Genomic DNA, 502744 nt, shown 5'->3' on the forward strand with positions numbered 1-502744 from the left:
TGGATTGCATTTAGTTCGGGTTGAATCTTGCGATCATACATAAAGAGAACTGAAGAGAATGTTGGTAGTTCTTATTGGAAGTATGATACAGTTAAATATGACCGAAGGAGATAGGGTCACATTAGCTCAGTTGGTAGAGCGGTGCCCCGGCAAGGCAAGGGTTCAGGGTTCTAGTCCTAGATGTGACCGTATCTTTTTCTGTTTCAAATTTTCATTTAGGAATCGCTAATATTGTCTTCATCGTCAATCGACTCCAAATGTGATTGGTTTTACCAGTTTCCTGCTTATACCACGAGTTTCTGGACACCATGTATAAGTGAGATAATCCTACTTGAGACAAATCATTACATTACTTAGTTTCCAGGTATGACTGTTACACTATCTTTTTGCATGTTGCAACACAACAGTCCCAACTGCCCGCAGCCAGTGGGATTTTGGCAACCTCAACAAAGGAGATTGTCGTAAGGCGGTTGGAAATGGGAGAGGGAAAGAAGATTAAGGAATATTGGAAGATTCTGGCTGTTCTGATCAGGTCACTGAATGTAGTAAAGCCATTTTAACCTTTTGAACGCGTTAATTTGCTCCGTTTTATCTATACCCGTACGCGGTACATATTTTCAAATACCTATGCATGCAATTAAATGTCAAATTATAGCATTCTGGCATGATTTATTGGACTATATAGACAGAACAGATTATTCTCCACAATATGAAAACAAATCCTCGTGTGTCAACACTCTTAGATGTTTATAAAAACAAAAACATAAAATTTCATACCAAGACGTACCGTATCTTCTGAATGTGGTCCCGCCATTCACTCGGCGTCATAAATAAACCACTCTCGGTGTGTGTGTACTTAGGCCACTGTGTTTATAGACACAAGTGGGACACCATGATCACTTATCAATCTTAGTTATGAAAAGTTGTGAATGACAAACTAGTACTAACGCCATCCGTTGACAAAAATGTAAACTAAAGGACTAAAAGGCGCGAAGAGACGCACTTGGTTATCGATCTTTTTTTATGAAATACAATTTTATTTTTGAGAAATTCTTGTAGATGCCAGCATCGTGATAGTTCTACAAATGTCCAAGTGAGCAAGAAATACATTTATGACGAAAGAGAGCGGGAATATCGGCCATCAAAGTTGCCGTATCAACTGTTGATACAGCCGCGTGTGAGTATAGACTTTTTGCCGTAACAACAGTTGATACGGCCGCGTGCAAAGAGTTAAGGAACATTTCAATTTGGACTGGTGGTCTTAAACCAGGTTGATACTAAATAGTCCTATATAATATATTATAGTATATTTATGTACATATGTTAGAATAAGTGAAATATGACAGAGAATAGAGGAAAATCGGGAAAATCTGGTCCCTAAACATACCTAAACCCATTTCAAGGAACATTTTATTTCAGAGTAGTCTTGGGTCTATGGATTGTTTTACATGACTCGAGTCGAAAGTACCCGATTTTTTATGCCAAAATGCCATAGAGAGATAATGCGCCACCACCTGTCGCACGCACCGTGTTAATGTTTGAAGTAGGTAGACCATAGATATAAAAATTGTGTAGACCGGGCGTCTTGAGTCTCTTGTGACAGAAATAGAGATGGTTAATTTGAATTGGACTGCCACTGCAGTTCGAAGTTCCAATTAGCGGAGACTGATACATGGAACTTAATCTTTATACAGTTGATATAGTTATACAGAATTAATATGGTCTGATTTGGATACTAGGTACAAACTTACCTTCTGTATGTCTCTGTCACGAGAACGAGATTCGAGACGATCCATCTACAAAATTCTTACATCTATGGTCGCTCGCCACGTCCATCACGAGTGCTGATTGAGTTAACAGCTCATCGATCAAATGATCGAATCTCTTTTGATAAAGTAACCCAATCGATCATTGGCGGATCGTTATCAGGTAGTTGACGATCGAACCATGACTATTTTAGAATGGTCATCTTTCACCAAGGCAATACTCAAATTATCTTCAATTCGATGTAGTATACACAAATAAATATTAAAAACTATTTTTCAATAAATATGAAAAGGATTTTTCAATGAAAACAATTTATTCATAATTCAAATAAGTGTTGAAATAACACTGAAAAATGAAATCTCAGTGTTATTTTAATGACCTAGATAATATAACAAATTACACTAGTGTTATAAAATATTCGATATACATGAAATACGTAGGTTATTTTAGTGGTGATTGTAATATATTTTTTTAATGTTTCATGAAGTAATTCATTTCGTAAGAAACAAATACAAATGACTTAAGACACATGATTTTTTAAATACAAACTTAATACATACATAACAACTGTGAAAGGTTAGAAGGAAAACTAAATCATGTAAAATTCTATGGGGATTTGAAAAACTGTTTAAACTTATTGGTTTTATGTTTACTAAGCAAGAAATATGTTATGAAAAGTAACGTACAGCGGCAAAGTTTTTACAAATAAGTGTGAATTAGGGTGAAATTTTTAAAGCACTACCCATTTTTGTGAATGCAAGCCTGGTCGCAAGTGTATCATGTCATACCTTTTCCTATATACTTAATGGCCTTTATGGTTAAGTGGTTACGATTCTGGAGGTCGTGGCTTCAAATCCCGGCGTCAATTTTATCTGATTAATTTTTGTTATCTCACAATTTATTTATTTAATTTTTAATAATAATATATTACATAGTATATTTGCGCAAGTTCCAGAGTGGTAGATACTTTCAGTATCGCCTTGGTGAAAGACAACCATTCAGAATCGAAATATTGCTTGAAAAGGCTTCAGCCGTGTTTGGTAACCCGGTCTGAATAGCCAGGTATAGTAGTTTCACCATTATAAGATCCTTTTCTAAGGACGAGTTGTTTCGGAGAATTTGAATAATTCATCAAATTTCAACGTTCATTTTCAAGTTCTGCAAAATATTTTTTTAAGTTCTGTTTATTATTTCAGTTCTGTCAAGCAACTAGCCTATAATGATATAATAACAGAACTTAAAAAGGACTTTCACAGAACCCGAAAATGAACGTTGAAATATGATGAATTAACGGTTAGTAGTGTTTAGACAGTGCGTGTACCAAAGCTATAGGAAGTTCGCGAAGTTATATTTTTTCATTAATTGTTGACATGGAAAAACTTGAACGTGGTAATTATTCCTTTGCAACGACAAAACAAAGAAATTATTTGAACGAACGTGATGAGAAAATATTATTTAATGATTCGTAGAACTTTGTGATACGGAAAAGAATTCTGACCACTTTACCACGAGGGCATTTTGCAATACCACAGCCGTTCTACATCTGGACGTTTAATGTATTTTTTATTTAATTTAATTAATGTATTTTGAGGTTAATATGAACCATTACCTGAAGATCTTATAAAGGTGAAACTACTCTACTTCCTCACCTTCCTTGTTAACTGTTGCGACCGTTACCTTTTAATTTTCTGTGACTCGGTCAGTTCTATGTTTAGTTTTTCTTCATCTTCTCTAAATAGTATAAAATAAAGTCGCTAACCGCGTCTGTCTGTTTGTGCGCTTAGTTCTTCTAAACTACGCACCGGATTTTGAAAGGGTTTTCACTATCATTTAGAGATTTTCTTCCGGAAGGTTTATGTATATAATACATGTATATTATATTTATAGAAAATAGAGAAAAGTCGATGTTTTATAATAAAGTCATAAAAATATATTTTCGTGCACTACATTGCTAACGCTGGCTAAACCTTATAAGATACATCAAAATAATGTACTACGGAATTGTATATCTTAAAAAGGTCTAGAGAAAATTCCACGATGGTATATGTCTATCTCCTAAGGATAACCCCTAGCAACGCCGGTACACGTCAGCTAGTCAATGAATAAAAATGTTAAAGTCTTGCGTGATTTCAAGTCAGTTTTAAAAACGCTAGTGAATGACACGGTCATGTCGAAACTGGTAGCGAATTATAACGAAGTAACATGTGTACATTGTTAAATAAAACTCTTCAATAACAAAACGTTTCGAAATTGATGCATAGTAATGCTGAAGAAATACAATAATTCGTTATTCCCTTCTCACAATTCACAGTCGATAATACGATATTTCATGTAACACTGCAAAAGACATTATATTCTAAGAATCATTAGAGTAAATGATTTAACAGCGCTTAATACATTAATCTCTGGCCTTAGACGGCTGTTTCTCCCGGACAATCTGCCAAATTTGTTTACAATTTGGAATATTGTTGTAAGTATGTTTCAAGCATGATTAAACTCTCGGCGCTGGTGGTAGATGCTAAGTTAGCTGTGACCTCAATATACAGTACTATCTCACAATCCGCAACCCTAAAAACCGGGCAAGCAACTGTAATGCATGGTAAAAAGTTGGGTATTCTAGCGATAGATGGCACCAGCCATAAAGCTTACTCCAGAGTCCGACAGATGTCGCTAGTGTGTAGCAATTGCCTGTGGAGTATCCTTGTCAGACTTCAAGCTAGTAGAAACAGAGAATTACCAACTCTCGGATAGTGAACAGTATAGCTAAATCCAGACTTAATTTATTGTAACGTAAATACACGCAATTAAGAGTAAAGAACCTTTTACTTAATCAAGAGTTCCCAACACACACTAAATCTGCTAGTAAGCAGAGATATAACAGCAACCAATTAGTGAAAGTGGCAGTACGCTTGCGAGAAGACTCCATTTTGTAAATGTATTCAAACAAAAAACGGGCAGAACGAAACGAACAAAAACAAGTGCAATAGTTTTTAGAATACACCGAGGACTAACCTAAATGTCATAAAACAACAATAATAAACCCTGATGAGTCTAGGAACGCCGCTGGCTACTGAATTCGACATATGAATACAATTTAATTATAGAGCTCGATTTTGTGCTTTCAACCAGTTAAAATAATAATTAGATTATAATAGTTCACGGATAATTGAGCGACAGATTACTGAGAGAGTACTGTGTATACCAACATGATGACATCAGGGATGATATTAGCACACCATTGTGGACCGCTAACCTCGCTTCTTTGGACAAGAGAGTATAATCTAACCCGTTTTCTTTATAATATTATGTTTTTAGCAGTGTTAATGAAAAAAATAAATAAAACAATAATATCATAACAGTAAAAATGATACCAAACGACAAATTGCCACTTTTGTAACAAAATATTATTTATTCAATTTAATTTTCGTGTACATTTTCATTAGGTCAATAAGTTTCAAATTACAATTTTTTTGGCCAAATAAAATATTGCAAAAAACAACAGTTGTAAATAAGAAATCTATGTTCAATTCAAATAGTGTGATTAAGGGGTCTTCAATTTGATTTCCATTCAAATGCTGTTTGATTTTGATGAATACAATTATTTACAATTCTCCCATGCGTCACCTGTACCCAGTCCCTTTATAAAGTTTACCAGGGCTGTCATTGAGGGTTTGTTCATTTCAACTAGTTCCACAACATGGTATTCAACTTCCCAGGAATCTGACTCTTCCTTCCCACCAAGGCGGAACATCGCCCCACAGATGTACAGTTGTTTCGTCAAGATTTCTGTAAAGTTTATCCTTTCATATGAATTCGGACGTGTTCTATTTTGAAACCGATTTTTGTACAGTTGGAGGTCAAAGTATCAATTACGTCATAGTTTATTTAAGACATGCTTGAACCTTTTCGGTGCAAAAAAATTGTCACGTGGTTTGCTTCCAGCTAGCCAAAACGATATCCAGATTTAGCGTTGGGGGAAGAATATGTTTTCTTTGTCTATGATCTTACACAGAAAGCCTTTTCTCACCGATCTATTCCATAGATTCTATGAAATAGATTGTAGAATAGATGAGATGAAACCCCAGTTTAAGTATAAAAATAATGATTGTATAAAGATTGTCTAATACATCAATTATAAACGTCTCTTTTGAGTATAGAACGTTCCTACGCAAGAACTGGAGTCAACAACTCTACCAACATCACCAAATGCCGATCGGATAGGACCGACATAATGTCATCCAATTTCAGGGAAATGTTTATATGTCCGCGTGTGTGTACGTGATTGACACCAAAAGTTGATAGAATGCATCGTCACCGACAACGAGTCTATCTGCCGAATTTCAGCTCAATCGAATGTCGAGAAGTGGGTTAATGTATGTATTTATAAAAACGTCATGTCCATTAGTGTTTGCGCTTTCCTCTACCAACAACTGCACGTGTCAGATGTGTGCGAGGTGACAGTGTCCTGTTAATAGCTCTACTAGCTCCCTCAGAGAATTTCTATCCATATCGATTAGTTGCCTGACATTAGCACCATTTCAACATCTATGTATGTGTGTTAATATGATTGCGGTGCACACAACACGGTGACAATTCAACAAACTTTCAAAAAGTGATATAAAATCAATAAAAGTGATGAAAAACAAAAACTAACCTATAAACCTAACCTATTTAACCTAGTTTTTGTTTCATCACTTTTCATAACTTTATATCACTTTTTAAAGGTGTGATGAATTGTCATTTTGACGAGTTATTCGGTCAACTATTATAGCGTGTTATGTATAAGCTTTGTACGCAGGAAACAGCACTTGAATGCGAAGAGCGGCCCTTTAAAATCAATTAATATTCAGGAAGAAATCGGGATTTATTTGGCATAATATATTTTTTTTATGTTTGTACTTTCGAGATCCGTATTTTTTTTATTTACTTGAAAAACCAATGATACAAGATAACTCTAGATGGGTGATCAAATAAAACAACGAGTGTTATGCCTGAATTACACCTGCCGAGTGCTCGGCTGATGTGATCGAGCGCCGACTGCCCGGCCTAGTAGCGGCCGAGTGACTCACAGCGAGGCCCAATAACTTGGTCTAGTAAGTAAGTACCCCCTCCACCTGCATACTGAACTCGGCGCTTCACTCGCTCTCTACTTGGTCAGTGCGATCAGCTGATCACCTCTATTCTCCAATAAATTGCTCGGCCAAATACTCGGCAGGTGTAAATAGGCTTTATGTGTTACCCACTGAAGAGATAAACCAATAGAACCATGATGTGGGCTTATCAGAAGTAAGCTAAATTTTCCCTCACTTCGGTGAAATTTATCAAACGTTTTCAAATATCGAAATTCTTTCTATGAATTGATGATCAATTTCATTGGTCTGTCTGGTGCCAAGCAGTCGAAAGGTTTTGTGTAAATTCGTGACAACATTACAATTCTGGGAATTTATCTCTTCAGTGGTGTTGCCACCGCACAAAATATGTATTACTCTTTACCATGAGTAAGATCAACTTCAATACAACACAGAATAAGACTATATTTGGTTGCCTAAGAACATTATTAACTGTTACATCATTTCTTTGAAGGCGTTGGCAGAGGGAAACGGCACACACTCCTTGCTTCACTCAAGTTCACACAGAAACTTCTTTGCCATTCTAACTCTTACACCGCAGCTTGTTCAAGATACCACACAGCAGAACAGATGTTCTCGCACGGCACAGCACGACAAGAAGAATGGTGCAATTGAATGAAATTTCCAAAACAGCAGATAATTTTTAATTACTTGTCATATAATAATTTAAATATCTCTAAATAGTATAAAGTAAAGTCGCTATCCGCGTCTGTCTGTTTGTGCGCTTAGTTCTTCTAAACTATGCAACGGATTTTGATAGGGTTTTCATTATCATTTAGAGAATTTCTTCCGGAAGTTTTATATAAATAAATATATATATATAGAAACGCCGGGTACTTGTCAGATAGTATATATACATTTCTTCAAATCATGTTGCTTGTCTTCTGATTACTCGCCCATCATAATATTATATTATTCTGGCACTCCTTTCTCCCTCCATCTGCTCTACATTCAAAGCCACCATCTACGCGTCCCTTCTCTTGTGCATTATTTTTAGATCTCCTCTTTCGTTCGTGGTTTTACCACGCCTAGGCCTCAGAGATCTCATTTCAACAACACACAGACTACTTTCATTTGTCCTCTGCCATTTACAAAGCCTCACCACCACATCAGAGTCGGCATCAAAACTCTATTACGGCACCAAAAAAATTTGAAATTAAACAACCAAATATAAAATTCTAGTGTGTTTTAACATTAGGGATTTATAAAAAATCTATGTATTATAATAAAAAAGCAACATAGTAAAAAAACGATAAATTTAGAATAAATAAATGCTAATGAACTAATAGTTAAAAATACTGATGATTTTTTTTTTGCAATCTGTACCTCATTATTGATTTATTTTTATCATTTATTTATCTATGTAACAACTGCAATAACCATTATTTATTATTATACCTACATTTAGAAAGGCAGTTATTGAGACACAACCATGAAGCGAAAAACAAACAAGGGGAAACCTGGCTAATAAATGCTGATCAAAATCCAATACAAAATAAAATGTGGGTGAATTACTATTAGTAAATCAAATACGTAAAGAAATGTGAAAGAAATACGATAATTAGTAACCAGATACATGATAAAATGTAGGAGAATTACATTTAGTAAACCCAATACATAATAAAATGTTGGTAAATTACATTTAGTAAATCCAATACATAATAAAATGTGGGTGAATTAAAATTAGTAAATCAAACATGTATTTACATAATAAAATGTTAGTGAATTACAACTAGGAAACCCAATACATAGTAAAATGTAGGTCAATAACTATAAGTAAATCCAATACATAGTAAAATGTGGGTTAATCACAATTAGTAAATCCAAAACATAATAAAATGTAGGTGAATTACAATTAGTAAACCCAATACATAATAAAAATGTAGGTGAATTACAATTAGCAAATCCAATACAAAATAAAATGTAGGTGATTTACAATTAGTAAATGCAATACTTAATAAAATGTAGGTGAATTACAATTAGTAAATCCAATACATAATAAAATGTATGAAAAACATTAAGTAAACCCAATACATAATATCAACAGATCCTACATAAAGTAGTTTATCCACAAATCTGTAATATTGTCATAGATTTGCCATAAGTATCAACAAAATTGTGATTTCAAAATTAAGAATATGCCAAACTAATTTTACATCCAGCTTTTAAGAAAAAACTACATAACATACTTCAAAGGTAACGCTCGTATAAATAACATTGGAGCGATATTTACCCAAAAATGGATAGCAGCAAGTAGATTTGTTTTTATGGATCAATTTTTTTTTATGACCTAAAAATATGGGACAGATGGTGAAATATAGATGGATTCATTGGCTTTAAACTACAGTAAGAAGTTCCATATAAATATCTAAAGCCGAATCTAAAACCAGAAATCTCTATCGCGTATAATCTATATCGAGTGGACAAAAGATTTGAAGACAAACTAATTTACCGTGGATCTGTAAATTTGTATTTGATTTACCTACTGTATATTCACCAAATAATACAAGCCAAAAATCAAAACAACTTATCAAACAGTCAATACTAATTTTCTATGTTATTTACTCTTTGGCCTTGTCTTATGGGACGGAGTTTTGTCAGTTTTTAATTTAGCCTGGTTCATACTTTCATATAAGACTCGTTCAAAATGAGGTACAGCACAAATTACAATAATTTATATAAACTCATATTAAAATGTGCAGAAATTATAGATTTTCATAGCCTTCGGGGATCGAATGGGCGCTTTTATAATACCTACGGTTACGGCACAAATAAAAGAAAAAACTATGTTCTTTATCACAATAATGCTGCAGATCTTTCTTACACGCTACCAGTGGCGGCTTATACTCACTAAAATGGGTGGTGCGCTAAAAATATTGCCAGTCTATCTGTCAGGTCAGGTAAACCTTCAGCGGTGAAGAATACTAGCAACTAGCAATTTTGAAGCTTATACCAACCTTCTGGAACGATCGGTGTACAAACTGTAAACTAAAGTGGCGCCATCTAGCTGAAGAGTTTAAGAGGCATTGGCGAGCGCCGTTCGTTTTGAAGAAATTTCAATACTATGGTCAACATCCACACTCCGGGCGTATAGATAATTCGCTTGCACCACGTGACTTATGACACGTGATGCAAAAAACGTAAATTCGAGCCGATTGAATTTAACTTAATACTTTTATAGTATGTATTACATTTATAAGTGTTGTTTGCTATGATTTTCGCTGAAATTAATATAGGGTTACCGAAATTTTGGAAGTGCGTTGCTCCAACGCTCCTTAGAGCTAGCGGCCACTACACAGACCAGTTTAAAATGAGACAATTGATGTACGTGTGTCTGCCTACCCCAAAGGAGAAGTACAATTATATATTTTAAAGAAATGAAACACTGCGTTCTGTTGCCGTCGCCGTGGGAATTTTAAAAGCGGCCAATGGCATATTTTTTCCACGTTAAGGTATTATAAATACATTTCGAAATATAAAAATTAATAAACATAGATTATAGAATGATTTTCTAATATAGGATTGGCCTAGCATTTGATTTCATTTGTAGATTAAGATTTATAATATTGATGGACGCAATATACGAGACCTTTCCAAAAATTGCAACAAACCCAACAAAAAATATAGATAATCCAAAACTGTTAGCAATTAATTAAAATAAACAAAATTATTTTTTACTGTGAGGTTTAGTGGTTAAAAAAGGTTTAAGTGATAAAAAGAACCATTAAGTGGATAAAATGAATCAGTTAAATTGTTATAATATTTAAAACCACTTAAGTGCTTAAAAAACCCTACATTTACATAAGTGGTTAAAAACAACTTTTAAGTGGTTAAAAAGAACCTTTAAGTGGATAAAAACATTAAATGGTACATAAAAACCTTTAAAGTGCTTAAAAATCGTAGTTAAGTAGTCCCCAAAGGCATAGATAAAATGAAATGTAGAATAGAACAACAACTTACCTAATTTATGGCAACATTGGTATGGAGAGACTTTTGACTATGAAAATAAATGCCACTTTATACATCTTATAATATTAATTACATAATTATTAATGGTATTATTATTTCCTATCACTAAACAATCTTATATATACAACGGTTATATAGCTAGATGTCTTTGGTGTATGGAAAATATCAAATGACACTTGTTTATGGGCAGGTTCCAGTTTCAGTTTCCAGAGATGACAGGCGACACAAGATGGCGACCCTCTGCAAAAACATAGACAAAACAACTCAATAAAATATTTAATAGACGGCAACTAAATTATGTGGGATAAATTGGGCCATTTTTTTTAAATTTCAGTCTTCAAGTGATCGAGAAAACCAAATTTCCTAAGTGGAAAACTCGTATTTAAACATGAACATAGATACAGCAATAACTTACTTCTATGTTACCTTTTGTAGTATAAGTTACCATTGTCAACACGGGCAAAACCCAAAACATGTATTTTTTAAATGTATGTTTGTTTGTTGCAAGCCTCTAACTAGCCTAAGATGTAAATATGTATGTCATTTAGTCACTAGTTTTAAGTCTGTACATAGATATTAGTCTTAGTCATGAGTTACTAGTTATTATTATAAATCTTAGTTGTAAGCCAGTTACATCTATAAGTTATAAGCCTTAGTCGTAAGTCAATAGACATAAGATTTATATAAAATATGTACATAAATATTTTAACGCCCTTGACGTAATTTTTCACAAAAACAGCGCTGTACAAATCAGTCAAATATTATTATTATTTTGTTTGTTTGTCCTTGATGGGTTTTGAATTCGTAAGAATCTCTCCGAGTCCAGAACCAAAAACTTCTCTGCTACGGTAGTTGTCAATATGTATTAATATCAATAGAAATAATTTTATTTATATCCTTATTGTAGAATAACAGAATAAGTGCCATGTGGGTGTATCTGGTCTGACGATTCTGCGTTTAAATTTCATATGCAGAACTGTATTTGACCATCATTATGAAATTCAAATAGGAGCCAGAGCGCTTGGTAAAAGTATAAGAACCAAAAGGTACTAAATTTGTGGCGATATTGGTTTTCATTCAAACCTATATGGAAGGCATTTCCCTATATTCTATGAAACACATATGAAGGAAATGATATCTAATGAAGGAGTGCGGTTGATTGTCTCACCAAGTTTCCTCAGCGATTAGGACTGTCCGCCGAGTCCTCGGAGTTGTGTGAGGCCAGGGACTGCTGGAACGCCACCGGGGTCAGCCATTCTCTGCAAAAAACCAACAAAAACAACCATTACAAACTCATTCAACTAAATCATTATGTAAATAACTTCTTCTTCTTCTGGTTTCTACCGAACTTTGCTCATCATCAGGGTAATCTCATCCCGCAAGCTTCAGCGTGTTATACCAACCTCACAGAGGAGATCCTTAGGGAAGTCACTGGGGATGCTGAACTCTCTGTAAGTGATGTTAAAAAAATGCCGATGGTCAATGCAGAATAGTTAAGCAGTTGAGTCGCCCTGTTGATTGGCGCGTTCTGATAGGCAGAAGTCCTCGCTTTCGGAATATAAAAGAGTGCATGGTATCTCCCACTAGTATACTTGTTACCACACTATGAGCGGGAATGGTATTTTTACCCGCGCGGCCGACTGGTGCTTATCGGCGGGAAGGGGAAAAAATACCCTTTACGCCGGCTCCACTTCAAAGGCGAGGAAGGAAAATTATTATTATTATTATTTCCGGTGACTATTTAATCTAAACGCTTGAAGACATTACAAACTACACACACATATGACAAAAAAAAGATAAGCGGTTGTTTCTTTTATGTACACACATACTCTTGCAATAATTAGGCAATTTTATCGTGTTAAATTTCAAAGATTGTTTGTTAGTTGTACTGGGAATATGAGTACCTATTATATTTTTATGACGTGTTATAAATTCATTGGACCTTTACTCTTATGAGATAATCCCGAGGATGTTATTACAATAATCATATGAATGACTTTTCCCGGCACTCGTTACTTGTGAAGATAGAGTGGCGCTAATATACACGTGCTTTAGTTATGATATACAGAGTTACAAAACAGACGTGTTTTTTTAGTGGATGAGGAAATATTCGCCGATAATTTGTCTGCCCATTCTGGTGAAGATTTAGCTGAAGCGATATATTTTTGAGCTATTCGCAAAAACACCCGCTATAGGCTAGAGTCTATTGTTTGAAGCGCCCGACTACAATGTGTTAAATTAACTTATAAGTTAACCTCTTTCAAAATGAGTGGATTAAGTATAGTTCCAGAGATTATCTGGTTTTCTAGTTTTGTTTCGAGAATTGAGCGATGCTTTGTGGTGATGTGGTCTCGTGATTTCAGAAGCCACGTGTACGGACTGTGCGCGATAGATTGTATACGACGTTTGTGCACAACACGAGTATCAAATACTCGCATATCCCTTTGGGAGTAGGGCCTAATGTGACCCAGATATTATGGATACTATTGCCAATCAAACTGAGCGATTTGTGAGAAAGGAAGTTACCTTGGTAAACAACGTTGCAGGAAGGGAACACAGGAACTGAAGTAGGCCAGGCGGTTCACCCACGGAGGTATGTCTGTGCCACAGAGCATCTGGAATAAATGAATAAATAATCATTTGGGAAGTACATAAATCAATTTAGTACATACACACTTTATCTGTCAGCTTTCTTATCTGAGATGCTGGGTACATATTAATAGCCTTGCCAACGGAAGAAAATCTGCTAAAAATAATGGCATATAACAAAGAAGCGAAGCTAGGAAGTCCACAATGGAGGACTGGTACCTACTCTGATGTATGGCAGTGAGGCATGGAGGCAGATGAAAGAGGAAAGTAGAATTAAAGCTGTAGAAATGAAATCCCGAAGCAAACTTGTGGTAAAACCATGTATGATCGTGTGAGAAATGTGGAGATTCGTAAAGAATGTAAGTCTAATATAAACGTAGTAAGATTAAGAAAGTGCTTTGGGCATGTAGAGCAAATGAACGAAGAAAGGAGTGTAAAGAGAATATAAGACGCGAATGTGAATGATAGAAGAAGTCAGGAACGCCCGAAGAAGACCTGGCACTCATTGTAATACTTGATTGGGGCCATGTCAAGAGTCAAAATAATAGTGAGGTATGTATGATTGATACTAATCCTGTATAAAATTGCTGTTTGTTTCTTACAATAAATAAATGAATATATGAATGCGAATGAACCCTACCCTCTCTGCCTACCCCTGAGTAGAAATGAGGTGATTGTTGGTTGGTTACAATTCCAAAAAATAAGTTGATTTACCTGACACAAAGCGGCTGTGAAGTGGTTGCAGTTATTGTTCATAAGGTGGTATCTGAAATTATATAAAATATATTTAATAAACAATCCGAGCGTATATTTCTCAGTTCTTCGATCACTAATACTTTCTCATTCCCGCATCGCTTCACCTCTTACTAATTAGGGCGAGGGATGCTATTGGTTAGTATTTCACCTCGCCGCTCTGGCTTACAGATGTGATCCCGAAGAGGGATGTCACACCTGTAATGACCGATAAAAGGTATATTTTTACTCTAGTTCAGTTACATAACTCCAGCCACCTCTGGGAGGTCTGACTCGAGCGAAGCTTGGTAAGCCATCGACTTCAGGAGTTCAGGTAACCCAGAGAGAGAAAATACTCTTTGAAACCCTTCTGGAAAAACAAAGAATTAAGGGAACGTATTAAGTTCCTTCGGGAGGAATGATACAGGTGTAACCTGTTTCCTCAGTGAACCTATAAAGTGGTTACAAATGTTTATTACACTATCTTACTATTGTTGAACTGCTATAAATACTATCTTATTATTCTTGAACTGCTATAAATACTGTCTTACTATTGTTGAACTGCTATAAATACTGTCTTACTATTGTTGAACTGCTATAAATACTATCTTACTATTCTTGAACTGCTATAAATACTGTCTTACTATTGTTGAACTGTTATAAATACTGTCTAACTATTGTTGAACTGCTATAAATACTATCTTACTATTCTTGAACTGCTATAAATACTGTCTTACTATTGTTGAACTGCTATAAATACTGTCTTACTATTGTTGAACTGCTATAAATACTATCTTACTATTCTTGAACTGCTATAAATACTATCTTACTATTCTTGAACTGCTATAAATACTGTATTACTATTGTTGAACTGCTATAAATACTGTCTTACTATTGTTAAACTGCTATAAATACTGTCTTACTATTGTTGAACTGCTATAAATACTGTCTTACTATTGTTGAACTGTTATAAATACTATCTTACTATTCTTGAACTGCTATAAATACTATCTTACTATTCTTGAACTGCTATAAATACTGTCTTACTATTGTTGAACTGCTATAAATACTGTCTTACTATTGTTAAACTGCTATAAATACTGTCTTACTATTGTTGAACTGCTATAAATACTATCTTACTATTCTTGAACTGCTATAAATACTGTCTTACTATTGTTGAACTGCTATAAATACTGTCTTACTATTGTTAAACTGCTATAAATACTGTCTTACTATTGTTGAACTGCTATAAATACTGTCTTACTATTGTTGAACGGCTATAAATACTATCTTACTATTCTTGAACTGCTATAAATACTGTCTTACTATTGTTGAACTGTTATAAATACTGTCTAACTATTGTTGAACTGCTATAAATACTATCTTACTATTCTTGAACTGCTATAAATACTGTCTTACTATTGTTGAACTGCTATACCCAAAAGATTAATTTAAAAAGCTTAAATAATAATGAGTTTATTATCTATATAAATAAAAATGTTAATGTTCGTTCAAACTCTTAAATCTCCGAAATTGCTTTGAAATTTTGACACAACGTTGAATTCGAATATGCGTGTTTTTTTTATACGTATACATATTATACATGTCACCTGTGAAAGGTAAAAACAACACGCGCTATTGTTTCTCTATCTGCACAGACAGACCGAGCCACGGCAACGCATGGTGGGGTACAGCTAGTTTAAAAAATAATTACTAATTCAGCAATAATTCTTTAATTACTTGAATTAATCAAACCGCCGTCAGTAAAAAAATTAAGCAATGAATAATGTGTGTAGACATACCTATCCCCTTTGAATTGTTTTCCTAATTCTACTACTGCTGATCGGACCTCATCAGCTGTGAAGTCTGTCCAACCAATGTTTAGGTTTAAGCAATGAATAATGTATATACACATACCTATCTCCTTTGAATTGTTTCCCTAATTCTACTACTGCTGATCGGACCTCATCAGCTGTGAAGTCTGTCCAACCAATGTTTAGGTTTAAGCAATGAATAATGTATATACACATACCTATCTCCTTTGAATTGTTTCCCTAATTCTACTACTGCTGATCGGACCTCATCAGCTGTGAAGTCTGTCCAACCAATGTTTAGGTTTAAGCAATGAATAATGTATATACACATACCTATCTCCTTTGAATTGTTTCCCTAATTCTACTACTGCTGATCGGACCTCATCAGCTGTGAAGTCTGTCCAACCAATGTTTAGGTTTAAGCAATGAATAATGTATATACACATACCTATCTCCTTTGAATTGTTTCCCTAATTCTACTACTGCTGATCGGACCTCATCAGCTGTGAAGTCTGTCCAACCAATGTTTAGGTTTAAGCAATGAATAATGTATATACACATACCTATCTCCTTTGAATTGTTTCCCTAATTCTACTACTGCTGATCGGACCTCATCAGCTGTGAAGTCTGTCCAACCAATGTTTAGGTTTAAGCAATGAATAATGTATATACACATACCTATCTCCTTTGAATTGTTTCCCTAATTCTACTACTGCTGATCGGACCTCATCAGCTGTGAAGTCTGTCCAACCAATGTTTAGGTTTAAGCAATGAATAATGTATATACACATACCTATCTCCTTTGAATTGTTTCCCTAATTCTACTACTGCTGATCGGACCTCATCAGCTGTGAAGTCTGTCCAACCAATGTTTAGACTTTGTCTGAAAACAAAAACAATACACATTATTCATTAATGATAAAAAAAAACATTAAACCCACACAGGAGGCCCCGAGGAAAATAACTTCCCTCACGGCCTATGTCATCTTCGAGAATGATGTGCTGGATGCTGTGAAGAAGTTCTCGGAAGGAAAAAGGTATGAGAGGTGGGTAGGAATCTAGGGATTGGTGTGTCCAGGAGTGACGGACGAATGATTATATCCCTCCCAATGTGACTCAAGGTGATGGGTCGAGAGACCAGTTGGAGAGGTCAAAGGGTCTCCCCAAACTAGCCTCTCCCAATCTGGCACTATCCCAATCAACACAACTCACCCGATGAATCTGGGCACCGCTGCTAAATCACCAAACTTATCGAATCACTTGGGGTGACCAAGGCAGAGGTGTTGGTTATCCAATAAATATTTATTATCTTCCTTTTTGTAACCAATAGAGATAATGATATCATTACTGGCGTTGCTTTGAGATCTAAGTTATTTCTGTTCCTTTTTAAGAATTCATAATTTCAAAAATTTACCAGATGGCCAGGGGATCTGCTGGGTCATCATGAAGTAAAATGTTGGCATTAACAGTATTATTGATTGAAGAATATACCTGAAGCGAAACTGCTCCCCCAGCTCCTTGGGGTCCCGCGGGGAGATCTGGAAGATGCCTGTGAAGGAGTAGGGATGGCCCCCGTACACATACTCCACCCCGTGCACTTCCACCCCGCTGTGGAACACGCCCAGACCCAGGTTGGCCGTGTACGAGTTCACCCAGTACTAGAAGAAGGAAAAATCCTTTTAATTCACAACTATTTTAGGTACTCAGATACTCCTAAAGAATGCCTAGATTACGGCTATCTACTTTATGCACTAAATTTATTAAAATTATCGGAACGAAGAATTATTTGCGAATGTTTAAAATTATTAATTCGATGTTGAATACCCCGAATTGTTCTATTTAATTTCGTTCCATGTTCCTGGAAGGACAGTTACACGACAGTACCTACCATACTATTGTAAAAAAAAACTTCAACTTCGCAATATTCTACGCCCATGAGACGAATCCAAAATTTAGGACACATATCTGTACCTCAGAAGTCAAAGGTCGGTTGTCCAACTTTTTGTGACAAAGTTATGTATGAGACCTTTTTAGATTTTTCAGTATCTACACAGAGGTATAAAGACGGTTGTCCTACGACAATGTGAAACTAAGTTAGGTTAACATGAAAGGTCTGGTATCCCTACAATGTTCAAAGGAAAAAATTACGATTTCGTCTCTCCTGAACAATTTAAAAAATGTGACAACCTATCTTTGTTTCGTGACGCTGAATTTTTTTAACACTTTTTCAGCTCCAACCAATAAGGAGGCTAGGATTCTAATTTTACTAGTTTGAATCTGCGCAGTGGCTTTGTGTTGAATCTAGCCGCCGGCGCCGTAGCGAAAACGTCATCTAATGACAGTTGACCAAAATGCCGTACCGATAAAACAACCGATGTGTCAAATTCGAATTTTAGCCGGAGTTATAATTAGCTCAATCTTATACGAGTGCCTGTAAATTCCTCCACCATACGAGCGCTACCAAAAGAACCATATCATCGAGCATCACAACCAACTCTTCCGTAAGTCACATTTGCGAATATCTATCTTTTTGGTTCAGCGAACAGAGCGTTAATTTACATGGGCACATACCTGCCTAGATTATAACCATTATAATCTAACCCATGTGTCGACAGTCTACACGAATATCGCACAACCTTTGACTTCTGAGGTACAGATATACTCTGCTGTTTTTGATATATTTAGTTTATCAATATTGCATTATAAGCTGGCTTTAATATTGACGGTCCCGAAGAACAATGTTAGATGTGTAAATTTGTATTTTTGCCGTAGAGCTGTTTTAGGTTACGTTTCTGCATTTTTACTGTTTTTTCAGGCATACCTACTAATCTACTGCACTGTTTACGAGTATATTGTATAAACCCTGCATATGTAAAAACTTTTTCAATAGGCTTAAATAAAAAAAAAACAATTAAATGAAACACAGAAGCCAGCAAATCGTCCCACAGCCGAGCTGTTGAACTCAGATACGACTCATTCTTGTGTGACAATTGTTGGGCGCACATTTCTCAACTTTGCACCAGTGCCGAAGGGATCAATTACGCTAGTTCCACGTGTAGCAGTTCACTTTTGCCCCGCTACTGTTATGGAATGCTTTACACAACTCTATTATCCGAAGACCGCTTTCCTCTATGGAACTCGCGCTCTATGGTGGATCGCAGGGAGCCAGACGACAAAACTTTACGGAAGAGCCAGTACCAAACAGGCAGCCTTGGAGCGAAGTTGGGACAGCGGGAAGGTTTCGAGCAACTGCTCCAGACGACAAGCTTTACAGGAGATTTTGATGGCTTAATTTAGCTAGCTTGGAGTAATCGCTGGTCATCATGTTAACCTTAATAAATTTGACAGTTCTTTACTAAGAGCTGTATGGCGCCCATCTGTGAATCAGGTCAGACAGTAATCTTTGTATACATTTGTCACAAATTTAACTGTAAATTGCTACCATAAATTCCTACTGTGCTTGCGATCTTCGTTCGCAGCACACACCCTTGAGAATATGTAAACCATGCCAATTGAGTGTCTCATGTTTTTATTTGTTTTAAAATAAATGTCGTTAACTTCATCTATCTTTCATTCAATATCTAACAATCCTTTCTGTTAGTTATCCTAATAACGTTATAATGGCGACCAATGTGTCATAATTAATATTAGTCTAAATAATAGCGTTACACACGGAGCATCTTCCATTTAAATTCCGGTAGAACAAGGATAGTATTCCCACCTGAACCGCCCGTTTGACACAAACTCAAGGGTTTTTTTTTTCAAGTATATTGGGGCTCCAGACCAGAGCCATTCAGTGGGGCACACTTGCAATTTGTACAGGGTCAGCAGTTGTTAGCAACTATTAATTATTATCTATTCATTATCAGCTTGCCTTTAACACATTCAGATTTACATTAACTCGTCTTGATTTGGCAATGTTGGCTCACACTGCCAAGGTCATTAGAATCTACGGTTATGGCATGATATAATGCCTTGTCAGTTTTATGGTAATGGGTGTTGCAACTCTCTCATGATTGTGATGATGACCCACTTTTAACTGAACCAGTTATAAAAATATTTCCAGTACAGATATCGAAATAGGGGCTTGATAAAACTATTGAATTCTGTAATTCTGGTTTTATGTTGGTATTGGAAACTGTAGCTACGTTAGAATTCTAAGCAAAGTATTTATAATAATAATAACATGGCTTTTATATAGCGCAGTTTAGTGTCATTTCACTTCAAGTGCGCTTTACTATAACAAACTTAAAAACGGTAATTTAGTATTAGTGGTCATGTTCTTAAAATTATTCCTACAGTGCGCCTTACCCAATACAGATCTAATATTATAACACTAAATATACTATTTATACAAACTGATGACAAAACTTAGAATAACAATAACAGCAGGACAGGACAAAACAAGAATATTAAAACTAAAAACATAATATAAAACAGGAGGCATTTTGTGCTCAGAAATGAGAATCTTCTGAGCAGACATTTTAAAAGGTACAATAAGGAGGCAACCGAAACCAAACAATTACCGGAAGTTTTAGAATATGGCTTATTATAAAATATCGAAAAGAAGTTAAGATTTATGAATGGTAAGATTTTTTAAATAATTTTGTTTTTAAAGCCCGTTTAAATTCAGCCAAATTCTGGAGATTAGTAAGAGCTGAGGGTAGTCTATTCCAGATGAGCGGGCCTGTTACACTAAAAGAGCGATCATAGTAAACGGCTCGATTTGACCTAGAAAGTTCGATTAGACGATTACTAACATCTAGATCTGCTGACCTTAGAGTAAGCTGTCTATTGCTTAAGTTTTGTCAGACACATAGTTCCAATATATATTTGATGTACATATAGAATTATTTTTTGTGTACAAGATCTGCTGACCTTAGAGTAAGCTGTCTATTGCTTAAGTTTTGTCGGACACATAGTTCCGATATATATTTGATGTCATATAGAATTTTTTTTGTGCACAATAGTTGTAGGGTTCTTTGCACTGTGAATTTAACCAACATTCTTTATTAAATATAAAAATTCAGCCAGCGTATGTTTGCGTTCACAAAACTCGAAAAGTAGTCAACCGATATCAATGAAAATTTAAAATTTTGTTCTTATTAAAGAGATGGTTTGAATGGTACAAGAAATTGGGGACGCCCGAGGAATACTTAACGCAATATCTCTGCACTAGAATGAGTTACGGAGTGGAATTAAAGTCGGCGTAATGTAGTTTTTTAATAGTAACATTGTGGTATACAGTAGTGAATGGTGGAAGAAGTCGTAGACGCCCGAGAAAGACATTAGCAATAGAGAAGCACTGCGGGGTTGACTAATTGTTCATAAAAAATAGTCCTACACAACTCTCTGGCTGTTTTTAATCATTCTTTAGATATTAATACTTAGTTTAAATATAGGGCATAACTCCATTGATAGCCCATTTGTCTTAGGATGAATGAATGTAATTAGAATTCGTCTTACAAACATGTGACATACATAATAATTTTTTCGTAGAAAGCAATCACTTTGTGGTTTAACATTTTAATGAAATAAAAACAATATTTTTTGTTTAAAACCACGAATTTTTATTAATTTTAAGACCGACCGGTTTCGCTTCACTCGAGCATCGTCAGGTTACAAAATTAAACTAATCAATAATACAAAATGTGTCATTATATATACATACAGAGCGAGAGAGAAAGTAAAACCAAAATGAAACAACAATATATTACAAGAAAACGATTAGTGTATTATAATAGAGAATATTGTTGTTTCATTTTGGTTTTACTTTCTCTCTCGCTCTGTATGTATATATAATGACACATTTTGTATTATTGATTAGTTTAATTTTGTACCCTGACGATGCTCGAGTGAAGCGAAACCGGTCGGTCTTAAAATTAATAAAAATTCGTGGTTTTAAACAAAAAATATTGTTTTTATTTCACATAATAATTTAGTGAAAAAGAAATTGTGAAAAATTTGCAATTTTAAATTATATAGAACCCATGCAGAAGATGATGAACACATCTACAATTTCTGCAAAAGTATTGCCGACTGCATGCAATCTAGGTACAAGCGAGTATGTTATTATAGCCTTTTTGTAATAATTTTCCGTGCAGTTGAACACATCTATAATTTCTGCAAAAGTATTGCCGACTGCATGCAATCTAGGTACAAGCGAGTATGTTATTATAGCCTTTTTGTAATAATTTTCCGTGCAGTTGAACACATCTACAATTTCTGCAAAAGTATTGCCGACTGCATGCAATCTAGGTACAAGCGAGTATGTTATTATAGCCTTTTTGTAATAATTTTCCGTGCAGTTGAACACATCTACAATTTCTGCAAAAGTATTGCCGACTGCATGCAATCTAGGTACAAGCGAGTATGTTATTATAGCCTTTTTGTAATAATTTTCCGTGCAGTTGAACACATCTACAATTTCTGCAAAAGTATTGCCGACTGCATGCAATCTAGGTACAAGCGAGTATGTTATTATAGCCTTTTTGTAATAATTTTCCGTGCAGTTGAACACATCTACAATTTCTGCAAAAGTATTGCCGACTGCATGCAATCTAGGTACAAGCGAGTATGTTATTATAGCCTTTTTGCAATAATTTTCCGTGCAGTTGAACACATCTACAATTTCTGCAAAAGTATTGCCAACTGCATGCAATCTAGGTACAAGCGAGCATGTTATTATAGCCTTTTTGTAACAAATTTCTGTGTAGTTGAACACATCTACAATTTTTGCGAAAGTATTGCCAACTGCATGCAATCTAGGTACAAGCGAGCATGTTATTATAGCCTTTTTGTAACAAATTTCAGTGTAGTTGAACACATTTACAATTTCTGCAAAAGTATTGCCAACTGCATGCAATCTAGGTACAAGCGAGTATCCAAATCACTCAGTCCTGATATTGTTGTTGCAATTAAAAAGATTTGAAATCGAGTAGTTCTAGTTGAAGGTGATTATTCTCAGTAAATCAGGGCTGTCTATAATTCCATTAACAATTTTAAAAATAAAAGTCATGTCGGAAACACGTCTTCTATCTGAGAGATTCAATAATTTTCATTCTTATATGTGTCTGAAAAATTCAGCCGCAGCCATCACCATGTCTCGTTGAAGATACCACATGGCAGAACAGATGTTCTAGCACAACTTAGCATAACAAGAGGAATGTTGCTATTTAATGTTATTTCTAAAGCAATGGATACTATATTTAACTACTCAAATGTTAAGTATGTTAAAATAAGAAATCTTGTAATGTAAATGGGAGATTAATCTTTCTTATGCTGCATATACATCTGCGAGCCGACCTGCCGAACTGAACCTCAACTAATGGGAAAGAAACGAAGCAACCACAAATGGCACGAAACGCCGCTTGCAGTTGATTCGTTCCTGTCCCCTAATTCGTGGTACGGGTCGCACTTCAGTTCGCAAATTTATATGTGTCCTTACAAGAAAAAAAAAGGTAATTTCGGCAGTCTGTGATGTGCGTTATTCCTGCGTGAAATTATTCACATTCAATGAAATCAAATTCGCTTAGGACGGGTTGTTTCGGAGAATTTGAATAATTCATCAAACTTCAACGTTCATTTTCGGGTTCTGTGAAAGTCCTTTTCAAGTTCTGTTATTATTTAATTATAGGCTAGTTGCTTGACAGAACTGAAATAAAAACAGAACTTGAAAAAATCTTTCACAGAACTTGAAAATGAAGGTTGAAATTTGATGAATTATTCAAATTCTCCGAAACAACCCATCCTTAGAATTTAAATTCAAAATTTGGAACTGCTTGTGTGAAGAATAATAAGTAGGTACCTACCGAAAATATAATATTGTAACAGAAAATTATTGTATTCCAAATTTGAAATTATATTATGTATCCTCTAATTTTTCACTGTGATAGTGATATAAAATTAAATTAATTAAATCTTAGGATATTTTCGTTTTTGAATTGCAATCGTCAATGCAGTGAAGGGATGAAATCACAAAGACACTGGAAATTAATACATACATATGTGGCATCGGACGGGATTCATTCACCCAATTAGGTGGATAGTCATAGGCCACGAGAACTCACCATGTCGTAGACGTTAAGCACGACGGGTTCGCGCCCCTGCTGCCTCTCCTGCTTGCGCCCCGCCCCCATGGTGGGAAGACATGACGGGAACATGTCGCACCAGCCGATGCCTTCACTCTGTAATAAAAAACAACACAACATTTATTATTACTATACTTACATAAGGGCTATAACATGGTTTTATATTAGACCCATATTCACTCCTTCCTCTCCCCAAAAAGACCCAGCATCCAAAAATTTAAAAAATATTTAAAATCAACAAAAACAATTTCCCACTTTAATGATGGTAGCTGCAGGAATTCAATTTATTAGTGTAAATATTATTTAACATATGTGAGTCATTCCCCCAAGCAAGCTCTAAAAGTGTTTGCGAGATTTTAATTTAAAATATTTAGTATATTACTAGCATAAATGGTTTAGTTGTGACATTACTAAAGAAATAATAATAATAATATTTGGATGATTTGTATAGCGACGTTTTTGTGCAAAATCACACAAAGGGCGCTGTATTATAACTAAGTTTAAAGTTTCATTTGAAAATCTTTAAAACTTTCCGAAATAAATCAATATTTCGTGGTCCGAAAATCACTTCTGTGGACAGCAAAATATTGATTATATTCGTGGTCCAAAAATCACTTCTGTGGACCACCAATATTGATTATTTCGTGGTCCAAAAATCACTTCTGTGGACCACCAATATTGATTATTTCATGGTCCAAAAATCACTTCTGTGGACCACCAATATTGATTATTTCATGGTCCAAAAATCACTTCTGTGGACCACCAATATTGATTATTTCGTGGTCCAAAAATCACTTCCGTGGACCACCAATATTGATTATTTCGTGGTCCAAAAATCACTTCTGTGGACCACCAATATTGATTATTTCATGGTCCAAAAATCACTTCTGTGGACCACCAATATTGATTATTTCATGGTCCAAAAATCACTTCTGTGGACCACCAATATTGATTATTTCATGGTCCAAAAATCACTTCTGTGGACCACCAATATTGATTATTTCATGGTCCAAAAATCACTTCTGTGGACCACCAATATTGATTATTTCGTGGTCCAAAAATCACTTCCGTGGACCACCAATATTGATTATTTCGTGGTCCAAAAATCACTTCTGTGGACCACCAATATTGATTATTTCATGGTCCAAAAATCACTTCTGTGGACCACCAATATTGATTATTTCATGGTCCAAAAATCACTTCTGTGGAACACCAATATTGATTATTTCATGGTCCAAAAATCACTTCTGTGGACCACCAATATTGATTATTTCGTGGTCCAAAAATCACTTCCGTGGACCACCAATATTGATTATTTCGTGGTCCAAAAATCACTTCTGTGGACCACCAATATTGATTATTTCGTGGTCCAAAAATCACTTCCGTGGACCACCAATATTGATTATTTCGTGGTCCAAAAATCACTTCTGTGGACCACCAATATTGATTATTTCGTGGTCCAAAAATCACTTCCGTGGACCACCAATATTGATTATTTCGTGGTCCAAAAATCACTTCTGTGGACCACCAATATTGATTATTTTGAAAAGTTTGAAATATTTTCAAATAAAATTTTAAACCTTGTTAGTTCTTTTGTAATGCCACAACTTACAGTCACTTATGCTAATAATATAGTAAATATAACATGAAAATCGCGCGCACTCTTTTGAACTGCTCGGGAGAATGACCCATATGTAGAGATGGCAAAATTTAGCATTAATTTTCAGATTTTTTAGCATTAACAATTGGAAATTTAGCGTTTTATAGCATTTTGAGGCATAATTTAGCGTTTTGTAGCAAAATAGAAAAAAATGTATTTCCTGAATGTTTTTAGCGCATATTTTAAGTATTTTTGGTAAAATATATGTTTAACCTTCATTTGCAAGTATTTCCATGTAAAGATTATAAATAATTAATTTTAATATTAAATTAATAAGGAAGGAAACTCTAAGTACGGGTCGAACAAAAACACAACAAATGCAGATTGCGATGAACATCAATAGGCGTAATTTATTTCGCACAATTTGTGTAATGTCAAAAAGCAATTTTAGCCTACAGTACAAAAATATTAAATATTTACACATAAAATAGTAACAAAATTATAAAAAATCGTAATGTAAATATCGATTTTTTTGAAATTCTCACATATTATTTTAATACCCGGTATTTTCGGGAAATTCGCGCCTATTTCGCTAAATAGTATAATTTAGCTGAAATACGGCCAAAATCACGTTTTTCGCGTTAATTCGCGAAATAGAAATCACTGGAAACACTTTCAAATGCCTTGAAACGCAAAGAAAACTTATAAATGCCCTATTTTCGAAACATAAATATTTTTTCGCGTTTTTAGTTAAAACGAAATTTTGCCATCTCTACCCATATGGTGACCGAATCAAAATGACAATTCAACACACCTATAAAAAGTGTTATAAAGTTATGAAAAATGATGAAACAAAAACTAGGTTACATGTGTAACTATTTAAACTAGTTTTTGTTCACTATTAATGACTTTATCACCTTTTAAAGGTGTGTTGAATTGTCATTCTGAGGAGTTATCATAGAACCAACCCATATATATTTTGTGTATTTTAAAGGATTCAAATATAAAAATTTAAGTAAGTTTACAAACCATTTTGTTTAAAGAAGGTATCTTACAACAGATTTGAAGCCATTATTTTAAAGTAGCCTATCAACATCACAACCCACACTGTTAATGTTCACCATTTTAATTTTATTCCCGGAAAACGGACAATGTCAATATTATTTATCACTTTGACGCCAATAAGATTCACAGCAGAATGATATGGAATTAAGTACACTAACCAATACACAATTGAGTTCATAAATACGTTTAACAACAAAACAAACACTAAAATATTTCAAGAATTTTGCAATAATTCAAGGGAAGAATCATGTCAAGCTAGCCTAAACAAATTCACAGTCTGCGGTCAATTACAGTGGGGTACCGATGATTCCTCAGACCCCGGGCAAGCCCGTTAAAAGTATTGGACGCCTTTACAAGTATTTATCAATGTTCCTCAACACATGTTACGCTGACGATGCGAAAACGCAACAGTCAGATTGCCAGGTCATATTCTGAAAATTTGTTTTTTTTGAATTTTTTTATGTGAAACCGCACAAGAGTCCCAACTGCTCCCAACAGTCTGGAGCCAGTGATACTTTGGCATCCCCAATTGGGGTATGTTGTGAGACTGAAGATAGTGGGGGGAGAAGGATAGTTTATTTTTATTTAATTTTTTTTCATATATCCGGCATAACGTTGCCATCAACAAAAGTAAGAATAGTGAAAGTACAAAAGCTCAAAAAAAAAGTATTAAGTAACAAGCATAAAATGTAAAAGTTCAACAACTCAAAGAAAGGTATAAAGTAACAAGTATAAAATCTAAAAGTACAACAACTCGAATAAAAGTATAAAATGTAATAGTACAAGCACTAGAAGAAAAGTATAAAATGTAATAGTACAAGAACTAGAAGAAAAGTATAAAGTAACAAGTATAAAATGTAAATGTACAACGACTCAAAGAAAAGTATAAAATAACAAGTATAAAATGTAAAAATAATACAATATCTATAAGTATAAAACGATATGGGACGATAAAGGTGGGGAAGAACCTGGCTATTCAGATTTGGTCACCAAACACGGCTAAAGCCATTTCAAGCAAAGTTTAGATTCTGAATGGTGGTCTTACACCAGGACATTCGCCATCTTACTCGTAGGTTCCAATGTGATGCACGTTGCATGTATTGAATCTCTAGAACCAAGTAGTAGCTGCCGCTACAGTATTATCAGCACCTTGACTCCTTAGCAAGCCGGCACCCCGGAGCGAACTGCTCCAATTGCGCGTACACAGGACCGGCACTGCTTTACCATTAGACAAAACAGTGCTCGCTTAGTTCCTTCAAACTTGGGCAAACTGGTGAAAATAGTTTTAAATTTCAAAACAGCTGACGCACATCACGTTAACATAATAACGACTTTTTAAATTAAATATGAATATTAAAAAAATCAAGCTAAAACCCCCAAAAGCTACGAGGGTTCAATTCCTAGAAGCAAATGAATCTTTTCCTGATTTTGCTCTTTCACATCTTTTCTTTGAGAGTCGTTAATGTTGTCTAATGATTAAATATTACAATTTGAGGTTTAAAATATTCCAAAAAAAAAAATGAAACTTTATAAACAAAACTATAATACGTATAAACGGAAAAATAAATTACCTATTTGTAGTTAAATACTCGATACGATAATAAAGTTTAGTCTCTCAGAAAGTACCAAAGTTTTTAGATCATTTCAAATTTGCGCAGTTTCCATCAAAGGGCAAGCCGGGGGCATCTGCCCAGCCTGCCCAGATATCTGTAAAGCCACTGGACAAATAATACCACACAAATGTGTGTGTGAAAAATGGTACTAAATAATTAAAATTTCAAGCATGTTATCAGTAATTTGGTCTGCTAGTGAATAGTTTGCATACATAGAAAAATAATCAAATTCCCTTATCAGTGGTAGGAAGTCCTTTGAACCTAATTGTTGTCATAATAGATTTTTTTAATGTATGCATTATTTCAACTTTTGAATAATGTGACGAATTTTGCGGTTGGGAGTATTGACTGTTTATGCAGATGCCGTGCCGGGGATGACATAGTCTCACTGCTCCGAGCAGTAAAATAAAAATTATCAGTTCGATTTTCACTGAAATGTAACTAACTGACAGACCAATGTGCCGTTTCTCCGCAGGGGAAGGAAGAGAGAATGGACCACTAAACAACTGGGTCTTGGTACACACTCCTCGCCTCATTCACATTCACACATCGTCTCATACATACCATATAGAAGACAGTCGGTCGAGACCTACCTGTTGGAATACACAGATTTTATATTAAATTCTTTGGGTAGTAAAAATCAAATAGACTCAATCTACATGGATTTTTCTAAAGCCTTTGATAAAATTAATATCAATCTACTTATGAAGAAGCTATTGAAAATCAGGATTAATGGGGATCGTATGTCACAAACAGAAGTCAAGCAGTTAGGGCTAAGGGTTTCTCTTCACGTTTCTGTAACATACCATCAGGAATTCCACAAGGATCACATCTTGGACCTTTATTGTTTATTTTGTATATCAATGATACAGGGACATGTTTTAAAAACTCAAAATTCCAAATTTTTGCAGATGACACTAAAATTTACAAAAAAAATCACTAATATCAATGACTGCTTAGAATTGCGAGAGGATATTAATAGGATTGGAATTTATTATGCGAACAACCAACTGTTCCTTAACCTGGAGAAATGTAACACAATATCTTTCACCAAAAGCATTAACCCTCTAATATTCCCGTACAAAATCAATGACGTAGAACTAGAAAGATGTAGTGTAAGGAACTTAGGTATAATGATGGACTCGGGAATGTCTTTCCGATCGCATATAAATTTATCTCTGACAGGGCCTACAAAATTCTACGATTCGTCATAAGACTGACGAAACCATTCAGATCACCTCATGTAAGAAAAAGAAACTATATGTCTCTTTCATTCGCTTAATATTAGAATTTGGATCAGTAAAATAGAATCAACAATATAAAGTTAATATTGAAAGGTTAGAAGGGATTAGTTATGAAACACTTAAGACTTTAAATCCTTCGCACCACCCCAACATTTAAAAGACTCATTAGCATTTCACAAACTATCAACATTAAAAGACAGAATAGATATATCCAACCAAAATTTTTTAATCAAAATTATCCACAACGCTCTTGAAAACGACTACCTTCAGGAAAGTGTTCATTTCCACTGTCCAGTTCGAAGAAACACACGGTCAAACAATCTATTCCACATCCCACACTCAAAAACTAACTACACAAAATATTCATTTTTCAGAAGGACATGCACAAAATACAATAATTTTCAGACGCCGATATTTTCCATTTGTCCTTAGTTCAGTTTACTAAATGCATATTGGAGAAAATTAAATCAAATTGTTAATTACGTACCCTCTCCCCCTGCTGTGTGTAAAATATCTCAGTTATTTTCATTAATGTGTTTATATTTTTTCTGTTTATTTATGGTTTTTTTCAGCATGTAACATGAATTTTATGTGGAAACGTCACTGGTTAATGCAAGCATATAAAATGTAATTATTTATATAAAACGGTCAAACTGTTTGTTTCCCCAATAAACTAAAATAAAAAATACCCTTCTGTTCTGACTAAGGTCAAGATCTGAATAAAATTGAAAACAAAAGTAAAAACATGGCTGAGAGAAAAAAGTGATATTCAACTTACAAACATTATGAAGACAAGTTGATACTAAATACAAAAGTTTAAAAACTACTGGACGCCTCAGGACATGAAACCCTTGTGAGGAGAACTATGAAAAAATTTGAATGTATACTTATACAGGGTTTTCCAATAAGAGGTGTTATTTTGAATAGATCGATATTTCGGTAGATGTTACTTTTGAAGATGTAATTTTTTGACATTTGACAAGTAGAAACTACGCCATTAATAAAAATGGAACAAACACGCTTCAACAACGCATTGAAATTATTAAAATTCACTTGAGTGAATCAAATGCAAATCATCTTGAGTGATGAGGCCCATTTCCACCTCGGTGGCTTTCTTCAACAAGCAAAATTGTCGCATCTGGGGCTCGGAAAACCCAAGAGTTATTGTTGAAAAGCCTCTCTATCCTCAACGTGTGACTGTTTGGTGCGGTTTATGGTCGGGCGGATTCATTGGACCTTACTTTTTCGAAAATGAGCCTGGAGCAACAGTTACGGTGAATGGATTGCGCTATCGAGAGATGATTAATGATTTTTTATGGCCGGAATTGGATGGTATTGATTTGGACAACGTTTACTTTCAACGAGACGGCGCTACGTGCCACACAAGCAACGAAACCATTGATCATTTACGGGAAAAGTTTCTTTGAATATCAAAATAACACCTCTTATTGGAAAACCCTGTATTATACTTCATACCTATTTCATGTACAAACTTTGCCAATGAAACTAATAAAAATATAAATAAAAAAATTAAAAAGTATTTGGTTCACTTGATCGTGCCATGTCTTCCTCGGGCGTCCCCGAATTCTTCTACCATTCACATTCGTGTCATTCTCATTACGCTTCTTTCTTTGTTCATCAGCTCTACATGCACAATCCATCTACTCATTACGCTTGCATCAGTCTTGCATTTTTCATTTCTCACACGATCATATGTGATTTTACCATACATAAATAAATATTTATTTAATATGTATACCGAGTCCCAACTGCTCCCAACTCTCCGGAACCGGTAGGACTTTGGGCATTCCCAATTGGGATGCATTGTGATGTTGAAGGTTGGGAAGTACCTGACTATTTAGATCAGTAATTAAAGCAACGTTTAGATTCTGAATAGTGTTCTTTAACCGGAGCGATACTGAGAGTGATTACCACTCTGACCATAGTCATTAGGTTTGTATGGCTACAACTACTGATGCTGTTTCTACAACGCTATGTTTCTAAATAGATACAAGCAGAGGATAAACAAATTCATTTCACAAACATAAACATAACTGAAACACATTGCCTACGGTAATTTGGGGCTGTGAGAAAGTTGTTTTGAAAATCAAAAATAGATACCCAATGATTGTGAATACGTGCATAGGTGATATTATAAATATTAGTAGATAGGTAATATAATTTTATTATAGTAGTTTTAGAATAGATATATCTTTATCTATAAATAGTATAAAATAAAGTAACTATCAATGTCTGTTTGTGCGCTTAGTTATTCTAAACTTCGGAACGGAATTTGATAGGGTTTTTAGGGTTTTGAAGGTTTATATTTGTATATAATCATAACAAATAACAAATCAAATCCAAAATTTCCTCAAAATTATTTTCTCTTATTTAACAAAAAAAAAGCAAACAGAATCATAACATTTGTGAGTAGGTACTTAAATGCCTACCTACTCAATTAACATTACTCACGTAACATTATTTTCATATTCCAAATAAGGAATTATAATATAATTCCTTATTTGGAATATGAATTATGATTTATCCAAAGAAACATAACTACTATCTCATCGACAATTCTTTTTTCAAACTCTATTCGGGAAGGTAGGTACCATAATATTGAAAAATGAAATAAAAAAACTCCAAATAAACAATGATTTCACATTTGGAAAAAGAATCTTTACCGAACAAGTAAAACATTCAAACAAATTTACAGACAGACGAAATTCAAAACAGTTGAATTAAAACAGAACTTCACCACGCTCGGTGAAAAATATATGTCTTACACTTTCACTTCACTTTCAATAAATACAACTACATAATTTTACAAATATTTAAATACACAAGGCAGAAAATGCATTAGTATTTTTAGACATAGGTTGCTAAAAATATTTTAAAAAAGAAATCTTTCTCAGGAAAACTTACATTTTTCATTTTGGATTTTCGATGCGTAGAGGAAAATAATTGATATTTATATAAAATTGTCGATTTCAACTGTTTTTAGCATAAAATACATACCAGAAATACTATTCAGGTATCAAATAGAGTAATTATTTAATTTTTCACATCAAGAATTTAGAAAAATATGTTTACTGTCACTACCACAGCATAATTTGTGCAAATATTCAAATTAGCATATAAATCTTCGTGACGATTTTTTGTTTAGCAGCTCTTTTGTTTACAACAATAACAAAACATAACATAAAAGAATGACCATGTGACCAGTTAAAACTGGGAGATAAGCTGTCTGATTTACGAACGTCTCTAGGTTATAAAACAACAATGAACCGATGCAAGCAAACCGAGCTCGAAATGAATCAGCCAGTCCGTATTCGTACACTAAAAATAGTAAGATTAATATGCAATACGTCGACTAATCAAGGGTCATTAAAAGTTCAGATGATGTGTTTGACCAGGGCCAATATTTACCTCAAATAAATAGGAAGCGGGGGCAGCCTAATGCGAAATATGGCGTGTTGGATATCTTCATAGTCCGTAGCAGGGTCTTCGGAGCGATTGTGAACGATATCACAATCTATTGCACAGAAATAACTCGAGGATTTTATTTACAGACGGAAGCGAAACACAACCCAAAATGCCAAATGACAGCTGCACCATAGACTAAACCAGCAATGGGTGATTCACTAAAGTGTAACCATAGGAAAAAAATATTTTGGTAGTACCTACGAAGCCAATAAAAAAGTTGATAGTTGTTGAAAATATTTTCTCTACGAACCTTGGTTATTTTTCGGCAAGCGTATTTAATGCGGTAATTGGACAACACAAGAGAGCGGCAACTCAGCACATTTTTGAAAAGTGGTAAAGTCATAAATAGTGATGAAAAAAACTAGGTTATGTCAGTTTAGGTTATCGACAGTTTTTCACTTTAATATCACTTTTCATGTGTAATAATGTGTGTTGAATTACCACCGTCCTGAATTACCATGGAACCGTTCAATACTAATTTTATATATATATATATATATTTTGTAATATTTATTGGCTTCTTTTATATAAATAAGTAATTTTTCAGAGTAATAAACAGTAAATAAACTTACTATAAAATATAACTATTTACGTCGGGGCAGATGGTTAAGATGTATCAGTTCCATTTTGGTCAATTAAAGTTTAAAAACGTAATGCGTTGTCAGTTTAGGTCATATTTTTTTCTTTGTTTGACGTATTACGTTTAGCGATTCCGAAATGTTACTTTTAAATAGCTTACGTGGGCTTCTTGCTTTGTTTTTAAATTATCGAGAGTTAAAAGTATGGAATGTAATATTTGCCCTTTCTCCAATTTACAAAAAATAATGTTTACTTTACTGAAAACAGCTACTGACGACCAATTCTGATTTTCTTCCAATGGCAACATTTGTTCAACCGGACATCTATTGTTTTGCCGCTCTCGTTTCGGTATTTCCCGTTGACGGTTTTTCTGAAAATATTCCCGATTCGTAGTAATTTATTCATACAAGTACGCAAAACGATTTCGATATTTGCTTACGCATTTTGGGGAAACCGCCGATGATAGTATTAATAACCTGTTTGTGGGTAGAACGCTAAAATTGAAATAATACGCTCAGTTCACTCGAGGGCATTTTCTTTTAGGTTACGATATTTGTGCGCTTACTTCTGTCGAGTTCTTATCACATGACGGTCTGCCTGTAGCATTCGTTGTTAAATTTGTGCTCTAAATCAGTGATTTATACATTTATTGTGGATTATTAATGACTGTGTAAAGTGTATAATTGAACGTGTCTCTTCTACAGGTTTGTTAAAGTTTGTTTATATTTGTAAATAATGTTGTTTTTTTGTTTACATTTGCGATTGAAGGTTGCTGTCATTTGACAGTCCGAGTTTGACGTATTTCGTTTTGGTTAATTTATTTTGTTTGTGCAATAATGATGAATCGTTTTATAAATTATTATTTTATTCACTACCATACTTCTAGATTTTGTTATTTACTTAACAAAATGCATTTTATGATTGATTATTGTTTCAATGCTTTTCAAAATGAGGCTTATTTTTAATTATGTATTAATTAACTACCAGCTGAATGAACGCTGGATTTGCCAAGATGAATAGAAATTTTGTGTCTACATTATCTAAAAATATCATACATTTCAAATTATGGTAGAAAATAGAATAATATTATTAATTAATCGGTGGGTAGGTACTTTATCTAATAGCTTGTTTGGATTTAAAAGATAATTTAAAAAAAAAATATTAACGAATACATGAGTTCCAATTTTAAATTATACTAATGCCAAATTATATACTTTTTTTTTTCATTTTGCGAACATGTGTTTAGGTAGGTACTAGTTTCCATAAAAAGGCGATAAATTTATATTTCGATATTTTCGAGCCGTATTTATTTATAAATGGTATCTTATTAGAATCTCATACTTTTTTTCCCTTATCATGATTAAAACGCCATGTATTTATAGTAATATATTATGATGATTCACGAATGTTCCTTTTTGAAACATGATTCACAAGGTTAATTTGAAAACAAGATTCATACATCATTAAACCATTACATTTAGTACCTAATCATATTTAAATTATTTACCTCAAGTGACTACTAAATTGATGTGTTCGTTAAATAACTACATATTCGTTTTGTAGGGACCAAAAGATCTGATTCACTAAATTGAATCACTAAATAGTATAAAACAAACTCTATCTGCGTCTGTCTGTTTGTGCTCTTAATTCTTCTAAACTATGCAACGGAGTTCGGTACGGTTTTCACTATCATTTAGAGAATTTCTTCTGGAAGGTTTATATATAATGTATGAGTATTATATTTATTTAAAGTAGATAAACGCTGAGAAACGCCGGGTACACGTCAGTTCGTTAGTAATACAATGTTCGTAAAAGGCAGTTCCAACGTGGTTAGCCATAATTTAATTGAAATTAGTTTTTATTGTTTTAAGGAAGGGTTTTATTCTAAAACCGGTCAATAGTTTACGAGTGTATCAATTTTTAAACAGTTTTGATTATAGTGATCACTTATTGTTATATAAATAAGGATATGTATAGAATTCAGGTGTATATTATTTTTTCAACGCTATCGAAAGCATTTTTATTGTAGTTTTGTCTGAGTGCTAAGCTTCTTGCCACTCAGTAAGTACGCTCCTTGTAAGGTCGAGGTTTCGAAGCGCGGCGTGAGCAAATAAAATTAGTGAAAAAATATTGTATATACAGGGTTTTCCAATAAGAGGTGTTATTTTGATATTCAATCGTAAAAGATCAATGGTTTCGTTGCTTGTGTGCCACGTAGCGCCGTCTTGTTGAAAGTAAACGTTGTCCAGATCAATACCATCCAATTCCGGCCATAAAAAATCATTAATCATCTCTCGATAGCGCAGTCCATTCACCGTAACTGTTGCTCCAGCCTCATTTTCGAAAAAGTAAGGTCCAATGACTCCGCCGGACCATAAACCCCACCAAACAGTCACACGTTAAGGATAGAGAGGCTTTTCAACAATAACTCTTGGGTTTTCCGAGCCCCAGATGCGACAATTTTGCTTGTTGACGAAGCCATCGAGGTGGAAATGGGCCTCATCACTCAAGATGCTTTGCATTTGATTCACTCAAGTGAATTTTAATAATTTCAATGCGTTGTTGAAGCGTGTATCGTTCCATTTTTATTAATGGCGTAGTTTCTACTAGTCAAATGTTAAAAAATGACAGCTTCAAAAGTAACATCTACCGAAATAGCGGGCTATTCAAAATAACACCTCTTATTGGAAAACTCTTTATATGCCATGGTGACCGGATAACTCATCAAAATGACAATTCAACATACCTATAAAAAGTGTTATAAAGTTATGAAAAGCGATGAAACAAAGACTGGGTTAAAAAGGTTACATATGAAACTATTGACCCATATTTATTTCATCACTTTTCATAACTTTATAGCACTTTTATGAGACCGTGTCAGACTGGGAGATATATCTCCCAAAAAGTCTCTACGGGTGTTTGTTGTTTGTGAAAAATCTCCCAAACCTTAATTAAATTGCTATATAATTTGCTCAGATAAATTTTGAAAATATTTTATTTATTTATTTTTATCTCTCTGTAGGTACTTGACCTTTATCGGACCGTTGACCTCTGTATTGAACGTCCGCTTCATAGCCCTCTCGACACAAGAACACTTCTTTGTGTTCGTTTTTATCTTTTTTGGAAATTCTTCGTCTGGCGTTCTGGTTGTCTGTTTCGACTTTCATTTGAACCTTGTAAAACTGGCTTACCGAAATAAATGTACCAGATGTGTACAGGGGGATATGTGACTAATGTAATAATTATAAATTATTAACTTTTGGGTAATGGAATTTTGCTCCTTTCATATCTTTACAATTTTTGTATTATTATATATTACACACTTTACAAATATAAGGCAAAAAAGTCCCGATAAACTGCTTATTAGCAGTTTGTCTAACGGGTTCTTTACATTATAAGTCTTATTATATTGAATTTACAGTTACATTTTTACAATTATATGTATAAAATAAAAAATTAAAAAATTTACAGAAATATATCAAAAGAAAAATATGAAAATGATAAATAACAATTTTAAAAGTCTTTGGAATAATATATCATTGTAAGCTAATACAAATTAATTGTTTCAGTAAGCCAAATCTTCAGTAAGTTCACCAATTGTTTGTTTTGGGCACAGTTTTTAATTTCAGCAGAAAACAACTGGGAATCATATAGTTTAACGTTCTTTGTCCATATTTATCTGTATGCTTAGGTACAATAAGTCCTTCATTAAAGTTAAAACGAGTGTTATGATTGTGTTCTAGCCTGTTTATATATAAGGGATTATTTATGTGCTGAAATATAATTTTGTACCACAGAATTACTCTCACTGAAAGAATTTTGAGACTCTGATAGAAGTATGGAATATTATGCCTTTCTTTTTATAAATTTAAATAAATAACATTCAAATATTATAAGCCCATTGGTATCTAGTATCTTTTAACGACTTGATCATAAAACATAGACTTTTATCTACTTTCTATAAATATAATAAACATGCATCATATATGTAAACCTTCCGGAAGAAATTCTCTAAATGATAGTAAAAACCCAATGAAAATCCGTTGAATAGTTTAGAAGAACTAAGCGCACAAACAGACGGACGCGGATAGCGATTTTATTTTATACTATTTAGAGATTCAAACCGAACACTATTAAATTAATCTATTACAAAAAAAAAACAGATATATAATCACATATTTGACGCCTGTATCAGTTTTTCGCGATTTGCCAACAAAACTTTCAGGTGGAAAAAGTTTACAAAAGTCAGTTTTACAAAAACACCTCTCGTATAAAGAATTGTAGAAGTCAGGTCATGTCAAGAGTTAGAATAACAGAAGAGTAGATGTAATATGAGACGATGTATCAAAGTGAAGTTAGCAATGAGTGTGTCCACCTTCTCTGCCTACCCCTGTAGCAAGACGTTATGTTAGTTAGTTACTTAATTTGAATTGTTTAACCTTGGCAGTTATCGGTGTTCAAATGTGAGTGAAGCCGACTGTAACCCGCATCAATATTTCCGTTATATCCCTAATGTTTTGCAGCCGACAGTTTTGAAAACAACGAAATGTTAGCTTCCTTCCAGTAAATTATTCTGTTCCCAGAAAACCGATCCAATGGCTATTTTCGATCCGCACTCAATAAAGGCCCCTCCCTAAATACGTCAATTTCCGTGCTGTAAAGGATGCAGCGGAAGTATGAACATTTCTACATGAAACGGACCATTCTGATTCAAGATGGCGGAACTCTTGATTTTTATTTGAAATACGTGATCAAAGTGATAGATAGGTACTCTCAGTATCGCCTAGGTGAACCTGTAACCTTCAATTCCCAAATATCTTCAGCCTCACGACACATACCCCGATCGGGGATGGCTAGATTATCTTGCAAAGCAGACTTATTCCAAATTAAATCTATCTATATATATAAAATGTTTGTTTGTTTGTTTGCCCTCTATACACTCAAAACTACTGGCCCGATATCACTGAAAATTTCATAGTTTGTTTTTATTTGTGTCTGGAGTGCTTAGAGAGTGGTTTGAACGGTAATAAAAGTCGGGGACCCTCTGATTGCAAGACTTACCGCATTATCATTACGCGGGAATTAAACCCGTGCCTTCTGATGTATTCTGATGTGATTTATTTTTACTCTGGGGATATTTTCAATTTGTATTGATATTAATTTCAGGCGACTAATTGTTGCTTATAATTATTTATTATCCTTTGCTACGCATAAAACCTTGTCTTATAAACATTAGTTTATCATTAAAAAATAAGAAAATTGTAATGTTTAAAAATCTATAAAATAAAAGAAAAAAATATGTTTTAACAGACCAAAAAAGATAGGACGTCATATTGGTTTTACTTCATATTTTTATAAATAGTGATTTTACATTTTTTTTTATTTAGAAATGCACAATGTCACCTTTCCAACCTTTCTTTGAACGCTTGGTAAATATTTTGCAGCCTCTCCTATTTTTATCCACTAATGTTTCGTATTACAAAAACAATCTAATTAATGTAACACCTCCTCTATAATAAATTCTTCAACTTCCAAACACGCTGCTGGAAGTTCTTGGAGAAATTCCAATTCATTAACTGATGAGATTGCACAGGAAATTTTACTGATGAAAAGTTGTAAAATCTGTTTAATATGTCGTAGAAACACATTTTCAATTTCCGTAGAAGTTACTTGGCAGTTCGTGACTTTCTATAAGTACAAATGGCCTGTAAGTTAAAATCTCTATTTCATTTAGTCTGCGTTTTAATAGGCCACAATTTCACCTGAACTCTGAAAGGTGATATAAATTAATCAAAAGTGAAGTAACTCGAGGTTAAATAGATTATTATGTAACCTATTTAACCTAGTTCTTGTTTCATCACTTTTCATAACTTTATAACACTTTTTATAGTTGTGTTAAATTGCCATTTTGATGAGTTATCCGGTAACCATTGTAAATTGTATATCTTAAAAAGAGCTGATAACCTCAAACTTTTCCCCAAAACATTTATAAGTCCCCGAGCAACGCTGGGTTCACATCAGCTAGTTTGATAATAATTAATGAAGTAATACATCGTTAACCTTTAAGCATCTGCGGACACCGGGCGGGCAACATGTGTTTGATGTTTATACAAAGCGACAGTTTTATTCCGAGATTGATGAAATTTAACACACTTGACCTTCAAAACAAGATCAAGGACAAGGGACACACATCTGATTTCAAAAAACTCTCCGTAAATCCCGGCCAACACTTACTTATAAAAACTTGCTGCCAATCTGACACTGAACAACAAAAGGTATTTCTTATCTTATTCTGTTAAAAGTATGCGTCGAACGCTAATAGGAAAACAATCTGAAATAATTTGAGGTTATAAACAACTTGAGTTGTGAGTACTTCTTTTCCAATTACTCCAACCAACATATAAAGTCTTTGAATCCTATTTAGAGAAAAGTCGAAAGCCAGTCAAATAGTATACAACAATCACGCTATCCTCGTCTGTCTGTCTGTGCCCTTAGTTCTTCTAAATTACGCAACGAATTTTGATAGTGTTTTCACATCATTTAGAGAATTTCATCTGGAAGGTTTACATGTTTAATACATGCATATTATATTTAAAGAAAGTAGAGAAATGTCAATTTTTATTCTAGAAATCAACCTCAAAACTTCACTCAAAATCATTCACAACCCCAAGCAACTCCGGGTACACGTCAGCTAGCATTTAATAAATCAAAACCAAAATTTCCGCTGAAATCAAAAGATTACTCAATAATAAATATAAACTATAAATATTTTTCTTAATTTTTGAAAATTACAAATAAATAATTTTACTATTTGTCCAAGGCAATATCACCATCTCAATTAACTAATTTTTTTTTTAAATTTCTCTTGGGATGATAGATATCATAATATTGATTATTCTAATTATTACACGGGATAAAATTGTATTATCCAACACGGCCACCATCTTGAACCGGAACCGGTACGTAACGAACACATGAAATTTAATCGACCAACTGGTCTAGTTAAAACACGTCTTACGCTCAGTCAACTATAATGACCGGTGACCGGATAAATCATCAAAATGCTAATTCATCACATCTTTAAAAAGTTATATAAAGTCATGGAAAGTGATGAAACAAAAACTTTATTAACTGGGTTAAGTAGTTTACAATTATTTTACAAGCAATAATTATTCGCCTGAAACACTCATCCACATTGAAAAATCTCCTGATAAAAGATACATGTCACTGTGTTGATTTATCATGGAACCATAATGACCATTTTCTGCGGCTACCCTGTTGTTTTCAAGATTACATTTGCAGGTTTTTCTATAATGAATAAATTGATTTTTCATTAAAATGTATATAATATCCGCCAGTGGATTCCAGTTTATTCTGATAGTTTCCTGCTTAATATAGATAATTTTAAAATGTATATACCTAATATCCGCCAGTGGATTCCAGTTTATTCTGATAGTTGCTGCTTAATATAGATAATTTTAAAATGTATATACCTAATATCCGCCAGTGGATACCAGTTTATTCTGATAGCTTCCTGCTTAATATAGATAATTTTAATTCATCCTCTTAACTCTCTTCGTAGTGTGACTCATTTACCCCTTGTGTGAATTTCCACTGTAACTGGGAAACTTGTATTCTTACCCACATTCAATTAAAAAAAATGTTAAAAATACATAATATCCCTTTTAAGCCATTTTTAAATAACACAAAATTATATAAAACAGATGTTTAAAAACAAGTTAATTATATAAACTAATACGTACATGGTTACTGGTTACACTGAGAAATTTTACTAATATGCAGGAATACCCGGCTTCGCTCAGGGAACGTTCTAGACTATTCCCGAACATTCCAGAATGTTCTGGAATGTTTTGGAATGTTGTGGAATGCTCTCGAATACTCTCGAATGTTCTGAACTGTTCTAGAAACGAAATGGAAACCTTCGTGAATCTTTTCAAATTATTAGTAATAGTTTAAAAACAGAAGTGCAAGCCTTTGACGAATGACGAATTTTTAGGTTGCTTAGGTTTCCTTCGTTGGCCAAATATATGTATTATCTAGGAGCAGTTATCTAAATGTGGAGCAACTGTAGCTTTGAAAATGAGCTCTAGTGTAAATGGAAACTGTAGTGTTTCTCTTTAGTTTTATATAAACAGAGGGGAGATGAAGCAAGAGGAAGAAAAAAAGCGGGAAAGGGATGAAGGAGTCAAGAAGAAGCAAGAAGAGACTAGAAGACGGCATCCGTAGTCGAGAGGTAAGGCTCTCGACTAGCAAGCTGGGGGTTCAAATCCCGGCGTGCGCAAATCATTTTTATTTGTGTTATTTCACAAAATCTCTCATTTAAAATAATATAAAGAGTATATTTGCGGCACTTTACAGAGTGGAAGATAGGTCTCAGTATCGCCCTGGTGTAAGACCACCATTCAGAATTGAAAATGACTTTCGCCATGTTTTGTGACCAGATCTGAATATTCAGGAACTTTCCCAGCTTCATCTCCCCATCTCCTTCCCTTGCTCATTACCTTCAGCCTCACAACATACCCCGATTGGGAATGCCATAGTATCACGGTATACAGACTATTGGGAACAGTTGGGACTCTTGCGCGGTGCGGGTAGGATGACGCAAGATGCAGGAAGACACTAGGGGAGCTAAGTAGACTCAAGAAAAAGCACAGAGAAGCAAGAGGAAGCCAAAAGAAGCAAGAAAAATAAGAATAAACGAGAAAAGTCAAGAAAAGCCATAAAGAAACATGGAAATGCAAAATTCTCTCAGCAATTTTCCATGTTTCGGGAATACTACTGGGAATTTACGCGATTATGAATATTCCAAAAAATAGCTGGAGTTCTGCATTATGTAATTAAATAGGTACGTGCATAGATTAATGGAGTGTAACATAAAATAAGACTCGACATTGAAAACGGTTCGCAGTTCAGTTAACGCCATGTGAATTGATACAGCAAATGTTTGGCAATAAAGCGATTGTATCATGGCCACCTTGTTCTTGTGGGGTTAAAACTGGTTATGTAGGTCAATAATGAATCCATATTTGGTCTTCCTTCAAGAATGTCCTTGGTTCGGTTTATTTCATCATTTTGGTGGGTTCTTTGTGAATGGTTTTCTCAAAAATATTGGCTGTTAACAAATCATTTTAGACAAATATTCCCAGTTAACGTTTAACCTGACAATATGAGATTTTCTCCTGCTGCAGTCACTGTAGTATTATTTATTTGCTTGTACAATGAAATGCAATATGCACCGCCAACAATGAATTAGTAATGCCAAATTAATTTAAGCGAGTCTAGACTTCACGACAATTATATTGTGTTTACCAATTGTCACTTAAAGCTGTTACGAAAGAGGAATATAATATGTATACTAGCTGACATTTACCCAGCGTTGCTCGGATTATGAATGGTTTGAAGTAAAGTTTTGCGGTTATGAATTCTAGTTTACCTGAAAACTGGGTGTAGTTTTATGTTTATTTTATTTTATTTTTTTTGTAAGAAACAAACAGCGTTTATATAATATACAATGATAGATATAAATATACAAGTTAACTGAAGTCAAGCCACAGAAGTTTCTTATGTTAAAGTGCATTAGAAATGAAGTTTTAGTATCTTAAAATTAATTTGGTGTTAAAGAAAGGGGAGAGGAAGGGGAAAATAGGAAGAGGATAGGAGATGCTGCCGATACATTCCATACTCTCATATTAAAAATCGATCGTACGCATTACTTCATATCGATATTTCTTTAGGTTATTACCAAATATGTCAATGCTGTAAAATTTTGTATTATATTGTGCACATATACGAGGAATTTGGGAATTTTTCGAATGTTTGTTCTACAAGAGGGTAGATAAAATAAATCAGATTGTCGGGTTGATCTAGACGGAATATGAAGATTTATTAAATTGGTAAGTTTTGGTGAGTCCAGACCATTATTTAGGATTTTAAATAATAAGATTTGAAAATAATATTGTTGTTAAAAATTGAAAAGGTTTATTTCTTTAAGTATTTGATTAACTTGATAAATTTACCAAATTATAAATAATATTGAATACTGTTTTTTTGTTCAGTTGAGTGGTTTTAGTTTCAGTCTGTTTTTGGTGTCAGTATATTATCTATTTCGGATCTTCTCATGTTTTGTATCCAGCTTTTTATTTGAAATTTAAATGTTAAAATATTGTAGTGAGTTTTGAATGAGAGTGGGATTTTGCTGTACAGTTTAGTACCACAGTATAGGAAGCTTTTTGCCTAGATGTTGTGTTTGTAGTTTCTTTTTGGCTATGTTTTTGCCCATGAGATCTAGTGTTTCTAATACATGTGTTAGTTATTATTTCTTGTGTTTTGTATTTATGAATGTAAAGGAGTATTGTTTTAGAAAGTTTGTTGAAGATTTCGACAGTGCTAGTTCTTACAGGGACTTTCAGAACAATGTTCACTATGGCTTTTTGGGTTTTAATGAGTGATTTTAGGATATTGTGAATGTATGTATGTATGTCTGTCTTTCTTTTAGAAAAATAACAAAATAATGGCCTCCAGGCCTCCCTGTCCCGGGCTCATTTAGCGGCCTCCATCCATTGCAGGCCCAACCTCTTCTCGCTTGGCTTCTTCAGTTGCAATTTCATGAATTGCTTTTCTTCTATTTCTTTTATTCTAAATAATATAATCGATTAATTCTAAATGGATCGCACAATTCCGCCAGTAATCATACCAGAACGGCATTTTGTAATGACACCAACAGAAACAATAGAACCGATTTATTTTATTACCAGCTAACGTGTTTTCGGCGTTGCTCGACCTTTTCTCTTCTTTTAATAAATATAATTTCCTAAAAAATCATTAACCATCTCTCGATAGCGCAATCCATTCACCGTAACTGTTGCTCCAGCCTCATTTTCGAAAAAGGTCCAATGACTCCGCCGGACCATAAAACGCACTAAACAGTCACACGTTGAGGATAGAAAGGCTTTTCAACAATAACTCTTGGGTTTTCCGAGCCCCAGATGCGACAATTTTGCTTGTTGACGAAGCCACCGAGATGGAAATGGGCCTCATCACTCAAGATGATTTGCATTTGATTCACTCAAGTGAATTTTATTAATTTCAATGCGCTGTTGAAGCGTGTATCGTTCCATTTTTATTAATGGTGTAGTTTTTACTTGTCAAATGTCAAAAAATGACAGCTTCAAAATTAACATCTACCGAAAAAGCGGGCTATTCAAAATAACACCTCTTATTGGAAAACCCTGTATTATGCATAATAAACTTCCGGAAGAAATTCTCTAAATGATGTGAAAACCCTATCAAAATCCGTTACGTAGTTTATAAAAACCAAGGCCACAAACAGACAGACGCGGATAGCGACTTTGTATTATACTATTTAGAGATGGCAATGTACACGACATTATGGTATTCATCCCACTATTGTTAAATATACTCCACTAGTTCAGTAGCAAGAGCATCCGAACGTCCAATCAATTGATTGAATAATTCAGGTTACTCGGATCATCGCTGCTCTTCCAACTAGCAAGGACAAATTTACGATGTACCAGTCATTGAGAGCTTGCAAAAAATTGCATCATAAATTTACACTTTTTATTATTTTTATTCTTGCGTTGTTTTAATTCTGTGCAGACGTTCATTCACACATTATCCTTAAGCGTGGGAAGGTTCAACTAAATTTAGATGGGAGATCTAACATCTTTCCCCACGCTTAACGTCGTTAGGAATGCCCTGGTTGATTTTATTTCTACCTGTGTTCATTGGGATAATCCAAGTCTATGTTGGATTTATCACAAATATACAAGAAATGGATTGTGACGTATGTTTGGAGGCGTTGCGTTGTATGGAAAGTTTGGTATGATTCACAAAGACATAAAAAATTCGCATTTGCCGTAACGCGATTTTTTACGCTAAATCGCAGTTCATGCAATTATGTCGAATTTTCTCGCGAAATCGTAATTTTTAACAGTTCAATCAAATATCGCGAATTCTCGTACTTGATTTTCTAGATTTTCAAAATGAGAAAGTAATTTTATACATCTTATCTTATCTCTAAATAGTATAAAACAAAGTCGCTAGCTGCGTCTGTCTGTTTGTGCGCTTAGTTCTTCTAAACTGCACAAGGCATTGTTATAAGGTATTCACTATCGTTTAGAGAATGTCTTCCGGAAGCTTTATTTATATATAATACATGCATATTATATTAATAGAAAGTAAAAATGTTCGGGCGCTTAAATTGCCATCGCTGGCTAAACCTTATGAGAAACATCCAAATATAATAAAACACTTTCATGTCTGTTAAATAAATATTTTATTTTTATTTATTTATTTATTTAGTACAGGTGATGATACAATGACACGTGTTTTTACATAAAAATACTTTGACTGCCCAACTAGGAAGAATTCCCGTTTTAGGACGCCCCTTTCCCCAGGATCCTTAGATATGCTCCGACATCATCAAAAACACGGAAAGTTCGAAAGTCTGACGGCTGGTTTGACGATGAATGTCGAAACCAGAAGAGACTTATGCGGAAATTAGAGAGGACCTATAGGAAAAACTCTTCTGTAACTACAAGAGACGAGTGGATCCTTGTTCAAAAACAGTATACGTGTAAAATTAATTCCAAAAGATCAGACTATCGGAAAGAAAAGATTAACTCTGAGCGAACCGACCCGCGACGTCTTTGGAACTCAATAAAGACAGTAATTTCCGAAGTCACTGTTCCAACGAAAATAGATATTACCCCGGAAGCTTTCTCAATTTTTTTCGGGAAAAAATTGAATCCATTCGTGCTTCCGCATCTCACGCCCCTCCGCCAATATTCACTTTAAATTCTAAAGGAATTTTGTCTTCCTTCAAACCCACAACGCTGGAAGAAGTAATAAAAAATATTTCAAGCTCGCCTAATAAACAGTGCAGTCTTGATCCCATACCGACATGGTTATTAAAACAATGTTCTACTGTTTTAGCTCCATTCCTAGTTCACGTTTTTAATAAATCACTTAGCACGGGTGACTTTCCTGAACCACTCAAGTCAGCTGTAGTTACATCAATCCTGAAAAATTCACAACTAGACGCCGATAACTTAGGTAATTATCGGCCCGTTTCAAACTTACCATTTATTTCAAAAATCCTGGAGAAAATTGCTGCCGCACAAATAACCAGTCACTTGAATTCAAATAAATTATTCGCAAAACGTCAATCTGCGTACAGAAAGTTCCACTCAACTGAAACCGGACTACTTCGTATGCTATCAGACATAACTCTGGCCGTAGAGTCAGGTAAGTTATCACTTATCTCACTCCTAGACATGAGTGCAGCGTTTGACACGATTGATCATGAATTCCTCATTAGGAGATTAGAGGAAACATTTGGTTTGAATTCCGACATAAAAAATTGGCTGGTATCCTATTTATCCAATCGCTCACAAGCCGTGAGGGTTGGAAATAAATTGTCCAACTTCGCAACACTTTCTTCAGGGGTACCCCAGGGATCCGTTTTGGGTCCACTTCTCTTCATCCTTTTTACAAATGATGTCGCCAAAATAATCGAGTCATTTGATCTCTTGTCTCACTGCTACGCTGACGATCAGCAAGTTTATTTTTACTGCGCTCCAAATGAAATCAATAGTCTCAAAATCCGTATAACTGAATGTCTAGAAGCAATAACTCGTTGGATGTCTTCAAAACAAGCTGAAGCTCAATCCATCTAAGACTGAGTTTCTCTGGGTAGCCACAAACAAACGTCAACATTTCATAGACAATTCACCTATTACTATTTCCGGCAGCGATATCATCCCAAAAACAACAGTCAAACTTCTCGGTGTCAATTTAGATTCAGACTTTTCGTTTAAAAGTCAAATAAATAGGACTGTAAGCACCGGTTTTTTTCACAACTCAAGTCTGTCCGAAGAAACCTTCCTTCAGAAGCAACAAAACTACTTATCAACTCCTACGTAGTCTCACGTCTCGATTACTGCAACGGCATTTATGCCAGCCTTCCAAAATATCAAATTGACAAACTTCAATCAGTGTTTAATGCAGTAGCACGGCTCATAACAGGGGTTTCAAAATATTCGCACATTTCAAAACACCTTCGTAACCTTCACTGGCTCAAGTGCCCTGAAAGAATCCAGTACAAATTGTGCTGGATAGTGTTTAAATCCATCAATGAAATGGCCCCACCCTACATCTCTGAACTATGCGTCCCGGAAAACACTGGTCTGAGGCAGTCAACGCTTAGATCAGCAACATCATCAGCTGTAGGCAGACTGATAGAACCCATGTGCTAGCCAAATACTAAGTTTGGTGATCGCGCTTTCGGAGTATCTGGGCCGAAGGCTTGGAATAAACTCCCTCCGGAACTAAGATCCATAACAAGTCCAACAGAATTCAGGTCTAAACTAAAAACTTACCTTTTTAAGCTGTCGTACCCTTAAATTAAATATACCAATCCTGAGAGAAAGTCCAGTTATATTCAATTTTTCAATTTAGTCCTAAATCCTGTATCTAAATTTCGCCAATAAACAATTAGATAATGTTAATTAAGTGTTAATCTCAAGTGACCTACCAGGTAAGTATTGTACTGTATATTATCTCCATAAATAGTTAAGTAATAACATAGATCACTGTAGAAATGTATTATAAGTTTGTACAGCGCCCTTGAGGTGTTTTTGCACAAAAACGGCGCTATACAAGTCATCCAAGTATTATTATTATTATTAATGTACTACGGAATTGTATATCTTAAAAGGCCTACAGAAAAGTCCACGATGGTATATGTCTATCTCCTAAGGATAACCTCAAGCAACGTAGGGTACACATTAGCTAGTAATATATAAAATTTTAGCCTGCCTATGTTTGTGCTCGCAAAGCTCGAAAAGTAGTCGACCGATATCGCTGAGGATTTCAAAGTTTGTTCTTATTAGTGAGAGTGTGACTTTGTTTAGAGAGTGCTTTGAATGATAGAAGAAGTCGGGGACGCCCGAGGAATACTTAACGCAATATCTCTTCACCGGAATGTTGTTTTGTTTAACTGTAAGATTGTGGTATGCAGTAGTGAATGTCGGAGACTCCAGAGAAATAGCGAACCATTGCGTGGTCCACCAGTTCTAAATATATCTTCGTCTTTGCTTTTGACAGATTGATAACCTTGAAATGGAATGCAGATAACTTCGCGTCGAAATTGCTACGTTTACTACTGTCATTCATCTAAAAAAAATACCTAGCCACTTTTTTACTGCAATATACCAAGATATTAAGATTACGTCGCTTTTGTTGCGTAGTACTTCACTTTTCTAGAAAATAACGCCGTTTTTCACACAAAATCCACAAAAAATAACGCGGATTTTTTAGGTCCCTGATAATATATTGACGGCGCTAAAATACTTGGATAATTTCTTACATTTTTACCGGTCTCTTGCTGATTCTCTCCAGTTCCTCTCGTTGTGCAAAAATACGCACCACGTCGTGTAACTTATATGTAGATTACGATAACACCAGCGGCCTATTGTAATTTATGAAAGAAAAAACATCGCCAAAAAGAGTGTTTTATTTTATTTTACGAAGTTCAGGCACAGATATTTAAATTTTTTATGATCATAATCTAAGGAAATTTATTTGCCACATCGCACAATAAAACCATAGCCGAAAAGGGGTTCGTAAGCAGGAGATATTGAACTCTAAAGTAGCTTTATTTTTTTCTGAGCTTGTAGAAAGACTTGCCAAGATGTGTTCTACTCGCTGTAATTAATTAAAGCGTCTAAAATCTGATCAAATTTTCAAACCAAATACACGTTATTTTGCATTACTTCTTAGTGCTTCGCTTTTTTACTGTACAACTGATCGGAGACCGTAGCATATTGGTATCCTCAATGTTGGGTTATGTTTTGAGGGTAAATGAAGTGGGAAATTATAGGATATGAGGAAGAGGAAGTCTGGTAAGTACCTGGTTGCTACATACTCGTACGACTATAGCTATTTCAAACAAAGTTTTAATTCATGGTTCATGGTTCACCATTTTTCATTTAAACAGTTTTCTGGGGTCCCACAGGGATCTGTTTTGAATCCATCTTTATTTTAGTTGCATACAATGACTGATTTTCTTTGTGATATTTGCACCAATATGATGTTATGCAGATGGACTGAACGCAATTGGCGCTAACAAAAGAGGCATGGCACTGGCAGAGAAAGGATTAAAGTAAACTGAATGCTATTGAAATGAGATCCTTGATGCGTATGTGTGGTAAAATCATGTATGATCATGTGGGGAATGTAGAGATCCGCAAAGAGTGCAAGGCTGATGTAAGCGTAATGAGTGAGATTAAGAAGAGACGCTTAGATGGTTTGGGCATGTAGAGCGAATGAGCGAAGAAAGAAGTGTAAGGAGGATATGTGATGCAAATTCGAATGGTAGCAGAAGTCGGGGACGCCCGAGAAAGACATGGCACGATCAGGTGAATCAGATACTCGAGTCGGGCCATGTCAAGAGTCAGAATAATAGAAGAGTATGTATGAATGGGAATGAGGCAAGAAGTGTGTGCCAAGACCGAGTTCTTTGGCGGTCCGTCCTTTCTGCCTACCCCTGCGGGAAACGGCGTGATGGTTAGGTAGTTAGTTACCTATAAAACTTTCTTTCATTTGATGTTTTGATCCGTAAAAAAGGCATACAATGTGTAAAAATTATGAATAATTTAATGATAAGTTCTTGTTTGATATGATTTCCAATTTTCTTGAAGGGTTTTGAAGCAGAAAATTGATGGTTTACCTTAAGAGATATTCCTTTAGGGTAAATTGTCTTTGATTACGACCAAAACCAATCGAACAAATAATAAATGTTTCATTCAATGGATGATTCAATATAATGTGTGAAGAAATAAGTGGCTTAAACTATGTTTAATACCTTGACCTAATCAGACACAGCTAAAAAGCATACTCAGGGTTGTTCAAACCTCTGACGGTTCATCTTCACCTTTACCTTCTTTCATTTCATTATATCCTACACACTGAAATCTGAATCTTATACACACAAAATAAACTAACCTAACCCATCCTTAACGTTTTTTTCTTGTTCTTTCAGATTACGTGGAAAAACAAGCCGCGTTTCGTTGGTGCTAAGGGTTAAAAATATCAAACAATCATAATTTTTTGTGCCAATTATTGTATTAAGTATAGTATCGTTCGTGTCAATTCTAATGATAGATATTTATCATAACAAACGTCAAATTTTATATAATAGTCAATTTTCCAGACATATCTTGTGATATATTTATAGTCTTAAAGTTTTCCAATTCACTTTAGTAAAATATTTAATTCAATCAATCAAAGCTATCGAATCAATCAATCAATCTAATCAATCAATCAATCAAAATGACTTCGCTATCTCGTTACGCCCGCAACTACGGTCAGCACGGCCTGGGTTGGCAACGCGTCGTAGATGCAGCAAAAAAGCGACGCGCACCCAAGAAACCCTCGCTGTACCCCACTCTACCCTCTCTGGAGGATAGTACGGTGCCATACTCCCCGCTGTACCCGAGTCTGCCTGATGACGATGACTCCCAGGTGTTAGAGGAGAGCGCTGAAGATGCTGTCGAGGGGGAAGTTATTGAAGAAGTGATTGAAGCCATCATGCTTTCTAAGGAGGAAATGACGGTGAGTTATTTTGTATTCATTTATTAGAAAGCTTGCTTAAGTTCCCGGCGCTGCCCTGGCTTTATTCTGCTAAAGGGGATGATATAATAATAAATGTCTTATTGTCTCCTTTTTTAGTAACAAATAGAGATAAATAAATAAATTTACTTGAACTATTAGAAATCAATAAAATAACCAATGATCCTAATATAACATTAATTAATAAAGTGAGGAAAATTATTTATTCCCCGCTTTTAAGTATATTCACAAAACCCAAACAATGTAACATATCTAAATAAATTAATAGCAGCTACATCATTATTAAACAATTAAGATAACATTAATGTGGGGAAAACAGACTTCAAAATATCTCCACAAAATATGAAATCTATTGTCACAATTATTTTATCAGTAAATCGGTTTAATCGGTAATAAATCATTTTAAATTGGCAGGGGGTAAAATAGAATCATATAAATAAGTCGTCTAAACGTGGTTAAAACCGCAGTTTGAAAATGGCCTTGAAAGTCGAAACAGCTGTAACAATAAAAAACCAAATACTTGCAGAACTTAATAATTATATTATTAAATTTGATTTTAATTAAATAAATAAATAGAGATAATGATATCCTCGCGTGCTAAGGATATCATTTACATATTATTGAAACTTTGTAGTATGCATAATATGAAGTGAAAAATGATATTAAGTCGTGAAAAGTGATGAAACAAAAACTAGGTTAAATGGGTTAATAGGTAACTATTTAACCTAGTTTTTATTTCATCACTTTTAATGACTCTATATCACTTTTTAAAGGTGTTTTTAGTTGTCATTTTGATGAAATATCATGGGACCATTATTTTTTAATTTTTTTTTTAAAGTAAGACAAACATTCCCTGGTTACGAATAACCTGACAATATTTGAAAATCTCCTACTACCTCCACAATAATCTGAAAATGTTGCTTGTGTTGTGATGGAGGACTTAGCCAGCCGAGGAATTGAACACACTACCCAAACGCGATGTCACCTCGGCCACCGACCGGTCTTACTATAAATATATTACTTTGTGTTTTTTAGCGCAGTTGAGAGGTTTCGATTTCAGTCTGTTGTTTATTTTTGTCGTCGGTACATTTTCTATACTTCTGATCTCCCCATATTTTGTATTCGGCTTTTATTTGAGATTTTAATGTTATAATATTGTTGTGAGTGGGATTTTATTGTAGAGTTTAGTACCATAGTATAATAGGAAGCTTTTTTGCCTATAATAATGTTGTATTTGTAGTTGCTTGTTGGATATGTTTTGACCCTGAGACCTATTGTTTATAATATACGTATTTGTTGTTATTTCTTGTGTTTTGTCTTTATGAATATAAAGGATAGTTATTCTATCAAATAGTTTCACAAATTTCATATAGACAGTGACCTCCATATTGTTTTGGAGGTCAGTTGTGCAATTTTCAATCTTGGACTTAAAACTGTAGATTTGTATAAAATAAACATACCCGCAGACATTCTGATTTACAATAGGGTGTGTCAGCACGTACCCGAAAGACTTTTACCAGCGACTCCCGAGCTCATTTGAAGTAAAATGTATAGGCACCTAATGTGATAGGCACGTTGTTAAAATGTAATTTTCTAAAATTAGCTACCAATAATAACACCATGTTCGAAGAGCAGTGGGCGTAATTGGCCGGATACTTTACGCTAATTTGTCAAAATATAAAAATGATTTATTTTTTGGAGAGGATGCTGCAAATGCGAAAGTTTAGGGCGTTGTCTCAAACATATTAATAATGTTTATGAAGTTCTGATACGTGGACGTTCCTTCGCACTTCTGCAAATCACTGTGCAAGCATTACAACACATATTAAATAGTCATCGTTTTAATTGATGGTTGAATGATTTTTCATCATCATCTTCATCATCTTGCACCAGGGTTGCCACCTTCAAATATATTTTTTGGTAATTAAACAGAAGTGGAACGCGGTAAATATGCACAATATGATCGCTTTGAAATTTTGACACAACTTAAAATTCGAATACGCGTGTATTTTTATATACCTATATTATACAGGGTGTATCGGCAAGTACCCGACAAACTCTAACCAGCTATTCCTCAGCACATTTGGAGTAAAAAATGTTATGGGCGCTTTGCTGTCCGGTAACATTTTTTTCCATTAAAAACAAAAAATAAATAAAAAATCCACACTCCGTCACTGTCATTTGCATTGAATTTCGTGTTCAACAGCTGTTATTAGCAAGTGTGTCAAAAAGTGTCCTCGCTCTTTCATACACACTAAATAATAATAGTTAAAAATGAGACGAATGGTGCCGTGCCATTTCGTTGTGATTGTAAAAGCGCACCAACGTAGGTACGTATGTACATTATTCAACGAAACTCGAACAAAATATTACCAGATGGGTTTTCAAACTTTGACAAAGGATAATACATTGTTGACATGTGGTGAAAATATGAATAATAATTTTTTTATTAAAAAAAAAATGTTACCGGACAGCAAAGTGCCCATAACATTTTTTACTCCAAATGTGCTAAGGAATAGCTGGTTAAAGTTTGTCGGGTACGTGCCGATACACCCTGTTTAGATGTCACCTGTGACAGGTAAAAACATGCTTTTTGAAAGACAGCGCTATCTGTTGGACGTAAAAGCAATTATTTTTCTATCTGCACAGACAGACTGACCCACAGCAACGCGTGGCGTTGCTGTGGGTTCGTTTGATCAAAATTTTATAACTGCGAATATTCTTCACCGATTGCTTTGATTTTGACACAACGTTGCATTCGAATATGCGTGTGTTTTTATATATTTATAATATACATATATCAATTTATTTATATTTCAGTAAATATTTTACTATCGTTTACTATAATATTAATACTAATTGAACTAATAGATGATAATAATAATATCAAATATGACATTTTCAGTGGAAGTTTTAAATCAAATATAATAGATGTGTTATAGTGATTTGTTTTTGTGGTATTATGCCGTGTTGTGATATCTCCTTCTTTAGCCAACGTTTCGGATAGCATTGCAGTGTCCATCATCAGGGCAGATGTGCAATGTTTACACACGTTTACACATCTGCCCTGACGAAGGACACTGCAATGCTGTCCGAAACGTTGGCTAAAGAAGGAGGTAGCGCAACATGGCGTAATAAATACCCCAAAAACAAATCACTATAATACTTTTGGCCGTGAAAATCTCAAATCGTACATAATAAATAATATACATTTTAATAAATAAGCCCTGTTCAATATATTTATCTAAAGTTTACATTCTAATATTTTATAAGTCATTATTATTAAATGATTTTTAACCATTAAAATACACTTTAACCCTAGATTCATCCTAAATTCAACATTTCTCAAAATCAAACTATATCTGGAAGTTCTAAAATCAAATCCGGAATCTAAACGAATTATCTGAGATCCGGAAACCTTTGCACAACCCTGTATCGACTTGCAGCCGACACAGACATGCTATACTTACTTCATATTATGTCGATGGCAACCGTTGATATACGAATACTAGTTATTATTATTGATATTGCAAAGACTGGATCTTCAAGTTTTCAATGCCATTTTCCTGAATAATCTACCATAATTGGTCATTCGTTCGCTCAATTGGTTTGATCGTACAAGGTCAGAGTGACTCAAAAAATGTCACTAAAATGCTTCTACGTGAGAGAATTTAGTTTTTATCATAGATAATATTGTCACAAGCACTGGGAAATATGTCGTGGAAGGGTGATGAATGTCGCCAAGTTACGACCAAATTGCACAGACTTCAAAGCTTAATACTAAATCACTATTTTGATTAATCTTTATACCGAATTGGTGCACATTATGAATACCAAAAATATGCTTTAGATAAATTTAAGGTTTTCCTATCGTCATTAATTTTAACAGGTGTGCAAACACTGCTGGATTACCAAATATTTTGGTTATTCCAATTCTTAATGAATCTTTTTTGACCATTATAGAAATTTAAATGGGTGGGGATAAATAAAATCATATAAATAAGTCGTCGCCGTGTGGACATATCCACAGTTTGATAATGGCCTCAAAAGCCGTAACAGCTGTCACATTAAAAACTGTAAAAATAACAGAAATACTTGCAGAACTTAATAATTATAATAACATTATTAAATTTGATTTATTTTAAATTTATTTAAAAAAATTAAATGGAGTTCTACGAATTAAACACCAAAACAATAAATAATTTTCCTATCGTTTCGCTTGAGTAGAATACAAAAAAAAAATTACTCGATAAAAAATATAAATGTAAGCTACAATACAGTATGAATGCATAAAGGAAACAACTTTTAAATACAGTATTATAGCTAAAATTATCTGTGACAGTTTCACTTGATTAACTTTTTTTTTTCTTAAAATAATATTTACAAATTAAATAAAAACCAGTTTTGTGCTTGAAATCGAACGTTTCTAGACTCCGTTTGTCAAGCGATTTTAATGTTTATTACCTACAATATAAGGTATACCAAGAATATGCACATTTTTGGCTTGTAGCTTCCTCTTAAGCATTTGGGGTTTAGCTAGAAACAAAGGCGGGTGCGAACAGTCTTGGAGACACGTTCATGGCAAATAATATCTTATAATGGTGCATGACCCACTTCCTTGTTTCTATTATATATCACTATATAAAGTTATTTCTATTTTATGTTGATAAATATCGGCGGATTTGGGCGTCGCTGCCTCCGCCCTTTCATATGATAACCAACTCCTCTGCCTTGGTCACCCCAAGTGGTTCGCTACGTTTGGTGACTTAGCAGTGGTCCCGGGTCGATGGGGTGAAGTTTGTCCTGGTCTTGGTGGCGGACCGGATCGGGACAGGTCGGTTGGGGAGACCCTTTGATCTCTCCAGTCGGAATCTCTCGACCAAGTGTGAGGGATGGATTCATGTTTTATGCTCCGAAAGCGAGGACTTCTGCCTATCAGAACAGGCCCATCAACAGAGGGACCCGACTAACGATTCTGCATTGACCATCGACATTTCAGCAAATATATTTTAACGTATGTCACAAAACAGTAAAGTGTCAGCTACACTACTCGCTTCGACGCTTCGACGAAGTCCTCGACGAAGTTAGCCGAAGTTCGAAGTGCGTGCCCACACACTCGTGCAACTTCGCGAGTAACGCTTCGAGTCCTTTGACTCGGGCGCATTTACCGACAACAATCGGAAGTCGGGCGAAGCGAAGCGAAGTTGCCCGAAGCGAAGTGAAGTTCGTGCCCACACTATCGTATTCGGTCAACTTTGATCAACTTCGCGAGTAGTGTAGCTGGGCTTTAAAACTGTTCCCATCACCTTTTATACTTACATTTACCTCAATTTTTTATCTTCTCCGTAATACAGGGTGTCCGGGGGTAAATCGCTACTAACTTCAGGGGTGATTCTACATGATTTTAGAAGTAGAAAAGAATAATAACTTTTAATTTTTCAAAAGAAGCATTGTGACTTGAAATTTTAAATAAATTAAATGCAAATACTTTGTTAAGCCACTTTATTGATAAATTTTATTGTCTACCGGTTTCGGTACCTCCGTACCATCATTAGGACAGTTATACAAAAATGATGCTATTAAATACAGAAGAACACATACTATCAAAAAAGACAGAGACAGTATACTAGAGTGGGGAGGGAGGTGGGGGGAGGGAACTTGGGATAAGTTAATTTAATTATAATAATTTTTTACAAAATTCCAACGTTTTAATGTAGTTTTTAGGTAAAAAGGAAAATTGTTTGCATGGAAAAATAAATATTCTTCTATGGAAAAATATTTTAGTATGGTTATGGTATGGTAGTTATGGTATGGTAGGTTATGGTAGGTTATGGTATGGTAATTATTTATCTTTTTTTACTATTACCATCATGTGGAATCACCTCCCGAAGTTAGTGCACTTTACCCCCGAACACTCTGAATCAGGTATTATAAATAATCAGGTTCTTCGGTAATTATATTCTTTGGCTACGAATCCGGAAGTTTCCGATTCTAATCTCGGCATTTGATTAATCTGTGTTATTTCACATTTTTTTTCATTTCTAACCAACTAACTAACCATCACGCCGTTTCCCCGCAGGGGTAGGCAGAGAGGACGGACCGCCAAACAACTCGGTCTTGGCACACACTTCTTGCCTCATTCACATTCATAAATCGTCTCATACATACTCTTCTATTATTCTGACTCTTGACATGGCCCGATTCAAGTATCTGATTCACTTGATTGTGCCATGTCTTCCTCGGGCGTCCCCGACTTCTGCTACTATTCACATTTGCTCGTATATCCTCCTTACACTCCTTTCTTCGCTCGTTCGCTCTATTGTATGCCCAAACCATCTAAGCGTCCCTTTCTTAGTCCCGATCTTACTCATTACGCTTACATCAGCCTTGCACTCTTTGCGGATCTCCACATTTATCACACTATCATACATGGTTTTAGCACACGTACGCCTCAGGGATCTCATTTGACAGCATTCAGTCTACTTACATCCTTTCTCTGCCAGTTCGATGCCTCACTTCCGTACATCAGGGTGGGTACCAATACTCCACTGTGGACTGCTAGCTTCGCTTCTTTGAACAATTTATTGTTAGCGTCAACCGCGTTTTCTTCATTTCAAATAGAGTATATGGGGTGCACAACCGTTTTATGGAGAACATGAAAAAATGCATTAATAAATACGTCGCTTCTAGACACACTGATCCCCAGATTCCACCCAGCTTTGTCTCCTTACTTTGCTTAAAACGACCCTCCACACAGCATCCCCAAAACGCCCTGAGAGAAATTATTTCCCTCAAGGTTTCCTGTGAGGAATTAAGGTCAAAGAATGTCGTTGTAGCTTCTATAAAGTATTCCAAAGGTGCTAATCGTGTTGTGTTCATTTTTAATTTAAGTATTTCGCGAGGAGACGAGAGATTTCAGACCCGGTAAAACATTTTTTGTTCTCTTGCCAAATTTTCAGATTTTTACAGTTTTATGTTTTAATATTAGTTTTATAGCCATTCGTTGGCTACTTAGGAATTGGTATTACAGGTTCAGAGTATTCTTTGGTTTTCAAATAGTGTAAAATAAAATCGCTATCCGCGTCTGTCTGTTTGTGCGCTTAGTTCTTCTATACGAAGCAACGGATATTGATAGGGTTTTCACTATCATTTAGAGAATTTCTTCTGGAGGGTTTATATAATACATGCATATTATATTTATAGAAAGTAGCGAAAAGTCGATGTTTTATAATTTAGTCGTAAAAATATTTTTTCGGTCACCACATTGCTAACGCTGTCTAAACCGGTTCCATGATAATTTATCGAAATGACAATTCAACACACCTATGTAACTATTTAACCTAGTTTTTGTTTCATCACTTTTAATGACTTTATAACACTTTTTATAGGTTTGTTAATTTGTCATTTTGATGAGTTTTCTGGTCAGCGGTATGTATACATGTTGTGCCTACATGCGCTCAATGTAATAAAAAATCCATATTTTTGGCCTTTGAATCATGTTCACATTTAGATTTTGTTTATTTACTTTTCAATATTAACTCCACACGGGAGGCCCCGATGAAAATAATTTCCCTCAGTACCTATATCATCTTTGGGGTTGCTATGGGGAGGGTATTTTTGAGGAAAGGAAGAACTGAACCTGGGTCTTGAAGAGCCAAGAGACCCATATTGTAGGAGGGTGGATGCACAATCGAGCTGTTGAACTCAAGTAACAAATATCACGTGACAAAATGTCAACTTCTTATAATGTTCTTCTTGTAATTGTGTTTATTTACGTTACAATAAAAAAGGTCTGGATTTAGCTACACTGTTCATTACCCGAGGGTTGGTAATTCTCTGGTTCGAGAAGCTTGTTCCCTGTCAATATAATCTCTCAAGTACCTGTTACACTCTAGCGACATCTGACGGACTCTGGAGTAAGCTTTATGACTAGCGCCATCTATCGCTTAAATACTCAACCTTGTTACCATACATCACAGGCTTTTATTGTAATAGATTCACAAGGGCTCTGATATATTAATTAACGGGCGGTTGGAATAATCTGGACCCCGATCTTGAGGTTCTCACCTTATTTATTATCATGTTATTCTCGACAGCTAACGCCATCTATGGGTAACCTAATAGTGGCGTAGTAATAATAATGGCGGTAGTCTTAAAGTAAGCTTTAAGACTACCGCCATCTATCGATTAACACTCAACCTTATTACCATACATCACAGGCTTTTATTGTAATCAGTGTTGCCAACTCAACTACTTCAAAATATGCTAGAGTGATGGGAAAAATATGCCAGAAATATGCTAAATTACTTTAAAAAATGCCAAAATAAAAGCTAACATAAATTTAATTTAGAAATAAAATCAGTGAGACAAAATATCAATATCTTCATCTTCATCTTCTTCATTAACAGCAGCTGATGTGGAAGGCTGAGAGACGGAGTCGTAACTTTCTTTGGTCCCAATGCAGCGTAGTACTTCGTCAGGAACAGTGTAAGAATAACAGCACTTTCCTGCTCTCTTTAGGCCAAATCTCACGTACAAAATGGCATTCAGGGTTCTCACCGCCAAACGATTTCGGAGTTTTGTTTTGACCAGACTCATTTGGCTAAATACACGTTCAATGTCCGCATTTGAATGCGGCAATGTTAAAATAGACATTGCAAACTGACACAAATCACCGAGGGGTTATTATTAGCTGCATCTTTATATTGCATGACTTCATTCCAAAACTCTACAGTGGAAGTTAAGGATTCCCATTTAATGTGAACTATGTTTCTCCATTGAGACACCAGTTTTTCAATCGATATCATTTTTGTTAGTTAAAAATTTGGTTTTTATTATTTTCATGTTTCTGTAAAAATAAGCCAAATAAATATGCTATATGCTAAAAGCATAATAGTTATGCTAAACATGGAGTATTTATGCCAAATTTAGCATATAAAATGCTAACTTGGCAACACTGATTGTAATAGATTCACAAGGGCTCTGTTATATTAATTAGCGGGCGGTTGGAATAATCTGGACCCCGACCTTGAGGTTCTCACCTTATTTATTATCATGTTAATCGCGACAGCTAACGCCATCTATGGGTAACCTAATAGACTAATTTAGTGCCATCTACGGGTGAGCTCATACACTCATATCAAGGATATTGCACAAATAATGTTGGGTGCACGTTTGGCGTGTTTTCTGACTACGTACCGATGCTGAAAGGATCAGTTCCTCAGAGTATCTTCCGTCGAAATACCGGTAGAACAAAAACTACATTCTCACTCGACGCCTGTGCTCTAAAGGTTGGAATCCGTTTGTAAGATAAGATAGGAGAAACTATCGAACGGATCGCACTTCTGCAATCATGCTTTTTTATTGAGGATCCAGACCAGAGGTGGCTGCTAAATGAACCGTAGGGCACACCTGCGATGTGTCTGGGGGGCATTCTCTGTGTCGTAAAAGTGTCCCTACATCATTGAAAGAAATAATTTACAAACTTTCAACAAACGTCATAAAATTTTCCGTCTTCCCGCCTTGTTTTAAAATACCACCGGCCTTCGCAATAATTACCATCCTTCTCTTTTCATCCAACACGTCATAGCACTGCAAGAAAGAGACGCGTACAATCCTATATTTACCAACAATATTATTAATGTTTTATGTATTGCTCTTACTAGAACGCATTTTTAGATTTTTCATTGAAGTGAGATTTTTCTCTTTTTATCTGCATGCTGCGCTTATTCGTCTGAAAGAGATAACAGATGTCTAAACAAGTTGTCGTAATAATTTATAGATTAAATAACTTGAGTTCATAATTCGTAGCGCAAATCAATTTAGATTGAATGTGACCATTATGAAAAATATTCAGCTATCTATTCCGCTATATTTTCCGAATCATTTTGAAAATGTTAGGTTAGGTACGGAGATACTTACGTGACATACACTTTTTTTTTCCTAAAATCTGCATTGGTGACACCATCGTGCTATCAAAATGCCAAATGCCAATCTGTTAATATACTTATTTTTCGAATTGTATTTTTACTGTGTTCTGAGAAAATCTCGCTACTTGTAAGAATAAAACCTGGCCACATTATTTTATTGCGTATGGCATCCCTCGATCATCACGTTGATAGTTTTTTAAAGATGGCGTCGTTCCGTGCCTCGATCTGTCAGGCGGGCCGTAAATAAGCAAAAATCGTAGTTTTTCTTTTAAAAGTGTTGCCGAAAACGATATTAATAGTGAGTTTAAGTATGGTGCTACAGTTTTAAAACATTTCAACAAAGTGTCAGCGGATATTTACATGTTTTTCAATGATAATTAAGTTAGTTATGAAGGTTTTTCGGTCATCGGATCGGTATTTACGTTTGCTCTTGGGAATTAAAACTGAAGTTTTTTTATAAAACTATGATGTCAGCGTGCGTATTATTCGATTATGTCCACACCCAAGTTTCACGCCGGCTATTAAGCTGCTTATTGTATCGATTTGTTTGATTCTAAACGCTTTGTAACTCTGATAAAATGAGTCAATCGAGTAATAACATGTCAACTTTTTCACGATTCTTCTAACGGGGTTTACACGAAGCATATTAGCATGTTATTATTACGTAGGCGATCTTTACATGGCTGTGGATGGTTCCAGATGACTGTGTATACGTTTGCAATTAGTTTTGACTGAGATCATTGCTTTTTCGATGGAAAATATCGATGAATAATCAAATAAAATTCTAACTGAGTGCGGTTAGTTCATGCTTATTTTTGTGCAATTCAAAATAGATTTGGATGTTTTGGGAATGACCCACTTACTAAATGAATTGAATTGTATTGTTTTCATGCTTATTGTATTATAAACAACATGAATTTAACTGCATAGAATAGCATTAAAAATGTATATGTAAATCATTTTCTTCGTGAATTCGTATTATCGTATTTGCTTTGCGTTACGCCCACTTTCTAAATTTGATGCAATTTTTCCACATGTGCAATTAAGTCGCACATTATCAATATACACATTATAAATTATAATTGTTACAATAAATTTGATGGGTATTGTATAAAAAAGGTAGTAACCTACAAAACAAATAATTACATTCGATTTTTAGCCAAGACCCTAAATTATTTACTTTTGGAAAATATCGTTTAATGCCTGCAATTTATTCTTAATCTTTTTTTACGCGATTAATTTACTCACAAGAGTCCCAATTCCCCAGGGTCAGTGGTTCTAAAAACACATTCCAAAGTTGGGTGTGTGAAACGAGTGGAGATGGGAAAAGAGATGTTGGAGTGGGGGGAACGGTCGTAAGTTAAAAGTAGCAATCATTCTCATTCAAGTGAATTTTGTCTTATTATTTTTTTTATTAGATAAAATAACTTAACGTTTTTTAAAATATTATTTGATAATTTGATCCTCACTGGGTGCTTACCCGTGCTGAGGCCCCCATTTTCGATTTTTTTATATCCTCATAGATTCAGCAATTCTTTTAAAAGAACGTTTAATTTCTAATTGCAATCAATTATGCCCCCGCATACCTAATTTCTACCCCTTTATAACATGTTTCTCGTCAACTCTTTAAGTTTTTAAGTATAAAAAAGTTGTTATATATAAGATAATATCTATAAATTTGTAAAGACGAAAACGAATAATTATATGAAATTTCCTCGATAGAATAAAATCAATCGCAAAGTAAACTCCGAAAATCATTAAAAATACTTTATGTTATTTAATTTAATATTTTATATTCATGAAAAATTTCAAAGTGCATCTTTAAATGCAACTAAAGCATTTGTCGAGTAGTTTTTGCTCTATTTGAAACGAGTGTTTCAAATAGAGTTTGATTTATTAAATAGAGAGAGTGTTTTATTAAATATTTTCACCATTTTCGCTTAATTATTATTTTTTTTAAATATTAACACGCTCCTTCTAACATTCGTATTTACATAACTCCCTTTCAAACCATCTTTGAACGCTTACTACGGGGCCTTAAGTTGTGGGTTATAACTTTTTTATATCATACTCTAAAATTAATTTTAAATTCTTTACAACCACTTTCAAAAATAGATATTTTAAACGCCAGTAACATTAAAATGCTTAATTATAAGGCGTGTTTTTTTTATTAGTGTATTTTTGACCTCGTTCTCTGTATTTTATTACTTCCCATAGGCGGGTAACTATTTAATACGACTCGTACATATGTTGGAATTTTATTTTTCAAGGATTTTTCTCACGTTTGTTCATTATTGCTACAAACACGTCATAATGAATTCATTGTAAAACAATGAATTGTTCCCCTTAGAAAAAAATAATTGTAGTTTCTACCCGGCTTCGCCCGAGAATTCGACGCTCTTTTCGGTGAATTAATTTTTTAAGCCCCCTATACCCACTTTCTACCTATTTATAACACGTTTGTTGCTAACTCTTTAAGTTTTTAAGTTCCAAAAAAATATATGTTATTTTTGAAGATAATATCTATACATTATGTCTATAAGACATGTGATTACCCCACCATCAGATTATTTATAGAATTTAAAGTAACTTCTCTGCTAATCATTTAAAAATACATCACTTTTACAATTTCATAAAGATTCTTTCAACAACGAAAACCAAATACTTTTTTCAAACAGCAACATACCAAATGTGCAAGGTTCTATAACCTCCCCGTTCTGCAAAACCACCACAGCCCAAACATTTTATAAATACAGGGTGTATCGGCACGTACCCGACAAACTTTAACCAGCTATTCCTTAGCATATTTGGAGTAAAAAAATCTTATGTGCACTTTGCTGTCCGGTAACGTTTTTTTTTTAATAAAAGAATTATTATTCATATTTTCACCACATGTTTTATCCTTTGTCAAAGTTTGAAAACCCATCTGGCAAATATTTTATTCGAATTCCGTTGAATAATGCACGTGTGTACCTATATTGGCGCACACTTACAATCACAACGAAATGGCACGGCACCATTCGTCTCATTTTTAACTATTATTATTTAGTGTGTGCGAAAGAGCGAAGACGCTTTTTGACATACTTGCTTATAACAGCTGTTGAACACGAAACGCAATGCCAATGACAGTGATGTAGTGTGGAAATTTTATTTTTTTTGTTTTTAATTGAAAAAAAAATGCTACCGGACAGCAAAGTGCCCATAACATTTTTTACTCCAAATGTGCTAAGGAATAGCTGGTTAAAGTTTGTCGGGTTAGTGCCGATACACCCGTATAATGGAGTGAAATGGTTTAATGAATTACCTCTAGATGTAAGATTACAAAAAAAATAGTTGAAATTCAAATTCACAATTTAAAATATAATTCAGCAGTATTTCCTTAATTATTACACTTTTAAAATAATATCATAATTCTCTAAAATAATATTAGATATCGTTTTTTCTGCTTTCTTCTTTTTTTCTCTTCTCCTTTTTTCTATTATTTTTTTTTCAACAATTGTCTGAAAACTGTATTTTATTTTTCTTTGTTTAAAATATGTTAAAATAGTAGTTAATTACGTTTCCCCACCTTTTTAACACGAGCGTTTGCTCAAAGAAAAGGTGTGTCACTTTACTCTTTCTGATATTTAAAAAAACAACTTTGTAATATGTATACATTATAACTGTACATATTAAACCAATTAACCAAAAAAAAAATTGTTTTGCCGAAACGTTGAATATATGAAATTCTACTGATAGAAAAAAATCGCAAAGTATGCTCCGAAAATTAGAACTATATGAAAATTATACTGTTTTATTGAATATTTTCAAAATTTTCGCCTAATTATTATCGTTATTATATTAGCGCGCTCCCTCTAACAGTCGTATTTACATTATCACCCTTTCAAACCATCTTTGAACGCTTACTACGGGGCCTTGACATTTTTTTGCAATTGTCCACCTCTCCGGGGAAAGAGAAAGTCGGGTAGTACCAGGCTATTCAGATCTGGCCACAGCTAATGCCAGTTTTAGCAACTATTCTTTTCTTAATGGTGTTCGTTCAACAGGGCGATTCTGTGATAATTTACCACCCTGGGAAAGGTGTTATTCTAACACATTAATTTATTTCAATTTATAAATAAATAACCCTTACAAAATTGTTTGTTATCTCACGCTTTGTAAATTCTACGAATTCGTCATTTTATTTCATCAACTGTATTAGTTTTGTTTTAAGCACCGTTGGAGTAAATGTAGTCCCCGAGAGAGGTCGTAAAATACAGAATTTTCTAGAGCGATGACGTTACGTACGACCTACCTCTAGGACTACTATAATTAAGAACATGACCGCCGGATAGGGATACGAAATAATTATTTTAAATTTTATTATACCAATCTAATGTAATAATAATAATTATTAAAATAAATAAAAAATGCCCAAGCAGGATTTTAAACCCGCCACCTCTTGAGCCAAAGAACGTACCACTCTTCCACTGAGGTTAATGTCGTGTATTTATTCTACAGTTGTACAACATTACTATCCAGCCTTTTTTGGTCTGCGATTACGAACGATAACAACAATCTATACACAAATGCAACCACATATTCGACCAATGAGTGTTGTTTGCTTCAACAACCGTTTGCATCATGATAGGAGTATTAGAAAATGGCAAACGTTTGCATAATTTATTCAGCGCACTTGTCACTTCCTCTGCAAAGAGCCGAGCGGTGCTATTTGATGGTGTGCACCGTGATTCATTCAATAATTATAGTTGGCTTCCGCCGGTTGTTTTGTTGTCATCTAGTCGTCATTGTCAACGTGTCCATTACGTCATTATTCGCATCATCATTGGCGATATTGTCATATCGATATCGTCACTGGCGATATTGTCACAGTCGATATCGTCACTGTCCACATTTTCACTGTCCATATCGTCACTGTCGACGTCGTCACCGTTCATTTCATTATTCTCCATTTCGTCATAGTGGATATCGTCATTGTCAATATCGTCACTGTCCATATCACCATTGTCGACATCGTCATTGTCCGGTTCCATGATATTTCAACAAAATGACAACTAAACACATATTTAACAAGTGATATAGAGTCATTAAAAGTGATAAAACAAAAACTAGGTTAAATAGTTACCTATGTAACCCATTTAACCTAGTTTTTGTTTCATCACTTTTCAAGACTATATCACTTTTTATGGGTGTGTTGAACTGTCATTTTGATGAGATACCCGGTCATCTCATTGTCCATATCATCATTGACATCGCCACTGTCGATATTGTCACTTTTCATCTCATCATTGCCGACATTGTCACTGTCCATATTGTCATTTTCGATATTGTCACTGTTGATATCATCTTTGTAGATATCGTCACTGTCAATATCGTCACTGTCGATATTGTCACTGTTCATATCATCATTGTCTTTATATCGTCAATGTTAACGTCGTCACTGTCCATATCGTCATTTTCGATGTCGTCACTGTCCATATCGTCATTTTCGATATTGTCACTGTTGATATCATCATTGTCGACATCGTCATTGTCCATATCGTCACTGTCGATATTGTCACTGTTCATATCATCATTGTCGACTTCTGAATTTTTTATATCGTCACTGTTCAAATCGTCACTATCCACATCGTCACTGCCGACATCGTCATTGTGCATATTGTCACTGTCGATATTGTCACTGTTCATATGATCATTGTTGACATCTGTATTTTTTATATCGTCAATGTTAACATCTTCACTCTTCAAATCGTCACTGCCGACATCGTCACTGCCGACATCGTCATTGTGCATATTGTCATTGTCTACATCGTAATTTTCCATATCGCCACTGTCGTTATCGTCACTGTCAAAATCCTATCATTATCGACATCGTCACTATCGTATCGTCACTGCCGACATCGTCATTGTCGACATCGTCACTGTTCACATACAAACTGCGTCTAAAAACCAAGGTTTGTTTATTAATGTAGCCATGTAGTTAAAAATGTGGAATTTTAACTGTGACGCTTTCTAGAACACAAAAAAACATGATTCGTTTCAGTTTTAACGACAAGTATTGAATACTTGGTAGATTCTATTTGATTGCACCGTCCTGCCTGTTATCTAAAACCGCAACTAAAAATGTTTTCCGTCGGAGCAAAATATGATTAGATTTATAAATAAGTCCTACAAACACTCACCATAAGTGCATAATAATTCGTTATGCAACAATAACTGATAATCACTAGTTTATGTGTTCCTATGCTAAAAAGAATAATACAAAAAGCTAAATATTTTATACTAGCAGTTCTGTGAACAATGAACTAGCGACGTGTCGTTCACGAACAAGCCGCACAATTGAGGTAGCTCTTTTTGGTGAGTCGTAATCGTACGACTCCAGGTAAACAGCACTACTGCTCAATTGAACGGTTAATCTTTTTTATCAGAAGATGTTTTTGAAAAGGTATCAATTGTTATTACATTCTCAAAGACTGAACAGCGCCTGACAGTCCGACTCCTATACTTGGAAATTTGTACGTACACCTGTCACCTACTAACTACTAGCATCTTATTTTAATGGTGGTACGACGCGGCGTACCTTTACCAAGAGTCGTAAGATCATTTATACGCTGGGAGCTTGGCACCGTATCGGGGAGGTCGTATCAGTACAGTATTCTCATTGTTCATACGCTTTGAGCTTACGGCTCCGTTTGAGCCGTACGAAGATATTAAACTGGTACCGTGGCTCCCGCTCCTAATAAATGTGTCATGACCCAACACTACTGTGAAGATATCCTATTATACAGGGTTTTCCAATAAGAGGTGTTATTTTGAATAGCCCGCTATTTCGGTAGATGTTACTTTTGAAGCTGTCATTTTTTCGACATTTGACAGGTATAAACTACGCCATTAATAAAAATGGAACGATACACGCTTCAACAACGCATTGAAATTATTATAATTCACTTGAGTGAATCAAATGCAAATCATCTTGAGTGATGAGGCCCATTTTCACCTCGGTGGCTTCGTCAACAAGCAAAATTGTCGCATCTGGGGCTCGGAAAATCCAAGAGTTATTGTTGAAAAGCCTCTCTATCCTCAACGTGTGACTGTTTGGTGCGGTTTATGGTCCGGCGGAGTCATTGGACCTTACTTTTTCGAAAATGCGGCTGGAGCAACAGTTACGGTGAATGGATTGCGCTATCGATAGATGATTAATGATTTTTTATGGCCGGAATTGGATGGTATTGATTTGGACAACGTTTACTTTCAAAGAGACGGCGCTACGTGCCACACAAGCAACGTAACCATTGATCTTTTACGATTGAATATTAAAATAACACCTCTTATTGGAAAAATCCTGTATATCGGGCGAGCACAGTATTCTCATTGCTCATACGCCTTGAGCTCATAGCTCCCGTTCAATTGAGCCGTCGTTCAATTGAGTCGACTCTTTGAGCCGTACGAAAATATTAAACAGGTACCGTGGCTCCCGCTCTTATTAAAATGAGTAGTGAGAGTAGTGACCCAACGCTACTGTTAAGATATTCTATTATATATGTATGTAATAAAAAAATAATATCGAAATGGCCTTTGGCAGTTAAGGGTTCCCCACCCATGGTCTACATCAGAGGTTCCCAAAGTGTTTTAAGTTATTTTTAAATAACATATTACAAAATAAAATTATATAAATCAGAAGTTTTTTTTATTATATAAACTAATACTTACTATTATGCTGGAGTACCCGGCTTCGCTCAGGGAACGTTCTAGACCAGAGGTTCCCTATATGGACTATATGAGGTCTATATGGGACCCCCAGGGGTCGATATCGGCTTGCTGGGGGTCTATGTCAGCGAGAAAATAATTTGGGGGTCCACGAGATTCAAATGGGGGTACATACGAGCGGACCCCCATTTACCTCAAGTCAACATTTAGGAGTTCCGTAAATGACACAATAGACCTAACACAAATATAATAGACTGAGAAATTACTTATCCTGCTTCATTTTCATTTGGTGTAATACCTAACAAGGGTGCCCCTGTCTGCACAATGTAAAGACAGAGCAACTATACCGCCACCCAGTTGTTGGACAGGCAAGGGATGGGAATCTTTTTAATAAAAAATAAATGATTATCACATGAGACGTTAATAGTTTTAAGAAAATTCAGTATTCGGCAGGCAGGGGGTCTACAGAAAAAAAAAATATTTGGCAAGTGGTCTACGGGGCAAAAAAGTTTGGGAACCACTGGTCTACATTGAAATTGTAAATACCATAACAAAAATATACCGATCCGATGACCGTCTCAAAAAATCTAAATAACGATGACCTAATATTTAATTTTATAACAGTAATTAAAACTCATAAACAATAGTATAAGTGTCGTGTGATATTTGATCTCGCCCGGCCATGGCGAATGGGGGGGGCGGTTTCGACTTCGGGGGCTATCTGAAGGGGGCGCTCAGACAGGGGGGCGAGGCCATCCTTCAGGCGGGGGCGAAGGCCATCTCGGAAGCTATCCAGGAGGCGCTGTTCGTTAAAAAGGAGGCCCCGACCAAGAGGAATCTGCCAAATATCAGCGCTTATAAAGTGGTAAGTTGTAATTTTATTTTAATCATTAAAGACAATATTATAATACAATATCCGATTACACACGGAGTTCCACAAGGAAGCATACTAGGGCCCGTTCTTTTCACAATTTACATAAATGAACTTTGCAGCATGGAAATAGATGGAGAAATAATTAGTTACGCAGACGACACAGTTTTACTATTTAAATCTAAGGATTGGAATAAGGTTTATAACATAGCGAATCTAGGAATCACGCAAGTGAAAAAATGGTTGGACTCAAATACAATTACACTAAACATATCGAAAACAAAATTCACAACGTACAGCATAACCAACACAGGACAGCCAAAAAACAATACAAACACCATAAAAATACACGAATGCATAAACACCAACATCTGCGATTGCCCCCCTCTAGAAAAAACAGAACAAATAAAGTATCTAGGAATCGTAATTGACCATAATCTTAGATGGACACATCACATCAAACAAATCACAAATAGACTCCTCAGAACAATACACATTTTCCTAAATATAAGAAACATATATAAAATAAAACAATTGAAAACAATATATTATGCACTATGCCAATCAATAATAGAATATGGAATAATTGCTTGGGGAGGAGCAACAAACGCAGCTACCGCTCAAATAGAAATCGCACAGAAAACGATATTAAAGGTAATACTCAAAAAACATAAACTAACCGACACAGACCAAATATTTAAAAGCTGTGACATACTTGATATACGCCAATTATATGTAAAAACACTACTAAACTACATTTTCGACCAAACAAACAAACCCCAACAAACACAAAATATCACTAATAGACCGGTCAGAAAAGCGTATAAAAAACATAAAAACTCCGACGGTAAACACTACCTTTGGACAAAGACACCATAAATACCACGCTATTAAAGCATTCAACAGTCTTTCACTTGAAACAAAAATTGAGGAAAATAAAAATAAATTCAAACACAAAATAAAAAAATGGATTAAAGAACAAAAAAGACAATATTTCCAAAATTCTATAACATAAAAGAATAAAACATATACACGCAACACAAAAAAATATATAAAACACGCAGCACGCACAAACACATAAATCATTATAAATGCCGATTTCCATTCTCTTTTAATATTTTTCTTTTAGTGTGATAATTAGATTTTAATTTATAATCTTTATTTTTAGTTTAAATTTATATTTATTTTAATGTTGTTTTTTGTTTAAATGTATAAATTGTTATATGTATTATAAAATGGGGGCCTCAGCACGGGTAAACAACCCAGTGAGGCCAACATTACTGAATTAAAATATGAAATACTGTAAAATAATGTATCAATAATAAAAAAAAATATTAGCAACTCTCAAACGAAACAATTGGAAAAAGTTTCGGTCGCATCTAGGAATTGAACCCAGGACTTCAGCCTTGGCTGGGTTTTTGCTCATCCACTGAGCTAATCCAACTATTCCCTTCGGCCATATTTAACTGTATCATACTTCGACTAAGAACTACCAACGTCATCTTCATTTTCTTTATATATAATTGCAAGATATTTCTCGTACTAAATACAATCTAGGTAGTGTTTTGGATAAATATATCAATTTTTATTTTAATGTGCGATATCTATTGATTTTTCCCGCAAGTCTAGGGTAAATATATATATATTTTTTTGTAAGAACTTAATGAGCAAAACATCAAATTGTAATATTTAATCATTGACGACAATATTAGCAACTCCGAAACGAAAATTTGAATCAGAAAAGATTCGGTCGCGTTATTGTTATTTGGGGTATTTCAGCACCTCTAAGTAAGCTGTTGACTAACGCTACTCGTCGAATAACGTTTATGATTTCTCCAATGTTTATAAATGAATTACTTATTGATTATAACCTCAAACCGTTGTATTTATTCATTGAAGACAATAAAACACTCTCAAAAGGAAAATGTGAAACAATATTCGGTCGCATCTGGGATTTGAACCCAGGATTTATTCAATAAGTGATTGAATTATAATAAATTGAATATTCTTCCTAGACTTCTAATAAAAGTCAATAGATGTCGCATATAAACAAAAAATGTTTATCGAAGAAACTATCTAGAATCTAGATTGAAATTTGATTGGAGTAGAATCTTGAAATTATACTTAAAAATCAACCAAAAATATGCGTTAAGAAAATAAAGATAATATACGTAGTTCTTAAATTAAATGGACGGAATTTGATATGGTCGAATTAGCTCAGTGCAACGCCTCGGCAAGGCAGATATCCTGGGTTCAGTTCCTGGATGCGACCGAATGTTTTTCTGTTTTACATTTTTCGTTTGAGAGTGTTTAGATTTTACATTTAGTCATGCTAACCGGCTATTTTAATAGTTACTATTACTTATTCTTGCGGTGGACTCTCCTATCGGAGGTTCGCTATCATCAGTGTAATATTTATCCTCCAGTCAGGAATGACTGCATTGTAGGCATGTAGATTACAAAGCCAACAACTGCGGTGTTTTTATTTTTTTTATTCCTTAACTAAGGAAAATAATTGTCGCTCTGCTGATGCTATAAGTGCTACGGTAAGTTCTTGGAAGGAAAATGTACGGGGTTAATAGGCCAGTGCAATTAGCGCCAAAAAGGGGGTCGCGATCGAAGTAATTCCGGTAGTCCCAATTTTTTTATATGTTATATAAACTGATCCCCTGATGTAAAATCTGATTTTCCGACCTTGGCGCACCTGTGCTCGCGCCGTCATTTTGAAAAAACTGGCCGAAATCGGGCCAAAATCTACTTTTTCCCAAATATCTCATTTCCAATGCAAATTTCGGCTAAAGTATTTTAACAAATATAATAGAACATAAAATAACCTACAACTTTTGTTAAAACAAATTTCTTCTATCTCTAATAGGTACCGAGGTAGAAAGTCGTAAATGTGCGTATATTTTTTAAAAAACAAGTTTTTTGCGCGACTATGTTTGGTTTTTTATAAATACCTCGTTTCCAGTGGAATTTCATGAAAATTTTATTGATACCAATTATGTAGAACATAAAATTTAAAAAAAAAACTGTGCAGTTTTTATGTTTTTATAGTTTTTTTACCGATATAAAGAATAAACAAATCTAGGTAGGTACGCACAGAAAATCTATCACGGTTTATTATCACGTTATTAGATTTTTGTTTGCATTTTTAAATACATACATCTATAAATTTACTAGAGAGCACTTCGGTATGGGGGGGCTACCCCCCACCCTTCTACTCCTCCCCTCCGGTTCCCTTCAGTTGCCGCGTGTCACGTCTTGAGCCTATATTATAGTATTATTATATATTATAGTATAGTATAGCCTAGTCCATATTTTATTCATCATTCAACCCTCTACCAAATTATACAGAACTGGGAAGCAGTAAAATACACGTAATTGATGGAGGATATTTACTGCACAAAGTTGTATGGGGTCGTGCTCAACCTTTTTCAGTAATTTTAAAGCAATATCTCAGGTATGAACAAAATCATTATGGATCCAATGCTGTAGTGGTATTCGATGGATACCCAGATTCTATGGAAAAGAAAAGCATTAAAGGGGTGGAAAGAGCACGCCGTGCCAGAGTTACAACTTCTGCCGAAGTTTTGTTTTTTGAAAGCATGCACCCACAAGTGCCACAGGAAAAGTTTCTGGGAAATGAGAAGAAGAAGTCTCGTTTTATTTCCCTACTCAGATCCTCATTTGCACGATCCCACATAACGACAGTACAAGCTGAAGAGGATGCTGACGTTCTCATAGTGAACACAGCAAATTCGTTGTCATCTCAATATGATGTACCTAGTCATAATCGTTGGTCAGGATATTGATCTGCTGGTACTCCTCACAGCTCTCTCACCTCCCAACGTATATTACCAAAAAGTTGGAAAAGGTAAATCACCTAACGCGTTGTACTCGAACAAATGTTTTAAACACATTGAAATTGTTGAAAACATTTTATTCCTTCATGCCATAAGTGGTTGCGATACAACTGGAGCTTCGTTCGGTCAAGGCAAACACAAATTTTGTAATATTCTTCTCAAGAATCACTCAGTGAATGAACTTGTTCGTGTATTTCAAGACCCAAAAGCAAAGACAGAAACAATCACTTTGGCTGCCGAACAACTATTAGCACTTTTGTATGGCGGCAACGAGAAATCAAATTTGGAAAATTTAATTTACATCATTTTTGTCAAAGGAGTAAAAAAGAACAATTTCAATTTATCCAGGCTACCTACCACCCACCAAAGATGCAGTCCAGCAACACGCTTCAAGAACATACTTGCAAGTGCAGACTTGGCTTGGTAACGATAAAGATCCGACTGAATGGGGGTGGAAAAAGGATGCTGTTGGGTTACTTACTCCAGTAACAATTTTGAAGGAAGCTGCACCTCAGGCCTTGCTGAACTTCATATCATTTCAATGCAAAAAAGGTTGCGCTGGAAAGTGCACCTGCAGAAAGTCGGGTTTGAAATGTTCCCTACTCTGCATTCATTGCAATGGCAACTCCTGCGAGAATGCTGTAGAAGCCTTCGTTGATGACGATGACGAGGAATATGATGACCCAGTCGCCACAAATTTGGGTGATAAGACAGATGAAGAAGCTATTCAGGGCCAGAAGTAAGAAACTATAGTCAAGGGCTCGTACTTCTGTCTAAACTGATCTACCATTAATTTTATTTTTGTTATGCTGAAAACTTAACTAATAAAGAAAAGAATGTCAATAAATGTTAATTTTACGAAAATACCATTTTTTATCTTTTTTATGTACCTTATCATCTTAATTGTATTAATAATCTTAAATGTATGTTGTGATTACGTTGATAGGCATGTCAGACCAAGCTGCAAGCATAAATGTAGTGGCTTGGCCTATTTTAGTGGTCTTCCCATTGGGAATGTATGGCGACCGATATGATGAAATAGTCTATCTACTATATTTATAGCTAGGTCTGACACAGGCATGACGAAAATATAAATTATATACCTATTTCTTTAACGAAATTTTATTTTCTACAAAATTATTATCAATAAATTTTTCACAAAATTGTACTGGAAACGAGGTATTTATAAAAAACCAAACCTAGTCGCGCAAAAAAGTTGTTTTTTCAAAAATATACGCACCTTTACGACTTTCTACCTCGGTACCTATTAGAGATAGAAGAAATTTGATTTTACACAAGTTGTAGGTTATTTTATGTTCTGTTATACATGTTAAGATACTTTAGCCGAAATTTGCATTGGAAATGAGATATTTGGGATAAACTAGATTTTGGCCCGATTTCGGCCAGTTTTTTCAAAATGGCGGCGCGAGCACAGGTGCACCAAGGTCGGAAACTCAGATTTTACATCAGGGGATCAGTTTACATAGCATATAAAAAAATTGGGACTACCGGAATTACTTCGATCGCAAATCGCTAATTGCACTGGCCTATAACGGGATCACAGACCTTTAACGAATGAATTAACAGATTTCCTGTTAAACTTTTAAGGACATTAAGAAATTAAGATCTGGGAAGGAAAAAGGTGTAAGGGGTGGGTAGGAATCTGGTGGTCAGTGTGTCCAGGAGTGTCGGACGTTTGAATCCATCCCTCCCACTGCAGTGCAAGGTGATGGGTCGAGAGAGTTCGGCTGGAGAGGTGAAAGGGACTCCCTCGAAGAGGAGGGCAGACGCATTCGCCGCCAAGAACTGGACACACCTCACCCCATGAACCCCGACACCCTATTAGGTTAAATCACTATTTTGATTAATCTTTATAACAAATTGGTGTACATTATGAATACCAAAAATATGCTTTAGATAAATTGAAGGTTTTCCTATCGTTTTTTTAATAGAAAGGTATGAACGCATAAAGGAAACAACTTAAAAAATAGTATCATAGCTAAGATTCTCTGTGACAGTTTCACTTGACTAACTTTTTTTGCTTTCTTATAGAATTATTTACAAAATAAATTATAACCAGTTTTGTGCTTGAAATCAAACTTTTCTAGACTCCGTTTGTCAAGCGATTTTAATGCCTATTACCTTCAATATAAGGTATACCAAGAATATACACATTTTTGGCTTGTAGCTTCCTCTTAAGTCATCAAATGTAGCGAACCTAGGGTGACTTAAGGCAGTTAAGGTTAAATCCAAAAAATGAGAGGTACCCATTAGCCATACCCGTCTCCCAGAATAGTTCCTGCGTTAATGCGGTAATAGAATTTTAACGAAGCTAGCAGAGAACATTTGTGGAGATGGTCGAATCCCACCCTGAAAAGATGACATTCTCATAAATAATTCATTTTCAACATGACAGTTGTTAAACTGCGTAAATGTCAGCGAAACTGGGTTAACAGCCTGGGCAGGTCATTACTGAGACGCACCCTTAAATTCGATAGGTTAACAGTTCTGGCAGCTCTATTATTAGCCGAACGCTAAGGGTGTAGTCACTGTTGTTATTTACCTGTCCGCTCAGTGTCCTTGGCTCGGTTTACTTTCACCCCTACATACCGTGAGCGAAACTAAATCTGTCGTGTAAATAAATCGTGGAAAGCAAACACCAATATAGCTGTAAGAAATGTAAAGGGATGAAGAAACTGGTAATCAGATTTGTTTAACTTTGATGGGTGCTGCAAAATAGCGCAATACCTTTGCACGGTGAAGTCGTCTCTCACCCTGCATGCCGCCCAGTCACAATAAGTCTTCTGGATAGAAGGAGAGAGGTTCCTCCGGATAGCCTTCACTCTAAACGATAGGTGGAAACTTGACTGGCAATCGGCTGACGAGAGAAATGACCATCTCCTACACGACCCCTCTGAGAGACAGCCTGGCTACTTTGCAATAGGATGCGGTGTTTTCCACCTAGATAAGCGACAACGTGAACGAAATAGTCAGTACAGTACCAGCAACCGCGACATCGAATTATTTTTCCTACGTGACGCGCTTCGGAACATTCTCGAACCTTCCTTTCGTAAATCATTTTGTTGTATTTTCTACGTTTATTCAGCCAAATTTCGTAGTTATTTATTAATAAAAAGAATACCGAACATAACTACAGTACTATTCGCATTCAAATTTAAAAGAAGGTCGTCAAGCCTTAATACTTTTTCCGACACCTATTAATTACAATATTTTTTTTAATTAGCGCGCTCCTCTAACATTCGTATTTAAATAATATCTCCTCATCAATAATATCCTATTCGTATTTAAATAATATCACATGCTTGAACATGTGCTCAACGACCGCCCGCTCCATTCATTCACCTCAGTGATTGATGAGGTACACAGGGTGATGCCTGAGGCCATAGACTGGCTCGCAGACACAGATGTCCCTCTCTGACTCCCCACCAACATACGAATGAAGAAGAACCTTGATGGAAGGTTGGCTAAGATACCTTGGGAGCTTGAAACTTATCGAATGAACTAGGAGATACTCTCTTTATCGTCATGGAGAGAGACCACCATTGAATCTTTGCTTTAAATGGATTCAGCTGTATTTGGTGTCTAGATTTGAATATAATCTGAAATTTCTCAACCATCTCCCCCATTTTCCCACTCTTTTCGACCTGACAAGATACCCCAGTTGCAGAATCCATAGGCCCACTGGTTTCGGGCTGTTGGGAGCAATTGGAACTCTGAGATATTCGTATTAAAATAATAATGAATAGCTGTAGGAAATGTGAAGAAGACGAAGACAATCCCATACCAGATACCCGGGGAGTTGAATACCATGTTGTAGAACAAGGAGACAAGGCTTAATACCCAACAAAAACCACCCTTAAGAATATTGCTCCAGTATGAGTTGTCTGAGCAACATCGTCACAAGAGTGGACACAAATGGGTCGGGTTCCCGTTGTTTATTTGTTTTTATTGGACAATTTGTATAGCGCCGCTTTTGTGAGATATCACCTCAGGGGCGCTTTGTAGTTGATGCAGGTATTACAAAAAATATAAATATTACAAAAACAAAATGAAGTTGTTAATTAATAAAAGTACAGAAACAGGTGACCCAAAGATAGAAGATGGAGACTCTGCAGCAAGAATCCTAGGTGGTGAATAAACTGGACCAGCTGCTGCAGCGAGAGAGTCCACCGCGTCCACCAACAGTGCCAGCACAAGGTTTGTCATCCGTCCCGGTATATGTCTGCTGCTAATAAAGCGCTGACAGAATATTCTCTCACAGATACCAGACCTTGGCAGCACCGCTGTCGAGGTATGTTTCTGCTTCTAATAAAGCGCTGACACCTCACATAGACGTTCGGCGAGTCCATCCTGGTAATTATTGAAGCAGTGCATTCTGCCCTCTAATAAAAGGCGACGGTCGGGTTTTTGCGTCGCGCGTTTAAATCTCCGCTAGCCAGGACCTCCATCATTGCACAAGAAACATTTTCCTACTATAATAATGGTAGTAGGTGGAATATTTGTCTATCTTTTTAAGAAAAAAAATATTTATAAAAAATAACTCTTATCTTGAAATCAAATGATCTAGTGTTGTTTTTCCACCCACCTGCTTCTCAGTTCTAGCTATAAAATATATTACAGAGTATTCTGGTTTCAGACATTCTGAGAATAGTGATCATTCTGATATCTGCTCTTCAGACGGCGTTGAAGTTGTGCCAAGTCTCTTCAAGCAGTTACCAGACCGTTCAGCATTTCAACGGAGAGGATAAACAATGACGGAATGAAGTAATGCTGTTTGGCATTCCGTCAATCTTTAGTTTATGGTAGCAGTGGCGTGGCGACCGGCTGGACAGCTTGGACAGTTCCCAGGGGGCATCTAAGGATCCGTATTAAGCGTTCAAAAAGAAGAAGAAGATCGTTTGAAAGGGAGATATTATGTAAATACGAATGTTAGAGGAGCGAGCTAATTAAAAAAATATTGTAATTAATAGGCGTCGGAAAAAGTATTTAGGCTTGACAACCTTCTTTTAAATTTGAACTTGAATAGTACTGTATTTATGTTCGGTATTCTTTTTATTAATAAATAACTACGAAATTTGGCTGAATAAACGTAGAAAATACAACAAAATGATTTACTAAAGGAAGGTTCGAGAATGTTCCGAAGCGCGTCACGTAGGCAAAATAATTCGAGGTCGCGGTTGCTGGTACTGTAGTACACTACACTGTACTGACCATTTCGTTCACGTTGTCGCTTATCTCGGTGGAAAACAAAACATTCTCGAACATTCCAGTTGCTACAGAAACAAATATTAAAAAAATAAAAGAAAATCCAAGAAGCTTGTTTGGAAACTTCTAGAATAACGTTCGAGTCAAGTAGTGGCGTACCACTACAGAACCTTCAAAGATCTTGAAAATCATATTTGAAATTTGATGAATTGTTCAAATTCTGTGAAACAACCCATCCTAAGAGACCATATATCTTTTATTATTAAAAAAATCTATTATTTATAATTTTTTTCTTTTTTTTATTATTTGTAACATTTTATAAATTACTTGCTTATATGATTTTGTATAAATTGAGCTAGAATTACCTCACCAAACACAAGAGTTATTCTCTTGTATTTGGTGAGTTACTTTGTGATGAGGAATGGCTATTTTTGTTTTACATATAATCTAAAAAAAAACAAATATTAAAAAATTAAAATTTAAAATACAGCAAAAATCTTTTTAATGGTAACTAGATAACTGTGAGAAGTTACCATAAAAATGATTAACTGTTAACATTTTGCCTGAATGGGGCTCGCAAGTTTATCGCAACCACACTGATCTTTATAGTGATTATAGTATATAGATAACTCAATCTGAACAAAGCGTAGTTAGTATAGTTATTATACATTTTACATTGACTGGAAATGTACAGAGATTTTTAAATATACATAATGACACAAACCAATGAACTAAACTAATGAAATAAACTAATTTATAAAAATTAGTACAGACGTTATAAAATATTTTGAAGGCTATAAGATTTTTGTTTTTTGGGCATCAATCAAAATCGTTACAATCATAACGTTGCCTCAAATGGCTTTAGCCGTGTTTAGTGACGAAATATGTTTAGCCAGGTACTTCCCAACCTTGGTTCACAACATACCTCAATTGGAGATGTAGACGTTCAAAAATAGATGTATTATAAAGTTATAAGGTTGTTTTTGTTTTTTTACATACAAATAATATGTATCTTTTAAATATAATATATCTATGTATATTATTTAAATATTATGTGTTTTTTTAATATTGTATGACAGATTAATCAGCCATTTACAGGACATTTATTATTATTATTATTTTATTTATTTATTTATTGAACAATTTGTATAGCACCGCTTTTGTGAGATATCACCTCAGGGGCTCTGTTAAGAGGAAGCTACAAGCCAAAAATGTGTATATTCTTGGTATACCTTATATTGTAGGTGATAGGTATTAAAATCGCTTGACAAACGGAGTCTAGAAACGTTCGATTTCAAGCACAAAACTTGTTTTTATTTATTTTGCATTTATTATAAGAAAGCAAAAAAGTTAATTAAGTGAAACTGTCAGAGATAATCTTAGCTATAATACTGTATTTTTTTGTTTCCTTTATGCGTTCATACATTTCTATTGAAAAAATATATTTTTTAGTAGTTTACATGTATATTTTTTATTGAGTAATTTATTTATTTATTTGTATTCTACTCAAGCGAAACGATAGGAAAACCTCCAGTTTATCTAAATCATATTTTTTGGTATCCATAATGTACACCACCAATTCATAATAAAGATTAATCAAAATAGTGATTTAGCATTAAGCTTCGCCTTAACATTCACATTTGGGAAGGTTTTTCTTAACATTTGGGAAGGTTGAAAAATTAAAACTTATTTGTATACAGTTTATGTTACTAGCTTTCAAGAGTAATTAAAAATATCAACTATTTTAGAAATTTAATTCAAACGCACCATTCCTCTTGTCACGCTATGCTGTGCTAGAACATGCGTTCTGCCGTGTGGTATCTTAAACAAGTCGTTATGACGACTACGGCTGAAGTTTTCATGTACGTATATAAGCCACAGCAATCCAAGAGGAACGGGGTATCAATAGAGTTGTTGGTAGTATATCCTCTCTTCCTATCCTTAAGGGGAAATTGTGAGATGATAAGTTATATAATTATTTATTTTATTTTATTAAAAAGAAAGACAAACATGGGTTAAGAATAACCTGACAATATTTGAAAATCTCGTACTATCACCACAGTTAGCGTAAAATGTTGCTTGTGTTGTGATGGAGAACTTAGCCAGCCGAGGAATTGAACACGCTACGCCTGGGTGGGACCCAAGCGCGATGTCAACTCGGCCACCGACCGGTCTTATTTTTATGTTTTCTGTTTTATTTTATTAAAAAGGAAAACAAACATTCCCGGGTTACGAATAACCTGACAATATTTGAAAATCTCCTGCTGTGCTTGTGTTGTGCTGGAGTACTTAGCCAGCCGAGGAATTAAACCCGCTACGCCTGGGTGGGACCCAAACGCGATGTCAACTCAGCCACCGTCCGGTCGTTTATTAAATATTATGTTAATTATTATTGTATTTGAGCTTTCTAGTTGAATTTTCAATTAGCACCCGTTATTGCACCACGCCATCGGTATAATCATATTAGATATGCATTATGTCACTAATGCATTACGTAAATTTCCTGCCTATCAGACCGATTAATAAAGCACTTACTTCTCTTTCTAGTGGCTAGAGGTTACCTACTATGTATTGTGATAATCTTTCTATTATGTTTTATGCGTCACTTTTCTCCCTAGCGTCGCGACGCGACAAACTGACGCCGATCTGGGAAATGTTTGGTACTTGATTTATACAGGCAGACTCTCGAATCAATTGGCGTATACTTTACATTGATTGTTATCGTAATGTAATTGATGTCATCCTTCAGTACTTTCATCACTTTGGTACAGGTTTGAATATTTTCTGTGTACTTCAAATGCGCGACATACTTCTTATTTTTTAATTTTCCCTAAAAACAAATACAGTTTTAGAAACTAGATAAAATTATCTTACCGGTGTATGCATTTAAAATAAACATTACCATTTCTAAATAATGAAATTTTAATATCAAAAATGAAAAATGTTGTCAAAAATGCTAACCACATTGTGACTATCGTAAATATACACTGTTTTTATATTCTCAACCAACAAATAACCTGACAAATATTTTCGAGTTCTTGTGCGTTTTACGGGGTACTTTTATCACAGTGATCCCCATATGGAAACTATATCGGGACCCACATCAAAAATCTTTCAAGAAAAATCAAGTTTTTCATACCAGACCTTTGGACTGTGAAGTTATGATTGTTAATTTCCTAATGAAATCTGTATAACTGGATCCGTGTCCTCTATCTAACCTGAGATGAGTTTTTCCTCATTACCGACGCACTCCAACGATAATTCAATTGTTGTTCCGTCACGCCGATTTGCTTTTGACAGGCCGTGTGCTGACCAATAGTATGGACAGATTTTGAACTGTACGGTTTGAATTCACACACGTCAACTATAATCACGGAGTGCCGTGAGCCGTACAATCGCATCAAAAAACGTTCGTCTTGTCAAAACCAATGTGTGTACTATCGCCGGTTATTTATCGGAATAATCCCCTTAAACGTATTTTATCGCAACTATCGCAATCCAATTCAACATAACAAGTGCTACCGTACAACGATCACCGTTCCAGTGCTGACAGATGATTCTCGAGATGCAGATTTCGTTCGCCACCCGGTAAGCTGACTGTGAATTAACCTTACAAATTGTGTTATCGCATTCGCCTGTCATAAGCCATAGGCTTCATCCATGCTTTATCTGTGTGGAATAGCCCTTTAAAATACGGCTATCCCAACCCTTGTTCGTTCCTCGAACAATTGTAGTTTTTTTCATTACGTGGAAAAATCCATAAATTATTTTAGCCATTTTTTCCGACGGATGAGACTGCCTGCCATTTCCACAGAGACAACATCCCGACATGCTGGCGCCAACTTGATATACTACTCTAGTTGTTTCCCGATACCTACCTTCCTTCTATATCATATTCATGTTGTTTTGTGAGACGTTTACGCTATGGACCACGCGCCCCATCAACATTTCTACCGAAATTCGCTTATAATTTCGGCTCAACGGATGACATCACGTTTTGTCATGGAATTTTTTAAAATGGTCGAAGAACTTTCAATTTACGATGAAATGAGTGTATTTTTTTAAATATCTATAATAAAGTGTTTTTATTATCTTTTTTGGTAACAAGTCGATTTAATGATATCCTCACTAGGATCTTCCGTTCTGAGGATTTCATTTACAAATGATTAAAATTTAGTAGTATGGATAGTATGGTGACCGGATAAATCATCAAAATGATAATTCATCACATCTTTAAAAAGTTATATAAAGTCATGGAAAGTGATGAAACAAAAACTTTATTAACTGGGTTAAGAAGGTTAGGTTAGGCTTAAAAAAAATCATCGTTTCTAATGACTTTATATCACTTTTTAAGAGTGTGTTGACGTTTTTCACAGTTTTCGCCGCTTTGTTGCTGATTTCTAGGAAAATAGAATAAGATCTACCAGGAAAACAGTTCTTAGATTCGCTGCTCGATATATTCCTTTATGCTTTTTCCTGCAATGCATTCGATGTAACCCAACGCTATAAATCGTTCAACGTAGCAAATCAAGCCAAGAAAATATCTTGACCCATTTTACTTGTCAGTTGAACAAAAGTTTACGTTAACTTCTCTCCTGTTTTCGTTTTTAATTTTGCTCACAAAGCTGAATATACTTGGAGTCTGTGGTTTTATTTTGGACTGTAATCAATATTTGACACAACTATTGGAGAATACCACAGTCAGAATTGTTCTTTGGTATATTTCTTGTTGTAAATCGATATTATGGCCTTGAGGGACACTGCGGTGATCACTGCACAAGCTTCCGTAATAGACTAGAATTAAATGCACTGTGGGAACACTCAACGTGTACACTGCACAGATTTTCTGCAGAGACTGGTAGAGAAATTGTTGCTATGTCACTGATGTAGGTATTCCACACTGTCAGACAGGGGCAGGTAATTGGGTGGAGGAATGCAGGAACATATGTTAAAGGGAGATGCATATTGTTATATTATTATTAAATACATATTGTTATATGTTGCGTCAACAGTATTACCTAATTTAAAAAATCATATGTCAAATCACGTGATAAACCCCAAATCCGAGGTCTTAGATAGCCACCAGTTGTTAAGGCGATGCCATACGTAGTAATTCAAAATCATGTGTTTTTGGTTTGAAAATTTGGTCGCCTAGAAATTTTTCAGATGCTTTAATTAAATACTGCAAGTAGAATACATCCTGGCCTTTGAAATAATCGAGTATTTTTTAGATAAGTCTTTTTATAAGCCCAGAAAAAAATAATGTAAAGGCCTATGAAAACTGCTTTAAAGTTCAAAATCTGTTACTTCCGAACCCATTTTCGGTTATGATTTTATTGTATAATGTAGTAAATTAAGTTATTTATAAAATGATCGAAAAAAAATTATATATTTATGCCTGAACATCCACAAAATAAAATAAAAGGCACTTTTTGGCCATGTTTTTTTCTTGCATAAATCAAAACAGGCGGATGGTGTTAAGCGGGAATTTAAACCTTATCGCCATCTACGTAAGGGTTGTTATTGATAGCGGCTCAATTTAAAATATTACACGACGTAGTGCATCGCCTTAACTAAGCGTTAAGCATATTATGTACTACGTATGGGAAAAATAACCTTTTGGTGGCTCTATAACATTAAGCACACGCCCGCTTTTCATCAAACGAATATTTTTGATTCGTCGCTCCTAAAATATATACCTACATACTTTTTTCGTATTAGGAAAGGAATATGAGGGAATTCTGGGAAGGAAAAGTTGTGAGGGGTGGGAGCCAGTGTGTCGAGGAGTGACGGACGTATGGTCCGACATAGTCCCGCAGGGGAGGTCAAAAGATCTCCCTAAACCAGTCCCTCCCGATCCTGTCCGCCTCACAATAGGTGGGCAGATGCATCCGCCGTCAAAGCCTGGACAAACTTCATCCCATGAACAAGGGCACCAAACTTGGCCATGAGTTATACATTGCATCGGTGGTCAAAAATGGTTATTTAACGCATCCATAGGGCCAGGAAATATATATATATATATAAATATTATCAATCTATTCTTTAAATATAAGACATCGTTCCCACTTTCAGACCTGCCGTCTTTCTAAACTACGTTTTTAAAAAAAATATTGCTTTATCTATTTTGGTTTATTCCATAATTCTGTGATGGCGTATCCAAATGTAAGTCTATTTTCATTAAATATGTACGCATTGTTCAGTTGACGGCTATGTCGATACACGTGAATAATTTATTGATTTATATTCGTGATACTTATATGCCCTATTATGTGAAAAGTAGTATAAAATTATTTGCTGCCATCAGTTTTATGTTCAACTAGCTGTACCCCGCCACGCGTTGCTGGAGCTTCTTTCAGAACTATCGACAGTATTCTCGAACTTTCCGGAACCTTCTAGACCCACCGACACACTCTGCTAATCTTATAGAACCTTCTTGAACTTTCTCCTTCCAGAACATTCTAGAGCATTTGAGAACCTTCATCAACTTTCTGGAACCTTCCGGACTCACTGACACAGTCGGGGTCCCATTCTGATCTGAAGCATTCGCGGCCTTCCTATAACAAAGAACCCCCACCAAACTCTCTTACTTTCGATGTGACACCAAGGGCTATCTACCACCTTAACCACCGGTGGGTGGCAATTGCTGGTTGTGAAGAAATTTAGGCGGGTAGGAAAAAACGGGTTTTTTTTATAATATGTATATTATATAAGATAGCTCGGATGTTTAGAGACGCCTAGATATTTTGGGCATGTTTTTTTATGTGAATACAGTCCCAACAGCTCCCAACCGTTTGGAGCCAGTGAGACTATGGCATCCCTGATTGGGGTATGTTTTGTGAGATTAAAGGTTGTAGGGAGGGGAAGGAGATGGGGTGGTGAAGTACCTGGCTATTCAGATCTGGTCACCAAACACGGCCAGAGCCATTTCGCTTCCGAATTGTGGTCTTAGACCAGTGCGTTACTCTCAGTATCTGCCACTCAGAACGTTCCGCAAATATTCTACATTTTATTATTTAAAATTAATAAATTGTGAAATAACTAATTAGTCAAATAAAATTAACTTTTCGCACTCCCGGATTCGAAGTTGCAATCTCCGGATCTCTAGTCGAGAGCGTTACCCCTCGACCACGTAATGAGTTGACTGGATATTCTCATTGACATTAAATTTTATAAATCAATATTTTGTATATTTGACAGTACGTTTCGTATTAAAATGTTAATACTTTCCGAATATATCGGAACACGTGATCAGGAACTTGCGTTTGCCCAGTTAATCTTTAAATAATATAAAATAAAATCGTTATTCGCGTCTGTCTGTTTGTGCGCTTTGTTCTTTTAAACTCCACAACGGATTTTGATGAGTTTTCACTACCATTTAGAGAATTTCTTCCGGAAGGTTTATATATATAAAATATGCATATTATATTCAAAGAAAGTAAAAAGATTATTTTCGGGCGCTTACATTGCTAACGCTGGTTAAACCTTATGAGATACATTAACATAATGTACGAGTACTACGGAATTGTATATCTTAAAAAGGACTCACAACCTCAAACTTACCAAACTACTTACAGAACCATTTGTAAGTACCCATGCAACGCCGGGTACATGCCAGCTAGTATATAATGACGATATGAGAAAATATTACGATGTTTATGAACACGTGGTCCGACGTCAAGTTAATACGTTCCGTTTTTCCTAAAAGTTTAACATGAAATCTATGAATTCATTCGTTAAGGACCTCCAATCCCGTTTTTAACAGGAATAAGAAAAATTTGAAGATATTTTTAGTAAATTAGCAATATTTTATATCAATAAGTTTTCTCCGTGTCTTTAGAAACGGACTTAGAATAGATTCCCCTGTATATATCTGTTCGAGGAACGAACAAGGGTTGGAATAGCCGCACTTTAAAGGGCTATTCCACACAGATAAAGTATAAATGAAGTCTATGGCTTGTGACAGGCGAATGCAAAATACAATGCGTAACGTTACTTCACAATCAACTTACCGCGAGGCGATGGTGAAATCTGCATAGTGAGCATCATCTGTCAGCACTGGAACGTTTAGCGTGGTTTGTTAGCACTCGTTATTTAAAATTAAATTGCGATAAAATACGTAAGGTAATTATTTCGATAAAGAACCGGCGATGATGTTTTGACAGGACGACCGGTTTTTGTGCAACTAGTTCGGCTCACGGCACTCCGTGGATATAGCTGACGTGTGCGAAATTTAAACTATACAGTTTAAATTCTGACGATACGATTGGTTAGTACACGGCCTGTCAAAAGCAATCGGCGTTACGGGACAATATCATTAATAGTACAGGCGAGGTGGGAATGCTGCACCGTCCTGCCGGTATTTCAATGGAAGATGCACCGAGAACTATCGTCATTAATCCCTTCGGCACTGGTGCATAGTGTATCTGTGCCTCTCCCGTACAATTTTTGGGTGATCGGGTATCTCAAACAAAAACTAGGTTACATAAGTAACTATTTAACCTAGTTTTTAAAGGTGTGTTTAATTGTCATTTTGATGAAATATCATGGAACCCTTCTTTGGGGAAATTAATGAGAGGAAGGAGTGAACGAGGGTCTTGAAGATACCAATGTTGCAGGAGGGAGGTAACACAAATGCCGCAAAATAGTTCCATAACCGAGTTACTGAACTCATGAATGAATCGTAGAAACGACCCGATCTCATGTGACAATTTTTTTTTCGATTGGCATTTGTGTCCCTCCTACAATATTGGTATCTTCAAGACCAGAGATGTGCAAAATGGGTACCCAAAACCATTTGAAATGCAAAATGGAAATGGGTCAAAACTTTTCCATTTGAAAATGCAAAATGGTTTTTAGAAAAGCATTTCAAATGCAAAATTCAAAATACCTATTTTCAAAATGCATTGAAAATGCAAAATGGTTTCTCAGATCAAACAATTAAAATAATTATAGAATTTTTTCATTTAATAATGGACATCAATGTAGAACAAACATATTACATGATGGTAAATCCAAAAACACCACGACTACAGATTATGAAACCACAAAAAATTGCGCGGGACTAATGTTGCTAACGTAAAAACATAGAAACTGCTATCTAACATTTATTACATCTTCATGGCCCCATGTTCAGTATTTAAATCAGTATTTTTTGTAATGATATCACTCAATTGCCAGGGCTCCTACCAGGGAGCAACTTGACAAATGTAAATTATCTCTCATAGCGAGGTTGAGGACCGACTGATATTTGGGGTGTATGAAAAAAAGATGAGTGGAGATAGTAGGAAGAATGTTGCAAAAAAGCATTTAAAATGGAAAATGCATTGAGAAAAGCATTTAAAATGCAAAATGGAAAATACCCATTTTGCATTTCCATTTGAAATGGATTTATTTGAAATAAAGCACATCTCTGTTCAAGACCCACGTTCACTCCTTCCTCTCATCAAAAAGACCCTCCCCAAAGAAGATATAGGCCCCGAAGGAAATTGTTTTTCCCAGAGACTTCTGTTTGGAGTAAATGTAAAAAAACTTCAACGACGTAATAATGTTCCATCAGTTTTTATCAGGAATATAATACTCGTACCTGCATATCTTATTTTTAACACGTATCTCTACTAGCGTATTTCTTGAAATAGGACAAAGGATATTATCCCACAATCTACCCTTTTTGCTATCTGATATGTGGTCACATGTGGTGTATGGTCATATGTGGTGTATCAACACCATTATTGAGTTATGTTGCGAAAATTTCTTGAAATCAAATTTGATTATTTATGTTATCTATGTTTTTATCCTCGTGAACCACTAAATAGATAATGCACACTAATAATGCCTTGCATTGTAAATTTGGATGGATACCAATGTCGTAAGCTTTCAAAAAGAAGTTTATTGAAAATGATTTGTAAGGGAGATGGATATATTTATGATATATAGACATTAATAGGGTAAGTGAAAATATTTAATAAACCTTTAAACTTATTAAATTTTAAATATGGCCTCCATGGTCGAAGGGTAAGGCTCTCGACTTGCAAGCCGAAGGTCGCGGGTTCAAATCCCGGCGTGATAGAAGTATTTTATTTGATTAACTAGCTGTACCCCGCCACGCGTAGCTGTGGCTCAGTCTGTCTGGGAAGATATAGGAACAATAGCGCGTGTTGCTTTATTTTACTAGCAATCTTAAAACTTAGTTAATGACACGGTTGTGTCGAAAGTTGCAAAGTAAACAAAATTTAAGTAACAAATGTACATTAGAAAATAAAACTCAATACAATAAAAATGTTTAGAAATTTTTACATAGGCCAACGAAGTACAAAAAATGGTTGTAAATCGGTAGAAATTGGGTATGCTTGATGACTTTATATCACTTTACAAACTTGTGTTGAATTGCCACTGTCCTGAGTTGCCATGGAACCATACACTACGAGTGAAGGTAGGTACCGCTGAGAATTAGCTAAATTGAAGTTTGTATGGACTGTTTGATAAATACAGGATGTTCGACTGTTCGTGATCAACATTTGAGAGCGAGGCAGTCAAGGTCATAGACAATTTAATTAAAATCTCAAAAATTGAATTTGTAATTTTTTTATGTGAACACCGTTCAAGAGTCCCTACTGCTCACAACCTTCTGGAGCCAGGTGAGACTATGGCATCACCAATCGGGGGTATGTTGTGAGTCTGAAGGTAGTGGGGAGGGGAAGTACCTGGCTATTGTGTTCTGGTTACCAAATTGGCTAAATCCATTTCAAGCAAAGTTTGCCATATACTCACTGGTTGGGCACAAAAAATCTTATTTTTATAACTAACACAATAGTTTCACTGTTCTTGGCCAATCGATGATAAACTTCCAAATTGGTTTCCCAGGTTAGGTCAACACAAGCGGTAATATCCATCATGAGCTTTGGAGCTTTGAAATAATCATTATAAGCATCATATTTGGCTATTTTTTTTATAATGATAAACTAATGTTTATAAGACAAAGTTTTTAGCATAGCACAAAGGCTAACAAATTATTATTCTAAGAAATAATAAGTCACCTGAAATATCAATATAAATTGAAAATATCTCCCATCTAAATATTTTATCAACAAATGTAGATATAATATCTCTCGACGTCATCTAGTGGGAAATTTAGCACTAACAAAGCCTTTCCTACAAAAATAAAGTTGTTTGTTTACAGGTGGAAAAAAATATAATAAGCAGTAATTGTTAATTAAAGTACTAGTACATATTGTATTATTAGGCGTGTTGGAAATAAGCAGACGTGGCTCAGTGATGCAGAGCACCTGACCGAACATCAGAAGGTTCAATTCCCGTCGGCGGCATTTATTTTTACTCGGGAGATATTTGCAATATGTATTGATATTTCAGGCCAGAGATGTGCTTTATTTCAAATAAATGGAAATGCAAAATGGGTATTTTCCATTTTGCATTTTAAATGCTTTTCTAAAAACCATTTTGCATTTTGCATTTTAAATGCTTTTCTCAATGCATTTTCCATTTTAAATGCTTTTTTGCAACATTCTTCCTACTATCTCCACTCATCTTTTTTTCATAAGCCCCAAATATCAGTCGGTCCTCAACCTCGCTATGAGAGATAATTTACATTTGTCAAGTTGCTCCCTGGTAGGAGTCCTGGCAATTGAGTTACCATTACAAAAAATACTGATTCAAATACTGAACATGGGGCCATGATGCTGTATTATTAAATGTTAGATAGCAGTTTATATGTTTTTACGTTGGCAACATTAGTCCCGCGCAAATTTTTTGTGGTTTCATAATCTGTTGTCGTGGTGTTTTTGGATTTACCATCATGTAATATGTTTGTTCTACATTGATATCCATTATTAAATGACAAAAATGTTTAAAAATTCTATAATTATTTTATTGTTTGACCTGAGAAACCATTTTGCATTTTCAATGCATTTTGAAAATAGGTATTTTGCATTTGAAATGCTTTTCTAAAAGCCATTTTCCATTTTGCATTTCAAATGGTTTTGGGTACCCATTTTGCACATCTCTGTTTCAGGCGACTAATTATTGCTTATAATAATTTGTTATCGTATTTGGTATTTTAGCTTCCACTCAAATTAATTGAAAACAAACATTTAAATGAATTTATCCTTTAGCAGGATTAATTTATAGTTGAATGTGGTCAGGGCATACCGCAAAATTGAATGAAACTATACGATAAGGGCCGCTATCACGTATGTTCCGGCGGAGGCGATATTGAAAAAGGTTCCAGGGCCGAATTGGGTCGAATTAGTAGATAAACGGCTGAGTATGTGAACATAACCCAATGTAATTTAGGAAAAAAACAGTATTCACAATTCACAACTTAATCAATGCAAACTCACAACTCTTCGTTACATAAAACCCTCTTCGTTACAAAACCTTGACTTTCTTCAGAAACAAAAATCCTGTTTTATTCGAATACTCCATCAATAACATAGCTTTAGAAAGAGTCACGGAAATGAGAGATCTTGGAATTATTTTGGACGAAAAACTAAGTTTCACCAATCATATCCATCAAATTGTGAACAAAGGTATGAAAACACTAGGCTTCGTTTATAAATTTTCAAATTAAATATCCCTGTCGAAGACTTAAAATACAATTTCTTATTAAATACTCTAAAAATACATACATTAGAAAATAGACGTAAAATAAACGATTTAACGTTCTTATTCAAAATACTTAACTCTAAATTCGACTGTTGTGAACTCCTGCAACTTATTAACATACATAAACCCACAGTAACAACACGACAAAATACAATATTCTACAGCAGCACACATAAGCGTAACTACATTGCCCACTCTCCGATACAACGACTTCACACCATGGGAAATCATTACTTGGGTGATGTTGATATATTCAATACCAACTTGGCAAGTTTTGTGAACATTTATTTCAACAATACTCCTAAACACATGTAAACCTACAAATAGCTGTAATTTTCTGTTTTTTTTTCTTGTGTTTGTATGACTTGTTGCATAGCTTTTATCAAATGTAATTTTAATCTTATTTTTTATGTTTCAAAGTATCTGTCAAATTAAAATTATACTACCAACCATGTAAAAGCCCTCTGGGCGTTAAATAAATAAATAAAAATAAATAACACAATTCAGACACATGTGTAAACATGCAAGTTAACTCTTGACAGGCCAAGATGCCAAACAAAACCTCGGTAACCAAGTGGGTCTTCCGACCACCCCATGCATTTTTCTGTCTTATGGGCTTTTAAACTATAGAAATCCCAATTATTCTGTCAATTATTAATGGTAACTAAGTATTTGCGCAGGAATACGTAAAATACCAAAATGATATGTCAAGTATTTAAGCTAATTTAAGGAGGATAGTAATTTTGGGTACTACCTACTCCCTCACTTGGCTGCGGGATAGTTAATATACACATACACAAATACACATGTCCGATTGACATCGTGATAATGTATTTATTTACGCCCTAATGGGCTTTTACAAAAGTAGTTAACAAGTAATACAGTTGTGTTACATAGTTTACAATAAATTATGATTTTTGATTAAATTAAGGTAAATTCAAATTAATAGTGTGGATGACGGAAAGCTAAATATGTATTAAGGAACATATAAATATAAAAAAACAAAAGTGTATTCACCACGGAGTTGTGAATTTATACATCTCATTAAAATGATTAAAAAGATTTCGTTTTATAACTAATACGGAATCTTTAAACATGTTTATAATATTCCCAAATTTATTGCCAGAATGATGTAGTCTATTTAATGATGTATTCGAAATGTACTATAAGTTTATCAGGAAACTTGTTAATTCATTCGTTAAAGGTCCCGTTTTTAACCGGATTACCTGTAATTTGAAGAGATTCTTAATAAATTAGCAGCACTCATTTTTTATCCGTGAACCACTTACACCAAACAACTTTGAAAAAAAATCTATCTCATGTAGCAGAACACAGCCAATTGAACTTTTCCAAAAAAACTGCTGCCGTATTCGAAATTATTAAAGTATGATAAAATTATCTTTTATGACGTATATATTTTTTTCTCATTTACGTAAGCTTAGTAGGTGCAGATTTACCAAATACAAATCAAAAATGGTCTTCTTTTCGACCGCTAGATGTATATTCTTACTTTAAGCCCCCCGCATACCCAATTTCTACCGATTTAAAACAAGTTTCTTGTTTGCTCTTTAAGTTTTTAAGTTCCAAAAAAATATGTGTTATTTTTGAAGATAATATCTATACATTCGTTATGCCGAAACGTTAATTATATGAAATTCCCTCGATAGAAAAAAATCGCTAAGTAAGCTCCGAAAATTATTTAAAACACGTTTTGTTCTGTTATTTAATATGTTATAGACATGAAATTTTTTTTAAATGCAACTAAATCATCTGTCGAGAGATTTTTTCTCTATTTCAAACGCACGAAAAAATATTTTTTACGACTTGATTACAAAATATCGACTTTTGTCTATGGTCTGTAAATATAATGTGCTTGTATTATTATTATATAATATAACCGGAAGAATTTTTCTAAATGATAGTGAAACAAACCCCTATCAAAATCCGTTGCACAGTTTAGATGAACTAAGCGCACAAACAGACAGTATTTTGTCCTGAAATCCAAAATTAAGTTTTGCATGAAAAGGGCCGCGCAGCGTTCTAATTTCACCCCTGTAAGATCATTGTACGAAACGGGGCAGATAGGGTGCAAAACGCGCCCAGTACAGAAAACTATTTTCCACCACTGATAATGTTCTGTTCATACATAATTCAGTCTTTCGCCGGACCTTAACGCGAATGGACATACTATCGTTATATTTTTATACCTATCTCAGTAGTGAAATAAACCAAAAACTTTACAATATTTATAATAAATTTTTATAACTTAGAATGTAAGCAATACAATAATATTAGTCTGTGTCGCCTATGTGAGTGATATGTTCCCTTATTATTTGATGTGATTTTCCTTTTGAAATTATTTATAAATTGATATGGTTGCATTTCTTTGCGGTGTTTTATCAGAAGGAAACAATATCATTTAGTGTAGGCTTTATTTCGTCAGTTTAATATCTGCGTTTAGTGGAAGTGCAATGGTGTTTAAATTATGTTTATAATGTGATTTGTGTTTTGTGTAAGTGAAGTTTAGGCAGGTTGTAACAAATATATTGCTTTTGTTATTAGTAACAGATAATTTGATATTCAGAACTGATTTTTGTGTTTAACAAAGTAATTGATTTGATTGAATGTTTGGTTTTTATATAGTAATACAATAATTACTTTGTGTTTGTAATTACAAGTGATTTTTTTGTGGATTTGAGCTTAATTTTTGTTGGCTCTTTTTGATTTTTTTTACTTATCGTGGGGGTGCCACATGACGCGCAAGTGAATGGCAGGAAAACACGGGGATGCCAGAACAAGATATAGGACGATGAAACGAATTGAATACTTGAGTCGGTTCGTGTCAAGAATCAGAGTAACGGAGAGCATGTATTTTATTTATTTACCCCGCAACCCATGCGGTCTCTTACATCGGGTACATTGATGTTTAAAAAATTTTACATAAGAATTATTTATAAACAATGGTCGCAAAAAAATTTTTTTTTTCATTACTGTGGTTTAAAATTGGACAAAATGAAAAATATTATGAACTGAAATTATCAGAAATAATATCGTTACATAAAAAAAATTGTATAAGAATGTTAAAATTGAAGGAAATTGCTGTGATAGAAAATATTAATAAGTTCAAAAATGAATTAAGAAAATATGTCTATCTCAATTATTAATGTTTCTTTTTTTTGTGACTTTAGTGAAATATTTAAAGAAAGATTATGTTTGCCAAACAATGTACATGTTTATATGTTTATAAAACTATTAGCACACACGAAGATGTGAGCTAACTTAAGATTAATAAATAAATAATAAAATAAATAAATAAATAAAATGTCGAGAAACGTACTTCATCGCTTGTCTGAATTCTTCACACAATCAGTTCCAATTTTGAAAATTACATTTAAATTTAATATAAATTGAGTTTATTGAACCAGTTTTCATGCAGGACCAACTTAGGACGGGTTGTTTCGGAGAATTTGAACAATTCATCAAATTTCAACCTTAATTTGCGGGTTCTGTGAAACTATTGAAGTTATGTTATAATATCATTATAGTTGCTTGACAAAATTGAAATAAAAACACAACTTAAAAAAATCTTTCGCAGAACTTGAAAATGAACGTTGAAATTCTACGAATTGTTCAAATTCACCAAAATAACCCGTCCTTAGTTTGTTTGATGAATTTTTGAAAGATTTCTTCTCTTTATTGTTGTTTTTTTTTCTTTGTTTTTCGTTGCTTTTGACAAAGTTATCCTTGATAAGTTTTCTTTTTCATATTTTTCTGGCTTTTACCCTTCAGGGGTATTCTAGGTCAACATTTAAAATTATGTAGAGAGGGGAGGTGAACGTCTATATTATTAATTTATTTTAAATGGAAATATTTCAAAATTACGTAAAAGATTGTAGTCGAGTTCAGATTTAGAAGAGATGAGATGAGAGCATTTTTAGATATTGATTGGAGGAGAGGATATTTGTTTAGAAAGAGACAACCAAAAAACATGTGATCTAAAGTTTCCACTTCTGGACCATAGAATGCACAATCTGAACAATGTTTAATTCTCATTTGTATAAGTAGGAAAATATATTTTTTTGGTAAAATTGTGGATTCGTAGATACCACGGTTTTGATGGTATAGTCCTTTGTATTGAGGCAAAATTAATCGTAATTTCCTTTGTTTTTTAACGTAAATTATCGCATTTACCGCCTAATTGTTTTAAAATACCACTATTCAGGTCAAATATATTGATTTCTTTGTGGAATACTTGATTATCTTATTGCCATTAGTCGCTTAAGTGCTAAAGCAACGTTTTTTTCATTCAAAATAACCTTTTAATATAGTAATTGTCAGAAAAATATTTTCAACAATAGATAACGTAATCAGAATTCGGTTTAATACAGTTTTCACACAGATGCTTTGCAGGCATGCAGCACGTTATAGACTTTATAGTGATTTGTTTTTGGGGTATTATGCCATGTTGCGCTACCTCCTTCTTTATCCAATGTTTCGGACAGCATTGCAGTGTCCGTCATCAGGGCAGATGTGTTTTTCTTATTTTTCTTTAAAATAATAAGAAAAACACATCTGCCCTGATGATGGACACTCCAATGCTGTCCGAAACGTTGGCTAAAGAAGGAGGTAGCGCAACATGGCATAATACCCCAAAAACAAATCACTTCTTTTGACCGTAAAAATCTCAAATTATACTGTTATATACTTGTTTAGAAAATATCGAACTCTCATTGACAGGGTTTTAACTTCACTTTACCCTGTTCTCAGATACACGGAGAAAAATGAGTATTACTAATTTATTAACAATCTCTTCAAATTATCCGGTTAAAAACGGGAATGCAGGCACTTAACGAATGAATTTATAGGTTTTCTGTTAAACTTTCAATTAAAGAGGAATTTATCATCATGATGTCGTAACATGTGTTCATAAAAATCATAATATTTTCGTATTTCGTCATTATACAGGGTGTATCGGCACGTACCCGACAAACTTTAACCAGCTATTCCTTAGCACAATTGGAGTAAAAAATGTTATGGGCACTTTGCTGTCCGGTAACATTTTTTTAATAAAAAATTTATTATTCATATAAATAAATAAATATTTTCACCACATTTCATCAATGTTTTATCCTTTGTCAAAGTTTGAAAACCCGTCTGGCAATATTTTGTTCGAGTTTACTTGAATAATGTACGTACGTACCTACGTTGGCGCGCTTTTACAATGACAACGAAATAGCACGGTACCATTCGTCTCATTTTTAACTATTATTATTTAGTGTGTACGAAAGAGCGAGGACACTTTTTGACGCACTTGCTAATAACAGCTGTTGAACGCGAGAAACAAGGCAAATGTCAGTGACGGAGTGTGGATTTTTTATTTATTTTTTGTTTTTAATGGAAAAAAATGTTACCGGACAGCAAAGCGCCCATAACATTTTTTACTCGAAATGTGCTGAGGAATAGCTGGTTAAAGTTTGTCGGGTACTTGCCGATACACCCTGTATATTAAAATATAAGTATTAAAATATATATTAAAATTTTACTAGAAGTTTATCGTGAATCGGCCTGCAATCCCCTTTTAACCGGATTACGAATGATTTGTATAGATATTTAATAGATCTGCAATACTCATTTTTCTCTGTGTAAGGAGGTGTCAAAGTTTGTAAAAATGATTACTCACAATCTATTGTGAGGTTAAATATTATGTAAAATAAATAATTTAACCCCCTCCAGCGTTTGAGGGTCATATATAACCGGGGTTCATATTTTATAAAAGTATTTTTATCCTTTTTCTATAAAGCAGAAATACATTTTTTTTGACGTTAAAAAGAGAAATAAAAATTATTTCCAGTTTGCCTCAAATATTTTTACTGGATTCTATTTAAAATCCTAAAAATAATTCACATTTTGCGCCGCTATCGCTGTGTAAGAGAGAGACAGAATACGCAATGTTGATCGGCTGTCACGATCTATGAAATAGTGTAGAGGTACGTAGTCAGTGCCGACATCGATTCCCATCCAAATCTACATGGAAAGCATTTGTACCATTTGCAGCTGTGTGTGTATTATCTAATCAATGTTTTTCACCAATACACCAACACATTGTGTTTTGTTGTTTGGGTCAACTCTAATTGTATGACTTAAAATCATTATAATTTTAATATTGTTTATGGTTATTGATTTTTTTATAACTTAATATTGAATCATTTATTGCGATAGATTGTTACGCGACAAAAGTGTCGGCCTTCGACGCCATTATCAAACTGTGGTTAGTTAGGCTTGATTGATTGGAAGAGCCAAAAAATGTTATGAATTGGTTACGTTTCCAAGAAAATGGGCTACTACCGATGGACGTGATGTTATAAGATGTTTATTTGTTTATTTACTGGCCTTCGTAACCGGCGTTACCCGAGTTTTGCTTGCAATAATTATATCGTAATCTTCAACACTTACTAACGGGTTTTCAAATAAGAGGTGTTATTTTGATATTCAAGATCAATGGTTTCGTTGCTTGTGTGGCACGTAGCGCCGCCTTGTTGAAAGTAAACGTTGTCCAGATCAATACCGTCCAATTCCGGCCATAAAAAATCATTAATCATCTCTCGATATCGCAATCCATTCACCGTAACTGTTGCTCCAGCCTCCTTTTCGAAAAAGTAAGGTCCAATGACTCCGCCGGACAATAAACCGCACCAAACAGTCACACGTTGAAGATAGAGAGGCTTTTCAACAATAAATCTTGGGTTTTCCGAGCCCCAGTTGCGACAATTTTGCTTGTTGATGAAGCCACCGAGGTGGAAATGGGCCTCATCACTTAAGATGATTTGCATTTGATTCATTCAAGTGAATTTTAATAATTTCAATTCGTTGTTGAAGCGTGTATCATTCCATTTTTATTAATGGCGTAGTTTCTTCTTGTCAAATGTAAAAAATGACAGCTTCAAAAGTAACATCTACCGAAATAGCGGGCTATTCAAAATAACACCTCTTATTGGAAAACCCTGTAGATTATTAGACCAAGATCTTTATTTTATGTCGATTTTTTTCTTAATATATCTTTTATCTGGCAGATTGTGACATTACCACGTGGTAAAGAGCAGTGCAGGGTAAGATCAAAACCTCCTAGATTACAAGGCCGGGACACTGAATCAAATCAGCCTACTAACTTGTATGGGAATCTTTAAATGTTTTTTTGTTTCCGATTTTATGTCCGGGTTAAATCTTCCCCATAGGAAAAACTAAACCCTTCCACACACTTTTCTACAAATGATCATCTAGTCAATCAACATTATGCAAGTGCATTATGTAAGCAAAATAAATACAAAACGATACAAGAACAATACGTCAACTCACCAGAGATCAAATGGGAAAATAATTCACCGACTCCAGATATTTTCATATCAGAGGGTTCGGCTCGGTAGAACTCCTAACAGGGCCTATAAATCCTACTGATCCCTCAACATAAATATTTAAAAAATCTTTCGTTATCCTACATGTATTTAAAATGACTGATTTTTGCATTTTTATAGATAAATTTTTTGATAGATCTAATACGTCTAAATTTTTAATGAGAGAGCTAGGTATAATGCCAGTAGCCGAAATAACAAATGGTAATATTTTCATAGTCTGAGAATGCCAAATTCTTTTTATCTCATTTCCTAAATCTGTGTATCTGTGTATTTTCTTATTTTTTCATTAACAGATTGTTGAATATTACAGGAATTTGGAATAGCGACATCAATGATATTAATCAAAGTTATTTTTTTAATTTTATCATAATATATTTTATAAAATTCGTTTTCTAAAAATGAATTTGGTTCGTATTCATAATATGGTAATATATTACGGCAGTCAATCAAGTTATGTTTAATTACCAAACTTTTGTGAATTATTTTTAAAACTTGATTGTGCCTAAATGTATACACGGACGGTGCTAATATAGAACATCCCGATATAATATGTTCTATAGTTTCCGGAAAAGTCAAACATTTTCTACATAAATCATCAATTTGATTTGTATCTTTGATTATATGCTTCCTATAATTTTTAGTATTAATGACTATCCTGAATGGCAAGCATAAATTAATTATTATTATCATTTAAATTAACTAAAACATTTTAAGCTGTTTTAATAAATAAGTATAAATTGAAAAAAAAATTAAAACGATTTTTTTTGTAAAATCCCATGCAAGTTAAGGAGGCTGCTTTGAATGAGTGTCCCGGCCTTGTGGTGTAGGAGGTTTTGGTAGGACACGGTATCAGAATGAGTTTGTATGAAGTACTCAAGTACTGAAATGAGGTGTTGAGGTGTCCCACCTACAATGAGGTGAGATGTTGCAAAATTTTCTGATCTGAAAGGGGAGGGGTATGTATTGTATTTGTGAGAAGTCCCTCAACAATATGCATGCTCCGGGCGATTGGGACTCTTGGGCGGTATTCACATGATAAAAAATAAAATCCTTAAACTACAGCACCCCCTCCCCTCGACCCCATTATTCTGTCAGAATTTTTTTTATTTTTTATAAATTTTTATTATATTTTGTAAAATCGAAAATGTCCCGGTACGTCTTTGATGAAACCTCTGATTAATTAGTTGAATAATTTGTATCAATTGATGGGTGAAATGAATTGACCTGTATGAATTGTTATGCCACTAGTGCAATTAATTTAAGGCCGCATTCACACGAAGCGTTTGATCCGGCCGATTTTTTTACTAACTACAATGTCAAAGGATTAAAACTAATTTTAGTTTGCTGGATTCGAAGAGACGAATAAACACATTAAAATCTTCGCTTGGAATGCATAAATTCATAACATCCCCAGACATGAATCATGAATGAACATCTATATATATAATATATATAAAGAACAGTGTCCCGGTGTGGATTTGTATTTTTAAAAAACAAAACAAAAAAAAATGTAAATTTGTGCCGGAAAAAAGCTATGTGGCAGTCTATCCTCTCTGCCTACCCCTTTGGAAATGGCTTATTACATCACTCTGAAAGAATCCGATTAAGAATTTATTTATTTTTTAAAAGAAAGACAAACATTCCCGGGTTACGGATAACCTGAAAATATTTGAAAATCTCCTACTACCACCACAGGAAAATGTTGCTTGTGTTGTGATGGAATACTTAGCCAGCCCAGGAATCGAACACACCACGCCTGGGTGGGACCCAAACGCGATGTCAACTCGGCCACCGACCGGTCAAAATTATGACCACAATTCCTCAACTTCATCAATATCTCTAAATAGTATAAAATGAAGTCGCTATCCGCGTCCGTCTGTTTGTGCGCTTAGTTCTTCTAAACTACGCAACGGATTTTGATATGGTTTTCACTATCATTTAGAGAATTTCTTCCGGGAGATTCACATATATAATACATGCATATCGTATTTATAGAAATTAGAGAAAAGTCGATGTTTTATAATCAAGTCGTAAAAATATTTTTTCGGGTACTACATTGTGAATGCTGGCTAAACCTTATGATGAATTGTATATCTTAAAAAGGCCTACAGAAAAGTCTGCGATGGTATATATATGTCTATATATATGGTATATATATATTCAGTATTAATCTTACGCTCGTAACGGCAGCCCGCACGGTACTGTCTTCGCGCTCCCGTTACACCGCAACGTAACACTTTCATGACGGTAGAAGAGTTGTTAAATACGCTAAAAAATGAAGTTCAAAAAATACAAACCGTTAAAGACTCGAAAACTAAAACAAATATCGAAAAAATTATTATTGATCTTGACAATGAAGTGAAATCTGAAATATTAAAAAAGCAACAACAAATAATTCAACTACAAGACAAACTTATCGAAAAAAACGACCAACTGGTGGGAAACTTTGAAAAAATAATGAAAAACGCATCAACACCATCCTATGCACAGGTATTATCAACAACCAAAGTCACTCCTCGAGAAGAAGAGAGATTCTCAATCATCATTTCGTCGACCAAAAATAATGCTAAAGCAGAAGAAATTGAAAAGATAATAAAAAAAGAAATAAATTTAAGCAACATAAAGATAGGAATAAATGGTTTGAGAAAAACAAAAGAAGAAAAAATAATAATATCATGCCCAAAAAAGGAATATGCAAATACCTTAACCGCCGAAATAAAAAAAACTGAATACCGATTTGGTGGTAAATGAAATTAAAAAGAAAAGACCAAAAATAATAATAAAAGGATTAAAATCCAATCTTACTGAAGACGAAATAGTTTGCGGAATAATTACCCAGAACGAAGGAATTGAAGATGTTTACAAGGAAAGTGAAGACAACAAAATCACACTTATAACGGAGATAAAAAACACAAACATAAACGAAAAGCAGCGCCAGTTCACTAGCTACATCATGGAAACTAGTGGCAAAATGCGAAAAAGTCTCCTTGCACTCGGTAAACTAAATATACAGTTTCAACGAGTAAAAATTGAAGATTGCGATCCACTGACTCAATGTTTTCATTGCTGTATGTTCATGCATACGGCTAAAAGATGCCTACACCGAACCAGCCCTCCAATTTGCCCACACTGCATGGGCGATCACATCCTTTCAAAATGTCCGGGAAGAGAAAAAACAGTACCAGCATGTGTAAACTGCACCAGACAAAATTCTAAATATGGAGAAAAAAACACCACGGACCACGCATCCAACAGTATTAGGTGCAACTATAGAAACAAAATGCTGAAAATTGCGAGGGATCGCATCGATTACGACTAATGATGCATATTATTAATTACAAGTGTAACGAAAACCTAAATAATATTTTTTTTTTTTTTTTTACAGTAATACCGCACAAGAGTCCCAACTGCTCCCGTCTGGAGCCAGTGAGACTATGGCATCCCCAATTGGGGTATGTTGTGAGGCTGAGGGTATTGAGGAGGGGAGGGAGATGGGGAAGAGGAAGGTGGGGAAGTACCTGGCTATTCAGATCTGGTCACCAAACACGGCTAAAGCCATTTCAAGCAACGTTTCAATTCTGAATGGTGGTCTTACACCAGGGCGATACTGAGAGTATCTTCCACTCTGGAACGTGCCGCAAATATACTATATATTATTTTTAATTAATTGTGAAATAACACAAATTAATCAAATAAAATTTATTTGCGCACGCCGGGTTCGAACCCGCGACCTTCGGATCTGTAGTCAAAAGCGTATACCACTAGACCACGCCGGCCGTCATATGCACAATATTTCAAAAAAATATTACGAAAAGCCCGCCCGCAAAGTGTTAACACGCAGTGATAATGTACAAGCAAACACATATAATATTATAATTGCAAATGTGAAGTGTATTCCCAGCGCCAACATTATTGTTAATTTTATTACTACCTCAAAATGAACGACTTTATAATAAACGCAATAGATAATTCATATAAAATAGACGAAAGGATTTTTGACACGGTAAATAATACAAACGATTTTATAGATATAAAACCTACAGCCAGCCTAATAATAATACACATGAACGTTAGATCTTTGGAAAAAAATTTCGAAGAATTTCTAATAACTATTAAACAATTAAATAGACTTGACTGTATAATACTATCAGAAACGCATTCATCGAGTGAAATTAATTATAATATACCGGGTTACTCGTACTATGCAACAAAATATAAAATTAACAGAAATAGCGGCGTCGCCATATTTGTATCAAATATTTACGCTGTCACAAGTGTAAATGAAATAATGGTGAATAATGTCAATTTATTAAACTTGGAGATAAATTTTATGAATTATTCATTTAATATCATTGCTATTTATCGGACACACTCTTCTGCTATAACCACATACATAGAAGAATTAAAAAAAATATTACAACATCATAGAAACAAAAAAACAATACTCATCGGAGATATTAACTTAAATATCGCTAATGACTACTCCTCTAACGATAAAGATAACTATTTAAATATGTTAGCAGAATTAAATTACATTTCATGTATAAATTCATACACCAGAAACATTATCGGACAACGACCATCTTGTATCGATCACATATTCACAAACACCAAAGATATACAAAATATATCATCTGCGGTAATTAAAACATCTGTAACGGATCATTTTGCATGTATATTTAAATATGACTACAAACATCAAAACCTCTCATTACCAACCACAACGGCCGTTAATAATACTGATAAATACAACTATAGTATTAATATAAATTCTCTCACTAAAATATTAAGTAACGAAAAAGAATGGCAAGAAATATATCAATGTAACGATGTAGAAGAATGCTGCAAAATATTTGATAAAAAACTGAGTTTTCACATAAATGCTTGTAGAAATATTAAATCTAACAAAACATCTTCAAAACTAAAGCCAATCAAACCATGGATAACTCACGGATTAATCATCTCAATTAGACACAAAGAAACACTCTACAAACAATATACAAAACAACCGGAAAATATAACATTACAAAAACATTTCAAAGCTTATAAAAAAAAACTTACATATCTAATAAAAAACACAAAGGATGACTACTACAAACAAAAACTTGAATTATCTGGAAATGACAGTAAAAGGATTTGGTCCATCATAAATGAAATTGTCGATAAAAAACATTTAAAAAATAAAACAATCAACAATGTAAATCATAATGATTCAAAAATCTGCTGTAAAGATAAACCTCTAGAAGCCGCAAATGTATTTAACAATTTTTTTGCTAATGTAGGAAAAAACCTCGCTAAAAAAATCCAACAAGGCCTTACCCCAAATGACCCAAATACTACAGTAAATAATGAGCATAAATTTGAATTATTTCAACCAACAACACCAGAAGAAATTGAACAAATTATTACAGGTATGAAAGGAGGTTCTGCCCCTGGTTTTGATGGGGTCACAATACAAACACTGAAATGTATAAAATCACAAGTATCAAAACCATTAACTCATATAATCAATACAAGTTTTCAAAGCGGAGTTTTTCCATCCATGTACAAACAATCTGTAATTATACCAATATTTAAAACCGGCAATCCGGAAGAACCAACAAATTACCGCCCTATTTCTTTACTATCAAACATTGCAAAAATATTTGAAAAAATTGCCAAAAAAAGAATAACTCAGTTCATAAAGATTAATAATATAATCCACGAAAATCAGTTTGGATTCATGGAAAACAAAAGCACAAAAGACGCCATTGCTAAATTATCTAGTACCATACAAGACGCTTTAGACAAATCATTAAAATGTGTTGGTATTTTTGTTGATCTCCAAAAAGCCTTCGACAGCATATCTCATGTCAAACTAATACAAAAATTAAAGATCGTAGGTTTTAATGACACAGCATTAAGTTGGCTAAAAAGTTATCTTCACCAAAGAACACAAGTTGTAAAAATTAATCACGCATCTAGTCTACCACTCACAAGTGATTTTGGGATACCACAAGGTACTGTTTTGGGTCCTTTACTTTTTATCATGTACGTAAACGATATTTTCAAACAAAACCTCAGTGGAACAGTTATATCTTACGCAGATGATACAATTATCATAATTAAGGGTAATGACTGGAAAATTGTAAATGAAAATGCAAATAATGACATCCAAATCCTAAAAAACTGGTTCGATACAAATCTACTTACAATTAACGCAAAAAAAACAGTTTATATACCATTCACAATAAATAAATTCAAAACTAACCCCAACATTCATATAATAATACACAACAAAAAATGTAACAAAGATGTTTGTAATGAATCATGTACCATACTAAACCAAACAACTGAAATAAAATACCTCGGTGTAATTGTAGACCAACATATGAAATGGAACAGACACATATGTGAACTTGTTAAACGCATTAGAAAATGTATCTATATATTCATTAGATTAAGAAATGTTCTCAAGGTAAACAACCTGAAAAAAGTCTATTACGCACTAGTCCAATCATTACTTCAGTATGGAATCATTGGGTGGGGAGGTGCATATGAAAAATTTTTAAGCTCTGTTAAAGTGGTACAAAAACTAATTATCAAAGTAATTTTGAAAAAAAAACCAACTTTCTCTTCAGCATCATTGTTCAAAATTTTCGAAGTACCAAAAATTGAAGACCTCTATAAAAAAGATGCAATATTACAAATATATAAAGAAACTGTAGTAAAAAAACTTAAATTTAACTCATCCTTAAGGCATAATTTTAACATCCAAATTCCTCTATTTTCAACACAACAAATGCACAATAACTACATTTACAAAGGCATAATATATTTTAATAGTCTTCCCGAAGAAGTGAAAAAAATACCAGATTTTATTTTATTCAAAAAGAAGGTCAAATTTATCTTTAAAAAAAATTAATATCACCTATCAAATGTTATAACTTCAATTCATGTTTCAACCAAAATTAACGTCACAATCCTCTTTTAAGTTTATATTTATTGTACTGTAATAATGTTAATTACTGATATAAACATGAAATAATTGTCAAATAACTCCTACGCCAAGCTCAAGAGCTAGCACTCTTCATTGGAGTAGAAATTCAACAACATATGTTTTACACTATTACTTATTTTTAACTTATTTTATGTACAATGTAACAATGTTATAAGTTAAACAATAAAAAAAATAAATAAAAAAATATGTATATATATATATATGGTATATATATATGGTATATATATATATGGTATATATATATATGGTATATATATGTCTATCTCTGAAGGATAGTCCCCAGCAACGCCCCAGTACACCTCAGCTAGTTATAATATATTTGGGTTAACTTCACTCAAGTTGGCACCTTCTTAAAGTGTACACTGTTTGTATTATACACAAAGCGACTCATTCAAACGTTGGCCCTATGACAAAGAAAACATCTTTCTCTTTTAACCCTAATATAACCGAGCTATTAAATTTGTTACCTAATAATCTGTACTATCTTTAATCTCTAAATAGTATAAAACATGTCGCTACCCGCGTCTGTCTGTTTGTGCGCTTATTTATACTAAACTACGCCACGGATTTTGATAGCGTTTTCACTATCATTTAGAGAATTTCTTCCGGAAGGTTTATATATATAATACATACATATTATATTTAAAGAAAGCAGAGTAAAAACTTTGAAAGTTTCAGCAAAAGCTGTTCAGTAGTGTTGAGTCTATAGGGGACAAACAAAGAAATAAAACAAGTCTTATTTGATATAAAACTGAAACGAACCGAGGATCGATGTTTAAGAGGAAGCTACACGCCAAAAATTTGTATATTTTTGGTATACCTTATATCGTAGGCAATAGGCATTAAAATCGCTTGACACACGGAGTCTAGAAACGTTCGATTTCAAGCACAAAACTGGTTTTTATTTACTTTGTAAATAATTTTATAAGAAAGCAAAAAAGTTAATCGAGTGAAACTGTCACAGATAATCTTAGCTATAATACTGTATTTTTTAAAGTTGTTTCCTTTATGCGTTCATACATTTCTATTGAAAAAAAATATTTTTAGTAGTTTACATTTATATTTTTTACTGAGTAATTTATTTTTTATTTGTATTTTAGCGAAACGATAGGAAAACCTTCAATTTATCTAAAGCATATTTTTTTGTATTCATAATGTACACCAATTCGTTATAAAGATTAATCAAATTAGTGATTTGGCATTAAGCTTCGCCTTAACGGAGAGACCTTTCAGATATAAAAAAATCAAAATGGCGCTGATTTGACATTTGAATTTCTATGAAAACTCTTGCCTCAAGGGTTATTTGCTATAATTTCATGTATCGGTGAATCCTACCCGGTTTCACCGAGGATTCAAATCTGAAAATAAAAAGTTATTTAAAGATCAGAATAACAATTATTAAAATTAAAACAATTTAATATTCATTGTGGGTCTATCTGTAACTCCAGTTCATGTAACTCGGATTTGATTTGAATTTAAGTGTTATTTTCATAATTCTTACAAGAAATAAAGTAGGTAGTAAGTACCAGATTATAATATAATATTTTAACAGAAAATTACGTCTTTTTCAAAATTGGCATTATAATATCTTGTGATTTTTCGCGGGTCTGCGCTAGTATTTATTTATTTATTTATTTATTTTTGTTTATTGCAGAAACAAACAGTACATAATTACATAGATGACAATAGTTACAAAATTATAAAAGTTAGTACAATAATTGGTACCAATGACATGTTGCTGACATATATGCATATGAGGTATATTATACATTTTACGGTTAAGTTACATTTTTAAGTTAAGTTAAATTAGTGTGCTGGGGAAGGAGAGAGGTGTGTGTGAGTGTTTGTGTGTGTGTACGTGTGCATGTGTGTCTGTGTGTGGTTGTATGTGTTATGTGGGCGAATTCAGTGTGCTAAAAAAGTATTTCTTATATAGAGGGAGAGAATCAAAAAATATATCGGTGTTTGTGCTTGTTTGAATTGAGTTGAATGTTTGAAGGATACGAGAAATAGGGGAATTGGCTGCAGCGTTTGTATTATTACTAGTTGTGTAAAAAAGGTTGGTGTGTCGAGTTCTTTTAAATGGGGTGTTAAAATTTATTTGGGATAGAAGTTCTGAGCAGTCTATTTCGTTGTGTATTATTTTATGGAGAAATGTCATGTCAGCTACCGTTCGCCTGAATTTCAGGGATTGGAGAGTGCATTATAATAGTATTATAATAAAATATGAAAAATGTACCTTTGGTATATTTTTGCGAGCTGCCAATGTTTGCGTTGACCTCGAAACATAACACAGAAATAACTGTGCAAATTTCATGACTCCAAAGCACCCCATTCTTGAATTTTTAGTGAGGCATTTAAACGGTGTCTTAATTATATTGTTAACGACAAACTTAATTATTGAAGAAGAAGATAATACTAATAAATCTAAACGAAACATGAAACAGAACAAGACACAGAAAAATAAAAAGGTAACGTTATCAAGTGGGAATCGAACTCAGGATCTCTGTCTTACCGGGACAACGTCTTTAACCATTCGACCATTATTTTTCTTCAATTATATATTACTAACGGTTATAGGCTTCAAAAGTTATCAAAGAAAAGTTGTTTCATATCAAATTTAAAAAATATATTATTTATACAATTTTCAAATATATGTGTTGTATCAAATGTACCCCAAGTTTTGTGGCACCCTCTTTGGGTTATTCACGTTTTTCTCAAAATTCTTGAAATTCACTTTAGTAGAGCAAAAAAAAAATTCAAAATCTTTCCAAGTTGTTTATTTTTGTATTGTTTTTGACTTCAGTCTGTTTCGACACATTTCCGAATTCGGTGGTCATAATACCTTGGGAGTGAATTGAAAAAACAATTGAATTTTTTTTTTCAATATCGGTTATAAATGTCTTATTTAATTTGTATCTATATTAATCAACCAATTATTGCTATCTGTGCAAATATCTCTGATAAAATTGCATCTGAATATTTCACATAAAATAGAGTGAGATTTTATGAGTCGGTTTTTGTGAAAAAGTATGTATAAAAAGTGTCTAACATAAGTTTCATCGTTACTAGAGAAACTTATGTAGAAAATAGTCTTCAAGTTTGCATCCAAAAAATTATATAATATGCTGAATACTGAGTGGAAATTATGCAGTAAAAACTTACCTTGAATTATGCAGAAAAAAATGTGTTTTTACTATCGTGATTTATTTTAGGGTATGTGTTTCTTAGTTCTTTGGCCGACGTTTCGGATAGCCATGCGGTGCCATCATCAATTTTTCTTAGTTTATGGTTCAAGCTTAAGAGATATTTTGGTGAAAGTTCATTTTACGTAATTAAAAATTAGAATGCTAAAATTAATATTTTCCCAAATGCAAATAGTTTCCTTTTATAGTAATTAAGGTGAATCATAAAGTTTTATTTAAAAAATCAACCAGCAATCCCGAATATTTACCGACATTTTAAAGTTTATAATATACGAGTTTTTGTAAATATAGATAAATTTTTGTAAATAATTTTTCTGTTATTTTGAACTTCGAAGTGTGCAAAATTTCATCAATATCAAAATTCTGCTTTAAGGGGTTGGAAGTGGGGGTGGGGGTGTTTTTTTTTCGAAATCCTTACTTATTGACTACTAGCTATACCCCACCATGCGTTGCCGTGGCTCAGTCTGACTATGCAGATAGAGAAAAAAATAGCGCGTGTTGCTTTTACGTCCAACAGATGGCGATGTTTAAAAACATGCATTTACCTGTCACAGGTGACATCTATATAATATTGGAATATGAAAACACTCGCTTATTCGAATGCAACGTTGAATGAAAATTTCAATCAATCGAAAAAGAACTTTCGGAAATTTAAGATTTTGAACAAACGAACATTAAAAATTTATTTATTTAGATTGTTTTGGAGGTCATGTGTGCGGAATTTCATCAATCTCAAAATAAAACTGTAGATTTGTATTTAAAAAAGCCACGTCGCCCGCCACAGACACTCTTCTTTATATTATAATACATAGATCTTTATCTTTATTCGTCTTTGGGGATGCTGTGTTTAGACGGTCTTTTAAAGCCCATACTGTTTTTACTGGCTATCTCTTTTCTGTAGCAATTTAAAATTTCACCTCCAGTCAAAGTTATTGGCGTGTGATTTAGGTTTATGGGGGTTAGTTAACAAAAGAAAATATTTTAAATGTCGTGACATTTGCTTGTACTGGTGAACCTAGTGAGTTCTATGTTGTATTTTTGTATGTTCCACTTAAAACTCGCGATAGGCACAATAGATCTCTCGATGTGTTCACAGAACGTTCTGATGTGAATTTGTAAACCTATCTATAACCGCTTTCAATTCACTAAATCGTTTTCATCTTTAGAAGTTTCCCGTGAAAATAACAACTCTGTACTTAAATAATTCTGAAAATTCCTAATATCTTTTCTATCTAGAGTTAAAATATTTCTCTAAATAGTATAACACAAAGTCGCTATCCGCGTCTGTCTGTTTGTACGCTTAGTTCTTCTAAGCTGCGCAACGAATTTTGATAGGGTTTTCACTATCATTTAGAGAATTTCTTCCGGAAGGTTTATATATTGTATAATACGTGTATAGTATATTTATAGAAAGTAGGAAAAAGTCAATTTAAAAAAATATTTTTGGGCGCTTACATTGCTAACGCTGGCTAAACCTTATGAGATCATCACCACCTCAAAGCTTAACCCCAAACCATTTAAGTCCCCGAGCTAAGCCGGGTGCACATAGTGCAGCTAGTTACCAATAAAATACGTGTACGTTCTTACTTATAAAGATTCCCTAATACGCTGCTGCATACGGTGAAGAGGGACGTATACTGCTCGGGTTAAAATATTCAGCCACCTGTCACCACTAATCCTCAAAAACTCGTCATTTTCGCATTTCGTGTTTAGTTGCTAACTTCGCGTTTCTTCAGATGACATTTGCGATGTCATTGACCCGGTATACTTTGAATTTCTTCAAAATTTGGCCAATTTGATAATGCGTTCCGTATTTTCTTTGGTAAATCGGTTTAAAATATTCGTCTGATAGTGCTGCCAATGGGTATTACTGCTTTTTTACATTTTCATTGCGCGACCGATCGATATTTGTCAAATCAACCAGATCCGCGATCCGTCTTAATGCGATTGTAATACGTCCCTAATCCTGGGACGGGCGAAGGGTCTCCCCAATCTGGCATGCCGCATCCAGGCGGATCCTGAACACACCTCACCAGATGAACCAGGGCACCCTTGTTACATCACCAAACTTAGGGAACCACTTGGGGTGACCTATGACAGAGGTGTTCCAATGATACCTCAAATTACTGTTACTCAATAAATAACTAAATTCTTTAGTCAGAAAAGGTTTGTGACTATTACACATTTTCTGTCACAAAACCGTCACATGTTTGCGTTCCGGGAGAATTTCTTGTCACATTTGACACAGTTACCTACCCGCAAGCATCCGTTCTATGTTTACCGAATCTATTTTGGTTTTACTCATGATCATACCTCACTTCTCGGTCAATTTCGCCTTCCTGTCTCGTCCGAAAAATTGTAGTTATTTGTGATCGTTAAAATTCTTAAAAATCTCGTCAAAGTCCTACAACTGGGTAAGATTTTGAGACGTTACTTCTTTTTCTTGGGTTCGTCATTAAGACATGCAAGCAGTTCAATAACCAAGATGCTATGTTAGCATTGTTCGATGGCATACTGAGAAGCAAGCTGGAGTATGCGAGCGATGTTTGGGCACCGTACCACCAGAAGTATATTGATATGTTAGAGCAAATCCAGAAGAAATTCCTCAGGTATGTCTAAATGCGAACGCATGGAACCTATCTTAGGTTCATGAACCATATCGACTTACTTGAGGAAACTAACTCTTCGAGTCTGGAAACTATGTGGAAAGCAAGTCTAGCTATTATGTCTTATCGATAGCCCATTCCTATTGGGATGTTATGATTTATATGTACCAGACCACTACAGCCGAAGTCGATACCATGACCTATTCAGAGTACCAAAAGGCAACACTGACGTCCCGGCAGAGCATAGCATGACGAGAGTAGTGGTGCTGTTGAACTAACCAGTAAAGAATTTGGACGAAAGTGACTGTTCTCTAAATGACCTAAAACAATTATTGAAGAGTCACTTAGCTAAATGCTGATATGATGTAAAATTGTACTGTAACTTGAATGAATGTTCTGTTGTACAATAAAAAAAACTGTCATATTTCAAAAAAATGTTCAAATTTAAAAACAATGCGTTCTCAAAATATCCATATTTACCATTGTTACTTTGACTAATACAGTGTTTTAGACAATTTTTTCATAGCACACTATCTAGCTCAGTGTTTGTCAAACTTTTTTACATCTGAATGCAGTTTGTTCCGCGGCACACCAAATAAAAGTGCGTTAAAAAGTAAATTAACTTTATTTTTATGAATAAAAGAAATCGTAGTGCAGGTAACATTTTAAGCCCCCGCATCCCCAATTTCTATCGATTTATAACATAATTCTCTTTAGCACTTTAAATTTTTAGGTTCCAAAAAATATGAATAATGTTTTTTTTAATATAATGTCTATACATTTGTAATTCCGAAACGTTAATTATATGAAATTCCCTCGATAGAAAAAAATCGCAAATTTAGCTCCGAAAATTATTTTGTTATTTAATATATTATAGGTATGAACAAATTCACTGTGTATCTCTAAATGCAACTAAAATATTTGTCGAGAGATTATTGCTCAATTTCAAACCAGTCGTGTATTATTAAATATTGTCACCATTTTCGCTTAATTATCGTCGATTTTAATATTAACGCGCTCCCCCTAACATTCGTATTTACATATCTATCTTTCAAACCATCTTTGAACGATTACGATTACTACGGAGCCTTAATATTGTGCTCACTCACTCACACTCATTACACTGCGTCACTGTATACCAGCCTGACTGTCAAATCTAATTAAGGCGATGTCATACGTAGTAATGCAAAATCATGTGTTTTTGGTTTGAAAATTTTGTCGCTTAGAAATGTTTCAGATGCTTTAGTTAAATACTGCGAGTAGAATACATCTTGGCCTTTGAAATAATCGGGTTTTTTTTTATACAAGTCTTTTTATAAGCCCAGAAAAAAAATAATGTATAGGCCTATGAAAACTGCTTTAAAGTTCAAAATCTCACACTTACGAACCCATTTTCGGTTATGATTTTATTGTATAATGTGACAAATTAAGTTATTTATAAAATGATCGAAAAAAAATTAACTGTTTATGCCTGAACATCCACAAAATAAAATAAAAGGCACTTTTGGGCCATGTTTTTTTCTTGCATAAATCAAAACAGGCGGATGGTGTTAAGCGGGTATTTAAACCTTATCGCCATCTACGTAAGGGTTGTTATTGATAGCGGCTCAATTTAAAATATTGCACGACGTAGTGCATCGCCTTAATATAGTCACGCATTTTAGTCTGTCACTAAGGTGACCAGATTTTTGGCGCGAAAACAATACATTTAGTAGATATGCGGGTTGGGGGTGAACACTCTGATTTTGGTTTTGATCCCCCCCCCCCTAATAAATCGCCGGGACTATCTTTAGACATTGGATCCACGATACCGACTGATTATATAAAACGGTGGAAGTATTTTGTGTGACCAAGTAAGGTCAATTTTATCTAACTCCGAGTTAAATTGATCAAAAATTTACAAATATCTCAAGAAGTTGTTCTTTCTTATGCAAATTTCATGGTCTGACTGGGGCTTGAAGTCAAAAGGTCTTATATATTAATTAGCGATATCACTTCTATTTCAAATGAGTATAGGTCACACTCGCAACACTATTGGTCTATTTCTATGACTAGGTCTACTATCTTTTGCTCTTAATTTGATATCGTGAGTGGCCTGCTTTCTGAAAACGGGACATTTCTGCGTCCCGACGCTTTCCTTCGATACAACGGAACAGGGTCCCCAGAACGGGACAGTCTTCTTCAAAACGTGACGTATAAAAACTTATTGCTTCTACCACATTCATACATTCTCTAAAGACGACTCTTGACATGATCCGACTCAAGTATTTATTTCACTTGTCCATGCCGTGTCTTTCTGGGGCGTCCCGATTTCTTTCTCCATCCCTTTCATAAGAGCCAGAGTAGCGTAGAATATGAATGCATGAGACGATGTATGACTATGCATGAAGCAAGGATTTTTGTCGAGACAAAGTTGTGCGGCGATCCATTCTCTGTCTATCCCAGCGGGGAATAGCTTGATGAACAGTTCATTAAAAATTTTGATCTATACAAATTGCGCTTTTTGCAGTTTAAAAGTAACATTTTTTTCTTTTAAATAGTGATCTCTGAGTCCTTCAGTGTACCAAATCCATCATGTTTAATAAGAGAAATACTCCAGTCGCCGAATTACCGTTCGTGAAAGTAGTAAAAAAAACTGTGGAAAGAAACAACATTGCCAAAACACGTAATGAAAATGATAAATACAACACCGGTGATGTATACTCCAGCAAAGGCACTTTCTTGTCTGCCAACACCAAGTCTTCCTACGGATCCTCCGTAAACCACATGAAGAAGAGCAACAGCGAACACAATAACAGAACCATCTTCAACCTTGCCGATCTCTCAACTGACTTCAAAACAACAAGCGTCAGCAATATATACTCTGACTTTAAGCCTCGCTTCCAAGGTACTGAAGTCAAATCCAATAGAGCTTCAAAACTGCTCAAAAGACCTGGGTCGTACAGACACTTCTGGATGAAAGACAAGTCAGAAGAGGTCAAAACAAATGTCGCTAATAAACGCGAGGAATTGGACAAATTGATGGACGATCTAAAAAAAGATGGACAAAAAGTTGTCACATCTGCTCCAGCAAAGCAGAGTTTCAATGGACAAACCATTTTGGTACACAGTGCTAATCTTGGAGATGTTCAGAAAAGATCGGAAGCCTACCTAAAGAATTTCAACAATGATAGATCTGTTAGTGTTGACCCTGCACGACCCAATTTGACTGTGAACAGACTCTACGACGATGTAATCAAGGTCGTGGCTGTAAATGTGCCAAAGCAGAATCGGGTGGCTTATTCTGGCCATACCAAAGCCGGGGAAAGAATTGGCAAGATCAACTCCATGACCAAGATGTTTGCCAAGTCCAACAAGGTTCCGATGTACTCCAAAAGAGTGCCGAATGTTAGCAACAAGTTTAGGGATGTGGTGACCAACAAGAATCTAGTGCAAAAAGGTGATAAATATCCAAGGATTTACAGGGAGGATGGTCAACGAGTCTTTAGGGTTTGTCTTTACTTATTTTTATTTCTGTTTTCTTGTATATTCTTTTTAATATCTTTTCTTTATCTTCTATTCTCTATCTGTTTTCTTGTATTTTCTTTCTGATATCTTTCCTTTATCTTCTACTCTCTACTTGTTTTCTTGTATTTTCTTTCTGATATGTTTCCTTTGTCTTCTATTCTCTACCTGTTTTCTTGTGTTATATTCTCTCTGTGTGTATCTGTCAACCGCTTTGTAAATTTTCTATTGAAGCCTTTATTACGGAATCTAATCGATAAGTTGTTGGAGTTGTTAGTCGAAACATTGCCAATTGGGTCTTTCACATTTTGATTTTTTTATTTAAATTTTTATGTGGAACCGCACAATAGTCCCAACAGCTCCCAACCGTCTGGATCCAGTGAGACTATGGCATCCCCATTTGGGGTATGTTGTGAGGCTGAATGTAGTGGGGAGAGGAAGGAGATGGGAACGAGGATGCTGGAAAAGTACCTGGCTATTCAGATCTGGTCACCAAACACTGCTAAAGCCATTTCAAGCAACGTTTCAATTCTGAATGGTGGTCTTATACTCTTGAATGAGCCTCAAATATACTATATGTTGTATAATTTACTTGCGCACGCCCGGATTAGAACCCGCGACTTTTGGCTTGCTAGTCGAGAGCCTTATCCCTCGACCACTTAATAGGAAGCTACAAGCCAAAAATGTGTATATTCTTGGTATACCTTATATCGCAGGTAATAGGCATTAAAATCGCTTGACAAACGGAGTCTAGAAGCAAAAAACGAACGATTAGTGTTTTATTTTACATTTCAGATCTCCCTACATTTCAACCAGCCTTCTATGTATGCTTTAAATTTTTTTTATATATTAAATGTTTTATATTATTAATTTATGAAATGTTGCTGATTTTCATACGTATTTGCGGAGTGCGATTTTAATATAATACTAATAATAATATGGCATTTATATAGCGCAGTTTTGTGTCATTTCACTTCAAGTGCGCTTTACTATAAAAAACTTAAAAAACGGTAATTTAGTATTAGTGGCCATATTCTTAAAATTATTCATACAGTGTGCCTTACCCAATACACATCTAATATTATAACACTAAATATACTGTTTTTACAAAGTGATGACAAAACTTAGAATAACAATAACAGCAGGACAGGACAAAACAGGAATATTAAAACTAAAGACGTAACAACTATATTCTAAAACTATACTCATTTACATTCATAAGTACAAAACCCAAGAAATAACAACAAACACGTACAATAGAAACACTAGATCTCATGGTCATAAACTTATCCAACAAATAACTACTAATACAACTTTTGGGCAAAAAAGCTTCTTATATCATAGTATTAAACTCTACAATAAAATACCACTCTCACTCAAAAACCTCAACATTATAACATTTAAATCTCAAATAAAAAGCTGGATACTTAATATAGGGAGATCTGAAATAGAAAATATACTGATATCAAACACGGACTAAAACAGAATCAACTGAACTATACCAAAAAACACTATCTTACTTATTTTAAAATTATTTAAAAAAATAAATATTATACTACATGATATATGTTCATAATTAAATTCATATGTAAGTTTGATGTAATATTAATTTTCTTATAATTAAATTATACAAAATATGTAAATGAAATCCTCAGCACGGGAGATCCCATTGAGGATATCATTATATCTATTTGTTACAAAAAAAAAGATAATAAAACACTTATTATTATTATAATATAAAACAGGAGGCAGTTTGTGCTCAGAAATGAGAATCTTCTGAGGAGATTTTAGAACCACTTGTAGAATTAAAAGATTTTTTTTATTTAGTACTTACCTACATACATTTCAACAAACTAACATCATTATTGTGAGGTTTAAAGAACTCAAATAATTACTTCATTTTGTATTCAATACGAATTTCTTCATTAATTCGATAATGCATTATCCGTGTTTAGTGTACTGTGAGTGCCCTCGGAAGTCGACACGAAAAAAACATTATCGGAATTGAATTTTGTTGAAATATTGTCAATTTCATTGTAGGTAGAGTGGCGTATCGAATATTCGTCCGCCCCCCGGGCAAATACAACGAGGGCCACCCCCTTTATTTCTTTTATTGACTCACCGGCTTTATTGTAAATATTACTTTCCGGCTGTAGTTACCCTACCCATATTGTGGATACAACTTACACATTAGTACCTGCGTGTTATCGTACCCTCAGAGTAATTACCTACAATGGAATTTTAATTATTTTAGCACAGCCAACTACTTGTTGAGCGAGAAGGGTGCAGTTTGGTGTGTTTTTTTAAATCCTTATCTCCTTTTTAATAATAATAATATTTGGCTAATTTATGCAGCGCCATTTTTGTGAAAAAACGTCTCAATTTTTTTTTTTTTTTTTTTATATTTACTCCACACAGGAGGCCCTGAAGAAAATAATTTCCTTCAGGGCCTATGTCATCTTTGGGGATGCTGTGTGGAGGGTCTTTTTGTGGAGAGGAAGGAGTGAACATGGGTCTTGAAGAGTCCCATGTTGTAGGAGGGAGGAAACACAGAGGCCGGCAGTTCGTTCCACAGCCGAGCTGTTGAACTTAAGAACGAATCGTAGAAGCGACCCGTTCTCATGTGACAAGTGTCAACTGTGTACAAATGTTGGGCGCGCGTTTGGCGTGTATCCCGACTACGCACCGGTGCCGAAGGGATCAATGACGCTAGTTCCTCAAAGCATCTTCCATTGTAATACCGATAGAACAAGGACAGCATACCTACCTGACGCCTGTGCTCTAAAGATTGCAGTCCGTTTGTTAAGATTGGGGAATCTATCAAACGGACCGCCCGTTTCTGCACAGAGTCAAGGGTTTTTTTCAGGTATTTTGGGGCTCCAGACCAGAGATGGCTGCCAAATTCGACAGTAGGGCGCACTTGCGATTTGTACAGGGTGAGCAGTTGTGTACATCAATGGCGCTGTACAAATGTATTTATTAAATTCACTATGATTCATAATAACCAGTTACTTACATTTAAGGCTTATTTCTAGTGACTTCGAATAAGGTTTATAACTGCTGACTTAAAACTAGAGGTGAGGCGTATTTATCGTACCCAGTAAAAGTACCGGGTATTTTCATGCGATACTTTGTACTTGTGACAAATCTCCGAAATACCTGTTTCCAAAATACTATAAGTATTTTGTACTGGGACTAAATATTTTACTAGGTATTTTTGATAGATATTTTTAATATGTACTTTTTATGGGTATTTTTAATAGGTACTTTTGAAAGGTATTTTTAATAGGTACTTTTGATAGGTATTTTAATAGGTACATTAACAAGGTATTTTTTATGGGTATTTTTAATAAGTACTTTTACCAGGTATTTTTAATAGGTATTTTGATGGGTATTTTTAATAGGTACTTTTGATGGGTACTTTTGTCGGGTACTTTTAATAGGAATTTTGAACCGGCATTTTTCGACAGGGAATTCCGTAGCCAACATGGTAAAAAATATTTGTGGGGAATTATGTTTCATAGAAATTCTCTAACAACAACCCCCTCCATGGATTTCGAATAATTATTGGGGGAATCAATTTTTCGTAGAGAATTTGTGGGGAATCTGTGGGTAGAAATTATGTGAAAGTACTCACAGGACCCACCTCCACTTAAAACTAGTTACTTGCATCTAAGACATATTTTTTTATTATTTATAGGAAAAAGTACATGTAAGTAATAAGGTTTACAATTTACAATGACAATATTTAATAGTACTCTTCCAGAGAAGCATTCGCTTGTGGTTGGAAGAGGAGTGTACATTATATTATTGTAGATATACACATAGACCGGACGGTGGCTGAGTTGACATCGCGTTTGGCTCCCACCCAGGCGTAGTGTGTTCAATTCCTCGGCTGGCCGAGTCCTCCATCACAACACAAGCAACATTTTCAGCTTACTGTGGTGGTAGTAGGAAATTTTCAAATATTGTCAGGTTATTCGTATCCTGGGAATGTTTGACTTTCTTTTTAAAAATAAAGAAAAGAAAAAAGAATCAAGAGAAGTAGGAAAAAAATATTGTAAGTAAAATGTACTACTAGTAGCTATTATATATAAATAAAAACATGATGTTATTAGTTTCTGGGATAAAGACAAATATTATTATTATTTTTTTATTAATATGTATACTATATTTGGAGAAGAAGTTGCTTCTTAAGTACAAGTGAATATATCTAGTGAATATATGTCTAAAATATATAATATATCTAGTGACTTACGACTGAGGCCTATAACTACCATCAATTACATATATATTTACATAATATGTAGACACTTACAACTAACAGTTAGAAAAAACATTTTACTTTGATAAAAAAGTGCGTTTTTATGTGTTGTTTTCTTGCGTTTTTATCACGCAAATATTTTTGACTTTGACAAAATAGTGTATGTAATCTTTGGTTTTTGTTTAGATTTGAAATTTTCACGACATTGGCGTGATTAGTTTTTGTGTTATTGCTGCGTTTCCTTATTCTTTTGCCAACGTTTCAGACAAAGTTATAGTATCCATACGGTGTACATCTGTCCTGAAGACGGACACTGTAACGCTGTCCGAAACTCTGGCTAAAGAAGGAGGAAGCGCAGCACGGCATAGTAATCCAAAAATTTATCACGATAAAACGTTTTTTTAATTTCTTGCCTATAATTCAGCCTTTGGATTTGATCGATTTCCGCAACAGATTCAACAAGTTTACTTGGTTCGGAGTTTTTTTTTCGCTGTCCAGTACCTATTATTACATATAAATAAAGCTACAAGCCAAAAATGTGTATATTCTTAGTATACCTTATATTGTAGGTAATAGACAACAATCGGAGTCTAGAAACGTACAAAACTGGTTTTTATTTATTTTATAAATATTTTTATGAGAAAGCAAAAAAGTTAATCAACTGTCACAGATAATCTTAGCTATAATACTGTATTTTTTGTACTGTCCTTTATGCGTTCATACATTTCTATTGAAAAAAAATGTTTTAGTACTTTAAATTTATATTTTTTATTGGGTAATTTAGTTATTTATTTGTATTCTACTCGAGCGAAACGATAGGTAAACCTTCAATTTATCTAAAGCATATTTTTTGGTATTCATAATGTACACCAATTCGTTATAAAGATTAATCAAAATAGTGATTTGGCATTAAGCTTCGCCTTAATGTCAGTATTATATATTTGTGTCTATATTAATTTTGCATAACGCTCTTGCAATTTCTTTGAGATAATTAATAATGATTTAATTTATTTACAAATATTTTCATTTTGAATAGTATTCTTAATGCAGTTGTGTGGTGTCATTTTCAGTTCATATTTGATATTAGCTGACTTGCACCCGACGTTCCTCGACTTTTCTCCACTTTCTATAAATATAATATCCATGTATTATATACTTAAACCTTTCGGAAGAAAATCTCTAAATGGTATTGAAAATTCTATCAAAATCCATTGCGTAGTTTATAAGAACTAAGTGCACAAACAGACAGACGAGGATAGCGCCTCTATTTTATACTATTTAGAGATTATTCTCCTTTACCATACGAACTTGAATCTGCCTACGATATTATTTTAATTAAATCATCTTTTTTATTATTCAGTATCGCCACATAGAAGTCCATACAAAGAAATGCGCCACAGGTTTATTTTTTTAAAACCGTTTTTAAAACTTCTACGTAGAACCAGTGCTTTTTAATCTGTATACGATTTTATGATACATTTTCTTAATTACACGCGCATTCTTTGTCGCCACATAAAATTTGATTTATTAGACAGAAAAAAATGCTTGAAAGACATTATTATTTTTACAACTTTTGTAGCTTTAAAAATAACTGTGGCACTACATCTATATATTTTTGCCTGGCGGTACCCTTTGCAATAAAAAATTTGTCCTTTAAAAATAAATTGCAGAATAAATTAGATGCGATTATTTTTTAAGAGTTTGTGATACTTGTAAAATGAAGACTTTTAAACAATTTAAAGTTTGATATCAGATATAAAACATGTGAAAATTTTAAAACCCCAGAGCTCACTAGAGATTTGAGTGGTAACTACATCAGAACACATCTGTGCTTTAAAAAATCTTGTTCTTTATGCAATTTAAAATTAAATATCTGACATTAAAAAAAAAAAAAAGCAAATTTCATAACGCCAGAGCTCACCATTCAAGAGATTTTAACTGCTCATCCAAACAGATGAAAAAATCAAAACATTTGAACTGTTTAAAATTAAAAATCAGACATTAAAACTTGTGCAGATTTCATAACGCCAGAGCTCACCTTTCGAGATATTTTATTTGGACATTCAAACAGATTTTCTGCAAAAAAGACAAATATATTTGCTTTATGAATAACAAGATAATACTTTAATTTCTCTTACTTATCTATCTTATCATTGGAAGCGGAAAAGTAGCTTGTGCAATGATGGGGATTGAACCCGCGACGCCTGGTTGGGAACCTGACGCATTTGTCCACTCGGTCAGATATAGATGACATATTGCGCGTGATGTCTCGACACGTATCCACCATTTCATTAATAAATTAATTCCGCTCCCAAATTCTAGATTTTATGTTGTTTGTCTGTGCTAATTAAAATTCTGCCATTTCGAAAAATTTGCAAATTGAATGCTAATTGAACTGACTTGTTCATGAATATACAATATTCAAAGTTATGACTTTGACTGATGGTTCTCTTGGGACAAATTCCGTAGAAAAAGGTGTGAATGTAATTAAAACGACAGGAATTATTAATTCAATTATGATTATCCAACTATAATGTGTTTTTTTTTTATAATTATTTTTTCACTTTTCCCTGTAGTAATACAAAAAATATATATAACATACTAGTGGATCCCACAATACTTCACTATTGTTAATGTCTTCCTCGGGCGTCGCCGACTGCTTCCACCATTCACTAATGTTACCACAATGTTACCGTTAAAAAAACACATTACATTTAAATCGACTCAGAATCGCATTCCGGCGCAGATATATTGCGTTAAGTATTTCTAGTGCGTGTCTGACTTTTACCATGGAATAAAGAATAATAACAGGGTATTTTATGTAATCATTGATTGAAACAACTCTCTAAAGCCATCACAGGAGAATATACGTATAGGGTAAAGGAATAAGAACATAAGCATATGTTCTGATAGCCAGGCAGCCCTAATGCCACTGGGAAGTAACCGATGCGATTCCAGACTGGTGATGGAATGCAGGACTGTTCTTACAGAACTCGCTACCACCAATAAAATAACCCTAATCTGGGTACCAGGACATAAAGGTATTGGCGGCAACGAGCGGGCTGACCAACTAGCAAGGAAAGGGGCGAAAGCACCACTTGTAGGATCCGAGCTTTCCGTAGAAGTAGCAGCTTGCCACACTAAATTACATATTGATAGGTGGGCCAAATCCCAGCCCCGCAAAGAAAATGGGAGAGGGCACCTGGAATGAGACAATCCAAAGTACTCATAAAAGGACCAAACCCTACATGAACCAAGAAACTACTCGATATGGACAGAAACTCGCTGAGGGAACTGGTAGGACTACTAAAGAGACACTGCCATCTCAGGAGACACATGCAGAGTTGAAATCGACCCTTGGGGTCCATATAGACCACTTAGGGAACCTCTAAATTCTAAAATCATAAAATTCTAATTCTTTAATGGCCTATCCCAAGTAAATAAATGCGAATGCGTGTTTAGTCTGTCCTTCTTTCACTTCGCAACAGATTGACCAATCGACGTGACTTTTTGCATAGGGATAGTTGGAGTACTAGGAAGTGACATAGGCTTCTGATCATTCTGGAAAAACATTTAATTCCCGTGAGAAAATTCTTTGTTCAGTAATTTTTCCTTAACACCACGCAAGCCAAACCTCTGGTAAAAGCTAGTATGTAATCATTTGAAATAAATATAATTAAAATAGCTTATCACATTCATACTAGATATTTGTACAGTAATTTTTCCCTAACACCACTCGAGCGAGACCTCGAGTAAAAGCTAGTGTTTTATAATTTGAAACAAAAATAATTAAAATAGCTTATCACATTCATACTAGATATTTGTACAGTAATTTTTCCCTAACACCACGCAAGCGAAACCGCGGGTAAAAGCTAGTATTTTATCATTTGAAACAAAAATAATTAAAATAGCTTATCACATTTATACTAGATATTTGTACAGTAATTTTTCCCTAACACCACGCAAGCGAGACCGCGGGTAATGTTAGATATTTTATCATTTGAAACAAAAATAATTAAAATAGCTTATCACATTCATACTAGATATTTGTACAGTAATTTTACCCTAACACCACGCAAGCGAGACCGCGGGTAATGTTAGATATTTTATCATTTGAAACAAAAATAATTAAAATAGCTTATCACATTCATACTAGATATTTGTACAGTAATTTTACCCTAACACTACGCGAGCGAAACCTCGGGTAATATTACCTATTTGCTATAACTTTTGATTAAATAAATAAATCTTCAGTTTGGTTGGGTATTTACACATCAAATCCAAAATTAAGTTTTGCATGAAAAAGGTCGCGCAACCGAAAGGAATTTTGAAATCTCTTTTCTTTTGCCACCTTGTTTCATTATTGTCTAAATAACTAACTATGTAACTAATCATCACGCTGTTTCTCTGCAGAGGTAGACAGAGAGGACGGACCGCCAAACAACTCTGTCTTGCCACACACTCCTTGCCTCATTCACATTCATACATTGTCTCATATTTTTCTGACTCCTTGACATGGCCTGACTCCAATATCGGATTCACTTGATTGTGTCATGTCATCATCGGACTTCTGCTACCATTCATATTTGCTTCATATATTCTCCTTACACTCCTTTCTTTTTTCATTCGCTCTACATGCCCAAACCATTTTAGCGTCTCTTTCTAAATCTTACTCATTCACTACTGCATACCACTCTACATTAAAAAATCGTCTTTAATTTGACTCCGTATCTAATTCCCGTGAAGAGATAATGCGTAAAGTCTTCATCGGGCATCCACACTTCTTCTACCATTCAAAACACTCTCTAAGCACTCCTGGCACTAATAAGAACAATCTTTGAAATTTTCATCGAAATCGTCCAGTCGTTTCGAGTATATAAGGTACAAACAAAAAAACATTAATTTTTATAAATTAGTATAAGCAATAAATAGTCGCCTGTAATATCAATACAAATTGAAAATATCTACCGAGTAAAAATAAATGCCGCCGATGGGAATTGAACCCGCACCTTCTGATGTCCGGTCAGGTGCTCTGGACCACTGAGCTATGTCGGCTTATTTCCAACCCGCCAAATAATTCAATATGTACTAGTACTTCAATCAACAATTACTGCTTATTATATTATATTTTTTCACCTGTAAACAACCAACTTTATTTTTGTAGGAAAGGCTTTGTTAGTGCTAAATTTCCCACTAGATGGCAACGAGATATATTATATCTACATCTGTTGGTGAAATATTTTGACTTGTCAAATATTATTATTTTAATTATTGCTTATAATAATTTATTATCCTTTGTGCTATGCATAAAAACCTTGTCTTATAAACATTAGTTTATCATTAAAAAAAAAACATTTTTATGTATTTAGATTGTTATCAATTTTAATTTGTAAAACTCCATTTTATCCAACAGTGTGATAATGACTTCAGAAGGCGAAATAGGTGTCACGCGTAATAATAATTACACAGCAGAAGTTTTTTTAAAAATAAACCGTTGATTTGTAAATTGAATAATAATATTATTGCGTTAATTAAATATATATGTGTGTTATTTGTATTTAATGTACTTACTACAACACGTAATACCTATCATATTATTAATTATTAATAAATAACTACAATAATGTACTGTGCACTCCTCTTACAAACACAAACTGACTCTTCTATGGAAGAGTAGTATAATGCCAAATCACTATTTTGATTAATCTTTATAACGAATTGGTGTACCTACATTATGAATACCAAAAAATATGCTTTAGATAAATTGAAGGTTTTCCTATCGTTTCGCTTGAGTAGAATACAAATAAATAAATAAATTACTCAATAAAAAATATAAATGTAAACTACTAAAAAAAACATTTTTTCAATAGAAATGTATGAACTCGTAAAGGAAACAACTTTAAAAAAATACAGTATAATAGCTGTGATAGTTTAACTTGATTAGCTGTTTTGCTTTCTTATAAAATTATTTCCAAAATAAATAAAAACCAGTTTTTTGCTTGAAATCGAACGTTTCTAGACTCAGTTTGTCAAGCGATTTTAATGCCTATTACCTACAATATAAGGTATACCAAGAATATACACATTTTTGGCTTGTAGCTTCCTCTTAATATGTTAAACCTAATAGGAAATTCTCTTCACACCAAAAAATCACTTATTATAAATTATTCATATGTAGAAACACTTCAGACACAAGAATACATAGTTTTTATAATTTTCAAAAATCATTTATTAAAGTTATAATGACTTTAAAAACAGACGCAATATACGAAATATTTCAATGCAGCTAAGAACGCCCGGTGATTGATCAAGCATTCAAGGGCGAACGATGACGTCACTGTTGACCGGCCCGAGTAGATCCTGCAAACCGATGGCGGCGGCGGCGGCAAAGGTGTGACGTAGCACTTGTGACGTAGCGGTCAAGATGGCGCATGACCGTTTTCAGAGCCGAAATAGCACGCAATTTTTAAAACAACTACAAAAAAATGAAAATGCATTTAAAAAAAAAAGAAAAAAAAGAGGCACATAATAAAATAATTATCTTTATTGAAATAAATTACTTACAAAATGCACGAGAATTCCCTATTATTCATTATGCTTACATCAGTCTTGCATTCTTTGCGAATCTCCACATTTCTCACACGATCATACATGGTTTTACTACAGATACGCCTCAGGGATCTCATTTTTTTCTACAGTATTCAGTCTACTTTCCTCCTTCCTCTGTTAGTTCTGTGTCTCTCATTTGGTAAATGAACTTAAATACTTTCATCATTAACTGTAATGAATTCAAAACATTATTTTTTATGCGACACCAAATATCAGTCCCACGGGGGATTCGTTGCACTTTGGTTGTTTGAATTTTGGTGAATATTTCAAAAATAATTACTGAACGGAGGCATTAGGGATGGGTTGGGTTAGGTTAGCTCACTTTCAACTCTGATGTTTAAAGCCATTGCAAGAGTGTTTTCATTCTGGATAGTTGTTTCGCTTCAGGGTGATTCTGAATATATTTCACTGTGTGAATTAAATATTGTCCCTGAATATTGAGGGAACATCTCTCTCTAGATGTTCCCCTCTGATCCCCCCACCATACGAAAGAAGAAGAACTGTGTGAATTGATAATTATTACAATTGTCGTCATGGTGGGAAACGTGGTATAAATATGTTTAATGTTAATAAGCTCCATTTTTTAGATTTTTATATTATCTCTATTTAAGTCTCTCCATCTCTCTACCCACCCCTACGGCGAAATGGCGTAATTGTTATAGTGATTTATTTTTGGGGTATTATGCCGCCTACCTCCTTCTTTAGCCAACGTTTCGGATAGCATTGCAGTGTCCATCGTCAGGGCAAACGTTGGCTAAAGAAGGAGGTAGCGCAACACGGCATAATACCCCAAAAACAAATCACTATAATACTTTTGGCCGTGAAAATATCAAATCATACCTGGCGTAATTGTTAATTTACTCTGGACAGGGAATCCATTTAATGGATTCCACTGTCTCAAAAGATGTATTGCAGTCATTAGAACATGGAAACCAGGTGGTAATGCTGTGATTTATTTATCGGTATTTCATTGAAAGGTGCTCCGAAAATCATACATAAGCTGGCGGAGTGATATACTGGCTGCTGTGTTTCCTCCCTCGTACACATAACAGGTCTCTTCTGGACCTCTTGTATTGAGTATAATTTCTCTGATCAATTAATTTTAAATTAGGAATACATGCAGACGACATTAATTATGATTTTATATTACAAACATTGCGACTCATATCTTATCAAGTATTACGTAAGCAAATTTATTACAATTATTTACCCCCTCTTCCCCCTTGTCGCAAAAGTAAGCAAAGCTCTTACCCCCCCCTCCCATGCTTACGTAAAAATTGGTACCTATATGCATTTTTCTGTTAATGTATTCTGTTTTTTTATTGATTCATAAGCAGCACTTATAAAATAGACTTAGGATAGAGGACTTTAATGCACATAATATTCATTTAAACAAACTTTATTGACACAGTGGGAATCCCCGAATATGTATTCGGTTTTCAAACATAGACAATGTGTGGGTTGCCAATGTGTAAAAAAAAATAACTACTGCTGAGCAGTGCTGACGTTATCACTACCTCGACCCCCCACCCCCCCTGTCATCAAAAATAAGCAAAGCAAAGACCCCCCTGCCCTCCTATGGTGCTTACATAATACTTGAACGGCCTCTTAATTGGTTCGACTCCCCTGAACTAGTCTCGCTGATAAATTATCATGTACCTAGTAGACCAACTCGACTCATATTGCCATATCATTGTAACAATATTTCCACTAATGCAGGACAAAATTCTTTAATATATCGCCTGCATAGATTAAGAAATGAATACTTTGATATCAATCATGAAGGAAGTCTGTTATCATATAAAAGATGCATAAATAAAGTATTGTTTGCGTATGCAAGAATCAAAGGATAAGTAATTAAAGACCCCCCTGCCCTCCTATGGTGCTTACATAATACTTGAACGGCCTCTTAATTGGTTCGACTCCCCTCACCCTCCCCCCTGGTGGGATGAAGAATGCCTTCGAGTGCTGAAGGAGAGGAAAGCGGCCAATAAGATATACTGCCAACAGATGACAATGGAAAATTTCTTGAAAGCCAAGAATGCCCAAGCTGTTGCTAAACGTACATTTCGTTTTAAAAAAAAAAACAGCTGGCGTAATTTCTGCACTAATATATCCCCTGCTACTCCGGCGGGGGAGGTTTGGTCCATGATTCGCAGGTTTAGGTCTTCCTTTTCCCTGCCGAAGTCATCTCACAATTCTGGTATTTGGATTTCTGACTTTCTTAACAAAATTGCTCCCCCTTATGTACCTAATCTTGACGAAGTGCCTGTTTTATCTTACTTCCCAAATTCTTCATCTTGGCTAGATGCTCCATTTTCCATAGACGAGTTAAAAAGAGCCACGGAAGACCTAAAAGACTCGGCTCCGGGCAATGACGAAATCTTGAACATATTCATCCGCCACACTGATGACGATTCCCTTTCCTACTTTCTCTCTCTCATCAATATCTTTCTGGACTCTGGTATTATTCCCCCGGACTGGAAAATTCAAAAAATCATTCCCATTTGCAAAAGTACCAAAGATCCAAGTCTAGGCTCAAGTTACAGACCGATTGCTCTCTCTTCAACACTTTGCAAAGTAGCTGAAAGAATGATTAAGAATAGATTAGACTGGTTTGTAGAGAAAAATCATATTCTTCCCCCTTCCCAGTTTGGATTTAGAAAGGGTAAAAGTACCCTTGACAACCTTTCCTCTTTTGTTACAGATGTCAAATTAGCGTTATCTAAAAACGAATATTGTATTGCAGTATTTTTAGACATCTGTGGAGCATACGACAATGTAAATATACCCATTCTTAAAGAAAAGTTACTGGCGATTGGCATTCCTCCTAAATTGGTTCAATTTATTATGAATTTGCTCTCCGAAAGAACTGTTTTTGTAGATGGATCCGAATCCTCTCCCCACATAAGACAAATATTCAAAGGACTCCCGCAAGGGTCTGTCTTAAGCCCGATTCTGTATAATATTTACACATACGATCTGGAAAAATCTATTAATTTTATGTGCAACATACTCCAATATGCTGACGACTTAACGTTTTACAAAATATCCGCCAATCTTTTCATCGCAGCATCAGCAATTAACAACGCTCTTAGAAAACTCTTGGCTTGGTTAAATAGTAATGGTCTTGAACTTTCCCCTGCCAAAAGCAAAGTTGTCATCTTCACTCGTCGACGAAAGCTTCCGGATATTCAGGTAATATTTGGCGATGAAGTGATCCCTATCTCGAAGGAAGTTAAATTCCTTGGAATGTTTTTGGACTCCAAGCTTACTTGGAACTCTCATATAAATCACGTTGTTACAAAATGTGAAAGCAACATCAATCCCCTCAGATTTCTAGCAGGAGTGTGGTGGGGATCCCACCCAGCTTCATTAAAACTTCTATACAATGCCCTCATCCGAAGCCATATCGATTACGGATCTTGTCTGTTTGATCCAATGTCCACTTCAAATTCTCATAAATTAGATAAAATCCAGTCAAAATCACTTCGCCTTGTCTTAGGAGCCATGAAATCTTCTCCAATCAACGCAATGCAAGTGGAATGTTGCGAACCTCCCTTACATATAAGAAGGCGATGCCTAGCAGAAAAATATGTTTACAAAACATGTTCAATAACATCCCATCCCTTGATTCCTATACTTCAATCCTTAAAGTATGAGGTTAATTCAAATCACTTTTGGAAAAATCATACCCCTCCCCTTTTTTATGATTGCTACAACTCTTTCCTGGATTTATCTACAAACACCTATCTCAATGAATCTCTTCCTTTATACTCATACCCCTATGAAAGCCTTACTTTCTATCCGAAGGTCCATCAATTTATAGGAATAAGTAAAAAAAACATTAAAAACTCAACTCAATTAAATAATGCAGAATTTAACACAATTATTGAAAACAACTGGCCAAACTACATAAAAATTTTCACAGATGGCTCCAAACTCAGTCAGGACTCCCATTGCGGGGCCAGTGTCTATGTTCCTCACAGAAAATTGTGTTTCCCACACAAACTTCCCAAAGAATGCTCCATTTTCTCTGCAGAATGCATAGCTATCATAGAAGCTCTTCTACTCGTCAAATCATTAAATATTAAAAACGCACTCATCCTTTCAGACTCGCTTAGCTCACTACAAAAAATAAGCGCATCCCCACTCAATTCCAGTAGCGACTCTCTAATCTGCTCGATCAGAGACCTACTGCATTCCATGTCACTGGTTCATGCATCAGTGGTCCTAGCCTGGATACCGGGACACCTCGGTATTACTGGGAATGACATGGCTGATCATATTGCTAAGGAAGCCACTGCCCATGGTCCGTTAAGTGATATCCCTATTCCGGTTAGAGACCATTTCCCTATTCTAAAAATTAAGTACCAACTCCAATGGTCTTCTGAATGGAAAAAATCTTCTCTGATAAAAGGTCACCAGTACTCATTAATTCAACCTTCTATTCCTGTTAAGCCCTGGTTTCACAAATACACTACCATGCCTAAAAAATATATTTCTTCCTTAACCCGAATGCGGCTGGGTCACACTTGTTGTCTTAGCCATCTTGCCAGGTTCCACATAGTCAGTTCGCCGTACTGTGATTGTGGGTCAGAGGATACTCTGGACCATAATTTTTTTGAGTGTCCTATCAATGACCAATTTCCAAACTTCATGCATGAATTGGTAAAACTTGATATTAAGTTGCCTACCAGTATTCCCTGCCTTCTTAGTTTAAACACTCCTGAAATTTACCATTTGTTGGCAAAATTTATTTATAAAAATGGCCTTAATATCTGACCATAATAATAAATATAAACCAAATTTCTTTCACTTTCATTTGTATTCACTTGTTCAGGTTCCTATTTTCATCTATTTTTACTAATCCCAACTCTGCATATTTTGACTGAGTTAAAACACTATTCTTTATGCATTTGTATATTTTTCTTGATCCTTTTATTGTATTTGTTTATATTCATATCATAGAACTGTTTTAAAAAAAAAAAAATAATGCTTCTAATTTTGGAAAAATCTGTTCTTTTAAATAACAAAAAATGCCCACTACTATTGTGCACAGGTTCCTATTTTTATAATTTTGTAATTACCCATTATTACCAGCTCTGTATTGTTTTTGTTAAGTTATGTTTATGTTACACCCATGTTATGTTTATGGTAGGTTTATGTTTATGATATGTTATGTTCATGTTATGTGCATGTTATGTTATGATATGTTTATGTTATGTTCATAGTATGTTTGTGTTATGTTTTTCTTTATGTTTTATAATCACATTTGTTTACTCCCATATGCTGTGTTTGTTTATAAGATTGCCCATTTCATAATTCTATTTTTAAAAAACGCTACTAATTTTAGAAAAATCTTTGGTTTAATAACGAAAAGCGCCCACTTATATTGTACACAGGTTCCTATTTTTATAATTTTGTGATAATCTACTGTTACCAGCTGTGTACCGTTTATTTTAAGTATGTTATGTTTATGTTATGCTTATGTTATGTTATATTTATGTTATGTTTATGTTTATGTTTATGTTATGTTTGGTTTATTTATGTTACTTTATGTTATGTTATGTTGTTTTATCAATGTTGTTTTGTCAATCATGTCAATTTTATCCTGTAATTTGTTGTATTTATTAATAAGAAAAATGTTGTAATGTATGGCCAAGATCACTCTTAATGGGTGAAAGCCAAAATAAAGAATAAAAATAAAAAAAACCCCCCCACCCCCCCATGTCATCAAAAATAAGCAAAGCAAAGACCCCCCTGCCCTCCTATGGTGCTTACATAATACTTGAACGGCCTCTTAATTGGTTCGACTCCCCTGAACTAGTCTCGCTGATAAATTATCATGTACCTAGTAGACCAACTCGACTCATATTGCCATATCATTGTAACAATATTTCCACTAATGCAGGACAAAATTCTTTAATATATCGCCTGCATAGATGAAGAAATGAATACTTTGATATCAATCATGAAGGAAGTCTGTTATCATATAAAAGATGCATAAATAAAGTATTGTTTGCGTATGCAAGAATCAAAGGATAAGTAATTAAGCAAACATTATTGTTTATATTATCGTTACTTTGATAATTGATAATCATTTATGTTTGGCATAATTAACAAATAATTCTTTTAAGTCATTACTAACAATTTTTTTTCTAACTTTTTTATAATTTATTCTTTATAATTAACTTCACTTTATATTTAACCTTACACTTTATACCGTAAATTATACTTAACTTTAAACTTTATGCCGTATATTATACATTAACTTTATGCTGTATACTTTATACCTTGTACTTTTCAACTTAATATTTATATTTATGTTAATGGCACATAACGTGCCGTTTGTATTTAAATAAACAAATATAGAAAGTCAGTAATTTAGAAGTGAATGCCAATACATTATTTTTGTATGAAAACTGTGACAAATCATATGAGCAACGAAATTTACGTATTTATTTTTATTTAATAAAGCGGAGACCTTTTAAGGATAGTTCCCATCGTGCTATCTTTCATTTTCCCTGATTCGTGCTGTGTTTAGACCTGAACTATTCTATAAAAATCTATAGTCAATTTAGAGAACGAAAATTGAAGTTTTATGAAATAGTTATTAGAATAGATCAGGTGTGATCCTGGCTTAACAGTAACCCGGTCCCTTGGATAAAGTTCACTAGGGTTGTCATTGGATATTTGGCTATGTTCCTGGTTACACAATTTGTTTTCCCAGGTATCTGAGCCTTGTTCCTAACAAGGCGGGACATTGGCACCAAAGGTGAATTGGAGTCTCTTCATCCTCTTCAAATTTCCCGCATCTATTGTCTGTCCATATAGAGTAGTTCCCTGGGTCTGGTCCACTTATGTATCTCTTGCAATAATGTTTTAATTATAATAATTGTCGTTCTTCCGCAGCTTGGCGAGCGTGGTTCCGGCTATGGCGCCGGCAAGACCGACGTGCAGGACTTCCAGCAGCTGCGCGCCGAGTGCCTGTCCGAGGGGCGCCTGTTCGAGGACCCCGACTTCCGCCCCGTGGACTCCAGCCTGTATTTCAGCCAGCGGCCGGATAGGCGTTTCGAGTGGCTGCGGCCCAGTGTGAGTACAACCTAATCATGTTATTACTGAATCAGAGATACCCAATTTAATTCTGTTTCACCAGGTGGTCTCTAGTGGTCTTACCTCTGTTAGTTGCCATGATCACTCTGCAACCATACAAGGAATATCGCCAAATTAGCACCAGAGTTCAACGGAGGGCGACCTTTACTAGCCGTGGTAGAGGGACAACGATCTGACAGCGTTACCTTAGTTCTTGTAAATGAGACAGTATGGTAATAATTCTCTCGTGTTTTATCGTCTTTATTACCCGCTCTTCCGAGCATGTAACTTCTTATAGTCTTACGAATTATTATTCTCTACTTATCAACAGTATTTTACTTGGTGTTGATTGCATTATCCCAAGATGAGCGTTCACCACACCAAGTTAAAGCTTTTCTTTTAAAAGCTTTTATCTTGCTTACTCTACAAATGGATGTTAATTGTAATATTTTGATTGGTTGGTTGGTTGCAGGAGATCGCAGACAACCCTCAGCTTTTCGTGGAGGGATTCAGCCGTTTCGATGTCCAGCAGGGAGAACTCGGAGATTGTTGGCTTTTGGCTGCTGTCGCCAACTTGACGTTGCACAGAAAGTGAGCATTTCTCCTCTCAACCTATACATTTCCTCTAACAGCCCTTCTCCAATATTATTTTGTTTCTTTTCATCAACTTGATCGAAAACTATTGACAAGAATCAATGAGATTTTGTTAGGTGTGATCCGTTCTTGATAACAACAGTAATTCAAGTGACTAATTTGAATAATTTCAATATAACCATAACAACGAAGTATATAGTTGTCTTCTTTCTTCTTGCTTGGTGTCAGGCTCTACAAGGGAAGAGAGTGAACGAGTTAAAAGTAAGTCTTAGGAGAAAACACACAATTAATAAAGATGTTCTTTTAAGGGGGGGCTAGGGTTAATAGGAAAAAAGGCATTTTTTTGTGAATTTTTTGTGACAACACATTTAAAATTTCTTTATTAAATCTAATAGGACAGTAAAGTATGACATTTTAAGAATGTTGTATAAAATTTTCGCGGAGAAATATTAAAAAACACGGCAATGGCAGCAATTATTCGGACGTGTCTCAAAAAAAAGTAGAATGGCGGTGCCCCTCATAACTCGGTGCTGGGTCATCTGAAATCAAAAAATTAAAGTTCATTCGTTAGATAATAGTTTTTCCCAGGTAACGCTGGGAGGGTTTTTCGAAATTTTAATTTTTCACTTTTTTGGAACACTTTGAAGGGAAAAACGCTATTTTTAGTGAAAAAAATCGGCTAATTTGTTATTGTTAAATAATAATTATTAACAAATTTGAAAAAAACTCTCCAGCGTTACCTCAGTTACATTATGTACAGAAATAGTTTTCAAAATTTCAAAAGAATCGGTGCAGTAGTTTTGAAGTTATGACGGTCACCGACTTTGAAAACGTGAGTTGTGGGAAAAACGCTATAAAGTTTTGAACACTAAAAAATCTGGTATTAAACGTTTATAAGCAAATTTTATCGGCTTACCTCACACTGAATCATCAATGCCAGGTCCATAAAGGATGTTGCTATCATCCATGATGTCTAAAAGCACCTTTTTGCTCCTGTCTACGACGAATCCTGCCTTCTTTAGTTTGTTTCTCAGCTTCCTGCTCTGCTCGGCTTATACGTATGGTCGGGTAGGGATTAAAATCCGACAGGTATAAAAATACTCGTAACTTCGTCAATTTTGCTCCAATCAACTTGAAATTTGAACACAATATTCTTAACATATTAAACATTTATTTAAAAATTTAAAAAAAAAAATGCAAAAAAAAAAATTTTAAAACCCTAGCCCCCTAGTCTTAATAAATACACACTAGATAAAGGCACACTACATAAACAAGTTTCTAAAGTCTAACACTGCTTAAATAAAGTTCATTAAATTATCAGATCTAGATGTTAAGTTTGCAAATAAAATGATAAGTTATTCACACGATGAGTAAAGTTGCATTCAAATTCAATCTAATCTTTTAATCTTTTTTACTTGTACTATCATGAAGAATCACCTCCAGAAGTTAATGCACTTTACCCCCGGACACCATGTATCATTGCTCTAGTTCTTTTTTATCCAACAGACCAAAACGTAAATCGGGAGAAATAGCGCTTCAAAGTATTTTTTACGAAAAACGCATATACGATGAAATTAGCTCAATTCCAAACTTACTAAAATGATTTAACCTCTCAGAAAAGGACTTTTATTTACTTTGTGTTCCTTTGCGAACTGTCAAAACGCGAAAATTTTTGTGTTATTCACGAGTTTTGTTAAAAGCTCCATAACTCACGTTTTGGGAAACGTAGCCTCATTCTAAAAAATGTTTTGGAAAGATTATGAAATTCACTATTGTATTGTTTTGTTATACGTAAATATTTGCGTTTCTAAATATACATTTTCTGAAAACGTCAAAAATATGTAAAAATCGCTGACCATTATTTCAAAGCTGTGAAAAATGTACTTTTTTCTGAGTATCATAAAGAAATAACACTTTATATATTGAAGAAATATAATTAAAAACTATTGGTCACCTCAAAATATTAACCGTCCAAACTAAAATATTTTTAATAAATTATTTAAAAACGCAATAAATTACGAACGAACAAGCTGACAGATTCAATCGACTCAGATAATGCACCTCTAGATTCCATAGATATTTTTGAATGCAGACGCGTAGCGTTATTCATTATCGATACTCTGTTTTTTAAATCATGGCAATCCGTATACTAGTGATGGAAATAAATCGATTTTTGTAAAATCTCGCGCGCTTACGTGAAAAGACGTACTAATGTCTTGACCGCTATTATCATATTTACGTCTTTTGACGTTCTAATGTTCCGAGTGGTTAAAGTGATATAAATTATTATTTTTAAGTAAAATTCGTTCCAAATGTTTAAAATTACGCAGAAAACACGTTGGATAAAGTGTTGGATAAACACGCTCGGAATGTTGTTTAATTTTGATGGACTTATGACAACTTTGTCTTGAAAACACATAAAAAATATTTTTTAAATTTCTTTTTTTCACTTGTATCGTATAAATAAATGGTTTCTGAGAAAGACTGCATACTTAACTCAATTTTGCCAAAAATGGTCTGTTGGACAAAAACGAACTAGAGCGACGGTATATACAGGGTGTATCGGCACGTACCCGACAAACTTTAACCAGTTATTCCTTAGCATATTTGGAGTAAAAAATCTTATGTGCACTTTGCTGTCCGGTAACGTTGTTATTTATTCATATTTTCACCACATGTCACCACTGTTTTATCCATTGTCAAAGTTTGAAAACCCATCTGGCAATATTTTATTCGAATTCCGTTGAATAATGCACGTGTGTACCTATATTGGCGCACTTTAAAAATCACAACGAAATGGCACGGCACCATGCGTCTCATTTTTAACTATTATTATTTAGTGTGTGCGAAAGAGCGAAGACGCTTTTCGACATACTTGCTTATAACAGCTGTTGGACACGAAAAGCAATGCCGATGACAGTGATGTAGTGTGGAAATTTTAATTTTTTTTGTTTTTAATTGAAAAAAAAATGCTACCGGACAGCAAAGTGCCCATAACATTTTTTACTCCAAATGTGCTAAGGAATAGCTGGTTAAAGTTTGTCGGGTTAGTTCCGATACACCCTGTATATATATATTACAATCAGGTTCTTCGGTAATATTATATTCCTTGGCTACGAATCCGGAGGTTACCGATTCAAATCTCGTCATGCACAATTAAATTTCTTCATTTCAAATAGTATATTTGCGGTACGTTCCAGAGTGGTAGTTAATTTCAGTACCGTCCTGGTGAAAGACCATCATTCGAAATCGAAACGTTGCTTTGAATGGCTTTAGCCGTGTTCGGTGACCATATACATAGCCAGGTAGTTACCCTCCCCACTACCTTAACGTCTCAAGTGCCGACATATCCTTAAGCTTTTCTGGAGAAACCACTTATGGTACATAGATTTAATATTATTTTTACAATTATATAAACATATTATTTGGTAAGACTTTACAATTTACAAAAACATAATTTTGCAAAGAGAATAAACAAGTTATTATGAAAATAATAATATAAGTAAAATAGTAATATTAGGTATAATAATATTAGGTTGGGAGCATTTGGGGATTCCGTGCGGTACTCGTATAAAAAAATGCCCGTTCACTGCCGGAATCACTGTCACCCATTGATGTATTATACTAGATTAGCCCTGTCTAGTTAAATTCATTTTAAAAATAACGCCACGTAGCGTACGTCACAAATATGGAGATGAACTTAACAACCCAACTCTGTTTAAAATCCTTGTACAAGTGTTCAAACTCGTAAGCGAAACCACGGAGAATTTGTTGTCAGAGGTGTTGTAATATGGACATAATTCAAATTTAAATATTTGGAACTCAGTTATTTTTGTGATTGAAAAAATGAACTTGCCCAGCATAGCTGAGAAGCAAAATAGACCAACAAAAGGTAAAACGCAATGCACAGTGCCCATTTCGCAATGCTATATAATGCGTGGGCCTTTTCATAAATGTGCATGTGAACCAAACCAAAATTGTGTTGGGGTTATTTTTAAATGTATATGTCTAGTCTAATTTAGTCTATGCTGTCACCCGATAAAGTCAAAAGTCTTCTCATGATAAATATTAACATCCATGTCTATTTGTTTGTTTCAGATTGTTCTTCCAAATAGTTCCTGATGACCAAAGCTTCGACGAGGAGTATGCAGGAATCTTTCACTTCAGGTTGGTTTCCAATATTATTTATTGTTCGCGCAGCTCTGTAGAACTTACTGTACATTTTAAAAATAATTTAATATTAACATAATCTCTAAATTGCAGATTCTGGCAGTACGGCAAGTGGGTGGATGTGGTCATTGATGATCGCCTCCCGACCCACCGGGGTAAACTGGTCTTCCTCCACTCCTCGGAGAGCAACGAGTTCTGGAGCGCCCTGCTGGAGAAGGCCTATGCCAAGTGAGTATAGTAACACAACGCAGGTACTGCGAAGATAGTCTATAATCTAGACTCAAGGCAACTCCAGGATTGAAACTCACTGAGGGAGCTGATGGCACTGTCATAGGACACTGTCATTCTACATACACCGACACATGCAGTGTTGGGAGTGGAGAGTAAACTAAAATAGCTGGAGGAAATGTCAACAGGATGAAGAAACACAACACCATTCATATATTGTGGCGATGTCCCGTCTTATGGTAAGGCCTTAATAGTATTGAAATTTCTCCGAAACGTGACCGGTGCTCGCCAATGCCTCAAACTCTTTGGCGTGATTGCGCCACTTTAATTGATCTGATTTAGTTGATCCACTGATCACTCCAGCAGGTCGGTATAAGCATAAAAATTGCTATTTGCTAGTGTCTAAAAAATAAATAATGCTAACTCTGTTGTTTATAATAATTCCAGACTGCACGGCTCCTACGAGGCACTCAAGGGGGGCTCCACGTGCGAAGCTATGGAGGACTTCACAGGAGGCGTGACTGAAATGTATGAGATGAGCGAAGTGCCCCCCAATCTATACACCATCCTGATGCACGGCTACCAGCGTAGTTCGCTTATGGGCTGCAGCATCGAGGTGAGTCCTTCTGTAGTTATTTCCTCATTGCTGAGGATAGTGACCCCCACTCTTATTTCCATGGTGGACAAGGCTCCACCACTCTTCGTGGTTCACTCGACACCGACGTTCCGTCACCTGAATGTGCTTATGGATTAGGATTTTTTTAAATATATCTATTTGAATTTCACTTTCGTTTTCGAGAATGAATGAATGCACATCTTGGAAGCGGTAATTAACCCTCTTCCCCACGTCCGATCAAGCTGAAACTCTGCAGATAGACTCGTTGTCGATGACAATGCATTCTATCAACTTTTTGTGGCAGTCACGTACACACACATGGACATATACACATTTCTCTGAAATCGAATGACATTACAGCAGTTAATATACTAAATTTATATTTATATTTATATTTTATTTCTTATTAAATACTCTAAAAATACATACATTAGAAGATAGACGTAAAATAAACGATTTAACGTTCTTATTCAAAATACTTAACTCTAAATTCGACTGTTGTGAACTCTTGCAACTTATAAACATACATACACCCACAGTAACAACACGACAAAATACAATATTCTACAGCAGCACACATAAGCGTAACTACATTGCCCACTCTCCGATACAACGACTTCACACCATGGGAAATCATTACTTGGGTGATGTTGACATATTCAATACCAACTTGGCAAGTTTTGTGGATCATTTAAAACATTTATTTCAACAATACTCCTAAACACATCATGTAAACCTACAAATAGCTGTAATTTTATGTTTTTGTTTCTTGTGTTTGTATGACTTGTTTCATAGCTTTTATCAAATGTAATTTTATTCTTATTTTTTTATGTTTCAAAGTATCTGTCAAAATAAAATTATACTACCAACCATGTAAAAGCCCTCTGGGTGTTAAATAAATAAATAAATGTCGGTCCTACCCGTTCGGCATTTGGCGAGGTTGGCAGAGTTGTGGACTCCAGTTCCTGGTCGATCCTGTCTAAGTTTTAAAAGACATTTTAAAATAGTTGTATTATAGTCAATTTTTCTTCCTAGCTCCTAAAATCTTTAACTTTATCCCTGAAAACCTAAAAACCGTGAGTCAACCCCATTCCTTTAAAAAACAAATTACGAAATGGATCCTTACACACGGAATACATTACAACTACAATACCCATTCATTCTACACTCTATCAATTTAATCACCTTTCAGACAAAACATAATATATCCTTATTCCCTAACTTAGCGGTATAGTATGTACATAATTAATTAGTGTGATATATTTACTAATAATTTCTCAAATTTTTCATCTTCTTATAATTCTCTAACTTCTCCATCCTCTTCTTGCAACCCAAACTAGCTATACATCATTTTTCTTATTTATATTACAGTAATGTATAGATTCTATGTCTGTAAACTGTAAAATTCACCCGCCATAACACAGGGTCATCCCTAGCATGGAGGGTGAAATATCACAAAAAACCACATGTACTCTCTAAATCATGTATCAATAAAATAAATAAATAGTTAAAAAAACATTGCTTTTACAGGTTGATTCTTTACTCCTAGAGATTGTATTGTATATGGTTTACTGATTGCTTCTTTCCGTTTTCAGCCCGACCCGAGTGTTCTGGAGGCGGAGACGCCCCAGGGTCTGATCAGGGGCCACGCGTACAGCATCACGCGCGTGTGCTACGTGGATATCGAGACGCCCGGCCGCCAGGGAAAGATCCCGCTTCTCCGACTGAGGAACCCCTGGGGCAACGAAGCCGAGTGGAACGGGGCCTGGGGAGACAAGTAATTACCATTTTTTTTTTATAATAAGGATCAGCACTAAAAAATGGCCTTAAACATCACTCTTGACTCTGCTAACTCAAGTAATACTGCAAATGATTTATCTGTGAATTCTATACAATTTGGGAGGCGGGTATGGATACAATCGCCCCGGGAACCATTTATTGGATAACCAGCACCTCTGCCATAGTGGTTCGCTACTCTTGGTGACTTAGCAGGAGTGCCCGAATTCATGGGGTGAGGTTTATCTAGGTCTTGGAAGAGGATGACCCATTGCCTTGTACTGGGAGAGATAGATACAGTTCCATGATATTTCATCGAAATGAAAATTCAACACACCTTTAAAAAATGATATAGAGTCATCAAACGTGATAAAACAAAACCTAGGTTAAGGCGATGCCATACGTAGTAATGCAAAATCATGTGTTTTTGGTTTGAAAATTAGGTCGCTTAGAAATGTTTCAGATGCTTTAATTAAATACTGCGAGTAGAATACATCTTGCCCTTTGAAATAATCGAGTATTTTTTTGATAAGTCTTTTTATAAGCCCAGAAAAAAATAATGTAAAGGCCTATAAATACTGCTTTAAAGTTCAAAATCTCCTACTTACGAACCCATCCTCGGTTATGATTTTATTGTATAATGTGGCAAATTAAGTTATTTATAAAATGATCGAAAAAAAATTAAATATTTATGCCTGAACATCCACAAAATAAAATAAAAGGCACTTTTTGGCCAAGTTTTTTTCTTGCATAAATTAAAACAGGCGGATGGTGTTAAGCAGGAATTTAATCCTTATCGCCATCTACGTAAGGGTTGTTATTGATAGCGGCTCAATTTAAAATATTACACGACGTAGTGCATCGCCTTAAATAGTTACCTATGTAACCTATTTAACCTAGTTTTTGTTTTATCACTTTTCATGACTTTATATAACTTTTTGTAGGTGTGTTGAACTGTCATTTTGATGAGATACCTGGTCACCGATGGATTCATATGTCCGTCACTTCTGGCCCAGATTCCTACCCACCTCTCATACCTTTTTCCTTCCCAGAACATCCTCTCTTTCCTTTCCCTAATAAGATCCTCCACATAGTATCCCCAAAGATGACATCAGTCCTGAGAGAAATTATTTTCCTTGAGGCCTCCTGTGTGCATTTAATGTAAAAAAAAAAAAATTAAAAATGTTGTGAAAAACACTCACCACAGTTTTACTCCAAATTTAAAAAAAATTGGCAAAACACAATATGTATTTTGTTTAGGGCGATATCCCAAATGCCTGCCCAACATTCATACATGGTTGGAATGAGAACGAGTTGGTTTTATGACTTGTTGTTGTACTCGGCTGTAGAATGGTTTGCGAGCTTCTGTGTTTCCTCCCTCCTACAGCATAGGTCCCTTCAAGGTCCAGGCTCCCTCTTTTCTTCCCTTAATAATAGTGGAACGCAGTAGAGGTTTACACGGGGTCGACAGCTATGCTTGATTAACTAACCTAACCTTATTTGTTGGTTTCAGGTCACCAGAGTGGCGCTACATATCCGAGGAGGACAAGCAGGAGATTGGACTGACTTTCGATGAGGATGGTGAATTCTGGATGTCCTACAGAGATTTCCTAGCTCAGTTTACAAGGTAAAGTTTCACAATGTGTAGGCATTTTCGCCAATGTGTTCTTATTCATTCCATTTATTTTACTTTTACATTCCATCAATACCAGATAACTAGAAGACTAACTACCGTAATATGTACTCCTTGTTGCCCAGAATACTAATCGACAGAGTCAGTGGACATCTTCAGTTTATCACTTAGATCATTTATTGCTTGGGCAATTCAATTATGTATAGATTGTTTTTTTTTAACTGAATAATAATAGAACTGTAAATAATTTTTTAAACTATTCCTATGCAAAAGCCCCTAAAAAAGGCATAAATAAATGTAGTAACGAATTCTATATCAGAAATCTTAATAAATGTGAAACGAGAATATTAAACCACTGTTGTAATACTTACAAGTAATCAGTAAACCGCGTTGGGTGTCATTGAAACATTCTTAAATAATAATCCTAAATAAGCCACGTGTGGGCCGCCATTGACAAGGCTAAAGGATCCAATATCGGGAATTTGCTAAGATTGTAAGAATAAAAGAGAAAAAGTTTCCAATATTACATTTATTCCTACAACTTATAGAACAAGAGAACTCTACTTAAACATTATCAATTATATCTCAGGTGCGTGTGCGGAATTTAAATTACATTGAATTGTGACATTGGTGTGATGACATAAAATTATCTGACCTGATTTAACGTGTGCAGGGCGCCAAACTACGCATAAAGCGTTGTTAAATTTATAAAACAGTGCGATCCGATGACCAGGGTAAAAGTACTACAAGCTGATGGCGTCATCGCTGCACGAAAGATTTGTCGTCTGGAGTGCTCGCTCGTATCTCCCCTGTAGTCACGACGCCCTCAGCTGGGTGCCCGTATAGTACTGAAGTTGCCAAAGTTGGTGCTTCCGCAATTCTGTCTCGAGCTCTCTCTAGAAGTTGCCATACAGCATGCGTCACATCAACAAGTGCTAGGTCTTGACAGTTGTTAGGAACTCGGTAGCGGGGCAAAATTGAACTGCTACAAATGTTGTAACAAATTCTCTATCAGAAATCTTAATAAATGTAGTAACGAATTCTATATCAGAAATCCTAATAAATGTAATAACGAATTCTATATCAGAAATCTTAATAAATGTATTAACGAATTCTATATCAGAAATCTTAATAAATGTAGTAACGAAATCAATAACAGAAATCTTAATAAATGTATTAACGAATTCTATATCAGAAATCTTAATAAATGTATTAACGAATTCTATATCAGAAAACTTAATAAATGTATTAACGAATTCTATATCAGAAAACTTAATAAATGTATTAACGAATTCTATATCAGAAATCTTAATAAATGTAGTAACGAAATCAATAACAGAAATCTTAATAAATGTATTAACGAATTCTATATCAGAAATCTTAATAAATGTATTAACGAATTCTATATCAGAAAACTTAATAAATGTATTAACGAATTCTATATCAGAAAACTTAATAAATGTATTAACGAATTCTATATCAGAAATCTTAATAAATGTAGTAACGAAATCAATAACAGAAATCTTAATAAATGTAGTAACGAATTCTATATCAGAAATCTTAACCCAACGGCTTACTAATTTTTATTTGAGACATCATCTGTGCGTACTTGAGAAGGATTCTTACTGTACAGTATTCTGCCCCATATTACCTCAAATGAAACACTTTTTGCACTTTTATATAGATTATAATTTTAATGTAGGGAGATCTGAAATAGAAAATATACTGATATCACAGACTAAAACCGAATCTACTAAACTGAACTATACAAAAAAACACTATCTTACTTATTTTAAAATTATCTAAAAAAAAAAAATTATACGACATGATATATGTTTATAATTAAATTCATATGTTACTTTGTTGTAATATTAATTTCTTATAATTAAATTATTATATGTAAATGACATCCTCAGCACGCGAGATCCCAGTGAGGATATCATTATCTCTATATGTTACTAAGAAAAGAAGACAATAAATCATTATTATTATTATTGTGAACTACCCAAGTAAGTGGGAGAAGTTTTCTATGCCGATGCGAAAGAAGTGCAGCCTCCCAATCTTGGTGGCCGGTATGCCGATGAGTTAAACGTGATTGTTAATTTAACTGAATATTTTCCAAATATATATTATGTAAGCTATTTACCAACACCGCGAATTTAATCTTACAACCCTAAAAGAAATTACGAAATAAGACTTTGTTTAATTCAATACATATAGAGGTGGGACACAGTAAAAACTAGGTGTTATTTTGATATTCAATCGTAAAAGATCAATGGTTTCATTGCTTGTGTGGCACATAGCGCCGTCTTGTTGAAAGTAAACGTTGTCCAGATCAATACCATCCAATTCCGGCCATAAAAAATCATTAACCTTTTGAACGCGTTAATTTGCTCCGTTTTATCTATACCCGTACGCGGTACATATTTTCAAATACCTATGCACGCAATTAAATGTCAAATTATAGCATTCTGGCATGATTTATTGGACTATATAGACAGAACAGATTATTCTCCACAATATGATAACAAATCCTCGTGTGTCAACACTCTTGGATGTTTATAAAAACAAAAACATAAAATTTCATACAAAGACGTACCGTATCTTTTGAATGTGGTCCCGCCATTCGCTCGGCGTGTGTGTAATTAGGCCACTGCGTTGATAGACACAAGTGGAACACCATGAGCACTTATCATTTTTTGTTATGAAAACTTTTTCTAAAACTGGACACGTAAATTTTATGTCACAAAATAATAACAAAATTGAACTAACGCCATCCGTTGACAAAATTGTAAACTATGGCACTCGAAGGCGCGAAGAGGCTCACTTGATTATCGATGTTTTTAAATGAAACACAAATTTATTTTCGAGAAATTCTTGTAGATGTCAGCATCGTGATAGTTCTACAAATGTTCAAGCGAGCGGGAAATAAATTTATGTCAAAAGACCGCTGGAATATCGGCATTCAAAGTTTCCGTATCAACTGTTGATACGGCCGCGTGTGAGTATGGACTTTTTGCCGTAACAACAGTTGATACGGCCGCGTGCATAGAGTTAATCATCTCTCGGTAGCGCAATCCATTCACCGTAACTGTTGCTCCAGCCTTATTTTCGAAAAAGTAAGGTCCAATGACTCCGCCGGACCATAAACCGCACCAAACAGTCACACATTGAGGATAGAGAGGCTTTTCAACAATAACTCTTGGGTTTTCCGAGCCACAGATGCGACAATTTTGCTTGTTGACGAAGCCACCGAGGTGGAAATGGGCCTCATCACTCAAGATGATTTGCATTTGATTCACTCAAGTGAATTTTAATAATTTCAATGCGTTGTTGAAGCGTGTATCGTTCCATTTTTATTAATGGCGTAGTTTCTACTTGTCAAATGTCAAAAAATGACAGCTCCAAAAGTAACATCTACCGAAATAGCGGGCTATTCAAAATAACACCTCTTATTGGAAAACCCTGTATATACAAGTTCGACATTTATACTTAACTGATTAAATTATTGAATTTGCCTGGTAAAAATACATAACTATCCAATATTCTACAATACGTAGTAGCTATGAAAAACACCATTAAAAATCCTGAAAATGACAAAAACCTAATGTATAAATTTTGACAAAAATGCCCACATAAATACATTTTATGTTTCAGCAACTTTTGCAATATATTGTCGACTAACAGATGCTAACAAAACGGTGTTTTTATTATTTCCAGGTTGGAAATCTGCAATTTGAACCCTGACTCCCTTGACCCTGAGGAGACCCCCGAAGGATGCGGCAAGAAGTGGGAGATGAGCGTGTTTGAAGGGGAGTGGGTGCGAGGTACGTCATTATCACCGTTATCTGTTTTTTTTTATATACGGCTGGGTGAAAACTTACTAACACCGGATTTACACGGATTTTGTTTTATCGATCAGGTGTCTACCATCTTCTAAATGGTTATGAACAAAGACTTACATATTTCAAATTAGAGAGTTTAGTTAAAAGACGAAATATAAATTACCTCTTAATGCTTTACAAAATTGTGAATAATCGTGTAAATAGTAACTTAGTCAATCAAATCAATTTTTACGCCAGGCCCAAATATACTAGAAATATGAACATATTTTGGACCGAAATTTTTGCCAATAACACTGGATATTTTAATCCTATGTCAAGAATGTCTCGATCATACAATGGATGATCTTGCTAAAATACACACTGTCATAGATATTTTTGCAAATAATATAACTTGTTTCAAGAAATATCTCCACGATTTCTGTACTTAAAAAAAAAAAGAAAAATAAATAATTGTTTAGTGGTTTAGATTTTTTTTTATAAATACTCTTTAAATTTTTCTACTTATTATGTGCTTCAATCTTTGTAATTAAGTTTGTAGTTTTGTATATAAATACTGTCATTGTTTTACATGTTTGCTTATGTGAATGTGCAAATGTGATTGCTGCAGACACATTAGTCTAGGGATATTTATAATTGTACTTTTTATTTATTTTGTAATCCATAATTAATGTGTTTATAAATATCCTGTTTGTGTCTCGAATAAATAAATAAAATAAAAATAAAAACATATTATGAGTTCGGACAAAATCTTATTCAAATTTTACGTGTACAGGTGTGACGGCTGGCGGTTGCAGAAATTACCTGGACTCGTTCTGGAAGAACCCCCAGTACACCCTGGTGCTCACAGACCCTGACGAGGACGATGATCAGAACATGTGCACCGTGAGTCTCTTGAATATGTGTCTTTAATCAGTAGCTTCTTCTACCAGTTTATAACAAGTTTCTCGTTAAATTTTTAAGTCACAAAAAAATACATGTTATTTTTTAAGATAATATCTATACATTTGTTATGCCGAAACGTTAATTATTTGAAATTCCCTAGATAGAAAAAAATCGCAAAGTAAGCTCCGAAAATTATTTTTCGTTCTGTTATTTAATATGTTATAGTCATGAAAAAATTCACAGAGTATTGTGGCGTTGAGAGAAACAATCCAGAATTGTCTCATTAATAATAAACAGCTCGACCTACTTAGGTAACCTACCTTTCTACGAGTACCTACTTTCGAGTTACTACTGACAGCTCAAATCGTAAACAAAACAACGCGGCCTACCTACGACAATACGTCGCAGTCGGTCTGGCACATTACGACAACTCGCCAGAAGGTTCGAGCCTACCGCCTATGCATAATCGCTACGCTGCCGAAAGTTCCCGAAAGACCCAGACTGAGCGAGTGTCTCCGATTTAGTTGCAATTCCACCTACCTACTGCCGCCGCCGGCTGTATCGTATAAATAAGCCCGACGCAGCGAGCAGTCAGTATTCAGTCTCCAAACCGCCGGCCAAGTACTATCGCGCTACGGAAACTTAACCTAGTTTCGCCCGCATTCTATAGTATTGTAAATATGTAGTAAACGCGTAAAATTTGCGACTGTAAAATCGATTTTTGATTTATCAATAAACGCTGTATCAGAGTTGGAGAGATTTTTATTTGTACACCAAGATAACCACAGTGGTGGCCCCGACGTGATTACTAACTTTAAATGCAACTAAAGCATTTTTTTGAGAGATTTTTGCTCTATTTCAAACGAGTCGTGTTTTATTAAATATTTTCACCATTTTCCCTTAATTATTATGGTTGTTTTAATATTAGCACGCTCCCTCTAACATTCGCATTTACATATCTCCCTTTCAAACAGAAGTGAGAGATGATGAGGGAGTGAGAGATGGAGAGGGAGTGAGAGAGACGGAGAGGGAGTGAGAGATGGAGAAGGAGTGAGAGAGACGAAGAGGGAGTGACAATATTTGGACCGGTTCCAGACCTTCCTCGTACTAACCTAAGTTATTCCTCAGGTGATCGTAGCCCTGATGCAGAAGAACCGGCGCTCGCAGCGCTCGGCCGGTCTGGACTGCCTAACCATCGGCTTTGCCCTCTACAAGCAGCCCAACTCGGGACAGCGTCCCCTGCAGCTGGACTTCTTCAAGTACAACGCCTCCGTCGCCAGGAGTCCCTCCTTCATCAATCTGCGCGAGGTCAGCTGCAGGTAACCCACATAACCTCACTCACAAATTACAAAAAAATTCTTCAGTGATATTAAATTTGATTTAATTAATATGTGTTGAAGATACTCTCAGTATCGCACAGGTGAAAGACCACCATTCAGAATTAAAACGTAGCTTTAGCTGCGTTTGATGACCAGATCTGAATAGCCCGGTACTCCCCCACCTTCCTCCTCCCCATCTCCGTCCCCTCCCCGCAACCTTCAGCATCACAACATATCCCAATTGGAGATGCCATAGTCTCACTGGATCCAAACGATTGGGAGCTGTTGTGCCTCTTATGTGGTATTAACATTTGTATTGATAATTCACAAGACAACATTTATAAGTTGTTGACATTTGCCTCAAGAAAACAGGTTGTTTTTGCAGAACAGCTTTACTGTCATTACTACTTCATTCCACAAGCTAAATTTCTCACTATAATGATGGTACATAGAATTAACCAACAATCCGCCGTTTCTCTGCAAGGGTAGGCAGAGAGGACTGACCGCCAAACAACTCGGTTTTGGCGCACACCCCTTACCTCATTCATATTCATACATCGTCTCATACATACTCTTCTATTATTCTGACTCTTGACATGGCCCGACTCCGGTATCTGCTTCACTTGATAGTGCCATGTCTTTCTCGGGCGTCCCCGACTTATTCTACCATTCACATTAGCGTCATATATTCTCCTCACACCCCTTTCTTCAAACCATCTAAGCGTCCCTTTCTAATCTTACTCACTACGCTTACATCAGCCTTGCATTCTTTGCGGATCTCCACATTTCTCACACGATCATACATGGTTTTACCACACATACGCCTCAGGGATCTCATTTCTACAGCATTCAGTCTACTTTCATCCTTTCTCTGCCAGTTCCATGTCTCACTGCCATACATTAGGGTAGGTACCAGCACTCCATTGTGGCCTGATAGCTTTGCTTCTTTGAACGTTAGCGCCAACTGTGTTCAGTCCTCCATTAATGGAGTTACCTGCATTTACCCTTCTTTCAATATCTCTGTCAGCCTTCCCATCTCTCTAGAACATGCTTCCTAAATACACAAACTCATCCACCTGCTCCAAGTATTCATCATTCGCAACTATATTGCACACTGTTTTTGTACTCTATCTTTCAAACACCATGACTTTAGACTTATAACTCATTATTCATACATAATTCGTTCATCCTAAACACGAGAAACTGTAGATCTTGTATTGGTCTATGTACCAGAGTATTTTTTAGTTATTCGTAGCGCGGCAATGTTTGTCTTTCCATTTTTTTTTTATTTTTTATTTATTCACATTTAAACCCGCTAAACTACTTATGTAGTTTGTCAGCAGGGACATAGAGACAACATTTATACACTCATAAGATACAATTTGAATGGTACATAATTACATAAATTGGTTACATTGCAGAAAAGTTTAAATAGCAGCATAAAAGCCTTATATAATAAGCAAGTAAAAATAAATGTATGAACAAATTAGTATTATCAACTTTTTTTGTTTTTAATGAGTTTTTATTATTCACAATGTACATTTGTTATGTCTAGAAATTGTTACATAGTGAATGCCAAAGAAATACCAAAAATAGTATTATCAACATAAAACATAAAAGCCTTATAAAATAAGCAAGTAAAAATAAATGTATGAACAAATTAGTATTATCAACAAGTACATCAATAGTTTCATAAATAGAGGTAGGTAGTCAGGTATTACAAAATAATTGTTTTTCCATTTTCTAAGAATATGAATTCCATTTCAGGGGCATCAGTATAGATCATTATTATCCAATAACCATTTCCTTAGATTATATTTAACATTAGCAGTATACATGTTATTATTTTTAATTGTCATTGGTAATAAGTTAAACATTTTGGGTACTATATAGTTTAAAGTTCTTTCACCATATTTATTAGTACATTTCGGAACTACCAGTCCTTCATTTTGAGTGAATCTTGTGTTATGTTTATGGCAAACTCTTTCCCTATACAATGAATCAGACAATATAACATGTTGACTTACAATATTATAAAACAATAATCCTCTGACAGGTAAAATATTCAGAGACTTGTATATTAATTTAATGTTACTTCTGTGTTGATTGTCATATTTATGGATTAACAATTTTATAATGGAGTTTTGTAATGTTTGTATATAGCTTATATTAGTTTTACAAGAATGTCCCCAAGAAGTAATTCCATAACGTATAGTGGATTCAGCCAGAGATAAGTAGATTAACTTTAAAGTACTTATGGGCACGAAATATTTTATTTTATAAATCCTACCCACAATAGCTCGTAGACGTTTACAAACATTAGCAATTTGTACATCCCATTTCATGTAGCAGTCAATAGTAACACCCAAATATACATAACTTTTGACAAAATCAATGGTTTCACATGAACAGGGCTGTGCAACATTTTTATGTATGCAGTCAAATGTGTGTGTATATAATGAAGGAATTACATTACATCTGGCGTGTGGAGATCTGATGTGCATAATTTTAGTTTTTTTGGCGTTTATAAAGAGGCCTGCATCATGCGACCATTTCAGTAGGGCAATAAAATCATGTTGCATAAGGTTCATTGCAGTAACCAGATCTTCGTGCGATATTACGAGCGCCGTATCGTCTGCATATACAAAATGTTTAACAAATGAAAACAATTTTCTCATAATTGAGACATAAATAATATAAAGGGTTGGCCCTAGAATTGACCCCTGTGCAACACCTGTTGAGATATATTTTCTTTTGCTAAATTTTTTAAGAATTTTTACTCTTATTTGTCGATCAGTTAGTAAATTTTTTAATAAAACTAGCAGCTTTCCTCTAATTCCTATTGCCTCCAGTGTTTCTAATAGTTTATTTGTATCAATGGTATCAAATGCCTTAGAGTTATCTATGAATAAAACCAAAACTTGTTTTTTTAGATTTAATTCATAATTTATGTGATTTGAAAATTCCTGAAGCAGCATTTCCGTACTTTTTTTCTTTTGAAATCCATATTGGTTGGGATCCAACAAAGAGAAAGATTCTAGATATTTATTAAGTTTTATGGAAATGTATTTTTCAAGTATTTTTTCTAGGGCTGGCAATATGCTTATTGGCCTATAATTTTGAATATCTGTATGTTTGCCCCCTTTGTAAATTGGCCTAATGATGCTACTTTTTAGTTCATCTGGTATTACTGCTTGCGATAAAATTAAATTGATAAAGTGTGTTATAACAGGCCCTAAAATATTAATATGTGTCTTAATGTCAAACATTCGAATGTTGTCAATCCCTGGTGACTTTGAATTGTTTAATTTGCTAACAATAATATTGATTTCTTGGCAGGTAGCTCTGGGTAGGTACATACTATGTTGCACTTCATTCGGCCTGACGGTCGATGCTAAATAATCACATTTATGTATCATAGAGCTAACACTATTTGTAAAATATTCAACAAACTTATCTGCTACGGTTTCTTCATTATTCGTATTTAACATATATTTCGAGATTATTTCGTCACAACTACTTTTGGACTTGCGTCCTAATAATTTATTTATTTCATCCCAAGTTTTTTTTGTATTTCCAAAATAATTTTTGAATTTATTGTTAAAAAAGGTAGACTTACATTTAATAATTTCTTTTGTCACCTTATTTCGGAAAGTTTTATATTCCAATTCAAAGAATTGATTGCTAGGAAAATTCTTCCACCTTCTATACAATGAATCTTTTTTTTTAATGTTTTCTAAGATATTAGAAGTTATCCAAGGTTTTATTGACAGAGGTCTTTTTTTGGGTTTATAATTCATAATGATTTTACTCTGTTCATACAAATTCTTAAAGTTGTTTTTAATTTTACTATATAGTATATTGCAATCTTGTTCCTCAAGCAAGGAGTGCCACTTAAAATTATGAATGTTTTTGTCGATTTTGTTTTGCGATAAAAACGAAATTCTTTCCCCGTGTTCTGGGGCTTCTTTCCTTGCACTATATTTAATATTAACTGCAGTTAAAAAGTGATCCGCTATAGTAATATTATTACATACACATGAGGAAAGAGAATCGCTTTGTTTACATCCACTGTTAAATCGGACAAATATGTGGTCTAAACAAGTACGAGTAACTTTTCCTGCTAAAACTGCTTCTCTAGTTACGTCACAAATACATTTGATTAAATAATTATCCGACATTATATTTTCATATGCCATAATAATAGGGTTTTGACAATTTAACAAGTCTAGATTAATATCTCCTATAAGTAAAACATTTTCTTTGGGGCTTATAGTATGCAGAATGGCAGATATTTCATTAAGAAATTGTGGTTGGCTAGAGTTGGGGGGGCGGTATATTGCTATGATGTTTAAAATACTCTTGTTTGGAAGTGTCATAGAGCCAAGCACACATTCAAAATGATTTGTTTCTATTGTTTTCTGTTGAAATGTGAATTCATTTCGAACATATAGCAATATACCTCCTCCAGATTTTTTAGTTCGGCAATAGTTGTAACAATTAAATCCAGGAATATCATACAGACAGACAAGATTCGGTGTTATAGCCGTTTCACATAACATTAACACATGAATATGCTTCCAACAAGTATTTAAGTAGACATTCAAAGTATCCCAGTATTTATAAATCGATCTAACATTCAACTGAACAATATTAATATTTTCCATATTGTAGTTGCTATGAAACTTTAGCCAATCACAGAAATTATGAGTATTTTCGTAATCTACCTCGTCATCTTCTTCAATGTAATTAGACGCCATAATCAATAGTTGCAAAGTCCTTGGCAAGGGCAGCCTTGTAGGCCGGGCAGGAGTCCTTGTCTCCAGTCGGATGTGCAGCGGGCTTCCCAAATCTTGTACAGGTGGCGCAGACAGGCTCGGCGGCGGCTTTTGGGCAGTTTATCCGGGCGTGACCTTCGCCTGCGCAGTGTCCACATCTTTGCTGGTCCTTGCAAAACTTGAAGGAATGTCCGATCATTTGGCACTTGGAGCACACTGTAAGTCCAATGAAGTCACGAACACGGCACACATTCCAGTCCACAAAGACTTTCCCCTGCTCCACCAGCACGTGACGAATGTGGGCAGGAACCTCGAAGACCCGGTGGCAAGTTGATCCAGTTCGAGCGCCAGCAAGGTGACTTAGCTTGCAACGTTTTACTGCGAAATCTAGGCCTGCTTTGTCCTGGGCTCCTGCTAAGGCATTTTTTAGGAAGCACTCGTCCGTTAGGTCACGAGGAACGTTGAAGAAAATCACCCTTGGAAGCCGTTTTGTTGGTAATCGAGCGCTTAGAGTGTCCGAGTTTGCTAGACATGGGGTTTTCAGTATTTTATCCTGATCTTCTTGTGTTGCAGTATGGATTACAACGCCTTTGTTTCGAATGCTCCTAATGCCCGTCACACGGATTCCAAGTTCTGATGGTCGTAATGTATCTTTTAGTAGCTGTTTCGTATCGTCGCTATCTTTTGTAGAATCCAGCTTTGGGAAGATGCATACAGCAGGTTTGGGGGTCCCAACGTTAAGTCCTGAGCGGTTGATTGATGGTATCATCTTCTGTGGGCCATTTTTCACAATATCGGCAAACGATAGGCTTGCTTCCGTGGCATCGGCTACTCTACGCATCACTGGTCCTAGATCTGACTCCAACTGCAATATTTTTTCTAACCTGTGTTGGTTTTCTGCTTTTTCAATCGCGATCTCTCCCTTTGCCACTATTAATTTGGCATTGACTGTTGCCAGATCAGCTTTGAAGCCCTCTCGTTCCAATAACAGCTGTGAAACTGATCTGAATACAGCGGATACATATGCGCTTATCCGCAGTTGTTGATCCTTTGAGACTCTTGACTGCTTTTCAGCAAGGACATCTTGGAGTGCTCTTAGACTTACTTCAGTGTCGTTCAGTATCTGGACTGAGGACACTGGGATTTCACTCTCATTTTCAGACACGTCGGAATAGTCCCATGCTCCGTCAGATTCCTCATCTTCAACCACTGGAGAAATCATTCCCGAGGCCATTTTTTGTGATGGGGACGTCATCTTATCCAGCATTCTTTTTTTACGCCGATGGCAGCATTCATCAGGCATCGGTGGGATGGACATTTCAGTGAGAACAAACACACAATCTTAGGTTGTTTTAAAACTTTCGATAAAAATGTTTAGAATCCGCTAGAATAGTATTATTTTATTACTGTTTTATCAAATAAACTTTTTTGGCACTTATTCAAAGGTTTATTCAAAGGTTAACGTGTTTGTTTATTATTTCAGATTCAAGCTTCCCCCTGGTACCTACTGCATCGTACCCAGTACTTTTGAGCCTAACGACGAGGGAGAATTCCTTTTGAGAGTGTTCACTGAAAAATGCAGCACCGTAACGTAAGTAATTCACTCTTTGCACGCGGCCGTATCAACTGTTGTTATGGAAAAAAGTCTATACTCACACGCGGCTGTATCAACAGTTGATACGGAAACTTTGACGGCCGATATTCCAGCGCTCTTTTGTCATAAATGTATTTCTTGCTCACTTGGACATTCGTAGAACTATCACGATGCTGACATCTACAAGAATTTCTCAAAAATAAAATTGTATTTCATAAAAAAAGATCGATAATCAAGTGCGCCTCTTCGCGCCTTTTAGTCCTTTAGTTTACATTTTTGTCAAAGGAATGGCGTTACTACTAGTATGTCATTCACAACTTTTCATAACTAAAAATGATAAGTGCTCATGGTGTCCCACTTGTGTCTATCAACGCAGTGGCCTAAGTACACACACGCCGAGTGAATGGCGGGACCGCATTCAAAACATCTAAGAGTGTTGACACACGAGGATTTGTTTTCATATTGTGGAGAATAATCTGTTCTGTCTATATAGTCCAATAAATCATGCCAGAATGCTATAATTTGACATTTAATTGCGTGCATAGGTATTTGAAAATATGTATCGCGTACGGGTATAGATAAAACGGAGCAAATTAACGCGTTCAAAAGGTTAATAAGAATATTGTCTGTAGCTCGGTATTTTTATTAAAATCTATAGTTTTATTCTGAGATTGGTGAAATTTTGCACACTTCACATTCAAATGTTCTGTTTCCACCCCTTGACCCCTCAGGCTAATTTGTTCGCTTTTGGGACCAGGGTATCGATTCCCAAATCCAGGCCGCTCGAAGTCTCCGTCGAAAGTACATACATTGCTCGACATTCTTATTCTTGAGTCTCGTCGTAGGTACCTGCTTACATACGCCAAATGTCAAAAGTCGTTGGAATGACTTCGTCGAGAATCTAGGCCCTGCCCATATGATGTTATAGACATCGTTTTCTCTATTTTACTGTCGTGGTTAGAAATATGAACTAAACGATGTTAGAAAGAGAAAACACCACGCTTTATATTCAAATCTGGAAGTTAATCACAGAAGAATTAAAATATACACCTCTTGTAACTGTGACAATGCAATAATCTCACGTACAAATTCAACCACTCTAGGGCCGTTGTAACATGATTAGTAAAAGACAATGAGGATTGCTTTGTTATTGAATAAAAGAGGTACGATGATTAATATTATATTTATTCAAATAACAAATAGGGCTAGAGACTCTCAAATAACAAGATTAGCATGATCTCAAGGGGTAAATTGTCATGATCTTAAAGTAGCAATAAATTAGTTAAAAGTGTGACATTGTGTTTAACATAAAATATCTGACCTGATTCACCGAAATGGGCGCCATACAACTCTTAGGAAAGAATTGTAAATAAGTGAGAGATTGACATGATGACCAGCGATTAAATATAACTAGCTATGTCCGCCATCAGCGTCTCCCGTGAAAGATGTCGACTGGAGCAGTTGCTCGTATCAAATCAGTTGGCGCCCCCTCTCCGCAAGGCTGTCCGATTGGTACTCGCTTTAGGAAATTATCTCTTCTGCTTCCTTCTAGGAAAGCCCATAGAGCACGAATCCCATAGACGAAGGCGGTCTTGGATGGAGTTTGTTAAAGTTTGTCTTAAAATGGTAGCGGGGCAAAAGTGAACTGCTACACTCTATGATACCAAAAGTTCTGACCTCTATTTGAGAAAAATTTGTGAAATTCTTTATTAACACAGACATAGGAATTAATAGACGAGAAGATAATTGCGAGGGGTAAAATCAACTGTTGAAGAACGAAGGGAGTGAAGCTGACTGATTCGTCAATAAATCAATCTGACAGTAAATAGGCATCTCGCATTATAATATCACCATTTACTTCTTAAAAGTAAAATCTGCTCTTGAATGAATAGACATTTTTACATGGGAGCGCAAATTACTCGCTACGTTATGAACAAATTTGCGAAGTCCAAATTCGGCAAAAAAATTCGGTTGTATTTTCAGAGTCGAATATTTTGTTTTAGTATTTAGTTAAGACACTTTTATAAATGTTCATAATTTACTTCCCAGCAACCAACCAGCTTTGTGTTTCGCGTCCAGACGTTTCTCGATGTGATAGTAACAACTGATTCATATTATACGATGTGAATATGCTTAAAATAAAGTAAAATAATGCTTATATATGGAATGTAATACGACAATTGGGTTTATTCTCTTTTTCACATCTATTTTTACAAGTTTTCATAGTACAAGTCAACATTTTGCCGTTTTATTTCGTAAAATGAACCGATGATGCCTCGACCATAGTTCGCACAAGAATGATGACGTCACGTTTTCAAATTTCACTTGAGGCCATACGCGAGCACAGCCGGCTCCAATGGAACCGGTATGGGGAGTGGGGATAATACGCTTTTAATCACTTAGGGCAGGTCTACTAATATTCATATGTCTATGTTTATTAATTATTTTTGTATGAAGCGAAAAAAAATAAGATGACAATAATGATTATAATACATATTTGTCTAATGAAATGTGCATTTTTTTTATTATCAGTAATTTTAGTTCAATGTCCAGATAAAAAATGGTAAAGTGAGACATTTACAAAAATATATATTATGTTTGCATTTAAAATTTTTATATTTCCGAAATTGTGTTTATTTTTAATAATAACATTTGAAAGCGTATTTTATCACCATCAAAAACAGTTTGAGTTTTACCCAAATTTTTTATGAATTATAAATTTAATGATTTTAAATTTTAAACAATGAAATCTAGGTAGTTTCCTTGGCTTTAAACCGCATTAAACAGTCATGTTTCGATGTTAATATTTGGTGGTATGATATTAATTAAATCGAAAGGCCGAATTGAAAATCGAATACCCGGAAATCTCCATCGCTCGAGTGGCTAAAAATCAATTAGAATGATTCACGAATTATCAAATTTTGTCTTGTTCCAGTGAGAACGACGAGGACATCGGTATGGGTGAGGTGGACGAACGGGTCAAGGACGAGATCCCTGAGGCACCCTCCGCCCCTGAGGATCCCGTGCGCCAGTTCTTCCTGAAGCTGGCGGGTGACGACGGAGAAGTGGACTGGCTGGAGCTGAAGGAGATTCTAGACTACTCCATGCGCAACGGTCAGTGATTCTTTTACCTGTATTATTATAACGTGTCTTTTTATTCTGTAACTGTTGGTATGTTTGTTGGCTTGGGATGGCTAAATTATTACATATAGGCATAATTTTAAATAGATTGACTAAGAAAAAGTACATTAAATGGTTCTTACCATGGCATTAAATATTGCAGCATTATTAATAATTATCATAATAATTTTAAGTAAAATCTCTATCTATCGCTTTTAAAAGATCCTATTGAAATAATCTACGAATGTGGAAAAACTATGGGTGGCAGGAGTGGGAGTGCAGAAAAAGCTACGTTCGTAATTAAATGTTTAAAATTCTCAAAAAGGTACACATTTCACACAAAAAACATTGGAAAAGTCACCGGAGACCCAAATTTTATTCACATTTTATACTCCTATAATGTGAGTTAACCACTCAGAACATTAGAACGTCAAAAGACGTAAATATGATGATAGCGGTCAAGACATTAGAACGTCTTTTCACGTAAACGTGCGAGATTTTACAAAAATCGATTTATTTCCATCACTAGTATACGGATTGCCATGATTTAAAAAACAGAGTATCGATAATGAATAACGCTACGCGTCTGTATTCAAGAATATCTATGGAACATAGAGGTGCATTATCTAAGCCGATTGAATCTGTCATCTTGTTCGTTCATAATTTATTGCGTTTCTAAATAATTTATTAAAAATATTTTAGTTTGGACGGTCAATATTTTGAGGTGACTAATAGTTTTTAATTATATTTCTTCAATATATAAAGTGTTATTTCTTTATGATACTCAGAAAAAAGTACATTTTTCAAGGCTTTGAAATAATTGTAAGCGATTTTTACATATTTTTGACGTTTTCATAAAATGTATATTTAGAAACGCAAATATTTACGTATAACAACACAATGCGATAGTGGATTTCATAATCTTTCCAAAACATTTTTTAGAATGAGGCTACGTTTCCCAAAACGTGAGTTATGAAGCTTTTAGCAAAATTCGTAAATAACACAAAAATTATCACGTTTTGACAGTTCTCAAAGGAACACATAGTAGATAAAAGTCTTTGTCTGAGAGGTTAAAGAAAGTCAAGTACGTCCCTTAACACCCTGTATATAAAATGATACATTTCATAAATGCTTCACTACATCAACCGGATCTTTCAATCTTGAAGAGGATGCAATTTTTTCACCGGACGGTTCATTTTTAAGGTTGAAACATCGAACGAGTCTATCTGCGAGTTTCAACTCGATCGGATGTCGGGAAGTGGGTTAATTTCCGTTTTTATGATTTGCATTCATTCGTTACCGAAAACAAAAGTAAAATTCAAATAGATACATTTAAAAATAAATTATGTTATTGCGCAGAGTGCATCAAATAAACTATGTTATTGCGTTTATGTTATTGCACAGAGTGCATCAAATAAACTTCATAACAAAAAATAAATTTTTGAGTGTATGTAATATTTTTGCCGTCCCAATACAGCTTTTAAGAGCTATCCATTGAAGGTACATTATTTTATGCTATTTAATATTATTTATTTTTGTGTTTTTTAGTTATTTTATTTAATTCACTAACTATTGCTTATAAACGCAGCTTACACCAGCACAAGTTGGTGCGTAGACAATAAGGGTCTTACTAATAAACGTGTTTTTAATTTTACACAACGGATAAACGACCATTAAATTCTCAGGCTAATTTTTTTCGCTTTTGGGAACATTTCTTTTGGTCTCTTAGAAATTGTTGTCTCTCCCTTACTAGCATTGTGAGAAATATGATCTAAACGATGTTAGAAAGAGAAAACACCACGCTTTATATTCAAATCTACATGTGAAACATAGAGTATTAAAATGTAAACACGTCAATGAAAAACCAAACCAATGAGGTGACAGTAATGTTTAATACACTTGTATAAGGGAAAAAAACGTAAGTTTAGTCATTTGTAAAACTTTTTATGTTTTAATTTAAAATTTTAATATTTCAAAAATTAAATGTTTATTATTTCTAATAATAAAATTAGAAAGCAAAAAGTGTATAGTTTTCTGACACATTCAGAAATATTCCATTTTAATTTTATTGCGAAAGGGAAATACACATAAATTCTGACAGAGTATGCCAGAGACAACTGATGGCAAGGCGGTATAACTGGAACCGTGAATATTGTGACGTCATATTGTTGCCAACTATATCCACCAATGAAAAACTCTAAAAGTCTATGGAATAAACATTCAGAGTTTTTCATTGGTGTATAGTATAATAAGTAGGCTCCTAATGAGAATTGTACTGTCTATATATTGGCATTGGAGCCACAATGGAGTGCTGGTACCTACCCTGATGTATGGAAGTGAGGCATGGAACTGGCAGAGAAAGGATGAAAGTAGATTGAATGCTGTTGAAATGAGATCCCTGAGGCGTATGTGTGGTAAAACCATTTATGATCGTGTGAGGAATGTGGAGATCCGCAAAGAGTGCAAGGCGAATGTAAGTGTAATTAGTAAGATTAAGAAAGGGACGCTTAGATGGTTTGGGCATGTAGAGCGAATGAGCGAAGAAAGGAGTGTAAGGAGGATATATGATGCAAATGCGAATGGTAGCAGAAGTCGGGGACCCCTGAGGAAGACATGGCACGATCAAGTGAATCAGATACTTGAGTCGGGCCATGTCAAGAGTCAGAACAATAGAAGAGTATGTATGAATGTGAATGAGGCAAGGAGCGTGTGCCAAGACTGAGTTGTTTGGCGGTCCGTCCTCTCTGCCTACCCCTGCGGAGAAACGGCGTGATGGTTAGTTAGTTAGTTATTTATTTAACGCCCAGAGGGCTTGTACATGTAGGTGGAACAATTTTTAGGACAGACAATTTTGAAACATGAGAATAAATAGTAAAAATAAAATTACATTGAAAAATAATATATGCAAGAAACAAAAATAAAAAGAACAAGAACATGAATTAAAAAATACAGCGATTTGACTGATTTACAAAAATATAACTTCCATTTGGGAATAGTGTTGCAATAAGTCTTTTACGTAATCCACAAAATTGTGCAAAGTTAATATTAAATATATCGACATCACCTAAGTATTGGTTTCCCATAGTGTGAAACCGTTGTATTGGGGAGTTCGCAATGTAATAGTTAGTTATATATTGGCATATCTATGGTTTTATAGGACCAATAAGAGTGGTTTATTTATGCCTGATGGGTTGATGTAGGAATGGTGGTTTATCAGTTGTGTAACATTTAAAATACATTTATTAGTAAGGTAACAAATCTTTCATCCTGCCAAAAATGTACAATGATCATTGAATGAAATACAGCGGTTTTAACTTAATATGGTTCTACCAGCTTTTGCGATTTATTTGTCAATTTTGCAGAGTGACAGATAGGCCCAGTATGTAATTCAACGGCTAGATGATAGTATTTGCCTGTTTATCAAAAGTTTATATTTGTCGCTTTCTCACGTAGTATTTTTATGTGTGCTGTCATCTTAAGCTGTCTACCTGGTAAACGAGCAACTTTTTACGACAATTTCTTACCGATAAGGTAATTCAGTTATTCCATATTAACGGTCTAGATTCCGCAAGATTATTGCGTATTGCCTATTCTGTGGGCTCATTACCCTGTCTTGACAGTGAGTTCGCTCATTTACCGATATTACGACTATATTGTCGGGCCAAATCTATTTCCTTTTCACTCTGTTGCATATGTGCATCTCTGTTCATCACCCACTGCCTTAATTTGATTGTATATTTCTTAAAGATGCTGTCAGAAGGACTGAGAAATTGTGTGTTTCCGCTTCTCAATAAACTCGCTTTCAAATTTATTATCAGAAATAAACATAATTTTTTTCTCACCTCTTTTTGTCTTTTTTTAAGTTTCAAAACATATCTCAAATTGCGATCGGAACCTTTGGTTTTATAGATATGTCCGTTTAAATTATTCTGCAGTTAACTTCTGGATTTGAATATAAAGCGTGGTGTTTTCTCTTTCTAACGCAGTTTAGATCATATTTCTCACCATTACAGTAAGGGAGATACAACTATTTCTATGAGACCATATGAGGTGATCCCAAAAGCGAAAACATTGTTTTTTTATGTTGTGAATTTGTCTTATACATTACGGTCTTGAAGAGACACAACATTATTGACGGCCAACACCTTTCCTCGCAAGATTATTGACGGCCATTGTTCGGCAATAAGCAATTTCTCTAGCTCCTTTACCATCATCTTTAGATTCTAGTACTCAACTGCTTGCATCATTTACATTAATTCACATATTAATATGCTTCCTGATACATGCACTTTGCACCCTTGCTGCAGATGCGTAGACATCTCGTTAGAATTTCGTGAGCAGTCTTTAAAATTTGTGTAGATTTACATACAGGTTTTTTTCATCATACTCATTTGAAATCACTGTGATAGTTTTAACAATCTTTTTCACAATATACCAATTAAATACCATTTAGCACCAAAACCAAAATATGTATTGTTAAAAGGACGAAAGATTTTTTCTTTCTTTCTTTTTTTTTTTTTTTATTTTTTTTTTTATAGTCGGAGGCGGTTTACTTACGTTCCCCGCGAGCACTTAGGCCATAGGCCCATTGTACTATCTCCCATTTTACCTCATTCCCTTGCCAGTAACCCGGTCCCTTTTATGAAGTTCACCAGGGCTGTCATTGGATATGTGGCGATGTCTTCTGGTTCCACACTGTGTCTTCCCAGGTATCTGAGCCTTATTCCCAGCAGAGCGGGGCATTGGCACCATAGGTGAATTGGAGTCTCTTCCTCCTCTTCACATTTCCTACAGATGTTGGTGTTTTCCACTCCCAACAGTTGCATGTGTCTCCTGAGATGGCAGTGTCCCGTTAATAGTCCTACCAGTTCCCTCAGTGAGTTTCTGTCCATATCGAGTAGTTGCCTGGTTCGGTTAGGGTCCGGTCCGTTTATGAGTACTTTAGATTGCCTCATTCCGGGTGCCTTCTTCCATTCCTTCCAGTGTTGGGATTTGACCCACCTCTTGATATGTAGTTTGGTGTGGCAAGCTGCTACTCCTACGGCCGGCTCAGATCCCACAAGTGGTGCCAATTAAATACCATTTAGCACCAAAACCAAAATATGTATTGTTAAAAGGACGAAAGATTTTTTCTTTCTTTCTTTAGTTTAAAGGCCATTTTTACAGGCATTGATGCTTTGATCCTCTTGAATACCTTGCAAGCACCTACTTACTTTTCATTCAAAACATCTCGACGTTCCCGAAGAACAAAGTCGGATATAAAAATTTGTAGTTTTGCAGTAGAGCTGTTTAAAGTTTCGTTTCTGCATTTTTACTGTTTTTGATAATATATATCCAATTTAATAAATATAGGTTAGTGAAAAATATCAAATAACGCTATATTTCTTGATATCAAAAACAGTGGAAATGCAGAAACGAAACTTCAAACTCTAAACTACAAATCCGACATTTTTCTTCGGGACCGTCGATATAAATGATTAAAATCTGTTATTATCATTATATTTTTAATCTACTTTGAAAAGTTCTCCAATTGAATAAAATAAAAATTAATAATTTTCAAACTTAGGACGGGTGGTTTCACAGAATTTGAACAATTCATCAAATTTCATCAAAGTTGATTTTCAAGTTCTGTGAAGGTTCTATTCAAGTTCTGTTATTATATCATTATTGGCCAGTTGCTTCACAAAACTGAAATAATAACAGAACTTGAAAATTGATGAATTGTTCAGATTCTGTGATACAAACCGCCATTAATGTGATAATAATTTTTTTTAATGTAATTCATGCTTTGGATGATTATTCTGGTTGTCATATTTTGTGTTTTTTTGTAAAGCTTATGTCCATTGTTTTCGATAACTTTTCTTGGTCCGCCTTTCTTAACAGAAAAAAAATGTATTGCAAATTTTTTAGTAATTTACTGATTTATATTTTTTGTTTAGGATATAATTTTTTGCTAATAGATTTAGTTTTATCCATAAATAATCTAAATAATGATAACCCTTTTTTAAAAACCCCTCTATATTGATAAAAAATCTAATTAAAATTACCCCTCCCCCTTTTAAACATAGATCTTGAGTAGGTACTTGTATATTTTTTAAAATTTAATTAGGTATCTATTTGTTTTGATTGAAGTTAAATGACCTACGGACCTAAAAAACCATTCATACATTTATAGATAGCCACTAATACTTTACGTTTGACAGCCTTTTAGTTCTCTTCTTCTAATGTCGCCATGTGTGAAAATTAATCACGTGCTCTTTTAATACTTCTCTATCTTTTCTGTTTTTGTTTGTTTATGTTTTGTTTTTTGTCTTGAGTAAAATGATTTTTTTAAATATAACTTTATTAACCCGACACTAATATAATTTTATTATTTTGTACAGAGAAAATATATTGTCATTCAATTGGTTTCAAATTATTATTGTTTGTTTGAATGAAAGACGAAAAAAGGGTGAAAGTTTCTAAGAGAGCGTTTAGTAAATCAGATTTTTCTACACATTCAATAAATATTCAAGTCGGGATGTTTTGCAGAAATTCTAATGTAGCATTGTCATCAAATTGAAAATTACCGCCATTTTTTTTTAACATTTGAAAGTTCCCTATAAAATGCTGATTCTGGGTCCGCGTTTAATGGAAAATTCTCAATGTAAAAAAGAAAACAAAATCAAACTGATCCGCCATTTTTTGACAATGTTACATTTGAATTTCTGTAAAATACTCCATACAACGAAAATAAAGACCGAGTCAATATTATAAGTAGTAATTAGTATATTCTTCAAAATTTACTTCTAAGCATCTACTACGACAATAAAAATTGCACACCCTTTCATCTATGGTACTATATATTTTCTTCTATGGAATTCGTTTTCTCTTCAATGTTGCCAACACAACAAAAACTTAATTATCTCAAAACTAGGTAGGTATCAGATTTTATTCAAAATTTTTAGGTAATTTTATTTTAAATTGTATTTGTTTTATAACACCGTGTTGCCATAACATGTGTTTTTAACATTCTTACTTTGAATTAATTAAATGATTTTACTTTTCTATATTTAATTTTTTCCGCATACTTACCTTTCATATTTTGTTAATTGTAAATTTAAATGTACAAATAAAGTAATGGTTTTGGTCTGCAGTCATTTAGCTTCAGTCAGATACTTCACTGACTTTGAAAATGTATATTATGGTCATATTTTCGTTATTAACACATTAAAAAATAGCATTTATTTTTCTTTACTTAAGGGGTGATTTCAATTCTACTTAAGGTTAAACGTAATGTACATTGTTGTCTACGTGTTCATAGATGGCGTTGATTTAATTATTTTATCAAAATACACTTTTTCGCAAGTTATGCTTTACAATATTAAGACAGATTATTTGTTAGCGTCTGTACATACACAATATGAATAATTAGTTTTGTCCGTATACAAACTCAATTCTTTCAAGAAAGGCATACAAATACGATATTGTAGCGATGATTCAATACAATATTGTATGTCTATACCTTTCTTGAAAGAATTGCGTTTTTATACTTACTGCTTATTCATATTATACGGGCGGGCACAATCAAATAATTTGTCTTAACACACTTTAATCGGGAAGAGTAGTTCTACCCGTTCGGTCGATTGATGCTTAACGTCGGGAAGGGTAGTTCTACCTTCTGCGCCCGCCTCATTTCAATGGCAGAAAAGAAGAAATTATCCGATGTCTTTATATGAATATTATATACCAATCTCTTTGTAAAGGTCCCAACTATACGTACATAATTATCAAATTGTAATGCAAGTCTTTTTTTAATATTTATCTTGGAGTCTTTTGTGTACATCGATATTTCAACTAAAATGACCTATATTATTTAAAACTTGACACTTGATAGGTATTTCATTTGAAGATCAACGAAATAAGTAATTTAGATGACATATTCTGTTATTCTAATAATTCAATTCTTGGAATGAGGGTTTTTATGACCATGAAACCCGAAACAAATCTCTCTATCTCTGTTCCGCACCCACTCAACTCCTAGGTGCGAGCGAGCGCACAGTGTCTGACGCGACTAACAAAAGCAGGTATCGGCAAACACAGTTAGGCGGACCCTAATAAATATTTACAAGACAAGTGCATGTCAGTTTTTAAAACGCAAATTGTCGTACGGTTGTGTTCTGAGGAGATAATATTTATATTAGCTTTTTCAAACCTTTCAAAATGGATTCTGAAAATTACGAAAGTGATGACGAAATCGTTGCAGATAATTTATCTGCCTGTTCTAGTAATTATTTGCCTGAATTCGATAGTGAAAGTGAAGAATCTAGTGGAAGTGAAGAAATTCCTTGTAGGAGAAGAATGTCAGTGATGCCATTACAGTTTAGTGATTCTGAAGAAAGTGATATGGAGCAAGAAGGAGAAGAGTGGTCTCGAATAGATAATCCGCCAAATATCGAATCATTTTTAGGTCATCCTGGTGTTTGCGTAACACCAGCTGATTCCAAAAGTATTATGCAAGTAGTAGAACTATTTATTGGAAATGATTTGTTTGAAATGATGGTAGAAGAAAGCAATCGTTACCATGCTCAAAATGAATCAAGATTCAAACAAACGAACAAATCCATCAAGTGGAAGCCCATAAACATTCCAGATATGAAAAAAATGTTAGGATTGATTCTGCTTATGGGTCAAGTGCAAAAAACTACGAGACAAGATTATTGGTCTTCAGACCAATGTATCGAGACGCCCATATTTTCAAAAACAATGAGCCGTGATCGTTTCAATCAAATTTGGAGATCTTGGCACTTTTCAAATAACCAAAACATTACCGATTCCAGCGACCGCCTTGAAAAAATTCGACCCGTTTTGACATATCTCATCCCAAAATTGAATTCTGTTTACAAGCCTCAAAGGGAGCTTTCTCTAGATGAAAGCATCATACCGTGGCGGGGAAGGCTAGCATTTAAAGTATACAATGCGTCAAAAATAATTAGATATGGTATTCTCGTGCGAATGGTTAGTGAAGCCCCTACGGGATATATTTGCAATTTGGAAATATACTGTGGGCAAGGAAAGCGACTAATAGATACAGTTGAAACATTGCTTAATCCATACCTAAATTTGTGGCATCATGTATATATGGACAATTACTATAATAGCGTTAAAACTAGTGAAGTGTTGTTGAAACATAAAATAAGAACGTGCGGAACAATGCGAATTAATCGAGGTTTTCCCGAATGCCTTAAAAACGTAAAACTCAATCCAGGCCAAAGTATTTTCCGTCGAAAAAATGATGTGTTATTGCAAATTTGGAAATCTAAGAGGGACGTCAGAATGATTTCAACTATACATTCTTCGATCATACTTGAAAGCGGCAATATCGATTGGAAGACGAAACTACGAATCTGGAAACCACAGAGTGTTATTGAGTATAACAAATATATGAAAGGAGTTGATCGTGCAGATCAGTATCTTTCGTATTACTCAATAATAAGAAGAACCAAAAAATGGACTAAGAGAGCTGTGATGTATTTATTGAATTGTGCTCTGTTTAATTCCTACAAAGTTTACAAGGCCTTGAATGCAACCAAAAGACTGACTTATAAACAATTTTTACTTAATGTTGCCAAATATTGGATAATGACCGAGATTTCTGAAACTGATGCAAATTTTGAGGAACCGAGACCATCCACTTCACAATTACAAAGGAAAGTCTTGAAAAAAGATCCTCCAGGGAGATTATCAATGGACACGAAAAAACATAAAGCGATAAAAATTGTCACCGGCGGTAAAAAGAAATATCCCCAGAGACAATGTCGCGTGTGTTCTGCGCACAAAACGAAAGGTCTGACGAGTTATATGTGTCAATTTTGCGACGTCCCTCTTCATAGGGGGGAATGTTTCACTAAGTATCACACCGTATCCAAATATTAGATGAACAATTTTTAGACGTGAACTGAAACTGATTAGATAAAAGTGGTTAGAAACTAAAACCTAATAGTGTATGGTGAAAAACAATAAACAATATTACGTGAGCAATACGAGAAGCATTCTACCGTAAGTGATTATTTTAAATTTCATTTGAAAAAATAACCAATATTATTAGCATGTTCCGATGGTTTTGGTCCGCTGTACCGTGCGAGGAGCAATTGTACACGTGGTATTTCAATGGGTAATAATGTGTTACTTTGACGATACTAGAGAAGTGGCAATTGTTTTTGTTTTTATAATGATTTGGGCTTGGTGAAAATATAATAATTTGTAATTTTATTAAATTGAAACCTAGTTTATACTTAAAAAATTGAGCCCTAATGACACAACAATGACTTTGTTTTCGATTTATTATGTTGCATTAGAAATAATACTTGGTTTTCGGCTAGAAATTTTATAGCTTGGGTATGCTGAGTTAGTATGTAGAAAATTTTATTGAAATATTTCCATTATTTAAGAAGATATAGCGATTTAAAACAAATTACACAAATTCGCGCGGGACCTTTATTTTCGCCCGTTTTCAGCGGTCAGCCGGCGAAAAAATAACCCGATCAAAGTGTGTTAATATTTTAAAGCATAACTTACAAAAGGTGTATTTCATAAAATAATTAAATTAACGCCATCTATGAACACGTAGACAGTAACGTACATTACGTTTACCCTTAACCTTAAAAATAACGACTTTTTCACTGTAATCTGCGAGAACTGGTAATCGCAGTCAATTCCTTATTTTAAATTGAACCAGAAAGCTCCTAAAGTCGTTAAGTTTAGTGTTAAGGACAATTCCTTATCCTTATATAGAAATTGAAACCGGAAACGCCCCTCTGATATCATTGACATACAACCAAAATTTCATAACATCAAAAATCAATAAAATTGTGTTTTTTATTACTTTTTCCAAATGATATTAGTTGTGCTAATAGTGATAATATTAGTGATTCGCTGATAATGTAGTTTATTGTTTTTTTTTTGTTTATTAAGTAGAACTGCATTTAAATTTTTTATCAAGCTTATTGAGTATATTGTGGTTATTTTTACCCATGACAGGAACTTCGCCTTCCAAAGGCATTGTCAACAAACTGTATAGTTAACTGTCCCTCGATGACCATTAAAAAATAGTGTTTGATTTAATTAGTACTGGTGGATCCCGCAATGCTTTGCTATTGTCTTACTCGGGCGTCTCCGACTCCTTCCATCATTCACTACTGTATACCACAATGTTACTGTTAAAAAACTACATTACATCGACTTTAATTCCACTCCGTATATCATTCTGGTGCAGAAATATTGCGTTAGGGCGTCCCCGACTTCTTATACCATTCACATCACTCTCTAAACACTCCCGGAACTAATAAGAACAAACTTTGAAATTTTCAGCGATATCGGTCGAATACTTTTCGAGTTTTGCGAGCACAAACATATTTAATTTTTTTTTTTTCTGACATCTCACAAGAGCACCTCTTTCTGTACAGTATAAAGATAGTGGAACTAAATCGTCAACCAGTTGGGCAGCGTTGTGAGGCGGGTTAAGTTAGATGCTGTAGGAAGGGATTTATTAATGCGGGTCTTGAAGGGACCTCGTGAACTAGTGACGTTAATAACTGCTCGATTCAGTTCCTTATTTTTTGGTTATTTTGTATGGACATATTTTTATACACATGTTTCCAATGTTTTAAAATATTTTTTTTTCCATATTCAAAAAGAATGTAATTTCAAGAATATATTTTCCATATTCAAAAAGAATGTAATTTTAAGAATATATTTTTTTCCATATTCAAAAAGAATGTAATTTTAAGAAAATATTTTTTTCCCGTTGCACATCATTCATGTATAGTAAATATTAAAAACTGAACCACATTGATGTCAACATTTTGATGTTGAATGAAAAGCAACTCTTATTTGAATGCTTTTCAATTATTTAGCAGATAGGTATCACAATACAGTTAGGTATCACATCTTTCAAATTGCTAACCAATAATTCAATAAAACACTCTTTTTTCAACTTTAACTCTACACTGGATGCCTCGAGGAAAATAATTCCTTTTAGGGCCTATATCGTCTTTGGGGATGCTGTGTAAAGGGTCTTTTGGAGAACATGTAACACAAAGGCCGAGCTATTGATCTAAAGAACGAAGCTATTGAACTAAAGAAACGACCCATTCTCATGTGACATACAAATGTTGGGCTCTCGTGTGACGTGTTTATTTTGTTAGTTATTCAGTTTTGGTTGTATGTCAGCAATATTTAACACATAAATTCTCGCGCAGCGATCAAATACCTTAATGTGACCATAATACAAATTCATTTAGTGCCCTTCACTCATATTAGGAATTCTTTTTTCTTCCACTACCTGTCCACCAAAATCCATTCCCACTCAAAACACACTTCCTTCCATCATAAATTAACATAATAATTAAATATCTTCTGCTTGCAAAATAATATATGTTTTAATTTATTATTAAAAAAATATTTTGCCAATGTGCAAAATCCTACCATACTCGTCATGACTCATTGTGATATTAACCATCAATTTGCATTAATTATATAAACTTGCAAATAATCTAAAAACTATGTAATAATAATCAATATCAACATTCTCCAAAATTAAAATACTTCAAATGTAAATTATCCGCAATTCGTCGATCAATTATCCCAAACTACACACATCTTATAATAATAAAAATACATAAAAACACTGTCAAAACACCCTCCAAATTACTTTCAATAAAAAATAACTCTGAACAAATAACCCCTTAAAACACAATCTTCATAAAAAATTATCTATTAAATTCAAATAAAATCTTTAAAATCTCTCTCGTTAACAATAAAATGAAAACCTCGTGTTAAAAAAATGGTAAAATCCCAGAGTTGGGTCAAGGCGGCGGCGGTAATGTTGCCCCACCTCTTCAAAATGGCGGACCACCCCAACAGGAGAGGGGATTCCTCGAGCAGTTGGTCTGTTCCCTTTGCGCGCCCGTCTGCAAGGAGTTTGGGATAGACTTGGAGCAGGTGGCCGGTCAGCAGGGTCCAGAGGGGGTGCACCTGACACAGCCAGGTACTGGCAAAATAAGATGCTATAGTGAAAACATAGGGACAAAAAAACAATTTACAATATTTCTCACAAGTTAAATTTTGAGCTGAGTAAGGTCATTTTTTTTTCAATGTCCAGACTCAGTGGTACTAAGGCATCCCTAATTTGGGGTATGTTAGGTTGACGGTAGATTTTGTTAATGTAAATTTCCATGAGTTTTATGTGCTTTTACCCTTTTGAAGCATAAATTGACTAAAGTCAATGTTTTTTTTCACTGCCCCATAATCAATGGGACTATGGCATCTCGGATTTGGGGTGTTCTGTGAAGCTGATGGTAGTTGGGAGGGATAGGAGATAGGCAAGAGGAAGGTTGGGAAGTACCTGTCTTAAAAGTAATTTAAACCAAAAAAAAATCGTATTTCAATGGTGGTCTTTCACGGCGAAATTGAATGTATTCACCACGAGAGATTCCGTTTGTGTTGCTAGTATTCAGAAAAAAATATTTTATCGTTTCGCATTTAAACTGAAAATGTTGATGGTTTGAAAACTATGTTTTTAAACATGTCTCCAACACCGGAGTCGTGTGTGGTCACAACTACACCACAAACTGGACAAAATGTCATAAAAATCACTATAAAAACTTTTCAAAATAACAAATTTGAATGTTTTATATCAATTTGTAACAATAATGGTAAAAAAATTTAAATTATTTGTTCATAATAACTAACAAACTCATAATCCCTCTACAAATCCAAAAAAATCACAATACCCCTCAAAAACCTTTCCATACAACAAACCCCCTTTAGGTAATGGACTTAATGGAAGATGTGGTGTTTTCCATCACTGGCAACATTACACGTCTGCGGTTGGAGAAATCTATGGAATTGAGGTTTGAATGTATTCGAAAACTGACAGCTCATTCTAAAAGGTAAGGGTTAAAGAAATGGTTTTTTCGTGCAGGTTTGTTTTAAATATTTTATCTGCTTAAATTTAATAAATATTTTATAGGTAATTAATTTTTAGCAGCCTTTTTTTTACTGAATCAAAGATAAGTTGTGGGCAGTAAATAGAAATTCTGGGTTCATTTCAAAAAAGGAAAAAATGCTATGAAGTCATTTTTCTTGCTGAGCAGTTGAAAAATATGAAACAAACAATAAATATTAATTTACTTATTAGCGAAAACTTCACTAGCCAACACGTTTTCTGAAATAAAATATGGTCTATTCTTTTCAGTCAAATAGATATTCAAAGCTCCACGGCTCATGATGGAAATTACACTGTTAAGAGTAAGCGAGCAGTTAATGGTTTGTGTTGCACTAAAATTCAGGAAAGCTTGTGTATTTCATGATGCCAGAACTCACAGTTTGAGAGGTTTTGCTGCTTCGAATATGACAAAAACAGATGATATTCTGTCTTATAGTCTAAAACAAAATTCTAATGAAGAATAATTAATTCCATAGAGAAAAAACACAGCGCCATAGATGCATAAATATATATTTTTATGTGCTTCGTTTAAAAAATTATTTTAGTCTTGAGAATGAAATTTCATAATACTTATTGGAAAGAAACTTGAAAAATCTGATTATTACATTTATCGCTTGTGAAGAAAGAATGAATTTTTTGTATGAATTAAAATTGAATGTGCATTTTTTAATACTAATTTTAGTTTCAAATTATTAATTTTAAGTTTTTTTTTTACCGATTTTATATATTAACAATGTGTCCCCAATTATTTCAACGATTTTTAAACAGTTAAAAAATTGTGGTTTATGTATTGTCCAAGTGTTTTAAAGTTTTCATTATTTACATGTATATTTATGTATTAGATAAGCTGTGCAAGGTAAGTACTTTAATATTAATTTGTTTTTATTATTTGATTCCCCTATGAATTTAATTTTCTTTAGACTATTTTAAAGTATTTTTATAAAAAAAATATTAATTTATTTTGCATCCACAAGTATCCCATTAGGTAAATTCTGTTTTAATAATATGATATAAAAAATATTCCAAAGACGTTTTTGAGTTTTCATTTTGTAAATCTGAAGGTTTTTTTTGGTGATTTCGTCTGCTTGTCCGAAAGAGGACTTTAAATAGGTACCCGCTGTGATATTTTAATCCGAACCGCACAGTTGCTTGACTAATGTAAATCAACCATATCGAGTCGAGACTATAGTACCGTAAAATGAGGTGACTTTTGTCAATTTTCAACTTTGAAACTAAATAACGTTTTTTATAAATTCATTTGCGACGGAAAATTTGATGTAATATTTATTTCAATAAACTATTGAAATATATGTTTAAAAAAATTTACTTTAATACCATTATTATAAGCCTGTTACAAGAATACGCCAATCCTAAAAGAAATTGTAAACAGAATGCTAATATTCAAGATTTTATATTATATTTGTTGAGAAATTTATATAATTTATAAACAGATTCACAATTTAATTCAATTATCAATATGTTTACATATAACTAGAAACCAACTAATTTCACACTTATTTTCGAAGTATCATTGTGTCCAAAATAAAATATTAAAAAGAAGCGAGTAATTTCGGACTGGTAGCGAGAATTATGCAGATATTCGTTATGTTCAAAGTCGTCCCCGATTCAAAAGTCATCCCATATTACGTTATCACTGAAAAGCCAAATCTGTACCGGTGTGGCAAGTCCACGTACTCGAAGTAAGCTCAATTTTTCCTTATTCTGAAATTACTTCTTGAGCAGATAATCCATTTCATTAGGTCTGCTGTCTAGGAGTCTTAAAAGTGTCTTTGGTATATTTATTTTAATTTAAGTTTGTAGTTTTTAAGCTAAATATGTAAAAAAATTTCATTAATCTGTACCTACAAAGCAAAATATGATAAGTACAATTGACATAAGTTTTCAAGAAAGGAACTTTGGTAAATAATTTGCTCAAATAATGGGGTATTTTCTGATTTATTTTTCTGATTATGATTATCATAGGAATGATTATTAATGACGAATCATTCATGATTATCGATTTCAAAAACGATTTAAAACTGCACGTTCCAAAACGGTTTCAACTGGCTACAACGTCATTATGACATAGAAAACGCCAATGTCTGGTAAGACGGCTGTCAGCAACGTCGCCCTGCGTGACATCAGCACCCCCTAATTCCCAATTACCGATTCATATCAAGTTTTTAAGTTTGAAGATAATATCTATACATTTGTTATGTAGAAACATTAATTATATGAAATACCCTCGATAGAAAAAAATCGCAAACTAAGTTTTGAAAATTATTTAAAAGACGTTTTGTTCAGTTATTTAATATGTTGTAGGCATGAAAAATTCACAGTGTATCTTTAAATGCAACTAAAGCTTTTTTCGAGAGATTTTTGCTCTATTTCAAATAAGTCGTATTTTATTAAATATTTTCAGCATTTTTGCTCAATTATTATCGTTTTTTAATATTAGCGCGCTCCCTCTAACATTTGTATTTACATATCCCCCTTTCAAACCATCCTTGAACGCTTACTACGGGGCCTAAAGAGTAAAAAGAAAGATTTCGTTTTGGAGGGACATTTATTCGTCAACATAAAAATAAAATAAATATACCTTAATTGCTGTAATTTTTTCGAAATTTAAAAAACAGTAAAAATACCCTATTTCTACAAATTTTTAAAAGTTGGTTCCCACATTTTTGCTTTTTAGGTTCAGATATAATTCATATTACACTAAAACATCATTATCTTCAGAACAAAAATATTTTATTTTTAATTTGTAAATGAAGTGACATTTTATCGGTTACTTTAAATTGAAGAAATTCTAACAATAATAATTGAAATCTTAATTATTATTGTTTTTCAATATTTTTTTTACGTCTTCATTATCAAAATATATTTTTTCTTTCATTTCTACTAATACGCACACATACATAAAAATATATGTACACATTGCTCTATATTTTTACACAAAATTTATAATAATTGATCTGAAGAACTCCCCTATACCAGGGGTGTAATAGTCCCTGACCTCGACCAAAAAAGTTTTCAATCCGATTTTGAAAAAATATATATATCAATAGCGTTTAATCCACTTGTATAACCCTACAGAGATTTTGTGTAGAAATTAATTAAAAATAAGTATCGCTTCATGTAATATCATTATCATTTTATTTTATGTTCTAGTTTATATGCAATAATAATGGATAAACAATATATTCTCTACTTTTTTAACAAATTTATTTAGTTTTTTTTTTTATTGTTGTGCAACAGATTAATTATCCATTTATAGATTATAAGAGTTCTTAATTAATATTCTAAGAAGTTTTAAGGCTTAAAGCAATGATACTCAACCTTTTTCTTCTGCGGGCCACATTCATATGTTTGTAAAGCTACGCGGGGCGCAATATACCTGGTCAGTGTTGCCAACGGATCTTGGCCTAATGTCGCCGTTTTTCAAACATTAAGTAGCCTAATGTAGCCGAATTTCAGTTGCAGTAATTCTAATGAACTCGCATAAATTCTGCCCACATATTCCCCACAAATATTCTATGTGAGCTTGATTACCCCTTTTATTATTCGAAATACATGGGGGGGGTTTGTTATAGAATTTCTGTAAAACGTAATTCCCCACAAAAAAAAATTAAAAATGAGCGCTCCCCACACAAAATATTTGAAATCCATGGGGGGGGGGTTACAGAACTTTGCTGAAAAAAAAATTCCGCACAGCCAAAAACATCATACGTGATTCCCCACAACACTGGTATGACAAAAAATATCATGAAACCCACACCCCCGTTTTTTTGGCAACACTGTGAATGTGACGCATTTAACTTTGGAGCTGTCAAAAATATGTGTTGCCACGTCACGAGCAAAATTATTTGCGCGCATATTGGTCTGTCATATCTTTGTTTTTTGGAGATAAATCTTGCATGTGCAGTAGCAACACTCTTATACCAGATGTGTTGTTGACACAACAACGTCTATCCTCTTCGGTTTCAATGTCTGTACGTCAAAGTCGCAATTAATCTCAAATTAACGTGATATAGAATGCCAGATTTTGTAAACCATGTTCCTGATATTAAATGTATTGAGGGCCGCACAAAATAGCTTGGCGGGCCGCAGGTTGAGTATGACTGGCTTAAAGGGTAATTAAATCTATTGTTTTAGAACTTTCATTCAATAGCACTATTCCTGTTCTCATGCCATGTTGTGCTAGAACACTGAACACAACAAAACACTGTGTCTTTGTTAAGGACTCTTATAATCAGGAATAAGTGTAAGGACGGCCTGGAAGTTAACATCATCTCTATTAAGCTCTCAAAATCTCTCTGCTGCTAGAAATCTAACTGTTAGTCCACCTCCGTTCTGAAGATAGAGGGGCAAACCTATACACTACCGACATCTGTTGGATAAGTCTATAACCTAGATCTGTCTACACTAGAGCCATCTGTGTCTTGTAGCTCGAACTATCACAGATTCTTTAATGGCACTTTCCATTTTTCTTCAATTTCATCTTCAATAAATAGTGGCAGTTATTTTTAACAATTGCTTCATTCTTGTAGATTCTTCAACCATTGCGTTTTATTTTTTATGCCTTGATTAAACAGTTCCAGCACTTGTCATTCATTATTACACGCAGCTAAATTATTAAAATTTCAAAAATCTAGTACCTACCTTCATAAATTAATAATTATTATGTTAAAACAGTAAAGAATGATTTTTTTCCCATTATTATGTATATACACAGTGTTTGGAATCTAGTGGTATAAACTAGACAACGACTGGAGGATTAAAAATACTTTTGGAGCCGGGTATAGGCTTCGACGCGTGTTAAAAGACAATAAACAGCTGATAATACGACTCAAATCGAAAATACTATACCACAAAATCGACTTCAAATGAGATGTAGGTTCATCAGTTTCTTGCTTATACCACTAGTTTCTGTGCACCATGTATTTAGCACCTAAGTATGATAAATTACATTATTATTTATAAGAAAAGCACTATGACAATACACAAATCACAATTTTATTACTGTCTTTTCCAATCTTACAAAACTCTATCTTGTATTTCTCAGCGTGCATATAATATATGTACATAGTGTTGATTTGTGTATGAACTATAAGCTGACAGTGTATTTTTTGTGTGTCCCGTGCAGAAACCCGAGGCCAGGGCTTCTCCAAGGATGTGTGCCGCTCCATGGTGGCGATGCTGGACAACGATGGCTCCGGGAAACTCGGTTTCGAGGAGTTCAAGACTCTCTGGGTGGACATTCGCAAATGGAAGGTGAGTCATTAATTTTTTTTTAATGTTGAATTTGGTTTATTTAGCGCATAGCTCCGTCCTGACACTGAGAAGCCAAACAAAAAGCAAGCTAATTAGTAAGATTAAGAAAGGGACGCTTAGATGGTTTGGGCATGTAGAGCGAATGAGCGAAGAAAGGAGTGTAAGGAGGATGTATGATGCAAATGCGAATGGTAGCAGAAGTCGGTGACGCCCGAGGAAGACATGGTGAATCAAGTGAACATCAAGTGAATCAGATACTCGAGTCGGGCCATGTCAAGAGTCAGAATAATAGAAGAGTATGTATCAGACGATGTATGAATGTGAATGAAGCAAGGAGTGTGTACCAAGACCGAGTTGTTTGGCGGTCCATCCTCTCTGCCGACCCCTGCGGGAAACGGCGTTATGGTTAGTTAGTTCGTTAGAAAAACTGGCATTTAGAACCTTGTCCAACTGAGGTGACAGAATGGCAGGTGTGTTATTATGCATCTTTTAATGTATGGACAATTGTAACGAAAGACTATTTCGGAGTGTGGCAGCATTTTAAAGATATTTGTGAAAGAATGTTGTACGTGCTATTTTTTCAAAATAACAGAGTGCGGTTTAATTCATGGAAATATAGGGAGAAAACTGACATCTTATGCTGCATGTACCTAGACTGAAAACCGAAACGAAACCGGCGAACCGAAACGCTAGCCGAACCTTAAATTATGGGAACCGAACGAAGCAAAAGTGAATGGCCCAAAACGCCGCTTGAAGTTGCTTCGTTCCTTTCCCATAATTCGAGTATCGGCTCGCGTTTCGGTACGCAAATGTATATGCAGCATTATGTTTTAAACTAGAAAGACAGCAAAGCTAAGAAGCTGACGGATGTAGGAAAGTAGTACTTGTCTAGAAAAAATATTAATAAGAATTTTTTTTACTCGTCGAGACACTTTTGTGGAATAATGTTGTAGTTGATCTCATGGCAATATCTTGGGTTGCCATTTTTTTTTTCTTCTTTTATTTGTGATTTCATATTGCAAATTATTCTTATGGCCTACACATTTAATGTGTTTTCGTGAAATAATTGATAATGAATCGATAGTGTGCAAGATGAATTATATATCTGCACTGCTCCAACGTGTGATTTGCCATTATGAGCGTAATCTGTTCGCTCATGTCACCGTTTCGGTGGACCGAGCTGTTTTGGTACCGCCTGATGCTTTCCCCGTGTAGTATGGTATAACAAAGTTTTGTGCCTAACGAAATATGCACGACTCGTTTGCACTTTCGGGTTTGCGCTGGAATCTTGTACTAGAAGGTAGCTCAAATAATGTCCTGGCGGGAATTATGTCTGGAGCGTACTTTCTTATATCGATGAGTGGGGCACAGATGTCCTCGTAAGTTATGTGAAGACTGAAGACAAGCAATGCAATGCAAAAATGTACATACCAAGGACAGCCTCTGATCATTACGGTCATAATTGATTTTGTTTTCCCTTTTGACTGCAAATTTTATTTTGTTGGTTGGGTACTGCTTTGAACGCTACGACCACACTGTGTATACAGGGCTATCAAGGAACTCATCCATCAGTGCAAGATTTCTCATATTTACATTTGAGAAGATAGGTGTACAAAAAGTTTTGAGGTTAACTGTAATTTAAATATATTTATTGTTTTAGAAATTTCATTCAATAGCACCGTTCTTCTTGTCATGCTCTAGAACATCTGGTCTGTCGTGTGGTATCTTGAACAAGTTGTGGTGATAACGAATAATAAATTTCAACAATATACGTTTTGATATATACCATATTCATACGAAGTACTTGTTCGCAGTATCCTGGAATATAGCTCCATTATTTGGGCCCTTTATGAACAAAACCACATACTAGAAATAGAATAAGTACAAAAGAGGCTTTGCATTACATGTACACGAGAGAATATACATCATTCCTTTAACAGTAATCTGGTCCGTTTTATAAAGTTAAGTCAGGGGTGTCATTGGATATGTGGCTATGTCTTCTAGTTCTACAATGTGTCTTCCCGGGTATCTAAGCCTTGTTCCCAACAGGGCGGGATATTGGAACCAAAGCTAAATTGGAGTCTCTTCATCCTCTTCACATTTCCTACATCTGTTGGTGTTTTCCACTCCCAACAAATGCATGTGTCTCCTGAGATGGCAGTGTCCCGATAGTAATCCTACCAGTTCCCTCAGTGAGTGCACTGTCCATATTGAGTAGTTGTCTGGTTCGCCTTGGGTCTGGTCCGTTTATGAGTACTTTGGACTGCCTCATTCCGGGTGCCCTTTCCCATTCCTCCCAGTGCCGGGATTTGACCCACCTTTCAATACGTATTTTAGTGTGGCAAGCTGCTTCTCCTACGGCAGGCTTGGATCCCGCAAGTGGTGCTTTCGCCCCTTTCCTTGCTAGTCCATCAGCCCGCTCATTGCCCTCAATCCTTTATTTCCTGGTACCCAGATCAGGGTTATTTTATTGATGGTAGCAAGTTCTTCAAGAATGGTCCTGCATTCCATCACCAGTCTGGAATCGCATCGGTTACTTTCCAGTGCCATTAGGGCTGCCTGACTATCAGAGCATATGCCTTATTCCTGTTCCCGATACGTATGTTCTCCTGTGCACAAGCTAAGTTGGCCTCCATCTCACCTTGAAATACAGTGAAATGTGTTCTTAGAGGTATACTGAGTTCCCTCCTCGAACCCTGTAAACATACCCCGGCCCTCCCCATCTTGGACGCATCTGTGAACCAGATTAGTTCCCGTTTGTGGGTAGGGCCTGGAACCGTGTCCCATTCCTCCCTTGTGGTGGGAACGATACTTATTCCAACTATTTTGAAAGAGGCTTTGTTATATTATGTGCCTAACAAGTATACTACCACTTTTTTATGCTCTGAAAGCGAGGGTTTCTGCCCATCAGAATGCGCCAATCAACAGAGCAACTCAAATGCTTCTGCATTGACCATCGACATTTTCAACATCACATTCAGACAGTTCAGCAACTTTTTTTTTATGCTTGTGTAGCGATCGATACTGCTAGAGTGTTCCAGAAAGCCGACCGGTTTAGAATGCATGGGCTACGAAATCTCGAGACATTTTGATAGGCACAATTAATTGCGCAAGGTAAACAATACCTACTGCCGGCTGTCTACGAGCTACCCACCCGCGAAGTCCAAGCGAGCTACCTATGACAATACTTTGCGAGTTTGACTAGGTACATTTCACGCATTCGCTAGAAGGTTCTAGCCTATTGCCTAGGCGTACTCCCAGCACGATCGAAGGATCAATATTGAACTAGTAACCTCCAGTTTACCAGCTGTCTTGCGAAGTTACTACCGCCGTCGGCTTGGCTATATAAATAGGCCCGACGCAGCGAGTATTCAATATTCAGACAGCGGTGAAACGTCAAACTCGTAACCTTGACCTAGTTAGTAGCCCGCATTCCGCGCCAAAATATTATAGTGCTTTCTCGTATTATTCTGTGAATAAACGCGCTATTGTGTTTCCTTCAACAAACGTTCTAATTAAAAATAAACTGAGACTTTTATTAGTACACCAAGATAACCACACATGTCACAAAATAGTAAAACTGCCCCCGTAACCTTTTTATACTTACATGTACCTGAAATTTGTAATCTTTTCCGTAATATATTATTGCATAACCGTTTTATGGTGAACACAACTAAATAAATATATAAATATTCCCACTAACCATAATATATTTTTCAGGCCGTCTTCAGATTATATGACCCTCAGGGTACCGGCCAGATCCCGGCTTCCCAGCTGCGTGATGCTTTGCACTCCGCCGGCTACACCCTCAACAATCACATCCTCAACATCTTGGCCCACAGGTAAGAAGATTATCACCACCTCCTTGTGCAAAAGACGGTCACAGTTTTCTTCATAGCATGGTCATGGCTAAATTTAGGCCTAGATAAACAGTTTATCAGCTATGTTGGGGGCATTTCATCAAAGTTAAACAACAATCAGTGGCGGTTTGTTGTTGGGAGTTCAATCGGAGAATAAAAATGGATTAAAATATTCACTCATCTATAAATCCTATGCTAGTCTTGTTCATCTAATGTTGCCTTACTTGCAAATATAACCCTGCCAAATATCAGGCGAGACATTGCAACACTGAACTTTGCACGATGATGTCGTCTGCCACCTGAAGTCCCGAAAACAGTAGTTCTTACTCCAGAAGATAGGTGGAAACTTGAGCGCAGCGATGAATCATGACTCATTTTATTAAGAGCGGGAGCTCTATTTTTTCGTACTGCTCAAAGAGTCAAGTCAATTTATTTATTTAATTCAATTTGTACAATTTTTTATAACATTACAGATTGGGTTTAGGTCGTTATAATTTTACCGTTTATACTATGTATTTGCAGTGCCAAAAACCTTATAGATGCTTTATTATTTTTTTATAATGATAAACTAAGTTTATAAGACAAGGTTTTTTATGCATAGCACAAAGGATAACAAATTATTATAAGCAATAATTAGTCTCCTGAAATATCCATTCAAATTGAAAATATCTCCCGAGTAAAAATAAAAATAAAGTTTGTTGTTTACAGATGAAAAAATATAATAAGCAGTAATTGTTGATTGAAGTACTAGTACATATTGAATTATTTGGCATGTTGGAAATAAGCAGATGTGGCTCAGTGGTCCAGCACACCTGACCGGAAATCAGAAGGCGTGGGTTCAATTCCCGTCGGCGGCATTTATTTTTACTCTGGAGATATTTTCAATTTGTATGGATATTTCAGGAGACTAATTATTGCTAATAATAATTTCTTATAAGTGCGTTGTAGGAAATGAAAAACATATTGATCTTTTGATCAACTACATTTAGGAAGAACGTGGCTCTCTCCAAGGGTGAGTTCATGATCAAATTGGCGCGACTCGTTCTGCAGCAAAGGTGGTTATGGCGATGTCCTCGAGAGTGAGACTCTGGTACAAATAAATTTATTTGAGCCAGAATCTCATTGTTAGATATGTAACCGTTTAGTAAAAGAAAGAAATATTTAATCAGAACAATATCTCTGTGTCTCTAAGGAGTGGTAATTGGTCATGACCATAATATAAATAGGGTTCCATCATAACTCAACACAGTGATTATTCAACACACATTTAAAAAGTGATTTAAAGTCTTTTTTTTTTTTATAGTGAATACCTCACAAGAGTCCCAACTGCTCCCGTCTGGAGCCAGTGAGACTATGGCATCCCCAATTGGGGGATGTTGTGAGGCTGAAGGTAAGTGGGGAAGGGAAAGAGGAAGGTAGGGAAGTACCTGGCTATTCAGATCTAGTCACTAAACACGGCTAAAGCCATTTGGAGCAACGTTTCAATTCTGAATGGTTGTCTTACACCAGGGCGATACTGGTAGTATCTTCCACTCTGGAACGTGCCGCAAATATACTATATATTATTTTAATGAATTAATTGTGAAATAACACAAATTAATCAAATAAAATTTATTTGCGCACGCCGGGTTCGAACCCGCGACCTTCGGAATGGCAGTCCAATGCGTTACCACTGGACTATGCCGGCCGTCAAAATTTTTTTTTTTTTAACCTAACCTAACCTAACCTACTTAACCCAGTTAAAAAAGTTTTTGTTTTATCACTTTCCATGACTTTATATAACTTTTTAAAAATGTGATGAATTATCATTTTGATGATTTATCCGGTCGCCTATAAATAGATGGGTATAGCCAGGGATAATATCCGTAAATTTCTTTTGAACAACGAGCCAATTGAACGGGAGCCGTGAGCTCAGAGAGTATGAGCAATGAGAATACTTTGCTCCCTCGCTACGGCTCCCAGCTCCCAACGTAAACTTATGAATGATCGAACGAATGTTGGTACTCTTGTACCACGAGGAAAATAAGATGCTAGTTAATTAGTAGGTGTAGGTACATATGTCCAAGTCCAGATATCGGACTGTCAGACACCATTCTCGTCTTTGAGTATGTAATAACAATTAATACGTGGATAATTTTAATGGTGCTATTTTATAAAATATCTCCTGATGAAAAAGATTAACTGCTCAATTGAGCTCGCGTATGTTTTATCGGGAGTCGTATGAATATGGCTCACTAAAAAATGCTAGCTCAATTGTGTTGTCCATGAACGACTCATCGCTACTTGAGTGACGATCGGTCGACACGAGGAATGCCCATAAATCTCTTACATGACCCCACCGAGAGACAGCCTGAGTTCTCACTGCCTCGTAAACTATGATTCCACAGCCTGTGTGCCTACGTTATGCATAGGTGGTACCTTTAGGTCCACAGGGCAACACCTGATGCCCAAGGCTGTCCAAACTGTACTAGTTCAAGAGAGAGGTCGTATGTGACATCATCATTTCAGTATCTTCTGTCTTTTTCCTTTTCTTACAATATGTATATGGAAAAAGGAAAAATACGATCGTTGATGACATGCACACAAGCTCCTTCTCTGGGAATACTTTACCCTTTCGTCTTTATTTTTATTTTGTTTTATTTGGAAAACCAACAGTTATTATATTTTATAATGTATAGCGACATAAGTAATGTAAAATACAACCAATAATAGGTTTCCACTGATGTATCTTGATTATTATTAGTCTTGTACACTATGGAATTATGCAGCGTAGGAAATAGCGAGTTTATGCTTTTTGGGCTTAGGCTAAATTATAACTAAATGTTTACATTACATCTAAGGCGATGCACTACGTCGTGTAAAATTTTGTATCGAGCCGCTAACAATAACACCCTTTGTGTAGATGGCGATAAGGTTTAAATTCCCGCTTAAGACCACCCGCCTGTTTTGATTTATGCAAGAAAAAAACATCGCCAAAAAGAGGCTTTTATATTATTTTGCAGACGTTCAGGCACAAATATTTCAATGTTTTATGATAATTTTATAAATAACTTGTTTTGCCACATCAGATGTAATAAAATCATAACCGAAAATAATTTCGTTAGTAGGAGATTTTGAACTTTTGAGCAGTTTTTATAGGCTTGATACATTATTTTTTCTGGGCTTGAACTTGCTTGAAAAAGACTTGATTGTGCATTTCTACGCATCGTCTTAAAATAATCTTTTTGTTTCAGATACGGTTCCAGAGATGGCTACATACAATTTGATGATTTCTTGATGTGCGCCGTCCGCCTTAAAACTATGATAGGTAAGTCCAGGCAACTGACGTACGTTTATTCGCGAGCGCTCTATGTGATTTAAAACTCACGTTAAAATTATAAAAGACAGTCGTTCATTGCGGTTTTGTCGTTACCTGGTAAACCATGATGTGATGATTATGCTTTCGAATACTATAAGAGGCTATTTGATTGTTGGCAAATGTTGTTAACGTCAAGTAAAATATATTGCAAGTAACTGTTTAATTTTATATGATCTTCACAAACGATTATGATAAAAAAAGGTTTGAAGCTATGATATCACATTTTGTCAATAGATGTTGAGCAGCGTCCTCGTGTGGAGTCCGGAAGCCTCCAGTCAGTTTGTAAGGCTGATCGGCTTGTGTAGGCTTCTTTCGTATCACGACAAGGATTGGCTTGCCGTTGAGATAGATGGAGGTTCGCTTCTCATTAAAAACACTTGTGTTTTTGTTGATATGTTTAATATGTTACACAGAAGAGGGTAGACATTAAACCGAGAGAGAGAAGCGAGAGTTGGATGATACTGGTAATGTAAAATTCAATGCTAATCAGAATCAAAACAAAAGATCTCGATCACAACAAACTATATAAAACAAAACACTAATATTTGACGTGAATACAGACACAAGATATTATAGATGCGAAATTAATGACAATATTACACTATGACGTGCCATAGACAAAAAGATTTAATATAAAAGGTGGCACAGACAGAAAAAGATAATGTAAAAGGCTCTACACATCGAGATTATAAAATGAAAAAGTGAAAGAGTTTAGGCTTGAATAAAGTTAAATAAAAAAGGACAATCACAAGATACGACACGCAACATACTCCCGGCTTTGACAAACTAAGTTTGTTAACAAAATCATAATGAAGTCGATGAAAGTAAAGTTCACTGTGGAGAATGTCACTGGAGAGTCATTGCATAAATTTCACTGGAGAAAGTTTTTAGAGGAATTCACTGGAGAAGTTATTGTAGGAAAGTCACTAAGGTGACAGAGATGATGATGATGCTGATGACGATGATTATGTTGTCTGGTCAACGGGTAGTAGACAGAGCCGGTTGACAGCCCTTGTTACTGTCGATTTAGAGGTAGGGACAGTAGCTGCTCGTGTGATGCCATCAGTGCCAGGGTGTAGTGTCAGAATGCGACCAAGAGCCCACTTGGTAGGAGGTAAGTTATCCTCAAAGAGCAGTACCAAGGAGCCTGGTTGCAGCACGTCTGGGGTTTTGGTCCTCCATTTAGCTCGTTCCTGCAAGAGAGTGAGATACTCCTTAGACCACCTTTGCCAAAAATGTTGAACGAGCTGAGTGGTTCGTTCAAATCTAGAGAGCCTTCCAGAATTCGTAGCGGTCAGGTCCAGTTGAGGTGCAGCAACCAAAGATTCGCCAATGAGGAAGTGACCCGGGGTGAGAGGAGTGAGGTCAGATGGATCGGTGGAAAGGGGGGTGAGCGGACGAGAATTGAGGCATGCCTCGACCTGCGTTAAGACAGTATACAGCTCCTCAAAAGTCAATGACAAGTTACGGAGAACTCTAGTCAAATGATGCTTGGCTGACTTCACTGCGCTTTCCCATAATCCGCCAAAATGAGGAGATCTAGCTGGAATAAAGTGCCATTGAATAGAATGAGAACCGAAAAAATCCGAAAATTCATTCTGAGTCGAAGAGTTCTGCAAAAAAGAGGTTAAGGACTTGAGATCATTTGAAGCTCCTGCAAAATTCCCAGCATTGTCTGAGTAGATATGAGCACATTTTCCACGTCGTGCGATAAAGCGATTGAAACATTTGAGGAAACCCGTAGTAGATAAATCCGTAGCAAGCTCAAGATGAACTGCCTTGGTAGAAAAGCACACAAAGATACACAAATAAACCTTGAGAGTTGTTTTACTACGAATATTTCCAGATTTAATGTAATAAGGTCCTGCGTAATCAACACCACACGTAAGAAACGGGCGTGTTGGTTGCAGTCTAGACTGCGGTTGGTTCCCCATTAATGGTTGAATTGTTGTAGGTTTTGACCTGAAACAAACTATACATTTACGAAGAACACTGCGTATGGTGCGTCTTCCACAGAGTGGCCAAAATTGTAAACGAATGGATGCGAGTAACGCTTGCGGTCCAGCATGTAATAATTGACGATGGAAATGATTTATGATTAGGCTAGTAAACTGGTGATTGGAAGGTAAAACTACAGGATGTTTTTGATTATAGGTGAGGTTTGCATTTGATAGACGTCCGCCAACGCGCAGTACGTTCTGCGAGTCTAAAAATGGGTTCAATGAGAGAAGTTTACTATTTGACAAAAGACATTTTGATTTTGACTGTAATGCCTTTATATCTGATGCAAAGCATTGCCTTTGAACTATTTTAACAAGCGTTGTCATTGCAGTAGTTAGTTCAAGTACAGTTAGTGTGGTTGTTTGAGATTCAAACTTGCGGAGAGCATTAGTTTTGAAACGAATACAATAAGCTACTACTCTTTGCAATTTATGTAAAGTAGAATAACGATCAAAGATGTCAGTGTTATGTATTTGTGTTATGAATGCTTGAGTAGTGGTTTTCTGTTCCGGAAGTTCTGGTGAATCTGGGATGACGGTAGTTGGCCAATGTGTCTCATTTTGAGATAGCCATAGAGCACCATTCCACCAGAGGTTGCAAGATGCAAGATCCATTGGAGAAACGCCTCTAGATATGAGATCAGCAGGGTTTAGTTTGGTTGAAACATGTCTCCATTGTCCATGAGAGGTTGTGTCTTGAATCTCCGATACACGATTGGCGACAAAGGTTTTCCATCGTGCGGGCGATGCGGCGATCCACGCGAGAGTTATCGTAGAATCGCACCAGTAAGAGGTGGATCCTTGAAATGTTAATGAGTCTGTTACTTTCTTCATGAGTTGAGATAATAAAAGAGCTCCTGATAGTTCTAATCTAGGCAAGGAGATTTTTTTCAGAGGCGCCACTCTTGAGCGAGCGCATAGCAATCTGCAGATCCAGATGCCGTTTTCGAATGTCCGTATGTAAATACATGCTCCATATGCGCGTTCTGATGAATCGCAGAATCCGTGTAATTCAGAATATTCCTTAATTGTAGGTACATGTCTAGGTATAGATATTAGATTAATGTCTTTCAACTGATGTTGAAAGTTGAGCCATGAAGTTTGAATATGACTTGGAACGTCTGAATCCCAGTCAATTTTTAATTGCCATAAATCCTGGATGAATAATTTTGCAGTGATATTTATTGGAGCAATTAGACCGAGAGGGTCGAATAGTTTTGCGATTTGTGACAAAAGATTTCTTTTAGTTATAGATGAATTTACAGATGACGTAGCAGGTTGATATCTAAGTGTATCCAGAGTAGAATTCCAACTCAGACCGAGTGTTTTGGAGGTTTCAGATTTTCCCAGTAATGTCGAATCGACAGACTGATTGAGGGATTTTTCGTCTGCGATGAGATTGTCGTCATTGGATTTCCATTTTCGTAGATTCATACATGCAGAACTTAATATAGAATTTATACTATACTTGAGTTTTAGCGTTGTCTCAAAATCATTACTTCCTGTAAGGAGATCGTCGACGTAAAAGTCATGTAGGATGCGCTGACTTGCGTCTGGCGACGATTCTTGTGAATCCAGTGCTAGTTGCCGTAGACATCTTGTCGCTAAATACGGAGCAGATGCCGTACCGTACGTAACTGTGTTGAGTCTGAAATGAGACAATTTGTTTGAAGATGGGTTTGACCAAACAATTCTTTGTAAATCACGATGTTTGGGAGTTATTAGGATCTGACGGTACATTTTTTCTATGTCCGCAGATATTACATATCTGTAAGTTCTGAAACGTAGGATTATTGAAAGGAGATCATCTTGAACGGTCGGTCCAACCATGAGGATGTCATTTAGAGAGAGCCCTGAGGAGGTTTTCGCAGATCCATCAAACACGACCCTCAGTTTGGTGGTTTCGCTGGATTCACGTAGAATAGAATGGTGAGGTAAGTAGAAATGATGGTTAGAGGATGAAGTGTTGTCCTTAATAGATATTTCAGACATATGGTTTTGGTGAATATATTCATTCATGAATTCAGAGTATTGCAATTGTAGTGGAGGTGAGAGTTTCCGTTCAACGGAGAGCCATCGTTTTGTAGCTGTGTTTAGCGAAGAACCCAAGTCTTGTGGGTTTCCCTTGAGCGGAAGCTCCACGATGAATCTACCATCTTCATTTCTGTAATGTGTGTCAATGAAGTGTGATTCGACAGCCTTTTCTTCCAAGGACTGAGGTGGATGAGAAAGGTTTTCTTCCATATGCCAGAATTTAGTCATGAGATCATGAAGGGCATTGTTGTCTTTAATGGAAAATAAAGAAATACCTTCGTCAGCTGGTGTGTCGGTGTGTGTAATTACCCAGCCGAAAGCGGTTTGTTGAAGTTGCATTCCTGAGATGTTTGTTCGCCTTTGTTCTAGGCAACTCCAGAACATGTCGCAGCCAAGAAGGATGTCGATTGATGCAGGTTCATGATAGGTTGGGTCTGCTAGCTTCATGTGAGATGGGAGCGTAGCTGTTGCGTTGCTGGTGATTTTGTGTACTGGAATGTTTGGAGTAATTTCATTTAAACAGATGCAAGATAATTGTTTTACAAAACGCTTTTTATATTGTGAAGCAATGGTTATATTAGTTTTGAAATTACTGTTGAATGATGCGCCGGTTATTCCAGTAATTGGGCTATCTGACTTTATTAGCTGAACACCTAGATGCGTAGCTAATTTTGTGGTAATGAAGTTGCTTTGACTGCCAGAATCGAGTAAAGCTCTGGCCTGGATGAAATGTCCTTGCGCATTCTTCACATTGAGAATAACAGTAGATAGTAAGGCATGAGATTCGTTCGCCATGGATGTAGCGGAGATGATTGGACCTTGTTCAGATTCAGTTTGAACTTCTTTGTGAAACAGAGTGTGATGTTTTTTGTTACATGTTTTGCAACGGAATTTGCTTTGACATTGTTCATAAGAATGACCCTTTCCTAGACAGTTGTAACATAATTTAAAAGTCTTAGATGCATTTATTCTGTCTTGAAGAGTCATTTTCTGAAGTTTAGGACATTGATAGATAGTATGATTTTCAGAACAGACATTGCAACAATAATTTGGAGATGTTACAAAAGTGAAATTTGGTTTTTTGCTATTAATGTTATCAGATTTATGAGCTGTTGCAGATGACTTTGGAATAGATTGAAGCATAATAGATTTATCAGTTAAAAACTTTATGAATGTTTCCATAGAATGAACGTAAGTATTTGGTTCAGGAATGGGAATTCGTTCCCACTCGCGAGATGTTATTGGATCAAGTTTTTTTGATAAATGATGAATTAGTAAGGCATCCCAATGTTCTGTAGGTAGGTTTAAATTTTTCAAAGCCCGTAAATTAATTAAAATTTGATCTAAAAAGGCTTGAATTTCTTTGGAAGATTCAAATTTAATGTTTGCAATATTGTATATAGCTTGGATGTGGTTTTGAATTATTAAGCGTTTATTTGCGTATCGATCTGTTAATAAATTCCATGCAATTTGATAATTATTTGATGAGATTTCCAGAGATGTTAATAATTTGGAAGCGTTTCCGGTTAAGCACGATTTAAGATAGTGAAATTTCTGAATTGCAGATAATTCCTGGTTTGTTTCAATTAATGATTGAAAAGATTCTTCGAAACAAGTCCACTCAGAGAATGTTCCGGAGAAAGTAGGTAGTCTCAAAATTGGTAATTGAATTTTGGAATTTATATTTAATTGTGATTGATGTGAATTAAGTTTGGAATCGCTCGTCAGACGCGATTTTGCTTCGGAGATGGCCTTGAAATACATTGTTTCAAAGCGATCGGTTTCATCATCCGAATCGAAATTCAAACTTTCATCACACATACTGATTTTAAGTTGAATTTCCATGAATAAGTCATGCAAAGGTTCGATTTTTGCCAATCGGACTTGGATGATTGACGGATCCGTTTGGTCTTCATCTAACAATGACTGAAACTTCGTTATCAGCCCTTTGATCTGACCTCTTCTGGCTATGAAAGCCTTCAGGTTGTCCGCCATTGTCAGATGACTAGAGATCCGTGCCTGTTATGATTGAGAAACAGCAAAGTATTAACACAGTAAGGAGGGAAAGTTGAAAGGATTGACTTAATTTGGTGCTTGCTGTGATGATTGCTGATTTCTCCTGTGGTGGCTTGGGTGATGATTGCTGGTGCAATCCGGCTCGAAGGACCATGAGCAGCGTCCTCGTGTGGAGTCCGGAAGCCTCCAGTCAGTTTGTAAGGCTGATCGGCTTGTGTAGGCTTCTTTCGTATCACGACAAGGATTGGCTTGCCGTTGAGATAGATGGAGGTTCGCTTCTCATTAAAAACACTTGTGTTTTTGTTGATATGTTTAATATGTTACACAGAAGAGGGTAGACATTAAACCGAGAGAGAGAAGCGAGAGTTGGATGATACTGGTAATGTAAAATTCAATGCTAATCAGAATCAAAACAAAAGATCTCGATCACAACAAACTATATAAAACAAAACACTAATATTTGACGTGAATACAGACACAAGATATTATAGATGCGAAATTAATGACAATATTACACTATGACGTGCCATAGACAAAAAGATTTAATATAAAAGGTGGCACAGACAGAAAAACATAATGTAAAAGGCTCTACACATCGAGATTATAAAATGAAAAAGTGAAAGAGTTTAGGCTTGAATAAAGTTAAATAAAAAAGGACAATCACAAGATACGACACGCAACAGATGTCTCTATTCTCATTTTTATTTATCAATAGTAATTCAAAAGATAGTTAATAGATGTCTCTATCCTCATTTTAATTTATCAATAGAGTGATAGTAAGTACTATCTCTTCTACCATTTGGAAACATTTCCTATTTATGATACGAAATCAAATTTGTTATCTTCTAATTTCAAGGCGTCCCTCTGTATTATTTTTATATCGGAATTAATGGATCATAGACAACAAAATTGATATACTAAACCATTAGGGAAAGGGGAACGAACCAAATTGTCCCTTTCTGTAATTTTTCAATTAATGAATCTGATAGTATACAGGCAGATCGAATTGTAATGTCACTATTTAGTCCTCGAAAATAAAATCTGTTGACTGACTAGTCTTCTTTGCAATGGTGTGGTCTACTTTACAATTGCTTTCTGCGTGAAAAACTTAACTACAAATCCCAAATTGGGTGCAAAACAACAAAATTTTGTACTTTTTTCCGATATTCAATATTTTTTACAGTCACTTTTAAGAATGAGTTTTTAATTTTTAGCGTCGCCACGCTAGGTGGTTCGGTTAAAAATGAACATTCAGATCATTTGCAGAAAAGTCCCACAATGGACTGCACTTCAAACGGTTCCCTTACTTTAGCAAACTTTACTTTTCTGCGCAGGGTCTGGTTTTTTCAATATGCGCCATCGGCAGACAAAGTACGACTGATGTCGTAGTTGAAGTCTATCAGTTTGGTGGATGTCGATGGATTGGTTAATAAAAGTGATTGACCTGTGTATTTAACAGTATTGTTAACGAAACTATTTAACCCTTAACTATGGACGTGAAATAAAAATCACACTCCCATGGACGTCGGGTCACACAGAACCCTTCATAAAATTCTTCTAATTTTCATACCTGGACCAATCTGACTTTAGCAAAGAGTTTATATGTATAAAGTATTTATAAATAAATGATCGAGTAGTAAAAATAATGAACTTTTATTCATATTTTAATAATTATCTCCAAATTTAACAAACTTAGTCAGATTTCAGTCTTAATTCACTTGAGATCATATTAACCGGTCAGCAACGTAAGCAGATATACACGATAAAATAACGATAGCAGTCAAGTACAATAAGCGTGTTTACACGTCAACGCGTGTGTTTCCACAAAAATCGTCATAACTCCGTTATTCTTCTAGTGACATCCCTAAAACAAAAAGTAGAATATTCGTATTGAATGAAGCTTCACATCTCTATTCAAAGTTATCCATAGAAACCCGTAAAAAGACCTACTCAGTGGAAGCAAATTTTACCCGCCAAATCGTAAAACGACGCCAAGAAAGCCGTTTGACGTGCCGACCCGCCTCGCAAGTTTAATTATTTTTTAAAAAATATATTTTGTATGAAATGGTCAAAAAGTGAAGTGACAGAATTGTTTGTTGTACATTTGTACGATGAAATAAGTGTTTTTTTTTTACATTATCCGTGATTTTAGTATCGTTTTTACATAAAACATTACAGGTGAGTCATTTTTACAATTTTTTCATGTTTCCATTCTAAATTTAAATATTTACAAATGTTAATATTTATTTATGATACAACAATTTGAAAGCCTATTTTGTAACCTTTCTAAAACAGTTTTTACTATTCGGCTCCATTCAGTAATGTTTCATTTATAGAGCTTTGATTGTGAGGCGGTAATAACACAACGTTTTCGTGAAATTGACATTTCAGTAAAGACATCTTAGCTTCAAGTTCGCGAAAAGTCGGAGGGGTTAAGGCTCCTTAATTATACTAGGTATCACATAAATCAAAACCAGTAATTTTTCCTAGCTAATAAAGAAAACAGTAACAAAAACTCATAAAAAAAACTTCTGAAAGAAATTCAATTCAATTCAATTAGTTTATTCCTTTAAAAACATTACAAAATTACATTTTATTTCGTTTTTAAGTACATTTTTAAAATGGTATTACATAATAAGTAAACGGTGTATAAACTATACCAGCATCAATAGAGCTTGCCTTTTAAAGGCAGCTTCACCGATGCTAAATATGTCGATATCCGAGTTAATTCTGTTCAACAGCAAGACTGCTCTCCCCACCGGCATGACCATTGGCAAGTTGGTCCTGCAGGCCGGGAGATAAAACAGTCTATGCTGTCGGTGACGGAGATAACCATCAGGAACATAGAGACTAATACTCTCCATGATAGTCGGATTTACTAACCATCCACGAATCAGTTTGAAGAAGTGTGATACAATATGCACATCTCTTCTGACCCGTAGATGGTTCATACCGAGCATGCCCAAGAGAAAGTCAGTAGGATAGAGCCACGGGTAGTAGCCATACTCCCTCAGGTAGAGGAATCTCAGAAATTTCTTCTGCACTCTCTCCAACATAAGGGAATACTTCACCTGATGTGGGCTCCAAACCACCGACCCACTCTCAAGCCTACTCCTAACCAACGCAATGTATAGCACTTGGAGAACCCGGGTGTCTCTAAAATTCATCGCAGTGCGTAGGACGAAGCCCAGCATTTTCAGTGAAGCACTACACGTCATTTCGATATGAGTATGAAATGTCAGCCTACTATCAAACATGATGCCAAGATCTTTCATAGTGGAGACACGTTTTAAACTTCGGGCATTCATGGTATACCGGTAAAACCAAGTATGACGTGCCCTTGTGAAAGAAAGAATGAAACATTTAGAAACATTGAATTCGATCCGATTCCGTTTACTCCAGTCAACAATTCTATTAATGTCCGATTGGAGTCGAATGCAGTCTTCTAAAGTTTTAATTTCCAAGAATAGTTTTAGGTCATCAGCAAAAAGAAGTGACCTGGAATGCAGAATATTTTCTGTAATATCGTTAATAAAAATTAGAAAGAGGAGCGGTCCTAAATTAGAGCCCTGTGGAACGCCTGAGAGTACAAGGAATAATTTTGACATGAATATTCCATGAGATACAAATTGCTTTCTTCCAGTAAAATAGCTTGCAAAGAATATGAGAAACCGTAAAGAAAAACCTATAGTTGACAATTTATTCAATAATATGTCATGGTTTACGGTATCAAATGCCTTCGAGAAATCATTATATGAGCAATCTACTTGGTAGCCCTTATCTAAAGATTTGGAAACATAATCTGTGAGTACCAGTAGGTTAGTATCTGTTGATCGACCTTTTCTAAACCCATGCTGTTCCGATATTAAGAAAGGCTCTACTTGAAACAGCACATGTTTATGAATTATCGATTCGAATAACTTAGCCGGGGCGGAAAGTATTGCCACTGGCCTGAAATTTTCGACAGATGTCTTTGATCCACTTTTGAAAATGGGACAAATTTTTGAGACTTTCCAGGAATCAGGAAATACACCAGTATCTAAAGATAGGTTGAATATAAAACTTAGTGGCATTTTTAAAAATTCAAGACATCCTTTTAAAAAAAATACTGGAAGAAAGTCTGGCCCAAGTGAATGTGTATGCTTCATGTTATTAATTGAAGATTTAACATCTGATTCGTCTATATGACTTATATCAATGTTTTGGGCTCCCTTCACATTCATCTTGGAAGCAGAAATGGGATTTGGTAATGGAGGCTCGTTACTGTACACTGATTGGAAATGAGTTGCAAATGCATTGGCTACATCCGCTCCTCTAACTTCCCGATCACCATGCATCATGATGTCTGTTATACCACCATCTTTGCGCAGTGATTTTACGTAGTCCCAAAATGCCTTGGGATCATGCTTGATATCACTCTCTATCACGAAATAAAATAAAAATTCTGACAAGGTTCAAACTTATGTAAAATTACTGGCACTCGGAACCAAAGACAAACTGGCTGTCTACAAGCAATACTTTACCATATATCACAGCTGATGTAATGTATGTCCGCCATTTTGTTTTCAAAATCTAAACAAATTAAAAATGATTATAATATTAAAATGTAAGAGAATTATAGTAGGCGGGTCACATAGACCCGAGTACATTTGTATGGAAATTATAGTCAGCGGGTCTCACAGACCCTGATCAAATTTTAAATGATTATTACTCACATGATAAGTGCCGGACGACGCAACTTTCTCTCTCCTTGGTCCAAACACAACTAAAACTGAAGCTAATGAGACGGGGAAGGTGTTTATTCCGAGAAATTGAAGAAGGGGCTGGGCCTCTGAGACCCGGCGTCCACAGTTAAAGGTTAATTAACTTTAAGATGGAGCTTTTTTGGTACTGTAGTACTTAATTATCAAATGGGACGCATTGATCTTTGATCTAAGATATTGCAAGTTTGATTCTCGCTGAGAATTTTTGTTGAATTATTATCATCTACCAGCACATATAGGCGTTTTTGTGTTCCACTCGTGAAGCTGGACCATTATGTTGTATTTATATGATTTCAGATTTTCACGTCCAAAAGTATCGATGTGATTCATTTTTGGATTATTATTCCGTGTTGCGCTTCCAACTTTTTTAGCCAACGTTTCGGATAGCGATACAGTATCCATGTCACGGCAGATGATGATGACGGACATTATATCGCTGTCCGAAACGTTGGCTAAAGTAGTAGGAAGTGCAACACGGCATAAAAACCCAAAAATAATCACATCGATCCCTTTGACCGTAACATCTGAAATATATAATAAAATAAAAATATAAATAAAAATTTAAATATATAATAAAATATATAATATAATGTATTTTTAGCAATTTTTTTATTATGTATAATTTTATCTATAGTTTTCTTAACAATGTAGCATCTAATGCACTTTTTAAAGGCACATGTTCGATTCATGCCTATTGTAAAGTAATATATGAATAATTTGGGTCATCAGTGTGGTTCCTTTTGAAAGATAGACAATATCAGTTTGGTCTGTTATCAATATTATGAATATTTACAAATATAACAAAATATTTTTACTAATGCCTTCCGAATATAGCCAAAAACGAACCGCTGGAGAACTTGGAGAGAGACATGCCGCTCTTCGACTCCTGAGCCCCCGCACACCGCCTGGGCAGCCCCACATAGGGCCCCCGACCTCTCACAGGCCCCTGAAGTACATAGTACCCCCCTTTACAAGGATACCATCACATTATGTATATCGCTATAAGTGCACTGGTGTGGTCTTAACACAAAACATTTCAGTCCTATGTTAAACTGTAAATTTATCCAAAATTGCAATAGATGGGCAAGTTTCAATTGCACGGAAGCAGTATAACTATGCAATCCCCGTATGGAGAGGTTAATGGATGGTTGGGAATTATCTAGATATTCGGGCGCCCCGTTTGATAGATTCTTATATTACCAAACGGATTGCAATCTTGTTCTACCGGCATTTCAATGGAAGATATTCCGAGGAACTAACGTCATTGATTCCCTTCCTCACCGGGAAACACGCCAAACGCGCCCCCAAGGTTGGCATTTGTGACATGAAAATGGGTTGTTACTACAATTTGTTTTTGAGTCCACCATATTTGCCGGCTTCTGTATTTCCTCCCTCCTACAACATGGGTCTCGTTAAGACCCGTGTTCACTCCTTCCTTTTCTCAAAAAGACCCTCCTCACAGCATTCTCAAAATGACAAAGACCCAAATTATTTTCCTCAAGGCCTCTCTTGTAGAGTTAATGTAAACGTTTAATTTACGACTGAAATGTTTTGCTAAAATCATAATATCGTTGCAAAATGTATTTTAAGATCATGAAAAATCATTAAAGTATATTTGTGCTTCGATAATCAATTAAATTCAGGATGCCTTTTAAATAATTTAAAACAATTCAAATTAAAAGGCAACCTAAATTTTATTTGTAACTACTACTAACCATAGACGTAATCTCTTTTTAGACAGGAAAATCTTGTGGATGAAAAAAGAACCATAGAGCAGGGAATCCCCTAATAAAAATACCATAAATATTTTTTACTAATATATATTTTTTGTATTTTCAGACAGTTTTCACGGGAGTACCGATGCGAGATCATCAACACATGCAACCTTTACGCTGGAGGATTGGCTGCGAAGGACGGTGTACTCGTAAACTGCATATATATGTATTAAAATATGTTATTATTTTGTTTTGTAATAATCACACAATATGCCACACTGCAGAAGACTTGCATTTAAGGTGTTGATTGAGAAAATGATTTGAATTTAAAATTTTCTCGTTTATAACGACTTTGCAATAATTGCCGTAAACTGACCATTTTTTTTTTTAGTGATACACTCAGTATCGCCGTAGTGAAATTGCTCCCAACTGTCTGTGAAGTCAGGCATCTCCAATTAGGGTATGTTGTGAGGCTGAGAAGGAGAAGGAGTAGAGGAAGGTTGGAAAGTACCTGGCCATTCAGATCTGGTCATTAAACCATTTCTGACAACTTTTAGATTCTGAATTATTGAAAGACCACAAATCGTAATCGAAATGTTGCTTGAAATAGTGTTTTGTGACCAAATCTGAATAGCTAGGCACATCATCGCAATCTTCCTCCTTCCCCTTCAGTCTAGCAACATACTAAAAAAAAACAACTTTAGAAACTATTGTTATAAAATTTATAAAATTATTTTAAAATCTAACATGACTTGTTAAAAAAACATTTTTTACTCAAATCGAAACGCCAATCAATCCCAAACTACCAATTAAAGTCTTTTACAGTGTTATATCTTGTGTAATTAAATATGAAGAATTGTGTTCAAATGTTATACATATTAACAATAATAAAAAAAAAATCATTTTGATAAATTCAGTGTCCAATTAAAGATTTTTTTTAATATCGTAATTGATTTAATTAAAAAAAAATTTTTACCTTTTTTCTGTTTTGCTATTAGCCAATATCATTGGACAGGTCGACATTAAATCGACAAAATTACACATTTGAGTCAAATTAGTATCACTTTGAATAAGAAAATAAAATGGATTTATTTTAAAAAATCACAAATATTTTTTAGTGTAATGATCAAATTAATGTGTACCGACTATTAACACATTTCTGGCAGGTATTTTTTGTGCTGGCGCTATACGCTGTCTTCGGGCGAAAATAAAGGTCCTGCGCGAATTTCTTTAATTTGTTTTAAATCGCCATATGTAAAATATTTTTATGAAAATTTCTTATCTCAGCATACCCAAGCTATAAAAGTACTAAACGAAATCGAATATTATTTGAAATGCCGTTTATTATGTCCCCCTATCGGTATTTGCCCATACCGGCTTTCTTTCAATACGCCCGACATCTCTCACTCGCTTGCACATAGGAGTTGAGTGGGTGCGAAACAGAGATATAGATTCAAATCAGGTTTTACAGTTATAAAAACCCTCATTCCAAGAATTGAATTATTACAATTACAAATAATATACTATCCTCTTCTTGAAATACTGATGTAAAAAAAAGCCACGAAGATAAATATAAAAAGAAGACTTGCATTGCAATTTGATAATTATGTACATATAGTTGGGACCTTTACAAAGAGATTGGTATATAATATTCATATAAAAACATTGAATAATTCCGTCTTTTCTGCCGTTAAGCATCAATCGACCAAACCGGTAGAACTACCTTTCCCGGCCGAAGTGTGTTAACATTATTAAAGATGTCGCAAATTGTACCCTTTTAAACAATATTTTTTTGTCTTTCTCTTCTATTAGATCTTTTCAATGTTTCGCGTGAAGTACAAGTCATTCTGTACAATTAACTGCAGTAATGATTGAGCAACAAACCTTTCTCCGCTGTTCTATACTCTATCTGCTTATGATATTATCAAAAACATTAGTTTCATCATGACAAAATAAGCATTTAAAATAAAAAATAAAATAATATTTTACTTCTCTTTAAGTTGTTAATTTAAAAAATTCATAAAATTGTAAAAAAAAACTTTGGTTTTCATGTAAAAAACCATCAGTTTTGCTACAAAACCATTAAAATATTTCATGTTGCTACTAAATTATTAAGTGTGGCATAATGGTATAAATTCATGCATTTCAGCATAAAACCATTAATTTTGGTGTAAATTTTCGAATTTCATAAAAATATATATACATACAGCACATTAACTGTGCTATAAATTGAAATTTTTTACATGAAAACCATTTATATTGGTATAATTTTTTGCATTTCGTCATAAAACCATCCATTTTGGTGTAAATTTATGAATTTCAAATTAAAAACACATTGACTGCTATGAATTCATCTTTTTAAAAACTTAAATGCATTAATATTGATATAAATTCTTACATTTCGTAAAAAAAAACCCATTAATATTGGTGCAAAATCCTGCATTTCATGATAAAATCATTAATTTTTAAACTAAAGTAAATCTCAGTCTTAATTTATTGATTTATTATTTTATATTTGTAAGTTTGTAGGTCAACTGTTATCTATTTTTCTTTCCATCTTGTTTAACAGTGAGTTGACTGTATTCACAGAAATACATATATGTACGAACTCTTTCTGGGACCACAATAGACCCAGATTGAAGTTAATAAAGGATATAAGCTATTTTCGCATTATTATTATTATTATCATAGATTTTTTAAAATATTTATTTAAATATTCAATTATATCTATCACTTCCCTAGAAAATAAGAACAATACATATTTATACTATTGTAATCATATGATATTAAATATAAACAAATATATTTTATTACATTGTAAGCTCATATATAACTATATACAGTGCCTCGTAATGTATAATATAATCTATTTAGCTAGCTGTCCTGAATATTATAATTTTTAAAATATTCATAGTTTTTTTACTATTTAAATTTTTAAATCCAATTTTGCATATGCATTCAATTTTTTAACAGAAAAATAATATGTTAATTGCTAAAAATATTTGTATGTATTATTATTGTTGTGAATTTCATCTTTCTTTGTATGTGTCTAGTGAACTCTTTCGTCAATAAAAACTGAGCGAAAATCATTTATTTTTCAACTTAATATTTAATCATTTATGAATGAATCTTAAGTGAAGGATTAGTTAACGTTTACTCAATTTCAATAGATATAAAAAATAAAACTCAGACCTCACTTTGACAATTCGATACTAAACTGAGATTAATACATAAAAATAAATGGCTTAACTTTAAGTGTGTCTCTGAGCGAAAATTACGCTCAGTCACTTTCAGTTCATAAACTGAAATTACATAATTGAACTACATTTAAACCTAGCAATCGCTGAGTTTAATTGGCGAAAGCGGACGTGAGTATTTTGTCAATTTTGAAATGTGTATTAAATTATATAATTTTGAATGTGCGTATGTATTTAAGCTAATTTACGTTTACAATACCATTAATTCCTAAAAGCGGATACAGTTGTTGCAATTCTTGCTTCATTAAATATGGTCTTGGTGTAAACCATTAATTTTGGCATAAAACCATTAATTTTGGTGGAAAACCATTAATTTTGGCATAAAACCATTAATTTTGGTGTAAAACCATTAAAATTTTGAGGTTGAATTGTTTCAAACTCCATCACATTGGATGATCATCAAATCATTTGACAGCTTGAATTTTTCGACATTTGAACCGTCCCTGTTAAATGACCCGTTTTTCTCGTCCCGTTTCAACTATTGATCAAATTGTGATCACCTGTTCAGCATAACTGTAGTGCTGTTATTATATCTAGCTTAACACAATTTGATCAAAATACAAACGGACCAATCAAGTGTAAAAAATTACAATATTGCTGATTTTCGATTTTAGAAACACCCGAGTTTAGTGTCCTAAGAGGCATGCAGAGAAAATAAAGATACCACACATTGCAGTCCGAATCACTTGTTGTCCCAATCTTGTTAAAAATACTTAAAACGAAACAAAATTTCCTACGTTAAATACTTAAATTAATTTTAAAAAAGAAAAACTGAGTGAAAAAAAGCATTTTATAAGATCTGAAAATAATGTTTAAATAAATAATAATATATTAATTAATAAGTGTCTCCTACGTCCAAAATTTAGTCAACGAAATTAAGAAACTGCAGTTATTGAGTTAGTCAACTAAGGTTGTGTTGTTTCAATCTCTGTCAATCTTTTTTGACGAGATTTCAAACAATCCAACCTAAGACAAAAATTATATTTTTTCATTTTTTCGTCTAATCTCACTTGACGTATTTACTTGGTCCTGATGTTTTGTTATTATTTTTTCATTGATTTAACCTGTTGAAGGCCAGAGCATAAAACAGAAAAATTTTAGTGGAACCTAATGGTAGGTATACATTTGCGAACAGAAAGGCGAGCCTAGTCTTGAATTACGGGAAAAGAAAGAAGCAAATGTATTTATACCATAATGTTTTATTAGCCTGTTTCTCAAGCATTAAGGTCAAAATAGCATCGCAAATTATTCTAAAAAGGATCATACTAGAATTCTTGCATGTTTTCCAGAGGCCCATTGGGGTTCTACTGGTTAAATAATATTATTTTACTTGAATCTGCACAAAAATTATATTAGAAATAAATTTTGAATACTATTAACATTAATATAGGCTATTTTAAAACTTAAAAAAATATATATTACACTCTGTTTAAGATATTAACAAATTGTGTTGTGAGAATTGTCATTATTTTGGTATCTGTTTAAAATCTTATTTGAAAAATAAATGTTTATTAAATAAACAAATGTCTTTAATTTATTAAAGTCCTCAGGCCATATTTTGACAGAAGGTCGAAGGATTTTCGCTTTGCGATAAAATCCAAATAAATACAATATTTTTTAATGTATTCGAAAACTGCAAACTGTTTTTGAATGATGATGAACTACGCTTTCAAAATTTATTATTAGAAATAAAAACATAATATTTTATATATTAAAATTTCGATTGCAAAAAATAAATTAAAATTACTCGTTTTACGTTTTTTGTAACTAAAATTACTGATTATGAAAAAATATATAAAAAAACACGCATTTTATTAGAAAAATGTATTACAAATGCTAACATTTGGTTTTATAAAGGTGCACTTTTAATTCTTCTGTGTTTGACTTTTAGATTTGAATATAAAGCGTTGTGTTTTCTCTTTCTAACACCATTTAGATCATATTTCTCACCATGGCAGTAAGGGAGATACAACAATTTTGATGAGACCTTATGATTTGTTTCCAAAAGTGAACAAATTAGCCTGAGTAATCTATATTTAATCGGAATGGTTTGGTAGGTAATCTGGAAAGTTCGAAGCAGATGGCATTAGTGTAGTCGGCAGTTATTTGCATGACGTGAAACCTGTATAATACCCGGTTTAAAAGGGTAACCTACGTTTTGATCGTAAGCAAAAATAATGTAATTATCATTTGATGGTAAGCGTATTTGATCATAAACTATACAGGGTGTATCGGCACGTACCCGACAAACTTTGACCAGCTTTTCCTTAGCACATTTGGAGTAAAAAATGTTATGGGCACTTTGCTGTCCGGTAACATTTTTTTTCAATTAAAATCGAAAAATGATTAAAAAATCCACACTCCGTCACTGTCATTGGCATTGTTTCTCGTGTTCAACAGCTGTTATTAGCAAGTGTGTCAAAAAGTGTGTTCGCTCTTTCATACACACTAAATAATAATAGCTAAAAATGAGACGAATGTGTCATGCCATTTCGTTGTGATCGTAAAAGCGCGCTAATGTAGGTACATGCGTATATTATTCAACGAAACTCGAATAAAATATTGCCAGGTGGGTTTTCAAACTTTGACAAAGGATAAAACAGTGGTGACATGTGGTGAAAATATGAATAGTAAATTTTTTATTAAAAAAAAATGTTACCGGACAGCAAAGTGCCCATAACATTTTTTACTCCAAATGTGCTAAGGAATAGCTGGTTAAAGTTTGTCGGGTACGTGCCGATACACCCTGTATATCTACCATGCTAGGTATAAAAGTATAAGTAAAATAATATTATTTAGAATTTTTCAATCGATGGGACAATATCTTCACGTGATATTGTCCCGTAAAAAATCTCAAAAACTTATTTCAATTAAAATTACGCATTTGTTACCACAATAAAAGTAAATTTTAAATCGTTCTCCTGAAGGTTGTTGTTTATGACTTGTACTCTTACTTAGCATGATATATATTATCTCATAAAATAAATGAATATATGTAAATTATATTTATTTTAACATGACACACGGTCATTATTATTTGCTTATTATTTTCCACTTACATTATTTTGCTTATGATCATTTTACTTACAATCGTTTTGTTTATCATTTTGTAAACAATCATTTTGCACTTAATTACAAAATATCGACTATACTATACTATCTATACATATAATATGCATGTATTATGTATATAAACCTTCCGGAAAAAATTTTCTAAATGATAGTGAAAACTCTATCAAAATCCGTTAGGTAATTTAGAAGAACTAAGCGCACAAACAGACAGATGCAGATAGCCACTTTATTTTATACTATTTAGAGATGCAGTGGGATTTTTTGTTTATTTTTTCTTGTTTATGATTAACGTTTTTTCCCACAGCAGATAAGAGAGACAAGATGTATGAACTTTGACATAATTTGTGATTGATAATGATATCAAATGCTTGTGTACGGTCATTCCTATAATAATATTACTACACGGGTGTGAAGAAATTGAACAAATTTTGGAATATTGTGAGTACCATGTTTTTATGCTGAAGTAATAATAGCACTCTTTATCTTATTAAATACATCTAATATGATATAAATGTCTGTCCTACGGGTAGGAAGATTCACTCCTCAGTCAAACCATAAGATGATCTTTTTTTTCTTTGAAATTGGCTATTGGCCGGCCCAAGAGATGGTGCAACTTGGTTGAAACTTGAACGTAGATGTATTATATTTCAAAAATACTTACAGGTTTTTTTTACAGGCTATTTTTTTAAACCTATTTACAATCTTCAATTTACACTTATTGCATGTTTGGATTTCTGACCTAGAACCAATGTCAAATCTTCATAGGTATCTTATTCGAATTACGCAAACTATGAAAATTCGCCTGTGGATTTGAGTCTTGTTTTGCTTGAGCATTTCTGTTTTCTTAAATAGTTAATGACCCCCGCATAAACTACTAAATTCTTGTAAAAATATTACCGAATGTAACATAAAATCGAAAATCTAATCTGTATGTCAATCTGTTATTTTTTTCCTCCTTATAATGAGGATTGTAATATTATGTATAATACTAGCAGAAGTTCCTGGCATTGCCCGGGCTTTAAGCTGTTCATTATAAGCTACTAGCAGAAGTTCCCGGCATTGCCCGGGCTTTAAGTTGTTCATTATAAGCTACTAGCAGAAGTTCCCGGCATTGCCCGGGCTTTAAGCTGTTCATTATAAGCTACTAGCAGAAGAACCGGCATTGCCCGGGTTTTAAGCTGTTCATTATAAGCTACTAGCAGAAGAACCGGCATTGCCCGGGCTTTAAGCTGTTTATTATAAGCTACTAGCAGAAGTTCCCAGCATTGCCCGGGCTTTAAGCTGTTCATTATAAGCTACTAGCAGAAGTTCCCAGCATTGCCCGGGCTTTAAGCTGTTTATTATAAGCTACTAGCAGAAGTTCCCAGCATTGCCCGGGCTTTAAGCTGTTCATTATAAGCTACTAGCAGAAGTTCCCAGCATTGCCCGGGCTTTATAACCTAGTAGGAGAAGTTCCCAAAAGCTACTAGCAGAAGTGTTTTTTTTAAATCAGGTGTAGACAATAATTTTCCTCTTATTTTCAAGTGTGCAAAATTTCATCAAAAAGTATCAAAATTCTGCATTATGGGATGGCAAAAAGGGAAAGGGGTGGTTTTTAGAAATGTAGTGTTACCTTTCTCATGTTTTGAAGGTCAAGTGTTCAAAATTTCATCAATCTTGGAAAAAAATTGTTGATTTAAGTACTGTAGAAGTTTGCCCACTTGAAGCTCTAAGTGGTATACCTTTCGCAAAAGTTTTCTATAATTTTTTTCTTTCCAGATTTCAAAAATGGGGGCAATTCGCTACATTTTTCTCTTAATCTGCCTCACGGCCTCAGCCCTTGCGGACAGTTGCCAAACTCTGCAGCTCATTAAAATAAAGGGGGAACCTTATCTCTTAAAGAGCCTGTTTATTACTGATAAGCTCGTTGATACGCCACAAGCCATCATGACCAGCGAAGGAGAAATTCTTTATAACACCATTAAATATAGCTACTCTGTGAAGAATTCTAAAGAAGAAAAATTAAAATTCCATGTCCCAATGAAGACAAGGAAGTCGTACGTCTATCCTTCTGGAGAAGACGTGTTTATACAAGACGGAAAAATTCTACTTGCTCGAGGAAGCAGAGACAAAACCGTTCGTCTACATACAAAAGTAGACTATCACGCTCACAATCTCGCTGTGGATTCTGAAGAAAACCGGTTATTTTTCCTCGTCTTTCCGCTAGCTAAACTAAACGTGCCGATCTTAGGAAAAGTCTACGTATACGACGTAAGAGATGCTAAGAACGAAGTCGGAGGCATGACTCCCCTATCTGAAATCACCGGGTTAGGACACAACGTTACCGCATTAGCCGTGGACCGTCGAAGCGGAAATATCATAATATCTGTAACTGACATAAACCCAGACGGACAACACTTCTGGTCGTTTAAAGAACTGGATAAAATCGACAAGTCACCACCGAGGAAGGAAGATTCTAAAGGTTTTAATAAGCTAGCGTTGGAATCAGCCATCAAGCAAGCTTCGAAACAAATAATTCTTCTTTACGAAGAAGCCGTGATGGGAGGAAATACAAAAGTAGCGGAAAATCCTGTCAACAAAGTGTTGGAATGCAAAGATATACTGGAAAAATCAGAAGAAAATTTAAATAAGTCCATTTCAACATTGTCCACAATTCGCAGTATTACGGAAACCGTAAAACAGTCAATAAGTTCCATATTGAGGAAAGACGTCTCTCAAAATGTCATTGATAGTTTTAAGAAAGTTTTTGAACATCTGGACGATCTTGTTACTGCTACAAACCCTTTGACCGAGATTGCAAAAGAGGAAAATATCGATGTTCGTTTTCAAAAAGCCGAATAATAATCGGACAAAAAATTCTAATCGTCTTATCTTCTATGTTACCAAAAGACAAAAGAATTAAATTAAATAAAACAGATGATTTTTATGCAGTTATTGTTTTTTTTTTTGAAAAATCTACAACAGTATTGTGAATGAGGATATTCAAAAATAATAATAAACAACTTTAAGAAAGGGAAGCTTGATGGTTTGAATATGAAGAAAGAAGTGTTGGAAGAATATATGATGCAAAAGTAAATTAAAGAAGTATGTAAAACAATATGGCATGCTTGAGTCGGGTCATGTACAGAATGTGTAGTGATCAAATGCTTGAGTCGGGTCATGTACAGAATGTGTAGTGATCAAATGCTTGAGTCGGGTCATGTACAGAATGTGTAGTGATCAAATGCTTGAGTCGGGTCATGTACAGAATGTGTAGTGATCAAATGCTTGAGTCGGGTCATGTACAGAATGTGTAGTGATCAAATGCTTGAGTCGGGTCATGTAAAGAATGTGTAGTGATCAAATGCTTGAGTCGGGTCATGTAAAGAATGTGTAGTGATCAAATGCTTGAGTCGGGTCATGTACAGAATGTGTAGTGATCAAATGCTTGAGTCGGGTCATGTAAAGAATGTGTAGTGATCAAATGCTTGAGTCGGGTCATGTACAGAATGTGTAGTGATCAAATGCTTGAGTCGGGTCATGTACAGAATGTGTAGTGATCAAATGCTTGAGTCGGGTCATGTACAGAATGTGTAGTGATCAAATGCTTGAGTCGGGTCATGTACAGAATGTGTAGTGATCAAATGCTTGAGTCGGGTCATGTAAAGAATGTGTAATGATCAAATGCTTGAGTCGGGTCATCTACAGAATGTGTAGTGATCAAATGCTTGAGTCGGGTCATGTACAGAATGTGTAGTGATCAAATGCTTGAGTCGGGTCATGTACAGAATGTGTAGTGATCAAATGCTTGAGTCGGGTCATGTACAGAATGTGTAGTGATCAAATGCTTGAGTTGGGTCATGTAAAGAATGTGTAGTGATCAAATGCTTGAGCCGAGTCATCTAAAGAATGTGTAATGATCAAATGCTTGAGTCGGGTCATGTAAAGAATGTGTAATGATCAAATGCTTGAGTCGGGTCATCTACAGAATGTGTAGTGATCAAATGCTTGAGTCGGGTCATGTACAGAATGTGTAGTGATCAAATGCTTGAGTTGGGTCATGTAAAGAATGTGTAGTGATCAAATGCTTGAGCCGGGTCATCTAAAGAATGTGTTATGATCAAATGCTTGAGTCGGGTCATGTAAAGAATGTGTAATGATCAAATGCTTGAGTCGGGTCATCTACAGAATGTGTAGTGATCAAATGCTTGAGTCGGGTCATGTACAGAATGTGTAGTGATCAAATGCTTGAGTCGGGTCATGTACAGAATGTGTAGTGATCAAATGCTTGAGTCGGGTCATGTACAGAATGTGTAGTGATCAAATGCTTGAGTCGGGTCATGTACAGAATGTGTAGTGATCAAATGCTTGAGTTGGGTCATGTACAGAATGTGTAGTGATCAAATGCTTGAGTCGGGTCATGTAAAGAATGTGTAATGATCAAATGCTTGAGTCAGGTCATGTAAAGAATGTGTAATGATCAAATGCTTGAGTCGGGTCATCTACAGAATGTGTAGTGATCAAATGCTTGAGTCGGGTCATGTACAGAATGTGTAGTGATCAAATGCTTGAGTCGGGTCATGTACAGAATGTGTAGTGATCAAATGCTTGAGTCGGGTCATGTACAGAATGTGTAGTGATCAAATGCTTGAGTTGGGTCATGTAAAGAATGTGTAGTGATCAAATGCTTGAGCCGGGTCATCTAAAGAATGTGTAATGATCAAATGCTTGAGTCGGGTCATGTAAAGAATGTGTAATGATCAAATGCTTGAGTCGGGTCATCTACAGAATGTGTAGTGATCAAATGCTTGAGTCGGGTCATGTACAGAATGTGTAGTGATAGAATGCTTGAGTTGGGTCATGTAAAGAATGTGTAGTGATCAAATGCTTGAGCCGGGTCATCTAAAGAATGTGTAATGATCAAATGCTTGAGCCGGGTCATCTAAAGAATGTGTAATGATCAAGTGCTTGAATCGTGTCATGTACAGAATGTGTAATGATCAAATGCTTAAGTCGGGTCATGTAAAGAATGTGTAATGATCAAATGCTTGAGTCGGGTCATGTAAAGAATGTGTAATGATCAAATGCTTGAGTCGGGTCATGTACAGAATGTGTAGTGATCAAATGCTTGAGTTGGGTCATGTACAGAATGTGTAGTGATCAAATGCTTGAGTCGGGTCATGTAAAGAATGTGTAATGATCAAATGCTTGAGTCAGGTCATGTAAAGAATGTGTAATGATCAAGTGCTTGAATCGTGTCATGTACAGAATGTGTAATGATCAAATGCTTAAGTCGGGTCATGTAAAGAATGTGTAATGATCAAATGCTTGAGTCGGGTCATGTAAAGAATGTGTAATGATCAAGTGCTTGAATCGTGTCATGTACAGAATGTGTAATGATCAAATGCTTAAGTCGGGTCATGTAAAGAATGTGTAATGATCAAATGCTTGAGTCGGGTCATGTAAAGAATGTGTAATGATCAAGTGCTTGAATCGTGTCATGTACAGAATGTGTAATGATCAAATGCTTAAGTCGGGTCATGTAAAGAATGTGTAATGATCAAATGCTTGAGTCGGGTCATGTAAAGAATGTGTAATGATCAAGTGCTTGAATCGTGTCATGTACAGAATGTGTAATGATCAAATGCTTAAGTCGGGTCATGTAAAGAATGTGTAATGATCAAATGCTTGAGTCGGGTCATGTAAAGAATGTGTAATGATCAAGTGCTTGAATCGTGTCATGTACAGAATGTGTAATGATCAAATGCTTAAGTCGGGTCATGTAAAGAATGTGTAATGATCAAATGCTTGAGTCGGGTCATGTAAAGAATGTGTAATGATCAAGTGCTTGAATCGTGTCATGTACAGAATGTGTAATGATCAAATGCTTAAGTCGGGTCATCTACAGAATGTGTAATGATCAAATGCTTGAGTCGGGTCATGTAAAGAATGTGTAATGATCAAATGCTTGAGTCGGGTCATCTACAGAATGCGTAATGATCAAATGCTTGAGTCGGGTCATGTAAAGAATGTGTAATAATCAAATGCTTGAGTCGGGTCATGTAAAGAATGTGTAATGATCAAATGCTTGAGTCGGGTCATGTAAAGAATGTGTAATGATCAAGTGCTTGAGTCGGCTCATGTATTATAAATGTAATATAATATAAGTGCAAAAACTGTTTTGGACAAATTAGCAAAAGTTCAAAAATCACTACTGAGGGTAATCCTCAAAAAACCATTTAGATATCATAGCGATGCACTATTTGAAGAATTCCGAGTTCTGGATGTTAGACAACTATACATGAGAAAATTAATTTTAAACACCCATCAAAAACGCCACCTCTACCCATCTATTAACCACTCTCACGACACCCGCCACTCACGGAGAAATCCAATTGTACCACTCACAACTAAAACATCTCTCGCTCAAAGACACTTCTCATTCTTAGGTCCAAAACTATACAACTTCATGCCTGATGCTTGGAAAAAGGAAAACACAGCTGTTCTTTATAAATTGACCACTAATTGGTTTCATCAATTAGGAAAATTAAAAAAAAAACCATGTAAAAGATACCTTTATGTTCTAATCTTAATCATTATGTGTATATATGTACCTACCTAGTACTTTTAAATTAGAATGCTACCCAAGCAGCAGTTAATCTTATGTTTAATTGGATATTTTATTTTATTCTATTTCTTCTCTTTGTTATTCATATTTATAAAAAATATGTTAGTAGGCTTAGGCACCAGTTAAAAGTACATATACCTATTATTTAATTATTATTTTAATACTATACTTATCAAACAACTTATCAAATTGTTAATACTCATCCTAATTTGACTGTCCTAAAACGGGAATCCTCCTAGTTGGGCAGTCAAAACATTTCTTAAATAATGTATAATCTTTTACTAAAAAAAAAAATAGATAAAAAAAAAAAAAAATGGAGATTCTACGAGGAGGGTTTGATTTCTTGATGAGCCATGTTGCTCTGGAAGGAAATCCAAAAGGCTGCGAATCATTTCATATGCACAATATGCTACTAAGTCTATTGATGGCTATCTAGCATAAAAATAACAAACCTAACCTCTAAAAATAGTTTAAGGTAGTACCCACATATTTACTTATTTATTAACAGATTCACGTCCAATTTATAAAATAAGTAACATGAAATAGAAGAAGAATTTAAATTTTGAGTAAAGGATGGCACATGTATCAAGACAGAAGTAAAAATAAAACTGAAAAGTCAAATCAAAACCTCGCTAAAGTCATAATAATTATAATATATCTTCACTTGCTTAGTTACAAACAAAAATCATTATGTATTACGGGTTCATGGGGTGAGGTTTGCCTGGGTCTCTCCAGCCGAACTTCTCGACCCATCGCCTCGGGAGGGATGGGCATAGATTCACACAGCATCCCTAAAGATGGCATTGGCCCTGAGTGAAATTATTTTCCTCGTGGCCTCCTGCGTAATGTAATATATAAATTAGATTTGAACAATAAAAATCAACTTTAACAGTCTACACAATTGGGAAAATGTTGAAGAGTATCCATAATTAGTTGAGTGTTGATTGAAAAGAGTAGTTCATTATTTTTAAGGACGGGTTTTTTCGGAGAATTTGAACAATTCATCAAATTTCAACATTCATTTTAAAGTTCTGTTTTTATTTCAGTTCTTTCAAGCAACTATCCTATAATGATACAACAACAGAACTTGGAGAGGACTTTTCGCAGAACCCGAAAATGAACGTTGAAATTTGATGAATTTTTCAAATTCTCCGATACAACCCGCCTTTAATCTACGGGAGGGGATATTAAAAGGTATAAGTTATAGCAAAGTAGGAGAATCAATAAAACAGTTATTATTTATTTCAATTGTTCCTGGCTTTCGCCCTTCAAGGGTATTTTAGGCAATCATTTCAAATTATGAAGAGAGGGAAGGTGAACTCATACATCAAATGTATGATGTATCATCACTCATACATTGAATGAATGGAGCGGGCATTTGTTGACCACATGTTCGGTGGTCTGCACCGCCCCACATTCACACATCGCCGACTCTTTAAGGCCCCAGCAGTGCATCATGTGGGCACAGCGGCTATGGGAGCACCTTAACCTATTGATGGCGGACCAGGTTTTGCGAGGCAATGAGAAGCCAGGCTGTCTCTCGGTGGGGTCCTGTATGAGATGGGCATTTCCCACGTTGGCCGTTTGCCACTCAAGTTTCCACCTATCTTCTGGGGTGAGAGGTAATCGGAAGAGCCTCTCTCCTTCCGCCTAGAAGGGCTTTCGGGACTTCAAGTGGCATGCCGGATGGGAGACGACATCTTGAATGACATGTGGAATGGAGGGGAGGCAATTTTAGATAAAGCTTGATAGAAGAGAGGATATTTGTTTAAAGAGGGAAAGCCAAAAAATATGTGATCTAAAGTTCCCACTTCTAGACCATAGAACGTACAATATGAGGAGTCAAGAACGTGAATTTTAAATTGGTTAGAAGGAATGGAACAATTTCCTGGCCTCCAAGTCTTTGGTGAGTAAGCTGTATATTTTCTTTTTTAAATTACATGACAGTTTAGAAACATTAATTCAGAAGAAGTTTGGTAAGTTCCCATGAAATGGGGCCACTTGTTTTTATAAGATTTTCACAAATAAAATTCTATACCAACTGCAATGTTAAGTATGTTGATATCTATGAAATTTTAATTTTAAATAATCTATAATATTATTATACTTGCTGTACCCCGCTACGCGTTACTGTTGCTCAGTCTGTCTGTACAGATAGAGAAACAATAGCGCGTGTTTTTAACTGTCACAGGTGAAATCTATATAATATGGGAATATATAAACACATGCGTATTCGAATGCAACATTGTGTCCGTGGTTGTGTCAAAATGTCAAAGCAATCGGTGGAGAACTTTTGGAGAATTAAAATAGATTAATTTAATTTTGACAGGTTCCTACTTTGTGGTAATAAAAAAAAACATAAAATGTAATTAAAAATAAGAACTCAAAACATTTTGTTTGAATTTGAATTGTTGAATTCGCATCGCATAGCAAACTGGATTAATAATTTTAAATATGTCAGCTGCTGCAAAGACCGGTCAACAAGTCAATAAATTTCAAGATGTTTTACACAAAACGCCAGAGGAGTTTCACGATGAACTTCCTAAAATATTCAGAACTGACGAAACTAGAATATTTCGCGTGAGTTTATTGATTATGTTGACCTACAACTGTCATCCATTTTTATTTGAGTTTAAATAATAATAAACTTCTCAATAAATATCGTAACAGCCACATACGTTTCTCCACATAAGTTTTTGGAAGCAATATTATTAAAAAACAGTTGGTAATTATGTTATGAATAAACTTGTCCAATTTTTGTTGTTTGTTTTTGGGGTGTTATGTGTTATGCCGTGTTGCACTAACTCCTTCTTTAGCCGACGTTTCGGACAGCGTTGCAGTGTCCATCATCAGGGCAGATCCGGTAGATCCGAAGATGTGTAAATTTTGGTTGTCGAGTTTGTGCTTATTTATTTGTGGCCTGGGCCCGTCCAAGTGCGAAATGCCAACGGAAGTGGTGACATCTTGTGGCGAATTCTGAAAGCACAGTATTTATGTTAGCCTGGGGCCCGTCCAAGTGCGAAATGCCAACGGAAGTGGCGCCATCTTGTGGCGAATTCTAGAATTAGGAAACCGATTGACAGCGGTTAAAGTAGAAAAAAAAATGCTTTTGGCCGTGAGAATCTAAAAACTTACCAAACTTGTCCAATTCCGCTGGAAATTGCACTTAGTTTCAACTTAATTACTACAGCAAATAAATATGTACGTCGTGGGAGAAAGTTACATTTGTTTCAATCAAAGTTATGTTTGCAGTTTAGGAATTTAGTAAATGTGCCCAAATTATTAAAATAAACCAAACTAAACCCTAAAAACCTATTTTGTGCATGTTTACTTAACCCCCGACTTAAGGCCCCATAGTAAGCGTTCAAAGATTTTATCCCAGATCATAATGAACTAAAATTGGGATTACAGGCCGTTTCCTGATAAACTTTTACTAAATTCGTAATCGTGACAATACATTGGTATCTCTAAATGGTATAAAACAATGTCACTATCCTCGTCTGTCTGTTTGTGCGCTTAGTTCAACTATACAACGGAGTTTGATAGGGTTTTCACTATCATTTAGAGAATTCGTCCGGAAGGTTTGTATATAATATAATACATGGATATTATATTTATTAAAAGTAGAGTAAAGTAGAGCAATGCTGGGTACACGTCAGGTAATATAAAATTTAAAAAACATCAATAGCAATGGTGGCAACAAATTACCACAGTATGTACACGAACTGCGCACCGAACGAGCATTCGCAGGTCTCTTTAAAATTGGTTTCAAGTTTATTAGTGATATTTTTTCCAGTTTGGCGAGAAGGGATCCGGTTTGGAGTTCTTCAACCCCGAGATCCAGGACTATGCCAACCTGAAGGCCAACCTGCTCTTCAACCGCAGCCTGTTCGAGGATCGCACCTTTGACTCCGTCAACGCTAGCCTGTACTACAGCCGCCCAACTCACACCTCCGACATTGTGTGGATGAGGCCCAGTGTGAGTATTCTGTATTAAAATTAGAGATGCAACCAGTGGCGTAGCTATAGCATTCATGTAGGGTTCCACCCTGCAGCGGGGGGGACCTCTACTCACTGCCACTTTAGATCTTATTGATTAAAAAAAATAGGTGCAAATAATTAAAAACATTCTATATTTAGTGTTATTTTCAATCTTGTGAATTTTACGGGTCTGCGCTAGTAGCTAGTGGTGATTATCTGGCTTGTAAGTAGCACAGACCATCAGGGAATATTTTAATTCCCTATAAAAAAATGGATTGATTATTGAATTCACTCTGCAGGAGAAGCAACAACTTATAAACCAGCCACCAAAATACATATAAACAGAAGACTCACCAGAAAATACTACTCGCAATTGAATTCCGCTCCTTGATCTTCAGATTCGGCAGCAGACGGCAAATCAGCACAATAATATTATTTGCATTCGCACTATGAGATTATAATATGTCAACCAGCTCTCAAGAGAGTAGAATTTTTAATAATGATGAATTAGCACATTGTAATTCAAACGTACAGCCACATTATTGTGACAAAAAATATTTTAATCATTTTAGTCTTAAATCGACCTCTTTTGACAAACAATACAATCCGGATGAATCCATCTGATCAATGCAAAGATGACTGTAATTCGTTATCACTCACCTGCAGAGCAAAATCTATCCAAAACTGACCAGAGATGTCTCTTTCGTCCATTATTTTCAATTTTTAATTTTAAAATTGAATTAAAACCAATTTTGAGTCGATTGCTTATCCAGCAAGTATTGTCAGGAATGTAACCTACAAGTAGGTACTGTTGTCTTTTTATCCCATGGAATACTGAGGCCAATGTGGGAGTTTGAAACCTTAACCCTATCGTCACCTTATATGCACCCCTGGATGCAACGGATGGTGAATTGGCAGGATACCGGATTTACGATACGGCCAGAACATACTAAGCTTGAATTGTGCAGATACATGTCATTTAAGGTTAAACTCACGACACGTGACTTTGCTCTTTTAACTTGTGAAGCTTTCTTTGACTTCTGAAGCTTCCAATGCAATATGAAAGTAAACGCAATCGTTTATTACCTCTGATCGCTGAAAAGTTTATTCACCTTACATAAACAATACTGACAAACAACCATTTACCCAAGACTGGCTCGCAGACCTAGATGTCCCCCCCTGACTCCGACCATAGGAAATAAAAAGAAGAATTTGTCGTAAATGATTTAAGATTTTCACGGCCAAAAGTATTTTTGTTATTTGTTTTTGGGGTATTATGCCGTGTTGCGCTAACTCCTTCTTTAGCCAACGTTTCGGACAGCATTGCAGTGTCCATCATCAGGGCAGATGTGTTATTTATAAATAACACATCTGCCCTGATGATGGACACTGCAATGTTGTCCGAAACGTTGGCTAAAGAAGGAGTTAGCGCAACACGGCATAATACCCCAAAAACAAATAACAAAAAAAAAAAAAAAAAAAAAAAAAGAATTTGTCGTCTCTAATTAAAACCGTTGTAATCATTGTCACTAATTTTACCTCAGGGTGGGATTTGGCTTCCTCCGCAATTGCTCTCCACTGGCTGAGAAAAGCTAAAAAAGTTTTTGTTTCATCACTTTCCATGACTTTTTAAAGATGTGATGAATTATCATTTTGATGATTTATCCGGTCACCGGTTTTAGCATAGCTTAAATTTTGCTTCTTCAAATCAAATCAAATCAAAAATTATTTATTGTAAAATAAAAATTACAAAAGGTGTAGCTTATGGGTAGACCCCATTTCTTCCAGCTAACCACATTTATTTAATTACAATGTTTACATAATATTATTTGTTTTATTATAATAATTACAATGTTTATACAGATAAAATAACAATATACCAATGAAAAAATAAAAAAATACAAATATATGGATATATACCAATAAAAATAGGCGTTTCATTTACGTGAGGTATTCACTCAACGTGTAGTGACATATATTAACAAGGAAAGTGTTTAGTAACGATTTGAATTTGTGTGTATCTTGTATTTGTTTAATGTTATGTGGAAGGTTGTTATATACTTTAATGGCCATGTAGTATGGTCCTTTTTGGAATATTGTTTTGTTTGCTTTTGGTATTAATAAGTTTTCTGTGAGCCTTGTAGCGTATTTATGTGTTGAGTTTTTTAGTGGGAACTTGTCTGTAGATGATCGCACTAACATGCATAACTCCATTATATATATGTCTGTGGCTGTCAGAATTTTCAGATTTTTAAACATAGGTCTACATGAATCTAAACGATCAGAGTTTGTAATTTTTCTTATGTATGATGAAAACATCTTTAGCGTTTACCGAGTTCCTGTCTCAATACTCCATGCCTTTATATATATTTTTTGAAAGTGTGCAAAATTTGCAATACATATTATGTTGTTTTTAGTTAAAGTGGGAGAATGTTATATAACACGCTCCCCGTCCACGCTCCCCGTCCACGCTCGCCGTCATTGTTGCTAAGGAACTCATCCTTAAACTTCTATTATAATTTTACAGAAGCAGACGTCCGTTACATCTCTAGTGTATAATAATGTTGTTATGTTGTTGATAGCAAATAGTGAAGAACCCCCTGTTTGTGGATCCGGCGTCCAGGAAGTTCCACGTAAAGCAGCTCTTTACCGGGAACTGTGGCTTTGCAGCTGCCCTCTCCACGGTCACCATGAACCATAAGTGAGTCCAACATCTTCCTCGTCATTATTATTCATTTATTAAAGCGGAGACAGTTTTCAGATTCTTCCGGTGAGCACTCAGGCCATGAGCCCATTGTGCTATCTCTCATTTACCTCATTCCTTTAACAGTCACCCGGTTCCTTTGATAAAGTTCACCAGGAATGTCATTGGATATTTGGCTATATATCCTGGTTCCACAATGTATCTTCCTAAGTATCTGAGCCTTGTTCTCATGAGGGCAGGACATTGGCACAATAAATGAATTGAAGTCTCTTCATCCTCTTCATATTTCCTGCATCTATTGGTGTTTACAAGCTGCATGTGTCTCCTGAGGTGGCAGTGTCCCATTTAGTCCTACGAGTTCCCTCAGTGAGTGGGTTGTCCTTATTGAGTAGTTTCGTATTTCGTCTAAGGTCTAGCGCGTTTACGAGTTCTTCGGATTGTCTTATTCCGGGTGCCCTCTCCCATTCCTTCTGTACTGGGATTCGATCCACTTTTCAATAATGTAGTTGGGTGTGGCAAGCTGCCAATCCTATGGCCAGCTTCATTGTTACCTACTTTCTTCTTGTGTCCCTTGTCCTAGCCGGGTAAACTAACAGGGGTAGGCAGAAAGGATAGATCGCAAAACTTTCTTGGGACACACTTCTTGCTTCATTCACATTAAAACATTATCTCATTCATACTCTTCTGTTATTCTGACTCTTGACATTACCCAACTCAAGAATTTCATTCCTTTGATCGTGCCATGTCCTCTTCAGGCGTCCCCATTATACATTTGCATCAAATATTCAATTTATACTCCTTTCTTCGTTCATTCGATCTATTGACTCTGGACATATTCGCCCATACATATTCGCCCATTCTCCTTTGTCACTGCCATTTTGTTTTAAAGTATATTTTATTTAATTATAAAATTTAACATTTTATATCTAGTGTACATCTATTCTAAAACTACTACAGGGTTTTCCAATAAGAGGTGTTATTTTGAATAGCCCGCTATTTCGGTAGATGTTACTTTTGAAGCTGTCATTTTTTGACATTTGACAAGTAGAAACTACGCCATTAATACAAATGGAACGATACACGCTTCAACAACGCATTGAAATTATTAAAATTCACTTGAGTGAATTAAATGCAAATCATCTTGAGTGATGAGGCCCATTTCCACCTCGGTGGCTTCGTCAACAAGCAAAATTGTCGCATCTGGGGCTCGGAAAACCAAAGAATTATTGTTGAAAAGCCTGTTTATCCTCAACGTGTGACTGTTTGGTGCGGTTTATGGTCCGCGGAGTTATTGGACCTTACTTTTTCGAAAATGAGGCTGGAGCAACAGTTTCGGTGAATGGATTGCGCTATCAAGAGATGATTAATGATTTTTTATGGCCGGAATTGGATGGTATTGATCTGGACAACGTTTACTTTCAACGAAATGGCGCTACATGCCACACAAGCAACGAAACTATTGATCTTTTACGATTGAATATCAAAATAACACCTCTTATTAGAAAACCCTGTATAAAAATATTCTATTACCTACTTACTAGTATTTAGATTTCACAACATTGAGACTTAACCCACAAAAAACTGCAAGACTTTTAGCTTCCTTAAAATTTAAAGGGAGATCATTGAACATTTTGAAACTTTTATATTAAATATTGTTTTGTGTTGCTAATAAATTTGTCTTAGGAAGTCTAAAATCGTTTCAGCTTCTCGTAGGATAGCCATGGACTGTAGGTACAATTAATACTAACACTTTTTAACATATAATCTGGTAACATTTTCTTTTTTAACTTGTATATAAATAGTATGGTATTATAGATCAAATGTTGCCACACACTTATTAGAATATTGAGTTGGCATTTCATTGTTTTTATCCTATAGACCTTTATAGACCTCATACCTCTGTTCTGAATTATTTCCATTCTTTTAACTTGTGTTTGACACGATAAAGGTTTTTTTTCAACATTGCCAATATCAGGATGCTTACAAGCTTAAATGTAAAGTTTCTGAACTTACTAACCAAAGAAAACAACTTATTTTGTATGCTAATCATATTTTCTTATTTTCTAGTTTGTTCAATCAGATGATTCCAGACGCTCAAAGCTTTACAACCCAGTATGCTGGGATATTTCACTTCAGGTACGGCAGAACATATTTTTATCCATTGCAAATTTATGTGGCAGTCGAAGAGGTTTTGTAGTTTTATTTATTTGTAGGTTCTGGCAGTTTGGGAAGTGGATCGACGTGGTGATAGACGACTTCCTTCCGATGAGTCTGGAGAAAGTGGAATACATCCAGAAGATGTCTAATCCCACCTTCTGGAGTTCCCTCCTGGAGAAGGCGTATGCCAAGTGAGCTACAATTATGTTATAATATTATTGATGAGCAGGGCTGGCCCTATGCAGGGGCAATTGGAGTAGCAATCTACTATGTACCAGTAGTGTGACAATAAACATGTAAATAGTGTACTTTCACCTCCTTAGTATTATTATTGTAAAGCTACCCATCATTATTATACGAGATCATCCACTTGTCTCTCCAGAAGATTATACAAAGTATTATACAAAGAGATAGTCCCGAATTAATATCCGTCATTGGTTTAAATGTTCCAACGAGGCGTACCAGGCACACTACACTATTTCATATTGAAGCCAACAATACCAATGCAGCAAACAACTCAGTAATTAATTACTCGCGCAATCACAACATACACCCATTATGAAAAATTACCACATTTAGACATCTTTCATGATTCCTTTCCAACATACAAAACTAACTTTTAAATTTCTTAGCGTGACATATTTCAAAAACACTTTCACTTCATTTTTCAAAACTTATGTGTATTAACAGTCAATTACAATTTGTGAGCTTATTATAATTGTTGTTTTCAATACATTTATTATTATCTATCCACACACTTCCTTCCTTTTATAACAATCTCAGGCGAAATTACGTAATGATATTTTATGGACATACGTAATAGGTACTACAACTATTTATTTATTTATTTATTGCATCTCACTATACATAAAACACTTTTTTTCACATAAAAATCAACCTCACTAGGACTAAGCCTGTATCGAGATTAACAATTTACATTTGAGTGAAGCAAACACAAGAGTAATCACAAACATAAAGTAATTCTACATACAAACACAAAATATTTCAAAATTAAATAAAAAATGAGTATTAGATGTGTTACCAGATGGGTAATTTGACAGTATATTGTAACAATATTTGAACCATAACCAATCATTAATCATTATTCAAAAGAAGAAGCAAAGTAGATAATAAAGACAGATAGGGTGACATTCAGTTTTTAGCAAATGGGACTTATATAAAATCTTATTATTTAAGAAAGGACAAGGATGAAAAAATATTAAGACAATCGTCTGTCAATACATAAGCCTTAATTAACTTTTTAAATTTAACTAAGGAATTGGTAGACTTAATATGATTTGGAAGAATATTCAACATAAGTGGTGCCTGATATAAATAATTTCTTTGACCAAAAGAAGTTTTAGTATGTACCGCCACAAAGTTCAATGTAGAGCTAATTCTAGTTGTACGCATTTGTTGTGTTCTTTCAGCAAATTTAATATTGATAAAAAATCGACAAAGTATTTGAGTGATATACATATAGCTGTTTTATACACATAACATTACATTCCTTATAAAGTAGGTTGGATGGATAACAGATTTTTTTTTTGTACATCACTTTAAGGATCAATTTTTGAGTAAACTATGTAATAACTAAAAATATCTAACTGTATCTTATTGTACTGTGTATGTCTTAACAAATAAATAAAAGAGGAACCAGTCCGTTACACAGTCAAAAGTCACCACAAATTGGTGTAGTCGATAGATCATTACAATTCGGCAAATTGGTATCTCTATTTTTCCGCATAAGGGCTCAATTGAGAGTGATATTAGTGTTTATTTGTATATGTTCTGGATGCGCCTGCCCATCAGCAGCGTGAGGTGCCGGATCAGGAGAGGCTGATTTGGGGAGACTCTTTGACACCTGGTCTCTCTTATTCTTATTCTATTCTATTTCTTATTCTCTCTTATTCTATTTCTTTGATAACTGGTCTCTCTTGATCTTTCATTAGATGGACAGATCATTCTTCCGTCACTTCTTGACACACTTATCTCTAGATTCCTACCAACCCCTCATACCTTTTTCCTTCCCAGAACTTCCTTCCATCCCCAAAGACGACATTATTTTCCTCAGAGTCTTCTGTGTTGGGTTAATTTAAGTTAATTATTTCTGATTTCAAAGGTATAAATATGTTCCAGATTATACGGATCCTACGAAGTGATCCTGGAGATCTACCTGAACAACTCCATGGTGGATCAGACTGGAGGAGTGTCCGACTTCAACACTCCCGCAGAGGGGGAGCCGGCCTTTGAGCTTCTGCAGCAGGACTTCAACCACGGCACCCTCATGGGAGCCACCACCAAGGTAAATATGTTCCAGACTATATGGCTCCTACGAAGTGATCCTGGAGATCTACCTGAATGAATCCATGGTGGATAAAAAAAATAATAAAAACCACTTATACACAGAAGCAAGGACGCCATTTATTAGCAGTAACACCCTGTTCCGTCACGCCGATTTGCTTTTGACAGGCCGTGTGCTGACGAATAGTATGGTCAGAATTTGAACTGTACAGTTCACACACGTCAACTATAATCACGGAGTGCCGTGAGCCGTACAATCGCATCGAAACGTTCGTCTTGTCAAAACCAATGTGTGTACTCTCACCGGTTATTTATCGGAATAATCCCTTAAACGTATTTTATCGCAACTATCGCAATCCAATTCAACATAACGAGTGCTACCGTACAACGATCACCGTTCCAGTGCTGACAGATAATTCTCGAGATGCAGATTTCGTTCGCCACCCGGTAATCTGACTGTGAATTAACCTTACAAATTGTGTTATCGTATTCGCCTGTCATAGCCATAGGCTTTATCCATGCTTTATCTGTGTGGAATAGCCCTTCAAAATACGGCTATCCCAACCCTTGTTCGTTCCTCGAACATACCCATTACTTTATTAGAGGAACTACTGTCTGCTGTCACAGATTAAGGTGAAATATAGGAGATGGCCACGGGAAAAGGCTAAAAATAAATGTTGCCAAAATATCTTTCAAAATAGGACTGGTAGTTCCGAAATGTACTAATAAATATGGTGAAAGAACTTTAAACTACATATATAGTACCCAAAATGTTTAACTTATTACCAATGACAATTAAAAATAATAACATGTATACTGCTAATGTTAAATATAATCTAAGGAAATGGTTATTGGATAATAATGATCTATACTGATGCCCCTGAAATGGAATTCATATTCTTAGAAAATGGAAAAACAATTATTTTGTAATACCTGACTACCTACCTCTATTTATGAAACTATTGATGTACTTGTTGATAATACTAATTTGTTCATACATTTATTTTTACTTGCTTATTATATAAGGCTTTTATGCTACTATTTAAACTTTTCTGCAATGTAAACAAAATTACATACAACACGGATATATACAGACATAGCACAAGGACGTGCAATGAAATTAGGCCAACAAAAAAGGACTAAGTCAATACACAAAACAGTTTACAATACAAAGGGATACAATATTATTTAATCTAATTGATAGATTTTTGGAGGGTAGTGATTATCGCCAATTTGAATGGGTTATGATTCTGTGTTTCTCCAATCCGCAGAATCCAAGGTTGCGTGATTACTCTCGGTGTGCAATAATGAGAATTCGGATATTTCCAATTTAGTTTTTATTTTAACAAAACTCACGTTACAATAATTTTATGAACAAATCAGATAGCGTACATTAGAGGAGATTTAGGGCTAAACCGGTAGCAAGACCGCTGGAGAGAGAATGAAATATTAGCCGCGCTAAGTATCGCGCGCTGGCTTGCAGTGATACCAGTCTCACATGATGGTAGGTAAAAGTAATGTTGTCATTATTTTCGGGAGATGTAAACTCCCTATAATTTACCCTACAGATTCAAGCTGAATTGTAAGAGTTATATTAATCAACAGAAAATGTAATAAACAATAAAAATTAAATAATTTACAAATATAAGTAAGTAATAATAAATTATACATTTGGAAACTTGGATGTACTAAATGGCTAAAATAAATTAGTAAATAAATAAATAGCGCAATGTGCATGATACAATCTGAAGAGGGATATACAGATCTTATCAATAGTAGGAGTAAGATTAAGACTGATTAAGTTCTGTGTTAACTCACAGTTAACACAGAACTTTGATGTTTGACGTTTCGTCTGTCTGTAAATTTGTTTGTACGTTCCGTTTCCTTGATGGTGGACGTATTGGATACTGCCTTTTTATCCTGTCAGAGTTCGCAGGAGCATTAATCCATGTACATATATCATATCGGAATAAGCAATATTATGGTATCTTAAGAAAGTTTGAAAAAAGAATTGTCATTGAGATAGTGACGTTTCTTTGGACAAATTGTATAATTCCTTATTTGAAAAAAAAAAATCACATGAAATATACTAACTAACTAACCATCATGCCGTTTCTCCGCAGGGGTAGGCAGAGAGGACGGACCGCCAAACAACTCAGTCTTGGCACACACTCCTTGCCTCATTCACATTCATACATCACCTCACACATACTCTTCTATTATTCTGACTCTTCACATGGCCCGACTTGAGTATCTGATTCACTTGATCGTGCCATGTCTTCCTTGGGCATCCCCGACTTCTGTTACCATTACATATATCCTCCTTACACTCAAGTACCTATATACTTTATAATTAAGTAAGCAGGTATTATTTAAGTGTCTACTTAGATCTAATGATTTTAAATGAAATTTTTGTTTTCATTTATTTGAGAAAATTGGAAATATCCTTTTTTGGGCACAATTTTTTCTGTTCACAGAACTACTAAATTATTTGCATAATAATAGGAGTACCACAAGGCACCATGTTGGGTCCTGCTTTATTGTGTAAATAAGAAGAAAAAATAGCACGATAAGCCTATGATCTGTGTGCTTGGGAGGTATACTGATCAGACGGACCAGACCTGGTAAGGAGACCCTTATCAATGATAATAATGATGATTCCAGGGTACCTCTGTTGACGCGTCGCAACCTTTCCAGGTAGACCAGCACCACATCATCACAGCCGTGACCACCATCGAGAACAAGAGCAAAGAGCAGTTCCAACTCATGAAGCTAAAGGATACCTGCGGCGTAAGTCTGAAATGGACTGGAGCTTGGAGCGATGGGTTGGTACTTGTACTGTAAATCGGTATACCACAAGACAGATTTAGACATTTTTGTTTTCAATGAGAATACCGAACAAGATTCCCAACTGCTTGCAAATTTCCAGAGCATAGACAATAAAAGGAGATGAACCACAAACCATAATTAGTATTGTCCCATTAACCCATCCCGCCTTTGTTTCTTCCTACACACCAGGTGCATAACTTTCGTTGCGTAGCCACTGTGATAGTCTGTGCAGTTTAGTCGAAACTCGGCGACAGTTGACACGCAAACATGCCATATCTCGATTGTGTTATTTATAGGATTATTGGGATATATTGTGAGGCTGAAGATAGTGGGGAGGTCAAGGTGATCACCAAGCACGGCTGAAGCCATTTCAATTATTTCATCAGGACGATACTGAGAGTATTTACCAATTTATTTACAGCAAAAGAATCCACAACCAGTGGAACTGTTATTAACTCTTACAGAAAATAATTTCCCTGTGGACCTGTGTCGTATTTGGGCTTATATGCTGTGTGGTGGGTATTTCAATAATTAAGTAAAGGAAGGAGAGGTAGTTCTAGAACAGAAAATGTATGAGGGATGGGTATAAAACTGCAGTATGAATCCATCCCTATATATTTAGTAAATGCACATTCAAGAATGATTTGATGTTTTTAAGGTCTGTATTGTGGACTACAGTAGAAGCGGACACTGCCGCGTCGATGAAGAGCACGGCAAAAGCCAATGGAGAATTCTGGATGACGTACAACGACTTTAGGAAATACTTTAACAGGTCTATATCCTTTCACGCATTCCTCTATTTTCAGCTTGCAACATCATTTCTGCCATTAGCTGTGTTCCTTTACATTAAATACTGTGTTTACATTAAATCCACACAGGAGGCCCTGATGAATATAATTTCTCTGAGGGCCTATGTCATCTTTGGGGATGTTGCGTGGAGGGTTTTTTTGAGGAGAAACTACCCGTTCTCACCTGACAAATACTGTCAATCATGTAAAAAATTTGTTCACACTTTGGTGTGAATCCAGACTGCACCGGTGCCGATGGGATCAATAACACTAGTTCCTCAGAGCATCTTCCATTAAATTACCGAACAAAAACTGAAGAACAAAATTGCAATCCATTTCTTAGGCTGGCCGCATACATACGTTTTTCGTATTCGATTTCCGAATTCGTTTTCCGTATTCGGAATTCCGTGAGACTAGCGCAAACGTTCGTTTTTCTTCATTCGGAATGTATAAACGTCAGTACCAGTGTTGCCAACAAGGGCGATATATCGCCATTTAGGCTACTCAGAGCGAGAATCGGCGCCGAAAAAATCTAAAAGGCGACTGGTCGCCAATTAAGCTACTTCAAAAACATCAATTTTAAACATGTCCCGAAATTCTCTAGCCACCCCCGCCACCCCCCCTCCCCCTTATGAAATTTATTTTTCTGGGGACAAATTTTATATTTTCTTGAAATTCTCCATGATTTTTTTTTATTTTCTGGGGACAAATTTTATTTTTTTTGAAATTCTCTAGCCACCCCCCCCCCCCCCACGAAATTTTTGTTTTCACGTAAAAACATCAATTTTAAACATGTCCCACCTAACAGCAAATTCGGCTACTTTACGCTACCTTATGTATGAGAAACGGCGATATTAGGTCAAGATCCGTTGGCAACACTGAATTACGAACGGAAATTTCCATACGTTTGCGTCGGCACAAACAAACTGTATGCAATAGCTGCGTTCCACATGACGTCATTAGGTTTTTTCCATTCGGTTTCTCCGAACGCGCCGTATGTGAAAATCAATGGGTTTTTCTTACCAATCAGAAAAGCTAATGAGATTTGATTGTAATAATAAGCAGTCATTAATATTGTCAATAATTCGTTAAATTTTCATATCATCTGCGAACATCAAAATAAAGACACGTTTAAATACATTTGTAACGTCATTTATAAATATGTTGAAAAGAATGGGTCCTAGATGTGATCCCTAGGGCACACCGCTTGTAGCTGTAAAAGTGTAGGACAGTTGACCTTTAATGCAGACAGTAAGCTCTCGATTAGACAGATAATTCTTAAGCCAGGATAGTACGTTACCGGTTATGCCAATTTTCGCCAGTTTGCTAACAAGAATTTTATGGCAAACCTTATCAAACGCTTTGCTGAAATCAGTATATATAGAATCGACTTGTTGTCTATTAGCAAGTGCATTTGTTATATAATTTTCGTACAGGGATAAATTGGTTAAGGTTGATCTGTTTGAAACAAAACCATGTTGGCAAGTTGTAATGATGGATTTCACGCTGGGGTTTATCTCTAGAAGAATTAATTTTTCAAAAATCTTGGGTATTGATGATTGGATACAAATTGGACGATAATTTTCAATTGCAGATTTATCCCCGCATTTAAATATTGGAGTTAAGTAACTTTTTTCCAAAGTTTTGGGAAATTTCCCGTTGACAGAGACTTATTAAATAATATGAACAACGGAATGGATAAGCTGTCTGCACAGTTTTTAATCAAGATGGGTGGAATTTGATCCGGCCCGGAACTTAATTTTGGTTCAAGTGTTTTAAGATAATTTGTAATGTCGGTGATGTTAATATTAATATTTGATAATTGCAAGTTTATATCAGAATTAAATTCCGGAATTTGTTCATCTGAAATGTCAGGTTCAAACGCATCTTTAAAGAAATCGGCAAACATGTCAACAATTTCTTTTATGTTGCTAGAACTCCTTTGTTTATGATTCATAGTTCCGGGAATCCCGACTTCATTTTTTTTCATAGACTTTACGTGTTTCCAGAAATGTTTTACATCATGATTTATAGTATTTTCCACTTCCATTATATAATTTTTATAACTATTTTTAGACAAATTTTTGCAAGCTTTCCTGACACTTTTAAATTTAATATAATTAGATACAGATCTATGTTCTTTATAGATTTTATGAGATTCCTTTTTACAATTTATCAAGTGAATTAATTCCTTGTTGAACCATATTGGATACGTTGATTCTTTATGTTGGGTAAGAGGAATATTATTTGAAATTACATTATTGAGTTGCGAGTAAAAATAGTCAGTATTGTAATCAATATCACCGTCATTAAGACTTGTCCAGTCAATGTTAGACAGTACCTCATTAACTTTATTGTAATCTGCGTTTTTAAAATTATAACAAATTCTTGAGATTTTAAGATTATCATTTCCAGTGTAGGGTATAGAAATTATAAGTGTAGGATGGTGTTTATCTATAGGGACAATGAACTCAGGAGATTCGTATACATTTACATTTTCTTCATTTGAGAATATCAAATCGAGAATGCGATTATTAACATTGGGTACGTTATTAAATTGAGAAAGATTTAAATAAGAACACATATCCAGAATATCCCTTTCACAATCAGAAATTGGCGAGTAATTAGGATCATTAAACTTACAATTCGGTAGGTTGTAATCACCACAGACAATTATTTTGTGTGTTGGATATTTTGTTTTTACATACTCGACGTCCTCACAGTGATTTTTGTATATCGACAAGTCCGAGTTGGGAGGAATATATACACTGCCAATAATAGTTTTACATGATTTTCCGCTTAATAGTACAAATATTTGCTCAACATCATAATTTTTATGTTTAATTAATTTAGAGTTAGTGCTTTTATTCACTGCTATTAAGACGCCCCCTCCTCTTGATTTGGTACTAGTATTATGACTCCGGTCCATTCGGTATATGTTGTGATTCGGTAATCCGAGCTCCGCTGAATGAATGGAAGGTTCCAACCAGGTTTCGGTGAGTACGATGACGTCTTGTGTGATGGTTGGAGCTGTAACTTTGAATTTGCCGAGTTTTGATTTGATACCCCTGATATTTTGGTAGTAGATGCAGCATGATCCCGGTTTATGTTTATTAGCTGGCCTCTGTAATTTCACATCAACCACCTTCGTGCGTAATTCTATAACATTTCTGATATTGTGATTGTACAGGTTACATTTATTTAGTTGGAGTTTTTTGGCAAAACGTTGATAATTTTGGGGAGGTTATTAATATATTTTATAGTTAAATTTGGTTCGCCATTTTTTTGTCTAGTTTCCAGTTCGTCCCGAAGCATCATAAGTTGTTTTCTTTGCTGACTCGTCTGATCGTTGCCGGCTTTAACACCATCTTTGATTTTTTTGTTATTAATTAAGATTGTCCGGACTAAATGCTCCTCATTAAGTTTTATCTTGATTGGTCTACATTTATTTGAAATTTTCTTCGTTCCCAACCTGTACATTTTAATGTCTTGAGTATTAATGGTAATATCAATATTTTTCAGGGCCGTAGTAACTTTTTTAAGATCATCGGAAATATTTATAGATGTTAGATCTGACGTACTCTCCGGGACATTGAAGAGAATTATGTTTTTTGCACGAAGCTTCCTCTCTTCAATTTCGGTTAATACTTCACAAATATTAGGTGGAGGATTTGTGGGGTTAGTATCAGTGGATTGAGTAAGAGCTGCACTTTTTAAGGTCGATAATTCTCCTTCGAGAATACCCATCCGGACGGCCATTAATCCTGTTGTTCCCAAGAGTTCCGTTGTTAAAGGTGTTATTTTTCCCATTTGTTCCTTTGTGAATTTGTTACCCGGGTCATTTATAATTTTGATAAGGGAACTAAGTAGATCTTTTGCCTTTGTCATGTAGTTGAGCGAGTTTTCGTTTAGATCCATGTTTAGTTAATACGATGTTTACATTATTCTTTGAAAAATTTGATACTAGCGCCTATTTCCCGCAATCAGTTAGGCACGATTCAAAAATGATGACACTTTTAGCCAATAGCGAGAAAATGACGACACTTGCAACCAATGACAAACTTATTTTTTGCGCATGCGCGTTCTGTATGTTTATGATTTCAGAAATGTTTTTATTTAATATTTTTAAAACACGATACTGCTCAGCACACAATATATTTAAGAAATATAACTGACTGATTACTGAAAACACCAAGTAATGTAAAGTATTTAACACTTTTTGTTTGTATTTACTTGCAAATCCTTACTGTTTATGCAATTTTATTAAGGAGCGTATTTCACTGTGAACTCAAGGCGGTAGGTAGGTAGATTGTGTTGAATGAAGCCAACATCAATCGTGAACGGGTGTTGCGGTCGAGTTTCACGCAAGTGCACCGGAGATCAATGCTGCTATCTCCTTAGAGCACGTTCCATTAAAATACCTGTAAAACAGACTCAGCATGCCCTCATTGCGTTTGTGCATTAGAAATGGCAATCGGTCTGTTAACAATGGATTTTCATTCAGACGGACCACCCTCCTTTGCACAGAATCAAATAGGTTTATCAAGTATTGTGGGGCTCCAGCCCAGAGGTGGCTCTCAAAGTCAATTAGTGGGCGTACTTTAGATTATGTACGGTTTGGGGCTGGTCACTGTTGAATATTGAATTTTTATTATAAATAACATAATGTAAAGTTTTTGTCTTTGTATAATGGCCCTTACATTAAGGTTTTACTGTGACGTTGGGATGGCGGAATATAAGTCAAATAGACTGTATATACCAATTTGCCTTGGACCTTGTTCAGAAAGTTTATATGTCTTCAGGGATATAAATTTCCAGCATTCGGTTTTGGACTCATATGTGTTTAAAATTTATATTCTATAATATTCTAGCTTATGTGTGCCCGGCATTTTGCGAATTCTAGAGTACCTTATTATCATATTGTAACAAGTATTTATTTCACTTGCTCGTTCCATGTCTTCCTCGGGCGTCCTCCACCTTTTCAACCATTCACTTCATATATAAGTCATACATTTTCCTTACACCTCTTTCTTCGTTCTTCACTTTACCGTAAATAATTATTTTGTAGAAAGCCTTATTACCAATGTGGGTCCTCTGTAGTTTACCATCAGGTTGATTGTAAGATCCCTGTGATTTACGGTGCTTTCCGATCCCTTAAATTTGTGTAAAGTAAATATGGGGAAATGTTGATTAAAAACTCGAGTAGTTACACGATGATTTCATTAATCAATCAACCGGGTAATGAGAGGTTCCACAGATTACTCCGCGAGCCGGTATTGCCATTGGTGGAAAATATTTAAGTAGTCCCACAATTTGATTCATGTCTTCCTCAGGCGTCCCCGACTATTTATACCATTCTTTCATATAGTATCATGAAATTCACATTGTTAATGTTTAAAAAACTACAGGTAAACTTGTCGAATTCCGCTGCTTGCAAAGGCTCTTTAAGAAATCACTTAACACTTGTTTTCAACTTAAATATCAATTGGAGACAACTATTTAAGTCGAGGGTTTAGGTAAGTGTTATACCTGCCTTATTATGCAGATTTAAGTGTTGGGAACTCTTTGTAAAAAGTAAAAGGTTCTACTTACAATTGTGTTTATTTACGTTACAAATAATAGGTCTGGATTTAGCTACACTGTTCATTATCCAAGGGTTGGTAATTCTCTGGTTCGAGAAGCTTGTTCCCTGTCACTATAACCTCACAAGCATCTGTTACACTCTAGCGACATCTGACGGACTCTGGAGTAAGTTTTATGACTAGCGCCATCTATTGCTTAAATACTCAACTTTATTACCATACATCACAGTAAGCATGCATAAAATAACCTCCAAACTTAAGTTTGAGAAAAATTTAACTTTACTGCATCTTTTACCATCTCTCTCCACATAATTAGTTATTTCTTGTAGAAATTAAGTCGAAACCAAGTGTTAATTATATATTTTTGCGTATTGAGCGTGCAGCGGAATTCGACAAGTTTAATAAACAACATTATGTTGACGTTAAGTCTTTCTCGAGCGTCCCCCACTTCTTCTACCATTCATTCATTCTCATTATTTTTTGTCATTATTTTGTCATCATTTTCTCATTCTCACCATTCATTCTCTAAACACTCCTGGCACTAATAAGAACAAACGAAAAGAATTATGAAATTTTCATTGAAATCGGATGAATGGTACAGGAACACGTACCGGACAAACAAAGAAATATTTATTTTTATATTAGTATAGATTTTTTCCAATTAAATTGATAGTATGCATTTCTTTTTCAGACATTTTCTTTGTTATTTGGATGCAAAACTCCTAGAACTCCCAGCCAAAACCCAGCCATGGCAAATAACTACCATTCGCAATAGATGGATATTAGGTAAAATTAGTTTGACTATTATCAAATCTCGGTTTTTACTTTAATGATTATTAGAATTTCATAATTTTTTGACTTTTACTATAAAAAAAACCTTTTAAAAGACAATAAACAATTGATAGTATTTTTTACAAGTTTTAATTTTAATTATTATTTTTTTTTTTTTGGTTTTTGTAAATTGAATATTCATAAAATTTTAATAGTTTTTGTAAATTGAATATTCATAATGTATATGTAAAAAAAATATATTAATATATATTAAGTGCACATATTTGTATTGTAAGTGTGAGTATAGTTGGTAAAATCTCGAAAAACGTGTTAATTTATTATACACTTTTTATGGTTTAGTTATGTTTGGTTTGGAGTTATTATGTTATGAAAAAATAAAATATCTTGGTTTTTGATCCAGGCTGTGATGTGTTTTTTGTGAATTTTTGCGGATGTATTTGCAGTTAGTAGTTGCTTCAGAGTAATGGGCATACAGTTAAACAGTTTAGTAGCGTAGTATTTAAAGTGTCTTTGTCCGTGTGTGGTGTGTGTTATCGGTATGTTTAGTGTTTTATTTGTTAAGGATCTGGTTTTTAACGAAGTTTTTGGTTGAATTGGAATATGGAGTTTGTGTTGGAGGAGGTGTAGTAATTACAACCACACTTTTGAGTGAGATGTTTTGTGTGATATTTATTGACTTCCCTTGGCCGGGAGACCTGTCGGTCTTCAGCACCTTATGTAGCGGCATAATTTGTAGTCGCAGGTCCACTTATTTTGGGTGCCGCATCACTAACTGCCCTACGTACACACGCGGTAACAATAAACGTGCTGGCGAACATTGCGAACATTCCAATCTTAATATGCGTTTATCTCAAAACTGTGGTTTTGTGGATAGGCCCCTGTTAACCTAAAACTCCGATGATATTACCGATTCACCAATTTCCCTCCCGCTTGTACCACTAGTTTCCTGACGCAATGTATAATGTACCTATTTGACTTTTATTATTAATATTAATTTACACTTTTTCACTTACTCCGTAGGGTCTAGCGGAGGTGACATCCTGAACAGCACGTACTGGAAGAACCCTCAGTATGCCATCACCTTGAATATAGGAACTGGCGGCATCCGCGGCCAGTGGGTGAGAGACCATGGACAGAACAGTTTTTTTTGCAAAGAATTTTTATTCCTCTTCTTAAGTCGGTCCCTCATTGTTGAGAATCATGACTTCCACTCCAATTTCCGCGGTGGACAAAGCTGCTCCACTCCACGCGGTTCTGCGCTACATGGAGAGCCAAGGATACCGACGTACTGGACACCAGTGATACTTGATCACTCCAGAGTGTTGGTGACCTTCTTCTGCTTCTCCTACCAAACGCTTTGCCGGTGACTATGAGTTACTCCAGGTTGGAGTCCTTAGTTTGGCGTGGGACGTGTCCAGAGCATAATTAAAAACCTACTGTCGATGCCTGGCTCTTCCAAAATGGATATATGTATTAGTGCATCTGGCTGTTAATGGAATCCTGAGTGTTTTTCTCCATCACCACATTTCTAGGGCGTATATCCATTTTCTTTTGCTGGCTCTAAGTGTTCATGTTTCCGCACCGTACAGAAATATGGGGAAAATCAGCATCCGAAAGAATCTCATCTTGGTGGACTTCGTTTTGCCTCTATCACTACATACCTTTTTCATTTCTGTTTCACCGTCTCTTTTATCCCCTACAAACGAACCTAGGTAAAGAAAAACATAGAATTTTTATACTTACATTAAAAAATTATTTTGCATTAACTTCATACAGGAGTACCTAAGTAGCTCTGTCATCTTTGGGGGTTTTTATGAGAAAAGGAAGGAGTCACCTAGGGTCTCGAAAAGACTGTGTTGTAGGAGGGAGGAAACATATAGGCCGACAAATCATTCCACTGCCGTGCTCTTGAACAAAAGAACGAGTCGTAGAAGCAACCCGCTCTCATGTGAAAAATGTCAAATGTACAAATGTTGGGTGCGCGTTTGACGGGTTTCCCAAATCTGTATTGGTGGCGAAGGAATCAATAACCGCCCTTGTCTGCATTGAATCAGGGGTTTTTTCAGGTTTTTTGAGTGGGGCTATCAAATTCAACACCAGGGTGCACTTGCGATTTGAACAGGGTCAGCAGTTTTGTACTATCTGCAGTATCTGAAGGTCCTATACAGTACATCCAGCTTCTGAGAGAATAACTTGACTGTGGCTTCGATGAAGTCCCCAAGCCTGAGCTGGTCAGTTAAGGTTGTAAGTCAGGGGTTTTATCAGGTATATTGGTGCTCCAGAACAATGGTTTGAACTACCCACCAACCATAGCATTCATAAATGTGGTAAGTTAACACACCAACCACAGCATTCATATATGTGATAAATTAACCCACCAACCATAGCATTCATAATTCATGAAACCTTGAAAGTATTGGCTCCCTATAGTCTAGAGCCTTGGGATGAATACATGACTATGTAAATGTGGTGTTTGCAGATGCTGGTGTCGCTGATGCAGCAATACCGCAAGCGCTCCCGAAAGACCCTGGAGATAGGAGTGGCCGTGTTTGAGATCCCGCCCGGCAAGGAGCTGCCGCTGAAGATGGATTACCTCAAGTCGCAGTTCTCCATGCAGAAGTTTAACCACACCAGGGAGACTGCAAGCAGGTCTGTCACCACTTATGTCTAGTAGCAGACTTCCTCTTTGCCTACTTTCTTCCTTCAGTCAAATATCCTAGAATATTAATAATACGCCCAAATCTATGGCTGGCCGCTAAAGGCGCTAGGTAATGGCGGTAAATTATTGAATATATGTAGGCTTATAACTGTTAATACAAACCTAATAGCCGCTGTAATATGTTTTTATGTATGAACAAAAAAGCAGTAAGGGCGTATGTAGATTACCTAATATATATATATTTTTAATTTTTGATTTCTTTAATTTATTAACGTGTAATAAAGAGAAAAAAAAATCAATACTTAACTGGTAATTTTCCTGCTTTTCTAGGTATAATCTGCCAGCTGGAAACTATTGCATCATTCCTTCAACTGCCTACCCCAAAACCCAATGTGAATTCTTGCTCAGGATTATCACGGAAAATCCAATTACATATACGTTAGTATCATAGTAAACATTTTATTAATTATTGATTGGAGTATTGATAACAAACTTGGGTTCAACTTCCAAAAATGTTCAGTCATATGCTTTACAAGGGCACAAAAGACCATATATTTTAATTACAAAATGAAAGATACGTCACTGAAACACATGGTGACTCGCCATTCGCTTAACACTTCACGCTCATATTGAAAAAATCTGTAAATCAGTCACTAAGATGTTGGGTTTTGTCAAACACAATTCAAAAGACTTGACCAACCTTGCAGTTATAAGGCTGCTTTACTTTAGCTTAGTGCGTAGCATTCTCGAGAGTGGATCTCAGGTATGGGGGCCAGAGGACACTGTCTACGTACTAATAGTCGAGAAGATACAAAACAAGTTTTTACGATACCTCTACATGAGAGAGTTTGGTTATTTATTACCCATAGCTGTTTCCAACAGCATTTATCTCGGGAATGCTGGGTGTATGCAACCTTAGTTCCAGAAGGGATGTTGCATTACTCCTGATGGCGTATAAGCTTCTAAACGGTTTAGTCTCAATACCAAACATTCTGGCTAAAATAAGATTCGGATAATTTTGCGCGAGGCTGCCAAAACAGGCTTTTGATTCTTCCTATGTGCAGAACTAACTTACCAATGGTGATGCCCTTGGTAAGAATCAATAGTTTAATTAATTGCCTCGCAGGAAATGTGTATATTTTCCACATGTCCTACAACGTATTTAAACGTGAAATATTATTATTCAAGACTTAATATTGTAAACCTAAATTTGAAACTTTATTTTTTTTTGTCCCACTTGTAAATGTATTTGTTATTCACTTTTTTGTAATTTTTAAAAAATTAAACACTCCTGGTACTAATAAGAACAATCTTTGAATTTTTCAGCCACATTGGTCGACTAATTTTCGAGTTTTGCGAGCGCAAACATACAAAGGCTGAATTTTTATGTATAAGAAAATTATAAGTTTGAATCTGACTGTTATTATTAACGAAAAATTGTTTTACGTTTCAGTGTATACGACCAAAAAGTTGGCATAGATAAAGTTGATAAGGTAAGTAAAAAAAAAAAAAATAACTTTATTAGGTTAATAATAATACTTGTTAATCTTCGTGCCGAGATTCCCAGATATTTATAATAATGGTATACGGTTGGATTCTAATAATGATGTATTGTAACTACATTTACACTGACATTTGTCACATGAGAGCGGGTTGCTTCTACGACTCGTTCTTGTGTTCAACAGCTAGGCTGCGGCATGATTTGCCGGCCTCTGCGTTTCCTCCCTCCTACAACACGGTCTTTTACAGAGTATAGTTCCTAACTGCGAGCTGCGAACAGAGAGAGCCTAACTACCTACTACACTGGGTTATATAGGTGCTTCTATCTCTCTCATCCTCTGTCTCTGTCACATACTGCGAAAGTCAATGCAGATGCTAAAACCTATCTCACGATACTAATAAATTACAGCTTGACGCCGAAATATTTGCATACGGTCAAAATAAGAACTAAAAACGCCATGTTTTAAATTATTTGACTGTCAACTATTTTGTATTATAACTAGCTGTACCCCGCCACGCGTCACTGTGACTTAGTCTGTCTGTGCAGATGGAGAAACAATAATAAGCGTGTTGCTTTTACGTCCAACAGATGGCGCTGTTTTAAAAAAAAAAGCAGGTGTCACAGGTGATATCTATATAATGTAGGTATATAAAAACACACGCGTATTCGAATGCAAAGTTGTGTCAAAATTTCAAAGCAATCGGTGTAGAACTTTTCGGAGATTAAAGATTTTGAACAAACGAACATTTACATTTTTATTTATATAGATGTTACATCAATAGTTGCACCGACAGCTCGGTACTTCCCAACCTTCCTCTTTCTTTTCTCCTACCATACGTCGATTCTCTTTCCATTTCAGCTTTTTATCAAATTGCGTGATTGCAGTTTGATAAAAAGATGAAACGTTTAATTTGATCATCAATCAATCAAATGTGACAATGAATTTGATGGTCTTCGTGGTCGAGGGGTAAGGCTCTCGACTAGCAATCCGAAGGTCAAAGGTTCAAATCCTGGCGTGAACAAGTAAATTTTATTTGAAGAATTTTTTTTATTTCACTATTTATTCATTTAAAATTATATACACATAAGTATACTGCGGCAGATTTCATTGTGAGATACCCTCAGTATCGCCCCACCACCATTCTTGAAATGTCTTTAGCCGTGTTTGGTGACCAGATCTGAATAGCCAGGTACTCCTCCGCCTTCCTCTTCCCCATCTTTTTCCCCTCCTAGCTACCTTCAGCCTCACAACGTACCCCAGTTGGCGATGTCATAGTTTCACTGGCTGTCGACGGTTGGAAGCAGTTGGGACTCTTGTGCGGTATTCATATTAAAAATAAATAAAGACACAGTGTTTTGTTATGAAGTGGATATTATTTCAAGAATCGATTCACAGCACTAACTACTTGATTTAACAGACTATAACGCTTGTATTTTTGCATGCTGACCGTTAATGACAGTCTATTTGGCTAATATTCCGCCATCCCAATATTGTGGCAGTTGAATTTGACCTCTTTGATTGAATAGTAGATGGTTGTTGTTGTTGTGTGTGATTTAGTTTGACTGTGTGTTTGACTTGATATGTATTGAATTACATCATGGACTCCCAAATTGATAGATCCGCCCATCAGGGAAAGGAGAACAAAACGTGGTGAGACCGTCTCCCTTTATGTGCTTTGTCAATAAATGAATCTGACAGTATACAGGCAACTCGCATTGTAATATCACAATTTAATCCTCGAAAATAAAATCTGCTAACAAATTAGGTAATAGTTCTATTTACGATAAAAAAATTAACTTCAAATTGGGTAAACAAAAGTTTGGGCTTGTTTCCAAAATTGAATATTTTGCTACACTATTTAGTTAGACTCTTTTACAAATATGTTGTAATTTACTAACTCACTCATTTTTGCTATTCTACGCAACCCGATTTGTAGACAGTAGGGTTAACCTTTCCCTTACTGTGCTAAAAAAATCCACGTGTTTCGGTGCTGTGTAGTCAATACACATCTCAAAATAAGCGATTTAATGTCGGAAAAATATGAATATTCATAGTTAATCGCTTATGTTTATTATATTTTATATCAAAAGTGATAATAATTGTAATTTAATTGCTGAAAACATGAAAAAACCATTGGCAGATGATAAACAAACGTGCGAGGAGTCCTTATCTAACGACGACCCGCGACCGACTGGCTGCAGGTGCTGGATGGATGCGCCATGGGCACTGGATCACACACACAGCTATGCGGTCGTAGGTAGCGATGGTCTAAATACAACTGCGGACGTGTGGATATCTCATGTTCCCGCATAGAGAACTAAAGCGGGACATCAATAGCGTGTCATTTCCTCGCACACTCTTCGCATAGCATTGTCACACGGTTGATTGAATTGTTGTACTTGTTCCCACTTTTTAACAAAACACTCTGATTTTTAATTGAATTTGAAAACTATATAACAACTTATGTTTTTCACTACTACCTATGATCACCTAATTTTATGTAAAATGTAACAATGTTATAAGTTAAACAATAAAAAAAAATAAAAAAAAAAAATTATTTTTTAATTCAGTGCATAAATGTATAACAGAGGAATACCTAAAATGTGAACCCAGAATTTATTACATTTATAGAGTTATTAAAGTTAATAGAAGCAATGTGTAGTAAATACACACCACAGATAAGGAAAAGTTAAAAATGATCTTTCTTACCCGATTGCGTTGCAAATACTTACTTTAGCTAATCTTACTTTTCTGCGTAGGATCTGGTTATTTCAGTGTGCGCTCTTTGGTGGACAACGTATGACTGATGTCGTGGTTTATTCAAGGCTTCCCCGAACCCTTTTGGTGCCAAAAATATGGTCACGTGGTTTATCTCCAGCTCGTCCAAATGATACCCAGATTTCATGCTAGGGTAAGTCTATCAATGTTGATGTCTATGGATTACATGTATATATTATGTATGTTTTCAGGCCAGCCGTTTGTTAGTAGAAGCGCCGCGGCTGACTCCCAGAGTGGAGAAGTACTTCTATAAGGTGGCCAAGGAAACCGAGGATATAGACTGGCTGGAACTCAAGAAGTTAATGGACTACGCTCTCAGCTCATGTTAGTAATACATATTTTATTTATATTACACACAAAAGACAGAGGGTTAAAAAAATTACAAAGAAATAGAAAATAAAAAATACCAACCGTCCAATAATGGTTTTCCAATAAGAGGTGCTATTTTGATATTCAATCGTAAAAGATCAATGGTTTCGTTGCTTGTGTGGCACGTGGCGCCGTCTTGTTGAAAATAAACGCTGTCCAAATCAATACCATCCAATTCCGGCCATGAAAAATCATTAATCATCTCTCGTAACTGTTTCTCCAGCCTCATTTTCGAAAAAGTAAGGTCCAATGACTCCGCCGGACCATAAACCGCACCAAACAGTCACACGTTGAGGATAGAAAGGCTTTTCAACAATAACTCTTGGGTTTTCCGAGCCCCAGATGCGACAATTTTGCTTGTTGACGAAGCCACCGAGGTGGAAATGGGCCTCATCACTCAAGATGATTTGCATTTGATTCACTCAAGTGAATTTTAATAATTTCAATGCGTTGTTGAAGCGTGTATCGTTCCATTTTTATTAATGGCGTAGTTTCTACTTGTCAAATGTCAAAAAATGACAGCTTCAAAAGTAACATCTACCGAAATAGCGGGCTATTCAAAATAACGACTCTTATTGGAAAACCCTGTATATGTAAAATAACATAAAAAAGAGAGACAATAAAGTTTAAGCCAAGAAGTTAAGTGAAAAAATGAGATTCGAGAATGTTTCTAAAGTTCGAGGGACTATGGCTAAATATGTTTGATATTTTAGTGGATCTTATATAGTTGTCACAAGATGCACAAGAGGTTAGGAGACGGTTAACTTAGTTCTTTGGAATGTAATATGGAAAGTTTCGGGGTTTCTTAGTATGGTTTTGTTTGTGGTCAAGAGGGAAGATTCTAGATTCTTCTAGTCACATAATATGTACTTCTCAAATGGCTCCCATGGATATTGAGAGAAGATTAAATGCAGAAAAGCAAAGCTAGCAGTCCACAATGCAGTTCTGATACCAACCCTATTGCATGGCAGTAGGACATCAGATTGGAGTCAATTTTGTGATACAACTTTTTTGGATAAGAGCCTTTGTTTTCGAGTAAAGCGAGTTCCAAGTTGGAATTTTTGAGGTTGAATTTGCGTTAAGTTTAAATGTTTACATTTAATTTACGTCAAATTCGTGACTGGGTTATTATCAGTATTATCAGTATTATCAGGGTTATTATCAGTATTACTGTCTTTTAAAACATGTTGAAGTTTAGGCCCGGCTATAAAAGATTTTAAATCCTATAGTTGCCGAAAAAAAGTTTATCAAAAGTTTAGTTCTTCGTATTCTTTATTTGGTGAAGATTCACGAGGTTTCTCGTTTGAACTACAAGTTTAGAAACTGAAATTATTTGTAATTTATTTTTAAGGAATTATGCCGTGTTGCGCTATTTCCTTCTTTAGCCAACGCTTCGGACACCATTACAGTGTCTATCATCAGGGCAGATGTATCCTGCCTTGATGAAGGACACTATCATGCTGTCCGAAACGTTGGCTGAAGATGGAGGTAGTGTAACATAGCATAATACCCTAAAAATAATTATTTTGTTAGAACAAGAGTCCCAACTGCTCCCAACCGTCTGGAGCCAGTGAGACTATGGTAGCCCCAATTGGGGTATGCTATCAGGCTGAAAGTAGTCGTGAGGGAAAGGAGATGAGTAGAGAAAGATGTGGAAGAAGGTGGGAATGTGCCTGGCTATTCAGGCCTGGTCACCAAACACGGCCAAAGCCATTTCTAGCAATGAAATTGAATTCTGAATGGTGGTCTTACAACAGGGCGATACTGAGAGTATCTGCCACTCTGGAACGTGCCACAAATATATATTGTATATATTATTTAACACTTTAAATGCCGGAAGGTATTTTGCTTGGATCTACCGACAGGCCGCGAATTTTTTACACCGATCCCTTGAAGCTTCATTTAGATCACTCTAAAGTCGATATAATCTGTGAACTGTTTAATTGTAATTATTTCTTCATCATCCTAATAGATGTCACCGTGGGTTCCACATTTTAGATTTTTCAAATTACTTGAGTTTGACAAGCAAAATCGTCATATAGAACAGCGTGTTAACGCGCTCATTTTGTATGGCCGGCCTTGTGAGCACGGCTACCTAGAGCGCGTAAACGCGCTTAAGGCACACAACCGGTTAAATAAGTAATTTGTGAAATAACACAAATTAAAATGAAATAAAATTTACTTGCACACGCCGTAATTAGAACCCGCTACCTCCATTTTGCAAGTCGAGAGCCTTACCCTTCAACCACGGAGACTCTCATATCTGAAATGATTTATTTTATTGGTTCCAGGTGGAGTATGCATTTACTGCCCCATGTTTCGTAAAGGTTGGTGCACATTGTTATGTTTTTATTTTTAAATTTATCATTAGTGTTTGTTTTCCACTTTTTTTTTTTAATTTTTTTTTTATAGTGAATACCTCACAAGAGTCCCAACTGCTCCCATCTGGAGCCAGTGAGACTATGGCATCCCCAATTTGGGGATGTTGTGAGGCTGAAGGTAAGTGGGGAAGGGAAAGAGGAAGGTGGGGAAGTACCTGGCTATTCAGATCTAGTCACTAAACACGGCTAAAGCCATTTGGAGCAACGTTTCAATTCTGAATGGTTGTCTTACACTAGGGCGATACTGGTAGTATCTTCCACTATGAAACGTGCCGCAAATATACTATACAGGGTGTATCGGCACTAACCCGACAAACTTTAACCAGCTATTCCTTAGCACATTTGGAGTAAAAAATGTTATGTACACTTTGCTGTCCGGTAACATTTTTTTTCTTTTAAAAACAAAAAATAAATAAAATTTCCACACTCCGCTACTGCCCACAGTATAGGGGTAAAATAATTGGCAACGCCGCGCTACTGTCATCTCTTTCACACATATTCTGTCTCAAGTCCCGTGTGGTTCCCGCCACCCCGTCTCGTATCAGTGGTCAGTGCTGTTTTGGGAGTTCGCATGTCATCAAGTTTCTAGTTTCGTTTTTGTTTTGTTATCTAAGTTTTTACTGTTGAAATATGCCCCTCAATTATCCACCTGCCGAGCAAGCAGATATTGTTTTTGTTTATGGATTTTGCAATGGAAATTCACGAGCAGCCGTAAGGGAGTATCGCATGAGGTTTCCTGGAAGACGCGTCCCACACCATGCTACCTTTGTCCAGGTTTGTACCCTATCAATTGTTTATTGAAACTATTTACATTCATTGATAATGCCAAAAAGCGCTTTTGAAATTTAAACTGGGAACATTAAAAACATAACAAGGGGCCACCAACTTTAAAAATGTAAATTGTACTTTAGGTGATTTGTGTTCAGTGGTCACTAAACGGCGTTTTAAAAAGTTAATTAATTTTAATCTCTAATAAATGCATCATTCACTGCAATTGAATTCACTCCCTTTCTCACCATGGGATTATTTAAATTACTTGAATTCAATTTCACCCCTGTGAATCCAAGATATCAACCGTACCTAGTTAAGAAAATTATAATTTAAAACACTTTGTTATACATTTTACTATAAAAAAATGAAATAAATGAAGAGAAAACGTAAGTTTTCTGATATGTGCCTAAAATAAGTGTTCTTTAAAAATAAAATGAGTGAAAAAGCCCGCGATTGTTTATTTGACATTATTACTGAGCTGAATAATAAAAGCAGTTGTTATTTGTTGTTTTGTTTCAGATGTATCAACAATTGCGTGACTGTGGCATCGGACGGATTGAAGGCGCCGGCGGAGGACACAACATCGTTCCTGTGGCAGTTGAGGAGAGAATCCTGAACTTAATTACCGAAGACCCCACGCTGTCCGTGCGTCGGGTCGCTCTGATGATAGGACACAGGGAACACATGGCGGTATGGAGAGTTCTGAAGAAGCACGGGCTCAAACCTTTTCACTATAGGCGCTGCCAAGGCCTCATGGAGAATGACCACTTTTCCAGAGTCGTGTACTGCAGAAGAATGCTGCATAATGTCATAAGAGATGCAGACTTCATGAAAAACATATTGTTTACCGACGAAGCACAGTTCACTAAAACAGGAGTGCTAAATGTGCACAACTTGCACCATTGGGCTGAACAAAACCCCAAGCTTGTTCGGGAGTCGTCGAGCCAGGACAGATTTTCCATCAACATGTGGGCAGGAATCCTGGGAAATCAAATACTCGGTCCAATCGAGTTGCCTCCCAGACTAAATGGACCGATGTATTTGGAGTTCTTACAAGTGCAACTGGGCGAGATTCTGGAAGATGTGAACCTCGAATTACTACGGAGAATGTGGTTCCAGCACGATGGAGCCCCACCACACTATTCGATTGCCGTGCGGAACTACTTGGATGTCGAGTTTCCTGGTCGTTGGATAGGCCGTGGAAGTCCGGCCATTGCTTGGCCACCAAGATCACCCGACCTGACCCCCCTGGATTACTACCTGTGGGGGGCTCTCAAGGAAAAAGTGTATGCTAAGCCAATAGCCTCAAGAGAGCAACTGCTCGAACGAGTGATGGAAGCCGCTGCAGAAATTAAAGCAAATCCTGCAAACTTAAATAATCAAAATATAACAAGACTACACGCTTGCATCGAAAATAATGGTAGTCACTTCGAACAAATGCTCCAATAAAAAAATTAACATAAACTACATGTCCGCATTTTCATTTATTATTTATTGGTAAAATTCTCACAATGTCATTCATTTACACATCAATATTACCTACATATCAATATTTAATAAAATCTGTAGAAGAGTATGCCCGTCGGCATTCAACAAGTTTTTCGACAAGTGTGTCGAAAAGCGTCTTCTCTCTTTCCTACACACTAAATATTAATGGTTAAAAATGAGACGACTGATGCTTGTAAGCGCGCCAATACGTAAAAACAACGAAACTCGAATAAGAATTGCCAGGTGGGTTTTTTAATCGCTTTAATCTGACTTTAAACAATAATTAAACACGTAAAAATTATTTAATATAATATTACAGTACAGTACTTTGAACCTTCGCAATAAATTTATTTGATTTTAAGTTTAGTTTGTAGAACTCCATTTCAATTTAGAGATTTTTTTTATTTTAACAGTCTTATTAAAAAATTTATAAAAACAGTGTGTTTATAAACAAGTTCTGCTAGTTGTAATTATTATTACGCGTGACAGCTGTTTCACCTTCTGACGGCATTATCAAACTTTGGTAAAGCCACTTACAGACGACGTAAGTGATAACTTTCTTTTTTTATTATTCTGGCTTTATTGATTTCCGAGTAAATTGTCGTAAATTATTATTTGCTAATCCCAATATTATTTGCTAATGCTAATAATTAAGTGAAATTTTAAACAATGCAATAATAGGATTATTGCATTGTTAATTTCACTTAATGTCGTTGGTATTTCCAACTGATGACTCAGGGGTTTATTTCCCTGAATAATTAAGTATTTTGGGGTCTAATTATTATGCATTTCATTACATCCGATAATTTAAACAATTTTTATGTTGAATTGGGGTAAGTTTTATGGCTAAGGGAAGGAGTGGAAGGTGAGGAAGTACCTGGATATTCAGATCTGGTCACCAAATACGGCTAGTCATTTCAAGCAACGTTTAAATTCTAAACCTGGATATTCAGATCTGGTCACCAAATACGGCTAGTCATTTCAAGCAACGTTTAAATTCTGAACCTGGATATTCAGATCTGGTCACCAAATACGGCTAGTCATTTCAAGTAACGTTTAAATTCTAAACCTGGATATTCAGATCTGGTCACCAAATACGGCTAGTCATTTCAAGCAACGTTTAAATTCTGAACCTGGATATTCAGATCTGGTCACCAAATACGGCTAGTCATTTCAAGCAACGTTTAAATTCTAAACCTGGATATTCAGATCTGGTCACCAAATACGGCTAGTCATTTCAAGCAACGTTTAAATTCTGAACCTGGATATTCAGATTTGGTCACCAAATACGGCTAGTCATTTCAAGCAACGTTTAAATTCTAAACCTGGATATTCAGATCTGGTCACCAAATACGGCTAGTCATTTCAAGCAACGTTTAAATTCTGAACCTGGATATTCAGATCTGGTCACCAAATACGGCTAGTCATTTCAAGCAACGTTTAAATTCTGAATTAATTAATCAATTACGAAAAAGCGTGGGGTTAAGAATATTTTTTTTAAATTATAGTTGTAATTTATTGTCGATTTTTTAAAAAAATTGCGATATTTTAAATAAAATTTAATAATTATTGTTTAAATAAATTAGCAATCTGGCAGCATTCATTTGCAGGTGGTCAATCCAATGCAGTCATGACGTTTGTGTGAGTGCTTTCCTTTGTCTCAGTGTGTTGCGCAGCAGTTTTATATGAACCGTTTTTTGATTCATCGGGATTGTTTTTAAAACTATACATTCTTTGTACCTTCAAATTAGTGGAAATAAACTTAAGTGTGTCAAGCTGCTCGTTATATTCCGGTAATTCTGGAAGGCTTTTAACATAAGCAATAATGTTCATAAATCACATTCCGCGAAGTTGTAAATAACTAAATTTATTAAAAAATATACGTTGTAGGATAGCCTAGCAAGTAACATTTTGACAGAGCACTTACGGTGATTTAAAAAACAACGGCGCTGTTCAAATAATCCAATTATTATTATTGATAAGTACCTAAGTGAGGAAAATTGTTTTTAAAAGTGCTCAGAATTATTGGACTTCGATTATAAATTCAGGAAATCTACTAATTAGTTTCTTAGTTTCAAAATTAGACTATTTAATACGTGAAACGCGTAAGAGGTGAAACCAAAGCATTCCAGAGGTGAAACAATTTAGATACAAAAATAAAACTGATGTGTACAATACAAGAAGACAATCAGTGATTCGCATACGAAAAATGTGAATAATCATTATTGTTAAATAAAATATTTCTTTTCTGGTACTGGATTATGTAATACGGGCTTCGTTCGCAGCAACACGCGAGAGTTGCGATGTTGCTTTCAAATTTTGACAAAGGATAAAACAGTGGTGACATGTGGTGAAAATATGTTTAATTAATTTTTTATTAAAAAAAAACGTTACCGGACAGCAAAGTGCACATAACATTTTTTACTCCAAATGTGCTAAGGAATAGCTGGTTAAAGTTTGTCGGGTTAGTGCCGATACACCCTGTATATTATTTTATTATTTTAATTAATTAATTGTGAAATAACACAAATTAATCAAATAAAATTTATTTGCGCACGCCGGGTTCGAACCCGCGACCTTCGGAATGGCAGTCCAATGCGTTACCACTGGACTATGCCGGCCGTCAAGGACTCTGCGTCAGGCATAGAATAAAGAATAACACAAGAAGTGCCTTGTGGGCGTGTTTTGTGATCCAAATACCTGCCTAATCGAGGCTTGAATTTCCAATACAAAACTGTGTTTACGAAGGATAAGATTTGAAATTTTCACGGCCAAAAGTATTATAGTGATATTGTGTAATCCGCATTACACATCTGCCCTGATAATGGACACTGTAATACTGTCCGAAACGTTGGCTAAAGAAGGAGGTAGGGCAGCAAATGAATCATAATTAATATTTCAATCGTCTACTTGTTTGTTATTTTTTCAGGTCCGCTGCTATCTAAGGATGCTTGTCGCTCTATAGTTGCAAATATGGACTATGAAGGAGACGGGAGACTCAGCTATAAGCAGTTCAAAGTGCTGTGGGCCGAATTACACAAGTTAAAGGTTCCATTCCCTCTTTATTCTAATCAAATCCTCTCATAATGATCCTAAATTAATATTATTTTGTTTATTAGGATGTCGAAATAATAGCCAAATGACTGTTGTAAATGTGTTATTCGTCTTCAGAAAAGAAGATTCCAGTAAAATAAAAAATAAATTATCCAACATATTAATTCCGACTGTGGGTATGTCTGTTATTGTAACTCTGATTCTGAACAGTCAAAAAACATGAAGATAATGAAATCAATAAACATAGTTAACAAAAATGAAGACGATGAAATCAAACCTCTCTCGCAGGATGTCTGCCGCAATAAGTGAACCAACATAGAATAGAACATAAAATGAATAAATCAACTCACAAGAATACTTGCACTCACCACATTATGACAAAACGAACAAAAAATATTCCACAATCATACATCAATCCACCATAACTGATCATTACACTTTAATTCTTAACATTTTTTTTATTTTTTTTTTTTATTTATTAACATTCAAACCTGCTAAACTACTTAATGTAGTTTGTCAGCAGGTACATAATGACAACATTTTTGCAATAACATGGTATAATGGTAAAACAGTATGTATAATGTTGATGATAAATTAACAATAAATGACAAGTTGGTTAAATTACAGAATTGTATAAATATAAATATGTAAGAAGCAGTATAAGCCTCATATAACAAAAACAAGCACAAATGAAATTAATATGAACAAATGAATATATCAAGTGAAATAATCAACAAGTACTTCTATGGTTTTAATATACATAAGGTAATACAAATTTATTCATTTCCCTAGAATGTGAATTCCAATAAGGAAAGCAAGGTCTTCAGTAGTGCATCAATATAAATCCTCAGTATCTAATAGCCATTTCCTTAGATTATATTTGACTTTGGCTGTAAAAACGTTTATATTTTTAATTGTCATTGGTAGTTTATTAAATATTCTGGGTACAATAAAGTTTAGGGTTCTTTCACCGTATTTATTGGTACATTTCGGGACCACCAATCCTTCATATTGGGTGAATCTTGTATTATGTTTATGGAAAACTCTTTCCCTATACAAGGAATCAGACAATATAAGATGTTGACTTACAATATTATAAAACAATAATCCTCTGACAGGTAAAACATTCAGAGACTTGTATATTAATTTAGTGTCGTTTCTGTGTGCATTGGTATATTTATGGATTAACAATTTTGTAAGGGAGTTTTGTAATGTTTGGATATAACTTATATTAGTTTTACAAGAATGTCCCCAAGAAGTGATTCCATAACGGATTGTGGATTCAGCCAGAGATAGATAGATTAATTTTAAAGTACTTACAGGCACAAAATATTTTATTTTATAAATTCTACCCACAATAGACCGTAGACGTTTACAAACATTAGTAATGTGTACATCCCATTTCATGTGGCAGTCAATAGAAACACCCAAATATACATAATTTTTGACAAAATCGATGGTTTCACATGAACAGGGCTGTGCAACATTTCTGTGTAAGCAGTCAAAAGTATGTGTATATAACGAAGGGATTAAATTGTATCTCGCGTGTGGTGATCTTATGTGCATAATTTTAGTTTTTTATTCATTCAAAGAACAACTGTCCATTGACTCAAAATCAATCCTGTAATAAACTGTGGCAGCGTGTTATGTATAGGGCTGTAATTAGCTGTAATTTACGGCGTCTTCCCAAACCGTAAATTGTGTTCAGGAGATGGGAGATTGAAACGAGTGTCTGCACAATTGATTTAGTTTATTCGTGAGGACGAATATTATAATTTATACAGAACGCGGTGACGGTGGCAGAAAGAGTGGAGGTACTGGCGGTTAAATCGAACGCTAAAACAGGAATGAAGATTCCTCTTCTCATGCTCGCTTGCGTATAGCAGCGGATTAATTCGCGTTAGTATTGCCACATGTGGGGTGAAATAAAGTAGTCCCACAAAACATATTGTAGATTATGAAAATCTAAAAAAATTACTACAAACTGAAACCTGGGAATCATTATATAAAACTGAAGACCTCAATGTTATTAGGAAAATATTTATTGAACACCCTCCAATTAAAAATACAAAACCACACTTTAATAAAAAAAACCTGGCCTACCTACTTAAGGCGAAGCTTAATCCTAAATCACTATTTTGATTAATCTTTATGACGAATTGGTGTACATTATGAATACCAAAAAATTTACTTTTGATAAATTGAAGGTTTTTTATCGTTTCCCTTGAGTAGAATACAAATTAAATAATAAATTAGTCAATAAAAAATATAAATATAAACTACTAAAAAAACATTTTTTCACTAGAAATGTATGAACGCGTAAAGAAAACAATTTAAAAAAAATACAGTATTACATATAGCTAAGATTATCTGTGACAGTTTCACTCAATTGACTTTTTTGCTTTCTTGTAAAATTATTTACAAAATAAATAAAAACCATTTTTGTGCTTGAAATCGAACGTTTCTAGACTCAGTTTGTCAAGCGATTTTAATGCCTATTACCTAAAATATAAGGTATACCAAGAATATACACATTTTTGGCTTGTAGCTTCCTCTTAAGTGTATAAGAAAAGGGGACAAACTCCATCAAAAAGTAAAAAACAGTCCTTATGACCTTTCCCTGAAACTGGTCTACAAAAACTATAGAAACATCTGCTCTAATCTTACTAAATCGGCTAAACAAAATTACTACATAATATCCTATAATAACCCAAAACTTATCCGGAAAATAATTAAAGAAATCATTTTCACTAGCCAAAACAAAACTAACCCATTGGAAAAAATCAACACCGATAACGGTATACTCTCGCTCTATAAAAATCTAGATCAAACAGTAAACTACAAATCATTTATTTTGCATTTTACAACATTGGCTCGAATTTAGCAAACAAAATAACCATACCTCAAACATTAACCTGAACATAAACAAACAATCAAATTCTCAAAGGAAAAAATCTGCACTAAAACCAACCACTAAACACGAACTAACACTAATTTTTATCTAAATTCAAACCAACAACTTCATCTGGTAGTGATGGAATCACAATGAAAACAATAAAACACTTACAAGAGTAACTTATCGAATCAATACTCTACTTATGAAAAGCAGATTTTCATTACAATTCAAAATAGGGACTATCACACCTATTTTTAAATCAGGTAATCATAAAGACATCAATAATTATAGACCAATTAAAATTCTAAACACTTTAATCTAAAATCTTAGAAATAACAATTAAAAATCAACTCATCAATTATCTACAATCAAACAAACTATTATCACAGAAACAATTCGGGTTCAGAAAAAATCTAGTAGCATACAACGCCATAGCTTTAGTAATTGAATATATTAAAAATTCTCTAGACTCACATAAAAATGCATTGGCTTATTCCTTGGCCTTCGACGTAATAAATCACTTAAATCTTTTTATAAAATTAGAAAATAAAGTAACCCAACAATTGAATTTGAGAGTCACCTCTGGGCTGGTGCCCCACAATACTTGATGAACCTACCTGATTCTGTGCAAAGGAGGGCGGTTCGTCTGATTGACAGTCACAAACGCAATGTGGGCATGCTGAGTCTGTTTTACAGGTATTTCAATGGAGCCTGCTCTAAGGAACTAGCAGCATTGATCCCCGGTGCACCGGTGTACGTTCATGAAACTCAAAAGACACAAGCAGAATACCCGTTCACGATTGATATTGTCTTCAACATGGCTAGTTTCTTTGGCTAGTTTTTGTGTAAGTTGGCTCGTATGTGGAACAAGCTACCGGAATCTGTTTTTCTTCCTTCATATACTCCAGGCCTCTTCAAGACCGGCATTAATAAATTCCCCAGTTCCCCTGTATTACTTACATTGTACAGACAGGGGAACTCTTGAAAGGTGGTGCACCAAAATAAAAATGAAATTTAATGTAGCAATAGTAACGGTTCCATGATAACTCCTCAAAATGACAATTCAACACACCTAAAGAGTGCTATAAAGTTATGAAAAGTGGTGAAACAAAAACTAAGTTAAATAGTTAAAATATATAACCTATTTAACACGATAGCACATAGGTTTGTCCATTATCACAAATTAATTCAGAATAGGATTTTTGTAAATAATGAATTGTGCTAATTTTTACTTGCAATTACCGCAGGTTCGTATTATACCAGGCTTAGATTACAGAGACTGTACTGAATTTTTAAATGTTTTATTATAATAATAATTTAATGTGTTGCAGGGTATTTTTGACCATTACTGCACCAATAAGAAGCGAATGCCGTGCTCCAACCTGAACAGGGCTCTCCATGCGGCCGGCTTCACTCTGAACCACCACATCCTGGGAATCATCGCCAACAGGTAACGTAACCTGTACACAGCGTCCACAAAGATGACATAGGCTCCGATGAAAATTATTTTCCTTCGAGCCTCCTGTGTTCAGTTAATTTAAAAAATAAAACACATATACATTCGATTCGGCTTAATTGTTTCACTGGTTTATCGAGACAAGGAACAGAAACCAATACTAATTTCCTTCGGTTATTTTTTTTATTTTTATTTTATTTTATTTAGGAAACAAACAGTTATTTATATATTTAGCATAAACAGCAATTATTTACAATATTAGACCAATAATGTTCCATTAATTCTAGTTGTTGATTCAATATTTGCACCTATACAATATATGTATTTATAAATGACAGAGAAATATAAAGAATAAACATTTTAAGGAATTACAAAATGTTATAAAAACAATTAAAGACAGTCAGTAGTAATACAGTTTTAATAATAAAATAAACTACGATGATAGGATTATTTCACAAAACAAAAAAAATAAGTTATCAGTTTAGTAAGTTGCATTTTATGTTTTCAAGTTACACTTGAAAATGTCTCCATCTCTAGAGGCATTATGAGTTTTTCAGATACGTCCTATTAAGGCGATGCACTACGTCGTGTAATATTTTAAATTGAGCCGCTATCAATAATAACCCTTACGTAGATGGCGATAAGGTTTAAATTCCCGCTTAACACCATCCGCCTGTTTTGATTTATGCAAGAAAAAAACATGGCCAAAAAGTGCCTTTTATTTTATTTTGTGGATGTTCAGGCATAAATATATTTTTTTTTTCGACCATTTTATAAATAACTTAATTTGCCACATTCTACAATAAAATCATAACCGAAAATGGGTTCGTAAGTAGGAGATTTTGAACTTTAAAGCAGTTTTCATAGGCCTTATACATTATTTTTTTCAGGGCTTATAAAAAGACTTATCTAAAAAATACTCGATTATTTCAAAGGCCAAGATGTATTCTACTCGCAGTATTTAATTAAAGCATCTGAAACATTTCTAGGCGACAAAATTTTCAAACCAAAAACACATGATTTTGCATTACTACGTATGGCATCGCCTTAAAGAGTTTTGCGCATATTTGGCTTTACAGTGTGGTGTTCTAAATAAGTCGTTCGTTCTGGTGTTGTGTTCAGGGCAACGAAATGCAATCTTTTCTAGCAGATATGATGAATCAACAAGATTGTTCACGATTTTGTATAAGGATAGGGTATCAGACATTTTTCTGCGATTAAATAAAGCGGTTATCTAGGTAACCACTCGAACCCAATTGAACCCAGGACCTTAGCTATTCCTAGACGCGACCGTATCTTTTTCTGATTTTTCTGTTTCAAATTTTTATTTGAGAATCGCTAATATTGTCTTCATTTATTGAATTTTTATTTATTGTTATGAAGTTAGTAGAACTCCATTATATTTTTTTTCTTTTACACATCCAAAAATATTATTACATATTCAAATTACAAAAAAAACAGTTTATTAACAAGTTCTGGTGTGCAATTATTATTATGCGTGATAGCTCTTTCGCCTTCTTATGCTACGTATACATACGCGAGCCGAACGGCCGAACTGAACCTCAACTTGTGGGAAAGAGACGAAGTAACCGCTTGCAGTTGCTTCGTTCCGTTCCCGTAATTCGTGGCTCGGTTCGCAAATGTATACGTACCATTAGGTATTACCAAACTGTCAACAGAACTGGTTGATAAATAAACTGTATTTTTTTGTAAATTGAATGTATAAAAGAAAAATATTATTTTTTACCTACCTTAAGCTTCGCTTATTTGGAACAAAATGTTTGGACCCAATGTGTCCCAATCGGTTCCATAATATTTCAGCAAAATGACAATTATTAATTTTAACATACCTTTGAGACGTACACGATATACAGTGCTATTCCACACTCTTAATTATAAAACAAATGCAGCATCTAATTCGACAATTAACCGAGCTCTTCATACTCTAAATAATATTTGTCTTAACTCAAACACTGACATTTTTTCGGATTCACTGCCCAAATTCAAATGTGGCATCATGTCAATAATTTAAACTGTTCAATGCGCATACATACAGACACACACACACGCACACCTATATACTATACACATCACCTGATAATTAAGGAATAAACATACCACTTAGCAGATATTACAAGGAAACATATCATAGGTACACAACATGAAGTATCTTATTCCTGTATATTGTTTCATCACTGTAAATCATGTACTGTTTGTTTGTATAATATAAAATAAATAAAAATTAAACACACCTTTAAGAAGTGATATAGTCATTAACCTTTTGAACGCGTTAATTTGCTCCATTTTATCTATACCCGTACGCGTTACATATTTTCAATTACCTATGCACGCAATTATATGTCAAATTATAGCATTCTGGCATGATTTATTGGACTATATAGACAGAACAGATTATTCTCCACAATATGAAAACAAATCCTCGTGTGTCAACACTCTTAGATGTTTATAAAAACAAAAACATAAAATTTCATTCAAAGACGTACCGTATCTTTTGAATGTGGTCCCGCCATTCACTCGGCGTGTGTGTACTTAGGCCACTGCCTTGATAGACACAAGTGGGACACCATGATCACTTATCATTTTTAGTTATGAATGACATACTAGTACTAACGCCATCCGTTGACAAAAATGTAAACTAAAGGACTAAAAGGCGCGAAGAGGCGCACTTGATTATCGATCTATTTTTATGAAATACAAATTTATTTTTGAGAAATTCGTGTAGATGTCAGCATCGTGATAGTTCTACGAATGTCTAAGTGAGCAAGAAATACATTTATGACAAAAGAGCGCTGGAATATCGGCCGTCAAAGTTTCCGTATCAACTGTTGATACAGCCGCGTGTGAGTATAGACTTTTTGCCGTAACAACAGTTGATACGGCCGCGTGCAAAGAGTTAAAAGTGATGAAACTTTTTGTTTCACCACTTTTTGTAGGTGTGTTTAACTTGATGAGATGCCCGGTCACCGTCCCAATATAGCGAAAACTGTATATAATTTTTATTCGTTTCAGGTACGGATCCAAGTCACTTCAGATAGACTTCGATGACTTTGTGATAATGGTGATGAGGCTGAAGATAATGTTGTGTGAGTTTCTTTTTCAATTATTTTATAATCTTTGTGCAATAAGTCCCAACTGTTCAGCGCCAGTGGAACTACGACACTTTAGTATTTAAGGGAGAGCCAGGCTGCTCAGATCTGATCACCAAAACCTCAACACAGGAGGTCCTGACATATCTCAAGTTTTTTTTTTAATAAAATATTAATTTCCCTTAGGACTTATGTCCTCATTTGCTTCTTCAAAATTATAAATGGTATTATTGATTCACCTACTCTACTGCAACTCATTTCCTTCAATATCCCCTCGCACAGACTCAGAAATAATGAAGTGCTCTTCCTCAACCATCATTCGACAAATTATGGATATTATTCACCATTGTCCAGAATGTGAACCTCACTAAATGCAGCTTTCCACTTGGGGTGATCCATGGTAGAGGTGTTGGTTCCCGAGGCGGCATTATCCATTCCCGCCTCCTAAATAGAATAATGTCATCTTTGGGTATGACAGGAGGGAGGAAACTCATCTGTGCGCCAGGATTGTGCTAAAGATCTACGTTACGAAGATAGACTCAAGGAACTAAGATTACCAACCTTACAAGAAAGAAGAGAAAGGGGTGACTTGATCGAGACTTTCAAAATTTTATCTGGACATTACAGTTGCCCTAACATCCAAGAAATCTTCACTACTAATAAAAATATAAATCTCCGTGGACACCTTTTGCATCTAATCCTAGAAAACACTTCCTTGCAAATAGAGTAGTGGATGCTTGGAACAAACTCCCTCAACATGTCATGGATGCAACAAATATAAATCAATTCAAAGCTCTATTGGATTCACATTTGGAGAGAAGAAAGGACTTAGTTCAAACTTAAAACAACTCAATTACTGGCAAACTTGTTGTGAAATCAGATATGAGCGCATCAGCAGAATGCTGCCTGCTCTGCACATAATAATAATAATAAAGGGATTCGAGGTCTCTAGCTCTTTGGAGCAGTTTTTATTTTTAAGCGCTTTCACTAATTGCTTTCACATATTGGAGATTAATAAGATTTTTTTTAAATTACAGATGTCTTCTTTGAAAATGCAGATCCACAGGTGCCCGACTTGACTTTAGCAGACTGGCTCTCCAAAACTGTGTATGCCTAAAGGATATTCATCTATTTTCAAATTATTCTATGGAATTTTATTGAAACCATAAAGATTAGACAAACAAAATAACACCATAGAGAATCTGACAAAATATTTTACAATTTTAATAAATACAATAGTTTTTACATGGAACATTTAAATTGTTTGATTGTTTGTTAGTTCGTCTATTAATTGGGAGCGTGCAATGTTGTTTCAAACCCTAAATACTTATAATTATGTATGTAGTCGAAAAAAATGTTTGTTTATTTTAGTTAGTTCTTCTTTTTTCCACCTACAGACACAAGTTTGTACATATTTACAAACATTTTCTGTGCAGTCAGGGGCGTCGCTACTGTAGATTATTGTGCGTGTAAAAAAATGTTTGTCAGTTTTCACCATAGAAAATAATTCATAAAAATTGTATAACATGAAAAAAAGGCTGGAAATATTTTTTGCAGGCATCATGATGTTTTTAATACGTAAAAAAAATTTACATATTATTTATAAAAAAATAAAAGTCGACTTAAAAAAAACTTTTTTATTTTTGTCATTTTCTTTACAAAATGTAGACATTAAATTATTACATGTAACAAATGCATTATTACAAATATTATTTTTTTTAAATTGTTAATTATTTTACAATCTTCTTTGGGGTCTGACAATTTATTATTTTCATAGTATTTATAAATAACCCCAATAATTCTATTGACAATCAAAAAACCTAGTTGCCAGTTATTAATTTAAGCATTTAAATAGGAATTCCAGTTCAAAAGCTGAAACAGACGTAGAATCGACGTTTACAAGTTTAAAAAACCAAATTGGTGCTGATTTGTCGACCAGATGACGTAAGTTTTAGGGGGCGCGCAGTATCACATTAATCCCAATCAGCTGTCATTCCAACTGTAGCAAAACAATGGTTCAGTAGTCAACCGATAAATATTAAAAGGTCCCAACTGTTCGTAACCGGAGAGACTATGGCATCTCTAATCGGGGTATGTTGTGAGGCTGAAGGAAGCAGGGAGGGGAAGGAGATGGGAAAGTGGAAGGTTGAGAAGTACCTGACTATTCAGATCTGCTCATATAACACAAAGTATTGCCATTCAAGCAAATAATGTTTTGATTTTGAATGGTGGTCAACCAGGGCGATACTGAAGGTTTATATCTATATTACTATATAAAGTCGTGAATTCAATTTTTATACAAATCTAGTTTTATTCCGAGATTGATGGAATTTTGCACACAACCGTCAAAACAAGACGAAGGTACAATAGATTTTAAAAAACTACACCCAGGGCGGGTAAAAGCAGAAATTTGTAACATCTTGATGAAATTTTGCACGCTTTATGTTCAAAATAAGATGAAGGTGACTGTCTACACGAGATTTCGAAAAAGGCGTGGATTCAATTTGTTTACAAATCTACAGTTTTATTCCGGAATTGATGAAATTGAACGGGGCGGGTAAAAGCAGAATTTTGGAACATCTTGATGAAATTTTGAACACTTTATGTTCATAACAAGACGAAGGTGACTGTCTACAAGAGATTTCGAAAAACTACGCCCGGGACGGGTAAAAGCAAAATTTTGGAACATCTTGATGAAGTTTTGCACACTTTATGTTCAAAACAAAACGAAGGTTACTGTCTACGTGAGATTTCGAAAAACCACCCCCCATTGCCATTTTCCCATCCACTAAAGCAGAATTTCTATAACATCTTGATGAAATTTTGCACACACATTCAAAATGTAAAGTAAATTACTGTCTACATCAGCTTTACAGACTTCAGCTAATAATGTAATATATACGGACATATTTAGACATTAGATTAACATTTTTAACTGGAATTCCTTTAATATATTATATTCAAGGGCTGTGAAAAACTTTAAACTTTTACAGCTTTTAAGAATCAAACGTAATCAGTGTTAAAATTGCAAATTAAACTTTGTCAACACGTTTTTAATTTTTAAATTGTTTTAACAGCATTGAAATGCGTAACGTTCTATCTAAATTTTTTTTTGCGTAATAGCAATACTTAATTAATAGTCGACGATAGCACCAATTTGCAGTTTCTGGCGACATAAATTTATTTTTTCACAAATAATTCAACTGCGATCAAATGCAAACAGTTACATAATTATATTTATGTAGTCGAATGGATTTATTTATTTTTGCTGGCAGGAAAATTCCTGTTCAAATCTGTCAATAAATTGTAGATAAAAATGGAGAAGCTGCGTTCATTCAAATGGCAACACCAACGAAAATAAGGTAAATTTAAAAAAAAAAATTGTGCCATTTTTCCCGTAAATGTCAAATTGTCATATTCGGGAGTCGTGCTTAACCTCACATTTGAATCAACTTTTGTTCTAAAATCGGTGTTGCCACAGTAGTGAAAATTTTTTTCTAAAATTTGTTGACAGACTTTATAATATTTAATTGATTTATTGAATCTCATATATTGCAAAATAAATTATACATTTTAAGGTCCACTTGATTCACGTCCGGTTTTTCTTCTTCGTAAGAATTAGTTATACCATGGATCAAACAACCTGGCCTTACCAAGTTTGTTTGTTTACGTTTCGGCACACATTTGCATGTCACCATCGAGGCGTAATAAATCAACCTAGACAGTGTACATAGGCCATAGATAATAGAAACAGGGAGATGGGTCATGAATCATTATTCACCGTTAGTCGCCGAAATCCACCCATAATACTGCTGCTAGCATCAATTGTCTTTTGTTTTTTTTTAATTCATGCCACAAATAATACAGTAAGGTGATACAAAAGCGACAGTCAACACGCTTCCATGCCATATCTCTCTATTTCTGCTATCTACGACAAAATTTTGCAAAAAATTAACCTAAAAATTCAAGCGGTAGGTATTTTATATTGGTTATGTATTAGGTGTTGTTTTATTTTTAATTGTAAAATAATTTTTGATAAAAGCAATTACATGCGGTAAATATTTACGACGAGATTAAATAGAAGAAACAAATAAAGACGAAGATCGCTGGTTTAGAATACACTGATTAGCCATGCTAGATAATATCTCCATGCGTAACGGAAAGACGTACAAGTGGTAAGGAACGAGTCGTTGCCGACATTAATTGGAACCATGCTGGGCGCGTGACACGACCAACAGATGACCGTTTGAATTACAATATCATGGGATGACATTGTCCTTGGTTGGGAAAGAGAACGTGCAGAGATCACCGACAGATGAGTTGGGACCTGGGATCCTAGCACGGTAATTCGATAAAGCTGTACATCAATACAATATTTACTAAATCTCTGGTTATTGGACAGCGTTATGCGGTACGCGAGTATCAACAATTAATAAAAAACGTTCCAGACGGCCAAGCGCAACGAAATCCGCCTAATTTGGCGCAGTCTTTTGTACATGTAAAAAGAGTGGTGTATTTAATATGTAAATCGACAATAATCGATCTTTAAAATGATTGCGTTCGACATTTACGAATGCCAATCTATAGACAATAGCCGCCAGTATTGTAATGGTAGGGCGATTTATTTATTTGTCAATATCGGCTTTGCTATCGACACAGCGCAACCGTGCTCGGGAAATCGTTATAAAATCATCGTCAGTTAGAAGCCTAACGATTCGACATTCTTAAGTTTTCGATTTGACCGTGCTAGGACCTCTAAAAAGAACAGCCGCCTTCGGACGGGTGAGAGTCATCAAGAACTAACACATTCAAGGGATGCCTATCTCATTATAAAATTTTAATGATGACGCAGAAGTCTAGTTGATATAATAACTGAAGAGTTCACATTAGACGATGATATAAAAATCAAGTGAGAATCTTGTATATTCTATGCCAATGATAAAAACCAACACATATAAAAATAAATTAACAATGAAGACAAAACATTTTTTTTTTATCCTTGCGTGTTACCCCAACCTTTATTGCGACCTGTCAGTATTTTACAGTAACGTTACTGACAATTGAACAATATACTTACATACTTATTTGTTTTATTTGTCACAAAAAGAACAAAATAACATTATTTTATTACATTGTAAGTAAGAATCCTAACAAATAAAAATCAATTAATGTGTAAGTAAAAAAATTATTGACGAAACTATGTTATATTCTTTGATCGATTTTAAATAGAAAACATTTTTTTAAATAGTTTCGCAAATAGTACTCCTTTAGTATGTATGCATGACGTTTATACAGCAGTTGTATTGCTGGGTGAACACACAAGTACAATTTTTTAAATCACTCTAGTGAATAGTTTCAATCAATTATTTCCAAAAAAAAATTCTTAAATTTTTGGCTAAAACGCAATGGAATATATCGTATTTATTGAATAATATTTCTTATGATGGTGAAATGAAATGAAAAAAATCACACCTATAAATTGCAGCTCAGCCGAAACATTTATTAAAATTATTTTATGTCATGAATGGAATGTTTTTTTCAAACAGCAATATTTTGTTTCGGTACATTTTTCTATGGAAAAGAGAAAATGCACGAATTTCTTTTTTCGGTACATATTTCTATGACAAGAGAAAACGCATGAATTTCTTATTTCTGTACATATTTCTATGTAAAAGAGAAAATGCATGAATTTCTTGTTTCGGTACATATTTCTATGATAAGAGAAAACGCATGAATTTCTTATTTCTGTACATATTTCTATGTAAAAGAGAAAATGCATGAATTTCTTGTTTCGGTACATATTTCTATGGAAAAGAGAAAATGCACGAATTTCTTTTTTCGGTACATATTTCTATGTAAAAGAGAAAATGGATGAATTTCTTGTTTCGGTACATATTCTATGTAAAAGAGAAAATGCATGAATTTCTTATTTCTGTACATATTTCTATGTAAAAGAGAAAATGCATGAATTTCTTGTTTCGGTACATATTTCTATGAAAAGAGAAAAAGCATGAATTTCTTATTTCGGAACATATTTCTATGAAAAGAGAAAATGCATTGATTTCTTGTTTCAGTTTCATATTTCCATGAAAAGAAATAAAATGCATGGAATTCTTGTTCCGGTTGATATTATGACGAAAAGAAGAAATTACGTATCGCTATTTTAAGAACAATTAATAGCTATAGGCTGAAATATTAATTTATTTATCGAATTCCTAAGAAACACTTTTACACAAAATTGTTCAAAATTCAACACGTATCAATAAGCGCTGAAACCGTAATTGGACGAGGGAATCATCATACGATTTAGAAAAAAACAGGATACAATTATACTTTTTCATATTCACGTATGTATATATATTTTTAAATTCAAGTAGCTACATACATGCAATCTTTAAAGGAGAAGCTTGAGAAATAACTAGCTATTCAGATCTGGTTACTAATCATAGCTCAAGTCATGTCAAGGACCTGTATTTAACATGGGCATGTTTTTTGCATGAACCCGTATTTAACATAGGCATGCATTTTACATGAACCTGTATTTAACATGGGCATGATTTTTACATGAAACCGTATTTATTAACATGGGCATGCATTTTACATGAACCCGTATTTAACATAGGCATACATTTTACATGAACCTGTATTTAACATGGGCATGATTTTTACATTAACCCGTATTTAACATGGGCATGCATTTTACATGAACCCGTATTTAACATAGGCATGCATTTTACATGAACCTGTATTTAACATGGGCATGTATTTTACATAAACCCGTATTTAACATGGACATGCATTTTACATAAACTCGTATTTAACATGGACATGCATTTTACACTAACCCGTATTTAACATGGACCTGTATTTTAAACAAACCCACATTTTCCACAAATGCGTATTTAGTACGGCAAGTATTTAACATGTGCTTCTTGAAAAATAAAACATAGTTCAAATTTGTGGATTAATGAAAAAGATCTGATATTTTTATTGTCGTTTGAGATTTTATATTTATACAAAAACGTTTCCCTCTCCAAGTCACCCTCCTCCATTATAAGAATACTATCATCTACAATAAGTCTTTCCCACTAAATTTGAGGTATTACAAAATTGAAATTTTAATGTCAGAGCCAGGAATCTATTACACCCTCAAAAGGTCGACCAAACCTAACTGTTAAACAAAATTAAAGAAATTAAAAAAAAAAAAAGTCTACACTTGATGGTGGTATTTCACAAGGGCAATTAACAGAATGTAGAAAAATAAATGAGATGCAATTTTTGAATACCCAAATTACATGGGCCAGTTAATTTAGTCACTTCTATTTTATATGAATCCATAAAATGGGAAACTGTATAACAATTCCTGACCATTTTAAATATAAATGAGAAATCTGTTTATCATTAAATTTGCACAGGTGTGCGAAGTGCTGCTAAATAAGATCATTTTAGATCCATAGAACGGCAAGAAAAGACATAAATACAAACGTTAAAATATAAAAATTTACATGCGTATTCATTGTCCATAATTAAAAATGATGTACGAAACTGGGCGTATAATATTAAAAAATAACAAGGAATTTACACAAGTCAAACATATTTTATTACAATTGCCAGGGGAACGACAGTTGTGATGTAAGACGTTCACTAGCCGGATGTGCACCCCAATATTGGGGAAAATTCTTGATGAATCCAGGAAATGGACAAAGGAAAAGATAACATAAGTACTGGCTATTCACATCTAGTCTAGAATACAGATAGGATAGATAGACAGAAGAAATCTTTTCATGCAAGGGTTCAACAATCATTCCGAGGTGATATTAAAACAGTCAAATCTGTTTTTACACGACTTTAAAATAACACGGTTTAGGAAGTATAATGGTAATATGTTTAAATAGTCAGAATTGATTTAGGCCCTTTCTCCACAGAAATACGCAAGTATCCGATACTCATGTTGTATACTCACGTCTCTCACGACTCACGTCAAAATTAGAATGGTTTTACAACCCCACTCATAACCAAACAGTTGCTGTAGTTGTCATTTTCATATCCTGTCATTATTTGTTAACTGTTTAGTCCTTTGCATAGGGAACAACCTCTTCCGGTTGGTCTCGGGAGACATGCCTCACCGACGTGTATACAAAATGTCGGCAACGAGCACCCGTGTACAAACCTGCACGCAGATGTATGGCGGTAGACGCCAAGAATCGTCAAGCATCGGTTACTGTTTAGTTCCTTGCATTCATCTAAAGCTTAAGGTCTCGGCGACGTGAGAGGGAACAACTTCGTCCGGTTGGTCTCGGGAGACTAGCCTCACCGACGTGTATACAAAATGTCGGCAACGTGCACCCGTGTACAAACCAGCGCGCAGATGTATGACGGTATACTTAAATCGTGGAGCATTGGTTACTTGCGTATCACCGTGGAAGAAGGACCTTAAAATAAAATCGTACCATGCGACAGTAAACGGATGCGTTTACTGTCTGACTGCGACACATATGTACATTATACAAATGAATGTATGTCCCATTTTCTTATATATAATATACGGTCTTTTTTTTTACACAGTATTTTATGAAACGTATCCACCGTGTAAAAACAGAATTAAGTTTAGTAATCATGAAATTAGGCCTTTCTAAAAATAATCGCTACACATAAACGTAAAATGCAAGAAACTGTCATATAATACAGGGTGTTCGGGGTTAAAGCGCACAAACTTCAGGAGTTGATTCTACACGATAGTAAAAAAAAAAAAAAAAACTTTTTATTCATAATTTATATGTATGGAGAAAATAATATTCTTCTAATGGAAAAATATTTTTGTATTGAGAAAAAACAATGGAATTTCGAAAAAGACATTTATCTTTTTTACTTCTACCATCATGCAGAATCACCTCCCAGAGTTAGTGCACTTTACCCCCGGAAACCCTGTACTGAGTAGGACTTCTTGACGAATTTCTGTTAACCTTATACATGCAGCTGTTGCATATGTGATCCATCCCCGCACGCGAATACACATTGTGTCAAAACCTGCCGCGTGACGGGATGGAATGCGCTGTAAAGGTTAAACAATGTGTTTTCTTATTGTTTGTTCTTAGTCGGCCTTTCTGGGTTTCCTTTTCCGAACGTTTGGACTGGCCGAATTGTCTTTTTTGTCCGCATCCGACTCCTTCTTGTCTTCATCCTTGATCAGGGGCTGGTCCTCTTCATCTGCTGAGCTGTCATGGTCTTCGGAGCTTTGCTGGAAGTGAAAATAATAAAAAAAATCACATTTACTTCTTTCACTCCAGTTCTACTTTCTGTTTGAATTTAAAAACTATATGTTAGAATAACAGAATAATTGAATAATAACTATATATGATATTGTTACATATATATATTATATTTACCAGAGAGTCGCTGTCGGAGTTCCGCTCCGCATCGCTGTCGTCTTCCTCGTCCCCCTCCCCCTCTCCAAGTTGGAGGAGTCCTTTCTTCTCTTCATCTTCATCCACCAGGTCGTCGTCAATCACTTTCGCTTCGCTCTGTAACGAGACAACAAAATAAATTCATAATAATTGATCTACAGTGAAATTTCTATCCATCGTTTTTGAAGGTTCCTGTTGAAATAAACTATTTTATATACAGAACAGAAACCAATTCGGATATCGACATATTTAGCATCGATGAAGCTGCCTTTAAAAGGCAACTATACTACTAGTATACAGGGGCATTTAACTAAGCTTTGGCCTTGAAACTCATTTGAAACCGCCACGCCTACCTCAAAATTCTTATAGAAAACGAATAATATGGCTAAAAGCTCAGATCTCATTGGTGAGAACAGAAGGATTGGTTTGATCTCTCGCTCTCTACCATAATGACTCGTGTAACAGAAAGAGATGACGGAATTTTGCCGTTTGACAGTTTCAAATCATTCAAACAAAATGAGAGTGGTTTATTTATACACGCGGGTTGTCATTTGCTGCCGAAATACTATCATTTCCGTCGAAAATATTGCGTGTTAAAGTTGTTCGTGATAAAAATACAATATAAGCCAGTATAGTGTTAGCGAGTTACAAACATATTATATTCAACCTACCTACGTAAGTTCAAGTTTAAAGTGAATTAACAGTTTTAGGTTATTCGTTCGGTTTTTTGAACAATGCTTCATACTTGACATATGTCTTCCTCCACAACGTATAAATGTTATTTATTATATCGATAAACTTATTCATGTTATTGATTAGTGTTATCCTGTATTATCTTATTGTTTTGGTGAAATTAAAGATTTTTAAACATATGTAACCATGAGTTCATGAGGCTGAAAAATGTCGGAATTCTACGTCGGACAATCATGTTTTGGAAATTTTCTTCAGTGTTTTTGCAAATTTCTTGTCATTTTGAGTTTCTTTTTCTCAGATTAACAAGTTTCATCTTAAGGAAATGCACTGTAAAAGTTTATTTTCTTAGTCAGATGAACCTTGCCCTTGGAAAACATTTCGACATTTTTCTGCTTCAAGGACATTTTTATTTTTATAATAGTTTTTTTGGGCTAGTGAATGAATAGAGTAGGCTGAGAGTAATTATGTTGTCTATGGTCGCATCTTTTTTTAAATGGCCTTGAGTTTCCTCTACCTTGTCTACTGCTCTGCTCCGCACGGTAGGTACTGCTTGTATATCTGTGGTTAAGTACTGTATAATTCTGTTGAATACAAAAAGCCCGAAGATATCGATCTAGAGAGTGGTATATTTATGCTAGTATAGTTGATACCCAGTTTTTAAAGTTATGTAATAATTACATCAAATGAACAATTTACTAAAAATAATAAATTGAATTGAACAATATATGGACACCAACTCTGTCAGAAACATTGGCATAAATGAATATCACATAGAACTGTACATTATGACAAAAATTATTAAAAATCGTTTTTCAAACCATGGTTAAAACGGCCTTAAACCAGGCTGATGGTTGGTTTATAATACCAATATTGAATCGGCGTCCAGAAATCTTTCCCGTCCCCACTACCTTCAAGCCTTGCAACTTACCTGAATTTGCCATGCCATACTCCTACTTGTGCGGTATGAATATGTGTATACTTACTTTGGTGATGACGCTTGAAGTTTGCTTCCTGTCTCGCACCTTCGGAGGGAAGAGGAAGTCAATCATGCAAACTACAATCTGAAATAACAAGTAATAATAGAGGTTAGAATGTAAATCATCAATATAATAGAGTTGAAAGGTCGCATATGAACAAATGTAATAGTCGCGGAGAGAGGTAGTACAAAAATCTTCCTTCTCACACGTCTTGATTAAACAACTAAATGTATTTAATCATATTCCACTCTTTGTGCTTTAAAAAAGCTTGTACTTTGTGCTGTCAATTATCACATTGGGTGCAAGTAATACAGATAGATGTTCCATATATAAGATATGGTAGTAGAACGAAATGTGATATGCAACTGTATATACATGATTGAAGCTTAGGTAGTAATGTTCTGTGAACACCTCACTGGGAGAACCTGTGCCGAGGAGTTCCTATCTCCTTCTATATCCTTCTTGGGAGTCTCCACCGTAGTTCCACCCATGGTGGCAGTATTATACATTATCAGGTTAGAAATTAGAAGCTGTGTTGACATGTTCATCATAATACAGGGTTTTCCAATAAGAGGTGTTATTTTGATATTCAATCGTAAAAGATCAATGGTTTCGTTGCTTGTGTGGCACATAGCGCCGTCTTGTTGAAAGTTAACGTTGTCCAGATCAATACCATCCAATTTTGGCCATAAAAAATCATTAATCATCTCTCGATAGCGCAATCCATTGGGTTTTCCGAGCCCCAGATGCGACAATTTTGCTTGTTGATGAAGCCACCGAGGTGGAAATGGGCCTCATCAAGTGAATTTTAATAATTTCAATGCGTTGTTGAAGCGTGTATCGTTTCATTTTTATTAATGGCGTAGTTTCTACTTGTCAAATGTCAAAAAATGACAGCTTCAAAAGCAACATCTACCGAAATAGCGGGCTATTCAAAATAACACCTCTTATTGGAAAACCCTGTATTATATAGACACAATGTAGTAATTTGAGGTAAGTTACGTATCAAAATGTTCTGTAGACACAATGTAGAGCATGATTTAAACTTCATAATATTATATTTGAGTAATGAAAAGAAAAGTAAGAAAAAGAAGAATACTAAACAGATGTTTAGGTTTCAATATTTAAAAGTAATGTTTAATGTAATTAAAACTTACCAAGCCGAGGAGAGCTCCTAGGAAAATAGTTGCAATTGCAAATATTAAGTATGACCCATACGTCGGCAGACCATATGTCTCCAAAAGGGTGTTGTGGATCGTCTGGAATAGAATTAAAAAATGCATATTATTGATACGAAATAGGATCGTGGAAGCATTCTAGTTTAAACATTTTGATGAGTCGACACGGGTCTCGTGATTCCAGTAGCGACTTGTACAGACTGTGTGTGACGTGAGTACACAAGATGAGCACCGGGTACTTGCGTATCCCTGTGGAAGAAAAGCCTAAGAGTCCAGTAAAAAGGTCCTGTATATTTGGCTTACCCGCAGGACTTGGGACAGCCTGAAGAAGTGCGACAAGCCGGCCATGTGCAGCTGGGTGGGGTTTCTCCACCACGGCAGAACTGGCAGCGCCTTCCACTTGCTGGTGGACACGAAGGCAATGAGAGAGTCCTTGTCGCGGGGGCCCGTGTACTGGCGGAGTTCTCCATTCAGCACGCTAGAAGAGATGTTCAAATGTATAAGTTTTTAATTCTATCTATCTAAACAAAAATGTAAATTAATTAAATTAACAACATCTTTTGCATCCAATTCCTAGCAAATAGAGTAGAGGAAGCATGGAACAAACTTCCACAACTATTTCATCAATGCTACTAATATAAATCAATTTAAAGATCTATTGGATTCTCATTTGGAGAGAAGAAAGAATCAACTTATTGTGAAATTAGACATGAACTCATCAGCAGAATGCAGCCGGCTCATCAAATAATAATAACCATCGTGTTGTTTCCTCCAAGCAACATGCAGAGAGGATGTTCTTACTACAGTCACATTCATACATCGTTTCTTACATACCACTATTTCTACCAGCATTTCAATAGTAGACGCTCCGAGGAGCTAGCGTCAGTGATCAATTCAGCATCGGTGCAGTCGGGAAACAGGCCAAACGCACGTGAATGGTTCATTTCTACAACTCATTCTTGAGTTCACCAGCTCGACTAAATGATTTTCAGGCCTCTGTGTTTCCTCCCTCTTACAACATGGGTCTCTTCAAAACCCATGTTCACTCCTTCCTCTCCTCAAAAAGAACCCACACAACGCATCCCCTAAGATAACAGAGGCCCAAAGAGAAATTATTTTTCTCAGGGCCTCATGTGCGCAGTTAATGTTAAAAAATAAATAATAATAAAAATACATTGTCTAGTACATTCTTCTGTTATTACGGCTCTTGACATAACTTGACTCAAGTATTTGATTGTGCCATGTCTTACTAGTATCCAGGTTTCATATATAGCCAAATATTACCATCATCTGATTTACGGTTTACAGATAGTTCCCTCAGGCCATGAGCCCATTATGCTATCTCCCAGTTTGCCTCATTCCTTTAACAGAAACCAGGTCCCTTTGATAAATTTGACCAAGGTTGTCATTGGACATGTGGCTATGTCTTCTGGTTCCACAATGTGTCTTCCCAGGTATCTGAGCCTCGTTCCCAACAGGGCGAGACATTGGCACTATGTATAGGCGAATTTGGAGTCTCTTCTTCCTCTTCAAATTTCCTGTATCTATCAGTGTTTTCCACTTCCAAGAGCTGCATGTATCTCATGAGGTGGCAGTGTCCCGTTAGTAGTCTTACAGTTCCCTCAGTGAGTGCACTGTCCACGTCAAATAAATATATTGATGATATTAAAGCGGCAGACGGTCAGGAAATAGAGTAAGCAAGGTACTCACTGGTAGATGGTAGGCAGTGCTGTGACGAGGAAGCGCCCCGACAGACCCGGCGAAGTGGTCACGTCCACCTCCCCGACGTGAATGCCGAGGTCACGCGCGCGGGTCGCCAGCTGCTGCCACGTGGGGCGGAGAGAGGAGCACGCCGGGCACCAGGGGGCCATGCTGCAATAGCCAAATAATATATTTATTATATGACATACGTAACTCGTATAATGGGCAGCAATTTCTATCGACCAACTCCTGAGTAATGGGGAGAATGAGGGTGATTTATGATTTATGTCCTATTTAAATAAACTATGAATACGGGAATATAGAAAAAGATACATTCATGGTTAAATGTTTAATATTCTCAAAAAAGATACCTTCATGAGTATTTAAAATAAAAATTCCGCAATTCCTGAACGCTTGGCTACATCAATGCGTTTGCGGAATTTTTTCCACTTCTTCAAAAATTTTTAATCTTTAGTGTATTTATTTATTTATTAACGCTCTTTTTCGGGGCTTTTACATGAGATTATTAAGAAATATACCTTATTTATTGTACATAACTGAATTGCTTCAATAACAATATTTTATATTTGTTTAAAGATAAATTGAAGATGTCCACTGACTTGGTATAATTGTTTCCCTCCATTAGTATTCTGGGCAAAGAGGAATACATATGGTAGTTAGTCCCAGAATTTCTGCACTGAAATAAATCCCGACTTCTAGTATTACGTTGTGGAATCCGAAAGCTTATCAATTCTAGCAATACCGGACTATCAACTAAATCATTTAAAATTTTATATAGAAATACCAACTCAGCGAAATATCTTCTGTCTGACAATTTGAGCATATTCGTATAATTTAACAGAGTGTTGTAGTTCAACATAATTGCTGGAAAACCCATTTTAAAATTTATAAAACGTAAGAATTTGTTTTGTATTCTTTCAACATCTTGTACATGTATATTATAATGTGAGTTCCAGACAGGAGAATTGTACCCAAGTTGACTTCTTACATAGGCAAAATATAACAATTTAATACACTTTATATTGTTAAAATTTCTGGTTAGCCTAATTATAAATCCCATATAAGCACAGACATAGGAATTAATAGACGAGAAGATAAAGGCGAGGGGTAAAATCAACTGTTGAAGAACGAAGGGAGTGAAGATGACTGTGATTCGTCAATAAATCAATCTGACAGTAAATAGGCATCTCGCATTATAATATCACCATTTACTTCTTAAAAGTAAAATCTGCTTTGAATGAATAGACATTTTTACATGGGAGCGCAAATTACTCGCCACGTTATGAACAAATTTGCGAAGTCCAAATTCGGCAAAGTAAATTTCTTCTGTTTGCAGCGTCGTAGTTAGTTTCAGAGTATTTAGTTAAGACCCTTTTCGAATGTTCATAATTTACTTACCCCAGTAAACAGCGACAAGCACACTTGACAACGGCTATATTATTACTCTAAGCAACGGCCACATTCGAACAATGATCTAGGGTTGTCACAACCGCTTTTTTTCCTATTAATAATAAAATAATGTAATTATCACTTTTAATTAAAATTAATTTACGCGAATTATTTCAAACATTATTTCATCACAATAATACGTAGCATTTACATTATTATTTGCTCCTTGTTTTTGTAGATACTCTCAGTATCGCCCCAACTACTTGAAATGGCTTTAGGCGTGTTCAGTGACCAGATTTACATAGCTAGGTACTTCTCACCACCACATAGCCAGGTGTGGGGTATTATTTGGGAGTATTTTGTCGATGAAGGTGCTTTTTATTTATTTTTTGGGTATAATATTTGCATAAACATTTTTTTAGGTACATTTAAGCATCATAATATGTCTGCAAGAAATTAGTAAGACAGTATTATATACACCGACATAATAACAGTATTCTAAGACTATGCATAATATTATTAAAAAATATACGAGTTATACATATAAATTATGTATATATAAATATATACGGACAATGGAAGAAATCAAAAGAAAAAGACAAAAGGGTTAATAATTAAAGTATATTTGTGAGAACAGCATCCAATAAACAACTTACAGGGGTTTAAATAATGTACAAAAATAAAAGCACAGTTTAAGAGAAAACAACATGTACAATAGTTATATTATCGATGCTAGATAAATAATAACAGCTGAATAAAAATATATTTTAAAGATGAACCAACATAGAAAGAAGGTATTAATCTGTTGACTGTGATGACGCCCGTGTCCGTGAGAAAAATTACAAATCATAGATATGAAGGTCTCCGTAGTCGAGGGGTAACGCTCTCAACTAGCAAGCGGGAAGTTTCGGGTTCGAAACCCAGCGTGCAAATAAAAATTTTATTTGATTAATTTGAATTATTTCACGATTTACTAATTTAAAATAATTTAAAGGATGTTTGCGGCACGTTCTAAAGTGGAAGATAATATATTCCAACGCCGTCAAAGAAGCTGCGTTTATCAAATAAAAAATATTTCCTAAAGAAATATTTAGCGCAAGCGATTCTGGCCGTATTATTCATACAGTTCCTTTGTAAACACGGGTTAAAATTGATTTAAAAAAAATCTTCGATTTTAGTTTGGAGGACTCCGGAGTCCCTCCCACAGTTGATAGGTTAATAATTGAATATGATCGAAAACAACGTAATACCATAGACATATGAATATTAGTAGACCTGCCCTAAGTGATTAAAAGCGTATTATCCCCACTCCCCATACCGGTTCCATTGGAGCCGGCTGGGCTCGCGTATGGCCTCAAGTGAAATTTGAAAACGTGACGTCATCATTCTTGTGCGAACTATGGTCGAGGCATCATCGGTTCATTTTACGAAATAACACGGCAAAATGTTGACTTGTGATATGAAAACTTGTAAAAATAGATGTGAAAAAGAGAATAAACCCAATTGTCGTATTACATTCCATAAGTAAGCATTATTTTACTTTATTTTAAGCTTATTCACACCGTATTATATGGATCAGTTTTAGAAACACATACTATCACATCACAATGTAGCGATTCTCAAGTGTGCTCATCGTTGTTTACTGGGGTAAGTAAATTATGAAACATTTGTAAAAGTCTCTTAACTAAATACTCTGAAACTAACTACGACTCTGCAAACAGAAGAAATTTACTTTGCCAAATTTGGACTTCGCAAATTAGTTCATAACGTGGCGAGTAAAAAAAAAAATATATATATATATATACATATTTTATCAAAGCGCAAAAGGCGAAGGCACATCCCTGATTCTTGTGGACACGGCTTTGTTGTTCGCGTCCATCGCGTGATAGTATATGTTTCTAAAACTGATCTATATTATACGATGTGATAAGCTTAAAACAAATTAAAATAATGCTTACCTATGGAATGTAATACGACAATTGGGTTTATTCTCTTTTTCACTTCTATTTTTACAAGTTTTCATAGCGCAACCGACCATTTTGCCGCGTTATTTCGTAAAACGAACTCGACCGTAGCTCGACGCTAGTTCGAACAAGAATGATGACGTCACATTCTTTTGATTCATGGGAAGCCATACGCGAGCCCAGCCGGCTCAATGGAACCGGTATGGGGAGTGGGGATAATACGCTTTTAATCACTTAGGGCAGGTCTACTAATATTCATATGTCTATGCATATAAGAGTACCTATGTAATTTTTTCACCGGACGATTTATTTAAGCACTACAAAGTAATGCAAAATTATGTGTTTTTGGTTTGAAAATTTTATCGCTTAAAAATATTTTTGATGCTTTAATTAAATACTGCGAGTAGAATACATCTTGGCCTTTGAAATAATCTAGTATTTTAAGTCTTTTTATAAGCTCAGAAAAAAATAAAGAATCAGGCCTATAAAAACTGCTTTAAAGTTAAAAATTTCGATTATGGTTTTATTGTATAATGTGGCAAATTAAGTTCATAAGAAAATGATGTTTTTTTTTTTTTTTTTTTTTTTAATATTTACTCCACACAGGAGGCCCTGAAGAAAATAATTTCCCTCGGGGCCTATGTCATCTTTGGGGATGCTGTGTGGAGGGTCTTTTTTTGGAGAGGAAGGAGTGAACATGGGTCTTGAAGAGTCCCATGTTGTAGGAGGGAGGAAACACAGAGGCCGGCAGTTCGTTCCACAGCCGAGCTGTTGAACTTAAGAACGAATCGTAGAAGCGACTCGTTCTCATGTGACAAGTGTCAACTGTGTACAAATGTTGGGCGCGCGTTTGGCGTGTATCCCGACTACGCACCGGTGCCGAAGGGATCAATGACGCTAGTTCCTCAGAGCATCTTCCATTGTAATACCGATAGAACAAGGACAGCATACCTACTTGACGCCTGTGCTCTAAAGATTGCAGTCCGTTTGTTAAGATTGGGGAATCTATCAAACGGACCGCCCGTTTCTGCACAGAGTCAAGGGTTTTTTTCAGGTATTTTGGGGCTCCAGACCAGAGATGGCTGCCAAATTCGACAGTAGGGCACACTTGCGATTTGTACAGGGTGAGCAGTTGTGTACTATTAAAGTATCTGCGGGCCCTGTACAGTACGCCCAGCTTCTGAGAGGCCAACTTTACTCTGGCTTCGATGGAGCCCCCGTACCTGAGCTGGTCACTTATAGTTACACCAAGCATATCAATGGAAGGCCTGTTCGGAAGATTGCTTCCGTTGAAGGAGACTAGATTATCATTTGGATCCCTTTTAGACGTAATCAGACAGGATTGGGTCTTTGAAACATTAAATTCGACGAGATTATTTTTACCCCAGGAGGAAATACTCTCGAGATAACCGTCCATTCTCTGCTTCAAAGCCCTCCGAGCCGTTGGAGTTTGTGTGCCCTTTGGGGGCTTGTCAAACAAAAAGCTATCATGAACTGTACTGTCATCCGCGTAACAATGAATCGGTGCACATGTCAAAAGGTCATTGATGTGCAACAAAAACAAAGTCGGAGACAGAACCGATCCCTGTGGGACGCCAGCATTTATGGAGTGCGAGGAAGAGGTGAAACCGTCAGCAACCGCCTGAATCGACCTATCCCTTAAAAAGTCAGCAATCCACGTACACAGGGATGCGGGAAGTCCGTAAGAATGCAATTTGTTGACAAGTCCTCGGTGCCAGACCCGGTCAAAGGCCTTGGATATGTCTAGTGCGACCGTTTGGGTCTCACCGTGACGTTCCAGGCACCGCCCCCAAACATGCGTCACATACGCGAGAAGATCACCGCACGAGCGGTTCCGCCGGAATCCGTATTGACGGTCGTTGATAATTTTGTTCTTCTCGAGGTATGTGAGCAGTTTGTCGTTTATCACACGTTCCATCACTTTGGACAGAACTGATGTGATCGCTATGGGGCGGTAGTTGGCCGGGTTGGAGCGGTCACCTTTCTTGGGAATAGGGTGAATGACCGCTTTTTTCCAACCAGAGGGCACAGTGCCACACTTCAGGGACATTTTGAAGAGCTTTGTCAAAACTGGAACTATTTCCGCAGCACACCTCTGCAATACCAGGGCAGGTATTCCATCAGGTCCACTAGCTTTGTTAACATCGAGCCCCCGTATGACGTGGAGTACATCCCGATGCCGGATCCTCAGCTTTTTCATATAGAAGCCGCAGTGAGGAACCGACGGCGGAACAGCACACCCGTCGTCGAGGGTCGAGTTTTCCGCAAATATTTTCCCTAATAAGTTAGCCTTTTCGGTGGCGGTGTTTGCTAGTGAGCCGTCAGGTCTGGTAAGAGGTGGCAAACTGGGTTTGCAAAAATTTCGACCTATTGAGCCCGCAAGCGACCAGAATGCTCTGCTGCCATGCGGGCAGGCAGCCAGCTTTTTGCTGATCTGCAGGTCGTGTTCGAATTTTGACCTATTGATGATTCTCTTGCATTCCTTTGCCGATTTGTTGTATGCTGATCTGCTTTCGGGCGTTCGAGATGTGTTGTAGGCTCGGTAAGCCGCGTTTTTTCGTCGGACTGCTTCGGAGCATTGTCGACTGAACCACGGCTTTGAGCCCACACCAGTTTCTTTAGTAGTCGATTGTATGAAGCCATCCATCGCCGATTTGATGACTTCACCAATCTCCTGGGCACATCTTGAAGGGTCCGAAGTCCGAAAACAAACAGCTGACCACGGAAAAGCGTTGAAATGGGCCCGCATACCGAACCAATCTGCTGACCTATAGTGCCACACTTTTCTCCTCAGCCTCTCATTGGTTGGTCTGAGGCTAACGGGGATTGATGTCGTCACTAGGCAGTGGTCAGATGATCCCAGAGGCGCTGTGACGTCAATCTTATAACCGTGTGGCACAGTAGTTAAGAATAGGTCTAACAGATTGGAGCGGTGAGTCTGGACATCAGGAACCCTTGTAGGCTCCTGAACCAATTGCTCTAATCCGTAGCAAATGGCAAAGGATTCCGCCTGTCGGCCAGCCGAGTCCGTTGGGCCTGAGAACTTCAACCATGGTTCGTTATGAACGTTGAAGTCCCCCAGAACAATAAACTCGGCCGAAGGGTAGCGGGGCAAGAGATCATCAATAGTATCGCTCAAATGTTTGAAGAGCTCGGAAGTGTCTGATTCGCTATGGTTCGGTGAGCGGTATAGACATGCGTAGAATCTTGCCGTACTGGCAAGATTGACGCGCACCCACATTACGTCGAATCTGGAGTTTTCCAGACTCAATAGTCGCACACAGTTGACGTCAGCTCGACTATAGAGGCAGACTCCTCCTTTCAGTCGGAATTTGCTTGCGAGGGTAAAGCCCGGGCAGTCCAGATAGGAGGAGTCTGGCGGCTCGGCTATCTGAGTTTCGGATAGGAAAAGAAGGTTGGGACGTTGGGACAAAAGATGGTGATGGACGGAATTTAAATTTGTGTGCAGGCCGCGAATGTTGGCAAAATTTACCAACAGTTTTGGCCCGCACCGGGGACGCCTGCTACTCGCCGCTGTAACGATGTTAAAATTGTTGTGTTGTATGTTCATGAATTTTTTTTTTTTTTTTTTTATAAGGGTAGGAGGTGAAAGGAAAGGTCTGGAAAGGAAAGGTATGAGGGGTGGGTAGGAATCTGGGGTTCAGGCTGTCCAGGAGTGATGAGCGTTTGGTTCCAGCCCACCCACTGCGGTGCTAGGCGATAGGCTGGGAGAGTCCGGCTGGAGAGGGCATCCAATGCGCCCCAAACGCTGCTGCTGGGTCCCCTCCGGTCACGAACCGGCACAACAGCAGTGGCGGGGTTTTTTCACTCGCTGATGGGGCAGCCCACCCTTAGTCGTGAGCCTGAGGGTCGGGCCCCTGTACTATCGAGCGGCCCGGACAGCGGTAACCGGTTGTAAAGGGTCTCCCTCAACCAGCATCTCCCAACCGGCCCGCCACGCAGAAGGTGGGCCGACGCACCCGCCACCAAGACCCGGGCAAACCTTAACCCATGAACCCGGGCACCCCTGCTAAGTCACCAAACGTAGCGAACCACTTGGGGTGACCTGTGGCAGAGGTGTTGGTAATCCAATAAATGGTTCCCAGGGCGGCGGTACCCATTCCCGCCTACCAAATTGACGTTGATGTTAAAACATTTAAATATTTGTGCCTGACTTTTTGGCAATGTTTCTTTCTTGCATAAATCAAAACCGGCGGCTCGTGTTAAGCGGGAATTTAAACCTTATCGCCATCTACATAAGGAGTGTTATTGTTAGCTGCCAGATTCCAAATGTTACACGACGTGGTGCATCGCCTCAAGGTTGAAACGTTAAAAAGTAATTAAAAAGATGACGCGCTAAGCTGTGTTTGAATACCTAACGACTACTATCAGCGCCCTTGAGGTGATTTCGCACAAAAACAGCGCTATATAAATTAGCCAAATATTATTATTACTAATGGCAGAAGTGGCCACCTGCAGCGATCAATTGAGTAAAATAATACAAAATCTGCGTGCTTTAAACGATGCGTAAAGTTTTTTTTATTTGTATGACACGCTAGGAGTTCACCTGTGTTGTGGACAGAGATGTGCAAAATGGGTACCCAAAACCATTTGAAATGCAAAATGGAAATGGGTAAAAACTTTTCCATTTGAAAATGCAAAATGGTTTTTAGAAAAGCATTTCAAATGCAAAATACCTATTTTCAAAATGCATTGAAAATGCAAAATGGTTTCTCAGGTCAAACAATCAAAATAATTATAGAATTTTTAAACAATTTTGTCATTTAATAATGGATATCAATGTAGAACAAACATATTACATGATGGTAAATCCAAAAACACCACAACTACAGATTATGAAACCACAAAAAATTTGAGCGGGACTAATGTTGCCAAACTAAAAACATAGAAACTGCTATCTAACATTTAATATTATAGCGTCATGGCCGTTCAGTATTTGAATCAGTATTTTTTGTAATGGTATCACTCAATTGCCAGGGCTCCTACCAGGGAGCAACTTGACAAATGTAAATTATCTCTCATAGCGAGGTTGAGGACCGACTGATATTTGGGGCTTATGAAAAAAAGATGAGTGGAGATAGTAGGAAGAATGTTGCAAAAAAGCATTTAAAATGGAAAATGCATTGAGAAAAGCATTTAAAATGCAAAATGGTTTTTAGAAAAGCATTTAAAATGCAAAATGGAAAATACCTATTTTGCATTTCCATTTGAAATGGATTTATTTGAAATAAAGCACATCTCTGGTTGTGGAGGACTTTTTCAATTGTAAAGTTATATAATACTAAACAATACAGTGGAGATAAGTTAGACAGAGAAACAATAAAAATTCAAATGTAAAATATAACAAAATTAAAAGGATTGTAGCCAGTTCCATGTGTGTTTTTTGTATTCTGTAAGATTAGATGTTTTATATTGTGTTGGAAGTGAATTGTATAGTTTTATAGCCTGGAATCTGTAGTGTTTTTGTCCAAAGGATGTGTTTGTTTTTGGTATTAGTAGTTGGTGTGCATGTCTTGTTCTAGTATTGCGAGAAGTTTGTGAAGTTTTAAATGTGTTTAGGTTCTTGTAAAGGAAAGTAAGTATTTGTTTTGAATATAATTTTTGAATCTTCAAGACTGGGATTTTTTTGAATATGGTTGAAGTGGGTGTTAGTATTTGTATTTTAGAATAATATTGAAATTTTTCAATGAAATCACAAGTGTAGCTCAGATATAATAGAAAGATAAACATCAAATATATCAGAAAAGATAACAAATAAGAGATAATAGCATTATTAGCACTGCACTTAAATTTTATACATTACAAGTAAATTATTTCGCAAGCAAATATTATTATGACGATTATTATTTGACACAAAGAATATTATTTCTATTACATCACAGACATCCAAATGGACAGACTCGCCCTAACGTAAAATCTGGGTATCATTTGGACGATCTGGAGTTAAACCACGTGACCATATTTTTGGCACCAGGTTCGAGAATGCTATAAATAAACTACGACATCAGTTGTAAGTTGACCGCCGAAGAGCGCACATTGAAATAACCAGATCCTGCGCAGAAAAGTTAAAGTTCGCTAAAGTAAAGCAACGGTTTGCAGCGCAGTCCATTGCAGGACTTTTCTGCACAGGATCTGAATGTTCGTTTTTAAATGAACTGCCTGGCGTAGCGATGCTGAAATTGAGTGAGGTGGGTAAATTATAACACATTTGTAAAAATGTCTAGCTAAATAGTTTGTCTAACGAAATATTCAATTTTGGAAACAGGCCTAATATTTTTTACGCAGCCAGCAATTTGCGCGCTATTAGTAATTTGTAAGCAGTATTTATTTTTGAGGACTAAATAGTGATTATTACAATACGAGTTGCCTGTATACTGTCAGATTCATTTATGAACAAATCATGGAAAGGGAAATGGTCACACCTCCTTTACTCTCCGTGCCACTCGTTTTCTTCCTCTCTCCTTGATCAACTATTTTTATGTCTTTGTAATAAATTAATTCCACAACAAATTGCTTGTTTATAATGTGAATACCAGTGAATAGTCCCAACTATACCTAACTGAGTGGGGTGGGGAGGGGAAGGAGATTGGAGAGGAATGTTGAGAAGTAACATGAGATCTGGTTACAAAACACAATTATTCAAGCAATGTTCAATTCCGAATTGTGGTCTATCACTGGGGCGATAATAATTAAATTTAATTACCACGCTTTTAACCTTATTGCACATTTAAGCCTTTTTTGGTACATAATATAGTTCAATGTCTAATCAAGACTCATTTCTAACATCTGTCATAATATATTATAATAGTATGCAGTCATGAGCGAAGGCCAGCCTTTTAGCATCGTATTGAGGGAGTTTAGTTATTATAAAACCTACTAACATCGCTCAATAAAGAATAACAGAAGAACAATTTACTTGAGGCCTTGTTATAGTGTTATTGAACTTGAAATACAATATGGAATCTATGGGCGAACGAGCTGTCAAAGTAAAAACTAAACACAAGAAAAGTAGCTTAAAAACTTTATAATCCAATGGAAAAATATAACAATTAACGATCTAATGTTGCTGTAAAAGGGTTTTGCAAGTTTTACAAGTATTTAGTTGTTATTTCACGCCCCGTTTGATTCGACAACGCCAGCTCATGCCCAAACAAACGGTTACCGCATGTTTGGTTTATCACTGTACTTACAATTCGACCATCCATTCGTTCTCCAGCATCAGATCCCAGTTATCCTCATTGAGCTCCGTGATAGCCGACGACGTGCCATAGCTCGATTTCGGCGAGAAAACAACGAATATTAGGAGAATTGCACAAAGCGGAATCCTTCGGAGCGCCTCCATGATGGTACAATTACGATGTTGCCAGAAAATTTAATAAAGCTTTTTGCTTTTCAAAACTTTATCTATGTATGTGCCGAACGTGCCGAATATAGGGAACAAGTACCTAACTACGAATCCATGAAAGAATCAAAATATAGCACCGTTTAGTAATGGTTTAGTGATTCAATTACCTTAAGGATGCTTATTTTGATGGTAGCCTTTTCTGAAAGTAAATATTTTGAATTATTATTTTTTAACCATACACCAGCACAAAACACGATCACAAAATCAAATACACGTATTGTCATCTACTTACACGACTAAATTTAGAATTCACTACTTACAATAGTCAATACATGGCATATAAGCAATACAACGCATTACCTAGTATTCTAAAACTTTCAGCAACGAACGAAAATACATTAGCAAAAGCTCGTAAAAGTTATTTCCTCAACAGGTTTACTAATGAGTGACAAACTTTTTTATAGAACTCCAAATGAACTTCTTTGTTTATTTCTTTTAATGAATTTACTAAATATTTTCCATTTAACTGTGTTAAGTTTGTCTAGTCTGTTTTAAAATCTATGTACACTGTTCATTGAGATCCGCTTTAAATTTGTTTTCTTTTGTAAAAATAAAAAAAACAATAATTTTATTTTATTAATGTTGTCTTTCCCGAAATAAGTTTTTTAAACTCACTGAGAATAATATATAAATACATTTTCTTTTTTTTATAAATATTTCCGATTTTATGTCCGGGTTAAATCTTCCCCATAGGAAAAACTAAACCCTTCCACATACTTTTCCACCAATGATCATCATATTATAATTATTATATTATTGTTATTATTTTGTATTGTATTATCACTAAATATTTTTTTTTAACTTTTCAGAGCCAGTTTTTAACCTAAGCCTAACTAAATAATTCTGAATAAAAATAAATGTTCTGGTTAGTTTCGTTTTAACGTGAGATACTTAATTTTATTACAATATATAAAAAAATATACGAAAGGCTAGCTACAAATGCACAATTTTCCCTTTAAAAAAAAGAGGAAGAAAAAGAAACTGAACTTTTTCTCTTGAACGAGCTGTCAGATGTTTTATTTTGGAATCGCACGTGCGAGAGAGTTCGGTGAAACTAACCAAACTTAATTCAATAATATAAATGCGGCGTTGGTTGTCGAATAGTAGTTTGTTAGTGTAATAATTTAAGATGAAGCATATCAAGTTTGAGGAGAATATCAGTGCGGACGTGTCCTACAAGCGAGACAAGGCGCCTAAAAAGGAATATGTCCAAAAGGCACCCGAAACTGAAAATGATGAATATGATATCCCTGAAACGAAGAAATGGCATCAGGAGGTATTTAATTTGTTGAATAATGTATTAAATTGTTGTAAAAGTTCAGAGGCGCCGGACACACGATTTAAAAAAAAATAACACTTCAATTAGTACAAGAAACATTCATTTTGATCGGGGGAGATGCATGCACAAAATAGGTTTTTTAGTTTGGGTTATTTAAATAATTTACGCCTATTTAGATTGAAATGGAACCTTCCGTCAAACGTCAAACAAGAAAAAAAAAACATGACCGAAACTGTCAAAACACGTGAAATTTTGAACTTTGACAAAAAATGGGACTTTAATGCAACTTTTACCATCTCCTCCCGACGTATATAGTTGTTTCTTATAGTAATTACTTAGAAACGAAGTGTAATTTCCATAATCTAGGGCGGTTCAGTATATATTTACTTTAGAAGTCCAGATAAAACCTAAAATGTTCCAATATGAACCTGCACGGTGTTTACTAATGAATATTTCGACTTTCACGGCGACTCAGTTATTACAACTATCCCTTATTTAATTAATGTTGTTTATAGATACCTGAGGAGCCCACCGACGCGAAGCCTCTCTCCGGGGAAGAAGTAGCGGCCTTAAAGAGGGAGGCAACCGCCTTTCTACACGGAGAATCATTAGCCAATGAAACCAGTAAGTCCATGAAACATTTTCACCTTGTCCTATTCAGATTGGGGATGTTTTCACATATTTATTTTGGTATTATCTTTCACAATTAGAAAAACCTTTATTGTCCGGTCAGTGGCTGAGTTGGCATCGCGTTTGGATCCCGCCCAGGCATAGTGTGTTCAATTCTTCTGTTGGCTAAGTCCTCCATCAAAACACAAGCAACATTTTCCACTTACTGTGGTGGTAGTAGGAAATTTTCAAATACTGTTGAGTTATTCGTAACACGGGAATGATAATTAATCTTGTCGAATTCCACTGCATTATAAAAATAATAAACAGCACTCGGTTTCAACTTAATTACTTCAAGAAATAACTATTTATGTGTTGTGAGATGGTAACAGATGCATTTAAGTTCCATTTTTTCTCAAGCGAAGTTAGGTTTAAAGGTTCTAGGAAATACGCAAAGATTATTAAAATAACCCATAAAAACCTATTTTATGCATGTTTACTTAAATGCCCGACTTAAATAGTTGTCTCCATCAGATATTTAATTTGAAATCAAGTGTTGTTTCTTTAAAGAGCCTAGCATGCAGCGGAATTCGACAAGTTTACCAAATCTTTTTCTAGTGTATTTAAGTTCCTCTCGAAAATTCTTAGCAACATTTCAGTCAAAAAATAATTATTATAATGTTCATTATTCTTATTGGGTCAAAAAATAATTATTGTGTTATTTATTTATTTCTTATTGTTTAAAAAATAATCGTAATTATCATTAATCTTATTGTTTCAAAAAATAATTATAATGTTCACTATTATTATTCTGTCAAAAAATAATTATAATGTTCATTATTATTATTCTGTCAAAAAATAATTATAATGTTCATTATTCTTATTGTTTAAAAAAATAATCATAATGTTCATTATTCTTATTGTTTAAAAAGATAATCATAATGTTCATTATTCTTATTGTGTCAAGAAATAATTATAATGTTCATTATTCATACTGTGTCAAAAAATAATTATAATGTACATTATTCTTATTGTGTCAAAAAATAATTATAATGTTCATTACTCTTATCGTGTCAAAAAATAATTATAATGTTCATTATTCATATTGTGTCAAAAAATAATTATAATGTCCATTATTCTTATTGTGTCAAAAAATAATTATAATGTCCATTATTCTTATTGTGTCAAAAAATAATTATAATGTTCATTATTCTTATTGTGATTCTGTTTTAATTTCATTCAAATTAGGTAACTGATAAATTGCCCTTTATGCTATTTCTCCAAAGTCAAGAAAATTCTTGGATATACAGATTTACATTAACATAGCTAAAGTCATTTCATATTTCATTTGGGAGGAGGGTATCACTCCAAGAGTAGGGGTCACTCCAAGAGGTTCGTTACGTTTGGTGAGTTAGCGAGGGTGCCTGGGTTCATGGGGTTAGGATTGTCTAGAACTTGGCGGCAGATGCGTCGGATTTGGAGAGAATGGTTAAGGCGATGCACTACGTCGTGTAATATTTTAAATTGAGTCGCTATCAATAACACCCCTTACGTAGATGGCGATAAGATTTAAATTCCCGCTTAACACCATCCGCCTGTTTTGATTTATTCAAGAAAAAAACATGGCCAAAAAGTGCCTTTTATTTTATTTTGTGGATGTTCAGGCATAAATATTTAATTTTTTTTCGATCATTTTATAAATAACTTAATTTGCCACATTATACAATAAAATTATAACCGAAAATGGGTTCGTAAGTAGGAGATTTTGAAATTTAAAGCAGTTTTCATAGGCCTATACATTATTTTTTTCTGGGCTTATAAAAAGACTTATCTAAAAAATACTCGATTATTTCAAAGGCCAAGATATATTCTACTCGCAGTATTTAATTAAAGCATCTGAAACATTTCTATGCGACCAAATTTTCAAACCAAAAACACATGATTTTGCATTACTACGTATGGCATCGCCTTAAAAGAGATCTTTTTTTATCTCTCCAGCAGGTAGGGATGAATTCAAATGTCCGTAACTCCTGGACACATTCCTACCCCACTCCTTATGTCTTTTTCCTTCCCAGATTAAAAAAAACCTCCACATGGCATCCCGTAAGATGACATAGGCCTCGAGGGAAATTATTTTCCTTGCATTCCTGCAATATTTTCAAAGTAGGGAATTTTCATCTAAATGTTGAGATCCCTAGATTAGCCAATGAGGTTGTGTCCTACAATGGAATTTCATGTTAACACTGGTCTCCCCTTTTACAAGGTTTCTAAATAACATGCTACAGTCCTATTATGTACTTACTACGCAGTAGGTACTATGCGCAGCAAGATACGCGGAATGCGGGGACGTGAATCGCGTGCGGGGCGCAAATTGTGCGTGCAACTGGCTAACAAACTTGGTCATCATTTTATAACAAATGATCACAACGTAGAACAAGTTCAACAACATTTACCTAAGCTAAGATTTATGCTAAGAGTATTTTTAACCTTTTGAACGCGTTAATTTGCTCCGTTTTATCTATACCCTTACGCGGTACATATTTTCAAATACCTATGCACGCAATTAAATGTCAAATTATAGCTTTCTGGCATGATTTATTGGACTATATAGACAGAACAGATTATTCTCCACAATATGAAAACAAATCCTCGTGTGTCAACACTCTTAGATGTTTATAAAAACAAAAACATAAAATTTCATACAAAGACGTACCGTATCTTTTGAATGTGGTCCCGCCATTCACTCGGCGTGTGTGTACTTAGGTGATAGACACAAGTGGGACACCATGGTCACTCATCATTTTTAGTTATGAAAAGTTGTGAATGACATACTAGTACTAACGCCATCCGTTGATAAAAATGTAAACTAAAGGACTAAAAGGCGAGAAGAGGCGCACTTGATTATCGATCTTTTTTTATGAAATACAATTTTATTTTTGAGAAATTCTTGTAGATGTCAGCATCGTGATAGTTCTACGAATGTCCAAGTGAGCAAGAAATACATTTATGGCGAAAGAGCGCTGGAATATCGGCCGTCAAAGTTTCCGTATCAACTGTTGATACAGCCGCGTGTGAGTATAGACTTTTTGCCGTAACAACAGTTGATACGGAAACTTTGACGGCCGATATTCCAGCGCTTAAAGAGTTAAGATACAAAATACGCTGGTATTCAAGCGGTTAAGATATTGTTAATATTTTTTGTTTTTCTTTTCAGAAATGAGTAAGATCGGGTCATCAGATCAGAAGTGGGCTCGCTCCTTACTGATGAAAGGGGCCATGGCTGACAGAGTTGCGGCTGCCACAGTTTTAATACAGGTTGGTTCTGTTCCCTAATAGTGCATTTTCACTGTATTTTAAACTTGCGAAAAAAATATGATGATAATGGTGTTTTTACTAATTATTTCAGGATAGTCCTATACATAATGTGACCACACTACAAAATCTGGTGGCTATGGTAAAACCTTCCAAGAAAAAAGACAGTTTGACTGCAATAGGTAAGGTTTTATTTTTGTAGTTTCTTAACCTCTCAGACAAAGACATTTATATACTATGTGTTCCTTTGAGAACTGTTCCTTTGTGTTATTTACGAGTTTTGCTAAAAGCTTCATAACTCACGTTTTGGGAAACGTAGCCTCATTCTAAAAAATGTTTTGGAAAGATTATGAAATTCACTATCGTATTGTTTTATTATACGTAAATATTTGCGTTTCTAAATATACATTTTCTGAAAACGTCAAAAATATGTAAAAATCGCTGACCATTATTTCAAAGCTATGAAAAATGTACTTTTTTCTGAGTATCATAAAGAAATAACACTTTATATATTGAAGAAATATAATTAAAAACTATTAGTCACCTCAAAATATTAACCGTCCAAACTAAAATATTTTTAATAAATTATTTAGAAACGCAATAAATTATGAACGAACAAGATGACAGATCCAATCGACTTAGATAATGCACCTCTACATTCCATAGATATTCTTGAATACAGACGCGTAGCGTTATTCATTATCGATACTCTGTTTTTTAAATCATGGCAATCCGTATACTAGTGATGGAAATAAATCGATTTTTGTAAAATCTCGCGCGTTTACGTGAAAAGACGTTCTAATGTCTTGACCGCTATTATCATATTTACGTCTTTTGACGTTCTAATGTTCTGAGTGGTTAATTAAATTTATTTTTATTTTATTATTTTTATTTTATTATTTTTATTTATTTATTTAACGCCCAGAGGGCTTTTACATGGTTGGTAGTATAATTTTAATTTGACAGATACTTTGAAACATAAAAAATAAGAATAAAATTACATTTGATAAAAGCTATGCAACAAGTCATACAAACACAAGAAACAAAAACAGAAAACTACAGCTATTTGTAGGTTTACGTGATGTGTTTAGGAGTATTGTTGAAATAAATGTTTTAAATGATCCACAAAACTTGCCAAGTTGGTATTGAATATGTCAACATCACCCAAGTAATGATTTCCCATGGTGTGAAGTCGTTGTATCGGAGAGTGGGCAATGTAGTTACGCTTATGTGTGCTGCTGTAGAATATTGTATTTTGTCGTGTTGTTACTGTGGGTGTATGTATGTTTATAAGTTGCAGGAGTTCACAACAGTCGAATTTAGAGTTAAGTATTTTGAATAAGAACGTTAAATCGTTTATTTTACGTCTATCTTCTAATGTATGTATTTTTAGAGTATTCAATAAGACATTGTATTTTAAGTCTTATTTTATTAATTATTTAACCAATTGAACGATAGCTACCCACATTTGAGTTGCACCGCTTATGACCTTGACCGATAGCTACCCAAATTTGGGTACCACTGCTAATGTCTTTGAGTGATAGCTACCAAATTTGGGTAGCACTGCTAATGCCTAGTAAAATTAGCATTTATTAGTGTCTGTTGCTAGATATTTTCAGTAGACTGTAGATAACATACAGAAGTAGTAATCTATATAAATAAAAATGTTAATGTTCACTTGTTCAAAATCTTAAATCTTCAAAAATTCTTCATCGATTGCTTTGAAATATTTGATACAACATTGCATTCGAAGCAATTTCAATAAGTAGCATACAGAATTGACTAGTTTATAATTTTTGATTATTTTTATATAAAACCTAAAAAAATGGGGTAAACGGTGAAAAATGGTGGGTTCATTGGCTTTAAACCGCAGTAAGCAGTTTATAAGTTTCCATATAAATAATGGGAAGTATGATTTTGTAAAAGTAAATATGTATGTTAGTCGTAAATCTCTAGTTTAAGGCGTAGTTGTAAGTCATATTATAGCAGTATTTTGTAAATACCCACTTGGTCATAAAAATATGTATAGTTTTAAGTTACTAGTTAAAAGACATACGGCCGTTGTTCCCAACTTTTAGATCGATCAATCTGAGGCTCCAATCAGCCAAGTAGCACTCGGTTCGCCTGTTTCCAAACATCTTTATCGTTTGGTAATCTTAAGTGGCCCCGCCCACTTTCATAGACAATAAAATGACATCAAAGTAAAAACTTTTAATGTTCAATTAATATTGATGAGTTATTATTTTACTTATTATTAATACAGATAATTTGTTTTAAGTACCGTAATACATAAACTGACTTTTTATATTTTTTAACAAACGCATGTAAATATATTAAAAATAAAGCATTAGCTTGACTTTTACAAATGCTGCGAAAGCGCAAAAATACATTAATACAAATTTTACGATTGATGTTTCTCCTCCGTGTGTTAACATGAAACTAAGCATCTTGGACAAAATAAAAAGTAGCAAGCACTTCACGCAGAATGAGAAAATTAATATTATGGAGTTTACAACATCATCCGGCATTCGAAACGGCATTTTTGACAATAGAAAACGGTTTGTCATTCAATGTTTGGCTGTCGCCGCCTGTGAAACTAGGTATTATCGTGCATCAAGTTCATCCATTCCTCAATAATTATTATAAATATTCTCATTAATATCTTCATCTTCACTGTCCATATTAATTTGATACTAAAAATTATAGTAAAATTGGCAAAACGCAATATGAAAAAGAATGCTTGAACCAAATGACGTTTTTTCATTTTTCGCTCTGTTGACACTTTTTATAACTAACCCTTTTACTGAGCCAGAGGTTAATCCATCTGTTTGGTTCCTCTAGCTTGATAGGAGAGTTGCATTGGAAAGAGCTTAATTGTGCATTTGAGGAATGTTGAGCCAAAATTTCGGTTCAACAGTTGATCAGTAGGATTGGAAACAACGACCGTTAGTTGTAAATCACTAGACATTAATCTTATTTTTAAGCCACTACTTATAAGTCACTAGCTATTAAACTTAGTTATAAGTCTAAGGGATACATTAAATGTATAAACTAAGTTGTTAAGCGCCCTTGAGGTTATTTTCTCACGAAGACAGCGCTATAAAAATAATCCAATCATTATTAATTTTTCTGAATGAGTGTGGACAGAAACAAAACCAAATGCCCGGGAATACAGAACGCGCTTGAATGGTTACCAGGATGACAATGCGACTATCTACCACTCTGAAACATATTATGTAGTGTGCAAATATGAATAGTTATTTGAACACGGCTTTATTATAATATTATCTATTTGCACCATTCCAGAAACCCTGACGGAGCTGTTTGTATTTGATCTTCTCATACCGGATGGAAAACTGAGGCCTTTTGAAGCCCGTCCCGTGTCTGCCCTGGACAAGATGTGCTCCGGAAACAAAGATCATAGAAAGAAAATCATGATGATTTGGATGTTTGAAGATAAACTCAAAGAAACTTATGCAGGTGGGACCAATGACATTACAAAACATAAAGACACCTTGTAGACATCTCAAAGTGGCAAGCAAAAGCTACGGTAATTGCCGTGCTTTCAATTTAGTACTAAACTGTCGCGCGTCACGGGGCTGTGTGCTTTTCTCTAACCGATTTGCATAAATGAGTGCCAAAATGTCATTGCGTGTGATGAGAAAGTGTTTCAAAAGCTTGGCTTAAATTACTTACATATTTTTAAATAATAATAATATCATTTCGAGTGTTTCCCGGATATTTTCAGTGCCATTAGAGATAATGAGCTAGTGAACGCAGTAATACTTAAGTTCAAGAAGGACATCTTACTGACTAGAGATGAGTAGTTCATGAACGAGCCGCACAATTGAGCTAGCTTTTTTGATGAGCCGCATTCGTACGACTCGCGGTAAAAAGTGCCTCAGCTCAATTGAACAGTTATTCATTTTTATCAAGATTTGTTTTAAAAAAAATAGTGCTTTATAAGTTATCCAAGTATTAATTGTTATTACATACTCAGACGTGAATGGCATATGGACTTGGACACATGTAACTACCTAGCATCTTTTTCATCTCGTGGTACGAGGCAGCATACCTGTACCAAGAGCGAGCACAGTATTTCATTGCTCACATGCTCTGTGCTCCACCGCTTCAGTTCAATTGAGCCTTCATTCAATTGAGCCGTCATTCAATTGAGCCGTCATTCAATTGAGCCGTCATTCAATTGAGCCGTCATTCAATTGAGCCGTCATTTATCTGAGCCATCATTCAATTGAGCCGTCATTCAATTGAGCGGTAATTCAATTGCACCGTCATTCAATTGAGCCATCATTCAATTAAGCCGTCATTCAATTGAGTAATACGAAAACATAGATCTGGTACCGTGGCTCCTGCTCTTAATAAAATGAGTCATCACCCATCGCTATTACTGACAGTAGGTCGTCTCATACAGCGTTCTGTAAGCATATCTTGCTCATCTCAATCACATCTCTTGATATAGAATTCACTGCAACTTTTAAATACTTAAACACCGCCCGGTCCTGTACACCAGTTTTCCGCTTGTACTACGAGTTTCTGGACACCGTGCACGTATTTTGGAAACTGCATTTGATCAGTTGTAATATGCAGTTTCCTTGGAAAATAAAGCATGTTGAAGCATTAATTCTGTACTCAATATAATGTAAATCTTTTGGTTCCAGAATTCATCAAGTGCTTGAATAACTTTGCCCACGACACAATAGAGGCTCATAAAGAAAAGGCAGTAAGCGCAATGGCTAAACTTCTCATGAACAATCCTGAACAAGAAAAGGTAAATCATTCTTTTAATTTAGCAATGTTGTATTTCTGATGGATTGTGTCCCCAGTTTATCAGAAACAGTTGACCCCGCAATGCTTCACTATTGTTAATGTCTTTCTCGGGCGTCTCCGACTTCTTCCACCATTCATTACTGTATACCACAATGTTACTGTTAAAAAACTACATAACCTCGACTTTAATTCGACTCTATTGTGATAAGTATTCCTCTGGTGTCTGCTACAGTTCAAACCACTATATAATACTCCAGTGTGGACCTGGTCGGAAAATGATGCGAGCACGAATCGCCGCGCTTGAGATGCAGGCCGGCGAAGATGTCGCAGGGCCAAGGCACAGGCCAGCAAAGATGTCGCAGGGCCTAGGCACAGGGGGGCGCAGACCAGGGAAGATCTTACAAGGCCTAAGCGGAGTTGTCATTTCCCACGAAGTCGATGATCAATTGTACCATCTGCTTTGGGGACTTGCAACGCCGGGCGTAGTGGGTCCGTGGCCTACTACTTCTACAATGATCTCAACATGAACATGCCGCTACAAAAAAAAAAACAAACAACTCTATCGATCTTTCGTAAACTTTCCATTTCTTGGTATTTGAGGTTGCATATTTACGCTTGTGAGAAGGTGCTATTTTATACACTATTTTTTAAAAAAAGAGGAAGAATGAAACGAACGTAATACATCCAACGGTTGCTAGAATACACAGAGAACTAATTGAAATGTCCTAAAACAATAATGATGAACCCTGGTGACTGCTATAATGGTCAGCTCTAGCAAGCTAGATGGCGGTGTAGTAACAGAGTGTGTAAGATAACCCAAAGCTTGGTGCTCGAGTCTCGGCACGCATCAAACTGTAGCGGTTACGTCACCGCTTCTAGGGTCATCATATCATAACCAGACCGCACGAGTAAAAAAGCAATCAACAATCAGACTTACGAAACTTCAATTAAAATATCGAGACCGCGATACGTAAACTGCTGATAAGAGAATGTTTGCATACAGGGTGATGCAAACGTTCATACAATGAACCGAGTCAGCGATCCTGCTGGTTCGACGTCCAGACACTACTCCAACCCGTGGCAGACAAGAACAAAGGAATCAGCAGCTATATAAGCGGTGGAGGACCTAAGTACATCATCATTCCAGTCAACAAGTCCGACTCTGCACGGCGGCCAGCATCTTCCGCTCATCTGCCGACCAAGATCCTACAAAACTACTGAATTTGAGCGAATTCTGGCGAATCATAGATTTAATTAATTTTGCTTCAACTGGTAAAAATAAGGGTAGGTTATAGACACGAGCTGCGGATTGCTGAGATTTTGTATAGAATGTAAATATTTGTTGTAAGGAAGTTTTATCATATTTTTTTAAATGTTTTATTTATTTCCAGGTCTTGCTGTCGAGTATAGTCAACAAATTGGGAGACCCATCGCAGAAAGTAGCTTCCAAGGTGATCTACCAGCTCTGCCAGGTGCTCTACAACCATCCCAACATGAAGGCTGTAGTTCTGGACGAGATCGAAAAGATGCTCTTCAGGTATTTCATTTAATTATCACCCAAAATTAACGGTATTTCTTTTAACTATCTCCCAAAATTGACGGTTTTCATTTAATTATCATCAAATCGATAATATTTCATGTAATTACCACGTAAATTGTCCCACATTCCATTTAATTATCACGCAAAACGTGCGGTATTTCATTTATTATCACACGAAACGGAAAGTATGAAATGTGAAAAGTATAAACGGAAGGTATTTGACTTAATTACCATGCAAAACGCACAGTAATTCATTTAATTATAACGCAAAACGGCTCGTACTTCATTTAATTACCACGCAAAACAGACGGTATTTCATTTGATTATGACGCAAGATTGTGCAACCTTATACTATTTAATTTAATGTGTCAGCCAGTTCGAACTCTTAACTTAATTATTTTTATTCGTCCACAGGCCCAACATTTCTGCGAAGGCGCAGTATTACGGAGTCTGTTTTCTTAACCAGTTCTACCTCTCTAAGGATGATTCCAAGATTGCAGAGAATTTGGTCCGAGTCTACTTCTCATTCTTCAGGGCGTGCATCAAAAAGGTAACACCCCCAAATACACTCTAACCTGTGTGACTGGTACAAGTGGAGTTTTTAGAGTTGTTCCGGGCTGCGAATATTGTCTAACAACGTTGTTGATTCTCGTCGATATTTCCAAGTTTGTCGAAACTGAAATGAATGCAATATAATAAAAACAATTTATGCATGGGTAGTGTAATGCTATACCTTGCATAGATAGGAAGGACAGATACATAAAATAAGAGATAAAGGAGACAAAAAACAATAATATTCATGAGCTAATGATGAAATCCGTCTGAATTTTATATGTGATGATTTATTAATTCCTCGTTCTGAAGTTTTATATGAATAATATTGACACATTTTTCTTGGTCTACTTTTCTTTATGCATCCTTGTAAATTATTGGCAATCTTTCTTATCTGTCTTTGTCAAAGTGTGCATTTTTGTAAAATCTGTGCATTCTTGTCGACCTTTGACCTTGTCGACAGCGCCCTTGAGGTTATTTTGCACAAAAACAGCGCTATACAAATCATCCAAATATTATTATTATTATTTGTAAAAATGTGCATTTTTGTCCATCTTTGTAAAATCTGTGCATTCTTGTCGACCTTTGTCGAAATGTGCATTTTTGTCCATCTTTGTAAAATCTGTGCATTTTTGTTGACTTTTGTCAAAATATGCATTTTTGTCCATCTTTATAAAATCTGTGCATTCTTGTCGACCTTTGTCAAAATGTTCATTTTTGTCCATCTTTGAAAAATCTGTGCATTCTTTTCCTTATTTTTCAAATCTTTACATTCTTGTCCGTCTTTGTCAAATTTTGCATTCTTGTCCAAATTTGTAAAATGTGTGCATTTTTGTTGACTTTTGTCAAAATATGCATTTTTGTCCATCTTTATAAAATCTGTGCATTCTTGTCGACCTTTGTCAAAATGTTCATTTTTGTCCATCTTTGAAAAATCTGTGCATTCTTTTCCTTATTTTTCAAATCTTTACATTCTTGTCCGTCTTTGTCAAATTGTGCATTCTTGTCCAAATTTGTAAAATGTGTGCATTTTTGTCCATATTTTTCAAATCTTTACATTCCTGTCCAACTTTATCAAATTGTGCATTCTTTTCCTGTTTTTCAAATCTTTGCATTCTTGTCCAACTTTGTAAATTGTTGCATAATTTGTCCATATTGTGTCATTCTTCTCTCCGGTCTAATCTATTCTAATTATCAATTCTCCTCATACGTTACTCTCTGGTCTGTCATAATCAATGTTGGATATTCTGTTGACGCTGGTAAATTACCTTGATCTTAACATACCTTTCACTGGTCTTCATTAATAATGTTCATCATTTAACTCATCCAGGGAGAAGTGGACTCCCGCTTGATGGGCGGCATCCTGACTGGCGTGCGGCGTTGCCAGCCTTTCCTGAGCGAGTCGGCGTGCCAGGCGCTGCAGGCCCAGGCGCACCCTCTGCACCGACTTGTGCACCTGGCTGGCTATACGGTGGCCCTTCAGGCGCTCGCACTGCTGCAGCAGATGGGGCCCACCGACAGGTAGGACTATTCCACTCCTGTCGTATATTATTTTTGCGCAATTATCATTTAACACATTGTGGGCCAGGTACTGCATCACTAGCAGCACTTAACACATTGTGTGACTGGTACTATACATTTTAAAATCACCGTATTTTATCCAGATATTACTGCACCCTCTGCAGGAATTTTTACATTCTAGTCAATTTACCCATATTTTACCTAAATAATACTGCACAATATTGTGCAGATACTACTGGGCCCTCTACAAGAATCTCGTCCATTCTAGTCCATTTACCCGTATTTCATTGAAATTATTATTGAAATACTTTGCACCCTCTACTTTTATGAATCTTGTCTAATTATCTGTATTTTATCCAAATACAACTACGACCCCCAATTTTATCACTTATCAATCCTGCGCAATCTTTTTATTTTTTATCTTTTTATTTTTACATTCTAGTCAATTTACCCATATTTTACCTAAATAATACTGCACAATATTGTGCAGATACTACTGGGCCCTCTACAAGAATCTCTTGAATTCTCTCGCAAGATTGAAAAGTGATAAAAGTGGAGGGTGGAGTAGTATTTGGATAAAAAAACGGTTAAATTAAATAGAATTGCAAGAGATTCTATTCCATTTAACCGTTTTTTATCCAAATACTATTGCACCCTCCACTTTTATCACTTATCAATCATGCGCATTCTTGTGCAGATACTACTGTGCCCTCTAAAAAATGGTTAAATTTGAATAGAATCTCTTGCATTCTATTCCATTTAACTGTGTTTTATCCAAATACTACTGCACCCTCCACTTTTATCACTTATCAATCATGCATATTCTTGTGCAGATACTACTGTGCCCTCTACAAGAAGCTCTCCCACCCTGAGACGCTGACCACCACCTTGCCAGCCATGCTGCTGGGTCTGGTGTACCGCTCGATCAAAGTGGATGAGAATGAACCCCGTATCCTGGCCTTCCTGAAGCGCCTGCTGCAGTTGGCGGCTATGTCAGACGCTGGCAGGGCGGCGGCCACACTGCTCGTGGTGGCCAGACTGGCCAGGCGGCATCGTCTGCCGCTGGGAAGAGATGTGGAGGTAAACCATTACAATAATACTTCATGTTTATAGCACCATTTTTGTGAAATGTGTTCCCAATAGTGATGTACAGTCAAATTGAGGGCGCTATTTAAATTTATTTACCGACCGGTTTCGCTTGGCTCAAGCTTTATCACAGTAAAATTAAAATTTTACCCTTTGGAATGCCAAGTTAAATGGCTGACACTATTTTTGTAATAACTTTCTTGTTTATGCAAATTAATTTTTTTTGTAAATTGTACCGGCTTACCAAATAATGTGTTCACGTATATATAAAAATTGTATATGTCTATCCTGTGTAGTCTCCTCAGGATAGCTAATTATATTCAGAGAAATGTTTTTTTTCTCTATCGTTATAAAAAAATATAATACAGGGTTTTCCAATAAGAGGTGTTATTTTGATATTCAATCGTAAAAGATCGATGGTTTCGTTGCTTGTGTGGCACGTAGCGCCGTCTTGTTGAAAGTAAACGTTGTTCAGGTCAATACCATCCAATTCCGGCCATAAAAAATCATTAATCATCTCTCAATAGCGCAATCCATTCACCGTAACTGTTGCTCCAGCCTCATTTTCGAAAAAGTAAGGTCCAATGACTCTGCCGGACCATAAACCGCACCAAAGAGTCATACGTTGAGGATAAAGAAGCTTTTCAACAATAACTCTTGGGTTTTCCGAGCTCCAGATGCGACAATTTTGCTTGTTGACGAAGCCACCGAGGTGGAAATGGGCCTCATCACTCAAGATGATTTGAATTTGATTCACTCAAGTGAATTTTAATAATTTCAAAGCGTTGTTGAAGCGTGTATCGTTCCATTTTTATTAATGGCGTAGTTTCTACTTGTCAAATATCAAAAAATGACAGCTTCAAAAGTAATATCTACCGAAATAGCGGGCTATTCAAAATAACACCTCTTATTGGAAAACCCTGTATAATGAAGAAATATGAAAATATTCTTGAGTTTTATTATATTGACACGGAATTTTTCGATGTGATTTTTCAAAGATAAAATAAATATGTTCGCAAGTGACGAAACGACAAGCTAGAAAAATATTAAGATTCATTATTTTCTTGCCAAGCGAATAAAATATATTTTTGTACGCTAGGAGCATTTTTTAAGGTTCAAAATACCATAAAATCGAGGCAAGTGCAGTAAGCTACTAGCTATCCACTACAGATAAACTGACGTTCTAGAGGTTAATAATATATTTATGTCAAACCACAAATTAATTGCTTTCAATCACAATTTTGTGTTTATTTTATGTTATAGCAAATAAAAGAAGAACCTACCATAGACATAACTGAATCTAATGCACCAGAGACAAACGGAGAAATTGATAATACTTCAAACAAAGCAGACGACAGTAATTCTATAAATGAAAATAGCAAAAAATCTAAGAAGAAAAAAAATAAACTGAACGGAGAGACTAAATTGGAAGAAAAAAAGGTGGATGTAAAAGAAAATGTTGAGAATTTAAAAAAGAAATTGGACTGGTGGATTGGAGACAAGTTGGACCTTTTGAATGGTAAGTTAATCCATTGTTATTTTGATTAATAACCCGTTGAAGAATTAAATAAAATTCAGTACATGTATCTTTCGTTTTTGAAGGGTCGTATTCAATTGAAAAATTCCGCAAAACAATGGATGCAGAAATATAGAAAAAAAGCTACATTCATACTTTTCCCCTCGGGCCTCTGGCATATTCTGTCAGATGGTCAGATTATTTCCGCTTTGCAATAAAATCCAAATAAATGGAATATTTCTGAATTTATACGAAAACTAAAAACTGCTATTAAAAGTGGTTAAAATACGCTTTTAAATTTTTTATATTAGAAATAAACATATATTTTTAATGCAAACATAAAAAGTTTTTATATTTGCAACCTTACGTTTTTTCTAACTAAAATTATTAGTGATAATGAAAAAACATATAAACACACACATGTTTTACTAGACAAATGTATTGTAAACATTACTGCCACCTTACTTTTTTGTTGCTTCATGTAAAAATAATTAATATAAATTTCACAATTTTTTTTTACCAAGTCGCAAATGTTGGTTTCATAGAGGTGTATATATAAAATTGGGGTTAACTTTTAGATTTGAATATAAAGCGTGGTGTTTTCTCTTTCTAACACCGTTTAGATCACAGACATAGGAATTAATAGACGAGAAGATAATGGCGAGGGGTAAAATCAACTGTTGAAGAACGAAGGGAGTAAGGCTGACTGTGATTCGTCAATAAATCAATCTGACAGTAAATAGGCATCTCGCATTATAATATCACCATTTACTTCTTAAAAGTAAAATCTGCTTTTGAATGAATAGACATTTTTACATGGGAGCGCAAATTACTCGCCACGTTATGAACAAATTTGCGAAGTCTAATTCGGTTCTATTTTCAGAGTCGAATATTTCGTTTAAGTATTTAGTTAAGACACTTTTATAAATGTTCATAATTTACTTCCCAGCAACCAACCAGCTTTGTGTTTCGCGTCCAGACGTTTCTCGATGTGATAGTATATGTTTCTAAAACTGATCTATATTATACGATGTGAATATGCTTAAAATAAAGTAAAATAATGCTTATATATGGAATGTAATACGACAATTGGGTTTATTCTCTTTTTCACATCTATTTTTACAAGTTTTCATAGTACAAGTCAACATTATTTCGTTATTTCGTAAAATGAACCGATGATGCCTCGACCATAGTTCGCACAAGAATGATGACGTCACGTTTTCAAATTTCACTTGAGGCCATACGCGAGCCCAGCCGGCTCCAATGGAACCGGTATGGGGAGTAGGGATAATACGCTTTTAATCACTTAGGGCAGGTCTACTAATATTCATATGTCTATGGTTTAGATCATATTTCTCACCATGAAAGTAAGGGAGACACAATGATTTGTTTTTTTCACAATTTTTGACAATGGTGAGAAATATGATCTAAATGGTGTTAGAAAGAGAAAACACCACGCTTTATATTCAAATTTAAAAGTTAACCCCAATTTTACTTGCGTGAGTTGTTCCCTAAAGCGAAAAAATTAGCCTTTAGGGGTTAAATGTTTAATATTTAAAAAATATTATTAATAAATAAATAAAAATGCTGCAATTGTAACGCTTGACTACATCAACGCGTTTGTCAGCAGGATTTTTTTCCACTTCTTAGACAATTTTTAATCTTTGAAGATTACGCCCTTTTTTTCACTGGACGATTTTTTGAAGCTTGAAACGCTCAAAAATTGGATAGTAAAATGATAATGTGTTAGAATATCTTAACAACAACTAACGTCAGAAAATTTATTTGACAAATTGGCACATTCCTGAGTGAAAGATACTCTCAGTATCGCCCTGGTGTGAGACCACCATTCACAATTGAAACGTTGCTTGAAATGGATTTGGTCATGTTTGGTGACATGCTCTGAATAGCCAGGTGCTTCCCCACCTTCCTCTTCCCCATCTCCTTTCCCTCCCACCATCTTCAGCCTTACAACATACCCCAATTTGGATGCCCTACTCTCCCTGGTTCCAAACGGTTGGGAGCAAAAAAAAATGGCTACTGACAGCAATCGATTTAATAAAATTGCATGATTTAAACTATTAAAGATGTACAAGATGCATAGAGTAACGATAAATCCTGACTATTTCTACGAGTTTTGTATGAAATCAATTCAGAGCTAGAAGAAATAAACACACTGTTAATACAATACTATTCATTGGCTAATGATGAAATCTGTCTGAAATGTTTTACATGATGATTTATTAATTCCTCGTTCTGAAGCTTTATTGAATTTATTGTTCGTTAACCTCAAATAATTACACTTTTGAACCGAATTGAATAATTGAATGTTCAGAGTTTTAAAGAAAATATTGCATTTAATAATAACAAAAATTTCAGACGACGATGACGATGAAGTGTACCACGACATCCCGCTGGAAGAAGACGAACAATCCCACAAGAAGCAACTACACAACCTCGTTAGGAAGAAGAAAGAGTCCACCGGAGCCAGCTGGCTCCACACCGCCCAGACCCTGGCCCCCAAGGTCCCCTCTAAGGACGAGGAAGACGGAGACGACGATGATGATGATGACCATAACAAGGATAAAGATAAAGGGCAGGAATATAGCAAGAAGGACTTGAGTAAAGCCAAGGAGTTTGAGATCTTGATTAAGAAGTCCAAAAATATGGAAAAGGTTTGTAATTTATTTTTTAATCCGTAAATAGTAAAGTGCTCTCTCACTAGTGCACCATCCCAAAAACCGTGCAAGTTCCAATTAGTGAAAGCGACGGATTATAGTGCAAAATATGTTCAAAATTAAAACAAATGTTTCTTAAAAACAAACAAACAACTGTATCTATCTTTCGAAAAATCACCATGTTTTGGCCGAATCAAATCTGTCACGTCTAATTTCCTACCACTCATTCAAATCGCCTGCCATTATAATCCTGTCAGTCTCATTACATTGTTCACACCAGTCCAAAAATCATCTTTCATTTCTTGTCGCTTTCAGAATTAACAGGGGCGTAGCAAATAACAAGAAACACCCTTGTCAAACTGATTTTGAATCTGATCCACATTATTCTCGGACTTGCACATTCATACTGCAACATACATTCAATCATTCTGAGAGACAGTAGCGCTGCATCACCCTGATAAGCCCTCTCCGTATCTGGTCTCCCAGACCAAACGACGAGCCTATCATTACGCTGCATCGTACCACTCCCCTTTTTCATATTCTCTGTTATACAAAGTATGTCAAAAAATTTGCTTACCATTGTATCACAATACCTAGAGTATGTATGAGATGATGTACAAATGTGTCCGTCCTCTCTGGTTACTCTTGTGGATAAGCGGCATTATGGTTAGTCAGTTAATTAGTCCATTTTTGGTTTAAAGTTCAGGTATCATGTTTTCCTTTGCGAGAAGACTTCATTTTAGTAATCTTATTCAAACAAAAAATGTGAAACACATGCGTCGGTTGAAAGAATACAAAGAGGGCTTACCGAAATGTCTTAAAAACAACAAAAATTAACTGTATTAACTATAACTGTTAACCTGATAAAATGGTGAGGTGTTTAAGAGAAACATAACCCAACACGTCACATTGGCGTACAAAGCTTGGCATTCGAGCCTAGGCACGCGGCGGACTACTAAATTTTACATGCAAATACTGATGAATTATAGAGCTTTTTGTGCTTTCAACTAGTCAAAATAAAGGAAGATTATAGTAGTTGTCGGATAATCGAGTTGCGGATTACTGAAAGATTACTGTATTATAATATGATAAAAATTACCTATGCTCCGAAGGGGGGTCACTCCCATAAAATCGTGAAGCAATCTTGACTCTTAATTATTCCTTTTGCCTTTTCTAGTAACACTCGGGTATTAGTTATTATACCTTTTTAACTGGACATCGGCCATCTGCCATCCAGCAGTCAAACATAAGGTAATACGGTAAAATAGATGGGTATGGAATCAAGCATAACTCAAATAAATATTAGGTAGCTGTTTCCAGTAAAATGCACCTTTTACAACCACACTCGTCGCTTGTTTCTGAATTTCTCGATCGTTAACAACAATGTCAATTTATTTGTATAAATGAAGCATTTGACTTTTAGGAAAGCCGATTAATAGACAATACCTGCCAGTGTTGCTAAAGTTGGGCGATTTCTTATTTATTTCATTGTCGATATCGGCTTGGCTATCGACAAGCCTAACGAGCGCAGCTGTGCTCAAGAAATTAATACATAATCATCGTCAGTTAAGCCTATCGATCTGCTATAGTTAAGTTATCGATTTGACCGTGCCAGACCCTGCGCCTTCTTCGCATCATGGCAAGACATTGGCACCAAGTGTAATAATTGTAGTTTTTTCATCGCTGTAACCGTTAATACTTTTATTTTGCAGGTAGTTAAAGAGTACAGTCCGTTGAACAGAAATCCTGCTTTCTGCGGAGCTGAACACTCCGTTGTAACGGAATTGCTACTTCTAAAGAATCATTACCACCCCAGTGTGAGACTGTTCTCGGAGAAATTGCTAGAAGGTGAGTGTGTTTTATGTGAAACCTGTTGTAGAAATTTTATCAGAGACTTTTAATTTTCTCTTTTCATCAATCGTAAAAATAAATATTGCTAGTCAATCCAAGGGAGCCCTGCTATGCCTCAATACAAAGGACTATCCTATAAAAACCGTGCTTTCAACAACTCCCCCATTTTTTTCAGAATTGAACATTGTTCCGTTTCTTCTCACCTTTCTAAGATACATATGCTTGACTCCCCAGATTGTACATTCTGTGGTCTGGAAGTGGGAACTTTAGATCACATGTTTTTTGGTTGTTCCTCTCTAAACAAAAATCCTCTCTTCTATCAAGCCTTATCTAATATTGCCTCCCCTCCGTTCATTGTTCAACAGAAGGGAACGTATAAGACAATGTTAGAATATGAATGAAGCAAGAAGTGTGGGCCGAGACTAAGTTGTTTGTCGGTCCATCCTTTCTGACTACCCCTGAGAAATGGCGTGATACTTAGTTGACATAAATTTTACTAACCTTTTAAAAATTTCAGGTTCCGTAATCCAATACAACGGCGATCCGCTCAAAGACTTTTCGATCGCCCGCTTTTTGGACCGTTTCGCCTTCAAGAACCCGAAGAAAGACCCGTCGCAGCGGCCCGTGGACCCTGACGAACCCGCCCCAGAAGCCGCCCCGCCCAAGAACCTGGTGCGGGGTTCACACCCCAAGTTTGCCGTGCGCAAGAACTACGCGGCCAGCGGAATCAAAACACTCCCAGTCAATTCTAATGCATATCTCAATGAAGATGAAGCACATATTCCTGTGGATGAGAGATTCTTATACGAGTGAGTGTTAGTTTTTCATCTTTTCATGCCGCGTCAGCCTTGAGGCGTAGAGAAATGAGAACACGTCGATTACTGAATTACGTGAGCTAAAATTATGCCTTATAAAGTAAAAATCCCATCCCAATAATACTACTGATGAGTTTTATCCTCCGTTGATCTCCAATATTGTGTTGTAGAATATTACTTAATCTCCATCGACCTCTGTTGGAGTTGACCTTGGGAAATTCCTCCATCCGGGTTATTGTGTATTTTATGAATCAGCGTATTCGATAGGTCTTGGAATATTTCCGGCCGCAAGTTTCTTGTGTACTATAGAAAGGGGAACGGAATGGAACTCTGAGAGGATGCCACCAGAATATTGAAAGTCCCACCTTTGTTTGATCTTGGTGTCCTCAATGTTCCCTCTCTCTGCCAGCAGAAAAACTCCACGGCGAATTGCATGTAACCCCGGAATTGAACTAGCAACCTGTGATGGGTTAAGGTACTGTCTTGGTACTTCCCGTCTCCTTGTGACAAAGGCGATAGGACGGGTATGGGGGTTAGGTAGGGAGTAAACTATCTGGAAGATAACCATCGATTATATGCCAGAACGTTGTCCACCGATACTCGTTTATCTTGACCTCCTTAAATAGCATTATCTTACATTCCTTTGTAGCGTCGAAAAGAATCCATTGAATAATTAATAATATGTAAACCGCTCGACCTACTTAGTACCTACTCCTGAGCTACTCAGCCGGAATCGTAAACAAAACAAGCACCTACTTGTCTACCAGGTGACAATACGTCACAGGCCGTCTTTCACATTACGAGAACTCGCCAGAAGGTTCGAGTCTACCGCCTATGCATAATTGCCGCGCTGTCGAAGGTTCCTGAAACACACAGACTGTGCGAGTGCCTAGGATTTAGTTGCCATTTAACTACCTGCTGTTGCCACCGGCTGAACAATATAAATAAGCCCGACGCAGCGAGCATATTAATAGTATTCAATATTTACTATCGTCGACAGCTGCTACCTACAAGTACTACGACCTAGTTTCGCGAGCGTTACATAGTATTTGTGCATAAATAATAACGTGAAATATTGTGATTGTAAATCAGCTTTCAACTTATCAATAAACACTATACCTGAGTTGGAGAGATCTTTCATTTATACACCACGATAACTACACCTTTACGATAAATACTTGGAGCAGGTGGATGAATTTGTGTATTTGGGAAATATGTTTATGAGAGACGAAAAGGCTGTTAGGGATATTGAAAGATGGGTAAATGTAGGTAACTCCATTCAATTCCACCACATTCTGTGCTGGAATTTGGCTCACTGTATTAATGGGGCGTTACTTCAGTATTAATTTGTGCATTCCGTTTGCAGTTATTTCCAGACGCGTCGCCAGGCGAGGGGAGACGAATCGGACGCAGAATCTGACGCAGGTTCTGTAGACAGTGTGGAGTTTGAATCTTATTTGGACAGCATCTCGGGGAAACCCAAAAAAGGTACAACTTTACAACAGATTTATGAAATAATATAACATTTTTACATATTATTTATTTAATTAAATTTTAAAATATTACAATTTTGTTGATTTTCTCAACTACCATAGCAGGCTCATGCCCATATTATAATAGTCAAAATGATGAAACATAAGGGAAAAGGACATGTTATGGTAAAACAAAAATTTAAAAATACATAAATGTTTTATAGAAACCATATTAGAAATAATTCTGATTGATAAAAAGATATTTTAAAGAAAATAAAAATATTGAATGTAAGATACACGCAAAATTATACCAATAATTTTTTTTTCTTATTTAAGACAGGTTAATAAAAAGGGGTATAGAATTAATTGACTTCATATCGGTGTTTAAAGTATTGTATATTTTAGGAGCGATGAACAAGAATTGTCTTTGAGCGAATGTTGTACATTACGCACGCATTATTTTAACTTTCCGCAATCAGCTTATATGTTTAGTTGCTAGCTTGATTTAGCTTCTGTCGAATAGTTAAAGATGTCACTAGTGTGCCTCTCATTGAATTTTCCGGATACGTTTTGTACCGTGAAGTATTCTTACTAACTCGAAACTGTTAACAAGTTACAAATTGTATATTTTAATGGCTTTACACCACAGCAGGCAGTTTATATGTTTCCATAAAGGAAGGCATGATTTTTGGAATTAGCGTGGTCGAATGCAAAATCGAACGCCCAGAAATCTATCGCTTAAAGCGTTTATTAAAATGCTCTATCGTTTGAGTGGCTATTAGTCCTTTCAGGCTCTAACTAAACATCACGCCATTTTTCCGCAGCGGTAGGCAGAGGATGGACAACCACACAATTTTCAATTGCTTCATTTATTAAGATTTTAGACATAATTGTTTTATTTTGAAACCAGGTGCAGATGAATCTGACGAGGAATCCCAGAACGAGATGGACTACATGAAGGAAATGGTGGCGCACTCCAAACTAGACAAGAAAAGCAGGAAAGCTAAGGGAGAAGAGGAAGGAGAAGATCAAGATGAAGAGTCAGAGGAAGAAGACGGCAGTGATGGTGGGGGAAGTCTGCCTAGCGATATGGGTAAGAAATTTTTTAACTTAGTCTCAGCCTTCAAAGCACCTTTGATAGGATCATTGTCTTTCAAGAGAAAAAAATTATCTATTTATTGTTGGTAAACTTTTAAAATTACCAGTAGTTTTATTTTTATTAAAATATTGCAGATGAAGATGAGGCCGATTTGGGAGATGATGACGATGATGATGATGCTGATCTGGATGGAGACGATTCCGATCTGGTCTTCTCCGGGGAGGATGATGCAGAGGAAGCCATGCTGGAGGGAAAAACCAAGAAGGGAAAGAAGTTAACCAAGAAGTCCAAAAAAGGTACATTATTTTAATATTACATTTAATTACAATAATGACGTATTGCCCATCTCACTAGGAATCAAACGCCTGTGTTGAGATGGCAGTTTACAGAGTGGTTGTTTGCTGGGCTTTTGTTTACACAATATTATGAAAATGTCGTAAAATTAAATCAGTATTTTTTTTTTAATTATGCAATTCAAGAACGAATGTAGAAGATTAAGACGAATCGAGAATAATTTTAAGTAATTAAATTTCAGTTTGACAAAAGGGCGTAGTGATAAATGATATGAAAAAAGCAGGCGAATCATTAGTCAAATGTACATACATGTAGTACATAGTATACACATATATACACAGTAGGCACAAATTTAAATATGTTAAATAATATTAAAACCACTGAATAGAAAAACCATACAAGTTAACTCAAAGAAAGGTCAAGTCTCAGTCACAAACACTAAGGTTAATCACAATGCGTGTTATTTTTTTTTTATTTTTATATTAACTCCACACAGGAGGCCCTGAAGAAAATAATTTCCCTCAGGGCCTATGTCATCTTTGGGGATGCTGTGTGGACGGTCTTTTTGTGGAGAGGAAGGAGTGAACATGGGTCTTGAAGAGTCCCATGTTGTAGGAGGGAGGAAACACAGAGGCCGGCAGTTCGTTCCACAGCCGAGCTGTTGAACTTAAGAACGAATCGTAGAAGCGACCCGTTCTCATGTGACAAATGTCGACCGTGTACAAATGTTGGGCGCGCGTTAGGCGTGTATCCCGACTACGCACCGGTGCCGAAGGGATCAATGACGCTAGTTCCTCAGAGCATCTTCCATTGTAATACCGATAGAACAAGGACAGCATACCTACCTGACGCCTGTGCTCTAAAGATTGCAGTCCGTTTGTTAAGATTGGGGAATCTATCAAACGGACCGCCCGTTTTTGCACAGAGTCAAGGGTTTTTTTCAGGTATTTAGGGGCTCCGGACCAGAGATGGCTGCCAAATTCGACAGTAGGGCGCACTTGCGATTTGTACAGGGTCAGTAGTTGTGTACTATTAAAGTATCTGCGGGCCCTGTACAGTACGCCCAGCTTCTGAGAGGCCAGCTTTACTCTGGCTTCGATGTAGCCCCCGTACCTGTGTTATAATCTATGCGTTCATAGATGGTTTGGAGGATTGTGATTATCGCCAATTTAAATGGTTTGTTGGCTGAATGATTCTGTCATTCTCCAATCCGCAGAATCCAAGGTTGCGTGATTACTCTCGGTGTGCAAAAATGAGAATTCGGATATTTTCAGTTTAGTTTTTATTTTAACAAAACTCACGTTACAATAACTTTATGAACAAAACAGATTGCGTACATTAGAGGAGATTTAGGGCTAAACCGGCAGCTAGACCGCTGGAGAGAGAATAAATTATTTGCCGCGCGAAGCTTCACAGTGATACCAGTCTCACATGAATGAGGGTAAAAGTAATGTTGTCATTATTTTCGGGAAATGTAAACTCCCTATAATTTACCCTACAATGGTGTTAATTTAATTATTTTATGAAAATACACTTTTGGCAAGTTATGCAATATTAAGACAAATTATTTGTATGCGCCCGTACAAACGCAATATGAATAAGAATAAATAGTTTTGTCTGTATAAAAAAACAATTCTTTAAAGAAAGGCATACAAATACAATATTGGGTTGAATCACCGTTACAATATTGTATTTGTATGCCTTTCTTGAAAGGATTGAGTTTTTATTAGGACAAAACTATTTATTCATATCCACTCGAGCGATTTACGGCATATTATGCCAAGTTTGTAAAAAAATTTGAAGAATTTTATAGAACCTAAAAATATGGGATAGGCGGTGAAATCTAGGTGGATTCATTGGCTTTAAACCGCGGTAAGCAGTTTCATATGTTTCCATACTAATATTTTGAGAAATGGTGTTAATTACATAACAGGGCAATTGGTATATATGCCACTAATTACTAAATATTTCATATTGCGCAAACAAATAATTTCTTTTCATATTTTATAGCGTAACTCGCAAAAAATGTATTTTAATAATATTAATTTACTAGCTGTGCCACGCCACGCATTGCTATGGCTTGGTCTGTCTGTGCAGACAGAGAAACAATAGTGCATGTTGCTTTTACGTCCAACATATGGTGCCGTTTTTAAAAAAAGCATTTTCTTCCAACATATGGCGCTGTTTTGTCACAATATAACAATGATAATAATTTTTGTTTATTTTGGCTGAATAGTGCAATACTCTGTCTGCCATATAAAAGCGTACATCTAAATAAATTACATGATATTAATATAATATCGGTATATAAAAACACACGTATTCGAATGCAACGTTGTGTTAAAATTTCAAATAAATCGGTGAAGAATTTTAGGAGATTAAGATTTTGAACAAACGAACATTTACATTTTTATTTATATAGATTAACACTTAGAATATAATGGACGCTATGATTAACCAATTATTCCTGACCTTGTTTATTATTTATTATTATTATGTGCAGAGCAGGCAGCATTCTGCTGATGCGCTCATATCTGATTTCACAACAAGTTTGACAGTAATTGAGTTGTTTTAAGTTTGAACTAAGTCCTTTCTTCTCTCCAAATGTGAATCCAATAGAGCTTTGAATTGATTTATATTTGTTGCACCGATGACATGTTGTGGGAGTTTGTTCCAAGCATCCACTACTCTATTTGCAAGGAAGTGTTTTCTAGGATTAGATGCAAAAGGTGTCCACGGAGATTTATATTTTTATTAGTAGTGAAGATTTCTTGGATGCTAGGGCAACTGTAATGTCCAGATAAAATTTTGAAAGTCACAATGAAGTCACCCCTTTCTCTTCTTTCTTGTAAGGTTGGTAATCTTAGTTCCTTGAGTCTATCTTCGTATCGTAGATCTTTCAGAGCTCTTGGTATTTTGTCTCTGTACTCTCTCTAACAGATTTATATCCTTTGCGAAGTAAGGACTCCATATTTGGAAAGCATATTCCAGGAGAGGTCGCACATATGTTTTATATATTTTTAACATCATGTCCGGTGTTAGGTCAAGGAAGGTTTTCCTGATTAGATATGTTAGTGAATTTGCTCTTTTCACAATTCCATGACAACTCAGGACAGTGGCGAATCAACACACTTTTGAAAAGTGGTATAAAGCATTAAAAGTGATTAAAAATTAAAAAAATTTAATTAGCTCATAAACCTAACTTAACGTAGCATATTTAACATGTTTTATTTTTATCGCTTTTCAAGAGTGGCAAAATTGCCACTGTCGAGAGTTGCCTGGTTACCGAAAATACATTATCGTGATTCATTGTTAGGTTATTATGGCGTGTTGAGCTTCCCCCTTCTTTAGCCTACGTTTCAGACAGCGTCACAGTGTCCATCATCAGGGCAGATCTGTAGATTGTGGTGAAGTTTGTGTTTAGAAGTGATAACATGTGGCAAGCATTAATCTGACCCAAATATTTAAAATTGTTTTTTATTCTATAAATAATCGATATGTTGTTTTTTTTTGCAGACGATTCCGACCTAGACTTTTCGGAAGATGAACGCGATATGGTGATGCCTGCTAAGAACAAGAAGAAGGGAAAGAAAGGTCAGTTCTACCCATCCATATATCAACTACTAGATTCGGTGTGTCACACAAGTTTTCCAGACTATTACGGCCCATCTAATTATTTACCAACTAACTAACTAACCATCACGCCGTTTCCCGCAGGGGTAGGCAGGAAGGACGGATCGTCAAACAACTCGGTCTTGGCACACGCTCCTTGCCTCATTCACATTCATATATACTCTTCTATTGTTCTGACTCTTGACATGGCCCGACTCGAGTATCTGATTCACTTGATCGTGCCATGTCTTCCTCGGGTGTCCCCGATTTCTGCTACCATTCACATTTGCATCGTATATTCTCCTTACACTCCCAAATATACTTCCCAGATACACAAACTTATCCCCCTGCTCCAAGTATGTATTCATCGTTCACAACTTTATAATTTGTTGCATAACCGTTTTCGTACCTGTTTTCTCTTTCAAACTCCACGACTATATGCATCATCAATTCATTCTGCATACGTGCTTGGTTCATCCTCCGTCTCGGAAGCGAGAGACTATCTTCCATACTGTTGGAAATTAGCAACTAATCATCAGCATACAACAGGCAATTAATAACTGAACTTTATTATAATATTGTTTTATTCTATTCCAGGTGTAGAATCCATGTTCGCATCAGCGGAAGAGTTTGCCACTTTGCTCGAAGAAACGGGCACCAGCAAAAAGCAGGGAACGAGTCAGGCGGTGTCCACATCGGACAACGCGAACGTACGCCAACTCAACTGGGAAGAAAGCCGGGACCACTGGGTCAGAGGCAAGGGCAAATTCGAGAACAGGGCCGCCAAGAAGGGCGCCAAGTTCGATAAGGGCGGCAAGGGCAAGTTCGATAAGGGCGGCAAGAAGTTTGAGAAGAGCGGCAAGTTCAAGAAAGTCGGACAGGGAAACAGAAAGAGACAGGGCTTTGCCGGCGCCGGCAATTCGGCCAAGAAAAGAAAGAGCAATTAATTAATAAAAAAATATCAAAATGTAATTATACTTTTATTTAATAAAATCTGTCTTAAATCTATTATACATTGTATATTTTTATTATAATGGCACATATAAATAAAATGTTGCAATGATTGTGTGATTTTTGACATATAAGGCAAGTTTGCAAAAACGTATTTATTTATACGCCCATTGGGCTTTTACAAAGATAGTTAAAAATATAATATTCTGAAGATTGTAAGTTCACAATAGTAACAGTAAAAATATATATAATCATATCTATTTGACATATTATAACAGCAAGTAAATGCATACAATAATTATTTGTAGGTATAAACCTGTTGTACAAAAATAAGAATATGCCTACTCCTAAGGTATACAAACGTAAATTAGTTAAATAGAAATGTAAAGTTTATATGTACATACTAGGTAGTGGCAGCAATAACATGATATCATACGACACATAGTGTATGAGGCCTTTGAATTAGAAAGTTAATGAAATAATTATTGGCGGTATTGTTAACAAAATATAGAGCGTTTGACAGGTTATTATACAGGTATTGAGCCATCGCTTGTGCCAAATTTATAGAACATAAAAATATAAGATAAACGATGAAATCTAGGTGGATTCATTAGCTTTAAACCACAGTAAGCAGTTTCGTATGTTTTCATATTAATATTTTGAGGAATGATATTGATTAAATAATATGGTAAAAATATATAAATATACACCAATTGCTTGAGTGGATAATGTTATTTTTTCCTCTTTGGTTTAACTGTCTCACTTTCAGTCCGAAATTGATTTGCTGGATGCAATATCAACTTTTTATTTTTTTTATCTATTCACTTATACATACAGTTTATAGGTATACTTATTGACATTGGGTGCAAGTAATACAGATAGATGTTCCATTTATAAAACATGGTAGTAGAACAAAATGTGATATGCAACTGTATATACATGATTGAAGCTTAGGTAGTAATGTTCTGTGAACACCTCACTAGGAGAACCTGTGCCGAGGAGTTCCTATCTCGTTCTTGGGAGTCTCCACCATAGTTCCGCCCATGGTGGCAGTATTATACATTATCAGGTTAGAAATTAGAAGCTGTGTTGATATGTTCATCATAATATTATATAGACACAATGTAGTCATTTGAGGTAAGTTATGTATCAAAATGTTCTGTAGACACACTGTAGTACAAGAGTCGAATATTATTTGAAATGCAACTCAATTAACCTTGTAATATGTTTATTACGGTCCGCCTATCGGCATTTGCCCATACTTGCTTTCTTTAAATACGCCTGATATCTCTCGCTCGCTTGCACATAGGAGTTGAGTGGGTGCGAAACAGAGATATAGATTCAAATCAGGTTTCACGGTCATAAAAACCCTCATTCTAGGAATTGAATTATTACAATAACAAATAATATACTATCCTTTTGTTGAAATACCGATGTAAACAAAGGCACGAAGATAAATATAAAAAGAAGACTTGCATTACGATTCGATAATTATGCACATATAGTTGGGACCTTTACAAAGAGATTGGTATATAATATTCATATAAAAATATTGAATAATACCATCTTTTCTGCCATTGAAATGAGGCCGGTGCAAAAGGTACAACTACCCTTCCCACCGTTAAGCATCAATCGATTGAACGGGTGAACTACCTTTCCCGGCCGAAGTGGGTTAAGAAGTTTTCACGCCTTTGGAACATCAGACCCTTTTTGAGGGTAATCAAAAATGAACTCTTAAGTGTTTCAAGTGCAAGCGATTCTGTTTAAAAAAATGTATGCACTTTCTCCTGGCATACAGGTTTAAATCGCATATCAAAAAATTCCAGCTAGGGTGAAATTCCAATGCCAGCAGCGCATGAACGGTTTGTCGGCGGGAAAAAATCTTGTCACTGGTGCACAAACGGTTTTCCAGAGGTTAAGACGTTTTGTTTTTCAGTCCATTGAAATTTCATACAAAAAACTGCAACAAACACAAATTTTACCTACATAAGAAGTTTTAACTACAACTGCTTCCCGCCTAAGATGTTTTAAAAGTTCGGTGGTGAATTAACCACAAACAAAAACTATGTAGTTGCAAAATATACCTGAAAATGTCTTTATTTTACGAAACTTGCCGTTATTACTTATTTAAGAGATATTAGAAATTCCGCATCATAAAACGAAACATAGGTCAAAACCTTTTTTCAACAGCCATAAAATGTACAGCTTTGTTGAAGCAGATTTTGCTAGTTACACAGTGGCAGTGGTAGGTTTTTGTGTTTGCTCTGATTGAAAAAATACAAAAGTATTGATGTTATAGCCGGAAACAATAAAATATTTTTAATTCATTTTACCTATGAAATTTAAAACACATAATACTAATAACAATGTGTAGAGCGCTAGAAAAAAATCTTAATTTAAAAAATTGATCTCACTTTTTTGTTTGTTCGGTCAATTGGAAAACTTCTTTAATGTGCCAAAAGGGCTATTTGAGCCAAAACAACTTGCGCGTGTTTAAGTTGTTATTGCATCTAACTCTTTTTTTTATTTATCTTAAAATTATTATAATACGTTATCCTTATATGTAATATAATTAGATTTTGTATTTTTGCCTGTACCATCAAACACTCATGGTAATGCGCAACAACGCATATAATTTGATTGCTTGGTTTACTGTCCAGTTTTCTAGTCCTAAAGAATAGAGAACACATAACAATAATCCATTCTTATCTTGTTTAGTCTTAGATTACTTAGAAAAGAATTGTTTTTTTCTAGATGACTAGAAATATGTGCTTCTTTAAATGGATCAGTTTTTTTCGTCAACGGTTGCCCTCATCTGATTGCGCTTTTTCCACAAAATCCGCGAGCGAATTAGCAAAATTTTCACATCCATTTTGTAATGCCACTTCCAACGCTGTTAGCATTTGGCAATTTCTTGCGAAAACAATAGCTTGCAAGTCTTCTTTCTCTGTATTAGTCAACTCTGCAAATATTACAGTTCCATCTCCGCTTTTTGCACTCTTGAACAACTCTTCGACCATCCCAAACAATCTGACGACATTGTTATCTGTAGCATGATCTAACGGAGTATTTTCTATATCTAACATGTTGTAACACGCTCCGTATCTCAGCAAAACTCTGACAATTTGTAACGCTTGGTTATGCGCGGCGATATGCAAAGCCGATATGCCTCTCTCCACCGTTTTCGCGTTGATAAAATCGTTGAATTTACGTCGGTTATTTGTGGAAACATGTGCCAATAACTCGTTAATAATTTCTAAATGTCCCGTGTATGTTGCTGCGTGGAGTGCTGTATCCCCGTTGCTATCAAAAGCCGTTGCATCTGCTCCATGTTTTAAAAGAATTAAAACAATGTCTTTGTATCCTTTGCTCGCTGCAAAATGTAGCGGTTTTCTACCTGCTCCGTCTGTCGTATTTACATCGCAACCTTCGCTTATCAAACTTTGTACTGTCGTTATATGGCCATTTAACGATGCGAGCATTATATCCATTTGGCAAGAGTTAATCTTGTCGTCATCCAAACCGGAACGTTCGGTTGCTGTAATCAATTGTTCAAACATTTTATCAAGTCTCAAATTTAACGGGTGATGTTTTCCTAGTAAAGTGTTCCGCAATTCGTATCCGTCCTTATAAAATTTCAAAGCTTCTCTATACTCTTTTGTAATATAATAAGCGCAAGCAATATTACGCTGCGTGTTAACAGTGTCGATGTGGTTTGATCCTAACGTCCTCAACTGACGAGCGTACAGATCTAAGAATATTTCCAAGGCTTCGTGGTGCTTATTTTGCAGGGCTAACATTACTGCAACATTGTGCTGAGCTCTCATAGTGTCGGAATGATTTGATTTCAGAATCTTCTTCCTGCCTTCGTAAACTGATTTGAAAACGTCCATAGCTTTGTCTATCTTATTCTGATGAAATAGTAGGCTTCCTATTGTGTTGCGGATTTCTAAAGTCAATAAATCATCAGGTCCTAACTTTTCTAAACACGCTGCGTAGTTGCTGGTACTCTCTTCCATGGCTTCTGTATATCTTGCCAGAGATCTCAACGCAATTGCGATTCTCTCGCTAGTCTCAAACAAATCGCGATGATTGGTTGGTAACATTTCTTTTTGTCTTTTATAAACATTTATGAAGTTTTCCAAGGCTTGTTGATAATTTCCTTGCTTGTGTAATACAAAAGCGATCTGACTCTCTGTCCTCAAAGAGGCTTCGTTGGAACATTTCGATCCTTCCAACTGTTTGGCGAGAACTTCAGTTAACATCTTCAGGGCATCGGAATACTTGAATTGTTTTACCAAAGTGTCAGCCACCATGAATTGGCTTTCCAAAGTGGTTGGATTATCTTTTCCCAAAATGGCTTTTTTCTTTATCAATTCCATATTCAAGAAGAAGTTCGCTTCGGTAAAACACTCTTCCAAAATCATCTGTTTTGCCACCAAAGTCGGTGCTTTCGACAAGCCTTCTTGTAGAATAAGTTGGAGGTCTTCGACCTGTGGAAAGTTGTTTTGAATTGCGACATTTGTGAGTATTTTTCTTTCTTCGTTACGAGCCTTCATGACTGCTCTCACCGTCTCGATGTTGTTGAGACTTCTAAAATCATCGACGACTTCTAAATCGCCGGTCTCAACCTTTCTGAATGATTCATCGACGAGATGGAATAGATCTTTAATATTTTGCTGCACGGATACTTGAAGCGGAGTGTTACCGTTTCCAGATTTAAAATTATATATGGCGCCGTGTGATAAAAGCAATTTTACAATTTCAAAATGAGAAAATTCGGCGGCATAATGTAAGGCAGTGTTTCCTTTGTCTCCGATTGCATTTGGATCTGCTTCGTTTATTAGTAAAATATTGCAAACCTTGACAAAACCATTTTTAGCAGCAATATGAAGGAGACACCAATTATCAGTTCGTCTAGCGTTAACTGAAATTTTCTTCTGTTCAATAATGTTTTCGACTGCTTCTATGTTATTTTCTTCCACAGCTTCAAATAGTTGTTCAACGTAATCTAACAATCTGATGACACTCTCTTTTGCAGTCAAATCTCTCGGTGTTTTACCCGAAAGATCCTCAGAATTGAATTCGGATCCATGTTCTAGTAAAATTCTAACCATTCCTTCCAATTCTCTCTCTGCAGCCTTATGTATGGGCAGCTGTAACATATTATTAGTGACGTGGACATTGGCACATTTGTTTAATAAGTGCCGTGTCACGTCGACAGTCAGAGAGTGGTGCAACGGAGTGTTTCCTTGTTTATCTCTATCATTGATGCTCATTCCGTGTTCGAGAAACGCATCTATAACTTCCACGTGGCCATTTTTAGCAGCAACGTGTAGAGCTTTCAAACCGCCACTATCGTCGGCTTCAAGATCAGCCCCTTTACTAATGAAATATCTGACGAGTTCCACGTGACCTGAGTGAGCTGCCTTGTGTAAAAGAGTGTTATTTCTTGTAAGTTTATGTATTTTTTCGTTGATATCAATATCTAGATGTTCGAATAGCACTTTAACAATCTCCAATTTGCCGGTTTTGACCGCTATTATGAACGGTGATGAAATGCTCTGTAGATCGACTTTGGACCCGGCCAATTTAAGCAATTGATCTAAAACAATTGAATTTCCGTTCATAATTACAAAACCAATCAGTTGGTTTATATTAGTATAGAGATCAACTCCGTGATCCAGCAAGACTTGCATAAACTCCTTTCTTCCTAAAAGTACAGCAATCATCAAAGGTGTTTTAGCGTCTGCGTCCATTGCCTCAACTGCAGCTCCCTTTTTGAGGAGTGCCTTTCCTATGTTCCAGAAGTTGCCGATAGCTGCTAAGTGCAGAGGTGTTTTTCCTTTATCATTAGAAAGATGAACGTCAATATATTTTTGCTTGAGTAACACTTCTACCACACTTCTATGTCCCGCGGCGCAAGCTGCTAGCAGTGGTGACCCTCCTTTTACATTTAAATCCGCTCCTCTTGCTAGCAGCAACTCCACCATCTCTTTATTATTATTTTTAACAGCTTGACAAAGCACCGAATGTTTGGCATCATTTTGAACATTGGCGCCATTATCGAGTAATACTTCAACGACCGCCTTGTGGTTCCCTGCAACTGCAAAATACAAAGGGGTATATCCATTTTCTTCCGCGCATTCGACGTTGGCTTTATTTTGAATCAAGATTTTGGCAGCTCCGCAGTGACCGAAAAAACAAGCCGTAAGCAGTGGGGTAAAGCCCGATTTGCACTTTGACTCAACGTTTGCTCCGTTGACTAATAGAAGTCTGACAGTCTTCTCGTTGTTAGCTTTTCGCACAGATTCGTTTAACGGAGTTGAAGAGTCGTCTTCGGTGACGGTATCAACGCTTGCTCCCATGCTTAGCAAGGCCTCTGAGATATGCACGTGTCTTTTTAATGCAGTGATGTGCAAAGGTGTAAAACCACCCACGATTCTGGCATTTACGTTGCATCCTGCCGCTGCTAGCGTCTTAACAACCTCGAGATTGCCACTTCTTGCCGCCTCGTGCAATGCGGTCAATTTTCCTTCGTTCGTTAAATCCAAATCTACTTTAGCTTCAAGCAAGGACTTGACAATGCTATTATGTCCACGCCTGGCACTCAAGTGTAAAGCTGTGGAACCATCAAATGTGCAAAGATCCGACTTTGCGCCATTTAAAAGTAAAAGATCGACGATATCTTTATGTCCATTTAAAGCGGCGCTCATAAGACAGGTTAACCTGTCGTAGCGCACAGCATTAACGTCGGCTTTATGGTTAATCAAAAGTTGAACGATTCCCTTGTGTCCGTAAAATGACGCAACTTGGATCGGGGTTTGGTTCAGAGTCCTGTTTCCAATATTAACGGAAGCATTGTGCTTCAAAAGCAGGTCCACAACGTCTTCGTGACCTTCTCCTGCGGCATTGTTTAAAGGTGTGTTACCATTGTACAGCCCTTTCGCGTTGATGTTAGCACCTTTACTGATCAGAATCCTCACAGCTTCGAGGTGTCCATTCAATGCTGCAAAATAAAGAGGAGTTGCACCTGTGTAAGCTTTGTCGTTGATCGAAGCGCCCTCGTCCAGCAGATATTCTACGATTTCTGTGTGACCGAAATCGGAGGCTATGTGGAGAGGAGAGAATCCATCGCTGCTTTCGCGGTAATTAACATTTTCACCTGCCAGAATTTGGACAACGTTCAGATGGTTGTATCTAATTGCGTAATGCAGAGGGGCATGCTCGCACCAGTCTTTAGCCTTCTTCTCCGCTCCGAGCCTGAGCAAAATTTCAGCAGAGTTCTTGTGTCCGTACTCTGCAGCCAAATGCAGCGGTCTTCTCGCTGACCTGTCTTCATCGTTAACCGATAAACCGACTTCTTGTGCGAGGTATTTCACATTGTTGTCTCTATCGGAAGCAGCAGCAACATGCAACAGGCTTTGAAAGAAACATTCTCTCACTCTAGAATCTAGATGCTTTTCGTCAATCAAAAATTTAAGAATTTCAAGGCTGGGACCTTGTGCAGCCAAATGTAGCACAGTCTGCAAGTCCTGACTTCTGTAATTAGTGTCTGCTCCGTCTTTGAGACATCTCTTCAACTCATCCAGGTTTCCTTCTTGCAAAGATTTAAGCAACTCTCCTTGTTTATGGATTACATCCAAACCCTTTTCATAGTTTTCTTTCAACTTTTTCCCATCGTATTGTACTATCTGTCCAATTTTCTTTCCAACGAATGTGCTTTCCGTGAGTATCTTGGCATTTGTAAAGACTACCGTGAAAGAATCGGAAAATAATGTATCGACCAATGGGTTTCCATGTGCTAGGTAGTTCCTTAGACATTTTCCAGTCAAAAGTGGAGCCCCATCATCCACAAAGAGGATATTTCCCACCAGGTACTTGCTTGTGTCTAAATCGGACAAAACATCGAGAAGAAGAGCTTCCACCATAAATCTCTTGGTACTATCAGCTTTAAGAAGTTCTTTACTGTTAGTCTCCAGCATATCTTTGAGTTCTGACAGCTTCTCTAAAATGACTTCATCCACTACTTCTTTATTTGTTTCTGGCATTGAAATGGCTGCATCCACATCTTCTCCGTTCGTTTCTAACGTTTCTTTGATCTTTTTTCCTTTACCTTTACCCTCTCCCTTTCCTTTTCCTCTGTTGATATCCACCGGAGCTTTCTTAAGCTTGTGCTTCCCCAAACATTCCTTGAATTCATCGATCCATTTGATCTTATTTTTGTCGCAGACTGAAATGCAGTGGACGTAACAGAGAAGCAATTGAATTTGCTTAGCAACTGAAGGAGCCACTCTCTTTTCTAAACTTTCATACAACCTCTTTAACATATCCGATAACTCAGAGAAATTTTCGATTTGCGAAAGGGTTACTTCTGGCAGTTTCAACAGCATTTCCGAAGCTGTCCGTTTGTGAATTTTGAAAAATTTTGCCTTTTCTTTACTGATCTTCCCTTCCGACTTTAAAGCAGGATGAAAGATAGTCTTGAGATATCCGAAACCGACGGAATAATCTTTTTGAACATTTTTAAAGACACTTTTTGTCTGATCAAATAGCTGTTTTATTCCATTGAAAAGATCTTTTTCGAATTCAGACAGATCATCTACTTTGAGAGGTATAATATTTACAATGTCCTCCATCTGTTTTTCTTCTTCCGTAAATGTATCAGCTTGTGAGATTTCGATTGGATCTAAAATACTCATATATTTAAAATTGTCCATAATTTTGCTGACTTCATTGTAGCTCTTGCTATTTTTAACGCTGAACAAAACCGATTTGATCTTGTTGATTTTTTTGAAGCTGAGTATTTGTGATATGACGACGTAGACTTTTTTTAAATCATTGTGTACGTTAGTATAGAACAATAGTTTTTCATAACCTTCCGAGTCTTTCAAGATATGGGCATGTGATAAAGAGTTACGGATGCCTATGAGAACCTGCCTGGTTTCCAGAGGGGCAGAAAGCAGTAGTAGATCACTCACGACTGAAGACAAGTTTGGAGATTCCAGGGTGTTTTTTAATTCTTCTCCCATAACTTGCAAAGCCCTTTTTATCATGAGTTGCCCTTCCTTTGTTTTGCAGTCTGCTAGCAAGGCAGCATTTATGTAATTGAACATCTTATCTAAAGAATAGACATCTCTTAACTCTGTGTAATCGTCATAAAGATCTTTGAATGATGGATTATTCTTTAGGATACCGGCAACCACATCTTCGCGGGTTGCTCTTTGCTTGCTGGCTTCATCGATACAAATCTTCGACTCCGGTCCAATCCAATCTTTCAACGAATTGCTGAATATCTTCAACTTCTTTAAAATGCTTTCTTTCGTCAACACGGACCAATAAAAAAGATTCAACTCATGCTTCTGAGTATGGGCTGATATGAAACAACACAAACAGAACACAATTTCCTCCCATGGGAAAATTATATAAGTTGTTTTGAGTTGCTGTTTTAGAATGTACAAGTTTTTAGCGATAAACTTGGAAAGATACAGAAATGTTTCATCGATGTCAAGCGCTGAATATCGCAGAAGAATGTCAATCTTTTCAAGAACTAGACAGAGTCGTTCCTCGATATCGCTAACGCATGTTGGAACCACGGCGATATCTTGGGAAAAGAAACGTAGTTTGATTAATTTGTATTGCAAGCAAAGCTCCATTTCTTCAGACAGCAGGACATTGTTCAGTTTAATACGACAATAAGCAAGAGATAAAATGGAATCAAGAACTGCGGGACTTGAAAATAGACGACATTCACATATTAGTTTATCCAGGATTTTGGTATTCCCTGAACAAATTGCGTGGTAAATTACATTTTCTCCACTTATATTGTCGTTACTGTCACAATTTTGAAAATCTACACATTTGAGTGGTTTCTTCGTCATTCCTTCAGATATTTCTTTATCCATGTCTTTCAATATCTGAATATACACATCAATTGGGGATGCTTCATATTTTCTGCTTTCTGCTTCAAAATTTAGGTTTTCTGTAGCTTGTTGTAGTGCCATTGTATTCAGCTTTCTCAATTTCCGTTTGATTCTGAAACAATTAACAGATTATACTATGGATTCAAAATGAACATACTGTTTGACATGATGGCAGGGCAGGAAGAACTGACGCTAGTGGCGAATTCAATTCAATTATATCAAAAACATTACAAAAATGGGTATACGCTGACTATGAGTGTCCAGTAAAATTTAACACTTTCCCGACATAATTACTAATTCCTGATGATCTCAAACTGTGCCCGTGGTATTGTTCTCAGGTGCAAAGCTTTCACTTAGAACAAATTTCACTTCGTTTCATTTTTACACTCAAAATAAATATGACATATTTATCAAAATATCCCACTGGTTAGGTTGGGTTAGGTTAGGTTAGGTGAGGTTAGGTTAGGTTAGGTAGTATAGTTTTTTTTTTTTTTTAAACATACAACAAACGATGTTGTATTCCCATGAGTTATTAAACTCATTAAGGGATCGCCAATTGGTAGTTTTGAAATAAAAGAGTAAAAAAAATAAAAAAAGAGTTTTGTACAGAAAAATTAGATTAAAAATTAAAAATAACCAACCCAACCCAATGTGCAGACACAATGTATGAAGAAAACATTTACAAAACATTTCACAGAAGCAACATACAGACACAACATATGAAGAATCACTTTACAGATATATGGGGACTACTTTAACTCGTCCCACATATGATAACACTAAATAATTACTCCGCCGTCTGAAGCCCCGGGAGAGCCAGGCGCGGACGGGAACGCAACTCTCTGTCATTCTAGTTTCAACTTTCGACCAACCCACCACTCTCTACTACCACCGTCTCTGCGTTCACTTAACTTGTAAATCCATTCTCGCAAATAAATTCAACAAAGATCGCAGACCTTTATCTTTCAATCATCAGAATTCCTTGAACACAGATTTACGATACCGGCAGCCATCGTAAATTACATTTATCCTGCCATACTGGTGGTCCCGACTTTACACTGCCATACTGGTGATCCCGACGTTCACGCTGCCACAGATATGTCACAAAAAAAAATGTCTTGTAAGACTTTATGAATTATTATAATCACTCATTTGATTTATGTACTGTTGGTGTCAAAAAGTTGAAAAAGTATCCTCAATGATGGACTATATAAATGCATAAAAACAAAATCAGGAAAATACATTAAAAAGTACGGGGTCAAAAATAAACAGACCTAATACGAGATGTTTTACATTCAAAATACATGAGAAGATTAAAAAAGCTCATCATCACTGGATGTACAAAGTTTGGTATTTGGAGATAATTAGGACGGCTATCAGAACAGAGTTTGTACCTACTTATGACTCGTTTTCCAAATAACATTTGAAAAAATAGGATTTCAATATATCGTTTCGAGATTTGTTAGAGGCATATACCTGTCTTAATTCTTCAGGCAATTTGTTATAGTTAGTGTAGGCAATATATTCTAATGATTTCAGTCCGAACTTTGTTGAGTGTATTTTTGATATATGTAGTTTGTTGTGTTGTCGTGTATTATATATATTTTATTTTTATTTTTTTTTTTTTTTTATTTAACGCCCAGAGGGCTTTTACATGGTTGGTAGTATAATTTTAATTTGACAAATACTTTCAAACATAAAAAATTGAATAAAATTACATTTGATAAAAGCTATGCAACAAGTCATACAAACACAAACAGAAAATTACAGCTATTTGTTGGTTTACATGATGTGTTTAGGAGTATTGTTGAAATAAATGTTTTAAATGATCCACAAAACTTGCCAAGTTGGTATTGAATATGTCAACATCACCCAAGTAATGATTTCCCATGGTGTGAAGTCGTTGTATCGGAGAGTGGGCAATGTAGTTACGCTTATGTGTGCTGCTGTAGAATATTGTATTTTGTCGTGTTGTTACTGTGGGTGTATGTATGTTTATAAGTTGCAGGAGTTCACAACAGTCGAATTTAGAGTTAAGTATTTTGAATAAGAACGTTAAATCGTTTATTTTACGTCTATCTTCTAATGTATGTATTTTTAGAGTATTTAGTAAGAAATTGTATTTTAAGTCTTCGACAGGGATATTTAGTTTAAAATTTATAAAACGTAGAATTTTTTTTTGTATTCGCTCAATGTTGTTAATGTGAATTTTATAAGATGGAGACCAAACTACTGAGTTATATTCAATTAGACTTCTTACTAGAGATACGTATAATAGTTTAATGGCTTGCAAAGAATTAAAGTTTTTAGTTGTTCTTAATACGAAGCCTAGTGTTTTCATACCTTTGTTCACAATTTGATGGATATGATTGGTGAAACTTAGTTTTTCATCCAAAATAATTCCAAGATCTCTCATTTCCGTGACTCTTTCTAAAGCTATGTTATTGATGGAATATTCGAATAAAACAGGATTTTTGTTTCTGAAGAAAGTCAAGGTTTTGCACTTTACTACATTTAAAAATAAATTATTTTGAACGCACCAATCTCTAAACTTACTAATATTTGACTGTAGTATATGGCAATGATTTATATCAGTTATTTTCTTGTATAGTTTGACGTCATCTGCAAAGAGCAATACCTCGACATCGTTGAAGCAATTGGTTATATCATTGATGAAAATGAGGAACAAAACCGGGCCAAGGTGACTACCTTGCGGTAGGCCACTGGTAGCCCGGAAAGCTTTCGACATCCAAGATTTTATTTTAACGAACAGTTTACGATTTGACAAATAGCTACTAAACCATTTTAGCATGTTATCCCTTATTCCTAGAGCAAATAGTTTTTGCAAATAGTTAGAGTTAAATTATTTTCTTTTATGGTTTTTTTGATGTTCTTTAAGGTTTGTTTTTCAGTATTTTTGGAGGAAATATTGTTATTATTATTTTTATTTTTAAGGTGTTTTTTGATGAGTTCAGAAGATTTATGTTTAATGGAATCTGCGCATTTGAAAAGGGCTTGATCCGTGTCAGCAGCAAGTATTTCAACGTTATGAACTTTGTCATCTTGAATGTTATAGTTAAGTCCTTTGGATAATAAACACGTTTCTTTGACGGATAGTTTATGATCAGACAGATTTATTATTCTTTCATTAAATTTATGATTAGAAAAACTAATTTTATTAGGCAGGGGGTTCAAACATCCATCTAGTTTTTTGGAGGCGAGAATAAGGTTTTTTAGTTTCTTTTGTAAGGTAATTTTCTTTTTGAAAGCAACTTCACTAGCACACTTTCACTAGCATACTTTGTAGTTAGTAAGACCGAGACACAACTTCACTAGCATACTTTGTAGTTAGTAAGACCGAGTTCAGTCGATTTGATTTCCGAGTTTAGCCAGGTTTCCGTAAGTATAATGATGTCATGATGATGAGAAGGTAGAGCTGCTTGTAGGTCATCGAGTTTTGATCGCAGTCCGCGGATGTTTTGATAATAGATTTTTATGGTTCTGGTTCGGTTAGGTGGGATTTCTTGAATATTTTTGTAACTTCCTAGTTTTTTGGTCGATTCGGCACGATTCGGGGGGTGGAGTTAATGTATTTTATGGTGACATCTTCACCATTTTCTTTCCTTTTTTCCAGCTGAACCCTCAGATCGCTCAGAAATTTTTGTTGCGCCGGTGTTGAGTCGGGGTAAATTCTGACATTGTTCTTGAGAAGACTTCATTTGCTTAGAATATTTCTGGATTGTGTTGAATTTTGTAGTTCTATTTTTATTGGTCTAGGCTTGTCATTTAATAATTTTCCAACCCTATAAAATTTAGAAATATTTTCATTTGCTGAATTGTCGATTACACCGATTATACTGGTGACAGCTGCCTGGTCATCCGAGATCCTGCCAGCTTCTGTCGCTTTAATGCTTTCGGGCACATTGCAAATAATAATATTTTTAGATCGCACTTGTTGTTCATTCATTTCCGAAATTGCCTGGCAAATATTAAAGTTGTTTTGCTTGGATTAGCTCTAATATCCTTGTATGCAGTTCACCTTCTACATTAGCAGTTTTGGATGCTACAGCTGAAGACATGGTACTTATGGCACTTTGGGGAAATTTTAGAGATTTGATCCTTGTTAAATTTGTTGGCCGGATCAAAAAGTATTTTATTTAAGGCATTGACAGCTATTTCTGCTTTGGAGATGAAATTTTGCACATCCATTGTGAAACGTTTAAAAATTCACTATTCACTGCTTATCACTGTTGGGAGTCGATGATTTATTTTTGCTTTTGTTGACACAGTACACAAGTTCTTCCAATGCTAAATACTGCTATGTTAGTAAATAAGTGCTGCTTCTTAATATTCGATAATATTTATGTGTAATAATTCACTGTAATTAGTTTAAATGTTTAATTTTGACAGGAGTAGATCAAAATATGTTTGTACTGTCAAAAGAGTATTGTTGTAATTCTTGTAATTATTGGTGAACATCGTTGTTATAGTTCAGTTTTATATGTAAACTTGTAAAAATAATTACATCATTAGAAATCAACATGGCCGCTTATAATTTGTTAATAAATGTCTATCTCAAACTATTTTCTGTTTTTTTCCATGTTTTTCCTTTATTATTTCAACTAAAATGAAGCATAATACGTTTGCCCCAAGGTAAGTTCATAATTACTTCTCATACCGTCGAGATTTGGCTTAATTTGACAATTTTAGCGCAAAAACAGTGAGGGCACTGCTAGACAGCAAGTTCCCAAAATTGTACATTTTAATGCATTTTTACATAGCTACATAAATTTAGACATTAGGTGTCAACTATAATAGTATCAACAGAGCTTGTCGTTTAACCCTTAGGAGCCGAAGCCCTGCAATTGCAGTGTTGAAGAATTACGCCCATGCACGTCACAAAGCACTACAATTGCAGTTTCGACCTATACATTCATTTTGTCTTTGGATATTGCTTCTACAGGGTTTGTTAAACACAAAAATCAAAATGTATATTCAAATTATAAAATGAATATTCTTGCCGGCTCCTACGGGTAAAGGCAACTTTATTGATGCTAAATATGTCCGTATCTGAATTGATTCTGTTCAACAGCAAGATCGCTCTCCTCACCGGAATGACCATTGGCAATTAGTTAGTCTTGCAGACTGGGAGATGAACAGTCTATGCTGTGGGTGACGGAGATAACCGTCGGGAACATAGAAATGAATGCTCTCCATCATAACCGAGTTTTCAAACCATCCAAAAATCAGTCTGAAGAAATGTGTAGCAATGTGTACATCCCACCTGACCCGGAGATAGTTCATTCCAGGCCAATTCAAAAGAAAGTCGGTATTATATAGTAGTAGTCAACTCTCTCATGTATAAAATTATCTGGGACGTAAACAGTCAACATCGATGATGATAAGTTTGACATGTTTAACTTTGAAGAGGTTGGTGTAGAATTTGTCAACAGATTTGTTTTGTGTTTTACAAAATTGTCGTTAAAATTTCCGCTTACTTCTAAATATGCCCAAATTATTGAAATATCAATTAGTTTTAACTTAAGGCGATGCACTACGTCGTGTAATATTTTAAATTGAGCCGCTATCAATAACAACCCTTACATAGATGGCGATAAGGTTTAAATTCCCGCTTAACCACCATCCGTCTGTTTTGATTTATGCAGGAAAAAAACATGGCCAAAAAGTGCCTTTTATTTTATTTTGTGGATGTTCAGGCATAAATATTTAAATTTTTTTCGATCATTTTATAGATAACTTAATTTTCCACATTATAAAATAAAATCATAACCGAAAATGGGTTCGTAAGTAGGAGATTTTGAACTTTAAAGCAGTTTTCATAGGCCTTATATATTTTTTTTTTTCTGGGCTTATAAAAAGACTTATCTAAAAAAATACTCGATTATTTCAAAGGCCAAGATGTATTCTACTCGCAGTATTTAATTAAAGCATCTGAAACATTTCTAGGCGACCAAATTTTCAAACCAAAAACACATGATTTTGCATTACTACGCAATAATGCAAATAAAATTAATGGCATCGCCTTAATTATTATAAAGAAATGACTATTTATGTGGGGGAGATGGAAAATACGCATTTAAATTCAGATTATCTTTTTTAATCGGTATAAACTTGTTGTTGTCATCAGTCATTTAATCTTGTTAGTACAACATGACGTTTACCAAAAGATTTCACTTCAATTTTAATAACTTGGTCAGTTTCAACGTCTCAAAAACCAAAGCATGTCTGATTTCGGCAAAGAGGGAGATCAATGTCTGTCTGGTGCAATTTGATGGGAGCACTCTCCCCAATAAAGACTCCATTGAAATGCTTGGAGTTACTATATCAGACCAGCTCAAGTATCGGCGCTCTATAGAAGCCCGAGTAAATCTGGCTTCCAACAAAGTGTGCGTCTTGTATGGGGCGTGCAGATTCTTCAATTGTAACCTGCTGCTAACCCTATACAAATCTCAAGAATGCCCACCAATTGAATGGTACTAGATAAACCTACTTGATTCTGCGCAAAGAAGGGCAGTCTGATTGACAGTCCATTGTTAACAGACTGATTGCCATCTCGTATGCACCGACGCTATGTGGGCATACTGATGTTCTACAGGTATTTTAATGAAGCCTGCTCTAAGGAGCTGGCACACGTGCGTGAAACTTAAATCATTTCTTTGACTCATTTTTGTGTAAGTCAGCTCGTATGTGGAACGAGCTACCGGCACCTGTTTTCCCTCCTTCATATAATCCGGGCCTATTCTAGACCCGCAGTAATAAATCCCTTCCTAGAGGTCCTACCTTAACCCACCCCAAATGCTGCTCAACTTGTTGGTGACATAAAAAATAAAAATATATTTACACAAAATAACCTAAACTAAAAATTAAATAGGTTCTTAATTTGGGTTTATTTTTAAATTTAATTATTTGTATTTGCATTGATTTTCTATTGTCATAATTATAATTTTAACTGGGGTACTTAAATTGGAATGTATTCATTGTTTTTGTGTTTTTAGTAGAACTACATTAATATATATATTTTTTAATTTAATGCAATTTAATTTAGGAACATGCTGTCTATCAGTGCCCTTACTGTTTTTGCGCTAAAATTGTCATTTATTGATTTATTATCATTAAATTCTGCAAGTATTTTAGTTTTTTTACTATAAACTGTTTCGGCGTTCAGGGGAAATTTCAAACTGTGACTATTCCTCGGTAAGACGACTTATTTATAAGATTCTATTTCCCCCTCCCAATTTCAATTTTTATGATGACTACATGCAACTAATGTATCTTTTGCAATCTCCCAAATAAGTTCTTTATTGTAGTTATTGAATTTATTTAAATAATTTGTTATTTTTTATGCGATTACCGAACAAGAGTCCAAACTGCGCCCTGTTAACCGAAGTCAGAGAGACCAAGGAATCGCCAATTGTGGTTTTAAAGCTGGAGGGAGTGTAGAAATACCTGGCTATTCAGTCGATCTGGTCAATAAACACGGCTAAAGCCATTTCAAGCAATGTTTCGGTTCTAAATGACGGTCTTTCACCAGGGCGATACTGAGGTTATCTGGAATGTGCTGCAAATAAAATAAATTTGTGTAAAAATCTCAGTTAAAAGCATAAAAAGAAAGTGTTCAACCTCTAGAATATTTTATCTAATCCTTCCTACTTAAGTATTTTCAGAAAGCAAAGGTAATTGTTCATAAATCTAATATAATTTACTTACCTTATTAATTAAATATACCATATTCTAATTTTTTTAATTTTTTCCTTATCTCCAAGAAATTTCAAAGAAAAACTTTATCAAAGAATTTGAAAGCAAATACAGAACTGACACAATCTTGACTTTTGAAGGAATGGGGCTAATGTATCGACATAAGAAATCGATATTTCATTTGGTATGATTTGAGATTTTCACGGCCAAAAGTATTATAGTGATTTGTTTTGGGGGTATTATGCCGTGTTGCGCTACCTCTTTCTTTGGCCAACGTTTCGGACAGCATTGCAGTGTCCATCATCAGGGCAGATGTGTAATCTGAGCATGAGATGTGTAATGATTACACATGTGGCAGATGTGTAATCTGAGCATGAGATGTGTAATGATTACACATCTGCCCTGATGATGTACACTGCAATGCTGTCCGAAACGTTGGCTAAAGAAGGAGGTAGCGCAACACGGCATAAAACCTCAAAAACAATCACTTTAAAGATATTCCATTTGTTGTTTTTATTATCATTTTAACACTACGGTGAAACTAAATATGAAAAAGCCGGCAAGATGATCCGTAGCCGTACTGTTGAATACTGTTTTGAAAATCACCCATTATTTTGTTGTGGTCGAGGGGTGAGGCTCTCGACTAGCAATCCGAAGGTCGCGGGTTCAAATCCCGACGTGCGCAAGTAAGTTTATTTCACAATTAAAAATAATATGTATTATAATTGAAACGTTGATGATGTTTCCTGACCAGAGCTGAATGGCCAGAAACTCCCCCGCCTTCCTCTCCCCATCTCCTTCCCCTTCTCCCTACCTTCAGCCTCATAACATACCCCAATTGGCGATGCCATAGTCTCACTGGCTCTAGACGATTAGGACTCTTGTGCGGTATTCACAAATATATTTTTTAATCTCCGGCCGGTGGTTGAGGGAGATCCTCTGACCTCTCCAGCTGAACTCTCTCGACCCATCGACTCTGCTACTTTAGAGTTCATTGCCGAATCAAATATACATATTGCATATTTGCGGCACGTTCCAGAGTGGAAGGTACTCTCAGTATCACCTTGTTGTAAGACCACCATTCATAATTGAGAAGTTGCTTGAAATGGCTTTAGCCGTGTTTAGTGACCAGATCTGAATAGCCAGGTACTCCCCCATCTTCCTCTTTCTCGTCTCCTTCCCCTCCCCACTATCTTCAGCCACACATCATGTCCCGATTGAGGATGCCATAGTCTCACTGGCTTCAGACGGTCGGGAGCAGTTGGTAATCTTGAGCGGTTTTGGTCCAATAAAAATCATTTGCATCATTTTTGGAAAAAAGAAAACGATGTTCGTAAACGTGCTGAATTTAAGAAAAATTAAATCAGTTTATTTTATTTTACAAACGTAAAATAATTATACATTCACCAAATATCGATTCTTTATATCGATTTTCTGTCCAACTCAATTTGACATGTTATTTTATGAGTCATCCGTGTGTCAAAAAGTTTCATATCTCGTAGCTTGCCGGCATTTTATCAATTTGTATTCTGCAGTCAGGGGCATTTAACTAAGCTTTGGCCTCGAAACTCATTTGAAACCGCCACGCCCACCTCAAAATTCTTATAGAAAACGAATAATATGGCTAAAAGCTCAGATCTCATTGGTGAGAACAGAAGGATTGGTTTGATCTCTCGCTCTCTACCATAATGACTCGTGTAACAGAAAGAGATGACGGAATTTTGACAGTTTCAAATCATTCAAACAAAATGACAGTGGTTTATTTATACACGCGGGTTGTCATTTTCTGCCGAAATACTATCATTTCCGTCGAAAATATTGCGTGTTAATGTTGTTCGTGATAAAAATACAATATAAGCCAGTATAGTGTTAGCGAGTTACAAACATATTATATTCAACCTACCTACGTAAGTTCAAGTTTAAAGTGAATTAACAGTTTTAGGTTATTCGTTCGGTTTTTTGAACAATGCTTCATACTTGACATTATGTCTTCCTCCACAACGTATAAATGTTATTTATTATATCGATAAACTTATTCATGTTATTGATTAGTGTTATCCTGTATTATCTTATTGTTTTGGTGAAATTAAAGATTTTTTAACATAATTATGTAACCATGAGTTCATGAGGCTGAAAAATGTCGGAATTCTTCGTCATACTGTCGGACAATCATGTTTTGGAAATTTTCTTCAGTGTTTTTGCAAATTTCTTGTCATTTTGGGTTTCTTCTTCTCAGATTTACAAGTTTCATCTCAAGGAAATGCACTGTAAAAGTTTATTTTCTTAGTCAGGCCCTTGGAAAACATTTCGACATTTTTCTGCTTCAAGGACATTTTTATTTTTAAAATATTTTTTTTGGGCTAGTGAATGAATGGAGTAGGCCGAGAGCAATTATATTGTCTATGGTTGCATCTTACTTTTAGATGACCTTGAGTTTTTTCTATCTTGTCTACTGCTCTTTTCCGCACGGTAGGTACTGCTTGTATATCTGTGGTTAAGTACTGTATAATTCTGTTGTATACAAAAAGCCCGAAGATATCGATCTAGAGAGTGGTATATTTATGTCTGCAGTATTCTGTATCCTGACAATTTGTGGGCGGCGTTACGTTTATCTTTATTTAATTATTCACATGATCAATGATTCACATCAATTCACATAATCTGTGAGCAAACTGCAAATGGTCGTGGTCATCGTCGATTAACACCCTTTAGTTCACATTTCAATAAGTTGTGCAATAATATTTAGTTCATCAAATCTAGTGAAGGGTAAAATTGTACGACATTCTATTATTCTTTTTATGAAATCTTGTTTTATATGTATTTTATTTGTTATCTTTATCTATTCCATTGCAATATTTCGCGGCCATATCTGATGGTTGTTTGATAAAGGTGATATTATTGTAAACGTGGCTAAAACTAAAAAAAATCTTTATTTGGAAATAAATAAATCGTCAGTAATACGAATTATGTACAACTTGATGTTGTCGAATTATTGGAATGTAAAACTTGGTTAATTATTTGGGATAGCTGGCCGCACGATTTTAAATAAACTTTTTTGATTCACCTTAATTACTATAAAAGACAACTATCTCTGCATTTCGGAAATTTGAATTTTAACATTCTAATTTTCAATTTAGTAGAATGAAAATTCGCTTTCTTTGTAAGGGATGACAGCCATTTACAAATTTATATCTCTAAATAGTATAAAATGAAATCTATATCCACGTCTGTCTGTTTGTGCTCTTAGTTCTTCTAAGCCACGCAACGGATTTTGATAGGGTTTTCACTATCATTTAGAGAATTTCTTCCAGAAGGTTTATATATTATAATTACACTTGTAGAAAGTAGAGAAAAGTCGATGTTTTGTAATCAAGTCATAAAAAAAATATTTTCAGGCGCTTACATTACTAACGCTGGCTAAACCTTATGGGATACATAAAAAGGGTAAACTTCGGTTTATGGGCGAAATTCCTAAAAAATAAAACTAGTTATTTTTATACTAACTTTGGGCCGGGGAATCCGAATCTGGAAGAATTAGGTTGCGGCAAGCAATATTAACTGAATTACACGACTTTAATTTCGACGCACAAACAATTTAACTGGCCATTTTGAACGCTTTCTGACAATAAAACTAGTTATCTTGGGAGGAATGCAGATTACGCCAAACTCTGGGAATTGAATAAAAAAAAATTGAGGGAGATACAGCCGATCAAAGTTTAATAAAATTGCACTTCGCGATCTGATATTATGACCTCGGACAGTCCGCCGCCATATTTTGTCACTGTTAAGAAAATCAAATTAATCACTTTTTAATACTTTTGAAATTTCAGTAGTGCCAACCAAAAAATAAAAAGTGTTGCCATATAATAATATCAATGCATGGAAAATTCTGAAAATTAAATATCATTTGCCAGATTGGTAGTTTATTATTTAAAATCTTGTAAATACTTAATTTATGTATATATTCAATTCCCAGAGTTTGGCGTAATCTGCATTCCTCCCAAGATAACTAGTTTTATTGTCAGAAAGCGTTCAAAATGGCCAGTTAAATTGTTTGTGCGTCGAAATTTTAAAGTCGTGTAATTCAGTTAATATTGCTTGCCGCAACCTAATTCTTCCAGATTCGGATTCCCCGGCCCAAAGTTAGTATAAAAATAACTAGTTTTATTTTTTAGGAATTTCGCCCATAAACCGAATTTTTTCCCATAAAAAAATGGGTAAAGGTTACGAATTCCGCTTCACGGTAAATATGGAATGTTTACTTTGAATTAATACTTGAATTTAGTTATATTATTACTAAAAGTTACTATAAATGTTGGGGAACGCCTGCTCGCGTCCCCTTTAGAGTTATATCCCAGTTTTCAAGTAGTTTGTGGGCTACGCTAGGTTTGTATAGACTGGTTTGTGATTTAATTCTAATACGATATTATGAATATAATCCAACTCTTGATATGAACATAGTCGCCGTCGGCTGCGACTATAACGGCGCCGCATACTAGTTGACATATCGCGTAAGTGACTTAATAAACGAAATTAAAATTAAAAGTGCGTATTTTTCCATCTCCCCCGACATAATAAATCATGTTTTGAATTAATAAAGCTAAATCCATTTATTTTAAAGTGAAAGATAATAAAAAATTTACCATGGACTTTTATATCTTAAAAAGTCTTCACATACTCAAAATTTTACCTTATACTCTTTATCCCTGATCAACGCCGGGTACGTGTCAGCTACTTTTATATATATGACCTTTACCGTTGTAATGTACGAGTCGAAGAGTACAAAGTGGGTAGGGGAAAATTGCGAAGAAGAAGATTGGACACCTGGCTATTCTAACCTGATCACTAAATACGGTTAAAGCATTCAAGTAACTTTCGTTTCTGAAAGAGTCCACCCAACATTGTTCGATTACAATCACAGTGGGAATGTAACTAACCAACTAACTAGCCATCACGTCGTTTCTCCGCAGGGGTAGGCAGAGAGGACAGACCACCAAACAACTCAGTCTAGGCACACACTCCTTGCCTCATTTTTTTTTTTTTTTTTTTTTTTTTTTTTTTTTTATTGAATTTTTTTTTTATACATACATGGTTACATAAAATATTGAAAAATGTATAAAAAATATTGAAATAAATGTACATAATTAAAAAAAATCCCACGAAGGCGAAGCCTGAGTGTGGGTATTATAAGTATTTTTATCTTATTTCTATGGTTTAAGTGAAGATACAATATTAAATATAAATTTAAGTTATTTTAAAAGAGTTACTGTAGAGATGCAATACAAGAAACTAAATCATGTAACATGTAAAAGTTTTAAGTTTTTTATTCACATTCATACATACTCTTCTATTATTCTGACTCTTGACATGGCCCGACTCAAGTATCTGATTCACTTGATCGTGCCATGTCTTCCTTGTGCGTCTCCGACTTCTGCTACCATTCACATTTGAGTCATATATTCTCCTTTCTCTTCTTTCTTTGCTCATTCGCTCTACATGCCCAAACCATCTAAGCATCCCTTTCTTATTCTTACTGGTCATTACACAATCAGCCTTGCATTATTTGTGTATCTCCACATTTCTCACACACATGTCTAAGGGATCTCATTTCTATAGCATTCAGTCTGTATGGAAGTCAAAGCGAATGTATAGCGAGTGATATGCTGAAATAGGCTAGGCCACGAGAATAAAGCGTAGTCTGTCACAGACGTTATAAAGATCGTATATATCTATCGGTGACCAGATTATTCACCAAAATGACAATTCAACAAACCTTCAAAAAGTTATATAAAATCATGAATTGCGTTAAAAAGAAAACTAGGTTAAATAGGTTACGTTGCGTTTATAGGTTAGTTTTTTTTCAAATATTTAAATATTGAAGACAATATTAGTGATTTCTACACGAAAATCTGAAACAGAAAAATCAGAAAAGGAAACGGTCACATCTGGGACTCGAACCCAGGACCCTTGTCTTTCCGTGACAGTGCTCTACCAACTGAGCTAATGGGACCCTATTCCCCTCGATCATTTTTAACTGTATCATACTTCGAATAAGAACTACTAACATTGTCTTAATGTTTTCACCGCACATTTTTATTGGCAACTAATATTGCATTTAGTTCGGGTTGAATCTTGCGATCATACATAAAGATAGTTGCCAATAAAAATGTGCGGAGAAAAAATGAAGACAATGTTAGTAGTTCTTATTCGAAGTATGATACAGTTAAAAGTGACCGAGGGGAATAGGGTCCCATTAGCTCATTTGTTAGAGCACTGTCCCGGAAAGACAAGGGTCCTGGGTTCGAGTCCCAGATGTGACCGTTTCCTTTTCTGATTTTTCTGTTTCAGATTTTAGTTTAGAAATCACTAATATTGTGTTCAATATTTAAATATTACAATTTGAGGTTTTACTCAATAAAGTTATTCCGAAAAAATAAATAGTTTTTTTTCATCGCTCGTGATGACTTTAGTAGTAAATCCTCCAAATTCCTGTAATATTCAAAAATCTGTTTCTGAAAAAATAAAAAAATACACAGATTTAGGAAATGAGATTAAAAGAATTTGGCATTCTCAGACTATAAAAATATTACTATTTGTTATTTCGGCTACTGGCATTATACCTAGCTCTCTCATTCAAAATTTAGGCGTATTAGATCTGTCAAAGAATTTATATATAAAAATGCAAAAATCAGTCATTTTAAATACATGTAGGATTACGAACGATTTTTTAAATATTTATATTGAGAGATCATTAGGATTTATAGGTCCAGTTAGGAATTCTACTGAGCCGAACTCTCTGATATGAAAATATCTGGAGTCGGTGAATTATTTTTCCATTTGATCTCTGGTGAGTTGACGTGTTGTTCTTGTTTTGTATTGTACATATTTATTATAATGCACTTGCATAATGTGGGTTAATTGGAAAAGTGTTTGGAAGGGTTTAGTTTTTCCTGTGGGGAAGATTTAACCTGGACATAACACTCAGGGCCTATGTCATTTATGGGAATGCTGTGTGGAGGGTATTTTTTAAGGAAAGGAAGGAGAAAAAGTTCTACCCAAACCCGCCTCCCAAATGTGATGTAGATTCAGCAGTTTTCCAGACACCGTGTAAATATTATCACTAATCAAAAGTGTTTGTTTTGACGTGGATCCAATCTTATTGTTGTCGTTAAATTATTTATAGCTGTGTTTTTGTTTTTAAAAAGATAACCTTACATTTTGAGAAGGTTATGATAAAAAAATAAATATTGGTAAACTGAAAAATGCGTACGACGAAACCATGCGCACAGAATGTGCGTCCTCCGGTAAACTGAGTATAGATTATTTATTAATTATTAACAAGAAATAACTTTAATTCCGTACAACCCATAAAACTTATAGGTGTCTCTAGTCAGAAACCTAATTGAATACTTCTCGGTAGTTTGGTTTCCAACTTACAAAATTCGTATCAATAACATAGAGTGAATGCAAAAAAATTCTATGTTTCATAAATTTGAAATTAAATATCCCGCTACAATACATAAATTATCCTTTCCTATTAAGACAGATGCAAAATAAATGATTTATCTTTCTTATTTTAAATTACTAAACTCTAAATTAGACTGTTCCGAACTCCTGCAACTTATAAACTTACACATACCCACAAGAACAACAATACACAATACTCTATTCTACAGCAGTATGCATAAGCGCATCTACAACTTGTACCCTATTCCTATTCTTAAGACGGAGTAGTGTGGAGGTCTATCCTCTCTGCCTATGCCTATGGTGAAATCCCGTGATTGTTAGTTCATTTTATAGCGATAGAGACGTTATAAGGATAGTTCCCATGAGTAATCAGGCCATTGGCCCATAGTGCTATCTCCCATTGCACCTCAATTCTTTGAGTTTGTTTCCAGGTCCCATGAGGGTTCCTCTTTTCCTACGTATGGATCCTCTGGAGGATCCCGTAGCGGAAAGGGTTTCTTTCCGTTGGAAGTCCCTCGTTGTTTGGGTTCCCTGAAGGCCCCAAGAAGGAAGAGTCCATCTCTCTAGACTCCTCTCACCCTAGGTTACCCTAACGCCCATCATCGATATTAGATTTTTTTGTTTGAATGGTCAATTTTTGGTCCCACGAGTATCTAGAGAGATAAAAGTTTCACCCCGAGTCCCGAGTGTTGGGATAAGGTCTAAATATACCAAGATGTGACCCTGTATCTGGGAGGCACCATTCGTGGCACTGTTCCCCAGTGTAATTCATCCTGACCATGGTAGCTCATTCCATGGCTTGGAATAGCTATTAGACATTGTGTTTCCCCTCACTGAGCGATGAATTTGCCACACTCCCTACGCTATTTAGATAGTAATTTTTATTTTTGTATCTTTTTTCAGATGGAGGTGTTTGGAGGAACCATAGACAATCAGCTGACGGGGCTCTCTCTATCCGAGAGGCACCGCAGTCTGAACGACCTCATCAGCAAGTCAGATCCTCTGCTCCTGTCTCCGGAAAACCTTCAGAACTGGACCAACAAAAGCCAAGCTGACCAGATCTACATCGCCAAGCTTGCTGACCGTTCCAAGAATGCCCGGGTTCTCTGCGATATCTTTAAATCGGAGAATCAAATGGTGGTTGCCATCGCATTGAATGCAACGTGGTTGTTTAAGGGACAAACGGATGTCGACCTTATTAATGCAGATTACTTCATCAACGAGATATTTCCGAATGCATCGTATCACACGATCTGTAGAATCGTATCTCTGTTCGGAGCACACCTCGAAAATGAGAACTTGGCTGAAGATCTGTTCCAGAAAATCGTGCCGTTGTACGGAATCGACCTCGCTATCAAGCTCCTCCCTGATTGTGGTAAAGAGTTTATCCGCTTGCAAATAATGGCCGATAATTTCATCGTACCGCCTCAACAACTTGTTTACATTTACAAGAAAGATTCCGAATTGGTTATCGAGTATTTGGTGAAATATCTTCGTAAAGACAACTTAGGAAAGCTGCCAATGTCTTTTCGCTATCATCAAAATTACGATAAGCTGTTTTCGCTCATTGCGCTGCAATTCCCTGAGAAATTCATGGAAATTTACTGCGAGCATATGAATTATATTCACGTTAAATTAGGTGCCCGGACGACTCTCGGTATCCTTAAAGTGGGACTCGATAAGATATGCCAAAATCCTGCTACGTATATAAAAGTTCTTCATCTTCCTACGTTGATGAGCCAGTTGAAAGGAAAAGCGTTTGAATCCTTTGTTTTGGAACTAATGCCGTCGAAAGAATCTCAGTTCGGCCACGGATACATTTCAGATATCTTGAACATATACAAACCTTCGTACAGAATCAAATTTCTTTTGAAAATTTATGCGTTAAAGTACAACGGATCTTCCTTCTTGCACAGAGATGATTTTAACAATTGGGAAATGGTTAAATATCTCCCCGTCGATATCAGAAACACTTGGGCCTTAGCGAAGATTGCCAACTTAAAGTCTACAGATTGGCTGAAAGAAGAGCATTTTTTGAAGTTTCTGTCTCCCGATAAAGCTATTCCTCGTCTCATGACTTTAAGTAAGGCCGCATCGGAGATGGAATATAGGATTACCCTGCTTGAGAGAATGATAGATTGCTGCCAGATCAACAACGACGAAGAATATCTGCTGAAAGTGTTGACATACACTGCGCAGAGGCATAGAAACGACCAAGAAATTTTGCGTTATCGGTTTTTGGACCACTTGCAATCCTCATTCGAGCTGTATAAGTTACCTGCCGAACACTGGGCTGTTATAAACGAGATGATTGAGTTCATGTGCGTCAGTAAAGAGATTGAAAATCACGGTAGGCAACACTTCTTCAGTAAATTCCTCGAACAGACCCTTCGCTACAACCTCGATAAGGGCCAACCGATCGACGCAATCATCGATAAGTTTATCAAATATAACATCAATAATATTAACCTGCTGGTCGGAGTTCCGAAGCATGAGTTCGTCGTGCTCGATGCTTTCTTTGAAAAGTACCGAGTCTCTATCGAAAGCAACATGAAGTATGATAAAATCGAGGGAATGCTGGAACAACTGATCCTCTCGTACAGGAAGAGAAGCGATAGCGGAAAACACTCGGTAACGGAATGTGCTTGGCTGGTGGACGTATTAAAGAGACTCTTGGAGAAAACTGACTTAAGAGACATGCGCACCACTCTGTTCTATCTACGAGAAGACGTAAAAGCCAGGATCATGTTCGCGGATAAGCTGTTCCAATACGACAGCTCTCAAAAGTACTGCGCAAATTATCTGCGTCACGATGCCGGTGTTGTCACGCGTAATCTTCCGTTCCTTTTCGACAGATGTCTGCAAACCTATACATTGACCAATTATGCTAATATCTTCAGGCAAGTTCGTGCATACATGAATAAACCACTTGTAGAGCTGTTCGTCAATGCAGTTAAAGAACGCTGTACAACTCCTGAGAAAGAAGCCATCATGACAGTCGCATTATGTTTACTTCTAAATCCTGAAGAAAGTGAAGATTTGTTGAAAAATCATATCCCGACACAGACGAAGGTAAATCTGGCTGTACAAGCGCAAGAATATTTGAATGGTGAAATCATCGCCAATAAATTCATGATTATAAATCCTCCCGTTTCTTACGACACGCTATTGAACTTCGCAAAGGATGACTTCTTGAAATTCACAGTTCCCGCTGTTCTGTCTTTGGCTTTTAAAAAATCATCAGCAGATACCTTGAACTTCATAAAGGTTTTGACGACTAAACCCGTATCGGTGAAAAAGCACGGAATCCGACTGGCCTACTTCCTTTATCCGAAGAAGGATCTATTACACTTCTATCGAGGACTGTGGGACACGGAAAAGAACAACTCTATAAGAGAGGTATTGTTCCAACGAACATTCAGACTTCTGCTAAAAGAGAGCGATATCACGAGATACCGGGAGATTTGGGAGATGTTGAAACATTTCATGACAAGCTTCACAGAGCTGGACAAGCCGCTGTTTTTCTATCTGAGAGAGTTTGAAAAGATCGTGCCGGAATTACTGTCAGACTTTTGCCAAACGTGCTGGACTACGTTGAAAAGGCTTAGATCGAACAAATGCCAAGTCGACAGCGAAATCCAATACCTCTCCAGCGGTTTCATTCGTTGCGTCGATCACTTGTCTCCGGAGTTCTGCGAGTCTTTAATCGAAGAATATATCTACTCAATCGGGGAACAATTGATTGAGTCCGATAATCTCCTCAACTTTCTTGTGCACTATATCGTCCACGCAAATAGCCCTGAACAGCAAGATACCCATCTCAAAAGCACGTGTGAGCTGTTCAAGAACTTCATTGCCGAAAAATGGAACAAGAAAGTGGACGGCGTGTTCGCTTACAGGAATACTTTGAAGATTTTCGCGTTGGGATGCAGCCGGGCTGCTTTAAATTCAAAATTGCTAGTCAATCCCAGCAATCTTCTAAAAAGCATTCTAGAATTAATGTCTTCAAGTTTGCCGTTGGGCGCGTTCATCGATCTTGATCTCATTCTCAATTTAAGTTTGATATACAGAGAGGCGTTGAGCAAACGAACGGACGTAGAATCGCCCGCTTCTAGATTGCTACTGATGAAAGCGCTGGGAAATAGAGTGGGATTATACCTGCTTGAATCCTGCGAGAAGTTCGGGAATGAATTCTATCCTATCTTTATGAAATCGTTTGAAATGTTTTTGGATTCGATTCCTAATCCGTACGAAGAAAAGGAAGATGTATTGATGTATTTCATTGCAAGTTTAATGGGAAATAAAACAAGCATGACCTATATAATGGCGATTGATTTGCTCCCCGGTCAATTCGAAACGGACCACAAAAACTACTCGTTCCAAAATAATATTTTGAATGAAATTAAAACAAACGGTAATTTCACCGTTAAAGTGCATTTGTATTCAAAGTTTGCCTTCGATTCTAATGAATTGTTCGGTAACAATTGAAAAACATACTTTTAATTCTGACAGATCCACTGAATAAATGCACAGTGTTTTTCACATGTTTCCGTGTGTCCAAAATAAGTGCAATTTTTCTTTGCTTCCGGTTAAATTGAAAAATTTTCGAATATCGATCGATATTCTTACATAAATAGATCAATTTCATTTTCCAGTCTGAGGGTTAGAGTCAAATGTGTTTTGTAAACTGATAACCTCACTTTTCTTTCAAATCGGTAAAAATCGCACTTCTTGAGATTGCCTATTCAGTGGATATATCAAAAAGAAAGTTAACAGTTCAATGGATAAATTTTTAAATGTATTTTATTGGAGACATGTCACAATCAATTACTGTTTTTTAGGTAAATTGGTATAATGTTGCTTTTTTATATTCTCTCTATAAAAGTATAATTTTATATTAGTTATGTAATTTAATTGGATAAGTTTTGCTTTCAATGCTTTTTATGTTTCCTATATTGTTCAATGATATACAGTAAAACATCCGTATAAGGTTACGGCAAAATTTTCCAGGTTTAAGAAATTTTCACACTTTGAAGTTTTTAATTTAAGAAGATTCAAGCTTAGGAATTTTTCAAATTAAGAAGGTTCAAGCATTGGAAGTTTTCAAATTATGAAGATTCAAGATTAGGAAGTTTTTAATTTAAGAAGATTCAAGATTAGGAAGTTTTTAATTTAAGAAGATTCAAGATTAGGAAGTTTTTAATTTGAGAAGATTCCAGCTCAGGAATTTTTCAAATTAAGAAGGTTCAAGCATTGGCCATTTTCAAATTAAGAAGAGGCTCTAATTTGTTTTTACTTTTGCTTGTTAATTATTTGAGATTATTTACGACAACTATATTTAAAAGAATGGTAGATACTCTTAGTATCGCCCTGGTGAGAGACTTTAGAATCGAACTACGCTTAAAATGCCTTATCAATCTTTAAACATTCCCCTATTTGGGGATTGTTGAACTCTAACATAAAAAATAAATAGTTCCTTTTTGATGAACACATTTGTGTTTTTGGCACCAAAATTAATGTATAATTATTATTCTTATTGAATTTTGATAATTTGGCTTTTTTTAATGATGTTAATTATAGGTGCGGCTTGACACGCTTAACTTTGCAATCAGCCAAAACGGAAATTAATGAATTTACTACATTTTTGTCCTTTTAATTTTTTTTTTTGTCATCCTGTAATACAATTGCTTTACATGTGGCGGAAAAAACCCTATTTTCTTAGATTTAAAGTAAAATTATATTTATGAAGGGCTTGCTGCCGTAAAGTAAGAAAATAATAAATATATATTGTATTACTCGTGGATTAATCAATAGTATATATTTTTATTAAGTATGTATTTAGGTACTATATTTTATTATTTTTATACTAAACAATGCCTGTGCCTAATAGATGCTTTAAAATAATAAATGCCTTTGAAATGTTTCTATTTATAACAGTTAGTTCTTAAAGGAACTCCATTTTGATCTCTAATTAGTATAAAATAAAGTCGCTATCCGCGTCTGTCTGTTTGTGCGCTTAGTTCTTCTAAACTAAGCAACAGATTTTGATAGGGTTTTCATTATCATTTAGAGAATTTCTTCCGGAAGGTTTATATATATAATACATGCATATTACACTTATAGAAAGTAGAGAAAAGTCGATGTTTTGTAAACAGGTTGTAAAAAAAATATTTTCTGGTGCTTACATTGCTAACGCTGGCTAAACCTTATGAGATACAACAAAATAATGTACTAAAGAATTGTATATCTTAAAAAGGCCTACAAAAAAGTCTGTGATGGTATGTGACTATCTCCTAAGGATAACCCCAGTAACGCCGGTTACGCGTCAGCTAGTATTTTTTAAAACAACACTACATGAATAGTGTTTATTTCAACGACATCGGTTAACTCCACAGGCCTCTGGCATATTCTGTTTTAATTTGTGTTGTATTTCCACTTAGCAATAAAATCCATATAAATGGAATATTTCTGAATGTATCCAAAAACTAAAAACAGTTTTTAAAGGGTAATGAAATATGCTTTCGAGTTTTATTTTTTGAAATAAAATAAATAATTGTAATATTATAATTTTGAATGCAAACATCGACGCTTTAGTTTCATGAAGGAGTACATTTTAATTCTTCCTTATTTAACTTCTAGATTTGAATATAAAGCATGCTGTTTTCTCTTTCTAACATCGTTTAGATCATAATTCTTACCATCACAGTAAGTGAGACACAACAATTTCTTTGAGACCAAATGAACTTTTCCAGAAAGCGAATAAATTGACTGTACTGGTAATAGCTGTTTGCTCACGTTAAGCTAACTCAAACTATCCTAACATGACTTAGTTTGTTATATTGGCAGCGAATTTGCCTGTTACTTGAAACGTAACAAGAATCAAAATTTCTACGGTACTAATAAAATTTATGTGATAATGATATAAAGAAAATACGTATAAAAATATTAAATGTATCTTTATTTTATATAATAAAAACTTTATGACAAAATTTTTGCCTTGTTACTAATTGTTAAAAAATAATAATATTTTTTATATTTTTGAAACTAGCTGTTAAGTTTTTAAATGCATCTGTTTGAATATTATAGCATGTGATTGCAGTAAATAAAATAAAATAAATAAATAAGTTTTTTTATTATTCAACTCAACTGTATTTTTGAGAAATTATATTTACTATGAGCGCAGACCTGTGAAAAATTACAGGATATTACAATTGTAGGGCTTTGTTAAGCTAAAAATATTATTAAAAAATATATTTGCCTCAGGATCAAAAGGATTCAAAAGACAATCAGATGTTATCCTTTCGAATTGTTTGTAAAATTGCGAAATCTGCTAAAAATGAGTACAAAAGAAATACATATTTTATGTATAGAATTTTTCATTAGTTTGAATCGTTCCCACAATCCATTCCAATTTTAAAAAATCAACGCAAATCCCAGTTCAGGACTTCATTGAACCTGAGTTACACAGAGACACCACCGAAATCATTATTTTTAATTCAATTTATTAGGATTAACTTATTTAAATTTATAAACCTCATTGTGATATCAAAAAATCTCTAAGAAAAACGACAGATAGGTGACAATTAAATAACTCAATGGGTAGGGACATCAGATATAATAAACATAATAACATGGCATTTAAATAGCGCAGTTTAGTGTCATTTCACTTCAAGTGCGCTTTATTATAACAAACTTAAAAATGGTAATTCAGTATTAGTGGTCATACTGGTCATGTTCTTAAAATTATTCCTACAGCGTGCCTTACCCAATACAGATCTAATATTATAACACTAAATATACTGTTTATACAAAGTGATGACAAAACTTAGAATAACAATAACAGCAGGACAGGACAAAATAAGAATATTAAAACTAAAACATAATATAAAACGGGAGGCAGTTTGTGCTCAGAAATGAAAATCTTCTGAGCAGACATTTTAAAAAGGTACAATAAGGAGGCAACCGAAACCAAACAATTACCAGAAGTTTTAGAATATGGTTTATTATAAAATATCGAAAAGAAGTTAAGATTTATGAATGGTAAGATTTTTTAAATAATTTTGTTTTTAAAGCCCATTTAAATTCAGCCAAATTCTGGAGATTAGTAAGAGCTGAGTGAAGTCTATTTCAGATGAGCGGGCCTGTTACACGAAAAGAGCGATCATAGTAAACGGCTCGATTTGACCTAGAAAGTTCGAATAGACGATTAATAACAGAGTAAGCAGTCTATTGCTTAAGTTTTGTCGGACACACAGTTCCGATTTATAGGCTGGTGTCATTCCTTACAGTGCTTTGAAGGTCATTAAGCAGATATTAAACTCTATTATTTCAGGGCATCGAAGCCAGTGAAGGCGATCCCTTAGAAGTGGGGTTATACGACAATATTAGATTCACCAAAAATCATTCTCGCCGCAGCATTAAAAACTGACTGAATTCTATTGATTTGTTGAACTCACTGAGGGAACTGGTAGGACTATTAACGGGACACTGCCATCTCAGGATACACATGCAGATATTGGGAGTGGAAAACACCAACATCTGTAGGAAATGTGAAGAGGAGGAAGAGACTCCAATTCACCTATGGTGCCAATGTCCCGCTCTGCTGGGAATAAGGCTCAGATACCTGGGAAGACACAGTGTGGAACCAGAAGACATCGCCACATATCCAATGACAGCCCTGGTGAACTTCATAAAAGGGACCGGGTTACTGGCAAGGGAATGAGGTAAAATGGGAGATAGTACAATGGGCCTATGGCCTAAGTGCTCGCGGGGAACGTAAGTAAACCGCCTCCGACTTTAAAAAAAAAAAAATATGATTTGTTTCTGAGATGGCCGGCATATGCACATATTGCAATAGTCCATACGTGAGACGACGAACGAAATTACGAGTGACTTTGCTCCATCAGAGGGAAAGCATCTCCTGATTGATTTTATCTGCCTTAGATTGAACAAGCCAGAACTCACCAAGAAAGAGACCGGAAAATCGTTCCACAGTCGAGTCGTAGAAAGGAGCAGTTCTTATGTGACAAATGTCAATTGTGTACATACGTTGGGCGCACATTTGGCGTGTTTCCCGACTATTTACCGTTGCCGAAGGGATCAATGGTGCTAGTTCCTCAGAGAATCTTTTTTTGTAATACCGGTAGAAAAAGGACAGCATACTTACTTGACGCATTCGCTAAGAAGATCGCAATCTAGATAAATAGGAGGAATATTATCGAACGGACCGCCCGTTTCTGCACTGGTCAAGGGTATTTTCCAGCATTTTGGAGTTTCATACCAGAGGTGGCTGCTAAATTCAACAGTGAGGCACACTTGCGATTTGTACAGGGTCAGTAGTTGTGTACTATTAAAGTATCTGTGGGCCCTGTACAGTACGCCTAAGTTCTGAGAGGCTAACTTGACTCTAGATTCAAAGGAGCCCACATTCCTGAGCTGGTTAGAGTTTTTTTTTATTTATTGTACAACAGAACATTCATTCCAGTTACAGTACAATTTTACATCATATCAGCATTTAGCTAAGTGATTCTTCAATAATTGTTTTAGGTCGTTTAGAGAACAGTCACTTGCATCCAAATTCTTTGCTAGTTCGTTCAACAGCACCTTTGGTGACTAAACAGTGGTGTCCAGGATCATGGTGTGAGGTTTGTTGAGGTCTTGCTGGCGGATATGTTTGCCTACCAATTTCGTGGTGGGTCGGGTTGGAAGAGGACGGTTGAGGGAGATCCGTCGACCTCTCCAGCTAGACTCTCTCAACACATCACTTTGCGCCACAGTGGGAGGGATGGATTTATACGTTCGTCACTCCTGAACACAATGACCCCACTTTCCGGAGACCCTTCACACCACATCCCCATAGATGACATATGCCCTGAGGAAGGGCGTCTTGTGTGGAGTTATTGTAAAAAAATAATTTAATAAGGGAAGAGTGAGATTGATAAAAATCACTGGATGCAATTAGTTGGCAATAGCTCGATTGGTAGAGACATCAGTCCCGGCAAGAGAGGTTCTGGGTTCGAGTCCCAGTAGCGACTTTTTTAATTTCTCATTGAGAATTGATATTATCTTCTTCAATGGTTATTTAACCGCTTAGCCCTGCTATAAGCTGTTTCAATAAACGCAGTATTGTTTGGTATGTAGATTTCTATGACAAAATGCAAACAGTGCTATTTTGGAACGGATATTTTTGACAGAACAACAATCTGACAGCTGACAGTTGTTTGACGTCTGCCGGTTTATTGGTGTTTGTGTTCATAATATTGTAATTAATTAATTAATAGTCCATAACCCAATGTTTGTTGTTGTAATCAACAGAACTATTCGTAAGTTAGAGTTTTTAGAGATAAATGACAGTAATATTTAAAATGCTTGAACTTGAATCGGTTACATTTGATTTCATCACCTGTTTGTCCAATTTCATTTTTTGAGTTTTCCAACTGACAATTTTTAATAGTGGTGTAAGATATTCGTTGGGTAAATAATTACCATTCGTTGTAAATTATTTAGATAATGCATAGTTTGGTAATTATTCGGAATCGCTGGCTACGGATAATACGAAATATTTTTAAATAAAACCCTCTGGTTTACCTTAATTACTATAAAACGAAATTGACTGCATTTGGGAAATTTTTAATTTTAGCATTTTAATTTTTAAAAACCTAAAATGAAAATTCGCTTTCGTTGTACGAAATGACAGCCGGAACAATTTCTGTTGTTTATTTTCTTTTGTTGGTATTCCTGATACCATATGAGTGGCTAGAATTTTTACCATTTACTCATAGACATATGAATATTAGTAGACCTGCCCTAAGTGATTAAAAGCGTATTATCCCCACTCCCCATACCGGTTCCATTGGAGCCGGCTGTGCTCGCGTATGGCCTCAAGTGAAATTTGAAAACGTGACGTCATCATTCTTGTGCGAACTATGGTCGAGGCATCATCGGTTCATTTTACGAAATAACACGGCAGAATGTTGACTTGTGCTATGAAAACTTGTAAAAATAGATGTGAAAAAGAGAATAAACCCAATTGTCGTATTACATTCCATATACACGGTGTCCGGAAACTCGTAGTACAAGCGGGAAACTGGAGAATCTACACCACATGGGGAACCCAAAAAAACATAAAGTTTTTTGATTTGAGCATTTTCAAAAAAAAAAAAAAAAAACCAAAAAAAAATATTTTTCGGCTATTTTAGGGTTAAAGTTTTTTCTGGTGTTTAGGGTTGAATAACAGATGTTTTAACCCTGCAGAGCAGAAATATTTTATGATTACACCGGGTTAAATGAAGGGTGATTTCAAAATAATGCTTCAAATCCGAGTTTCTTCATTTGTTTTACTTTCAAATAGTTTTAATTAGTTGGGTACTTTGATCTTCAGTAATAATTTATAAGAATTTGATTAAAAAAAAAAAAAAAAAAAAAAAAATATACTTCAAACTCGATTTACTCGATAACGAAAGCTCAAATAAAAAAAAATATACTACAAAATCGACTCCAAATGTGATGTAGATTCACCAGTTTCCCGCTTGTACTACGAGTTTCCGGACACTCTGTATAAGCATTATTTTACTTTATTTTAAGCATATTCACATCGTATAATATGAATCAGTTGTTACTATCACATCGAGAAACGTCTGGACGCGAAACACAAAGCTGGTTGGTTGCTGGGAAGTAAATTATGAACATTTATAAAAGTGTCTTAACTAAATACTTAAACGAAATATTCGAGTCTGAAAATAGAACCGAATTTTTTTGCCGAATTTGGACTTCGCAAATTTGTTCATAACGTGGCGAGTAATTTGCGCTCCCATGTAAAAATGTCTATTCATTCAAAAGCAGATTTTACTTTTAAGAAGTAAATGGTGATATTATAATGCGAGATGCCTATTTACTGTCAGATTGATTTATTGACGAATCACAGTCAGCTTCACTCCCTTCGTTCTTCAACAGTTGATTTTACCCCTCGCCATTATCTTCTCGTCTATTAATTCCTATGTCTGTGCATTTACTCTATGCAAATACTAGGTAGGAACTATTTTGGCCTAATTTGAATACTAAAATAAAGGTATTTAGGCATGTTTTATAAATAAAGAAATATTAAAAAGGGTTAGGTTATTGTAGGTTAGGTTATTGTAGGTTAGGTTAGGTTAGGTTAGGTTGGGTAATGGTTAGGTTCGGTTTGGATAGGTTAAGTTAGGTTAGGTTAGGTTGTGTTGTGTTATTATAGGTTAGGTTAGGTTAGGTTAGGTTAGGTTAGGTTAGGTTAGGTTAGGTTAGGTTAGGTTAGGGTGGGTTATTATGGGATAGGTTAGTTTAGGTTGGGTTAATATAGGCTAGGTTAGGTTGGGTTAATATAGGCTAGGTTAGGTTGGGTTAATATAGGCTAGGTTAGGTTGGGTTATTATAGGTTAGGTTATTATAGATTAGGTTATTATAGGTTAGGTTATTATAGGTTAGGGGCCGTTCAAGTATTATGTAAGCACTATAGGGGGGCAGGGGGGTCTTTGCTTTGCTTATTTTTGATGACATGGGGGGGTGGGGGGTTCGAGATAGTGATTACGTCAGCACTGCTCAGCAGTAGTTATTTTTTTTTACACATTGGCAACCCACACATTGTCTATGTTTGAAAACCGAATCCATATTCGGGGATTCCCACTGTGTCAATAAAGTTTGTTTAAATTAATATTATGTGCATTAAAGTCCTCTATCCTAAGTCTATTTTATAAGTGCTGCTTATGAATCAATAAAAAAAAACAGAATACATCAACAGAAAAATGCATATATGTAGGTACCAATTTTTACGTAAGCATGGGAGGGGGGGGTAAGAGCTTTGCTTACTTTTGATGACAAGGGGGAAGAGGGGGTAAATAATTGTAATAAATCTGCTTACGTAATACTTGAATGGCCCCTTAGGTTATTATTAATAATATTATTATGTCGTGTAATTGTTGTTCTTTTGGTATATTGGGTTTTTTGGAAATTATTAGAAAGGAGGAGGTTTATATTAGAATGGTTGAGGAGTCACAATGTAATCTGGCGGGAAAAAAAAAGTGAAAAATGTGGAAATGTTTGTCAACCTTTTATATGGATGTCGAAAAACTGAAATAGGGAGTGTCGATCACAGACGTAAAATCAGGATACCAGTGCGACTCTCAAGTAATTAAAGTGATTAAAGGTTTGTTTACATTATATTATTAATTATTTCACATTTTTCATTTCAAAGTAAAAAATCATTGTTTCATGTTGCTAATATTGTCATTGTTTTTCTTATCCGCTTGAAGTCGGCCAGTTATGTAGAATCAGTAATGCCAATTGACAGAAATTATTTGAAATGGCTGACATCCTATACAACAAAAGCGAATTTTCATTTTACGTAATTAAATATTAAAATGCTAAAATTAAAAATTTCCCAAATGCAGTCAGTTTCCTTTGATTGTAATTAAGGTGAATCAAAAGGTTTTATTAAAAAAATATTTCATATTATCCGTGGCCAGCGATCCCGAATATGATCCCAATATTTTTATATGAATATAATATACCCAGTGACGTACTCTCCTAAGAGCGTAGGGTATTACTCTCGATTTTGGCAGGGCACACGCGATCGTCGCCGTCGGCTGCCTCTTATTGTACAAAAAAAATTGGCACGATTTATATTACGTGGAATCCGTGGAAAAGATGATGAGAAAGAGAGAAGCGGCTTGTAAGTATTTATCTCATAAATTGTTTACAAAGTGGTGTTATTCAGTAACAGCGATCGTGATCATATTATTGTAATTTTTTGTTTTCTCGATAGCGATGACTCCTTTCTTTATTTGGAACTCTTTCTTGGGGGTTTTTGTGAGGGATCCATGCACTTTTACACCTCATGCTTTAAAATTCCAACTTTTTTACTTTACTGTGCCGATTTTATTTGTCTGATGTCGATAATTGTTATGCTTCGTTCCTAACACTGGTCACAAATCAGAAGACATGTCGAAAGCATTCTTCGACACCTTTGAAACTTAACCGTTTGGGTGCCAATCGTCGATTTTCGTCGATTCGTGTTTTAGCGAAGATTGCCGATCGTCGATTTCCGTCGATTGCGTCGGTCGTTTTCTGATTCGCGCGTACGTCTGTACGTAAAATTCTCATTTTTTCGAAACGCCTGGACTTCGGTATCCTCCTCCGCGTGATTCTAAACCAATATTCTTTAATAAAACACCGAAAAAATCATCGAAATGCTTGAAAATTCAAAGAATTTATGGGGTTTTAAAAAAATATATAGTTTCATAAAAAATAATGTTTTTTTGGTGGCATTTTACAAGCAACTGTATGAATTTTTTTGGCACTCAAACGGTTAATATCAGCATTAATAATTGCAGAAGTCATTCTTTCGAAAATGCCAATAATATTTCTGGATGCTACCAGGATAATAAAGGAAGCAAAAATAAAGGAAATGTACCCGTTGGCAATGTACGTGCCATGCTTAACACATACTTTAAATTTTATCAGATCATCTGCCGCTGAATGACGAACAGGCTACTCACTTTTTCGGGTTGTTATCGGTCCCGAGAACAGTAGCTCACACCTTGGCTTGGGTGGCTATTCCAGATCTTGTTTTCACTCCTTGAGCAATTGGTTCGCCGCACTCCCTACACTATTTACTTAGTAATTCTTATTTTTGTTTTTTTTTTCAGACGGAGGTGTTTGGAGGAACCATAGACAATCAGCTGACGGGGCTCTCCTTATCCGAGAGGCACCGCAGTCTGAACCACCTCATCAGCATGTCAGATCCTCTGCTCCTGTCTCCGGAAAACCTTCAGAACTGGACCAACAAAAGCCAAGCTGACCAGATCTACATCGCCAAGCTTGCTGACCGTTCCAAGAATGCCCGGGTTCTCTGTGATATCTTCAGATCGGAGAATCAAATGGTGGTTGCCATTGCGTTGAACGCAACGTGGTTGCTTAAGGGACAAACAGATGTCGACCTTATCAACGCAGATTACTTCATCAATAAGATATTTCCAATTACAATATCTTACATGAAATAATATTAAATTAATACCAGTGTCACAAATTCGTGACTTGGGTGTAATATTCGATGAAAACTTAACATTGACTTGACACATCAACTATATAACTAATAAGGCTTTAAAGATGCTTGGCTTCCTTTGCAGAACTTTAACTGATTTTAAGTCCTTAGATTGTATGAGAACCCTCTATATTTCATTAGTCAGAAGTCAAGTGGAATATAATTCACCTATTTGGTCCCCTTTATATAAAGCTCAGAATTCCAATTGATGATGTTAATTATCTCAGTTTGATGAATCAGTTGCATCTAATGACTCTGTCTGACCGGAGAATTATATCAGACCTGGTTGTGTTACACAGAGTCATTAACAACTTAATTGACAGTTCTGCCATCGTTGCCACTATTAAATTTCATGTGCTGACTAGGAATGCAAGACAAAATATAACATTCTTCTGCAATACATACACAACCAACTATCAGACACACTCACTGACCAATAGGATGCATGATCTGGGCAACTATTGATATATTTATTGACTCCATTTATAGAATGCGTAATCTATACCAGCACTTTGTTGAATTGTACAAATTATAGTAGCGTTGGTAAAGTAGTTTTAGTGATTTGTCTTATATGTAGTATTGTTCTAGTTTCTATAATATTTTATGTTACTGTTACATATTTTACTAATATTATTTTGTATTCGTCAGCTTTAATTTTTTTTTTGTAAAATTTTTGATAGCTTACTGATAGCTTTAATAGCTAAAAACTTAGAACAAAATAAATACATATTTTTTATGGTTAGTGGTTGAGTGGGCATAGCGCTTGGGTCTCACCCGAGCGTCGCGTGTTCGATTCCTCGGCTGGCTAAGTCCTCCATCACAACACAAGCAACATTTTCGGCTTTCTGTGGTGGTAGTAGAAGATTTTCAAACATTGTTGGGTTATTCGTAACTCGGGAATGTTTGTCTTTCTTTTAAAAAAAAAAAAAAAATATATAGAATTATTCATAAATTGAAAATTATTTTGGTACCTAGTTTTGTTTGAATCCTTCCCACAATCAATGCCAATTTTTTAAATCTACTCAAATCCCAGGTGTTCATTGAACCCGAGTTACACAGAGACACCACTGAAATTATTATTTTAAATTCAATTTATTAGGATTAACTTATTGAAGCTTAAAAACCTCATTTTGCTCTCATCAAATCTCAATGAAAAACGACATCAAGGTGGCAATTAAATAATTTAATGGGTAGAGACATAATACCGGCAAATCGTTCCACAGCCGTGCTGTTGAACTCAAGAACGAGTCGCAGCAACAACCCGTTCTCATGTGACAAATGTCAACCGTGTACATATGTAGGGCGCGCGTTTGGCGTGTTCTCGACTATACACCAGTGCCGAAAGGATCAATGACGCTAGTTCCTCGGAGCATCTTCCATTGTGATACTGGTAGAACAAGGACAGCGTACCTACCTGCCGCCTGTGCTCTGAATTTTGCAATCAGTTTGCAATTGCAATGCAAAATAGGGGAATATATAAAATGGGTTTTTTTCAGGTATTTTGGTACTCCAGACTAGAGGTGGCTGCCAATCTCAACAGTGGTGCACTGGCGATTTATAATAAAAATAATATTTATTATATTAAAACATAAATAACTTTGTTTACATCACTTTAGTATATATAACCTCTATATGCTTCATGAACAAAGTTCACCTCATCAGGAGTAAGCATATACTCTACTTGCTCCTGATGAGGTGAACTTTTTTAATGAAACATGTAGAGGTTATATATATTAAAGTGATGTAAACAAAGTTATTTGTGTTTTAATATAATAAATAATGACATCACAAAGTGATAAGCTTTCGGAAGAAGTTTTCTTCGAAAAAATAAATAATGTTTCTTATTCCAGGATGTGGGGAGGTTAGTGCAATCCCACACGTCCTTTAGACACATTGATTGTACAATATATATGTGAAAACCCAAAAATAAATAAATTTTCAATTAAGGCGATGCACTACGTCGTGTAATATTTTAAATTGAGCCGCTATCAATAACAACCCTTACGTAGATGGCGATAAGGTTTAAATTCCCGCTTAACATCATCCGCCTGTTTTGATTTATACAAGAAAAAAACAAGGCCAAAAAGTGCCTTTTATTTTATTTTGTGGATGTTCAGGCATAAATATTAAATATTTTTTCCGATCATTTTATAAATAACTTAATTTGCCACATTATAAAATAAAATCATAACCGAAAATGGGTTCGTAAGTAGGAGATTTTGAACTTTAAAGCAGTTTTCATAGGCCTATACATTATTTTTTTCTGGACTTATAAAAACACTTATCTAAAAAATACTCGATTATTTCAAAGGCCAAGATGTATTCTACTCGCAGTGGGAAAAAATTCGGTTTATGGGAGTCACTCGAATAACCGAAATTGAACTTGATTTAGACTAATTTAGGGCTGGGGAATCCGAATCTGTAAGAATTAGGTGGGGGTCGGCACTATTAACTGAGTTATAGGGTTTTGAAATTTCGTACGCGATACATAGGAACCATGTTTTATTTATCAATTATGACACATAAGAAAATCAAATTAGTGACTATTTATTAGTCTCACATTTCAGAAGTGCCAACCAAAAAATAAAAAGTGTTGCCATATAATAATAATATCAATGCATGGACGATTCAGAAAATTAAATATCATTTGCCAGATTTGTAGTTTATTATTTAAAATCTTGTAAATATTAAATTTATATATATATAACCTAACCTAACTGTGATTTTCTATAACAAAAAAATGACCCTTTAATAACGCCCACTCGCGTCCCCTTTAGAGTTATATCCCAGTTTTCAAGTAGTTTGTGGGCTACGCTAGGTTTGTATAGACTGGTTTGTGATTTGATTCTAATACCTTTTTTCCATGTTATTTCCTGTTACAAAAAATTGCCCCTTTAATAACGCCTGCTCGCGTCCCCTTTAGAGTTACATCCCAGTTTTCAAATAGTTTGTGGGCTACGCTAGGTTTGTATAGACTGGTTTGTGATTTAATTCTAATACCTTTTTCCCATGTTCTTCTGCCTACTCTAACCCAAACTAAAAACCTAACCTATTTTGTAAAAAAATATTATTATTATATGGCAACACTTTTTATTTTTTGGTTGGCACTTCTGAAATGTGAGACTAAAGGCGGCGATACACATGCCTGTAAAATGGAACAGTAGCTTGCATGCATGTTAATGGGATGTACAAGTTACTGGCGCAATGAGAATACACATGCAAGTTAAACTTGCATGCAAGTTGCGTCCTTGCATACCTGTATTTGCAAGACGTATACACATGCCAGTCACTAGACAGTACGTGTCTCAAATCACTCTGAGACTGAGTAGTCTCAAGCTTTTTGGCAATGGAAAACATTCGAAGTGAATTAAATATCACCGTATTGCAATTGGCAGTACAATGTGTGGCTAATTTAACGAGAGACTGAGCTACTGGCATGCCCGTACCTGTCGCGACGTTCACACATGCCGGTTTCATAGCCCCCCTCGTCCCCTCCCTCAACTTGCATGCCAGTAAATCAAATGTTGTGCAATCTACTTGCAAGGCAGGTACAGGCATGCAAGTTAGCGTATACACATGATAGTAGCTGGCATGTGCAAGGAGCTTGCATGCAAGTGTGCCAGCTACAGGCATGTGTATTCCCGGATTAATAAATCGTCACTAATTTGATTTTCTTATGTCATAATTGATAAATAAACCATGGTTTCTATGTATCGCGTACGAAATTTCAAAACCCTATAACTCAGTTAATAGTGCCGACCCCCACCTAATTCTTACAGATTCGGCTTCCCCAGCCCTAAATTAGTCTAAATCAAGTTCAATTTCGGTTATTCGAGTGACTCCCATAAACCGAATTTTACCCCTCGCAGTGTTTAATTAAAGCATCTGAAACATTTCTAGGCGACCAAATTTTCAAACCAAAAACACATGATTTTGCATTACTACGTATGGCATCGCCTTAAGCACAACAAATATATTCAATGGCTTAGCCACATGTGAGTCTTTATTATATATATTTTCAGATTCCGTGTTTCTTGTCATATTACCATAATATATTTTTGAATGTGATAGCATCATACGCTCTTTTAAAACTGCAGCATTATTTATTATGCAGATTTCTATGGCAAAATGCAGACAGTGCTATTTTGGAATGGAACATTTTTGACAGAAAAAATTGACAGTTGTTTGACGTCTGCGCAAGGTTTATTTTGATATGGGTTTATTTATGCGCCTGCGTGAGTGATTTATTTTTTATTTATCAAGTCTGACGATCTATTGGTGTTCGTTTTTATTATATATAGTGAGTGGTTTTTATCAGGGTGAGTGGTTTATTTATGATATTGTTATTAATCAGTATTTTTAATGGACTATGCCCCAATGTTTGGTGCTTTAATCAACAGATCTATACCGTATGTTAAAATTATTAGAGATAACTAACAGATATATGTATTCAAATGCATCGGTTACTTTAGATTTCATTACCTGTTGGTCCAATTTTATTTTTAATTTGAGTTTACCAAGCGTTTAATTCGGATAAATATTCGGGATCGCTGGTTACGCTTCTTACGAATTTTTTTTAAAAGGAAACTGACTGCATTTGGGATTTTTTTTTATTTTAGCGTTTTAAATTTTAATTCCGTAAAATGAAAATTCGCTTTTGTCATTTGGGATGACAGCCATTTCAAATAATTTTTGTCAATTGGTATTATTGATTTTTCACAAGTGCCTAGATCATAGCCGACTTCATACGAATAATAAAAACAATGGCGCGTAATTTTTTTTACAATATTAGAGACATGAAACAGAGATTTTTTTCTCTACCAGCCAGTATAAATAACACAATTGAATAATAATGTCGATTAATATGTACTTTCGACGGCCATTGCTACTATTGCTAGCGGCCTTGGACAATCGATACCCTGCACGGCCTGCACCTTAAAATAGATGCGACACATCCCACTAGTCGTTGTTCTTTCGTCCCAGGACGACGATGACGTATGAGTAGGGCTGCCACCTTTCGAAAACAGTAGACCCGTAGATTTTAGAAATATAGTTTTTTTTATTAAAATAAAACTTTTTTAGTATGAATTATTTAATTAACGCAATTAAGGTCATGCTAAATTACCATTGGTAATGTTTTTTTAAATATAAATTACCTAGCTAGTGCTAAGCTGACTTGGACCAGCTTAACACTTAAAACTATATTTTTCATTCTGAAGGGATTGTTTAAGCATCTTTTCAGGTTTCTTCAAAAACTTCAAAATTTCTTGGCAATTCATATTGTAATTAATCTTCTCAATTAACTCTGCCTTCACCATGTCCACTGACACGCAGTTTCGCTCGTCTGTCCGCAAATTTCTCACTAAAGAAATGACGCGTTCAACAAAAGCATTGCTTATAGGGATTGAATTTTTTTTTACAATTATTTTTGGCAGTTCGGTGAACGTTGAGGTGAACTTGAATAACTGAACCCATCCTAAATCAACAGGCAATGTTGAATCACTAGATTGTACGAACTGAGGAAATAATTGGTTTAATTTTCGGGTCTCGTCGTAAAGTTTATCTTCGTCGACATTTTTCAAACCGAGTGATTCGACAGCTTCCATAGTATCTTCGCAACTCACTGAAGATTTTGAACACAGAATCCTCAAAATCATAATTTTTCTGTATGTATTCAAGAGTTCTCCTGTAAACCTCATCGGCTTTCTTTTTTAATTGATCCTGATCAGAAGGCCTCAAAAACTTCATGTTTCTCATTATTTTGGCACCGTAAAATTCATCGTGCATTCACTCAGTCAGACAGTCACGAGTCAGACAGTCGTCTGTCGCTTCACTGCCACCGCCCGGTCTGACCCGGAGATATCGATGTTAAACCTGTAGCCCGGACATGCACCATGCAAACCCCGAGAGGTGGCAGCCCTACGTATGAGGCGGGTCGTCATGGCAATTCCCGTACGCCGCCGCTGCAGCAAGGCAAGGCTGTTGTTACGGCAACCGCGTACGCACCCCGCCGACTCCCATCTTCGACAAACGTGCCACCACGCAAAAACTGCGCAAAACAAACTTGGTGTTAAAACTAATGCTATTACGATCACATTGCCCTTTTTGCGCAGTACTCATTTTACTTTCACCCCTACTTTACCTAGTCCAGATGACCATCGTGATGTTAAATACTATGAAAGTAGCAAGGGTTATAAATATAACAAAGCGCTTTGCATAAGGCCTGTGCATGCGTTGTCTCTTTTTGCTCGCCGCCCGCTTTAGAATACATCCCGCTAAACTCTGACCTTTCTCTCTCTATACGCTATTCAATTCGCACCGTCCACTTCCATTTTTCAAGTGATGTGTCGCTGTGTGTACAAAATACAAATGGTACCCAGCAGCCCAGCAGTTGGCAACACTGAACAGGGAAAAAGCGGGATTTAGCGGAAAACGCGCCATTTTGATTTCTAACGATATTTGACTCGATATTGCTTATTTTTCCAGATAATTTATCTGGGATGAGTAGTTCAAAAGGTTTTATTAAAAAAAACGCATTAAGCGTGGCCATCGAATTCGAATAATTACCGAAATTATGTAGATAATGCATAGTTTTTTTATAAACTTTACGAATTCCGCTGCACACTAACATTAAAGTTCAATTTTTGTCAATCAAAGTTAAGTTTGAAGGTTAGGAAATAAGCATAAATTATTAAAATAACTCAAACTAACATTCTGAAAACCTGTTTTTGCATGTTTACTTAAACCACCGACTTAAATAGTTGTCTCCATTAGATATTTAAGTTGAAATCAAGTGTTGCTTTTTTAAAAAGCCTTTGCATGCAACGGAATTCAACAAGTTTTCCGTTTTTTTTCCGCGAATAATTGGGATTAAAAATTAACACAATAAAAAACTTGACTAAATTAATAATTCAAACAAATAATTATGTACAATGTGACCTTAGAATGGAGTACCCCAGTAAGGTCACATTCTTTTCAACAGTTGTAAAAAAATATTAAGAAATAAATAAACTTAGGACACTTTGACTTATTGCACATTGACTTATGACACTCTGACTTATGACACTTTCACTTATGACTCTTTGACTTATTATGCTCTGACTTATGACACTTTGACTTATGTAACTTTAACTTTTGACACAATTTGAATAATGTCGACTATTGAATTCGACATACGAATACTGGTGAATTATAAAGCTTGATTTTGTGCTTTCGACTAGTAAAAAAACGGCGAATTATAGAAGTTGTCAGATAATCTAGCAGCGGATTACCGAGATAGTACTTGATATGAATTATTTTCAATGTTATAGCAATTTAAAACGGAATGAATTTTTTCAAACGGATCCTATTTTTCACCCGCCTAAAGTGTGTTAACACTTAATCAGTTCCAATCTTGAAAATGTCACAATCATGCGCACGTACAATGAAATTATGTTGTTTCATTTTGTGATGAAAGTAACAAACATAATATTGTATTATCCACTTGAGCGATTTTTGGCATACTACGGCAATTTCGCAAAAATGTTTTGAGCGATTATTGCTTGTCATAAAGTGCCAAATTTATAGAACCTAAAAATATGGAATAAACAGCGAAATCTAGGTGGATTCATTGGCTTTAAACCGCAGTAAGCGACCAATTATTGTTTTTATACTAATTTGTTATCCTTTGTGCTATGAATAAAAAAAACCTTATCTTATAAACATTACTTTATCATTATAAAAAAATAATAATATTTGACAAGTCAAAATAGTTCACCAACAAATGTAGATATAATTTGTCTCGACGCCATCTAGTGAGAAATTTAACACTAACAAAGCCTTTCCTACAAAAATAAAGTTGGTTGTTTACAGGTGAAAAAATATAATAAGCAGTAATTGTTGATTGAAGTACTAGTACATATTGAATTATTTGGCTTAGCTCAGTGGTTTCAGAGCACCTGACCGGACATTAGAAGGTGCGGGTTCAATTCCCGGATATTTCAGGCGACTAATTATTGCTTATAATAATTTGTTATCCGCAGTATATTTTGAGAATTGATATTATTTAAATAATGTGATAAATAATATATACAACCAATCGCTCCAGTGGTTTTATCTTAAATCATAAAATTTTAATTGAATATTCTAAAATTCAGGTCAAAATTGATTGTAATTTGTTTATAGTACTGTTTTATTTAATTGCAAAAATGTTTATTATCTTTGTTATTAGATGTTTTTTTGCACTGACAACCCCAATATATCCGTAGTTGTAACATTTCCGCACAGTTATGCATGTCAATCTGTACTACTTGATAGTAATTATTATTTTGTTTTGCAGTAATTGATTGTTTTATTATTAAATTTATTTTTGTAAATATCAAACTTCACGTTGATAACTCTTAAAGAACAACATTTTATGTATTTAGTTCAGTACTTTTAACACTCATAGTTGACTAGTCTCAAATTATAGTTAGTACAGGTCAGTTGTGTGTGCTCACATAGTGTTTTCTGTGTCTAACAAACCGTTGATTGTGAATGGCTGTCTTTCACAAGGGTGATACTGAGAGCATCTACCATTTTCCTTGTCTCAACAAGATGCAACAAGTTGTGTAACATTCGGAATCGGGTTAATAACAATAACATTCCTTATGTACAGGGTTTTCCAATTATGTGTTTTTTTATTTTTTTTTTATTTATTCACATTTAAACCCGCTAAACTACTTATGTAGTTTGTCAGCAGGGACATAGAGACAACATTTATACACTCATAAGATACAATTTAAACGGTACATAATTACATAAATTGGTTACATTGCAGAAAAGTTTAAATAGCAGCATAAAAGCCTTATATAATAAGCAAGTAAAAATAAATGTATGAACAAATTAGTATTATCAACATAAAACATAAAAGCCTTATAAAATAAGCAATTTTGTAATTTTGATATTCAAAGAAAAATGCCATTTTTTAATATAAATGATCGAATGTTTATTTCATTATAAAGAGGAAGGTATGCCGTTAATAGTGAAAAATAACATCAGTCAAATGACCACCACGACCACGCCTACAGGACCATATCCTTTTCATGAAATTTTCCATAACCAAATCGCAAAGTGGCTGCCTTATGTCTGCGATAGCCTCACGAATTCCATCTTTGAGGTCTTGAATCGACGCTGGGCTGTTGGCGTAGACCTTCTCTTTCACGTGGCCCCAAAGAAAGAAGTCGCAAGGTGTTAAATCACAAGATCTCGGTGGCCAATTGTGATCACCTCTTCGAGAGATAACACGATCTGGAAACTTTTCCCGTAAAAGATCAATGGTTTCGTTGCTTGTGTGGCACGTAGCGCCGTCTTGTTGAAAGTAAACGTTGTCCAGATCAATACCATCCAATTCCGGCCATAAAAAATCATTAATTCCTTAATTAATATTCAAAATAACACCTCTTATTGTAAAACCCTATAGATGGCAATAAGGTTGAAATTCCTGCTGAACATCAGCTATGCAAAATTTGATTTACCCAAAAAAAAAACATAGCCAAAAAGCGTTTTTTATTTTATTTTGCGAAGTTCAGGCACAAATATTTAAATGTTTTCTGATCATTTTATAACAAACTTAATTTGCCACATTATACAATAAACCCATTACCGAAAACGGGTTCGTAAGAATGAGATTTTGCACTCTAAAGCAGTTTTTAAAGTCCCTTATTCTTTATTTTTTTTCTGGGCTTATAAAAATGTGTTCTATTAACAGTATTTAAAGAAAGCATCTTTATTATTTCGAAGCGATCAAATTTTACTTCGCAGTCTATCGCATTTCGTATTTCGCCTTAACCAATTAACTTTGAATCAACATTTGAATTTTTTTGTTACGAGTATACTTCATTTAATTAGTTACTTAGTTATGTAAATACATCAAAAATATAAAATTATTAACCACATAAAATGAAATTTATAATTTATAAAAGTCACGTTTTTTTTTTACGAAGTAAGCTAAAAATTATTAATATTAATTTGCTTATAAAACTGTTTATTTTTTGCTTATTTTAAATAATCGTTACTACAGACATTTTTATACTCAGGTACAATGTATGTTTGTTTTTTGTATTGATTGCTTTTCAGGGTTAATGACCCTCCACGCTAGTAGCCAAATTCTTGTAAACACTTTAAAGATATAAATTGTTTTACATTCACTAAATTCAACTTTAATGGAGGACTGAACGCGGTTGATGCTCACAAAAAATTGTCCAAAGAAGCGAAGCTAGCTGATACCTATCCTGGTGTAAGGCATTGAGGCATGGAACTGACAGAGGAAGGATGAAACTAGACTGAATACTGTTGAAAGAAATGAGATCCCTGAGGCGTATGTGTGGTAAAAACTTGTATGATCGTGTGAGAAATGTGGAGATCTGCCATGCATACATCCTGCATGAGACGGGCCATGTCAAGAGTCAGAATAATAGAAGAGTATGTATGAGACGATGTATGAATGTGAATGAGGCAAGAAGTGTGTGCCAAGACCGAGTTGTTTGGCGGTCCGTCCTCTTTGCCTACACCTTCTGTGAAATGGTATAATGGTTAGTTAGTTTAAAGCATGTAAATCGATAGAAAAATTTATTTATGTCAAAAATGTCATTTGTTGTTTAAATCTTCGTTTGAATCTTAAATTTCGTAATATTTCTACAAGAATTTGGTTACTAGTGTAAAAATGAATTAATTCAATGTTCTTTTGTTGTTTTTAGTGCATCTAGAGGGAACCAAGAGTTATTAGTTTAAGTGTTTATAGTGAAAGTAAGTCATTGAAAAATGGCAGTGACAAAATACAGTACATTTTTGTATTTAATATTTGTGATTGTAGTTTTTTATGCGATGGAAATGTAAGTACATATTTACCGTTTTATTTTGAACTAATTAACCATCATGTCATTCATCCGCAGGGGTAGGCAGAGAGGATAAAACGCCACAGGACTCTACTGTGAATTGTGACACACATTCATTTTGTTTAATCCCATTTCATACAGACTTTTTTTCATTTTTTTTTTAAATATTTTCCTCAGGGCCTGTCATCTTCCAAATAAACAGAATTTCTTCTTTATACTAATTATAATTACTCAACTACTTTTTCTTTTGTAATGGGCACACACACTGAAAAAATAAACGCCAGAAGTGAAATTCTTTCTTGAGCTGATAATCAGTTTTACTGGCTTGTGAGCTGCTAAAGGTTATCAGATAACTCTTGTGAAATTGTTAATTAGTCTTGACTTATATCGAATATAATCATATTAGATAGTTCTACAGCAACAATAGATATAGACTTTAACCTCTGTGATAGATAAATTGCAAAACATTGAGAAAATTTGTAAAAAAAAATAACCTTCAAAAGTTAATCCAATGAATTGCATAAATTCTATGTTTGTAGAAAAGTCAATAGATGTCCCATAGTTAATAGTTCTGTGAAAAGTAGACCATGCGTCAAAAAAAGATTGCTTTTGATTTTCTCTTATTGTAACTGGACGAAACCACGCGACCCCGATTATTTTCTCGCTCACACCTATTACGGCATTTCTATCTACGAACGCATGAAATTATAGATCTCGTACTGGTCACACAGCACAAAGTTCACCAATCTGTGGCCAACCCTCCTGTTACATACCGAACGATGTACCACGGATGGCCTATATAAGCGGACGCAAGGCCTTGAACGAGCAGGTATCCAGATCAAGCCCTAGTATCAATCAGCTATAACTGATGATTGAGATGTTTCGTCGCTTTCAGTGGGTTAAAGAGTACCTTGAAGATGTTTTAATATAGTCCGATATAACGTACCGTGTTTCCTTTCCTGCTAGAATAATTAGATATATTGTTTTATATAACTGTTTATTTCTTATTTATTACTTTTCCTACAATAAAGTCTTTGTTCTGAACAAAAAATTTATAAGTTTCACATACGAAACAATACAAAAATAGAAAAATATTATAATTATAAGTTTCACATACGAAACAGTACACAAATAGAAAAAGGGAGATTAAGTAGAACAAACAAGAAGAAACAATAAAGGAAACAGACAGGGATACACACATAAGCACAGACCCAAGGTAAGAATTTAGAAGAAGGTACTTACCCACTAATACATTGGTGAAAATAGATTATGCTCGATTACAAATACAGGGGATAGCAAAGGAGAGAGAAAGAAACAAAACAAAGTACAACACACCAAGAATTACGTATTTTCGTTTTTATATGTTTTAAAAAAATATTCTTTTAAAGCCTTACTTTGAATTTTTGGATTATGCTGGCTGTTTTTATACATATCTGGAAGAGAGTTATAGAGTGTGTAGGCAATATAGTTAAGAGATTTTATTGTATTGTGGCTGTGTATGTCTTGATTGTAAAGTAGCTTGATGTTAGTGTTGGTTGATTGTTAGGTAATTTGTAGGATGGTGGTCGTGACTTCATGTTCGGGAAGGACTGTGATTCGAAGGAATTTGTCCAAGAAACGGGACTACATATAGGTAGGTACCATGATATTGAAGAAATGCGAACAAAAACAACTATTTCACATTTAAAAAAATAATCTATTCTGAAACATTAAAACGGCCACCATTTTGAACCGGAAACACAAACAAATTTACAATCAAACAAAAAAGATAGCAACCAAAATAATATGGGAATTGATAAATTGAAGATAATATTGGTAATTTTTAAATTGAAATATGAGATCGATAAAAATTATAGAATATATCTCAACAGCTCAGTGGTGTTTTCCCAGTAAGATAGAGGTCCTTGGATTGATCCCCAGTTGCAACCGCTACAATTTTTTTCTGTGTCTTGTTCTGTTTCATGTTTCGTTTATATTTATTAATATTATCTTCCATCATAGATATTCAAATTGATAGATTTGCCTAACATGAAATCTGGGTATCATTTCAATGAGCTGAAGGCAAACCACATGAACATAGGAAGATTCTCGAATGTTTTGAATAAACAATGACATCAGTCCTACATTAACCACTGAAGAGCGTACATTGAAATAACAAGACCATGCACAGAAAATTAAAGTTCGCTAAAGTAATGCAAAAATTTGCAGCGCTGTCCATTGTGGGACTTTTCTGCGCAGGATCTGAAAGTTCCTTCTTATATGAATTGCCTGGCGTAGCAACCCTAAAATTGAGTGAGGTAAATTATAGCTTATTTGTAAAAGTGTCTAACTAAATAGTGTAGCGAAATAAAAAAAATTTGGATTCAAGCCCAAACTTTTGTTTACCCTTTTTGTGTTTGTAGATAACTTTTTTACGCAGCCAGAAAATTGTGCGCCATTATACAAATAACTAGTAATTCATAAGCAGATTTTATTTTCGAATACGGAATGGTGATATTATAATGCGTCAGCTTCGTGACATATTGACAAATCACCGAAAGTGGAATGGTCACGCCGCCTCCCGGGCTCGTCTATTAACTTGAATATCTGTGCTAGTGATCAATTCTCGTGAAAATATTACAAATACAATTTGAACAACTAAAACCATAAATCGAAAATACAACACCAAAATTAATACATTTCCTTATATTTAATTTTCATTGGCTGATTATGTGATTAATTTTGAAAATACTTATTTCAGTCAGCTCTCTAAAGAATCTGGGATATGTCGAAGTTTATTAGAAGGTATTTATCGATTATTAATTAGGAATTCATATATATACATCCATAGAAAAATGCATTTCAATTTATTTATTAATTTTAAAGTCATTACAAAATTGTTCATTTTAATGTGCTTTTAACCTTTCCCTTACTGTGCTAAAAAAATATACGCGTTCCGGTGCTGTGTAGTCAATACACATCTCAAAATAAGCGATTTAATATCGGAAAAATATGAATATTCATAGCTATTCGATTATGTTTATTATATTTTATATCAAAAGTGATAATAATTGTAATTTAATTGCTGAAAACATGAAAAAACCATCGGCAGATGCTAAAGAAAAGTGCGAGGGGTCCACATCTAACGACGGTTCGCGGCCAACTGGCTAGCGGCTTGTGGCTGGCACAAACACAGCTGTGTGGTCGTAGGTATCGATGGTCTAAATCAAAAACTACAACTGCAGAAGTGTGGATGTCTCATGTTCCTGCATAGCGAATTAAAGCGGGACATCAATAGCGTGTCATTTCCTCGCACACTCTTCGCGTATTAGTATCACACGGTTGATTGTATTAGTGTATTTGTTCCCGATTTTTAACAAAAAACTCTGATTTTTAATTGAATTTGAAAACTATGTAATATATTATTTTTTAATTCAGTGCATAAATGTATAACGGAGGAATACCTAAAATCTGAACCCAGAATTTATTATATTTATAGAGTTATTAAAGTTATTAGAAGCAATGTGTAGTAAATACATACCACAGATAAGGAAAGGTTAAGGAAAATTCTTACATAAATATAGACAGTGGATATATCAAATATACTAGTGATGAAAGAGCTTGCCTTTTAAAGGCAGTATTGATGCTAAAAATGTCGATAACCGAATTGATTCTGTTTAACAGCAAGATTGCTCTGCCCACAGGCAAAACCATTGACAATTAGTTAGTCCTTCTGACTGGGAGAGAGAACAGTCTATGCTGTTTGTGAAGGAGATAACCATCGGGAACATAGAAATTATTGCTTTCTATGATGACCGAGTTTTCAAACCATCCAGGAATCCCTTCTGACCCGTGTATGGCTCATTCCGAGCATACCCAAAGGGAAGTCTGCAGGCTAGAGCCACTCCCTCGTGTAGAGATATATCAGGGAGCAAATGACGGCATTCATGATTGATTGATTGATTGGTAGCTATCCTATTAAACTGGAGATCGCGGGTTCAAATCCCGGCATGCGCCAATCAATTTTATTTGATTAATTTGCGTTGTTTCACAATTAATAGAGACCATATTTGCGGCATGTTCCAGAGTGGTAGATACTCTCAGAATTGAAGCATTGCTTGGAATGGCTTTAGCCGTGTTTGGTGACCAGATCTGAATAGCCAGGTACTCTCCCACCTTCCCCTCCCCACGTGTGCGGTGTACACATAAATTTAAAAAAAAAAAACGTAGAGCAGCTAAAAAATATTACTTAATAATATGAACTTAATGTTGGTAGTCTAAGTATTATTAAGTAAAACATTATGTAAACAGATATGGTTGAGTTAGCTCAGTGATCGAAACACTTCCCCGGCAAGGAAGGGGTCCTGGGTTCAATTCCTAGATGGGACTGAATCTTTTTCTGTTTTACTTCTTTCGTTTCAGAGTTGTTAATATTGTTTTCGATGATTAAATAATAATTTGATTTCAGAGCGTGCCTGGGACATTCGATCGTCATGGCAATCGTGTTCATCTTATTCTTTGGAGTAGGACCTCTCATCTTCAAGAGCTCTGCGAGCATCCAGAGATTCTTTGTCTTCTTGACCTTCCGTAAGTTTATCTAATTCTAAATAATAAAAAGATCCCCGAGGGGCACGTAAGTAAAACCATTCCACGAATTTGGAGTTCCGAAAATAATGCAAGGGAAATGGAAGCTTTTTAGTTCGCTTTACTTTGGAATTTGGCAGCCACCTCTGGTCTGGAAAAATACTGGAAAAACATTCCTCGACTCTGTGCAAAAGGGGCATTCCATTTGATATATTTTAACAGATGATACTCCGAGGAACCTGTGTCGTTGATCCCCTCGGCACGGGTGCAAAGTCAGAATACATTAACTATACAGCAAATATTTTTAAGCGGTTGAGATGAGAAGTTTGTCACACGAGAACAGATCACTTTTACGAATCCTTCTTGTGTTCATTAAGTTTGTTACGTGAAAACAGGTCACTTCTACTACTCATTCCTGTGTTCATTAATTTTGTCACAAAAAACGGGTCACTTCACTGACTCGTTCCTGTGTTTATTAAGTTTGTCACATAAGAACTGTTCACTTCTATAACTTGTTCGTTCCTTAAGTCTGTCACGTGAAAACAGGTACGTTCATGTTAATACGACTCGTTCATGTGTTCATTAAGTTTTTCACATAAGAACTGGTCACTGCTACGACGCGTTCGTATGTACATTAAGTTTATCACATGAGAACGGGTCACTTCAACGGCTTATTCCTGTGTTCATTAAATGTGTCACATGATGGTCTCTTCTACAACTGATTCCTGAGCTCAATATAAGTTAGTCACATGGAAGCGAGTCACTTAAATGACTAGTTCCTGTGTTCATTAAGTTTGTCGCATAAGAACTGGTTACTTCTACGAATCGTTCATGTACTCATTAAGTTTGTCGCATAAGAACTGGTCACTTCTACGACTCGTTCCTATTTTAATTAAGTTTATCACATGAGAATGGGTAACTTCTACGACTCATTCCTGTGTTCATTAAGTTTGTCACATGCGAACGGGACACTTCTACAACTAGTTTATGTGTTCATTACGTTTGTCACACGAGAAGGGTCACTTTTATGACTCGTTCCTGTGTTCATTAAGTTTGTCACATGAGAATGGGACACTTCTACAACTCGTTTATGTGTTCATTACGTTTGTCACACGAGAAGGGTCACTTTTACAACTCGTTCCTGTGTTCATTAAGTTTGTCACACGAGAAGGGTCACTTTTACAACTCGTTTATGTGTTCATTAAGTTTGTCACACGAGAAGGGTCACTTTTACAACTCGTTTATGTGTTCATTAAGTTTGTCACACGAGAAGGGTCACTTTTACGACTCGTTCATGTGTTCAACAGGTCGGCTGTGACCAAAACCTCCTAGATCACAAGGCCGGGACACTCATTCAAAGCAGCCTCCTAACTTGTATGAGATTCTGTAAAAATTTTGTTTTAATTTTTTAATTTAATTTATTTTTATTTATTAAAACATTTTAAAATGTTTTAGTTAACTTTAAAAAAGTTATAAAAATACATTTTTTGGAGGTTCCCATACAAGTTAGGAGGCTGATTTGATTCAGTGTCCCGGCCTTGTGATCTAGGAGGTTTTGCTGTGACACACTGGATTCTCTGTTTCGTTTTTCCAACAACAAAATTGAATTCCATACCAGATTTGGCACATCAAAATTGTACATACATTATTAAATTTGTGAATTAATTTGCTTATTTTATTTTTTTAGCTCAATGGCCCAGAAGTTATCTACTGGCAAATCCGGAAAAACTAGGATTGGATGGAGTTAGAACTGTTTACCTGAAAGTTCAATCCAATGTCACCGGCTGTCCCCTGGAACTTGGTAAGTTATTTTTTTATCATTGTTATTACTATTGATAAGGAGATATGTATGCGTAGCTCCTGTAAGCACCCAGGCCATAGGCCCATTGTGCTATCTTTTTTTTTTTTTTTTTTTTTTTTTTTTTTTTTTTTTTTTTTTTTTTTTTTTTTTTAAGTACATAAAACAGGCATGGTGCCCAAGAATTTACATACATGGATGTTTAAATACATAATAACAACTTTAAATTTACATACATGGATGTTTAAATACATAATAACATCAAAAATAGTAACAAAATGAAAAAGCTAAATATGCAGAAGTAAATAACAAATAAGAATGGGTAAAAGGTAAATACAAATATGTTCATAAACGATTTGTTATTGTCACACCTGTATTGGTGAGATAATGAATTAAGTAGGTACAATGTTGCTTCTCATTAAATAAAGGGTTTCATCACAATATCAGCTTAATATGATTAAAGGTAATACATTTTTTTTGAAGTGTTTAAATTGGTCATTAAAAATGTCTATTACATTATTAGAGCCATGTATAATGTTATAGTTTCTTAATGTTCGCGGTACAGGGGAAAAATATCCTGTATTTGAGTGGTAGGCTTTAATATAGAAAATGTCGTTTATCCTCCTTGTTGATTTTCTTGATGGAATATTGATGTTAATTTGGGATTAAATGTTTGGTGTATCAACTGATGCATGTATAATTTTGTGTAGGAGCAGTACATCAGAAAGTTTACGTCTGTCGGTCAGTGAGTGTAGTTTGTAGTGTAAAATTCGGTCATTATAAGTTCCAAATTGATCAGATAAACCTTCACGATAAGCAATTACACGGGTTAGTTTCCTTTGTATGGATTCAATCCTATAATTATGAATCTCGTAATTGGGAGACCAAATTGTTGATGCATATTCGAGAATACTTCGCACAATTGATTTATATAATGTCAAAGTTAATTCTGTACTTTTAAAACAATTTGTAATTCTTAGCGTCAATCCTAATACTTGTGATGCACTTTTTGAAATTGTATCTATATGTTTATTGAAGCTAAGTGACGAGTCGAAAGTCACGCCTAAGTCTTTGATTGAAGTTGTGTTTAGTAAAGGGATATTGTTAATGTGATATGTGTTTGAGAATTTATTAATGTTCTTTGTGAATGAAATTACGGCACATTTGTTTTCATTAAAATATAAATCATTTAGTGTACTCCATTCATGAAGTGATGATAAGTCTTTTTGCAAATCGGTGCAATCTTCTAATGAAGTAATTTTTTTGTACAACTTAAGGTCATCGGCAAACAGGAGATATTTTGATGTTTTTATTCTTAAAATTATGTCGTTTATAAAGATTAAAAATAGCAAAGGTCCAAGATGCGAGCCCTGTGGAATTCCCGACGTTGCAGTAAAAAGATCCGCGGAGTACCCTCCTACAACCACTTGCAGTTTTCTTTCTGTAATGTAACTTTCGAACCATTTCAAAGTATTTCCATTTATGCCAAATTTTTCCAGCTTCTTGATGAGTAATGATTGATTTAACTGGTCAAATGCTTTGCAAAAATCCGTGTAGATGGCATCTACTTGTAAACGTTTTTCGATGCTATCGCGGATGTACTGGGAGTATTCGAGAAGGTTAGTTGTTGTGGAACGCCGAGGGAAAAACCTGTGTTGCTCAATGATAATATATTTACTTACATGAGCTAATAGACAGTCATATATTATTGACTCAAACAACTTTCCTATGCAGTCAAGTTTAGAGATAGGTCTATAATTTTTTATGTCGCTCTTACAACCTTTCTTAAATATAGGTGTTAAGAAAGCCGTTTTCCATTTGACTGGAAAAACACCTTCTTGTAATGATTTGTTATAAAGAAGGCTAAGTGGTCGGGCAAGAACATCTCTGCACATTTTCAAAAATATTGGCGGGATACCATCAGGACCTGATCCCTTATTGGTTCTCAAATTCTTACACTTGACTAATATCGTTAAGGGCGAAATAGTGATCATACCAAGGCTTTCGTTACAGAAATCTTCAGATATTTGTGGCGAATAGTTTGCATTGTGAGGTTTATAAACAGATTGAAAGTGCTTTGAAAAAAGCCCGCAGATAACTTGACCTTGGGTAGTTTTTATGTCGTTTAGGTGCATCTCCTTTGGAATATCGGTTGTGTTTTTATATTTGCTTTTTGCAAATTTCCAAAAATCATTTGGGTTAGCTTTTAAATTTTGTTTGATTAAGTCTAAATGCTTATGATAACAAACTCTGATCAGATTTTTTGTTCTGGTTCTAATCAAGCTGAATGATGAATGATCTAGTTCATTACCATATTTCTTATATTTTTTATGAAATTTGTTTTTTTTCTTTATCAAACGAATGAGATCTTTTGAGTACCATTTAGGAAAGTGATTTTTGTTCGTTTTGAGGGGAACATGAGAAGAGATAATCTGGTAGAGTATACTGTAAAACTGTTCTACAGATTGATCAATATTTCCCTGATTAATGAATTCCCAATCAATCTCACGAAGAACGGTATTAATTGAATCATAATCGGCTTTATAAAAGTTTGGTCTTGGGGCGTTACGGGTTTCAAGATGTGGTAGAGAATTAAAAAGAACATTTATTTCTAGAGCAGGGTGGTATGGATCTTCTTTGCTTAGTGGAGATGACGAACGTATTACTGATATGTCTTCTTTATCTGATAAAATGAGATCCAATATTTTGGATTGGTGATTCACTATTCCGTTAACTTGTTTAAGATTACAGAATGATAGTGTATCGATGATGTCAGAGGTGATTGTATTTGTGTTTGTGGTGAAAGGTAATAAATTGCTTGTTTCATGGGAAATCCATTGAATGTTAGACTTATTGAAATCGCCAAATATTAAGATGTGTTGGTTTGGTGTTGTTAGGTACACATTTCTAAGATTGTTTAAAAATGAGCATACAATAGATTCTTCTTCAGTTGGTGGTAGATATACGGTGCAGACATTCAGTTTGATATTCCTGTTATTGTGGTTTATATTGAGTTGGATCCACAAGTCCTCCGCTTGAGATTCCCAATGCGCCATCCTCTTCGCCTCTAGTTTTCTCGATACAGCAACCATGACTCCTCCTCCATCTTTTTTTGTTTTGTGAACTCTATCCCTCCGAAATACTTCATACCGGTTATCTACTAATTCTTGGTCATAGATAGATTCCTTTAACCATGTTTCTGTTAGGCTTACTAGGTCATAGTCGTTGATCAGGACGTTTTCGTATATTTCATCAATTTTTGTCCTCATTCCCCTGATATTCATATACATGCAGTTAATCAGTTCTTTTCTTTTGAAGTCATTTAGTTTTGTTTTTAGTCACATATTCTGTTGATCGTGAGTCGTAATTCTGTTTAGGTCTCCCTCACGACGAATGGTGACCACTCGAGAGAGATCATTTCTTTTTGCCAGGATACTGCCATTCTGCACCCATACGTATTTATAACCATTTTTTTTCCCGGCGGCACGTGCTTTTCCAAAAAGTATTTTGTTTTTTATTGTCAGGTGCTCATTAATATAAAAGTTAGTGGTGGGAGCGCCTAGTCCTAGTAAGTCTGTTGTGAGGCCGCGGCGAGTCCTTACCGCAGCGATGACGTCATCACGGAGACGTTTTGTCGTAAGCTGGACGACAATGTTGCGTGGACGGTTGGAAGGCGACGAGTGACCGCGAGCGACGCGGTGCACCGTCACCACAGCGCTACTTGGAAGCGGGACGTTAATAATGGACCCCATTCTCTCCAGTAATGTTCTTGTTCTTGTTCTTGTTCTTAGTAATGGGATATCATTTACTAACCGAATCGCAACACGAAGAACATATGAAGTCCTCGTTCGCAGTATTCTGGAATACAGCTCCATTATTTGAGCCCATCCGGTACAAAACCATATCCTAGAAATAGAAAAGTACAAAAGAGGTTTATTCGTTGTCTATATATGAGAGAATATATGTACCATCCATCCTTGCTCTAGACTTAATCTCTAGAACTATACTTAATCCACTTATATTAAAAGAGGTTATCTTATAACTAACTAACTAACTAACTAACCATCACGGCGTTTCCCTTCAGGGGTAGGAAGAGAGGACGGTCTGCTAAACAACTCGGTCTTGGCACACACTTCTTGCCTCGTACATCATCTCATACATTCTCTTCTATTATTCTGACTCTTGACATGGCCCGACTCGACTATCTGATTCACTTGATCGTGCCATGTCTTCCTCGGGCGTCCCCGACTTCTGCTACCATTCGCATTTGCATCATACATCCTCCTTACACTCCTTTCTTCGCTCATTCGCTCTACATGCCCAAACCATCTAAGCGTCCCTTTCTTAATCTTACTCATTACACATCATCAAACCTTGCATTCTTTGCAGATCTCCACATTTGTCACACGATCATACATGGTCTTACCACACATCAGGGATCTCATTTCAACAGCATTCAATCTACTTTCATTCTTTATCTGCCAGTTCCATGCCTCACTTCCATACATCAGGATAGGTACCAGCACTTCATTGTGGACTGCTAACTTCGCTTCTTTGGACAATTTTTTATTGGCGCCAACTGCGTACAGTCCTCCATTAATGGAGTTACCTGCATTTACCCTTCTTTCAATATCTCTGTCTCCTTAACAAATATACTTTGTGGAAGATCCCATGCACTTTTTTAATACTCCGAAATCGAGAACTTGTGCGACCAACGGAGCTACTCACCAAATTCGACGAAAATCAGCCATCTCATAAACGACGTGCACACAAAACAAGAGTCACCAAATAATTCACACCAGCCGAAATGACAACTTCACGAAAAGTAGCTTCATACAGGAAGGCGCGGTCCGTCCATACATGCTGTGGATGTTCCGCATCCCTTGGATTTTAGAGTAAAAAGATTTGGACTTCTAGCCGTAAACAGCAATACTGCAATTTAAATATTTTAATATTTCTACAGCCACCTTAACCACTCAGAACATTAGAACGTCAAAAGACGTAAATATGATAATAGCGGTCAAGACATTAGAACGTCTTTTCACGTAAACGCGCGAGATTTTACAAAAATCGATTTATTTCCATCACTAGTATACGGATTGCCATGATTTAAAAAACAGAGTATCGATAATGAATAACGCTACGCGTCTGTATTCAAGAATATCTATGGAAAGTAGAGGTGCATTATCTAAGCCGATTGGATCTGTCATCTTGTTCGTTCATAATTTATTGCGTTTCTAAATAATTTATTAAAAATATTTTAATTTGGACGGTTAATATTTTGAGGTGACTAATAGTTTCTAATTATATTTCTTCAATATATAAAGTGTTATTTCTTTATGATACTCAGAAAAAAGTACATTTTTCACAGCTTTGAAATAATGGTCAGCGATTTTTACATATTTTTGACGTTTTCAGAAAATTTATATTTAGACACGCAAATATTTACGTATAACAAAACAATACGATAGTGAATTTCATAATCTTTCCAAAACATCTTTTAGAATGAGGCTACGTTTCCCAAAACGTGAGTTATGAAGCTTTTAACAAAACTCGTGAATAACACAAAAATTTTCGCGTTTTGACAGTTCGCAAAGGAACATAAAGTAAATAAAAGTCCTTTTCTGAGAGGTTAATGTGATTTTTTTTACAAAAACGGCGCTGTAAAATATAATACAAATATTATTATTATAAGACATCGTGCATATTACGCACAACGAATGACACGATACAAACAGCGCGGGCGATTCTAAATACACATACATTCTCAAATACTGTGAAACGCATAAAACACATTGTGGTGTGGAAGCAATCTGTAAACCGTATCCAAAATGCTAGAACATACGTACTTTCCGCGCGTGCACACTGAGACCCGTAAGCCAATATCTTCGTCAACTTTAAACGATATTAATGACAGCATCCAACGTACAAAAACCGTCTTTAATGCTCATATGCATAATGCACAGAATCGTATACTCTATTACTAATCCATTGGATTGTATGCGCGCGGTGCTTTGAGCTTGAATACTGAAGACGAATTCTTATTGAATATTATTAACCTGCGATTTACTTTTTAATCATAATTTAAATAAATAAAAATGAATCCCCAAAATAAGATGGATACTTCGCCAACGTGTTCTAAATGATAATAGTGAATTGGGTGGTTGTATGATTGAATCATTAATGCGAAAATTTTTTGTGTCTCTGCCATTTGCGGAAAAAAAAACTTATTCTTGATACTATTGAGTTATGGAGCTTAATGGATTTATGGAGATAATTTTAGGTACCTAATTGTATCTTGTTTGTGGGCTAGCGTCTAGATGTACATATTTGATATCAAGTAGTAAGTACGAGTCATTTGATGTCCAGCATCTCTTTTACAAAAAGTCACCGACCACCACTGGTATACGGTTCTACCAGCAGAACCCGGTACTACAAAAACTAAGCCACACGGTTTCTTTTGGGTACCCCCTCGTATACTAGAGACATCTCTTGGAGAACTCTATAAACTCTGTGTTACTAGCACTAGAGCCATCTATGCTACGTAGCTCGAAGTATCACAGTTATTTAATTCTTACCATTTAATTTTCAGGAGTCTGGCACATTCTACCTTCAATGTACAAGAGCTGGTCCAGCACTTACGTTCGGAACAGTTCAACAGACGGCTTGGAAATAGAAGACGAAGGGAGCGCAGCATCCAGTATCAAGGATACAACTTTCGACGCATTGCTCGCAAAGGGAGACAGACCAATCATTTTGTACGCACACGGAAACACTAATAATAGAGGAGCTTCCCACAGAGTCCAGTTGTACAAACGTTTGCAAGACTTGAATTATCATGTTGTGGCGTTTGATTATAGAGGTAAAAATGCCTTTTTTTTTTTCTTTTGTACAATACATTATTATTATTAGTTAGTGATTAGCTGATGAGTTTATTAGTAATTTTAATTTTAAAGAATGATTCATTGATTGTTTCATCGTCATATTCATTTGATTCGTTAATTGATTTATCGTCTAATTTAATTGATTCATCGTCTGATTCGTTGGTTTGTCTATTGATTTGATTAATTAAATTATTCTTTTGATTGGTTCAATTAATTCTTTTATTGATTCATTGTCTAATTCAATTGATTCATTGATTTGTCTATTGATTCATTGTCTAATTCAATTGATTCATTGATTTGTCTATTGATTCATTGTCTAATTCAATTGATTCATCATCTGTATCTTTGATTTTTCTATTGATTCATTGTGTAATTCAATTGATTCATCATCTGTTTCTTTGATTTGTCTATTGATTCATTGTCTAATTCAATTGATTCATTATCTGTTTCTTTGATTTGTCTATTGATTCAATTAATTTTTTGATTGGTTCAATTATTTCTTTGATTGATTCATTGTCTTATTCAATTGATTCATCGCCTAATTGGATAGATTCACTGTCCGATTCAATTTATCCATTGATCGGCTCATCCTCTGATTCATTTGTATGATTGTCTGATTCGATTGATTCATTAATATATTCATTGTGTGATTCATTTGTATGATCGTCTGATTCAATTGATTCCATGATCTGTCAATTGATTCTATTAATTAAATTGTTTTATTGATTGATTCTTTGGATTCTTTTAAAATTAATTGATTCTTTAATTAATTGATTGACTAATATATTTATTTATTTATTTAATGGATTACTTATTTATTGTAAGAACCCTTTGCTAGCCAAGTCTTCCATCACTGCATAGGCGATATTTTACCACTATAATGGTGGTAGTTAGGGATTCAAATATTGTAAGGTTATTTGTAACCGGGGACAGGTGTTGGAAAGCAATATGTTAATAAACTTATCTCATTCTAGGCTATGGCGATTCAACGGACATGCGTATATCGGAGTTGGGGGTAGTGGAAGATACAATCCTGGTATACAACTGGATACTTGAAAGGCAGCGACAAAAGCACCACGTAAAATTGCACGCTCCTGTGTTTTTCTGGGGACATTCTTTAGGTACTTATTTTAAACTCTGTTTCGTTACGCTCTTCTCTTTAATTACTTTTACCATATTACTGTCAATGGAATAGTTTGAATGATTTAATCAAATGATTAATTCAAATGAATGTTACAAAAGATTGATTGAAATGATTGATTAAAACGTATGATTCAAATGATTGATTGTAATGATCAAGTCAAAAGTATGATTCAAGAGATTTATTCAAATGATTGATTCAAATAATTTTTTTCAAATGATTGATTGTGATGATCAATTCAAACGTATGATTCAAGTGATTTATTCAAATGATTGATTGTAATGATCAATTCAAACCTATGATTCAAGTGATTGATTCAAGTGATTGATTCAAATGATTGATTCAAATGATGGATTAAAATGATTGATTCAAATGATTGATTCAAATGATTGATTTAAATAGTTGATTTAAATTATTGATTTAATTGGTTGATTCAAATTGTAACGGACGTAGTTGACCATATTATTTAATTTCATAAAAATTGTTTTCTTTTATAAAATGTCCCTACTCCACGCCACTGGCAAAATCACCACTCCCCGCCACTGGTCATTTTTGTCCAGTTTTCGGCCCAAGCGGCTTGAAAAACTTTGACTCCGAATGGCTTCGATACCACATCGCCGGCTTACCTGCCGCGTGGATCAATGTCCAGCATTTTTTCTATGTAAAATTTACATAGAAAAATCAATTTTTAAACATTGCAAATATGTATATTTTACTTGTTCATCCCCTCGGCGGTAGTCAAATAAACACTATTTTCGATATACTACCGCTGAGGAGATATTAAAAAAGCTGTTTTTCACCCATATGTAAACCCATTTTTGAACAATATTTTTTACCTTTTTTGCGTGTACAAAAATCCAGGAACCTCGTAGCATAGTGAATCTTATCTCTTTCTGAGCGCTATGTTACGGGGGACCTCGGAAAAATACTAACTTAACATGTTTTACAAATTTGATCGCTTGAGATCATTTTTACACATTTATTTTACAAACATTTCTTATTTTTTGTCGTATCTTGGCAAACAAAAAATCTAGTTGTCAAGATACACATTCTCATAACTACTATGCTTTTAAACTATGTAATTGTCATTCATGTAAGCGCTCAAAATCTTTTCTAACTCGCAAATTTAAGCGACCACTATCACCATTGCTGCCGACAAAATGAATATGCAACAGTTTGTCGGAGGCTATAAACTCATTGTTGGCGCGGGTACAACCCCCCACCACTTTTGGGCTCCTAGCCCAATGTCGGGCGCGAGTCAGGCTAATTAAATATAAGCAGCCACATAATTAAAAATAAATCAGTTCATCTTTACCACCAAAACCAAGCGTTTTATTTATCAACAAGTGACTCCTGCTCAACATCTGCCTCACCTCGCCAAGTCTGCTGCTCCAAGATCTTCTGGTGTTACCTCTTCGAGACCAGCCGGCCCTCCTTTGGAAAACCTCAAACACCAGAAGCGAGCAGAGACGAAAGCACACCCAGTGCCCACCATTCACCAAGCCTGGGTGCGGGAGGCAGATTTCATCACAATATCAACTACAATCATCATCATCGGCCGTAAAGGAGCATCTCATCGGTTGAAGACACGGTTTGGACCCGGCGCCTAAATCTACAGTCTTGTGCGGACTCCCGTCCAGTACAAGTGGTCCTCCGAGCCGGATTCTCACACGCCTTCAACCAGGATGTCTCCAACCTTACGGTCGAGCCGGATCCAAGACGATGGATCCTCAACACCATCTGCAGATGCCCTGGACGCTGGGTCTCAGGCCACGGCTGTGGTTCACGTCACGCCTGACGTAACCCCCATGCCCACGCCCAGCACTACTCCTGACATGGCACCACCTGCACATCATGACTCACCGCCCTCCATATCTCAAGAGGATGCGATGGAGTCATTGCGACAACAGCTTCGCAGTCAAACCGAGCACATTGAGAGACTTAAAGCAGCTCTTCAATCAGCTCCAACAGCAGCAGCCCCTGCCCCTCCTGGACCTTCGAAGCTCCTGGAGAGGTCACCACCATCATGGACGCAGCCCGGCCAATCGAGCCCGGTGCCTCTGGTGGACCAGAGGTACGAGGAACCAGCAGCAGCAGTGCCTGCCCGATCTGGACCCGTACTCCTGGAAGGGTATCCTGCCCAAGGAGGACCCTGGCGCTTCCAAGGGTACAGCCCTGGATGGGTGCAGCCCGGCCAACCGAGCCCGGTGCCTCTGGTGGACCAGAGGTACTCAGCAGCGGCGCAGCCAAGGCCAGCCGGTCCCCCGCCCTCGTCACCCTGGCCCAATGCAGGGTGGCCAAACATGATGCAGCCTGGACCCTCTGGCCCCGTACCGCCCACCCCTCTGATAGAACAGAGGCAAGCCGTACCTGAAGTGCCAGCCGGACCTGTACCTCTGGTGGACCAGAGGTACGCATCACGAGCGCAGCAAGAGCCAGCAGGCCCTGCGCAACCAGCACCCTGGACCATTCAGGGATGCCCAGTACTGGTGCAGCCTGGACCTCATGGCCCTGTGCTGCCCGTACCTCTGCCCCACCCGGGGTACCCAGCGCCGACGCCAGGATCACCTGCCGGACTGCTGGAGCAGTGGGACGTGCCATGGACACAGCCTGGACCACCTGGACCCTCTGGACCATCTGGACCATCTGGACATGTGCCGCCCGTACCACTGCGCGAACAGGAGTATGGCGTGCCGGCACGGCCAGATGGCCCGCCCACAGCCAGTACCAGCTCCATGCCGAGATTCCCGCCCCAACCTACGGCGGATGAGACGGCCCAACATACCAGAGCCTGGGTTCAGCATGATGGCAGTCCCATGGCTCAGCTGGCCTCCGCCCTGACAGAAGCCATCAGAGCTTCAAGGGCTCAGGACAGCCCCCGTCCCACAATCGAGGACGATCCACGAATGGCGGCCCTTATTGCCAGACAATCTATGGCCAAGGACCTGCCTCCATTCTCTGGAGATCCACTGGAGTGGCCCACCTGGAGGGCTCAGTTTAACCAGTCTACCTCCACATGTCGGATGACCTCCAGCGAAAACTTGATCCGCCTACAGCGGGCCCTCAAGGGGAAAGCCCGAGAAGCCGTCGGCCCCCTTCTGATGGACCCTGCCCAGGTTCCGGAGATCCTGGCAGTCCTGGAGCAGAGATTTGGAGGGACTACTTCACTCGCTGCTCTGATGCTGGACAAAGTGAAGAAGCTGCCCCACCTCACAATTGAGGCCTCTCTGGAGGACATCGCAGACTTCTCTGGCACAGTTCAAAACCTGGTGGCATCACTCCGCTCCCTCAACAATGATGGCTATCTGACGAATCCAGCGCTGCTCAGTGACATCGCGGGGAAGATGCCGCCCACCTTGCGGTTGGCGTGGCTGATGGAAGTGCGGCATTACGAGGCCTCCGCTACCATCTGCCAGTTTGCCGCCTTCCTGAAAACCGTCGCGAACGCCATCCCAAAGTCCGGTTTGGTTGACCCCGCGAGGTCCCGCCCACGCCGTGAACACACGCTCGCGACAACGGAACAGTTTTCGCGCAAAAACGGTGCTAAAAAACGTGATACCTGTGAAAGTTTCTTAAATATGTCTGCCGCGTCAGAAAAGTTTTCGCGAAAAAACAATTCGAACATTTTCGAACACAAATTCGGCGTTGGGGTGGATCACCCATGGCGGAGGGCCCCCTGAACACGAAGCTGAGGCTACAACACTGGCCCTGCGCGAGGAGAGCCACAAAGACGACCTCATGAGTGATCTCATCAAACACAATTTTGCGATTGACTCATTGGGGATCACGTCCGCCTCTCGTGTAACTGCGCACATAGTACGTGCAAATCAGCTGATGGAAGATACAACCCATCAACTGACATCTGGCCGATGGGAAACCGGCCTTCTGTGGAAGGAGAATAATATCACACTGCCTGACAATCGGCAATGTGCATTAAAACGACTGTGGTCTCTGGAGAGAAAATTATCGAAGGAAAAGGACTTGGCAACCGCCTATGCAGCTAAAATCAACGGACTTATAACACAAGGCCACGCACGTGAACTTACGGATCGAGAGGTAGAAAAACCCTCTGCCCGCAAATGGTACCTACCGCATTTTGCCGTAGTGAACCAAAACAAACCAAACAAGATCCGTGTGGTGTTTGATGCTGCCAGCCGCTGCCGAGGGACCTCCCTCAATGATCAGTTGCTGACTGGGCCTGACCTGCTGACTTCATTGTTAGGAAACATACTCCGGTTTCGAGAGGGAAAAATAGCTCTCGCCGCCGACATCAAGGAGATGTTTTTACAAGTGAAAATCAAAAGTGAAGATCAACAGTCACAATTGTTTTTATGGAGACCAACACCTCAACAAGAACCACGTACTTACATGATGTCATCAATGATGTTTGGCGCTACCTGTTCACCAAGCAGCGCCCAGTACGTGCGAAACAAAGTGGCCCAGGAGAATTCTGCACTATTCCCTGCTGCCGCAGCCGCCATCCAAACAAAGTTTTATATGGATGACTATTTGGATGCGGTCGATACCAAAACTGAAGCGACAGCACTCATCACTACTGTTGCCAAAGTACTGTCAACTGGAGGATTCCACCTAACAAACTGGGCCTCTAACGACACTTCAGTGATGGCTACTATCCCGCTTATAGACCGAGCCAGGTCAGCCATCACCATAAACAGCGGAGAAGCAGATACCGAGAGAATCCTCGGACTTCTGTGGGATCCTGTCACAGATCGATTTTTATACGCATTTCGCGATGCTGCCGATCCTGAACTGATCAGCAGGCCTACCAAACGCCAGCTGCTCAGCATTGTTATGAAAATCTTCGACCCTGTGGGCTTCGTCGCTTGCCTCACAGTCCGATCGAAGATACTACTACAAGCTGTTTGGCGATCCAACATCGGATGGGACGACATCATCACACCTGAACACAACGAAAGGTGGATGGACTGGCTGGGACTTCTGCAAGACTGCAAAGTTGCCATACCTCGGCGCTGCTTACAAAACAAAGAGAGCTTCGTCACCCTCCACCTCTTCTGTGATGCCTCAGAGCAGGCATGCTGTGCGGTCGCCTACCAAACCGAGGAGATTGATGGGAACACCACAGCCACCTTCTTGGCCAGCAAGTGCAAAGTGGCTCCTCTGAAACCTCTTTCAATACCCCGCCTTGAGCTACAATCAGCGCTCATGGCGGCCAGACTGGCAGCAACCCTGAAGAAAGAATGTCGCAGCAACATTGCGCGAACAGTGTTCTGGACAGACTCGACAACAGTGTTGTGCTGGCTGCGCACAGATCCACGCACATACTCCGCCTTTGTGGCCAACAGACTCGGCGAGATCGACGAGCTCACCCGCATTGCAGATTGGAGATGGGTCCCTACCAAACTGAACCCGGCAGACATCGGCACCCGAGACGTCAACACTCCTGACCTCTCGCACTCTGGACGATGGTTCAGTGGACCAGCCTTCCTGACCTCAGACGAGGCAGAATGGCCGCGCGAACGGTGCAAACTGCCTCAGCCTGATGATGGCACCCTAGAAGTGAGGCCTCAATACGTCGGCATCACAACAACTGTGGCAGAGACACTGCCCGAAATCAACAGATTCTCTTCATGGCGTCGACTTATTCGAACTACCTGCTGGATACACCGTTTTATTAAAAGGTGTCGTGGAAAACATCACGAACAACCTGATAAATATTTAAGAAGCGATGAAATCAAAGAAGCAGAGGCCCGATGGGCAAAAATATGTCAAGAAGAGACATTTTATCATGACATAAATGCGCTCCAGAAAGGAGATCCACTACCAAGTGACAGCCGGCTCAAAGCCTTGAGCCCCTTCCTTGGACCTGATGGCCTACTGAGGATGAATTCCAGATTACAAGCCCTCAGTAAAGTGCCTCAAGCAGTGCGGACACCGATCATATTAGATGGTGATCACGCCTATACAAGACTTCTGGTGAGACATCATCACCAGGAAGCCGATCACCCAAGTACGGAGAGAACCATGGCTGAGGTGCGAGGCAGCTACCTTGTGCTGCGACTGCGAACAAATATTCGGATGATCGCCCACAACTGCCCCACCTGCAAGATGCGCAGGAGCAAGCCAGCCCCCCCACTTATGGGGCCCTTGCCGCCATCAAGGCTAGCCCACCATGTTCCTCCATTCACAAACTGTGGACTAGATTACTTTGGGCCGATGGAAGTCACCGTATGCAGACATCGGGAGAAAAGATATGGTGCAATCTTCACATGCCTATCTACTCGTGCCATTCACCTTGAGCTGACAACTTCACTGACCACGGACTCCGCCATCATGGCTTTACAACGCATGACGGCGCGCCGAGGCCAACCAAAAGCTCTGTTCTCAGACAATGGTACGAACTTCCATGGTGCCGACAACGAGCTGAAGGATGCCATCGAATCACTCAAAAATGATACCCGGATGAGGGATCATTTGTCAACAAAGGGGATCGAATGGAACTTCATCCCTCCAATGTCTCCTCATATGGGGGGAGCTTGGGAGCGCCTGGTGCGTTCTGTAAAAACCGCCCTGAAGGCCATCTTGCTGGAACGAGCTCCACGCGAAGAGACCTTGAGGACAGCGTTTGCCGAGGCCGAGTGGACTGTAAACAACCGCCCCCTCACACACGTCTCGGTGGATCCCAGGGACGAAGAGCCCCTCACCCCCAACCACTTTTTACTGGGAAGAGCCGGAAACCGACCTCATCTGTCACTATACGACAGGCAGGATGAGGAGGTATGCCTCCGTCGCCAGTGGCGTATCAGCCAACAACTTGCTGATATGTTCTGGAGACGGTGGCTCCGCGAATATCTCCCCACCCTGGCTGCTCGCCAAAAATGGCAACAGCCAGTCATCCCCATCAAGAAGGATGACCTCGTGATCATCATGGACCCCGCTATGCCCCGCAACAGCTGGCCACGCGGTCGAGTCCTTGATGCCACCCCTGCTGCAGACGGCCAAGTGAGGACCGCCAGGATCCAGACGAGCACCGGAATTTACGTCCGCCCCGCTGTGAAGCTCGCTGTAATCTTGCCGGCCCCACCTACCGATGCAGCCTCAACAGTACCACCAGCCCAGCACCATCCCAGAGGGACTGGCCGCCGCGGACTGCGCCGTACCAACAAACGTCCTATTTTTTAGTTCAGCATAGCTAAACGGGGGGAGTGTAACGGACGTAGTTGACCATATTATTTAATTTCATAAAAATTGTTTACTTTTATAAAATGTCCCTACTCCACGCCACTGGCAAAATCACCACTCCCCGCCACTGGTCATTTTTGTCCAGTTTTCGGCCCAAGCGGCTTGAAAAACTTTGACTCCGAATGGCTTCGATACCACATCGCCGGCTTACCTGCCGCGTGGATCAATGTCCAGCATTTTTTCTATGTAAAATTTACATAGAAAAATCAATTTTTAAACATTGCAAATATGTATATTTTACTTGTTCATCCCCTCGGCGGTAGTCAAATAAACACTATTTTCGATATACTACCGCTGAGGAGATATTAAAAAAGCTGTTTTTCACCCATATGTAAACCCATTTTTGAACAATATTTTTTACCTTTTTTGCGTGTACAAAAATCCAGGAACCTCGTAGCATAGTGAATCTTATCTCTTTCTGAGCGCTATGTTACGGGGGACCTCGGAAAAATACTAACTTAACATGTTTTACAAATTTGATCGCTTGAGATCATTTTTACACATTTATTTTACAAACATTTCTTATTTTTTGTCGTATCTTGGCAAACAAAAAATCTAGTTGTCAAGATACACATTCTCATAACTACTATGCTTTTAAACTATGTAATTGTCATTCATGTAAGCGCTCAAAATCTTTTCTAACTCGCAAATTTAAGCGACCACTATCACCATTGCTGCCGACAAAATGAATATGCAACAGTTTGTCGGAGGCTATAAACTCATTGTTGGCGCGGGTACAACCCCCCACCACTTTTGGGCTCCTAGCCCAATGTCGGGCGCGAGTCAGGCTAATTAAATATAAGCAGCCACATAATTAAAAATAAATCAGTTCATCTTTACCACCAAAACCAAGCGTTTTATTTATCAACAAGTGACTCCTGCTCAACATCTGCCTCACCTCGCCAAGTCTGCTGCTCCAAGATCTTCTGGTGTTACCTCTTCGAGACCAGCCGGCCCTCCTTTGGAAAACCTCAAACACCAGAAGCGAGCAGAGACGAAAGCACACCCAGTGCCCACCATTCACCAAGCCTGGGTGCGGGAGGCAGATTTCATCACAATATCAACTACAATCATCATCATCGGCCGTAAAGGAGCATCTCATCGGTTGAAGACACGGTTTGGACCCGGCGCCTAAATCTACAGTCTTGTGCGGACTCCCGTCCAGTACACAAATCATTGATTTAAATGGTTGATTCAAATGATTGATTCAAGTGATTTATTCAAATTATTGATTTGAATGGTTGTTTCAAAGGTGACCGGATAAATCATCACAATGATAATTCATCACAACTTTAAAAAGTTATATAAAGTCATGGAAAGTGATGAAAAAAAAACTTTATTAACTGGTTAAGTAGGTTAGGTTAGGTTGGGTTAAAAAAAAATAATTTTTTCATCGTTTCTAATGACTTTATATCACTTTTTAAAAGTGTCTTGAATTGTCACTGTGTTGAGTTATCATGGAACCGATTCAAATGATTGATTTAAATGGTTGATTCAAATGGTTGATTTTAATGATTTATTTAATTGGTTGATTCAAATGATTGATTTAAATGGTTGATTCAAATGATTGATTTAAATGGTTGACTTAAATGGTCGATTCGAATGATTGATTTTATAGGAGATTTTTTGTGATGTTATATATCAAATAAGAACACAATCAATGTTATTTACAGGTATATTAACAAAAAATAAACACACATAATTTAATATTGATGTTTAAACTAGAAGGTGGTGAGCGAACAGGGAAACACCTCGCGCGGTGTAGTAACCACGGCAGTCAGGAACTGAATGGTTCAGTTTGGGTTCACCTTGCCCGTTGCGGTGCTGGAGACTGTGTCAATTATCACGTCTGCTATTCGTGAAGAGCTGCCAATAGAAATTTATCCATTGTTATATCGCTGCTGTGTTCGATTCATACAATTCAAATTATTGATTTAATAATTGAAGACCCCAAGGCAAGAAGTTGTTAACTTACATTTTCGTAAAAAATGAGTTAGAATGCTCTCTAAACTAATTCGCATACGCTCTTTCCAATGAACACCATGCCAGAGCTTAAAAACGGCAAGAACATGCTTAAATCAATGTGATGAACATGTTAACTACGTGTTTCTGTGACATTAAGTTGATAAAATCAGGGCAAGAACTTGTTAACTACTAAGTTAGCAAGTTCTTGCCGTAATTCTGTAATTAACAACTTCTTCCCATCTACATTGGTTTAGATTTCTATGGTTAACATGTTATTCACTCACTTTAACGTTTACCTTGGTGGTTTTAAAAAGTTTTGCAGTGCGTGTTTTTTATTTAAAAATCATCGAAAATGAGTTCCAGAGGTGAAAAAATGGTGAAGATGTGTCAAAAATTGATCAGGTAAGCTGTATAAAACATTATCGTTCATCTTAATTTATCCTTAAAGTAGTTTGAAAATGGGTGAATCATTTTTGTTTTGGTGTTTTTCTGTCTTAAAGTCAACAATTTTTTATTGTAATGCTTATTAATTTGTTTCAGGAAGTGTTCAAGAGTCCACTAATTTAGTACAACCTGAGAAGCATTTAGAAATACCTCAAAATAATGTAATTTTAATGGATGGTAAATGCAAAAAAAATGTTTTACTCTGTGACTCTGAATATTCTTTTATGTTTTGAATTCCTTCATTAATGCTTTACAATATTTCGTTTCAGAAAGTGTTCAAGACTCTTTGACTGGTGTTGAGTTTGGGATATTATTAGGAATATCTCAACATGATGTCATGTTAATGATAGGTAAACATAAAAATACTTTATTTTGACACTAAATTCTTTTGAACATTGAACTAAAAATGATTATTTTATTGTACTTTGTATTTTCAGAAGATAATCAGAGTAGTCTAGAGTATATCGCTACTACCACTGGTACAGGAGATATAATTTTGGAATACGTACAACAAGATGAGATACTCAATACTTTAAATCAAACTCACCAGTTTGATACTCAATACTTTAAATCAAACTGGTGAGTTTGATTTAAAGTATTGAGTAAATTGTACCTCGCATCCGATTTGTCAATCCCAAAACTGTATGAGCTCTATAATATGTTTTGTGGAGAAAAAGAGTATGCCCCTGTTTCGTTGAATCGTTACACTAGGATCTTTACAGAGGATTTCAACTTGTCGTTTGGTGTGCCTAAGACAGACACTTGTGGGACTTGCGATAGCAAAAAATCTGACCAAATTCATGTAAATATGTACAAAGCTGTATTTGAAATGCAAAAACATGATAAGAAAAAGGCATCTGAATGTGATGAAACTTGTTTCATCACATTTGATTTGGAAAAGACGCTACCTCTCCCAAAGATATCCACAAACGTGGCTTTCTATTTAAGAAAACTGTGGCTCTATAATTTGGGAGTACATTGTGTGACCAAGGAGTTAAATAGGGCATATTTACATGTTTGGAGTGAAAACGAAGGGGGCAGAGGGAGCGAGGAAATTGCCAGTTGTTTAATGGCCTTTGTCAACACCATGCAACTTCAGAGCAACAAGTCTCACCTTATTGCTTGGAGTGACTCTTGTGCCGGTCAAAACAAAAATATATATTTGATTATGTTCTGGCAATATTTAATTCTAGCAAAAAAATTCAAAATAATTGACCATAAATTTCCTGAGGTTGGTCACTCATATATGGACTCTGATAGAGATTTTGCATTGGTAGAAAAAAAATTAATAGATGCCAGTCCATTCAATCAGTGGACCAATATGTAAATTTAATGATGTCGGCTAACACAAAAAATATACCCATCGTGACAATGATGGCTGATAAGTTTGTTAATATTAAAGAATTAGGGCAGCAATTGAACTTTATACACAATACAAAAAACACTATCGGAAAAAAGGTTAACTTTCAAAAAGGAATTCGCTGGATAAGAGTGGAGGAATTCGGGATTTATAAATATAGCGAATCACTCTCCGAAGAAGAGCCTTGGAAAGAAGTGGATCTTAAAAAAAAGGTGTGAAACATTATCTTCCCCGCCAATGCTGTCATCAAAAGTGAGAGATAACAAAGAAATCGATGTGGCCAAATGGAATGATATCCAAAAATTGTTACCATACCTGGATGAGGTTTTTCGTGGATTTTTTAAGTCTCAAAAAAAAATAAAAATTGACACATGCTCTGCTACCTTTTCTTTTCAATAATAATTAATATTTAGTTATTTTATATCAAAAAAAAATGTTTAATTTGTTTGATTAAATAAAACAACAAGAATTTAACATGTTCTTGCCTTTCAATTCTGTATCTTCCTCACCTATCCCTGAAGATGGCATGAACATGTTAACTACATTTTTTTGTAGAAAACATGTTTATTTTAACTTTTAGACTGCAAAACTACTTAATATTACTAGATGTAATGTAAATTTGGTTTGTTTACTACACCATGAAGGATCAGTACATTGTATATGACATTCAAATAAAAAATTATAAGGCAAAACGCAAAAGTCTAAATATCTCAGAATGCCTTCAATGTAAGTTAACAACTTCTTGCCTTGGGGTCTTCAATTATTTGATTTTGTAATACATAAATACAGCCGATATTGCAATTGCAAGTAAGTAGTTGAAACAAGAACAGTCTAATATATAATGGTATTTTTTAGGTACAGGGATAACAAACCACGCTCTTGCGGTCCTGGCCAACAATGGCCTGGATTCTGGTATAGTGATACCAAATGAACAACCCGCTGGCCTCATATTGGAAAGCCCTTTCAATAATTTTCACGAAGAACTGCAGGGCCATATACTCGGCAGGGTAACTAATTATTTATTGTTGTCTGAACAAATACAATATTTTATTGGTGACTAGCTGACGTGTACCCAGCGTTGCTCGACATATAATTTGCATGTATTATATACTGGGTGGCGCAGATGGATCGGGTGGTTTTGAAGTGGACTGTACGTCTGGAGTCAGGTGTTCGGCGGTCTTCGTGCTGTGGTGGGGGGGACGGGAAGTTTCAGTTGCAGACTGGCAGTCAGTCGCGATGGCTACGTGGTCCGTTGAGCATTGTGTTTTCGCAGTGGAAGAATTTATACGCAATAACGAGTCAATTGTTGCTGTGACGCGTGCCTTTCGCCGGCGTTTCAACATCCCACCTCGCGGTAGTGTTCCTAAGCGAGCTACGATATTGAGTTGGGTGCATAATTTAAGCACTACTGGTTCATGTGCTCCAAAATGGACGTCTAGACCTCGAACAATAAGAACGCCTGAGAACATGGAGCGTGTGAGACGCGATGTCATTACGAGCCCACGTCGATCAACGAGACATCGTGCTCAAGCTCTTGGAATGTCACGTCGGAGCCTTCAAAGGATTCTTAACAAAGAACTGAAATTCCACCCCTATATAATCATGGTGGTCCAGAAGATTCTCCCAACAGACCATCTTCAAAGGCTTCAGTCTAGCCAACGGATGTTAGAGTTATTGGAAGATGAAAACCTGATTATCATGATGTCTGACGAGGCTCACTTTCACATTAACTGCTACGTCAACAAGCAAAATAGCCGTTACTGGGCCGACACTAACCCAAGAGACCTACACCAACGGCCTCTCCATAGTGACAAAGTGACGGTTTGGTGTGGGGTTTCTAAGGTAGGGATAATTGGGCCTTACTTTTTTGAAAATGAAAGGGAGCAGGCGGTTACTGTTAATTCGCAGCGTTATGTGAACATGATTGAAGAATTTCTTCTCCCACAACTTGAAGAGAACAATTACGACATGAACAATATGTGGTTCCAACAAGACGGGGCAGCTGCATATACCGCTAGGATATCAATGCAAGCTGTACGCGCTCTGTTCCCTGGCCGTTTGATTTCCCGTAATGGAGATATCCATTGGCCCCCTCGCTCACCGGACCTCACGGTATGTGACTTCTTCTTATAGGGCTATTTAAAAGCAAGGGGGTACATGAACAAACCCCGGACCATTCAGGATTTGAAAGCAGCAATTCACAATGAAATCACATTAATTCCTGGCGATGTGCTTGAGCGGGCAATGCGGAACGTTAAGGACCGACTCCAAGAATGCGTCGCTCGAGAAGGAGGGCATTTGATGGATGTAATTTTTAAAAACTAACTTTACTAATTTTTTGTTAATAAACTTCCATTGTAACTACACGTTTTGCACTTTATTTCAATCCAATACCTTTAAAATTGACAGTTTGACAAGTATTTTAAAACCACCCGATCCATCTGCGCCACCCAGTATATAAACCTTCCGGAAGAAATTCTCTACATGATAGTGAAAACCCTATCAAAATCCGTTGCGTTTAGAAGAACTAAGCGCACAAACAGACAGACGCTGATAGCGACTTTATTTTATACTATTTAGAGTTTCAATCCAATATTGTATTTGTATGCCTTAAATGCCAAAATTATTTACTAGCCCTTCAAGTTTTCAAATATTTTTACCAACAAGTCCCGACATGGTGAATGACATGGTGAATTTTCTTGGAATTTCGGAAAGTTCCCGAGGTATCTAAAATGTGTTACATATTACTTATTTTTGAAGTTATCTTTGAAATTTTTTTAATTTTTTTATATAAACTCCACACAGGAGGCGCTGAAGAAAATAATTTCCCTCAGGGCCTATGTCATCTTTGGGGATGCTGTGTGGAGGGTCTTATTGTGGAGAGGAAGGAGTGAACATGGGTCTTGAAGAGTCCCATGTTGTAGGAGGGAGGAAACACAGAGGCCGGCAGTTCGTTCTACAGCCGAGCTGTTGAACTTAAGAACGAATCGTAAAAGCGACCCGTTCTCATGTGACAAATGTCAACCGTGTACAAATGTTGGGCGCACGTTTGGCGTGTATCCCGACTACGCACCGGTGCCGAAGGGATCAATGACGCTAGTTCCTCAGAGCATCTTCCATTGTAATACCGATAGAACAAGGACAGCATACATACCTGACGCCTGTGCTCTAAAGATTGCAGTCCGTTTGTTAAGATTGGGGAATCTATCAAACAGACCGCCCGTTTTTGCACAGAGTCAAGGGTTTTTTTCAGGTATTTAGGGGCTCCGGACCAGAGATGGCTGCCAAATTCGACAGTAGGGCGCACTTGCGATTTGTACAGGGTCAGCAGTTGTGTACTATTAAAGTATCTGCGGGCTCTGTACAGTACGCCCAGCTTCTGAGAGGCCAACTTTACTCTGGCTTCGACGGAGCCCCCGTACCTGAGCTGGTCACTTATAGTTATACCAAGCATATCAATGGAAGGCCTGTTCGGAAGATTGCTTCCGTTGAAGGAGACTAGATTGTCATTTGGATCCCTTTTAGACGTAATCAGACAGGATTGGGTCTTTGAAATATTTGCATATGAATAAATGTAGATCTATCTAAAAAATAAATTTTTAATATCAAACATGAAAATGTTAACAAAAAAATTTCCCAGGACATTTTGACTCGGAACGTCCATAATTTTGAAATAATTCGATATTTATAAAACATATTCCTTTTTTGTAGATAATAGATAATAAAACTGTCACTTCACTTTTTATGCCGTTTAAACAGTAAAAAAATATAAATAATTTAACTATTAATAACTGCCAATGAAAAAATGCTGAAATACGTAATCATGCACTTTGACAATTTTTGAAAATTTTATACATTAATGTATGAATATTTGATACAAATTAGGTATAATAATTATTTATCTTCCCAATGACGAACGTATCACATATCTACGAATTATAGAAAAAAAGATAAAAATACTTTTATAATGTATTGACTCCCCGGCCAGATCTGTCCTTCAGAGGCTATAATGGAATATGATGTTTGTGGCTAGTAATGTTCTTCCAAGCAATGAGAATGTTGTGCTCGCCCAATACGGATCGCCCGCTACCCGGTAAGGCTCTGAAGGCATTATCAAACTGTGTAATAAATCAGTAATTGAAATTAAAATACTTATCTAGAAATAATATAAATGTATCGTCTGTAAGTGGGCTACCCACAGTTTGATAATGCCTTCAGAGGGCGAAACAGCTGTCACGCGTAATAATAATTACATAGCAGAACTTGTTTAAAAATAAACTGTTTTTATAAACCCAATAACAATATTATTGAATATATATAAAAATAATAAAAATAAAAAAAAACAAGCATAGGGTAACCATACTAAAAATTACAAGATGGATAGTTCGAATAATAAATTTTAAGAAAAAAATAAAATAACTAAATAAAAATAGGTAAATAATAACAGATAGGTATAATAAGTAAATATTTTGAAGAATAACTCACGAAAAGCGTATTTTCATAAAATAATTAAATTTACGCCTAATCTATGAAAGTGTTAATGTATGTTACGTTTAACCTTAAGAGGAAGCTACAAGCCAAAAATGTGTATATTCTTGGTATACCTTATATTGATTACAATCGCTTGACAAACGGAGTGTAGAAATGTTCGATTTCAAGCACAAAACTGGTTTTTATTTATTTTGTAAATAATTTTATAAGAAAGCAAAAAAGTTAATCAAGTGAAACTGTCACAGATAATCTTAGCTATAATACTGTATTTTTTTTTAAATTGTTTTTTTTAAGCGTTCATACATTTCTATTGAAAAAATATTTTTTTTAGTAGTTTTCATTTATATTTTTTATTGAGTGATTTATCTTTCTATTTGTATTCTACTCAAGCGAAGCGATAGGAAAACCTTCAATTTATCTAAAGCATATTTTTTGGTAATCATAATGTACACCAATTCGTTACAAAGATTAATCAAAATAGTGATTTGGCATTAAGCTTCGCCTTAATATAACAATGGGGTTTGAATGCTTCAATAACTACCAAATCAATTTAGTTATTTTTGTATTAAATTGTTGCTTTCAGATGTACAGTTGGGTTCCTTGGTTTCATTGGTGTATTGTGGATCCAGTTTTGAACGGTGGCTTGCAATTCAGGTCAGATGAGCACATTGCTACCTTTGCTGCACCGGTTCTGATTCTTCATGCCAGAGACGACGGAGTAGTCCCTTATGAATTGGGAGAAAAGGTAATTATATTTGATCTTAAAAATAACTCTGAGACTTACTCTTTCCACCAGCACCGATAATATAAATGTCATGCAATAAACATTCTGGTTAATTTGCAGCAAAACAACAAAACATGGTAAATATACAGAAAATATATATAACTAACTAACCATCACACCGTTTCTCCGCAGGGGTAGGCGGAGAGGACGGACGGCCAAACAACTCGGTCTTGGCGCACACTCCTTGCCTCATTCACATTCATACATCGTCTCATACATACTCTTCTATTATTCTGACTCTTGACATGGCCCGACTCGAGTATCTGATTCACTTGATCGTGCCATGTCTTCCTCGGGCGTCCCCGAATTCGTAAAACAAAAAATGGATATTTTTGTTGTTTGTTTTTGGGGTGTTATGCCGTGTTGCCCTAACTCCTTCTTTAGCCGACGTTTCGGACAGCGTTGCAGTGTCCATCTTCGGATCTACCAGATCTGCCCTGATGATGGACACTGCAACGCTGTCGGCTAAAGAAGGAGTTAGCGCAACACGGCATAACACCCCAAAAACAAACAACAAAAATGCTTTTGGCCGTGAGAATCTAAAAACTTACCAAAAAATGGATAGTTTGATGTGGTTTCTTCACGCCATGTTGTCACACAATAATTTTTGACTGTTTTTATTTTTATTAGTTTTGATAGAACCAGTGGACTGCCGGTGGTTCTCCGGAGAACATGCGAGCATTCCAATATGATCCTCGTTAGAAGTAGTTTGCGATGCAATTTTGACCTTAATGCTTGAAAAAATGTATGAAAAACAAAACCACCATCGTTTGGGCTGATAAAACTTTAGATTCCACTAATATTTTTCCGTTTTATGCTGTGGCCTTCAACACATTAAACCTAAACTGACAATCTAAGAACCTATTTTAGGGTCATAGTTTCATATTTTGGTTTAAATAAGAGAAGGAAAAACTAACCTTAAAATTTTGACATCAATAACAGTGGCCGCCAAGTAACAATCGGTTTTAACTTGAATGAAATAACTGTTGAAATGCATTATTTTCTAATTCCGGAAACTGAAATACTTACTTCTCATCATTATCTAACTACTGAAAAGTATTTTTAATATAAAATATGCGTATTAAGCATGTATTTTCTGTATATTTACCCAAAACACGATACAAATCAACACAAACTCTGCATATTGTAAAAATGTGGATCAATTGTAATGACATGGGAGGGCCTTTACCGATGAACTCACGAGGTTATTGATTTAAGACTACCCTATAATATGCGCTTATAATTTGGGTGTGGCGTATACGTATTATGTTGGGGTGACACACTACGCTATAATCTTCCTCTGTAAAAAGGGTCAGATCAATTGGGGAACTGCCGCAGAATATCATTTTTTTGTATGGGATCTGTCACTTTGACAGACGACAGCCGCGTAATTACTGCCAGGTGTGACAAGTCTGTGTGGGATTGTATGGCGAGCAATATGGAGTTATATAAAACCCCTCAAACCCATAATATATTACCTGCTGTTATTTTATATTGATGAAAATAACATTAATACAGCGCAGTTTTGTGTTCGTTCACTTCAAGTGTACATTTATTGACTTACTTATTTAATATAATAAGCACTGTTCACCATATTTGACATGTTTATTGTTATCAAGTTTAATTTGAAGAACTCCATTGTAATTTTAATACTTTGGGCTAATTTGTGCGCTTTTGGGAACAACTCGCATCCTCTGTTACTGTTGTTCGCGCAATATATAGGGGATTGTTAGGTATGCATCCACAGGCTTAATGGACAAGTGTAATGTCAATACAAAATCCTACAAATGTCCTACCTACCCTTTTTCCCAAAATGTCACCATAATAAAATGATTGTTGCGACACACGTAAAATTGGACAAGTGGTGTCAGTTGCTCATCAGAATTCGTAGTGATAACTAATATCAGACAGGGCGATTATATATTTGTGAAGTGAAATCATCCAAAACTCCTGGAGACGTGTGGTAATCATCAACGGGTGAGTCCATCTTTCCTGCATTCCAATCTGGGCTTATCTTGTGCTCCAGAAGCCCAGATTCATACTTTTTTGACTATTGCACTGTCCATCGGGTTTGTCGGATGCATAAATCGTCCCATAACCTAGCAGTCAGTGTAGTTTGGGACTGGTCCTTTGGGCGTGTGGCATAGGGCTTTGCTCTGCACCACCTTTAAAATATAGTGGAGTCGCAGCTTCGTGACACCAACTGTCATGGTGAGAAATATGATCTAAATGGTTGTTACCGTGGGATTAAGTTGCAACAAGTGAATATAAGGATGGGTTTATTATATAGAAATAAAAAAGTATTTAAAAATACTAAAATGTATTACAACAAAAAAGAAATTAATTAGCATCCTACTATTAAATCTGTCTGGCAAAGGACTTGCATAGGAAAATGAAGGTGTGATACCAGTTCGTTCTTGATGCGAAGTAGTAGATTCCTGTTCTTCACAGCAATTGTCCCAGTGTATATTTTATCCAAAAAATAATGCTTTAGTCCATTGCAAAACAGCCTCACACTGCTGGTCTCCAAAAGGGTCCCTCTTAACCAATCAGGATCGGCAGATGTCATCCGATTCAATCAATCCAATAGTCAATACTCCATATTGCAAAAGCTGATGCTCACTCAGGAGTGGCGAATGTGTTCGTCGAACCTCAGCCAAGAGGAATGCCCGCTGCTCTGTGCTGGTGATTAAAGAATGGCCACTGCTTCCAATGCAAATCACAGATTCTAGCTCAATCAGGTTTGGCAACTCTCCAAGTCAAAATTCCAGGGCTGTCAATTTGACCAATAGCAAAATGACAATGTGTAGGTACTTAAAGGTCCCACACACCAAGACCGTAGATGCGATGTAAGTAAAGTGATGCACACACCTTGTTACAAATCTCATATGTAACACGGTGCTAGAAAGAGAAAACACCACACTTTATATTAAAATCTAGAAGTTAACTACAGAATAATTTAAATGTGCACTTTTATAAAACCAAACTTCCAAAACGCAATTTGAAAAAAATTTTGAAACTTTGTGAATTTTTTATTAATTATTTGTATATAAAACGACAAAAAAGTGAAGCAACTATGATGTGACGACTATATTTGTATTTATAATAATAAAATTTGAAAGCGTATTTACCGCCTTTCAGAAGCAGTTTTTAGTTTTCGGATACGTGAAGGAATATTCTACTTATTTGAATTTTATTGCAAAGCGGAAATACTCTAACCTTTTGTCAAAATATGACAGAGACCTGAGGAGTTAAGATTTTATTTTGTATATTCAAAATATTATTATTCTATTTACAAAATATTATTATTAATTTTATTTATTAACAAGTGCTGCTTTGTAATTGTTATTGCTGATGACAGCTGTATCGCCTTCTCAATGCATTATCAAACAGTTTGATAAGTCCTGAGTAGTGATAATGATTTTATGAATGAATGGTATTGACATTATTGTTGCACTAAAAAATAATTTTAGTTTGCGTGACTCTATTAGGAACACGAAATGAAATGTTGCAATGATGTTATCCAAAGTCATTTCCGTCTTAAAATTCACTTTCAATTTATACAACCAGCGTTAATAAAATATCGTTAATAGTTAATATATTATCTGATTTCATCACATCACCAAGACAGTCGGCGCCGCTGAAATCAAGTTCATGGGCACACACTCCATGTAGTTGGCCACGTACCCTTAGTCGAACGTCCCTTATAGTAGACTGACTGTTCTGTGTTTTGGGCTCGATGGCTCTTATGTTTGGCCTTGGCACTATTGCTTTGTCCAATTGAATGTTGACGATGGAACGGTTTAATCGAATTTATTTTGTCCACAGTTGTACGAGGCGGCCATATCGAAACGACCAATTGGATTTGGTCCCGTGGAAATGGTGACATTTCCCAAAAGTGATCATTTCGGACATAGAAACATCTATCTTGCTGTTCGACTGTCCGATATCATCAGGTGAGGAGATAGCTTATTCTAACCAGAGGCCGTCCCTGTCGGTAACATACGATTTTATATAAGTATAATAGCACAGTAATAACGAGAGAATACGTGCGCCAAACATCGATATACGAACCTACGCTCCACTCATGAAGGATTCTCGCCATTCATTTAAACAAACTAGACTTGTTTTTTTTGTTATTTGTTTTTGGGGTGTTATGCCGTGTTGCGCTAACTCCTTCTTTAGCCAACGTTTCGGACAGCATTGCAGTGTCCATCATCAGGGCAGATGTGTTATTTTCAAAATAACACATCTGCCCTGATGATGGACACTGCAATGCTGTCCGAAACGTTGGCTAAAGAAGGAGTTAGCGCAACACGGCATAACACCCCAAAAACAAATAACAAAAATACTTTTGGCCGTGAAAATCTTAAATCATATTTAAACTAGACTTGCGTCGTGCACATGTCGAAATGCTGAAGACGTGACGTCACATGATTTGCCCTCACTATGGACACTAGCTATAGTGGCTGAAACTTTGAAATGAGGGAGATAGACTACTATCGTAGCTGATCTAACATAACCTGATCCAACCTAAATTTAGTTGATATAAAATAACCTAACCTAACTTTAACTAATCTAACACAACCTAACATAACCTAACCTAACTGATCTAAGATAACCTAACCTAACTTTACCTGGTCTACCATAACCTAAATTTAGCTGATCTGACATAACCTAACCTAACTTTATCCGGTCTAACATAACCTAACTTTAACTAGTGTCACATCTGATGTCACGTCTGATGAGCATGGACCCTTGTCAATCACCAGGGCTATGATGGGGCTAAGGCAAGGAGACATAATGTGTAAAAGCATTGAAGAACTTTGATCATGTTGTCATGTCTGAAGGTGTTTGGAGAGTCCGACAGCGGTGAGCAGGACGACAGGTCTCCGCGAAATCCGTTTGAGTTAGTCCGGGTAGAGATTCGTGGGAAGGAGTGCGCGAGGCCATCCTCAATTCATCAGCATCCATTGAATGTTTAACGGGACAATGATGCTCCATCTTTGCGTCACCCAGACAGCATGCTTGGTAATCCAGTGTAGTCTCCAAGGAATTACTCTTCAAAACACTCACAAATAAAACCATTTTTTAATCCAAATAACTGATTGTATATTTTAATCTCACCAAACAACAACACTCGAAAAAAGAACAGGCCGATCTCACACAGGAGTCAAAACGTTTGTTTTATGTTTGGTTAGTCTACACGGAAAGGCTCCGAAGGATCGGTTCATGGTATCTGCGTGATCTTTTTCATTATTTTCAATATCCATTTTGTCCCGCAAAACGCAACGCACACCGCGGAATCGTCCTCTCCCGTATTGTCCCGATCTACCTACCCGCGTTATTTTTGCTCGCCCGTCCAACCGATCGCAGGGCAGCCACCCGAAAAAACTCTCAACAAAACAATAATCGGGCACTACCCTGGCAATCCAAACTTGCACAATTCTTCGACGTTACACTGGTCTAACATAACCTAACCTAACTTTACTGGCCTAACCTAAGTTTAGCTGATCTAACATAACCTAACCTTACATTACTGCTATAACTTAACCTAACCTAAGTTTAGCTGATTTAAAATAACCTAACCTAACTTTACTGGTCTAACTTAACCTAACCTACGTTTAGCTGATCCAACATAACCTAACTTACTTTACTGGACTAACTTAACCTAACCTATTTTTAGCTTATCTAACATAACCTAATCTAACTTTACCTAACTTTAACTGATTTAACATAACCTAACCTAACTTTATTGGTCTAACTTAACCTAACCTATGTTTAGCTGATCTAACATTGGTCTTTATCAGATATATTATATACTGCTAATATTAATAGAGATGTTTGAATTTTTTCAGGAATTTCGTCGATAACCATTCTGCCCATCAAAATTCGCCGAGACTGTCTGGAAATTCAAACATTTTGGAAGAAGAAACAAAACAAAACTGAAATGTTTCAAATAGGAAAAATGATATCAGTGTAGAAAAAGCACATTTAATTTGTTCCGAGAAGATGTTTAACTTAAAATTAATAAATCGTTAGAAATTTTAGATACTTATTCCACCAGTTCTACTAGTCAGAAAAACAGAAAAGAATGTATGAGACAATGTATGAATGTGAATCAAGCAAGGAGTGTACCAAGAAGTAGTTGCATGGCAGTCTCTCTGCGGGTAAACGGTTTAATGGTTAGTTAGTAGTCATAATTATATTAGTAATAATTCTGATTAAATTAATATATATTAATATTCAAAAATCTGTTAATGAAAAAATAAGAAAATACACAGATTTAGGAAATGAGATAAAAAGAATTTGGCATTCTCAGACTATAAAAATATTACCATTTGTTATTTCGGCTACTGGCATTATACCTAGCTCTCTCATTCAAAATTTAGGCGTATTAGATCTATCAAAAAAATTATATTTAAAATTGCAAAAATCAGTCATTTTGAATACATGTAGGATAACGAAAGATTTTTAAAATATTTATGTTGAGGGATCAGTAGGATTTATAGGCCCTGTTAGAAGTTCTACCGAGCCGAACCCTCTGATATGAAAATATCTGGAGTCGGTGAATTATTTTCCCATTTGATCTCTGGTGAGTTGACGTGTTGTTCTTGTATTTATTATACTTATATAATGCACTTGCATAATGTGGATTGACTAGATGATCATTTGTGGAAAAGTGTGTGGAAGGGTTTAGTTTTTCCCATAAAGTCGTCAATTATAAAGAAAAAAAAATCTATATTTTGAACATTAAATTATAATCAATTGTATATTATAATTTCAAATTATTAAATAAATATTTATGTTTAGCTGAAAAATTAAAGGTAGATCTCCTTGAAAAATGTTAACAATTACATAATACTTAAAGAAAAACAGTTTATTTCTAAGGAAAATAATTTTCCTTTGCGCCTATCATATGTAGAGATTATTTGATGACAATTGTAGTAAAATAATAATGGTAACTCTGGTAATACTGATAGGACAGTATGTAGTAGCGTAGGTAACAGTAGTTCAGCCTCTCTCACCTCCAACTGTAAACCTGTAATGACACTGTAATCTATGTATTAATTATAATAAATGTATGAGCATTTATAATGTGCCTAATTGGAGCTACGTAATCGTCCACTCAAATAACATATTTAACAGTGCCGCAACCATATTTAACAACAATGAAATAATATAATTTGAAGGTAGGTACAGGACTGCCACCTTTCAAAATCAGTAGACCCGGAGATTTTAGAAATATATTTTTTTTTATTAAAATAAAAGTATTGACCGGTCGGTTGCCGAGTTGACATCGCGTTTGGGTCCCACCCGGGCGTAGTGTGTTCAATTCCTCGGCCGGCTAAGTCCTCCATCACAACACAAGCAACATTTTCAGCTTTCTGTGGTGGTAGTAGGAGATTTTCAAATATTGTCAGGTTATTCGTAACCCGGGAATGTTTGTCTTTCTTTTTAAAAAAAAAAAAATTATTTAATTAAGGCAAAATGTCATGGTAAATTACCATTGGTAATGTTTTTTTTTAAATATAAATGATCTATCTAGTGCTAAGCTCACTTGGACCAGCTTGACACTTAAAAATATATTTTTCATTCTGAAGGGATTGTCATCTTTTCTTGGTCAGGTTTCTTCAAAAACATCAAAAATTCTTGGTAATTAATCTTCACAATTAACTCTGCCTTCACCATGGGGGCCGTTCAAGTATTATGTAAGCACTATAGGGGGGCAGGGGGGTCTTTGCTTTGCTTATTTTTGATGACATGGGGGGGTGGGGGGTCGAGATAGTGATTACGTCAGCACTGATCAGCAGTAGTTATTTTTTTTTACACATTGGCAACCTTTGCACATTGTCTATGTTTGAAAACCGAATACATATTCGGGGATTCCCACCGTGTCAATAAAGTTTGTTTAAATGAATATTATGTGCATTAAAGTCCTCTATCCTAAGTCTATTTTAGAAGTGCTGCTTATGAATCAATAAAAAAACAGAATACATTAACTGTATCAGACGTAATCGTGACACACAAGACTGTAGATAGGGCCGGTGATCCCAATCTGTGGAGGCGTAAGATGTCTTCCTTCAGTGGCGTGGAGGGGTAGAACGGGGCCGTCTCTGATGCCGTTGTAGCTGGTCCGAATGCTGTTTTCGCGTCCTTGATGCTGATTCCGGGTCTGGTCCGAAGGGGTAGGCAAGTCCGTGGTCCAGGGTGAAGCGGGGGTCAGAGTGAAAGAAGGCGAGTAGAAGCAGAAGTCGGAGCGAGGTAGAAGGCAGAGCAGAGAGAGAAGTGTTGAGCTGGTGGTGGTTTCTGGTTATCTGACGTTTTGAGGGCATGTTGCACGTTTTATAGGCCACCGGCGGGCGCGCGGACGCTCACACGGGCCCACTTTCTCTTTGATTCCTGGAATCCGTGAGCCGTGTAGCGACGCTATCGCGGCGCCCCCCGGGCCGTCTACCGCCGCTCGGCCGGTAGTTTCTTTGTTTGGGCACGATCCTCAGAACCGTGCCCGTGGGACGTAATGACGGCGTACCACCGGTCATTTGTGACGCTATGACGGCGCATGGCGCACGGCACGGCTTCCCACTACGTTTTGGTACGGTTCTAACAATCGTGCCCGAATTAAATTATGATTTTACCAGCTCTCACAATACTTCTCTGCCCGTATACCTCCAGCCAAGCTCCGACGTTCATTTATTGTAACAATTTTACATTTACATAACAATTTTACAAATTTCTACATTATTTAGGGTTTACAGGTTAATTTTACATACATTTACAGGCAGTTTATTTAATTTAAAGACAGGCAAAGTTAAGGCAAATGGCAGATTTTAATATGGGGCGACCGCGTCCGATACCGGAGCAGTACGTCCGTTACACTCCCCCCGTGGAGCTCGGCTACACTCTTTGCAAGCGGCGTGCTGCGACATGGTCCCCGGCGGCATTTCCGGTGGCATGGTCCCCGGTGGCATGGTCCCCGGTGGCATGGTCCCCGGCGGCATGGTCCAGGGCGTTGGCAGCGAGGCTGGTGGGGCGGTGTCCGGACAAACCATCCTCAGTGTTGTCCCGAGCTGGCGGGCGGCCCGCTGATGTTCGACCGAGCTGCTCGGCCGCGCTGCTCGGCTTTTTTCGGTGAGGCCCGACCGCGGCACCGCGTTGGTCAGCCGCTTCAGGAACGCGGCAGGCTGCACCACGGTGGCCGCGTGCGTCTGGTCGGCCACCTTACCCAACCACAAGAGGCGTAGGGCTAACGGCATCTTCGAGACGATCTCGCTGAGGAGGGCCGGGTTAGAGAGGTAATCACCCCGCAGGTTCCCCAGCGAAGCCACGATGTTCTGCACCGTGCCCGAGAACTCCACCAGAAGCTCGGTCGATGCGTCCTCTTGTAGTCGGGTCAGCCGCTTTATCCTATCGAACATGACAGCCGCGACAGAGTGCGCGCCCCCAAAGCGGTGCTCCAGGACATCCATAATTTCCGGCACCTGCGCCGGGTCCAGGAGGAGAGGGCTGACGGCTTCTCGTGCCTTTCCCTTCAGGGCACGCTGCAGCCGCATCAGATTCTCGGCCGCCGTCATCCCGCAGGTGGCTGTCGACTGGAGGAATCGCGCCTTCCAGGCTTGCCACTCTATGGCGTCGCCAGCGTAGGCCGGCAAGTCCTTTGCGCTGGACTGCTGGGCGATGAGGGATGCCATCCGCTCATCTTTGGGATGGTAGCGAGGTGTGCCACCGGCCTGGGACTGCCGGAGGGCGTCGGCGAACATGGCCGTCACCTGGACGAGAGGGACACTCCCTTGATGCACCCAGTCTCGTGTCTGCCTCGCTGCCTCATCCGCTCGGTTGCAGGCCCCATATCCGTCAGCGGGGGGCTGCGATGGCGAGTTTCCGCTCGGGGCAAATGCTGGGAACTGGGCGGGCCCGCGGGTCACACCGGGATAGCCGTACTGCGGCTCTGGTCCACCTCGCAGCGTCGCGGCGCCTGGGGAAGCGCCGTCCGTGAGTGGATCCGCAGCATGGTTTCTCTCCGTCCCGGTGTGAGCCCTCGAGGCGCGGCGCGAGCTCCCGAAAACATCTCTAGGCTGGGCTGTAGTTTGTGGCACAGTGGGCTCTCCCCCCACTGTGTACGTAAGGCTGTGACCGGGGCCGCAAGGGGGCGCCGCAGTCTGCGGAAGGCCAGTGGTTTGCGCCTCCGCTGCGTAGCTCTCACTAGGTACGCTCGGAGGCGCCGGCGTCGGCGTCGGTTGGAAATTCAGCCACGGCGCTGTAGCTTGCAGAACAGTGGGATCTCCCCCCACTGCGTAAACAAGGCTGTGACGGGGGCCGCTAGAGGGCGCCGCAGTCTGTGGCAGGCCCACCCGTGGGCCAGTGGTTTGCGCCTCCGCTGCGTACCCCTGAGTAGGTACGCCCGGGGACGCTGGCGTTGGTCTGTAATCCAGCTGCGGCGCAGTGGTTCGCGCCTCCGCTGCATACCCGAAGCCGTGGGTGAAGCCGCTAGATGGCGCCGCCGTCAGTTGGTAGTTCGCTCGTGGTTCTGTAGCTTGCGGAACAGTGGGCTCTTCCCCCACTGTGTAGGCAAGGCTGCGACTGGATCCGCTAGAGGGCGCTGCAGTCTGTAGCAGGCCCACCCGTGGGCCAGTGGTTTGCGCCTCCGCTGCGTAGCTCTGAGTAGGTACGCCCGGGGGCGCCGGCGTCGGCGTCGGTAGGTATTCCACCCGTGGTTTTGTAGCTTGCCAAACAGTGGGCTCTCCCCCCACTGTGTAGGTAAGGCTGTAACTGGGGCCGCTCGGGGGCGCCGCAGTCTGTGGAAGACCCACCCGTGGTGCTGTAGCTTGCGGAACAGTGGGTTCTCCCCCCACTGTGTAGGCAAGGCTGTGACTGGGGCCGCTAGAGGGCGCCGCAGTCTGTGGCAGGCCCACCCGTGGGCCAGTGGTGTGCGCCTCGGGTGCGTAGCTCTGAGTAGGTACGCCCGGGGGCGCCGGCGTCGGCGTCGGTAGGTATTCCACCCGTGGTTCTGTAGCTTGCCAAACAGTGGGCTCTCCCCCCACTGTGTAGGCAAGGCTGTAACTGGGGCCGCTCGGGGGCGCCGCAGTCTGTGGAAGACCCACCCGTGGTGTTGTAGCTTGCGGAACAGTGGGCTCTCCCCCCACTGTGTAGGCAAGGCTGTGACTGGGGCCGCTAGAGGGGGGCGCAGTCTGTGGCAGGCCCACCCGTGGGCCAGTGGTGTGCGCCTCGGGTGCGTAGCTCTGAGCTTGCCCGGGGCCGCTAGATGGCTGGCTTCCGGGATAGGCTCCGTCGGGTTGCCAGGCTGCAGGTGAAGCGGTCCGCGTAAGGCCCTTCAGCATGGCGACAAGTTCTGCCATCTGTCGGGCGTGGTCGTCCTGCAGCTTCTGGGTGCGCCGCCTCTCAGCTCTTAGCTCGAGCTGCGCCTGCCGGAGCGTGTCCTCGCTGGAAGCCTCGCTTCTTGACGAGACGTCGGCCGCGGCAGGGGGCGTCTGTGGTGGTGATGCGCCGGAGGGACCAGGCAGTGGGTCCGCTCGGGGATCAGAGGGGGCCAGGGGGGCGGTTGGCCGGAGTCCGGGGGGCGCGGCTGTGGCCGCTCCGGTCGGTGTGGGATCATCGCTTCCCTGCGATGAATCCCCGTCAGCGCTGTTCTTCCCAGAGCGCAGTGAAGGTGACATCTTATCCACAGAAAGATCCGGCGTCGAAGGACCACTTATGTATCAGACGTAATCGTGACACACAAGACTGTAGATAGGGCCGGTGATCCCAATCTGTGGAGGCGTAAGATGTCTTCCTTCAGTGGCGTGGAGGGGTAGAACGGGGCCGTCTCTGATGCCGTTGTAGCTGGTCCGAATGCTGTTTTCGCGTCCTTGATGCTGATTCCGGGTCTGGTCCGAAGGGGTAGGCAAGTCCGTGGTCCAGGGTGAAGCGGGGGTCAGAGTGAAAGAAGGCGAGTAGAAGCAGAAGTCGGAGCGAGGTAGAAGGCAGAGCAGAGAGAGAAGTGTTGAGCTGGTGGTGGTTTCTGGTTATCTGACGTTTTGAGGGCATGTTGCACGTTTTATAGGCCACCGGCGGGCGCGCGGACGCTCACACGGGCCCACTTTCTCTTTGATTCCTGGAATCCGTGAGCCGTGTAGCGACGCTATCGCGGCGCCCCCCGGGCCGTCTACCGCCGCTCGGCCGGTAGTTTCTTTGTTTGGGCACGATCCTCAGAACCGTGCCCGTGGGACGTAATGACGGCGTACCACCGGTCATTTGTGACGCTATGACGGCGCATGGCGCACGGCACGGCTTCCCACTACGTTTTGGTACGGTTCTAACAATCGTGCCCGAATTAAATTATGATTTTACCAGCTCTCACAATACTTCTCTGCCCGTATACCTCCAGCCAAGCTCCGACGTTCATTTATTGTAACAATTTTACATTTACATAACAATTTTACAAATTTCTACATTATTTAGGGTTTACAGGTTAATTTTACATACATTTACAGGCAGTTTATTTAATTTAAAGACAGGCAAAGTTAAGGCAAATGGCAGATTTTAATATGGGGCGACCGCGTCCGATACCGGAGCAGTACGTCCGTTACATTAACAGAATAATGCATATAGGTTCCAATTTTTACATAAGCATGGGAGGGGGGGGTAAGAGCTTTGCTTACTTTTGGTGACAAGGGGGAAGAGGGGGTAAATAATTGTAATAAATCTGCTTACGTAATACTTGAACCGCCCCATGTCCACTGACAAGCTGTTTCCGTTCGTCTGTCCACAAATTTCCCATTAAAGAAAAGACGCATTCAACAAAAGCATTACTTATAGGGATTGAAAAATATTATCCAATTATTTTTGGCAGTTCGGTGAACGTTGAGGTGAACTTGAATAACTGAACCCATCCTAAATCAACAGGCAATGTTGAATCACTAGATTGTACGAACTGAGGAAATACTTGGTTTAATTTTCGGGTCTCGTCATAAAGTTTATCTTCGTTGACATTTTTCAAACCAAGTGATTCGACAGCTTCCATAGTATCTTCGTAGCTTACTGCACTTGTTAGATCGAATTTGGAAAATATTTTGAAAACCGAATCCTCAAAATCATGATATTTCTGTATGTATTCAAGACTTCTCCTGTAAACCTCTTTTTTTAATTAATCAGAAGGCCTTAAAACTTATGTTTCTCATTATTTTGGCACCGTAAAATTCATCACTCAGTCAAACAGTCACGCGCTCCGCGCTGTAATCCGCTGTGACGGACGTCTATCGCTTCGCTGCCACCGCCCGGTCTGACCCGGAGATATCGATGTTAAACCCTTAGCCTGGACATACACCATGCAAACCCGTAGACTCCGGATCAAACCCGGAGAGGTGGCAGCCCTAGGTAGGTAAATAATAATATATGAAAATAAATAAAATTATACAGGGTGTCCGGAAACTCGTAGTACAAGCGGGAAACTGGTGAATCTACATCACATTTGGAGTCGATTTTGTTGTATATTTTTTTTTTATTTGAGCTTTCGTTATCGAGTAAATCGAGTTCGAAGTTGATTTTTTTATTTATTTATTTTATTTTTTTTAATCAAATTCTTATAAATTATTACTGAAGATCAAAGTACCCAACTAATTAAAACTATTTGAAAGTAAAACAAATGAAGAAACTCGGATTTGAAGCATTATTTTGAAATCACCCTTCATTTAACCCGGTGTAATCATAAAATATTTCTGCTCTGCAGGGTTAAAACATCTGTTATTCAACCCTAAACACCAGAAAAAACTTTAACCCTAAAATAGCCGAAAAATATTTTTTTTTGTTTTTTTTTTTTTTTGAAAATGCTCAAATCAAAAAACTTTATGTTTTTTTGGGTTCCCCATGTGATGTAGATTCTCCAGTTTCCCGCTTGTACTACGAGTTTCCGGACACCGTGTATACATAGTGTCCAGTGTACAAGTAAAAATTGTAAATAACTTTTTTCTAAATTTCAATTTTTTAAGGTAGTTTTCAGGTACAAAAGTTGAATTTTTTGTATGGAGAAAATAATATGCTTCTGTTGAAAAATATTTTTGTATAGAAAAAAAACAATGGGTTTGCAAAAAAAATTTTTTTTCAAAATTTCAATTTTAGAATGAAGATTTTCGGGATTCTTTCAGTTTGGGGAAACACAGCATACCCAGACTGAAAAAAACTTTGTTCAAAACAATGATCGAAATAACCTGTGAAAATGGTGGTTCCATGATATTTCATCAAAATGAAAATTCAACACACCTTTAAAAATAGATATAGCATCATTAAAAGTGATGAAACAAAAACTAGGTTTACTTGTTATCCATGTAATCTATTTAACCTAGTTTTTTTTTCATCACTTTTCATGACTTTATACCACTTTTTGTAGGTGTGTCGAATTGTCATTTTAATGATATTCCCGGTACAAAACCTAAGCCCCCGCATACCAAATTTCTACCGATTTATAACAAAGTTCGTAAGTCCCAAAAAAATATACGATATTTTGAAAATAATATCTCTACATTTGTTAAGCCGAAATGTTAATTATATGAAATTCCATCGATAGAAAAAAATCGCAAAGTAATCTCCAAAAATTGTTATGTTATTTCATATGTTATAGCCATAAAAAAATTCACAGTGTATCTTTGAAAGAAACTCAAACATCTTTCGATAGATTTTTGCTCTATTTCAAATGGGTTGTGTTTTATTAAATATTTTCACCATTTTTGCTTAATTATTATCGTTTTTTAATATTAGCGCGCTTCCTCTAACATTCGTATTTACATATCTCCCTATCAAACCATTAAACACATTTCAATGCTTTTTTTATTGAGCGGAGACGGTTTACACGTAGTTCCCGTGAGCACTTAGGCCATAGGCCCATTGTTCTATCTCCCATTTTACCTCATTCCTTTAACAACAACCCAGTCCCTTTAATAAAGTTCACCAGGGTTGTCATTGGGTATGTGGCTATTATTTTTTTTATAAGCAATAATTATTAGCCTGAAACACTCATCCACATTGAAAAATCTCCTGATAAAAGATACATGACGCCAACGGGACTTGAACCCGTATCCTTTCGATTTCCGGTCGACAGCTCTGACCACTGAGCTATGGCGGCTTATCTCTTATCCGCGAAATAATTCAATATATACTAGTGTTTCATTCAACAATTACTGCTTGTTACATTTTTTCACCTGAAACAACCAACTTTATTTTATATGAGAAAGGCATTGTAAGTGCTAACTCTCTCACTAGATGGCGTCGAGACAAATTGTCTACATTTTTTGGTGGAAATACTAAAACTTGTCAAATATTAATTATTATTTTTTGGTAAACTAATGTTTAAGACAAGATTTTTTATGCATAGCACAAAGGGTAAGAATATTTTTATAACAAAAAAATAAGTTACCTTTTGTGCTATGCATAAAAAATCTTGTCTTAAACATTAGTTTACCAAAAATAATAAGGAAATGTGGCTATTTCTTCTGGTTCCACAATGTGTCTTCTCAGGTCTCATCTCTCCTCTCCAATCCCCCTTGGTTTCCTGAAGGCCCCAAAAGAGAAGAGAACTTCGTCTCTCCTCTCCACTCCTCCTTGGTTCCCTATAGGCCCCGCGACGGAGGAGTCTACTCCTTCTTGGTTCCCTGAAGGCCCCATGGCAGAAGAGTCCACTCTCCTTCGGTTCCTTGAAGGCCTCACCAGAGAATTGGGAGTTTTCAAATGGTCCAATATTCGTCCCACGGGTATCCAGAGAAATAGAAGGTCTACTCCAGCAGAGCCCCGAGTGCTGGAGTAAGGTCTAAGATGTGATCCTGTTTCTCGGAGGCACCGTTCGTGACACTGTTCCCAGGTCTGAATCACCTGAGCACGGTAGCTCACACCTTAGTTGCGATGGCTATTGCAAGTCGTGTTTCCACTCCCTGAGCGATGGGTTCGCCACACTCCCTATGCTTGACCTTTTAACGCTTACTACGGTGGCTTTGTCCTTTTTTGGTAGCCTAATTTCGTTGCACGTTCTTGTATTATGTTTGTGAATGTGCTTGATGTACATGATTTTATTTAAAAAGTATTTTGGGAAAAGATTTTGAATTATCTTGTGTACCTAGGTGTATTTATCGTCTTTAAGGTTAAACGCAACGCTCGTTGTATTCTACTTGTTCACAGATGGCGTTAATTAATTAATTTTGTTTAAATACGCTTTTGCAAGGTATTGCTTTACAGTATTAAGACAAATTATTTGTTTGCGCCCTCATATACGCAATATGAATATGAATAAATAGTTTTGTCCATATAAAAACTCAATTCTATCGAGAAAGGCATACAAATACAATATTGGATTGAATCATCGGTAAAATATTGTATTTGTGTGCCTTTCTCGAAAGAATTAAGTCTTTAAACGAACAAAACTATTGATTCATATTCATATTGCGTATATACGGGCGCAAACAAATGATTTGTCTTAATATTGTAAAGCAATACCTTGCAAAAGCGTATTTAAACAAAATTAATTAATTAACGCCATCTGTGAACACGTAGAATACAACGAGCGTTGCGTTTAACCTTAAACAGCAGTAAGCAGTTTCATATATTTGCGTATTGTATTAATTTTTTAAAAACCTCAATACTTCTATTTTAAATTTTCGACCTAGTGGCGCCATCTCTTGGGCAGGCTAGTAGGCAATTTCAAAGAATATTTTTTTTTGGTTTGACTGAGAATTGAACCTTCTTACCCAGCGACTGGCTCTTAAACTGCTGTGAACTTTTAAAATCTATTTAAAAACTTGTTCGACTGAGGATTGTATCTTCCTTCACAAGGATTGGAGTCAACCGCGCTAACAACCTCGCCAAATGCCAATCGCGTATGACCGACATTTATTTCGTATACTGTAATGTAGTCCGATTTCAGAGAAATGCGTATGTGTCCGCGTGTGTGTACACGATTGCCATAAAAACTTGATAGAATGCAATATCACCGACAACGAGTCTATTTGCCGAGTTGCAGCTCGATCGGATGTCGGGAAGTAGGTTAATTTAGGCTCCTAAAATTTGAATTCATTCATTACCGGAAACAAAATTGAAATTTAAATAGATGAGTCTTAAATTACGCGAAAAAAATCATCCAGAATGGTTTAGTGGTTAATACCACTATCCAACATAGAAATGTATCTTGAAATGGCTTTAGCCATGTTCGGTAGCCAGATCTGAATAGTCAGGTACTTAATAGCCCACCTTCCTATTCCCCATCTCTTTCCCACTACCTTCAACCTCACAACAATCCCCAATTGTGGACGTCATAGTATCACTGACTCCAGGCGGTTTGGAGCAGTTGGGACTCTTGTGCGGTATGCGGTAATCCCTCTGTTTGAAATCAGACTCATGTGGTTTTCGGCGTTTAGTTTTGGTAAAGTCAAAAATCGATCACGAAAATATATTTTTAGCTTTTTTACTTTACCTTTCTTCAATGATTTGTTTTTCATGGAACCTAGGTCGATGGTCACGTGGTAAAGGTGACGTCACCGAGAGAGGTAGACAGCAATAATAACGACTAGGTATGTATAGCCGGTAGCCACTTAAGAAGGCGAAGACGGGTAATGTTTACGTCCGATGTAATTCTCATCTCACAGGACTGCGCATGCGCGGCGGAGACTAACTTCCTGCGCGCGCAACCTTTTTAGTATTTTCTGACTATCAAAATAATGTATATTTATTTAAATTGTTGTACGACAGATTCCAGTTCCAATTTTGAAAAAAATGATATTTATATTCAAAACAAAACCGAGCTCAGTCATCAGAGTTTCAATTTACAATCACAGACAGACCCATGGACAACGAAATTAGTATGTTTGATGATTCTAATGTCGGGTTGTTTCGGAAAATTTTCAGAGAACGTTCATTTTCAACTTCTGTGAAAGATTTTTTTAAGGTAAGTTTTTAGATTCTCACGGCCAAAAGCATTTTTGTTGTTTGTTTTTGGGGTGTTATGCCGTGTTGCGCTAACTCCTTCTTTAGCCGACGTTTCGGACAGCGTTGCAGATGCGTTGGATCTACCGGATCTGCCCTGATGATGGACACTGCAACGCTGTCCGAAACGTCGGCTAAAGAAGGAGTTAGCGCAACACGGCATAACACCCCAAAAACAAACAACAAAGATTTTTTTAAGTTCTGTTTATATTTCAGTTCTGTCAAGCCACTAGCCTAAAATGATTTAATAACGGAACTTGAATAGGCCTTACACAGAACCCGAAAATGAACGTTGAAATTTGATGAATCGTTCATATTCTCCGAAACAAGCCGTCCTTAAAGGCGCCAAAATTCTACTTTCTCTTCTGTGCGCGTAGCATATGCGTCGCTCGTGAGTCACGCGACGCGTCGACTACGGGTTTACCGTCAGTTGCACGCTACCAAAGATATTAAATTTGTTCTGGAGGTGCGAATATCTAACTTTTTCTAACTACCCCGCCACGTGTTGCTATGACTCAGTCTGTCTGTGCAGATAGATAAACAATAGCATGTTTTGCTATTACGTCCGATAGATAGGTCTGTTTTGTTAAAGATTGTTTGTCTAACAGATGGTGCTGTTTTTTTTTTTAAAGCATGTTTTTATCTGTCACAGGCATAATATGGGTATATAAAAACACACGCGTATTCGAATGCAACGTTGTATCAACATTTTAACCTTTCCCTTACTGTGCTAAAAAAAATCCACGCGTTCCGGTGCTGTGTAGTCAATACACATCTCAAAATAAGCGATTTAATATCGGAAAAATATGAATATTCATAGCGTATCGATTATTTTTATTTTATTATATATCAAAAGTGATAATAATTATAATTTAATTGCTGAAAACATGAAAAAAACATCGTCAGATGCTAAAGAAACGTGCGAGAGGTCCACATCTAACGACGGTTCGCGGCCGACTGGCCAGCGGCTGGCGGCTGGCACAAACACAGCTGTGCAGTTGTAGGTATCGATGGTCTAAATCAGGGGTGTCCAAACTAGATGGGACCCAGGGCCAATAAAAAAGACTAAATACATTGGTGGGCCGCAAAATATTTATAAAAATAAAATACTGGTAATAATACGTAATATCGTTATTTTATTATCTACTTTTTCATTAATTTGTCTTTTACAATTCTGTCAACATCAACCTCAATACTAGTGGTAGCTAGGCGCAGTGCATGTTTAAGTGAAGTATCTGTCAATGAAGACCTGTATTTCGATTTAATAAACTTCATTGTTGAATATGCACTTTCACAAAGGTAGGTACTGCCCATCATCGAGCCCATTTTTTGCCCGAAATTCGTCAGTTTCGGGAAACGTTCAGCGAGGAGCTTAAAAAAATCAATTCCTGTTTCCGGACTTTTTTTTGAAGTCGGTTAAAAAAAGGTTCAATGGGCCGCAATAATCTAAACCGCGGGCCGCATGCGGCCCGCGGGCCTTGGTTTGGACAGCCCTGGTCTAAATCAAAATACAACTGCAGACGTTTGGATCCTCATGTTCCCGCATAGCGAATTAAAGCGGGACATCAATAGCATGTCATTTCCTCGCACACTCTTCGCGTATAAGTATCACACGGTTGATTGTATTGGTGAATTTGTTCCCGATTTTTAACAAAAAACTCTGATTTTTAATTGAATTTGAAAACGATGTACTATATTATTTTTTAATTCAGTGCATAAATGCATAACGGAGGAATACCTAAAATCTGATCACAGAATTTATTATATTTATAGAGTTATTAAAGTTATTAGAAGAAATGTGTAGTAAATACACACCACAGATAAGGAAAGGAAATCAATCGGTGAAAAACATTCGGATTTTTAAGATTTTGAACAAACGAACTTTTAAATTTTAATTCATATAGATAATTCGCCGTTAGAAAGATAAGATGTTAGAAAGGATTTAGCGGAGAATGCGTGGATTGAGGTTGAAAAGAAAAGTCCATTTGACATCATTCTCATAGTTCCTTGGTGGAGACGAATGACTTAAGTACTATTAATATTTATTTTGTTGTACGGGTGAATCCAAAATCTTCTTTTATATCGTTTTGTATGCTTGTTAATATAAATATTCATGTTTAGTACCTACAATTCGCGTAATCGTGTACAGAAATCAGCTTCAAAAAGTGGCATATCGGTAGCTACTTGTGGTTGCATTACAGTCCCGCTTGGTGCAACATTTAGTTATATATAAATTAAGTCTAAATTCCTTGCAATATCAGTGTGAAATATTGTTCCCTTGAAGTAGGAAGGGGATTGTGGCGGTTGTCGATGTCGCCCGAATCACAAGTTTTTAACATAATAAGTCAATTTACACGACTACTGATTAATGGTAAAATTCAACTTATCGATGAAAGGTTATACCATTGCTTTCCCTATATTTTCTGGTACGACTTATACAATATCTCAGACTGATTCCCGTGACATCTCACATCGGATAATGATCTGATATGCGTGGCCCAAACTTCGAACGCCAAAGCTGGCTCTATCTATATTTATTTATATATATATGCCTAAAAAGGCTTTTACATATAAGTGATACATGATGGAGTGTACATAGGAGAATATGTATTATACAGGAGATACTGACAGTAAATAGATGTAATCCATTTTAAAGAAGGTACAAAATACACACTTGTAAAATTGTGATAACAAGTATAATGAGAAAATATTAAAAAATATGAAGCAATATTAGTAAAAAGGAGGAGTAACATAAAGTAAAAAAGAAATTACAACAACACTACATATAAGACACAACATTAAAACTAATTTACCAACGCTACTCTAATTTGTAGGATTCGACAAAGTGTTGGTATAGATTATGCTTAATTCTATAAATGGAGTCAATAAATAAATCAATAACACCCCCATACTTGTTGCCCAGATCATGCATCCTATTGGTCAGTGAGTGTGTCTGATAGTTGGTCTTGTATGTATTACAGAAGAATGTTATATTTTGTCTTGTATTCCTAGTCTATATACCTCGATGGTTTGCAAAGGACCTTAGAGTCGTGGCAGAACGCGATGTCCCCCAAGTATTTTTATATCGACAGCTTTGCTTCGCCCTCTAGAAATATAATTTGCATACAAAAGAATCTTTTTCATCTCCCGAACATAAGGTTGGCCATCTCTGTACTTGTTCCGTAACTAATTCCCGTCCCAGGCAGTGGCAGCGATGGCGGAGGGAGGTACCGTGTACCGCGGGTCAATCACCCCGACTCCTGTATATTAAAATATGTCATAAAAATATATGTTATTATAGCCATTCGATTTACATTCCTGCTTAGATGTCACCCGAACCGACTACCGGGTGGTTACAACTAAGAAATTACCTCCAGGAAAAATACGGCTACTTGTAAATACGACAGCAGTCATAGTATAATGTTTTTGTTTTAGAGACACCTGTTTGTCAATTGTATAGACTCTTTGTTTTAAAAGTATGTGGATAAAATATCTTAGCCAGGTTTTGAGATAGCCAGGGGAGGATGTTGTGAAGGAAGTTAGCTAAGAACTTCACAGATGCACTCATAGAGGGCAGTGCATAGAGCTTGCTTGGAAGTCCGCAAGATGGCAGCTAGTGGCCAGTAGTCGCCAGGACCAGTTAGAATGCTCCCAGATAACTTGGTGTTTTCAGATCTCATTTAGCCAGCTTCTAGTTAGGTCGACTATCGAGTCACAATTGTAATACGCGAAGTATTAATAAATCCCTTATTTAACACAAAGAACCTATTATTTAAAATCTCCTTCCACGACGAGTTGGATAACTGTTTGTGGGAAAACAACAGAAATCATAAAAAAATATATATTTTAAACTCAACCACTTGGACAACTATAAGATATATTCTTCACAAACAAGAAACACCCGTAAAGTCTTTTTGGGATATACGAGATATATATCTCAGCCTAACACGGTCTCATAACAGTTATGCTATCTAATTTTATATTACAATGAGAAATATGATTAAACCAGTGTTAAATAGAAAAACCACCATGATTTGTATTTTCATTTAAAAGTCTACCACAATTTAAAAGTTTACGCACGCCTAGCAATTGTTTTACTATCGACGCCAGGCGTCCCGTGACGGCTATTTTACATTCCGCCAGAAGACATAAGCGTTGCGACTGTTGCGAGCTGTCAAGTCGCAGTAATCAACATTTCACGAAGTCTGTAGTTATGTTCGGTATTCTTTTTATCAATAAATAACTACGAAATTTGGCTGAAGCGGTTTTTAATAATACATCCGAAAACAATAAATAAACGTAGAAAATACAACAAAATGATTTACGAAAGGAAGGTTCGAGAATGTTCCGAAACGCGTCACGTAGGCAAAATAATTCGATCTCGATGTCGCGGTTGCTGGTTCAGTACTGACCAGTTCGTTCACGTTCCACTACAAGTCTACTGATTACAAAATTCCTTTTTGATCATCTTACCAGTAGTACATAAATTACAACTGAACAACAAAATGGAAAGAGAACAATTAACACGTGTGCTGGCCTTTTATACCTACGTTCGCGTTGTACATTCATCAGAGACATATGTTCTCAATTATTCTGTAGTCTCCGACCTACGTTTATTATACTTACTTTAAGTGTAATACTAACTTACGGTAAGCCTGTACATCGTCGTGAACAGTAGTGGGTAATTTTGAATAACGCCTAATTTGGGTCTCTGTCGGCGGCGGAAGTTGTCTTATGAACTCCGTGTTGAGAATTGTCTCATCTCCATCTCCAACGCCAACACAATCTCCCGAAAGGGCAGGCAGATAGGAAAGAAAGCTGCTGTAATATAAAATATAAGGCTATTGAAGTAAATATCTACCTTCCTTGAACAAAGGGTATTGCTAATTAACGAGGACCATGCAAAATTTGTTTTTTATTGCAATTTTTAATTTCAAGCAAAGCTATTTTCGAGTGTAACATTTGCCATAGAAAATCAAAAATCATTTCTCGAATCGAAATCGAAGAAAAATATTATAAATTTGAATAGTACACGGAGAATAAATACTAATATTGAATATTGCTGATTTATTAAGAATCTCTTCAAATTATTTGTAATCCGGTTCAAAACGGCATTGCAGGCCGTTTTCTGATAAACTTTTAGTAAATTTGTAATATTCATGCACCTGGCTTTGCCTTGATAATATACAATGACTAAATGCGAAAATATTAGAATTTTTATAAACACGTGTTCCGACATCGTGATAAAACATTCGTATTTTACTGAAAGTTTTTTAGGAAACCTATCAATTCATTCGTTGAGTGCCTGCATTCCAGTTTTTAACCGGATTAAGAATAATTTGAAGAGATTCTTAATAAATCAGCAATAATAATAATAATATTTGACAATTTTTATAGCGCCGCTTTTGTGAGATATCACCTCAGGTGCGCTTTACAGTTGATGCAGGTATTACAAAAAATATTAATATTACAATAAAAACAGCGCCCTTGAGGTGATTTCTCACGAAAACGGCGCTATATAAATTATCCAAATATTATTTACAAAAATAAAGTGAAGTTAAGTTAAGTAAAATGAAGAACAGGAACAGGTGACACGAAGATAGAAGATGGAGACTCTGCAGCAAGAATCCTAGGTGGTGAAGAAATTGGACCAGCTGCTGCAGTGAGAGAGTCCATCGCGTCCACCAACAGTGCCAGCACGAGGTTCGTCATCCGTCCAGGTATGTGTCTGCTGCTAATAAAGCGCTGCCGCAATATCCTCTCATTGATACCAGACCTTGGCAGCACTGCTGTAACGTTCGACGAAGATAGAAAATGGAGACTCTGCAGCAAGAATCCTAGGTGGTGAAGAAAAAACAGAATTTAAATAAAACTTTCACAGTATTTGACGAATTGTTCACATAAATTATTCACTTAAACGAAACCTTCAGTTTATATAACTTGTAATTTTGATTTCAAAATTGATTTCTTTTCCACGAACGTGTCAGTATCTAAGTAGGTACCTATGCGTAGTTATAATTTTATTAGGATTATGTTAGTTGTGTCATTATTTTTATCTGCCTGTTCCTACCGCACTACGTGTTGGCGATTATACAACTTAAGTTCAAAGTCAAAGATCCCAGAAGTAGTGAGATTTAAGTATTGGGTTCTTTGTGAATTGGTTGGTAGTTTGATAAATGACTATGGACATTAGAATGGTGGCTGCTACCGTGGCTTACAGATTCCTAGTCGGCTTTTTTCAGAGAAATTAGTGGCACATATTTCATCCCGAACTCCTTCCACTTCCCACTGCATAAATAGATAACTATTTTATAGTGTCAGGGGCGGATTGGTTCTGAGTATGATATACCAAAATATTTCAGTATAGCGCCGGTGAAAGACAACCAATCAGAATCGGAAGTGTTGAGGCTATCGTTAAAATATTTTCCCGGAGGACCTACGTCATCTTTGAGGATTGAATTTTAAAGGAAAGGAAAAGGAAAGGAAGGAGAGAAAGATCTGGAAAGGAGAAGTCATAAATGACTCCTGGTTACGTACCATACGCTTTGGACCGCTTAGTTTCATCTTCATTGGATGTAAGGTTTTCCTAGTTCTTTCCAATTCTATGCCTACAACATAATTATTTTCTATCTGCTTGCCCTTACGGGAGAGTGTAGAGTTGGTGTTGGCGAGATGCGATATAGACTTAATCTAACCTAACCTAACCTAATCCTAACCTAACGAAACCCTAATCTGAACCTAACCTAACGTAACCCTAACCTAACGTAACCTAACTTAAACCTAACCTAACGTAACCCTAACCGGAACCTAACCTAACTTAGCCCTAATCAAAAACTAACCTAATGTAACCCTAACCTCACGTAACGCTAACCTAACGTAACCCTTACCTAAACGTAACCTAACGTAACCCTAACCTAAACCTAACCTAACGTGACCTAACGTAAACCTAACCTAACGTAACCCTAACCGAAACCCAGCCAACATTAACCCTAATCTAAACCTAACCTAACGTAACCATAACCTAACGTAACCCTAACTTAACGTAACCCTAACATAACGTAACCCTAAGCTAACGTAACCCTAACATAACGCAACCCTAACCTAACGTAACCCTTACCTAACGTAACCCTAACCTAAACCTAACCTAACCTAACTGAAAAACTAACCATCACGCTGTTTTTAGCAAGGGTAGGCAGAGAAGACGGACCGCCAAATAACTTTGTCTCGACACGGCAAACGATCCTTGCCTCATTTATATTCATACATCGATTCATAGATATCATTCCGTTATTCTGGTTATTGACATGGCCCGACAGAAGTATTTGGTTCAATTGATCGTGCTACGTCTTCCTCGGGCGCCACCGACTTACAGGAGCGTCATATATTCTCCTTACATTCCTTTCTAAGCGTCCCTTTATTGATCTTACTCATTACGCTTACATCAGCCTTGCATTCTTTGCGAATCTTCACTTTTCTCACACGATCATACATGGTTTTACCACACATATGCCTCAAGGATCTCATTTCTACAGCATTGTCTACTTTTATCATTCATATGCCTTTGCAGCACCATGCCTCACTGCCGCACATCAGGGTAGGTACTAGTACTACAATGTGGACTGCTAGATTCGCTTTTTTGGACAATGTTTGTTAGCGCCAAACGCATGTAGTTCTCCATAAATGGAGTTACCTGCATTTACCCTTCTTTCAATATCTCTGTCAGCCTTCCCATCTCTCGTAAACATACTTCCTAAATACACAAACTCATCCACCTGCTCCAAGTATTCCTCATTCACAATTATATTGCACACTGTTTTTGTACTCTCTCTTTCAAACACCATTACTTTAGACCTACTTACATTCATCATAAACTCGTTCTTCTTGCAAATTTCGTTCATCCTAGACACGAGAGATTGCACGGAGAAAAATCTGGTTAAAAACCGATATCAGAGCACGTAATATCATGACGAAATTCGAAAATATTCGGATTTTCATGAACACGTGTTCCGTCAGCGTGATACATATATTTGCAATTTACTAAAAGTTTATCAGGAAACCTGTTAATTCATTTGTAATTTCTGCAATTCTGTTTTTAGCCGGATTACCGCCAATTTTACGAGATTCTTAACAATTTCACAAATTTTTCTCCATGTTCAGATCTTATATACTGTTTGAAATCAGCACCGCATCATCAGCGTACAATAGGCAACTTTTCAGTTAACTAACCTAACCTAAGATAACCTAACCTAACCTAACCCAACCCAACCTAACCTAAACATGTTGCCAAAAATGTAAGCTCGTTAAGGCGATGCACTACGTCGTGTAATATTTTAAATTGAGCCGCTATCAATAACAACCCTTATTTAAATCTTAAAGGTTTAAATTCCCGCTTAACACCATCCGCCTGTTTTGATTTTTGAAAGAAAAAACATGGCCAAAAAGTGCCTTTTATTTTATTTTGTGGATGTTCAGGCATAAATATTAAATTTTTTTTCGTCATTTTATAAATAACTTAATTTCCCACACTATACAATAAAATCATAACCGAAAATGGGTTCGTAAGTAAGAGATTTTGAACTTTAAAGCAGTTTTCATAGGCCTTTACATTATTTTTTCTGGGCTCATAAAAAGACTTATCTAAAAAATACTCGATTATTTCAAAGGCCAAGATGTATTCTACTCGCAGTATTTAATTAAAGCATCTGAAACATTTCTAGGCGACCAAATTTTCAAACCAAAAACACATGATTTTGCATTACTACGTACGGCATCGCCTTAATTTTGTTGCTTAGCCACTTTAATAGTTCGTGCAATTAGTTCCTTTGGTCGTAGGTTGACTGCCTCTGTGGTCGAAGGATAAAGGTTTCGACTAGCAAGCCGAAGGTTGCAGGCTCGCAGGATAAATTTGTGTTATACACGATCCAAAGTGGAGGATACTCGCAATATGGCCCTGCTGTAATATCACATTCATAATTGAAATGGCTTAAGCCGTGTTTGATGAGCAGATCTGAATTCTTCATCTCCTTTCCCTCTTCACAACCTCCAGCCCACAACACACCCCAATTGGAGACGTTATAGTCTCACTGGCTGCAGACGGTTAGGAGCAGTCTTCATTCGTTTCTGTTATTTATAATTTATTTTATATTGTAGAAACAAACAGTACATGATTTACAGAGATGAAACAATATACAGGAATAAAATATTTCATGTTGGGTACCTATGATATGTTTCCTTGTAATGTATGCTAAGTTGTATGTTTATTCTTTAAGGCAATGCCATACGTAGTAATGTAAAATCATGTGTTTTTGGTTTGAAAATTGGTCGCCTAGAAATGTTTCAGATGCTTTAATTAAATACTGCGAGCAGAATACATTTTTTAGATAAGTCTTTTTATAAGCCCAGAAAAAAGTAATGAATAAAGCCTATGAAAACTGCTTTAAAGTTCAAAATCTCCTACTTACGAACCCATTTTCGGTTATGATTTTATTGTATAATGTGGCAAATTAAGTCATCTATAAAATGATCGAAAAATGTTTAAATATTTATGCCTGAACATCCACAAAATAAAATAAAAGTCACTTTTTGGCCATGTTTTTTTCTTGCATAAATCAAAACAGGCGGATAGTGTTAAGCGGGAATTAAAACCTTATCGCCATCTACGTAAGGGTTGTTATTAGCGGCTCAATTTAAAATATTACACGACGTAGTGCATCGCCTTAATTACCAGGTGACGTGTGTAGTTTATAGGTGTATGTGTGACGTTAGTAATGTATGTGTGAGTGTTTGTGTGTCTGTATCTGTATGTATGCGCATTGAACAGTTTAAATTATTGACATGATGCCACTTTTGAATTTGGGCAGTGAATCCGAAAAAATGTGATGTTAGAGTTAAGACAAATATAATTTACAGTCCGTCTCTGACCGCATCATAGAATATTATATGTGTCAACTGTTCAGTAGGTACTGCATAATAAATAGGTGGATTGTCCCACATTGTACTGTAATGTTGCTGCACTAGTCACTGGGGACATTCTTACATTCCTCTGATATGTCTCCGAAGAGGTAGGCAGATTTATTTATTTATTTAATACAAAATGTATCTAAAGTTATAAGAGAAATTCGACTGTTTAACTAGGAGCTATTACCGTATTAGGAGATACCCTATAGAGTATATAACTATTGGTTACATAATCGATGGCGCTGAAAATTTCAAAGTTTGTTCTTATTAGTGCCAGTAGTGTTTAGTAAGTCTGGGAGGTGGAAGGAAGACTTAACAAATTATCTCTTCACTGGAATGGTACGGAGTCGATTTAAAATCAATATAATGTAATTTATTTAACAGTAAAAATGTGAATTACATCATACTACATTAAGGCGAAGCTTAATGCCAAATCACTATTTTGATTGATCTTTATAATGAATTGGTGTACATTATGAATACTAAAAAATATGCTTTAGATAAATTGAAGATTTTCCTATCGTTTCGCTTGAGTAGAATACAAATAAATAACTAAATTACTCAATAAAAAATATAAATGTAAACTACTAAAAAACATTTTTTTTCAATAGAAATGTATGAACGCGTAAAGGAAACAACTTTTAAAAAATACAGTATTATAGCTAAGATTATCTGTGACAGTTTCACTTGATTAACTTTTTTGCTTTCTTATAAAATGAATTAGTTTTGTGCTTGAAATCGAACGTTTCTAGACTCCGTTTGTCAAGCGATTTTAATGAGAAGGTTCTATTCAAGTTCTGTTATTATTTTAGTTTTGTTACAACTGGCTAATCATGATATAACTAGCTTAGGAGATAGACATATAACGTCCTAAATTTTTCTGTAGGCCTTTTTAAGATACACATAGATACCGTAGTACATTATTTTGATGTATCTCATAAGATTTAGTCAGCGTTAATGTAAGCGCCGGAAAACATTTTTTTACGATTTGATTACAAAACATCCACTTTTCTCTACTTTCTATAAATATAATATGCATGTTTTATATATGTAAACCTTCAGAAGAGATTTTCTAAATGATGGTAAAAAATCTATTAAAATCAGTTTTGTAGTTTAGAAGAACTAAGCGCACAAACAGATAGACGCGTAGAGCGACTTTATTTTATACTATTTAGAGATTAGGGATGAGAAGTAAGAGATGAACGAAGAAGGAGGTGTAAGGAGAACGATGGACATGGAAATGAATGATTGAAGACATGACACGATCAAGTGAGACATATACTTATTACAATACAATAATATCATTTTCATCTTAAAATGCAGCCAGTGTCAGGTACTTTAGAAGTCCCCGAAGAACGTCGGGTACACATCAGCTAGTGGATAGATAAATTTAAAAATCATAGATATTTTTTTACGATTTTATTACAAAACATCGACTTTTTATAAATATAAGTAGCATGTATTATATATATAAACCTTCAGGAAGAAATTCTCTAAATGATAGTGAAAACCTTATCAAAATCCGTTGCATGGTTTAGAAGAACTAAGCGAACAAACAGACAGAAGCGGATAGCGACTCTATTTTATACTATTTAGAGATAACTGAACATGAAAATCAACTTTGAAAATTGAAAACAACCTATCCTTTATGTTTTCTCTTAGGGAAAAATTGTTATTTGTTTCTTCAGATTCCTAGAAAAACTACGCAATACAAATGACGCGTTCGGAAATTGAAAGAGTTCGAATTTCATTCAATCGCTTTATAAATTTTGCTATGGGAGATTTTTCTATGGTTTCCATAAACTACAACTTTTCATTACCAAAGTGTTGACCTAGGTGTATTGAATCTTGTTTTGCTGTGTACATTTTTGAAAGGCATAATATATAATTGCTTTCAAGGTTCTTAGCTTTGTACTCAAAACCTGCAATGATTTTTAAATTTTTTTTTTTTTTAAAGAAAGACAAACATTCCCAGGTTACGAATAACCCAACAATGTTTGAAAATCTCCTACTACCACCACAGAAAGCCGAAAATGTTGCTTGTGTTGTGATGGAGGACTTAGTCAGCCGAGGAATCGAACACGCGACGCTCGGGTGAGACCCAAGCGCTATGCCCACTCAACCACTGACCGGTCTAAAAAAGTAAATACGATTAAAATGCTGTTTTTCTTCAGTTCTTTGTCCTTGTTTCATGTCTGGAATCCCAGGTAGATTTCGTACACAGAAAGGATTGAGCACAAAATAGTTTTCTACGATACCTTGATTTTTGAGGCTATCGTCACCATGTCACGAGGAGTCAGTTGCGGTTTCAGGATTTCCTCACTGGAAAGCCGTAGAAAATTCCGCAAGCGCACTATTTAAAAAAAATATGTAACCATCTCTGTGATAGATTGCCCTGAATTTTTTGACTGAAATCAATTAACAAAGGACAAAAACCCCTTTATAAGTGTGTACTCCAACTAGATTCTGATTGACCTCTGTCGTTTAATGTAATGAAATATTGTGAACTCCATTAATGAAGGACTGAACGCAGTAGGCGCTAACAAAACATTGTCCAAAGAAACGAAGCTAGCAGTCCACAATGGAGTGCTGGAACCTACCTGATGTATGGATGTGAGGCATGGACTGGTAGAGAAAGGATGAAAGTAGACTAAATGCTGTAGAAATGAGGAGTATGTGTGGTAAAACCATGTATGATCGTGTGAGGAATGTGGAGATCCGCAAAGAGTGCAAGGCTGATGTAAGCGTAATGAGTAAGATTAAGAAAGGGACGCTTAGATGGTTTGGGCATGTACAATGAGTGAAGAAAAGAGTGTAAGGAGGATATATGATGCAAATGCGAATGGTAGCAGAAGTCGGGGACACCCGAGGAAGACATGGCACGATCAAGTGAATCAGATACTTGAGTCGGGCCATGTCAAGAGTCAGAATAATAGAAGAGAATGTATGAGACGATGTATGAATGTGAATGAGGCAAGTGGTGTGTGCCAAGATCGAGTTGTTTGGCGGTCCGTCCTCTCTGCCTTCTCCTGCGGAAACGGCGTGATGGTTAGTTAGTTAGTTAAATAATTTTTCGTATCTTATATTTATCTTATCTATCTCTGAGATAGATTGCCCTGAATTACTTGAATGAATTCAATTAACCCTTCAAGTCTCGAAAGGACATTTATAGCCACAAACATCATATTCCATTAGAAGCTTTGAAGAACAGATCTGACCTGGTCACACATTCATTATATATTTTTTATATAATGCGTAGATACGTGATTTTTTCGTCGCCCGAAAGATAAATAACTGTTCTTTTCAGTTTTTCTCAAGGATTTTATACACGACTACATGAATAAAATCCAAAAAAATATTTAAGTGTATGATTACAAATTGGCGGGATTTTTTCATTGACATGTATTGTATTTATATATCTTCCTTTTAAACCGTCTTCTTCTTCTTTTTGGACGCTTACTACGGAGCCTTAAGTGTTAAGTACCTATTTCTCGTTGTTGCCAAGGTCTATAAGAAAATGGAATTCAGCCAGTTGCACGACAGGTATGTATGTATATATTATTTGTTTATATCAGACTTCATCGCCACAGACTAATTCGACCATCCACATCCCCAGATTGTAATCGGGCAGCGTACCATATAGCCATTCAAAAATTGGAGCATTTAAAATTAATCTACATTCATTCTTAACTTTTTGTCGCTTAACCTTTTCCTTACTGCGAACGACATTGATATATTTTATTTATCATAAGATTTAATTAATATTAATTATTGTTATATGTTATTATTGTTGTATATGTTATTGTTGTATATGCAAAGATGATGTATCGATAGGATTACAACTAGAACTTCTGTGAATAGAAGACATCGTGTCCAAAAATGCATATGTTTTTAATTTTATCTTTTTTAATATTTATGACTGTACCTAACTTCGCCAATCAACCGAGCTCTTCATACTCTAAATAATATTTGTCTTAAGGCGATGCACTACGTAGTGTAATATTTTAACTTGAGCCGATATCAATAACAACCCTTACGTAGATGGCGATAAGGTTTAAATTCCCGCTTAACACCATCCGCCTATTTTGATTTATGCAAGAAAAAAATATGGCCAAAAAGTGCCTTTTATTTTATTTTGTGGATATTCAGGCATAAATATTTAATTTTTTTCCGATCATTTTATAAATAACTTAATTTTCCACATTATACAATAAAATCATAACCGAAAATGGGTTCGTCAGTAGGAGATTTTGAACTTTAAAGCAGTTTTCATAGGCCTTTACATTATTTTTTTCTGGGCTTATAAAAAGACTTATTTAAAAAATACTCGATTATTTTAAAGGCCAGGATGTATTCTACTCGCAGTAATTAATTAAAGCATCTGAAACATTTCTAGGCGACCAAATTTTCAAACCAAAAACACATGATTTTACATTACTACGTATGGCATCGCCTTAACTCAAACATTGACGTTTTTTCGCATTCACTGCCCAAATTCAAACGTGGCATTATGTCAATAATATAATATTCAATGAGCATACATATACACACATGCACTCACTCACTCACTCATGCATTATACACCTATATACTACATACGTCACCTGGTAATTATGGAATAAACATACCACTTAGCAGACATTACAAGGAAACATATCATATGTACCAAACATGAAATATTTCATTCCCGTATATTGTTTCATCACTGTAACGCGTGTACATTTATTTCATAAGGTTTAGCCAGTGTTAGCAATATAAGCGCCCGAAATTTTTTTTTTACGATTTAACTACAAAACAACTTTTATCTACTTTCTATAAATAGCATGTTATCTACTTTCTATAATATGCATGTATTATATATGTAAACGTTCTGGAAGAAATTTCCTAAATGATAATATAAATTCTATCAAAATCCGTTGCGTATTTTAGAAGAACTAAGCGCACAAACAGACAGACGCGAAGAGCGATTTTATTTTATACTACTTAGAGATTGAACGAAGAAAGAGGTGTAAGGAGATAAAAATAAAAATCATAGATATTATAAATATATTGTAAAGATAAAAAAAAAATATATATAAAATGGAGTTCAACAAAAATTAAAATTATAAAATCAAAATATAAAGAAATTAATTCTTCTAAATTGAAACAACTTCGCACTCGTAAGGTTAACCGAAAATTCCAACCTGCTTTTGACAGCTGTCACTTTGACAGCTGTCAGTTTGACAGTTGACATGCGAGGTGTCGTGAAAGATACAACGCATGACGAAGGTTGCGGCCGGGTAAGGCAAAGAAGCAGATCGACTCCGGACAGACTGCTACTAGTAAATTCATTCATAGTGGACACGTTATAAAAGTTTTAATATTTTAAAAAAATTATAAAAAACGTGCCGCACGTTCTTAATGGAATTTATGTGTATTTTTGAATGAACGTTTAAACCAGTTTTTGGTCTGGCGTGTCTGTGTGTCCGAATTAAGGAAGAAATTGACCAAATGTTTTTTATGTGACTTCTGAGAGTCCCAAATCAATGCTCCTAACCGTTTGAAGCCAGTGAGATTATTGCATCCCGAATAGGGGTCTTTTGTGGGGCTGAAGGTAGTGGGAAGGGGTTGGAGATGGGGAAGAGGAAGGTGTGGGAGTACCTAGCTATTCAGATCTGGTCAACAAACATATCTTACACCAGGGCGACACAGAGAGTATCTACCACTCTGTGTTATATTTTATATGAAATAACTCGATTTAAATAAATAAAATTTACTTGCGCACTCCGGTTTCGTAGTCAAGGATTGTAACCACTCAACCAGAATAAAAACAAACATTTCTGGATTACGAATAACTTGACAGTATTTGAATTCCTTCTGCGATCATCATTATGGTGGGAAACGTCGCTTGTGCAATGATGGAGGACTAAGCTAGAGTAATAATCTAGCCTACGATACCTGGGTAGGAACCAGACGCATTTGTTCATTCAGACACTCACCTGTGGAATAAATATATAATTTTTTTATTCTACCAGAATGTTTTTTTAATATTTAATTTTATGATCAAAGACTGGACCAACTCGTGTTTTTTGCCGTAAAATGACACCTAATAAAAATAATATTTATCGCCGGTAAATTGAGATAATAATTGATGATAAAATAGGGTGAATTGTCACATTATTAGCACTAAATTATAACACACAAAAAAATGTGAAAAAATGCTACCGGTGGTGGAAAAAAAAACATATAAATTAGGTTGTAAGGGTGTCAGTTTTTTGGGGTCCTTCCTGCCTATTGTGTTGATTCACAGTCCAAGAAATACACGGTCCAAGATGATGTAGAGGCAAGTTAGTGACTTGCACCCCTATCAGTTATTTATATTCTTCATCTAGCGACGTGGCTAACTAATTTTTATTATTTATTAGATACCGAAAAATACAATTACAGAATAATGAAGCTTTGACTGTCCAACTGGGAAGGTTTCCTGTTTCAGGACAAACAAATTGATAGGTTTAGTTCATATGAAGTTGGTAATGTACAAATAAAGTAGGTATCTAGGAATCGTAATTGACCATAACCTTAGATTGGTACCTCACATCAAACAAATCACAAATAAACTTCTCAAAACAATACACATTTTCCTAAACATAAGAAACATATATAAAATAAAACAATTGAAAACAATATATTTTACACTTTGCCAATCAATAATAGAATATGGAATTATTGCTTGGGGAGGAGCAACAAACTCGGCTATCAATTACATAGAAACCGCACAGAAAACGATCTTAAAGGTAATACTCAAAAAACATAGACTGACTGATACAGACCAAATATTCAACAGCTGTGACGTACTAGATATACGCTAATTATACGTTAAAACACTACTAAACTACATTTTTGACAAAAAAATAAATTTCAACATACACAAAATAACACTAACAGACCAGTTAGACAAGCGTACAAAAAAAACATAAAAACTCCGACAGTAAATTCAAGCTTTGGACAAAGACACTACTAATACAATGCTATAAAAGCTTTCAACAGTGTAAAATTTGAAATTAAAATTGAGGAAAATAAAAATAAATTCCCACACAAAATTACAAAATCGATTAAAGAACAAAAAAGACAATATTACCAAAATTTCATTGCATAAAATAAAAATAAAACCTACACGTAACACACAAAACCATATAAACACACATCATTCACAAACACACAAGATTATTTTCGACGTATTATTTTTTAATTTTGAATATATTACTATGTATTACGTATTTTAAATTTTAAATGTATTATTTTCTCTTTAAATGTATTATGTAGATTATATTTTCATATTATAAAATGAAGGCCTCAGCACGGACAAGCCACCCAGTGAGGCCTACATTACTGGAAAACTTAAAATGTAAAAAATATTGTACCAAATAAATAAATAAAACAGTTACATAATAATTAATTCATATCATTGGAGAATTTACTTTCATGTTTACAATGTAAGATATATTTATATTATTATGTTTTACTCCCAGCCTAGGCTAGTAATCTATCGAAAATTATATAAAAAAATTGAAGCTAAAGAATATAAAATAATACTAGAAAGACATGTAACAGTAACATAAAATAATACAGAAACTAGAAAAATACTACATATAAGACAAATCACTAAAACTACATTACCAACGATACTCTAATTTGTAGGATTCAACAAAGTGCTGGTATAGATTACGCTTAATTCTATAAATGGAGTCAATAAATACATCTATAGTACCCCCAAACTTGTTGGCTAGATTATGCATCCTATTGGTCAGCGAGTGTGTCTGATAGCTGGTTGTGTATGTATTGCAGAAGAATGTTATATTTTGTCTTGTATTCCTAGTCGGCACATGGAATTTAATAGTGGCAACGATGGCAGGACTGTCAATTGATTTGTTAATGACTCTGTGCAACACGACCAAGTCTGTGATAATTCTCCTGTCAGACAATGTTATTAGATATTATTTTTTTCACTGTTTCTATGATGTCTAAGAATTATTATTTTTTCACTGTTTCTATGATGTGTAAGAATTATTATTTTTTTCACTGTTTCTATGATGTGTAAGAATTATTATTTTTTTCACTGTTTCAATGATGTGTAAGAATTATTATTTTTTTCGCTGTTTCTATGATGTGTAAGAATTATTAATTTTTTCACTGTTTCTATGATATGTTAGAATTATTATTTTTTTCACTGTTTCTATGATGTTTAAGAATTATTATTTTAACTGATGACGGTTTCACTAATATGAAGTTATTAATCGATTTAGATGAATCCACAATTTTTTATTGTTTTTAAATACATTCATCTATTTGAAAGTCATAAAGTTTCTATTTAGACTTTCGGAATTCAATACTTCTTTTGCGTGATATCACTATGAAACAATAATTAATACTTCAATGGTGAGTTTCGATTATATTTTCTTTATTAAATGAATTAACTTAACCCACTTCTGGACATCGGATCGAGCTCGGAGCTCGACAGTCAGACTCGTTGTCGATGACAATGCATTCTGTGACAATCACTAATAAACACAAAGTATCCTACGCATTTCTCAAAAATTAGATGAACAAAACAACAGTTAATTTAAGAAATAAATGTCGATCTTACCCAATCGTGATTTGACGGAGTTGTTAGCGTGGTTGACTTCATTCCCCTGTGAAGGTTGGTTCAATCCTCAGCCAAACCATTTTTTTAAGTTCGCAGCAGTTTGAGAGCCAGTCCCTAGCAAGGTAGGTTCCATCCTCAAGTGATATTGTGTCAGCTCTTTATTAGCAGCAGACATATACCTGGATGGATGATGAACCTCGTGCTGGCACTGTTGGTGGACGCGGTGCACTTCTTTCGTTGCAGTAGCTGGTCCAGTTTCTTCACCACCTAAGATTATTGCTGCAAAGTCTTCGTGCCACCTGTTCCTGTACTTCATTTTACTTAACTTAAGTTCACTTTCTTTTTTTAATATTTTTTGTAATACCTGCATCAACTGAAAGCGCCCCTGAGGTGATGTCTCACAAAAGCGGAGCCATACAAATTAGCCAAGAAATAAATAAAATCCAGTCGAAAAAAAGTCTTGGAAATTGGTTAATAGCCCAACAGATGGCGAAATTAGTAGTCTATTAACCATGAACATCAGACCTTGCGTCAAATCCGCTAGTTGTTTATGATGTTGGCCTAATGAAAAATCCAGAAACCCACAAAATTTTCTACCTTTCTTCAGTTTTTGGCGATTTTAAGCATAAAGGACTACAACTAAGATTAAAATTACATTACACGTTTTAAAGAAGACTAAATTTTCTACAATTTGAGTCCAAAACCGTCTCTGTAGACCCAATAGTTTCCAAAAGACAGCTTTACAAAATGTATCAATTTTTTCGATTTCGGAAATTTATTGCAAATCTGATTTTTTTTGCCCCCTCTTGGGGCGGTTTGAGAGGACCCCCTTATAACCTACCCACATTTTTCATATTTCTCATTTCTAGCCCAGGGGGCCTAGTCTTTAATCCTAGTATCTTTCGGATTAACAAACCAGTAAGTTCATAGTTTAACCTTTCCTTATACCGGTGCTATCAACTGAGTGAAAATCGTCTCTAATTAATAAAATATCTCTGTAAATATACTAAATACAGAGTTCAAATTTTAGGTATTCCTCCACAATACATTTATGTATTGCATTAAGTAATTAGAATATATTAATATTTACCGAGTGCATAGCACCGGAGGATCGGGAATTTTTGAACACCGTAAGGGAAGGGTTAATACGGGTTTAAGGGCTAAACCGACGGCAGGAAAATTTTGAAAGATAGAGAGTTGGCCCCCTGGTCGTGGGTTACATTATCGATGCCTTGTTTGAACGTTTCATAACCATATACTCCTTCCTTTTCTCTCCATCCATAGTCACCGTTCACCGAAGATTGAATGATATAGGCCACGAAATCCTCATTAAATTCAGCATTCCAACCTGTGAACTCAGATGAGAGTTTAGGAACAACGAAATTTGTAGTGGTGGTGGAGGTCATCTACTTCACAAAGTTGTGTGGCCTCGAAACTCATCATTTGGTTCGATAGCTGACAGGTACACCCAGTATATCACTGCTCATTACGGCTCAAATGTAGCAGTAGATTTCGATGGATACCCAACAGATGCTGCAAAAAAAGGCACGAAGAGCCTTGCAGAGACCTGCTGAAAACAAAATTGAAAATCCATAACATACGAGGACTGCAGGCAGAGGAAGATGCTGACAGGATCATCATCACTACAGATGTCACTCTTGCATTATCTTACGATGTAAGTTGTTCTTCTAACTCAGAACAGTGACAATGGTACCATTGTGAGAGGAAAATTGTTATTGTCCTCTCACTGTGGTACAAGGCGATGTTCCGAGTCCTGAGTCCTGCTGGAGAGGTCAAAAGGTCTCCCTCGACCAGTCTCTCGCGATCTGGCCTGCCACGCAGTTGTTGGGCAGACGCATTCGCCACTAATATACCTAGACAAACCTCACCCCATGAACCCGGGCACCCCTGCTACATCGCTAAACGTAGCGGAACTACTTGGGGTGACTTATTGCAGAGGTGTTGGTTATCTGGGCCCAAATTGTAGCTTCTTATTGAACCAAGTATCTTTACAACGAAGAATGTCTTACATTTAGTGTGAGAAAATCGCTAAAAAGGCATTCAATTCTTAACACAACCTGCTCCATCAATAAAATAATTCACCCACCAATATATCAAAAATTAACTAGGCGAGAACGGATAATAAATATTTTGTCTGCGTACATCCGGTCGCGTCGGCCAATCACAAAGAGTTTCCGGTCGATTGTCACGTCGCTATAAATAATCTCTCGGTCAACTACCCTCGGGCGAGAGGGTAGGCAGGGGATGTTCAGTCCTACAGCTACCTGCCACGATTAAATCGCTACCTCCCCTGGTCTTTAAGAAGGATGATAAATAGAATTTGGAGTGAAGGTAATTGGGTATTTAGTATGGTGAATTTTTCGAATTAAATTTATCCGTGGCTCTCTCTTTGTGCGCTTATTTCTTCTAAACCATGCAACAGGTTTTAATAGGATTTTCACTATCATGTAGAAAATTTCTTTCGGAAGGTTTATGTATATAATACATGCATATTACATTTATAAAGAGTAAAGAAAAGTCGATGTTTTGTAATCAAGTAAAAAAATATTTTCGTGCGCTTACATTGCTAACGCTGGCTAAACCTTATGAGATACATCAAAATAATGTACTACGGAATTGTATATCTTAAAAATTTCTACAGAAAAGTGTACCAAGGTATTTATCTATCTCCTAAGGATAATCCCCAGCAGCACCGTGTACACGTCAGCTGGTAAGTAATAAATAGGTTTTTTCAATTTATTTTAAACAAGCTGATTTGTGCCCGGCATTGCCCGGGGACAAAGTATTTGTTTGACTTGATCGTGCCATGTCTTTCACGGGCGTCCTCGGCTTCTACAACCATTCGCTTCCAAGTCGTACATCGTTCTTATATCTCTTTCTTCGTCCATCAATACGCATCATTTCACCACAAATAAATATTTGATTGGTGTCTTTTATGCCATTGAAATGCAAGGAAAATCAGATTGCCAACAAAATAACATCAAGCACCCAGAAATCTCTCATGTATCAGGCCATACAACTGTATAACAAAATTCCGAAGGAAGTTACTAAGATTGAAAAGATGGTTAAGGCGAAGCTTAATGCTAAATCACAATTTTGATTAATCTTTATAACGAATTGGTGTACAATATGAATACTAAAAAATATGATTTAGATAAATTGAAGGTTTTACTATCGTTTCGTTTGATTAGAATACAAATAAAATAATAAATTACTCAATAAAAAATATAAATGTAAAATACTAAAAAAAAATTTTTTTCAATAAAAATGTATGAACGCGTAAAAGAAATTAACTTTTTAAAAAATTCAGTATTTTAGCTAAGATTATCTGTGACAGTTTTACTTGATTTGCTTTTTTGCTGTCTTATAAAATTATTTACAAAATAAATAAAAAACAATTTTGTGCTTGAAATCGAACGACTCTAGATTCCGTTTGTCAAGCGATTTTAATGCCTATTACCTACAATATAATGTACACATTTTGGCTTGTAGCTTCCTCTTAAGTGTAAAGAGGAATTGAGAAAGCATATTTTCCTCAAATATTGATGTTTTTTGTGACATATAATATGTACTTATGTACTTAGGTACATCAAAAAATTTAAAGATCCATTCTCTATTCGTTTTTAAGTCTATAGGGGGGGACAAACACTAAAACACATATTTAATTATAAGCCATGAATTTTTTGCCCAGACAATTTTTTTTTTGAAATTTTAAATAAATAATTATACAATTTGTCCAAAGAAACGTCACTATCTCAATGAAAATTCTTTTGTCAAACTTTTTTCGTGGCGGTAGATATCATAGAATTGGTTATTCCGATTTAACAGCTCGTAGTAGGAATCCAAGATCATGAGATCTCAGACGTTATAAAGGGGTAGTATCCAACACGTCCACCATCTTGAACCGGAACCGGAACTTAAAAAACGCTTTTACAGATAGAGAAAATGCCAAAAAGTCGAGTTAAAACAGAACTTCGTCACACGCAGTTATGATATTATGATTTTAGATTTTCACGTTATGATTAATTTATTTTTGGGGTATTATGCTGTGCTGCGCTTCCTGCTTATTTAGCCAACGTTTCGGAAATTGTCGAGAACTTGATTGAAGCCGGTCATTTCTTCGGATGTATTTCTGAAGTCATGGGAAGACCCAAAACGCATCGAACACGCCTAATTACGAAAGCCATTGAAATCAATTAATATTAATAGTCCAGTAATTGACGGCTATTACAAAACGAAACGCAGAAAACCATTATAATTTAACTAATATGTAGCATACATAAGTAGGCACTGAAATACGGTCTCTAAGACCTCCTGTTCGGAGTTAATAATGATTTACACAGCGCCTTTTTTGTGATGAAAATCACCTCAAGCGCGCTTTACAGATGTATAATATATTTCTACAATGATCTATCTTATTACTAACCATAGACTAGAGAAACTATTATCAACTTATGACTAACAGATTGCATCGTTTCGTCGACCACTAATAAAAAACTATAAGTATGTACAATGCATTTGATCAATGAACGTGGTGCTGCATTAGAATGTATTTATATTCTGTACAGGCAGATAATAGGACCACACTTACCTACCTGGTAGATCACTTGAGATTAAGAGGAAGCTATAAGCCAAAAATATGTATATTAATGGTATACCTCATATCGTAGGTAATAGGCATTAAAATCGTTTGACAAACGGAGTCTAGAAACGTTAGATTTCAAGCAAAAAATTGGTTTTCATTTATTTTTGTTAATAATTTTATAAGAAAGCAAAAAAATTAACAAGTGAAAATGTCACAGATAATCTTAGGTACAATACTGTATTTTTAAAAAGTTGTTTCCTTTATGCGTTCATACGTTTCTATTAAAAATATATTTTTTAATAGTTTGTATTTATATTTTTTATTGAGTAATTTATTATTTTATTTGTATTCTACTCAAGCGAAGCGATAGGAAAACCTTCAATTTATCTAAAGCATATTTTTTGGTATTCATAATGTACACCAATTCGTTATAAAGATTAATCAAAATAGTGATTTGGCATTAAGCTTCGCCCTAACACCGTAATATTGTTTATTATAGAAATTTAGTTACAGTTTGAACGCAATTATTAGAAGGCGAAATTAAGAACACATCTTTCTATATAGTCTTCTCATCTGAACTGATGATGTGAACTACAGACAAACTCAAAAGGAGGAAGTGTAAGTGTTCAAAAGTAAATCTATTTCCTATTGGTTGTCTAGATTCATACTTCCCTCTGTTCAAAAATACAATCTTCCCAGTTAGGCACTCCTATTGTATTTTTGTGTTAGTGGTATTTTTTACCTGTAAGCTGTTAGTATATTGTATTGTATTAAACACAATAACATCCTCATTTTCAACAACTTGTCAAATTACATTTTCTTAGAACTTTTGATAAAAAGAGGAAAAACCGTGTTTCAAAGTGGTTCCTTAAAAATTTCACAGTTTTTAAAACAGACAGATATATTGTCAATGAATTCTAAACATGATTTCCATGGATTTAGTTGGTCGAGAGGTCCAAAGATATGGTTTTTCTGTGGCATCCATCCATCCAGTGACAGATATTGCGGGTTCAATCCTTTGCTAAGCTTGTTCTACATCACTGCATAAGCAATATTAATGTCATAATTATTTATTTATTTATTAAAGGCTTTTACATAGAAGTGATATATGATGCAGTGTACTAGGAGAATATCTGTATTATACAGGAGATACTGACAGTAAATAGATGTAATCCATTGTAAAGAAGTTACAAAATACACAATTGTAGAATTGTGATTACAAGTATAATGAGAAAATATCAATAAATAATTAAAAGAAAAACTAAATAAAGACAAAAAAAAACAAAATATGAAGCAATGTTAGTAAAACTTAGGAGTAACATAAAATGAAAAAGAAATTATAACAACACTACGTATAAGACAAAACATTAAAACTAATTTACCAACGCTACTCTAATTTATAGGATTCGACAAAGTGTTGATATAGATTATGCTTAATTCTATAAATATATAAATAAATCAATAGCACCCCCATACTTGTTGCCTAGATCATGCATCCTATTGGTCAGTGAGTGTGTTTGATAGTTGGTCGTGTATGTATTGCAGAATAATGTTATATTTTGTCTTGTATTCCTAGTCGGCACATGAAGTTTAATAGTGGTAAGGATGGCAGTACTATCAATTAAGTTGTTAATGACTCTGAGTAACACAACCAGGTCTGAAATAATTCTCCTGTCAGACAGTGTTATTAGATGCAATTGATTCATCAGACTGACATAATTAATGTAATCAATAGGAATTCTGAGCTTAAAATTTACGTACTTAAGAAATTTGTGCTGAACTCTTTCTATATTATTGGTGTGAACTTTATATAGGTGAATTATACTCCAATATAATGATGGCAATAGGAGGAGGGAGTGAATGAATGATCTAGAGTATTAGAAAAACAGTGTATGCTTGTGAATGAGGCAAGAAAGTTAGTTTTATATGGCTTGGCTCTGTTTATATACAGAGACAAATTCTCTATTACTGAAGTTCAATAAAAAATTATAAATGAAATAGTCATAACGCCGTTTCAACAAATATATATATATATCTTTTATGGGTTTAAATGATTATTTTTGTAATTCTTTTTTATTTGAATACCGCACAGGATGTCCAATTGCATGGATTGCAGGCCTGAATGAATTGAAAGGTTTCCTAATAAAACTTCAGTAAAACACGTACGTACTATCGTGACGTCGCACAGTGGGCTGAAAATCGCCTTTCATAGACATAGAGACTTGAATTTTCAAGGGTATTTTTTTTTGCTAGAAATAGATTCTGCTGATCATTATTATGCTATAAAATTTCGTATGAAGCAATTGCGTGTATGAAGGAGTTATCATTTTTTTAAGAAAAAATTTTATGGCACTGACATTAAAAATGAGGCTATCTCTGGAATCATAAGGTTGGCCATTATATCCTTACACACATTTTTTTAAATCCTCAAAGATGAAAAAAAAACTTTTTTATGAGGATTTTAAAAAAAAAGTGCAAGTTGCGCCACAATACGAAGTATGTCAACAAAATACAAATAAATAGTAGTATATCTGTGTGTAAGGATAGAATGGCCAACCTTATGTTTCCAGAGATAGCCTCATTTTTAATGTCAGTGCCATACAAATTTTTCTTAAAAAATGATAACTCCTTCATTTGTACACGCAATTGCTTCGTACGAAATTTTATAGCATAGTAATGATCAGCAGAATCCATTTCTAGCCAAAAAAAAATACCCTTAAAAATTCAAGTCTCTATGTCTATGAAAGGTGATTTTCAGCCCACTGTGCGTCGGTAGGAATCGTTTTAACTATGTAACTAACTAACCATCACGCTGTTTACCCGCAGGGGTAGGCAGAAAGGACGGACCGCCAAACAACTCGGTCTTGGCACACACTTCTTGCCTCATTCACATTCATACATCGTATCATTCATACTCTTCTATCATTCCGACTCAAGTATCTGATTCACTTGGTCGTGCCATGTCTTGATAATCATAATCTTGTTGATAATATAAAAATCCTAATATTTAATAGTCACTATATAAGATCAGAAAAATCGCAAGAGAATGTACTAGAAGTTTATTGGAACCGACAAATTATTCCGTCGATTATTTGTATAAATCGGATGTATCGATTATTAAAACGTTTTGTAATCATTGTAATTAAACGTTTCGTATTAGCCCATCACTATTTCTGTACCTACAGGGTTGCTCAAAACGAACAGTTCTTTATATTTTTTTACGGCACTTCGTGATATATATAAAAGAAGTCGGCGGCCATAGACTGTCGGTCGGTGGGTACACAAAGTGGTCATAAAAAAACGTATAAAAAATAAATAATGCAAGGCCGAGAACGCATTCCTTTTGGGACATAAATTACACAAATAACACAATGCGGCCATATGAGTAGATGGTTACCTTCAAACGTATGGGTGTTATGAGTACAGGGTGCCTAGGCATGCTTTTCTCTGTTTATTTTACGTCATCTTTATCAATCTCTAATGTCAATTCAATAATAGCCAATATTATCCTAAACATTTTTATATTCTTAGTGTGCCTTAAAGCCTTAGATAATTATTATATGCCTTATTATATGTGGGGAACTGCCGCGGAATATCATTTCTTTGTATGGGATCTGTCACTTTGACAGAAGACAGCCGCGTAATTATGGAGCTCCATAAATGTTTCTGATCACTTCTCCTGTCGTAGTCTGGCTAGCAGATCACAGCGCATATCGTCGCTATTCCCACCCTTATAACACATCATATTTTTAGCTGTGACAGGTCTGTGTGGAATTGTATGGCGAGCAAAATGGAGATTTTTAAAAAGCTTTGAACTTATAGCGTAATCTGTCACCCCTTTGAATCACACTAATATAGGAAATATGCATGAAAATTGCTTGGCAAACGGAGTCTGGGAACAGTCAATTTCAGCGCAAAAGTGGTTTTTATTAATTTTTGAATATTTCATAAGAAATAAAAATAAATGATCAAGGGAAACTGTCACAGATAATCTAAGCAATTGAATAGAATTTAAAAAAAGTTTGTTTTTATGTGAATTCCGCAAAAGAGTCTAAACAGCTCCCTGACGTCTGATGCCAGTGAAATCATGGCTTCCCTATTTGAGGCTGAAGGTACAGGTGAGTAACCGTGAAGTAACCGTACGTAAGTTCTTACGGTAATTCAACACGCACTTGAAAACTAATATAAAGTCTTGAAAAGTGATAAAAACTACGTTAAATATTATGTTGGGTTCGGTTTATAGGTAATTACTCTTTTTCGTCTATATTTTTAATGACTTTATATAAAAGTGTGTTAAATTTACGCTGCTCTCAGATGCCATGTAACCGTTGAAATACATTTTCTATGTTTACGCTTATATTTTTAATAAAGTAATCAACAATGTTATTTTAATTCTACTCAATGGAAACGATAGGAAAAACTTAAATTTATCAAAAGAATTTTTTTTTGTTTTCATAATGCAAACCGATTCGTACTAAAGATTTATCGAAAAAAGTTATTTTACAATAATTCTCGCCCTCTGTTCCTGTAAGACAGATGTCCTAGATTCGACCCCCAGTTTCTTTTTCTGTTTCATGTTTCGTTATAGATTTATTTATTCATTGAAATGTGAAAAATCACGAGGTGGTTTGAATTCTTAACAAATCAGTTCCAATTTTGAAAATGACAAAAATTATTTTCTCTTAAAAATATGATCCTGTAAGTAGGTACTTCATCGCTTATCAGAATTCTTAACACAATCGGTTAAAATTTAAAAAAAAATACAATTAAATTCAAAGCAAATTTGAGTTTAAAGAATCATAGTTACGCAGGATGCACAGTATTTTCTTAAAATATCACATTAATCAAACAATTAGGTCTTGGAACACATTCTTTGCTTCATCCACGTTCATACATACATTTCTGTTATTCTGACTTTTGACACGGCGCGACTCAAGTGTTTGGTTGACTTAATCGTGCCTTGTCTTCCTCGGGCGTCCCCGACTACTTTTACCATTCATATTCGCGACATATATTCCCCTTACAGTGCTTTCTTCGTTCATTCGCTCTACATGTACAAAACATCTAATAGACATCTCTATACACATTTAAAAAGCGGCAATAAGTCAACACGTTCCAGAGCGGTAGATACTGTCAGGTGTAAAGTAAGATAAAACATATATCTGGTGTAAAGTAAGATAAAACGTATAAAATAGAAAAATCAATAAAAATGTTCTAAAATGCTAATTTGAGTCATTTAGATTGTAATCACCCGGTATTGGGTGGTATTGGAGGTGCTTATCAGATAGAGGTAGCACAGTAGTAGCAAAGCGTGCGCGGTATCGCTCCGTTTGGTCCTCCTCTGCGCATGTACGTTTGTACACACTGCGCATGTGTGGGTGACAGTTGGTGACCAACCAATTCTTCAATTATTATTATATTGGGGCGGTTCAATTTTAAAATCATTCAAAATTAATAAATAAATTAATTAATTAATAGTCATTTTAAATACATGAAGGATTACGAAAGATTTTTTAAAAATATTTATGTTGAGGGATCAGTAGGATTTATAGGTCCAGTTAGAAGCTCTACCGAGCCGAACCCTCTGATATGAAAATATCTAAAGTCGGCGAATTATTTTCTCATTTGATCTCTGGTGAGTTGACGTGTTGTTCTTGTATTGTTTTGTATTTATTTTGCTTATATAATGCACTTGCATAATATTGATTGACTAAATGATTATTTGTGGAAAAGTGTGTGGAAGGGTTTATTTTTTCCTATGGGGAAGATTTAACCCGGACATAAAGTAAGTTATTAGTTTTGCTATTTTATTAAGAATCTCTTCAAATTATTAGTTATCCGGTTAAAAATGGGATTGCACGCTATTTCGTAACACGCGTTCATGTACCTGCATTTTTTTTGATAAGATATAATGACGAAATGCGAAAATATTAGAATAAAATATTAGACATTGTTTTTTTTTTTTTTTTTTTTTTTTTATAGTGAATACCTCACAAGAGTCCCAACTGCTCCCGTCTGGAGCCAGTGAGACTATGGCATCCCCAATTGGGGGATGTTGTGAGGCTGAAGGTAAGTGGGGAAGGGAAAGAGGAAGGTGGGGAAGTACCTGGCTATTCAGATCTAGTCACTAAACACGGCTAAAGCCATTTGGAGCAACGTTTCAATTCTGAATGGTGGTCTTACACCAGGGCGATACTGGTAGTATCTTCCACTCTGGAACGTGCCGCAAATATACTATATATTATTTTAATTAATTAATTGTGAAATAACACAAATTAATCGAATAAAATTTATATGCGCACGCCGGGTTCGAACCCGCGACCTTCGGAATGGCAGTCCAATGCGTTACCACTGGACTATGCCGGCCGATAATGTATTCGAATTTTTCTGAAATTTTATCATGAAACCTATTAATTCATTCGTTAAAAGCCTACAATCCTGTTTATAACCGGATTAACAATAATTTGATGAGATTCTTAATAAATTATCAACATTCATTTTTCTCCGCTTACGTTGTCTAATAACAACTTTTTAACATTATCTTTGAGGATGCTGTATTGAGGGGTCTTTTTGAGGGGAGGAAGGTGAGAATATGGGTCTTGAAGATACCCATGTTGTAGGGGGGAGGAAAAATAAATAAAAAATTAATATTAAGTTTGAAAAATAAATTACCTAAATATTATTATTATTCTTATGGATGTCCACCATCTCTGCCTACCCCTGTGGGTAATGGAATGTCGAATAGTAAGTATGCAAATATTGCCATTTTATTTTAAATTATCCCTATTCCTATTTAAAACGGGACTGCAGGTCAACGAATGAATTGAAAAAAAAAATCCTAAAAAAACTATTATAACACGAATGTGTTGGTATATAATTTCTGTATGTCGGAACACGTGTTCATAAAAATTATAATATTTTCGCATTTCGTCATTATATAATAACAGGATAAACGCAGCTGCTTGAACATGTGTTCCGAAGTATTTTGAAAGTACTAATAGTTTATTAACTTAATCGGTTTTTAGTAAATCAGCAATACTCATTTTTCTCCGAGTAAGATAGTTACTAATAACGTAATAGTTAGCAATATTATAATCCATGTAGAGCAAATTAGAGATGAAAGGAGTGTAAGGAGAATATATGATGCGAATGCGAATGGTAGCAGAAGTCGGGGACGCCCGAGGAAGACATGGCACGATCAAGTGAATCAGATACTCGAGTCGGGCCATGTCAAGAGTCAGAATAATAGAAAAGTATGTATGAGACGATGTATGAATGTGAATGAGGCAAGAAGTGTGTGCCAAGACCGAGTTGTTTGGCGGTCCGTCCTCTCTGCCTACCCCTGCAGAGAGAACGGCGTGATGGTTAGTTAGTTAGTTTTAATAATATTTGTATTGTTAAACTTGAACCACCCCAAAACGAAAGATTTCAAAGGTCAGTAAAAGAAACGAATGAAAAAGATATATTTATATGTAAATGATACGTTTAACGGATATAGCGACACCTTTTTATACAAATTACGAGTTATAACGAACTTTATTTTTATTTTGTTTAAAGTTTTTTTTTACATTTCGTTGAAATCGAGAACAATTACAGAACAAGAAAAGAAATTATAGACTAAACCAAAAGAGAAAAAATCCGTGAGTAATACAAATTATATATTCTGAATCATCTCACATTAACGACCTTTGGTTAAGTTTAAACATTTCAATAATATATTATTTTTTAGCAATACTTATAAGCCTGAAACACCTATATAAATGAACTACCTTTTCTCTTAAACATTTTTAACTATCCCGCAGCCAAGAGGGGGAGTAGGTAGTACCCGAAATTACTATCCTCCTTATATGAGCTTAAGGCGATGCCATACGTAGTAATGCAAAATCATATGTTTTTGGTTTGAAAATTTAGTCGCCTAGAAATGTTTCAGATGCTTTAATTAAATACTGCGAGTAGAATACATCTTGACCTTTGAAATGATCGAGTATTTTTTTTTATAAATCTTTTTATAAGCCCAGAAAAAAATAATGTATAGGCCTATGAAAACTGCTTTAAAGTTCAAAATCTCCTACTTACGAACCCATTTTCGGTTATGATTTTATTGTATAATGTGGCAAATTAAGTTGTTTATAAAATGATCGAAAAAAATTAAATATTTATGCCTGAACATCCACAAAATAAAATAAAAGCACTTTTTGTCCATGTTTTTTTCTTGCATAAATCAAAACAGGCGGATGGTGTTAAGCGGGAATTTAAACCTTATCGTCATCTAAGTAAGGGTTGTTATTGATAGCGGCTCAATTTAAAATACTACACGACGTGGTGCATCGCCTTAAATACTTGACATATCATATTAGTATGTTACGTATTCCTGCGCAAATACATAAGTGACCATTAATAATTGACTTAATCATTGGGATTTCTATAGTTTAAAAATCCATAAGACAGAAAAATGTATGGGGTCGTCGGAAGACCCACTTGGTTACAAACGTTTTGGTTAGCATCTTGGCCTGTCGAGAGTTAAAAAAAATAATAATATTTGAATAATTTGAATGAAGAATAATATGTCTCAACGCCATCTAGTAGGAGATTTAGCATTAACAATGATTCTCCTACAAAAATAAAGTAATCTGTCTTCCAAGTGAAAAAAATCAAAAAGAAATATCGTTGAAAGAGAAATATAAATACCAGTACATATTGAATAATTAGGAAGGTTTTGAATTTTGTAGCGCAATTGGTAGAGCAACTGACCAGTAATCAGAAGGCGGCGGGTTCAATTCCCGTGGGCGGCATGTATTTTTTCAATTTAAAAAATATTGTGTTATATTTTGTGATATGCACAAAAAGTGTTTTAACTTAAACATTAGTTTATCATAGAAAAAATATTTTCAATAATAGTCCAGTAAACTTGTTGCCTGAAAGAGGGATTTCAAGTAAAAGGTGCAAAACAATATTGCAAAAAATTGCCGAGTTTGAAAAAGTTGGTAAATTTTGAAAACATGTATTTTGGAAACTATTGGGTCTACAGAAACAGTTCTGAACTTAAATTGTAGAAAATTTTGTCTACTTTGAAAAAGTTTCAGGAAGTTACAATAAAAAAACTAGTTCTTCAGGATTAAAATCACAAAAAACTGAAAAAAGTTGGAAAGTTTCGTGTTTTTTTTGGGGGATTTTTGACAATTTTGCCTTCGGCGGTAGATATCCAAAACTTGGATTATTCATTGGGCCAACGTCATAAACAACTCAGTAAAAAATCAGAACTAGCGGATCTAACGCAAGGTCTGATGTACATGGTTACTGGACTATAGCCCCTTACTAATAAACGTATTTTAAATTTTAGACAAAAAATAAACACGTTAATCAGTTTTGTTAAATATAGAACACGTTTATTGAGTTGGGAAACCTTATAAAGTAATTAACTATCAATAATTTCCGACAATTAATAAATATAAAGCTATTTGATTTATATTATAAGTTACAGTTTGATAATGCCTTCAGAAGGTGAAACAGCTGTCACGCGCAATAATAATAATAATAATTACACGGCAGAACTTGTTCACAAATAAACTGTTTTCTTTATTTATAAATCAAATAATAATATATTCAAAGATTAGTCATAATAGAACCGATATAGTTTTACATGAAAAAAATAAATAATAACTTAGGTATATCATTGATGTCGCTATTCCAAATTCCTGTAATATTCAAAAATCTGTTAATGAAAAAATAATAAAATACACAGATTTAGGAAATGAGATAAAAAGAATTTGGCATTCTCAGACTATAAAAATATTACTATTTGTTATTTCGGCTACCTAGCTCTCTCATTCAAAATTTAGTCGTATTATATTTGTCAAAGAATTTACATATAAAAATGCAAAAATCAGTCATTTTAAGTACGTGTAGGATTACGAAAGATTTTAAAAATATTTATATTGAGGGATCAATAGGATTTATAGGGCCTGTTAGGAGTTCTACCGAGCCGAACCCTCTGATATGAAAATATCTGGAGTCGGTGAATTATTTTCCTATTTGATCTCTGGTGATTTGACGAATTTCTTGTATTGTTTTGTATTTATTATGCTTATATAATGCACTTTTATAATGTTGAATGACTAGATGATCATTTGTGGAAAAGTGTGTGGAAAGGTTTAGTTTTTCCTGTGGGGAAGATTTAACCTGGACGTAAAGTCGGAAAATATTTAAATAAAAATAAATTAAATTGCCGATTGCGGTTGCTTCGTTCCTTTCACATAATTTGTGGCTCCGCTCGCGGTAAATTTCTCTAGTTTATACGCAAAATAACGAAACATTATTTTATCTGTTTCTTTTAGGGTAGGTAACTACAAACGACATATATATTAAATAGGAGAAATATATATCTTCCCGTTTGAACTATCAATTCGATTCGAACTATTCATTCTATTTATCTATCGCCTAGAAATGTTTCAGATGCTTTAATTAAATACTGCGAGTAGAATTCATCTTGCTTTTTGAAATAATCTAGTATTTTTTAGATAAGTCTTTTTATAAGCCCAGAAAAAAATAATGTAAAGGCCTATGAAAACTGCTTTAAAGTTCAAAATCTCCTACTTACGAACCTATTTTCGGTTATGATTTTATTGTATAATGTGGAAAATTAAGTTATTTATAAAATGATCGAAATTTTTTTTAATATTTATGCCTGAACATCCACAAAATAAAATAAAAGGCACTTTTTGGCCATGTTTTTTTCTTGCATAAATGAAAACAGGCGGATGGTGTTAAGCGGGAATTGAAACTTGATCGCCATCTACGTAAGGGTTGTTATTGATAGCTCAATTTAAAACATTACACGACGTAGTGCATCGCCTTAAGTGAGAAGCAGCCACGACAATGACGTTTGTTGAGATTGCCCCCTCCCTTCTGTGAACATCGTGGAGTCACTGCAAAACCTTTTTAGTTGCATAAGGATGTAGGACTTTTTAGTTGGTTTTCGAAATTCACACACTTTGAAAATAATGTATTGTTCATTACTTTCCACAGGTTTTGCTTTGGATTCATGTCATGATAACAAAGAAGTTCAATTTTAAAGAAAACCCAAATTAAATTATTTTCAACAAGAAACGTGGTGTTTCAAATAGTGAGATTACTTTGGACAAACGAGCCATGATTTTGTAGCTTTCAAGTTATACAACAAACTCCGACCCAGTAACAAACAAATTAAATCAATAATTGATGACTAAATCAAGGTTCAGTTGTTTCGCGAAAATTTCAGAAATGCAACATTGTCATCAATGGCCGTTCAGCGCCATTTTTTAATTTTTTAATTTTTTTTTATTTATTACTTGTAAATTATTTAACATTATAAATGATAACAATATGCAGACTTATATATATATTTTTTTCGTTATTATTCTACCACTCCATAAGTTGAGCTCCAGGAGCTCGTGTTTATGGGAGGGGTATTTACCTTTAGTTCTAATGATTTTTTAAACAATAATCAAAAACTTATGATTTAAATACAAACATAATATTAACATAGGTACACAAATTATAAAAGTGTGTTTTTAAAGATAATTAAAATAATATATCTTTTTACAGATTAAGTAAGCGTGAGAAAATTAAGGGTACAATATATCAGGTACACAAAAAGAAAATTAGTTTTTTAAAGACAATTAAAATAATATATCTTATCACAGATTAATGTTTCGGAGTATTTGAACAATTCATCAAATTTCAACGTTAATTTTCAAGTTCTGTGAAAGATTATTTCAAGTTCTGTTTTTATTTCAGTTTTGTTAAGCAACTAGCCTATAATGATATAATAACAGAACTTGAATAGGACTTTCACAGATCCCAGAAATGAACGTTGAAATTTGATGAATTGTTCAAATACTCCGAAACAACCCGTCCAATCGGCATTTAACTGAAACATTTCAAATGTAAAATAAAAACAAAATGACTGAAACGGCGTGTTGAATCGACTTATTTTTATTTTTGGAATAACTTCAAATCAAATTGTAATATTTAATTATTGAAGACAATATTAGTTATTTTTAAGTGAAAATTTGAAACAGAATCATAAAAGATACTTATTTATTGTTTTTGTGTTTAATTTGTGAACAAAATAAAAAATGCAGTATAAATATAGCTTTCAAAACCAATAATAACATAGGAACAAACCTTAAAAAACTCTAAAAGTAGAAATCCTAAACTTAATAATAGTGGCATATATGAATTAAAATGTTCGCACGCCGATTGCAACGCTACTTATATCTTATAACTAGATTCAAAGAACATATAAGATGTTATAATAATAAAACTCTTTTACAAAATTGGCAGAACATCTCTTAGTAAATAATCGCGTCCCGCTTGACAACAATGAACTTAAACCCTTGCACATAGAAAGAAAGGGCATTAGATTAAATTTACTTAAACAATTAGAAATCAATAAAATAACCAATGATCCTAATATAACATTAATTAATAAAGTAAGGAAAATTATTTATTCCCCGCTTCTAAGTATGTTCACAAAACCTAAATAATATAACACATTTAAATAAATTAATAACAGCCACATCATTATTAAAAAATTAAGAAAACATTAATGTGGGGAAATATCTCCGCAGAATATGAAATCTATTGTCACAATTATTTTAACGGTAAATCGGTAACCGCTAATAAATCATTTTAAATTGTGATGGGGTAAAATAGAATCATATAGATAAGTCGTCTAAACGTGGTTAAAACCACAGTTTGAAAATGGCCTTGAAAGCCGAAACAGCTTTAACAATAACAAAAATCAAAAAATACTTGCAGAACTTAATAATTTTATGTTTAAATTTGATTTTAATTAAATACAAAAAAAGATAAGGTCTCATCTAGGACATGAACCCAGGACTTTCGCTTTGCCGGGGCACGGCTCTACCTACTGAGCTAATGGGACGCCATTTCCTTCGGTCATATTTAACTGTATCATACTTCGAATAAGAGCTACCAACATTTTGTCTTCATTTTCTCACCGCACATTTTTATTTTATCTTTACGTATGATCGCAAGATTCAACCTGAACTAAATGCAATCAAGACAGTGTCTTAGATAAATATATCTTAATTTAATTTTAATGTGCGACATCTATTGACTTTATCTGCAAGTCTAGGAAGAATATTTTATGTTTGTAATAACTTAACGAGTAAAATCTCAAATTGTAATATTTAATTATTGAAGACAATATTAGCGACTCCTGAACGAAAATTAGAAACAAAAAATCAGGAAAAGATAAGGTCACTTACGAATATGAATATTAAATCTAATTTTCTTAAAAATATTATAATTTTCTATCAAATATCTATACCTATTTATGATTTTTACTGGAGGAAGTAAAAATGAAAGCAAACAACGTATATTTTTGATAGTAAAACTCTTTTTTCAATATTATTAAAAGATTAATATTAAAAGAATTGAAGCCAATATACCGCGCAGAGTTTTGGCGGCCAAAAAGCCGACGAGTTACTTGATGAAGAATCACTCCGTGCAAGAGCGTCGTCCCGTCTTGCCAAGCTTGCTACGCAGGAGTCGGTTTACCTCTAAGCAAAAATCAAAAACATTCCCAAGATGCCAGTGGGAATATTACATCACCAAGATATGAGCGGGTAAAATTTGATAAAAGTCAACGCACAAACTTGTATAAAGTAATATATTGCTTTTGTGTGTGCGAGAGGTCGAGCAAGCGTGTGTACTGTGTAGTGCTTAGGTAGCTAGTAGCTACCCACTGGGCTGACTGCTGACTGCCGACTGCTGACTGCCGACTGTTGACGTCATCATCGGCCGAGTTATGGCCGGCTACCGTGTCGGCGACTAGTGACTAGCGACAAACAGCCAGGTTTACCGCTGCAGGGGTCACTGTGGTGTAACAACCATCGTTACTAAATTATGAAATAAATATTACACGGATTAACTTTTTTTATAATTAATTATCCATGGTTTTTTTGTGTTTATTTTGTTAATAATATTTATTAACTAACTAATTACATCGCACCTTTTCTCCGCAGGGGTAGGCAGAGAGGACGGACCACCAAACAACTCGGTCTTGGCACACACTTCTTGCCTCATTCACATTCATACATCGTCTCATACATACTCTTCTATTATTCTGACTCTTGACATGGCCCGAATCGAGTATCTGATTCACTTGATCGTGCCATGTCTTCCTCGGGCGTCCCCAACTTCTGCTACCATTCACATTGAATATTCTCCTTAAATTCCTTCCTTCGCTCATTCGCTCAGTATTTATTAATAGACTGAAACTGTTTTGCATTTCGTCTTGTGTGTAATTTTGTTTGTACGTACCATTTCCGGTTCAAGATGATGTCATTTCTATGGTTCAGTAAAGATGTTTTTATCAAATGTAAAAGCATCGTGTTTATTTGGACTTTCTTATTGGCAATGTTAATATTATAGTACGAGGTGCTTGAAGAAAGTTTGGAAAAATAATTTGTCATTGAGATAGTGACGTTTCCTTGGACAAATTATGTGATTTCTAATTTATAACGCTTTTTAAATGTTACAACAAATGTATGGTTTATATTTAAGTAGGTAATTAATTTGGAAGGCGGGTACGGGTACCGCAGCCCCGGGAACCTTTTATTGGGCAATTGGGTGAGCTTATGCTAGGTCTTGGTGGCGGATGCATCTACACACCTAATACGTGGCGGACCATTTGGCTTCTCCAGCAGGACTCTCTCGACACATCGCCTGGCTCTGCAGTGGGTAGGATGGATTCAATCGTCGGTTAAGGCGATGCACTACGTCGTGTAGTATTTTAAATTGAGCCGTTATCAATAACAACCCTTACGTAGATGGCGATAAGGTTTAAATTCCCGCTTAACACCATCCGCCTGTTTTGATTTATGCAAGAAAAAAACATGGCCAAAAAGTGCCTTTTATTTTATTTTGTGGATGTTCAGGCATAAATATTCAATTTTTTTTCAATCATTTTATAAATAACTTTATTTTCCACACTATACAATAAAATCATAACCGAAAATGGGTTCGTAAGTAGGAGATTTTGAACTTTAAAGCAATTTTCATAGGCTTTATACATTATTTTTTTCTGCACTTATCAAAAGACTTATCTAAAAAATACTCGATTATTTCAAATGCCAAGATGTATTCTACTCGCAGTATTTAATTAAAGCATCTGAAATATTTCAAGGCGACCAAATTTTCAAACCAAAAACACATGATTTTGCATTACTACGTAGTGCATCGCCTTAAACCTGGATTACTACACGCCCCTCATACTTTTCTCCTTCCTTCCTTCCTTGAAAAGAACCTCCTCACAGCATTCCCAAAGATGACATTCATGAATGGAAATTGAAATGATTCCAGAACAAATTTTGGTATTGATTTATTAAATAATTGAAAATTAGACACAAACTTTTCTGGACGCATTGTCTTCTGTTCGTAGAACTATTAGTAAATAAAACTATTGATTTTATACAAATATAAAAATGATATTTATATTAGATCAATAATTTAATATAAATTTTAAGCTATGTCATTTTCACCAACAAATTAATTGAGCGAAGGCTATGTCAGGTAGGTACATATGTAAAAGGATTGACTCCACTCTACCAAAATTAACTAACATCATGCTTTTTCTCCGCAGGGTTATGCAGATAGGATGTCTCGCCACAAAACACTGTCTAGCCAATGTCACATTCCGTGCCTCATTCACATTCATAATTCATACAAAACAGTTTTCTGTAATACCGACTCTTGATATTTATTTATTAATTTTATTGATACATGATTTAGAGAGTACATGTGGTTTTTTGTGATATTTCACCATCCATGCTATGACTCAAGAATTGGGTGCACTTGATCACGCCATTAGTATTACGCAAGAGTCCCAACTGCTCCCAATCGTCTATAGCCAGTGAGATGATGGCATCCACAATCGGGGTAATCAGACCTGGTCACCAAATTTAACCCATTTTAAGCAACAATTCGACTATGAATGGTGCACGGAGAAATATAAATATTTGTAATTTATTAAGAATATCTTCAAATTAGTTCTAATCCGGTTAAAAACTGGATTGCAGACCTTAACGGATGAATTAAAGTTCTCCTGATAAACTACCTAAGTGAATGACGAATATATTATCACTATATCGAAACACGTGTTCATCAAAATCTTGATATTTACCTACGTATATTATCAGGACGATATTTTAGGAATTTACTAAAGTTTATCAGGAAACAGGCTGCAATCCCGTTTTAAACCGGATTACCGATAATTTGAAGAGATTCGTAATCGTATTGTCTTTCACCAATGCGATACTGACAGTATTAACCACTTAAATATATGTAATATTATTTTATAAAAATAAATTCTGAAAAAAAAAAAAAATTTTAAATTGTCGGGATTTGAAACCGTGACCTCCGGATTTGTAACCACACAACCACGGAGGCTGTCATTCTCTCTGCATTCTCCTGCGGAGAAACAACGTGATAGTTATTCAACTTATTTTTTATATAACAAATATAATGCAATTCATTAAATTGATAATAATTCAAAACGAATAAACATGGATTAATTAAGTTTTTTACACAAAAATCACGAATTAAATGTATTAAAAACACATTTTGTATCAAAAAAATATTCAAATATCATTTTTATAGAACTAACCGCGTAAAATCTCGAAAAAACATTTATTACAAACCATAATAAAGGCCAAATTAGCATCAAATATTAATATTTCTTCAAGTCTGCCACAGCGTTGTTCCAAGCGAATGTGATACTTAATCCGTTGTGCTTAAGGTTGGTTTTAGCGTGAATGCGCTGCAATGACATTGCTGGAGAAAAATGACCCCTATTCTTATGTGACAGAAGATCGAGTGGTAAATTAGGAAGCCGGCTGGTCACCCGTTCGGCGACACTAATTTAAATATGGAATGTTTTGATGGCGAGTTTGAAAATGGAACCGATCGGGTGCAGTCGGTTTTTGAACAAATATTAAATCAAAACGTTTTTCATATTGATTAACAAAATTACAAAACTTTCTCAATTTTGATTTTAATTAGTGCCTTTGCTACCCGGTTTCGCCAGTGCCTTTCAAAATGTTGTTTTTTTCTTTTTCAATTTTTTTTTATTTCCATCATTTATGTTTTTTTTTGTCTTTGTTCTACCGGTATTTCAATGGATAATGCTCCGATAAACTAGCATTATTGATAATATGATGGCAAAGGTGACATTTGCCACTTTAGAACGGGTAGTTTCTACGACTCGTTCTTGAGACGCTCGAACAGATCGGCTGTGAAACGATTTGAAGGCCTCTGCGTTTCATCCCTCCTAAAACGTGGGTCTCTTCAATACTTGTCTCTCCTCAAAAAGACTCTCCACACAGCATACCCAAAGATACACAAAAGCAGTGCAGTTTTCTTGACGCCATAGCTTATCGGTCGAGTGTTTTTTTCTGTTTTTTTTTTTGTTTATTTTAAATTTTTATCATGATGACGCTTGAGCCAATCGAAACCGGTTGGTAAAAAATAAAACAAATTAATTGTTCAAAAATATTTTTTTAAATTTAATAAATAATATTTTAAGTAAAAACTGACTTCACCTGATAATATTTCTTGACCAAATCGTTCGGCTTTTGATCGTATTTTTTCAACGTATTTTTTTTTTAATATCACATACATAATTTACTCCGTGACCTTAATTTGCCGGGGCGATACTGACAGTCAAGCTCCCCGCGCGGATCAGGCTACCGTGTTTAAATTCTTTTTTCAAATTACCTTTTTTTAGTATTTTTATTATTATTAATATTTTTACGAAGATTTCAAATAAAAAGTCTAACTGTAGAGGACTAGAAACTCTATGAGGTTTTTAACTCCTCGGTTCGGTTATGGGAACAAGCAACTATTACATATCAATTTGTTCTCTTTTCGAAAATAGTTTTCTCCATTAGCGTCAAAGTTAGAAATATGAACTAAACTGTGTTGAACAGAAAAAATACCAATATTCAAATATAGAAGTTAACCATAGAATAATTAAAGTGTACACATCTATGAAACCAAAGGTTTCGATAGCAATTTGAGAAAAAATTGTGAATTTTTTGTCAATTATTTTTATATAAATCGACAAAACAGTGAGGTGACAGGAATGTTAAAAATAAATTTGTCCAATACGTCTAATAAAATACATTTGTCTAGTAAAATAGTTTTGTCTAATAAAATAATTTGTCTAATAAAATACATTTGTCTAATAAAATACATTTGTCTAATAAAATACGTTTGTCTAATAAAATACATTTGTCTATTAAAATATTTTTTTTCGTTTCGTAATTTTAAGGCGATGCACTACGTAGTAATGCAAAATCATGTGTTTTTGGTTTGAAAATTTGATCGCCTAGAAATATTTCAGATGCTTTAATTAAATACTGAGAGTAGAATACATCTTGGCCTTTGAAATAATCGAGTATTTTTAGATAAGTCTTTTTATAAACCCAGAAAAAAATAATGTATAAGGCCTATGAAAACTGCTTAAAAGTTCAAAATCACCTACTTACGAACCCATTTTCGGCAATGATTTTATTGTATAATTTTGCAAATTAAGTTCTTTATAAAATGATAGAAAAACTATTTGATATTTATGCCTGAACATCCACAAAATAAAATAAAAGGCACTTTTTGGCCATGTTTTTTTCTTGCATAAATCAAAACAGGCGGATGGTGTTAAGCGGGAGTTTAAACCTTATCGCCATCTACGTAAGGGTTGTTATTGATAGCGGCTCAATTTAAAATATTACACGACGTATTATTATATTATATTATTTGACGTAGTGCATCGCCTTTTTCACAGATTTTTTAAAAATATTTCTTTACGAAAATTTGAAAAACTAGACTATAAAAATAATAGGAGAATTACTGTCGAGATGTGATGTTTCGAAAAACCCTATGAAAAGGATTGCAACAAAGGAAAATTTTAAAATTATAGTTTAATATTAATAATTTTTAAAAGAAAGACAAACATTCCCAGGTTACAAATAATCTGACAATATTTGAAATCTCCTACTACCACCACAGTAAGCGAAAAATGTTACTTGTGTTATGATGGGCCAGCCGAGGAATTGAACACGCGACGCTTGGGTGGGACTCAAACGCGATGTCCACTCAGTCACTGACCGGTCAACTGTAATTTTGTAATCGGTTGTAACTGTAGTTAATGAATTTATAGACTTGAAATGAATCCGATCGAAATGTATACAATTACAGATAGTTACCACACAAAGACAAATATGTGTAACACGTTTTCCAAAGTTTTTTCATCAGTATTACAGATTTTATATTTCTTCAATAAATTATCTCCTCTGATTTCTAAGCCGCCGCCCGTTTAGTTCTTAAATTAATATCTATATTTTATCAAGCCATCAATTATGTATTACGCAATGATTAAACTGCATGCCAACGAATAAGACACAGAAAGGGACGCTTTGATACATCGATCAAACGAGATTTTGGATATCATTTGATATTTTCACGGTCAAGAGTATTATCGTGATTTATTTTTGGTTTGTTCCTGAAGTCCTTTGAAGACCCACAACGCATCGAGCACGCCTATTTAATGAGGAATTTAAAATCCATGAAAATCCCATCAATGCTAATAAGAGGCGACGGGGTATGGCTAAATAGTGCTTGTTTTCAGGTAAGTACTTGACGGCTACACCAAAACGAAACGCCGAAAAACATAGAAATTTAACATACATGAATACGCACTTCAACGCAATCTTAACATCTGCCCTGATCATGGACATTGTAACGCTGTTTGAAATGTAAAGACGAATCGCAACACGGCATAATAGTAATAAGTCTCTGTTTTTAATTTTTTCAAACAAGATTTTGTTGAGAACAGCATTTTAGACTGAGAGTTGTGACGCAGAAGAGTACCAACTGCACCCGACTGTACGGATCCGATAGAATTGATTCCATCCCCCGATTGGGCTATGTGGAGTTAGTATGGGAATGAGGAAGGTTGGGAGAAGTACCTGGCAATTCAGATCTAGTCACCAAACACTGCATAAGCCTTTTTAAACAACGTTTTGACATGAAGTTGTGGTTTGTCAATAAGGCGATACTGAGAGTAATTATGATGGATATGGCGACGTTGCAATTGAGTAAAATTTATCTGTTTAATTTGTGTTATTTTCCAATCATTAATTTATTTTTAAATTGTCGCATAATTTTGGGGCATGTTCCAGAGTGAATGAAAGTATCTACCTCTCGTTGAACGTTGCTTGAAATTGGTTTAGCCATGTTTGGTGACCAGATCTGAATAGCCAGATACTTCTCCGTCTTTTATTTTCCCCATCTCCTTCCCATCCCACTAACTGCAACCTCAAAACATATCCCAAATGGAGATGCCATAGTCTCACTGCTTCCAAACGGTCAGAGCAGTAAGGACTATATCGCAGCATCTACTAACTTTAAAAGATCCATTAAACTACATACCAAAAATGTATTTGATTTTTTTTTCAATTGCTCTGAGAAAAAATGTTTATACTGAATATTTACTTTTTTTTTAAACTGTGACAAAAATGTCATGACGTCACCTCTCACAGTTCTACAGTTTGTCTGTATCACACAACGCTCAAACAGATTTTACGCTTTATCATCGGTGAGAATAACCATAAAAAAGATGTCAAATATTAATTCTACGTAAAAAAATCATTTAAATTGATTAAGAAATAAAAAATATAGTAAAGCAATATTATTTCCAACATTAAAAAATGTAGAACAGAAATGATAACGAGCCGGATTATCAGTTTAAAATTTTAATCTTATTATTTTTCAGAAATTCGGCAAAGATAAAAGGGATTCAATCTAAATTAATCAATAACATATTATTTTTCATCGCCTGGGAAATTGAATCCTTGACTTCTCAATCAAAAACAGGCCATAATCTTCGTGAATTTTTAATTAGCAGATGCCATTGATATTAATTATGCTAGAAGAGAGTTTAAGAATGGTAGACACTCTCAATATCGATTGAATGATCATCATTCACAATCGAAACGTTGCTTGAAATTGTTTTATTTAACAAATATGTAGATACTAACCACAAAAGCTGTTGAGATAGTTTACGAACCAATTCATATTTTCATGGGAGTACCACAAGGGTCTGTTCTTGGACCTAGTATATTTAGAATGTGCATTAACGATGTGGTAAAAGTATTTAAATATAATAAAATAAGATTATTTGCAGACGATGCGCCGATATACACATCTTTAAAAGATTATAAACTCATAATGAATCAATTAAATGAATACCTAAATATTATATAAATATGGCTGAAGAAAATTAAACTCAAATTGAATTTAAATAAAATAAAATTTATGAACATTGGAAACGATTAATACTCACAAAAACAGAAATATTGATAGACGGTATTTAAATACTTGGAAGAAATACTGGACTCCAATTGAGCTTTTCACAAAACAAAACGAAAAATGCCGAAAAATCTCACTATTTCGAAGTGTAATAAGATTCCTAAACACAGTATCCAGTAATATGCTATATATGCTTCGCATTGTGTCTGGAGTGTTCGGGTTACGATGCTTTTTGTATGGGCGAGACGTTCTAGATGAATCTTGTAGTCTTGGCGTCAGGTAGGTATGCTGTCCTTGTTCTATCGGTATTACAATGGAAGATGCTCTGAGGAACTAGCGTCATTGATCCCTTCGGCACCGGTGCGTAGTCGGGATACACGCCAAACGCGCGCCCAACATTTGTACACAGTTGACACTTGTCACATGAGAACGGGTCGCTTCTACGATTCGTTCTTAAGTTCAACAGCTCGGCTGTGGAACGAACTGCCGGCCTCTGTGTTTCCTCCCTCCTACAACATGGGACTCTTCAAGACCCATGTTCACTCCTTCCTCTCCACAAAAAGACCCTCCACACAGCATCCCCAAAGATGACATAGGCCCTGAGGGAAATTATTTTCTTCAGGGCCTCCTGTGTGGAGTAAATATAAAAAAAAAAAAATAAAAAAAAAGCATCGCTACACATGTATACAACGCAATAATTGTACCATACGTTCATAATTACTGTAGCTGCATTTTTTTGTATTTATTTAATGAAACAAATGACAGTAAGAAGTAAATAACGAAAAAAAAAAACGACAATATTTGATTTACATATACAAAAAAACACGTATTTAATGATTGTATTATATTAGGACATAGGTAAATATCGATTTATAACAATAAGTAAACAAGTCATAAAAGTTAATGAAAATCCTCTACCCACACTTTAATATTGAACTAGAGAAGTCGCCAGTTGGATAGATTGTATATCCAAAATCTAGTTCGCCTCAGCAAATGATCTTCTAGTGAGGAGGACTAAGAAAAAATACTATATCTATTTTAATTTTTCTTAAATGTAAGAATTAAATGGTAATTAATTAAAATTATTAAAAAATCTTTGTCCTGTATGATCCATTTTCTAGTGTAGCTCACCAAAGATTCCATCTAGTCAATTTTATATCACTGTCCAAACCAGAGAAATCATTGAACGAGAGTGGTTTTCTATCACTCGTTAGATTTGGTGAAAACTGGTTCAGGGAGATTAAAAAACTGTGTAATCACCTTCATCAAATTAATGTGAGCTACCGCATTCAGTGATGGCAAATACAAAATCTAAATCGGGTCCGTCTCCAAGGCGTACAAACACCTTATTGAGATGTGCCAATGCTGTGTTGTACTTTAGGACAAGCTTTTAAAAGACCTAAAATTGTAATTTATGTTTGTAGAAAGCAGTGGCGTTACTGAATACAGTAATGTCAACCTAGAACGTAATGTTTTGGCCAAAACAGTTTCAATTTTAAACTAACCTACTAAAAGTATGATCTACTCTCTTGGGGAAGTGCAATTAATCTTATTCACTAGAAATAGCACAAAAGGCTTTGGAGGATTGTGATTATCGCCAATTTAAATGGGTTGTTGGCTAAATGATTCTGTGGTTCTCCAATCCGCAGAATCCAAGGTTGCGTGATTACTCTCGGTGTGCAATAATGAGAATTCGGATATTTCCAATTTAGTTTTTATTTTAACAAAACTCACGTTACAATAATTTTATGAACAAAAACAGATAGCGTACGCTAGAGGAGATTTAGGGCTAAACCGTCGGCTAGACCGCTGGAGACAGAATGAATTATTTGCCGCGCGTGGTATCGCGCGCAGGTTTACAATGATACCAGCCTCACAAGAATGTGGGTAAAAGTAATGTTGTCATTATTTTCGGGAGATGTAAACTCCCTATAATTTACCCTACAAGGCAAATGTTGAACTAATTCTTCAAGTAGCCGTATGATCCAGACGGCGACAGGATAACTCATCAAAATAACGATTCAATACAGCTTTAAAATGTGATATAAAGTTATGAAAAGTAACGAAACAAACACTAGGCTTAATAGTTGGGTTAAATTTAGTTTGTTTTTTCATCGCTTTAATGACTTTATATCACTTCGTCAAATGTGTGTTGAATTATCGTGTATCCGATACAGACACCGAAACAAATTATAAGTTTTATCAATTAGACAAGTTTAGGCCAAATCGTTTATTCTTCACCTCTTCAAATACAAATATTTTTTCGATTTCTTCTGCTTTCGTATTATTTTTGGTTGATGATACGATGATCGAGAATCTCTCTTCCTCTTCAGGAATAACTTTGGTTGTCGATAATACCTGGGCATAGGATGGTGTTGTTGCATTTTTCATCATCTTTTCAATATTTCCCACCAGTTGGTCGTTTTTTTCAATTATTTTGTTATGAAGTTGAATTATTTTTTGTTGTAATGTTAACATTTTAGATTTTACTTCATTATATTCCTTTACCAAACCCAACCATCAACCTCTCACTAAAGAACTTCACCAACGGACAGAGATCATTCTATTATATACCACCCGCTGATAATTACCAATGTATTTAAAATTAAGATCTCATACTGAATAAAAAAATTAAGACTCGTACTCAAATATAACACAGCGAAATTAGTATTTAAATTGTTTAATTAGATTTACTATCAAGAGATTATTACTTTGTAAACATTGGAAATATTTTTAAATATTTTTTTATGGGTTAGAAGTAATGGTTCGATTCAGGAGGCGGGTTTGGGTACCACCGCCTCGGGAACCATTTATTGGATAGCGAACAATTCTGTTATAGGTCACCCCAGGTGTTTCGCTACGTTTGTTGTTCTGGCAGGGGTGCCCGGGTTCATCGAGTGAGGTATGTTCATGATGAGCCCGCCCACCAGCTGGCATGCCAGATCGGAAGAGGCTGGTTTTGGGAGACCCTTTGACTTCTCCAACTGGTGTCTCGACAGTATATTCACATGTCTGTCACTCCTGGACACACTGATACCTAGATTCCTAACCAACCCTCATACCTTTTACCTTCCCAGAACATTATCTTCTTCCTTTTCTTAAAAAAGACCCTCCACACAGCATCCCAAAAGCATGACAAAGGTCTTGAGGAAACTTATTTTCTTCGTTACCTCCTGTGTGGGCATGATATTAAAAAAAACTGTGTTTTGAACACCTCACCAGGACAACCTGTGCTGAGGTGTTCGCGTGTTTTACGTAAGTGTTATTATGCCTTCATAAGTAAAAACACAGCATTGTCCTTATTCTTAGCATAACACAACATGAGGTACGATGTTGCTAAATGATATGTCTCTTAACATCTTCAACATAAACCTCGAAGGCTTGCAGGCGGATATAAATACACCATGAACAATAAATCATATTCAATGACATCAGAAAGTATAAAAATAACAGAAATTCTGGAAGGATATGAGAGAGAGAGATACAAGTACAAGCTAAACTCATAAGTAAAATTGGGTTAAATTAATATTGATTAAAAAGATATGAGGTTATAACCTTCTTTACCTACATACCATGCAGTTAAATAGACGCGCCACTTCCGCGTACATACTACTAACTTCAATCTAGGTACACACGAGTATTTCAAATGCTCAATACTAGAATTGTTAAATTTAAACATGATTTTGGAACTAGTAGTTATCGTAGGTATATGAAATTCAATCAGGTTAACTAAATCAGGGCTGTCTATACTACCAAGTTTTTAAACTCTTCTCTATAAATACATTTGCCAATTTGTAATTCCCTAAATAGAAAAAAGCGGACTACCAAATACAATTTAGAACATAAATATTAAGTCTGTTATAATTCTTAGATCTGAAATTTTTAATAAATTTAATTTTTTCATTAAATAATTTTAGTTTATGTTTGCAATGGCAATACAGAGTTTAAAATTAATATGTGTTAGGAATTTTAAGGTGAATCATTTATCTTTATTTATTAATTTACATTTAATCAGTTTGTACATAAGTATTATATGGTAAAATAAAACCAATTATGGATTTCCTCCTTGTGACTTTAACTGAGACAGCATAATAAGGAATAAGTAAATCAAATTTGTGAGAAAGGAATATGAATTAAAAAATTTATACAAAACAAAAGATTATATGAAACGAAAAATTAACAAAAGAATACATTTATAGCCATGGAGAGAGGTTATAGATATAAATCAAATCATTATAGAGAAATAACCGTCAGAAAACTATTATTTTATGGACTTCTTGTATTTGGTAAGTTCGGAACTGAAAATATCAACCTTGGATAATACGCTAATTATTGCATATTCTGTTCAGGCAAGAATTCTGCTTATCTTAATTCATGTCACACTTTCTTAAGAATTAGGATAAAAAAATATGGTCTTTCACCTCTTTTGTGGTTTTATTTTATGAACGCCACTGGTTCATATCGAAACATTTCGATTCGAATTCCCCTTTGCCACAAACGAAAAAAACCTGATTTGATTTTTCAATGCAGTAGCTCCTGGTAGCGTCTTGTCCCGTGTCGGTTTCATTGAAATCGTGTATGAATTATTGTCACGGCACCTTTTGGTAATAGGTGTTAGTAGGCAGTTTGTTAAAGCGACTTGGTTGCTTCTTAAACCGATCTTTTCAATTCTTCTGTATTCTTATTTCTTATGGAAGGTATGCGAACGTAGGAAGAAAAAAGGAAGGAATGTGGAAATAGCACCATTAAGATAATGAAGTTTTATTTTGATAGGTTCTGGTAGTTAAAGTTGTTTCATTCATTCCTCATTTGGGTGTTGTGAAGTTTAAAGTATTGGAGATGGGAAGAAGATTGGGAGGCCCCACCCTGCATCTGGTCTAAAACACTGGTCTGAGGCAGTCAACTCTTAGATCAGCAACATCATCAGCTGTAGGCAGACTGATAGAACCTAAGCGCAAGCCAAATACTAAGTTTGGTGATCGCGCTTTCGGAGTATCTGGGTCAAAGGCTTGGAATAAACTCCCTCCAGAACTAAGATCCATAACAAGTCCAACAGAATTCAGGTCTAAACTAAAAACTTACCTTTTTAAGCTGTCATACCCTTAAATTAAATTTACCATTCCTGAGAGAAAGTCCAGTTATATCCAATTATGTCCTAAATCATGCATCAAAATTTCGATAATAAACAATTAGTTAATGTTAATTAAGTGTTAATCTTACCTATCAGATAAGTATTGTATTGTATAATATTATCTCCATATATAGTTAGTTATAAGATAGATCATTGTAGAAATGTATTATATATTTGTACAGCGCCCTTGGGGTGATTTCGCACAAAAACGGCGCTATAAAAATCATCCAAATATTAATATTATCATTATTTAGGAGGAAGGTGGGGCAGTACCTACCTGGCTATTCGGATCTGGTCACCAAACACTGCGGCGAAAGCCATTTCAATCAACTTTTAGATTCTTAATAGTGGTCTGAAGTTTTTAACACTTCACACAAAAGGCAGTTACACAAATATTTTCACTCAGGTTCTATGTCATCTTTGGGTATGCGGTTTGGAGGGTATTTTCAAGGAAAGGAAGTAGTTATAAGCCACAAGTAATAAGTTATAAGACAAGTCATAGGAATAGATTAAATGCATAAAATAAGTCGTTAAGCTCCCTTGGGGTAATTTTTTTACGAAAACGGCACTATACAAATAATCCAAGCTTATTTATTTTCCGATTTTATGTCCGGGTTAAATCTTCCCCATAGGAAAAACTAAACCCTTCCACACACTTTTCCACAAATGATCATCTAGTCAATCCACATTATGCAAGTGCATTATATAAGCATAATAAATACAAGAACAACACGTCAACTCACCAGAGATCAAATGGGAAAATAATTCACCGACTCCAGATATTTTCATATCAGAGGGTTTGGCTCGGTAGAACTTCTAACAGGGCCTATAAATCCTACTGATCCCTCAGCATAAATATTTAAAAAATCTTTCGTAATCCTACATGTATTTAAAATGACTGATTTTTGCATTTTTATATATAAATTTTTTGATAGATCTAATACGCCTAAATTTTGAATGAGAGAGCTAGGTATAATGCCAGTAGCCGAAATAACAATGGCAATGTTTTTATAGTCTGAGAATGCCAAATTCTTTTTATCTCATTAATATTATAAGAAGGTTCTTGTAAATAAAAGGGTACGAAGGGTGGATAGAAGATAGTATGAGTATATGAGAGTCCGGTAAGAGAGTGGAAAGGGTCTCACTCAACCGACCTCTCCCGATTTGGCCCGAAACGCAGCTGATGTGCAGACGCATCTGCCGCCAAGGCCTGGATAAATTGGGCACCCCTACTAATTCACCAAACGCAGCAAGTTAGAGGTGTTGGTTGTCCTCTCCCGAATCGACTAAAATTTAAATGAAAATCATATTAGTATATTTGTAGGCATTTCATTTTATTATGGTATTCATTGGATTTCCCCGCCGTTTAGGAAATAATGGAACGGACACAATGAGGGCCCGAAGGTAATTAGGATGTCGGTACGTGGTATTGGACAGGAAGGATACACCTGTTAACAGGTAGACGCCAATTATCAATTTGTACTTCCCTCACATTATCATAAAACAATTAGGTATTTCGCTAATTAACATCTATTGAAAAGTTGGTTTTTAGGTACATAATAGGTTTTTAACATAGGGTTTTCGCTAATAGCATAATAATTTCGCTAATATGGTACCTTATTATTAGGTAATAATATAAATAAATAACTATAATTGGATAATTTGTTTAGCGCTGCTTTTTTGTGAAAAATCACCTCAATGGCGCTGTATAAAGGGCGCAGAATCGTGAAAAATTGCCTCAATGGCGCTGTATAAAGGGCACAGAATCGTGAAAAATTGCCTCAATGGCGCTGTATAAAGGGCACAGAATCGTGAAAAATTGCCTCAATGGCGCTGTATAAAGGGCGCAGAATCGTGAAAAATTGCCTCAATGGCGCTGTATAAAGGGCGCAGAATCGTGAAAAATTGCCTCAATGGCGCTGTATAAAGGGCGCAGAATCGTGAAAAATTGCTTCAATGGCGCTCTATAAAGGGCGCAGAATCGTGAAAAATTGCCTCAATGGCGCTGTATAAAGGGCGCAGAATCGTGAAAAATTGCCTCAATGGCGCTGTATAAAGGGCGCAGAATCGTGAAAAATTGCTTCAATGGCGCTGTATAAAGGGAGCAGAATCGTGAAAAATTGCCTCAATGGCGCTGTATAAAGGGCGCAGAATCGTGAAAAATTGCCTCAATGGCGCTGTATAAAGGGCGCAGAATCGTGAAAAATTGCTTCAATGGCGCTGTATAAAGGGAGCAGAATCGTGAAAAATTGCCTCAATGGCGCTGTATAAAGGGCGCAGAATCGTGAAAAATCGCCTCAAAAATTTGAGTTTCGGGAACGTGAAAAATTTCACGCGCAAATCTGATTACCGTGTAAAAAAACACCACCATATTAAAACACAATATTCTTCGGTTGGTAGAACTGAATCTGCTTATTCATCACAGCCAGTGTTCAACATCCACATCAGGGTTGCCAATTCAAGGAGAATTCCCCAAATACCGCGGAATTTTTAAGATTTTCAAGTAATTTTGCGGGGAGAACGTTTTTGTGTGAAAATGCGGCGATTCTGAGCAGTTCTTGTCTATCCAATCACATGGAAAAATAATATTTACAATAATTATGACAACGTACTATATATCGTTTTCTTTCGAATTTTTTTTCAAAAAAGTCTATTTTTAAAGCCTGAACTAAATGACTAGATAATTAAAAAATAAGTGCTAATTACTATAGAATTTTGTGTCATTTTGGAGGTAAAGAAACTTGCCGGGATTTTGTGAGGAATTTGAATCTATCTATTGTGTGTATTTCAAAACTTATGAATTGGCAACCCTGGTCCACGTTGTAATGCATGTTTTTAAATACCGGTAAATTGGTTATCGGGCGCATCATGGATGGATTTTTGCATTTTGGTACAATAAAATAACATTAGTGATGGGGCCTGCAATCCCGTTTTTACCTGGATTAATTTGTTAAATTAGTAATACTCATTTCTCTCCGTATGTGTAAGTGACATACACAAGAGTATTCTATCGCATAACACGCCCGGTTGGGCGTTGTCACGAGGCGGGTTAAGAAAGGGGATGTTGGAAGGAATTTGTTCATTAGGGCGTTGAAGAAGCCAGTGTTAAACGAGGGAGAAAATACAGTTGCCGGTTCCTACCCGTTTGAAATCAAAAAAAGTCAAAAATCCTCCATTAAGGCGAAGCTTAATGCTAAATCACTATTTTGATTAATCTTTATAACGAATTGGTGTACATTATGAATACCAAAAAATATGCTTCAGATAAATTATAGGTTTTTCTATCGTTTCGCTTGAGTAGAATACAAATAAAAAAATAAATTACTCAATAAAAAATATAAATGTAAACTACTAAAAAAAACATTTTTTCAATAGAAATGTATGAACGCGTAAAGGAAACAACTTTAAAAAATACAGTATTATAGCTAAGATTATCTGTGACAGTTTCACTTGATTAACTTTTTTGCTTTCTTATAAAATTATTTACAAAATAAATAAAAACCAGTTTTGTGCTTGAAATCGAACGTTTTTAGACTCCGTTTGTCAAGCGATTTCAATGCCTATTACCTACAATATAAGGTATACCAAGAATATGCACATTTTAGGCTTGTAGCTTCCTCTTAAGTTATTTTTCTTACGCAATAGGTATTTAACATCTAACTAGTATTTAAAAATATCTTTATCATTTTAATATTTAACATTTAATAAATGCACACTAAAATTTCTTCTGAAATCGTATTTTTTGTACTCAGGTACTTAAATACCTACCTACTTAATTTAAATACCCTAAGAGGTAGGTACCATCATTATTGATTATTCCGATTTGACATCTCATGCGAACTCTGGCGGGAAAAAAAGGTAGTATCCAAAACGGCAACCATCTTGAACAAATTTGTAGGCAAATGAACTGCAAAATGGTTGAGTTAAAACAGGACTTTGCTAAGCACCGTCAACTAACTAACATAGAGAGGACAGTGTATCTACAAAAATTTCTTGCTTCATTCACATTCAGACTTTTGACATGGCCTAACTCAAGTATTCGATTTATTTTGATAGTGAAAATCTACACTGAAAATTATGTCACAATATTTTCCTTGCACTCCTTTATCTATGCATTCGCCGTACGTGCCCAAACGATCTAAGCGTCCATGTCTTAATTTTACTCATTACTCATTTGCCTTACATTCCTTTTGAATCTCAACAAATTTATCACACGCACATACAAACAGAAAATGTGATAAAAACTAGTGGTAAAACCAACACATTTTTATCATTAACACTATTTCACAATAATATAATTATAGACACGTAGAATTATGCGAATAATAAAAACAAAAAGTTGTACATTGGTTAGTAACAAAAAAAACTTAAATAATTACTAGCTAAAAAATGTGTGGCTTCTTCGTGGGTTTTTTTTTAAAGGTTTTTGGAGAATTTAGTTTTTTTGGTTTTGCGTAAAAAAGTACGTAAGAATAATAGTTTTTTTTAAGTGTACAGCAATATAGGAAGTCAGTTTTTGGAATAATTTAATTGCTGAAACTTTAGTAAAAAAATCGTTTTCTTTACCTCAATACGGGAGTTTTTTGGTATTGTAATAATTGCCAGAGGAAAGCTTGTAGCTGTGATGGGTTGTGTTGGAAATATATTTCAAAATTTGTGCAAACAATCCTGTTGATTATAACAGTGAATAAAAACATAGCGAATAGCTTTGTTCAGATGGGTGGTACAACGCACGTGAGCCGCTTCCAATAAGAAAATTAATAATTAAGCAGTCAAAAGGGCAAAATAAAGCGTGTGAAACCATTTTTTTTTATAAAAAATAATATTGTTTTAAGGCCTATATCATCTTTGTGGATGCTGTAAGGAGGGTCTTTTTGAGGAGGGGAAGAAGTTAACATGAGATCCGGGCTTTAGGAAGGGGGAAACACAGAGGCCGGCCAATCGTTTCACAGCCGAGCTCTTCAAGTCGTAGAAACTACCTGTTCTAATGTGAGACACTTTGGGCATGCATTTGGTGTATTTCCCAAGGGATCAATGAAGCTAGTTCCTTGGAGCGTCTTCCATTGAAATACCGGTAGAACAAGGACCACTCCAAAGATTGGAATCCGTTTGTTAAGACGGGCAGTCTATCATACTATAATCTATCCAAATTTTGACTGTAATAGCGTTTTCGGACATTCTCGTCAATGTTCAAGTACCCACGTATTAACCTGCATGCTAGTTGTAAGCGGCCCATGTTCGTAGTGCGATGCTAAACAGGCAGATTTTTTTTCTGAATTCGAATATTTTAGATAAAGTTTCAATTTTCGTTGAGAAAATTAAATTTCTGGTATTGTTTTTTTTTTCCACAATGGGACTTTAAATATGGCGTCACTTTTGTCAGATACAGTAATAAAGCGTATGCTTTAGATCAAAGCTAGTCAACAAAGAATATCGGGATATTAAAAATTACAGCAACGGTAACTGTTTGGTTGTGAGTGCAGTTATGAGAAGCATTATAATTTTTACGTTTCACCATTATCGGGAAGGAATTTAACATGCGACACTAAGGCCAGCGTTGTCAGCCAATACAAATAAATACTGCCAATATTTAACTGGAATATTATTAATAATGATAACAACATAATAACATTGACTTAAAATAATAAAAATAAACTAGAACAGTACTACATGTAAGACAAACCAATAAAACTCTTACCAAAGCTACCTACTATTAAATTTGTGCTGTATTTTTTCAATAGAATCTGAGTGAACATTTCAATAAAATCTGAGTTCAATAGAATGCGGTGACCAAATATGTGAGTTTTACTCTTTATAGCTCCGGAATAATGAAATATACAAAAAAATATAGTAGATATGTATTAAAAATTACTAACAGTTGAATATTGAATATCATTGTAATATTTAATTCATCGAGAATTTACACTACAGAAACCAAAATTAACAATGTTATATTATTTTAAATTGTTTCATCGTGTTAAATCAACATAAGAAATGTCTGCAATTAAAACTCTACAAAATAATATTAAATTCCATCCGAAGGACCTCTCTCTCCGCCAACCAATCATATTTTGTCTCCCTCGTACAATTTTCCTCCAATGAATGCGCGCGTCGATTTTGGCCCAAACCAAATTCAGTACTTGGAATGCTTCCGTACGGGACGCATATATAGAGCTGCGCGCACCGCTCAACTAATATCACATCTACAACACGATAAAACGGCCTACACAGTGAAAAACAACAAAACAAATATACAAACTCAAGTGGAAAACATTTTTCTAACACATCCCAAAAAAAACATCGCTTTTTTCTGACTTAAAACAGTTTTTACAGCGATTTAAAGTGAAGTCAACATTTATTTTTTTGTTGTTTTACGCGATAAACCTTGTTTTTAAACGATTTTTAACGTGTTTTATAAAATAGAAGTGTGTTTTTAAACTATTGACTCTTTTAAAGAAATGGAGGGTGTGATTTTGGCAGTTTTTTGTGATTTTATAACTCTGTTCCGTCGCTCAGCATAATAAACACAAGACTAAAAGCGAGTTATTCAAATGTTTTTGAAGTTTTAAACAATTTAACAACGAAAAACTATAAGATACAAATGTTTTTAGTAACATATTAGTACATATGTTAAAGATTTGACAGTTTTTTAAGCGTGCTCTCAGTTTTTTGGTGACATTGCAAGTTGACAATGGTTTTTTTATTAGTCGAATCATTTTTATAATTATTATTCAGTGATTTTTTACTGTGAAAGTGTGTTCAGCTTACTAGAAGTGTTGAAAAAGTTTGCAAAAAGGAAACATATTAAGGTAATTTACTGTTTTTATTTATTTAAATCTTTCGAACTTTGGTTAACAACGTTTTTTAGCAATTATAATGTTTTTCCTACAGTTTTTAAGTCGTACACAAATTTTGTCAAAGAGAAATTACGTTTTGCATAATTAATCAAGTGACACGTCCATTAAATAATAAATATTTTAAGAACAAGCAATATAAACAAAATTCTGATATATACGTAAGTAGGCTGATAGTGGGTACCTGCTTACAAAAATATTAAACAATATGATTTAATTTATGACATTTTCAAAATTGGAACTGATATACATTGGTAGGTACCTAGATATTGCTAATTTAGTGTGTTAGTGCTTTGAATTTTAGTGTAATTTAAAAAAAAAATAACTGCTTGTACGATTTGAGCAGATTTCTGAGAATCGTAAAAATACCTACCTGTCAATAATATAATTTTATTTTTCAAAACTGGAAGTGATTTGTCTAGAATTGTAATGTGTAATTTTTTTATTGTTTTAGATGGAATTATATCAGTTTTTATGGCGTTTAGTTTTATCCCGTGATTTTTCAACGGTTACAAATAGTACCTACCTGTGTAAATAAATAGATAAATATAGGTAGCTACCTACTAGCTATTTTATTATTATTATCTTTTAAATAGCTGTTACGTCATTTTTGTAAAGAATGTCAAATTATGTAGACAATGCCACGTCACTTATTTAATTCATTACTTATTCTATTGATAACTTAGTTAATTTTCACTGTAGATTTATCCTGAGAAAGAAACCATTGGTTTTGAAACGTCTTTTTAATTAATGGTGGTGTATACAAAGTTATTGGTTTTATTTAAATGAATATATAATTAAATATCTTTTGAAACGCGACGGGACTTGAACCCACAATGATTAGATTCAAACTGTTACCACTGATCTCTCATTCCTTAGAAATGTGATGTATACCGAATTGAAAGAAAAAAATAATTGTTTGAGTTGGTATTTGAAAATATTACAGAAGACAAGTTTGCTTTGAATTTTTGTTTCATTTTCAAAATTATAACTCATTATTTCAAGTTTCAGACAAGCTATAAAGAGGGAACCTACCTCTGTATAACAATGAATTCGAACAATTCATCAAATTTTAAAGTTGATTTTCAAGTTCTGTAAAGGTTCCATTCGTGTTCTATTACTATATCATTATTTGCCAGTTGCTTCACAAAACTGATATCATAACCGAATTTGGATAGTACCTCCACAGTAGGTACTTAAAAATAGACTTTATGCAATAACAGTAAATCTTTAAAAAAATATGGATATTTGTGTTTTCATGGGTAAATAGGTATTCAAATGCGTTAAAAACTGTAATAATTTATAAATAATAAGAGATATTGAGTTAAGTGTTCCTCGGGCGTCCCCGACTGCTTCTACAATTAAAAACCACTCTCTAAACAGTCCTGCTACTAATAAGAACAAACGTTGAAATTGTCAGCGATTTCGGTCGACTAATTTTCGAGTAGTACACGAACATACGCAGGTTAAATAATTATAAAATATTTTTTTTACTGTTATTTAATCTTCATATACAAAATAAAGGCGTCATCAAAAAAATTAAAATAATCTACCTTTAAAATAATAATAGTTTTTTCGGTATTTCCACGCGTTAAGTTTTAATGTACACCTAAGGGAATAAGGGCTGTTACAACCCATTAAATTACATCGGCAGGCCCTTTGGTACCTAACTTACCTGCAGTTCAATTATTATTTTAGTTGAAGGACATTAGAGAAAGGTATTTTGGAATTCCCTATGACAATTTAAAACCTTTACGTGTGGGAAATCCCTAAGTGATTACAGCCCTTAGTAACAGGTCGTCTTTTTGTTTATATAATGTGATCCATTTTTGAAAATAGCTTTATATTATAAAATAATATAATACTCTAAATAGTATAAAACTATGTTGCTATCCGCGTCTGTCTGTTTGTTCGCTTAGTTCTTCTAAACTACGTTACTGATTTTGATGGGGTTTTAACTATCATTTAGAAAATTTATTCCTGAAGGTTTATGTATATAATACATGCATATTATATTTGTAGAAATCAAAGAAAAGTCGATTTGATGTAATCAAGTCGTAAAAAAAATTTTTTTGGGCGCTTACAATGCTAACGCTGGCTAAACCTTATGAGATGCATCAAAATAATGTACCTACTACGGAATTGCATATCTTAACCTATAATCTATAACCATCTTCTTCTTCTTTTTTAACACTTACTGAACAGCCTCAAACAATTAAAATAACATTACTCATTTTTTTTTTAAATTTCTAAATTTTGATCTGTGAATTAGATTCCAGGCGTTGCTGGGGATTTAATAGATGTTTTGATATTAGGTGGAACTAATATGATCGTATTGTGATAAGTATTTGTTTTACTTGGTCGTGCCATGTATTCCTCGGACATCCCCGACGTTTACCATTCCTTGATGTACCTAGTTTCATAAAATTCACATTTTAACATTTAAAAAACTATTAAATCGACTCCGTATCTCATTTCAGTCTTTCCAGAGCGCCCCCGATATCTTTTACCATTATAAGCACTCTATAAATACTCCTGGCACTAATAGGAGCGATATTGGGACATTAATTTAATATACAGAGTGTATCGGCACTAACCCGACAAACTTTAACCAGCTATTCCTTAGCACATTTGGAGTAAAAATGTTATGGGCACTTTGCTGTCCGGTAACATTTTTTTTCAATTAAAAACAAAAAATTATAAAAAAATCCACACTCCGTCACTGTCATTGGCATTGCTTCTCGTGTTCAACAGCTGTTATAAGCAAGTGTGTCAAAAAGCGTCTTCGCTCTTTCGCACACACTAAATAATAATAGTTAAAAATGAGACGAATGGTGCCGTGCCATTTCGTTGTGATTGTAAAAGCGCGACAATATAGGTACACACGTACATTATTCAACGGAATTCGAATAAAATATTGCCAGATGGGTTTTCAAACTTTGACAAAGGATAAAACAGTGGTGACGTGTGGTGAAAATATGAATAATAAATTTTTAAGTGAACATAAGATTTTTTACTCCAAATATGCTAAGGAATAGCTGGTTAAAGTTTGTCGGGTACGTGCCGATACACCCATAGATTATATTGTGTCCTATTTCGTTTGATATATCTACATAACTTTGATGAAAAAACGTTTTTTGTATATTGCCTATCGACCTATAAACTAAAAAATAATATTTAATGTTACCTATTATTTACCATTCTGAATAGATTAATTTTATCAAAGTGTATTTTTATAAGTCAGGTATTTGCTACCTGTATTTTGTAGATAAAAACTAAAATGTTTGGTATCTAAATCTATAGCTAGATAAAAAATACTGGATATTTAGAAGATGTCTAAAATATGATTGATCGTTCGCTTCGTAATGATTGTATTACTATCGCTTCGATGAGACCATTGTTAAAACTTTATATCGAAACCTTACCCAAGAAGTACATACTAACCTAACTAGTGAATCCGATTGATTGTAGGTTAAATAAAAATGAATCATTTTGAAACTTAATTTTGAGTGAATGCGGTGTCATTCGGAATTTAGCGTCCCCGATTTGGGTCATTGTGAGGTTGAGTCTACAAAGATTAACAATAGGAAGGTTGGGTAGTACAATTGTAAGAGAAATGTAGTGAATTTAAAATTCTTACCCCCTTATAAACGATGTTAATATAACGCGGCGGGTAAGGTCAGAACAGTGAAAACTTGACTAGTTACCACTGCGTTTGTATGGTTAAATTGGCCTCAAACCAGGCTCAAGGCCGGCTTTACCATAACAAACTTGAATAATCTAATTAGTAACACAGTTACAGTATTAGTAAAAAACGTGGAGTAAATGTTACGCGGCTCGTAAAGTCAGAACAGTGAAAAACTTGACTTATTACCTAGGCGTTTGTTTGTTTAAAACGGTGTTAAACCAAGCTCAAGGCCGGCTTTACCACACCATCGCTAAACGGGCGTGTAAGAATTAATTAGTAAGACAGTTAGTATTTTAAAATGCTTACAGCAATAGAATCTTAACTGCTTGAAGCCAGTAAGGCTACGGCATCCCCTATAACTCTTTTTACTGTCAACTGTTTTTTTCTAATAGGTTCCTTTTCATTTGGGAGGTTAGCTATCATCACGGTTATACACGACTTGTATGATCAGGATAGGTAATGGTGTTTAATTTTTACGTAGGTAGGTACTAGCACAGACCTGTGAAAAATCACGGGATATAATAATAGTACGATTTGTGAAGCTGAAATTAGGTAGATATTTATAAAAAAATATTTTTATCAGTACCTATCTTTGCCATTCAAAATCAAATATAATCAATTTTAAAGATCAGAAATTAATATTTAAAATGAACATCGTTAGTTAACTTCTATTTACAAAAGAATTATAAATTACATTAAAATAATGTTGGTGCCAATTTTTAAATCACATTTATTTACTAACTTCAAAGCTAATTCAAGTTCTATAGATCATTGATTCGGAATTACAGACAGAATCACAACAGAAATTAGTATTTTTAATGACACATTATTTACCGAGCTACGCGTTGCTGTGGATCACAGTCTGTCTGTGCAAATAGAATTGCGCGTGTTGCTTTTATGTCAAACAGATGGCGCTGTTTTTTTTTTTTTTTCATAAGCGCGTTTTATTTTATTTTGTGAATGTTCAGGCATAAATATTTAATTTTTTTCGATCATTTTATAAATAACTTAATTTTCCACATTATACCTACAATAAAATCATGACCGAAAATGGGTTCGTAAGTAGAAGATTTTGAACTTTAAAGCAGTTTTCAAAGGCCTTATACATTTTTTTTCTGGGCTTATAAAAAGACTTATCTAAAAAATACTCGATTATTTCAAAGGCCAAGATGTATTCTACTCGCAGTATTTAATTAAAGCATCTGAAAAATTTCTAGGCGACCAAATTTTCAAAGCAAAAACACATGATTTTGCATACTACGTATGGCATCGCCTTAATCATTTTTACAAATATATATTATTCATTTCCTGTTGGGTTATCAAAATCTAGCCAAGTAGATATCTATCACTTGAAAATCAAAACAGATAATATTTTTACTACAAATCTAATCATAATTATTTACCTTCTACGTATTGTTAAATATGTTCTGTTTATACTGTTGAACCAGTAGGAATATGCGACACAGATGTGATACGTGGAATATACCACAATGTTACTGTAAAAAAACTACATTACATTAGACTTTAATTATGTCCCCGACTTTCAAACAATTCTCTAAAAAAACACACCTGCCACTATCAAATATTGAAATTTCAACGATATCGCGTATAGAGAAATGATAGCGCGTGTTGCTTTTACATCCAACAGATGGCGCTGTTTTAAATTAACATTTTAATATAGATAGATAGATAGACTAGCTGACGTTGTGATTTCTAGAATCAACTTTTCTCTACTTTTTATAAATATAATATGCATTTATTATATATATAAACCTTCCATAAGAAATTCTCTAAATGATAGTGAAAACCCTATCAAAATCCGTTGCGTAGTTTAGAAGAACTAAGCGCACAAACAGACAGACGCGGATGGCGACTTTATTTTATATTATTTACAGATTTTTTTTAATAAATTTAGTCTGTATAAAAATGCTAAAGCATTGAAATGTTTCATTTAGTAAAAATTTGCAAGTGAAATGAACTGCAGTAGATCATTTGATTATAAGTAATCAATTAGAAATGACAAGATATCTTTGATCAAAACATGCATAATTAATGCACATCAAACAAGATTATTTCAATGATTTGAATCGTCTTGTGTTTTTATCAGCAGAATGAACAAAATACACATGCGAACAAAGTTAGAAAATAAACTTTATTTGAGACAGTACTCACTGCTAGATTAGCTAAATCAACAAATACACAAGGTGAAAAGTTACTGATTTAAACAATTGCTAATTTATTAAGAATCTCTTCAAATTATTCGTTTTCCGGTTAAAAACGAGATTGCAGGCCCGAATGAATTTGTTTATAAACTGTTAGTTAAATACGCACTTATTTTATGTATTGTGTGACGGCCTCCGTGGTAAGGGTCTCGACTAGCAAGCTGGAGAACGCGAGAAATTTATGCAATTAAAATAATTTATATAGAATACTTGCGGCACGTTACAGAGTGGAAGTTAATCTCAGTATCGCCCTGGTGTAAGACCATAATTAATAATTGAAATGTTGCTTGAAATGGTTTCAGCCGTGTATGATGACCAGATCTGAACAAGTTCCTCTTTCCTATCTCCTTCCCCTCCCACTTCCCTTCATCCTGACAATATACCTCGATTGGGGATGCCATAGTCTCACTGGCTACAGACGGTTGAGAGCAATTGGGACTCCTGTGCGGTATTCACATATTATCTATAGGATTATACTCTCTCTCTGGTTTCAATCCTGGGATTGGTTTGCAGCAATTTCATCTAATCTCCTCTTCCATTCTTCCCTGTCTTGTGCGGCTCTTTTGACTTGTGCATATGATGAGCAGCGCACGTCCACCAGCAGGTCCTCCAGGTACTCTCGGCGTGGGCGTCCCCTAGAGTTGGTCCCCTCGGTCATACCCTCCATTATGACATGCAAGAGGCCTTCTTGTCGTATAACATGGCCGATCCATCTTGCACGCCTTTCGGACAAGGTCCTGAGCAGGTGCCTTCCTCCTTCGATTCTTTGGAGAACCTCCTCATTTGTAATATGGTCTCTCCAGGAAATTCCTAACAGTCTTCTATAGGACCACATCTCAAAAGCCTCTAGTCTCCGTTTATCTCTTTCGGATAGGCACCATGTTTCGCAGCCGTACATCAAGATACTCCATACATAGGTCTTGATGAGGAGTATTCTCAGTTTTAGGTCTATATTATTCGATTCTATTATTTTCGACCTTTTATTGAATGCAAGCCTGGCCTGATGTATACGGCTGTCGACCTCGCTCTTAGACCGACCGTCCCATGTTATTTTGCTCCCGAGGTAGACAAACTCCTTGGTGTTCTTTAGTGGAACTCCTGCCATCTCTACTTTCATCTGATGTTGCGTTCGGCCTACAGTCAGCAGCTTTGTTTTGTCTTTATTTATCTTCATGTTGTATTTGTTTTGAAGAATGCTTTGCATGGTTGTTAAGGCCTCTTGCAGTTCTTCTTCGCTTTCAGCAACCAAAGCAATATCGTCAGCAAACCTTATCATATCCACCTTTTGCCCGTGTATCTTTACACCTTATATATATAACACAAGGATTATACTAATAGTTAATGATATCAGGAAACGGCCTGAAATCTAGTATTTAACCGGATAACAATACTTTGATTAAGATTTTTTTTTAAATAACATTAATATATAATTGTCTTTGATGTCTTTGAAACTTAAAAAAATGGTTTTACCAAGGATTGAACCTTCCTACCCAGTAACTGGAGTCGAAAACTTTACAAACCTCGCCAAATGGTCGGGTAGGACGCACATTTATTACGCACGTTAACACCTGATGTAATGTCATTCGATTTCAGAGAATTGCATATATATCCTGTTGTGTTTACGTGATTGCCGCAAAAATTTGATACAATGCATTGTCATCTACAACGAGTCTATCTGTAGAGTTTCAGCTCGAACGAATGTCGGGAAGTGGGTTAATTTTCGCTTCCAAGATTTGCATTACCGAAAACAAAAATGAATTTCAAATAGACGTAAAAAAATTCAACATTTTTTGCCAAGATTACCAAGCCACGCGGTTTATAAAACGATGTAGGTTGATCTCATAAAATAAACAGTGATTAATAAATATTCTTATCTCTTGAAATAACATATATTTTTTTTAAATTACAGCTTTAATTAATTCTGTACACTCTAAAATAATAATTTCGTATCTTATCGCACTTTTCAAGAGTCTTGTTTTTGAAATAAAATTTTGTACTGATAACGAAATATGACAATCGATTATTTCGAAAACTGTTTCACCGTACAAACATCCTGAAATATATTGTTATCACCTTGAAAAATTGAATTACAGATAAGTTTTATAAATACCTGAATAAATTGATGATCTCATTGTGTATGAATGTGGATTACACCAATCAGACTCTAAAAACTACACAATTTGATCGTTTTGAGTTTTTTTATTTTTTTTTATTTAGTAGCTATATTATACTTTTTTTTACATTTTTATAAGAATATATATAGGGGAGAGTCTGTTAAATTGGACCACTTTTCGGAAAGTAGTACATATATTGGGATTTCATTACATTAGAGGACTGCAAATATACTGACATGAAAGGTGCGTTATCAGACTACAAAGGCCGTTAATTATTTTATATTAAATGTTAACAGTTATTTTATTAAAAATATTTTACTACATTTCGGCATTTGTTCCAAATTAGCCGACCGGTTTGTTAAATTGGACCTGTGGGTTTTGTAAATTGGACCCAGGATTATTCTATTGTTAGAATGTACACCTTATTTACCTAAAAAATAAACATCAAATAACTAGCCTAACCTGACCCAACCCACATTACTAATACTACCTAATGTATTGTAATACGAGAGAAAAGCGGCGCTATACAAATCATCCAATAAATAAATAAATAAACGCTTTATTTTTTGAAGAAATTCTCACAAATATCTGGGTTGCTTACACAGGTTTCGTGATGCCATTTATGACAATGCACACATTGCACCCAGTCTACTTTTGGTCTTTGCTAGTCAAAATAATCTTCATTGCATATACCGCATGCATTTTCCTTATTTTCAGATGTTAGGCTATCAGAGTCGTCCAACACAATTTCTAACTCAGTATCTGAATCACTGCTGCTGTTGTATTTATTGGGTTTAGTTGTCTTCTTTCCAATGCCTTAACCTTTGAGCGAAACACTGCTTGCAGCTTTCATCTTTTTCTTGTTTCCGATTCCTAAGCATTTACTGGTTTTGTTAGTAGGCTCTATTTTTGGTCTCTTACTTAGACGTTTCTGAATAGATAGATACCTATTGCCAAATTATTTCTTATAAGGGCTTGGTGTTAATATGACAGCTTTCTGAGCACCACGCGCTTTTTTCAAACATACACTGTTCCAGTGTTGGAGATGGTTCACTAAATCATTTTCAACTGCTTTCTGTAAATTAAAACTGTTGGTCGTCCTTTGTGTATTATTCTAATCTAGATGCCTCTTTAAAGTCGGTTTTGTAATTTTATAAACACGGGCATATTCATTTAAAACCAACATGTTCATTACGAAACGCAAATATTGCTTGCCTTAGGTCTTCTTGTGTCCATTTGTAATAATGTTTACTATCCGCCATCTATAATAAATACAAATTTAACTGCAGTCACAATTTATTTTCTTTTGTAGCAGCATTGAGTAAGATAAATTGGACCGGTCCGATTTGCCGAACTCACAGTGGTCCAATTAATCGAACTCTTACTTCTTTCAAACAATTTTTTTTATCAAACACAACCTACATATTTGGATATTCAGGTTATTGCGGGCATAAAACTATGAAAATTACCGAGTTTAATATGAAAAGATAGTCAAAAAACGATAACCATGGTTGCAGTTAAAGACGTATGAAAGTTTTCCAAATATTACATCGAAGCAGAGATATTTCGTTTTGTCCATGTCACTTCTGTTAATTCTTCTCGAATGTGATGCCGGTCGGTAAGGCAACATTAAAGTTAGCTGCGCAACATTCAGTATTGCCAGGATCAAAATATGTTTTGTAGTTTCGTTAATTTTACGCTGGTCCAATTTAACGACCGGTCCAATATACCCTACTTTCCCCTATAAAAAATAGATGTTGATTATATTCATAGTCCTCCTCACTAGGAGATCCTGTGCTGAGGGGGACTAGGTTTTGGATAAGTTATTCATTAGATATAAATGAGTATTTTTTTACTATTTATTTTTAAATTATTGCAATCATCAAAATACTATTATTTTAGTTATTTTGTCTTGTCTGTGATTATGATTCTGGTTCAATGAACTGAATTGTTTTTTAAATATAAGTGTCATTTTTTAAATTGGAACTGATTTGTGAAGAATTCAAACAAGCGATGAAGTAGGTATACCGGATAAATCATCAAAATGATAATTCATCACATCTTTAAAAAGTTATATAAAGACATGGAAAGTGATGAAAAAAACTTTATTAACTTGGTTAAGTAGGTTAGGTTAGGTTAGGTTTAAGTTTTATTTTTTTCCGTCGTTTCTATAATGACTTTATATCACTTTTTAAAGGTGTGTTGAATTGTCGATGTGTTGATTTATCATGGAACCGTATCTACCTACAATACGTTAATATTATTTTGGAAATGATTTGAAATTTCACGTCCATTATTGTGATTTATTTTTGGGGTATTATGCCGTGTTGCGCTGCCTCCTTCTTTAGCCAGCGTTTCGTACAGCTTTACGGTGTGCATCATCGTACATAGGTACCTACCTATTTGTAAACGATTATGAATGTAATTGAGAAGGAATTTAACCTTTGCCACCTGCACCGGTAGGTACGTACCTAGAGATAACAATAATGTGTTATCAATTGGCATAGTCCAGTTGTTTTGATAACAACTTAGAACTATAAAAAATATAATTATTCAAACAAAACGATCAAAGGTTCAATAAGATAAAATTAATTCTTATGACTCCACTTCATCCTACTGTGGAAGTTGGCAGCCACCTCTAGTCCGGAGAAAATCCCAAGTCCCAAAGTACCGGACAAAAACTCCGTTTGATAGATTCCCTATTTTAGTGGACGGGTTGCAATTTTAGTTTTAGGTGAGAATGCTGTCCTCATTCTACCGGTATTTCAGTGAAGGATGCTCTGAAGAAATAGCCTCATTGATTGCCTCAGTGGAAAACGCGACAAATACTTCGCTAACATTTGTACACAAATTATATCATTCATTACATGAGAACGGGTCGCTTAAGTCACGTTCTTTTTTAGAAAACTTTGCTGGCTTCAAAATTTATAAACTAAGATCAACTAGGTATGATTTGAGATTTTCACGGCCAAAAGTATTATAGTGATTTGTTTTTGGGGTATTATGCCGTGTTGTGCTTCTTTGGCCAACGTTTCGGACAGCATTGCAGTATCCATCATCAAGGTAGATACCCAACACGGCATAATACCCCAAAAATAAAATCACATAGTTTGTTTCCAAGAAGTATCAAGTTAGGTACACGGAGAGAAATCGATAAATTATCAGGCCTTATTATATAATTAAAAACCTTTTATCGATTTGCTTTGATAATATACCAATAAGATACAAAGAATTTTCGTTGTATTGCAAAGATTTTCGCATTTTCATAAACACGTGTTCCGACTTAATGATAATATTTTTGTAATTTATCAAAAGTTGATTAGGAAACTTGATCATTCATTTGCAAGACGTGCAATACATTTTTTAACCGGAATTACCGATAATTTGAAGAGATTCTTAATAAATTACCATTTTTTCTCTGTGTAGGTATAAAACGTTGTAAATTATTTAAATAATATAGGGTTTTCCAATAGGAGGTGTTATTTTGAATAGTCCGCTATTTCGGTAGATGTTACTTTTGAAACTGTTACTTTTTGACATTTGACAAGTAGAAACTACGCCATTAATAAAAATGGAACGATACATGCTTCAACAACGCATTGAAATTATTAAAATTCACTTGAGTTAATCAAATGCAAATCATCTTGAGTGATGAGGCCCATTTCCACCTCGGTGGCTTCGTCAACAAGCAAAATTATCGCATCTGAGGCTCGGAAAACCCAAGAGTTATTGTTGAAAAGCCGCTTTATTCTCAACGTGTGACTGTTTGGTGCGGTTTATGGTCCGGCGGAGTCATTGGACCTTACTTTTTCGAAAATGAGGAAGAAGCAACAGTTACGGTGAATGGATTGCGCTATCGAGAGATGATTAATGTTTTTTTATGACCGGAACTGAATGGTATTGATCTGGACAACGTTTGCTTTCAACAAAACGGCGCTATGTGCCACACTAGCAACGAAACCATTGATCTTTTACGTTTGAATATCAAAATAACACCTCTTATTGGAAAACCCGTACTACATCTTTGTAGGTATTTGTTTCTTTTCCCAAATTTTTAATCTCTCGGTTCTTAGGCTTGCAATGTTGCAAGCCTAAGAACCTCTAATAATACCTCTTATTGGAAAACCCTATATTTAAAATAAACTAAATATTTCATATTAAACAATATTTTCAAACGAGGATTTACACAATTTGTCCAAAGAAAAAAAACGTTCCTATTTCAATGATATTTATTTTTTCTAAATAAATAACGGCCACCATCTTGAAATGAACACGGAACATACAAATAAATTTGCAGGCAGATGAAAAGCAAAACTGTCGTAAAAAAACCTACTTATAACTGATTTTTATAAATTGCTGCCTTTATGTACCTCGTATATAGGTATCCTCATTTTAAAATACCGATGTATTTACAAATTCTTGGCTTATAACAAAAAAATAACGAAACAGATATTACCTATAATAGAACCTTCCATTGTAAGGGCTGGTTTTCCCAACCCTTAAGTATCTGCAAATAACAATTAGGATGGATTAACATCCCTCAACAAACACCTGCAGGAACTAACAACAGTCTCGTGCCTTCGCTTTTGACTTCGTACATACTTATGCATCTTTTCCTTTTTAAAGCTTGAATTTGTCTATTAGCTGTTCCTTGGAAATAAATATTTTTAACACAAAGCTAACGGATTTTCATCTTTCCGCATGAATTCTATGGAACACATTTGCATCTATGGCCTCCACGGTCTATGGTTCGTGTGATTTGGACACAAGTGAATTGAACCCATGCAGTTTTAATCCATGTGTTTTGAACCCAAGTGATTTGAACTCATGTTGAAATAATGGCATCTAGTAATGAAACTGTGCCATCCCCAATTTAGTCCAGTCAAGATGTACATCCGTGCTTGCAAAAGGTCCAGTCATTCTGATTTTTTTATATGTTGTTAGGACCTAAACCAGTATTAAAAAAAAAATTTTGCAACTTCGAAAGTGCTGTGCGAGCGGCGGTGGACCTAAAAAACCAGGAAATTTTCGGATTTTTTTCAGTTTTTGCTCAATATCTCAGTAAAGGAAGGGTCTTACCGGTGTAACTGGCAAAGATATTTTTAAAGTAGACTAAATTTGCTATAATTTGAGACCAAAGCAAGCTATATAAAGCCATTGCTTTTCAAGATACAGTTCTTCAAAAATAGGCAATTTTTTCCAAGAAGTGAAATTTTTTCGAAGTGGTCTCTTATTTTGTAAAATAATTTCTAAAATACGCATCTCACGTCAAATATTGTATGATATAAAGTTGTTGTAAATTTAATAAGCTTTTATTTGAGACTAGAATGATATCTGTAGACTTAACGATTCTCTCAAAAATGGCAGATAACCAAAAACAGTCATAAGTGGGTTTTGGGTGAAATGCAAAAAAACTGTTCTCGCGTCTTTTTATGGTTTTATTGTGCTGTGAAGTAAATCCATTAATCATCGTGGGTTTATCCTAGGGTTATAATATAATTACGACTATTTCAAATTTCAAGTACCCATTAGTACCTATACCCATGGGTACCCATATGAATGGGCACGCATATTCATGAGCTGTTCGAGCCCATATTTTGGAAAACCTCACACTGGCCAGCATTGTTTTTTTATGAGGTTGACGTAACTCCTGAGGAGCGAGACGAGACTCAAAAATTGCTGCGAGACACTGAAAGGTCTCTCACTATATCAGCAGAAGAAATTGATACCTACCAAATACTAAAGGCAAAATTTAAAAGTGCCTTGGAGAAAATTAAAGCGAATGGTCCAACATCACAGTTGTGCAATACTTTCGTATGACCACTTTGATAAAACTATTCATCCAGGCAGAGCGTGCTGGTGATTGGAACCTTCATTTGTACACTGTCCACAAGATGCTCCCTTTTTTCCACGCAGCTGGACATTTTCTTGTATGCTAAGAGCGCGCACCTCTACCTGCAGGATATGATGGCTCTACAAGATCGGATGGATAAAAGCGAATACGACATGTTCACAAAAGGATCCTTCACCATTTGCCGGTCTGACAAGTTTTGGTCTGGGTTGTGGTCAGACCTAACAATTGAGCAGAAGCTGATGCGATCCATGAAAACCTACGGTGGGTTGACCCAAGGAAGAGGAATCTCCGAAAGTGTTCTGGCAAGGTGAACAACAGGAATGGTGTTTATGTTGAACATTTGTGAAGAACTGGAAAGTTTTTGCAGCTTATCATGTCATACTGAAGAGCAGCATGTAGACATGAGACCTTCTCGAATCATCCGAGATAATAGTGATGTGGAAAAACTAAAAAACTGGTTTGCTCTCCACCCTCCATTTCCCAAAACTGACAGTTTAATTTCTATCAGTGGTGGTTTACTGGCAGGTCCTGAAATTAATTGCCACACAGCCCAGAGAGTTGGAACGGAAGGAGTAGTGAAAATTGTGGGGAAAATGTACGACAAGGTAGTAATAAAACGGAAAAATATAGTTACCACACTGGCATCGATCACCTCAACCGTTAAACTGCCGGACAAAAACAGAAGAGTGGCTGTGGATCCGCTCACAATTTTTCAGCGAGTGTGTATTGCAAAGAAATCTGAACAGTATTTACAGGATGACTTCAAGTATGAGTTGGCCCCGTTCCCGATGTCTCTGTTCAATGAACAAGGGATGCGCAAGGGCACAAAATCTACTCTGTACTCTGCCTTCACTCCTCTTTCCAGCCACACGCCGATAGATGCCAGCACTCACGTCATTTTGGATGTTGGCTACCTCTTGCACAAGGTCGTAAGGCAGAGGAGAAGCACGGTTCGAGTACTTTTGGCGCGTTATATCACCTACGTCCAAAACCACTTTGGGAAGAACGTCTCCATCGTTTTTGACGGCTACCCCGAAGATGCTACCAAAAAAAAACACCAAAACAGCGGAACGACTCCGGCGCTACGCAGCTCGTTCCAGCTACGAATTGACTTTCGATGAATCCACAGTAATTCAAATTGCTCAAGAGCATATTTGGGGAATGAAAACAATAAGAGACGCCTTATAACTCTTCTCTGTGACGCCTTTCAGAAGGAGGGAGTAGAAGTGGCTGTTGCCGAAGAAGATGCTGATCGAGAGATCGTCATGATGGCGTTATCAATAAGAGCAGATGCCGATCGGGTCGTCATAGTGGGAGAAGATGTCGACCTGCTCGTTCTTCTCAATGGTTTAGGCGCTGAAGAGACAAACGTCTATCTTCAGAAGAGCACGAAGGGTGAAGTTGGTTGCTGTCACTAATATACGACCTCCTACAATAACCAGGACTCCCGACAATTACCAGGAACGGTACTATTTACCCACGCGTATGCCGGGTGCGATACCACCTCAGCACCGTTTGGCCAAGGAAAGACCAAAATCAGCACACTTCTGAGGAAGATTGAACCACTTGCTGAGCAAGTGGAGGTCTTCCTTCGGCCAGACTCTACCCCACAAACCGTGAGTGAAGCAGGCATCAAGTGCTTCGTGGCTCTATATGGGGGTGACATCGCGAGGGATACTTTGGATTTCCTGAGGTATAAGACGTTTGTCACTTCAACAAACATAAACCTCGCCCGTTTGCCACCGACGGAAGATGCTGCAGGCCACCATGCAGCAAGGTGCTACCTCCAAGTGCAGAAGTGGCGGGGAGTCAACTTGAATTCCACTGAATGGGGGTGGAAGCTGTCTTCTCAAGGACTCACCCCCATCCCCACCACGATGGATCCCGCACCTCCTCCCCTTTTGCGAAAAATTTCGTGTAAATGCAATAAAGGATGCTCTGGGAGCTGCTCGTGTAGAAAGGCTGGGCTCCACTGCTCAGTCCTCTGTCAGTCATGCTGTGGCAAATTTTGCATTAACGTCCTGGATGTGGAGCTGAAATGCTCGGACGATGAAGATGACCCGACTACAGACTGGGCGCCTCTCCCAGCTAAGATAAAAAGAAAGACATGATTTGGTAACCAAGACACAATACCTACATGATTTATATTAGTTTTATTTTTTGTGTGCATGTAATTTGTCCTTATAGTAGGTACCATGATGTTTTTACAAGCATTTTGGTATGTAGGTATATAAAACAATGTTTGAAGATGACGTAATTCCCGATAGATGTAATATTTTTTCTTTTTTTCAACAAAAATCTGTTAACTGTTTGATAAATAAAACCATAAAAAGACGCGAGAACAGTTTTTTTGCATTTCACCCAAAACCCACTTATGACTGTTTTTGGTTATCTGCCATTTTTGAGAGAACCGTTAAGTTTACAGATATCATTCTAGTCTCAAATAAAAGCTTATTAAATTTACAACAACTTTATATCATACAATATTTGACGTGAGATGCGTATTTTAGAAATTATTTTACAAAATAAGAGACCACTTCGAAAAAATTTCACTTTTTGGAAAAAATTGCCTATTTTTGAAGAACTGTATCTTGAAAAGCAATGGCTTTATATAGCTTGCTTTGGTCTCAAATTATAGCAAATTTAGTCTACTTTAAAAATATCTTTGCCAGTTACACCGGTAAGACCCTTCCTTTACTGAGATATTGAGCAAAAACTGAAAAAAATCCGAAAATTTCCTGGTTTTTTAGGTCCACCGCCGCTCGCACAGCACTTTCGAAGTTGCAAAATTTTTTTTTTAATACTGGTTTAGGTCCTAACAACATATAAAAAATTCAGAATGACTGGACCTTTTGCAAGCACAACCCCCTTTTCATGTTTAACTTGACTGGACTAAATTGGGGTATGTTGTAAGGCTAAAGATAGTGAGAAGATGAAAGAGATGAGAAAGAGGAAGGTGGGGAAGTATCTAGCTACTCAGATCTAACAATAATCTCTCTGTTGGTTGGCACTTTCTGATAGATAGAAGTCCTCGCTTTCAGAGTATAAAAAGTGTATGAAAGCACCTACGTGTATACTTGTTAGAGAGTATAGAGTACTATTAGAAATAAATGATAAATACTATAGTTGTAGGTATCTTAAAACACGTGTTAAAGATTTATAGAATTATTACATTAGCATTTTGAATTACGTAATGTCTAAAATTCAGTTTATCAGCGGTATTGATTGATATGGTCATATCTAAACGGTAAATTGCCAAGACGAACGGATTACAAGGAATTAAATCAATTGACAATTGTAATCCACACATTAAAAGTGTTTTACCTAGTCGGGTTTTCTCAATTTATTAGTAGCAAAGATTAGATAACAATATTCGTTGTTCAAATTCTGAAAAATTGACAATTATCAATGATGATTACGGCCAAATATTATTATTAAATGTGAGCTACAATTTGTTGGTTGTTTGTATACTTATCAAAACTACACAGAGAAAAATGAGTAGGTACCTACTGCTAATTTATTAAAAATTATTTGTAAAAACTAGACTGCGGGCCGCTTCCTGATAAACTTCTATTAAATTCGTAATAATTTATGCACCTGCGTTTGTCTTAAGGCGATGCACTACGTCGTGTAATATTTTAAATCGAGCCGCTATCAATAACAACCCTTACGTAGATGGCGATAAGGTTTAAATTCCCGCTTAACACCATCCGCCTAGTTTGATTTATGCAAGAAAAAAACATGGCCAAAAAGTGCCTTGTATTTTATTTTGTCGATGTTCAGGCATAAATATTAATTTTTTTTCGATCATTTTATAAAAAACTTAATTTTCCATATTATAAAATAAAATGGGTTCGTAAGTAGGAGATTTTGAACTTTAAAGCAGTTTTAATAGGCTTTATACATTATTTTTTTCTGGGCTTATAAAAAGACTTATCTAAAAAATACTCGATTATTTCAAAGGCCAAGATGTATTCTACTCGCAGTATTTAATTAAAGCATCTGAAACATTTCTAGGCGACCAAATTTTCAAACCAAAAACACATGATTTTGCATTACTACGTATGGCATTGCCTTAAAGGCCTACAATCAAATTCAAATGAGTTCCCTAAGGAGTATGGGTGGTAAAACCATGTACCTATGATCGTGCGAGAAATGTGGTTATGAGTAAGATCAAGAAAGGGACGCTTAGATGGTTTGGGCATTTAGAGCGAATTTCTGAATTCGTGTTTGATCGTGTAAAATTGTGAGACGCAAATGTGAACGGTGGCAGAAGTCAGAGATGCCCGAGGAAGACGTAGTACGATCAAGTGAATCAGATACTTGAGTCGGGCCATGTCAAGAGTCAGAATAATATGTATGAGATGATGTAGGAATGTGAATGAGGCAAGGAGTGTGTGTCAAGACCTAGTTATTTGGCGGTCCGTCCTCACTGCATACCCCTGCGGAGAAACGACGTGATGGTTAGTTAGTTAGTTATATTATTAACGCAAGTACATTCATAATTTCATAATTTTAACTCCCTCCAAACACGATGTCTAATTTTTGATCAAATTTTATTATTTAAAATCCTAAATAATGGTCTGGACTCACCAGAACTTTAGAAACCAATTTAATAAATCTTCATATTCCGTCTAGATCAACCCGACAATCTGATTTATTTTATCCATCCTCGTGTAGAAAAAACATTCGAAAAAATTCCCCAATTCCTCGTACCTATATGTGCACAATATAATACAAAATTTTACAGCATTGACATTTTTATTAGGTATAATAACCTAAAGAAATATCGTTATGAAATAATGCGTAATATGAGAGTATGGAATGTATCGGGAGCATCTCCTATCCTCTTCCTATTTTCCTCTTCCTCTCCCCTTCCTTTAACACCAAATTAATTTTAAGATACTAAAACTTCATTTCTAATGAACTTTAACATAAGAAACTTCTGTGGCTTGACTTCAGTTAACTTGTATATTTATATCTCTCATTGTATATTATATAAAAGCTGTTTGTTTCTTACAAAAGAAATAAATAAATGATAAATGTTTCGACATGTTAGGGATTAACTAAAATTTTTACAGGAAACGGCCTTCAATCCCGCTTTTAACCGGATTACCAAACATTTGAAGATTTACCATAGCTAGGTACTATTTTTTCTTCGTGTGGATAGAAAATTTTAATTATATTAAAAACTATTATAGCTTTAAAAAAATACCTTTATAAACTATTATCTTTGCTAAGGTTATATTTTCCACTAACCTACCTACTTACCTATGTTATCTAAATTCTTTTCTAATCTTAATCACTTTTAATCTACCACTAATTCGCAACTTCTCTTTATCAAGAATATATATTAGACACATAAGTCTGGCAAATTTCATTAATTTAGTCATAAGGTACCTACTTATATACCTATATGTATATATATTTTTTTAAACTATACTTAATCCACTTATATTAAAAGAGGTTAGCTTATAATATGTTCCTAACAAGTATGCTACGGGAGATCTCATAGACTTTTGGCAAGTCACTTCAGATAAACACACTTTAATTAGGGGAGAGTAGGGTATATTGGACCGGTCGTTAAATTGGACCAGCTTAAAATTAACGAAACTACAAAACATATTTTGATCCTGGCAATACTGAATGCTGCGCAGCTAACTTTTATGTTGCCTTACCGACCGGCATTACATTTGAGAAGAATTAACAAAAGTGACAGGGACAAAACGAAATCTCTCTGCTTCGATGTAATATTTGTAAAACTTTCATACGTCTTTAACTGCAACCATGGTTAACGTTTTTTGACTATCTTTTCATATTAAAATCGGTAATTTTCATAGTTTTATGCCCGCAATAACCTGAATATCCAAATATGTAGGTTGTGTTTGATAAAAAAAAATTGTTTGAAAGAAGTAAGAGTTCGATTAATTGGACCACTGTGAGTTCGGCAAATCGGACCGGTCCAATTTATCTTACTCAATGCTGCTACAAGTGAAAATAAATTGGCAATGCAGTTTAATTTGTATTTATTTTAGATGGCGGATAGTAAAAATTATTACAAATGGACACAATAAGACCTAAGGCAAGCAATATTTGCATTTCGTAATGAACATGTTGGTTTGAATGAATGTGCCCGTGTTTATAAAATTCCAAAACCGACTTTAAAGAGGCATCTAGTTTAGAATAATACACAAAGGACGACCAACAGTTTTAATTTTCAGAAGCAGTTTCAGACACTGAGTTAGAAATTGTGTTGGACGACTCTGATAGCCTACCATCTGAAAATAAGGAAAATGCATGGTATAAGCAATGGAGATTATTTTGACTAGCAAGGACCAAAAGTAGACTGGGTGCAATGTGTGCATTGTCATAAATGGCATCACAAAACCTGTGTAAGCAACCCAGATATTTGTGATAATTTCTTCAAAAAATAAAACGTTCTCTCGTATTACAATACATTAGGTAATATTAGTAAGGTGGGTTGGGTCAGGTTAGGCTAGTTATTTCATGTTTATTTTTAGGTAAATAAAGTTACATTCTAACAATAGAATAATCCAAGGTCCAATTTACAAAACCCACAGGTCCAATTTAACAAACCGGTCGGCTAATTTGGAACAAATGCCTAAATGAAGTAAAATATTTTTAATAAAATAACTGTTAACATTTAATATAAAATAATAAACGGCCTTTGCAGTCTGATAACGCACCTTTCATGTCAGTATATTTGAAGTCCTCTAATGTAATGAAATCCCAATAAATTTACTAGGTACTTTCCGAAAAGTGGTTCAATTTAACAGACTCTCCCCTAATTTTTCTTCGTGTGGATAGAAAATTTTAATTATATTAAAAACTTTTATAGCTTTAAAAAAATACCTTTATAAACTATTATCTTTGCTAAGGTTATATTTTCCACTAACCTACCTACTTACCTATGTTATCTAAATTCTTTTCTAATCTTAATCACTTTTAATCTACCACTAATTCGCAACTTTTCTTTATCGATAATATATATTAGACACATAAGTCTTGCCAATTTCCTTAATTTAGTCATAAGGTACCTACCTACATATATATTTTTTTAACTTTACTTAATCCACTTATATTAAAAGAGGTTAGCTCATATGTTCCTAACAAGTATGCTACGGGAGATCTCATAGACTTTTGGCAAGTCACTTCAGATAAACACACTTTAATTAAGGCGATGCCATGCGTCGTTTAATATTTTGAATCGAGCCACCATCAATAACACTCTTTACGTAGATGTCGATAAGGCTTAAATTCCCACTTCACACCATACAGCTGTTTTGATTTAGGCACAAAAAAAAACATGGCCAAAAAGTGCCTTTTTATTTTATTTTATGGATGTTCAGGCATAAATATTTAAATGTTTTCCGATCATTTTATAAATAACTTAATTTTTCACACTATACAATAAAACCATAACCGAAAATGGGTTCGTAAGTAGGAAAATTTGAACTTTAAAGCAGTTTTCATGGCCCTTATAAATTATTTTTTTCTGGGCTTTATAAAAGACTTGTCTAAAAAATACTCGATTATTTCAAAGGCCAAGATGTATTCTACTCGCAGTATTTAATTAAAGAATCTGAAACATTTCTAGGCGACCAAATTTTCAAATCAAAAACACATGATTTTGCATTACTACGTAATGCATCGCCTTAAAGTGACTTTGTACGCAGAGAACACTAGACATTTATTAAAAAAAAATATTTGTATTTTCATTTTGGTCATTCGTTCAACTTGATGAATTTGGTTAAAACGACTTCAGATCTGTCGAAAAGTTAATTCATAAATCAGTTGAGCGCATGTGGCGCCGCGCGTCATCTTAAACCACTCATAAATTTGTAAACGCAGATCGTGGGTATCTATATCACACTAATTTGATGTCTTGACAAACCTGTTACATGTGGACTTTATATCGAATATGTATTGATACTGATTTTAGAATTGTAGCTGAAATCGAAACGTTTATAGATAAGTCGATACAAACGCGTTTTATATTTAAATTTAAAACTACTTTCAAGGAAATATTAAATTAATACTAAGTGTAGGTAAGGTATGTGGAGACTTCATTTGGAGGAGGTTGCTTCATTTATATTTCAAATTAAAAATATATATAGGTATCTTACATAAATATTTCAAATTATAGCTTTTTTAATGGCTTGTATAAAGCAGTAAATCTTCTAGAATGCTATGATCCAGCGTCATGAAATTTGTACAGCACGTTCTATGTAAAATTTTCAAGACAACGCACTTAATTTCAGGTCGCAAAATCATTTCTATCACGAGATACCGAGCTTTGAAAAACCAATTATTCTGTGTAAAAATGTCAAGAAGCCATGTATTGATATAAATCTTTGTTGGTTATAAATTATTCAAGTAATTCATTCGAAAATAGGATCGAGCAGGTAGGTACCTACCTACATTCGTCGTGGTTTTGTCCTCTAATAGCAGTATAGTAGCATCTACACTTAATATACCTTGACAGCCATCCATTCGCGTTCTAAAATCCCCGTCTGCTACAATAAACATCAACATTGTGTGCGTAAAATATATTTAACGATAAATAATTTAATATACTATAAATTGCATCGCTTTAATGTATGCGCGAGCCTGCTGTCAGGCAGTTATCCCCTCCATTCGAAATTCAATTCTGAGAGCGCTGATTGGCCGGCTAAACTCCGCCTCCGGAACTTCAGCCAATCAGAGGCCGGCGGCCCGCCCGACTCGACCTGCCCTCAGCGTAACAGAGGAGCAGATCGATTTTGTCGTAAAAAAATAATGTTTTTTTTATGGAAGTGTTTTATTTTACGATTTTCGTTTGGTGTGGTCTCGCTTTTAACTTTTTGACAAGGTTTAGTCGGGATCTTTAATTTAACATAAAAACTATATTACGCCCTATCTTTATAACTACCTTCTTTTAAAATATGTTTTTATTTTTATATGTTTAAAAGCCTCCTTGGTTGATAGGTTATGCTTCTTGGCTAGGTATACGGACGATGCAGGTTCAAATACCGGCGCGCGCATTAAATTTTATTCGATAAATTTGTAGGTAGGTTCTTATTGTTACACAATTTATTTTATTTTGCGTTATGAATAATTAATATTTGCGGTGCGTTCTAAAGTAATATATACGTTCAGTATCACCCTGGTGATAGATCAGCGTTAAGAATCGAAAGGTGGCTTGAAATGGTTTAAGCTTTGTTTTGTGACCAGATCTTAATAGGCAGGTACCTACTTCCAGAATTATTTAAAAAACTGGTCAAATTGTTCGTTTTCCTGTCAAAAATGGGACTTCGGGCCTATAACTAATAAATTGACAGAGTTCCTAACAAATTATCAGACAAAAGCTAATGTTTTAATGAGAACGTCGGAACACGTGTTCATACGCATACTTGATATTGACTTACTGATACTGTCGCATTCCGTCGTGTTATGTAGGTATTAGGAAAAAAAACATGTGTTCTCAATATATTCTGAATGACAAATATTTTATCAGGAATTAGTTGCATGCTGTCACTTTTTTAACAGGATAATTTTTCTCCGTGCACGATCTTCATCCGCACAACATGCACCAGTCAGAAATGCTATAGTCTCACTGGCTCATGGCGATTGGGAGCAGTTGGGACTCTTGTGCGGTACCTATTCACATACAAGTCGAAAATTATGGTATTGTCATATAATTCGGCGAGCTTTTGGTTATGTTTATATAACGCAATGGTTTGCGCGCTTGACTTTGAACGGGAGGTACCTACCATTTTCGATACCGTCGCAAACTCAAAACATGTTTTTTCCATTTTTCTAATAATCTACCTAACAGTATGTTGGGCGGAGTTAGTGGGGTTGTTATTAGGGGGATAAGTTTAATGTAGTTGTATTATGTAAATGACTACAGTTTGCCTAAAATATATTTTCAGTTTTTTCAAGAAGAATACAACAAAACGTGTACATTCTTAGTGTACCTTATATCACCACCGATAAATGTAATATGCAGAAAAATCGCTTGGCAAACGGAGTCTAAAAACGGTCAATTTAAGCGCAAAGGTAGTTTTTATTTATTTTATGATATTTTATTCAAGGGAAACTGTCACAGAAAACTTTAAGCATAATTTGTTAATCAAGGGAAAGTGTCACAGATAACCTTAGCCATTAAAAGTTAATCAAGGGAAACTGTCACAGATAACCTTAGCCATAATTAGTTTATTAAGGGAAAGTGTCACAGATAACCGTAGCCATAAACGGTTAATCAAGGGAAACTGTCACAGATAACCATAGTCAAAAAAATTTAATCAGGGAAAGTGTCACAGATTACCTTAGGCATAAAAAGTTAAACAAGGGAAATTGTTGGTCATAAAAAAAAAGATTTTATGTGTTCATACATTTCTAATGAAAACGTACTTTCTTTGTAGTATCTTCTTCTTCTAATATATATAGTAGAGTGTATGTTTTTTGCTTGCGGCGTGGCTTTGTTCTCTATAAAAATCAACAGTTTTATTCCGATATTGACGAAATTTTGTACACTTGATCTTCAAACCAAGAGAAAGGTCATTGTCACAGGAAACTTCTTAGAACTCTACTTAAAGCCCGGGTAACGTCATTAACAATTTTATTTTAATTCTGTTCAAAGGAAACGATAATAATATTTTTAATATTCAAAATGTAAACCGATTCGTTGTAAAGATTAATCGAAAATAATTATATCACTGATACCTCTCATGTTATTTAAATTTGAAACCTTTGGAAAAAAACTTATTTTAATATTTTTTATTCGTTTGTGGCCTTTAGTCACTGAGTTCTAAAGTCAAGAGCCAAGGTAAATTCATTTTTGTATTTCAATTGGTATAAAAAACTATAAAAACTAAATTATTTTATTTACCTCGGTAGGTACCTACTGAAAACTGTAAATACAAATGTATTCGTAGTCTTCTGAAAATACTTCTTTTACTTGTGGGACAATAAAGTCAGGTGTTTGACTTCGTAAGTGAAGAGTCAGATACCTATATATATTATAGTTGTATAAAATACCATGTCATTGTATTAGTTTCATCGCTCTCTCATCCCAGTTCGCAACTAGATAGCACGCTTCTGCTGTAAACTAAAGTTAACTAAATTCGATGCATCATTATGTTAATAATCCGAAAAAAATAATATAACATTATTAAATGTTGGTTATCATTAGGGATAGCTAAATTTTAAAGACACGAGGTTTGGTTTCGTGTTTTAAGTACGTATCGCACAGGAGTTCCAATTGCTGCAACCGTCTGGAACTAGAGATTGTATTTCCAACTGCGATAGGTATGTTGTAAGGCTGAAGGTAGTAGCGAGGGAGGGAGATGGGGTAGAGCAAGGTTGGGTGTACCAAGTTAAGGCGATGCCATACGTAGTAATGCAAAATCATGTGTTTTTGGTTTAAAAATTTGGTCGCCTAGAAATTTTTCAGATGCTTTAATTAAATACTGCAAGTAGAATACATCTTGACCTTTGAAATGATTGAGTATTTTTTATATAAGTCTTTTTATAAGCCCAGAAAAAAATAATGTATAGGCCTATGAAAACTGCTTTAAAGTTCAAAATCTTTAAATTTAGTTCTTTTATTTAGTTCTTTATTTAGTTCTTTAAATCTCCTACTTACGAAACTATTTTCGGTTATGATTTTATTGTATAATGTGACAAATTAAGTTATTTATAAAGTGATCGGAAAAAAATTGAATATTTATGTCTGAACATCCACAAAATAAAATAAAAGGCACTTTTTGGCCATGTTTTTTTATTGCATAAATCAAAACAGGCGGATGGTGTTAAGCGGGAATTTAAACCTTATCGCCATCTACGTAAGGGTTGTTATTGATAGCGGCTCAATTTAAAATATTACACGACGTAGTGCATCGCCTTAATCAGAAGCTATTTCAATTTACGTTTTGATTCTGAATGGTACATGGAGAAAACTTACTGATTCAAATTGCTCAATTACAATCTGGTCAAATTATTCGTATTCCTGTTCAAAACGGGACTGCAGGCCTTAAGGCCTTATCGAGTGAATTGACAGATTTCTTAACAGACTGTGGGTAAAACACGAATATATTATGGGGATTTCATTATATTTAATAGGATAAGCATAGCTGAATGAACACGTGTTCAGAATGTACTGATAGTTTGTTAGGAAATGGCCACTATTGAGGTACACAGCTTTTGCGTTCGAAGTATGGACCACGCATATATAGGATCATTGTCCGATGTGAGATATCACGGGGATCTAACCGGTAGTCGTGTAAATTGTCCGTTGAGTTCGTTCGCGTTTGGAAGGATTCGGGCAGCATCAACAGCCGCCACACCCCTTTCCTACTAACCGCTCGGGAACAATATTTCAGACTGATATTGCAAGGAATGTATACTCTATTTATATATAACTCAATGGTGCCAACACGGTTTTAATAAATGAGCCATACTAATTTTGACATGTTAACGTCTCTAACTCATTTACGTTTACACCTGCGAGAATGTTAAATAAAATATCCATTCATTCGGTCATCCTTAATTGGCGGCAATTCGTCATTTCTCCTACATCATCAGTGACTAGGCACTTTTTAAAATGGCCAGGTTTCCTCCGGGCGTTAACCAGAAGGTCAAAGAGGAAGTTTGATTACCTACTGACTACTGATTCACAATTCACGATATTACCTCAGTATTTATTTCAATAATTATTTTATTGATTTACACAAAGGTTGGCAACTACACAAAAAAATGCGTAGGTATTGCTGATTCATTTAAAATCTATTCAAATTATTTCTAATCCGTTTAAAAACGTGACTGCAGGCCGTTCCTTGATAAATTAAGTAAATTCGTTATATAATATCGGAACACGTACCTATATATTGACGAAATGCGAAAATGATTTTTATGAGCACATATTCCGACATCGGTATTTGGTATCGACATTTTTATTTTACTAAAAGTTTATCAGGATACCTATCTATCAATTCATTCGTTAATGGCCTGCAATCCCATTTTTAACCGAGATTTTTAAGAAATTATCAATAGGTCCACTCGTTTTTCTCCGTGCAGGCGCCGAATGATATATTATCAATGCAAATGTAGGCGAATTGAATCTTCCTTTACAGGAACAGAAGTCGACAACTCTACCAAACTCGCCAAACGCCGATCGGGCAGGACCGACATTTATTTCGTATATTAATGTACTTCGTGCTGTAACGTAATCCGATTTCAGAAAAATGCATATAAGTCCGCTTGTGTACTCGCGATTGATATTAAAATTTGATAGAATGCATTGCAATTGATATCGAGTCTATCTGCCGAATTTTAACTAGATCGGACTTCTGGAAGTGGGTTAATTTCCACTTCCAAAAAAAAAACAAAAGTGAAATTCAAGAACCTTACTCAAAATAAAAAATAAATAACGAACAAAATGACGTCGTGTCTTATAAGAGTGATATTATGAAAATGATTTTTAAAGCTAAGAAGAATTGCGTTGATATTGAAATTCAATACAGATCAAAACTATACAAATTTCATTACACTAGAGCTCCAGAAACAAAATTAATTTTTGCAATAATAATTCAAATTCAAACAGGGAAATTCAAAAATGTCGAACAGGGTCAAAATGAAAATCTCAATACCAAAATCGTCAGATCATGATATTAGTTTGTACCTATGTCCAATATACAGGGTTTTCCAATAAGAGGTGTTATTTTGATATTCAATCGTAAAAGATCATTGGTTTCGTTGCTTGTGTGGCACGTAGCGCCGTCTTGTTGAAAGTAAACCTTGTTCAGATCAATACCATCCGATTCCGGCCATAAAAAATCATTAATCATGTCTCGATAGCGTAATCCATTCACCGTAACTGTTGCTCCTGCCTCATTTTCGAAAAAGTAAGGTCCAATAACTCCGTCGGACCATAAACCGCACCAAACAGTCACACGTTGAGGATAGAGAGGCTTTTCAACAATAACTCTTGGGTTTTCCGAGCCCCAGATGCGACAATTTTGCTTGTTGACGAAGCCACGGAGGTGGAAATGGGCCTCATCACTCAAGATGATTTACATTTGATTCACTCAAGTGAATTTTAACAATTTCAATGCGTTGTTGAAGCGTGTATCGTTCCATTTTTATTAATGGCGTAGTTTTTACTTGTCAAATGTCAAAAAATGACAGCTTCAAATGTAACATCTACCGAAATAGCGGGCTATTCAAAATAACACCTCTTATTGGAAAACCCTGTATTAGCGCCTCTGAATGAGATTCTAAAAATAGTTAGACGTTTCCACTCTAGAGTTCAACATACTCAAAACAAAAATCAACAATAATTCTACCACCTTCACTTAAATGATTCCTCAAACCCAATTCAACTGAACTCAACACAACTCAACCCAATTGAACTCGTCTCAAGTTAATTCAAGTTATCGCAGCACAGAAGCCAAGAATATTGAATTGAAATCACCATACGTGGATTGTGTTTACCTGGCTAATTATCGAACCCAAAGTCAGAAGTTAAAACGTAACCCGTTAGTCCACAAAGCAAAGAGCAAGTCAGTCAGTAGTTTTATACAAGGCTTTGTGTGCGTTTGAAGACGTGTAAGCAAAGGTGGGCGAAACGCATTATGGATATGTTGTTTTTGAAATATTTTGTGTTTTTATGTAGTATTATTTTATGTTTGTGATAACACTATGTTTGCTTCACTCAAATGTAAATTGTTAACCTCGATACAGGCTTAGTTCTAGTGAGGTTGATTTTTATGTGAAAACCGTGATTTATACAATAAATAAGATGATACAGATTTTTAGAAGAACTTAAAAAAACCGTTTAGATTAGGTTAGGTTGACGGCCTTCGTAGTTTAGTGTGGCGATCCTCGGCTACGAATCTAGACGTCGCGAGCTTAAATCCCGGCGTGCGCAAGTAAATTTTATTTGATTAATGCGTGTTGTGACTGTTGCTAATTTATTAATAATCTCTTCAAATTATTGGTAATTCCGGTTAAAAACGTGATTGAAGGCCTTACGAATGAATAAACAGGTTTCCAAATATATTATCACGATGTCGTAATACGTGTTTATGAAAATCACAATGTTTCGTTAAACTTTCGTTGTTTTTATCGAGGCAAATTGATAAAATATTCTTAAATTGTTTTTTTTTTAAAATAAGGCCTGTTTATTTATCGTGAGGTCAAAAATCGATTCTTCTCCGTATATATACTCTCAGTATCACCCTGGTGACCGAAATCTGGCTTGAAATAGCTATAGCCGTGTTTGGTGATCAGCTCTTAATAGCCAGGTACTTCCTCACTTTCCTCTATCCAGTTTTCTTTCCCTTCCCGCTATCTCCAACTTCACAATTGTGAATGGCACAGTCTCACTGGCTCCAGGCAGTCGAGAGCAATTGGGACTCTTGTGCGATACCCTCTCACAAAAAAAATAAAGCTAGGCTCACACTACAAAATAAAAGAAGCATATGTATCTAGATATCTACGTATTTAAAAAAATCTTACAATTATCTTAATAGGTAGGTACAAATGATTATCAAAGTGTCACAGCATGAAAACTTGTAGTGTGGTAAAAAATTGGTGCAAACGTGAAATGAATTAATAAATTGAATAATCGTCTTCAAACCGGGATTCTCGCCCCTTTACAGACGTGTGTTGTAATAATTCAACGATAATCGAATAAAACGCCAAGTCATTTGGACGTATTCTCTTCTCAAAACCAGTAGTCACACCCATACAGCCTTCCAGATAGAACCTTATTCACACACACAACCTTAAAAATACAGCCTTATTCATACGCATATATCTACTGTGTGTAATAACGTTACAACGTGTTAATCCAATATAATTAATATCTTAAAATTTCGTCATAATTCTTTCTGAACAAATAATACGAATTCGACAAATTATTGATTACCCTAAAATCATGATTCACCAACTGAAATCATATTTTTTCATGATTTTAATCCATCGTATCTTAGGAATTAGTAACTTATAATGTGTATCGATGAGATTTTTACCACTTTATGCAAATGAAAGTGAAAGATTTAGTTTATTATAAATTGGTAGAATTAGCGCTGAGTGTGTTTCTGTAATAAACGATTCAAATTTAACGACTGATTTATGCTGAGTAGACAAAGATAATTTTATTTTGAAAGAGTGATTCACATTTTCGTGTTTTAAAAAAAAAATGAATAATGCCATGACTAAGATCTAAGACTTTTATGATGAGAATATCGCATAACCAATTGACGGGAGGCTGTAGGAAGAAATAAGGAGAAGGAGATGAAGTAGATGAAGGTTGTGTAGTAGTCAGGTACCTGGCTGTTCAGATCTGGCTAAATACAATCATTTACAGCAACATCCTAAAAAAAATTGTCCAAAGAAGCAAAGTTAGCAGTCCACAATGAAGTGATGGTACCTACCCTGATGTATGGCAGTGTGGCATTGAACTGGTAGAGAAACGATGAAAGTAGACAGACTGCTGTTGAAATAAGATCTCTGAGGCGTATGTGTGGTAAAACCTTGTACGATTGGAAATGTGGAGTATGATTAAGAAAAAGACGCTTTCGTCGGGGACACCCGAGGAAGACATGTCACGATCAAGTGAATCAGATATTCGAGTCGGGCCATGTCAAGAGTCAGAAAAATAGAAGAGTATGTATGAGACGATGTATGAATGTGAATGAGGCAAGAAGTGTGTGCCAGGACCAAGTTGTTTGGCTGTCCGACCTTTCTGCCTACCCCTGCGAGAAACGGCGTGGTGGTTAGTTAGTTAGTTCTAAATTTGAGAGTCGTGTATGTGTATTGGTCACCCCGAGTGGTTTGCTAAGTTTGGTGACTTAGCAGTGGTGCCCGGGTTCACGGGGTGAGGTTTGTCCAGGTCTTAAGGAAGACCCTTTGATATCTATTCCTACCTTTTTCCTTCCTCTAATTTCTTTCCTTGAAAAGAACATCTTCACAGCATGTCCAAACACGACACAGGCTCTGGTAGAAAATTTTTTCCTCACGGCCTCCTATGTAGATATTACCTCTAGGGTGACACTGAGAGACAAAGCTTGCAATAATAATTTATTATAAATGTTTTTTTAAAAAGGTTTAAGCAATGTATTATTTCGCTATTGTTCTAGTAAAAAGGTTCTGCTTAACAACCTCCTGTATTTAGGGAAGCTGAATTACTTCAGTTAATTGCTTTGTTTAAGTTGAGATCATCTCTCCATTCTCTATTCATAGAAGTATTGTAATATAACAATAATAAGTACCTACTTTTACTAAGTTATTATTACGTTCTTATTGTTAGCTAAAATTTGTGGGTAAGTACTTTTTAACAGAGTATATTTTAGTCCAGGCGAGAGATCACTATTCTAAGCTATAATTTCAAAGCTCCGTAGCTAACAAAATAAACCACTTTGAGAGCTGAACATAATTGCGTTAACTGAACAAATTTCCATAGATTGATCTGTGCAATTTTCAAGACGCCAGAACTCGCCGTTCGCGAGATATTATGTACTTTATTATGTTTTTGTTTTTTTTTTTTAAATAACTAAAGACCGGTTCGCTACGTTTGGTGCCTTGGCAGGGGTGCCCGGGTTCATCGGGTGATGTGTTTTCACCAGCTGGCGTGCCAGATCGGGAGAGATGGGTTTGGCGAGACCCTTTGACCTCTCCAACTGATCTCTCTTGACCCGTCGCATTGCGCTGCAGCGGGAAGGATAGACCATACGTCCGTCAATCCTGAACATTCTGATCCCTAGATTCATAACCATCCCTCATACCCTTGTCCTTCCCAGAACTTCCTCTCATTCCTTTCCTTAAAAAAGCCCTTCGCCCAGCATCCCCAAAGATGAAATAAGCCCTGGAGAGAAACTATTTTCCTCAGGGCCTCCGAAATAGAGCTAATTAAAAAATATATAAAGAATCTCCTACAATCCTTTTTGGATAGGTATAAAAAATAAAAATAAAATCTCCTTCAATCCTTTTCGGATAAATAAAAAAAATCGTCTACAATCCTTTAGGGATAAGTAAAAATATAAAAAAATAAAATCTCCTACAATACTTTTCGGATAAGTAAAAAAAAATATAAAATTAAATATTTTCTCAAAAAAAAAATTATATTACAACAGAAGTAGAGATAAATGATTGGATTTACTTCAGGGCACACGGACACGCCCATTATACATATATTTGTTACTTCAGTGGTTATATACCACTAAGCGATGCCACATTGTAGACACATCTTTAAATTCCATTCTCACCACCTTTTTTCCACCCCTAACAGATTACGTGCTGATACCCCAAATAATGTTCTACTATTTCTCTATTAGTAGAATGGTTTCATATCTATCAATAGAATCTCCATTTCTACTAAAGAATTTTATTTGCAGGGAAGCGCAACCTTTTGCACGCGATAGATTTGATATATAATTTATTTTAAATAATTATTAAGCACTACTTTTATGATTAAATTTTAAAACTAAATAATTTTTTTAACCCCTCCAGATTTTTAAGAGAGGTGTTATTTTGAATAGCCTGCTATTTCGGTAGATGTTATTTTTAAAGCTGTCATTTTTTGACATTTGACAAGTAGAAACTACGCCATTAATAAAAATGGAACGATACACGCTTCAACAACGCATTTACATTATTAAAATTCACTTGAGTGAATCAAATGCAAATCATCTTGAGTGATGAGGCCCATTTCCACCTCGGCGGCTTCGTCAACAAGCAAAATTATCGTATTTTGGGCTCGGAAAACCCAAGAGTTATTGTTGAAAAGCCACTCTATTCTCAACGTGTGACTGTTTGGTGCGGTTTATGGTCCAGCGGAGTCATTGGACCTTACTTTTCCGAAAATGAGGCTGGAGGAACAGTTACGGTGAATGGATTGCGCTATCGAGAGATGATTAATGATTTTTTATAGCCGGAATTGGATGGTATTGATCTGGACAACGTTTAATTTCAACAAGACGGCGCTACGTGCCACACTAGCAACGAAACCATTGATCTTTTACGATTGAATATCAAAATAACACCCCTTATTGGAAAACCCTGTAGAATACATAAATAAAATTCTAAAATACTTTAAAAATTATTTCTTATTTTTTATTATAAAAAGATAAAAGTTAAGAGATAGTTTTCTTACAAATTCTGAAGCAAAACTAACGTGTTTTAGAAATATCGAGTATAATTGAATAAGTCGAAGCGGGAATTTTAACCTTATCACCATCTGCATAAGGAGTGCGTGATTTCTCCCGTTTCCAAATGTTACACGCACAGACATAGGAATTAATAGACGAGAAGATAATGGGGAGGGGTAAAATCAACTGTTGAAGAACGAAGGGGGTAAGGCTGACTGTGATTCGTCAATAAATCAATCTGACAGTAAATAGGCATCTCGCATTATAATATCACCATTTAGTTCTTAAAAGTAAAATCTGCTTTTGAATGAATAGACATTTTTACATGGGAGCGCAAATTACTCGCCACGTTATGAACTAATTTGCGAAGTCCAAATTCGGCAAAGTAAGGCAGCTTCTATTTTCAGAGTCGTAGTTTGTTTCAGTTAATAGTATTTAGTTAAGACACTTTTACAAATGTTTCATAATTTACTTACCCCAGTAAACAACGATGAGCACACTTGAGAATCGCTACATTGTGATGTGATAGTATATGTTTCTAAAACTGATCCATATAATACGGTGTGAATAAGCTTAAAATAAAGTCAAATAATGCTTACTTATGGAATGTAATACAACAATTGTGTTTATTCTCTTTTTCACATCTATTTTTACAAGTTTTCATATCACAAGTCAACATTTTGCAGTGTTATTTCGTAAAATGAACCGATGATGCCTCGACCATAGTTCGCACAAGAATGATGACGTCACGTTTTCAAATTTCACTTGAGGCCATACGCGAGCACAGCCGGCTCCAATGGAATCGGTATGGGGAGTGGGGATAATACGCTTTTAATCACTTAGGGCAGGTCTACTAATATTCATATGTCTATGGTTACACGCATGCATCGCCAAAAATCTAAATTTCTGAAACTAGGTAGGTAGTTAGTCTAGTAAAGTCGCTATCCGTATCTGTCTGTTTGTGCGCTTAGTTCTTCTAAACCACGCAACGGATTTTGATTAAATTTTCACCATCATTTAGAGAATATATAATAAATGCATATTATATTTATAGAAAGTAGAAAAAAATCGATGTTTTATGATCATGTTGTAAAAATATATTTTCGTGCACTACATTGTTAACGCTGACTAAACCTTATGAGATACAACAAAATAATGTACTACGGAATTGTATATCTTAAAAAGTCCTACAGAAAAGTCCTTGATGCTATATGTCTATCTCCTAAGGATAACCCCCAGGAACTCCGGGTACACGTCAACTAGTTTTTGAAAAAAGGTTTGAGAAGACTGAAAATTTTTAAATGTAAAAAAAACACCTTTGTTTGACAACGAAGCTGTGAAATGTTTTTTCAAAATAATATGAAACTTGTCAATCTATTTTCTGTTTTGATCGAGATAGGGGCATTATTGAAATGTAAAGCTGAGAGTATTGAAAAAAAAATAAGGCGTTGAAATATGAAGCCTTTTTCAAAACGGACCCAATTTTTGAGAGTTCATTTGCGTTTGTGTTATTATTTTTTTTTATTTATTCGCATTTGATTGGTAGAATATATACCTTAATACGAATACATAGAGCCAGTGAGACTATTGCCTCCCCAATCGTTTTGAATTCTACTGTCCCTGAAAAGTGGAAATAAAGAATAGAAAAAGTTAATTTTTTAAAGTGTGTATTTCTTTCACTTGATCGACCTTAAATTTGTGTACCATCCACTTCTATAAACAGACTTCTTATACTCTTCAAACCCCCTATAAACACTCCTAATCTTTTTATTTACTGTACCTACTTATGAGAAAAAACTTTGAATTTTTTATAGAAATCATTCAAGTATTTTTTTAAATCTATATTTTTATTTATATGTTATAATTATATAAAAAAAAAACAACATTACACTTTTACGATATGAAATGACAAACAGCTTTGCAAAACAGAAAATCTAAAAGATATAACAAATTATTATAAGCAATCTGAAATATCTATATAAATTGAAAATATCTCTAAAATAAAAATAAATGTCGTCGATGGGAATTGAACCCACACCTTCTGATGTCCGGTCAATTGCTCTGGACCACTGAGCTACGTCAACTTATTTCTAACACGCCAAATAATTCAATATGTACTAGTATTTCAATAAAAAATTACTGCTTATTATATATTTTTTCACCAGTAAACAACCAACTTTATTTTTTGTAGGAAAGGTTTTGTTAATAGCTAAATTTCCCACTAGATGGCGTCGAGACATATTATATCTACATTTGTTAGTGAAATATTTTGACAAATATTATTATTTTTTTAATGACAAACTATTGTTTATAAAAAAATCTTGACTTTTAAACATTATTTTATCATTAAAAAATAAAATATAAACATTTTGCAGTCTATGTAGACATCTATTGACATTTTTTAATGTTACATAAACTTTAGGTAGTAACGTCACCTGATTAATTCATTAGATCATTTGTTCCGTTGTGAAGAGTTCGTTCAACCTACAATAGTTAAAGTTTAAAAGTTCTATAATACACTACATTAATAAAAATGCCGTGCATTGATGGAAATGTCATTAAACAGGAGTATTCTGAGCTTGATCCGTATGTATTCTGTAATTTTTTTATAATTATTTATTACGTAATCAAAAATTTTAACTTTGATAAGCAATTAGAAGTGTAGGTACGAATTTCAAATCATTTTGTCATATTTTGTAACAATTATTTTATCTGTCAAGGTGACGTTTGTTTGTTTTGTTATATTAAACAGTGTGATCTACACAGATTTGATGAAAACTGATGTCGCCAGTTTATACAAGACCTTTCTACCCAGAAAGGCCAAAGGTTAATCTTTTAGAGTAGTTGGTTATACGCGCTTAGTAGTCGGAATATACAGGGTTTTCTAACAAGAGGTGTTATTTTGAATAGCCCGCTATTTCGGTAGATGTTACTTTTGAAGCTGTCATTTTTTGACATTTGACAAGTAGAAACTACGCCATTAATAAAAATGTAACGATACACACTTCAACAACGCATTGAAATTATTAAAATTCACATAAAACTACTGACTGACTTGCTCTTTGCTTTGTGGACTAACGGGTTACGTTTTAACTTCTGACAACGCAATCCCGGGTTCGATAATTAGCCAGGTAAACACAATCCACGTATGGTGATTTCAATTCAATATTCTCGGCTTCTGTGCTGCGATAACTTGAATTAACTTGAGACGAGTTCAATTGGGTTGAGTTGTGTTGATTTCAGTTTAATTGGGTTTGAGGAATCATTTAAGTGAAGGTGGTAGAATCATTTGTTAAATTTGTGTTTTGAGTGTGTTGAACTCTAAGTAAAGTGGAAACGTCTACCTATTTTTAGAATCTCATTTAGAGGCGCTAATACAGGGTTTTCCAATAAAAGGTGTTACTTTGAATAGCCCGCTATTTCCGTATATGTTACATTTGAAGCTGTCATTTTTTGACATTTGACAAGTAAAACTACGCCATTAATAAAAATGAAACGATACACGCTTCAACAACGAATTGAAATTGTTAAAATTCACCTGAGTGAATCAAATACAAATCATCTTGAGTGATGAGGCCCATTTCCACCTCGGTGGCTTCGTCAACAAGCAAAATAGTCGCATCTGGGGCTCGGAAAACCCAAGAGTTATTGTTGAAAAGCCTCTCTATCCTCAACGTGTGACTGTTTGGTACGGTTTATTGTCCAGCGGAATCATTGGACCTTACTTTTTCGAAAATGAGGCTGGAGCAACAGTTACGGTGAATGGATTGCGCTATCGAGAGATGATTAATGATTTTTTATGGCCGGTATTGGATGGTATTGATTTGGACAACGTTTACTTTCAACAAGATGGCGCTACGTACCACACAAGCAACGAAACCATTGATCTTTTACGATTGAATATCAAAATAACACCTCTTATTGGAAAACCCTGTATTTTTTATTTGTCACTCCGATTCAACTTAAGGCTCCGTAGTAAGCGTTGAAAAAGAAGAAGAAGATGGTTTGAAAGGGATGTACATAAAATGCAATGTTAGAGTGAGCGCTCTCATATTTCATAAAAAAATTAATTATTTAAAACTAGTTGACATGTACCTGGCGTTACTGGGGGTTATCCTTAGGAGTTAGACATATACCAAAAAGGGCTTTTCTGTAGGCCTTTTTAAGATGCACAATACCGTAGTACATTATTTTGATGTATCTCACAAGGTTTAGCCAGCTTTAGCAATGTAAGCGCCCGAAAATGTATTTTACGACTTGATTACATAACATCGACTTTTCTCTACTTTCTTAATATATAATATACATGTTTTATACATATAAACCTTCCGGAGAAAATTCTCTAAATGATAGTGAAAACCCTATCACAATCCGTTGCTTAGTTTAGAAGAACTAAGCGCATAAACAGACAGACTCGGATACCAAATAAAGATGAAACAAAAATCTCTCGCAAAACGTCCACCATTAATTTTGTCATGCCAACATGTTAGATAACAGAAGTGAAAGATATGGAAATAGGAAGGTTGGGAAGTACCAACCTAACTATTCAAATCTAGTAACTTAACACACAGCTAATTCCATTTTGCTATTCAAATTTTCGATTCTTAATAGCCGTCTTTACCGCGGACACCAGGGCGATACTGAGAGTATCTACGACTAGATTGTCTGTTAATAAATTCATTTTATACAATAATCGTAATCAGACCTCTTTTACAAAAAATCATGGCGCCAGTATAAATTCAAATCAAAATAAAATAAAACAGCATTTTTAGAATTTGCAATAATTTATCGTATTGAATAAGTGTTATTGTATTGAAGAAGTGTTATTGTATTGGAGATGTGTTATTGTGCGGGTGTTATTAGGTAGTCCCGAAGAAATAGTATTGTTGAAAGATGCGGTCAATGACCTGTCGGCCTGCCGGTGTAAAGTAATAATTAATGGTATTAAGTTGGTAAGTGATGGGTGCAGGATTATATGGGTGCAAGTCGAATTACAGAAAATTAAAAAGTTAACAAAAAAAAAATCTTATTTGAAATTCATCTTGAACCAATTGTTCGGATTGCTTTACGTATGTCATTCATCAAGGGAGGTGTGATTAACTACAAGCAACGTTAACAAATAAACGTCCTCTTCTTATTTTCTAATCTATCTATGTATCTATAGATAGAAAAGTCTATGTGATGGGCGCGCGTCTTTGTTTTTCATATAAAACTACGGTTTTATTTCAAGTTTGATGAAAATTTACACAATTTACCTTAAAATACAAGAGGAAGGTCAATATCTATATGAAATTTCGAATAACCACCCAATCGATCAAAATAAAAAGAAAATTTCTGTCTACTACATCTGTTTCCAAAAAACTTTGCGTAAATCCCGGACAACTAGTTACAAAATACATTTCTATATCCGATATAATTTAACAATAAATAAATTTCATCAAATAATATCTGCTAATGAACACTGAAGATGAAACTGAAAATAGAGCGATTCTACTAATAGAAATCAATTTAAAACTCGATTGTTTTCTTATTTGGAAAAAAGAAAGGATTAACTTATTTTGCATTTAAAACAATTAAATTACTATCAAATTAGAAATGAGTACATTAGCAGAATGCTGCCTGCTTATCAAATTATAATAAAAGTGTTGTGTACAGTATTCCTGAAGTTAGGTAATTTTTAATTTAATTTTCAAATTTGTCTCTCAGCCGACCATACAGAAACATCATATTTCCATTGTTTATTTTTTTAATGATTTTTCGTTTGTCTCAGGGCCCGCCATGTCTACAATTTAAAATCTAGTTTACGTTTATTCTTTTTGTTTTCTCTCTTTTCTTAAATACACTAGTTTTTTCTGTGTATGAGGCACTAAATTATTTAAAAGCAAATCAGGGCGTTGATATTATATAAATAATAATAATACTGATATTTTACGAAGTAGGTACACTGCCTAGGAGTCTAAAGGTCCCGTTTTTAACCGGATTATCGATAATATGAAGAGATTGTTAATAAATTATAAGTACTATTTTTTTTCCGTGTGGATCACAACTTTTGAGTTGAGCCACTATAACTCTGAATCGAATGACTTCATATATATTCGTATGGAAATCATCAAGGAGTAGGTACACCTACATTGAATATATTTACTTATTTGAAAATTTCAAAATATAATAAATTGTTAAGACAAACTGTAATAAATTGTTAAAACAAACTAAGAATTTGTTAAGACAAACTATGATGCATTTTAAAGACAAACTAAAGTTAATTCTCAAGACAAACTGTAATAAATTGTTAAGATAAACTATAATAAGATATTAAGACAAACTATTATAAATTGTTAAGACAAACTATAATAAACTGTTAAAACAAACTATAATAAATTGTTAAAACAAACTAAAATAAATTTTTAAGACCAACTT

The 502744-nt window shown here is 35.5% G+C and overlaps 9 protein-coding genes and 1 long non-coding RNA gene across 19 annotated transcripts; 7 read left to right on the plus strand and 3 right to left on the minus strand.

Moving 5' to 3' along the window:
* Positions 1-1421: 1421 nt before the first annotated feature.
* LOC149409699 (deubiquitinase DESI2) lies at positions 1422-33217 on the minus strand. Its single transcript, XM_089649514.1, has 8 exons — positions 33042-33217; positions 24070-24186; positions 17492-17658; positions 16794-16883; positions 14169-14220; positions 13392-13480; positions 12034-12124; positions 1422-11105 (listed from the first exon to the last, which is right to left on the minus strand). Exons 2-7 carry the CDS (start codon positions 24160-24162, stop codon positions 12043-12045), a joined length of 573 nt encoding a protein of 190 aa, XP_089505640.1. The 5' UTR covers positions 24163-24186; positions 33042-33217; the 3' UTR covers positions 1422-11105; positions 12034-12042.
* Positions 33218-51022: 17805 nt separating this feature from the next.
* CalpA (calpain A) lies at positions 51023-199751 on the plus strand. Of its 4 annotated transcripts, XR_016305126.1 has the most exons (19): positions 51024-51332; positions 133084-133263; positions 133736-133854; positions 137956-138024; positions 138121-138255; positions 138703-138871; positions 140467-140648; positions 142161-142274; positions 146001-146107; positions 146898-147007; positions 148136-148326; positions 154588-154695; positions 157634-157812; positions 170657-170845; positions 176952-177079; positions 180800-180921; positions 184173-184246; positions 195945-196061; positions 196950-199751. XR_016305126.1 is itself a non-coding variant. In XM_089649501.1 (18 exons), the coding sequence occupies exons 1-18, from the start codon at positions 51051-51053 to the stop codon at positions 197036-197038; spliced, it is 2547 nt and encodes an 848-aa protein (XP_089505627.1). In that variant the 5' UTR covers positions 51023-51050; the 3' UTR covers positions 197039-199751. The 4 variants fall into 4 exon arrangements, 3 of the variants coding, with proteins under 3 accessions (XP_089505627.1, XP_089505629.1, XP_089505628.1); XM_089649501.1 differs by lacking the exon at positions 195945-196061 and having other exon boundaries at positions 51023-51332; XM_089649502.1 differs by lacking the exons at positions 51024-51332; positions 195945-196061 and adding an exon at positions 69614-69851.
* Positions 199752-203498: 3747 nt separating this feature from the next.
* Positions 203499-206080, plus strand: LOC149409701 (uncharacterized). Its single transcript, XM_089649511.1, has 2 exons — positions 203499-203592; positions 204913-206080. The coding sequence occupies exon 2, from the start codon at positions 204922-204924 to the stop codon at positions 205993-205995; it is 1074 nt and encodes a 357-aa protein (XP_089505637.1). The 5' UTR covers positions 203499-203592; positions 204913-204921; the 3' UTR covers positions 205996-206080.
* Positions 206081-210558: 4478 nt separating this feature from the next.
* Positions 210559-254935, plus strand: LOC149409702 (calpain clp-4-like). The gene is made up of 13 exons (XM_089649436.1): positions 210559-210603; positions 213558-213740; positions 216325-216443; positions 218514-218582; positions 218660-218794; positions 220743-220908; positions 223572-223697; positions 238029-238161; positions 240498-240533; positions 245776-245894; positions 250128-250246; positions 253283-253356; positions 254397-254935. The coding sequence occupies exons 1-13, from the start codon at positions 210559-210561 to the stop codon at positions 254474-254476; spliced, it is 1404 nt and encodes a 467-aa protein (XP_089505562.1). The 3' UTR covers positions 254477-254935.
* A 74-nt stretch (positions 254936-255009) lies between these two features.
* On the minus strand, positions 255010-278084 carry LOC149409703 (thioredoxin-related transmembrane protein 1). The gene is made up of 7 exons (XM_089649512.1): positions 277919-278084; positions 267322-267483; positions 265915-266089; positions 265591-265692; positions 264440-264517; positions 262746-262880; positions 255010-262597 (listed from the first exon to the last, which is right to left on the minus strand). Exons 1-7 carry the CDS (start codon positions 278068-278070, stop codon positions 262451-262453), a joined length of 951 nt encoding a protein of 316 aa, XP_089505638.1. The 5' UTR covers positions 278071-278084; the 3' UTR covers positions 255010-262450.
* A 1054-nt stretch (positions 278085-279138) lies between these two features.
* Noc1 (Nucleolar complex protein 1) lies at positions 279139-307165 on the plus strand. Its single transcript, XM_089649500.1, has 19 exons — positions 279139-279409; positions 279928-280036; positions 283236-283336; positions 283428-283515; positions 286640-286813; positions 288013-288122; positions 289513-289658; positions 290076-290211; positions 291544-291734; positions 292568-292814; positions 294084-294339; positions 296716-297011; positions 298727-298862; positions 299383-299674; positions 301047-301168; positions 302063-302245; positions 302386-302547; positions 306062-306139; positions 306755-307165. The coding sequence occupies exons 1-19, from the start codon at positions 279263-279265 to the stop codon at positions 307102-307104; spliced, it is 3324 nt and encodes a 1107-aa protein (XP_089505626.1). The 5' UTR covers positions 279139-279262; the 3' UTR covers positions 307105-307165.
* A 229-nt stretch (positions 307166-307394) lies between these two features.
* LOC149409705 (uncharacterized) lies at positions 307395-324859 on the minus strand. Its single transcript, XM_089649496.1, has 3 exons — positions 324760-324859; positions 324499-324610; positions 307395-317143 (listed from the first exon to the last, which is right to left on the minus strand). The coding sequence occupies exon 3, from the start codon at positions 317110-317112 to the stop codon at positions 309907-309909; it is 7206 nt and encodes a 2401-aa protein (XP_089505622.1). The 5' UTR covers positions 317113-317143; positions 324499-324610; positions 324760-324859; the 3' UTR covers positions 307395-309906.
* Positions 324860-327303: 2444 nt separating this feature from the next.
* On the plus strand, positions 327304-339307 carry LOC149409706 (uncharacterized). Of its 2 annotated transcripts, none has more exons than XM_089649498.1 (2): positions 327304-327521; positions 333118-339307. In XM_089649498.1, the coding sequence occupies exon 2, from the start codon at positions 333118-333120 to the stop codon at positions 336700-336702; it is 3585 nt and encodes a 1194-aa protein (XP_089505624.1). In that variant the 5' UTR covers positions 327304-327521; the 3' UTR covers positions 336703-339307. The 2 variants fall into 2 exon arrangements, with proteins under 2 accessions (XP_089505624.1, XP_089505623.1); XM_089649497.1 differs by having other exon boundaries at positions 327304-327513.
* Positions 339308-342406: 3099 nt separating this feature from the next.
* Positions 342407-395875, plus strand: LOC149409707 (lysophosphatidylserine lipase ABHD12). Of its 6 annotated transcripts, XM_089649510.1 has the most exons (11): positions 351462-351606; positions 358003-358137; positions 360881-360924; positions 362588-362706; positions 364391-364504; positions 371094-371363; positions 372360-372506; positions 384372-384523; positions 388591-388752; positions 392620-392747; positions 394650-395875. In XM_089649510.1, the coding sequence occupies exons 3-11, from the start codon at positions 360905-360907 to the stop codon at positions 394738-394740; spliced, it is 1203 nt and encodes a 400-aa protein (XP_089505636.1). In that variant the 5' UTR covers positions 351462-351606; positions 358003-358137; positions 360881-360904; the 3' UTR covers positions 394741-395875. The 6 variants fall into 6 exon arrangements, with proteins under 6 accessions (XP_089505632.1, XP_089505634.1, XP_089505633.1 ...); XM_089649506.1 differs by lacking the exons at positions 351462-351606; positions 360881-360924 and adding an exon at positions 342407-342536; XM_089649508.1 differs by lacking the exons at positions 351462-351606; positions 360881-360924 and adding an exon at positions 342438-342457.
* LOC149409708 (uncharacterized) lies at positions 345803-347929 on the plus strand. Its single transcript, XR_016305127.1, has 2 exons — positions 345803-345916; positions 346893-347929. It is a non-coding gene; the product is annotated as an uncharacterized LOC149409708 (long non-coding RNA).
* Positions 395876-502744: the final 106869 nt, after the last annotated feature.

The sequence above is a fragment of the Hesperophylax consimilis genome, chromosome 30 (genome assembly GCF_061612785.1).
Source record: "Hesperophylax consimilis isolate HC1 chromosome 30, BYU_Hcon_1.0, whole genome shotgun sequence".
Taxonomy (NCBI): domain Eukaryota; kingdom Metazoa; phylum Arthropoda; class Insecta; order Trichoptera; family Limnephilidae; genus Hesperophylax; species Hesperophylax consimilis.

Bases quoted from the DNA above. Each gene is read 5' to 3' on its own strand.
- Noc1 (XM_089649500.1), top strand. From the start codon at position 279,263: ATGAAGCATATCAAGTTTGAGGAGAATATCAGTGCGGACGTGTCCTAC. The intron at 286,814-288,012 runs GTGGGACCAATG...TTTTGGTTCCAG, and splicing joins ACTCAAAGAAACTTATGCAG to AATTCATCAAGTGCTTGAAT. The intron at 302,246-302,385 runs GTAAGAAATTTT...AAAATATTGCAG, and splicing joins AAGTCTGCCTAGCGATATGG to ATGAAGATGAGGCCGATTTG.
- LOC149409707 (XM_089649506.1), top strand. From the start codon at position 358,067: ATGGCAGTGACAAAATACAGTACATTTTTGTATTTAATATTTGTGATT. The intron at 358,138-362,587 runs GTAAGTACATAT...ATTTGATTTCAG, and splicing joins GTTTTTTATGCGATGGAAAT to AGCGTGCCTGGGACATTCGA. The intron at 392,748-394,649 runs GTGAGGAGATAG...GAATTTTTTCAG, and splicing joins CGACTGTCCGATATCATCAG to GAATTTCGTCGATAACCATT.
- LOC149409706 (XM_089649498.1), top strand. From the start codon at position 333,118: ATGGAGGTGTTTGGAGGAACCATAGACAATCAGCTGACGGGGCTCTCT.
- CalpA (XM_089649501.1), top strand. From the start codon at position 51,051: ATGACTTCGCTATCTCGTTACGCCCGCAACTACGGTCAGCACGGCCTG. The intron at 138,872-140,466 runs GTGAGTCCTTCT...TTCCGTTTTCAG, and splicing joins TTATGGGCTGCAGCATCGAG to CCCGACCCGAGTGTTCTGGA. The intron at 147,008-148,135 runs GTGAGTCTCTTG...GTTATTCCTCAG, and splicing joins ATGATCAGAACATGTGCACC to GTGATCGTAGCCCTGATGCA.
- LOC149409701 (XM_089649511.1), top strand. From the start codon at position 204,922: ATGGGGGCAATTCGCTACATTTTTCTCTTAATCTGCCTCACGGCCTCA.
- LOC149409705 (XM_089649496.1), bottom strand. From the start codon at position 317,112: ATGGCACTACAACAAGCTACAGAAAACCTAAATTTTGAAGCAGAAAGC.
- LOC149409703 (XM_089649512.1), bottom strand. From the start codon at position 278,070: ATGGAGGCGCTCCGAAGGATTCCGCTTTGTGCAATTCTCCTAATATTC. The intron at 264,518-265,590 runs GTAAGTTTTAAT...TTGTTATTTCAG, and splicing joins TAGGAGCTCTCCTCGGCTTG to ATTGTAGTTTGCATGATTGA. The intron at 262,881-264,439 runs GTAAGTATACAC...GTCTCGTTACAG, and splicing joins CTTCAAGCGTCATCACCAAA to AGCGAAGCGAAAGTGATTGA.
- LOC149409702 (XM_089649436.1), top strand. From the start codon at position 210,559: ATGGCATTGGCCCTGAGTGAAATTATTTTCCTCGTGGCCTCCTGC. The intron at 218,583-218,659 runs GTACGGCAGAAC...ATTTATTTGTAG, and splicing joins GCTGGGATATTTCACTTCAG to GTTCTGGCAGTTTGGGAAGT. The intron at 250,247-253,282 runs GTAACGTAACCT...TATTCGTTTCAG, and splicing joins CTGGGAATCATCGCCAACAG to GTACGGATCCAAGTCACTTC.
- LOC149409699 (XM_089649514.1), bottom strand. From the start codon at position 24,162: ATGTTCCCGTCATGTCTTCCCACCATGGGGGCGGGGCGCAAGCAGGAG. The intron at 14,221-16,793 runs GTATGTGTATAT...ATATAATTTCAG, and splicing joins AAACAATTCAAAGGAGATAG to ATACCACCTTATGAACAATA. The intron at 12,125-13,391 runs GTAACTTCCTTT...GGTTTTTTGCAG, and splicing joins CTGCAACGTTGTTTACCAAG to AGAATGGCTGACCCCGGTGG.